Here is a 531,178-nt window from a genome sequence, read left to right as displayed (position 1 = left end):
ATTAAGTAGAATGTATTATAAGAATTCCATAAACTGAATTCTTGGCAAGTTCAGGGGAATTTTGAAGTCTTGTACATACAGGCCTGGTCATGGGGGAGACGTTCAGAGGCACACAAGGCATTGAGGTGCCTTTCCTGGGAAGGTTAGATGCTTTACTACCTTTTGGAAAAACTCCGAGATGACAAAAGGGGTAGAAGAGACATTTCCCTATGTCCAACTCCTTGTGTCTTTACTCCCACAATATACTTTTTAAACTTGAAAGGCAAGCCTAGATACGCTGAACTGGAACGGAATGGATTGAAGGAGGCAAAGGGCAAGAGATCTGGAAGTCAATATTTGTCTCCTTTATTTCTCAAGGAAATGGAGACCTGTTGTGTATGCATGGTGGTTATATAGAAAAAGCCATATATTGAAATGCTATATCTTCTTCCCTCTTCACCTTGCTTTTCTCCCTTTTAAAGCTGACTCAGCCTCACCTTGCTTCCACATAGTGTCTAAGAGTCCTCTGAGTTGCAGATTCAACAAAAAAAATGAGTGGAACGGTGGTGATTCAATATTTGGTTTGTAAATAGATTGAAGTGTCTACAAGGTCTTAACCTGCTTTTCTGTCAGCATTTATATTAAATGATAAATTAATGGAGAACACTTTGAAATATCTCTCATTTTTCTGTCTGGGATGAATGTGCATTCTTGTATATTTTGGATGAGATATAAGACTTTCTTCAGATCAAGGATGTTTTTGTTCTCTGCCAGGCTGGAGCATAAGAGATGCCAAACAGCAGAGAAGCCCCATGCCTCTGTTTGGGGGTCTGGCCCCTTCCTCTCTGACTCTACCTATAAGTGAAGTGGCTGCTTCATGTGTTCAAAAGAGGTGAACAAAAAGGATGCACAATTAGCAAAATGGATTATTTTTTCTCAAAGAGAGTCTACATATTAAAAAAAAAAAAACAAAAAACAAGAAAACAAAAAAACCCTAGAATAAAACAAGCCCTTCAGAGCAAGGAGCAAGCAGTGTCCCTCTTAATGTTGAGCCTGGTTTGGAACCTGCCTTAAAGTGAGAACAAGGTTTGATGCCTGGTCTGGTTTGTGATTTTTAATCTACTCCTTTTTGTGGGCTTTAGCAAGTCAGTAGCCGGCTATAAATCTGAGGCTGACTGAACATAGTCTGTTACAGAATAAGCTGCTAATTTGCTGGAAAACAATTCCCTTTCCTACTGAAAGCACAGCCTTCTGCCCTGGTTGGTCATGCAGGTTTATTGCTTGTATCTTGACTTTTGAGGCCAGGCACGGTGGATCCGGGCTGAGGTGTGTGCTTCGCTGGACTGAAGCCCATCACTGCTCACTGTTTGGCCCCCTCGCACTTCCACAGAGCTGTATTTTCTTGCTGGATGATGAATTCCCAAAAGGGAATTATATTTATTGGGCAGTCTAGCAGAAAACTGGGTGTTTCAGTTGATGATGGTTTCCTTTCCATTTTTCCCCACTAGTCTGTGGGTCCAGGATGCTCAGGTACTCTCTTAAGAATTTTTTTTAAAGAGTATTGCTGCAGTATTTGGCTTTTAAAGATGTGAAGTGCTGTGGAGAATCAGATCCTTCAGAAGGGAGCGGTGGCTGCTCTGCATCAGCTTTGGGGAAACTTGGAGGGGTTTGTATCAGGAGAAGAGGGGAGGCTGGGCTCAAGCGGATGGCAGTTGCTGGAATTATTTTTGTCCCTTTGGGTATGGATACCAGGATAGAAAGGAGCTGAAGCCTAGCCCAGAACACGGGATTTCTTGATCCAATCTCGCTCTGTGAGTGCGTGAGTCTTCCTCCTTTTGCGTTGCTGTAAAACTCAACATGGAGCGCCCGAAGGACAACCCAAAATCTCAGCAGGTTTGTGTTCCTGCTCAGCGCCTGGGTATGTTTAAGGGCTGTTTCCGAAATGGTGCAATTGAGAGGACAGTGTGTGCATGTTGACAAAACCCACTGTCTCCCTGCTGCTGTGAACTGCTCTGGGCCCTTTCCTTTGGGGAGCAGGGAGCAGAACCTGCAACCTTCCACAGCGCAGCGCCGTGCCGGGCGGCACAATTCCCATGCATGGGCAAAAGGCGGCAGCACCCTGCAGCAACGGGGTCCCCTGGCCCAGCTGGGACCTCTGCAGCTGTTTCTGGAACCTCCTTCCGTGCCGTGGTGAACTGTCTTCTGGACTGTGAGTTTGGGAAGAGACTAAAACTGATGCCACCTGCTGAGGGCTTTGGTGCTTGATGGTTTTGAGCAGTCGGTTCCTGCTTTGGGTCTGTGGGATGAAAAATGTCCCTCTGCTAGAGCAATTGAGGCAGCTAATGGTTTGTATTATCACACTTGGCATTTGGGGTGCTCGCTGAGGTATAACTGCCCAGGCACGAGGGCTGTGTTTTTGCTTTGAGCTGGACCAGCAATAAATTACCGGTTAAATACTGCACTAAATAACAACAACAACATATATTTGCCCCTCTAAAGGATATGGCTTGGGCAGCTTCCTTATCCCTTCAGCCCTCCAGTGCCAATTCTGGAATTTAACCTCACTGTTAATAGGGCCACCACCATAAAAGAAAGCATTTCCCTGCTCAGTTTTAGGTGGTTGGCCTCTCTTTTTACAGTGAAGCAAGCACGCAGTCGCAGTTCCGATGTGCTTTGAGTTCTTTCACGTTAGCTTGAGCTGTGTGGGATGTGCAATATACAGTAGGTGTTTGCTCTTGGTTTTATTGCATTAAACTACCTCTGAGCATGAGGTGAGTGGAAACCTCTGCGTGGAATCTGCAGGGTGTGGAGGACCCCTAATTCCCCCCAAAAGACCCTGGGACCTGCAAGCGTGTGAGTTACCATGGAAAATTTGATGAAGATACCCCTGATTGTGGAACTGATGAGAGAGCAAGAATGATACATTGGGCAGAGGCAATTTTTGAGCAGCACTTGTGGCCCCGGGCTACGGAGGGAAACCCACAGAAACAAAGTTTGGTCCAGAGCATGTCATCCTTTATTTCATGTGCATTTATTTCCACAATCTGTTTCCCATCTTTATTCTAGCCCTTACAAGTATAGTAAGGGCTTTTAATTTCCCCTAAACCAGTCTGCAGCTGCATTTTCCATGACGACCTGGGCTCTTACTGGAGGCCAGCGACAGCACGGCTTTAGCACCCCCTGAGCCCGCCGGCTCCTGGGTTTTGATGTTCAGGAGGCAATGCTGTCGAATTTGTAGAGCAACTGCATCCCAGAGCAGAAATCGTGTTGCTTAGCCCTGCTCCCAAGTGTGGGCTGCAGGTGGGGGGAGATGCTGTTAATCCTCAGCTTCCCAGTTGTGCCAGTGGAAAGGCGTGTGGAGCCACGGGGGGATCGTATTTGAAACTGTGGAGTGTGAAGTGGGGCAGTTTCTCCCAACTTGTGCCTGTTTGGGGAATTGGGGGTGGCAGGCCTGGGGGCACAGAGAAACATGTTGCTGAGCTACAAGGTACTAAAGTGAGATTTACAAATACCTTAGAGTGGCACAATTATACTTGAACTCTTGAAAATTTGGTGTTTTTTTTTTTCCCATGGTTGGAGCAGTGAATTTTCTAGTGGCAAGAGCTGAAGGCACCTGGTACTTCCATGGGGCAGGTGGTCGAACTTTCCCTTGTCAGATTGAACTTTAAAACCTCTTTTAAACTAAACATTGCTCTTTTTTTCTGCTCTTTGCTTAACCTTCTGCAGCCGGTCATCAGCCTTTGGCCTCATCATCCTCCTCCCCTCCCACCATCCCCTGCTTTCGTCTCAGCTCTGCTTGACCACAGAAATCCAGTGGGGAATCTTCTTTGGACTGGCTTGGGTTCAAGCAAGACTGCCTGTCCTCTTAACAATTTGCCTTTACAAGCAGAAGGCTGGAGGTACAGGGGCAGGTAAGAGAAACAGATTCCACTCATCTTTTGTTGTTAATTAAATCCTCATCACAGATCATTTCCCTTTATAGGAGCCAATTAATTTTAGCTGCTGCCAGAGTGTTTTTCTCTCTGGGCGTGGGCCCGAGGAGCTGTTTCAAGAGGGTCCTCCCCTTGCAGCTGTACCGCTCACTAATGGGTCATGCTTGAGTTTTATCCCTGACCTGTAGCAATCCTTTGTGGTGCTGAGAGCAATTCGTAAGGTCGGGTTGTCCTGAGTGATCACTGATCTCTTGCCCGGCTGTAAAAGAGCGCTCCTGATTTGCTTTGCACTCCATTTTTGGGGCATGGGGGGATGGGGAAGGCTTTTATCCTCAAGAGCCTAAGTCAATCTCAAAATGTTTTGAGCTGCTTAACATTTGCTGGGCTCTTTAGCACACTGTGTGGGTGCTGTGGGGTGTTCATGCCGCCACGGGTGGCACCGGTAGGTTTAGTAGGGTGGTTGTTGGAGGCCAAGCCCAATTAGCTGTCCTTCCGTGCAGCAATGAGGAGGAGTGGGATGGAGGAAGAGCTGGCTGGAGCCCGGCCATGTTGCACAGCAGGCACCAGATGGGGGGACTTTCTGTAGGCTTGTCCGGAGCCTTCTCATTTTGAGCTGAATCAGCAGCTTGTTTCTTGGCTTTCTACACTTCCTAAGGGGTGAAGCAGAGGAAAAGAGCCTTTCTTAATTTTTACCACTTCCTTGCCAGCGGCCCCTTTCAGGCAGTGATGTTGCGGTAATACTTTTAGGATCCTTCCAGGATGAAAGCAGCTGATGTGCCGAGTGCGTGGCAGCACTGCAGGGGAAAAGGGAGTCAAAGAGTTGAGGAGGAGGGTGGTTTTGGCCAAGTGCTACCACAAAGAGCTGGCCAGAGAAATAGCAAAGATCTTTTGCTCTAAAGGGCAGCCATTGCCTCTCAGGGTGGTGGTTCACCCTGAGCCTCACATCTCCTCTTGCAGGAAATGCTGTATATGCAGGTTGGGCACATCAGGGGCCGAGTCAGGCTTAGCGGCTAATAAATTTGATTTAAGGCATTAGTATGAAGTCCTGTGTCTCCGCTAAGCTGACAGAGTCAGGACTTTACTGTGAGGTAGAAACAAGGAGCGTTTCCCATTGAATCAGGACAGGGTGAAGATGAGGTGCTCTCCCTGCTCTTGTGTTTTGGGTTTTAAATGTGAGATCAGCAGCACTTTACGCCAACAGACGCCACCATCTGCCTCTATCTCGACAGGAGCAGGCAGCTGTGCTTGCACAGCCAGGTCACCACGGGCTTGGGGACATGTCTTTCCCAGAAGTGAGCGGAGTGACCGGGCAGGGACTGCGGCGAGGTTGTCCCCTCTGCGGTGGGACCAGCCACGAGCACGTCAGCGCTGCTGGAGCCGGCGAGAGTGAACCATGGGCGAGGGAGAGCCGCTCTGGTCCCGGCGCTGCGGCTGTGAGACACAGAAGTGTCCCTGCCTCATTGCTGGCTGATTTTATTTCACTCCTACAGGAAGGTTCGGAAGAGCTGTGCTTCCTGGAGTACTTTCAATTGTCTGAATATTTTTCCTTTTTCTTGCCTTCCTGCCCTGAGTGGTGGTTTTCGTTTCTTTATTTGGTTGACTTCCTTCCCCTTTTAGAATTTTTTTCCCCTTTGTGGTGTTGCATCTGTCCTAAAACTTTTGAAAGATAATCTGTTTGTTGTTACCAGCAAGAGCGGTGGCTGTGGCCTGAGGTACTTGAGAGAGTGAAGAGGAGGGTGACAAAGCTGGTGAGGGACAATTTTTGAGCAGCACTTGTGGCCCCAGGGAAGCGAAGTTTGGTCCAGAGCACGTCATCCTTGCTTTCATGTGCATTTATTTCCACAATCTCCCATTTTTATTCTAGCCTTCACAGGTATAGTAAGTGCTTTTACTAAGCTGGGAGGAGTGGCTGACACGCCACTGTGGCTGTGGTGTCATCCAGAGACCTGGACAGGCTGGAGAGTTGGGTGGGGAATAACCTGATGAAATTTAACAAGGGAAAGTGTAGAGTCCTGCATCTGGGCAGGAACAACCCCAGGTTCCAGTATAGGCTGGGAAACTACATATTAGAGAGCAGTGTAGGGGAAAGGGACCTGGGTGTCCTGGTGGACAACAGGATGACCATGAGCCAGCACCTTGTGGCCAGGAAGGCCAATGGTACCTGGGGTGTATTAGAAGGGGGGTGGTCAGTAGGTCAGAGAGGTTCTCCTGCCCTTCTACTCTGCCCTGATGAGACCCCATCTGGAATATTGTGTCCAGTTCTGGGTCCCTCAGTTCCAGCAGGACAGGGAACTGCTGGAGAGAGTCCAGCGCAGGGCAACAAAGATGATTAAGGCAGTGGAGCATCTCCCGTGTGAGGAAAGGCTGAGGGAGCTGGGTCTCTTTAGTTTGGAGAAGAGGAGACTGAGGGGTGACCTTATTAATGGTTATAAATATATAAAGGGTGAGTGCCATGAGGATGGAGCCAGCCTCTTCTCGGTGGCAAACAATGATAGAAGGGGTAAAGGGATCAAGCTGGAACACAAGAGGTTCCACTTAAATTTGAGAAGAAACTTGTTCCCGGTGAGGGTGGCAGAGCCTGGTCCAGGCTGCCCAGGGGGGTTGTGGAGTCTCCTTCTCTGGAGACATTCAAACCCGCCTGGACATGTTCCTGTGTGACCTCACCTGGGCGTTTCTGCTCCAGCAGGGGGATTGCACTGGATGATCTTTTGAGGTCCCTTCCAATCCCAAACATACTGTGATACCCCAAGTCAGTCTGCAGCTGCATTTTCCATTAAGACCTGGGCTCTTACTAGGGAACAGGAGGCTGAGGTGAGACATTATCGCTGTCTACAACTACCTGAAAGGAGGTTGAAGCATGGAGGGAGTTGGTCTCTTCTCCCAAGTGGTAAGTGATAGGATGAGAGGAAATGGCCTCAAGTTGTGCCAGGGACGTTTAGATTGGATATTAGGAAAATATTTTTCCCAGAAAGGGTTGTCAGGCATTGGAACAGCTGCCCAGGGCAGTGGTGGAGTCACCATTCCTGGAGGGGTTTAAAAGGCATTTAGATGAGGTTCTTAGGGACATGGTTTAGTGCTGGAGTTTGGTTATGGTTGGACTAATATCCTGAGGGTCTCTTCCAATGATTCTATGATTCCAAGTATGTCTTGTTTTGCATGTTTTTTTGCAGTACTTGTTGCTATGCTGTTAGCTAAAGAGGGGCCCTCAGGGCTCAATATGGTCATGGTGCCAAATGAGGTAATTTCTGCTTTTGCTGAGGAACTGGAGCTGAGATGAAGTCATTGCCCAAGAGCCTGGGGAGGGGGTTGCGAAAGAACCCAGAGGTTTCCTGGATCCCTGATCAGTTCTTGAGCTGCTCCTGTTTTCCTCCTGGAGGTGCTGGCCCACCAGACCACGGAGGCTGCCAGCGCTAAATGCAGCTGGTATTTAATTTAGTCCCTTGGGTGGCAATGCTTGGTGGCCACAGCAGTGAGTACATGGGACAGGCAGGGACCTGCCCGAGTTAGACGTGTCTCTGAAACGCTCTTCCAGGGCCAGCAAGACCCAGGCAGGCTGCCAGCCCTTCGCAGCGGTTGTTTCCCGAGCTGTTGCGGCTGCGGTCCGTGAGCTTCCTCCCATGGGTGTGTGAACAAACCCAACGCGGAGTCATGTAAAGGGCATCTCAAAACCGCAGCGCGCAGGAAATCTCGTGTGTCGCTTCATCAGCCCTGGGATAGCTGCTGAGGCCTTGCCGCTGGAGCTGATGGGATGTGCAGATCCCCTGCTTTAGCAAAGGTGGGAAAGAGAAATTATCTCTGCCTTGCTGGGAGATTTTCAAAGACTTGCTTTAGCTAGAACATGATTATTCACATGAGACTGCCCTCCCCAGGTACCAGGGACAATCAGTTTGCATTGAGATGTTGGGGACTTCAGATAGGACTAGCCGTGATGCACCAGGTACACCATACATGCTTATAAAATATACTTTTTAGGGATTAAAGATGCTCAATGCATGGAGGGACCAGCTCCCCCGGGGACCTCTTCCTTATCCCTTCTCTGCTATAGTGTTTCCTGCACCAATAATTTAAATAGCATGAAGCACAGACAGTAATTGAAGGGGACAGAGGAGCTCAGGTAAAGAGAGAAAAGAGACCAGAAAAACTAGGAGATTCCCCCAAGGAGAAGGGGAAGGAAACTATAAAAAATACTTTTGTCTAAGGCCAACTGGCCTATGGAGCTTGGGGTGTATGTGGGTGTTCTCCCCATGAGGAACATGTGTGGGATCTGTGCAGAAGCATAAATTCACCCGGACTGCAGGTCATCTTAAAAAAAGAAGGCACCCAGGGCTCTAGGAAAGCACTGTTTTCAGTGGATTGTTCTGAAAAGCAGTGTGTTCTCAGAGGCATGCTTGTCCTGCTGCTGGTGTCTGCCCTCCTGCTTTATACAGCTACAGGACACAAGGATGATTGGAGAGGACCGTGGGGCTCCTGTCACTCTGATGTTGGCTGAAAAGAGGCCCACGGGCCACACCGGCAGCGTGGGTTTTCTGGGCAGGCGAATGCGTATAAACTCTCTCTCTGGTTCCAGGACAATGCATCTCTTTCTGGTGTGTCTCTTCAGCATCTGGGGTCTGGCCGCCCCTGAGCGCTACGTCGTGGAAGACATCTGCACCGCGAAGCCGCGCGACATCCCAGTGAATCCCATCTGCATCTATCGCAACCCCGAGAAGAAGCCGCAGGAGGGCGAGGGACAAGACACAGGGAAGGGCAAGCTCCCAGAGGCTACTAACCCCCGCGTCTGGGAGCTGTCGAAGGCCAACTCCCACTTTGCTGTTGACTTCTACAAGTACCTGGCTGACTCCAAGGACAACGGGGAAAACATCTTTATGTCTCCCCTCAGTATTTCTACGGCCTTTGCCATGACCAAGCTCGGAGCTTGTGGTAGCACCCTCCAGCAGCTCATGGAGGTCAGTGGTGCTCCCTCAGCCTTTTCTCGGGTCTGAAAGGCCACAAAGGCTACAGTGGCCAACCACTGCTAAAGGGCTCTCTGGGTCAGGATGGCTCCCTGGCTTGGGAAGGGAGACGTTCATTTAAACAAGCCCCTGGGAAGGACATACACAGGCTGCTTCTCTCTGGATTTGTTTAGATCCCAGCTCTTTCCTCTGATTCCGTATTTGGATCCAGCATTCAGGGTGGATTTCCTGGGTTTGAGGGGTTAGTTTTCATCCGGAGGAAAGGAAGCACAGTTGGGAGGTGAGGGAAGGGAACGGGAATAGTTTGTTTCTTGTAGATTGGGCAAGCACATAGCTGAGCAGACAGCTTAGCCTTTTCTCATGCAAAAAGCGGGAAAAGCCATGATATTGAGTCCCACTGGGAGAAGCTCTTTTTCACACTCCCTCCCTCTCTCTTGGGACAAAAATAAGACACATGGGACACCCTGCATCCCACCTGGCTTCCAGATCTCGGTTACTTCTGGAGTAAGTGACGATGGGATCACCTGCTGTCATCCACACAGTCCAGGGCAGAGGAGAACAGTGAACCACATCTCCCAAAACCTTCCCTCGTGCCTTCCCTTCTGGGCAGCCCTCCCTGCTGGAAGGGGACCCTTCTGTCCCTAAGCCACCCAGGATGCAGAGCTGCTCTCCGTATCTCCCCCTTTTCCCTACAAAAGGGCCACTAAAACCACCCTTGCCTCATACAAAACTCTGCCAGAGCTTCTGGATGTTTGTGTGGAGCAACGTGCTATGGGATTTTCTGTGCCTTAAAGCCCTGAGGTTGGATAGTAGTAGACAGATTATAAATGTCATTTCAGCTGGCAACTATTACGGGAGTAGATAAGAAAAAAATTCATTGTGCTGCAGAAATCTAGCCTCACAATGCTTGCTACGTAGTTCCATTCCCTGCAGAAATAGAGAACGTGTACCAGAATTACTTAACAGGCCAGGAGGATTGCTCCTGGGAAGGAGCAGCCTTAGGCATCATCATAAGAAGGTTTAGCACCAACCTTGTGAGTCCTCCTGTGACTGGCACTGCCCCAAGACCTGCTTCTAGCTGGGTGGTGTTTAAATCCTCTGTTTTGGACTCCAAGGTCTCAGGCTAGTGATGTGTTGCTTCTATGTAAATTTGGGTTCTAAATTAAATGCGGAGGGTGAAGCTCTAAGGGGCTGCGAATTTCTTGGCTCCGTGCTTGAGGCTGTTGAGCAGCAGGTAAAGGCAGGATCATCACTTGCTGTGGGAGCACGAGAGCTTGCTCATGGATTCCTTCTCACTGTTTATCTCTTCCAGGTCTTTCACTTCGACACCATTTCAGAGAAAACGTCTGATCAGATCCACTTCTTCTTTGCCAAGCTGAACTGCCGGCTTTACAAGAAAGCCAACAAATCCTCAGAGCTGGTATCAGCCAACCGCCTCTTTGGGGAGAAATCCTTGGTCTTTAATGAGACTTACCAGAACATTAGTGAAATAGTTTATGGAGCAAAACTCTGGCCCTTGAACTTCAAAGTGAGTTTGAACTACTTGGGGGTTTTTCTTTTTCGTTTTTGTCCCTCTGTCCTGCTTTTGCTGTGTCCCTACCTTTTGCCCTCGGGGAGCGCCTTGTTCCGGGTGCATGGCACATCGGTGGAGGCAGGAGGGTGTATGGGATGCAGCAGCTGCTGTCTCAGCTCACCTTAACCACAGTCACATCCCAGCTTCTCATTTCTAACCACTGTTGGGGGCAGCGTCCTCTGCGAGCGGATGCACACTCTCTGCTCCTGCAGAAGGGATACAAAGAGATGTTTAAAAGCCTTGACTTAACTTTTGTTTTTTGGGGGGTCTCTTGCATCAGGAGAAGCCAGAACTTTCCAGGAACATTATTAATGAGTGGGTGGCTAATAAGACAGAGAGGCGCATTACAGAAGTGATCCCAGAAAGAGGTATCGATGACCTCACTGTCTTGGTCCTGGTCAACGCCATTTATTTTAAGGTATGGCGAAGAAAACTGGGGGAGCAGACCATTTCCCCGCGGGAAAACACGATGCTCATGTTTGTCTCTGTGCTCTCCATCTCCCTCTTAGGGGCACTGGAAATCGCAGTTCCCGGCTCCAAACACAAAACTGGATTTATTTCATAAAGCCAACGGTGAAACCTGCAAAGTCCCAATTATGTACCAAGAGTCCAAATTCCACCACGTGTCCATTCCCCAGGACAAAGTCCAGGTGCTGGAGCTGCCTTACAGAGGGGACGATATCACGATGGTGCTGGTCCTGCCCCAGGCTGGGACAACGCTGGTGGAGGTGGAGCGAGACCTGACATCGGAGAAGCTGCAGGGCTGGATAGACTCCATGAGAGAGATGTCTCTCTTTGTCTACCTCCCTCGCTTCCGCGTTGAGGACAGCTTCAGCGTCAAAGAGAAGCTGAGAAAAATGGGGCTGGAAGATCTCTTCAGTCCGGAAAATGCCAGACTCCCAGGTCAGATGCAGAGATGAGGTGGTGCGGGGTAGAGGTGGGAGGAAGCCGTTCCTCCACAGGCACAGGAGGTGCAGCAGCACGCGAGGAACAAGAACACAGAAGCATTTAGATGTCACTGCAGTCAGTGACAGACTCTGTGGTCAGTCCCATCGTGGACGTGCAGCCCTGCTCTGCCGTCAGGGTGTGGGAGTTAGGCAGGCAGTTGGTGGAGGACATTCTTGCCTTAGTACAGATGTGTCTTCTGTTTGAACACAGGCCATGAAGGGGCTCTTCTTGAGCTGCTGTCTATAAAACATGGTTTTAACTTTCTCCATTTTGTATTGCAGGTATCATTGCAGAGGGCCGTACAGACCTGTACGTATCTGAGGCTTTCCACAAAGCCTTCCTCGAGGTAAGCCTTGTTTTGCCCCAGGAAGTGTCTTCCTCTTTGTTTTTAAAAATATGAAGCATTAAATTTCTTCCCAGAAAGGGTTGTTGGGCATCGGAACAGGCTGCCCAGGGCAGTGGTGGAGTCACCATCCCTGGAGGTGTTTAAAAGGCATTTAGATGAGGTTTTTAGGGACGTGGGTTAGTGCCAGAGTTAGGTTAATGGTTGGACTTGATGATCTTGAAGGGTCTCTTTCAACCAAAATGATTCTATGATTCAAAGAAAAAATAGCTCTGACCCTATGCTGTTCAGTTCCTCAGCAGTTCGGGGTTTTGAGGAGGAAGGGAAGGAGGAAGAGCCCTCTCCTTACTGCCTAATGCCCATCTTTTAATCCCGTCTTCTCTTTTGGTTGGTAGGTGAATGAAGAAGGCAGCGAGGCATCAGCTGCTACAGCTGTCACCGTCTCTGGCCGTTCCTTCCCCATGAACAGAATAATCTTCAATGCCAACAGGCCCTTCCTGCTTTTCATCCGGGAAGCCGCCCTCAACACCATCATCTTCATGGGCAGAATAGCTGATCCTTGCTCCTAAAGCGGCTGTCGGGCCCTCGCTTCTCCCTTCTCTGCCCCTGGCCAAGGGGCGGTGGCTATTGCCACAAAGCCCAGGCTGCTCCTGGGGTGGTTGGTTTTACTGTTTGGTGCGTGCTGCAGGGAGGGACTGCGTCCAGCTGGGCTGTTACCTCTCCTCCTCGCTGCGTCAGGCTGGGCAGAGGGCACCTCACCTCCTCCATCCTCCTTGCAAAGGGAAGCTGAATTTTTTCCGGCATCAGTGTTTTAGTGGCACTTAAACCCAAGTGCAGCATTGCTGTCATTCTTATATCCAACCCTCTTCCCTTTAAGGCCTCAATCTGTAACTCTGATACCCTGGTACATTAAAAACCCACAGATCTGTATGTAACAAACTGATCTCTGAATGGACAGTTTTCACTAAGTCACTTCCTAGACTTATTTAAACTTTCCTTTTTCAAAGTCCCAGCAGAACAACCCCATGCTGGAGAGGTCCATGGAACAACCGCAGCCAAAGGGCATGTGCTGGCTGGGCTGGAAACCCTGGCCCAGGTTGGCCAGAGAGGTGGTGGATGCCCCATCCCTGGAGACATCCCAGGCCAGGCTGGACGGGGCTCTGAGCAACCTGAGCTGGTGAAATGTCCCTGTCATGGCAGGGGAGGACTGGGGGAGCTTTGAAGCTTTCCAGCCCGAACTCTTCTGTGACCTTTACACAGCCCTGCACGGAACAGTTGGTAGGTGGAAGCGCTGCCCAACACCAGCACCCTACTTGCCAACAGCTCTGGCGTGTCCAAGTGCTGAGCAATCACTAGTTAAAGCTTCACGCAGCTGAGGCTTTGAGTCTGTCTCTCTGAGCAGTAAGCTTTAAATGAGGTCCATGCTAAAAGTTAAAAGCAGAGGTGTCTATGAACAGTGCCTGGGTAAGGTAAACAACATCCATAAGTCTGTTAAAAAGCTGATATTTCACCTGTGAGTTTACTCCTAGAGCTGAGGTGTCATGGCCTGCTGCCATGCCACGTGTCTGATCCCATCTCTGGTCCACCCAGCGTGGCCATGCTGCTGTGGGACCTTGGACAGGGTTGTCTTCAAGGTGCAGAAGAGCATGTGGTGAGCTTTCCTCTAAGATCTTCTACATTTACAGCAGCTTTTTCCAACAAGAAGGGCAGTGAAGCACAGTTCTGTTATCAGTACATGTTGCAGAAGTGTTGTGTGCAGACAGCTGCTCAAACACCAGTCCACGATGTTCCCTAGTGTGCCATTTACTCTGGATTTTGTAGGATCAAACATCTGCCTTGATCAAGGCGTCCTCTTGGCAGCAATTCCCAAGCAATGAGGGAGCTAAGTTAGATGTGCCAGCCTGGGGAAGAACTGGTGTGGAAAGGTGTTTGGTCACGTCTGGGAACATCTCTGTAGGTTTGGAAGGTTTTGTTGCCCTCTTTCCTCTGTGATCCAGTAGGAAGGTTTGAGCATCTGTGTGTTGCAAGTGGTTGGGACACGGAGAGTCACCTCCTCTGTGTCACGGAGCTGACACATCAACCAAATTCAGAAATTCTCCCCCCCGCATCCTACTCTGGCAGGCACCGCTGTGTCTGTTCTTGCTGGATCCCATCTTCTGCTTCCTTACCTCCTGGTGCAGCTCCAAAAACGTACAACCTCCTCGTGTAACCTCTACATTTCTGGTTGTGCTTGGGGCTGTGAAGGCTGGTGGAAGAGGAGGGCTGGAGGTGTCCCTGCCATGAAACCAAACCCAGGATGTCATCTTGCTGCGAGAGGAACCGGGCACTGGGCTGGCAGTGAGAGCACAGTGCCTTCTCCACCCGGTGAGACCGAAAAGGGCTGAGCTGTTGGAATTGATGACACAAAGCTCATTAAAAGAAAAAGGACAGAAATCACATAAGACAGCAGGACAAGCAGCCTGTGCCAGCCCAGCTGCTCTGCACTGCTGAGCTCAGGGCAGCGCAGAGCTGTGTCACACCACCCTTTGAAGTGGCAGCAAACAGCAATGTCAGACCGGCCCTGTCAGGTACAAAACAGAGACGACAACCTGAGTATTAAACCATTTAATTCTCAAACCACTCACATGCATAATGTTCTTTTACACAGTGTTAAAAGAAAGAAGAAAATTCAATTTGTTTTCTTTTTAATACAAACAGAATTTCAAGTATACATTTATAGAATTTTCCAAGATTCCTACCCAAGTTGCTAAGTTTTCATTCACATTGTTCTTAAAGCTGTCCAACAGGAGCTTTTTTTAAGAAAAAATTGTTTTGCTAAACTGCTTTCATTGCAATTGTACAGTCCCCTCTACCATTGTGTTCTTTCCCCCTTCCCCAGCTCTGGTTCTCCCCCACCCTTGCCCACCCCCTCCAGCAGCGCTGGAGGAGGAAGAGGAAGGTGATGGTGAAGGACCAGCTTGGGAACAGCTTGTACCATCACTTCAGAACAGTCTGATCGCCACAAGGTACACGCAGCAGGCTCACGGTTCAACCTACTGCACACTAGTGTGAACACTGACTTTTTACTTCTCTTTGAGAAAAAGGATTGCAACCAAAAAAAACCATTAATTAAAAAACAAAAGGAGGATAATTAGTACAGCAGGAAACTTCTTAACTGTGAAAGGAAGTCTTGAGTGTTAGGACACCTGTCCTAAAAAGCCTGATTTATATATGAACAGTTGAAGGCGACAGCACAATTTTTCTTACAAATGGTTACTCTGCAAACCGGCTCAGAGCAGAATCAATGTGGGACAGACAAACTTGGACTGAAAATAAAAAATACTGAACTGACTAGGGTTCCATATCCACATTATGAGGAAAAAGAAACCAAACCACCACAACAATCCCAGTAACAACTTTGTGGTGGCTCTGCTCGCTCAGCTCAGCCCTGCGCCTGTGGACGGGCCGTCTGCTGCGTTGTCACTGGGTGTGAATTCTGACCTGGAATAAATGGGATTTACATGTTCTTTACAGGCAAGGGTGGGGTGAGTTTTTGACCGATTATGTCGCTGCGTGCCAGCGACAGCCACGCTCATCCTACGGTTTAAAGTGCATTTCTTCAGTAAAGGATTTTTTTTTAATTATTTTTTTCTTATTTTTTTCTTCTTTTTATTTTTCTAAGAGGAACCTATTTAAAGTGCTGTTCTAGTTTGGAAAGGGACTCTCGTTTAGAAAAAAAAAATGGCACCTTTTCACACGAGAGATCTGCTCTCTTGTATGTATTCTTACATATATATAGCTATATAAATTCGCAGAGTTAGATCTGCTGACTAATGACCAACATATAAAAGTGTTTTGTTTATTTTATTGCTTTTCTTTCCTTGCTGCCTACTCCCCTGGAGGCGGGAGGGAGATGGATTCTCCTCTTACCTTCCACACCGTTCATTAATTTCCCAGTGCAGGAAGCTGAGCTCGCAGCAGCCTTTGGCCCGCAGGACACTTTGTTATAACGCAGAAATACGTGAAATAACGCAAACAAAGCCGCCACGAGCTGTCACAGCCCCAGAGCGAACCCGTGAGGGTCACAGCGAGAAACGGGGGGTGAAGCACCACGAAAGGTCCCCCCCTGCTCCTGCCAGATGCCATTTTCATAGAGTCACTTTACAGAGCAGACCTGCATTTCTGAAACACAGAGGTAAGGAAATACAAACCTATTTTGTGTTAAGTGAAAGCTTTGCTGATAGAGTGTGTAGCGTGGTAACCTCAGCACTCCAAGAGAGAGAGGTAGTTACTGTCCTGTGAATCTTCTGCTGCTTAACGCAACGTAATTTCTAGAGCGATTGCTCAAAAAACAAAAAGGAAAGGAAAATAAATCCTGTGCTCCTTATTAAAAGTTATCCCAGTTAAATCTTTCTGTTGAAGACATACTTGACTATTCCCTCTAAGAGGCTTCTATATTTTTAGGAATTGATTGTCAGTTTAGTTCATTACGAAATGAAATCTGATTAGTAAATTGCTATACGAAGCCGCTTACGTTGTTAACTCCTGTTCTGATACTCTGCTCTTCCCTGCTCGGCGAGGAAGCGCTTGATCACCAGGGCCTCTCTTTGGGGGTTATTGTCACAGCTCATCCGCTACAGCATCGTGGTGTGACCACGTGGGACAGCGTTTCATGCTCTGGGCAGTTTGAGTGGAAACGTTACAAAGAGCTCCCAGTGTCACGTTCACAGTGTTGTACAGGGAAATGGGGTGACACGGGGGAAAGGGGGCGCAGAGGGCGGCTCTGCAGACAACTGGGAGCTTCAGCTCCTGTTGGAGACACCAGAAGCTCAGGGGAAAACCGCATCGTTTTTTAGACAAAAGCAGTACTTTGAATAACTTGCTTTCATTCCTGCCAACTAACCTCTGATACAGTCTCCTCCTGCTCTTCGCTGAGCCTCCCTGTGAGCGTGGGGCACAAGGTGAGGAATACGTTCCGACAAAACATACAGCTGCGTATTATTCTTCTCCTAACTCAGAAAAGTCCCTGTTTTGCCACCAAGTGGGATTACTCTCGCACCCCTCGGCCTGTCCGAACTGTCAGCAATTTTACGTACATGAACACAAAAGAAACGTGCATTATTTCTGTGACAACACTCCCCTTTTGCTTCAGATGATTTCCTGGAGGTGCTTGCCTGTGACAACGTCGCTCTGGAAGCTGTTGCCCATCAGCTTTCTGTCCAGGCAAGAACTCCAGGGGAGCCGAAAGGAATTAGTCTTAAGCAAAAGCTATGACAAAATTCTGCTCTCCATCCCAAATTCACCTGCAATCCAGAAAATTGCTTCCCAAACAGCACAGCTCCAGCTCTCAAAACTTTCTGATGCGCAATAAAGTATTAAGTAAAAGCTTCACAGTAATCCACAGAGTTTCCTTAGACGTGTAAGCGCTAAGAAAACAGCACAACGGGAGCACAAACTCCCATCTCAAACCAATGCCCCAGGCGCGTGGGTGAACGAATGGACCCCAACATAGCCCTCAGGCTAAACCCAACTTTTTAAACTTGACCAGGGAACTAACAGCATCAGCTTAAAACTCATTTCCAAGAAGCTTCTCAGCTGTAGTGTTACGATTCCTCCCCCTGCCCCAGACTGAGCAATTTCAATCGTATTTTTCTTGTTTTATGCTGCTATTTTACAAACAGTAGTAAAACTAACCAATCTAGCTTCATTTTTTTGCTTCTAATTAGTTTCACAGTTTCATAGCCAATGGTACTGGGTCTGACTGCAAAGGTAACTGGAAGGTTTAAATAAATAAGCTTCACTACAATATAAAAATAACGAAGACACGTAACCATAGATCTGAGGAGGAAGGGGGGTTAAGTACATTGACAAAAACTAAGTAAAGATGGAGGCTTAACATTGCTGACAGTCTGCAAATAATTAATGCACTGATTTTCTTTGTTTTAAAGTACTGCCTTAGATAACTGCAGTAAAATAATAGAATATGTCAGATTAAACAAGGAACTTACACAGCAGTATTTAAAAGATACCTGAATACGTTTCAAAAGCTTAACTGATATGAACTAGGAAGCCCATTAAAGCTGCCCATTTTTACGTTATAACACTAAAAAAATTAACAACAATACAGCTTGGTGTGGTCCGATGGAAACAGGAACCCGGAGGCTGCAGTCACGCATAGGGAGCTGCTGGATTCCACAGACTGTGGCACCCAAGATGCTATTTCACGGATTAATCATTAACAAACGAAAAAAATGGTAACTGGAATACACTGGTAGGATAAACCACTATCCTTTGCCTTGCGTTTTGCAGCAGGTGGCGGGTTGATATTTTATACTCCAGGGGAGTGATGGAGAAGCCCAGAAAAAGGGAGGTTGGGAGGGGGACCCTGGGGCCCCAGCCCTGCCTCCCCCCTCAAAGCAGGACTAACTCTCGCCTGATCAAGTCTGAAGTATCTCCTAGGATGGAGACTTCCCAGCCTCTCCGGACAACCCGTTCCAATACCGTTTGGCTGTACTCACAGTGAAAAAATGTAATACCTAACCTGAATCTCGCTGGTATAACCTCCTGCCTACCGCTGCTCTTCTTTCCACCGCCTGCTCTGAGAAGAGTTTGGCTCCGTCTTCTCTGCAGCGTCCCCTTGGCTGCTGAGTTTAAACAGAAGAAATGACACGGGTACAAGCAGAGAGCGCTGGAACGGAAGCAAACTTCGGTTTACAACAGCTTGAACGCACGCTAGAAAATGTAACATCCAGAAAACGGCACTTTGAAATCTGTCTGGTGCTCTCCATTTCCAGCCTTCAGAGCAAACCTGCCTCCGCCAGCGACTCACTGGTTTTCCTTTGCCCCCATTCATGGCTCCAGGCCAGAGAACGCGGGTGACGCTCTAGCGCCGTAGGACAGCTTTTTCATTCTGCCCACACCTCCTCTTGGTTTTCACTGCCAATAGCCCCAGCCAGTGCTGAAAACAGATGAGCCCCTGCTTATTTAGGGTGTCTCCCTCCTCCCTGCTAAGCCAGCCTCCTTTCCTTGCTATTTCTGTTTGCACTTTGCAGATCTCCCCATGAGAACGACTCAGACGGCGTGTCCCTGGCTATCTGAAGAAACTCCAGCTGACCCAGGCAAACATCTGTGTGGTGGAAGTGCTGCTGTTCTCTGTCGTTTTGTGGGCTGCAGCCTTTGCGGCGCTCACCAGCGCACTGGGAAAGGGCAACAAGTCTGTGGCTGGAGGGAGATTTGCCACCACTCCTAAAAACTTCTAAGGAAATACAATAAAAGCGGCTTTGTCAGAGGTGTGATGTGAATCACGCTCTCCATGATGTAAGCAGGTCCCCATCACCAGGTTTGGATTAACAGTATTCTTCTCCTTCCCTCCATGCCCACTCCTCTCCCAACACTAACCCCAGGTTGGAAGGGACCACAAGGATCATCTGGTCCAACGTTTCTTGGCAAAAGCGTAGTCTAGACAAGCTGGCTCAGCACCCTATCCAACTGAACTTTAAGTGTCCAGTGTTGGGGAATCCACCACTCTTGTGGGAGATGATTCCAATGGCTGATTGTTCTCATAGGGGAAAACTTCCCACTTGTGTCCAATCGGAATCTCCGCGGGGGTAACTTGTACCCATCACCCCTCATATTTTCCATGGGCCCCCTTGTAACAAGGGGTCTCCATCTGCTTTGCAGCCACCTGTTAAAATACTGGCATGTGGTGCTGAGCTCTCCCTTAAGCTGCTGTTTCTCCAGGCTGAACAGTTCTCTCAGCCAGCTTAGCAGAAAACACCTGCCCTGCAAGTTCAACGGGCACAGCTCAGACCACTTTGGGAATAGTTCACCATCCTTTTGGTTTTCAAAGGTACCCATTTACGTGGGGCATCTCTAGCCCGGGGCCCCAGCACCCCCCGGCTCCCCATCCACGCCATCGATGGCATTGACATACCTGCTGTGGGTCTTAGTGGAAACCCGGAATGAGAACACAGTGTTCAAACGCTACCATTTTTCCTTGCCCAAATTTCTGAAACGGCCCATCTCACCCTGCAGAAACAAGGATCTGAATAGAAGTTAACAGCCCAAACCCCCAGACCTACTCCACCGCCCTGCCAAAAGCAGGTTGAACTCTGCATTTGCAAAAGCCTTTGACAAACCCAACTGTTTGGTTCACGATTCCCTTCCTAAGATCCCCCTGCAGGCTCCCTGTGCTGTCCGTCGGTGCTGACTGTGTTCCTGATGCCGAAGGCAGCGGAATCAGGTGTTTGTTACCGAATTGGGGAGCTGAAGTGCTCACGCAATGGGAAGCCACGAGGAGAATATCCCTAGAAAATCCCACCGGCAACTCAATCCGCACCGCGACAGGGACCGGCTCTCCACAAACACCCTTCCTCGTGCCTCCCAGCCTCTACGGCAGCAGAAAAAACACGTTACAACCATCACCTCCTACAGACACAGGTTTTAAACCTTCTCCGAAGTCCTTCTGGTGAGTATTATAGAAATTGTTCATACATCACAAACTGATGCCAGATGAGAATTTAACAGAACATAAAATCATTAGGGAGGGAGCTAAGACTTTTCAACGTTTCCATGAAAAGAATTAAAGCTTTAAAATAAATAGTAGTTTTTGGTCCATGTCCAAAGCCATCAGAATGATGATGGGGCGAGCCAGCAGCATTCACAACCCCCTCACCCAAAGCCTTACGTTCCACCAGCCCACTGAACACCGAGGAAACACAGGATTCTGTGTACTGACACCAGTGCTACTTTATAATCAACTTGGGAAATTTTAAGTGGAAAGGGCTACCTCCTTGTTAAAAGAAAAATGATATATATGTATATGCACTGAGGTTGCTTACACGATGCCCAAGCAAAGGGAATTTGACGTTGCTATGCACTGGTACGGTACATGGCACAGAAAAGGTCTTATATTCAACCCGTGGTACCTGGCGACTACGATTAGAACTAGATTAGCTTGCAGTCTTTTTATATTTACCAGATCTAGCTGCTAAAAATTGTACTGCATGTAGCTGGTTTGATGTACCATGAGCTGCAACTACGCATGGATCCTGCTGGGGAGCGTTAGATGAACCTACTCGATCGACAAAGGTAGACGGACCATCACCTTGCTCAAAATAAAGGATGCAGGGAAGTCTTCTCTACAAAGAGACCCTGCAGGCTGAGCAGAAGAGCAGGAGGAAGCGCAGCCGCTGCCGAGCCTGCGGGAGATTGTTAGAGGGGAATTTGTTCACAGCGTTTGCTCATTCCTTGGAAAGGCAGTTACTGCCCAGCACAAAAGAATCAGGAAGATTTTATCTTTGAACCTATTTATTTCCATCGGTGACAGCAGAACATGCACCTCCACGGAGGTTACTGAAAAAAAAAAAAGCACCTCTAGACATCAGTAAATAGCAAAAACCTATTTTCTAAAACTGTAAATTAGACACTAAATACGTTAGTGTTCGTTTCTGTGGCCTGTTCTCTCTAGCTCCCAGTTGTGCCAGGCTACAGTCGGATCTGCTGTCTTCTCCATCTCTAGGCTTGCCAGAACATACTTGTTTTCCTACAAAAACATTAAGTATTGTGAAAAACCTTGCAATTCCCAAGCCTCCAGCTCCACCAACACCTTCGGCTCCGACCCTTATCAGATACCGCAGCACGGAACAGCAAAACAAAGGGAATGGGGGCAGAACCAGCGCCGAGACAGCCTGTCCCCTCTTTTACACGTGTTTTTACAAGAATGCACCCAGACCCTGCGTGTACAAGGCAAGGGTCGGGCAGAGGACCACGCAGAATCATTTTAGATCCATCTTACAGCTTCTACAGCAAACCCGCACCTAAATTCCTGCCTCATTTTCCCTTGCAGGGGATTTCTTTAAGGCATTCTATAGGCAAGTCCTTGAGCCTCCTTACAGCACCCCAATGCAAGAGGCAGGGCAGAAGCCCCAGGTTTTGTAACCAGGAGGGCAGCAGAGACTCCAAAGTGATTCTGATGCAAAAGTCCAGCTGCAGAGAGGTCACCAAGCCACGCTTTTAAATGATAACTCACACTGACCTCGCCAGCACCAAACTTTACCCAGCAAGTCAGTCTGAAATCCTCCCAAGGCTGCAGATCTCTAGGATTCATCAGCACATGTTCCTAAGTCTTATTCGTATCCACATTTTTGCCAGCAAAGATCTCTCAGGGCTCCCATCTGAAAAGGTTCCTCCTATTTCTGAGACGCATCATTTGACAAGCAGTAATACTTTGGTTTACAACTGGATTAAAATATAAATTAAGTAAGAATAATGCTAAATGAGTTTATATCGAAACACTTTATATATGTCTACATATATATGTATATACAGGTATGTGTGTGTGCACTCCCTAATGACAGCTAGAGGAAGTAAAAGTCATTCTCCAAAGGCTTCTACTCTTCCAACTAGCGTGGTCAACGTATCCATTGCAACAATTCCCTGTGCATAAAAGCTAATGAAGTGCTGGAAAGTGGCGCTGGTGAACAGCTGGATCACACAGACGTTCAGGAACAGAAAGACAATAAATTATAAGAAGCAGTAGTAACTTGTTCACAGTTGGGATGAGGATAATGTTATCGGAAACCTGAATTTTCTACAGTCCTCAGGAATAAAAAGTCCAAAGTCACTGAAGGTTACAGTTAATCCTAAAAGCAAAGATCGGCTCTGACACAAAGAAATGGTAGAAACCACAAGAAACTTCTCCCAGCAGACTAAACTCCGGTACCACCGGATTCAGCGGGCGGATTCCCAACACCAGAATCCAAGCCGGTGATGCTCCGATCGCCGCCTCCACCTCAGCGTTTGCACAAGTAGGAGGATTCCTCAAAGCCAAATCAACCCTACGTCCAAACCAAAATGCTCCCAGTTCCTCCTTGATTCTACTTCTCTTCAAACTACCGCCCCAAACATCACATTCCATCTCTCCTCATCCCAGCCTCTATGTTTTCCTATGTTTCACAAAATAAAGCCTGGTAGCAATAATACCAAAGCAGGTGGAAATATTTTAGAGATGGCAGGATTCTTCAGATAATTTTAAAAGCCACTTGAGCAGGTTCCAGATTAGGAATAACCTAAGTTTCTAGTAAGACTAACCACAGCAAAACTTTGGCCTGCTGCGTTTTATTTAAAAAGAAAATAAACCTGAACAAATCTACCCTATTCCAAAGTGTTCTGGTAGACATTAGTTTCAAGCAACAGCCAGTAGCGTTTGCATAGTTCTAGCTTTTATTTGGTTACAAATATATATATCTATCTATAAATGTACATACATATATATGTATGTATTTGATATTAAAATATCCTTTGAATGATGATGATTAAAACTGAGCTTTTCTTTAGGCCCTTCCACTGAAGGCGTCAAAGCTCTGAGCGCCATCGATAGAGCCCAGACTTGCTGCCTGTGGTCCCGGGGAAATCGAGAGCCCAAACCTTGGCAAAAATTAGAAGTCTCCTGAATTACAGCTCCTTGACTTCTCCCATCCCCAAAATATTTCCAGTAGAGCAACAACGGTATTTGGTGTCGCTAATCCGCAGAAATATGCGGATGCTGGTACAGCTAAATTGGCAGGCACGTCATGGAGAGGAAAATGTTATAAAGTTTAAAGACTAAGTTTAAGGGGTGCTAGTTTTTGTTGGTTTTAAAGGTGCATGACTCGGTCTACTTCACAAACTCCCATCCACCCAAACTCCACCTTTCCAGCTGTCTTTCGATTTACACATTGGGTGCTGCGGGAGAGATGAAGTCAGCAGCAAATGCTATAAAAGCTACAACTCTGCTCTTGCAAATGCTTTGTTAGGGCTGAAGGCGGCAGAAGGACTCTGCTCCAAGACCGGACTGCGTAGAAGCATTTACTGAACCGGGTACTGCACTTTTAGGTGACATTACCACATCGCAGAGACACGGCACAGCCTGCCCTGGAAAACAAATTCACCCAGCTGTCACAAAACAGAGCAGGACAAGCAGAAAGATCTGTCCCATCCATTGATTTCAACATTGATCTCCCCGAGGGCTGAACTCCTGGCTCTGTACCCTCCCTACCACGCTTTCCAGCAAGACCGCAGGTCGTTCAAACACAGTTCCAGCTCCAAAGAGCTGTCAGATGGGACAGATGGATTTCAAACAGCAGCAGAGACACAACACTTTCTATTCCTCCTGCCTTTCAACCACCCAAATCTCTGAAAGTTCAATTTCACAGATCACAGCTTGGAAATATTGTAGAGAAGATGTAGGACTGAACCCGATGGCCGGACAACACTGGGAGGACACGTGAGGCCCAGCCCGGCCGCATCAGCTGCTCGGATCCTACCAGGCTGATATCCCTGGATCTTACAAAGCGGCCCTAAGCGTTTTCTCAGCCTCCTGTTACAAATTCACATTTCATAAAGCCTCCTCACTCATCCTTCTCTTGTCTAGCTGCTGGAAATCAGAGGCACGGTTTTGCTTTCACACACTCCCACCGCCGGAGAGCAAAAAAGACCTTGTGCTTTTTCCCTCTCCCCAGCTTCACATCGGTTATCCTCCCGAGCGGAAGATTAGCTTTTCCCCAAAGCAGCAGCACAGTATTAACACAATTCTGGTTATTTTCACAGCTGTTCACAGGGAACCTGGCAGCAGCAGGGAACGGCCACGGCGACCGTCACGTTGCTCTGCGGTGACTTGGCGCCGGGGCTTTCTGCAGGCTCAAGATCACCGCAGCGCTTCACATTTGAAAGGCTTCTCGGCCGCAGCAAAGAACTAAGAAATGTGTTCACCTTCTGAGAAGGGAAACCACAGAAATCAGAGCGCGTTCCCTCTGTTGCCTGAGGTGAGCGAACAAACGCGTTAGGAAGCTCTAACTCTGAAGCGGACAGAAACGTTACATACAGAGGTATTAAAATACGACAGAGTTCTCTTCACATCCTCCTTAAATCACAGTTGAAATCACAGTTTTGGCAGAGGGGAGAAAGCTGCGGCTAGGCGTGGAAATGCAAAGCCGTGCCTCGACCCACCGCGGAAGCGTTTGCACTTGGAAAGCCGGCAACTGATTCTCCGCGGCTTCGGCGCAGCCGTGGAGGACACCACAGCTTACTGGTGGAGAGGCAACGAGAGATGGTCGCGTTCTGCTGCTAAAAGCAGCTCCAAGTAGCTACACCACTGCTGGAAAATTCACATGAGGTTTTTTCCATACCGTATATGACCTCCAAGCCCTTTTTTCTCGAACCTCGGCCTCATCTGCACTGAGGAAGTCAACCACCGAAAGAAAAGATTAATAACGAAATGATTCCTTCTGAACTGGTTCCATCTTCTAGTGCGGATGGGCCTAAACTGCTTCCAGCGCTGTTCAAGAAAACATTAGAGACATCATGATTCCCACACGTACATACACATACACATCCATTAAATGTACAGAAATAATATTAAAATGATTCCCGCTACCATACCCTATACTGACTCTAGCTACAAGCTATAAACTTCACCTCAGCGAGGCCCGGGCAAGAATATTGGCTCTTTTGCATGCAATCAGAAATGATTGTTTATACAGTGGCAACCTCTGCACCAAAAATAATAACAAAAATAAACATAAAAGAGGAAAACCAAAATAAAAGAAAAACCTTTCACAAGCTTTGTTTTCAGACCAGCCTAGCACGATATGAAGGACCAACTTCACGGTTTTCAACCTGGCAAATTGAAAGCGGTGAATCGGCATCCCGGGCGGCTGGGACGCTCCTCCGTTCACAGTATCGATACAGTAAAACCAACGCCTGCTCAGGAAACTCACGGCTGTGCCGCGCGAATCACGACATCCACCAGTTTCTGTCGGCCCCTCATCACTGCGCTTCCGTGGAGCGGTTGCCGTCTGTTCTTTCAGAAAAGTGTTGCTTGGATAGCAGTTACTGCACCTTCACCCTTCTCTTCACAGCAAGCTTAGCAGGGAAACTTTCCCACTATATTTATATATAATATATGTATATAAATAACTTTATGTTTTTATAGTTTGGTAGTATTCTTTTAAAAGTTCTACTTTAAAACACTTTAAAATCTTTTAAGCAACTAAAAGTAACTTTTGATGCTCTCTAGTGTGAACAGGATAGGATTTCAAAGTTTTTAACTTCTTTTTCTTTTTCTTTTGGATTTTTGGTAACTTCAAAAGCTATAACTAAAGCAGCATACCCTACACACCTCCGCTCCTCCTCACCCTCCCATCTCTCAGCTTCTGCGACTGCTCTCTGGCAACGTTACCGTTTCAGTACAATTCTTTTTGACCTCTGACGGGAAACCCAGCAGGGCTGGTCCCTCGAGCGGCCACTAGAAAACCGTTCACTTGACACGAGAGGAGGAAGAAGGGACAGAAGGAAAACGGAGGTGAAAGATCAGTTTTCCTGTTTGAAATGGTCAATGAAATGGTACTTTGTAACCTGCAAAGGTTCTTCTCTGAGGAGCACGTCCCCGTTAGACGCGATCCTGGCACCAAGCCCTTCCCCACACACAAACAGAACATTACAGCCACGTCTGCTTGTTGAGAGAGAACTGGGAGGAACAGTGAGACCCCTCGCTTATAAAAGAGGAAAAATACATAAAGCCAGGCAGGAATACATCACCCTCCTTCCAATCCTTCCCTCTGAAGGGGCAGGAAAACGATCCCAAGTCCCAGTTTGCGGGTGGGGGAAGCAAGGGCTGGAGAGGTTTCCATGTGCCCAAAATGGTGCAGTCAGACTGCGGGGCTTTATTTTCCCTCGGTAAGTCTCCTGCCCGCCAAGCCCACGACGCTCCGAGCGCTCGCCAGGCTTGCTTTGCAAAGCAAGACCAAGTGAATTCCTTTTTCAGTGTCTCATTGTTCCTCCCATCACCTCAAGGATCCTTCGTCCTTCCTTATCGTAGACGTCACGCATCCTCAAGAGAACTCCTTCAACCAAACGTCCGAACCCAATCCGCGCAACCTGTCGTTCATTCTCCCCCTCCGCCGTCAACAACTCGGCATCAGAACCAGAGAAAACTCCTAAAGTATTGCATATTTTTTTAAAAGACTTCTTCAAAAGATGTCGATATATTTGCACTTATCTACCTGTCCCATGCTTTTCCGTTTATGAAACACGTAAGCACGACCTACAATACACAACGCAGGCATGTCTCTCCGGGTTTGCTTAACTTGCTCTAAACATCAGAGCTGCTTAGAATACAAAAGTTTAAGTCCATGCAAGGGGACAGGGTTGTGATTGCTCTAGGAACCGTTTGCTTTTAAGTTTCCTGAACCGTTACGAGGAAATAAAGTAGGGTTTTCTTTTCTTTTTGCATTTCATCGATAAAAAAAGTTATCAAACTAGTTTGTAGAAACACGTTTAAAAGCAACCACCCACGATTGCTGGGCTGGGACGACAGCATTTCCGTACACCGTATTGCTGTTAGAAAAGATCAAGTGCGTGTCGAGGGGGGAGCAAGGGTGAAGGACTTTGGTAGCCAGGCCTCAAACTCCGCAATTCAGCCAGGCCAGAAAACCTTCTCCTAACGCTCGGCAACACCCAAAGCAAGAACCGCTCAGGACGCCCGAGTGCTCTGAACTCTCCAGATCAGCGACAGCAAAGGAACAACCTCCTCCAAAAGACACCTCCGACCCTTCTCCCAATGCGACAAGAGTCCCACACAAGCCTCGCCGCTCCTAAATTTCACTTTCGGTAGCCGAACTGCTTCAAATTTTGCCGACCTCTAGAACATGGCTTTGTAGCCGTGCCCGCTTTTAACATGGGGCATTAAGGCCGCGCGCCTGGAATGAGCAAGCCAAAAGCCCTGAAAGAATAAGATCAAAAAGGTAAGAGACACACCAAAAATAAGACAGGGATAAATACACTCGGGCAAGGCCAGTTCCACCAGGACAGTCGTTTTGGTTTCGTTTAACTACCTGGGGAATGGAGGAAGGCAACGGCCCCGTGTCCCTGCTCTCCCCTTGGGCTGGCCCAGCAGATAGGCCGGGCTCAGCGGCTCTGCACGGCTGACCTGGCTGCTGGGCCAAAACGCCGTCGAGAAACAGAAATGACTGTTCGTCCCAGATCGCTACGGAACATTAAAAAAATGTAAAATCCTGTCGATCCCTGAATAAGAAGTTGATTGACACAGTTGTTTTGTTTTTCTCCGAGAGGAGGAGGAATAAGGGAGAAAAACTTTGAACACTCTACGTGTGGGTGTGTGGATGCGTGAGAGAAAGATTTTGCAATTTTGGCAACATCGTGAGAGCTTCTTTCTGTCCAGTGGTGGCATTGCACTAATTACAGTACCAGCCTGCCAGGTTGGTGCTGACTCTTTAGAGCCAAAAGAAACGGGAAGACGGTCCTTTCTCCCCAGAGACTCGGCAGCCGTGTTTCAATCCGGCCCGGTCGTGGACACGGATCCCTGTGCCGTCTCCCCCACGGCCACAGCCTCCTCCTGCGGGGGAGATTCCTCCTCCGCCTGCCCCCGAGACGTGACGGTGGTCTCGGGGGAGATGCTGTGCGGCCCCTCCAGGGGCAAACAGCCAGGGTGGTTCTTGCGAAAGTGCTGGTTGAGGATGGCCTGGAAAGGGAAGCTTTTGCCGCAGACGTGGCAATGAAAGGGCTTGTTGCCCGTGTGCTTGCGGATGTGATACTCCAGCTGATCCTTGCGGGTGTACTTCTTCCCGCACATGCGGCAGACGAAAGGCGTGATGCCCATGTGGAGACGCATGTGCCGGTCCAGGCTGCCTTTCTGGTTGAAGGATTTGGCGCAGTAAATGCAGGTGAGTCGGGGGTTGTAGCGGAACCAGCGCTCCGAAACCTCCTGCTCCCGGAGATACTCCACGTAACCGCTCACTCCCAGCATGGCCGATTCCTCCCCCTGCAAAGGAAGCGGCAGAGATTTAAATACCGAGCGGCCTAAAACAAACTGCAGGAGAGAAGAACGGCCCCGGTCCAGCCAGGAAAGCACCGAAGCATGTGCCAAACCTCAGAATCAGCAGCACTAACATCTTCAACCTCAAGCACACATTTAAGTGCTTAACTGGAGCCTTGGGGCTGAAGACAAATGAGCAATCAATTAGCAACCTCTGCTATGATGGCCCCTTCTGCCAAGTCCTGCACTAGATACGGGGAAGAACAGCCAGCCAGGTTTTAGCTTTTAGCCACTGACTGAGTTGTGCAGCAAACGTGTCAGTACGTGTTACTTTTTTTAAAACTTGGGCCAGTTTGATCAAAATACTGTATTCCACGTTCTGTTTTTTACATCCTAAAGGTGAAAAAAAAGAATCCAATCGATGAGCTTGCAGTAAAACGAAGGTGGAATAAACTACAAATCATAGCTGAAACTCTTCGGGTGTCACTTTACATGGGTATTTATTCAGGTGTCACTCAGGATTCATTTTATAATGAGTGGCGCTTGCCTAAACGGCTGTGCCACGCACCCCAGCCCTGCGGCATCGCTGGGGAGGCTCAGCTTGCACACCTGGCCCGGCTTGCACAGCAAGGACCAGCCAGCTCCTCTGTATCTTCTGAAACCAGAAAGACAAACAGCCAAGGGTAACCCTAAACCGCAAGCTCGGGCTGTAGGACGGCCGCCTCTGGCTGTCGCATTCAGGATGAGCACAAACAGTCGGTCCCCTGAACGCCTCCACGCTGGAGGATGCAGCGTTTGCCTCCCCAGGTCTTAATGCTGTTTCCTGATAATGCCAAACACGGACAAGCAAGCGGTGTAAGATCAGCAGGGCCTCTCCTCCAGCACCTGGGGCTGCACAGACACCGTTGGCAGCATAACCGTGCCAGGTGCCGTCGAATCCAACCGTACAAGCACCGGTGAGCTGCTCTGGACTAAAGCAGATGCACTAAACTACGGGACTTTCTTTCCACTCCACCACCCCGCAGGGATCACAGACTATTTTTAGCATTGATACGGCAATACCAGGAGAGTGGAAGGCGATGATACTTCCCCGTGTACATGGTAGCCTGTGGTTTTACATTTGAGGCCATCTCATAACAGAGGAATAATAGCAGCTGTTCTGTACATAGAACTAAAATTGCTTTGTGTGTCGCATTTACCCCAGAGGGTTAGCCTGACCTGAAATTTTCTAGATGTATTCTGAGGACACAAGCTGAAGCTTTGGCAAAATAGGAACAAAAAGGTAACTTTTGTTTTACAGAAGCATATTACAAAGTTAGCAGACAGCAATGGCAATTTTGTTCCCCTTGCTTCACTTGCTCTTATTCAAGGGCAAAGCCGCCTGGTAACCCCTCACCTGCCTCCAGCAAAGTCATTTGATTACAAGCTGTCACTTTACTCATCTGCCGGGCACACAGGGTCGTTCCACACTTACCACTGCGATACGGACCGTATGCCACAACAAAATAACATCAAAATGACAAGGCTGTTTTCCAGGCATCTGGCCGAAATCCCAAATGACAGCCCAAATAATTTTTAACTCATATACCAACAGCGTACGTTCCCAGTGTGAGCAACTAAACCCTTTGCCACAGTGCGAGGTCCTTGTTTCACGCACGGTTTTGCTTGCAAATATGAAATATCACACGCTTCATCACAACACAGGCCCCTTCACCTTCCATGCCAACATTTAGTCGCAAACTTCTTGATCTGCCTACCTGGGAACTGGGCTGCTTGGGCTCATCCATCCGCCCGGGAGACTCGCTTTTTGATCTGTACCGCTCAGTCACAGCAACCATGCTGCCAGAAGGGCTAAATCTGTGGGGTGGGGGAAAAGCGTAAACGGAGTTTTTAATGGGCATCAGGTCACTCTGGTGTTTAGAACAACGGGTGAGCAATAGAGGCACCTGTATAGCATCTCTTCATCCTCACCAGCTAACGCATGGGAGGCGGAACAGCGCGAATATAAAGGAAAAAACAAGTCATACTGGTCTGTGGTTTCAGTCTTAACATCTGAAAAATACAACTGAGTCATTCGGCTTCCAGTTCAGTCACAGAGAGCTTTTCAGTCACTATCACAAGTAAAGCAATATGGGCCCAGTGACTCAGGAACTGCACAACAGGAGAAGAAACCATTTCTGTAAGGGCACCGCTTGGTCACCACCCTCGCCCTCCTCCGCCTTCCAAGTGGGAAACAAAAGTGATGCGGTGGATTCCGCATGGGAAAGAGTGGATATGGTGTGCTGTGCAAAAAGAGATGCTCAAGGGGAGCTGCTCCGTGGAAAAGAGTTAAGGACTGAGGAAAGGATCGCTGTCCCAAGGGCCAGCTCATGGTCATTCCCACACATTGATTTGTGAAGTGACAAGTGACAGAATATCCACTGCTTCCACGTAGCTGCTCCCCCTTGGGACCAGCAGGACTGAGCTAGAAGAGAGGCAGATGTGAACGGAAAACCTACAAATACAAACCCCCAAACAAAACCCATCTGCCCCTTATCCGTTCTTTGGGCTGAGCAAAGGGCAGGAAAACAAAGGTGGTAGCGGAGGGGAAGCAGATGGATGGGGAATCAAAACACAGCAGATTTCACCACTTATTTTCAGTAAAGGCTTTCTGCTCTTCCATTCAAAACCAACAGCGATGGGCTCCCCACTTCAACTGCTTCAGAAGATGTAAACCCAGGGCCCGCTCTTGTCCTGGACCACAAGGAAGAAAATTTCCTCTTGACCTACAGCTGGTGAGCGACTTGTTTCTCAAACAAAACCACCCCCAGGTTTTCAGGCCAGAAGGCATCCCTGCAACAACACTTTGCGTAACACATGTTGTACGTGACCTCAATTCCGATGCTGAGCACGATATCTGCTGAGCCTGAACGGCAACCTGTTCTTTAGACAAAACCCCCACCTCAGCTACACACCCAGAGGTAGAGACTCCAACCTGCCCTCCTCTAGGTGCTCATAATTCAGCTCCTGGACATCCTGCTCTGTTCGCTGCCCAACTGAAATACTATAACCCAAACTGGACACACTTCCTAACACCAGGAAAAAAACTTCCTTTATGCTTAAGATGGCCACAGGAAATAGAAGGGGGAAACATCCCAAAGCCACCAACCCAGCCACATGAAAATCTTGCACAATCTTCTCTCATGGCCAAGAGCAGTAACCAAGTTAAAGAAAACTCACCTGTCGATCTCGCTGCTGGTCGGCCGGACCACTTTGGCCCCGGAGGACCCCAACACATAAGCCTCTTGGCCCAGCGACCCATGGCCCGTGGTGTCGATCACCATCGCCGTGACCTCCTCCGCGCTGCTCCCGTCTTCTCCCGAGGGCTGATGCTCTGCCCCCAGCCACTCCTCCAGGTTCTCCGTTTTGATGCGGACTCCTCCCAGCACCCGGACGTCGTCGTCGTTCCGTCCGCCCCGGTCTCCCATGCCCGTCTCGACGTACCACTGTCCCGCTCTGTTGATGCGCAGGATGGGCTCCCTGCTTTCCACGTCCGAACTCTGCTCGATGATCTGGGGGCTAGTGGACTCCTCGGGTGGACTTAGCTCCCGAATATCCAGCACGGTGCTAACCTGGCCCAAACGACTCCCCTTCGGGGTGTTGTGACACGGGCTCAGAGAACGGTTTAGATTTGGCGTCACCCGGTGAGACTCTGGCGGTCTCTCCTGATGCTTTGTCCTGGTCTGGCTCAATTCCGCTTCCACCTCTGCCACGTTAATTTTGAAATGAATGCCCTCGAGAATCTGCGTGCATTTGTCTATGATGTGCTGCATCTGCAAGAAACTGGCGGCCGTGAGGTAACTGATGATGTCGGCCAGCTGCAGACATATCCTCCCGGTGTAACAAAAGGAAAGGAGCTGCTCGAAAACAGAAGGGTTCTTGATGACGGAAATGGAGACGGTGCTCATTTCGTTGAGGGACATGTGGTCGCGGAAGTAGGGCGAGCTGGCGGCCAGCACCACCTTGTGAGCGCGGAAAGCTTGGCCCTGGACGTTGACCACGATGTCGCACAGGCGGCCCTGCATGCGGAGCTGGTTCAGGTGGCTCAGGACGGAGTTACTGAAGTCAGGGATCTCCAGCTGAATGTTCCCGCTCTTCTCCATGGCTGTCCCAGCGGCAGGTGCACGGCCCTACTGGAAAGCGGGGACAAAAATACCATAGTTAACAGAGCTACTCTATCATTTGCATTCAGAACATTTTTCACTTACTTCCATGCGGTTTGAAACATGGGGATTCTTAGAGAAGTCTCTCACCGTTTAATTTAAAAGCGCCTCGCAGCAGTTCTCGGATCTCGATGTGCCGTACATCACCTTTCACAAGAGTTATGTTAAACCAGCCCCCAACAGAGCCCTGTTCCCTGTGGCTTCCGTGCTTGAAACAGTTCATTCCGTCAGCCTCGATAAAGGCACATTTGCATTGTAAAAAGAACATTAAAAATGGTTCAGGCACTAAAAATAGGCAACCAATTGCATAATGGGTTTAAATACTTAGAACTTGTACCTTCTAAGCACTTTGAAAAGGCAAAGGAATATTGCTGTCCCTCCTTTGTAGAACAGGAGTCAGGAAGGAGACACCGGGACCTAAATCCTCCTCAGAGACTTTTCAAAAGCTGGCCAGCACACATTTGACCTCGAGGCATCTTAAACACATTGTTAAAACCAAAATATTCATCATACGTGGCGTTTCTGACACACGGCAGAAAATATATAGCAGGCCAGTGAAAGAAAAAGAACCGAACCCCGTTCTAAATACCAGCAGATCAGACACTCTGCTGGGCACAAGTGACTCCCTGATAAAAGGAGCCGAGGTTTGGGTAGTTTGAGGCATTGCACGCAGCAAAAACTTATGAACAATGGGGATTAACAAACCAGCTCTCCTAGTTTCCCTTCCATAATTCATTTTTCTATAATCATCACATTTCATTTTGGCAAACTCTGAAAAGGAGTCCTGACCATATATGGTCAACATTTGGAACGATCCAAAATTAGACGTAAACTTGCCCAAAACCAAACAAAACCAAAAAACCCCGAAAGAAAACAAACCCAAAAAGCAAAGTAAATACGTTCATTAGAGAGCGCTCGTGGCGTGAGCAGCTGGATGGCGTGTGAAGTGCCGATTAAGCAGAGCGCTGCAGATACCAAAACAATTCCAGGCAGGCCGGGAATACCAAGGCTCCCGAGAAACCTCTGAATCGAAGCGACTCGCACACAGGACAGCATTTGTACCTTGGGAAGACTTGTCTTTTTCATTCACTTATGATCGCCGCAGGCTGGCGCGTGTCCGTACGCCCGAGCAGACTTTGTGCGAACTTGGCAAAATATGTTACTAAACCTGAAGCTGCAGGACAGCCTGTCAATCTCGCGAAGCCGTGCGCAGAGATTACTCTGGCCCTGGGGCATGAGAGATGGGGGGTGTGCAAAACTTCACGGGGTGCAGCGTACCAGCACCATGTCTGAAGGGTCCTCCTTCCCTTCCTCTGCCTTTAGAAGAAAGCGATAAAACCCACAAAACGCAAGGAAGTCACGAGAGTGCACGGGTCCGCGTCAACACAATGTTAAAAGCAGAACGCGGTGAAATAGGAAACCCACGGTCTTACCTGTAACGTTATGAGTAACATGCAGAGGGGAGGAACGGGGGGGTGGTATCTTCTTGGTTTATTTTTTCCTTCTGATGTTGTAAGAAGGTCTGAAAACTTTTCTCCCCTGTCCCCTTTGGAAAGAAAATGGAAAGAAAAATGTAGCACGGAGGGACTGGGTTCTCCCGAGCACAATCGAGCTTCACCATTCCGTGTCAGGATTAGCTGACCCCGACGTGATGTCCCACCCCAAACCGCAGGGAAACACTGAATCTTATCAACTTCATCTCTCCCCACTGTCTGTTCTGAGTTTGTGTTGCACTGATGGTCGTCAAAATAAAAAACGGAAGCGCAAATAACCTGAATAAGTCATTTCCTCGCTGACTGGTACCTCTGGCACCGACCCTGCAGCAGTCAAACACACGCAGGCATTTCCTCAAATGACCCGTCTCACTTTACACCGTTAGAAACACTCGTGCAGCCGAAATCACGTCGGCTACGTGCAAATGTCTGCGGGACTGGGGAGCCTGCGATCTCCCATCCTCCCAAACCACCAGTTTCTAAAGCCCTAAACCCCAAAACATCCCTTCCTCAGGGGGGTCAGCTGGGGACGGACAGAAAGAGAAGGGAAAATAATAATAATAATAATAATGATAATAATAATAATATGCCAACTGCTGAGCTCCCAGGGGGCCCGAAAAACGATTTGTGGGAAGGGACAAATCCACCTGCAGCTGATGGCGGCAGAAAAGGGTCTGTGGGGCTTTGTCACCTCGGCATGGGGGAGCTGGAATTCTATGAGAGGCTTTGGGGACAAGCTGAGTCAGAGGCTGGTGAGGGCAAATCGACCTTTTTTGGACTGCGAGGTCACCACCTGTGGGGTGAGCGGGACCTCCTGCGGAGACAAACGGAGACACTTCATCTCTTTTTAATACCATTTGAAAGTGTCACCAGCTGAGACTTGGACTGACTTATCTCACAAAACGCCTTTCACCCTTGTGAGGGGAGAAAGTCTCCATCCGTCAGGGTAAGAAGCCGGGACGGAGGGTCTGTGGCCGGCGATGGTCACTCTGGATGTCACTCTGCAGCAAAACTTAGGACAAAACTACAGTTTTGACTTCGCAGCTAAATAGGATAAATACCTTTTACTAATGTATATAGTAACACGTCACTTTCCTAAAACACCTGTGTAGTCTATAGTACCGAGCCAGTAACGAAGTGTATAATAAAGTGCATTCAGCTCAAAGAAGAAAAAAGATACATTTTCAAGTGCGTTTGGTTCAACAAACATCGCTAATGAAAGAAAAAAATCTTATTTTTAGGTTATCTGTTGTGAAAATGTGCTTCTTCCTTGGGATTTTATATATTGCACGTTTCCATTTGGAGGTGACGGTCTGACCCTCCGAGAAGGTGCGACTGAGAGACATCGGTGTTTTTGGCTAAAAATCGTTGTAACTTGGCTACTTCCAAATTACGACGCCAGCGGTAAGTCTGGATTGAGGTGACAGGCGCTGCCTTTCTCACCCTCCCCTCGGCTCAAACTGCCGATTTGACAATTTTTGGGGTTTTTTCCCCCAACGGGCGGGGATCGCGGTTCATTTTGAGCCCCTGACAAGAGCCAAGCGGCCTCCCCCCGAACCCCACGGACGGGGCGAGCCCGGGGGGCCCGCGGGGAGCGGCGCTGAGGGGCGGGGGGTGCGCGGCCGCGCACCCCCCGCCCCTCAGCGCCGCTCCCCGCGGGCGTCACGGCGGCTGCCGGTGGGGCGGTCCCGGGCTCCCCGCCCCGCCCCGCCGCGCCCGCCCCGCCCCGCCCGGGCCCGCTGGGCCGCGCCGGGACCGACCTACCTGCCGGGGGTGGGAAGGGCCCGCCGCGCCGTCCCGGAAGCGAAACCCCCCGAGCGGGCCGCACCCCGGAAGAAAACTCCCGCCCGTGAGGCCGCGGAGCTCATCGCTCCCCCGCCCGCCGCCGCGACGCGCCCTTTGGACACGCCCCCCTTCTGGACACGCCCCCTGTAAGCCGCGTGACCGGCGCCGGCGCTATATAAAGGGCGCGTAGGCCGCCATTAGGTCTTTCGGCTCGCGGTGGAGCGGAGGGAGTGGACGGCGTGGTCCTGCCGGTTAGTGGAGGGTGTTTCCCGCGCGGTGCGGCCCTGCGCCGCTCCGGGGGGCGATGCGGGATCGCTGCAGGTGGGGCTTGGTCCCCGATGGGCGCTGGTGGGAGAGGATGGCGGCGGATTGAGCCGCCGGGGCCCGCTCTGCGGCCTAGGCCGCTGGGAAGTCCTGAGGAGACTCCGTCTCGTGGCGGCCCGTGGAGACCCGTGGAGCCCTCTCACGGCTACGGGGAGGGGAGGCCCGCGCAGGCCCCGCGGTGATGGCGGCCCCGGGGAACCTCGGCCTTGAGGGCTGGAAGCGCCCTGGGGGTGAGCGCAGGGGGGAGGCCGGGGCTCGGGCCTTGGGATTCGGTGCGGCCCGGGTGGTGGAGGTTGGGCAGTGGGTTGCTGTTTGTTTTGCGGGGGCTCACCTGGAAGCCCTTTTTTCGTGGGAAATACTGCTGGAAGGTGGCGGGGTGGCATGTGCTTGCTGCAGAGACAAGCTGTGGAGTCATAGCATTGCTTTGGTTGGAAGAGACCCTCGGGATCATCGAGTCCAACCATAACCCACCCCTGTCCCTGCCCCATGTCCTGAGAACCTCATCTCTGTCTGTCCAACCCTCCAGGGATGGTGACTCCAGCTCTGCCCTGGGCAGCCTGTTCCAATGCCCCACAGCCCTTTGGGGAAGAAATTGCTCCCATTGTCCTACCTAAACCTCCCTGGTGCCACTTGAGGCTGTTTACTCTTGTCCTGTTGCTTGTTCCTTGGGAGCAGAGCCCGACTCCCCCCCCGGCTCCAACCTCCTTTCAGGCAGTTATGGAGAGAAGGTCTCTCCTCAGCTTCGTTAGTTCTTTTTTTATTAGGTTTTATGGAGGAAGCTTTGACTGATAATGGAAATTTTTGTGTAAAGTGTGTTGTGGTAGGATAAAGGGTTACCTCCTCCTCCTCTGAATTAATCCTTGGAAGCAGATGCTGGGTTGTGGGGAAGGTGGAGGTTGTCCCCTGCAGAATAGTCTGTTGGTGCATGAGGAGACGGCCCTGCCACGTGCTCTGGGTAATGTTGGCTTCCTAAGAGTTACAATTCAATACCCCATGTTAACAAAGCAGTGTGGTAGCTCACCTGGAGTTCCATGTGCCTGCACATGATGAAAACTATGTTGGTAGGGACATCTGAGAGGGTGATGAATACCAACATATCTGAGCTGGGCATGGAATAGCGTGTAGTGGTGTGTCTGCCCTGACTGAGGTGGTGTGGTCCTGTCTGAGCAGCCAAATGAAGTTCATTGCTGCTGGACCTACCTGGTGATTACTCACTGGAACTGAAGCTGTAGAACAGAAAGAATTTCAGTGGTTCTGTTCTGCTTAAATACGAGCTAGCAGTTATTTTTGTGGCCTTGTCTCTTCAAAGAGCTGAAGTGTAGATTGCATTGGGGAGAGCTTTACTGTAAGGCTCAGGACACTGTTTTGAATTTTATTTGCATTTTTCAGAAGAGAATGTGTGAACATGACATCTTGATTCTTCAAAGAAGAAAAACTAATGGATTATCTTTTGTTTTCAGTTTAAGATGTATCAACTACACTCTTACCTCGCTGATAGCTTTGAAACAGGTAAGTATTGCTTCTGAAATAGTTTGAGTTGAGAATTAAAGTGTAGGTACCCTTAGAGCAACTGGCCTGGAGTACTCGTGTATCTCAGGAGATTGTAGGACTGGTGTTTGTAATCCAGGAGCTGCTGCCTCTTCAGGCAGTCCTGACTCTGCTGGGAAAAGTCACCTATTTCTTTGTACTAGAAAGTGGGTGTATGGTTCCATTTGTTTCTGAACCACTAGTCCAGCCTCTTGCCAGGCTATAATAGTACCCTAGATGCATTTTCCTTCATTGCTGCTGTTTCACCATCCATGGTGATTAATAGTTTGGTGTTTGAAGGAAAGTGCCTGATCCATGTTTCAAGAAGAACCTGTAACAGGATCGATGTGAATTAAAGCAGAGAGCCTATGATGGTTTCAGTATAAGAGTAGTGGACAGAAGCAATTTCTGAAAACTCTTGTGCTGAGGCTTTTTTTCTGTGCTTGCTGTCACTGCCAGAGGAACTCCCTCTGCTTCTACAGGTGTCTGAAACTGCTCTGTCTCTTCCAGATCTGCTACTGAATATGGAGACTTGATGCTACTTCACAAGGTAAAAAATAACTTCAAAATTCAGCATTAAAAGGCACTTAGTGATTTTTATCTTTTGTTCTAATATCATCAATAGACAGACTTTAATCCCTGACTTAAGTTTTCCCTCTTGTGCCACAATGATGACATTTATTTGCTACTCTTGATCAAGAGGATGATGAGCATATTTACCACCATAACTTTCCTCTGAGGCACAACAAGTTAGAATTCCTATTAATGTTTTGATTTCTGAAGATACTGTTCATAAGCTTTTATTTTTTTCTTCCAGGATTTGAATTGTGCACTTGAAAGACCTGAAGAGGAACATCACCTGGTGAGAGATGTGAAGTTTGTGTAGGGGTTTCTTCCATGGAGCTGTTAAAGCACTGTGGTGGAAAGGGTGGGATGTTTAAAATGAGGAGGAAACATTTTGGGGTTCATTTCCACTGATCTGTGGAAAAAAATGGTGCTTCCTGTTATTCAAAAACTCTTGAATATTTGTGTTTTATGTGGGGAACTTGAATTTTTCAAAGCTGTCACAAGAGGCGATTGCTTGGTACTCTGATTCCAAGGCAGATACAGTGATGATGGCATAGTTCAGCAGAATATACTGTGAAGAGCAGTTTTGTCTTTCGCTCCTATCTGATGTGTCTGGCTCTTGTGATCTCTTGCTGGCAGGTGTAGGCTTGACCATGAAGGCTGAGGGAATGTGATTTATTATTTTCTGTTATTACAGGTTCTGGGAGATGAAGATACAAGCTGTGCAAGTAGCCCCCAGTTTTTGGAAGAATTATAAAACGTGTGGTTTGCTGACTACTCCACTTAGTGAGAAGGTAAGACTTGGAAATACTGTGCTGTTGCTCTACAGATTAAAACTGACCCTGAGGGCCCTAAAAATCCCTCCTGTTTTCCTGGCCAACCTGTGTTCTTTGACCTTCCCACTGTAGGGAATGTGCTGTTGGTACTTGAAACCCCATTAAATAAAGGATGCTAATGGGAAAGAGCAAAAGCTTAATAAACACAGGATGGGTCACCCCATCCTTTTGATAGTAACCTCCTACCTCCAGCTCCCAAAACGAACCGAGGATGTTTTCTTTTCTCTCTTGCAGACAAACTCTGCGGAGAAAAACATCCTGAGCCAGGATAGAGGACCCTCATCTGGATTTTAATTCCTTATATAGTATTGATACTTATTGCTTTGTTGATATTTTTAGGATGTATCATATATCACTGCAGACGTTGTTTTGGGCGACTGTTTTCTCTGCCCTTGTCCCCTGGGTAGGCTTCAGCTTAAGTGTTAGCCGAGAATGGGAAAACGAGTTTGTGACTTTAGGTTATTCTGTGGCCCATACGTTTAATCTTACCAATTGTTGGGTGTGCGGAGGGCCGCTCGGCCTGGAAAGCTGGCCCTGGACCTCCGTCCCCATTTCTCCTGAGTGGCTGGTGAGCAATTACAGCGAGGTGGAGAATGGTACCTATTGGGAGGAAGATGCACCACCACCCTGGCCAATTCGGTACCCAGCTCAGGGCCAGTATTGTCTGAATCGAACTCAGGAAGGTGGTGTCTTCATGGGAACCAGTAAATGCAATTGGACCTACACGTATGGAAACCATTGCCTCATTGATGGCTGCAAGCCTGTTAATTGCTCACGAGTCAGAGACAATCCACTGTTTTTGCAATCGGAGCTGCAGAAATACTGTCAATTGTTCAACTCCACTGATGAATCTTTTGTACCTCGGCAGCTAGGATGGGCCTGGATAAATGAAACTGGACACAGAAAACGCTTTTCTGGCTTTTGGTCCCCTGTTAACCAGTTGAGAGTTACTTTCTATGATAGTACCTTACCCACAGAGGGAAAGATAGCTTGGGCAGTCCTTCCTGCTGAAGGTACCAACAATTGTTCTGGGTCAACTTCCAAATTACCGACTGGAGAATATCTGTGTTGGAGCCTCCACTCTAGGCGTAGACGAGATATTATTGATAATTATAGTTTGATTTATAATATTAGTACTTCGTGTACATGGGGAAGAACATCTGGTGCCTGGTTTTGTAGTGTTACAGACCCCAACAGACGCCAGACCTGGGAGCCATATCACCCTCTGGGGACAAGTAACACCACTTATTTTCAAACCCCCTGGACTCCTACAGGTCTGTTTGAAAATGGAACTCGAGCCTTAAAGGGCCACTACTGGGTGTGTGGGCAGCACGCGTACAAACTGCTACCAGCAAATTGGACTGGAGTGTGTTATATTGGGGTCATTCATCCCTTGTTTTTTCTGCTCCCCGAAGGCAATGGCAAGAATCTGGGTGTCAGGCTATCTGATGATCTTTCACGAAGTAAGCGATCCATTAATACTGCTGTAGTGGGTGGTAGTGGCCAAACATGGGGGAAGAATGACTGGCCCCTTCAATGGATCATCCAACACTATGGTCCTGTCACCTGGAACCCAAGTGAAGCGATTAGTGGTGCTCGAGAACCTGTTGATCATTTGAATCTCATTATTCGGTTACAAGATGCTTTGGAAAACATTAGCAATGAGACCCCTCAGGCGCCAGGTCTGTTGGCAGACAAGGCTGCGAAAATGCGACCGGCAGCTTTGCAACAGCGCATGGTTCATGACTACCTGCTGGCTGAGAGAGGAGGTGTTTGTGGTAAATTAAATAATTCAAACTGTTGTCTAAAAATTGATGACAATGGTGAGATTATTAAACAAATAGCTTCTAGAATAAGGGAGGTAGCCCATGTCCCCATCCCGACTGGGAAAGGTTGGGAATTTGATGCCCTCTTGTGGCTTCCAGGTGCTCTGTGGATTAAGCGCATCTTGTTTTATATGTTGTGTGGTGTAGCGATGTTGTTGTTTTGACTGTGTATCATTCTGATTAACACAATTCAGCATGTTGTAACCAATAGTCACCAATAGTCAGTTTATAACCACCATACCAGCAGACAGTATTAAATATACCTAAGCAGTGTATCAACCAAAACATTGTTGTGAAAGTTGCATGGAAAAATGCTCTTTTCCTACTTTACTATCCCTCTGTCACCACTGTGGACCATGAAGACAGTGATCTGCGAACCAAGACAGCTATCTTTGAGCCGTGGGTTGGTGTGAGAGACTGAAATCAATTAATTGTCTCAAACCTTGCTTGTGTGTGCCTGCCGGATGAAACAAGGCAGAATTGTGAAACGTTGCAGCTTGCAAAAAAACTTGTATGAACTTGCTGAAGCAGCATGATCAATCCTTTGCTTATCAGGCACCACAGCTGGGCTAGGACCATGGAAACAAGCTGCTCTGGGCACCCACCAGCGAAGAACTGAAGACTGAGGACCAATGAGACGCCGCTGGATCCATGGTGGTGACTATCCTTTGCTTCTCTGCCCAGATGCTTGCTTTGTTTCCTCCTGACATTTCCTGCCTTTCCTATCGCCCTATCTCTTCGCATTTATGCAATAAAAGTGGCTTGATTGGTGGCATTTGACCCTGTTTGTGTCTTAATCTCACTCTTGGGATCACTTCAAACCTTCCTCAAGCCTGAAATTGGACTTACAGGCCACAAAAGATGTGGGGAATCTGAATGATTGTTTTCTTTTGTTGCAGGTTTTGGGAGATGAAGCTATAAGCTGTGCAAGGTAAATAATTGTATTGCCTGCATCTGGAAAAACTAATTTATATCCCTGCTGTGTGAAAAGGCTGTGTGTGATGACGGCATAGTTCAGCAGATGAACCATGTTGATCACGCTGTTACTGTCTTTCGCTCCTATCTGATGCAGCCTCTGGTACCTTAGGCTAAGTTTGGCAGACAAACCATATTAAAAATGAGAGTGAAACACTATTTTGCTCCATGAATGTTTTGAAAATTTGTGTTGGAAGATCAGTAAATGGGCTGAACCTCAAAAATTAAGTGGGAGGGACAGAAGGGCAGAGTAGGCTGTGTTTGTGAAGCACAAATACAGCAGGATAGTTTTGCTGTTTCTGGTGTTAGTGCTCCAAGTTCTCTAGGTGTTCTGTTGCTTTTCAGGGTGCCCTAGATGGAGGGTTCCTGTGCTTCCAGCATGAGGAGCTGTTTCACCTGTTACTGGTGTTGATGAGCACAAGGCCTTCCTAATTGCAGGTAATTGAAAGATTTTTTTTTTACATGGATGCTATGCTCGGTTGTGCTGTATTTGCTCTTGGGAGTTTGCTTTTGGAAATAAGAGGGTCTACAAATCCATTTTGTTTCTGGAGAATCTGAAGCAAAGATACTAGTAGCCTAAGTGCACCTTCAGATCCCCCACGCTTCACAGTAAAATCATCAAGTAATTATTTTGTGGTGGTAAAGATTTTTAGAATGTGTCTGTTAAGAGCAAATGCCTTGAATGGTGAAGGCAGCAGTCCTATAAATTTAGTAATCTGCAATGCTTTTCCCATTTTAGGCCAACTTAGATGTTTACACAAAGTTCAAGTCACTGAACGCTGCAGTTCAGATGCTGTCTCCTCCAGCAGTGACTGGGGTTGAGGAATTGTCATCTTGGGGGTGTTGGGGATTGGCTGTAGGCCCTGCTTGTGGAAGGGGATTTGGGAGCGTTGCAGTTTACTGTAGATGATGTTGAATCAGGTCGCTGATCCCAATGAGGATAAAACTTGACTAAACACTGATACAGTATTTCACTGAAACTGCTCTTGTGCTGAAACTTTCTTGCTGGCCTCTACCTAATAGCAACTTTTCCTTTACAGGCTTCTGAGGCGTTTCTCATTGTGATGTAAGTACTTGTTTTAATTTTGCAAGTAGTAGCATTAAGAAAAACTGCCTAGAAATAAAGTATTTAACTGCATGTAAGTTGGGAGGGAGGTGCAAGGGGCCAGTGTTTGCTGCTGCTTGCATCTTGTCCAAAAGCAAAGGATGCTTAAGGGGGAGCTGCTGGCTAAGTCCCAGCCTTGGCAGGCTGGTTTATCCTAAACTCTTCACTGTGTGCCTGTAGGCTCACGGAGTTGTGCTATTTGCGTATTTGCCCTCTTCCCTGTAGCAACTGTAGCCTAAAGCAGATAGCTGTTGAGTGATTGACAGCGTGAGCTGCCTGTGTGATGAGACATGACTGCCCTGACTTCAATCCTGGAGGTCTGCAATTAGCTCTATCTGACTTCAGGCGCCTGACAAGATTTCATTCTTGTGTGCTTGCTTCTGTGCTCGCCTGACACTCTGCTTTCTTCCAGGGCTGCTGCAGTGGAGCTGTGGGGTGATGCGGTTGGTGGTGCTACCAGCAGAAGTAAGTAGCCAGAAAAGGCATTTGACTGGTCAGAACTGTGTGATAGGTGCTGGAGAGGTTATTAGATGCTGGGCTCTAATTGTGGTGCAGCTGCGGTGTTAAGCAGAAGGTTCCTTGATGATTTTCTTACCTCTGCCAGTAGATCACAGCTTATCAGCAGAATTCAGTTAACCTGAGGTGCTAGGAATTGAATCACACACTTTGTGACCAAAGGCAGTGATAAGGTACAAGGATGGTTGTGAAAGTAATGGGCAAAGGAGTTTCTGGAAGTCGTGGGGCGCTAGAGTAACATCAGCATTGGACTGACATTCCATTTTTTTATGTGTGTATCCTAGATTTGAGAATGGGAGAACTGCTGGATACTCTGTGACATCTGCTTGGTAAGCTGCTTGCTTCTCGGTTGCCATAAGACTTCTTTTACAACTTAAATACAACTTAGAATATTAACTTCCTTCTGTAGCTGAAAAGCTATAGTATGGAGTAGTTGAAATGATGTAACTGCTATGGGCTGCTTGAGTTTCTAGTTAACAAGAAAGAATGTGTGATAACCTGCCAGTGCAGAGCTTGTGCTAACCAAAACCAGTACAATTATTTGCCATTTAACTTTTTGGAGGTTAATTTAAGTAGTGGGATTTTTCAGGGAATAGCACTGATCTCAAATAGTTGGTGTAATGTGGTAAATTAAAGCTGGATTAAAGCTTCTACGTGATGTGAATGAAGATTGGTTGGGAGTAAGGTCTGAAATGCGGAAGTCTGGTCCTGTAAGGAGGAACAGAAGTAATGAAATATTAAGCTTCTCTAAGCATGTACTGTTTGTGATGATTTGTTCTAAGCAATGGGAATCTCTCTGAAAGAGCCTGAGGAGGACTCTTGCACTGAAACAGTACGCACATTCAAACTAACTCTTGAAGCACTGCCAAGGAGAGTGTGTTAATAAAAATGCATTTGTTACAGAGTGAAGCTTGCGGGCAGTTTGTGTGAAAAACAAGACTAACATGTCTGAGGTAAGTGTAGAATACATGTGGTTTGATAATTACTGGAATATTGTCTTTTGTGCTAAACACCTAGATAGTAGCGCCAAAAATTAGTCCTGTAATAGATCTGATTTGTCTTCCTTTACTGTACACTGATTCTCCTACTCTCAGCTAGTGTGGGAATAATGCTTGTAGCAAGAATCCACTTCTATGTAGTTCTCAATTTGACTTGAAAAGGAAGGGCTCTTTTGTCAGATACCACGACAATTCCTGAACTGCAGTCAGTGGTGACCTTCATGTAGGGTTCTGTTTGTGTCAACAGAAGATGTGGCCTCAGTAACTCTTAAAACTAGGGTTTTATTGCTGAATGTCTTCACACAGTGGAAATAAAGGAAACTGAATCAGTGTAGACCACTTATCCAATAAGGTGTTAAATATGTAGTACAGCGGGATGTGTATTAGCAAAAAACTGTCATAACTCATAGCTGATGTCTGGCTGTTCCTTGAACTGACAGTGTAACTCTGCACTCTTGAATTAAAACAACCCAACACTTGTATGCTGTGGTTGTTGCTACTCAGTAATTTTTGCTAATCTTGGTTGTGTTGGCTGTATGTAAAAGTAGGATCAAGTTCCAGGTGATTGCTGTACCGACTAATTTCCTCCAGCAGACTGACTCTGCTCTCATTCTTAAGGCTGTAGGTGTTCAGGATGTTTTCTATAGTGCTTGTATTTAAGTTATCAAAACTCACTGAATAAAACTTCCTGTCAGGGAGAGGCAGGATCACAAAGCAAGTAGCAGCTTTTTCCCAATTCTTCCAATGTTAGTAATTCTGTGTTTCCAATTAAGGATTTTTAATCTGTACATATCCTATCTGGGCGTTGCAAGTTAAAGTTCTGGTCATTTAGTCATTTGCCAGCTGAAATGCAGCCTCCCTGTAGGTAAAATTAGTTCAGTGGATGGAACTTCATAGATAAATAATTTAACTTGCATGGAGCGATGCCTGTTATTCTGAAACAGCTTCTCTCTTTCTCAGGAAAGGACCGCGCTGTCTGCAACCTCACTGGGTAAGACCGCACAGCAGATGAATTTTTTTAACTTCTGGGAAAATCCGTAGCCACTGATGAAATTTGATTCTGCCAAATGAATGATTGTGATATCACCATTTCCGTTCCACTTTTCTCTGAGGTTACAAAGCTGCTCTGGAGCTTAAAGCAGTTGTGTTACTGTGTATGTTAATTGTGTTTTCTTGCCTTAGGTAAGGAGGAGGCAGCTTTGAAACTACTGCAAGAAGAAATGAGAAGGTGAGTGTAACTGTAGGAATAATGAAATTTATTTGCTGGAACAAATGATGATAACCTTTGCCTTGAACTCTCTCTCTGAACAGAGATGAAAATCTAAGGTCTGAGTTGTTCCCAGCAAGCTTCTTGTGCCAGTTTGGTGCCTTATAATGGTTATGTCTGTTGTAATAGGTGGAAGATTGATGAACGATGGGTTACACTTGCATGAACAGCATTAAAAAGCGAAGAGGTGTTTTACCACACTGGTAATGTTCGCCTGATACTGATTGGAACCAATAAAAATTTGTAAACTCTACCTGTTGTTGTGAACTGTTTTCTGACTTGAACAGCTTGCTGTAAACCAGCTTTAGTCTACTTGATAAAAGCTTCAAATGCTTGATTTAGAGCAGGGTCTAAACTAGTTCAAATGCTAGTCCTGCAAGTGTCTTCTGACTTGGATGTCGGACTGCAGCTGACCTCACAATACCAAGATTTGGACAAAGTTAAATAATTGAACAAGTCTTTAGTATTTTGTAGGTGAGAGCTAAACACTACTTGTGTGTTTGCTCCTAAATGACAGGCCACCAGTAAGTCTGGTATTATGTGTTCAGGTGCATATGGCATGTGTAGAGTAAGCGTACAGGTTGGACACTGCTCACCCTTTTCTACTGAACTTAGTTTAATCTGGTCACCGGCATTAGTCTGGAGCCAAGACAGTGGCCAGCCCCCGTGAGGAAAAATGTGTGTAGAGGTGGGGGATTTAAATAATGTTATTAAAAAAATAATGTTACTGCACATGAGGCACCAGGGCCTGCTACAGTATTACTGTTGCCCAAAACTCATTAATGGTAGGTTTCTTTAAAAAATTTGTTTAATTTCCCCCATCTTTTTGTTGTCTCAGGAGTGGTATCAATATGGCAAAGTTAGCTCTATGGAGAAGTCATTCTCCATTAGACTTGAACTATTGCTGTAGCACTTCTAATGAGAAGTAGAACTAGGTGTCCAAACTGTTCTGTAGAACAGCTTTCAATAAAAGGAATGGGTTTGTCATATCTCCCTCCCGCTTGTGCTGGTACAATCTAAATGACATCTTGTAGAAAGAGCTGAAATATTTTTTAGCCACAGAAGTATTTCATCCTAGAGAAAATAAATTAGACATCATGCTGTGTCCATGTGCAAATTAAATCTCTTCTGCACTAAAGCAAAAGCCATTAATAAGGTCTGTTTTCATCCAAAGCTGATTAGTAGCCTCCTAATATTCCACCCTGCCCACCGTATTACCTTTTAAAATACCACACTTCATTGTGCCTGTTGAAGAGCTTGAAGGGACTGTTGTAGCCTGCAGTATAGGAGAAGTCTTCATGGAATGGTTGGCCTCTGTTTCTTAAGGTTCTGGCCAAGAGTTCAGCTTCATCAGCATATTTCTCTGGGAGGCAAATCCACCAAAGGACCTGGTAGAAGTGAAAAGGTTGTTTTGTTAAGGGGTTCATGCCCCTGCTTGCTTATTTTCACAGAAGGAAACTCTAGGCTCGCAAAGCATGCGATGTCTGAGCACTTCTGATGCGGTTTGTAGTTACGAGGTAAATGGCGCAGAACTAGATGTCAGGGAGCATGTGGCTATTTGTGCTGTTTTAAAAAAATGACAAAAATTAAGTTGCTGGCAATGCTCAGAGCATTAGCTGACACACATTGTTACCTGTGACATTAGCACATGCAGAGGGGGGAAGTGTAGCTTTGTGTGCTTTCCTGGTAATAAATAACAGCCTTGCAGGTTTTGTGGGTATTTAGGATTATAAATAAAGGGGGCTGGAAGAGTAATTTAGATGTTCTGTAGCACAGAGTGTGTCCAAGAGCAGAGGATTCCGTAGACTGTGTTTCTATAAAAACCCACTCAATGCGATATTGAAGAGTCTGCTAAATAATCAATGTTTCAAAACCTGGTCATTTCTCTTTGTTCTTATGACACCTAAGCATAAGAAAGATTTGAAAATGGTCAGGTTTTTGCCAGTGAAGGCTCTGAAAAGCAGGATATATCCACAACTGTGAGAAAGAATAGTCCAGACTTAGTAGATGAAGCCATTTCAGTAACAGCCTTTGTTAGTCAGCTGCGCTGGTGCTGCTTACCGCACAAAGACAGCTGCTGCCTTGCGCTCCTCGATAAACACATCCGAGTCGGTTGGCTGTGGCGGGGAGTCCTGATGTTCAAATGGCACGAAGAAAGAGATCTTGAAGTCTGCGCAGCCAGATTTTATCAGACATGTCACTGGTACAGTCATATCTTCATTTCTAGAGGAGAGGAAAAAAGTTCTGTCTTGAGTGGCAAGGAAAGACAGTGCCTGGGTGCTGCTGCGAAGGGTGATGAAGAAGTAAAATGAGATACCAAAGCAGCCTCACGTGTAGAATGGCCTAACGGAGGCAAAAGGATGTTCTACAGCTCATCTACTGTCTTACACTATTCAGCTTAACCTCTCATTTGTGCTTCTTACAGTTCAAAAACCAGCACGTTGTACCTTTTTCATTCTTCCCTTGGATGTAGTGGAAGAGTTTCCAGAAGCCCTGGCACATTGCCTCCTTCTGGGTTTCGCCCTGAATGACTGTGCTGACCCACTTGGCCGTCTCATACTGATGCAGTTCATAATCCTTCGCCTGAAAGATAGCAAAAGTCGCAGTGACCATAAGATTAGTATTGAAGGTCATGAAAATATTGTTGCAGTGAGATAACACTCTTTGTTGCATACTCTAGGCATGCCCCCAACATCAAACTATTTGATTCCTCCCTTGTAAAACCACGCTGTTCTGCCTTAGGCTAAGCTACTCAGAACTTACAAATAGGTGTTGCTCTCCCCCTTTGTAACTAGGTGTGAACAGTGTCTATAGTAATGCTTCCCAGAATTAATCAGGCTGAGAATCCCAGCTCTACGTCAGCTCCACAGAGCTCCCTTCCTCTTGATTTTAGCACTTACCATTGTCTCCACTGAGCTCCAGCAAGGGGACTGCAGATCCAGGGACAGAAATGTTTGCTTGAATCACAGAATCACAGAATTGACTGGGTTGGAAAAGACCTCAGAGATCATCGAGTCCAACCCTTGGTCCAACTCTAGTCCGTTTATTAGATCATGGCACTAAGTGCCATGTCCAATCTCAGTTTAAAAACCTCCAGGGACGGCGAGTCCACCACCTCCCTGGGCAGGCCATTCCAATGCCTGACCACTCTCTCTGTAAAGAATTTCTTTCTAATATCCAGCCTAAATTTCCCCTGGCAGAGTTTAAGCCCATGCCCCCTTGTCCTATTGCTAACTGCCTGGGAGAAGGATTTGATCATCTTGCCAGAGCTGAAAGACAGGCATGGGTCTCTCTTCAATCAGTGCAGTGTAAAATGGGGCAGAAGACAGCGCTAGGGCTTCTCTGCCTAATGTCAAAGAGCTTTTCCTCAGCCTCTGGTCTCAAGCCTTTTAACACTTGCTGAGAAGTGACTAGAAAAGTTACGGGAAAAGGCTGGTGCTTTCTAAAAAGCAGTTGTCTCTGAAGTTGTGAAAGGCCTGGATTCTACTGCTTATCATCAATGATTCAGCAACCAGGGCTGAAATCCTTTAAACCATTGAAGGAGAGAACAAAGACCCAAGAAGAACAAAGCTGCCTTTGCTTCTTGGTGAAATGAAGGCATTTTCTGGCTGAAAAAGAGAAGATTGAGGTCCTGCAAGTGGGAGTTGTGTGGAAATGTGTAAGTAAAAAGGATTTGAGGACTCCAGCCAATTTGTGCCTCAATGAAAAGGTATTTGTGTTGATGGGCACTCTGTCATTGACTGTCCCCATACCTTTATTGGCCCTCATAATAGTGGATGCCTTTCTTAACGGCCTTTAGCCCCAGAGGCCTGTGAATAGATGAGGTATTCTGTGTTTATGAATGTGTAGCTGCTTTCCTAGGTAGTCTTCACATGGAAGGAGGAAGCTGCAGACGTGAAAACATTCCACTTCCTCTTGCTGTCCCGAAATCAAGGGAAAAATCAAAATCACAGAATCCCAGAATGTCAGGGGCTGGAAGGGCCCTGGAAAGCTCATCCAGTGCAATCCCCCCATGGAGCAGGAACACCCAGATGAGGTTACACAGGAAGGTGTCCAGGCGGGTTGGAATGTCTGCAGAGAAGGAGACTCCACAACCTCCCTGGGCAGCCTGGGCCAGGCTCTGCCACCCTCACCAGGAACAAGTTTCTTCTCAAACTTAAGTGGAACCTTTTATGTTCCAGTTTGTACCCATTGCCCCTTATCCTACCATTGGTTGTCACCGAGAAGAGCCTGGCTCCATCCTCCTGACACTCACCCTTTATCTATCTGTAAACATTAATGAGTCCCCCCTAAGTCTCCTCTTGTCCAGCTCCAGAGCCCCAGCTCCCTCAGCCTTTCCTCACACGGGAGGTGCTCCACTCGCTTCAGCATCTTTGTTGCCCTGCGCTGGACTCTCTCCAGCAGTTCCCTGTCCTGCTGGAACTGAGGGGCCACAACTGGACACAATATTCCAGATGTGGTCTCACCAGGGCAGAGTAGAGGGGCAGGAGAACCTCTCTGACCTACTGACCACCCCCTTCTAATCCACCCCAGGTACCATTGGCCTTCCCGGCCACAAGGGCCCAGTGCTGGCTCATGGTCAAAATCGCTATTGTAATTATCACATCTGGTTAAAAGTCTTGAGATTCTAGGTGCCTTTGTTTATGATTTTTGTCATTAGGAGGTAGATTGTAGACCTACATCCCCAGAAAGTCTCTTTTATCTATTGTATTACAATGTCCTTTGTACTTTATGTTGCAAGGACAGTGTGTAGTTAATTGAGCAGTTGTCTTGGTTTGTAGATCATGGTACATTGTCAGATTATAACTTAATTGTTTCTTGGGTAACAGAACAAACTTTGAGGTTATTTTTCGTTTCTCCTCAACTGTCTATAGCTGCCCATACAAGAAGCCCTGTCACTCGTGTTTCTTTGTACTGGAAAAGTGGGTGTAAGGCTCCATTTGTTTCTGAACCACTAGTCCAGCCCCTTCCCAAAGAGTCAGGAACTTCCCAAAGTTTTGCTTTCTTCTTCCCCTGCCAGGGATCGGCTCTGCGAAGGCACCACTGGAACAGTGTATTCAGCTGGCAGAGCGGCCTGGGGTGCGCCAGCGCTGGCTGGCCTGCCAGCACTTGATTATTGGTGAGATCTCCATGGTGGATGGCAAGTTCTTCGACAGGCTGGAGGCAGCGGCGAGGCGAGTGTCAAACACCTAAAAGAAATTACTTTCCCTGAGTTTTCCAGGTTGCTTCCTTCCTCTGATTATGTGAATGGGTGCAAGGCAACCATTGGCATAGGACTAGAAGGAAGCATGAATTCACAGCCAGCAGGCCTTTATCTTGAGATAGGTTTTGATCATGTCCCCACTTCCCAGCCACGGCTGTTGTGGTTGTTCTTTCCATCTCCCAAGCCAAGTGTTGTCTATAGAGCTGTCTATGCTATGTGCAGCAATTCTTTGTTGGAGAAAGAAGCAGTGTAACAGCTACCAAGGAACCAAGATGAGTAAGGATAGCTGGGATAGGTAGGCAAAAGCAAAACAAATGCCTTGTAATAGCATTGGTTAATTATTTGAGTTCTTCTGACTCAGCTGAGGATAATAGTCTTTTACTTCAGGGGGTGTATGTTTGAATATACTGGCAGACTAAGAAGTAACTTCTGAGACCTGACTATGTGCAGGTCCTGGAGAGCATTCAGAGCTTCTCTTCCTTCCTCTTTAGGGCAGTCAGAAAACGAGATGAGCCTTTTGGAGGAATTCAGCTAATTCAGCAACTACCCCCAGTCTGCAAGGCTAATGAAGAAACCAAGTTCTGCTTCCAGGTACAAAACTGACCTGAAATTTATTCTTATCCTTCAAGTGTGCTTCTTTTCTTTCTTAATAAGGGAATTATTTGCCAGGCAGAAAGTTGGAGGAAATGCATCCACATAAACATGGAGCTGACCGAAGTACGGAGACAGACAGACAACACCTTTGTCTCGCTCCTGAGTGCAGTCCATCTAGGCAGGGGAGGAAAAGCTGCTCTCTTTGTAATCCCTGCTCCCTGCTAATGGACCAGAAGAAAGACCAGTTTGTCACTTCTTTGTGCTCTATCGGGAACGTGTGGCTGGGAGCAGTAGCTATAAACGCTTTAGTTAATGTAAGCAGGTTTTATACATGCTCCTCTGACAAAGTAGGACACTTTCTGGAGTCCCTCTTTGCAATTTCTGCTGAGGAATGCAATGGATCCTGAGCTGACAGTGGCCAGGGCAGGGCTGGGGCAGACATTGCACTTTCTCTGCCCATTGCTCCAGAGGTCTGGGGCTTGCACAGCCTGATCCAGCTGTGTGAAGGTTACTGCTGCTCAACACCTCTTCCTCATGACTTTAAATAATAATCTTCTTTTCCCGGTCACAAGGTGCACAGAGGAGGTTACCAGACTGCTGATGCAGACTGCCACTAACAGGTCTGAGTGTGATGGGATCCTGGCTACGCGGCTCTGCCCCCATAAAGATGATGTAGAAATAACTAACGAGACGTTTGCAACAGCTATCAGGTGAACTGCTTGGAGGAAGCTGCTGGCTTTGGGGCTGAGCTCTGAGTGGATGCAATAGGGTGTCAGGAGGAATTGGTGGTCTGTCGTGCACAGCAGCACAAGTCTAAGCTGTGCTTGTTGTAGTTGAGCTGCCTGGGGGCAAAACTTCACAGGTTTTTGCTTAAAAATCCACACTGTTACTTTTTGGTGTGTAACAGATTGTGAGCTCATTGCTTGCTGAGGAGTAGGGTGGGTCATTATTGCCCCCATACCCCTGCTTCTTTCCAGAGCATCTCAGAAAGGTGGTGCTCTATCCAGCCACAACTGGAATTAAGGGCTGTTTCATTTCTGCCTCCCTTTCTGGCCCTGGGAATCTTCCTTAGTCCTCTTTGGCAGCAAGTGAAACTAGTCATAGGCTCCAAATGGGGACTGCTCAGTTCCTATTTACTGCTGGCCTTTGATTTCTGAGCCTACTCATGCTCTGGGAGGTATGTTGGGAAGAGAGGCAATAGTGAACTTTCTGCTGTTACATCTGACAAGGTTTGTGACAAGATGTCTTATTAGCAGAGCAGGATGGATATTAAAAGATGAATTGCTGAATGATTAATTCAATGACTGCAATTTGTCACATCTTTCTTTCTTTAACAGAAGTGCACGCTTTTGAGGCTTTGGACAGTGACCCAATGCTAGTGAAGTTAATTGACGCTCAGTGTCCTGTGGGTGGTAGAGTTGAGCTAAAGCTTGGAGCTCAGGTGAGTGTGTGCACATACACTTGTGAAAGACCAGTGGGTCAAATGGCATAAAAAATAAAGGAATAGCAGATAGATGTGTATATTAGATTAATGTATAGAATGCAGATTCTGTATAGAATGGTTATGCCAGACCAACAGAAGATTCTAGCCTAGTCTGCTTATCCTTTCAGCTCAGAATCTTATCCAGATAGAGAATTTATTTCATTTGAGCACAGGTCCCTGTCTTGTGGACAGTGGCGACCACTATGACTTTGGCACACACCTTAAATCAGGTTTAAAGCTTCCAAGTAGCAGAGAGCACAGACGGTCCTTGTCTGCAGTCTCAGCTCCACGCACAGCAGCCCTCCTGACCTGTAAGAGTATAGCACAGGTTGCCAGATTTGCAGGACTGGGCAGGTTGCTGTGAGCTAGGGCTGTCAGAGTGGAAAGGATGCAGGACTGTGCTTAGCAGCACTGTTTGCCTTGGGAAGTTGTTCGCTAGGTTCTAGGCTTGCTGGTGTTTGGGGAAGGTGAATCTGTTCCCTGAATCTGAGCTCACAGCTGGGGACAGAAGCAACTGAAGTGCTTAGTGCTGCAGAATGTTGTAGCTGGGAATCCTAGGAAGCAAAGGCTGTTAAACAGTTTCAATCCAATTGGAGATGGTGCTGTATCCTGTAGTTGCAAGATATGGCTGTGGCCACACGAGCCTGCTGTGCTGATGCTTCCTGGCTAGAAGCTGAGCTGCCGGTGGCTGAATGGGCTGGAAAGCCGGAGCGCTGAGGGATTTTTCATTTTCTCTGTAGGTGATGCTAGCTAAGAATGTCAAGGGCTGGTGAACGGGGCATGAGGAGTTGTAGGATTTGGAAGTGAAGAGAAGGGTAAATAAACTTTTAGATCCTTTATTGAGGAAGGGGGGAAAAAATGAGAACAACTTATTACTGACTGTCTACTGCCTGATAAGGATAACTTAAAAGAAAGCAGGGAGGAGGTCTTCTCTACAGTGAGAGGTTTGGGGTTCTCATGAGCTGTGGTGTCATGTACTGCATCAGCTGTACCTATCTGTTGGGCTTCTTATGTTTGCTTATCTTTATTCTCTAGCTATGTATGCTTGTTTGCATTTCCTGTCTGTTCTGTTGAAGCAAGTCGTGGTGGCTGTGTAGCTTTTTGTTGTTGTTTTTTTGTTTTTTCTCATAGAATAATGTTCTGCTACCTGCAACAGGTATTTTTCTCTGTATCGCAACTGATAAATTATCTGAGTCTAATTCTCCTGCTTAAGTAGGTCCCAAATGTAATTTGAGGATGTTCTATTTACTGTATGTGGGTTTAGTTTTTTTTAGTGTGGGATTTTGTTTTTTTTTTTTAAATGCAGCTCTAAAATTCATGAAAGACTGACATGGGAAAGGAGGGAGGAAAAAACCTTAGGCTCCTGGCTTCCTGGCTGTTGAATGTCAGGAAAACATGCCTGTTTCTCTCCTGCTCCCATTCCTACAGGGCTGCCTAAGGTTAGATTTCTAGGTGGGGTCATACAGGTCATCAAAATGGAGAAATGGGTCTTCAAAGGACCGTCAGGAGTTCATCTGAGTTGTCAACAGTTGCCTTTAAAATTGGCATGGGCTATTTCCATTCACAAGAGTCAGGTGAGTGTTCTTTTGCAGCTGCCTACAGACTTTTACACTGTCATAAGCCTTGTTTTCTGAGTGAGCTCGCATTGCTGGTAAAACAGGGAGGAAAACTGAAAGGCCTTTGTTGTGGGGGAAGTCTAGGGGGTGTGTGTGTGTCTTCAGCAGTGGAGAAGGCAGCACCTCTTTTCCTGTTTGTGATTCTTGTCCATAGCAGTATTGCTAGCCTAGAGTTTCCGTAAGGGTGCTGCAAACTCTGTACTTGCTGTTGGACTATAAAATATCATTGTTCACTGCTGTGGGCTGATCAGGGCAGTGTTTCCCTGACAGCATCACCATTAGTGACCCTGAGGTTTGCAGTGAACGTGAGGAAGATGCAGGAGTCACACAGGTGTGCTCTTTGGGCTGAACTTTTCCTTCAAAGGTGTGTTATGTTTTTTTCAAACTAAGTAAAACTCCATACACTTTGATAAACACATCTCTCAGTAAAAGACCTCTGAGTTTGTTCCCATGCCACTGTTTAAAACAGTCCATGTTGTAAATACTGTTGCCTCCTGGGATGTCTGTTGGTGCATACAGGGCTGGCCAGGTCTACCCAAACTCTGGCTCAGGCTGGTGTTCCTCCAGTTAATTACTAGGAGTGAAAACAACAGGTTTTCTTTTCCTGCTGTGTTGGGTATACGGGCTTTGTGGAGTTTCACACAAGCAGCTTATCAGAGTTATTGGACCCTACTGTCTACTGGAAAATTCCTGACAGTGCAAAACTGTCTTTTTTTCCCCATCTTTTAATCAGTTATGTAGTCAATCAAGGGACTTCCTTTTTTTTTTTAATCAAGCTTGTACCTTGAGGACCATGTACCTTGAGAGACTCGCAGGACAGGTCAGTGTGCATACAATGTGGTGTTCTTTTTTGTTTGTTTTTTAACAAGCTTGTCTGTGTCTTTGATAGGGCATGTCTTTAGATTGTGTGGAAACCTCCCTGTCTCGTGTCTTTGAAAGTGGGCAGGCTTACGTAGCCCTTTCCCGAGCCCGTGGCCTTGCAGGTCTCTGTGTTCTGGATTTTGACCCAAAAGTAGTCAGAGCTGATCCTTCTGTGTTGCGGTTCTATAAACAACTGAGACGACATCAACTTCTAACCCAGGTAAAGAAAAATCTCATGCTAGCAAAGACTGCCTTGTGCAACCAGGATGAGAGATGTTTGTCCTGAGATGCTTCCTTTTTCTTCTGAAGCAAGACCATTCAAAAACTTGTAGTGGTAGGAGACTTGAAACTGCAAAGAGAGAATGTGGTGGTGCAGTTCTTGATAGCAAAACATCCACTGTAGTGTTCGGATGGTATAGCACTGCCTGGCCCTGTGGGTGAAAGGGAGGGTTGGGGTTCTTTGATCCTCCTCTCGCAGTAAGGACTGAAGGGGAAGTGGACACACAAGAAATCTTAGTTGTGTTTGTTTGTTTTTCATTTTTTTTTTCCCTTTAGGATTCCCTACACACTCATTCAGGTGCTGATGAAAAGGAGAACTGGAAACACAGTTGAGAATGCTCTTCTGGCCTCTGTGAGGCAATGGACAGAATGCTGATTTGCAGCCATCTTGCTATTAAGTGTATTTGGTAACACAGATGAAGTCAAAGGAAATTCTTTTTTTTTAATGTGTGCTTCATTCAGTTGTTCCTGGATGTGTAGAAGTCTCTCTGCCTCATGCCTCTGAAATTTGGAAGGCTTCTGTAGACTCTTCCTGGGCCCACAGTCTTGAATACTTGTGTGTCACAGATGCAATTCTATCAAATGAAATGACTGAACACGGACATGCCTGAGGGACCTTCCTACACTTCCGTCTTGTCCACTTTGTTGCATTTTATTCTCCACCTATGCAGACTGAAACTTGTGTGCTTTTCTTCAAGTGTACCACAGCTGAGGCATAAAAGGTTTGTGTCCTGTTTGCCTGGATGGATTGGACCTGTTCACAAGACACAAGGGAAAGCAGTGCTTCTGTAAGCCAGGAGCTGCCAGGAACTGGGTTCTCTCTTCATAGCATGCTGGGATGTTCTTGCTTTCCAGACGTTTACCACCAGGAGGCTTTGCATAACTTCATCCACAAGCAGAACTAAGAGTTATACATGGCCTGTTATGCTGATCCATAGCCTTTTAATCAGTCTGTTGCATACAATAAGGTGTGATTTTATTTTTTTTCAACCTTCTGAAATGAGCTGGTGGTGTTAAAAACAGGAAAAAGTCCTACGTCTTGTACCCATGATTATGGAACTACAAGAATTGTGGAGATCAATTACCCTATTAGAAAGGAAGGAGAGAGATGAGATGGGTGCTTGTGGGAGCCCCTCTTGTTTAAACACATGAGGCTCACTCAAATGGGAGGGAATTTCTGCTGGAAACAACACATCAAACTAATGAGGTGGAAGTTGAATGTGCAATAGGAAATAATGGGCAAGGACATGTGAAGTGAGCTATAACTTCACCTGCTTCAGCAAAAGCAGGGCTGAGCAGAATTAACACACTGTATTTTTGAAATCTTAATAAAGGAGAAGCTTTGGTCTACATATTTTAGCACACTCCTTAAAGCTTAAGTATCTTGTATATTTTTAAATGTTTAACATGTGGGAATAATGTGAAATATCATCATGCAGCTGGAATTCATCTCTTGCATGGTAGTCTCTCTGTAGCAAAGCCTTGTAGTTTGATTGAGTTGAAGGCCACTTCTTGGCAGCTGTTCTCCTCAAAGCCAGGGAAGGATGTTGACTAGCCAGTGGTTAACAAAACAGAAAGCAGACTTTTGGTAGGATTTTGAAATATATTTTTTTAAAGTGAGAGTTGTTTTTTCTGGACTTGGGGGGTAGAGTTTCAGAGAAAGCAAGAGCAGAAGACCAAAGCGTGGGATTTATTGAGGACTGCTTACTTTAAGAAGGGGTTCTTAATGTATCAGCATGTGGCTTCTTCAAAGAAGAATAGATGGAATTACCTGAAGCTGGGCTGGAGTCTGTGGAAGGTGAGACCCTTCCCATCACACTGCAGGCTGCTCCTGGAGCTACCTCTGCTCTTTCAGACTCTCATTCCATTTGTGTTGTATACTTTTTTTCTTTTTTCCCCCTAAACAACACCCTCTAATCCTTTGAACTTGACTTAAGTTGTTTGTCTGCCTTGGTGAGGAGTTGAAAAATGACTTTCCTATGCCCCTGGAAAAGAGGGTACCAGCTTCAGTGCTGAGGCAGATGGGCCTGGGGCTCCCAGAGCCTTCACCGGACCTGTGGGGGGAACCTGGTCTCCATAGCAGCCCCGTGCTCCAGGGGAGCTGGTGCAGGTCTCTCTGTACCCAGTTGGGGTGGGTGGGGTGCTCAGGTTGTCAGCCTCCTGTGCCAGGCTGGCATCAGCCTTTCCTGGCCACCTCCATTCCCTTGGCTGCAGATGAGCCCTGCCCTACTGCATGTCCCCGCCTCACAAAACTGCCCCTCCTTTCCTCCTGCTGCTGTTCTGCGGGGGGTGCCCTGGCCATCCTCCCTACATCTTTATTTCATGTCCCTTGTGCAGGTGGTCAGAGGCTGTGGGTACCCTAATTGTGAGGGGAAGGGCTGTTGGTGCAGGCAGGGAAGCCTGATGGGTCACCTAAAAGACCGAATGCTTGGCCAGGGGGCTGAGATGGGGCCAGTTTGCACTCGTGGGTTTTTAGAGATGGGCTGCTCCATTATGAGGGTTGCATTCAGGGTTGATGTGTGGGGTCTGAAATGGTCAGGGATGTTACAGTGAGTTTCACTGTTGACAGTTGAAAAGTTGATGCCAGGCACTTCTAGTCATACACAATACACTGATTTATTGACGGATTGCGTAAGAATAATGAGATAATGCAGGTTCAAATCCTTTAACATCTCTTTAAAAGTTCCTGTACCACTGTAATAACAAGATAATTTAGAGTGTAAGCGGGTTGACTGTGTACAATGCAAATAAACTTTTAATTGTGATCTTGTAAAGTAACTCACTTCAGCTTTCATGGGTTTAGGGACTGAAATCTTTCCCATTGTATGGGGGTGTTTTTGTGCTAATTTGAGGTTTGAGATAAAACACTGAACAAAACTTAAACCTGCAAAGGTTGACAAATACTTCATGTTAGTATTAAGTTTACATGCAATATTATGGTTGCTCTCTCAGAGGTGGAGTAGTGGGATCTGAATAGCAATGGCTTTCGAAGGCTTGGCAGCTGTCCTGAGGCCAAAAGCAGTCTGCTTGTGTAAAATCTGGATGTTCTTGCTCACTTCCAGCTAAAGCAGATGCAGGGATGGGGCTGAGACTAAAAGATTGCTATTTAAATCCCAAAAGAAGCAGTCAGGACAAATCCAAGCTGCCAGGCTCTGTTATGGTGCTGCAGCTAGGCTTGTGATGAGGCCTTTTTAACAGAGTCATGCTTACATATATATTGTAGAATCATAGAATACCAGGCTGGAAGGGACCACGAGGATTATCTGGTCCAATCTTCTTGGCAAAAGCACAGTCTGGGCAAGATGGCCCAGCACCCTGTCCACCTGAATCTTAAAAGTGTCCAATGTCTGGGAAACCATCACTTCTCTCCAGAGATAATTCCAATGGCTGATTGTTTTCATGATGAAAAATTTCCCCCTTTTGTCTAATCAGAATCTCCCCAGAAGCAACTTGTGCCCATTACCCCTCATCTTTCCCTTTTTGCAAGGAGTCACATGGAAGTCTCAGTTGTCTTTGTAGTCACCCTTTTAATACTGGAACATGGTGAATATAGTCTCCCCTTAGAGGTAAATAAATCTTATGATACGATCAAAATCCTTTCTTTCAAATACTCCTTAAAATGTCAGTTTTGCTTGCAGAGGGATATTAATTAGCCTGTAGCTAGAACCAATTCCACCAACACAGGAGCTGTTAGTTTATTTTTATTGCATTGACTCTACTTGGAAGAACAGAGCTGCTCATCCTCTCTCCATTAGTAAGTAAAGTGAAGAACAATCTGAAGATGAAGCAGCTTCTTACATGAGGCCACCACAGGGCATCTCTGAAATGTCTGGTGGTGCTGTTGCTTTCACCCGCTGAGGCAGGTTCAACTTTCCCAAGGACAATTCACATGGGAAGTTGAGTATACAAGCAACTACATGTGCTGTTCTCAGCTTATTCCACCCAGGGCTCATGCTGCCGCCCGCCGCAGCGCAGCTCCTCTCCACAGCTGCCGTCCTGCGGGAAGAAACCTGCCCCACCGCCGGCTGTCCGGGGGCTGCAGCGGAGTGTCTGCTCTTCCTCCTCCCGGTCTGACCTGGCTGCTCATGGGGCTCATTTCTCGCACCTCTTTATCCTCGCTCCTCCCAGCTGTGCGGTGTTTTCCCTTCTTGAATCTGTTGGCACAGCGGCACCGGCAGCGCCGGCGGTTTGCTCAGCGCGCCCTGCAGCGGGCTCGGCCAGAACCAGCTGGAACCAGCCGCCTCAGGCGCCGCGCAGCCCTGGCGCCTCCTCGCGGAGATTCCCGCCAACACCTGCGCAGAGGCACCACATACACCAAGAATCAAGCGTGTTAGCTCCTTCAAAATTGCCTCTGTGCTGCAGGCGTTCCTCACATTTGCACGGGTGGGTGCTCTGGGCACAGAGGTAACAAAGATGGAGGTGCTGTGGCGGGTAGAAACATGGCGGGTGAGGAAGGATCCGCCGCTCCCCTGAGGTGAAGGCAGGAGGGGCCGCAGTGCGGCTGCGGTCCAGCTACACCACAGACACACTGGGAGCAAACAGCTGCAGTCTCCTTTCTGTTCCCCCCTAAACGTAAGGACATGAATGTTGTCCCTCCACTTTCACAAACTGAAGAGAAAGTATTTAAACAGGGCTTTTGTCTTAACTGCAGCTGTAATTAAGTGAATTAAAGTATGACTTTGATTCGTAATTGGAATTTCTGTTACCACAAAGTACAGCCATTCTCTTCCCAAATATATCAAGCCATGAGAAAATGCTTTATAGCAGCTAAAGCTTCATGATACATTTATGTGTTATTGGAAGCATAATTCACATGCAGAACGTTATTAAAACCTTACCAGTTTCCAGTTTAAATCTTTGGACAGTGATTTAACTCCCTTCTCATTCTTTACGTGACATTTTTGTAATAATTAAACATGAACGTGTCCTTACAGTTTGTACCCAGTAGTCCTGTGGTGAGCAGGAAAATCAGCAATAGTCCTGTTGGTGTCAGATGCTGTAATAAGGTCGTGTCCATGAATTAGATCTTCCTATCCAGAATTGCTTTGAATAGATCAAACAAATAGTGCTCTTAAGTCACGGAAATACAGTACGTTACGGGCTATGCTATGAATGCTAATAATGTAGTTTTTTTTCTCACAGATATTAAAAGTTCCTCATTTTGTATTATGGCACTCCGCGACATGCAATTGTCTTCTGCCGCTAAATCTAAGCGGTTCTATTACTAGCATGAGAAAAGTCTTGAATTACTAGAGATTGCATTTTGATGTGTAAAATCTCTATATTGCTATTTCCCTGTGGTTGTTTTATGCTTGTTTCTATTACAGATCATGAGGATGTTGAATGGAATTTTTTTAGCTAAGCTACTGACTAGTATATAATTTATGAAATCTGGTTATACAAGCAAAGTTAGTTGATAACAAGTTTAGGAGTAAACTTCTGTACTTAGAATTATTGAATACTGCACTATCTGATTTTTATTATTATTTTTTTTAATCTGTTGCGGTGTTGATACAGGGGCCTGTCAGATGTGACACACAACCTATGAGAGGCCTTCTGGGATGGCAGCTGGAGGCCAGGTAGGCACCAAGAGCATCTTAAATTGCACCACATACCAATGATTTAAGCCTGTAACGTTCCAAGTGTAACTGTAGCACGTTTTTACTAAATTGTTTATTGCAATCTTTTTGTTTATTGCAATCTTTTTGCAAGACTGTAGAGCTGTAGTAAGTGAATATGTATATGAATCGCACCTTGCATCTACTCCTCTCAAGTCACTAGGCTATATCAATTTTCTGCAGGTACATAATTTTATTTTTATTTTCTTTTTCCAAATTAATAATAACCCCCTGGGGGATTTGCCCAGACTTTCAGTTGGGAGTTGGAAGTTAGTCCAGGTCTTCAAAGATTCTGGCGGCTACTTTGCTTATTGAAAGGTCTGTGATTCCTTATAATCAAATATCAGCTTAGAGGGGATATAATGTGTGTTGCAGTTGATGTTAGTTATTAAAATAAAGACATAAGTAAAGCTTCTTAAGATTATTCCAGTAGCTAATGTTTCACAAAAGTGAGGCAATACAGATAACATCTCCAGGTAAAAGCTGGACAGACTTATATCTGATTTATTACATTAAATGGAAGACACTTATGTGCATTAATATAAGAATAACTTGGGTTAAAAATAGCTTTTAAAATTTGTCATTTATCTTGGAAGTTCATACATAATGATCAGCTTGGTCTTTAAGTTGTTCTGTGAAAACATTCCAGGTAAGTTACCTTCCTGTTTATGTTGGATCATTGGGGCACCTCATAATAAAATATTTGACCATAATAAGATTAGGTACTTTCAACTGACACTTTGCAGTACAAAGTAAACTTTTGAAATATATCTTGAATCTTGAGCAATGAGCTTGTATTAAATCGCCAGAATTTCAATGCATAATGCATTAGGGAGAGGGATGTTATCAGAATGAATTTAATAATAAAGAAGGAAGTTTTGAAATAGTTTAGTTCTTATAAGTCTTCTCTCCAGATGAAAAAGACCTTACAATAACCTTAACCATTTTACTTGTGACAGTAGTAAGCTATGGCTATTTTAACATAAAGTCCACACTGAAAATAGAACACATCAGATGATTCAGTCAGGTCAGAATGACAAACTTTCACAAAATATTGTCCCTTTGTCTTCATTAGCCATAATTATTGCTGTCAGCTGAACTTTTGGACAAATATTAAATGTCTTCCCGTTGTTTTCAAAATAAGGGGTAAAAATTACTCAGTGTACAAACAATTCTAAGTTCATGTTAGAGATGAAATATTACTTTTGACAGATTGCTGTGTGGTCTTGTGCACTCTCAGATCTCAAAAAAAGTACAAGGTCAAAAATATTGTGTCTGATGACCTATGTATTTTAATACAAATATTGCCAAAAGAAATGATAATCAGATCTTGACACTTGTCCTGGCAGTGTCATCCAGAGCCTTCATAAAATATAACACATCAGCACCATCAGGCAAAAAGTCATAAGTGTAATGCTTGTTCAGTACTTCTGTGAGGTATAGATCATCTTACAGTGCTAAGTCTGGGCATTAGGACACTCATATGAAAAAGAGGTATTAGCCCCTTGACGACCTTTTCCATGGGTTTCAGGAGATTCTTTTTTTTAAAAAAAAACAAACATAAAATCCCAAGCAAACAAAAACCCAAACAACAAAAACATTTCTGGCCATCAGTGTGACTCAAGAGGCATTTCGCTCTCAACAGAAATTAGAGCTAGAGGGAACCTTGGGCACGAAGACAGCATTTGATATTGCTTTTCCTGCAGGAAGACTCAAGGAGGAAAGAATTCAGCACTGTACCAAATTGTAACAATCCCAGATAAGGTGCTGGGAGCAGGATATCAAACTAAAGTGAAAGCTATGTCAGAAACTGAAGATGAAGAGAGCATGTGACATCTGAAGGACACTGTCTAGTACCAGAGAAACTGAATCATTAGGAATATGTCCAGCTCAAGGCATGTAGAGGAAATAGATTTGGGATAGTTACCAAGTACATTTCCAGATTTGATACACCTATGGGCTTTTGTGATAGTTAAGAGATCTAGTACGGTCAAAAAAACATCTGAAAGAACAGGGGAACTCACAAGACTGGCACCATCCTTCAGCATAGTTAGAAGTACAACAGAGGTAACAGTGCCCAGGAAGGAGGGCCAAGGGCAGCACTGAGGCCAGTTCAGTAGAGCTTGCAGTGCTTTGGTGGGCACAGAAGGGAGATAAGCTCAAATTAGAAAGGAGCTGCTGGCTGTGTTCTCTGCTGCAGAATGAGTTTGTCAGCTCACACTGGGGCATCAGGTGGCCGTGCAGTCTGTTCAGGAGCCACTAGGAAGCATTATGGTGAAGCTCGTGCTGCAGGCAGCCAAATGACTTCAACCCTGTTAGATGCACACCAGTCCAATGAGGTGGTGATAAGGTGCTCCCCAAGAAAGTCACAGCTGGGGGCAGATACATTGCACATGCTGGCCAGACTACAGTCTGGACAACTTTTTGGAACAGAAATCCTACCAACGTGCTTCAGTATATCTTTTTTTGCACTCATGAAGTGCATTTTGTTTGAAGTTTTGTTTGAAGGGAGGGAGGGAAAACAGTATTTCCAGGGCATTTAAGAGGTGGCAAAAGATAGGTGCTACATGGAGGTATACAGAACACATTATATGACGATGATATGTCCACAGGCTGGTTATGTATTAATAGATTTCAGCCCAAACAAGGGGAAAAAGACACAAAAAAACTTGATAAAACTTATCAAAAGGGAAGAGGTAACAACTAGTATAGAGCCTAAATGGGGGAGAGGACGTTGTAAAGGAAATGAGTTTAGATTCTGCAATGTTCCTTTTTCTTCAGAAGGTTCTAGTTTGCTTTTCCAAGTATAGAGCCTTTTCATTTCGTTTACAGAGCACAGTCAGTGGAACGTTATTTGTCTTCACCTCTCAGTTAATAAAGACCTCATCTTGCTCTCGCTGAAATATTTGCTGGAAATGAAGGGAGAATTCTTTGCTCAGCATGCTGACAGCAGAGATAACTGCTTTAGATCTCCTTTCTGTTCCTTTCTCTAGGGTTTGGCTGAGGGTTCTTTGTTTATTTTGGAATTCCAATCAGAGACATGTCTATATTTCAAAGCGAACTAAGTTGTGCTAAAACCCCAAATCAGCATGCTCTCTAGTGAAAGGAAAGCTACGCTTTTTTCTTTTTTACATATTTTCTAACAACTGAGGGGAAAAATGTTGCCTAACAAGAAAATGCTGCTCAGGGAACAGACATTAAAACTCAACTCTTATTTTGGAGGGAAGAGAACTTGATCTGATGTCATTGAACACTCCAAAATAAACAGCTGCTGTTCTGTTCACTTTTTAAAAAGAGTAGGATTGTTTTCTGTCTCTAAAACATGCAGTTTCATTAAAGAGGAGATAATTGATGATAAAAGCAGAGGGAGAATGCACATTTTGGTATTAAATGCTATGTAAATGAAATATTGTCAGAAGAAAACTAGATTGCCTGCTTTAGGTGCATAAACTTTAACAGCAGGCTGGAAGCTGCTGTTATTTTCTATCAAATAAGAGAGGATTTAAAAAAATCAGTTCTACAGCTTATAAGCAGTATGGAGGCTTAATTGTCTCCTTATGCTCCATTCTACAAATATACTAAACATTAACAATCAATTAGCTACCAGCATGCCAGACTGTTCTTTAATATGGAATGTCTGCTGTGTCTTAATTCTTGCCTTGAACAGGTATTTTCCCAGAGCTAACTCATAATATCTCAGTCTCAGCACAATCCCAACAAACCATTTTGATGCTTAGTCCCTTGGCTGCCTCTTGGAGCTCCTATGCCCTTGGGCTCCTTCATAACCTCTCGGGGAATTTACATGCACCGGAACCTGATTCCTGAAGGATGCGGTAAATATTGCATGCAACGCAAGTTCTGTTGACAGAGATAGCCAAGGGAGAGTGGAATTCTTACCTAGCTATTTAAAGGACTTTGTATGGAAATGAGCTACTAGTTAAGCTGCAGGAAATGCCATATTGCATCAGACCATCAAGTTTGATTTCTCGCCCTCAGCAATACCTACTGTTTTATAATCTGGTTATTCAGAGAATGAAGGACTACCCTTCTACAAATATGCCCATCTAAGTCACTCAGAGAGAAGGGATACATGTTCACGAAAGAGGAGTAGATTCCTTGCTGATTTCTTTTGCAAGCTGTAACGTCCTTCCCTGGAAGATGAGATTGCGGTATCCTTGAAACACACGCGTTGACACAGCTACAACAGGTCTAATTATTGCACTTTAAAAAAACAACCAACAAACAAAGCAAAACAAAACAAAAAACGCCCACACATACCAAAAAAACCCAAACCAACCCAACCCCAAAAATTGCTCTGCAGATATTTTGTGTTCAGTTCCTTTAACTACAGTTGGAAGAAATTTTTACCTGATCCATCTTAAATTTACTCATCTTTAGTTTATCAGTTATTTTCCCTGTACATCAGCTGAAGAAAGCATAATTTTATCACATTTCATTTTCAAATGCATCAGTTAATATCCTTTATTTAAGTTGTTTGATGTGACTAATGTTTAGAAAGACATTTGCATTCTCTTGAGTTTGGTCTTCTCTTGGGGCCGTAGCTACTGGACAAGGTGGATCAGCCTCGTATGCACTGCAGCTGGGGGCCTGGAGGCACAGAATAAGCTGCACCGTCTTCAGTCTGGTCAGACATAAACAGGGTTTAGATATTTACTTCTTATATCTTAAGCTAAGCAAGTGTAGTGTCAATGTGGTTTATCAATTTACTGATCAGCTTCACGGCAAAGTGTGAATGCTAAGGCTAAATGACACGTGAACACCCCCTGTAGGTGTCACTAGGAGTTTTGCACAAGTGTTTTCATGCAAATTTATGATCCACAGTAAACACTAATCACAGGCACACTTTAATGGCACCACTATTAAGTTCTCTATTATCCTAGAGAAAGGTGTTCATTCTAAGTATCTTTACTAGTGTTTATTTTCTAATTATTAATTTCCCTTCAATTTCTTACAAGAACATTCAGGACATGTAGGACATATAGTCCCTTTCATCCAAATTTATGTCAAAGCATGTGAGAAGCTATAGATATAAGAATTAGACTATCAGAATATAGTTTTCTCTTGCAGTTTTCACTAACAGCTGTTTAAAAACAGTAACAGCCAGTGAAAATACAGAAATACATGTGGAACTTAGGGCCCACTAAATATAATGTTGATTAAATTCATAACAAGATCTCTTCCTGTTCAGGAAAGCTTGCTCAGCCAGCCTCAGAAAAGAGGAAAAGACACAGATATCCACCCTGGCCTTATTTTCAGTACTCAGATCTCGTGCATTTCATCCTCAAGGTTCAGCAGTGTGTTTATACTAAAGCTTTATTGGATCTGTATTACTGAAAGCCTGTCCTAGAGAGAAGCTCACAACACATTACTGCAGAAATCTAAAAACTTAAATGCAGCTTAATTGTATAAATACAGGTGAGACTCAAGGCATCTACATGCTGCAGCAGGGGTAGCTCAAAATAACATATCCACAAACTGCTCAGTTCTGGTAACAACTGATAACCAACGTTAATGCATGACACAGCAAAGTAATTCTATACATTTATATCCATCCCCTCTCTATAAGGAACTAAAAATATCGTTCTTCAAAAATGTTCTACCGCAGCGTATGAGACTTGACTAGACACTGGCATGCTGAGATAAACTATTTAGTTGGTGCTTTAGCACACTAGCAACTTATCACAGTATTTGGGATTTGGTGACCAGGGAACCATTAAAGATTATCTTTATTGAAGAACTTGAAAATGGAATGTCCTTTCCACTTGCTTTCCTCTAAACCTCTTCGGCTGAACGACGTGTTTGCCTTTTGGAATCTTGTTTTTCTCTGTGTCCAGTCTCCAAGGAGAAGCTTATCTTGGAGCTGTTCTCTCAGGTTAAATACATTGCCTCCATCTATTTCTGCAGTCAGATGAAAGCCTATACTTAGCTAAAGAGATTTGAGGCTGTATGAACTTGTGTTTTTTCTCCCTGTGCAATACATTGCCGGCATGAAGAAGGCAGCCACCATCAGGGAGGCATGGGGCGCTTACTGCTTGAGAGGTCCACAGTGTGGGTCATGCTAAAAAACAACAGGAAAAGGAGTTTCATGTGGATGTCCAGTGATTCTCACAGGTTCTGGGAACATCCCACTTTCCAGATGTGTAGGTTCCAACCTCTCTTATTAAGTGATAAGAAAGGAGAGGACACTCTTATCTTAAAAAAAATCAGAAGAGTTACAAACTAATTCTCTCTCCCAGTTTTATGTTCTGCATCCAACAGAACATGGCACTTTCTTACTGCTGCATAATGCGTATGGTCCAGTTCTCTCAGCCTATCTCTGCATTTCCAGAAGCAGGAAAAACAGCAGCAGCATACAAGTGAGGGCCATGCCTGCTCTTATAAGATCTTGACGATGAGGAATGGTAAAGGAAATGTTAAAAAAGAGGCTAAGTACTGAATCTCTCCAGTCTGCCAGAATAGTCTGAAACATGTTGCTTCATTTTCACATGTTTGTGGAGTTTACTGATCCAGTCCTGAGTGTGCAGTTTGACACAACTGGGAATGTGCTAATTTACAAACTGAAAGTGCTTGTAATTTTTTACTGTTTTTTTATATACACGTATTCAATTCCTCCTTTGTGGTTACCAAAAATACCAAGGTTTATTCACATTTCCTTTTTGGCTGGTAAGGGGAAGGAGTGACGTGTTTTTAGTATTTAATAAATGTTTGGTATTTTAATACTCTATACACTGCATAATGAATATCACTAGGATCATATTGATAGAGCTGTAGCTGTCAGTGGGTGAAGCAATTACTAAGTGAGGGCATAGAGTACTCGAATCAAGACTCTGCAATAAGCTGTCATAGGTACTAAAGAGAATATATGTCATAGTAAAATATAATTTATGATATTTATGCAGATTTGGAAATTACTGAACAGCTGGGTAGTCAAGTTACAGGGCTGTGCATGTGGGTATCTGCTTGTGCTTTATCTTCTGCAGAAGGATTCCTACACCATCCTTTTGCAGAAATGGGTTCTACCTGTTGGAGAACATAATAGGCTTCTCATAGGTACTCCCACCAAGCATCTGTTTAGCAGTCACCCTAAAATCCCAGCTCTGAAATATGCTGCACCATTTATCACTTTTTTCCTCTCCACAAATTCTTCTTACCCCTGGATTCTTAAAGTTCTGAGTTTTATGCCTTTCTGAGGAGCAGGGCACAGAGAAGATTATTTCGTTGGCTTTGACTTGTTTTCCCACAATGCTGGACTCTTACTGACAGTCACAGCCTTCCATCCTTTCATCTCCCACTTAGGCTTTCTGTGCCTCACAATAGTCTTTAAATCAAAGAGCCTGATCTTCTGATGTGCTGACCTCCTACCATTCCACCTGGCTACAGTTGGCACTGTGAGTACTCAGCTCTACTGAAAATTAGCCTCCAAGTGTGTCCCAAGCATGTGTTCTTTGTTAGCACTGGCTCTGCCTCACTTGTGCTGATTTGCTGCTTTAGTAGCTTTGAACTTGGGTCACTGAATCACAATTCATTTCCTGTTGGAGTTTATGATTGTATGGGAAAAGTTTTGTCTGGTGAGAGACAAAGGGAAAGGATATAATGAGTCTGAGTTCCTACTCGTTTTACCTTTCCCTTCCTGTCACCCTCGAAGTTAGGGACCTAAAGGGTAAATTGTTTTACAGAAGAAAAATATTTTGTTTGAAGCTCTGTTTCTATAATGCTATGAGTTGCTCACCACTTGTATTTGTACAAGCTTATTGAATTTTACTTCAGAGGACTAATCAAGGTTGAAATTTGCCTCCTTTGTTTTCCCAAACGTCATTTTCCTAATGGGTCCAGTTGCCCAGATCACCACCACATGCAGCTTGTAACCTAAGGCTGATCAGGACACTTTTCTAAATCATATTGGCTTGAATGTGTAACTGCTTCTATGAACAAAGATGAGTGACAGTCTGCAGTGGACAAGCCTTGTGCATCAAGACCATCCTTGCAGTTGTGTGGTCACCTAGAAAGTTGTGTGAGGCTAAATAAGCTGAAAACCATCTCTAGATCTAAGTTTCCTGAGCCAGATATGCAAGATTCATAGCAAAGTTACCAGCTTGCTCTGAGAAATCTCTTCTTTGCTGTTTAAGATGTTGAACTTCTGCCTCTGATCAGGCTGGTAACTGGAGGTAGCTGATGGCACTGCTTGTTGCTATTTGTTCTTGTTCCTAGAGGCCAGCATATCTCAGAAAGCTGGAAATTCAATGCAGTGACAAGTGCTAAGGGATGAAAGGGATCCTACCAAATGTTCAAAGATTATGCTGATGAAAGCAGAAGGGTACTCAGGAATTATCATTTTACGAGGAATTTTGGAACACTTTGAAATCAGCATGAGGAGCAACGTTAGCTAGTACAGCTGACCAGAACATCCTTCTGGGACACACAGGAGATGCCCCTGAAATTGACTCAGGATAGACTGACTTGCTGGTCTCCAAATAGTTTGTTTTAATATAGCACCAAACCAGGTGTCCAGCAGATTATTTCCTTTGGAGCAGCCTGTACACACAGTGGCAGAATTGGCATGGTAAAAACTGTCCTTCACCTGTGCTTCCAGGTAATCATTAGGCCGACAGTTTGGAACACAAAAGGCAAGAATATGGCAGCGCCTTCCTAAGGTTCTTGTGAGCACGGTCCGCTCATGAGGTGTGCCAGCTAAACCTCTGTCTGCCTGTCTCAGCTGTATTCCTTTGTAATCCAGCACCATCGTCTCTGCAGGAGTTAGTTGTTTTGGCATGCTATGTAACTGCAGTATTTCAGTCCCATAGCACACAGGGTGTAAACTAATGGGATATGACATTCTTTCAATAAGGTGCTACCGAAACTGGAAGACTACAGCAAAATGGCAGTGGGGCAACTGTCTGCAGCTATATAAAAGAGATGGGGGGATGCACAATAGCTGTAATGATCGCCTGCTTAGCATACAATAATATAATTCTTCCTCACAACAACCTCGTCCTATGATGAAAGCAGGTTAAAAGATGTTGCAGATTTTGCTCAGAGAGAGAGATGGCACTGTGGTCCTCTGGCTGTGACTGCCAGGGAAGGAAAGGAGATCCTGATTGGAGAAAGTGACGCAAATGAGCTGTTTGTGCCAAATCCTCAGATTAACTGGAATCAGGAGATGTAAGATTGCACAGAATTAAGGCCTAGAACCACAGAGCTAGTTAGATGTCTGACTGTGGTTGTAGTAAATGAGTTATGTGCCTAAATACCTTTGAAAACCTGGTCCTTAAAATGCTTAAATATCTACAGCTGTTGTAGAATTTGAACATCTCCCATAATTACTAACGAAGTGAACAGGTGGGATGTGACAAATCAATTGGCTTTGGCAAAACAGCTGCAGAGCAAGCTAGCTCTGGCCAAGCTAGTCACAGCTGCCTTCTGATGGCCCAGGAAAGGGTGGGGTGCTTTCTTTATGACTAAATGCTCAATGAGCAGGTTGGCCTCCATGGCCTATACGGCTTTAAACCAGGTGAGAGAGCTGCTTTCTACATGGGCAGCTTTTTACTCCAGGTTTGCACTATGGAGAGCAAATTGAGAGTTTGCCTGATGTCAGAGAAGTGTGGAAGGAGGAGGATGTGCTCATGCAGGTTGGTTCACAACTGGAGCTGTGTTGATGAGCTGCTATTAATAGTCTTTCTGTTTTCAAAGTGTTGTATGTGTGGTGCTGGTTTTCTAATACTAACACATTTTGGAATATCTTCACTTGTGTGGGTTTTGGTGCTTCTAAAGCAGGTGTAGCACTTCATGCTATATGTGTGTTTAGGATAGTGAATGCATGCTGTGTTTGTTCCTGGTTTTGGAATGATTTTTTTGTTTTCTTCATACTCAGTAGAAATCTTTTCTCTTTGTTTTAAATTATTGAACTAATGTGGACCTTGAAATGTTACAAGGATTAGTTAAAATATTTGTACCACGCTTGCTTTGAAGATGTAGAATACCATTTAAGTGCTAAGAATTAAACATAGGCTGTGAAGAAAGTAGTGCTGATTGAATTTTTAGAGACAACATGTTAGATAATGCTGAGTTTGTTGTTTAAAGGTAAAATCATGGAAAACTCTTCTAAACTATGAACCCCAAAGGAAAAACTACTTAATGACTTTATAGACAATAATATGCCTCTGTTTGTTTTATGGATACGTAAAAGTATTTAGGGCTTGATATAAATTAGCAGACTTATACAAAATATTTAAGAGATTGTGATGGGAATCGCAGCCAGGACCCATCATTTGATCTGGGAGTATCTCTTGTGTCACTACTGATGCCAGGAATAATTGATACACTGTAGTGTTTTGGTTGTTTGTGTTTTATGTTTGTTTTGGTTGGTGTTTTAAATTTGATCCATGTATGCAAAACAAAGAGAACAAACAAATAAACCATTTACTATGTGCACTACAGCTCAGAGGACAAGGAAGTACAGATGGGCAGGACTTGAAAAGGTTGTCATTTTTCCTCTGAATGCAATATTCTGCAGAATTCTATAGCATAGATATGAATGGGCTAAAGCATTCTGCAAAATGTATTGTCAAGGCTTCAGAAAAACATACCAATTTAATTCCAGTTTTCTTTTGGGGGAATACAAGTATATATATTTTGGTGTTGTATACTATGCAGTAGGCATAAAACCCATCCTGCAAATTTCCTTTCATTAATAAATAATTATAATGGAAACGTAATAGGGTATGTGCATAAGGATTGAAGTGTTTCTAGTTTACCCTATCAGTCCGCCTGAAAAATAGTATGGATGGCTCTTTTGCAATGAACATTTAAGGTGTTTTCTATGTTAGCTTCTTATGCAAAGGCATTTCAGAAGGTTAAAGACTTTAAGTATGAAATGCCTTCTTCTGACTTCAGTTGCATTTTTCTTGTTTGTTTTCTCCCCTAAGAAAGGAGAGTATTTCAGACTAATCTGAAATGACTTTCTGTGCTTCCCAAGCAAACTGCAAAATCGGTTATTTGCATAGCTTTAGTCCTAACGTGTATCATCTGCTTCTGTATATTCTCAGGAAGACGGTGCTCCTGTGATGTGCCGGCACATTTCCAAACAACCCAACTAATAGCTTTATATCAGTTTGATTCTGTGATTTGCTATTTCAACATAAAGATGGAAGTAAATCTGTTTTCTGTTTCTTTCAGCAAGAAGCTTTGTTTTACATAACAGTATTTTACTATGCTTCATCTGACAGGGAGTAGTCCTTGGAACACATTCTGAGTAGGATGCTGTAAGGGTGTTTTAAAATAAAGGAGAAGTATTTTCTCAATGGGACCAAGGCTTCTAAAGAGAAGGGATGCTGGATTTGGAGTGGTGGAGAGATGTTCTGTGACTACAGAAAGTGCTTGTATGATGTCTTCAAAGACATGGCTTGTGAAGTTCTGAAGCAAGCTAAAGGGATTATTTTGGCTAGGAGGAAGGGGCTCAGTGAGTACAAAGAAAGCACATCAATTCCTGCAGTAATCGCTGTCCCCTTCCACCTTCATTCTAGAGAACAACACAAGTCAATTCAAGGCTGCTCAACCTATCAAAATAGAAGGAAAATATGTAACTGGTATAAAATATTACTGTGAAATTCAGTAGTAGGAGAAAGTGCTAGGATTCAGTCTGAGGCTTTGCTTTCAGGTAAAGGTCCCTTGATTACTGAGGAGCATAAGAGCTACAATAGTTGAAGGCAGTCATCTTTCCAAAGAAATAAATTCTGTCAAATGCTTCCCTATGAGTTTGAGTGTTAAGCTGGAGGGAAGGAATTCTGGAAGTAATTCAATTAGTTATATAAGCATACGTGACTATTTTTTTCTTTTCCTACATGGAGTATGCTGTAAATTGAGTTCATCCAGTATGGCTCAAAGGCTTGTTTGTTCGTTTAGCTTTCATTAGCTTGTACGGGTCAGTCGTGCTTGCTTCAGAACGCAACCACACGTGGAGGGTCTCTGGCAGGCAATGGGAAGACATAGATCACAAATCTGGAAATGCTCAGCAACAAGTCTATTTCTAACCTGTTTCTTAAGAGGACAAGAATTTTCAACTGATGGCAAGTTTCACTCACCAGGGTGTGTCAGGGACAGCAATGGGGGGAAACAGAAATAGTATTCTTCCAAAAAACCTTCCCAGGGAAGATGACAAAAAGATAGTTAGTTCAAAGAACAACAATTCCAGTGAAAGTAATTCACTAGGGATTACCTAGATGGACCTTATGACCTGCTGCCACACCAGAACTGTGGGTGATGGTAGGTATAAAATCCAGATGACACAGTAGATCAAATTAAGTGAATTTTTAAAAATGAAATGGAAAACATATGGAGATAATATGAATGTCTCCTTAGTGTGAGGAGCCAGACTACAGCAACACAAAGTGGGGTGGTACCTCCTTCCGTCTTATCTTGCATCATGTTTGGCTGGTCACAGGCAATAGTATCACCATGTTTTGTATCCCCCAACTCTGCAGAAAAGGCAGTCGTCCTTCAGAAACTGAAGGATCCAATTTGAAGCATGACTGACCACTGAAGGCTTATTCATTGAAGTGCATCCATTTTTCCGTGGTTTATCTCTAATAAGTCTGAGTAATCTAGTGGGCAACATCATCTGTTTCCAACTGCTAGAACAGAAGTGGGAAATTCAGCTATATAAGCCCCTTTCAGTATTTAATTCCAACAAGAAATAGTTATTAATGTGGACTAGCTCTTGGTCCATGTTCAACATTCTACTGGTATTTGCTCTGGGACACCTGATATCTATTTTTTCTTTATTCTGCCTCCTCTCGAGACTGATTTCAAAGTAAGACCAAACAGGCCCAGGTGATCCTGCTCACCTCAGTGTGTCCCAGACAGTTTTTGCTTTATGATCTTTTAGCTATATAACATAACCCGGTTCATACCATTGAATGACTATATTTTTTCAAACAAAAATAAGTTGATCGGGGCACAGGTAATAAAGGAATATAAATGCAATGCAACTGATATAATTATTATAATTCTATAGATTTTTGGAACTGTTTGAAAATATAAAAATTCATAACATTTGGATAAATCAGGCTGAGTTCACATCTGTGCTCTCAGAATGCTGCACTTGGGACTAGTAGAAAGCAAAGGAGAGCAGCAAGATTACAAAGGGCAAGTTAGAAAGCTCTGACTCAGAAAAGTAATTCAATCTTCTCATCTGAAGTGTCTCTGTTTAAGTACAAGCTATGAATTGCACTGTTGTAGTTCTGGATGGTATTGAAGAACTGCAGTGAGCTGCTGCACCCAACCAAACACCATGAAGGGGAAGGGAGGTCAGCGTATCTGCTTGGGTGCCTTTTGAATTTGTCACTTTAAAAGTACATTTATACATTTTCTGAATACTGCTACACGTGTGCTCCTCAGCAAATGTCTTCAGTGGGAATTGGAGGGCTTGATGCTAATAAGTTTATTTTCTGATGTTATTTTATGTTCCATTGCCCTTTGCTGAAATCTTGACTAAAATGTACTACTTCTTTCCATGGCAGTGGTTTGCCTTTGAACACATGAGAAGGTGGCCATGGCTATAGGAATTTGGCTTGGAGCACTCCTTCTAAAAGCACAGCACAACCACATCACAAACAATCTGCCTTGGGGGTCATTAATGCCAGACTCTAGTATTGTTCTTGTGCTCTGTCATTGCTAGAGTGCTGGTTGACCACAAATTCTGTTTCTTATACTTTCAGGAAGGTCTTCTTTCCTACTTCCCAACTCAAATCTGAGTGTTCACTATTTAAGTTCTTACTTCATTAGATAAATAAGGTGCTGAAGTCTGTTAGACAAATACTGTACAATAATCTTGAAGGGTAACGTGAAGAAACAGTAACATTCACAGTCACAGAAAAGAAGCTAATAACTTGAGGAATATACATATGTATGTATATATACATGCACCCACAGATGCATAAGCATGCACACACAGAGACACATATACATGTACACACACTGATGGCTACCTTTGTTGTAGATACTTAAATAAGCTCAACTCTTTTGGATTCTGCTCCACTTCTGGGTTGCAATGTCCATATTGGAATATCTGATGTGAAATTTGCCAGTCCAAGGTGAAGAAAGAAACCCTTCTGGCTTGTCGTAACCTGCACTTAGGAATATTTCTGTTATGTGGTTGTCTTGTCTGTATTTCAAACTTCAAGATATTTTCCTTCAAAAAATAAAAGGTTGATAGCATCTTTCCTCTCATAGTTCTCTTCTGTTTGCAGAACAAACTGGTTGCAGCGTTGTGTAAATGCAGATGTCAAGCTTTCAGAGCTTTGTTTAATGTATCTGCCATGTACTGTGTTGGACCACATAGCCAGAGCAGCCTGCTCAGCCTCTGCTCAGGAGTCCCTGCACTGTACTCCAAGTACTTCATGGCAGATCAAAAACCTATTATATTGCCACTTAATTTTATTTTACAATTATAATATTTTCCTGTCTCTTGGGAATTTTAACTATGATTGTGTTATGGTTTCTTGTTCTCTTAAATCTATATGGCAACATTTTATTTTCTATGATGCTGAGTCTTGCAAGGCAGATCACCATCTTGGTCATGTTGATGTGATCCCACTATAAGCTTAATAGTAAAACGGGGTGTTCTTTTTGAAAGTGGACAAGAAAACACCAATGTTATCCAGCAGTGTTGGCTGATAACAGTCTACTAGAGCTAAGAATAACTGACATTTAGACCAGTATAACTTTTTTCTTTGTAATTTACACTGTCCCACTGGTTTAACAATCATACCAACATTGATGTTGGTTAGATGACTTTGCTTCCTTCGTTTGCATGATGCTGGGAAAGTATTTGTAGTTATTATATCTTATTAGCGAAAGCCTTAGTGTCTATTTCATATTTCTGTCTGCTAAGGTTATGTCTTGGTCCAAATCTGACCATTAAAATTTGTTTCTGGTTTGCACTGTGTGCTTTTCTCTTACATGCAGAGTGTCATCTATTGAATTATTGTGCTCCTCCTTTATGTGGAACTCTTGCTCCCCTATCACCTGTAGCTCAGATGACCCATTACTCAGAACACTTTCCATTAACATAGTTCTCTCCATAATTGCCATGAGTGCTACCCTGTGTTTAGGTTCCCTCCTATTCTACATTATATTTGCTATCAATTTTTTGTTCTTTCCATGGTTTGTTGCTTTTGGTAAATTAATTCTCTGCTCTATTTATGCTCTTCACTTGGGAGGTGAGCTTTGAGCTTTGCTTATTTCTTGATTAAAAACTGTTGTGGTTGTTTTAAGGATTCATGGCATTTTAAGCAAATCTAAACAGTCACCGTCCTGTCCCTGCAGTCTTTATTCTGTGTTCCTGCCTTCCCCTTATACACACATATGTACGTGCATACACATGTGCACTATTTTCTTCACTAGCAATAGCACTCATGCAACCAGGTGCCTGCTCCTGGAGTTGATCTTGCTGCAGATTAATCCTGAAAGAGGAAAGAGTTTAGATTAATTCAAGCTATACCAGAGCCACAGTTTATCCTTGTATAAACCTGTAATGAAGTTGGTTCACCTAGTACGTATGGGAAGACAGTTTCAAGCAGTGTGCCTGTCCACTGTCTCTGTGACTGAAGAGAGCTATTTACTGTAAATACAACTTTTGGATAGAAAACTGATTTTCTTTTTTTTAATCATAGATCTTCCTGGTCTCCTGTTCAAACGTGACAAGCTTGGTACATGGTGCAGCTGCTCTTTCTCATATCTTTCCTTTCTGCAGTTCTGGGTTCTTCACATTAACCTTCAAGGGCTTTCCAGGACCTCTTTTGTGTCCTGTAGGCCTGTAGAGAAGACTCTGATCCATACCTGTTGCTCTCAATTGAAAAAAACAAATTATTAGTTTCTGATTTTGCACGCATGCAGGAATGCTTCCCTTCTGACACTTTGTGAAGACAGAAGAGGGTTTGCACCTTCACCGCTTACTGGTGTCCCCCTCAAGCGCTGACCAGCAGCAGAACTCTGTTCTGTGGCTGAGGTTACCAAATGGCACAATACACCACGAATGCAGCCAAACAGCTGAGTGGGAGCTGCTCTTGTTGGTGGTGGTATCTGAGTTCAGGAGTCCTCCCTGTCCTGGAAGTGCATGCAAAGGTGTCTGCCAGAACAGAGGGGACAGATGCGCTGCTCTCTGGGAGGGCTGGCAGCTGTGCGTTGGGGATCCCAGCCCGGGGTATTTCTGGAGCCCAGAGCAGGCTACAACCAGCTCCATGTCATAGAGGAAGAAGACGAGCAGCGTCTTTGCTTTCACTGTTCATCTTTGCAGTTCCTGGCATAATGACAAGTACGGATGGCTTGGATGAGCAGGTCATTTTCCCAGGTGATTTTTGTTTTTAAAATACCCCAGCTTTCTTTAAAAATTAATGTTTCTCTTTATAACTAATTATTGGTAGTAGTATGTGCAAGAAACAGGAAACAAAGACCCTGTTACATCTGGATACGAAGGATAATCCCAAAGAAGGATATTGCATGGAAACGAGAGCACACTGAAGCTAAAACAGAATAATGTCTTAATGGGAGTTATTTGTTGAAGACACAAGACTCTCCAGATGATAGCATGAGTTTTTGCAGTAACTGGCTCTGCCACATATATACAGAGTGTTTCGAAAAGATGGACCCAATCTAAAGTTGGGTCCATCTTTTCGAAACACTCGGTATTTAGTAAAAACACTGTCCCTTACATAAAGTACATTGTGGTGACTGTGAAAGTAGTTGCCATCATTGCTTGAAATGCCTCCTGGTGCTGTGCAGTTTGCACCTTTATCCAGCCACGTCTTGAAATGTCGGTCACAAGTAACAGACAACAGCACAGGTTTGGCATAGCAGGCAGTTAAATAACTTTTTCTTACAAGATGATTCTATCTAGCAGTGCTACCAGACTCATATGTCATTTACCTTACTAAAAATACACATACTTACTGTGAAAGGGGTGGGTGACAGGACCACCTGGCAGGGCTTATATTTTCAGTGTGTAGATGATTTTTGCTTTTGGAATCAAGTGTTCCAATACTGACACTGCAGCCTGAAACAAGAACTGAAAGAACCAATAAAAATCCGAGCTCTAAGAGACCTTTTTTTGTGTGATTTCATAACATGCAGTATAATTAGCCTCCAAATTTAGTGTCCCGTGTTCCTGAACTGTTTGAGAGCAGATCCTGACTTCTGTGAGCAGTCACATCGCTTTCTATCATGTTTAGCAACTTCCTGAGCAGTTCTTTGTGTTTTCTTTCTCGGTGTAATTAACCATAATAGTGTTCATGTGCATTTCAGACACAATTAGGAAACTTTCTGACTAATCTTGGAATAGATTAATTTACACTCTTCCTGTAAATATATTCACGTTTTCTTTAAGAATATTTTCCAGTGATTCTCACACATTATTGAAAATTCTTGCATGGTTTTAGAAGCAAACTGCAAATGTGTGCTAAACACTTGAGCAAATGCCTCCTGGAAATAGAAAGGAACTGAATATGGAAGAGACTTTAAATTTCCATCTGCGTCACGGTGAGGTCTGGGTGTTAACAAGCTCTTCTCTCTGTCTTCTCTCTCTCTCTCTCAGGTTGTTCTACTCAGACTTGCAGAGTCCTGATCTAATTTCACTTTGCCTCTTGAAAGTTCACTGTTTTTGTGAACTGTAGCATACAAACAGTAATGGTGGCTTTTGGAGATTGTTGCTTGATCCCCAGCTGAAATAATTTCCTCTGACAAGCTGTCTTGCTTCGCTCTATCAAAATCACTCCTTTCCAGCACTTACTAACATACTCAGGTAAATAAGTATGATACTATGTGGACAATCTCCAATGTTATATTAGCTTGGCTGTGGTCGATCATCCTCGCTACCGCTTTGAGCTGGCTTGGAGAGAGGGAAGTGTGGACGTAGGGGAGCAGGAGCTGGGGAAGAATCCCACATCTCTCTCTGCAGCTGTTTTCGGGGAGAGGCAGAATAGCATGGTATAGCTCCAAAAGCTTTGTTCAAAGCAAAACAGAGCTACTGTCTGAAATGTATTAAAAGTTAAAACTCCTATCCCTCCAGTGAACTTATTTTGTGTAACAGTGCTCATTTTGACTGTGCATAAGAAAAGCTTCAAGCGATGCAAACAGTGCCCTTTTTCTGAAACCCAGATAGAAATAAGTGGGGTGTAAATGTCACCAACATCTCAAGTGGGTTTAAGATACTGCTTTGAAAATTCACAAATTTGCTCACGCTTACCTAGGGCTTCTGTTTAGGAGGCTATGTTAAAGGAAGAGAATTCCACTTTAGAAGAAGTTTCCATTTCTGTTTGTGAATATAGAATGAAACACAAATTTGCCAGCTCTTTACCCAGCCCTGATGCCAGTCTGTTTAACTATGCCTGTCAGTGGCCTTGCGCCTTTGCCTTTCTAATACAGAGCTGCTGTCCCCTTGGAGGAATTCCTGATGCTTCGTTTTGTGGGACTTAAAAATAGTAACCAGGGGAAGGAAGGAAATGCTCTCAAAGTTGCTATAGTTGTAATTTCCTGTCTGACCTCTTTCTGTAATCCCCCCTACCCTGCCCTGTATTATCCCAAGACCTTTTAGTCCTGACTCAAACCTTGTTGATGTTACAGCCCTTAGTCTATAGCAACAACAGCAACCGTGTGGCTCACAGAAGGGAAGTGTGACTGCACAGGCTGATGTCCTTGATCTTTCCATAAGGGATGCTCTTTGCTGGTGGCTATTAGGCTAAGATTTTTACAGGACCGCAGCAATGTGCAGTTTTCTTTATTCTTAGATAAATGCTAAATTGCAAAGCAAATTATGCAAGAATACGAAGGTATGACTGAGCTATGACTTAAAAAGCTGTCCTTCCTGACACTTCTGAACCAGTTGCCTCTCAGTTGTTCATGCCCTCACCTAATAGTCTGGTTTATATTTTCCTTCTAAGTAAAACTCTCTGAGGATTGTGATTTATACCAAGAAAGACATAAATATGATTCTGGGCAAAATCCAGTGGATCAGGCCGTTTTTCCTGTGGCATCCACTTCTGGAAGGATGCTTCTTTTAGTGGATTAAAGGATAGGATTAGTCCAATATAATTAAATCTCTCCCTACCCCCAAGTCCCAGATGGTGTACCTCTACTTTAGGAGCCTTTAACTGCAAAGGATGACTTTGTTTCAGATAAATAAAATGGAGGAACTTGGTGTTTTTGAACAGGTGTTGCATTTAGTCTCAGAAGAAAAAAATGTAGGCTATCCATGAACCATGAATGACACTTCTGGTGTGAGCAGCCATTCTGCTTGCATGTGGACTCCAGAGTTTAAATTGAACTAGTCCTTAAAGTCCTGAATTTACCCTGTCCTGCCAATTCTTGCTTAAATGACTGCTTTACAGAATGTCTAAATGGGCATAAAGTCAATCTTAACTCCTAGTATATATTTTTTCACTCAGTGAAATCTGGTGTTTCAGAATCTCCAAATGCTGTTGTAAATGTTATTAAAATGGAAAGCCAGACACAGTAAGTTCATCTCTGACTATAAAGTGTTTTTTTTTTATCGTGTACTGCAGCATTTTAAAGCCAGAACTGAGCTGTGGGCAGAATTCTGTCACATCTTGATAAGGAAAAAACCTGGAAGGTTTTGAAAAATAATGAAAATGTTGCCAAACTGTATTATTTTGCGTATGATAAACCATGTGCTATTTTGAACTTTGTTTCTTTCTGGTGGATTAACAGAAATACTGTAGTTTTATTGAGATTGATTCTAGTAAGAAATCTCGGGGCGGCGGGGGGGAGGTGAGTGAAATGTTACCCACCTGAGAATGATTAAAATTATTTTCTTTCTAAAATGTTTCCTATTTAAAATATGTCTCTTTACACTTTGTGAACACCAAGAAGGGAATAAACTTACATGACTTACACTTTTGTTGCAAGAGAATCGGGGTGTTATGTGATTTGCAAACACTAATGGCTCTGCTATCAATAATAAGGACAGACATAGAAAAATGATATGCTGGTACTGAAACTGCTGAGAGTATGTTTACAGAGGCCTTTAAATTGCAGATGACAATTATGAAGGTTTGTAAACAATTGTGATTGAAGACATGGTAGATTTCTTCTGGAGATACACAACTTATTTCCAGTTAAAGCTTTGCAAACCGAATTATCTTTGCATAGCCTGCTGTTTTACACCAAAGGCCACTGAGTCTAAGTCCCTGACTGGCTTAGACTGATGTATGGCAGGGTTAAATTGCTAAAAAAACGGCTTTTTAAAAATAGTCAGACTACCAAATCTTTGTGTTTTACCACTGTAACGGCTGTATGCATTTTCCACATTCACTCTGGCAAAAGTGCTAACGGAGGACTTAATGTCTCTTCGTAAACTCTAAAATGACTTTTAACAAAACATCAAGACCACCAGAAGTCACAGATCATAAAAATTAGAAAACATACCACATCTCTAATTGTCCAGGGACCATTGTATGGACTTTATATGGACCATTAAAAGGATTTGCTCTGAAACATCTTATTTCTTAAGTTATTTGGTATGACAATGGCAGACTTTCTTTCTGTAGCTTCTGAGAAAGTCTATGTTGACAGAGACCACTTAAGTTGTATCCTATTAAGTGGCAGAGTTAGTAGACTGAGCAGCCAGTATTAACTAGATTGGGGTTTGTCACAGATTGGGATCTTGCCTTTCTTTGCTGCTACAGCGCGTTGGGGGAAGTTTGTATTTGTACTCTAGGTGCAGAAGTGGCCGCTTTCGTGTGAGTTGGTTTTTGAGGAGTGGTGTCTCAGATGGTGCTGGAAGTTAGGACAAAATGGCCTGGCAGCCTTGTTGAGTGCCACTGTAACAGCAGGAGATGGAATCTGTGCCTCTGATTTCCATATACTAAGATAAAAATAGTATTAGATAACAAACCTAGGTGTTCAAGAGTTTAAAATGCCAAGTTGGTTACCTCCGAGGTCTTAATTTAGTCAAATTATCTCCTAAACATTATGTATATTTAATTTTTTTTCTAATGGCTCTGATTCTTTTCTGTGCAGAGGTTGGCCAGGTGCAGGTGTAAAGCAGCTACTTATATTCTGTTTGCTCCTCCTTGCCCAAGTGTGGCCCTATGCCACATATTACATCCTGGCAATGAAAGCATTTCCTCAAGACATGATGCCTCATTTCCTAATGGACACTTTTATGCCATTCACTGTAATATGACTTATCCACATTAAAACATATTACTGTTTTATAGGAAAAAAAAAAAAAAAAAGTGTCACCAAAAAATGATTAGTGTCCGTTTATGTTGTTGTCCAATACAGGGTGACTAAGATTTATTTTTTCAGAGTACTTAGCATTGTCTATCAATTAATATGCTCAAAATGTAACTCCTATTACATTCAATTGCATCTTCAAGTGCCCAGTGCCTCAGTGAATAAGCCTTTGCAATTACGAAATGGGAGTTCAGAAAATGAGGGAAAATACTAGAGCCTAGCAATTAATTCAGAGAGCATCGCAGAGCATTTCTGTCAGAGACAAGCACAGAATGCACCTCTTCACAGCAGCTTTCAATTATTTCAATCACCAGACTACTTCTGCATTTTTTCCATAAAACCATTTCTCATTCACTGTATAATTTTTAATTTTTTCCAGTAGGAAACAGCATATTCATGTAACACTAATTCACTCGCATCTTTCGCAAGTTCTGGTTTTTTAAATTACAAAAGGGGTGACAAATGAAACACTCCCCCCCTCAACAAACAAAAAACCAAACCACCACCAAACAAAACAAATCCAATAAGAAGAAAAACCAACCAAAACACATCACAACAACCAACAAAAAAACCCACAACAGCAAAAACTCCAAACAAAAAAGCTCCCAAACTTCCTTTGGGGAAAGTATTGTGTGATCATGGCATTTAGAAATTCTGAGTTCTATATACCCAGGCTAAATTTAAGTTGCACAGACCAACTTAATTCCTGTCTTTCTTTAGTCTTGTGTTGAATTCTACAAGTTTAATCGCATGCTTTCAACAATGTTGTTTGTGCATAATTCAATTTTTGTGTTTGGAATCCAAAACCTTTAAAGTCAGGGTTGTTGATTATTCCAATAAAAGCAATATCTGAAAGTTCTCCAACTCATTAGGCACCTTAAATCTCCTTATAACCACATCTTTTTATCTTCTAGTTCGGTATTACACAGCAGTGTAGAAAACTGTCAGAAGCAAGCTTGTCAGTTCTAAACTTCCAACATTGTTAATTAAAAGCATTGCATAGAATGTATTTTGTTAAAAGCCTGATAGCTATCAGATATTTCAGAAGGTATTAAAGCCTTTTTCTTGATAATATATGTTTATAGTTTGGGATGGACTCTTCAACATACAGCAATTTCTTTTGCTACTGGCAACCTTCATGGGTGAAAGTAGCTTTAATAACAAGGTAGATATTTCTTCTCTTTAGATCCGGTGGAGCAAAGTCTGACATTAGGACACAAGATGATGGCTGGCTAGTCTGTGTCCCTAAAGGCTTCAAGAAGAGTGTGGATTTCATAGAGAAGTAGAGAATCATTTTACTTGGATTCAGAGGAGTAAAGCTCACGATTCAAAATCTGTGAGCAGCTTTTACTCTCTGTTTCACAAGCTGTGGCTAGGTGAGACTTTAAATATGCTAAGAAGGGAATTTCCCTGAAAGAATTTTAATGGAAGGAGTAGAGTTGGATTTTAGTCTAACAGTTTGATTGGTTTCATAACTCAGCAATCAAGTGCAGAATGAGGTTTTAAAACAGGAATATGTGAGTTTGACTGTCTCTGTAAATCTCTTCATATGACACCCCTGTTAACTTGAAAACATTGCTTAGTTTTCTGGTGTATAAATAATATTTTTTTGCTGCATGTCTAAACACTGGGGCCATAACTGAATAAAATATATCCAAGCCAGAAAGCATCTGTGAAACACGGTTTTATTTTTTGTTCATAAAATTACTGTCATCATGTTACAGGTCCATTTATAGCACGCTAAAATAATGCTAATTCAGAATGCTCAAGTTACACTTGGTGCTGGTTTCTATCCTGTGAGTGCTGCTGGCTTTGGTAGAACTGGTGCAAGTGATCAGCTGTTGCAGAATTGGACCATTTCTGATTACACTTGCCTGTTTTTCTGTTGAGAGCTTGAAACTACAAAGAACTCTAAAACCTGAGACTAAGATTAGAAAAAAACCCTTTGGTTTTCTCTTGCCATTGCGTTGGTTTTAATTAGATATAGAAAGTTCTGATGCATAAGGCAAATCTGCCTTCAGGATCTTAGTTTTCCGGAGCCCAGCCACGTGCAGCCGCTGTCCTGGACTGTCCTGGCTGCCATGCTGCTCTCTCTGTCCCTTAAGAAGATGTGGGGCAGAGAACCTGTTGTCCCTGGTGGCACAGCAGGTTTCTCGGGCTTTCTGCTCGTGGCAGGGCAGAGCCTGTTGAGCAGTGGTTGCTGCTGTCCCCACTCAGAGCCCCGTGGCAGAACAGGGGCAGACCTTCGGAACTCAGAGGATGCTGGCAGTGATGGGGTCTGCACAATAATTAAAAGGATAATGCATGAGACACTGGGTAGGCAAGGTGAGCGCCAGGGACTCTTTCCCCTGTTTTCTAGCCTGTGAAGTAGAGATGGGTTCCTGTCCTTCACAAGCTCCCTGCTCCTGGGCAAAAATAGGATTCTCAAGTTCCTATCTCATTACCAGAATACAGAGAGACTGATTTATTATTTTCCCTGGAGAATAATTCTTAATTTAAGACCAATATTAGGGCTTTGGGATTCAGAGTTTTGTGACAGTATGATGTGTAGCAGGATGTGGTTGAGCAAGGTGGCTCAGATCTGACAGCATGGGGGATGAGCCCCCCTAGATATGTTACATGACAGCAGTCAAAAAAACCCCAACACTTTTTCTTTTTCCTTCCCCTTCAGAACAAAATTAATTCTACATTGCATTAAGCAAATCTGTCTTTACCACTGTGCTTTTGAGGTTTTCCTTTCAAGTGCAAAGAAACGTTAGATAAAGCCTTGGCAAGGGCTAGGGACAGGTTTTTTTCAAAAGACAGGCAGTTTGGATAATAGCAGAGCTTAGCCCATAAAACCAGTAGCTGACTGGATCTTTGGAGGAAGCACGGCAGGGGACGGTCTCTGCTTCTGCAGCTCAGGAGAAGGTATTCTCCTAAGTTGAAATACTGGATTGAAAATTTCTATGCCAATTTAGGGTCTTCAATACTGTGATTGAAGTCGTTGCTTTTCCTAAGTTCCTTTTATGTGAACAGCTGTATTCTCAAAGATAAAATCTCATTAGCGGGCAAATTGACATGGACATATCTAAGAGTGAAATAGCATTAATGCTTTTGTAATGTTAGAATTATATGTTATAAAAACAGTGGGAATGTAAAGGCACTGATAATAGGAGTAAAGACTGTAAAAAGTTAATAGTGCAAAAACCAAGTATGTCCTTGGCTGCAGAACTTGCAAGAAATTCCTGTCAACCAACCATGTTCTCTAGTCAGCAACATTACCTTTAAATGTCAGTACATTTTCAAACACATCATTTAGCTTTTAAATGCCCTTCAAGATGTTATTGATGGATTTTCTTCTCCTGGAGACTGCAGTAAGTTATACATTTGTTTAACTTACTGTTTTTATACGGGCAAAACAGCTGGTGGCCTAAGTGGACATGGAATTCTTCAGAGTTGCTTAGTCTGTTTTAATTAGAGGAAAGCTGTCTGAGAAGATAGACAGTGTTCTTCTCTGAGCAGGTTTGGGTGCAGTGTTTTGGTGCGTGGTGGTGGGGTGTGTTTGTTTGTTTTCACCCCTGCATTTTAAATTCTATTTGAACTCCATTTTTTTCCTGTTAAAACAAATTTTCAAGTAAGATATAACATGCACTTTTTCATTAATATGAACTAGAACAATCAGTGTAAAATGATTACTGTTTAATAAGCAACTCTGAAGGCAGAAACCTGAAGTTCTCAGATGAGTTTGGATTGAAAATAAAACAACAATATTCTGAAAAAGTTACTGATTTGCAGGGTTTGCTTTGTTCTGCTCCCAGGAACTTCTACAGACCTTTGCATTTTAATCTCTGAATATTCACGCATTTAAAAATAGTAGGTTTTTATTTTCTTTTAAATAGTAAATATTTTTTGACAACATTGTGTGCTTTCTGTAAAAGCCATATACTAAAGATACAGGATAGACTATATCCTTTATTTCACATAGATGTAAAGTAGCTTAGCATTTACCTTTATTGAAAGATTTGTTTTGTGTTAGAGAATAAAGGTGTTTTGGTTTTTTTCCCTAAAGCGTTGGGCCTGGGCAACACTTCATTTTTATTTTTTAAATGCATGATTTTTTTTTAATGAATGTTAAGTTGATAGAAACTTGAGACATGGATTTCAGTATGTTTGTAGGTGTGTATGAGAAAGTGGCTGGGGGGAACTCACGACCGTGCAAGGTCTGAAAGTGCTGTGCGCTTATGCTAAATTGTTACCATGACACTGAATAATAGTGCGGTGATGAGCTGAATTTCTAATAGCATTAATGGTGCCGAGCAACCCTTGTCTCCTGCTGGTAAAACATGCAGAAGTATTCCACAACTGAAGGTTTGTTTGGTTTTGTTTTAAATGCTGCATAGTTGTCCTGCAGCTGAGTAAGGGACAATCAAATGGTGCTGAGGAAGAACCTGAGCAGGGGCAATCTGTACTTCTGATTTGGCTTGTGTATGTGCCATGCTTGTTTTAAGCTGTAAGGATTTTTCTGACAAGTAGAGGTAGAATTCAGACTGTATCAAGCCTCATGTGTTCTCAGCTTCTGGACTCCAGATGGAGTGTAGCAGGAGTTCAGCTCTGACATGAAGCACACTGGCTTTATGTAGCCATTTTTCTTACCTGAAAAGTCAGGCTTATGGAAAGGTTTAAATTAAAATTACATGTAACATTTGGATAACCTGATAAGCTTTCCCATTTAAATCATAGCCTGCTGTTTTTCCATCCTCTCACCTTCTACTTTTGTCATGCCATTGGGCTGACGAGTAGGTTATATTGCTTACATCTAATGGTGAGTTACGTTAGGTAAGGAAAAATTGATAGAGAAGGTTGGGAAGATGAGTTGACTGGATAACAGTAGAGCGGATCTGTTACTTCCCCGCTGACTTGGGTTGCACCTGAAGGGTGTCCCATCCCTTGTCAAATGACATAAGTTTGTAGTGGCAGAGAGTATAAAAATAGTTTCTTCCTTTTTGGCACGTTTTCACGAGATGCGACAGCATCTGGTTTCAGCAGTTAGTGAGCGGATGGTAGTTTTCAGACTTTCTCTAATGAGGCACTTTTAAAATACAGAATATGGGATTAGCAAATTAATGTTGAAGTCTGTTACCCCTTTGTGGGCTTTTGGCTTTGGAGTTCTCATTATAGGTGAAAGTACAGCTTTATCAGCTATGTGATGTCCATTAACTCAACAAACCCATCAAGCAGTATGCATGGCACAGCCTAGCCCAGCAGAACCAGCCATAGCAGCAGTACAGAGAAACTCTTCCTTGCATGCTGGTACTGTGCAGCTGTATTAATCCTTGCAAATTAAGGTTTAATCAGCCTTCTCCACAAAGGATTATGGCAGAACTAGTTTTTAAGAGCTAGAATTGAAAAGAGTTGCTGCCCAAACCACCGTATTTTCCCTGAAGATGCATCTCTGTAGGAATGTATTGGCAGGGTTTGAACTAGATGGCAAATATGGAAGATCTTTGTCTTCAGAACTAGGAGTGACTCTGTGTGGCCTGTCACAATGACTCAGACTTGAAAGGCAGCTTCATACTGCCTTTGATATCCCTACCAGGCAACAACAACTGTGGTTATTTTGGATGCGAAGTTGTATGCACGGTTGAAATTTGGGTGAGCCATGCTTGACCTAAAGCACAAAAGTATTTTAAGTTCAAGTAAAACATTTCATGAGGCTTATGGAAAAGGTGTGCTTGCAACGTTTGTTTGCTTTTATCATTTAGTGGATGCATTTCTTCACGTTGTTTCTCTGAGGTGAAATGAGCTCAGCCTAAGGCTGGCCTTTCTGTTGCTGTTTATGGTGACTTCAGCTAGAGTCACACCTTCAGTTCTTTTCCCCAGGAGCAAATAAAGTGGAATATCATATCCTTAGAGAAAAGTGTGTATTTGTCTGAGAGGCATGGCTTTAGGTTTTCTCCTCTCTAAGTTAAAGAAGAAAAGATTCAAACTTTGCCTGCATTTCCAGAGAACAGAGTTTCCCACAGCTCACTTACAAGCACCAGCAGAGCATTATCTACAACAGCAGCAGCTGCTGGAGGGTCCTGCTGGCTGCGAGTGGCCCAGAGGAGCTGTGGGACCCTCTGCACACTGTGAGCAACTTGGGGGCACTTAGAGCACTTCTAGCATTCCAGAAAATCTATTTGCCTGTATTTCGCTAAACTGAGAAGATTTAGAGGGGCTGTAGCTGCCTCTTGGACAAACTAAGAAATTACTTCTGTTATGCCCCTAAAAAGGTGTCATAAAGCAGCCCAGCAAGCATGTGAATATGAGGTGGTTGGATGATGTGTGAAGGAGGGAAGGATGGCTGTTGCTGGGGTGAAGTGATAATGAAGTATCGTTAAGACAAATATCCATTTAAAAACGTCTAAGATTTAAAGGTCACTATATTTTGCCTGATGTGGTCTATAGAATCAAAGCATGTCAGAGAAGTGCTTAAAACAAGACACCCACATCCTTGCCTTTCCTCAAGGCATATAATTCTCTGGAAATCCCTGAATACTTTGGACATATTGAAATGATTGACCTTTTCAGGACAGTTTCTCTCCAAGTTTCGTTCCTTTTGTTCTTTACAGTGTTGGTAAGGCGGGGGTGGGAAGGGGATGGAATATTTTTCATTTGTCTCAGATGGCAACTTTTCCCATACCACACAGACAGAAGAAATAGTTTCAGTCCCAGAAAAACTACATGTTTGACTGCTGGGGGGGGGAAACAGGCTATTTTTTTTAATAAGAAAAAAAATAGTTTGTGTATTTTATTAATTAAACCCGGAGTTTTGTTTCGTAACTCCTTATGAACAACTAGTCCTTAGAGAGGCATAAACTGCAATCCAGAATGCTATAATGCTGATTGGTGGTAGCTTCTAATAAAAAAAGACTATAGGTTCCTTCCTCACAAGCTTCTTCCACTGATTCATTGTTTAGGTATTTCCTTATGTTAGACAACTCATAGTTAGAAACTTCAATAAGTTTTTTTTTTCATTATTTTCCCCAACACCACCACCGTTTTCGGCTTTGGCTTGTGGCTGTAGTTGAGCAAAGAGGTGGATTTCCCGTGGTGGGGAGGTGCTGAGGAGTTTGCAGGACCTGTGTAAAACTGCGGCGCTCCCGAGGGGTGGTGCAAAGGCCAAACACAAATTTGCATCTTCTTCAGAAATGCACAGGAAGGCAGCCAAGGAGTGTGAGCTGGAGAAAGCCCCTCCAGTCCCTTTCTGTTCTTCTCTTGGGGGTGACTGGCCCCTGCATAGAAATGGGGACAGCAAATTCCTTTAGCTTCAACTCACTGTCTTGAGGGATTGCATCTGGACAGGAGAGGCTTGCCAGGCAGGGAACGGTATTGGTTATTAAATGTGCAGCACAGCACTAACCCTTTCTGGATTCCACATATTAAGGAGCTCCGTGGTAAGCAGTTTCATAACATTAACTAGAGTGTATTGGCTGCATATAAACAGGTACCCTGAGTTGCTGCAGAGAGGATGAAGACATCCACTACAAGGAATTTATTAAGGGAGAGGGAGAGCTTTGGTGTGTATTAAAGCAGCGGGAGTGAGGCAATGTAGCACACAAGGAACACAGGGAAGGTGCCAAGTACAGAAAATGCAAAGGGTTCCAAGATGTAGTAATGAGAAGTACTGGGAAAACGTAAAAGGTGGAGAAAGAGACCGAAGGAGAAGTAACAAATATGAAGTGAAACCTTTATAATATATAGAGCATCATGTGCAAGAGGAGAATTTGAATTTAATAAGATGATGTGAAAAGATCTCTTAAACAGATGAATGTATTAATCTGTAGCTAATCGCACCATAGTGTTGGAAAGCCCAAAGAAAGTTCATAGACCCTTTTTCAGACTTGCACAAATAATAATAATAATACTAATAAAAACCCCACCAGCCCAGAGTTTCCCTTCCCGGTGATGCATGCCAGCCCATTACACAAAAGGGCAGGCGCAGCACCGTGCAAGCACCTCTGGTGGGATATTTGCGTTGGCTGCTGCTAATGATTAGCTCTCATAGGGAAGCAGTTGCAGCCTTCAGACAAAGAGAAGAGTGCTATACAATGAAAAGGGCTGGACATAAAGCAATATTTCACACTAACAAGCAGCATAAGGATTTTTAGAGCCCAAATAAGAGTTCGGACTTTCCTGACCAACTGGCAGCAACAACCTCCTGAGAACATTTGGAGAGTTGCACGGGGATTAATTATAAACATGCAGCTCCATTTGTGACCATCGCGAAACATCTGCAAGGTATACATTGCCGTTTGTACGTATAGTATTGCGCGAGAGCGTCCCGGAGCTTACAGAAATACACGCTGGAGCCATGAATCAAACGGGGTCATGTGACGGAGGGGAGGTGCTGGGCTGGCTCCCAGCCAGTGGTACGAGCTGATGGGTGGAACGAAAGGGGCATAGAAAGACTAATATGACTAACGGATCCTGGATGCGTGGTACCCTTATTTGGATCTACAGGAATGTAAGCTCTAGCAGTTCTGCAGCTCTGCCAGCCTTTTGCCTGACACTGGAGCTGCTGCTCACAAAGTAGAATCCTGCTGCTCTGTGGTAGGAAGGATAGAGAAAGAACATGGCCTGCATTTTGAAGGTAAATCGCTATCTGTTGCTTGAATGCATTGTTAGAGAGCCCCTTGCTGCTCAGAGGCATGGATTCGGTATGGTCCTATTGCATCTTCGTTGTCTTTGAATACTGGCTTTGTTTGGCAAATGAATATGTAGAGATTCTGCAATGTACAGCTGTGCTCTGCTTCCCTCTGCCATTCTTTTCCTTTTCCCCTGCATTGTCAGAACCGCGAGCTATCGGCTAGCGGGAAGGGAACTGTGTCGGGAATAATAGGAGGGGGGGTGAGGGGCTCTGGTTTGTCTCAGCTGACTTTGAGCTGAATTCCTTCAGGAGCAATAGCTTTCGGGCAACAGACCCTCAGTACAAAGGACAAAACAGGGGAAGTTATTTTCTTTATCTGACCGTGCAGCATTTACTGCTTTTAAAGCAAAGGTTGCAGATGTACACAGCTGTCCCAGTTGCTCCTTAAGCACACATTCCTCTGCTGAATTTACTCAAGACCCACATGCTCCACGCAATTATACTTTAATATTTAATTACATCTGCTAATTAAGCAACCTATTTCATAGAAGGTTCTTTCCCCCTTCTCGCCAGTAAATATGAGCGTAAACTTACCATGTGATCCTAGGGTTTCTCCAGCCTGCTTTCCTCATTGAGATAAAAGTCTTTGCAGCCAGCATGTCATGGAGGTGAGGGAGCATCACTAGCACCAAGGATTGAATGAAAGGGGAGGAGGCGGAAGTGCGGGCAGTTGGAAACAAGCGGCGTTTGTGTCCTCACAGTGTTGTCACTCACAGGGAGTCGCTCTCCTGTGCCTGGCTGGGAAGTGGTTTGTTTCAGATTCATTTGCTATCTGCCTTGCTCCTTTCTGTGTATATTTTGAATACATTTGCACTCTGTTCCTTTCAGTAAACAGAACTGATCTGTGAATGCTTTGTTATTTTCAGTCTGATCTACTAACAAAGGGTTGATTATGCCAAACTTTGGGATTGCCTCTCATAGCAGTTGCCTTCAGCATAGCAGCAAAACAGATAAATCACAAAGCTTTGAAACAGTCCTCAAATAATAAATGTTACTGTGTCTCCTTGAATCCAATTTTTATTACTTTTTTATTTGCTGCACTATTTTCCCCTTTCATTCATTCCCTACTAGTGGGTCTGTGGTACATGGATTTTATTTTATTTTTTTTTTTCTAGTTTTCTTTCATGAGCATGTAGTTTGTGGCAGCCCATATTAATAAATATGGCAAAGTCTGCCTCAAGTGCAGAAATGTCCTTGGACTAGCAGGTTCTGCTCAGAGATAGATACTAACAAACTCCTTTAAACAGAGAGCACTGATGCAATTGGAAGTTGTGGCTCGGGCTGAGGAGGTATGAGCTCTGTGAACGGAGCCTGGCTTCACAAAGACAAGCGTGTGCACTCATTTTTAAACACTCCCTGAACGACACAGCTTTGATCTGCCAGCGATCCAGATCTTTTTACATTTTCCGACTATGCGGAGAGATCATATGCAAAATCTTCCCTCTGGCCCTAATGGTTAAGTAAGAATGTCCTTTTACAAGAGAACTTCAGTGTCTCTTTTGCCCTCCCAATCCTTTCCTCTGCACAGTTTGGTGACACAGCCTGCCACAAGCATGACTTCTGCAGGGTCTCCCTTTTAGAGTTTGAATTATAGCACAATAAACACCTTCCCTTTGCTCAGGCCTGGAGCTCCATTTGGTTGTAACTCTGATTAAATCACTAGATAAATTGGTATTCCTTGACTTCAGCCCTCTGCCACCTTAATTCGTAATCTTGTTAATACAGGCAGGTGCAAGGATAGAAAGTGAAACAGATATGTGAAGATTAGCTTTGCCATAAGGCAGGCTGGACTTTCTCAGACAGATGTCCCATAGGAGTAATTTAAATGTCTAGATCAAGATACCTAATGGTGTATAATTTTTTAATGTAATGCCTACAGGTACTCCTCAAGCTTTTACAAGACAAGGAAATGCAAAATAATATGTATATTTTGATGTGACACCAGACTAATTCCTCCCTGAAAATACAAAAAAAAGCTACGCCCTCCTCCTTTCTCTCAGGTTTGTTCTGACTCCCTCATTTATTCAGTTAGTAGCCTGTGTGGAAACATATAAAATCAATCAATCTGTGCTATAGGTATAGATTTTTAACTAGGTGGTGGCACAGGGAATGGGAAGCCAGACCAGTTGTGTGTCCTTGCCACTTCAGCCCCGAGTGCCTCTCTGGCACTTCCTTCTGATTTGTGCTGCCTCCGTTCCTAGATTCATTTTTTCCCCCTTCTCAATTATTCCACATTCTCCCACCAAAATATTGAGACTTTTTGAATGCTGGAGTTCTGTATGTGTGTGAGTTTAACAGAAATGAAGTTGGATAGATACGTCTGTAAAGTACAAAGAACAGAGGTGGCTGTTAATTACTAACTGGAGTTACAGTGGTTAAGAGCATGTTAGAAAAAGTGTATAATGTGTAGATACCAAGACCTCCTTTTCCTATAACTACTGTACAAAATAATCTCTGTGTGTAGCTCTTGTAGTAGGTAAGACTGGTGGGGTTGTCACTGATAGTGGCTCCAGAAACTTTGTCTCCAATTGGTAGCAGGACACTCTTGTTAAAACCAGTGAAACTCTTTTCTGATACATTCCTCCTTCTGTTGAGGAAATAGGCGAGTTCTAAGATGCAGGATGTGTTTTTATATTTTCCATAATGTCTTTAAAAATCCTGGCAAATAGCTGAGTGAGGCGTAGGCATTCCTTGGTAGCAAACAGTTGATCTTATGCTTGTTACTATGGTAGCTACATGCCACCTTGCTGATTACTAGATTAACAGTGTGATTAATATTTATGTAGTCCTTAAAGATGCTGGCTCCCTAACCTCCACTGTATTAGCCACTGACCCTTTAAAATGATGACAGATCTTATTGAATAAGTTACTTCAAAGAAATCCTAGTTTTTGCAGAATTGAAAAATGATGGTTCATTGTACCTGTCATCTTACAATAAATATAAGATAAATGATAATGATACTCTGTAAAATGTTTATATCCCTCATGGAGGGCTGGACCACAATATTTTAAAGCAAATGGAACGGGTAATATAGTTCACACATGCTGAACTTGGCAGAGGATAATGCCTTCCCCCATTTACAAACTCTTCTTTTTAAATGGAGGTTTCGAAGAAGGTGATGAAAGTGGATTATGTTGTCAACATAGTACAATTTCAACCGTGTCAGCTCAGTGTGGTAGAATTTAATTTAAAAAGTCCATGTGTGATGGGCCCATACCGTGAGGACTGAGCTTGAAGTCTAGAAAGATGTCTCTTCTGTTTTGTGTGCTGTGTATTTACTGTGCAGTGCACAGAGGAGATTTCATGGGCCTATAGGCTGGATGTGGCCACCTACCAGCAGAGATCACAAACGAGTTGGAAGCTTCAGTGGAATTCTGTGGTCTGAATAGTATTTGTATAATGTGACACAATACTTTTAGTTACCACAGTTGATTCTGAGTTCTTGCAAAGTAAGCAGGTGGCAAACTAAAAACCATAGTTGCTTTAATATTTTTATCTAATCCAACAATAAAAAGAACTGCTTTGCAAAAAGTAACTTACAGGTTTCAGCCAAACAAAACCCTTTGGCACATGCTTGTAACAATTTTCTGCTAGATGCTGTTAAAGCTGATGGTACCTACGTGTTCACCTATGGTGGTTTTTGCATGTTTTCTCTTCGTGGTTATTTCAGCTGGTTTAATTAAATCCGCAGGCTGCATTTTCCCCTTAGTTCACATGGAAAGCTGTATTTGGCAGGAATTTTCTTTGAGAATTTTCTCGGAGTGTTCAATGGCCTGCATCTGATTGGGGTGTTTGGTCATGGCAGTAATACAGATAACACTCCTATCTGCAGGCATATGCTCCATCTGTACTTTTGAGACTCAAATAGCAAAGCTGATCTCATTCTATCAAATTTTCCATCCTAGCAAGTAGCTTTTTAGAGGGGAAAGGCAGAAGGTCTACAAGGATCTGGTCCTGGTGTTTGGGCTCTTGTCATTTTGAATATTTAATTATTAATTTGATTTTTTTGTTTTTAACCCTTATGTGCATGATGAAGATTGTAGATCTTTCCTCCCAAGCTTCTAACATAATCAGAAGCACATTCTTTGTTTCACCTCTGCTCTGTTTTGCAGGGTAGGTTTTGTGTTTCACCATAATTCCATTTGCTGGGAGGGATTTTCAGGATGTGGGGCCTCCCATGGAGATGACCTCTGTATCCTGCTTGTATCAGGTCCAAGATAATTCACATCCTCCCTCGACTGTTAAATTGACTGCAGCGATGTTTATGCATGGCATCCATCCGTTTTCCTATTCTGAGAATTGTACTTGGATCCCGTTTGATTCTCATGCTGTGCTCTTTCCCTTGACATGGCAGGAGTTGGAGAGATCCTCCTCATGGGAGGGTCCCCATCTGATGGCTCATTTCCCAGCAGCATCTGAATTTGCTACAGGTTCCCTGTCATGTAAGCTTTCTTCTCAGCTTGTCTTAACCTGACGATGAACAGTTTTATAGGCTGTGGTATTTCTGTTGTGACTGGGATCATTCCAAGGGGTATATGGTTATATCTTTATGGATGGAAATTGTAAATACACAAAGGTGCCCCTTATGAGCTGTGCACAAAAGAGCTGGAAAATGACAGGAGGATGCAACAAGGAGTTACAGAGAAAAATCAGGATTTCTGAGGCACTAACCAGGTTTCTTGTTGGATTGCTCTGTCCTTATTTGCTATTGCTGATTTCCTCTCCCCTCCGCCAAACAAAACTAGCAAGACTCCATAGTTAATTCTTTCTGGTGTTCCTTCTACATTGGACACTTCTATTTTAAATTCATTTATTAAAATGAGTCTGTTTCAAACTAAAAGACAACTTGTTGTTGTTTTGTTGCTCTGCATTGTTTACCTCTAAATTGCTCCAAAGTGAATGAAGCTGTGCTAATGAATCCAGCAATGTGCTGGGCTAGGATTTGCTGTATCATGGGCCAGTGGTGCTTGATTACTGTGTAAGATTTTATGGAGTGTAGTACATAGAATTTTGTAATGTGTTTTTTTATTGTGTTGGCTTCTTGAAAATTTAAGGAAAATTAAATTCTAAGAAGTATAAAACCACTTTTTATTCTCACTTGCAATGATCTCAAACTAATACTTTCAAGATAATATATTAGACCCTTCCCAAGGAGAAGGAGATGGCAGTCTGGTCAGTCTAGTCCTACAAGAGACTCGCTTTGGTTGTATGAATTTGATTTTGATGCCCATGTAGCTAAACCAAGACAATCTCTGGTGTAAGTGTACTTAAGTTGGTTTAAAACTGGAGTTTCTGGTCTGAATTCATTAGAAGTGTGAAAACTAAGACTGCAAAACCAGCATGAAATTAGGTCTTGTCTCATACTTAGAGTTTTACATTTAAGTAGTTATGTTATAAAGCAGTAATGGGAGAAAGGCTGTTGTTTTGCAGTTCATCTTTAAGGAATGAAGCATGTGTCATCCAGATGTTTTTGGGTTCTCCCCGACCCGGGATACTCAGTTGTTGTGTGTGTTATCATGGCTATGGAATTGCATATTAAAGGTAGAGCAGTCTTCTCAAAATTCAGCCTCTTCGTAGACATGTTCATGAGCTTCAGTGGTTTAAGTCTTGTTTATTTTTTACATTTTCATTTTGACAAGTCATGAATGCCAGGTAACTTGTCATGTCATAGTATGGCATAAATCATCATAGGAAGCAGCAAATTCTTCTACTTTGATATAACATATCAAAATTCTTGAAATATAGGACAGATGTGCTCTTATTTCTAGTGAGATGTAGCCAAAAGGAAAACAGCCTTTGTCACAGTAGCTAAACACATGTTACTACGGGGGTCTGAAATGCAGCTTAAAAGATCCTGATTTTGATTTTATTCTGTAGGTTTTAGTGAAAACTCTCACACCACCTCCTCAGTTACTTTGAAAAGGTGGAGCTTTCAGTGGTTTTTCTGGTCCCTTGCCATGTTTCATACCAGCAGTATCTGTGCACCTTCTACAAGTGTAGTCCTGGACATGGTGCTCTGTCTGGGGTTTGCTCTTTCCTTTTCCAAAGGAAGCAATATTTATGCAGTAGGTTTACTTTTTTTAAGAGGTATTTTTTGTGTGTGTGTGGCTTAAGGGAGGGAAAAAAAAGTTTCCGTGTATTTGTTAGGAAGGATCAAATGCTCACACATGGAATGGAAGGTGAATTTATGTATCTTCCTGGTGATTATTAGATAAATATCATTTTTTGCACCAATCTCCTCCTCAGAGCAGCTTCTACCACAAAATAAAGAGCTATTTTGTGTGAGAAAAATGGAGTTATTGATTGTAGGTTTATTTCAGACTTTTAGTCTGACTAACAGGTATTATGGGCCTGGGGCACGCAGCCACTTGAAAATAAATGGCTGGCATTGGAGAGGATGGGAAATTCTATGGGAGGCCCATGGAAGAGTGGGAGGCTTTGATTTGGCTACTACTGTTGAGTCCCTTAATCACTCCAGAGAGGTGCTGCTGTGTGGCAAGTTGGTTGTCCCCAGGAACAAAGCCAACTTATTAACCTAACTGGCAATTTATTTAGTGGTTGTTATCCATGACACTTTGCCGATGCTTTCTTCTGCCTGTCAGTTGCTCTCCATCCGTGGTCTGATTCTTAGCAGTGTGAACATATGTAACGAAGAGGTGGAAGTATTGCTAGTATTCAGGACCTCTCTGAGAGCTCTTTCCAGGAGTAGGGAAGAATTGATCTTTATGGAGATCTGTAAACAAGGTGGGTAAAGGCAGCTTGATTTATTGGATGTGTTCTCAATAAATAAGGCAAAACTCTGCCTTGGGCCCTGTCATCTCTTAAGGCTGAGGGAGTATTTGTGTCACTGTTGTCAGCATCCAGTGCTTGTGTGGGATTACTTTGCTATTCCTGCTGGAGGAAAAACTGCATCTGCTGCATCTTGTGGTTGTAAATAACCCATGTGCTGCTGAGATAGGAAAGGCCAGGGCTATTCTAGTGGGTTCACTGGTTTCTGCAGAATGGGAACTTGGGCTGGAAAAGGACAATGTGTGATTGTAATGTATGTTGTGTCCCTGAGTCTAAGAGCAGAATAAAACATGGCTGGATGAGCTGTGAGTTGCTGTGTATCATCCCAGACAATGTTAAATATCACGCTGAATATTCTCTGGACTCCTCCCTGCCTTCCACACTCAGTGTTTATGTAAATATTGCGTTAACACTCTTACGAATATGACTTTGATAGTAGTGTCACAAATTATATCAACAAAGATATACTGGTGTGTCCAATTTATATACATGGGCTTTGTATTTAAAATAGTAACAGTTATTTTGCTTTGGATCATTTCAGCAGAAGCACCTGGAGAACATGATAATTCTTGGTTGATAGATTTGAAATTGGATAAAATACCATGCTGGATATTCTTTTTCATCTTTACTATTGAGAAAAACAAATGTGAGGCAGGAACTGAAATGGAAGTGTCCGGGAGATGAAATCTTGTAAGTACTGCTGTTCAGGAGGGATGGCTCATGTTGTCCAAAGGCGGCTCTATTAAGCAGTTCTTGTATGTGTGTGTACCATGTGCGATGCTTTAAAATTGATGTGGGAGCACCACACTTGCTAATAATTAAATGAAGCAGTAGCTTCTTATGAAGGGTACATTTTGCAACAATTTGCATTAACAACAGGCAGTGGAATACTAGCCTAGGCAGGTAAGATACACATGTGGAGCAGTTGAAAGTGATCAGAAAAACATGTTTGTTTCATGGGAATAGATAGCAATTTGTACAGGAGAAATGCAGAATGAATTATTTATAGATCCTTTCTCTTGTAATGATGCATTCCTTGCATGTTGGCTTGGTGTAGATTAGGTATCTTTTGTCTCTTTCTAAGATTTTTTTTTTCCTTAATATAATCTCACCACTAGCATAAGTTTGCCAGGTCTTTGCCAAAGGGAATGCCCTTCCGAGCATGTAACATGAGACATCATTCCATGAGTTTGGGTGTTTAAATTCTAAATAGGAAAAGCCAGAAACCAAATACCACTTTTTTGTTAATCATCAGTTTCTAGTTTCTTCCAAATCTGTTGTTTATTCATAATTTTCTTCCTGGGATGATCTTACATTTAAGAGAGAACAATTTCAATGATTTCAATGTGTACATTAAAAGAGCTAATAAACACACATTATTACAAACCTAATGAGGTCAGTAGAACACCACCCGATATGCTTTGACTAATTATGATGTTATTTTACACTGGGTCATATGTGATTATTAAAATTCATTATACAGGGTGTTTCAAAATATGGACCTAATTAAGCAGTATAGTGACCTCAAATTGGGTCCATCTTTTTGAAACACCCTGTAGTTTTACTACACTTTTCTAGCTTTGCCTTCTCAGCCACGTGCGTAAGTTATTTACACATTACTGCATGTCAGCTGATCTATTGTAATTTTCCTGTGTTTGCATTTGTCTGTGAAAAGCTAGTCAGGTAATAATTAACGGTTAACAGTGGGGAGCTTTCTGTTAGTGCCTGTCTGTGGAGACAAAAAAAACAAGCTTTTGCATTTTAAAAACCAGAATGGAGAATTAGACTGACTCATTCTCCTGTGGGATCCCTAGGAGCTGTGGAATGTATAATGTGGCGAAAAAATCTGGTTGAGGACGTGTCTTTTGTAATTGGAATATAGGAGTTTTGCCAAAAGAGAAATTTTTGTAACTTGTTTTCCATATGATTAATGAGAGAATTTCAGATACCTGTCTCTGCATGTCTCTCTATCCATCTTCTGTCTCTTTCTTTTGTTTCCTTCCATGCAGCGTAAAAAGATTTTTATAGAAAAATTAGTTTTACCCTACTAAATATTTCTTCTTCTTGAGTAGGAAAATGGGAATAAAAAAGAGCCATTGAGCATTCCAAACAAGACAAAAGAAATGGCATCTTTAGGAACAGCGCTTGAACTGCATCCTTACTTTACTGTGGATGTTCTCTCAGCCAGCACTGCCTGCTCTGCACCGGTTATTGAGACCTGGCAGTCTGTCTCTGCAGTTTGCAGCTCTTATTATGAAATGCAGTTTGTACTATGTTTGTCCTTTGTGTTTGCTGCCACTTGTCCACTCACACCCCATTAAACTAGTTGAGGGTATCTTAGTGGTTTTACCAGGTCACTTCAGATGAAATTGGAGAACTGAGGACCTTGAAATGCCACAGAAGTTTCCCCCATCTAACCACACTTCCTCTTGAGAATATAAATATAGTGACTCTGTCTCCTTGTCTGTAACTGCTGCCTTAGCCACAAGAACAGACCTGGATCCCAAGCCAAATGTGTAATCCAAGAGCCAGTTAGTCAACATGTGGTCATCATCCCAGGGAGCAGCATCTCTCCCAATTTCCTCAGTGTGGCTCTGGCTTCCGAGACTGGCACCTCTGACGAGCCACCTACAGCTGCTCACTTCCCCCCTTGTTGTGGATGTAGGGCTGTGGTAAAATAAGGAGAAAATGGAACTGGATTAGAATAACCCTTTCTACTTTCCAGAGGGTCATTTTTAAGACTAATTAGTTTCCTGAGTATTGCAAAGATTGTATTGGGCCCAGCTGAGAAGGTGGTGCAAGCATGAGAGATTAGTCTGCAAGGGGCCAGGAAATCTTTATGTGGATACTACTACCAAAAAACTTTGTGCGATGGTAGTAGCCCATTCTTTTAATTGTCTGCCCTTCAGTAGAGACTGCTTGCCAGTGCATAGGCAATAAGTCATCTGGATCTAGCCACCATTTAAATGGGAGGAGAAGCTGTGTGGAAGTTCTGCAGCAGAAACACAGCTGTATTCCGAGCATGCTGAGTTAAGAGAGGCAGCACGTCCCCTTGTCTAGCCTGATAAATTGGTGCCTTCTGAGTGCTGGAATATGGTTTTAGTGTGCCTAGAACAGACAAAGGGAGTTGTTCCCTACTTTGTCTATTCTGATGGAGATCATGGTTTGTCCTGGACTTGTAGATACCTCTATAACCTTTTCCAGTTCTGCTCAGCTGAGCTGGCCGCACACTGTCCAGCTCTGCGACCTTTGAGCAACAACCCTGGGCCATCTCTCTGTCTCTGCACGTGCCACCCCCTCCTCACCTGCAGTCCTGCACAGCCTCCAGGTACCACAACATTTGTGCATTGCTTAACTTCTACATTTGACCTGTAGATAAGTCTGAATTATTTAGGAAGCAGAGCTGTATTCTAATAGCACTAATGCTACAGTTTTAAGTAGTAATTGTACTCAGCCTAATAGACAGTTAGTGGACTATGTTGGATTTATGCTTTTAGGCCCTTTATTTTTTCAGATGTGATCTATTATTCAGCATATGAACGTGTATATGCCTATAGACCTAAAATGTTTTTTGGTTCTTTTCTGCTTACTATTTCTGCAGATCATAGATTTTATTTCTACCGTTCTGTCCTACAGCCAGATTTTTTTAATTAAAGGAACGATTACCCAAAACCGTACTAGTCAGAGATGTTCAAGTCATTCGAAGTCCACTCTACTTAGTTTATTCTATAATGTGGCCAAATAATACTAAGCAAAATTTTCCCTTGTTGGATTCTATGGGCGCAAGAGAACATGCATTGTAGTTAACCTTTGTTGAAAGTGTTACACTGGATGTCTGTCAAGAAAAGAAAGAATACTAAAATTATGTGTGGTCTCGTATCTTGCTGTCCCTGAAGATATTTTGTTTCCTGTTGTTTTACTAAATGCCATTGGTATTCCAAGTCTGACCATGTGTCTAGAGGCAGTGTGTTCATCTTCTCTCTCCCAGGGGCGCTTGTGCTTTTGAGGTACGTGAGGTGATACTCAGCTGGTATTTTCTTCAAGCTTTGCTTGCATAGCTTTCTCTGCCTCCTGGTGTGTCTGATGTTTCAGGTGAGGGTTAGAAAATGAATGTTTCTGAAATTCAGCTTTCAGTATTTGCTAAAACTTATGTTACACTTGATGGCACTTAAAAACGAACCAGAAGATTGACTGTGCTTTTTTTCCCCACTGAAATCTTCCATGAGACCTTACTACTGCTTGCCATTCATTGATTCCAGTGGGAGAAGCTGACTTTGGTGTACTCCTGAATGCAGACTTCAAGAGCTGCTGGAGCCACAGGCTCCTGTTCTACCTTTTACCTCTGATCGGCAGTTTCAGATCTGCCCGAGGCCATTGCAATGAGGAACAATTGTACAGTGAAAAGTGCATCCCCCAAAAGGCAGATATCATGCAGGTCACAGACTTGTGAAAATGGATTGTAGGTGCTTTTTAGCCTCAAAATCCGGAGGAAAACATTACCAGTGCCACTGAAAAGAAAATTGAATTTGACAGACTTGCTCCTTTCTATTCTTTTTCTGTCTGTGCCAAGTCTTGCTCTCAAAGGGAAGTCCTCGGCCCCTTGTGAATAAGGGCAGAAAGCTGAATTTCCTTCTGGGCCTCAAGGCAAGGTGCCATGGCTTGTCATGATTTGCTAATGGCATCATTAAACCACTGTTGTTGTATTCGTACAGTGTCATCTGAAGCATTGCATGAAAGTGCTCCAGAGCAATTTATGGGAAAATGTAAATCCGTTTATGGAAATAGACATCCTTGTAACATGGAAAATTGAAAACTCATCAGTAGTGTAGATAAAACTGTGGGAAGTCGGTTGTGTGTGTGGAACTAAAATATAATAAAAACCTGAACATTCCATTGATTGAAAAGTTATTTACTGGGAGGAAACATATTTATTTTCTTGTAACAAATGAAAATGAGTTTTGAAATTGCTCTTCAGTCTTCAAAATCTACGACTCTGCCAGCCCGAGGTGTTTGACTAGTCTTAAGTTTCTTCACTCAGTGAAGAGTTCCATAAACAGCTGTGTACTTCTGTTAGTCATATAACAGTTATATAACTGGTAGTATATTTTATTTTGCTTATCAGTATTTTATCACTAAGAACAAAAAATAGTTGTTTTCATAGAATGGTTTGAGTTGGAACCTTTAAAGGTTATCTCATCGCTTGGATCAGAAATGCTAAGATAACGCTGATCTAGTATTTCCCTTTACTGCACATGATTGTTTTAACTTTGGTTCAAAATAGTGATTAACAATATTATATACGTGCATCATGCTTTGTTTTTTCAAGTCAGTACTTGAGAACTTCTCATCCAAATGAAGTGGGAAGAATTGCCTTATTTATGTAGCACTACCATTGCTTTACGTTGTCTTTCTGACCATCTGTAGTTGGAAAAAAGTGAGATTATAGGATCTGTATTGGATCACGAGTATGGTACTTCAGATGGCTGGGAAGGGTAGAGTTCTTTTGTGTGCCTCTGTAACTGCCAGACAAGCAGGGTATGGGAGAATGTAATTGGTAACCAACTTGCTGACTAGATTACGTTTTTTAATATACTTGAGTGAAAAGTATAAACTATTTTTGTGCTTTAGTAGGCTTGCTTTCCTTTCAGGAATTTAAAACTATTTATAAATAAGGTAAGAAAGGTATTAAAAACTTCAGAGAATGATCCATGTTTTGCAAATCTCGTGTGAAAATTCCCCTCTTATTATTCCATTCACGTGATTGCAGACTGTGATAATACCTTAATTAGTGTGATATATGTACAGTATTGTTATGTGTATGTAATGTACTTGCTTAATAGTTTATTTGGTTTTGTACTTTTATTAGTCATCAATTTGCCATGCAGTCCGTGAGGAAAGGTAATGAAATATAATAAGGGCTGTACCTAAAACTGTGGAAGGAAGTAATTAAACTTAATTGAAGTCATTTCTTTGAAGTATAATAGCAGATGCAAAGGGCTAATTCAAAGCAGATTTAGGCAGCACATGCTTTGAAATGCTAACCTGCAAATAGATAAGTATTACCCTTGTTTAAAGAAAGTTATATGAAACTGTCTTCTGAAACCTGAGTCTGGAGATCAGATCTAATAATAGGCACTTGGGTTAAGTTTTGATAAGGGATGTCACTTCTGTTCCCTAATTTATTGTACTCTGCCAGTCAAAAATGAAATCCCAGAAGTGCCATCCACATCTTCTCAAACAGTGGCAATAGACCTGGGAATTACGTGTCCCTGAAGGTATTCTGTGATGGGAACTTCAGCAGCAGCTCTGGAAATTATACGAAAAACTACATTAAAATTCTGAAATAAAATTACCTTGCATTTAGCAATGTTGTTTAAGAAGGTGTAAGATGTATCATATTTGTATTGTAATATGGATTTTAACATTTCAGTCAGTTTTGCATCAAGAGCTTAAATCAGGCTTATTTTGGCAATAAACAGGAAAACATATGGGTCGCTTTTATGTAGGGGACTGCATTAAAAACCAGGTAAGATAAAGTTAGTTTTCACAGCACACATGTTTTATTCCTTTGCAGAAGTGATGCAAACCAGAGAACCTTAAGCATAAATCTGAAATTTTGTTTTCTTACTCTTCAGTGCATCAGAATTGCTAATTTCTTTCCACCTGCACAGTGATTCTAAATTAAAAAAAAAATATATATCAAATATCTCAACTGACTAACTGCTCTGTCAAACTCCAAAGCAGCTGGATGTGAGTACATCCTTTCCTTCCCAGAGCCACAGTGCGGGGAGAAACACAGGAGTAAGAGCTGGGAAAGACAACCGGCCCTCTCTGAATGTGGCTGAAGGTTCAAGTGCTGACGGGCTGAGTGTGGCGGTAGGAACTGAGAAGAAAGCGGGGCTGTCCCTGGCTGCACGTGGGTGGGTGATGGCTCCTCCAGCTCTGAGGGGTAAAATGCCATTAGCCACATACAGACTGGAACATGTCTACCACTAAGAAGAAATAACAGAATGGTAGTCTGGCCTTTTTCTGGTTTTAATTTAATTGTTGCTACAGAAGCATGAAGCAAGTGTGGGTAAATAGATTAAGATTTACTGCAGAACTGCGAAAGAGACTGCACTTCTAATATTTTCTTGGGGTTAATTTGTATCTTAGACTGTTGGTAATTCATGCCACAGGTGGGGATTTTATGGTAATGTATGCATAATACAATAGGCTGCATCACCAGGTGTGTCTGATTTCTTTTCACAGAATCCCAAAATGTCAGGGGTTGGAGGGGACCTGGAAAGCTCATCCAGTGCAATCCCCCCATGGAGCAGGAACACCCAGATGAGGTTACACAGGAAGGTGTCCAGGTGGGTTGGAATGTCTGCAGAGAAGGAGACTCCACAACCCCCTGGGCAGCCTGGGCCAGTGTCTGTTACCCTCACTGAGAAGAAGTTTCTTCTCATATTTAAGTGGAACCTCCTGTGTTCCAGTTTGAACCCATTACCCCTTGTCCTATCATTGGTTGTCACCAAGAAGAGCCTGCCTCCATCCTCCTGACACTCACCCTTTATATATCTGTAAACATTGAGTCCCCCCTCAGTCTCCTCTTGTCCAGCTCCAGAGCCCCAGCTCCCTCAGCCTTTCCTCATAAGGGAGATGCTCTCCCTTCAGCATCTTTGTTCCTTGTGCGAGGAAGGAGAAGCTGGCTTTTCCTTTCTGTGTTATTACGCTACATATATATATTTGTGTGTATCTGTGTGTTGGTTGACAAAAAAAGGATCCAAACAATTTTCTTGTTTCTTGTTCTGCTGAGAGAAACATTATTCCATGGAAGCCAGCTGTGTGAGGGCTGGTTGTGCCACAGCTCAGATTGCCTTCCAAGCTCTGCTCATGGAAGGGATCTGTCTGCACTCATGCTCCTTTGCGATGGGAGCAGGACTGTGCAGGTACTCCTGCCTCTCTGAAAGCCAACAATGGGTTGCACCTGGGCTGGCTGAACAAGCGAGGCGCCCGAAGGCATTTCTTGTAATGACAGCCGGTTGTCTGGCTTAATTAAGACCTCGCTTCAAAAGAGAGATCTTTAACTACTGTATGGATTTTTAAAGCTTGGCTCTTCCCTGGGAAGTGCAGGCACCCAGTGGAGATCCGGACTTGTCTGTCCCTGCTCTTGTCCTGCCACAGGTCAAGAGTAGTGCTGAAGTGTGACAAAGCAGATGGAACGGATTTATTGGATCAACCATTGGGCAAGTTTTTCCCTATTCTCATCCCCTAGAACTAATAGCAAGTATGTCTATATGTGTATGGGAAGTTGATGTGTGCATGCTTGCTTTCTATAGGAACTAAAATTAAAAGTGAGAAAGGTTTCTCCTTTGTGAAGAATAGTGGGAGGCAGGCAACCACCCACCAGTATCCTAGTTGTTAGGAGAGAAAAATCTTATGAGGAGTATCTGAGGAAGCTGGGCTTGCTCAGCCTGGAAAAGCAAAGACCTAGGGAGTAGCTACTAGCAATGTTCTGCCTCCAGAAGGGTTAGAGAAGATGGAGACAGGCTTTTCTCAGAGGAGCATAGTGGAAAAAATCAGCAGCCACAAGTCACAACAAGGGACATTTCAACTAAATATAAGGAGAAAAAAATGTACACTAAGACTGGCACAGGGGCCTGGCATATGCTGCCTTGGAAATATTAAAAACTCAATAAGACAAGGCCCTGAGCAACCTGATCTGCCTTTGAAATTAGGCTTACTTTAGGCAGGAGGTTTGACTAGGTGATCTCCAGAGGTCTCCCAGTCCTAATTATTCTGTGATTTTTTTTATGATTTCTACAGTGCTGCTGCTGCTATTCATAATGTTAATTGTAGTACACCATATGTGGCAGGTTTATTGAAGCGTGTCTAATAACTGTGTTAACAGAATCATCCTCACCTGTGAGCAGGTCAAGCATTTTTGGTTCTCTCTATAATCTTGCTGAGGTGGCATAGTGTTTCCTCCAGAAGGCAGAAACATTGGAAGTTTAGCTGTTTTACATGTAGAAGGGTAGACAGAAGAGTTGGAAATAGTGCCCCTTCAGTTCTGTGGTAGAGAAACCCTTTACCAATTGGCTTATGGCATGAATAAATTACTAAGCAGTTGTCCTGAATATAGCATTCTTGATCCTTTGTTAAGGTCTCTGCAATTAAGTGCAGGCTTCTCTTGAAAGGAATTACAGTCTGCAATACTCCTGAAGCTTGAAGGATTGTATTTGGCAGCAAACTTTAATGTGGCAGGGTTGGTTTTTTTTGTCCTAGAGCCTAAATTTAATTTGTTCATGCATAATGAGCTCAGTTGAGAATTTTCTGAAGTGGTGGAATGTAACTCTTCTTTTGCTGCTTGTGTTCAACTGTACAGGAAAATCTAGCTAAACCAATAAGCCTCTACTAATGTGATGGTTTGTGAGGCAGCGAGTGCAAACTTAGTCCATCACCTTTTCAGCTCTTTCTGCAGTTCACTGACCCATCTTGCCCTGTTTTTCCCAAAGGTCCTGTTTAAAACCTCTATTCAGGCTTATTAACTTTTTCACCAAGAAAGTAAGCTTTATGTAATTATACAGGAGAGACTACCTGGAATGAGGTTTCTACCTTATTCCTGGTATGAAAATTCCATGTGGGTTTTTTTGGTATTAAGGGTGAGGGATTGTTTGATACACATGCCTTTAACAGAGCTAAGTATGATGAACAAGAGTGATTTATTCCAGCTGTCCATTTCTGCTGAAATCCACACCTTTCCTTGTTCTCAAGGGGCACAGCAAACTTCAACCTCTGCTCACATAAACCGTGCATGGGAAGACTCTGCCGCTTGCATTTCACAACATTATTTTTAATGGAATGGCAGAATGTACCATATTGTTCGTGGACAGTGTCTGCTAGATATCCCCAAACCTCGTCTTCCAGGGTTCAGAGGAGTTAGAGAAGTGCTTTGCAATCTTACCTTACATTTCGCTTGGGGATTATAATGCAAATGTATTGTCAAACTATTTTTTAAAATTTCTATTTGCCAATTGTTCACCATAGCTTAAAATGAGCTGTTTGCTAAAATGTTTCCTGGTAATGTTATTCTAGAATGTTTTAGGAAACAAAGGTCAATCCACTGGTGTCTGTAAAGAGAATTCATTCTAACACTATGGTCGCAGTTCTTTCCTTCAGCGTGGTTTTGGCCCTCCTGCTATAGCAGTACTTCCAATGACCACCGTATGTCTAATACACTGCCATATTTCATCTCCTTGGCTTCAAGGCTAAACTTAGTCCAGCTTCTCAGCCAAACTGTGTAAACAGTGGGTGTCGTATGCTTTGGATTCTCTGACTCCTGAAGTTAATGACGTATTTTTGCTTTGGTACAAAGGATCAAAACCGAAACCAAACACCTGAGTCCTAGCGTTTATTGCAAGCACCCCGCAGCCCCAGAACTGATTTTATTACAGGGAATGTTACTGCAGGCCTGCTATCGGTAGCAAATACACACAATTTTAAACAGATCGCTGTTTGGAAGACTGGCCTAGAATGTGTTTTATTTGCAAGCGTATCTGCATTCTGGTGCACAGATTGTATCCTCTGTCTTTCTGGGTGTAGTTTCTGGCTTTTCAGTACTTTTCCAAGTTCCTAAATTTTCTCTTTTAGTTATTGATATGAACACAAAGACTTTTAATATTTTTCTGAATTTTTGAATGTGGAGGCCGAAAATGAATTACTACGCATGACTAGAATATAACTTCATTTTCAGCAGTTCAGAACTCCATATTCAAAAGCAACAAAATATTCCAGCTTTTTCAATGGAAAGGCCTATGTTCGAGCTTACAGAAGCTGTAAATAAACTGCTGTGTGTTGGTTTAGTTGCTGTTACTGTGCTTAGCGGCTCAGAATGTTTTCTGCTCTGGCTTAAGGCGAAACTCCCTGTTGGATTCTCTCCTCTGGACCTATAGGCAGAGATTTTTGATACTTCTTGCCCTCTCTCTAGAATGTTTTAATATCTTGATATAAACTAAAGAACAACTGAAACAGCTCTGCCACTATTAATAATAATATAATAATAAAAAGAGACTGGACATAAGTCAGAATAACGTCCTGTCTTAAATCCAGTTTTTCTCATTTGGTTTTTACCTAAGCAAAACAACAGATTGGGGTTATCTGCCAAGTGATTGTCTGAAGTGCCAATCTAACTTGGCTGTCAAGGACAGTATCTCAGAAGGGCCTTTTTGAATAATCTGCTGCTTCCTGAGCCATCTAGTGACATTTAGAATCTAGGAAAATAGGAGAGTGCAGGTACTTAATGTACTGCTTTTTTTTTCCTGATGGAACAAGGTAGTCTTTCACTGCAAATGGAACTTCTGATCAGCCACAAGAATTTGAAGTCTTAGTCTCTTAAATGTTCTTGTTCAGGCTTTTGCGCGTTTGTATGAAACTCATGGAAGGTCAGCTCCGACTGCACTCAAATGGGGTTCATTAACCTGCTTTCTGTGAGGCTTGACCTATACTGCCCAGAAGAAAGGATCTTATTATACTTATTTCCTAAGCACTGCTTTTTACGGGAGTATCATAACAGGGCAGTGTTATAAGCTTTAAAAAAAGGCTTTAAAAAATTGCTGCTCTTCTAACTCTTCTTCAAAATTGTTGAATCATCAGGATTGTCTTACTGTAGCAATGACTTTCCAGAGCAGATACATTAGTAACACGACTCCTCATGGTCCTTGTGTAGGGAAATTGCTTTGCCTTAACCACTTTACTACTCATACACAGGTTTGAAGCCATTTTGTGCTGTTGTGTTGCTTTTGAAGTAAACTGTGTTCTGCAGAAGACTGAGTGAGAAAATGTTTTGAAATAGGGCAAGAATGGTGCTGGGACAGAGAAATCAATACAGCAGGTGTTTTGGGCAGTACCGAGTCACCCTGCAGAGGTGTTGCAAACAAGCTTGGCTGCTTCTATAAGCCAGAACATGTTTCCATGGTATAAATGATGCAGCACAGAGCTCCTTAAAAATGTAGAAGATAAATATTGTTGCTTTACATATTTTATCTGCTACTAATTACCAGATTTCTGGGTAAAGAGGCACGAGTTCATTAACATCACTAAGGGTTCACTGGAGTAAGAAAGAATTGAATTCTGTAGAGCTTCTGCCATTATCGAATGTGCAAAATAACAAGCTAATTCTCTGCACAGGATTTCCAAGAAAAAAATCATAGCTTAATCATAAATCAGATGTAGTGACAAAGCTACATCCCAAGGCAAAGGTGGGTGGTGGTCAGTACCGGGAAATGTAGCAGTGGGTTGCATCTGCATCTTTTATTTTGGGACATAAGGGACATTGGAAAAATCAAATTATTACCTGCAAATCATCATTTTATGAAATGGAAAAAATATTTAATTCTGCTTTACTTGATGGAGAAAAGTGGTTTTCCTGGTTAACTTTTTAAGCTGCTTAAAAGTGTTGGGATCCTGACATTTCAACTGTGTCCTATTTAAAGGTACTGCGCCAACTCCCTTTCTCACACTGAGTCCAAAACTCTGCTTGCTGCTAAGCCACAAATACTTGTAGAAACAGAAGGTAAGCTTTGAAAATGTGCATGTGAAACTAGCCAGTCTTAAGGGAGTTGAAAAACTTCAAAGACTTGTAAGAACAAACCCCATGTTTTAGGGGATCCTTCCAGGACCAAATAAAGGGACTTGACTCTGGAAGTCCCAAGCGAATGGCGCTCACGTGGTGTTTCTCTGCCCCTGCTCTTCAGTTCTATTAGATACCCAAATGCATGTCCTCTCTAATGTTTTCTGTCTTGACTCAGGGTAGCCTATAAATTGTTAATACATTCATCATCATCTATGAAGTGGTTACTGCATGGAAGACTGATGCTGTTTCAACAGCTGCGAGGATGTGTTTGTTTTGAGGGCTGCATAACTCAGAATAAATATTTCATTAAATGTATTGTGAATGATGTATTTAACAACTAGAGCAGGTCAATAATCTTTAGAATTAAATTTAGATTTTTTTTTTTTAATTAAAAGTTGCCTATTTCTGTGGTGAATAGTTTAGTAAGCATGTGGTGCTATAGACAGATGCTTCAGATGGTGTTATGAGTGCTTTATTAAATAGCTAGTCAATAGCTGCATTTACCAAATGGAATTAATTTATTGTATTTATTTTTTTTTCTAAGGGTTTCACAGGTCATTATAAATGATTTATTGAACGTATGTAAACCAGTTTAGTACGCTATGTTCTGTCTCTTAAAATGAATGCATTGCTAGTAGGGCTTGGTATTGCTAACGCTTTGTAAATTATTTGAGCAGTGTTTATAAGTTACTGAAACATCAGCAGAAAATAGAAGTCATTGTAAACATTACATTCAGTCCATGTGTGGTGCTTTCTGTAATTCACACTTTCTGGTAAAAGCAGTTTCTGGGGATTTGTCCCATAAACGATAGTATTGTTTTCAATATTGTGAACTGAAACAATGAATTCAACATTGCATGTGGAAAGACGACTGTGAAAGCTGCTTCACAGGAAACATCCACCTAGGAAAACCCTGCATGTGGCACTATGACATTTTGAAAGTTACCATGCTTTATATTCCAGTCGAAGATGAATGATATTTTTAAAGGCTGGTTTGGAGGTGGGTTGTTACCTTCCTGTGAGAATCATTTCCTTTTCTTTTTTTGAGTAACATGCCTGTCAGCAAAGGAAATGCTTTTTTTCTGCTTTAGTGGCTGGAACAATCTTTAGTTAGAGAAAGAATAAATAGGGCATATTCCTACATTAAACCAAATCTTTATGGTTGTTACTAATATTAATGGTATCTGGGCAGTGAATATCTGAAAGAGCTGCTTTGGCAGAACTACACTGGTGAAGGAAACAAGAACCTGGAGCAGAGAAACTACCTATAGACAGTCAGAAACACAAGGAGAAAAAGGCATTGGGTGCTACTTGGTGACTTCGTTGGGCCAAGGTCTTTATTCCTATCTAGCACTCCTGGCTTTTCATTTCCTCTTCCAGCACTGTCATGAATGAGTATGTTCAATTTTGACTTTCCTTGGCTGACCCTCAGCCTGTTTTGGTTCTCAGCCAGCTGTGTGCCCTTATCTCACTGTGGAGGCTGACTGGGTCTGATTAAAGCTCCGTGAATGGGATTTTGTAACTGAGCCTGGCATCTGAAGTAGCAGAAGGCATTGTTGCGGACCTTGTAAAACCCACTGAAAGGCTTTGACTGAGGCAAGGATAAGGGACTACACAGCCAAGGATGGATATTTTATATCCATCTATAAAACAGAAAAACAACACACCCCCCACTTCTGTTTTGATGGTTGTTCTGCAAAATGGTGGTGTGTCACACGTATAAATAATTAATATAATTGGAAATCTGAGCTGAAAGTACCTTCAGAATGTGCAGCTGGATATGAATTGTACCCCTGGTTGTTTGCAGTGTGGTGGTTGTTTTTGTGACCCTTTTTTTTTTTTTTTTTGGGGGGGGCGGGGCAGGGGGAGCTAACAAACTACAACAATATATGATGACAATTAATTCAGAGTTGTAGTGTGGAGAAATAAACACATGTAAAAATATTTTTCCCAAGGACTATATCTGGAGAGAGCCTACAAAACTGGAAGTGTAAGATGCTATATGTGTGTATGCGTGACAGAAGAAATAAGAGTAAACATGAAAAATACTTTAACTGTGCTCTGGAAAGAGAGAGAGGCAGCAGACTGATAGTGTTGGAAGCATCATGTGTTGCACCATTATCAATAGTGAGAAAGAGTATGGAAGTACAGGAGGTTTCTCACTCCTTCACAGTCAGCCAGATAGAAGCGAAGATGCTTGTATTGGTAGGTTATGTTAGGCTACAAACAAAGATGGGCAAGACAAACCCATTTCTGAACACCACTTGGTGCTCAAATAATGGTTTAAAATCCATACATTTAAGGTGAATAAGGAGGTATTAGAGATTTTTGCCTCCATCTTGTGGTTTATTAAAAAGATCCAAAACCAACCAACCACCTACCTCATAATTACATCAATTAATCACTGTGTGTTTGGAGGAGCTGCTTCAGTAGCTTTTGCTCTCCTTTGAATTTTCTTTTATTATTATTTTTATTTATTCCTACAAGTAAGCAGTTGCTGTACAGAGTAGGCAGTACAAATTTTCTGCACCCTTTCTTAAACTAATGACTCTGGACTGTGTGATACCCTGAAATCTACATACAGGAAAGTGCTTTAAGTACAATAAAATTACAAAAGTCTGGGTTCCTTTTCTCAGTTAATGAGTTAGCTCAAGCAGGGAGGAGAAATAGTCTCTCTTAGGCGGACCTCTGAGTTCTAGTTTAGCTGCACTATGATGCCTGCTGTCTTTGTGGCTCTGTAAGCACACAGGAGTGTTAGAGCTGTTGTCATTTGTATTGGTCATAACTTGAATTAATCCATGATATTCTGTTCCCCTCCTGGTACACTGAAGCAAAATGTCCGGACTTAGAAAGCCTGACCCCCAGTCTGGTTATGCGTGGGCAAGACTGGCTTGTTCTCCTGACTCCCTTGCCCCTCCTTCTGGAACATAAAGGCCTTGTAGGTGACTCGGATGCATTCAGTCTTCAGGCCCCCGATTATATTCCAACATGCCAATTACTGACTGAATAGCCCAGTAATTTGGCTTGGTAAGGTTCAAAATTAATTTTGTCTCTTCTCCTCCCAGCTATTTTCTACTGCTGTTAGAAAAATCTCCTTTCTCTCTGATTCAGCAAATGGTTATGCAAAACACCGAAACGATTTTATCTTTGGACAATGACAAGACAAATACCGGAAGCCGTGTGTTGGCCATGACAAGTATAGACTTGAGCCAGACCTCACAGAAGTCAATGGAGAGAAACTCATTGACCGGGCTGGATCTTAATCCTTTTGCTAGCAGGAAAGGGAATGAAATTAATGGGATAAGAAGTTGTGCGTGTTTGATATAGCATGAAAAAAATATTTGTGTGTAAAATATAAGGAGACATGTCAGCTTATATTATCAGCAGCATCAAGACTACTCTGTGTGCACCATTCTTCTCAATTAATTGATGTCATTTTGAATGCTTTGGGTTAGATTTAGCCTTTTGTGTTTGATGACTTTCTTTGCATCCATCTCAGAAGCCTCTGATCCTTGTTTTGTGCTCCTGCCTTGCTTTCTCCCTTTTTTAATAACTCTGTTGTATTGACAGATGTTGCAATAACATTCCTGTTTGCTACAGACCTATCTCTCCTGCAGCTGTTCTCACTTTCAATTTGATTTTTCAGCCACCTTGATATTTTTCCTGGATCTGTTTGTCTATCGGTCACTATGTTTCTATCAAAACCAGAAAAACAAGCAAAAAACCTATACCTTTAAATACCATCTCTCCCCTCCTCCACACCCAGTGAATCTTCCTTTTTTACAATGTGGGGATTAACCAGGTTGGTGATGACTTGGAGAAAAGGCTCTTTGATTCCTGATGGTAGAGACCACACAGGAGCATGGTGACATCATGGGAAAGCTCTTGGGTCCCGTTCCATACAGTGTAATGGTAAAATCTGCACAGGTCCCATCTGCTCAGTTTTTATGTGTATCTGTGCCATGACAGCTTCCCTTCTGCTACGGAACGGCTCAGGAGGTGGATGGCAGTGGTATCAATCTTTTTGGGTTGTGTAGGACATCTCATAGCAATTGCAGTCTCTGTGGGTTTGTGTGGGTCGGTTTGTTTGTGTGTGTGGTGTGAGCAGGGAGAAAAGGTTTGGTTGGTTTGGTTTTTCCCTTCTTTGTGAACCTGCCCTGAATCTTACAAATACAAAATGTTGACCAAAAAGACAATCAGTTCCAGAGACTGCTCTATGGATATGTTGTTTGTGGTTTGCTACTGTCTTCCCCTAGGGAGTCTGGTTAGAGGCGCGAGGAGGTGTCTGAGATAGTGGCTGTCCAAACCCAGTGTGCGCTGTTAATCACGCAGCTGAAAAGAAGCCACATCCCGATTGCTGCCAGATGTTTGTCTCTGCACAGATTTTCAAGCTGTGAAGCCAGGTCCCTGCCAGGACTGATAAGGCTAGGCATAAAATATCGGAGATGGCATCATGTTGGCCCCAAGGGTAACATTTCAAAAGCTTGTCATGCTCCGGATTTAAAAAATTCTTGCAGGGTTGCTGGGACTTAGTCTCATTTATGAAAAGCATTTTAAGCATTTGGGCACACAATAAGAAGTATAATTGGTGCCTGATTTCTGTTCTTTGGTATCAGTGAGGATTTAGGTCACATGAGCCTGTGTGTTATTTTATAAGGATCCCAATTCCCCCAAGTTGCTCTTAGCTGGAGTGGTGTTTATTTTGAAGGAGAGTTTAAACAGGTACTTGTAGACACAACAAGGCATTTTACAGCTGCTGCGTGGGGTGCTCTGAGCAGTGAGACGTGGAGATCTCAGCCCTCCCATTCCTGCTGCTGTGCAGGTGCTTTAGGGCTACCAGGTATCCATCCCTTTGCATTGTGTGCTCATGGAGCATGGTGCTCTGCTCCTCTTGAGGACTTTTGAATATCATTATAAGGATTTAAATTATACTGATGTACAAAAGGTGAGACCAAAGGCCTGCTTGGCAGCAGTAAAAGACCAGAGTGAGCAGCAGACAATGCCTCACCTACTCTCTGCTCCCAACAATTTGGGAGAGGAGGCCTCTTGAGCCAGCAGTGGTTTCTGTTTACTCCATAACCCTTAACAAGCTCCTTTCATGAACTTATGCAATCTTCTCATGAACCCACAAGCTTTTATTGTGTACTGTGGCAAGAAGTGCCACAGCGTAAATAAGCCACATGCACAGGAAACACCTCTGACTCCACTCGATGCCCGCTATTTCTTTTCTGGAAGGGACCATGGCTTCTGGCCATTTGTAAGGCTGAGGGAAACCTGTCCGTAACAGCAAGTATTTTCTGTCGCCACTGAAATTTCATATCTCTCTAAAATATTGGATCTAATTCTATAACTCCAAGATGGTTCCTTTTTTCTTTTTTCCTTCCCCCTGCAAAGTCTCATTTTTGTTGTTTCAAGACAAACTCCCTCAAGTAGTTTGTTGCACATCAGATTTGGAAGGAGGTTATTTTCCAGATAACTTTTGTATTTCCACTTGGCAGCTTTAATACGACCTTTGTCCTAACCAGATCTCAAGCTTTTTCAATAATTCTTAACAATTGAATGTTTCATTCTTTGGAGCCTTCTGAGTTCCATTTGCTTTCGCTGACCTAGAATTTGCTGGTTGGGATTGATTGCTGGGATGATCTAAGCTCCTGTCTACTGAAGCCTTAAATTTCGTCCTTTGTACAAAGAGAAAATTATTTCTTACCTCCTTGCTTAGGGTATTGTCAGGAGAGACAAATTCAGGTGTGTTTTAACATCAGTTTTCTTTCCTGGGGAAGCAGTTCAGCTTGGATTTCATTTAGAAAATAAATAAAAGTGGAAATTGGATTTGCTGAGGCAGCAAAGCTACAAAAGATGTGACAGCTCTGCGCCTGGTGCTGCAGGAGACCTGGAGCCGGGGAAATTGCTCTGTAGGCAATGGGGATGCTAACAGGTGGGTTGCTGCTTGCGCTGTGCTGTCTGTCAGTCTCCAAAGTCCCGGAGGGATTTAATTGTGGATCTGGAGACGTTTCAGAAGTGCTGTGTGATGAAGAGTGGAAAGTGGGGGGGGTTGGTTTGTGTCTTGTTGGTTTTGTTTGTGTGGGTTGGGCGGGTGGTTGTTTTCCTTCTCTTCTTCCCCTGGCCTTTTCCTACTATTGCAGCTATGAGGGGAATGGGAACACTAACAGTCACAAACTACCATATCTGGGAAACCACTGTTTGGTGGTTGTTAGTTTTGCTGGTTGGTTTTGTTTGTTTGTGGTGTTTTTTCCTGTGTGTTTTGTCTCAGGCTGTAAGCAAAAGCAAGAAGCCATTTTCATTGTCAGAAGTATATTGAAATATTGTGATGGCTCTCAGGTGACTAAATACCTCTGCAAATAAAATTTGAAAGTTCTGAGGACGTGATTTACAGTTTGGTAAATGGATTGAATTTCTGGCTTGCAGAAAAAAAAAAAAAAGCAAGGTGATAAATTTGCTATTAAGTCCTACTGTTTTTGTCAAAAATAACTTACATTTGCTGTATCTACCTCTCAGTCCTCACATAGGGAACACTAAATGTAAATATTACCATGGTCTGTAAGAGAAGTATGTAGTAAAGTTGGAAATGCACATGAGAGAAAGGTAGGTAAATACTTTGACTGAACTTAGTCCACTTCTGTCTTACTTAAAACACTGAGGGTGTGGGTACAGAGAGGACTGTTGATGGGGTAACAACTGCACGCACGCTCCTGTAGGATTCGTTCCTTTGCAGGATGAGGAGAATGTGTTGGTGCCTTTGCTTATGGCCAGCAGTTGCTAGAAGGTTTAATGAAATGTCACGTTATTAAAGGAGGACTCTGGAAAGGCACTGGGTGGGTCTGGCATACGGAGACGCTTGTAAAATAGATAACATCTATTGTTATAAATAGCTCTTAACACACTTTATGTGTAGTGTTTTCTCTCTGAGAATCCCACTGGTGACAGATATGTCCGTGTCACAACATACTCTGGGGAAATTGTGTAGTATTTTTCATTAGATCCAGTCCATGTAACTACTGGGGTATAGCTGATCATTATTTTGCATGTTCATTCTGATGTAGAAGAGCCTGTACTCAGTTGCATTTGTCTTCCATCTAATTTTCATAGTTGGCCCCTTGCATGAAAGGGTGTCTGTGCAGTAATTTTGTTTCTTGGTCTGATTTCATTGCCTTTTTTACAAAGACAATTGTTGACAATCCCAGAACTTGCATTTTCTTCTTTGCTTTTCTTAAGCTTTTACAAGCATTCTGCAGCATGGCAGCCCATTTAACTCCGAGGATAATTAGAGCAGAGTTAGAAGTACTGATGGTTCGTATTTGGGTTTATGTATAGTTTTGCCTTTCTTAAAACTTTCTTCCATAGAGGCTTCTTGAAGCACAACACAGAAATAAAGGTAGTTTTAGGACAGCTTAGTGTTCTAACTCACGTGGTTTACAATTTTTAAGATACTCCTCTTTCACATTTAATGGATAGTAACGTTTCTAGTAACAGTAAATTCTCAGTCACATCAAAGCTTTTTTTGTTGTTTTGTCAACATATATGCAGAGCTAATTACATGAAAATTTACTTTCTGATATCTGAGACGAGAAAGCGAAGAGACAAGAAAGATAACAGACAAAAAACATATATTTTTATAAATAATAACAAATAAGGCTGCTGGAAGTAGGAACCTGAGTTCAGATCCCCTTATTATCCCTTCCAATCCCTAACATTCTGCGATTCTGTGTGATTCTGTGACTACATGAGGAAAGAAGTCATCAATGTTATGAAGTGTCTTCAATCAAATTTGAAGTCTGATGGTGCAATTTATAGCCTAGTGTTATTAATAGTTTTCGTGTAATGGCGTGGTGGCAGGTAAACTTTTGAATGACATCTGTTGCTAAAGATTCTGTAATTTTGAAGACTTAGATGTTTGCTAGGTCCTAACTCTGCTGCATTTCCAATTGCTTCTCCATTCATATGATAATCAGGCTGCTCACATTTGCTAATTATTACTACTGTTGTTTAAAGAATACAGAGAGCAAAAGCACGTCTGTGGCCAGACGCTTTTAGAGATGTAAGCACACAATAACGCTCATAAAATTCATAGTTCATCGTGTGCAGGATAATGATTAGAAAGCAGCTAAGCCTTGTAGCTTTAAAGGAGAAAAAGTCTGTGTTTGTAAGCAACATGCTAGCATTTTAACTGAGAGATGAATGTCAGAATTTCCATAAATCTCCAATTTAGAAAATGAGAATACTATGGGGACCATAAAGGGCTGAAGCTGATGTCTAGTTTCAGTTCTGTGCTGCTCCAGAAGACAGACTGTCAAGGACGTTTAGTTTAATTGCTAGGGGGAGGCAAGCACAAAATTAAAAGGACAAGTAACGCAAGTGATGAGAGTTTCATGTTCTATGTGGATTCAACTTGTAAACTCTTTTCCTCTCCCGTTCTTCTTTCATCTTCCTACCTTTGTTTAGGGCTTTCCATCTACCTCTCTCCCCATTTGCTTTTACCCACTCTTCCTCAGTGTCTCTGAATCTGCCCCCTTTTTGGTAATGATGGAAGCTTTTAACAGGCAACGTGCATTTCCCCCAGTAAATGTGCCTTCCCCCTGGCAGCTTGCCTTTGTGGCTTTTAATGAGCACCTGTCAATTTGAAGTCTGTGGCATTAGTCAATATGTTACCTCCGGGTAAGTGTCTGTGATGCCTTTCAGTTTTCATCTTTGTCTGTGCCAAATGATGCTTTCCTACTGACATCCCAGTGTAAGCAGGCCGTCATTTGCTGGAAATTTCCCATTGCAAACTGATTCGAAGTTGGACAACGAAAGGCAAGCTGAGTCCCCTGCTCCCTCGCCTCTTGCAGTTCTAGTTATGTTTGTGGGTTTTTTTGGTTTTCTCCTATCAGCTTGAAAGTGTTGGCTGACGTTATCATATTCTTTCTATTAGGGTCTGGTACGTGTCAGTGTTGCAGCCCGGAGGAAGTATCGCTCCTGCACAACTGAGTAGGGAAACACCGGAGGAAACTGTATTTATGAGACGAGAGACAGAATAGATGATTTTGCACTGATTTGACTTTGCCTGCTCATGTGTCTATAAGAAAAAAAATCCAGTGGAACGGGTCGGAAGAAATGAAAATTACTTGTCAGAAACAGGCAAGGTTACGAGGTGATAAGGGGGAATGTAATTATGTTGTTGCAGACCTTAAAGCATCATTTTACATGCTTCACCATTGCACACAGAGGAATGTCTGTCAGCTTTCACACAAGAGGGCGCTCTTGGAATTTTAAAAGAAATACTACGCTCTATTAGGGCTTTTTTTTTTTTTTTTACATGCATGCATATTTTAATATGCCATTTTCAAAGCTATCATGATGTATTAAGGTTGTCTCAGAACCTTAGAAAGTGGTGTCTCCCTTCTGTATTTACCTTCACAATGATTAGTACAAATAACTATTCATATTTTAACCACTAAATCCACTCAGTGAGAAGAGATGAACACGATAACCCTGTGGATTTTGATAACACCTATGTAAACAGTGGGTGATCAGTCTTGAGTAAGATGTAATATTTGAATAGTGTCAGTCAGAAGTATGATCTAGTTTTAGTTTACTGACAAAGCAAATCCTACTATTTTGGGATATCATTATCTTTCTGGTAGCTGGAGAAAAGCATCTGCTTTTAGGCTAATGTAGAAAAAAATAAAAGTAATGAAAAACCTCAATCTTTGCAGAAAATCCCAGTGGGAGGGTTGTTCTGTAGGGGTGGTGGTGTGGTGTGGGCTGGGGGTTTTTTTTGGAGGCGGGGAGGGTGGTGTGTCTTTGGCTTTGTCTTGTGGATTGTGGTGGGGTGGTGTTTGTGGTGGGGTGTTTGTTTTAGATTGCTGCCCTTTCTTTTAGGAGAGGAAGTTGTGGAGGGAATGAGTCTCATCCTCACCTTCCAAGTGAACTATTCTTTGTATTGCAAAATTACCATGTAAACAGCCATAAATAATAGCATTACTAGTGCTATAGCTGCACAGTCTTGTGAAGTATGAGGTTATTTTTCAGTGTCTGTAAAAATGAATGATTGCTTTTAGTGTGGTATTTAACATTCAACCTCTGTTTTTCCCTGGTAATGAGTTCTGTGGCCTGGTAAGCTAATGTGTTAAGGAGTATCTGCTGTTAATTCACTTGTTTTGCTGCTTATCTTCTGTCTTTCAGATTCAGTGACTGCTTCTGTTCTTTCCCTGTTCATAGACTCACAGGTCTGGAAAGGACCTCTGTGATCATCTCTGTGATCCTGCCCTACGGCAAGCTCAGCTCTATTGGTCCTTTTGCGTGCCTGATTGTCTAAGCAGTTCTGAACACCTTCAATAAGGCAGACTTTGCAGCCTAAGCTACTGTGTTTCATTACTGTTTGAAAATGTTTTCCTTACTGGTCTTGCTGAAACTTAATCCCTTTACTGCTTGTACTGTCCAACAGGCATGAAGAACTTGTATGTATTTGAAGCCTTGTATGTATTTGAAGCATATCGCCTTGTCATCTCTTCTTTTAGTTAATTGAAATATTTACCCTTGCTTTTCCTCATATTTTTTAAAAATCTCTGGTCTGATAATTCTCTGGGTTCCCCATTTAATTTCTTTTTTTGTTTGACATATGATGCTCAGAAGTGAGAATATTTTAATTGATATTTTACCACCTTGCAGTAGAAAAATTTTGCTGATACTTCTGTATAGACTTTATAGAGATGCTATGTGATGTTTACTCTTCCCTCCAGCTCCCCAAGGAAAGGAGAGGCATTTTCAATTCCAAAATAATATTTGGATCCTTAATGGAGGTATATTTCAGTTCAGTTTTGTTATTTTCATGCTCTTAATCAAACTTCCAGTCTGATGAATATAGTCTTAGGTTTCCTTTATAAACCAGCTAATCCTGAATTTGTCAATTGGTTAATGTGCTCCAGTACAGAAATCCAATTCTTCTGTAAGTTCTAGGACAGGGATATCAGAACTGATTTTGTACCTTTTGCTGTCAGTTTAATAGCATCTTAATATTTCCAATAGTTGTCACTCCTTGCACAATGTAGATCAATCATTTAATTTATCTTTAGTCATTAATCCACTATGAACAGGAACTGTAGAATGCAGGGGTTTTGTTTTGCTGTCAGTGCTTCTAGTTAACCTGGAAGCCAGCAATAAAAATAGTTTGAATTTCTCTCTTCTGCATGTATTGCACTTCTCAAAATTGCCCTCTGTTCTAATGGGGATTATTGAGTTTGGGATTGAAATTTGTGTAGTACCCATCCATCTTCTTTGCTTAACCTAGATAATTGGGTGCTATATTGACATCTTGCTGCTCTACGCTCTACTTAGACTACTTTTCTTCCCTTTTCAATGGAGTTTTAAACATAGTTGTGTTTGTTTTGAAGAGGAGGCAGAAGGTTTACCAATTTCTTGTTCTGTCAGACTGAAGGTGAATTGTGTTAAAAAGCAGCTTACCTTTACCTATTTATTTTACATTACTGACTTTTCACTATGAATATCACCAGTTGTTGCTTGTTTCATGTTTCCTAAATCTTTATTTTCTATTTTCTGATCTGAGGCAAGCACAACACGTAAGAAACCATCAAAATGTTAATGTAATTACAAATTACTTTAAGTCCAGCCCTAGTGCTTTCTCCTCCTAGAGAGTGACCTTCATTTTTGTCCCTGCTGGGAAGGAATCTTCCTTAGGCAACTATAGGCCATAATATGCCACCGGTTTTTAAGCAGAATTCGCCATTGATTTCTTCAGGGATTTCCATTTAAAATGCGACATTGCAGCAGAGCTCAGTCTAGTTTCATATATTAAATAAAAGGATGCAGTTCACATACCTTCTTGAATCTGGTGTCGAAGCGCCAGTGGCCACTAGAGGGAATGAGAGATCCCAGACTGTTTCCATTTCAAAATATATATTACGCATTAGTTTTAGATTCATCTCTAAGAAATAACTTGTAAACTACATTAGCTCATCTTTTTATGGCAAGAACATTAAGCGTGTGCATAAACATATGTTATTCTTTACTGTGTGTTTTCTAGCTCAACAGAAATCAGGTTAGTCCCACAAAGAGACTTGCAAGCCACATCAGTACAGGAATGAGCAAAGGGATTCTGATTAAAGAGATGCATTTTTTTTCCCCTCTCAGAGAGCTCTAGAGCTACTGGCAAAATATTGGATTAGTGTTGCGAACTGTCAGGGCCTTCATTTATAATACTGTCAGACTGTTTATGCCAGCCACTAATGACTACAGAAGAGTAGGCATTTTATGTTACTGAAAAACCTAAATTGCGTTCCAGACAGGTTGACACTGATGCTCCAAAGTGCAGGTTTGCAAGATGATAATTCCTAATCTCAATAGAAAAGAGTTGTCAAATTCAATTTTACTGCGGGACTGATTGTAATTTGCCTTTTAACTCTAGGATGCTACAGAAACAATCCACTTGATTTGGCTCTTAAAGTGTTTTCTCTGCAGTTTTTGTTCTGCTTGTGCATAAGCACAGTGCATGTAAAGCTCGTATGTTCCTTTTGCGTTTCCTTTGAATTTCCAGTTACCTGTTCTCTGTAAGCATGACTTAATCTTACACAAGCTTAATATCTGCTGCCTTTTAGCTGTCATTAATTCTGAAGATGCATCAGCAGTTGAGCATGGGGATGTTTGAAGTAGATGGGTGCTTCAAGAAATGGGGATGTCCTTTTGGGGGAGAAAAAACGACAAAAAAAGTAGTATGATTTAGGCTTGCAAAATGGCTTCTGGATTGAAATACATGTCGTAAGACTCAGTGAAGTCTCTCTGTGTTTCCTTGTTTGAAGAAATGGGGGGAAAAAATGGGTTTTGAAGGTTAGACTAACTTAGGGTTCTACATGTATTTCTGTAGAAGTGAACAGAAGGACATGTGTGAAGAGGAATTGTGAGACAGGTCATTCATTAGTATGAAGCTTGTCCTCCACGTATTCAGAATAATATTATGCTAAGTGGTTTAGGATCCTAAAAAACCAAAAAAGTAATCTGATGTTATATTCTGCATCTATTGAGGTTCATACAAATGTCAGTCTCAAAGTGCTTCGAAGAATAAACATCCTGAGTGTGTAATACAACTAACACAACTGACCAAAAGCTTGTGTTAATGCCTTTTTTGAAGGGGGAGGAGTGGTGATATTGGGGAGGACGTCCCAACAAGAAATGCTAGTAATGGAAGATTTTGGGGTGATTGGATAGCTGTTAGTATACCCATGAAAAGTGGTGAGCATGCTGTTACAGCCTTTTCAAGATGGATAATGTTATACCTAAAAAGAGGTTTAGGATGATTTTACCAATAAAACAGCCTTTTATGAGGTCTTTAGTATACAGAATACTTACAGTTCTGGACCAAATGATCTAAAAGAAATATGTACATGCCCTAAAATAACTTTGGGCTGTCTTATGACTTTCAAAATACTACTAATTTAAGAATTTTGTCCTGAAATAAGTTGCCTAACCTCAGTATTTGTACAGTGTATACTTGGATCACTTGTGAGTATTAACATGATCCAAACTGTTCCCCTTTGCAAACACTTACTGAGGCGGTGTGAGGTATAGTCTGTGGTTTGATGGAACTTAAAATGTCAATTAAAAATGATGGCTTATTTAATGCCAACAGACCATACCCTGCAGTGCTTACTCAAGCAAAATTCTAATTGAGTCCAGTGGGAGGTTTGCTGAAGTGAGAACAGTGAAGAGCGGAAGAGGCATCAGCAGAGGCGTGACCTCAAATATTACTCCAGGCATCACAAGGGGAAGCGTTTTGTGTTCCCTGGCACCGATGATGAACTTACTTCGCTTATGGACAAAAATTGGAAGAGCAGGGATGTCTCTGCATATCCAGAGCTCCCTGCAATTGTAGTTCCCTTTAGGGAATGTTTTTGCTGAAAGCTGACTTTTCATTGAAAACTACAGATCCAGTGACAGTGAAATAACTTGTGAGCTTGTATGCGGTTACCCAAATGGACGTGGGATGGTGAAATGCGGGGTGAGGGGGAAGACACTGTTAGTGTCACATTTTACAAGAATCTTTTGATTTTTGAAATCTCCTCATTTAGAAATTTTCTTCCAGTTTTATAAAGTGAAAGCCCATAAATATTTGAACTAGACGCAAGGTATCTAAAGAAAACACGGAGTTGCAAACAAATGAAAATATAATTTCCTTCTCTGTTAGGTTTTATTTAGGGGCCTTTTGTTTCTCAATGTCCTGGTCCCAGCAACCAGAGAAACACATTCTTTTCATCATGTAGTAAGGCACAAGGAACATCATCTGAGTGTTTGTTGTCCTTCTCTGGCCGTTGTTTGACTATTACTTTATGTGCATTTGAACTCAAACTGTCTGTGCAAGTGTTTGGTTGCTGCTACCTGGGAATGTATTCACTAGACAGGCAAGTTGGAAGGGTTTCCTCTGGCTTCATCACTGGATTTATTCCTAAATGCTTTTGACAGTATCAAAAACCCTAGAGAGCAAACCTGATTGATTACTGTTGACTGATAGATTAGTTGGTTTGTTTAGTTTCTTGCAGGTAGTAAGGTACTCTGTATTCCGTGCGAACCTATAAATTACAGTGTTTTAGTCACCTGTATTTTTAATCATTGTTTTAATTTAGTGGACTTATTGCAGAATTTTTCTACTAATACATTTGAATAAGCAGAATGACTTTATTACAGACAGGTACAGAATGAGAGGTGTGGTAAGATACTAAAACAAACCAGTAGGAAATACTTCAGGAAGTTTTGAAAACAAAGACAAAACAATTTCCTAGAGTTGACTTTTTTCTATCTACATATACATAAATGATAAAAACTTAGATGTGGATGACAAATCCATTTGTAAGGGGTTACACACCTCCCTAGTAACTTCTGTTCTATCTTCTTCACTTTGTTCTCAGAAAACAGGAAAATTTTAAGAATGAGGAAGAAATGAAAGTTGAGCTTATAGGGTTCTTTCATAGAGCTTTGCCTTTTATTTCCAGAAATACTGTGTTTTTCTAATAATTTACAATATCATTGTGAACAAGTGATGTCTTGCTCAGATTTACTGTCTTTGTGACTTTCTTTTTAAAAAAATGCCTCTTGAACTTTGCTAATTATCCTGCGGGGTATTTAGGTGATCTCTATATGGAACAGATAAACTGCTATTGTTCCAGGTATCGTTCCAGCTTGTGAGGTGGCAGCTGTTGTTTTGCTGGTAGAGGATTTAACCAGTGGACATGGGCACGTCAAAGAAACAGGACTGTGAAAGGCACGTGTCCAGTGCAGGTTCATTTTTATTCTTTTGAGTCTCTATATAAGAGGAAAAATGGCAACTCTGCATTGGAAGGCTTAGCATTACATTTAGAGAAGGAACAACTCTAAATATAACAACTCTGGTTTTATATATGACGTCTACAACTTGGTGGTATCTTTGTAGCACAAAGAGTATTGAAGCTATCTTGGAGCCCATTTACCTTGGATAAATCCTGTTTTTTTTTTCCCTCCTGTTTGTGATCTGGTTCTTTAAATGATAGATATTTAAGAGGAGTGTTCAGTTCATTTAGACCTCTTTACTCAATATTATCTGAGACTAAGTTTAAATCACTGAAAAATTTTGTATTAAATTTTGATATCAACAGTGCTGTATTTTGCAAGAATTAGACTCTAGTAAGACTTTGTCCTAGATTGCTGCTAAAAACGAGAAATGTGTAGTTATTGTAAGTTGTTTTCTCTAGTAGTGTGGCACAACTCCATTGTGACTAGGATAATCGTCATGCTGCCATATATCATGGTAACAGTAAAAATTAAACGGAACAAGAACCTTATATAGATTGTGTTTAAAATACAGTTTTCATACTGATATGCCCCTGCACCCAGACAGCAGCTTTAAATGATGCCAAAGGTTTTCTTAATATTGTGCAAGTCCATAATACTTATGTGGATACATTTAGATTTTAGTATTTAATATGCTTAAAAGCTAGTAATTTTTAAAAGTACATCTAAATCTTCACTGATGAATCCTGTGATTATAGAGAACTAATTTTAAATTAGTAATTTGTTTTTCTGTCAGCACACTTTAAAAAAAAAAAAAAAAAAGTTTCGTCCTAGTTTTGGCTGGGATAGGGTTACTTTTATTTCTAGTAGCTGCTATAATGCTGTGTTTGGGATTGAGTGTGAGAATAATGTTAATCTATACTGATGTTTTAGTTGTTGCTAAGTAGTGCTTATACTAAATCAAGGGCGTTTCAGCTTCCCATGCTCTGCCAGCGAGGAAGTGCCCAAGGAGCTGGGAGGGGACACAGCTGGGACAGCTGACCCAACTGGCCAAAGAGATATTCCATACCATATGATGCCATGCTCAGCATTTAAACTGGGGCAAGTTGGCCAGGGTGGGATGGGTGAGCACTTAGCAGGAACTGGCTGGGTATCAGTTGACAGGTGGTGAGCGATTGCATTGTGCATCACTTGTTTTATATATTATTTTCTCATAGCTCTTATTGCTGTTATTTTCCCTTCCTGGGTTTTGAATTTGACAGTCTAATGAAATTTGGTAACAATATAATGCACTAAAAAGCTGTACTTTGATCTGTGAACACATAAACCCCCACCCCACATTGAAATTCAAATTCACTTTAAAAAGTGAACAAACTCCTGCCAATAATTTGTTTGTAGCATTTATTCGGTATTTCCTTGTCAAACACCTTCTACTAAATAATTGTGCCTTAAGAAAGAAAGGGGAATGGCACACTACTAATTGCATACGGGCCTGTAACTTGGATCTGATTGATGGTGGTGGTTTTGTTCTGTCATGAGCACGTCTTTTAACATGGAGTTATTAGGAGAGCTGACAGCTATTTAGGTGCCTAGTAATCAGCAAATGTTTCATGTAACAGATCAATTTTTCTATTGGATTTTTGCATTCCATATCTGAATATTTAATTTATTGTATCAAGAACTGATTTAAACAGACTCTCAATCCAGGGCTGACTTTGATCTATCTATGACTTAAACAGCTTTATCCTTTTATCATTTTTTTTTTTTTCGTGGATGTGTAATCGTTTCAAGTGCTTAAAATAAACGCGATGATTTCAATATTCTCTTTCTCCTAATCTTTCTGTTGGTTCCTGTAATTGAACAGTGCAGGTGAAAGGATGAAAACTGTGAAGAGTTTTTTTTAAAGTTTATTTTTTTAATGGTTGACTTCGGTGTAAACTGTATGAGTTTTTTTTGTTTGCCTTTAGCTATAGCCTTTAGTTTCAGCTGGTTTCCACTAGTGTTCTTTGTGGAGATTGTGTTTGAGTTCACATTCAAAGACTTAACCACGTGCATGGATGTCTGCAGGGCAAGCGACTGCTGCAGTACTTCTGCTGACATTAGAGACCCCATAGTCACCATAAAATCGAGGGCATTCATAAATGTGTTCCAGGTCAGGAGCAGATGTTTCTGGGGGCTAAAATATATCCAGTTAAAACATACATTTTCTGTAGCCGTATCTTATGGAAGGTCTTATGGCCGCTCAGTTATGAAATGCTGTCTAAAAACCACTTGAAAGATGTCACATGAGCAATCCTGCCTTGCTGACCGCTCAAGTGCAGTGGGCTTTGGGCTTCCAGAATACACATAAAATATTAGCTAAGCTCAAACCAAATGTGACTGGCCAATATTTTATATATATATATATACACACACATATATATATATTTATATTTTTTTTTCCCCCTGAAAGTTTGCTTTTTGGTAAATACCTTGTGCGTGGCCCTTATAAAAGATCCATTTGTTGACAAAAATGCCTTTAAATGAGTTTGCTCTCCTGAAATGCAGCCTGTTTCTAAGACGTATGCCAAGTGAAACATATCCTACCAATAATGACTGAAGGGAGAACACACAAATAAAAGATTGAACTGGTCGTGTGGCAGTCATTCATCACAAGGGAGGACACGCATGGAATTTATTCTCATTATTACTTTTACAGCCCAGACACTGGTGGCTGCTCTCTTCTGCTCTGGTTGTGCATTCTTGCTGTTTGATCTTTGCCATTGAGCATCCTTTTATGTTTCTTAGAGATTGGACAGTTTTGTATTCTAGATTTGTTCAGTTTAAAGAAGAATAATTATATTTGCTTCATAGTAACTGTGTCACCTTATCCATATTAAACACTGCAACTATATATGTAGACTGGTTTCCAAGGAAACAGCATCCCCTCCCTGGCCTCTGGACCTCTGCTGGAAATTCTGTGAGTGAAGTGTCTCACTTTGAACACTCCCTGTTGTTGCTACCCTAATCCTGAACTCGGATTCCCAACAAAATTACAGCTTTTAAAATGTTTGCAATGCCATTGTGAAGTTTACCATGCATTCCAAATGATTTAAGATACTTAAATGGTATTGGAACAAATTACTGCCTTCATTATGACAGACAACAGATGAGTACATTATACTACTTAGTCTCAGCTTCTTTAACTAAAATACTGTGATTGTTTTCCATCCTGTAGTTCTGTAATTACTCTTTGTTTATGTTCACTGTAAGAATTAGGATGACTTTTTTGGTGTCTCTTTAAATGGCACAATCAATATTATTATTGGGCATTGTTAGGAAGATAAATTATTTAATTCATTTATATATCAGTGTGAGCAGAATAGTGGTTTAAACTGGGTAAAATTTGGCAATTGTGTTTGTTACGTTCTATAACTGCCTTCTCGGTGCCCTTCCCTTCTTTATTTTTTTAAATTCTATTGAAACATTTCTTGTAGTAAACTTCAATAATTTACTGGATTGCTGATAGGATCTAAGTTTGTAATTCTGAGGAGTATCAAATGCCTAACACTTTCACCACTAGATACCCACTTTAGCTTACTGGTTAAGGAAATGCAAATTTGATGCCTCTATTAAAGAAAGGATCAACTAAGGTTTTAATTAATATGCATCGGTACGAGATTTTCTTTCTGGGTTTTACAAAGGTCAGAAACTGTGTTGCTGTGGTTTCACACCACGCAGAAGGGAGTCTGCAAGAACCCATCGTGTTCAGCATCCTTCCCAATGCCCGTCTTTGCAACGATGTTGTTTAGCTGCATGTGCTGGGTAGGTGTGGCAGGGATCACACCTGAAGTGTGGGAGGTGTGCAGCTCCAAGCAGCTCTGCTTTCATTGCTAGGTTGACCAAATTCACATTAATTTGAGATCAACTGTTAATAAACCAGAAAATGTGTGTTGTGCTGTCTTCTGTGAGAGCCGGTGAAGGTGCCTTGTCTAGAGGGCCTCCGTATTTTTAAAAAAAAGGCATAAAGTTAGTGCACTGGTTAAAATATGATGTTTAAGAGAACTGTTATCTCAATTGGCCACTGGGCAAGAAAGGATTTGTAAATGAAAGGTTTTTTTACCAATCTCTTCATGTTCCTAATGAAGTGTTTGGAGTAACCAGTACATGCTGGGGCAAAATTCAGCATTGTATATAGGTAGGATCAGATGCCTTTGTGAAGACAGGCATTGAATGATATCCTGCTGGTATTTCATCAGTGCTTTTTGCTTTTGAAGGAGGATGGGGGGGAAGGGGATGCAGTTCTCTTGGGATGCTAAAATGACCCCATGTCATTAAAAAGTATAAGTGTTTTCATAGAAGAGTTGCTGAGAAAGGAAACTGACACTTAATGTAAGCATGTGCTATATAAACTACAGAATATGCTGATAAATAGCAGCTCTTGGCTCACAGAAGTCTCCAGAAGTTTGATAAAGTTAAACACACTCTTTCCAAGGGCTTTTTGCTGTTGCTTTGAATTTCTCCTAAGGAACTTCAAGGGCTCGGAGAACTGAGATGGTAAAGAATGTAGTGCAGAAATAATTGATCCTTCTGGTTTATTAGGTTGCGTCCCTGTTGTGGGAGTTTTGTCAATAACAATAACAGTGTGGAGATGTCTGTCTGTGGTTAGTCTGTCGCTAGATCAAACATTTCATGGAGTTCCAGCCATGTGATTTCTCCTTGAAGAAGGTGATGTATTATTTAATTTGTAAGTAAGTCCTGGGACATCTTGAAGCACAGCATTGTTTGTCTTTGCTAGTCCAGGCAAAAGTCCACTGGTTATGTAAAACACCAGCCTGAGGTTATGGTTACTGAGTGGTTACTGAGCTCATGCTTGTAGTTCTTACACAGTCATTACGTTTGTATTTTACAGTTTATCAAAATGCATTTGTTTTTGAATACCAGTGTAGGACAAGGAAAATATTTCCTCAGTAGGTACCAAGATTACAACACACTCTCTTGTTTCTCTAGTGATAATAAAGGTTTCTTTGCCTGCATCCAGTGCTGAGGTTCTGTGTTCGCTCACAGTCAGCAGACGGGCTTGCTCAGGGTTGCTTTTTATATTTGTTTGGATGCTGGACAGTTAAATTGATCCTGTGTTGATATTCTAAATGTTTCAGCAACCCTATATAAAAATCTGTTGCTGCAACTGGTGTGCAAGCCTTTATGCATTAGTAACACCATGCAAAGTAGCCTCTGGTTTCCCTTACTAACCTTCATATGGTGAATTAAACCTTGCGTCCTGAGTATCTGATTGTGCTGACCTTCACTTTAAGGAGGCTTTTTATTAAAGCTTTTAGCCTTCCATCAGACAGAAACATTGTCATCAATAAAAATAAACACCTAGTCTTGCATTCTCTGCTTACTTGAACAGAAGCATTCATAAATGTGTAGCTCCTCGTTCGGCAAATATAGGCAGTCTGACTACATTTACATTTAAAAATTCACCGCAGTGAGGGTCATTCCAATTCAAAAGTATTTGGTAGATGAGTTGGCAAGCAGAGTGACTTTGCAATGTTTAAAGGAGTTCTGCCAAGCACTGGTGGGAGAAGGTTTGCTGCCTGTTTGTACCCTTCAAAATGAGAAGGTAGAGGTTTGACTTCAGTAGAATAAAATACATGAAACTGTGTTAGACAATGAAGGAGCTGACATATTCTAGGATGTAATTCCTTGTGGCCTCTGCCTTGTGAATGTGAATGAAGCGGGAATAAATTTGATGATCAATGGCAATTGGTGCTAAATCATCTAATGAGGGATGCAGCCATAAAATAGAGTTACTTTTATGATTAATTTTCAGAATTTTGAGAAACTTGTCCTGAAATGCCAGTTTAGTGTAGGCCATATAGCATATTCAAAACATGCTATGAATAGTGCAGGACAATACTAAGGAAAGTTATCCTGGAAATAAGAGATCCAAATATGGTGATGGACATGGAAGTTTCTGTCAATCACGCGGTCATGGGCTGCCAGTATTTTTACCGAAGTGCTGCTCTGCTCATCTTGGGTTCTTGCCAGTGGGCTCCAGTGAGCTGTGCTCAATGCATCACGTTCTCAATATAGTTGATGCTTCGTTAGTACTGTGGAGTACTGTTAGTACTGTGGGGCCTCTGGCCCAATATTTGTATTAGCAGTAAAGTGAAAAAACACTTGGAACTGTATGCATGTTTGATCTTACTTGCAGGAAGTGGAGACTGGAGGTAATTCTTTACATTTGTTTCAGATTAATTGCTTCCTGTCTTTCCTAAAGGGAATAATCTTTGCCTGCTTTTTCCCATTGTACAACCATCTATTTTACCTATTCTTCCACTTTCTACAAGAAAAAAAAAAAATAATAGTAGCAAGGGTACAAACTGGAACACAAAAGGTTCCACTTAGATTTGAGAAGAAACTTGTTCCTGGTGAGGGTGGCACAGCCTGGCCCAGGCTGCCCAGGGAGGTTGTGGAGTCTCCTTCTGTGCAGACATCCCAACCCGCCTGGACACCTTCCTGTGTAACCTCATCTGGGTGTTCCTGCTCCATGGGGGGATTGCACTGGATGAGCTTTCCAGGGCCCTTCCCACCCCTGACATTCTGGGATTCTGTGGAACAGAAACAATCTTCATTTTGCAAATTCTTGGGGTGAATGGACATCGGCATGATGTGGCTAAGGAGTGCACTGTCTTGTTATGACTCATGATCTACATCCAGAGTAATCAAAGGAACCCAGGGGGTAAAAAATTCAAGGCTGTTCTGAACTAGAGAAAATGGTGTGGTCCAGAGAGGAAGAACCTTCCCAGAAATTTCCCTAACAAAGTCCTCTGCCTCTTACACTAAAGGAGATTTTCTTCTAATCTGCTACATTCGTCTAATGTGCCTCGCATTTGAGTCTAGTTCAGAGATATTTCTGTGGTCACACTGGCAAAATACTTAAGGTAAGATTAAATTTTTAGTCAATAGGATTGCTTTTTTATTAGTTAAAACAAGTTAAAACAAGGATATTTCTGTGAAAAGAGTTGATTAAAAACCTTGGGGTTTTTAGCTGTATTGTCCAAACCTGATGATTTTTTTTATGCTTGAAACAGCTGAGGATTAATACCTGGAAGTAAATACTAAGTCTGTGTGTGGTGATTGACAGATTAAGCACTAGGGATTCCAAAGGAGATTAGACCACATGTTCTCAAAGTGCAGATGTCAGTACTGTTTTACGTCACAGTGCTGAGTTTATGTATCTTATGTTTCAGACAAAACTAGAAGCTGTTATATGATTTTTTTCCTTTTTTTTTTTTTTTTCTGTTTGTTTTGGGTTTTTTTGGTTTTGTGTGGGTTGCGGGTTTTTTTTGGGGGGGTGGGCGGGGTATGGTCTTTGTTTGGTTTTGGTCCCTTTTTCTCATTTCAGTTGCTTCACATTGCTGCTTTTGGCACCGTTCATCCTTGCAGAGCTTGAGTGATGACTGATGCATCAGAAACATGAAATGCAATATAAGACTGTGCCCCCACTGCATGAGTTAGGTAGGAGGCCTTTTGATTGAGCCTGAGAGGGAAGGAGAAAGGGCTAAAGGATTTGAGACTGGGAGCTGAAGTGGCAATTTAGTGGCAGCATAAATGTAGGAAAGCAGAGATGGAAAACTAGATGAGACATGACTTTGGGAAAGTTGTGTCATACATATCTGATACTTACCAGAGCTGCCATCCTTCAGCTGGGTTGCTTATAGTTTGCTAACACACGGTTTACTAGATAATGTGTTTATATATTCATCTCAGATGCACTTCACAAGTACGCATATGAATTCATGTAGAACAAGTAAAAGTCATAAAAGAAATATGTCCTGCCCTGAGGCCTTAAAATCAATGTGGGGAGAAGTGAGCTGCCTATATAAACCCAGCAAAATGAGAGAATGAATTCACTTTCACCAACTAAAAGCCAAACCGCAGCCAGTTCTGAGCAGAACTATCCATACGTGCCTGATCACTGCTAGTCAGCAACACAGCAGGATCTACCGAACAGTAACAAATGCTGCTAATAAGTCTAGTAATATTATCAGAACAGACCCAGCCTTTGTAGCAAACATGTCATTAGTGACTCTTGTTAGTTTTCACTGCACTCAAGAGATGGAGCGTTGGAACAGTGCCCTGGGGAGACACTAGACTTGTGTCACTATGAGTATTTAAGGAGAAATTGGCTGCCTCTCTTGAAATACCTGCTTTCCTCCAATTTTGGGAGATGCTCTTTAATCTATATATACTGGAGATGTGGAATTAAAGGTTCCTTGGCCTGTATCTTTCCTGCAGTGAACCCTGAAATAAATTAGGGACTGCTTTTATTACATAGGACTCTGCATTAATATGATGGTTCTATTATATTTCATGCATCAGGGTTTCTGCTAATTGCCTGCCAGGAATGAATTCCTCTTCTACACTCTGCCTGTTCCCATTACATATTTTGACTTTGGTGAAAGCAGGGCTCCTTGTGAGCGTCAAATCAGGTCGTAGCTGGTATCTGGATAATAAGTAGGCCAGATCAGCACAATCTCTAGGAAGATGATGCAGAGAATTCCCTTGGGTGTCTCAGCAGTGATTTGCTTGCAGGCCTGTGATCAATGAGGTTTTTCCCCTGGCTTAGCCTGGAAGGAACTCTGGAAGTGTTTCAACTTTGTGCTGCAGAGGTGTGGTTTGGCTTTTAGAACTATGTGGACTTCCTTCTGTTCATTAGTTCCTGGCCTTTGCAAAGGCTTAGTGTAGCATTGTAGCTTTTTCTTTTCTGTAGTTACAGTAGACTAAGTATTTTGCTCCTAAATCAAAACAAGTCTTTCAGATTGATATAGGTTATTTGGGTGAAACGTAGTTGTGTATGATGTGGAGGTCAGACTGGATCAGAGGTCAGAAAGCATCTGCTTTGCCCTGGCCAGCCGAGTTGTGTGCCTTGCTATGCAAAAAGAATTTAGCATTTTACAAGCCTGACTCCTGGCATTCAGGTCGCTAAAACTAGACTTAGTCTTCCTCAAGTAGCCCCCTATATCCAATTCTTATCACGATTCCAAGGAGAACGTTAGTGTTTTGCCTGTGTTTTCTCCGGGCTGAGATGTCTTCAAAGAATTATTATTTTCCATGTGACTGTAAAGCAGAACAACTCTTCCAGCAACTTCACTAAAAATATCTGCCAGCAGAGGGATTAAATTAGCAACCAAAGAGGCTGAGAAAGCTATTTAACTTTTTCAAATAGAAAACCATGTCTTGCTCATATGAAGGCATCCACATTTCTTCTGAAGTTGGACCTTTGTTTCTTCCAGCACTGCAGAAGCAATTTTGAATGGGTGAGAACCAAATTGCTTCAAAAGGAGCAGAATCCTCCGACAGTGTGATCATATTTAAGGGAGACGAAACATGATAGTTGCAGCTTCTGCTATGTGAAAACTCTCAACTCAAGTCCTCTCTTGCAGCTGTGCTGCATGCAGAAGCTGGAGGACTTATTGGAATCTACTTTGCTTCAGTTCATGCTTCTGCCTAAACTGTTTTATTTGAGTATGTTTGGGAAGTATGACAAGGTGATTCTTTTTCCTTGGACTTCTGCAGACTCAAAGTTTCTTGTATAATAAATGGCATTTTAATATTATGAAACAGATTTGGAAAAGACTTCAAATTTCTCCACTTGTGGGCTGCAGTATTTATTTAATCTAGTATGTAGAAAATGAGATTTTAACCTAGATAGCTCTAGTGCTATAAGCACATTCTTGGGACACAGCCAGACTTCTTGGTTTCCCCACAACATTTACAAATGCACAGTGCAGATATTTGCATGATTAATACTGTTTTTATCCCAGGCAGCGAAGTCCATTTTCTTGTAAATTTTCCATATTAGTGTGCTTTAATAGTTAGTCACAGATGAGAACAGAAGAAGCCTGCAGACTGATGAGTAATGAACCATAGCTGCAGAGATGCAATGTGAGTCAGCAGGGACTGAAGCGGGACCTCTGGCACCCAAAGCACCATTTGTGTAATTGAAGCAAAAGCAGAGTTCCTCTAGCAGGAGGAGCTGTTATCCCTGACTTCTGCCAACAGCAGAGGATGGAACTGCATTTGTGAGACCCATACTGCAAAGAGAGGGCTGGTGGCAACTGCGATCCACCGGTTGGCAAGACCGTGTACTAGTCTGGGTTTATGCTTTCCCATCATTGAACCCTGTCTGGAGATGGACCCCTGTGCCCCCACCATTAATGCAGCCACACTATCTCACTACAATGCCCTGTCTTGGGAACCTGTCCTACCCTTCTGTTTCATGCTTTACTTACACTTTTAAAATTTGTCTGTATATTTATAGAATAAATGCAAGTCAGGGAAAGGCAAAACAAATTGGTGCTTTAGGGGCTGGAAACCTGTCTGATTTTTGCGTGTGTTAATCTTTCCTTTTGGGTGAGAAGAAATTCTTGATAGAGTAGGATTTTGGAAAACTGCCGTTTTTTTTTGTGGGCTGCTATCAAGTCTCAAAAGCATATTTTGTCCTCTTCAGCCTTCCCGGTTATGACTTGGTTTGTCATTAATAAATTTACTTCCGTTTTGTGAAATAGATCCCTGTCCTCTGCAATGTGTTTACAAATAAGTTAATGCTTGTTAAACAGATGTAGCTTTGCTGCTGTGTAATTTGCCTTGAATGACTGACTCTGTTTCAAAGGTGTCTGAAGTTAGGCCACCTTCTTTAAGGGCTGACATTCAACATAATGCCTTTAAACAAAGGAATGTAAAAAATACCTATTTTTATTCTAATTTTTGACTTCTAGTGTTGGTTTTGCTGCCTGCCCAGTATGGAGGAATTTTACCATGTCTGACCATTTAGCCAGCAATCTGTAGGACTTTTCCTACACTCCACTGTTGTCTTCTGCTTAGACTGGACACTATTATATGAGTTATTGCTGTTCACTGGGCTCAGGTTTCTTTTGTCATGCCTGAGGTCTGTGTAGCACCTATTGATCACTTCACAAAAGATGTGTAAATTAATATTTAGAGAATTTCTTTTCTCTGTGATAATTCAAAGTGAGATTCAGCTATTACCACATCTAATGGTGCCTTGTACCCTTACCTCATAGCTATGGTACGCAGGGAAGGATCTTTCTGTTCTTGGGAACTCGTATAAATGGGAAGGACAGTCATCTTGCAAAGATGCTGAATGTAAGACTGAGTAAATTCTCCTTCATCATTCTTTGATTCATTCTAGCATCTCCCTTGATATGGGCATAAAACTGTTGCGGGTGACTCTGTCAAGCTGAAGAGTTAATATGACTGTTGAGCTGCCATATTTTGATGCTGCAAGGTTTTACTGGATGGGAAGTCAGTTATGTATAGCTCAGTCTTTTTATCTTGTCATTACTTTTTCTTTTTTTAAGACGCAGGTCTCTGGCGATTTACGATCTCTTTCCACTAGAATGGTTTCCTGTCCTTGAACCAAACTTTTCACATGCAAACACCACTGCAAGCCATTTCTTTGCAGTCAGGTGTATATTTCTCCACTGGTGATAGTGACCTTCACACCCAAGGAACCGACTGCCTCTTTTATTGGAATGATCCTTGAAGTCCCATCTCACTGACATCACGTAGCCTGATTGCCTTTTCATTCACGTGGTGCTTCAAGGTGGGATGATCGCTAATAAGCTTTGTGCTGCCGCTGATGGCTGTATCAAGCTGAAAGAGACATCTTTAGGCTGCATCTCTATTTTGCATCTGCTGTGTCTCTCATAGGAATACTTTGCTTATTTTAACATTGCTAGGAGCACCCATTCACTTGTTTTAACTGAAGGCGGTGAATGTGTTGTCTGTACTTTATGAAACTTATGTGTGTGTGTATTTATTCTTTGCTGGTTTTGCATGTGATTATAACCTGTGTACTTTCTTCAGTTTTATGATTATTTAATTTTGTTTGTCTTGTGTAATTCTGAGGAAGTTTGTGTGGTGGATTAACGTTCATATTGAATTGAATTGTTTGGACTTTGCGTATGTGTGTCTCCTTCTCTATGCCTCGTGCTGTCTTCACTCTGCAAACAGCCACAGCATTCATGTTATATATGCAAAATGTTACCTCCCAAGCCACTGATCCCTGTTGCTCCCTACTTTAAAATGGTGCATTATTTTCTTGTCGGGAAGCTGTGACATAATTCATAATTCCCTTTACTACGGTTAGTGTGCATGACCAATTGTACAAAACATTGCTTTACTGTCTTGGGTATTTTCTTACCTTCTGAGGTAGTACATGAATGGACTATACAACTGCATCACTCACCTCTGGAATTTTTTCCCCTTATTGCACATTAGGTCATTTTTTAAAGATTTTATAATAGCATGACTTGGCCATTTCACGCAGATTGACAACCTACTGATCTGCTTTTTCTCCAAATTCATTATTATGCTTTGTTGGCGTATGATGGACATCGTGGATTGAAAGGCCTTCTAAAAGTTTATATAGGTCCTCCCAGTTTGTGCTGAAAAATCCAAATGCTGTTTGTAGCCCGTGGCAGCCGTTGCCCATTACAGATGATAATGCGGCTGCTTACTCTAGTTCTCTCTATCTAGCTTCACTGCAATTTTTCATTGTGATCAGAAGTATTTCCAATTTCTGACTAAATTCTTTTTGTCTGTCTGCTCAGGGATAGGACTGTGGTATAATACATTACCGTGATTCCTAGCTTGCGATTCCAGGTATCTGAAGGATCTAATTCCTTTCGGTCACCAAGTTCACTACAGGAGAATAAAAGGAGATGGAGCCAAGCAGTCTAACACTTGAGCTTTTTTCCTTCCTGTTTGTTTATAATCCCATCTCATCAAGCACTTTTTAAATGCAGAGCTCTCTAGATGTTGCCTTATATGTGAATATGCCATAAAATCTCCTATTGGGTGGCCGTATAATCGTAAAACAGCAAGCTTGGGAAACGAGCTTTTGTTATCACTTTTTTTTTTTTTAGTTAACTCATCTGAAAATGAGTTGGAAAGAGATTGGTTACCTCATTAATGAACATTTGTATAATCCTCAGAGACTTGTGAATGAAAAACTTGATTGAACTGCAAAATTGTTCATAGTGATGAACACCCAGCTTTATTATTGCAGCTGCACGCTGAGACACTTTCCACCCTTGCCTGTACTTGAGCACTTTCTTCTCTGCACACAAGAGTCTCAATAGCTTGCATTTTTTTAAAGAACATCAACGTGTTGCTCACACCAATGGTGCGTGGAGCCCATCGCTCTATTCCAATAGCAGCGGCGCTCCCTTGTAATTCCCAGCACCCACCTTCACTGGCTTAGGGATGTGAGAGGTGCACCCTGCCTCCTTCCCTTAGTATCTGTTTATGGACAGATTTTTGCAATAATTTCTTCTCTTTTTGCTGTAAGATATATTGGTTGAAGCTTATTGGTATTGAACTGCTTTACTAACAGTTAGCCTCTGCACCTGCTGCTCTTATATGTTCTGCCTATAGCATATAGGCAGAACAGATATATGACTGCTGAGTATTTTAAAAGTAAAATCTTCTACCTGTTACCTATCTAACCCTGATATCCCACTTGATCGTATTGATCCTGATTCCCCAGAACTGCTGGATCATGTTGTGCATATGTTAATCTCCAGACAGGTCCGAGGTTGCCCCAGCGATTCACCTGAGCAGAAAGTTGGAGTCTGTTCCGCTGTGTCCCCTTATTCTGAATTGCAGGGTGAAATTCTCTACTAACTTCATTATGCTAAGGCTTTATCCATCTAAACTGAGGTGGCTGTGAAAATTAACTGTAGAGCCTTGAAGCTTACTTAGGGACAAGAACCTCCTGTTCAAGTCAGTCTTCAAATAAAGAGCAAGGAGTGCGCAGCACTTGTTCCAAGGAGCTCAACAGCAAATTTTATGTATATACATGTCCATTAAAAAATGGATGTAAACTGTAGAGTTAAAAAGCAAAATTCTCTTCACAAGCGTACAAATGTTTGGAATATATCACTTAGTTCTGTGCAAGCATTTAATACTGAAGATGTTATTTCTCAGGTGTGATGTATAGCTTGCTGATGTTGTTAGAAGAGTTACATGCTGTTACTTTTGTTCTCTGTCCCAATGACAATTGGAGAATTCCAGTGTATGCGTGCGAAGACGGGCTTTGCTTTATACAAACGTCATTGCGTGCAACCTTGAAAACTGCAGTTTTGGGTGGGTTTGTTGGTTGGTGGGGCTTTTTTGGTTGGTTTGGAATGGCAGATTGGGAGCACTGGGAAGAGAAGGAAGAGGTTTTGCTGCATTTCTATCAAGGAAGGTCTCGAAGCTGCGTGCAGAACGAAGCGATGGTCGGGTGAACTGGAAGTGGTGTCAGCGGCGTTTCTGAAAGAAAAGCTGGGGTGTGGATGAAGTTGAATTTTGCAGGGTGTAACAATAGCTACCTGTGGGAAGGAAAAATCATCAATACTGAAATAATAGGGGCACAAATTAGTTTGTACTGATGTGCACACAGCACAAAAACGTGCTTTGGAAATGTTATATGGAAAGTAGCTTTAAGACACTGACATGGTGTCTTGAGAGGGAAGAGTCAAAGGTGACCCCCTGACTATGGGCATCAGAATTATAACTAAAATGGTTATTTGCAGAAATATTCTGCGGTATTAACTGAGAGCTATTGATTATTTTTTACACATGTACTGTGGATTCAGAGAGCAAGATGAGGAAATCCCTGGGTTTTTTTCTCAGCAGAAATGTCAGGGAACAAACATTGGGTACCTTTACCAGAATTTCCATTAGCTAAAATAAAACCCAGTGCTTTAATGGAAATGGGAATCTCTATAAACTAACCACAAGGATTTTTTACAAATAAAGTTCTATATTTATTGTGTATACCTGTGTAGCAGTGTCATGTTTTCCAAAATTACAAATAATTCTCAAAGTCTGAAAATATGTTGAAACCCACATTATTCTGGTGGTACGTTTTATTTGCCCTTCCATTTTCTTCCACTAATATTCACATTGTAAATAAAAGAGATTATATTAACTAGTTGATAGTATGTAATGGGCGTATTCAGGATATGGAAGTTAAAGGTAATCTAGAACTGGATTGTAGATAATGTTATTATTTCAAGCAGTTTGTGTACAATAAAGGTCAGTAATGGACCTGAAAATTATGCTTAATTTTTCTTTAAGAAAGTGTGTAGTGCTTTGTCATCAATTAGCAGCAGGAGGGCAAATTCTAGTTACGTTAAACTGTGCATGCTATATAAATCACAAATCTTCTTAGCAAAAAATTAACATAATAACTGGTAATTTAAAAATTGCCTTTAGCCCTGAATAAGGATTGGCTGTAGACATATTTTAATGGTATTGAAGAAGCAAAAGTAGATTTCTTTCTACAAAGAGCATTTCTGGTGGTAGTGAAATTAATTATCTGTTCTTTTATGAGGTGGCAGTGTCTTCCTTAGCTTTAGTTGTGAAATGTTAATGTATTATGGAAAAGACTGGTTATTTTTACTTTGATCCATGGCCCTGTTTCTAGATTTTTTAATTTCTTTTTTTAATGATGGACGAGCTTGGTTGTATCACCAATGGACAGAGGCATCGAAATTTCTCCCTTTTGGTGGCTGTTTGTGTACAGATGCATGGACCAGCATGACTTCTCAGATGCAGATTAATAATCTGGAAGTCAAGGAGAGAGATTCTCCCCCTGCATATCAACTCTGTTAGGTATGTTTCTGAGACAACAGACAAATTGCTCAAATGCACACTCCAAGACGTTACCCCTGCTGGCTAATGAAGTAGAACGGGCCATAGAAGAAAAATACATCTTTCTCATTGGTTTGCCATATTACATTAATTTTCTTGGGGATTCTTTCAGTGTGTTGACAATCTCAAAATGGAGCCTGTGCACAAAGTAAAATGTGGTTTGCAGTGTATGTTTGTTTTTTGTTTGTTTGGTCTGGAGGTTTTTTTGGGGGGGTGCAGGGAGGGTTAGGAGAGTGCTGTTATGCATGTCACTAATGCGAAATAAAGACAGTTCACTTATGCTGAAGACATTTCCTTCCTTCTGTAATCCCTTTATGGTTACACTCCATCAATCTCCTTTTCTTGCTGACCTCATGCCCATCGTTCTCTCCTTCTTACAAGAGACTGGGAAATGCTACATGAAGAACACCCTATTCTTCAAAAAATGACTTATTTTAGTGTGTCTTAGCATGTTGTATCCTCTCTTATACTGATGTTTACCTAAGTCAGTGGACTGTGAAGTCTTGAAGTGGCTTAAGACTACCCACACTTGCTGAGAGAAATATGTTATGCAAGTATTTTGTGATAATGCTTTTGTAATAATGCTGCTAATTACTACTTATAGACTCTTCCTAATTTGTTGCAGTTGGGCTTGATCAAAAACTGATATAAACAGACATTATGGCTGGACACTTCTGTTTATTTAAACTCTTATAGCTTAGAGGACTCATTTAGAGGGGAAGAACACATAATCATTGTGTGCAGTGCAAAAGAAGAAAACAAACAATTCCACAACCTCTTTAATTTTTTAGGTACTTTCCATTTGGTTAACAGATGTGTTGTTCTGTGGTTCTTCGAGCTATTTCAAATTCCGTTTATACATTTTTAATGTTTCTGTAAGCCACAATGTGTAGGCATTAGATACAAAATTCAAATTCAAATGTTCTTGAAGTTGTAAAGGAAGAACCCATATTTTTCATATCTTTCTTCTTTGTTGTATTGTTTTTACCCATTTGCTTTGTCATTTGCAAGGTACTTAATGCAGCCTTTGAAGGGATGGGAGAGAGATTAACCTTCCAGTAACTTGGACCTGTTTTTTTTGTCAGCAATAAAGAGGTCCATAACACAGCCTATTCCTGCTATTAATAGCATTTGTGTGGTTTAGCTTGAGATAATAAAAGGAAAAACAATCTCCCCAATGTTGTATCAGTCCCAGACAGCCCTAATACGTCATACTGGATGCACCATGTTCTAGAGTAGAAACTACATTCTGAGTAGATCCTTTGGGAGACAGGGAGTAGTTATTTAAAATACCTCGTTATGTTATGCCTTGCATTTTCTTGTATATGTGTCTACATTGTTATATTTATCATTCGGCATTAAGAAACTGAGGCAAGAAGTTGAAATGATGCTGCCAAGGCCAGAAAAGGCAGTTTCTGGTTATTGGCATGCAGCTTGAGCTCATTGTCACCTCTGAAGGGACTCCTGGGCAGAAGTCAACCAGTCAGTTTTTGGTTTAAAAACCTGTATTTATTTTGAAATATTTTTGATGTATGACTTAAGGCATTTCTAGAAGGATTTGCTGGAGTTTTTTTGGACCCAAAACATACACAACAAATTGCAACTTGGTGTTTAGTGCAAACATACATTCGGATTTCAAGGAGCTGCTGAGCTTACATTTGAAAAAGAGATTAAGAAATGCCCTGACTTTTTCCAAGACATTCTGTATTCTCTTATTTTCCAAGTAACCCACCTTTCCTCTGCCTAACTCTGAATACTATAATCCGAACTTAACTTCAGCTTTCAGTCAAACTGTTTTAACTTGTTGCAGTGTTTTCTTGCCAGCAGAAAGCAATCGTTTGTTATTTTTATCAAAGCGGTTTTCTTAAGTAATGTATGTTTTAAAATATTGTATTGAAATCACTTGCTTGTAAAACACAAAGGCAAACCAAGTGTAGAAAGAATGTGCTAAGCATCAGAAAGATCTCTGAGAAATAATTAATTCAGTGATTGGTTTCATGATTGAGAGTCAGGAGAAAACATTATTACGTATTACGACAGTTTGGGAAATGGTATTTAAAGACACTTTGAAAAATCTGTGCCAGCACTTTCGATGGAAAATTTTGCTTTCACACCACAACTTGAATAGCAAAACATTTACTTGGTTTCACTGGCTCCCTGTGGATTCCCAAATCATTATTCTATCTTCCCTAACTGTGAAACAACATGAAATACCATTATTATAACCATCTACTGTTACAAAGTAGCAGTGACTAATATGTAAACCCAAGTGTACAGTGAATTTATAGGATACACTGCTCTTAAATGTAGAAGCTCATTATGGTCTTTGGGGAATCTGTCCTTTAACACAACACTGGAATTAAACTGTATACAAAAGTACCTAAATCTCTGAGGTTCCTCTTCATTTGTCCTTAGCCCGATCCTGAATTTGGAATAGGTCTTATCAGAGTAATATAATATTTCCTGCTTTGGGAAGGTCTGTACTGAACAATAGGATTTAAGTGTACTCTACGCTGGGTTAAGAACTGGCTGGAGGGCCAGGCCCACAGAGTGCTGGTGAATGGGGCTGCATCCAGCTGGCGGCCAGTCACTAGTGGTGTCCCCAGGGGTCAGTGTTGGGTCCAGTCCTGTTTAACATCTTTATTGACGATTTAGATGAGGGGATTGAGACCATCATCAGCAAATTTGCTGATGACACCAAGTTGGGAGGGAGTGTGGACCTGCTGGAAGGCAGGAGGGCTCTGCAGAGGGATCTGGATAGACTGGAAAAATGGGCTGAATCCAATGGGATGAAGTTCAACAAGGCCAAGTGCCGGGTGCTGCACTTTGGTCACAACACGCCCCTGCAGCGCTACAGGCTGGGCACAGAGTGGCTGGAGAGCAGTCAGGCAGAAAGGGACCTGGGGGGACTAATGGACAGGAAGCTCAACATGAGCCACCAGTGTGCCCAGGTGGCCAAGAAGGCCAATGGTGTCCTGTCCTGTATCAAAAATAGCGTGCTCAGCAGGACAAGGGCAGTGATCCTTCCCCTGTGCTCTGCATTGGGGAGGCCACACCTGGAGTATTGTGTTCAGTTCTGGGCCCCTCAGGTCAGGAAAGAGATTGAAGTGCTGGAGTGGGTCCAGAGAAGAGCAACAAGGCTGGGGAAGGGACTTGAACATAAGACCTATGGGGAGAGGCTGAGGGAGCTGGGCTTGTTTAGTCTGGAGAAGAGGAGGCTTAGAGCTGAGCTCAGCACTCTCTAGAACTACCTGAAGGGCAGTTCTAGCCAGGTGGGGATTGGGCTCTTCTCCCAGGCATCAGCAATAGGACAAGGGGGCATGGGCTTCAACTCTGCCAGGGGAAATGGAGGCTGGAGATTAGAAAGCAATTCTGTGCAGAGAGAGTGGTCAGGCATTGGAATGGCTGCCCAGGGAGGTGCTGGACTCACCGGCCCTGGAGGTTTTGAAACTGAGATTGGACATGGCACTTAGTGCCATGATCTAGTAAACAGACTAGAGTTGGACCAAGGGTTGGACTTGATGATCTCTGAGGTCTTTTCCAACCCAGTCGATTCTGTGATTCTGTAATTGCTTTTTAGGTGTCTAATGCCATTTCATGTGTTCTGGGCAACAAAAACATGCACATTTAACTGAGAGGTATGTGACGGCCTCCCTGGCAAGTCAGAGACTAAGGCTTGTTAAAAACAGTGACAGACGTGTGTGTAGGTAGCTGATGTCTGGGTAATTTGTCCAAAATATTTGTCAAAACAAAGATCACAGACTCTTAATAGGAAATAGTCAATCAAAAAATTAAAGCTAATCAGTCATCTTTGGCACCGTTGTAAAAACAGGCAATGCTGATCTGAGAAGACGAAAACCAGATTTTGATTTCTTCTGTGGAGGGGAAAGGAAAAGGATAGAAGGGCAAAGAAGGACTTTTAGTAATTGTTTTCAAAAGAGGCATTTTCCTCTTAGAAGCCGGTGGGGTTTTTTTATTCACTCCTCTGAAAGTCTCCCCTCTTGAAATGTAGCTGTGAGAAGGAAAATGTAGTCCCCATGGAAATCGACAGCTCTCCTGCTGATTTCTAGGAAGAAAGCTTTGATCACTCTATGTATAAATTGCCTACCTAGACTTAAGAAGTCTGTCCCTTGCTCTAACGTGCATGCACTTACGGTATATTTTCATTGCATCTGTTCCCATAAAACTAGAGGCTTTAAGATGAGACCTTTAAAAGTGGATAATTCTCTTTATAGAGTTGACAGCCCTACAACACCTTTTTTAAAAAGTTATTTTTATTTTTAATATTCTGCCTGTTCTGGCACCTTTTCCATCTGCTTTCTCCCACAGTGTCCTGGTTTTGGGTGCTGGGTGGCTGGTTTCTCTGTTACAGAGATGACTGAATTTCAACATGCTATAAGAATATAAGCAGTTGGGTGAAAGATAAAAATGACACATGAGTTTATGATTTAAGTTGTCGAAGATGGCTCAATGATGCAAACTTGTAGCAAGAATCTTCAGTGTTGATGATTAGGAAAATATCTGAATATCTGTCTTAAACACTCAAGTATGGGGTTTTAAGTGTCTGTTTTTCATATTAGCTAAATCAGGGAAGTTACATAGAAGAACAATTCTTGAGCTGATACTCTTTGCAGTTTCCCTGTGTATTCTGTCTTATATAGATTTCTTCAAAATAAGCGGTGCAGCTTTCAGAAGATCTTGTTTACAATCACATTATTTTCAGAATTAACCTTCTGCATGATGTGTTGTCTCCCCGAAAGCGATGGCAATGCAGCTGGCTTCTATAGCCCCTTGTGAGTGTGGCCTCATAGGCAGCAATAAGGTAGTTTCCGAAGGCAGCTGACACCAAAAGCAATGAGCTGTCGGGTGTAGTTATTGTTATACACAGCCTTTAATTCAAAGCCACCACAATAAGAAAGCGATACCATCAGCTCAAATAGCATTTTGCTTATTCCCTCCTTAGAAGTGTCATTGACCTGTGGGGAAACTATGGGATGACCAGGCAGTTGTGATACAACATACTCAAAGGCCAGAGTAGTAAAATGTATTACTAAATGTCAATGAATACATTTAGGCATTGGGATTCAGAAAAGGTACCTCGCTTTCAAGACTCAGATTGAAGAGAACAGAAAGCAGCGTGCAGATCCGTGGCAGAGACATAGATCAATGGAGGATGCTTTTTAAAAATGTATAGGTCTAAAAATCTTTTAAAATGTCTTTTGGAGGACTGGGAGAGTTAGTAATTAATTTTGCATTGACTGGTTGTAAAATATACACAATTAAGGGAGTGTCTTCAGCCCCCAGGTGATTAAGATTCAGGAACTGGAACGGGTAGGGATATAGGGCCGTTATTGTACTCCCGATGGTGTGAGCAGAGCAGCTCTTGCTGTGCGCGGTGTCCTTGTGTCAGCGCAGAGCTCGGGGAAGGCGATTACCAGTTACACAACTGGAGCACAGTTCCACCTTTACTCAAGTCTCCCAGGGAATTATATTCTGCCTCCTAAGAGATGAGCCAAGGATTATGGGTGTCAGACAGTTTTATTCATTAAACAATAGCAAAAATAGTTTTCCATCCTTCTTTTGGATTCAGTAAAAGGGCTTGTTTTGTTTATTATTTGCCTACAACGTGCTAAGTGCAATAGTAAGCATAAATAGCAGGCAAAGAGTTTATATGATGATAGATCTTGACACAGTAGGTAAGAATAGTTCCAGCAGAAGAGAGAATAAGATTTTTAGGCTACTCATTCTTGTATTAACTCTTTTTTTCCCAGGGTAGCAGGATGAACAGTTTTGTTGGGTGATGGACTAAATCTCAGTATTTAAATGAGGTTCAGGCTTTCTCAGAGTTCGACAGAGGAGAAGGCAAAGTTCTGCTTTTGCTGTTGTTTCTGGATCAATATCAGTAATGCAACATCCCCGTTAGTAAAAAAAGAGTTTGTGTTTTCATAGAAGGGAATGAAGACAAATTTTGTTGGTTAAGGTCTCAGATATTATCTTCTCAACTTCTAACTCTTCTTCTTTCTCAGATTCATAAATGTCATGTCAGCTTCTTAAACTCTAAAAAATTCTTCTTGATATTTGTCAGGGAGAACACTTGAATAGGAACAGATGGCACCTGGTACTTTCAAACATGAGCAATTTAGATATTCTAGAGATTCTGTCCACTGCCTCAGGATCTGCTGCATGACCCCACTGTCCTAACCACTGTCTGAGTTTGTGTACAGTGGCCGCTCCTTTGAAGTTATAGAGTTTATTGCTACACGTTGCTGTCTGTTTCAGCAGAACAGAAAATCGTATGTCATATAACACATAGATGAATATTTAATTTGATTTGATTTATGCCATTTTCATAGCTTTTGTAATCTTTTCCCAATTTAATTTTACCTTCACTGTCTAAAGTCATACAGCTCAGTAACAGTTGTGCCTGTGCTAAATGGCTGAGTTAAAAGGCAGTATTAATGCTTGGGCAACTCACAGGGGTATATGCACATGTTCCTCTATTTGGATTGCATTAAATGAGTTTTAAGCACCATATGGCAACATACCTTAACTATTCTTTCTGAAACAGTCTAACTGTTGCAGCCTTCTGTTCTAATTAGTTACATCTTATGAGCTTTACCAATTCACTGGAAAAACTGCACACTTAATATTGCTTAAATTTTACACAAATGCCTCTTGTTCTTGTGGGTGTATTTTAATTCTATGCGTGTGAAATGCAAATAACTTCTTAGTTACCTGCTTTACTTTTAATATCTCCCCAGACAATACATCACTGTTTTGAAACTGTTTCTACTGTTTGCTACGGTCAAACGTATTTCTGCTAAATCGTTTGGATTTGATAGATTGTAGAAATCATACAAATATGCTTTCTTTGAAAAGAGAAGATGATCTCAGTGCAGAACTACAGTGAAAAATCTTTGCTAATGTCCATTCCACCCCCTTGCGAGAGGAGAAAGTGGAACAGTGTGTTTCAAATGGGAGTTCACAAGCCCATCACTTCCAAGTGTTGGAAATACATTCTTCCTGAAGGACTTGGTGTTACATAAAGGAATCGAGCACTTATTTACCTACTTCTTAAAGGTAATAAATAACTCTTGCAATATGAGTAATTAATCATAGGGTTTTGCAACCTTTCCTTTTGCTCTCACAGCTTTCCTGTTGCGATGGCGAATGCAGCAGCATGTTCCGGACCACCTAGCTGTACTGCTTTATGCACTTTCCATTAGCGACTGTGACAAGAATGGTATGGTTTGTACTATTTGGCCTATTAAAGGTGGAGCTGTGTCTGCATCACATATAAATTTTAACTTGCCTCTTAAATGGGAGTATCAAGTTTATTGTTTTTCTTATCCAAAACAGTTCAGAAAATGGAAGAAACACTAGAAGTTGTGAGCATGTGAACAGTGCTAACTTTCTCTAGTAATTAGTAGGCTCTTTGTGCTTGTGCGTAGAAGAGAGAAAAATACCTACCATAGAACCTTTTCATCAGTAGAAAGAGAAACTCTATTCTCTTTTCCCAAAGGCACTGTGCAAGTAGAATAATATAAGCTGTAATATCAAATCAATCACATTTACATTTCAAAAGCATCCTTCATAAAAGTGCCCCAGAGGGCTGTATCCAGCTAATAAAAATACAAATAAAATAAAATATTTAACAAGCTCTACCAAGCAAAGGTAGGGTGTGTGTGTTTTGTAAACCTGACCTTAAAAACGGACAGCAAATCAGAATTTTTTTAAAGAAAATTTTTAAAAGAAAAAAAAAAATCCAATGTCTATGGCGAGGGACCAAAGGATACAAAGACAGTGCAAGGAATCCATAGTATCTGCTTGTGGATTAGAGAGGAAAGCCACTGAGGCTAAACAGAGATGTCGGCCTGAACAAGAGAGGAACATGTTCATATGGACATGAAACAGCACTGAAGAGCCGTTGTTTTGCAGGGAAAGAAAAAATAGAACCTTCTTCATTGATTTTTTTTTTTTTTTTTTTTTTTTTGACACAGGACTAAAGTTGCAGAATCAAACGCTCAAAATTGAATCACACTCTTGAAATAAAACTCCCAGATTACCCCAGCTGGGTTGCAATTCAAGTTATGCTTTGAAAGTAAATGAACAAAGTATGGAGATCTATGTTTAAAAAATGTCAAAGACACATGGCCTTGGATGGCCTTTGAGCTAAGGACATTTTAAGCTGGCCTTTTACCGTAAATGCTTTCATGCTATCGCTTTTCTTTAGCATCAAAAAGGTTCCATTTAAAGGACTTAAAACAGAGAGCAGACTCACACACTCAAGTGTCATGTTATTGTCTTTCACTTCCTCAGAGTCTTTTGGGTTGCCCACCAGGAAACTTTATTTATTATTATTACTTTTTAAAATTTTTATTAGCATAGCATAGTTTGGGTTGAAAGGGACCTTCAAAGGTCATCTTGTCCAACCCCCCTGCAACGAGCAGGGACATCTTCAACTAGATCAGGTTGCTCAGAGTTAGAATGTAGTATTTTTGCCCTGTGCTTCTGCTCCTAGATGTTATTCCGAATTGGACTAAAACTCTTGCCACCAATGGGAAAACAATAGTTTCCTGTCATCTGGAAAAACCGTATGAAACAGAGATGCTCTTTTATAGAACAGATGGCAGAGTGACAGCAGCTTCCACTTCAAACGTGAGCAAGCCCAGGCTGTGTGTAAGCAGAAGGTTTCACTGCATATGATTTTATGAAGGCTTGGATATGTTGGTGAGAGAAGGTAGACAGAGTACTAGAGCAGTGGGGTAGGGCTGTTTTGAAAGCATGGGATGGAGTAACAAGATCATTCTTGGCAGTATAGCCCACAGGAAAAGGCAAAAAATCCTTCTGGATTGAATGTCACCTGGAAAGAAGTTTGGGATTGTGCGAGTAAAGAAAATACCCCTTTTTACCTTAATTTCTCTTCCGGTTTTATTTTATTAGCAGACAGAATTGCATGAGATATTTGGTTGTATCATAAATTTCTCATCCTAATCAAAATAAACTGTAGGACTCCCGAGTTCCGTAATGAAATCTGTCAAAAAGGATTATCAGAAATATAAGTTTTGTGAGTTTGCTCTCATGTCTTAGGGTTGCTGTAAGGAATAATCTTACACTTGCTCCATGGAAACATTTTATTTCCTGTTGATATGTAAGAGTTAATGTATTTATGTACAACCCCCAGTAGTCTCTTCTGACTTGTGCTGGGTGATGATGAGCCCTGAACTTGGCTCCTGTATGCTCATGGTCCCACCAGAACTTGCTTTATGGTGGCCAATGTTGAATAGCTGGTAGAAATCTGAGCACTTTACTAGTAACCTTACGCAGACATTGAAACATGTATATGTTGTCTCATTTTTCTTATGGACATATCGTTATCTAACCCTTTTAACAAATCTTTCTGTCCTGGAAACAATCAGAACAGACACCAACAGCACATCTAAAGTGATTTTCTTAATGAGTAAAAAGTCATTCTGTTACTAGCAGAATTCATACAACCTGGTTGCCTCTGCATGGGGCTCTCATGTCACTGTATGCTTCCCTCCCTTCTTCCAACTCACATTTCTTGCTTTTTCTGGCTGCTTCCCCTCCACCTTTATGAGATGGCATCTCGTTGCAGTACATCAGATTTTCCCCCTCACACCCCTTTGTGTTGTTTAGTTCTTTTCCTTGGTAGCAGGGCTCTCTGAAATCACGCTATGGCAGATGCTGAGCCAGAGGACCTCTGAGCAGCTGGCTAGTCTGTGTGTATGGGTATGGACCAGAAGCGCAGTGAGTGTGGAAAACTTTGGAGTGAACCCTGTGAAGCAGATTGGCACAAAACTTGTACGGAGATGTGATTATTGAATGTGGTGAAATGGACAGGCAGGATATAGTAGCCTGTGACTTCTTTTCTTAGAACAGAAAGCTAAAAATAACAAATGAGGGGGAAAATAATGGGATGCTGCTCACCACTTTTAATGACCCATCAGCTGAATCTCGTGTGTTAGTGCAGACTCAGTCAGTTCCTATTTGTTTCATGCAAGTATGAAGTGCCTTCTGTACTAGTCAGGGTTGTAGTGACAGACCTGGTTTTGTAACTGATGGTTTCATAGAAAGGGAAGGGTCATGTAGGAATCATAAGGTTTTTTTATATTTAGGCAACCAAGTCAAATGCATTTGTGCCTGTCATTATATTCATAATGATACATCCACCAATTGGCCAACTAATGGTTGTCCTTCTCTCTGGGCATCCCTTCCTTCTTCCCTCTGCATGCGTGTATTTCTTTCTCTGTTTTCTGATGGTATCCTAAACTCATACTGCAGCTTCTTTATTCCTCAAGCTAACTTTCAGCTTAGTTTGCTTTTTAACCTTTTTTAATTTGCGTGTACATGCGCAAATTCCCAATAGACGTGACCAGCGAATCTGTGTCTCCCCATTCTGAAGACAGTGTTCCATTTGCATTGTGAATTCTCACCCTGTGTACATACGTCACTGCTGTCAGCTCAAACACAGACCATTAGCGGCAGGGAGCTTTTTACCCCGGAGTACTCTTTTGGTGTCCTACAGTATTCTAAATAACATCAACCTGTAGCTTGTCTGTGTTTAGTTCTGTGGCGTATAAAATGTTAAGGCCCATTAAGTTTTTGCAGCAATTGAAATTTTTGCTGGAAGTGGTCTTGGGTATTTTAAGCGATGTAAGGATGCGTATAAATAGAGTGGCATTTTGAAGTTTTGTTTCATTTAAACTCTCAATTGAATTACAGTGAAACTGTACCAAAACATTTCATCTAGTTGTTAAATAGTTCAGAGGCAGAGCTCAGTGTTAGGTGAGATTTACAGAATATGATAGATCATAAAACAGCCCTATTAGGGTGAGATGTAGACGTCATTGGCAATCTTCTTGTGGTTTGTACAAAATTCAGTCGTTGGCTTTGAACCAATTGATTAGAAATTATCTTCCACAAAAGACTGAGGTTTTTATTTGAAAACAGTAAGAATATAAAAAACAGAACATAGTTTTTTTTCAATTTATCTTGTCTTATAGGAATATTATAGCCTTTCCCACTTCCTTTGCAATTTCTGTCTCTTAGCATGTATTTCCAAGCCAGTGAAGTTTTGGAACAACTTTTTAAACAGCAATGATGAAAAGTGGTGTGAAGTTGGAAGGGACGCCTACCTGAGTCAACTCATTGAAGGGTGACATCTTCAGGTTCAACCTCCTGTGCTCACATCATGTTTCTGCAGAGGGAGAACTTCAACAGTAGAAAATTACTTGCTATTAGTTAACAAAGTATTTCAGTCATGAGAGTTCATAGTTGGGAGTTATAAGGCTCAAAATTGGCAGTGAGTTTGTTTTTGGCTTCTGAAATGGTTGAGTTTTCTTGCTTGCTGGGTACCTTTGTTACTGACAAACTCAAGTCTTTATGACAGAGAGCTTTCCTGAAGTGTGGTCTGAAACACATAGATATATTAATACTGTGTTATACATGTAGGTTGCTTTCTTCTTTGCTCAAAGTGTTTTGTTCATGTGCATTCACTGGACACTTGCATCTAAATACTTGTGAACTCTGGGGAAACCGTTCAAATGGATGGTGAAAAATCAAGATTTGAACACTCAACTCCAACCTACTTGCTTTCTCTGTGCTATAGGCTTCTCTTCAGGATGGGATACAGGAAGAAAATACTGGTACTATGTGCATCTTTGACAAAAGAAGAAATGTAAACTGAAAATAGAAATGTTTTAAGAGTATGGAAACATATCCTTGCTTTTTTGATAAGGAATGCACTTGAGGTAATTTACACTTATCTCAGGTAATGTGGAGTATGTGGAAGGTAAATGAAAGGATATGCATTTTGCAACCTGTTATCTTTTATCTGCTAACGATATCCAAGGGTTTCTCTGAACAGTTGAAGTGTTAAGTGGTTCAGAAGCCTTGCTTGCTCTCTATTTGCTAGGTAGATATAGCTTGAGTATTTATGAGAGGGATATTATCCTGCATGATAGATTTTTATCCTCCTTTTTACTGTTTGTTTACAAGTCAATAGTGTTACTATAAAGCCAGCAATTCTTGGCCTTGGAAAATATAAACTGTATTTTAAATTTTTGTCTTCCTGCTGATAAACAACTGGGGGATAATTCCTAGCAAATTTATAACAAGGTGCTGTTTGAATTAAGTAACTTCTGACTCAGAGCCAAATTAAGTTCCAGTGAAGCAGACAGAGTTTTGGCAGAAATGTGCAGGGTCCGTGATAGTTCTGGCATGTGCAGTTGCTCTGAATGTGGCATAGATGGGCTCCAGGCATAAACTTAGGAGCGGTTTATGACTCCAGATCAGCATTAAGATTCAAAACAGTCACTGCTTTGGCCTGAATTCAAGCCGCAAAGGTTGAGAAAGTGAGGACCCAGGATGCCTTGTGCATCTTCCATTTGGGATTGTCTGGATTCTGCTAATAATTGCTGTGCAAAGAAAAATTTTGGTGTTTCTTGCCAATCTCCATCTGAAGTATATGACTGACAGGTACAGTAGAGTTACGGGCTGGCCTGTAGAGTTTGTCTTGTATCTGAATGCAGATCAGTCTCTAGTTTCTGCAGGGTGCAGGTTTGATTTCAGAAAACTTATTATTTGCCTTTTGACTACTTGATTTCTTAAGACGCCAGGAAAAAGGAAAGCTCTGCCATATAGTCTTAGTTTAAAAGCAGTATGTGTCTACAAATTACTGATTCTGGCTATTCTGGGAAGGGTGCAGAGGGTGCTCATTGTGATCAGATCTGTCATAGACAGTGGAGAATGCTTGAACAAGGCTTCTGGTTGTTTTAATTAGGCTGCAGGAGAGCCTGAGGGAATTGGGGTATGTTGCTAATGCACTAGCTTTTGCTATGAGGGCAGATCATTCCCGAAGGCGGATTATGACAGTGCATCATTAAGGCATCTAAATGGCTTTGAAATTTCTAATCCCAGTCTGCTTGCTGCAGTTTAGTGCTGTGTCACGTTCAGCCACGCTCAAACACCACTGATAAGAGCTTTTATGCATAATGGTGAACAGTTATTCAAATGTTAGTGGGACTTCTGTATCAAGGGTGTGCAATCTAGTCCCAATTCTGTATAAATCACAAGACAGGAAACGAAGTGATGTTGAGCGGAGCGGGGTGTGCAGGAGCAGAGATGGCCGCCTTTATCAGCACATCAGATGAATCATCTGTGCTGTGGGACTTACTGTGCTAATGTGATTAATACTATTCAGTCTGAGAAATTGGTGCAGATATGTCTGTTTAAAGGAAAAGGGGGGGAAAAAAAAAAGGAGAAATCCTGCCTTACCAATAGTATGTTTCTGAGCATTTTCATTATTTTCTTTCATTTTCTCATCCTGGATTCAGTTTGATCAATCTGATACTGGTCCAAGAATACAGAATTTGTGCATAGTAAGGAAGGGTTGGTATCTGGTTCACACAGCTGCAGTTTTTAGTACGTCCACAGGATTTAAATACAGCAAATAATGCTGCATGGCTGCATGCCTTTACATTTTATGTTGCACTTCCCCATATCATTGTATGCATTACATTCTTTTTATTTCTTTGCTTTCATGAGCAAATGGAACAGGGTGCGAGTCTGCCTAGCCCACAGTGCACAACACATGATGTGCTATTCTTCAGTTTTTGCAAGCTAAAGCAGAAAATCATTGTCTTGATAGTCTACGTTGCACTTTGTATAGAGTCCTGCTTTTGAACTTTAAATCTGGAGAACTGGAAACTGGGAGGAAGTCCTGTGACCTGTCAACAAAAACATGACCTGAACACTTCTTCGGTGGCAATACAGAGGGCTGTGTTCTGAAAATAATTGAATGGAAGCATGCTCCTTGCACTTGGGTAATAATGACCTTTAAAGAAATGCTGTGTCACTTTATCGAGATTCCTTTTACAGGCCACGAAAACGACATGGCACTTCATCCTCCTATTGATACACCTGATTTCCATTTACCAGAGACAATTCATTACTTTGTTCATCCCCAGTGCAGATCTGTACAGGAGACGCTACACAGGAACCAGTCTCCCATTGAGGAATAGACGGCCCCAGCAAGTAATACCCACTCCTGACATCATACCTTCCTTCCAAATATAAGAAGCTTCAACTGTGCTTTCTCTAACATAAGTGCTGTGACATTAAAAGCAACTCTAATGCTTGTAGCTCGTCTTTCAGGCAGCTGATGACAGCAAAAAAGGCCAAGTTTATTTAATGTGTCTCTTGACAAATAATACATCAGTTTGAGCTCTCACCAGGAAATCTAGTAAAGCTCCTTTCTTGGTGCCTTTGGAAACAGAAATTTTCCATCTTATAAGCATGGAGGAGAAAATTTATAACTACAGTACTTCTATTTTAGACTGCAAAACACCAGAACAACAATATGAAGGGACAGCGAGACAATATTCTCTTCCTCCTTGCAGTCAATGGTAGCAAGTTCACCCAACTGTGTATTATACTCCCATAAAAATAAATATTCTGTTGATAAGTGGATTCCCAAGTATTATGATGGGCCAAGCACCTCCTTTCAGATCAGCCCCCTGTCCCAGCAGTGCTTTCTGGGTCTTCCCTCAAGTTCTGGCAGCTGAAGCAAATGAGTGATGCAGGTGACAAACTAGGGAGGTCTCCCTGACTTTCATTCATGGCCCTGGCTGCTTGGAAGTGGTCACCCTGCTCCAGTGGGCGTTTGCCAGCCCCTGGGCCACATGCAATCCTGCTGGTACTGCAAGTTCTTTAAAAGATGGGGAGACCAGCTGGATAAAGCTCGCTAATGGCAGCATTTCCAATATTTCCCCAATGAAGCCCACAAAAGCTCTTGTTTTCCCTCTGCAGTGACTTGCAGCACCACTGCGTGATGTGCACACACACACGTGATTCCCTGGGGAGGAGCTGAGACACAAGGAACTGCAAGTGATGTTGGTTGTGCCTGTTAGTGGGCTCTAGGAGAGTATCTGCTTACTGCAGCAATCATGTCAGGAGAACCTGCGCGCAGCAGAGCGAAGGCATGGATTGTGTGGCGCCTTTTCTCTCTACTGACTGAAGAGAACCTAATGGCTTATGGAGGATTCTGGGTGAAAGTAATGAATCTAAAAGCAGTGTCCTTGCTCTTAACCCAGTCAGTTTAGATCTAGGGCATGTTGCAGTAGCTGAGAAGCAGAGCTAATGGCTATATAAATAGGTTGACACTTATGTTAGTGATTGTGCTTTTAGACCAAACAGCTGAAGGAACTAAGGTTTCAACGTGATTCCTTCTGCATGGCTGTACTTCTCCATAAACCAACTCCACAACGTGCTGAAATCCAGCAACCTTAAACAAAATCTAAGTACATACCTTTTGAAAGGATAGGCAGGAAGCAAAGGAGGCCTTGACAGGAGAAAAATAAGTAAAAAGGCAAAAATAAGACACAGGAGAATAAAATCAGAAAGCATGAAACAAAAGCAAACCCAAATCCGCTAATAAGAGAATTGTCAGACAGGAAAAGAAAAAGAGAACAAACAGAGAGCAAGACAGAAGTAATGAGACAGAGGGGAAATCGGATTCAAATTGAAATCTGGTAATAAAAGAACTGTCAGGCATAAAACGAGCCAATGTATGACAGAGAAGAAAGCCAAGGAGGCAGAGTACGGCAATCTTTGAAGAATTAAACTAACCAGTTATGGTCTCCAAAGGTAATTTAAAGAAAAGTTGATACTCCTCCTGATTTCTAATTAAAGCAAACTTCTTGGGAAGCATGTTTCCTTTATGCTCTATTTTTTTTTTTTAAATAAGTATGCAAGAGCAACCAGTGGTATTTGCATTACTTGTACAAGGCAGTTTTGTCACTGAGGCTGTGCTGAAAGCGGTTACAATGATAAACTGTAATGAATCTTCTGGTTTGTTTGCTGAATCTGGTGTGCTCAGACATCCACCCTTATCTGGACTACTTAACCTATTTGCATTGGTTTCCCTCATTTTGAAATATAGATTGTAATGTGTGCATATATATTTCTCATTAGGACTGGAAGGAAACAGAATCCAAAATGTTCATAAAGGCTTTAATTGCAGAAAGCATTTTTTTACCTTGCCAGACACCGTAAATACTTTATATTAAGGACCTTGGCAGTGAAAGCTACAGAGAGAATCTGGGCTTTTCTCTGAAGACAAAGGTGCAAAGGAGTCAGTGGAGGAAGCAGACCATTTTACCCAGGCAGGAAAAGCTAATTGACTTCAAGGGATCTAGGATTTGAAAGAAAAACTGCTGTTTTAATGAGCTGGTCAAGAAACCCAGAAGTCCACTTAAAATGCCTGTAATGTTGGGATTCTGAAAAATCCTTGTGTCCAAAGACTATTATACAATAAAAAAATCAAATGCACATATTAGCAGTGTAGTCTCTGGAAACGCACTGCCCGCTTCACAACTGCTGCTTAATTACTAGCAGCAGTTATTGGTGATGGTGACCTATGGAAACTACAGCTTAACGCCCTATGGAAACTCGCCATGTCTTACTGAGTTTTGGATCAGATCCTAAAATACGTTTAGCTGAGATGTTATCAGCATTTTCGTTCCCGAATCTTGGAATGTTTTCTCTCTTTCTGCTTAAGAGATCTGAGGATATTTACAGAAGATACTTATTTATTGTAGTTGCTTTCTTTCACATGTTCAAAATACAAAGCTTTTTCTTCCTATTTTGAGCAAGCAATGAATTCTGGTCTGTGTGATTTATCAGTGGTACTTAGCAGTAGTTTACCCAAACAGTCCCTTGCTTGATGTATAGCACTCCACTTGACATCTGCTTATTTTATCTTGTTTCCTTTTCTTAGCTAGATGGCTACAACTTCTCAAGTAGAAATAAAAACTAATATTAACAAAGAATATACACATTTCCTCATGTATAAGAATATATATATTTGCACAAAGTGTTGCTATTCCTCAGATATGAATTTTGGAGGGAAATAACAGGAATAACCACTGTATCAGTAATACAGGCAAACTGAGCAGGCAGTCACGGACTGAATGTGAGGTCAGGAGTCCTGCAGAAATCAGCCCATGCCTTCCTGTGCACATCATTCATTCTATCTCCTTTTAGTTTTGAAGGTAACATAGAAGGACGTACTGGCTCTGTGGATACAACATAGTTGTTTCGTGGTGTTTGTTCGTTTGGGTTTTTTCCCCCTATTTTTTTCTTTAGAAGAAACGAATGCATTTTCTTTGTATGTGGAAACCGAACGTTTACACTGGGATATACTTGCAACAGTATTTCTAGGCACATGTACTGAGCTCTGTGAAAGTTAGTGGGAAGGTGACATTTGGAGAACTCTTCTGAGAACACTCAGGTTGACAGTAGGGAATGAATAATGGAAGTGGTACTTGCAGAGAGTTTTCTCTTCTGAGAGTTGTCACATCTTAAGTTATCATGTTTGATGGAGTCAAAGTAGTAAGTTACCTCAAGGTACCTTGCAATTGGCCACAATTACAGGTTAATGTACTGGGAGTTTCTAGTGGTGTGAGGAGGGGAAGGGTTCTGAATGTTTGACTTGTCAGCTGCAGAGAAAAATTCAGAAATGTAGGTTGAAAATATGATTCCGTTAGGTAAATGTTCGGATTTGGAGACATTTTCTTGGTGCTACTTGCAGCTTACAAAAATGGTGCTTGTCTGCAGTATAGTCTTCAAGTGAAAGATCTTGGAAATTAGCTTGGATACAAGAAAATTGGTCTCCACACTAAAGTTCTGGATCTCAGACAATTCCTCAGATGAAATGCACATAATATTTGGAGATGAGATTAATAATGTATATAACTGTATTGGAATTAAGCTACCTAGGGTTTCATGTGCTTTTAAGGCAACTGCACGCAGAATGATGCCTTAAGGATTAAACTTTTGATGGTGGCAATAAATAATGTAGAAAATTCAAATGTTGAATGCAGAAGAGACTTCAATTGGGCAGAGCCTTGCTGAGATTTCATTTCACACTGTTCTGTTTGTATTCTTTCCACTGTTGTTCCTAAAACTAGTGGGCCTCCTCTTGAGAATTTTATTGTGAGCCATATGTATGCTTTGATGCACTTTCAAAACGAATGTTCAACTTGAAGGGAAGAGGACAATGCAGGAGGATGGAACCCTACCAGGGTCAGGTCCCAAGATGAACCTCGGTGCATTTCGCTGAAAAATGTCTACACTGAGTTATCATGTAAATGTTAACACAATAGTGAAACTACTGTGAAATTTGAAATCAATAGGGCAAGAGTAATACTACACATCTGTTGCATTTATTTTCACTTGTTTTAAAGAGGGAGCTCTTTTTATCCAGTAAATAACACAGCTGCTTTAATAGGTAGTCCAGCTAGAAAGTCCCGTAAAAATGTTAAAAGGAAGATGTAAAGACAAGAATTCAAAAGCTGAAACATCAAGCAGTGACAGAGCTGGTGAGCTGCAAAACCTTTAACTCTGTATTCTTTGGGTTTGCTTTATAATGGAGCCATTCTAACCTCCATCTACCTGTCAGCCACTATTGTCAGCAAGAAGAGCTGGGCTCAAAGTCTGGAGCGTCTATGCAGAAATATGAAATAGAATTATTTTGTGCTCCTAATGAGTAATCTGGGAAAAACCAGAGCTTGCATGATGGGTGACATTTCCCCACTCACACACACAGACTTTGGTAGCACAGTTTCTGACTCTTTAATAAGTACATTTCTTATATTTACTCTATATCTTCAGAGATAAAACTCTTGGCTAGGATTTAGAAAGCACTATAACAAACTGGATCATTGCATAGGTAGCATCAGGAGACAGGCACCCATAGAAATGTAGAAGCTGGCTGTCTTTTCCCTAGTGTCCGAGTCAGGTCAGTGCCTTTCTCAGGGGCTATGAGATGATCTTTTGTTTTAGTGTGTGGACAAGCCTCTGCGGAAGCCCTGTGCTTCTGTGTAAGAATTGAACAGACATGCCACAAGTGTACCCAAACCATTTTGTTGGTGAAATAAATAACTTACGCTTTTTCTATGGATAAACAACGTTTAATCCAATTCCTTAATGGTATTCTTTAAACACGTGTTCATTAGAGCATAAGCAAAACAGCGCTGGGGGATTCACTCCGCCCAACACGCACACTTTTAACAATAAGAAGTGTGCTTAAATACAGTAAGGTGTTACATATTCATAATGACCCCAGAAACTCCTCTACATATTCATGACCTTTCCCGCTTTTTATTAAAATGAGTCTCAGATAACCATTTACATATTCCCCTCCTTGACCCTCCCCTGTTGTGCCTGCGCAGTGTCACTTGGTGAATTTGAGGAAGGGTCTTTAGGGGTCTTTGGATGAAGCTCCTTCAGCTTCGTCACAGTGGACTTTTTACCTTTGGCTCATGAGGAGGAACTGGCTGGACCCCAAGCTACCAAACCGACCGAAACCAGACTGGCGCCCCCTTTTTGCTGTAAATCTTGGCTATCTTGTCTCCTCGAGGTTGCAGCTGGTGCTGTAAAACTTCTTATCTCGGCATTTAATGAAGTCCTGCTTTTTTTAGCACAATTAGTTACATACAGCTCTAAACTAGATATTAATTATGTGGTTTAAAATGTTAGCTTGTTAGTAGGCCCTTATTATATAGTTGCTTAACCCTTAAAATGTTAGTTCCCTCTATCAATATAACTTCCTAAACAAGTTTCATAACTTTTTACATAGAACTTAACCACCTTTTCCTTTTCCAAGTTCAGAGTCTGTGCCTCATTTGGTTATACCTGTAAACATTAAACATCTTAGCACGAATCACAACTGCATTTCTCGCATTGGGGATGGGAATGGGATGGGGTGAGAATGCCAGTTAGCTACCTCAGCACAGTGGCACGCAGTTTTTCTTGTGAGAAATATTTTGTCTTAGAAACCAGAACACTCAAGTGTAATGAGAGAAAACTTCATTAACCAGAATGAATCATTGAATGATGTTTCTTGCCTTCCCAGATGATGTGACAAAACACTCAGCAACCAGGAACACAGAGTGCTGCTGTTTGTCGGTGACACTGTAATGTCAACGGTATCCTGTCCTGTATCCAAACTAGCGTGGTCAGCAGGACAAGGGCAGTGATCCTTCCCCTGTGCTCTGCATTGGGGAGGCCACACCTGGAGTATTGTGTTCAATTCTGGGCCCTCAGGTCAGGAAAGAGATTGAAGTGCTGGAGCGGGTCCAGAGAAGAGCAACAAGACTGGGGAAGGGACTTGAACACAAGCCCTATGGGGAGAGGCTGAGGGAGCTGGGCTTGTTTAGTCTGGAGAAGAGGAGGCTTAGAGCTGAGCTCAGCACTCTCTAGAACTACCTGAAGGGCAGTTCTAGCCAGGTGGGGATTGGTCTCTTCTCCCAGGCATCAGCAATAGGACAAGGGGGCATGGGCTTCAACTCTGCCAGGGGAAATGGAGGCTGGAGATTAGAAAGCAATTCTGTGCAGAGAGAGTGGTCAGGCATTGGAATGGCTGCCCAGGGAGGTGCTGGACTCACCGGCCCTGGAGGTTTTTAAACTGAGATTGGACATGGCACTTAGTGCCATGATCTAGTAAACGGACTAGAGTTGGACCAAGGGTTGGACTCGATCTCTGAGGTCTTTTCCAACCCAGTCGATTCTGTGATTCTGCCATGCCAGGGACCTTAGCAGGTGGATCCCTTTGATCCTCCTGCAGTGAGTATTTGGGTAACATGTGAACAACTGGGCAGAGCAGGGGCCACAGATCCCTTGTGGTGCCGCTCCAGCCAGGCTCTGCTTTAGCTGTTCACATACAGCTAATGGTGCTTGCTTGTGTATTTTATCCTGGACGTTCTGATGTCAAGAGGACAAAATTAAACTTTCTGTTCATGGCTTTCTAAAAATGCTCTGAACTTAGTATTTGGTGAAAGGGTTCACAGCACAGCTGGCCAGTTTTCTACCAGTGTTAATCAAAATTTTTCTGTCATTGAAATTTACTGTAACTGAAACAACAAACGTTGGAACTGGCTCACTGCACATTGCTCATTTAGATAACGTCAAATTGGTGTCATTTTTGTTGATATATAAAGTTGATATGCCTCTGCAAATTCCTTTGCCAACAGTTATTATTGCTGTTTGGATACTTCGGGAGTGTGACCCTTGTAACACACTGTACCACAAAACAGCAAACAGGCAGAAAAGGGTAAATGTGAAGATCTGACCTTTCCAAAAATCTACCTATAGGCTATAGCTGACTGCAGCTGACATGGAAGATTTGGTTTTGCAAGTGCTGTGGCTAAGAAGGGACTAATAGCTTTAATTTGTCGAGATTTCTGGTCTCTCTGAAGACTGATAATGGGACAAATTCTAGGCAATTCATAACAAAGTGCTGTTTGACTATAAAAAAGAAAATAAAAAATAGATTAGTCTTGTTCAGCGATAGAAGCTGAGGGGAGTGGGTATTGTTGGAGTTTAAAAACACGTATTTTGCACAAGAGTGCTAAAGTGTAGATTCACTTCACGCAAATAAAAACCAGGTAATTCAGAAACAGTGTTGTGAGAGAGGTGTCTGAAATACAACCCTAGTATCTGAAATTCAACTGTGGAAAGGCAGGAAGGAAATGAAAAGCCAGACTTCTGTGAAAGGTTAGATATTCTCACTCCTGGGAGCAAAATCTTCAAGGATTTTAAAATTACAGATTGGCAATTCATTATTCAAATAATGCCTTTTTTTTTTTTTTTCTTAAATTTGGTTCATAAAACTGAAAGCGAGATTTGCATGGGAAATAGTCCAGAAGGCTGAATAGTCTGAATAGCATTCTATGCAGGAGTTAGTTGCAGCAGAAACTATTTTGAACTTGCCAAAGTAGAAGCAGATTCCTGGCCTGTATTACTGGGGAAAATATGTAGCTGGCAGTTTATCAGTTACAATCAAAAGCAGCAAGAGCTAAAAAGATACCTTGGCAGTTTAGCTGGAGCTCTATGTGTGAGTTGAAGCATTGTTTGCTTTTCAAGACCCAAAATGTGGTCTAGACTTGCAACAAGGATGCTATTCCATTCAGTGCAGGTGAGCTTACAGAATGACAGCACTCAAGAGCAGTTCAGCCTTTTTAACAGATAATGGTGTTGCTGATGAGACCATTTTGAGAGCCTTAAAGCTGTTCCAAAACAATGGAAATTGTGCCAGGGAGTTCAAGCAATATAGTCTACTCATGTGGAATTGCTATATACAGAACATGGGCCGATCAATGGAGCTGCGGCATTTCTTCCCGAGGGAAAGAACTCTCTGGGGACAAGTCGTTGAGAACAGAACTAAATGCCAGTAAATGAAAGGTGAGAGAGCTGGAATTAAAGCAGGCCCTTCAGATAGATTACTGATGCAGTGGCGGAGGAAGGAGGCTCGCAGACAAGCTGCCAGTTCTGTGCATATTCCAATGCTGCCCGTGGAGATGCTTTCAGGGTTCTGTGTTGCGAGGGAGCATGTGGGAAAGCTGAAGAGGCAGCAGAGCAGTGCACCCGTGTGACAAACACTGGCAGGCAAACTCCAGTGCTCCCAAGTTCTGTGCTGTCTGGGCAAATTATAAGAATCATGGAAACAAGGTTACTACCGTATTTGAGTTGTAAGGACTAAGACGTGTTTCTCATTTACCTCCCAGGTAACAAACCCAGACTAGCTGTGCATGTTGGTGTAGTGTTGCCTCACCACAGCAAGTACCCAGGTCCAGTGAGATGTTAGAATCCAGATGTGCTGTTTGAATCAACAGCTGGACAGTATTTCACCTGTTGATGGTTTAGAAAATGTGAAGAGTCATTGGAAATAGCAGGTTGGCTTGATATAACCTTGTCTTATGTTCCATATTATTGATGAAACAGGAAGGGCTGTTTATTGGAGAATGAGGAATAAAATCTTAAAGTGGGAGACCTGGTTTTTTTCAGTTTGCAGAAAGCTGGCTGAAGTCCAGAGCAGTGTATATTTTCCAGGCCCATAATTGCCCTAACACCTCACTGGAAACACTGACACACTTCTGTACGTCCTTACAGTCCACAGTGCACCTGCAAACTGACAGTCTTCTCTGTGCCTGTCCATTCCGTGGTCAGTGTATTTGCTAAAAATCCTTGTAAACATGAAGGGGTAACTGCGGTTGAGTAGCTTGGATCACAGAAATGCTATATTTGATTTTTTTTCAATTTATCTAATCCTTTGGTATGGTGAAACACGATTGGTTTATTTGTAGATTTAGATGTCTCACCCCGCAAATCCACTCCAAATGTAATTGAGTCCAGTTATTCTAGTTAGGCTCTGAATAGCAGGACACAATGACACCACATTTACCCATCTTGTATAGTGTAACGTAAAGATATTACAAAGCAGTCACTAGACTAGATCCTCAGTTCTGTCGTCTTCCAGACAGATTGGTTAGGTCACTTGTAGTTCACCAGTATTTATGCCTTTTTTTCGCCCTTTTGCTTTCTCATATTTTCGCTTCTTTGTCACTGTAAAAACCTGACATTAGCCCACGTGTGCACTCAGAATCGCCAGGGCAGGAGTATTCAACATGCCGAGGGTAGAACACATCCCGGTATCGCATCAGAGACACGCGCGCTGGGATAATCAAAATCCGAGAAGCGCAAATACAAAATTCTTTCCCTACATTCCCCACTTCCCCGAAAAAAAACAAATCTCCTTTAGTGAATTTTATTGGAAATTATCGACTGCTATGTAGGCTGAAAGCCTGATTCAGTGTTCTTGGAGAAAATTACAGCAAGTTATCTCACCATCTGTGATACTCATGTGGACTCTTCAGAGGAATAGCACAGTTGTTTTCAGTCAAATTGCTTTATCAAACAGACCTCTGCACTATCTGAAGAGTGTGTTCACCAGACAAAATAGAGAAAAATTATATAATGTCTCACTCTCTCCTTTTCCTTCCCAAGATGCTTGTGTCCTTGATTTACTGCTGTCCAGGAAGGCAGGTTTGCTGAATTCATGTGTGTAAAACATTTGAGATGTACATTCTGTACAACACCCTCACAAACTGCTTTCACTCAACGATGCCCTCCAGCAGTTCTACAAATCAGAAATGTAAGTCTGTAGGTTGTAATCCTTTAAGACAGCTTGCTCAATCTTCTGGGCTGAGGTATAATCAGACGGCATTTCTGGAACATGCCAAACCAATTGGGAGCAGACGTTTTCCTATGCATTAAATGGGCATTTTCAGTATGCTATTGTTAAAATCTTAAACCAGAATGTTAATTGAACAATATCAGACTCTTGCATGCCTTTATCTCTTTTTCCTTTCTTCAAATTGAGTTTAACAATGGAAATCTTTCTCAAGCCAGCTAGCCAAAGCCTGCCAGTGCAAAACAGTTGTCTCTAGTGAATCTTCTCTCTTTTTCTTTCTTTAATTAAATATTCAACATTGTAGCATACTCATTTCTCACTTGTTTGAACTGGATCAGCTTCCATTCTCAGAACGTTTCAATGCACCAATTCCTTGTAATCACATTGCTGCCTTGAGGATGTATTTAAGAGCATCCCTGGGAACAGAAGCTGTGCAGTTCTAGCCACATGCCTTGAATATCCCCAAATTTCAGGGCTTTTTTTCCACCTCTAACCCATCTCTGGCTTTTTGTATAAGCCTCCCATGCACCCAGACCTCATGCTTTGCTCTTCGTGTTTAGTGAGATACCAGAATAGTGTGATTATCTAACAATGTATTTTTGTCTTTTTGTCATTTTGTAACTTCTACTATTGATATTAAAGGTAGCACAGTCCAATAAAGATCAGTGACTTACTGAAGCTCTGGTATATGCATCATTCACCATCTCATTTAGTTCACGGGATTTTAAAAACTTAATTGTTGCTTAATCTTGAACTGAATTCTTTTCACTCTGAAAATCAGGAATAGTTCAATTTACATGAATTGTAATACCTCACGTTAGCTGGTGTGTATGAAGAGAAAATCACTCTCTGTCAGCGCAGTATGATTGCGGAACTGTTTGTCTTACATGATTTAACAAATATTTGCATTTTCCGGCTTTGTTGCATTAAAGCATCTTCTGAGGTAAATTTGAGGTATTAATGCATAATGGCATGTAGCGTTCTAACTTCAGCTACTTGTGTCTGATGAGATACTGAGAGAGTTTTAGAATTCCTTTACAAGAACAGTGGTATTTGAGTAAGCAAGTTTTTCTCCGTGAGTGGTGATCTAATAATGTTGCCTTTATCCTCCTGGTACGCTCCTGCTCACCTGTTCTCCCTTGCTGTGCTCTTGGCACGCAAGGTGCCGAGCAATCTGTCCAGTCTGGAGCTGTGCACGTAGGCTGGTGAGCCAGCAAAATGTCAAGCGACACTTGGAATAGCCGAGTTGTGCCCATCTGACCTCAAGTGTGGGCGCTGCTCTGATCAGCTGCTGGGTTTTCTATTCGGGGTTTAGTCACCTCGGAGATAAGCCAGCATAGCATGTTTTCAGCAGTGAGTTCTTATATTAAAAATGTTTACTTCCTGCGGACCTTTTTAGCGAACTAGTTAATGCTTATGTATTTCCAACAAATGGAATTAAAATAGTTTAATGTGCCTTTTTTTTTTTTTTGGCAAAAATTCAAGAAAAATTCTTTTTTACTTGGAAGGATTAATTTACATCTTTGTTGCTTGAAAGTGTTTTTCTGGCCATGCTGCTCAATACAATTACAACTGTGAATTCCTGTGTGGCTCTAGATTTGTTATAGAATTTAAAGCCAGCATGGATCCAGAATTAGAGTATTCCAGCCTACTTTACTAAATAAGTCTCCAAGGGCTTTTGCTGTTACACAGTGCTTAAGTGCTAAAAAAAAGAAGTATTCAACACTGGGTAAGTTGGATCCTCTCTTACTGTTTCTGAGGAATGAAGACCGTCAAGTAATGCTCAAAAATGCCTCTGAAGAATAGGTAGAGCATTGATGTTCTTTCTTGTCCTCAAGTTTGTAGATAAATGAGAAAAATCCGTACTTCAAAAGTCGTTCAGTCTGTCTTATTTATTTTATATGAAAGAACCAGTGAGGAAATAACTAGAAGAGCAGTGACTGTTTAAATTTTATTAGAAATAAGTTATACAGCCATGGTGCTTATCTGCCTGTTCATTTGTCTGTCCAGTCCTCTTCTACAAATAACTTCTGCATTTCCTCATCATCTCAGAGCTACTTAAATCCCAACAAGTTTTGTGAACATTAGTGACTGTTTAGAAGAGGAGGATCCACAGTAAGGTCCCAGGTGAAGGAAAGGCAAGCAAAGTTGACCTGTAATACACACTCTGCCAGCTAATCAGCGCATGTATAACTTGTTAATAACTCCAGTGGGTGCTGTCTCTGGCCTGGAGAGAGTGTCTTAGAGGACATAGCTTCATTATTTCCATTATTCATGGAACATCTTGTAATGTTAAATGATATACAAGCAGTGGGAAGGTGGAAAACTCATCTCTGTTTGATCATAAACTGCGGAAACCTCCAGGGACTAATGAGTATAACGCTGCTACACGCTATTGCCTGGGCCCTGTGACAAACAGGGAGGCCACAGCTAGATGCAGATGAGAAACCATCCATCTGTACTCTGACTATCGTAGAGCTGAAATTACAATTCAGTCATTGCAAAGGGCGAGCAGTGTGTGCGCGTGCGCATGCACATGCAGACGTGGATATTTTAGCTCGTGTACTGGTTTCTCTCATTTACAATCCACATGAAAACTGAGAGAACGTCTTGCTTCCATCAGTAATGTTATTGCTGTTATATTCTGAACAAGTGCACTGTTTGTAGTGGTACGAAATCTTTCCCATGACACTCTCCTGTTTAAATATCCTCCCTTTGTTTGAAATAAAAGACGCTTTGAGTTTCAGTTTTGTTTTACTTCTGCCTCCTTGAGATGTTAAAGAATAAGGTATCCTATTAATTCTCCTTGTAGGAATTTATTCTGCTCTCATAGGACCATAAGTGCCTTCTAAACTGTGTATTTGTTGGGGCGCTATCCTCCTTTGTTCTTTGTCACTGTGTGCTAAACTGTTCTATTACCAGAAAATGAAATATTATGCCTACAATTTATTTTTTAATCACATTCTCTAAAAGACTGGCCAGGAGACTAGTGTGTCAGGAAGAAACAAGATCAGAACAAGCGCCCGCTGTTCCACAGCAGCAATGTGCTGCTACCCAACGCCCTTTGGGTCTGGTTTCCAGCTCTCCTACCGCTTCTGCTTCTGTTGGAAGATGGTGTAGATAACAAATCTGTATGGCCAGCTCTGGATGATCACAGAATCCCAGAATGTCAGGGGTTGGAAGGGCCCTGGAAAGCTCATCCAGTGCAATCCCCCCATGGAGCAGGAACACCCAGATGAGGTTACACAGGAACATGTCCAGGTGGGTTGGAATGTCTGCAGAGAAGGAGACTCCACAACCCCCCTGGGCAGCCTGGGCCAGGCTCTGCCACCCTCACCAGGAACAAGTTTCTTCTCAAGTTTAAGTGGAACCTTTTGTGTTCCAGTTTGTACCCATTACCCTTTGTCCTACCATTGGTTGTCACCGAGAAGAGCCTGGCTCCATCCTCCTGACACTCACCCTTTATCTATCTGTAAACATTAATAAGGTCACCCCTCAATCTCCTCTTCTCCAAGCTAAGGAGCCCCAGCTCCCCTAGCCTTTCCTCATAAGGGAGAAAGTCAAAGAAAAATGCAATGAGGACGTGAGTTTAAAAGAAAAGGATGGAAAGGGGGAGGTGTGGATAATGAGTTTATTAATCTCATCTGCAAGCCCTAGTTTCAAAGTTCTTTACACTGAGCAGTCAAAGTGGGCTATCAGCAATATGTGGCATTTACTGGGACAGTCTCTAGTGAGCTAGGGTGTCTGTCAGAAGTCAGGAGAAATGTCCTTGATCCTTTGACAAATCTGGGATCGGATTTCTGTAGTGGCCGCCTACTGCACTTGCAGATATCTGGATGCACGCAGGCTCCTGGAGTCACCATATGTGTTGCCACTGGAGTCTACACAGAGATTGATCTTCCACCCATGCAGGTATTTCTTCACAAAAAGCAGCTGTGCAACAACTAACAGGCATTTGCAGATGCTTCTGTCTCGTTATGTGGCGTGCTCTTGGTGCCTCATGCTTAATAGCCTCTCTAATAAAAAAAGGAAAATCAATCTCACTTCACTAGAAATTCCAGAGAGACAGCAGAATTACAAGTGGTGTTTCTAGTAGATTTCTTTATTCTTGAAGCTTTGTTATAAAAACTCCAGTCCTTACTGAATGCCACACCAAATACCTCTAACTGGGGATCAAGGACCGTATTACAAGGTCCTTCTTCCACTGACCCTCTGGTACAAACATTTCATTTAAATTCAGAACATTTAGCATCTGCTAAATAGTCTGTCAGAAACATGGAGTATTTTCTCAAGAAAAAGTGCTCTTGCTTTGGTGCTGTAAGCTGTCATAAAATTTTAGCTAAAGCAATGGTGTTTATCATGTTCTGTTACTGGATGTGTTGCACTGCACAGGACTTAAAACCAACTGAGGATTCAAGAGATGGGAAGAAGGTTCTTTTGCTGTCTCCTGTCCACTCTTGATTAGTCATAATATTACAGATTTACATCCACTCAGTTTGATCTTTACTGAAGTCTTGGGGTGCAAGATTCTAGGTTTTCCAGTGCAGTGATCTGCTTTTGTTCTGCACAGTGTTTATGTTAAAAGCCTAAATGTTAGAAAAAGCATGGTACAGAAATTCTCATGTGGAGGGATGTAATCATGGAGCAGAAGAGCACTTTCCATGTGTCCATGCTTTTAGGGTAATATGTGCGTGCATAAAAACAATTCTGTCCTCTCCATCTCTTGAAACAGAACATTTTGGTAGCCTCTCGGTATATTATAATGAGGTTTTACAGGTAAGACCTCTATCCACCATAGCTGAAAACATTTTACAATTTATAGACGGTGCAATGTGACATATAGCTCATCAGAAGTCCCAGTGACTAATTTCCATTGAAAATTTACTTGTGAATACAAGATTCTAGTCTTGATTACTTTCCATTCAACATTTAGGGGATGCTATTGGTGCCTTAAAGACCATACAGTTAAATTTTTAAACCTAGGACCTAGGAATCCGATATAGGTTTGGGACAGATCTAATCCAGCATCTGTAGAAATTGATTTAATGTGATGAAAAAGTTGCAAAGCTATGCTTAAATGTTTTATTCGCCTTCCTTACTACATGTATTCACTGCCAGCTACTGCTTTAGGGTTAAATACTTGTGCAAGGCCATATAGAGCACCAGCAGGATAGGTTACAAATGAAAGTACTTGTAAGACATATTCTTTATATGGGGTTCTATTGTTTGAGTGGCACAGTCCTTCTCACTTTGAAGTTCTAAAAATCAGAGATTTTTACTCTTATCCACTTTTAATTCATGGCAATGTTAAGCAATAATACAGACTATATGTAACAACAACAATCTACGTAGATTTGTTGTTGTTGTTTTTCTTTTCCTCCTCCTTGCAGCACGTGAGGACATAGGAGTTTCTGTAAGGTGATGTATTCCTAGTTAGAATTTAAGTCTAGTGACTGGAAGTTCAAGGTTTGCATCTGCTCAGAATAATATTCCTGTACTATTGCCTGTAAATTATTCTCTCACAATAGCTTTGCAAGCAAGTATCATGGGTCAGGATGATTTACACTTCCTTGAAATTAATCTAATTAATAGATAATTTTACTATTGTACTTTCTAAAAAGATGATAAAGTTCAACAATAATGGACTCTACTATGGATTTTTCTATCTATTAATATCACTATAGATCAAATTTGGTGATCAAATTAAATCATAGATGGGTATTAAAAACCTTTGATGAAATGCTAATTTTTTATTAATCTCATTCCAGTACTGTTGTAATTGTGCCGCACAGGAGGAGGGAATAAAATGAGTCAGGCCTAATTTATTCATTACTAGACAATAGCATAATTAAAAAGATCTAATTCTGCTTTCTTAGTGATGTGATTACCTTACCTTGGTTTAATCTTAAATAGTTTGAGTAAGTGACAGATTTGGGGCTGCTTTGCCTTTTGATCAGATTGTTTTTGAATGCGTGCCTTAGCGGACCGTTGTCACATCATTTATTTCTCTCTGATGCAATTTTTAATGTGCTTTTAGTTCAGCTGATTGACCTTGTTAATTCTCAACAGCAGCTTTGTTTGCACTTGTGTTGGGTTCGCAATGTGGTTAAAATAAGAGCAAACCATTTACCCCTATATAATAGAATAACAGCGTCTCCGCCTAGTCAGCAAGGTGGCCTGCTGTGCCGTGCTTTTGCTGCGGGGGGACAAGTGTGTCTTTTAAGGTATTTACTTTTGTTTGTGGTGCAGAGGAGATTCTCTGGTCTCTGTGCAGTAAAAATAGCACAGTCATTTACCCATGATTTTTCCGTGTATAAGTATGATGTAGGCAATCCATCCTGTGGTCAAGGACGACAGAAAAAACTCTGAAGCTTCTAACCAGAGCAGAGCTTCCCTATAGATTTCAGTAGCCCTTTGGTTGCCAAAGGGAAACACTTCGGGTGTAAGAGAGGTAGCTGCGTTGCTTCTCCCTTGTGAGCATCCAATAACAAGAAGAGACAAAAGTGAAAGATTAGCAGAAAGTGTCTTTCTGTACTTATTGTTATGTCAAATGATTTTATCATCCATAGATTTATGATGTCACAAGATCTCTTTTTGCTTTCATTTTAAAGGGATATGTCAGCTGCTGCCTCTTTGAGGTGACAGTGTGAGGCTTTTAGGAGATGACAGCTGCGGTGCTCGATGACAAGAGGGACGAAGGTTGAAACAAAATGTGCATAACTGGTAGTTTGCTTCATCCTCTAATGCTTTGTACACTTTTACCCTTCGGTGGACAACATACGACATTCCTTGGTACAATCTTGGTCCAAATTTGAGAGGCTAAATCATTTAGTGTGAAAATTCCTCTTCACTCTGTTTAAAAGCATAGTAAATAAGCTTACATAAAGTGACCTCGCTGAGGTATGTTTTCTGTCGTGGCACACCCTGTGGACAATGTTTTTCACTGAGATACTTCCAAAGTAATGTGAGTTAAGGCTGTTGTGCACGGCTTTTCAAGTAGCATCTAAAGACTTAAAAATAGATTGAGATGCTGTTTTCAAGACACAATAGCTGCTATTATGTAGCAGCTGCCACCTCTTTTATCCTACCTGGCATTACTGAGACCTGAGCTTTTCTGAAAGTCTTTTTCTAAAAGCTTTATGGATGTTGTTTGGCTTCTACAGTTCATAACTAAGCTATTAGTTACAGAAGACTCCAGGGATGTTCTGTAGTGTTAAAAAATATATATATATAAAATTATCAATTAGACAAACCATAGAAAAACAAAGGAATCAGGCGGCCGCTGTACTTGATGTACTGGCAGCTCATCAGCTGGAAACAAGTGACAAAGGACTTGTTATGGATGGGCTGATCACTCACAAGATGATCAGGAATCTCAGTGAAATTGAACTATCGCACACTGGTGAGATTCCGTTTGGAAGACTGAGTGCAATACCCATAGTCAAGGAAGATGGCAGGGAAGCAGAAGAACAGGCGTAGAGAAGCTCATGTATCAGGAGAACAGAGGAGCTGCTTATTGGAAGATACAAGAAGAATTTGGTTTGGTGAGCTTGCTCAAACCAATTGAGAGGAGATACATCAAAAGTAAATTTCTGAGAATGGGTAGGACTAATTGGAAATGTTAAATGCAGTCTGTTGTTTAGAAAAGTGCTTCTAGTCTACCGGCCTTTTATTTAGATTAATACTTTCTAGGCAAATACATTATGAAAAGGTGATGCCCCCAGTAGTCCCCCAAAGCACATTCTTTCTCTATAGCATTATATACTCTCTTCTCCATACCCCTTGTCATAGAGGGCACTTCATGAGGCCTAAGTGGAACAGTACTTTCTTTTTCTTAGTGCAGCACCAATCAAAAGAATCTGTATCTACGTAACAAAGGTTTAAAGACATTAACAAGGCTGAAATACAGCAGCCCATCACCATTACAGCAATTACAGGAGTGGTATCCTAACAGAAAAACAAAAGCCAAACAGCTACAGAAAAAAAGGGGTATGTGTACTGGTCCGTACAGGGAAAGTGACTTTGTTTCCAGAAAAAAGGTATTTAATATCGTAAGAAAGAATTATTATGAGATGAAACATGATGTTCTGAGAGGGAATTTAGGATGGCATTAGTCAGCTAGACACAGAAGAGTAGATGATGAAGAGTAGTTACAAGATTCTTTAAAACAATTAGGAAAGGAGAAACTGGCAGGAAGGTTTAAGACTCAAATGAGAGGCTGGGGCATAATGGCAGAAAAACTGTGGGATTAAAGATAGTGATACCTTCATGTCAATGAGAGAGGAGAATTCGAGAACAGTATTGTTGGGTAGCGAGAAGCTGCTGAAGCAGAGGCACTACCCAGCACAGCAAAGTGGGGAGTGCTGCCTGCCTTTGAGGATTAGACTACCTAAGAGTGGTCAGAGGGTGTCAAATTAGATGTTGTGGCACCCAATGAGGTGATAAAGTTTCAGGCGAGAGGAAACAAGTAAGACCAGCTGAAACTTGAGTGGTGACATTTCTGGTGAATGCCGAATAACTAAGAACGAGAAATTGAAAATATCAGGATTTAATGTCTTCAAACATTAACACCTGAAGTTGGATCTTCTCTCCAAAAAAGTTGTTGGAGTCCTGAGAGACCTGGGGTTTAAGGTGATTAAATCTATTTTCTAGCACTGTGGGCTTAGTTACATGTGCAGAAACAAGGAAATTGCAGAGAAATATTCTGATTGCTCACATACCCTGTTTTTGATTTAGTGAAATAAAGTATAAAAAAGAGACCTGATGAAAAAGGAACAGCATCATTAATTTTGGCATCTAAAACAAAATGAAAAATGGTCAGCTTATTAGTGACGTGCATTTTGTTCTTTGAACTTCAGTACCGTGTGAATGTCATATAATGCTTACAATGAATAAGCCTGAAGATGAAATAAGTTAGGATGGATCTTTGTGTTCCTCCCCTGACTTGAGGACAACATGTCTCATTAATCTGTACAGCAGTGTTAAATTAAACAGCATCATTTGTTGAGATTTATGGCTAAAAGACTTAGAGGTTCACTGAGAAAGTATTTTGCTGCTTTTTTCGGAGCGCGGGGATGATTGTTATAACTTGTAGTGATGGGAACAGATCGTAAACTCTCATAACTTGTAATGATGGTACAAACTACTAGAAACCCAAATATTGTGACAGAGAACAGGAGCACCATGAAGGGTGGTCGGTCACATGTGGCCACAGGACAGTGGGGTCCTGTGTCCTGTCCAGATTCATTCTGTGGATAACTGCTCTTTCAGCAGCACTGGGGTAAAGCTAGAGATAAAAACTGATAAATAGTACCTAAAAATGAAGACCTTTGAGAAAAATAATGGAAAATATTGAAAACAGACGAAACAGTAAATGTAAGAGTGACATTATTCATTATACGTGCTTTTTGAATATCATGGATCCTAAATGCTCCAATATTAAAAATAATGCTGCTTTTTTTCCTTTTTTTTTTTTTGAAATACCTGACTATGATTCTGGTTCTAAATGAACTTTAGGAAAATTCATACTTGCAAAGGGTCTTGGGGCACATTATTTGATCTCATTGGTGTCTCTGGCAGTTTCCCTGATGGAAAACACCCTTTTGTAACCTCTGGGACATTGTGATGAGTTCGTTATGGTCCGAGTGGCCTTATTCTACTGCTTTAGACCACAGTGGTGTTAAAGAGAAATGAAAACTCTGGGCTGTTAGGGTGTGGGAGAAATTTCTGACCTACAGAAGCTTGTGGGTAGAATCTGCTTCCTCCATCAGCAACAAACCTGAAGGTGAGAACTTTTTGCCCATCCAGGTCAAGGCTTGCACAGTTGGCAATTAAAGAAGTTTCTTTATGGCTGTAAGCTACAAAGATGCAGTATTTGGGCCCCACAGACCTCAAGAAGAGTATTCAGGAGCTGGGTTTGGTGATGCCAGACTTGACTCAAGTGGGAGCTGAAGGATCCTGAGTTTGCAAATTGAGGATCTGATACACAAAGGCTCTGAGAAGCAATAAGACTAAAATTTTATAATAATATTTTTCTTGCAGTTCCTTTTCAAATTTGATTGCACTTCTGGCTTTTTCTTGCTCTTCTTTAAACCAATGAGAGAGATCTTTACATGAATGAGGAACAGGATTCAACAGTTGTTTTTGTTCAGTGCAAGTTGCCAGATGCGCTGACTTAGAACTGAGTACCCAAACAGTAGATTATGTCTTTGACTGAAATATTTGGTGAAAATACTTGTTTCTCATTGGGTCAAGCTTTGCTGCTGTTTGATAACAGCGTGCTGTTAGGGGCCTTGGACAGACTATGAAAATGAGGAACAGAGTAGCAGTGACCTGCCCAAGCTGGGAGGAGTGGCTGACACGCCAGAGGCTGTGCTGCCATCCAGCGGGACCTGGACAGGCTGGAGAGTTGGGCGGGGAATAACCTGATGAAATTTAACAAGGGCAAGTGTAGAGTCCTGCATCTGGGCAGGAACAACTCCAGGTTCCAGTATAGGCTGGGAAACTACATATTAGAGAGCAGTGTAGGGGAAAGGGACCTGGGGGTCCTGGGGACAGCAGGATGACCATGAGCCAGCACTGGGCCCTTGTGGCCAGGAAGCCAATGGTACCTGGGGTGTATTAGAAGGGGGTGGTCAGTAGATCGAGAGAGGTTCTCCTGCCCCTCTACTCCGTCCTGGTGAGACCACATCTGGAATATTGTGTCCAGTTGTGGCCCCTCAGTTCAAGAAGGACAGGGAACTGCTGGAGAGGGTCCAGCGTAGGGCAACGAAGATGATTAAGGGAGTGGAGCATCTCCCGTGTGAGGAAAGGCTGAGGGAGCTGGGGCTCTTTAGTTTGGAGAAGAGGAGACTGAGGGGTGACCTTATTAATGTTTATAAATATACAAAGGGTGAGTGCCATGAGGATGGAGCCAGGCTCTTCTCGGTGGCAAACAATGATAGGACAAGGGGTAATGGGATCAAGCTGGAACACAAGAGGTTCCACTTAAATTTGAGAAGAAACTTGTTGCTGGTGAGGGTGGCAGAGCCTGGCCCAGGCTGTCCAGGGAGGTTGTGGAGTCTCCTTCTCTGCAGACATTCCAACCCGCCTGGACATGTTCCTGCGCGACCTCACCTGGGCGTTCCTGCTCCAGCAGGGGGATTGCACTGGATGAGCTTTCCAGGTCCCTTCCAATCCCAAACATACTGTGATACTGTGATTGGGCAGCAGAACAGGGGCCACCCGTGTCCCCCCCATAACAGATGCATCCTTTGTTTTGCAGCCCCTCTTGTCTTCTAGAGAACAGTCCACAGACTGTTTGAAGCAGTGTTGCCACTGTGGTTTCAATTTACTACCATACAAAAAATAAGCTCAATTTGAATATTTTGGGGGTTTTCTACTATTTTTGTTTGTTTGATGCATGCAAATAAGTAAAACACGCATGGAGACAACGGGGGTTTGGAATGATTTCTGACACCTGGCAATCACGCAGTATTTAATGGACTAAAGAATGGAAAACTTTGCTAGGTACACATTTGTGTCACACTTGTTCCATCAAACGTTCTGCATCAGTTCTGATAAAGCGGCCAGGAGTGGTTTCTTTTAAGTTTAAGAAAACCACAAGTAGGATATATTTGTCTTTTTACATCTAGAACTTTTAGGTTTTAATATAGATTTATGTCCATATGTGTTTTTATCTAAGCTTTATTAGACAGAGATGGTAATCTTCTGTATGAATTTTCCATAGAGTTTTCCTATTGCACGTGCAAGTTCAATGATGTATTTTCATATGAAACACATAAAGCCTATTTAATCAAAAATAAGAGCACAGAAAATCCAAATCAGTTCAATTACACTTGCAGATTAAAATAAAACTGCAATATATATCTATTGTATCAAAATGCTAACTCTATGCATTTTTGATCTGCTTTTAAAATGTAAATCTTGGGTTGGATTAGATTAGTTCTGGAGTAATGTACACTGAATAAATCTGTCTTCCTTTCATGTGATTTGTCAGTGTTTATAGAAGGTTTGTCCACACAGCTTTCACCATTATTTTCTAGGCAATAAAAGCAGCCATGCAGAAAAGCCACCCATAAATGTCAGAAAACAGAGATATTTTGTTGCATTCCAAGGGCTTTGAAGGTCAAGTTCAATTCAGTTCGCTCACCCAGCGTGAGAGGAGTGTGATATGATGATAGAATGTGTGTTTAGATGGGATATATATGTTACTGTCCATGTGCTATTCTATCAGGATAACAGATCAGTGAGAGATTAAACTTTATTGCTTGGAAGAATTTCTTTTGGAAAACTATCAATTTTTATGATTTCCTCTGGCTCCTATTGAGATGCACTGCAGAAATAATGAATCTCAAGAACTTATAGCTTTTAGCACAATGGTGATTGTGGCTTTTGGATGCTATTCCACTGCAGGTACCATCCGATAGTGTGCATTCACCAAATAGGTCTCAGGTCACGGATTTTATTGTAAATGTGAAATTGTATTTGGCTTCTTTTGGATAAAAACTAGTTCACAGAAAATTCTTTTCCCAATTCCTAGAAGTGAAAGGTCAGCAAAAAAGGCAAAGCCTGCGGATTTGTCAGGGCAGCCAAGGAGTCTGTTGTGCGGTGTCCCGCCAGGCCTTGCCATCAGCTCCGTGCTTTGTGGACACCTTATCTCTTGTTTTTCTTTTTTAAGAGAAGACATGATCAATAAAGCTCATAATTAAATTCAGGCCGCTGCCTTGATCAGTGCTTTTATTGAGTTTCAGTGCCCTGATTTAAGAAGCTCCCTGGCCAACTAAGGGATGTGTCAGCAACCTCTTGAGCACTATGTGAGCAGTCATTATATTTTGTAACTATAATGCTATATATTCTTTGCTATCTGGAGAGTCTCTCTTGTGGCACCTTCTGATAACCTCTGGCTCATGTTAACCAAAGATGAATAATGAACAGAGTCCTACATGTAGATGGAATACAATTACACTTAAATTTAGTTTAAGTTCCTGCTGGTTTGCAACATTTTCTTGTGATTTTATCAATAGAAGTGTGTAAAATAAGGTCAGATTCTGCCAGTACTTGAAAGGACGTTCTCTGCCAAAAATGTGCAGGTGATTTGCCCCTCTGTGCGGGTACAGGTGCCGCATTGCTCAGTGCAGCCCCTCCTACAAGCGAGATTTAAGATGTAGAAATTGTATGCCTGGCTTCTTTTTTCATTTTGATCATAGCATTGTAGGGTCTGCTGCTCTGAGCATACAGCGGTTCCCACAGCTGATCTGCATCCTAGCTGGAAAGTCTATGTTCTAGTGCTGTGATAACAATGTGATCGTTAACGTGTGCTGCAAAAAGTGTCTTCTTGTGTTCTGCGTACCTTTGTCCGAAACCAACCACCTAAACCCCCGCCCTAGCAAGGAGTTCAATGTATATCCCACAGATGGCGTGTTGCACTTGCAAAACTCCACTTCTTGCACTAGAAAATGAACTCAGGAAATAGAATGAACCCTAATGTGACCATGCCAGCAAATGCCATCTGCCTCCATTTGCTCAAAAGTTGCCCTGAAGGCTTGTACGCCACAGAAATAGTTTAACATCTACATCTAAATCTTGACTTTGAAGATCTGTTTCAGAAATGACAGTGCTATGCTGGTGTCTAATTTCTTTAGGAAAAAGAAAATACAAAAAGGATTTCTAAAGTCCTTTCCCCTAAGCTTCCAATAGAGAAAACAACATAAAGAAAGGAACAAGAGTTAAACAGAGAAAGCGTGTTTTCCTCTCTAAGATTCACATGTTCCTGGTTACGCTGCAGAACATTTAAAATCCTTTCACAAAATAGCTGATCTCAGCCTACACTTCTTTGTAATTAGGTCTTGCTTTTTATCAGCTGTAAATGATTATGCCTATTGAAATGTTACTCCACATGCCAGCAGCAGACAGTGCTTGGAGGCATTGAATAATACACTTTACTTTTCTGATGACAAATGTGTCAACCATGTATAGATGATGCAGGCTAAAGCAGGTTTATCCAAAGAAAATAGGGAGATTTTTGTGTCTGATAAAGAGAAAAGGGCCTTGCAAAAACGATTTAGAGCCCAGTTTACTGGGTTTGTGTAAGAGGCTGCGTATGGAGGCTACAGCTTGTGCTGGAGAATCTCTTGGTGAAATGCAAAAGAAGAGGGGGAGACTGGGGGCCAACTTCAAGGAACCACGTACCTCCTACAGGCCAGTTGAAGAGCATCATCTCTCAGCTTCTTTCAAATTCACAGCGGTCCTGCTTTTTGGCGGGGAAGACCAGTTTGAAAAATCGTTGTGGTTTTGCTCTCTGAATTCAGACCTTTGCCCGGTGGGGCTGTGAAGGAGGTTTCTACCCTCCCACCAACCTGTGTTTGCATCCCTCCCCCTGGAGCAAGGTGTTGATCTGCATTGTGTGAGGGTGCCCAACGCAAGACTGAAATGAACAATGACCGCCTGCTTCTGTTTTCCTTTTTGTGCTTCTGAACAGCAGGTGCACTGCGTACACCGTGGCAGAGAGAACATCCAGAGCAACTTCCCAAACGTGCTGGCCTCCCCAAGAGCAGTATGGGATGAAGCTGATGGGAAGGGCCAGAGCAAGAGTCCTGCCAAGTGGCAGACTAGGCAAGATCTCTCTTGTCATCCAGTGTTATCTGACCTTTAGAAGGAAACTGAGGCACGGAGCCAATTTTTGTTAGCTTCAGGTGCAGCATGGCACTCAGGGATCTTTACAGAGGGAGAACTCCATGGAGGAAGTTTGGGTTTGTCCAGATGGTGGTGGGCAATTACATTTCACTTGTGTGAATTTCTAGGTATCCAGTTTTTGCTCTGTAGCATAAACTTTTCCCCGCAGGTAGAAGTGAGCTGCAGGCAAGTGAAGGTTTCCAGCAAAAGGCATTTGCTTCACAGATGTGCAGCCTGAAAATAATGAGAATTTGGGGTTGTCGCAGCATTTTATTTACTTTAATTTTCTCTGCCCCTGGGCTGCTGTCATATTTTTAATTTTACTTGTTTGATTTTTTTTTCTTATCTAACTGTTAGTAATTCCAGAGGTTACATCCCAGCATAGTGTTTGCTAGACATATAGGTACGTGATTAACATCCATTCCTCCTGCTGTGTACCAAATGCATGGATTATTTTACTGCTAGGAGCAGAAATTGAATTTATCTCACTTTTACTTCAGGAGCCATCGCATTCCCTTTCCTGTGAGTTTTTGGAACAAGAAATGGAGTATTTCTGATATTTCATATAAAATAATAAAGAAATGTAATAGGCTTTTAATAACTACACTTCTTTTCATATATAGAGATCAGCAGAGCAGAGGTCTGCTGATACTTTTATTGTTTTCTCCAAATCTGTCTTGTTGCATCTGTGAAGTTTTGTTGTTGCTTTTCTGGTTTATTCATTTTTGAGTCTATTTCTGCTGGAAAGAATAAACTTTTTGAAAGGAATTTTTCATTAAAATACTGGCAGCTATAAGGTGTCTTTCAGACCGCTTGTGAAAGCTCCCCAGTTAGCGATTCATTCTTATGATGTTGCCTATCATGCATCTTTATATATTTCTATAAAGAAGAGAGAGTTCACCTATGTGAGGTGCATCTGGCAGGGTAAGAGTTAATACTCACATTTGGGTGGTTTTGTCTTGGAGCTTTTTCTCAGCAGGTGAAAAATAGCTACAATGCGGTGGTACTTCAGTAAGTAGTAACAACCAACTGCCAGGTTGAAAGATCACAAATTCTCGTACCAGCAGTTCTATTCTAGGGAAGCACACGTTAGGCTGTGTGTGTGTCTGAAAGCTTGCCAAGCTATTGATAAGAAGAGCCGGGCAATAATCCAGAGTTAGAGGAAAAAAAAGCACCATTTGAGAGCTGTACTGCAGAGGCTTTTCTTTTTAATGCTACTTTATCATGCAGAGACCACATTAGTATTTATATAATATGCATCTACAGCTACTGATGAAGGTTACCCTAGTTGTGAAGGACATGGGTAAACCAGTAACAGAAGTTTTAGATTAAATAGTCTTAACAAATCTTCGAGAATGAAAAGTCAACAACCTTATTGAAAGTGTGCTTCTCTGTCACGGGCATTTTAATGGGCTAGATGTTTGAAGCTACTGGCCAGCTTTCATTTAGAGTACAAATAAATCAAAGCAGCAGGCTGGCAAAAAGCATGCCTTGGTCAGAAGTTTGGGTTGCTTGGTAGTGCTGTGATTTGGTTGTTTGTGAAGACTGGGGCTGTGCTAATGCTGTATTTGTGCCTTGTTGTGGGTAGAGACTGTTTGCATAGGGAGCTCTAGGCCAGAACTATGCTGCTGAAGGAAATAACTCAGCTTTGAGCAAGCAGGAAAAGAGAGGAAGAAAGAATCACTATAGCATATGGAGAACTCAAAGTGCTGGAAAGCCTGAAATCACCTTAAGGGGTAAGAATATCTCCATATTTAAAAAAAAAAAAAAGGCAAAAAAACCCAGCTCCTTCAGATCAGACTTTGAGTTTAGGGCAAGAGGGATTAGTGATGCAGATAAATTTGACAACATTTTGCAATTTGAAGGGCTCATAATACCTGGCATTTTTCAAATGTAGTAACTTCTTATGCATGGTCGCATATGAGAGATCTCCAAAATACTTCAACGTTTACTCCTTGAAACTTTGAAGTTCTGCACCTCACATAATTCCATATTATTAACCAAATATGTGTGCTATTTCTGATGGGAACGCTGTGTGTAGTAGTTATGCAGTTACCTGAGACTAAATCTCACCAGGAATAATCCTGCAGTACGTAAGCAGTGAAGACTTGTGTTACAGACCACTGCTGCTGCTACATCCGTTCTTTTGGCAACACTGTGCTGATTCCCATTTTTGTTTGCTGCTCAGGTCTTGCCTGAGCCCTTTCTGCAGAGATTTTTTGCTTTAATGAGGGAGATGTTTGAATGTGTTTTATTTTGCTGTGAAAAACACCATGTCTAGCTGTTATGAACCCAGACACGCCACCATTCGCATGGGACTGCATTGTGAATCGTGGTGAAAACTGAATTATGTAACAAGTTTTCAACAAATTGCAACAAGAGGTACGATGAGTTGTGTTCTTGAGCTCCCTTAGCTATAAAAAAGGCCAGAATTCCTACAAGAGGAGGCAAGAAGCGTCTACTGTTCATACCTTCATAAGCTACGAATACAGTCCTGACCCAGCATACATTGTTAGACTAAATACTTTCTAGGCCATATAGAAGGCTAAAAGTCATGTGTTTCTTTCATTGTATAACTTTCATCTAGTTTGATGTAAGCTGCATTTCTTGCCTCGCTTGTCCATCACCAAATCTTATTTCCGCTCTTACTCCTCAGCTTCTTCGCTGCTTACATTCCAGTTTAGCAAAGCCGCCCTTTTCCAGGACAAAAAAAAAAAAAGCTTTAATCTTGATTTGCCTGGTTTTTGAACCTAAAGCAGGTCTGACTTGTGATACAACCCCTTACCTGCTTTGTAATCTTCTCCTGAGAGAGAAGCATCGACAGCCATCTCCCGTGGAGCCTTTGAACGTATTCGGGTTAACTCTCACTTCTGAAGGAGAATAAAGCAAATCTTCAGCTACTGATTTTATGCAAATGTTGTTTGACATGTGTCTGTTTCTAAAAGGATCTTTGCTATACAGTCTTGCTCCCTCTTTGAAAACTTGCAGGACCCCTGCCTGAGTATCCCTCCAGCAGCCCTGTTAAAGGGAGATTCAGGACAAAAGAAATAGCTGGAAGGCATATTTATTTCCAATAGGAGTGAAATCAGTAAGGTGTACTCAACTAGCGTGCTGAAAGAGTTTCATTTGATGCTCTGTTGTAACAGAAAGCAGCATTCAAAGAGGATGCTCGAGACCATAAAGGAGAAAATTAAATAAAACTATTTTTAATATAGCGGTCTAGAAAACGAGACAAATTCAGTAAGTGTAGCCATTATTGTTTTCAATTGGTATTATGCTTGAGTAAAAAACCCGAATCCCTGCATCAGCCGTATAATAAAAGTAGTGTAATGTGGAGAGATATTAAAAAAGCGTTGAGTTATTCTGTATGCTCGTAAAGGTACAATATTACTGCATATTGTGTCATCTAAGAGACTCAAAGCCCTCACGTAAGTCTTTACCTTTGATTTGTCCTTCCAAGCGCAGTATTATCATGTATCCATTAAAATAACTGAAAAAAATGAATATTGTAAAAAATCAGTTTCTGAAAAAAGGCTTATTTTTCAGTTACTGTTTGGGGCGTGGAACTTGAGTGATCGCAAGGGTCCTTTACTAGAGTCTTCCATAATATCACGTTCAACTTTGGTACTTAACAAGTTCAGGTAGTTAGTTATAACAGAAACAATAAACCTGAGAAACAACATAGTTCTAGAATAAAAGTTTAGGCGTAGCTTCTGTTGCTTTCTTTGTGATCTTAGGAAAGTTGCTTTCAACTTCAGTTTATGCATCTGTGAAATGGGTTTTTATTGTTAACCTCACTAGGATGGGGTTTTATTACCGCTTGCAGAGTGGTTTGATAGTCTCTTCCATAGAATACATTCTGTGTGGCAGAGTGTTGCTCTTGGGCAACAAAGGAAAGGTACCAAGTACCTACTTAGTACATAAGTAAAATTTACAACTTAGAAAATTTCTGTCTTCTTATGTCGGAGATATTTCCTTTCTTCCTCCCTGCTAGACAACTGTATACAACACAAAAAAGGGTTGTGTCTATCCGGCGTTGTTGAACTATAACAACTGTTCTCGTCATCTCACACTTAGCAGGTTATGAAAGAAAAATCACTAAAGCTTGCTCAGACTGTCAAGTTCTTGCCACAATTAAGCTAATGAATCACCCTGGCACTGGTAAATAGCCAAACACAGATGATATGGAGGTTATAAATAGCCAATATTGTGTGTGTATATATATACATATATACATATGTATATATATACACACACCCCCCCATGAAAGTACTGTTGTTATTAGTTTATTTATGTGAACTTTTTCATGAAATCCTAACTAGCATAGTATGATGACACAATCCTGTTTTTATTTCAATTCTTATTTTAACAACCTGGATATAAATTGAAGCCTCAGAAGTGTGAATCATGCCTACTGCTCGTTTATTTTGATATACATACTAGATAGAATGAGTTTGGTGTCTGAGAAATATCTGAAACTGGGATTTTTATTATTGTGGAGATTGAGTGAAAAGAGTTGAGAATAAACTGTTTAGTTCTAGTGTGTGTGGGATCCCAGGTCTTACACTATGTGTGCTCTGACCTGATGTGTGTCCACTTTGGTTTGGTTTTAAACCATGAATGAGCGGCTACACAGCCTTAATGTAATTAACAAATGCTAAACTCCTTCACTCTTCTGCTATAGCATCCTGTATTCACAGAATCCCAGAATGTTAGGGGTTGGAAGGGACCTGGAAAGCTCATCCAGTGCAATCCCCCCATGGAGCAGGAACACCCAGATGAGGTTACACAGGAAGGTGTCCAGGCGGGTTGGAATGTCTGCAGAGAAGGAGACTCCACAACCTCCCTGGGCAGCCTGGGCCAGGCTCTGCACCCTCACCAGGAACAAGTTTCTTCTCAAATTTAAGTGGAACCACTTGTGTTCCAGTTTGAACCCATTACCCCTTGTCCTACCATTGGTTGTCACTGAGAAGAGCCTGGCTCCATCCTCCTGACACTCACCCTTTATCTATCTGTAAACATTAATAAGGTCACCCCTCAATCTCCTCTTGTCCAGCTCCAGAGCCCCAGCTCCCTCAGCCTTTCCTCACACGGGAGATGCTCCACTCCCTTCAGCATCTTGGTGGCTGCGCTGGACTCTCTCCAGCAGTTCCCTGTCCTGCTGGAACTGAGGGGCCACAACTGGACACAATATTCCAGGTGTGGTCTCCCCAGGGCAGAGCAGAGGGGCAGGAGAACCTCTCTGACCTACTGACCACCCCCTTCTAACCCACCCCAGGTACCATTGGCTTCCTGGCCACAAGGGCCCAGTGCTGGCTCATGGTCACCCTGCTGTCCCCAGGACCCCCAGGTCCCTTTCCCCTACACTGCTCTCTAATAGGTCATTCCCCAACTTACACTGGAACCTGGGGTTCGTAAGTATGGTAACTTTCTTGCAATTTTCAACTAGACTAGTCATATACTATAATGAATGAAATAAAATATTACAAAAGCTAATAAATTGTGATAGTGCAGCTAAGAAACTATTTACGATGTCTTATTGTTTACTCTTCACTGACTATGTATAAAAATATTTATAACCGAATATACATTATTTTTATTTAAATGTCAGCAACACCAAGATACCTACGTTAAATTAGCTAGCAAGATATATAGATTGATTGAGCTTTATACAGAGGATGTTTCCATATTAAAGAAACATTTATTTTGTTGAGATACTATTTGTATTCATGAGAACTGAAAATTAAGGAGGAATAAGATTTCTTTCTGTGGAGAGTTGCTAATTAACGTTGGTATAGCTCTACCAAATGCTAGGATGTGTGAGCATTTAAAATGTTGATGCAGACAAATTTGGGGAGAAATTAGAGTCTAGTGTTCATCCCTGTATATAGCTCCATACTTCCCTGTCATATCTTAATGTATTGTAGAATGTGTGGAGTCTCCAATACTAAATTTTAAATTTTATTACAGGAAAGAGAACAAAATCCATTTACCTGCAGAAAGATCTTACAAGAAGTACTTCCTGACAAATAACACTTTGTTGTTGTTATTTTTGAGCAGGTAAAGGAGGGAAGAACGTAAGGGCAACTAATTACTGTTAGAGGTGCCCTTTAGAATCCTCTTGCCCACTGAACAGACTGCCTTAGGGGATGCTAAAGGCTAAAATTAGGAGAAGTAGGTGCTTTGTTGTTTTTCAATACTGAGCCGATGAAATTACAATTTGCAGTAGTCTTTCCCTTGGAGAATGCGTATCGTTGGATCTCATGTCATTAACAAAATATTGCAAGGGAACCAAATCCTTAACACAAGTTCCTTTGTACAAGTTGATAAATAGACATTGTGTTTGCATATAGCTTTTTTTTTTACCCCAAAAACAATTATAACAGATGTGTTGATTCCTTTCTGTTGTAAAAATGCCTTTATCTTGTTGCGTTGTACTAGTTAGCGCAGGTTCTTTCTAGCTAAGCAACACACACACAGAAAAATCTTTGGTGTTTTTCAAACAGTATTTTCTTACATAAGAAAACAAAACGCACCCACAGGTTGTTTTTTTTTTTTTCCCTTTCTCCTATAGTGCAGTTTATTTAAAGAGAGGGAATATAAAAATCAGATGGCATCTTGAAAAGGCCAAGAAATCTAACTACACAATCCGAATTCTTCTTGGGGCAGAGGCTCCTTAGAACAGCACACAAAACTGACTGCGGTGTTTTCAAGTTCAGGACATATCTACACAAAATAAAGGAGGTACAAAGGGTATTCAACAAACCAGGAATAGAGAACATGTGGAAATCAGTTAGTGGCATCATACAGGGCAGTATTGCTGCTTCCCGCTGTGGATGTTTTGATCGAAGCGTGCTCAGGTAGTGGAATGAGGCTGTAGATTCCCCTTTAAGTATTTGCAATAGTTTAATCCTGATTTGCAATAAATAATATGACTAATTCACCGTCCTTCTCGAGGTTTTATGATTATCACTTGCACTGCGCATCTTGGCTCCTCTTAACACTTACAAGGCCCTGATATATAGCTAAACATTTCTGACTCCATCTGGTACAAGAAGAAGTGACACAGAAGTGCTCCCCAGCCAGTTTATTGCAATTTAATGTAAATCTGTTATAATGCAGCTGATGAAAAGTGCGGTGGCTTCCATGAATTCCGAAAGCTGTGATTGGGTTGCGGCTGCTGTGCTGCCCTCTGAAGATTTGCCGGGTTTAATTTTACATTGCACGGTCATTAGCCGACTACAATTCCTCACTGAATCGCGTTGCCACAATGCTGCTCCTCTTCATCATCCTCTTCCCTTTCTCCTCACAGTGACCTCATTCACCCACGTTTTCCATTTCAGCCTTTCGTTGCTTGTATCTTATAAATTGCAGCCTCCTAATACATCAAAACAGAGCTATGCGATCGACCCCCGTAAGGTACTATTTTGTTAACTCTTGTGTGTGGGAATACAGCAACATCCCTTCAAATTTGCTGTATGCTCTTTGCGATTCTCGCTTGTTTCTGTGTCCAGAAACCAAACGGAAGAACGGCAGCGGTGTCTCCAGGCTGCGTGCATGGGCACACGGGCCCTGTGTGCTCACGTTCGGTAAAACTCTGTCTGCACCTTTCCCAGTATGTTTGCTGGGTAAATATCATCGTTTCTTCCGCTCAGTGTTTTGAATTTGATTTTCTGCGGGCTGTCAAATGAACCTCCAGGCAAAGAACAAATTCATCGTACGTGGCTGCAATCAGAGCTCGCCCTCCACCCCTCCGTCGCTGTTGCAGCATGACTGATCTGATTGCCATCGTGTACGAAATCTGGCCTAGATGTGTACTCAGCTGGTGCCTATTAGCTGGTGGTATTTGCAGACAAAAATCAGGGTGATCAGATTCTGCCGGCCCAGCATTGAGTGTTGCTATATACTTATGTAGGCCCTTAGGCAAAGAATTATTTTTGCCTCTTTTCTGTATGTTTTACTGTTTACAGGGGGTAGAATTACATTCAGTAGGGTGATTAAACTGTGGCAAATTAGGTAAAGCTTGAATGTAATTAAAGTGCAGTAAAAACACCTGTAAATGATTATTGTTCTAGTCCCTCAGGGAAAATTTAAAAATAACCCTTATGATACAGCATCATACCTAGAATCTCTACATATGCTAACTAACATGTATTGTCCTTAACTAATTTGTCAAGAAGTAATTGAGTGCATCATTCAAAAAATGCCAAAGAATGAGGGGAACATGGTATTTCTTCTAGGTTTTTTCTCCTGCAGACTGGGTAGTTACCCAGGGAAAAAGTTGACATTGTTCTGTGGTTACATTAACCAGTGTGACCAACTGGATAGGTTAGAGGTGGAAAGCAAAGGTTAATTAGATACAGGCTTCAGATCTGCTACGTTATTAACTATGGAGGTCGTCTTGTCCAAGATAACAATGCCTCACAATGTCAATTTGTGAACCTCCAATAAGGCAGGCCCTTGTGCTGCCTTCACATTTATTCTAAAAATATTTAAGATTAGAGTATGAGTTCTGCTGCATTGGAATGATTTAAAATGAACACACAATAAATACAACCTGTGGCCATCATCTTCTGCGCAATAAATTTTGTGTGGTATGACTGCAAGTGGCGCTTCCACTTTGTGTATTTGCCATGTGTCTAGAGCACTGATGCTTTTGAATGGAGACTTTGGGGTGGATGTTTACATAAAAATCGTAATTCCATATACAAATAAAATTTAAACCAGTTCTTAAAGAAACTCTTGAAACCTCTGAAATGCAAATTTGTTGAAACAAAATGATGCAGTCACCCAGCTCCTTGTGCTGCTGCAGCAAAGTGACTGCCATAAAAATAATTTCACTTGAGGCTTTTTAAAGTGTTTTTCCCTCATCCTGTAAGAGAAGATATGTATTTTTTATTAAAACTGATTCTTGATTTTAATAATGTATTTTCTTTCTTCTTTTCATGACAGAGAAAGTCCGTTGTTGCTGTGAGTTTCATTGCAGCGTTCCTCTGTCTGATCATCGTTCGTCTCACAAATGAAGTAACTTTCCCTTTGATCCTAAACTGCTTTGGACAAACCAGTGTCAAATGGATCCCATTTTCTTATGGCCAAAGGCAGCCTCTGAGAACTCACTATGGATACATAAATGTGAAGACACAAGAGGTAAGACCTGTTACAAAGAGCACAACAAAATGGACCCATAGACTTTTCTGTTCCTGCTTTTCTACCAGCCTGTCCAGCGTAAATACTAAAGCGAGTAATGTTTCTGAGCAAAGTGTCTTTTAAATGTGTGCTCCCATTTAAATGACCATTGTATTCTTTAAATTTCTGTCATGTCTATAGTGGAGAGAGCAGTGACCTTGCCTTAAAATCATGCTTAATCCCAGTAAAAACTGGTATTTATACAAACAAGAAAATTTTTCAGATTAATTTCAAGCCTTTAGTCCTTTTAACTCAAAAGGAACTTTTCTTGGTTGTTTTTGTAACAAAGTCCTAAAAATGTTTCATTTTGTCTGCAATACCCAAGGAAGAAGTAGTTTGTGTTTATTTGCATGGAAGAAGACATCTGTGAAATGAATACATACAAGTGTAGAAAAGTTATAGAGCTGGAGGTTTACTGGATTTTTCTGAAACTGTTACACTAGGTATCTATTTGAAAGCTGGGTCAGTATTTCCAGTCTGTATTTTAAAATGCTTTGTCCTGTATCTGCTTTGCAGAATACTTGTTGTGTGATAAAAATACTTCAATGATAGAATTATATTTTACAAGGGCTCCTGCTTTAAACTGTCTTAGCTGGGAGAAAATCTGCTGGCGTTTTTGGGTGTTGGCAATATTGGTGGCTGCTTTTTGCTCAGACTCCTCTCTCATTCGCTCTCTCTGTACTATTTATAACAGATGCAAACTTGCAAAATAAGCTCACATAAAAAGTTAACTCTTTATAAAAGTTGTTTCTGCACAGTTATAGCACTCTCAGTTGTGAAAAATACTATCAGACTTCTACTTACTGTTACTTATTTTTCTTTATAAAATTGCAATTGTTATATTAATGAATGAAATTCATTCACACACCAGCTTTCCTAGAGAATAACAATACCACTTCGTGATGTTCAGTCCTATAAGTGTATCGGACAAGTTAGTTACTATTTTACCTTTAGAGTGTTAAATACGAAAATCAGAATGAGAGAGGGTTATGCTTTTTAGGAGGTAGCTTCTTTTAAACTTATCTTTTAATTGTTGTCCATGTAAGATACAATACTGAGTATGCTGGAGGCCAAAGTACATTATTTAAGGAGCAGAAAAAGCGCTTGAAAGGAAATCTTTTTGAGTCAGGGTGTGAATCCCAGTCCCAGGGAAATGAATGGGAGCTGTTGTTGAGTTCAAAAGGGCTAAGGCTCCATCTAGCATATCTTAAATACAGAAGGACCAGGAACCCCCTGGAAATGAGAGGGCAGCGTGTTCTGCGTGTCCCTGGGTTATTGCCACAGTGGCAGGTGTGGAATCCCAATGAGGCAGAGCTGCCACAGCCACTTGATCACTATCAGTCTGGACTGATAACTGGAGAGGAGAGGAGCATGCTAATCCATTTTTATTCACCATCGCCTTCATAAGAGGTTGGTTGTAGCTTGTGGGAGCCTTAATTCATTCTTAAATTTGATAACACGCTTGGAAGTTCTAACAGTAAATGGAAATGAATGTCCTGAAAGTTGGTGACCGGTATCGGTTAGTGAGACATTTGTCTCAATTTAGCTTAGGTCGTGAAGGACTCCTTAAACTTAGTAATTTTAATTGTTTTCCCCTTTGTATTTGCAGATTACATTAATATTTTGCTAATTAAAATGATAACGACGAAACAATGTGCCTTGCTGATTGTGAATGCACCGTCTTCTGACTTAATTGTTCCCTGTCCGAAGGAAGTTTTATTGTGCTGCCCATGTGAAAAGCTTTTACATGGCTCATGTTCCTAAGTCACACTCGTAGCATTCTCAGACTACAATTTTTATAACACAGATTGCTTTAAAAACATGCATTTGTTTGCTATTTGTATTAAAATCACCAGCAATTCTCAGTTGTTCATAGAGATTAAAACCACAGATCTCTCATTTCTGTAAGTGCCAAATATATTGTATTTCTGCTCATTTCATAGAACTGAAATACCACGATGAATTATCAGAAAATTATGTGATGCAGAGGAATATAGCAGAGAAGGCTTTTAAAACCGTGATTTTGGCTTTCTCTTTCTTTTCTTTTGCTGAGAGAATCTACACACACCCGCTGAACGTGTTCACATTCTTCTAGGGTGTCCTTTGAAGCCTGTCACCCCACTGGGTCCTACACGTCTCCCGCTATCCGAGAGCACCCCCTCCTGCTCATCGGCCACCTCCAACATCCTCTATCTTTTCTTTACGTTTGTTCTCTCTTCTCCTGTTCCTCTCCGCCTGTGCCACACGCCGGGGCTCTCTAATCCTGACTTCTCAGTGTACTCAAATAGTGCATGTACAAGGTCAACAAAACAGAGTAATTAGAGTAATTTACCACCAACCCAGTCATCTGACATTACAGGGGGCTAGAAAATCTACTCCTCTAGCTTCCCTTTCCCTCCCTTGCATACTTTCTGAGGGAAAAACCAACCAATCCAACAACAAAAAACCACAACTTCAATCAATAGGAAAAAAGGTTAGTTAGGAGGGGCTGATTTCTTTTGGGGCAAAGTTGAGTGGGATGAGATGAGACTTGAAACCCTTATGAAATGATGGAAAATCACTTACTTGGTGGTTAAGTCTGAACTGATCAATGATTTGTATTAAAGGAGTTCAGGAAATACGGTGATATGAACATCTGTGTTTATCTTAAGTAAAAAACAGTGATGTGTATATTATTAGGTATGATCAGAATAATGCTGTAAAGACGTATTTCAGGAGTTGTGTATTGGACTTGAAAGTATAATGCTATGGCATTTTAATTATTAAAAAGTCTGAAAAAAATTAAGATTACTATAACTAGGTTGCATGAGAGTATTTAATATAAAATGCAAAGAGAGACATAACTTAATCCCTAATTAAGACTGTACATAATACAGGGATGTTGCTATGGTTTCCTTGATTTGTAGCTATAGCAACAGCTTTGAAAACCTGACTTTATGTACATTAAACATACTATATTTGAAATATAAATAGGAGTGAAGTGTTGTACTATACTGGCCCATTATGTCTAGACACATTTTAGTGTGACTTTTGAGATATTTCTGAAATAGATGATTCTTCACCTAGAAAATCTGTCGCTCGCTCCCCTCAAGAGAACAGATCCCTTGGTTAGTTCTTCGCGGTGGGATCCATTTTCCTTTTTGTGTGTCCACATTTGAGGGGACTCCCTTAGATTTGGGCAAGACTACAGCTGCCTGTTTTGCAATATTGCTGTCTTGCTCAAGTACGTGAATTTTGACCTTTCAGTGGCAAAGCGTATGGGCAAGATGACCTTTTTCATCCTATATTTCCTCTACTTTGTACCTATGGATTTTTGGTGATAGGTCCCATGAAATCCATCTTTAAGAAATGTCATGCCTATCATGTGTTAGTTACTTTTATCCTATTCCTGGTGTTTTTTCACAGAAAATACTACTTTGATACAATTCCACAGTGATTACCTAATTGAAACGTATTGTCATTTGAGTGAACTTCACCCCCCCACCCCAAGCTGATGTAAACATTCTTCTCTTGTCTCAGAAATGGGCAACCAGATAGAAAAAAAGGCGGCAGGTGTAGGAAACATAACCTTCTTCCTTATTTCACACCACTCCTACTCTACAAAGAGTTCTGGTAAAATTAATGAACATCATGTATTTAAATTGCAGCATTATGACATCAATTTAAAACCCATTAGTGGTTTGAAACTTTATGCTAGGCAAGTCTAATAGTGTTCTTGGATATTTGATTATGCTTCCTGAAAGGTGAATATTGAATAGATTTTTACCATACCGTCAGTATTAAAATAATATAGCATTTTCTTACATACCTAAAATCTGAAATATAGCTGCAATAACACTTGAAACATAATTATAAGTAGTATATTCAAGTACTATGCAAAGATTAAAACTGTTCTTGGAAAAGGGTAAGTTCTGAGATGACCTAAAATCCCCACGTTAAACTGCAACTGCAAGATCTAATGGCTTCATCTGAAATTAATTCTGAGGGAGAGAAGAGCCTTTGTGTCCTGAGCATTGAAGAATCTCACAGTATAGCGATGAGCACTAGGGAAAAGAAACGTGCGTTGTAGCAGTTGGGGTTGTTTGTTTGTTTGTTTTAATCCTATTGCAACTGAAAACCTCATCAATACTGTGATATTGAAGAAACAAATATATTTGGATCATATACACACCATTTTGTCCTGTAACCTGAGCAAATGAGTATACAAGCAATAATTGCTTGCTGGTTGTGGCACACTCAGCCACATACATGTGTGAACGTTCAACCTGAGTCTAGTTTGTGGTGTGGTTGTTGTGTGTTTCTTTTGGTGGGGGTTTTTTGTTTGTTTGGGGATGGGTAACTTCATTAAAAACACAATAGCACCTGAAGTATAGAGGAAAACATCACATGCAGAAATACAGGCCTTGTGATGTGCCATCTGGTAGTAATATAAGGCACATACCGTTTCAACAATAGCAAAACCACGGTTGACAAACTTGTTAGGAGTAATCATAGGAAGCACCTATACCAAATCATGAGAGACCATGTTTTCATGACACTTGAATAACTAAATTAAAAAATGGGCAAAGCAAGCAAAGACTGTGATGGATGTTTTAATAGCTGTTTCTTTCCATATATAGGATGTAAGAACAAATTTTAAAAGGTCCAGAATTTTCATGTGGAATACTAAAAATAACTGAAGTTAGTGATCAACCTGGGAAGGTTTAAGTTTTACCTATGTTAGTGATGGATACGGATTGACACTTACTATGAAGAGGAACTGGGAGCATAGTGCTGGGCTTCATGTCAAAACAGAAGGTCCGGGACTGTGAACTCGTGTGGTGTGTTCCGCTACCTTCAGAGAAGCTCGTGTCAGGCTCTTGCTGGGAAGAGATGGGTCCTAGGGAGACTAAAAAGCTTCATCAACCAGAACTCACAGTGACAGAAAGTTGCTTTAGTATTTAATTGCTGACAACTTCATAACTTCCATCCTGTCTTTTCCTTTGGGATCTTATTCATTTTTACAGCTTAAGAATTCACAGGGTATTTTGTTAAGAAAAGGTCATCTGTTTCATAGTCATTTATCATTTATATCCCTTCTAAGACACAATTTTATATCAGTTGTTCTGTTATATCATTTCAGCCTTAGTAATCATGTAATAATAATAATAGTAGTAATAATAATGGAACTAAAAGTAAACATGCTGTATATAATTCTCGATATTTGTCTGCTTCTGCCATATAAATTTTCATGAATAGCTTTTCTTGAAAATACTACAGAAGGATTGGCTACAGAATCACAGAATGGACTGTGTTGGAAAAGCCCTCAGAGATCATCAAGTCCAACCCTTGGTCCAACTCCAGTCCTTTGACTAGATCATGGCACTAAGTGCCATGGCCAATCTCAGTTTAAAAACCTCCAGGGCCGGTGAGTCCAGCACCTCCCTGGGCAGCCATTCCAATGCCTGACCACTCTCTCTGCACAGAATTGCTTTCTAATCTCCAGCCTAAATTTCCCCTGGCAGAGTTGAAGCCCATGCCCCCTTGTCCTATTGCTGATGCCTGGGAGAAGAGCCCAATCCCCACCTGGCTAGAACTGCCCTTCAGGTAGTTCTAGAGAGTGCTGAGCTCAGCTCTAAGCCTCCTCTTCTCCAGACTAAACAAGCCCAGCTCCCTCAGCCTCTCCCCATAGGGCTTGTGTTCAAGTCCCTTCCCCAGTCTTGTTGCTCTTCTCTGGACCCGCTCCAGCACTTCAATCTCTTTCCTGACCTGAGGGCCCAGAACTGAACACAATACTCCAGGTGTGGCCTCCCCAATGCAGAGCACAGGGGAAGGATCACTGCCCTTGTCCTGCTGACCACGCTAGTTTTGATACATAACATTTTAAATGACAATCATATTGCTTGTTGTAATTCTGCGGGGGGTTTGTATGGTGGGTTGTTGATTCCCGTCCTCCCCACCCCTCTGTGCTTGCTGACTACGCCAGAGCTCCCATTGCTGGCTCTGGGAGCTGCAGCCACACACTTAAAAATAAAATTCCTGCCAAAGACTTTAACCACCAAATGATCAACTCCGGGAGCACATCTTATATTACAGAAACAGACCTCACTGAACAAATTATCACCAGAGTCCCCACTGCTTTCTTCCTCTTTCCAGCTCCCTTTTGGCCCGGGAGAAGAGAGAACCATCAGAATGAGCTGTGAGGTCCACTTGAAACCGCTCAGGCTGTTACGAACCTGCGGGAGAGAAGGCAGCACAGATGATGTGTGTCTCAGTAGAGTAAATCCTGCCAGCTCAGCCTTTTTCCTTCTGTATATATGGAATTAGCTCAGGTTTTTAAAGCTGCCACAACTCTGATGGTGTCTCATGAGGAAAAAGTCAAGTGCCAGGATAAATATATCAAGTATTCTATACAAAGGAATTAAATCTGCTCCACACAGAGCCTGAATGTGATGAGTCAAGCAGTGCTGCCTGTGTGGCAGCTCTGCTATTTTTTTCTTTCCTTAAAAAAACAGACTAAGGGACTTGAGAAGCGATTACTATCAGCAAGTGAGCTGTGCCATCAAAAGTCAATCCCTAAAGAATGTGGCCTGGTAGAAATAAATGCCGAAGATACACAGCCATGGGCTGGATTGATCTTTTGAATGGAGCTTACAGGTTATAGCAGAAAATGTGCCCGGTGCTATAGATTTGTCATCTACCTTGGTTATATGTAATTTCCAGAGATTTCTCCCACTTTCTTGAAGACTTTTTCACTGCTAGCAAAGGGGAGGTTTATATTGGATAATGTTAGACTCTCTATGAGAAGGTGCCAGTTGTGTTTTCCAACTGAGAAGCGTGAACATGCCTCTCCAACCGAGAGACATGACACCACGAAAACTTACTTGACACCATTTGGAAACAGAGAACAACCTAAGCTTTGCAGTTAACCAGCCTGATAGGCAAACTTCCATCAGTAAATTTGTGTTTTCATTAAATGGCAGCTGGACCAGACAAAGTAAATGGAATACTCTTTGGATTGGTAAAGAAAAGATCAGAGAGGTTTGGTGTAATAGATTCTTGAACAAGACCAAAGCTTTGGGGATGACAGGAAAGGCAGGGTGGTTGGTATAATGAGCAGGTGAGGGTTGTGGTCGAGGAGGAACTTGCTGTAACCTGAACATGTTCTTACCCTGGATGAGAACTGAATTCTGTTGCCATGATGTGATTTCAGCGTTTTTTCAGTAATAGTTGCTAAATTAATGATGGGCTGGTTTGCATTAGTAGTAAGCAAGGTGCCTTCTTGGTGTTTCGTTTCATCAGCCGGGAGAGCAGTGCTCTGTAATTTACTCACCGAATATCCTCCCACTGCTGCTGTTTCAAAACGAAGATGCTTTCATCGTAAGTTCCGTGTCACTCACCTCATTTATAGTCTGTTTCTCATGGAGGTTCAAGGTATCCTTTGCAGCAAAGCCTTGCTAGTCTTGGATGCAGTGGTGATGGCTAAGGTACACTTGGTACTGGTGTATAAAATACACCATAGAGTAAATAGAGTAAAAAGAGCTAGTGACAATGAAATTTTGCTCATCTAATTGTTTCTACACAATGGGTTTCTGCTGGCTGTGGTAATGAGCAATTGTAGCTCTTTGAGCTCCTGCCCAGCATCGCGGTTCTGGCAGAGATGGGCACACTGAGCTGACCCAGGGCTGTTAATGCTTCCCTGCAGGGAGGCTGTGTGCCAGACACATGTACACTCACATGTGTGCACGTGAGCACAGCAGTTAGAACCTGCACGAGGGGCAGGCTCCTAACACTGACAACCATGCCAATTCCTGGCTAGTTTTAAAGCTACAGCCATCTTCCTTGAAAGCCTTTGCTTTCCAAGTTTGCTCCCATGGCCATCTGTCATAGCCTGCGCTTGGCAGCTTCACGTTCTGCTGCAAGGCTCTGTGGATTGGATATATCGGGGCTTTTTCTGGTTTATTGTTCTCGGAGTTGGCGGAAAGTTTCTACTGAGTGAGCCTTTTCTCTTAGGCTTTTTGTTAGATTAAAATGTGAACCTTAAATGCATTTTTGAGCTGTTAATCTGTTCTATCTGCTCTCAGCCTGAGCTGGAACAGGTGGGCTGGTATAACTGCTGCTGCACAGAGAGAAATGAGCTAAGAGACCTTCTTAGAGCAGATGCAGATTGCGCCAGAAATAATTGCTTTTCTTGTGATACTCTCTCTTATCTGTCTGAATACATTAATCCATACTACCAAATATGTGTTGTTTGGTCTGTATATGGGCCTGTATGACTGTCTTATTGAAAACGTCATGCCCCTGACCAGCATCACTGTGCTGGCACTGTGTGGATCTTGGAGCTGTACCTGATAGAGTATCTGTAACAAGGACCTACGTTTTCTGTGAGTGTAGCTGTAAATTTTGTCTACTCATCATAAATAATTTTTGAACTACCTCTAAACCAATAATTACCACCACCATTGAAAAGCTCATGGTAAATTATAGTCCCTAAAATGAAAACCATTTCCGTCTGGGTAGGGGTGGGGAAAAGATGAAGCTGTGTGTTATCTGCAGTATTTCTTTCCTCCATCTTTATTTTTCCTTCTCATTTGATGTATTTTTTTATATTCAGCTAGTCAGAGATTACAGTAATTTGTTGTTTCCTGTCATTCAGAAAAGCAGTTGGCATGCCCATTGGATGCATAAATACAGTGTTAAATGAAATTCCAAAAATAAGTGCAGAGAAATGACTAGAGTGATTTTGGGATTGTCCACTCACTAACAGCAATTCATCCTCCATTTTTATCCCTAACCCAAGGGGTGCACATTACTGCCTTGACTTTGTTCATACAAGTTGTCTTTTCTGCAAGTAAAAGCGTCATTTTTTTTCATAGCACAGCTGCTTGAATTTGTCTTTAAGAGTCTCTTGCAGTTAGGACCCAGAGTTTTAGATTTGAAAATGATGGAAATGCCACAGATCTTGGATCGATATTTCTCCAGGGGACAGAACCTGCTTACTCCAGTCTGCAGAGAATGCTCAAGGGCCCTGTATTAATATTACACCAGCCAAAGTGCAAGTTGATTTGGGTTGATTTCCCTGCTTCTAGTTCAGTGATGCTACCGCCCTTCTTCCCTTCTGCTTTTTCGAATGCTGATGCCTAAGAGTCATGTTTGTAAAGACAAAATATAATTTCTGGAGTGCATCAAGTTGAAAAAGTATTTTTCTGAGCTTTTTTTCAGATGCCTTTAGACTCCTATGAAATGCCCGACTACATGCACAGGAGCCACCCTGAAGTATTATAGTTCCAGAGCAGTGCACTGAAAGCTTAGATCAGCACTGGCAAATACACTACAATAGCAATTAAACACCAAGGTGAAGGACAAAGTTTGGCTTTTAGGTAAAAACAACAGCCCTGTACTTTCTGACATACAGTGTATTATGGAATTGATCAATGGCTGACAATTTTGTTCTCAGGTGCTTTTTGTGAATTTTGTTTTATTGATTTATTAATATTTTCTAGGTTATGATACGGTTTCTCATGTCATCTTATTTCTAGTGTGTAAAAATGTCTAATGTCTGTAGGATTTCCTGTTAGATCTTCCTTTTTAGATCCAGTGCTGATTTCTCCCTTCAGCTTCTGTCCTCTCCAATTTGTCTTGCCCTTCACTGCCCAAAATCTCTTCCACTAGAACATCAGATTACCTCTTCTCCAAAAATATACTATTCAGGATAACTTCTAAGGCACCGCTTGGAGATTTAGGAGATGAGGGGCTGTTCTTAACAAGGCAGCAACCACTGCCTTCTGCTCAAGGTTTGGTTCCTAAATCGATTCAAGATGTAGCACCAAGAAGAATGCATTATATTGATCCAGTCTTCAGATGACAGGCTTTGGAAAAGCAAGTGGGAATAGATTTCCAACCAGAAGAATTTATGGCAAAATTGCGTCTCTGCTCGGAGCTCACATACATTTTTAAGTTTCTTTCTGCTGTCTTTACAAGCATAGCTTCTTTCTCAAATGGAGCGAGTCCTTAAAATGTTTATTTGCTGCCATGCCAGAGTCTTCCAAAGGCTGGGTACAGGCACTTTTCAGTGGTTTGGAGGCTAAACAGGCTCTCTAGTTAGAAACCACAGAAATGTAATTGTCTCAGAAACGTAGCAGGTGATGTCTCTTCATTAGTCCTCTCAATGGCAGATCTTCAGGGAGTCCCACAGCAGAGCAGGATCCTGTGGGGTCCCCCGTTCGGGTGAGTCCACTCGTTTCTGCTCCAGTTGGCGTTCAATACGCTTCATCATCACCAGTGTCAGTGACAAATGATGGAGCTGACAACGTTACTGTCATGCAAATAATGATGTTCACTCTTGATCTTTTACTCAGCAGAGAACAGGCAGAGGAACAGGCTGGAACTCTTGTGCACTAACCTCAGTTCCTGTCCTGCTGCTGGTGTGGGCCAAAGGTACTGTTCACTTCTTCTGTTTCACCATGTTTGTAAAGGATTTGTGTTTATAAAGAGCACGTAACATTTCTGGATCCAAGTCACTTTTGGTCACATTCAAAAAGTGAAGTAGGGGTAGTGAGATTAACTCTCATATAATGATTTGGGATCTACTACCCCTGATATGTTGTGACTTATTACATTGTATTACAGCCAGAACTTTATTGTCAGAACAACAACAAAAATAATCTTTGCACTACCCTAATGCTTTATCCTGATTGACAGAGGACAGGGCAATTCAAGCAATGTGACAGCGGTGTTAGCACGTATTATATGATGATATATAGCAGCTTTCATAGACTGCCATTAATTTTTGCATGAATTCTGTCTGTCTTTGATAAGCGTGTGTAACTCCTAATAAATTATTTTGGAGCTGAGCACAAGAATCAAGGAGAAATGGAGTTTTCTAGGTATGGAAGCTGGTGATAGCTGAAAATGAGAAGGAAAAACTGACAGATAATTGTGGATGAGAAGTCATTTTCAAGCAATGGATGGGGGGGATATTGTTTCCTGTTTAAAATGAGTTCCTATCTCTGCTGGCTGCAACACAAGGTAAATTCTGTCGTGAAATCTAAAACATTTGTTATGTTCAGGCTGTTGATAATCACATAGGAACCAGCATTGTGGAGCTCCCTCCACTTGCTCCCATTCTATTACCCACCCTTCATTTCCTGGGGAAGAAATAACCTTCTGTGAGGGCATCTATCTGAACAGCACAGAAAGAATTTTCTGCAAACCAAACTATTATCATAACAGAATCCTTAAAAAAAACCCAAATAATTACAGTGACACTGATGTTTCTGAAATGAGTGTCTTCTTTTAAGGCCTCTGTTTCCTCTGGTATTACTTCCAGCCCTGTTCACCGAAACTACGGTGCATGTCTACCATGAATAATGTATATGTTTTTCTGCTAGTTTCAGTGTGTGCTAAGTAGTTACATATAGAAAAAATGTTTAGAGCTCGAAAAAGCCCAATTGTCTGCTCATCTCCCTACTAGTACATGATTGGCCCATATTTCACCTTAACTCAGGTTTTAAGCTGTCTGCTTTTATATTTATAATTCTTGGGCCTTTGCCCACATCCCTGGTAAGATCGTGCAGTGGACTAATGGTTCCCCACTGCAGTTTTTCCTCAGACAGAGATAGGGAAAATATTACAGCCGTTTACACCTCATTGTTTCCCGCTTCTTTAAAGATCTTAAGTATTTCTGCTTCTCATTCTCTTCTTTCTTCCAGTGGATGCAGACACTTGCAGTTCCACCTTTAGCACCATGTTAGCAAATAAAACTCTTCCTTATTTTTCCTAATTTGTCCATAGGAAAAACCAGCCTCCTCCTCATTTGTCCCTGGCTCAGTTTTCTGGAGCTTGGCATTGGATTCAGCTGTAACAGGACAAAGGACGTGACATAATGTTACCTCTGCTTCTAGATATCAAATTACCTGGGATTTGTTTTTCCTAAAATGTATTGGATGGTTTTATCATGAGAGTAATGACTTCATGGTTTCTCAAGATGATGCCCAACATGGTATTAATACTTTCTTCATGGTTTTCCGCTCTTTCTGCAAACACCATTTATTTTGTCCCGGTTTTGTTTGTTTCGGTCCATGTGAGAAATCTTAGAGTGGTTTGAGTTATTCTTGGAAATATGACTTTTGGCCACTATTTTTTCCATTCAGTCTGCAGTAGTGTTCTTGCAGATTAACATGTTTGTTCATTAGGGGAACGGCTTTCATGATGGAATGTGCCAGGTCTGTTAAGAAATTAGCAATTCATTTTTACGTTAAAACCATCTGATTTGTACGTACACTTGTAGTTCTTGTTCATTCAGATTAATTGTCCAATTATCTAAGCTGTATTCTGAACTCCTCAAAATCAGTCTTTTTATTGGTCTTTACTAAATGTGAAAGTGCCTCTAGTAATTTCTCTTCACTCACTAAGCATGTCATTTTTCTCTGAAAAATCTAGTTTGTCTAGCAAGACCTTTATAAACAAATATAATTTTGGCAACTACATATCACTAACAGGCATTTCTACGTTAGATGTGAGTAGATATTATTGCAAAATACATCTTACAATTTGTTTGAATTTTTAAATTGCTAGAGAATTTATGAATGTAGCGATTTTGTTTCTTTGCAATATGAGCATCTCTCTATATAGACCATTAGTTATGCCATGAAGTATTTGTCTACCTAAGGATCTCCTAGATTTCGACTATTTTTTTTAATTTGAGCTAGGATCATCTTTAAAGAGTGTTCTGCACAAAGGTAGTGTCTGTTGTTCAATGATCTAGAGCAGGGGTGGCAAACTCATTGTCACCGGGGGCCACGTCAGCCTTGAGGTTGCCTTGTCATGCTACTCGGCCCTTTGAAGGCAATCGTGAGGCTGACGTGGCCCCCGGTGACAATGAGTTTACCACCCCTGCTCTAGAGGATTTGGGGAGGCAGATGTGTTTCTATAACAGATTGCTTGGTTTAGCTTTGCTCCCAGTTATTGCTGTAAAGGAAACATCACGTTCTTGTGCTTTGTGGGACTGGTGTGTGTGTCCACAAGACTCTCATCATAGTTTAAGGGCAAAGGAGGTTGAAACAAGATGAGAAAACATCCACATACTGACAGCTGTTCTACCTAGAGCTACGCCCTGTGGTATTTGGAGAACCTGTGTTTTGCCTCGTCGTAATTAAACTATTTATGGTAATCAGCAGTATTTGCGTATTCTACTGTGAAAGGATGCCTAGTTTCATTTTGCAGCAGAAAATAGACTTGACATGAGCTTTGGTCCATAGGTAATAGGTTCTTGAAGGCTCAGTGTAATGCTAATCTCACAAATTGGTGCGTTTAACAGTCATCCACAAATGCACCCTTTTGTGTAATATGCAGTTGATTGTAACAATTATGGATGCTATTTAATGGTGCCATCCTCAAACCTTCCAGTGCGATACTACCTAGAGAATTTGTTACTGACAAAATCATTATGGTGGTATAGAAATGAAATGGTTTACTACTAAAATTACTCTCAAAATCTAATTGTAACTTCCCTGGAATTTTTCCCGTGATGGACATTAAGTATATGCTTATTTCTTATTTTTATAGAAGCAGTGTTTTTGTTTGAATGCTTAATTTTATTTCACTATCTTTCCACATCTGGAATATTGTGTCCAGTTCTGGGCCCCTCAGTTCAAGAAGGACAGGGAACTGCTGGAGAGGGTCCAGCGCAGGGCAACCAAGATGATTAAGGGAGTGGAGCATCTCCCTTATGAAGAAAGGCTGAGGGAGCTGGGTCTCTTTAGTTTGGAGAAGAGGAGACTAAGGGGGGACCTTATTAATGTTTATAAATATATAAAAGGTGAGTGCCATGGGGATGGAGCCAGGCTCTTCTCGGTGGCAAACAATGATAGGACAAGGGGTAATGGGATCAAGCTGGAACACAAGAGGTTCCACTTAAATTTGAGAAGAAACTTCTTCTCAGTAAGGGTGACAGAGCACTGGAACAGGCTGCCCAGGGAAGTGGTGGAGTCTCCTTCTCTGGAGACATTCAAAACCCGCCTGGACATGTTCCTGTGCGACCTCACCTAGGTGTTCCTGCTCCAGCAGGGGGATTGGACTAGATGATCTTTTGAGGTCCCTTCCAATCCCAAACATACTGTGATACTGTGATATATATATATATATATATATATATATGTTAGGTTTTGCTTCTCATTTTCAGTTGTGGTCAAAGATAACTTCAGTCCAGTTTTCCTTTGATCTGATATCCTTCCAGTCTTACTCCCCCCATCACATGAATAAAACATATTTCCTTCCTTGAGGCCTGCCTAAGATTGCCCAAATTAATACAATGAAGAACCCTATTTTATCAATATCTGAAATGATGCAAGTTCTCCCAATTTCCTTGGAAAGAAAAACACATGCTTTACAATTTCTTAAAAATTTCTTAAAAATTAAAACATTTCTTAAAAAATTCTTCATTCTTGCTTGATTGTAGTCCATGAAGAACAGATGAAATCCTTGCTCAGGATGGGAGATTTCTGTGACAGCCCAAGTTCCCTGAGCACAGTACACTGCACTTCTATGCCATCCTGTTCCATTACCTGTGGATTGTTCTAGCTCTCATTAAAAGATGTGATATTTCACCACTTTCAGAGCAACAGCCTGACATCCATCTGTAGTTGTACCAGTTTTTCTTTCTGCTCTTGATCTTACAATATAGATTGATCCTATGAAAGCTAAAAAATGCCCGTGTCTGTTCATCACGTTCTCTCCCTGTAGTCACAAAGCTGGGGCACAGAGGAGGTAGATGGCCACCAGCCACCACTTTTGTCACCAGCCATAGAATAAAATTGACTGATGGGCTCAGAAGACAATGATGCAGAAATAGGGTTTGCATTTGTTTTGTTTTGTTGTTTGTTGTTGTTTTTTTTTTTTTAATATAATCTTATGTTTCTTGTCTTTTTTTGTCTTCCTCAAGCAGCAGACTGAATGATACTAACCTAGTTTGATAATTATTGTTGAAATTTGCCTTCGGGAAACTGGAAATTTGTGAACCCACAGTTCTAAAAACCTTATGATTATATGCTGTATCTATACAAAATGTATTTATGTGTACTTGGGCTCAGTACTATTATTGTACTTACAAGCAGGGAACCCTTCCTCCTAAACAGGGAAGGTATTGCAAAGTAAGGAGGGCAGTATTGTTGACATGGTTTGAATAGTCCCATGGGCTTCTATTATTTTGCTTAACAATTGCTTCCAAAGAATCTCAGATACCAGAAGCTATTTCTCAGGAGAAAAATATTGTTAAGACCATTGTGCTTATATCCTACGGTTGTGAAAATTGCCAGGGGATTGTTACCTTTCACCCAGGTGGTCCCCACTGATGGGCAGAGGTGACCTTGATTGAATGTGTCATCTGAAGGCGGGCAGTTCTAACTGTGCAGCGACATCCCCAGCGGCTCTGGTGCAGCGTCAGCGTTGGACGCGAGCCCGCGTCGCAGGCAGAGATGTGCATCTCTGACCTTCCAGCATAGAGGCGATAGTGCTGCCAGCTGTGTTATGCTGACAGGCAAAGGGCTTGGTTTTGAAATCCGGAAGCAAAGAAGTTGAGCTAAACACAACACAGACTTCTACTGTTGGGGGAAAAAAGTGGCGATAAATGCCAGACAATCTTTCCTTCAGTTTCCAAATTATTTTGGTTTCCAGGTTGCTGGGAGTAACTTGCTTCTTTAATGCAGTTCTGCAGAACAATCTATTTAAATTTTGTCTCGGAGTGAGTGCTTTTAGCCGTTTGAAAAAACTGATTTATGTCACAGTCACAGCATTAAATACAGTGGTTCTGGTTCAGTGGCAAATGGTGGGGTCAAGGTCCATGGTGTTCACTTTGGAAGTGCCGTGCATGGATTTGCATGCACAGAGCTTACATTAGCACTGACACCATTTGTACATGTGGCCCCTGTGCAGCACTTTGGGAATGCAGCCTCAATAGAGAAGATATTTACAGCACTGAAGCTCATGTTGGGAAATATGAACAGCTGTGCTCCAAACAAAACCCACACATCTGAAGTAAGACAAGCATACTGAAAATTATGTCCTGGCAGTTAACGTTTTTATTTGTACACACTGCTATGCAAAACTGAAAGGAAATATTATTCTTTCAGGATTAATATGTTTTGCAGAGCTAATAGGAGAAAAAACCTGTCATTGGAATACATTTTTGCTGATTATAATTTTTCTTTGTTGCAGTTCCTGTAGTGTTGGTACGAAAGAAATATAATTAACGAGTGAAAGTTATGTCACTCTGCTAATTGTTTTATTAGCAGTGAGATGACCTCTTTATACTTTTAAATAATCAGTTGAAATCATTCCTCTAAAACACATATTTACATAGGTTTTTAGACTTTGCTGTTTTAATTTTTCAGGTCTAACAGCTGAGCACCTGCTGTGCGCAGGAAGTGGGCACCTGAGAAGGCTTGATCTGTCATTCCATTGCAGGATCCTTGCATTTGTGTGCACCGTAGCTAGAGTTTACTGGTAGCTAAATCCCCGTCAAGTTACAAGGACTTTGCAAAAAGGAATTCTAGCTCATTTTAAATTTGACTGATGGATCATGTGCCGGTGCCTCAGGTTTCCTCCCCTGGCCTGTCTCTGCCCGTCTGTTCTCCTGTCCCTGCAGGGTGACGCCTGGAAGGCCGGAGCCGTAACTCCGCCAGTCCCTGTGCGCTGGGAGCAAATGAGGCTTTTGCAGGATACGTGATAATTTTCTAACTAAATGGACCATGCTAAATACTTCACCTTCACACACAGTTTGACATGTGGAGGCGTTTGATGTAGGGAGGCTTTTTTTTCAATAAGAGCAATATACCAAGTGCAGTTCTTTCTGAGATCAAGTATCCATCCCATTTTGCAGATTGGGAAAGTGAGACCTTGAGGTTGTTATTTACCAGAGGCCACACAGCAGGTCAGGGCCAGGCCAGACCCAGCTCAGGCTTCCCAAGGCTCTGACCTCTAGACATTTATTTCACTGTGCTGGCAGAGCCTGCTGAATAACTTGTATTCCTGAAAGGAGGACTGGTGGGTGAAAGACACAAAAAGCAGTTTAGAAAATAGTCTTGTTAAATACCCCATGATTAGTTTACCTAATGAATTTTGGAATATGTCTGCCTGCTCGACTCTAAATTTTGGATGCTTCTTTAGGATGACTATTTTGCTTCTTAATGACATATTTGTTGGTTGAGGGAAAATGGATTATTTTCACTAGTGCTGATTGGAATAATGTTTTCCCAATAACAATCATGGTGCTATTAAAAAATACAACCAGTGTGGCTACTGAAGGAGAGAATAGTATTCTGCTACTGCCACTTTTACTGTGTTATTCAACTGACTGCAGTCTGTGTGGTGGGTAGGAAGGTTCTGGCCCTGCCATGGACAAGATAGGTGTGCCTGTGAAGCTGACATGATGGGTTTGAAAGTCAAGGTTCAGGGTCTGGGAAATGCCATGATTAAAATTGCCTTTCTGCTTTTGATTCACACTTCTTTGATGTAGTCATGGCTGTGCATAATGGGACAACTTCAGCTTCATTCATTGTCCGGATTTTAGCATTTTCGGTGCCAGCCTTTGCTGAAGGTATGGCAAGTTGTGAGGGAGTTAGGACATTACGGGAATGGAAGGCAAGGCTGTCATGGTTAAGTATTAATGCTGGCTGCTAGATTTTATTCTTGCCTCTGTTACAGAATTTCTTTGTGGTTCCAGTCTAATCAAGCCATGATTTTACTGATTGTGTGTTGTTTACTTTCTGAATGCGTAGTTTGAGACCCTTGGGTCTGATTTATGAAGCACTGATTTTTCACAGAGATAGCTCAAGTCAATGAAAATTTTCTTTAATGTAGAAATGACCAAATAACTCTAATTGCTTCAGGTTCTGTTTGTCAGTGAATGTATACTTCTCAATTTAATTCCCAACTTTCACCTTACTTTCTTAGAACCCTTCTGCTGAAGAGGGCTAATGCAATCTTTTTGCGTCTCACCTTAGAATGATATTTGAGAAGTGGGGAGCTACTAGAATATAAGTGCTGTATGACAGCCCATGCAGAAATTAATAAGTCTCAGAGCAGGGTGTGAATAGTGCTCAATAAATGAGGCATGGGGACACATTGACTAATAACAAGAAAACAAAGGCATTGAGTAGCTGCTCATTATGTCAGTCAGTGCGAGCAGGGGTCCAGTGTCAAAAATAGTAGGTGGTCGGGTAATTAAATACACTGTCATAATACGTGCCCACAGGGTTGCCCAATTAGGCCTGCACAGCAACCTTAATTCTGACACTTCCCTACATTTTCAATGCTTGATTTTACACATTTAATGTTCCCTAGCATATTTTGGTGTATTTACATATATATGCTCCCCATTGCCTCTTTCATTGCCAAACTGATAATTAGGTAGAGCTACTGAGAAATGCAGTTAGTTGGATAAACAGGGCTTTGCAGTGAATCTTGGATATCGCGCTGCAGAGCAGGAAACTTCAGGCTTGTCAGAGCGTTGAAGGGTTTACATCAGTGGTGATGAATTTGCTTGCTTAATTATTTTTAAGAAGTTATGTTTTCAGTGCAGTGGTTTTTCTTATACACTATGTTACATTATTTCTAGGTTGGCTTCTACACTCATTCTTCACAGCTTATTGGTGACAGTATGGATGAAATCTTTCTAATGAGAATTCTGTTCCTAAGACTCCTCTCCCTTGATTGGGAGCAGTCTTTAGCTATGGCCCTCATTTTAGAAGATAACTTTATTTCATCCATTTCCTCTGTTGCAAAAATATTATCTGGAGCCAGGTATTTTGGTTATAAATTGCAGCTTTCTAATATCAGTATTAACTACCTGTGTGATTTGGAACTTTTCAGAATATCAGTGAACAATGAACATAACATTGGAAAAATAGAGAGAGTGGAGTAGGAAAATGATGGACAGCACAGGAAAGTAAAGAAGGTTTATCGGAATGTTTTGTCCTGTGCATGCACATAAATTATTTCAGTGCCTCGTTGATGCTGCTCTCCTGAGCCATCCCTCTACAATTGTACTGTAAGTGGTCTACTTGTGCTGTTATTCTGAAATATGCCATCCCTTGAACACAAATACGGCCAAGGGTTGAGCAGGGCCTTTGTTCCCCTTACTTCCTCATTGAGGTGAGATGCCTGGATGTCTAAATTGCTGTTGTGTCCCCCTTACCTACCTATTGGAGCAAAGGGGTGAAAGGGGAGATATGAGAATATAAGGCCATCTGAGTTAGGGCCACCAGCAGGTGTTCTAAAGGCACCTCCTTTGCCATGTCCACTGTCCCAGGCTGTCCCTAAGAGCTCACAGAGTTAAAGCTGCCTTGTTTCCTTGGGAACCTACATTCTTATATTCTTACTCAAGCTACATTTGTCTTCATACCAAAGGGACAGGTGGTGGTGCTAGGTAATCTTCAGCAGTAGTAATAGTATTCAAAATACAAATCCAGGTGATAGGTTCAGGATTAGAAAGCCTGAAAAACTCAGCCTATTTTTAATCCGCTCACTCCACAAACTCATAACTCAGGGGTTTTTTTTCTTCTCTTTTTAATATTTTACCTGAAATAAAAAGCTGTCATTATGGGGACAAGAAATCATGAATGGAGGTGTCTACATCATGTAGCAAGCCATGGAGACATCATCTTTAAAGCACTATTTGTATTTTTTTTCCAGAACCAGTGGTTCTTGGACTTGAAGTAAAATGTGCGATAATTAAACACCGATAGCCTGGAATGAAGGGCTTTTTTGTTTGTTTTTCTCTTTGAAGGTAATGAATTCTAGTAGAGCAATGGAACAAAAGAAGCGTAGTGTAACTCTCTTTTTTTCTGACAGAAAAGAAACTGCGGGTGATCTTTTACATGCACTTAGTATTTAATATTTAATTTAGTTTTCCATTGGAATTGTTTTTAGGTGCAGCTTTCTCTTTTGATTGTTTAGCAGTCAGGAATGGTGCATTTAAGGTGGAAGGTGGAAGCCTTTCACGAAACACCTAAAGTAGTAGTGAAAATAGATGGTTAGCTCTGAAATTATATTGACTCTTTTATTACAATTTTTATACCAATTTCACCAGACTTCTACAAATCTTTCTATTCTTATAAAGCTGTCTCTTTTAGAAACTGAATAGAAATCATTTGGCAACGAATTACGTTATAACATAGCCTAAAATTATTGTTTTATCTCATATTGTGAAGCCCTTTGGAATATTTTTTGAAGACTTAGGCTGGTGCGGGCTCTGACAGTCTTAGAATACATGTAAATTATGGCAACTTTTCAGATCCCTTGTAATTTTGAGCTCCATACCTGAATTTTGTGACACGTTTTTCACTTGTACAGTTAAAGATTTGTAGAGTCACATTTCCCTCTAACACTCTGTTCATGTGAATTAAAATCAGAAACGTGGAGAACATAGATCACCAGATGATGACAAATAAGGAGGACGGGACATACAAAGCTTAGTATTATCCAGAACTTAAATCTTCTGCTGCTACATTTATGATTCTTCAATAAGCTGTTCTTGAAGCATCGAAATGCTTTCACCTTACATTGCCTAAAGCTGGGCATCTCAGACTGGTAACATTTAAGTGCTTATATACAGATGGAAATGACCTCTTTGAGATATTTCTTTCTCTCTGGTACTTGTTTAGCGAAACACTTCAGCCCATGCTTAGCACCAGATATATTCGACAGAGGCCTCATCCAAAACCAGGTGAAGACATTGATTTTTCACATATTTTGGAATGGGTCCCAAAGCATTTAAGCACATGCTAAATTCTGTATTTGCTGAATTACCTCCAATTTGTAACAGATAAAATTTTAAAGGTAGACAGTCCATGGGTGTTCAGGGAAGGCAGTGAAGCTAAAAGACATTTAAACTACACAAGGGAGTTCCCTCAATTCTCTCTTTCTTTCTTTTTTCTTTTAAAACAAACAAACAAGCCAACAAATTAAGTTTCTTCTACTGCAGAAATCCATGATTTTGGTTGATTTCCTGCTGTATTTTTCATCCGCAGTCAACTTCCTTCTTGCAAATAACAGAACTCAGGCTGCTTACTGAACTATTTCTAATGTGGTTCTGATGGTTTCAGAAAGTGACATCAATTGAAAATATACTGCGCAGGTAGTTTAGTGTATAATTTATTGTCACTTCCAACCCCTTTCCTTTTTCATGGTGTTATATTGCTCATTCCTTCTTTTTATGATTTAGTCTAGATGATTTTTACTAGTATTGCATCTCAGGAGCTCACACTTCACCATGCCATTCTTTCTGAACCTGTTCATGAAACATGGGGTTAATCTGTCAAAATGAACCTGGATATGTGTGGTCTTCACATATTTCAATTCCTGAGTTAGTTGCCCAGAACATGGGGTGATACCTATACGTAACTGAAAATCAAAAATAACTCCAACCGAAGAAAATAATAGAATTCAGTCTGCATAATCTGTTACCTGTCATTCTTTGTTGTTTTGGTGTAATTACACTGTGGATACAAGTTGGGGATATAAGTTGGGGAATGACCTGTTAGAGAGCAGCGTAGGGGAAAGGGACCTGGGGGTCCTGGGGACAGCAGGGTGACCATGAGCCAGCACTGGGCCCTTGTGGCCAGGAAGCCAATGGTACAGGGGGTGGGTTAGAAGGGGGTGGTCAGTAGGTCAGAGAGGTTCTCCTGCCCCTCTACTCTGCCCTGGGGAGACCACACCTGGAATATTGTGTCCAGTTGTGGCCCCTCAGTTCCAGCAGGACAGGGAACTGCTGGAGAGAGTCCAGCGCAGCCACCAAGATGCTGCAGGGAGTGGAGCATCTCCCGTGTGAGGAAAGGCTGAGGGAGCTGGGGCTCTGGAGCTGGACAAGAGGAGACTGAGGGGGGACTCATTAATGTTTACAGATACATAAAGGGTGAGTGTCAGGAGGATGGAGCCAGGCTCTTCTCGGTGACAACCAATGATAGGACAAGGAATAATGGGTTCAAACTGGAACACAAGTGGTTCCACTTAAACTTGAGAAGAAACTTGTTCCTGGTGAGGGTGGCAGAGCCTGGCCCAGGCTGCCCAGGGGGGTTGTGGAGTCTCCTTCTGTGCAGACATTCCACCCCGCCTGGACACCTTCCTGTGTAACCTCATCTGGGTGTTCCTGCTCCATGGGGGGATTGCACTGGATCAGCTTTCCAGGTCCCTTCCCACCCCTGACATTCTGGGATTCTGTGATACAGAGATGACAGTATTTGGGTTTTAGTACTACAGCGTTTTACCAGTGGTGTCTAGTGATTGCATAGAGCTTACTGGTATTTTTTCCCAAAAGTATGATTTCAGCTCTTCATAGTCTGGCATTTAAAAGCAGCAAACCCAGATCAGCTTCCATGGACCTGAACCTTCCTCTGTAACTTTCTGTACAGACTCAGCTTATTGCTAGTTCTATGCAAACAATAAAAAACATTTAGCAGAAACTCTAATATGTAATGAAGACGCTTTTTAAATCTATGTGCTATTATCATATTTAAGATACATATTGCCAATCATTGACAGAAACTATGTGTTAGACTGGAAATTATCCAGCTAGGTCTAAGACAGACCCCCCTGGCTAGCATAGCAGGTTGTAATTTTTTTCTCCTTAGCAGAAAATTTTTACTATCCTTTTCTATATTGGTTTGATCTCCGTTAGATGCCCTGGTTTATTTTTTTATAATGGCGACAAATGGTATAAAAAAACCCTAAAGTGGTTCTAGTAGGTATCCATATGGCACTACACATTCTCTACAGTAAAACCTCAAAATGTTCCTTTTATAGACATCCTTGTTTTCTTCTCTGTGGTAAGACTTATAACCTGCTCTGTTTCTTGTCTTTCTCAATGCCACTCTTTCCCACTTCAGAAATCAACCTGTTGGAGGAAACAGTATCAAATAATTTTTTCAGATACAGCAAAAATATGTCCATCCTTACACCTTTTTCTTTGCTGAACAGTGGAAAAAACACCCCACAATCTCTTGTTCTTGATCCTTCCTGTAAACATAGCCCCACTGGGGTTAAGATATTTCCCTCTGGGTCTGGAATCTCTGGAGATCATCCAGTCCAACCTCCCTCCTCAAAGCAGAGTCAGGGAAAGCAGGTTGCTGAGGGCTTTGTCTCATTGTGTTTGAGTATCTCTATGGATGGTGACTCCACAACATCTCTAGGCAACCTGTTCCAGTGTTCAACCAGCCTTACAGCGAAAAAGCTTTTCATATGTCTGAACAGAACTTACTGTGTTTTTATTCATGCTTGTTGTATCTTGTCCTGTCACTGGGCACCACTGAGAAGACTCTGGTTCCAACTTGTAAATTCTCAGCCACCCCAGTTAGGTGTTTATACCAGATCCTTGAACAGGCAAAAGTCTTGGTCTTGCCATTAAAGTTGTCAATTCAGATTTGCTCCCCTGGGCCAGGATCCACCAGATATATATTGTTAACTGTCTTTTAGACTTTAGGTGCTTATGGGCTCTGCTGTCCCTGCCTACTTTCTGCCTTGTTAAACGTCTGTTCCCATTTCTTCCTTCCTCCACCTGTCTGTGGAGTCTCCCCATAGGAGAGAGCGAATCTTACAAAGCACAAACAAAACTGCATTAAGACTGAATGTTACCTCAAACTTCAATGTTCTGGTGTCTGTGAACGTAAGTGGTAGCTCACTTCAGGAATAATGCTATTGATTGTAGGAGGCCTGTTCAGAAGGAAGGGCTACTTAAGGTGACACTGTCAGGCTTAAAGTCAAAGGGAGTGTGAGTTACATGTCATTTGTTATGCGTTTGCTCCAAGACTAGAAAAACTTCTATTTCTTTGAGAAATAACTTTATCAGACGTAGCTCTGATGGCCACTCCACCAATTTAGAAGTTAAGGAATAGATATGGCTGCTAAAGTTCAGACTCCTGAAGTTGAAAATGCACCCACGGACAGACTCAACTCCATGCTGTTTATTGCTTCTTCACAGGGATTGCTTCATTACCCTGCTATTTACCTTTCAGCTGTACTCTTACACACCCCTTTAACAATACCACCTATCTATAAAAAAAGCTCTTTGAGACAATCTCATCTTAGTTCAAAGGATATCTGTATTTATTATTATTTCTCATGTATCATTCTTTTGGGGAACAGAATTGGTATTTCTTGTGCTCAGCAACCAGGACAAAGGTAAAAAGTACAATTATAATCCAGAAGCAGTATCTTCCCTCAGCATAGGCATTTTTCAGCAGAAACTTGTGCAGTCTCTTTACCTTCTTTGTTTGGATCTCTGTATAATAGTTTACAATTCACAGGGCAGGTTTCTTATTTTTGCCACTGGCAGAAATGGCTTACCTAGGATTTCAGGTTTATGTCAGTGTGAAAGGAGAATGTGATCCTCTGTTCCTTTTCCCTGTGATTAAGTTGTATGCATTAGCAGATTTGTGCAGATTTGGGATTTTTTTTTTGTTGTTTTTTAATTACCAGAGAGATAAATCCAGCTCTTTCTGGCCACACGAGTAATCCTGCTGAAGCAATTAGTAACTCCAATAGTTGTCTGAAGGTTGCATCTTACAGAGCATCTTAGCATAATTGTCCTGAATAGTGACCTTGTTGTGCTATTACATTTAATATTTACAAGTGTAAAGTCAAAGACAGCACAAGGCTTTCGCATCCCAGTGCCAAGAATTAAAGCACGTTGGCTTTTACAGTCTGTTTTTCCCGAGTTTGTAGTGTTTATAACCTTTTCTTCCTATTGTAGCAGAGCCCCTGTGCTGTGTAGCCATAAGCGGTTCTGTCCCTAGTGAGCTCTGGGGACGGCAGCGTTTGCTTCCCACGCGGGAGAGGGAGCAGATGGACCGATCTCTGTCCGAGAGCTGTGGTCGGTATTTAAACTGATTTTCACGTATCGCGACCAGTTTGTATTTCACTGGACAAATTCAGCGTAGTGGTGGATGGGGACATCTACCTGTGTGTTTCCACAAGTGATGGGTTTTCTTGATGGCAAACAATGTCAATAACTGGCAATACCTCTCTGATGCAAGGGGCAAGATTACACACAATACACTCGTGTTTTGTCAAGGGTTATTGTCACTGGAACCCCATTATCTGTTTTTTCAGCTGAAACAGTTACTTGGTTAGCATCTAAGTTTGCAGATGCTTGAAACCAAGCAATGTTTGAAATGCAGATGTAACCTGTGTTTTGTAGGTCAGCAGGCTCAATCGCTTAGCAATGTTTTTAAAGCATGCATAACTATATCTTTTAATAAATTACTGAATGTGGTAGCCACAAACTAGCATTTCTTTACCATAGGACATTTATGTTTCCTCTGAAGGAAACAAATATATGTTTGGCTTCATGGGAGAATCTCCCTGAGGGAATTTCAGGCCCAGCAGGCTCAGGCTCTGTGTTCAGAGACTTTCTGCGGAAGGTTCCTTCAAGGCTTCATTGCTTTTGAGCAATTTGTAGTGTCTGATCCATTTTCCACTGGCAGCTATATATGAAGACGATGCTGACAATATGGCAAAGATTTTAGGAAGGCAGCTGTGAAGACCTGATCAGAAACATGTGAAAATACACACCCTCACATTGACTTTAAAACCAACATTTTTTGCACAGGTAGAAATTCTTATACTTGAATTATCCACGTAACACAACAGTCAGTGTAGACATATCACTGTTCCAGACTGCGGTATGTACATTAGACAGTTTTTGAGAAGTAACTCATACAAACGAGTGTTTATTTAGGCAACCTTTAAAGCAGGTTCTAATTGCTTATCATTTGACAGCACTTGCAATAGAACAGAATTCGACATCCTTGTATCCTTACTCATGTTGAGTGGTACTTTATTCCACAATTACTTCCATTCCTTCTACTGAAGAAAAAAATAGTGAGTCTGAAGCTGTCATAAGCTAAGAAGATATACAGCTTTTACTCAAAGGCAGCTTTATACCTACTGTTGGCAAGATGCAGGGGTTGTCTGGGAATACTTTATGTAACATTTGAACAGATTTAGAGGAAAGAAAGATTGACTGCAACTCTTCTGTTGCATTTCAGCAGAAATCTTAAAAGGTGACAGGCTAGTGAATCCCTCCAGTTCAGTTTCATTTTGCTGTAGCTTAACTTGAAACTCAGAAGCACATGACAGTGTTTTAAAACAATTATTAATATTTAGCAAAATAATCTTGACTTTCTAAAAAGTTGGAAGTTGATATTATTATTGCTGCTGTTACATTATGGAGAATTAGATTTGTTCTCGTTTTAGTGGTTATCTGGGGATTGGGATTTGTCAAATTGCAGGTTACTTTACTAGTACATGAGTTACACTCGCACATCTGTCCAGCTGCTGGGCACCCGGAGAGCTGCTTTTCCATGTGGTGCAGAGCACAGTGCGGAGCTGGACACTGTTACCATACAGCACAGATTGTCACCTGCTTTCTTTAGCGTCACCCAAGAAGGCTAAATTGTGAAGCGCTGTATGTATATCAGCCTGTTCAACTCTCTGAATCGCAGAACACAGAAAGAGAAAGGACCTCAGGAGTTACCTAGTTCATACTTGTGCCCCAGCAAGATTGTTTTATAATTGTTTTAAAGTATCCCATGCTAGAAAGCTGCTTAAAGTCTAATCCAAATCTCTCTTGGTCACGTAGAACAGAGAGGGACAATCCTTTGCAGCATGTTTGACATATTTGGAAATGTTCATCAGGTTTTTTTCCATTTTCTCTTCTCTGCACTAACCCTGTTCTTCCATTACTACTTAAACTTTCCAGGGCATGGATTGTTCTTTTTACTTTTTTTTTCTTGCCTTTCAGCAGCTGATACAAATCTGTGCTGAAGTCAAATTCCCAGACTGAATTTACTGTCATTACGGCTAAATAGAGTGAAAAGATCATTTCAAACCCCTTTATGTATGACTCAAGATGATGTTTGCTTTTTCAGTTATTAAAAACTGTATTGATGATTTTGCTGCCGCTGAGTGCCCATCTCTGATTTGTGGTTCAGGAGATGGCTGCCATGGGCAGTGAAGGTTCCCCCACTTTAGAGAGTTAATGCATCAATTAAATTAGCTAAAAGTTTGTACTGCTGTCATCTGGCCAGCACAACGGATGTATCTTTTTTTTTGGTGTAGAAATCAAAGGTCATGCTCAGAATAAAATTATAGCGTTGTAATCTCATTATTTGAATTGGAGGGTAGTGGGGAGGGGGGTGTGTGGAGTTTAAAAAGAGAGAGGAACAGAATGAAGCGTACACCAAAACTGATATTTGCTACAGAGCAAATGCAAAAGGAAGAAATTAGAGGAGACATGCCTGATTTGAACATCAAAACAGTGAAAATGGCATTTCATTTCTATTTTTATTTTGAAGTACATCCGAGAGAAGGAATAATGTAGATGGAGACAAAAAGAGACTTCTAAGTGCTCTTCTTTTCAAAATTTGTCCTAGTGAGAGATAAATGGCAGGGGATTTTATGCCCCAAACAGCACTTATAAGTGCTTTTGCTTTTTCAATACCATCCTTAGACTGAGAAAGGGAGAGGAAGAAACAGACGAGGTGCCCTGACACATCACTTCTCAGTGATTTCTGTCCCAAAAGTATTCAAAAGACTGATAGAAGATTTTTTTTCGTTGGATATTTATTTTGTTCTGTGACTTGGCAGAAATAAAGTGGAAAGATGAAGGGAAGCTCTGGTGAATTTTTATTTCCCAAGGTCAAGAGAACAAAAGTCAGGGTTTTTTCCCTCGTTTTGTTTTTTTCTTCTGATTTGATAGAGATGCAATAAGGCTTCTTTTGAGGAGCTAAGCTAAAAGGAAAACGGAATTATTTTCCTCGTGTTTTGTAATGGTAGTGGCAGTGAAAAAGATGCAAGGGTGGGCTCTTATTTTCAGCATAGAATAAAAGTCTGTGGGCTTATGATTGAACCAAAATAATCGAATCGCATAAGAAAAAGACCAGCTGATCTTAAGTATTTTGCAGCATCAGAAGCTTAAGCTAATGTGACTTACTGTCAGATCACTCAAAAGTATTGCACGGGTGTCCTCAGAGCTGAACTCAAACCTGAAGGTAACCGCATACAGAAAATCGCCCCATCCCTGAAGAACATGTTTCTTCATCTCTTTCTCTAGAAAGGGTTGTTTGCTTTGTTCTAGGTGGTGATTGAACCTTCCACCTCCTCCAAAGTGCAGGGACTGTCATTGTACAATGTAATGACCCTGTAGCTGTGCCTTTTCAAACCCACAAGTCATTCCTTCATGAATCCAGAAAAAAAGTACTGGTACCAGGCTTTTCACTTTGTGTTCAGGCAATAAAATTCCGTCATCCCTATGCAAAAAACTGCATTGCACATATTTCCTAGGCTAAGCACTCCAGGCAGCCCTCACTAATTGGTTTCTCTTCCAGAAATCTTCAGAAATTAAGCTTCTGTTGAGCTGTTTTGATTTCCAGGTTGCAGCTGGACCATTCTGTAGCTGCAGCCATGATTCGGAGCAGTTGATTTCCCCTCTTTGCTTCCCCGTTCAAGACAGTTGAATGTTCCTGACTACTTTGTAAGAATAAGCATTTTAGTTATGAGACTTGATTTCTTTTCACTGTCTTCCCCACTTTGCTTCTGTAAAATATTGATCTAGATTATAATTTCTGACAGTGATTGTAGCATGTAAGTAGTATCCAATAGCTGAAACAGAAGGTGTGATATCGTGATGGGGCCTGCCACATAGCAATAGGGTTGGAAGGTATAGCTGAAAGGGTGTATAATTTAGTATAAATGAGAATCTTGAGTCTAAACGCTTCTGAAATTAGAGAAAGTTCAGATCTCAACAGAAACTTCACAGCATCACGCCAGTTCTGCATTTCAGCAGCGATCGCTCAAATGGGCGAATGAGCAGCAGTGTGAGATCATGGAGATCTGGATGCGAAGGAAACCCTTCCTCAGCAATATAGCAGAGTACCCAACAAGCATGTGGGTTTTAATCCTGCCAGAAGATCGTTTTGTCTTGGTTCTTCATGGCAGATCCTGCCTTTCCTGCTTTGGAAATCTCTGTCACCAGTGCTGACTGCCCTTAGACACCTGTGGGCTCACTGATGGCTGATACATGCAAGACAGAGGAACAACCTTGCAAACCTTTGATGGTTGTCCTTAAGTGGAGTATGTTTTAGACATTTAATTCAATTCCTTTCAAGGTTTTTAAAACCATGGACTGCAAGTTCCAGAGTATTCAAACACTGGGGGAACTTTTAGTGCATGTCTATGCTTTGTTAGTGGAGTTGTGGTGTGTTTGGTTGGTTGTGGTGTGATGGTTTTGTTTGGTTTTTTTTGATGGTTGTTGTTGGTTGGTTGTTTTCTTCCCATAAGCATTTTTCCGAAAGCAGGTTGTTGTGGTTTGTCTTTGTTTGTTCTGTTTTCCTTGAAGTTTTTCCAGCTGCTGGAAAACAGCTTTTTGCTACTTGTGATCAAAACATTTTTGGCAGCAAAATAAACCCCAGCATTAACTATTTTGTTTCAATAATAAAATGGGAAATAAATGAATAATTTTGGAAAACAATTAAATTATTAGGTAGGCAGGACTCTGGAATTAATTCATGAAACGTATTGGTTATCTCCACAGTTAATTACATTTTGATTTGCAATGCATGTATGTGGAAGTAAACAGCAATGTGTTTAATAGTTACTGTATCTGAGTCACCCAAATAGCGTTTAATCCACCCCATGTTAAATGAAGTGTGGGTAGAAGGGTGTCCTGGGAATATCAAAGCCCAGCAAGATAACAGCCACACTCTTTACTTGAAACTATTAATCAACAGGTAAGAAGAAGAAATGGTTTGTGTCCGGTCAGCTCTCCATGAGCAGCAGCCAGATGCTCTGCCCTTTCCAAACATACTCTGGATAAGAATGAAACCGTGCAACTTGTTTTGCCCACTAGATAGCATTATCTCTGCGGAATGCCAATTCATATCTCCTTGTGCTGTGTGTGGTTCTCACATATGGGATTTTAATAACCTTCATGCTGTGCTATGAATTCATAAACAGGGCTGACAGAGGAAAAGCACCACAGGACTTTATTTTTTCATTATTGCTCTTTTGAAAAACAGGGTCTGCGGGATTTTTGCAAGGATCTTGTCACAGAACTAGCAATGGTTTTGCTGCTACAGTGGGGTTATTCCAAAGGGAGGGGATAAGTACAGCATTCACTTGTGATATACTTTTTCAGAATTGATTTTCATCATCCTACCTTTCATAGCCACTATAATTCTGCTGTATTATAGTTGGATCTTTGCAGGTCTCATTGTATGGGAGTTTTCCTCATTTTTCTAGAATGCAATGTACATTTTATTTCTTGCAACATACCTCTTCTCCTCCTCCCCTCTGTCCCAACCTGGACTTTACACTCTCCACAGCCCCCTGACTGTGAAGCTCCAGCTTACTGCTCCATGGTGACAGCACGTGGCACCAGTCCTGACTTCTGTTTCAGAAGAGGTTTATTCATGCTGGATTAGCAGGGAGTTTTGCTTTCTTTTTACCCCTTTCCTAACCCCAGAGGCAGCTGGACCTGCGTTCGGTCTGCGTTCCAGTACCGGTGAAGGCACCGTTGTCAGTAGAGCGAAAAGTAGCAACAAGAACTCCCAGCGTCGTTCTCCAGGCATGACGTGATTTATATCACCTTGTATTCATTGCTAACAGGCCTTAGAAATAAGACCTATGAGGAAGACTCCACTAAAATTTACAGTCTCTACAAACGTCTTATGAAGCAATGAACCTAAACTGTTTGAAGCAGCCACTTTAGCAATCCTGGAGCTACTTCACATAGGCCAGGACCAAAATGTCAGTGTTGCCTGCCCATCCCCTGTGCTACACTGGCTGCAGTGCACTTGTGTTTATGACCTTAGGCCAATCTGGATTCCAGTCTTGTAGCTGTGCCTAGTAATGTTTTATCGGGAATAGGGTTTATTAGGTGTAGGTTCTGTGCAGGATTGTGATATGACATGCAGATCAAATCTTATCATCCCGTTTTCATTTTAGCAATGTTTCTGTCTCTCTTGCTGTATTTTATATGCAATTCTGCGTGTGACAGGCAGTAGAAAGAACCAAAACAGACAAGGAAAAAGAGAATAATTTTTCACTAATTATTCAACTTGCAATCTTTTATTGTAGTGGTTTTCTTTTGTTGTTTGGTTGGTTTTGTTTGTTAGTTTGGGTTTGTGGTTTGTTTCGTTGTTGTCTTTGTTGTCTTTTTCTTTTTCTCCCAGTGATGAATAGTCCTCGCTACTAAAAATGCGTTTTGTCTTTTTCATTACAATTCAATTTCCCCTTAGTTCTTAAAGCGATAGAATTATTGAAAAAAAAAAAAGTTGGAAAGAACCTCTTGAGTCCATTTAGTCCAACATCATCTATAAACAGGCCTAATAGCAAGGTTAGGTGTGGTCTGTGCCTTGTCAAGCTTTGCAAATCTATAGGGATGGAGACTCCAGAATCTTCTGGGCACTTGTTCTAAAGCTTATTTGCCCTCTGTTACAAAGGTGCATTCCCTAAAAAATAACAAAGGGATCTTTTTTATGGGACATAAGTAGCTCATCAGTATTTCTTCCTCAGCTCATCTGCCTTGGTCCATTTTAGCCAAAAACCACTATGTGTGTCTAAGACCATGTGTGATGGGGTAGCTGAAGACACATGCACACACACGTTGTTCTTCATACCGCATCTATAATTGTGCAGTAGTGTGACTCAAAGAGAGGAGATGCCAAAGCTTTCACAGTTGCTTTGTAAATATTTTCTTATAATGAAATTAGTACATCATCTAGACTCTCCATAAATACCTCTTGCTGCTTTTACTTTTGTTAATACATATGTGTGTGCCTTCTTTAAGTCACTGAGCAGACAAGAGAACATAGAAATAACATGGCTATAGAAGTTTTCCAACATATACTGTTTATGGAAATGAAGAGAGACTATTTCTGTGCAAGCCAAGATTTATTGCTGTCCTCTGGGCTTTTTCCCCTCTACATTAGCTGTAACCTGGAATGGGCATTTCTTTTGGATGATTATTTTGTAATTAGTTGATGACTTCAGTGGAATATACATCTGTATTTATATATTTATATATATATATTTTTTTTTACTTGGCTGCATACTGTAGTCCCTCAGACTTTCTTTGTGGTGTTGAGGTACAACTTGTTCTCTCCAGTTCCCAGCGTGTGGCTGTGAGCTGTTGGGATCCAGAGGTGCAGCAGAGCCTGTAGCATTGCCTGGGAGGAGGAGGAAAGGAAAGTAGCTGTCAGTCTTCCATTATCACTTCCCTTACTAGGCCATCAGTTGATGTGTATTTCACCATATTCATAGTGCCAGCAAGCCAAAGCAGTTAACAGGCGGATGCTCTCAGAGGGCCCCAAGTTTCCCTCCTTATTGCTGTCCCCAAGAACCTGTTTTGTCAGAACCACGTTAGTCATTGCTGTGTCAGTTGGAATGACAGAGCAGCTGACGAGCTTTTCTCTTGACCTTTAAGATTGCTTTTCATGTTGTTGAACAATAAAGATCCTCCTGTCATTACAGTCCTTGGAAACATAAGGGATCACAAGCTTCATTAAAGTCAACAGGTTTAAAAAAAAGCACCACACAACAAACACCCCAACCACACAAACCCTGTGCCCTCACAGGTAGGGCTGAAATGCAAAACGTCTCCATCCCAGGAGTAGACACGGGGGTGATAATTTCAGTTGTCACCAGGTTAAGTCCATGTAGCACAGAGCGTGTGTATGGATGCTCACATTCAGACAAGGAAGACTGTTACCTGGCTTTGTGAGTAGATAGCTTACATCAAGAAAATAACCTGTATCCTTTTCACAGGTTGAAACAGAATCGTAGCTGAGAGGCCTCTGCTGTTGCCCAGGCAAAGGAGCAGCACCGTGACCTTTGTAATTGCATAGCACACTTTTTTTTTTCTGAGCCTTTTCATTTTATGGTCTCATTTCTAAATTTATTTTTCAGATTAGCGTATGTTTTGTTGAGCCCAGCCCTGCAGAGATTCTACCCCAAGCTGGATACGTCACATGAAAAGTTTCTTTGCTATTTCTCTTGCTGAGCTGAGTCTGCTTACAGATAGAAGGCTTTTCTGTCTATGAACCGAGGATACAAATTTCTCTTTCCAAAATTCATTAGGTGATGTCCTGGCTCCAACGATGTCAGTGGGAGTTTTGCTTTTGACTGTGATGGAAGCTATGAATGTGCCATTGATTTTCCTAGAAAGTCAGCATATCGGTACATTACAGTGGTATTTTTCTCCTGAAGATGTGTGAAGGACTTGAAATTAATTTCTCTCTTAAAAATTTAGATTATAAGGAGAAGAGCTATGTGATTATAAGTACCCATTTTGGAGGTAGAGTTGTTTACATCTTGCAACAGTATTATTGTCAGGCCAGACTATATAGTGGAGAAAAGATTGATAGGGCTTGTTATTTTCATTTTTTAATAAGATTTTGCTTTGCAGCTGCTTCTAGCATGCTTCACCACATAACTTAGCACCTCATTTGTGTGTGTGTGTGTGTGTGTGTGTGTGTGTGTGTGTGTGTGTGTGTGTGTGTGTGTGTGTGTGTGTGTGTCCGTCCCTCAGCACCTCCTCAGGCCTGGTCCTGAGCTCCAGAGTGATGCTGCAATGATCTGCTCAAAACCCTCTTGGCAGAGGCCACTGTGCTTGGGGACTGTTCTTTAGCATAAGCCTGTAAGCGAGGGGGGAAATTGGGCTGGTGTGGGATGCGGTAGTACCAGAAACTACACCATCAAGCTCCATGAAGAAGGAGAACCAATACAGAATGATCTTTGAATTATTTACAAATCATTTAACCCAGTAGTTCCCACTTGAGGGTGCTTATAAAGGTAATGTTAGTCCACGATAGAAACTAGTGCCTGCAATGAAATCTGCACTGATGAAAATTTAGTTAGTGGACATACGCACTGAGGCAATGATGCGAAAGCAATCAGAAGAGAGTATATGTACAATGATTTTTTCATTTGAAACAGACCTTTAGCTTCAGAGATTTAAAATATGCAGCTATGCTTCAACAGCTTCCATTAATGACTTAAAAGACCTTAACATAAATCTTCCTAATTATTTAAGCAGAACTCTCCAATCCAGTTTAAATTTCTGTCATAGTGCCCAGTGCCATAATGTTCGAAAGTTCAGATATCTGAAAAATGGTGATTTAACCTTGTATCTTTCTGCAAATGAAATGATTTAAGTGTCTTAAAGTATAGGCCGTTTAAAACAATTTAATTTTTGGACTAGGACCTTGTAAGCCAAGTCTTAACCTCAAATGACATTTTTACAGAAGGTTTTAAACATTTGTAAAGCTGACAGTCATAAAGGGGTCCAGCAAATATTCCCAATATACCTATGAGGGGAAAAGAAGTGAATGTAGCAAGTAAGTATTCTCTTTTAGATAAGGTATCCTGCAATTAAAAATATGGGTATCAGAAAGCTTCTTAAGGCCTATTTCGTCAAATGAAAAATGCTACTGGTTTTAATGCTATTGTAATAAAACGTATTGTTATTCTTGGCATGGATTTTTTTTTTAATTTCAGAAAAATGGATAATTAACATTTTAGCTTATCGCTTTCCTTCCATGCATACAAATAATTTGATAGATAGACCACCAAGAGAGACAAAATTAAATAATAGGCCTAGACAGCATGGAACCAAAATAAATCAGAGGTTAGGCTTCCAGCCTGTTGGGTGGATTTTCATCTGAAAAAAAAAAAAGGGATACAAGGTGTTTTTTGCCACTTACCTTGATATCATTTCCCCAGGTTAGATCCCAAGTAAATTGACCTGAAATAAGATGTGAACTTCATATTAGAAGGCCTGTGGTTTGTGAGTGTAATTTTTTTCAAATGTATTTAGATTAGAGGCCTAACAGGCGTTCCTGCATCTGTGGTTCAGCCAAATATGTTCCCAGATAATGGCCCATGATTAATGGTGAGTGCTGATAATAAGAGGTTATTAGAGAAAGCAAACTTGTAACAGATCTGCTGTATACATTATATACTTTACTGCCATCTGTGGGTATTTATAATAAATACAAATTAAAGTCAGCGGTTGCAGGGTAACTAATGTTTTGCGTATGTGACAAAGAATTACTTAGAAAAAGTCTTGTAATAGGCAACTTCATATTGAAGAATTCTCATTAATGTTTTTGCACAGATGCTTATTATTATTTGCAAAGACAATACAGCTTTTGTGGAGGGAGTCCTTTTGGCCTCAGTTGCTTTGCAGGCCATCATTCTAAAGTCCACTCCGTAAGGAAGGATTTTGTGTTACCTGTTACCTGTCCTCTGCTGCTACACATGCTTCTGGATGTGAGAAATTCTTCTTGTCCTTTCCTACTGTGATTCATTCGCTATTCAGTCCATGTGCTAACAGTACGTTCCCCCTTTTATGTCTCCTTGAGTTGTGAGTGACATTTTACCTCCTTGTGTTTTGTATTGTTTGCTGGGCAAATATGCCTGTATAGAGAAGAAACAAATTTATCTTCCTTATTGCTACATACAAAAAACCAGAAAAGAAATGCAATATAAGCAGAGAATTGCAGGAGATAAAGTATATCTAAGTATTACAACACTGATGACTTGCTGGATCAAGTGACGATGTTTTTGATGGTAACAAATATACTGTTGCAAACACAGTTTTGCAGTAGTGACAAAAGGGGGGCCGTAGTTAAGATCAGCTTATTGTGTTGCCTTTGGAGTTGTTTATGAAGTTTGATAGACAGTGTCTGGTGTAAATTGTGTTTGTCCGGTAAGTGTGGTGTGCATAATTCAAGAGCCATCACGTGGTAACAAGGGAAAGTGAGCAATGTGACGGATGTTAAGATAAATGACTTATTGGATTCAGCAAGCAGCATTTGGTTGGAAGAATTCCCAGCTTTTGAACTGTTACAAAGCCACGATCTTTCAAAGGTTGTATATTTGCAAATGAGTGATAGATGGAGTATCTCAAACATTCTCATTATTTATGGCCATCAGCTAAACCACTGGGATGAAATTAGGTGTACTCTAGAATTAATGTAGTTTGTTTTGTGTTCCTTTTTAAGCAACTGGGAAATTAATTTTGTCATGGGATGCTTTTCAGAGTGAATGTTACATTAGTGCCCGCCTCGTGAACTTGCTGTGAGGGTGTGCATAGTGGAGTTTGCCTCCCTCCCGTAACAATTAGGCATTCAATCCTCAACTGTGTTTGACGTGCACATTTCCACATATGTTCTTGGACATCTTTGTATTTTTAGCTTGACATTTTATATGGCAAAGAAGTATCTATTTTCCTCCCCTCCCTGCCCCAGTTTAGAGATGTTAATTAGGTGGATCTGGAACCGTAGGCACAGAGATCTGTATGTCTACAGGCGCCAGGGTTTCTGGCTACCTACAAGGTGTAGTACTGCGTGCTGCACCGAATGTACCTGTTTTCCATTTGGGCAACTGTAGTTTAAAGGAAGAAAGCTATTCTGTCTGCATAATGCTGAGTTATTTGATTGACATGTCCGATAAAGCTTTTTTCACAGTAGTTAGTTTATACCTTAAAAAATATCTTCCAACCAACTTTTCTTTTGCTAGATTTCATTCCCAAACGTCATGGTTTATCTTACTGGCTGTATATCAGTATTTTACTTTTTCTCAAATACTCTTTCCCCTTATATGGCTTTGTTTTAAACACTAAATTATATTCTCCCTTTTTGTAATCTGTTTAAGAAGTTCTCTGAATTTTTGTCTGTTCCCTTTTCTCCTTTTGTACCCCGCTTCCACTTATTTCCTTCCCCTTTTGTGACATGTTCATGTTAATAAGAGCACATCCCTTCTGCCCTCATACATTGGGAGAGGAAAACTTACCAACCACCTGAGACGCAAACTAAAATGAGATTGCAGCTCACAGAGAGTGCACACAGGGGACAGATCCTCACACGTCCCTCAGGCAACACCTCCGGGCAAAGCTTTCTTCACCTGCCCCTGTCTGAGTGCTGCAAGTCCCCCAGGGCTGTTGACCATCAGTTCTCCAGTGCTCTGCCTCCGCTGGGTCTCGCTGTTGTACTTGAAACACTGAATCTGGCCGCTTCCTTCCATCACTGACCTTCCATGTAGACACAGGACAATTTCTCCTGTTCCTTATTTACTCCCTACCACCTTTCCATTTTTGAGACTTTTTTACCAACAGAGCTATTGGGAATCTCTTAATACTTTGTTATTCCAGAAGAAAATACCAGCATAGGCTTATTTAAAAGGTATCAGCCTCAATGATGTTTCAGCTAGAATTCAGGAAGAAAGGAAAAAATGAAAGAGACTGTTCTGTTAATGTGAACTGCTATGTGTTAACCTTTTTATAATACAAAAAAATGTTCAATTGAAGGAGCGTTTTAATTCCATTGTAGAATACTATTTAAATACGATTTTTTAAAAAAATAGTTGAAATATTTTGATCAAACTGGACTTGGTTTTACTAAAATTTTATTTAATGGGACTATCAAGACAGGTATTATCTTTGACTTTTCAACTTTTACTTTATATTAGAATAGAGGAAAATACATAAAAAGACCTGGGTTTCTATTTTCTTCTTTATAGGCCATATACTTGGCTCTGTTGCTACTCAGAGTTTTCTCATATATATTTGAGGCATTTATTTTTCAGCTCTGAGTGTCATGAGATATATTTGATGGTCTTTTTTTCAAAGCTGCCTATACTGCTCCCAATAGCAGCAGCAAAACCAACAACATTCTGGTGAGCATTTGCTCTGCTGTATCTTGAAAGAGGTACGAGCTGGCATAGAGCAACTGGAGCTGTCTGGAAAGTGAGAAAGATGACACTGCATCACTTTGCACTGTGGTTCGTGTTCAGAAGGTTTGGGTTTGTGTATTTTTTTTTCCCCTTTCCATGAGAAAGAAAGATAAAATGTTTCAAAAATACACATGCCAAATTAAAGTTTAGATAGTGCTGGAGACGCTGGCATAAAAGTTCTAACCTCTGCCCAAAGTCCAAGCTGTCTCTTTACCACTGACATCAGGAATCCACAAGATACCCATTCTGATACAACCCTTTTAAGGAGCTGTGACATGAGCTGAATTAATAAATCAGGGAAATGACAGTTCTGTAACAATTGGGTGAGTGTATATAGAAAGAATTTCAGAGATGGTTATTTATTCAGTCTCTTACTGCAAGATTAGTCCCATTACGTGGCTCCTATGCATTCCCTTCCAATTTATTCAATTTAAATAAAAACTTCCTGCTAGCACTTACGTACATATCAGTGACAGGCATCTAAATAAAATATCCTCAGCACTTCAGCCTCAGGAACAGTCTTATGGAGAAGCAGATCATTTTCTATTTATTTGGAAATGGGATGCATGTTGACATAGGGCTTATTTCAAAATAATGTCAAAATGTTAAAACCTTTATGAAATCTTAACATTAAACCTTATGAAGATGGAGATGTTGACTGGGATGTGATGCCGAGGGCTAGGACCAAAATCATCTACTGAAGATTAAAAAACCACAACACTACCACAGGAGAGAAGGGGGAACAACCACAAACTCAGGGTAATCAGACCTGTGGTTTTTATCATTTTTATTTTTACTGCTTGATGTTAGTTATATAATGTGATTTATATACCATAGCTCTTGCTGGGTGAACATACAAGTACCCTCTTTCTTTTCTTTAAATGTGCTGAATTTTGTCTTAGAGAAGCCTGGCAAGTCCTTCCTCCCAGTCAGAGGTCTGAAGAAAGCGAGTAAGTGTAGAAAAAACCAACTTGCTTAATCATTACTGAAACACAGGAAAAATTAAAATACATTTTTGCTTGTGAAGTGGAGAAAAGCAATAAAAACAATGCCAGACGGTTAATGCCTCTCTTGTACCTTTCATTTCAAAGACCTCAAAAGAACATCAAGAAGAATAAAGGCAAAATCTATTCCCTATTGGCATCATTATAAATGTTGTATCCTCTAAAATTCTAAAGACATCCAAGAAGAGTAGAAGAATAAATGGCATTGAAATAAAGAAAGTCTCTCTGGAGCTTTGTTCAATCGGCTTTGTTAGAATTCACTCAAATAGGATGATTATAAGAAAAGACCTCATTTGTTTCAACATTAAAGGAGCAAATTAATATGTGGCGAGCTGCTAATAATTGCCTCATTATGTAGTGAATGGGCATTGCGTCCAATTTACAAAATTACAATCATATTGTTAAAGTAACAATTGGGAAAGTTTAATCTGAATTTCCCAACTCTCTGCGTGCTTAGTTGTGGGATTTGCAGAGCGGAGCAGAGTTTGTGGTTGGAGTGAGCTCTCCGGCGCTCAGAAGTCGCAAGAGAAATTGGGCTTTTCGTTAGTGTAAATTACATCTGCATAAGTCCTGAGCTAGGTTGGGTCCAACTGAAGAATGACTCTGGCATTCTCTGTGAAGACGGGAGCTCAGCACGTGAATGAGCTGTCAGGCTGTTGCTTTGTTGGACTCCACTGAAGTTTTGGCCAAGAAGTTGAGACCTGGCCTGAGATCATCCACACTTGGGACTTCAGCAGACCTACAGGCCTGGAAAAGTCCGTGATCCCGGATCCGTGCCATTGGGAAACCTTTCTATGCAAATGGTCCTGTAGCTGAAATTTCAGTCTCTTGGCGAAGACATTCGAAATGATGCGGGAGTTGTTTCCTATTGGAAAGCAACCGGTGTTCCAGGTATCAAAATACTCTGTGAAAGAGTTATGTTTTGTGACCTACTTCTATTTAGATTTGCTTGTGACCTTTTCTAATTCTGACTGGTTTTGTTATTTAATGATTTGACCTTTGATTCTGTGAAGCCACTTCAGTGCTAAATGCAAAGATTTAATAACTAGAACTGTTTGATAAGTGACCTTTATTGCACAGCTATTTCTCTTCGCTAGAGAAGCAGCACTGTTTTGCAAGTTCTAATTCACAGTTTTAATTATCTTTTCTATTGTCTGTAAGCTTGCACAGGAAATGGAAAGGTCAGACATTTCATTTTCTTTACTGATTAAAATATAAGCACTCCTCAACAGTTCCGATGTATCATTCAGGAAAAAGGATGGGACCATTTGTCAGAATCGTGCCCAGCTGCTCTGCTGGGGACTTCTACGGCCTTCTGGTCAGTGACAAAATGAATAATTTTCTAGAAGCAATAATAGCTCAGTCCCCATGGTGCGTAGAGGTGAAATATGTGTCTAAATACATGAAAAGAGAAGAAAAGGTGAACGTTTCTCTTTTCCATTGTGGTTTTTGTTTGTTTGTTTTTGTTTCTAATTTAGCTCATATATTTATAATGCGAGTGACTAAAGATCTTGCGAAAGTTACAGGTAAACCCTTAAGTGACATTCTCGGTCCAGCGAGAATAACAGTAAGAACACAGGATTCCGTATGGTCCTGTCAATCTCTTTCAGTGCCATGGCTTCTGTACCCTCTCTGCAGCCTGCACTGCCTGCCAGAACCATTGTTGTTTCTCTGATACGGCTACTGCTGGGTTAGCATTTCATTGTTGTCCTGGTGTTTGTGATGTGGACACCAGCAAATAGTTACTGTTAACTGCAAAACAGATCACCAAGAAGGCACATTTTCTCTAATTCTCCAGTTTTCATCTCTCTATATTCTAGTTTCTGTGTGTAAGAATTGTCTCTCTGCTTCTGTTTGTCCTTAATAGAAACAATACAGCAAGTTAAATGGAAAAGTGATAGTTTCTCATACAGGTTGCAGCTGTTGTGGGCAACTTGCAGCCGGAAAACACATATGGGAAAGAGGTGTGAGGGATGTATTAATAGAATGCCAGAGTATGGGGTGAGATCACTCCAACCCTTGAAGGGTCATAGCAAGCTGGCAGCTGTGTCCTAGTTCAGCAGCAGAAGTAGCAGCCACAGCTACCCAGGTGCTTCCCAGTTCCAGTCCTGCTGGGCTCCCAGATCCTGTGCCTGAATAGCACCTGTGGGAGCTGCCTGGCAGACGAGCTGCATTTGAGCAGCTTTTGAGTCTGAAAGTGGTGGGACAGCCATACCTGAGCCAGCATGTAATAAACAGGCGTGTCGTGTTAAATGAGGAAAATGAGAAAGCTATTGTATGTGGATTACTGAAACTACCCCTTTTGTCTGTGATGCTTATAAATCAAGACAGCAAGTTGCTGGCCTGTCTCCACGTGGGGGTTCAATGAATGAATATTGATGCATGTTTTCTCATATGTTTTGGAAGATACAATGCAAAAAGATACTGAAGTCAGTGGATGATGCTGGAGTCAGTGGAATGTCTGTCAGTCAGGCTCCTTACTCCCTCCGGGATCTCTGTTGGGAAATATGCGTATTAGGACACGTGGAATTTCTCTACATCGTAAAAACATTCATTCTGAGGTAGGGCTCAGAGGGGTTAAGTCTCTGCCTCTATTGAAGAAGAACAGATTATATGTTGACCTAGTCCAGGCATTCAATATTATAAAAGTGCTTTATAAATTGGAACAAGATAAATGAATCACAACAAAAGAGCTAGAAAACCAGGGGACACAATTGCAAGAGTGAGTGTACTCAGTTTATTCGAGCAGAACAGTTACACTCAATGAATAGAAAATGTGCAATGCATTTCTAACTGAGGTCAGAAAATCAAACAATTCCAAATTTAAGAGAGCAGCTCTATTTTAATGGAGGAGGTAGAATATTGCTGAAAAAAAAATAAATAAACCAACACTGAGGTTGAGACAAATTTAAATGGGACCAGATTCTTGACCAAATTGGCTTTTCCTATCTAGCAGTTTCATATTCAGTATTTGTTAGTTTGAAAGTTCACCCTGAAAGCTATAAATTAATCTACTGGGACTTCAACAATTCACTTCATGTTAAGAGGTGAGTTATGCTTATGGATTTGTTTAGGTCACCCAGCCATGTCCTCATAATGTATCTTAGAGAGGATTTCTGTAACTAAGCAGTAAACAGAAAGACAGTGTTCAGCTGCATCTCCTGGGATTTTAGCCCTGCTGTCAAAGAGCTGTGCAGGACAGCTCTCTCAAACTACAACAGCTATAAAAACATACACGGTGTTCTGCAAAGGAAATGTTGCCATTGCTTTTGCATGAAGTCAGGCATCTTTAACTCCTGATGAAATGAGGAAAGAGTGTTTTCATGAATCACTCACAGAGAGAAATCAAACCTTTGCAATTGCAATTGTGCAATGTATTGCAGAAGTCTTGCAGGATGTATTTTAGTTCAGTACAATATTTGTCACCCAAAGATGAGATACTTTAGCTGTTATAATTTGGCTCTTTTCAGATGTTTATCTCTTGTCCTTGTATTATCCGCCATTATATATATATTAAAAAAACATGATGTTTCGTCAGGCACCATGTCCTAAGGTTATAGTGGTCAAATGTAGTCAGGATATTCATCCACATCAGCTAAATGAGGTGTGATTTTGAAGGGAAATAATGACAGGTCTGATCAGAAAAGCACCTAGCATCCTGTTGGGCTAAATGTCCAAAGAACATCAGATTAGTTATTCCTAATAAACATTGATCTGAAGTCACTGTTTTCCAGATGGGAACGTGGCAGAAGACCAAGTCTGTGACTGTACAAAAAATTGTCGATGATTTGTGGCCTGGACACTCTTCTGTAGGTTTTTTTGGTGGATCTAGTTTTCATTTGCTTTAGGTTTCTAGCCAAACTTTTCATACAATCCAACTTAAATACGGGGCATTTCCTTTTGCTCTTGGTAAAAAAGAACCAAAATGCATTTACTATGTATAGTCTGACAAATGGAACATGAGAGAGATCTGTATATCTTTGTTAGGTGAGTGTTCCTATTTTCAATTCGTACTGGAGAAATAGTACCCTAGGACACACTGAGGAAATACTGTCTTTGACTTCAGTTTGTCCAGGGTTACGTTACTGGTTCACATGTCACCATTATATCTGCCTCTCATTTTTCATGGATCAGAACCATTCTCTAGACAGAACACCGTATTTCTTTGTCTAAATCTCCTTTCCAAATGCAGGATTTTCGTGCTTTTCATTGCTTTTTAGAGTTACATCTCATTTGACCTCTATCACATATTTGGGAACAATTCATTCAGGCACATAAACACAGTCACTGTACAGTTAAAGTTCCAGCATTATTTTTTCTATTGCTGACAACATCTTGTTGAAAGAAAAAAAGGAATTGATCTAAATATTGTTTTCTACTGCTTCTTTCTTTTATTGTTTTCTAGTGGAAAGAGTAACATTTAGGCGGAAACAATGAATGATTATTTTTCTAGTTGACCTTGCAAGGTGGAGAACAGAGAAAATATTGGAAGTGCCATCTGTTTCTCTAAAAAGGATTGTGTTTCAGTGCTTTGTAGTGGTAGGGCTCTACCACATGGGGATGGTTAAAGTTGTTCTTTTTAAAGAGAAGCGTTGCTGTCAGTTTGTTGGGCTGTGCTTGTTTTTCATTTAGCTGAATTTTCAGTCTTCGTGTTTTATAGATAAAGACTTGCTATATATTTTTGTTTTCTTTTTTTTTTTTTTCAGCCTCTACAACTTGACTGTGACCTCTGTGCCATCGTTTCAAACTCGGGACAGATGGCTGGCCAGAAGGTGGGAGCTGAGATAGACAAGTCCTCCTGCATATGGAGGATGAACAATGCTCCCACAAAGGGCTATGAGGAGGATGTTGGGAAGAGGACAACCGTAAGAGTGGTCTCGCACACAAGCGTGCCTCTCCTGCTCAAGAATCCTGAATACTTCTTCAAAGAAACCAACAACACTGTTTATGTGATCTGGGGACCTTTTCGAAACATGAGGAAGGATGGAAATGGCATCGTGTACAACATGCTAAAGAGAACTGTTGAGAGCTACCCAACTGCCCAAATCTACGTGACAACAGAGAAGCGCATGAGTTACTGTGATGCGGTATTTAAGAAGGAGACAGGAAAAGACCGGTAAGTCCTACTTGTGAAGAACAATTATAATTTTTGACAAAAGATACATGAGAGAAGTCCATGACAGATGCCAGCTACTAAATGAGTCCCCAGATACATTTTTAATGGATTGTTACGTGGTTTTGACTGTTATAAGTGCTTGATGAGGCAGCAGCTAGGCCCCATTTACCCCACCTACGCTACCTTCTGTTCTTTCCATTTCCGTTGGCTTGAGTCCCAAGTATATTGGATGTCTTCCTGAAGTGTTTTCAAAGCTATGCGTTGTTTTCAGCTCAATTTACTATTGATTAAATTGACATTTTATTTGAAGAGGATTATGCTACACAAACATTTCCAAATGCACAACCAAAGGATAAGTCTGGATATTTTCTTCTCTCTTGAGGTGCACTGTAGCTTCTCTTCAAACATAAACCTCAGTGTTATATATTATTTCTGTTACTTGGTGAAAATGGATTATCAGTGATGCAGTAATAGATTTAGGTTTTTACCAGAATTATGCTGAAATTCTATTTTCCATACCTGAGAATGCTGCTTAAGTGGGGGCTGTGAGGAGGTGGAAGTGTGAGGGCCACTGTTTTGTCTAGAATGTTCAGACCAGAAATTGGATTTGTGGAATTAAGACCACAAATTGTGGAATTTTGTAACTTGGCTGCAAAAATTCCGATCACCTGTGTGTGGGCATGGAAGAGCACCTGTCAGGCATACTCACCGGAGCTAACTAGGAAATAGTTTCCAGAACATTGCTGTGTCTTAGTATTAATTTGTGAATTTGCAGTTGTGAAGGAGCATAGTTATTCTGACAAAATTAAAAACATAGATATTCACAGTTTAACTCAGTTTGAATTTTTACTCAGCTTTTGAAGTAGAAGAGCTTGTTCTCTCAAACTTCCTTGATTCACTTTGTGAAGTCTAACTGGGTAAGTTGGGACTTTTCCTTTGTTTGAAGCTACTGAAATGTAGAGAAGAGCTTGCCCCTCAGCTTGTTCACCATGTGCACGTGTTGCTGCTGCAGTTCTGGAGTTGGAGGGAGCTCCTATATGTCATAAAGGTGTCAACGTTATCGTGACTTCTTTAGTGTAACTGAACAAACTGATGAACAGAATCTGACAGACAAAATACACAAGATCTGTTCTTGATCTCTCTTACAATCTAGGTCGTATGGTTTACATATTATTCAAGCTATGTGTGATCATGGGTACATTATTGCATTACAAAGCATAAATTGGTTTATATTTATGATTTTTCCATGTTAGCCAGGTCACAGTGATTTTACAACACTTTGTCAACATTCTTATTGTAAAACCAGACCTTAGTATATCCTATCAAAAATTTTCATCAACCAATGTCAAAGTATCCTCATCTCCAGTCTAATTCATTCCTCTCCAACAAATTAACACATCTTAAGGTTTTATTATTATGCAATTAACACAATACAAATGCTTCTTTGTATATCAAAGGCAGATTGAACTTCCATTCTCCTTGTGCTTATGAACAAAGTTCTTAAGCAGCCTAATGTCAAAGTGGCCCAATTTCTTTCTCCTTAATCCATTACAACAACTAAAAGTTTCACACTGCGAATGGGACAAATTGTAAAGAGCTTGCCTCATGACCCACATCACATCGCATTTGTACGTGCATTCCTTTTAACGCCGTGAAAAAACCCACCGCTTCTCACAATGGCAATCAGGCAATACCCTTGTATCTACTGCACCTTTCATTTTTAGTCCTACTTTTCCACGTCAAATAGTAAATGGTGTTGTTATCATTTAGTGCGCTTGTCAGCCAGAAACAAGGGAAACAATCAATGTGCCACCAGCCAGCATCTTCTGTATCACAAGCAAACATCCTGCAGTTTCCTACTAATCGGGGGACCTCAGCTGGAAACTTTCATTTTGTGTCACATTCACAGGACCCGTCTGCTGTTTTGAGGGAGGGTCATGAGGCTGTTAGAGGTATTTGTGAAAGCAGTAAAGGGAGAGCATAAGAGATTTGTGGGTGATGGAAAGAGTTTTGCACGTTGTGCCAGACTGTTATGATGCTGAGACAGATTCGGGTTCCTCAGCCAAATATTCCTTTAGTTCCTTAGAGAAACATCAGCTCTTGCTTGCAATATTAGATTGAACAGAGGTCTGTCTCAACACGTTCCCGGCAAAAATTCTGGAAGGAAACCAAGTTCAACTCATATTTTAAAACGTACTGAGTGCATTGTAACCACATCTATTTTAGTTTAATCCTAAAATACTGTCCTTATGTACAGTGTATGCTACTAACGCACAGTAAGATTGCAACAGATTTCTAGTCTGTCAAGCCTTTAATGAGCTTTCTATTTCTACTCTTTGATGTACCACTTTTTAGGTAATTAGTGAGATTTTTCAGTATTTTCATCCTCCTGGTGTTCAGGTTTTAAAGGATGCTGTGAGGAGCAGCCAACAGGTATGTGCTGCAGAAAAGCTTTGCTCCTGCACCACTGGTGCGTGAGCTTCATCCGAGGGCAGCTTCAAAACGCACAGCTTGGCTTTATCATTGTTTCATGGAAGAAACAAGAATTGCCTCTAAATTCCAACAAACAAGTTTCTTTGTTTCACAATGAAGCGTATTTTTTAAAATTCTACAACAGCAGAAAGTTCCCTCTGAGATGGGCTGTCCACGCTGGAGAATTAACCTTGCATGTGGTGTTATGAATCTGGGGGACATATGTTCTTTCTGAGAGTCTTCATTAGTGAAGCATTCGGGTTCAAGGCAGTGAACGCTCATCTGCTTTGAATAATTGTTGTACATAAATAATATTAATTACCAGACATGCACAATTTTTCATGAATGCATTTTACTTGGTGCTTCCCTAGAGGGAGCATAAAGCTGGCAGCTTCTTCCACTATTTCACTAATGTTTTGGTGTATAATATGTATTGAGTCTAGTGAAGGAATTTAAAGAAACATTAGGTAATAATTAAATGTGGCATCTTTTTATGTACCTCAATCCAGGTAAGTGGTTATAAAGCCCCTCTATACCTTTGCCATGTGTTAGAAATAGAATGCAATATGATATAACATTTAATTGGAAATAACAAAGAAAACTGTAGTCTTCATTAAAGCAGCAGAGCTAATTTTGGTCTGATAAAGTGCACTGAACAGCCCTAAATAGGTTTTAATTAGCTGGCACCAAAGCTGCACCACCCTTAGGGAGGGTAAAATTAATGAAAACTAGCAGCAAATAGATCAGTGCTACTGGATGTTATTGCCTTAGGTGAAGGTGATGTGGAAGAAAGGAGTGTCTTTTAAGGATCATTTAGAAAACAGTCTGCGTTAAAAGTCACTTTCAAAAAGCGATGATAAAATAAATCTGTGCTAATATCAGCGAGACAGTGTAATGTCATCCGGACTGCAGGCTCCATGTGTGTTTGTACTCCAAACCACTCAGTACAGCACATCCAAGGGGTGCCTGGGATGGCTCAGCGCCCCGTCCCCTCCTGTCCCACTGCCCCCGCGGGACGTGACGCCCCAGCAGACAGCCAGCGATGCCTGTGCTGGCACTGCGCAAAGCACAGCTAAACTTGGTGTTCATAGTCACTCTTTTTATAAATAACTACCGACAGGAGCCTGCTGAGCTTTGCTGAGGAGATGTATCCTGAGTTCCTAAAATCCCCATTAAGAGACATGAGACAATATGCTGAAACTCAGCCAGTTTGGTAGACAATTTTCTGTCTTAACTCTGACAACACCGATCCCATAACCAAACAGTTCAGTTCAACAACATCTTCTTGAGATTATTACCTATACACGTGTCTACAGCAGGCAGGTTCACTGAGCCATATTTGCAGTCAAATGGCTGGTTTTGAAGGATTTGTGTTAATATCTTGGACAGTTCTGAAGAAACTAAATTGCTTTTGTGCTTCTCTTCCAGAAGTTCTTAGTTTGCTCTGTTCATGCCAGATGGTGCTGTGTGTTAGGTGGTGAGAAAGCTGTTTTATCATTCAAGGTAGAAAGATGGATCATTGTGATCACTGACTTCTGCATCAAGGTTCAGAATTTGGGGGTGTGCTCAACCTGCTGTCTTCCTCAGTTCTGCGCACTAATTATTTATTACTTTGGAGATATACGAGACCTATATTATATCTCTGTCATTTAGAGCTAGCAAATTATATTCTTCTAAAGTTCAGATTGACACTGTTAGACATCTGCAGTCATCACAGCTTCACCTCAGCCAATATGTGGGTTTTGATGTGGCTGACTAATCTACATGAAGCTGTAGCTGAGTAAAAACGTCATTGAAACAAATAAATGAAATTACTTTCTCTGACGCTCAAGTAGCTGCACTTTCTATTGTTTGGTGATATTCTCTGTGAATTGAGGTAGTAAAGCTGTCAGCGGCCAGAACATCAGAGCTTTAAGCTGTATTTCTGGTTTGGAAGTTGAATTAAATATTGCAGTAATGCTATTTCCACTTTTGCACTTGCTTACATATACATATTAGTTTTCCTATCGAGGCCATTCAGAGAAAACATAAAAGCTACTGTTAGGTAATATTTGCAGAAGGTGGCTTTTCATTGGGAAGTTGTGAACACTGACACAGAGGGTTAGATTTAGGGATTTAGGAAGTACTTTCCCATCCGTGCTTTGTATTAACATGCTTTTTCTAAAATATAAATTCTAGAAGATCAGTTTTGTTTTGAAAGGAAAATGACCAGAGTTGGGTCATATCAATGTATTTAAATTACAGAACTCTTTGAAGAAAATGATGGAAAAACTGATTCAGATTGGCAGAGGAAATGTATAAAGCCTCTTGAAACATTCCGAAGGATGAAAATAAATTGTAGTTTACATTCTCATATAGTCTTTATCATGATGATATAGAGTCTAATGCTGCACCAATGAAGTCAGCAAAAAGTTGTCAGCTCCCTGGAGCAGTGATCTGGTGACCATTTTTCAAGTGCTCGATGGCGGATTCTTTCTTGAACCATTTCTTGGCACTTCCATTCTTTCTTTTTATAAAGTAATTCCTTCAAAAAATGCTAATGGATTTGTCCATCTTAATTCATAGAGGATTTAAATAGTTTCATTGTCAGCCAGGACTGCTTTATTACCTGAAAAAACAAGGGTCTAAAACATGAAGCCTTAATGAAATAAATAGATTTTTCATTATAAAACACTTAAAAGCTCAACATCTATTGCTATTTGTAGTCAATCACTGGACAGCTAACAACTGTTTTGGGGGTTATATTCATTCTTCCATTTCCCGGTAAAACACCAGTTGTTCCTGAGTGTCCTAGATTTATTCCCTTCAGCTCATTAGTAACTGCATTTGTATTTCTTTATGAAGATTTTCCTAATTAAGATGAACACTTCTCTCTGTTAGGCAGATGGAGCTCAATAGAAGTAGTCCAGTTTTTATTAACACGCCAGTAAGTGCTGTACAAGGCACTGGTACTTTTGTTGAGAAACACAGCCCCTACAACATTACACTAATTACATAGTAAAGTGAAACTTTATTAAAAAATATCAATATTAGCTAATATTTTGTGATAAAACCGTGGCTGCATATGGATTGGTGTGGGCTCAGACACCTATTGATTCTGTAGTGATTGCTGACTTTACCCATGGAGTTATTTCTTTTTACCTGATGATTCAGGTCAAGAAGTACATAATCAGGATCTACTTTATCTTTGTGCATTTTCACGTGTTCTTTGAATTAATTCAGTATCTATTGCCCTTAATTTATAGCATCTTCTATAAGTGCCACTGAATCTGTTTTCTGCTCCTGACAAGCCAGATGTTAAATCTTTATACAATGTTTGGTATTGTACTAATTACACGCACTTTTTCCATCCTGGCTTTTAAATATTCTGCAGCTTTTCTAGTCATGAGGGTATTGCTGATACCTCTCATGAGCAACATTGGGATTGTGTGTGTAGATGAGATTCTGCCTCCAATTTTCTTGCATCCCATGAGCATATACCTTTAGAAAGGATTAGGCAAGTTAGTGATCCGTATGCTAGAAACCCTGGTAGCGCTGTGGATTGAACTGGTTCGGGGTTTGCTGCTGACAGTGAAGGTGTTTTTTGGTTGCAAGGCAGAAGGCTTGGAGGGAAAAATTAGCAGAAGCATAGATTTTGAATGAAGCCTTTGGTGTTCACACAAGCTTCACTGGATCATCTTTGTCCTGGTTTTGTTAAAAAACAAGTTTCTCTTTCATTGAATTTTGCCTGTCAGCTAAAGCTTCATATTAGCTGCATTTTCCTGGAGAACCAGACACATGTTTTGGTAAATATAGCAATGGAATGCAAAGTTATTGATAAGCACGGATGGACATCTCGCGAGAGGGGCGACGAGAAACCAGTGACCAAGAAACTGACCAACTGTGTATAACATTCCATTCACATGAATACTTCATATCAAAGTGGGAGATCACGAGGATCTCGTCTCTTTCCCTTTTTTCCCTTCACAGTATTACACTATGTTTGGGATTGGAAGGGACCTCAAAAGATCATCTAGTCCAATCCCCCTGCTGGAGCAGAAACATCTAGGTGAGGTCGCACAGGAACATGTCCAGGCGGGTTTTGAATGTCTCCAGAGAAGGAGACTCCACAACTTCCCTGGGCAGCCTGTTCCAGTGCTCTGTCACCCTTACTGAGAAGAAGTTTCTTCTCAAATTTAAGTGGAACCTCTTGTGTTCCAGCTTGATCCCATTACCCCTTGTCCTATCATTGGTTGCCACCAAGAAGAGCCTGGCTCCATCCTCATGGCACTCACCCTTTATATATTTATAAACATTAATAAGGTCCCCCCTTAGTCTCCTCTTCTCCAAACTAAAGAGACCCAGCTCCCTCAGCCTTTCTTCATAAGGGAGATGCTCCACTCCCTTAATCATCTTTGTTGCCCTACGCTGGACCCTCTCCAGCAGTTCCCTGTCCTTCTTGAACTGAGGGGCCCAGAACTGGACACAATATTCCAGATGTGGTCTCACCAGGGCGGAGCATTCTAAAACTGATGAGGACCGGGTGGCCTCCTATGCCCCTAGGGAGAAACTGGTGTGCTCTGCTCGCTCCCTGAAATGCCTGTACACCAATGCACACAGCATGGGGAATAAGCAGGAGGAGCTAGAATCCTATGTTCGGTCGGGAGATTATGATCTGGTGGCAATTACAGAAACATGGTGGGACAGTTCACATGACTGGAATGTGGTCATGGATGGCTATGCCCTTTTCAGGAAAGACAGGCCAGCCAGGCGTGGTGGTGGAGGACAGATGTAGAGAATTTCATTAGGGTGTTCCCCGCCCAACTCTCCAGCCTGTCCAGGTCCCGCTGGATGGCAGCACAGCCCTCCGGCGTGTCAGCCACTCCTCCCAGCTTAGTGTCATCAGCAAACTTGCTGATAGTACACTCAATTCCCTCGTCCAAATCGTTAATGAATATATTGAATAATATTGGCCCCAGCACTGACCCCTGAGGCACTCCACTAGATACTGGCCTCCAACTGGACTCCGCACCATTGACTACCACTCTCTGGCTTCTCTCCCTAAGCCAGTTTGCAACCCACCTCACTACTCTATTGTCTAGACCACACCTCCTCAACTTAGCTGTGAGGATGCTGTGGGAGACTGTGTCAAAGGCTTTACTGAAGTCAAGGTAGACCACATCCACCGCTCTGCCATCATCCATCCACCTTGTTACATTCTCATAAAAGGCTATGAGGTTGGTCAAGCATGACCTACCCTTGGTAAAGCCATGCTGACTGCCCCTAATAACCCTCTTATCCTTGATATGCCTTGAGATGGCACCAAGGACAAGCTGTTCCATTACTTTCCCAGGGACAGAGGTGAGGCTGACTGGTCTATAATTACCCGGGTCCTCCTTCTTGCCCTTTTTGAAGACTGGAGTGACATTGGCTTTCCTCCAATCCCCGGGCACCTCTCCCATTTCCCAAGACTTGGCAAAGATGATGGAGAGTGGTCCAGCAATGACTTCAGCCAGCTCCCTCAGCACCCGCGGATGCATCCCATTGGACCCATGGATTTATGGATGTCCAGTCTATTTAATTGCTCCCTAACCCAGTCCTCATCGACTACAGCAAACTCCTCCATTGACCTGGCTTCATCCGGGGTCTCAGGGGTACGGGGCTCCCCAGGACAGCCTCCGGCAGAGTAGGCAGAGACAAAGAAGGCATTCAGTAATTCTGCCTTCTCTGTATCTTCTGCCACCAGGGCACCCACCCCATTCATCAGTGGGCCTACGTTGCCTCTGGTATTAGTTTTATCTGCTATGTATTTGAAAAAGTTCTTTTTGCTGTCCTTGACCCCTCTCGCCAGCTGTAATTCTAAGGAGGCCTTGGCTATCCTAGCTGCCTTCCTACATCCTCTAACAGCAGCCTTATGTTCCTCCCGAGTGGCCAGCCCCTGCTTCCATGACCTGTAAACTCTCCTCTTCTGCCTGAGCATACCCAACAGATCCCTATTCAACCACGCAGGCCTCCTGGCTCCCTTCCTTGACTTCCTGCGTGTGGGGATGCTCTGATCCTGAGCGTGGAAGAAGCAATCTCTGAATGCCACCCAGCTATCTTGGGCCCCTTTTCCTTCAAGCAGCCTTGCCCATGGGATTTCCCCCAGCAATTGCTTGAAAAGGCCAAAGTTAGCCCTGCTAAAGTCCAGGGTTGCAATTCTACTTGCTATTCTGTTCCTGCCACACGAGATGCTGAACTCCACCATCTCATGGTCACTGCAACCCAGGCAGCCCTCAACCTTTACCGCTTCGACCAGACCCTCCTTGTTAGTGAGGATGAGATCCAGCAGTGCACCTCTCCTAGTCGGCTCCTCCACCATCTGCATGAGGAAGTTCTCATCAATGCACTGGAGGAACCTCCTGGACTGTGGCTGGCTGGGTGAATGGTCCTTCCAGAAAACATCAGGGAAGTTAAAATCACCGACAACAACCATGGCCTGTGACTGTGAGGCCACTCTCAGCTGCCCATAGAAGGCCTCATCAACTTCCTCAGCCTGATCTGGTGGCCTGTAACAGACGCCCACAACAGTGTCAGCCCTGCCAGCCTGCCCCTTGATCCTGACCCATACACTCTCAACTCGCTCCTCATCTGCTCCTGGGCAGAATTTAGTACATTGTAGTTGCTCTCTCACATAGAGAGCAACTCCACCACCACCTTCTGCTTATGGCCGACATTAGGAGAGGACCTTTCGAGTCGTCCCTGTGAACTGAGGCCAGTGACAGACTGAATCCAGCTCCGGTTGGCTGCAGAGTCCAGTCCAGGACTTTGGTTGCCAGCTCTGCAGTTGCTGAGACTTTCAACATTGGTTTTGTATATTTTGTATTATTTTCTCTATTCTTATTAGTAGCATTAGTAGCATTAGTAAAACATTGGTAATTTTTCCAACTCTCTTCTCTCTGTCCTTCTTTCCCTCCCAATCGCCTGTCCTGAGTGGGGAAAGGGGAGAGGGAGGGGCAAAAGGGGGAAGTGGTGGGGGGGAGAGGAGGCTAACAATACATCTGCCAGGGTTTGATTGTCACCCCGCAATCTAAACCCTCGACAATCTTCCATAGTGCAAAATTTTAATTTTGCTGAAGGAGCTTAACATTTTAAAAGAACAGAACTAATGCTTTAAAAATCAAGGAATTAATTTATCTTTTCAGCTCAGCCTTGCTGCCAGTTGAAATAGTTGTCTTTAAAACGCAGTGATTACCATTGAAGTCTATACTTATCACCAGTTGTCACACAGCAATACTTTTCTGAGATACATCAAGTAGTTTAGAAAACAAATGCAATGTTACTATTACTTTATCAGTAACCAACGGGTAGCATGCTAACTGTGGGCTTTCTAATGGAAGCTCCCTAAAGTGCTCTGAGCCATATTTACAGAGTTTAGGAAAAGACAGCGTAGTGCAATCAAACTGCATGAGGTGCATTGGGGGATTTCGTGTTAGAGTCGCTGCTCAAGTGAGGATAAGCAACCTTAGGAGCTGGGGAATAAAACACGACAGTGATTTGCCGCTTCCGATACAGAAGAGTTTCTCTACATCTGTCCACCCACTAGCTAGTAAAACTTGCTAGAAAATACTTTTATAAGAAAAGGTGGATGAGAACCAATTTCTGGTATCTCACTGAATGATGTCTAGACAAAACATTGTGTTCTCAAAGCTTTGAAAAAGTAGGTAACACAGCAAAAGAGAAACTGTTTAAAAGTAGAAACAGTTTAGCCTGAACAGCTGTTGGAGTACCTTATCTTAGAATGTAGAGACATTAGTAAACAAATACTTCACTGAAAATTTAGTTGATAACAAATCAAGCCTGTGTGGACCTCATATACATAGGTGTGAGGAAAAAGAGGGGAAAATGGTGACATTTTGTCATTAATTTAGAACTCAGTGTAACTAGGCGCCTGCTCATGCACATCTTCAGTGTGCATTTTTACCCATAAAAACATGAAACAGATGTTCTACACTGTTTATTTATATGTCTGTTATCATGGATTCCATATAAAAAATTCAGGCTGCAACTTCAGAACAGCAAAGCTGTACAGATATGTATGTGCTCACATGGATTTATAGCACACATCTTTGAAGGTAACTCAGGATTCACAGCCACGCTTCTCGGAGAACTTGATGTGCCATTGGGATATGTTACAGTCTGTGTTTAGAAAACGATCGCTGACTACATCCTATACAGTTCCTGTGATACTCAGATTCTCTGAGCTTTTAACAGTGAGGCAGCTGTGCATTTAAAAAGTAACATGCAGAAGAGCAGCACGTACAATTTTTCTCAGGCACTCACATCTTCAGCAGGTTTTGGAAGCTATAGCGGTTTGGAAAAATAACTACAACTGTGGGGATTTATTATGAATCTTGAGGAGTGTCCTCAAGTCTGTCTGACATCCTAGATATTGATCGGTATGTGTAGCTTAGTTTGGGTGTGAAGGGGAATACTTTTTGATGCAGATGTTCAACGGTTCAGCCGTTCTGTTTTTAAGATGTTGTAAGCATTTCTTGTTGGTAGTAGCATTGAGTACAGTTGAGACCGCATACCAGAGGCGCCACGCTGTCCGCTACATAAGTATTCAGTAAACATGCAACTGCAGTAGAAGAAAAGGTTTCGAAATGCCCATATTTGTTCTTTGCAAGTTTGCTGTTACTATCCCATCCTGGTCTTTGGAGACTTCTTTTTCTTTGTTTTTAAAACCAGTCGTCTCAGCAAGCACATCCTCTCTGCTATAGCCCTACTGGTTATGGAAAGGAGGGATGAACTCCCTGTCTAATAACATTCTCTACACGACTCATTAAAATTCCCAAAGTACAGGATTTGCTGCAAAACTTTAAAAACTGCTGCAGATGATGTCGGTAGCGTAGAATGAGACAAAGGAAAGAAAACGATAGCAGATGAAATCCTAAGGAACAAACAGCATGCTTTTATCTTAACAGTAAAACCAAGCATAAATGTCAGAAATACGTGCTCTCTGTTTGGTTTGCTTTCCATATGTTGTTTCAGAGTTTTCCTTGAAGTACATCCATTAGAGATGCTAGCAATCCCGTCTCTGAAGAGCGTCCCAAACGTTTTCCATGAGAGCATTTCCAAAAATATTGCAGATATTGCTTAAGCCTCAAAATGCCTTTGTGATGCAAGGAATATTTATGCCCTTTTTACAATTCGACTTCCTTGAGAAAAGAACACTGGAGGAAAGCACAAGCTATTGCTGTGCAGAAATGCGTGCCCATAAAGCTTTCTGAATGTTGTGTGTTTACTGTGAAGGCATTTCAGTCTCTTACAGTGTTAATTTTGGGTTGGAATGGTTTAGAACTGCAAAGTGGAAACTACTTCTGCTGCTCTATAACCTGTTTTCAGCCAAATGTGGTAATGTTCTGGCACTTCCTTCCATAGGAAATTAGCAGTAGTCTCGTGACTTTTTACAGTCAATCAAAATGTTAGGGGAAAAAAATAATCTGAAGAGTATTTGCAAAGCAGTATTCCTCTAAAAGATGATTTTTAGTTTCAGTTTCTTTGGGTATTTCTTTTCCTATTCTGCCTCCATCCATCTTAGCATTGTCTCCACACCTTCCTCCAGTCCGTTACAAAATGTGACCCGTGTTTGTCATGTGTTTGTCCTCTGTTATCAAGGGAGAATGGTGTCTTTGCTGGACCTTAGTGTTCTGTTTTATTCTCTCTCTCTTTTCTGTGCCGCTCTGATTTTATATTAGTGATGACACTGAAATACGTTTTGTATTGGGAGTAGAAGAAAGCAGTGGGCCTCAACTCCTCCAGGCTTATTTAATTATCTTAAGTTACCTTTACCTCCTCTTCCAAGAAAGCACAGCGTTCAATAGAGTTGGATTTCAGCTCCACCGTACAGATTCTGCCAGGGACTTTGAGCTGCAGTGGCTGCTTAGAGCCTTCCCACTCCTAGAGGTATTTTGGGTCTCACCTATGGAGTGCCTTGTGGATGTGAAATTTCATTTAACTTTGTGTGGGACGTCCTCAGGATACCCACAAGCTTTATGTGCTGCTTAGACTTGTCTAAGCACCAGCAGCTTCCAAGCGACGCTGCTTTGCTTGGTTAGGAGAAAGACAATGAATGGACAAGTAACTAAGACCAGATCATTGCATTATCAGTGGAAAATATAGTACTTTGGGCAATATTTCTGGATATGGTTTAGTATGTGTCGAGGGTTAAGATTGCGGGGTGACAATAAAACCCTGGCAGATGTATTGTTAACCTCCTCTCCCCCCCACTTCCCCCTTTTTGCCCCTCCCTCTCCCCCTTCCCACTCAGGACAGGCGATCGGGAGGGAAAGAAGGACAGAGAGAAAAGAGTTGGAAAAATTAAAGATGTTTTACTAATGCTACTAATAAGAATAGAGAAAATAATACAAAATATACAAAACCAATCTTGAAAGTCTCAGCAACTGCAGAGCCGGCCACCAAAGTCCTGGATTAGACTCTGCAACCAAGCGGAGCTGGATTCAGTCTCTCACTAGGCCTCAGTTCACAGGGACGACCAGCAAGATCCTCTCTTAAGGTCGGCCATAAGCAGAAGGGAAAAGGCAAAAGGGACGAGATCCTTGTGATCTCCCACTTTTATATGAAGTATTCACATGAATGGAATGTTATACACAGTTGGTCAGTTTCTTGGTCACTTGTTTCTCCTCGCCCCTCTCGGGAGATGTCCATCCATGCTTATCAATAAGTTTGCATTCCATTGCTATGTTTACCAAAACATGTGTCTGGTTCTCCAGGAAAATGCAGTTAATATGAAGGCTTTAGCTGACAGGCAAAATTCACTGAAAGAGAAACTTGTTTTTAACAAACCCAGGACAGTATGATAGTTGTGAATGATATATTCAGGAAGGCTTATTCCAGTTTCACTTCCATGCTTTTAATTCTGGATCAATTAAAAGTATTCTTCCCTCCTTGAAATAATAACCACAAGTTTCATATGTATTTGACCAGTTTCAAGATAGCGGTAGCATAAGCAGCTCCACATTTCCCTTAAACTTCTGTCTGAAGTTTACCAGGACTGAAACTGGCATATAATATAGATATTTTCTTCATTATTACTTTACATTTTTCCCTGAGGCTATCATATTGATTTCAAAACCGTGGTCATCATCATACTGTAATAACGTGGTAGCATTAATACATGAGTCTCTGTGGGTAGATTATAATAGAAAGTTTCAAAATAATTGCCCACTAATATGAGAGGTGGAAGTATGTATAGTATTATATTGCTTGTAATGTAACCATTAAAATAACAATTATGTGATACTGAAAAGACTCATTATGCCTTAGTTTATCTTTACATAATGTTAATAACTAAAGAAAACAGGGAAGATTATATCTAATTACATTTTACAATACTATTGCACTTCCTGTAAAGAGAACATTTTGCACAGAATTGTAGCTCTGCACGCTTCGGTGAAGTTTGTGTCCACTCTTTATGTACTTCAAAACCAATGGTATATTCAAACCAATAGTTAGAAGTTCTTTTTTAATCAAACGGTACATATAGTCTTCACAAGAAATTTTTTAAAATTAAGTAAGCCAGAGGTAGCCAAATCTTGCAACATGGCTGCATTGAACACAGATTTTAACATAATCTTAGGTCCTTCAGGTTTGTGTTAGAAAAATGAAGGTAGCTTGACACTGAGTCAGTAGAATACCATCTCTCTTCAGGTGAATGAGAAAATCGTAAAGATGTGTAGCAATTTTGTTTGAGTATTATCTACTACTGAGTAGTAGAGCCAGCCACATGAGCAAGTTCATTTTCTGTTATATCCATAGGTGGAACATGCAAGAACAAATAGAAAAATGGTGCTTTGACAGGGGTAGACAAGCCTCTCATTTTGTACGTTGGAATATTGAGCTCTAAGTTAAAAGTGCTTGGTTCAGGAATGCATAGATCTCCCAAATTATCTTAATGGCAAGAACATTAATTAGAATTAAGTCAGAGAAGCCTTTCCTGTCGAGGGGATGGGGCTGGGGACTCCCACCTCTCTACCGCATTACCTGCTGCTCTCGCCCATATCAGTGGGAAGGCAAAGGCACCTTCAGGCTGCTGGGGTGGGAACGCTACGGAGGAGAGGGAGCGAGAGACCAGCCGAGTTATTGGGTGCATCCACCTACGGGATTGTCTTCTTGCAGGCGACAGTTCTTGTGGCTTTGCAAAGGCAGGGTTTAATTTTCTGTTCAGCGAGATCAATGGTGGGTAGAATTTGTGAGCCACAGTGCGCATGGTTGTATGGTGATGTTCAGAGCGTGGTTTTCTGCCCAGTTCTTTGGATGCCATACTAAGGCATGTGTTGTCTGTGAGGCTGAGGCCTGGCCCCAAGCAGTTCCCCAAGCATTTCAGCTTTTGTGCCTTCTCCTTATGCCCATCTCAGCCTCTTCCATTTGGATTCGCTAACTCAAATCACAGGCTGTAATGTGTTCACTGTACTTTGGTCACAAACTCTTCCTTGCTCATGTTTCCCTTTCATTAGGTACTTGTTTCTATTTGCCATGTTTCCCGCTTTCCTTCTAATATCTTTTTCCTTCTCTATCATTACTGATATTTTTCCACATTTTTTCCTCTTTGATTTCCTTGCTCATTGTTTGCAACTCTGTCACCTATGTGGCTTTCTTCTTTCAGCCTTTGTCCTTTTATTGTGAAACATATTGCGTCAAACACGCCTCCTGTTTTCGGCACAACCTCTTGTAAAGCAGGTCAGAGACCTGATAAAGAACAGCTCTCCCCTCTCTGCCCGTGCCCTTGTGCTTGCTCTTTCACTTGAATCCTGGAGCAGAACACCTGAAAGTCTGATCTGGCATTCCAGATCCCAACTCAGTACATACGGTACTTAAAACAAACACAAAACTTCACAGTGGGATGTAGAAGTTGTGCGTGTTTATTTATTGATGATCGTTGGTTACAGGAATTAAAACAGCAGGGAGCTCAGATTTTGATCAGAAACCAAGTTATTTTTCTGTATGCTTTTTATTGTAAAATGTGAACATAATAAAAGCCATTGTGCTCATGCTGTTAAATGCTAAGCTCTGGCATGACCTGCTGTATGAACAATGTGTGTTCCCTCTTATGTGAGTATGTAGCTCTGTATATGCAAGCTTTGATAGAGGCTTGGAGCGGTTATACAGCAATTTGTACACGTGTGTACACACAAGCTGTCACAGATGCTTCGTGTCCCTGCTCAAGCAAACCAGACACTCAGCACAACGATTTTGGTGTGAAAAGAGAAGAGATCTGGTATGTGGCTGTGGAGCACAGTTACAACAGCCTTTCTGTGAGCTGCCAGCATCAGAGGTGTTCACACAGACACCGTGTGTTCCGCAGTGTGAGCAAGGAGCGAGCCCCACATGGTTTGGTTTGGATTTTTTAAAGTGCTTTTCAATTACAGCAGTACAAGAGAGCCAGACTCATGGTGACTTTAGGTTTTTATGTCCTATAGATAGAATTTATTTGCTTTTAGTTTTCGTAACGTCACCAACTGCTAAGGGGATCGATGTTTAATATCTTTCTAAATAAGTAATACTGAAATATAAATAAGTAATGCCTGGTTTATTAGTCCAGATGTTTTCAGCATTGCTGAAAGTGGTGTGATGACAGCAACCAACACTAGAAGTGGAAAAAACCCCCTTATTTCTCAGTGATTTTTATCATTATAATAAACCATAATTGAAAGATTACAAAATTGATTCTTTTAAAAATTAATGTTGAATGAGTGAGCGGGCTCAGATTTTTTTTCAGTGTTATTTGGAAGTAAAATAGCTTGGTTTATATCCTGCCAGAAAACCGCTGATTTTTCGAACAATCACATTAGAGAGAACAGTCCCAGAGGGTTACAGGAGACAACAGACCTATGTCATTATGCTTTACCCTTTCCTGATGGGTTCGGAGAAGAGCCAGAAACAAAAGAAAGTTACATTCATTATTGAGAGAGCCTTGGGAAAATCTGTTTGGCCAAGCAATTTTGCATGAAATGAGTGAGGAAATATTTGACTGCGAAGAACATAAACTCCTTCCATCAATATGCAATTTTCTGGATCCATTTGTCCAAATGATTGTTAAGAACAGTTTCTAAATTTGCAGTGCTTTACAGCTTCAAAGGGCTGTGAAAGCATTAACTAGTTAAACGGATGGAAGTGTTTTTTTTTAATAAATAAGTACAAACCAAAGTCAGTTGTAAGACAGTTTAAAGTGCAAAGTATTGAAAACAGCAGGACACCTGAGGACCTGCAGTAGCAATCATACAGCACCATCCGGCCCAATCAGGAAAGTGGAAACCACAAATTTATCTTTGCTGATTTCCTGTAAATATGCCCTTTGAGGACAGATTGCCCTGCCCAGTCTTGTGGAAAAAGCTCAGCGTTACATCTCTTCTCACTGCAACATATGGATCTCAGCAAGCCCTGCCTCTCCATTTCCGAAGTCATTCCTCAGACAGAAAAGTCTGAGCAAAAAAAGTGGTGAAATATTGTTGCAGAAATGCTGGTTAGCATCCTTTAAACCGAGCCAGTTTGCCTGGAAAACAGCTTTCCGAGATGTTTTCCTTTGCCCTGGCCACTTTCTTCAGTAAGGTCTGCCCAGTTTTTCAGACCTTCTGCTATCCTACTGGCAGTGGGTTTATTGGTGTTTTCATTTACTTCAGAATACCGTGCCTCGCTTTTCCCTAGGATGCAGCAGTATAAACATCTTTGCTCCCGCTAAGTGTGTGGCAGGGTGTGCTGAGGGCTGGGGAAGGTTTGTTTGGGTGTCCCTGAGTGCCTCCATACTCTACAAAGGACAACATCTGCTCTGTGCTGTTGTTAGCAGGATGGCTGGTCGATGTTTTGGCGGTGAAGACATGGGGGTCTGGTCTTTCTTCCTCCCTACAGCTTTGTAAGACCTTGCCTCTTCTGATGTTGTGTTATTTGGTCTGAAGGTCTGAGATGTGAGCTGCGACCCAGCAGAGTTGCATCTTGGTAGCTTGAGGTTTCCAGTCGGTGCCACATCCCACATTCATGAGACACAAAGGTTCAAGAAGACCAAGAAACTGAGGTTAACTGGGGCTTATTCTTTTCCCGTATATATCCTGAAGAGAGTCTATGCTCTATCCCCTTGTAAAAATGATGTTTGTACACCATTTCACATTGTCCAGGTATTTCTGCAGTCTCTGAAGAATTTTTCTGTGCTTTATTTGTTGTAGACATATAATCTACTGCATTTTGTATATACACTCTTACTTGATGACAACCTCCTTCTGGTCTTATGCAATGTTTCATTAAATAGAGGAACGGTTCCCAAGCCCATCTTCCTTCCCAAGATTGAAACCAGTGTTATTGCTCCAGTTAGATTTCATTAATAGTATTTAGCATTTCATAATGCATATCATCTACAGACCTTAAAGCAGCGCAGGACATTAAATCAGCTTTAATTTCCCTGTTTTCCTGATTGTCAAACTCGTACAGGGAGTCATTTTTCAAATGGTGCACAGGTATCATGCTGCAAGCCGATGGCAGAGCTATGGAGATGTCCTTCAGTCAGGGTTCCCAAAATGGGCCCTGAAGCACTACCCTGACATTCAGAAAACACAAACGTATTATCTTGCCTGTGCGAGTTCACGCTTACCTTGGGGGGAGTCCTGGATGACCAGATGATGATCAAATCCATATAAAGTGCATTTTTATGAACAGACAGTAGTGGAACTTCCTAAATGAATTCACTAGAAATTGCACCTTTCCTAAAATTCTGTATGACTAGACCCAGCTCTTGTATCTTGGCCTGTGTGCAATGATAGGCTTGTATTGCTCAGCTGAGCCTTGTTTAAAGCTCACACTTTGAAGGAGGCAGGAATGATCATTACATCTGGGAAGGAAGCTCTCAAGACACATTGGAGCACTCCACATCGGAGCAGTTGCATTCCTGCCACTTTCCAGCAGTCAGCACTGCCCATCAAAGAAAATTGCTAAATAGCTCTGCTACATCATCCTTCATTTGCATTAGAAATTGCTCTAAGCAGTGAGAGAATTACAGCCAAAAAGTGCCAGCGCTTTATCATTCATTTATTTGATTTAATATATAGAGGTACCTATTTGAAACAGCGTTTACTTTTCTTGCGCTCATCATAAAACCCACTGAATGGAAGTGTTTAAGGTAATGATGACTCTGATTAATTCTCTTAGAACAGCATGGCTGGAATCAAATGCACTATTTCTCTTTTCATTAGGCATTTTTGAGCTGCTATGAGTGATCTTATAGCACAAGAGGAATAAAATTAGCGGAAGAAAACCTGATGAAAATAACCCACAATATGCTGCTATTTTTCTTACTCAACATGGTAAACTGTGAGCTCAGATGCCTTTGCAGTGGCATCCAGAGAGCACTGATAGAACCTGATGCAAACTTTCATTTCAGGAGGGGTGGAAAAGCTGTGCTTGCTCTGTGCCGCAGATTTGGCTGTGAATTAAGCAGCGTTACAGCTTTCTCAGCCACCCATTACCACCTTCTGCCCCTCTCCTCACTGTCACCAAATCCCTGTAAATCCAAGCCTGGTCTGAACAGCAGATCTTTAATCTCGTTTTCAACATGTGCGCTCTCCACCAAAGTCGGGAGGTCAGACGCTGTGTTGCACTTTTGTTCACAGCGGGATTTGCGCATGGGATGCTGCATCAGGAGCTGGTTTCTCTCTTCAAAGTGAGGAAAACGTTTCAATTAGTTCTAGTAAATTCAGGAGCTGGCAGCTAAGTTTTGTCGGTATTTTATTCCTGTTTTCATTTCTTGATCACCAGTAGCTGCTCTTTATAATTAGTGGACATGGCAGAAATATAGGGGAAAATCATTTTCTGAAGCGCCTCCTTGATCTAATAGTGTAAAATGGGATTAGATTCCTGATCTGCTTTCAGAAGTTGTACCCTCCTTACTCTCTGAAAATCTTAGCTCATGTGTAAATAGCCTGAATAATTTGAGTGCCTACAAAAGTGACAAGCTGATGTCACACAGCAGAACCCGGTGAAGCCTTTCCAGTTCTGTGAGTTCGTGTCAGACCCAGTTCACTGTAATGCTTCTGCCCCAGGTTCGGCTTCTCTCCCAAGCGCAGATTGCTGGTCCAGCTCAGGTAAACTGGTCTTTTACTATGTACAGGAAGTGCTGCCATGAACTGATGAAACTATCAGGTTACACCAGCTTCTCTAATCCAGATTTGACCTTAAGTCTCTGAGGTAAAAGACCAGTATAATAAACTGATTAAAAGATTTATTGTTTGGTAATATTTTAAACATTTTGAAGAAATATATGGTAGCAATGTACACAGTTCAATTAATGCTTTAAAAGTGAAAGGCTCAAAAGTGTAACTCAGTCTCTGATGTGCAAAAGCAATGAACTAAAAGGAATGGGTAGGAAGGCAATGTGATACAGGGACTCTTATTTGAAAACTTCTGAGAAAATACTATTTAAAGTCAAAGTTAAAAAGTGCATACTTTTCTACTGAGGACCAAATCTATTGGTTTCAAATTAAAGGCTCACACAAAAGTTATACCTGCTGTGTCTAATATGCAGTAATTGATTCTTCTAATTCCTAGGGGAGCCCTCTCTATTTAAAGTACAATTGGACTCCAAATTACCTTGCGGTGTTACTGTTGAAGACATATCAGCCTAGCACTGAGCAGTACCGAGTGGGCTGCAGGTGCATGCAGAGAGTTTAGACCCTTTCCATTTTTTGGGTTCATGCCCTTTGGATGCTAAGTAGTCCAGCCAGCAGCCCTCCCCACCTTGTATTTAATAAATGCTTTTATTTCTTGCATTCCTGCGCATGACAGCAGAGCAGGAGAATTCAAAATGGTGTGGTTTGCTTTCATTCAGACTGGCCTACAGGTTGTTTTTTCTTTTCTGCTTTATTGTCTGATTCCTCAAAAACTTGCTTGTAATCATATCAAGGCTAATACTATGGCCCAATTATAACAGTTGTTTCAATAAATTTTGGGGGAAATGGTATAATTCGGCTCAACCTTTATCTTATCTATGAGAGGAAAATACACTTATAAGCCTCTGTGTGGAAGACTATATCAAGATAAGTTTATCTCATCATGTGATCTTCACCATTATGGATTATAGAAGTACTGGCCTTACAGAAGCAGTGTTTAGCATTATTAGTGGCCATAACTTTAGTCACTAGTTCTACAAAAGAGTCTGGCTGTAGTTAACAAACTGTGTATATCTGTATTTGTAAAAACTGTCTTTATCGTTTCCCATGTCAGTTCAATAAAACGTCTTTCACTCAGGGGAAACATTTGGGCAGGAATATCTCAGCGACATCCTTGCCATTCCCATTACCGTCCCTACGCACTCAGAGCAATACATGTTTTAAAAATTGATTGTGTATTTACAACATAGATCATGAGACATGTTTTTTTAATGGTGAGAAACTCCCAATGATACATTCTGTGATCTGTAGCATTGATTTGGATTCTTTGATTTTTAGTGCTACAGAATACAGTAATAAAACTTTTAGATCCTTAATGTCACAGGGTGCAGCTTCTTGACACAGAAAGCTAATGTAAAAGGAGATATAGCTACTTCAGGCAAGAGCTCCCAACCCAATGAAAACCAAAGACTTGCAATAAGCATAGTTAACTGACTGAATTTGTGTTCTTAACATATTCAATATAAAATATAGAGAACTTCATTGAAATTACATAAGGTGGAGATGTAAAATCCCTAATGCAGGCAGACTTTGAGTGGGTTGCTTTGGCAGTGTGGAGGGCAGGGGTTTGCCTTAGGTAGTTCCCTCGCCTCCCTTCCAGCAGTTTTCAGTAAACATCTCTGGAAAGCACTTGTCTGAAAGGGTTGTGTAAAGACAGCTGAAGCAGATTTTCTGCCCCTTCTTTGTTGACTAAAGAGAGTCTAGATGCCTGACCTAGGTGCTTCACTCCTCATGAGCAAAGTGAGGTAAATTGCGGGTTCTTCTGGTTATGTACCATATCTTTTAACAGGTATGCGCAGTTATTTAGGATGCTGTTGTTTTGGTAAAGGCATGACAGAGGTGGTATCTTTCATGTTCTTACTACAGCAGAAAGTTCACCTGCTATATCATGCTCTTCTTGGTCTGGTTGCCATCCTGGTTCTTCATAATTACTTATTTCTGGCAACATAAAACTGGATCTGAAAATGAATTGCACCCTGGGACAGAGGAAAAGGGTGACATGGAAAAGTGAGTCAGAGAGATACCAAAAAACCCACAGAAGTTTGGCCAGATAGCTGAAGTGCATTTAGCAAGCGTAGGAATGATGACTGTTAAGTATATTCCCATGGAAGTGGGTATAGTGAACAATATCAGGAAGCTTTTAATTGTCATACAGAAGTCCTATAGAATTCTAGATATATTAAAGTACACTTGGATATAGAAAAGTCTTGACATATCTCACTGCAGTGAAATTACTGTCCAAAGTTATCTGGAATCTTTCCAGTTCAAAAATTGAATTTAGAAACGGCTGAAATTGCTTCTTTCTACTTCTGCAGTGGCTAAACTCAGCTGGGACATTCAAGCCAACAGTTCTGTGGACTTAAGTATGGACAGTTGGCAGTTTTAGCTGACTGCCTTTTCTTCTGAAAGTCATTCCTCCCGTTGGCGCAATAATATTTGGTCTTCTCAGAATACTGTTTGTATACAGACTGGTTTTCCCTAAATTTGCATTTTCTTTTTTAATAGAAGAGGGGAAAGCTAATTGTTCGTTTGGGGGAATGCCTTTTCTTTTTAACAGGTACACTGAAGTATCTGCACTGAGAGGTGTGTGTTTGTTTAGGAACTGACTTTGTAAGGCTTTAGTACACCAGTATGTTGATAATCTGGCAACAGGAGTGTGGACAGAGCTTTCTTCCTCCATCACACATTCTCTCTTCACCTTCTAACCTTACCCCACAGGACCTATAGAGCTGTAGCTGGGTCAGATTTCTCTGTAGACTGTCCTGTGACTCTGCCTGGCACTTAACATTGTTCCTTGTTCCCTGATGGGAAGTGGGACTGAGGGCAGAACAGTGAAGCCACTGGTTGGAATGATGGAAAAGAAGCTCTCTTTGCAAAGGAGTAAGATACCTTAAGCTGATGCTCGACTGTATTTACAGCGCCTGCTCAGACCCATGACTCTGTGACTAACCTTTTGTGGCATCTGCTGTCCAGGACTGAATTAACTTTCCCATCTGTCGTGAGCAGACTTGAGCTCTGGATGTTACTCTTCCAAATGTTTCCTGCTGCTCACCAGTGCTAAAGCTGTTAACAAGAGTGTGCCCAGGCTGGGACCTCAGGGGAGACCTGCAGGAAATCCTTGTGACATTGCTGCCTTCTCTGCACATGGGCCCAGGAGCCCCCATCACCCCCCCTCTCACAATGCAGAGCCATCAGTGGGTTGCAGCAACCCAGAGGATGGCAGATGCCCCACAGTAGTTGGAGATACTTGAATCTCCATCGCCTTCCCATGCTCTGGGGAGCTTCAGGTGTTGCCACAGTAGGTAAGATAGTTGAATGGAGGGGATCCAGCTGTAGCTGTCTGTCTTTCATTGTTCCAGCTGTTCACAGCTGCTCTACAGCTGATTGAAAAGACATTTACTCCCCTGATGTGAATAACCTTGAGGGATCAGAGAGTCAGCTGTGCAAAGCACATACGGTCAGTGCAAGATGTGTGTCCAGAAGCCGCTGTGAGGATGCTGACCTTGAGAAGAGCTTCTTCGTGGTATTTTAGGGAGTGGCAAGGGGCTGCAGCAACTCAGGAGAATTCAGAACTGTTGAGACGGCGCAGAAGTAACCTAGCACACAGCTATTGGTATTTTTAAAGCTCTGTTTGCACCTCCTTTCCAGAGCAATACTGAGCATACATCCCTCCTAGTTTTCAGTCTGTCAATTGATCTGTGAATGGACCAAATGTTACTTTAATTGTAGTTCATTAGTTCCACCTGGTACCAGGGTGGGGAATGGAGACCCCTTCTTACTTTACAAAACTTTATATACCTTGCCTGCCAAGTGCTGCTACTGAATAATAGTTAGAGCCTGAGGCTAACTCTTAATGTAAAGATTCGGAATTGTTTCTCCATTGGTCTTTCCACAGATGCACACTTGGCTCCCTACATCTGGCTGCTGTTGAAAGAAATTAAGACCAACAGTATTTTATTTAAAGCAGTAGTACACCATATGCAAGGCCAGAGATGCTCTGTGTGATACCCACAAAATTGGGTATCTGTCTGGTTTTTTTTGGTTCCCTTTAATCAATAAAAATATGATTTCCCCATAGTTCAAAGGAAATTGAATTTTCACATAGCAGGGGAAAACAAATGCCCTTCAGCATTGCTATCAGTGAATTGGGGCACCAGATGTCTTTTAAACAGGTCCAGCATATTGTCTCTCCATTTCCAAGTCACTCTTTCATGCTTCTATTTATTGTAGGCAATTATGCTTTGACCCAAAGACATAATCCTAGTGGAATTAAAAATCATGTGCCCTCTTTGTATGAAAAAGCTGAGTCTGATTTCATGGAAAAGAAGTGTAGAGAATGAATCTAATGGGAAATGAGGCAGTAGTATTTGATGACTGTAAATGTATTTATTTATAACAGCTATTCTTGGTGGAAATGAAGAAATAAGATGAAATAATTAACTTTACTATTTATAAAAGAGTCTCCTTCATCCACTGCGAAATGCAGCCACCTCTGGGATGAAATGCAATGGCTGCTAAACAGCAAATAGACATTTACGAATGAAAGGAGAGAACAAATGTGCGTTTGACACAGTGGGGGAAATGCAGTATGGAAGGAAAACATTTTCATGAAAGTGTTGGCCCTTCTTGTGGAAAATGTATTTTTAACTGCGTCTTGTAATTATTCAAACTGAAATTTGGTCATAAAAGTAAAATGTCTTTGGCCTTGCAAGATGCACCTTGACATTTTTAATAGCTTCAATACAGGAAAAGCACTTACTTTGCAGTAAGAAAGAACACTAAGTCTCTGAAAGATAAAGAGCTTCATTTTCCTCTCACAAAGACCAGTTTTACTGATTATTTCAGTGGAGTTATTGCAGGCTTAGAGCAGCGCAAGTGAGGGAGGAATCGGAGCCATCGCAGCACTGGGACAGAGGTAAGAGGGCTGCCTGCTGAATTAACTGCCCTTTTCATAAAGCCAGGGAATGAAGGAGTAATAAAGAGGTTGGCTGGCTGCTGCTGAAAGCCCTGACCGTGTGCAGTGTATCCTGGAGCTCCAGTTAAACCTTCCTGTATCTCAAGAGAGAAAGAGAGCGAATGATATTGTAAAGAGCACTTTGCCAAATCAAATAGAAAGATCCTTGGGATTGTTGCACTATTAGAAACGTCAGCACACAATTAGCAGTCAGTTTATATGCATAAAATGTTTTACTGAGCTTGTTGAGTGAAGTTTACAGTTTATAACAGGAGACCTATTGAAAGATAAACTACTGTGCCATCTGTGATACATGTACTCAAAGATTCCACTGCTTTAATTAGATCACTAAATTTAAATACAATATATGCTGTTTCACATATAACTATTACCCTCAAATCAATCCACATTCAACCAGTATTATTTAACCTACATGCTGCCTGAAAGTTAGAGAAAGACTAAGTCTTGATAAATTGAAAAAAGGCAGCAAAGTGATTTTAGTATCTTAGCATCGTTGATTAAACATGTGAAGAAAATAATCTGCAAGGAGAGATGTTGTGATAGCGGTCACGTTGTGTCATCGATTTGTATTAAATGCTAAGGAAGAGAGAGAGAGAGAACTTTGAAGATTTACTTTTCATTATGGTATGAATTGATGTTCAGCTACTAAAACAAAATAGGTTTGCAGAAGAGTTACCACTGTCAAAAGCCATTTGGAATTTCATTCTGTGCAGAGAAATTAAAATTTTTAGTGATTATGTGAAAGACTCTCTTCTGAAGCAGGATTATAAAGCCACAGCTTTCCCTTGTTCGTGGATCTTCAGGATCATAGAATCTTAGAGTGCTTTGGGTTGCAAAAGACCTTAAAGATGATCTAGTTCCACCCACTGCCATAGGCAGGAACACCTTCCACTAAAACAGTTTGCTCAGAGCTCCATCCAGCCTGGCCTTGAACACTTCCATGGCCGGGGCACCCACAACTTCTCTGGGCAACCTGTTCCAGTTTCTCACCACCCTCATAGTGAAGGATTTCTTCCTTCTATCTAATCTAAATCTACCCTTTTTCAGTTTAAAGCCCGTAGTCCTTGTCTTATCACTCCATGCCCCTGTAAAAAGTCCTTATCCAGCTTCCTTGTAGATTCCCTTAGGTACTGGAAGGCTGCTATGAGGTCTTCCCAGAGCCTTCTCCAGGCTTAACAACCCCAGCTCTCTCAGCATGCCTTCATAGGTGCTCCAGCCCTCTGATCACCTTCATGGACTTCTCTGGACTCACTCAAACAGGTCCACATCCTTCTAATGTTGGGGGCCCCAGGGCTGGATGCAGTACTGTAGGTGGGATCTCACGAGAGCAAAGGGGGAGAAACATCTCCCTTGACCTGCTCTTCTCACTTCTTTTGGTGCAGCCCAGGACACAGTTGGCTTTCTGGGCTGCAGGCGCACATTGCTGGAACATGTTGAGCTTCTCATCAAGCAACACCTTCAAGTCCTTTTCCTCAGGGCTGCTCTCAATCCATTCTCTGCCCAGCCTGTGTTTGTGCTTAGGATTGCCTTGGCCCACTTGCAGGACCTTGCACTTGGCCTTGTTAAACTTCATGAGGTTAGCATGGGCCCACCTCTCAAGCCTGTCAAGGTGCCTCTGAATGACATCCCGTTTCTCCAGTGTGTCAGCTGCACCGCACAGCTTGGTGTCACTGGCAAACTTGCTGAGGGTGGCCTCAGTCCCACTGTCCATGTCACCAACAAAGACGGTAATGACACCAGTTCCAATACCGACCCCTGAGGAACACCAGTCGTCACTGGTCTCCGCTTGGACGTCAAGCCATCGACTGCAATTCTTCAAATGCAGCCGTCCGGCCGAGTCCTTATCCACTGCGTGGTCCATCTGTCAGATCGATATGTCTCCAGTTTAGAGGCAAGAATGTTGTGTGGGACAGTTTCAAATGCTTTGCCCAGGTCCGGGTGAAATTCTTACTGTTTCTTTTATCTCATCTCAACTGTTTTGTGACTTGCTGAATTAATATCATATTAAATTCAAGAAACTATGGTGACGGGACAGTATGCTTGAGATTTTTAACTGCGCATAAAGATATTCCAAGTTACAGGTCATGCAGCTAATATAAGTCAACCATCTGATTGTATACATACAAGAAGTATTTTAGTTTATAAAAGCAGTGTAATTGACTACACTGGGCAGATACACCATTAATTACTTATTGCAGTACAGTCTGATCTGATTTCAGGAGTAGGACACTTGAAATTCAGAATCTCTTGACATTTTCCATTCATTTCCGTAACAACCAACCTCTCAAACCACTCAGTATTGGAGAAAATAATGACACTGGAAAATGATTGAGTTTTACAGCATGTTTTCAACATCCTAGGTTCAATTAAAATGGAAGAATGTATTCTGAAAACATCAAGATTTGTCCTTTGAACTCGCATCTGCAGATGAACATGTATGGTTGCTATTGGCATAAATTTCCCAGATAAGCTTAACTAGATCTTGGAAAGCAGAGCAGTTTTGAGGGGTCTCGAAGTTATGACTGTTAGATTTCACAGCTACGGCGTTTTACAGCATTTGAGTATTGCTAAGTGGTTGCTGTAGGAGTTATAGGCCTATTATTATAACTGCATTCTGGAAATAGAGAATTTGCCCATACTGCTTTATCCTCTTAGAACTGGCGGAACAATCAGACAGTAGAATTCACTGCAAGATCCTAATGGATGTTGTAACTGTGGATCTGAACAGCTTGATCAGTGAAGAGCTGTCAGATAGTGATGCACCATAGAAAATGCATAGGTAAGCTTTAGTGCATTTAAAGCTTTTAGCCTGATTTTGCTCTGTTTGCAGCTATCATCGGTTTTAAAAGAAACAATAAAACAACAAAATTACCCACTTGATGACAGAATCAAATATTGTTTTGCATGTATATAATCAGATGCTGAGATAAAAGCACAAAATGTGTGCAGTCTCTTGAATGAATGCCCACTGAAATAAATGCACTTGTGTTTTCTTTTCAGAAAGGGTTTCTAGTAACAAGCCGTACATTTTTTTCACTGGCGTGCAAGGTCACAGCTTTGGTCAGCTCTCTTACCTTCAAGTCCCAAAGTGTGTTGGTTTGCTTGCATTTTGAACTTCAGCTTTTTGGTGCGGTGAAATGGTACTGTCGGAAAAAACACCAGGTGCTGCGAAGATGTGTCTCTTTGGCAATGACACGTGCTCATCATCACACCTGCACTGACACATACTGTGGAGCTGCTTCTCTGAGCCCCTGTGTAGATTCTGGGCCAGGAATAGGAGCTTGTTTGAGGTGTCAGTAAGTATCTTAATGCCAACATTCTCAGGTGTTCAAGGCCAGAGCTCAGCCTCCCAAGATGAGATTTCAGAAGGATAGACATGAAATTCTGTTTGTGTTCTTGTTTTGGGGATTTCAGAGTTTGTGTTTTCCAGCTTTTCTCTGAAATCTTGATGGCTTGAAAATTTCTCCTGTTTTAGCAAAAGTGGCACCTCCCGTATAGTCAATTGATTCCAGAAAACAGGGCTCAAAGAATGCTACATATTATAGAACTTTCAGTAAAATGGTGAAATCTCAAAGCCCTAGGTTCTTGCCGATGAAGCAAAAGATGTTTGGATCAAGCCTTCCTATATTTATGTTGCTGGTTTACTTCTCTGTGGAGGATAAGATATCCCAGAAAATGGTTTTGCTATGTTTTTGACACAACGGCCCAAGTTTGATTAGGGTCATTTGAGTTAAGCCCATGGCTTTTCCCATGGGCTCTCAGCAGCTGCGATGAGTGAGGCGGGCACGGGCCTGTTGAGATCCTTGAACCGTGCCCAAGGTTCCGCTCCCCATGCGCTTCAGGCGTGACTATGCTAATAAATTTGCATTTCCTCCCCCAGGCTCCCATCCCTTTTGTCTTAACTGTAGCCTCTTGTAGGATTTGCTTCACTGGCTTGGAGCCAGCATCGTGTCCTGTGAGGCTGAGGAAGGAGTTACAGACAACACAACAAAACGGGACGCTTCAAACAGTGCAAACTTCCTCACAGAAAAACGGGCTTTTAATAGCCCTGACGCCACAGTGCCCTCTCCACTCTGCCACACCAGTTACGAATGACAATACATTGTAGAAGAGACTGATAAATTTGTTACAGTGCCCAGCCATCAATACATTTCACCAGCAGTAGTTTCTTTCCTTTTATCAGCCCAGCTGTGTTTAATAGCTTTGTACTCAGATGACAGTTTAAGTGATACTGGACCATTACTTTTGGATTATGATCCAGGGGCCTGATGAAAGAGAAGCTAAAGTGTTAAACCTTAGGAAGGGCAAACGCATACATGTCAAAAAGACACTGGGGCATCGCGTCCTGATAACAAAAATAACCACAAACCAAACATGAAACAGACCATATTATTTTTCACAGACTTTTACCAAGCAAAAGGTAGAGACATGTATAAGAGGCTTTAAAAAAGATCCTGTTATTTTCTGGAAATCTTCAGATGCTCACTCTGGGACGGTACTGCTGAGATCCTGAATTGCCTGTGTTACGTTGACGTTACTGGGGAAGCATAGGGTAATTTTCCTTCCATACCTACCTTCCAGGATGGATTGGTCCTTTCTGATGACACTGAAGACCCGCTGAAACTAAAAACCAACCTGACATCCTTTGAACGCAGAGCCTCTTATGGACAACACCTCAGTGGCTTACAGTGCTTGCACTGTCATTATGATACTTCATAATGAACTTCAGCTAAGACAACCTACTGTAATTTTTATGTGTCTGTTTACAGCAAGATACCTAAAAGGAGCTGTCTGAAGTTAGCATCTTAATTCTCCATACCAAAACCTTAAATATACCACAGTTTTTCAAAGTATACAAGCAGCAGCTCCTGTTTTTTAAAAACACTGTTTTTTGGGTTTTTTTTGGGTGGTTCATTTATTTTTTTGTTTTGGGGGATTGGTTTTTATTGTCATTCAAAAATAAGATGAAATTAGGATGATAATTATACAGTAAAATGCATTGATTAGCAGTGCCTGGTGCTGGGTACTGGGCAGAAATACACTTTCAAGCATCCAAGCAATTAATTTGGAGGTAACATTTATTGATTGTGTAAAAAGTTCCTATAAGTCAATCTAAAATGTGTCATCCAAAGATGTATTGTTATAAATACAATAGTGAGCTTTGTACTGGATGTGTAGTGAATGTTATGTTTTTTGAGTGATCTCAGTTGCATTATTTATGTATCAAGTCACCTTAGATTTCACAAAGATCTTTTCCCTGGAGGGCTGAAACCATAGCAAATAAAAGCCTGGCAAACCTAGCCCGTGATAAGGTGACATGATGGGGAGATCGCTAGAGATTTCCTTCCTCTCTGGTGTAGCTCTTTCATCTCCAGCTTCAGGTTCTCTGGGCCCCTCTCGCTGGGCAGGTTGGCACCATTCTACCCCGCCTGCCCCTCTCTGGAGTAATCTTTGCTTTCAAACCTGTCAGACACGGTTTAGAGAAGAGTGACTGCAATTGTGGCATAAAAAGATGGTGCAAAAATACCAATTAGAGTCTTGAGGCACTGATTGATGGTGTTGGAGAGTTGCCACTCTGAGGGCGCATTCAGTGCATTCAGTTGCCACAGCAGAATTGTGGTTCAGGAGTCCTTCGGGAAAGTCAGCTTTAGATTTCAGCCTTTTCCTCCCCAAAATATTCCTGAGGGTTAAAATGAGGATGTTTGTTCCCGTTACCTCTGTTATAGCTAGCTGCATTCCTATACTGCAGAATTGCAGGGATATCCATGTTTGGTGCAGCCCTTCTTGTTAGACTCTTAATGCACAGCCGAGAGCAAAGTAACAGCATTTAATCTCCGCTATGAAAATGTATTTTGGGACATTAGCGCACATATGGTGAGGATTTTTTAACCTACGTTACTGTATGTAACTTTGCAGCTTAATTAATCAATTAGGATTAGTGTAGTTTGTAATCAAGTCCAAGAGTGATTGATGCGTGCCGTATTAATTGCAACATTCACATGAAGCATGTCATATACGCAGTCATTTTACAGCTGGATTTCACATTGGGTTGCTCGTAAGCACTTAATGGCAGGAATATTTTAGACTTGCAATCAGGGAAATTGTATTCCACAATATGCTTTATATGTTGTACACCCTGCTTAGATAATAACTCCTCCATCACTGATGTATCTTCTTGCTCCTCCCTCCTGGTTCAATAGTTGGCAAAGTGGCCCATTTTCAAAGGCTTTCCTTTGCTGTGGAACAAGAGGTATAATTAAATTGTATCCCAGTAGTGAAGGTCCTAATGATGATGAGCCAAAACTAATTGTATTGATTTGTTTATTACTGGCTTAGGAAGCTCATCAAACAAATGGACTGAAACTATTTCCATATTCTTATCTGTTTGGTAAATGGGAAACAAATAGCACTTCCATATGTCTGTTGCATAGTGTTACAGCATTAATACTGATTCTGAAGATAGACGTGAGCACAGGAAGGGAGGTTGTCCCCAGTATAATGCTTCTACCTTTAAGAAATGCCACATTTTTTTCCACATTTGTGTCTTGGGATGAGCAAAATTAAGTTATTTTCTTTCTTTTTTTTTTGACATAAATGTTATTGCTGATGAAGCTTTTCTGAGTGCCAGAACTGGAGAGTAGCAGGCTGTGCCCAGGAGGGGTAAAAGACTGGGGCAAAAGAAAGGAGACTGGTGTGACGTTCTTGCCTCCCACACACATTTGCTACTTGACCTCTGTATTAAACAAAGTGGGATGAATAATGTGAACTAACAACGCCTATTAATTTTAATTTTAAATTAATTTACTTCGCACTCTTAGATTAACTCTGCAAACAGTCAAGCAATCATATCTGGTATGAATGTTTGCAGAAAGTAAATGTTGATATTTCATGTGTGAGGTTTTGTGGGAACGGAGCTTAACATGTATTTTTGCACATTCAAAAGTTAATGCTCACCTTGTTGTGGGCCATGGCCTATGTGAAAAATCACTTTTGTTACATAATAACTTAAAACTGCTGGGCTTTTTATTACTAAACATTTGTAATCAATTCTTAGAAGAAAAGGCTGCCCAGGTGCATTCAAACAGCTGCTGATCTGAAACTATTGAAGCCGGTGGTAGTCGCTCGTTGGTTTGGCTGTGGTTTAGATCTGTCTCCTCATGGATGCAGCTGAGAACATCCAGAGCTAGGAAAAAAAGACCAAGTTAATTCAATACATTGATATTTTAATTGAATTTGGGGGACTGTATTGACACTGCGAGAACGTGTATTCCTCCACAGTGACACATTGGCTTGGGCCGTGTTTTGTTCCTTCAGTAATCCAAGAAAAGTGTCTTCCCTAATCATTTTAGAGGCTGAATCCTCTTCCAGTGGAAGCAAAAGAAAGCCTTTTATCCTTAGGAGCTGGATAACGTTAGTGAAAACTGCTATTTGTACATGGGGAACCATCCCATTCATTTTCTGAAATACAGCTATCTTCTCTTTGCACTCGACTGTGTGTTTTCAATTACAAATGTTCACCACATCTGACATCTCTCACATGCCATAGCATATGACATGTTGTAGCAACTTTTTGTTCAACTAGCAGGTTTCGGTCCAAGGAGGATTCAGTGAAGTTGGAGGGTGAATTACCCTTACATCCCCCGAGAAGCTGATCCTGTCAGCTTGGCAGAGCGTTGCTCAAACTACTGCACTGCATATTATGTCTAGACTGTGGATAAGTTAATAACACTAGAAGCAGAGCTAAAGGTAGAGGGAATTATATGCCACAGTTATTAAACTTTGACCTTTATGATGCTTTAAAATCATAAAACATTTTAAAATAGCTATGCCACATCCAGGATAGCGCTCCTGCAGGGAAAACTACCTCTCAGCACAGCGCGTTTTTATCAGCACCTCTCATCATATTCCAATTCCTGTATGTTGCAGTTCAGGACTGGTAGCACCGCCTTCTTTCTAGTTGGGTTATCGGTGGAGAGCTGCTGTTAGAGGTGGAATCCAGCATGCTGTGATGTGTAGCGTCACATCCCACCGTTCTGCCTCTTGTCCTGCCGTTGCTTTATGGGACAGCTCTGGAGCCGGGGCATGGAAGGGGCACCAGCTCTTCCACTCTGCAGATGAGAAAACTGAGGCAACTGCCTTTTGCAAGGCACAGAGTCTTGTGGAATATGCAAAAACAGAACGGAGGGGATCTAAACCCCTGCTCAGAAACCTACATTAGGAGATTCAGCTTTCTTGCCCCTTCTGTATTCATTGGAGAGAAGGCCTCTTTTCACAGCCGTTGGAGTCCTTTTGAGAGTCACTGGAGAGGTGATTAAAAATAGAGGCCTGCTTAGGGGCCATAAGTTGCCTCGTAAAGTTCTCTCTCTTCAGTGGCTGTAGAAAGCCTGGAGAAAAGTGTCTCAAGCTGTGTGAATATCCTCTCTCTCCATGCTCTGTCTTCTGCTCTAATTATAAGGCAGACTTTCTTCCCTAGTTGTTGCATTGTTATGCATAGGGAAGAAACACAGGTGTCACAGAACAAAAAATTCAAACTGTAGATCTCTGATCTGAGCCTACCTGTCAACAAATATCTCAAAGTTAAATGGTTTTCAGAGCTGGGGATTTGGTTCATTTTAAAGATCCAAGACCCTATGCAAAATGAAAATGTTTCCTCGTTTAGATCTCATATATTGTTGTATTTCCTCATCCACACAGGGCAGAGTAAATATGTGCTGGTTTCTGGTTGTCAGAATTCACCAACACCCATAAGAAGCTGACATTCACAGAGGAAAAAAGGTGCTTTTTGTGGCAACAAACACATAGCACTTTTTTTCCCAAGCTGTCTGAAAACCTTCCCGTACATTTGTGCACACACCGTTATTTTGTTTAATATTTACAAAACTCGTGGAAGTTTTTGCATTTAAAATGGTAGGTGAATCAGAGGCCTTAAGAGCACTAATGAGCTAATCCTGAAGGCGCCATTTCCATATGTCATGTCATTTGACTGAAGTTTGAGTTCAAGGGAAAACAACCTCTCAGCCACTTAGTATGCGGACTTTCGCGTGTGCCCTCCAGTTGCAAAGCTTTGCTCCAAAAGTCAGCTCCGCGGCCCCTCCGTGCATTAACAATACAAACTCTTATAGCTCGATTTTTTCTTTCACCTTGCAATAGTAAATATATAAATGATGAAATTGTCGCACAGGTACAAAGCGTGTGCCTTGAGTGCTTCAGTTCCAAAGCAACAGAAGCACTCAGCACCAGGAGGGGAGCAGCCAGCACTTGCAAGATCAGATTTTCTGCACGTCGTTAAAAAGATCTACTGTCATTTCATTTCAGAGCTATTAGAAGAGCATAAAGCAAAACCTTCAAGCCTTTGAATAACACATTCGGGTTTTTTGCTTTCACTGTTTTCATTCTTTTGTATAGCTTTCATGTTGCACAGATGTGAGTGTTCGAGGGCAAAGCAGTTCTCAAAAGTACATGCGGCTATTCACCTTGCCCACTGCACCTTGGAACAAAAGAAAGCTACAGACAGTGTCTCCTTGTAATCCTGAGGAGCCAGAGCGACAGAAGTTTGTCACCTGCCAAGGCTGTGTAGCAGAATCGACCCTCTCTGTGGTTCGCTGCAGAGTAGCAAATATTCCAGGGAGGATCTATCCTGTAGAGCAGACATCACTGTGGACAAGATATGAGATTCTCACGGTGCTTATTCTGCAAATATACTTGGGAAGAAAAACCTTGGAGATGGGATTTACTCTCAGCAAAGGCTTATCAGGGCTGCCGTTAGTTAAGGGGTGGTTTTACCTCCCATTACACCGGCAGCAAAGTAAACAATCACCTGAATGCTTTTGCAAATCCGATGTGTTGATGCCAGAATGTTTGTAAATATGCGAACAAAGAGGTTTGTAAATATCCAAACAAAGGAGCAGAAGTTTCAAGGGACTTTCTTTATGAAGCTATTGACCAATACCTTTTGCTCTGTTTACTCACCTCTTCCCTTAAGGAGAAAATAGCTAATGTTAAGGATCTTTACAAAACCAACTGAAATTCTAATATAGCACCAAAGTCCAGGATTTTGTCTCTTAAATTTCATTACCATTGATAAGCCAAGCATAGGATAGTGGAGGAGACATGAGAAAACAACAGAAAAAAGCCTGACACAAGGGCAATTGGCGAGGGCAGACAGTGTTTTAAATATTAGATTGTTCTGAAAAATAAAACAGTTCAAGTTCATGGAAACCTGTGAAAAGAAAGAATCAAAAGCCACTATTTTTCCATTCTTACTGTCACAAAAATGAATCTTCAACTGCCCGTATTGTATCTACTGCCAGTGGGAACAATTCAAATTCCTGTACCCCGCAGATGAAGAACTCAAAATGCCTCTTCCTAAATACATCCTCATGGCTAACTCTAAAGCTTGTCAGGCTCTGCAAGGCTGGTGAGTGCTGTTTGCACAGTCACGAGTCCCTGCTCTAGGCCCAGTGATGTTTCGGTGTGCTCGAGCGCCCGTTCCCGGGGGATCACAGGGTTAGGGCATCGACACACACTGGGTAGCAAGGTGCATGAGGACCAGGCTGCTTCGGAGGTGACCTGTCCTCTTGCAAACCCAGGAGGATTTGCCTGCTTTCAGGGCAGCCTGTGCAGAACTGAAAACTCACTTTCCTAGTGAATCAGCCAGTGGTAATTCTTCCCCATCTAGCTTTTGCTGGCTTTTTCTGCAGAAGAGTGAACGCTAATGCTTTCTTCACCTTCCTGTCGCAGAGGAGAAATCTTGGCCTCAAGTCACAGCCACCTGCCTCTTTTCCTCTTTATTTTTGTTCTTAACCAGCCTTCTCCTGACAATTATCCAGCTTTGCTGTTGTAGGCTGAATAATTCAGGTGGAATGAACTGTGAGTTGACACAAGTAGACAGTGTTCCACCACTTGTCCACTTAGGTTACTCACAGATTGTCTTGAAATAGGACCTTTGCTCTGAATGTTAAATGATTACAGCGTTTCAGTTGGAGTTATGACTATATAGTAAGCAGCTGTGCTCAGTTTCAAATAGGCATGACATACATTAATTTCTTTTTTTTCCTTACTGTATTACTGAATAGGTATTATTTAATTTTGAGTGCTATTTTGGCCTGACACTAATGAGTCATGTCACTGCACTATAGTCTCTTAAGCTTTTTTTCTAATTTTCCTTCAGTGCACTTCATATTATTAGCTACTCCCATTAGTTCCACCTGCCATTCCAGTTACCAAGTTCATGTTGAGCCAAGTGATGCCTTTGAGTGTCATAGAGTCATTGTCTTGTTTTCTAAAAATCTTAACTTCCCCTAAACTTCCATCAATAGCATCTTTAAAATCCATTTGCAATGTAAATGACTCAAAGTGTAATCCATCTTGCTGTGTTCCAGAACACTTCCTTCTTACTTAATTGCCATAGACACTTTAGTTACTAATTAAACTTTATTGTTTATGATGTTGCATTTCATTAATAGTTGTGATAAAAACTGCATATTCCAGCAGATTTGTGCATGTTAATGCCACTAGTGGGGTAGAATGCAGAATTGATGGGAAGGAGTTCATCTCAGAGGTTTCAGGATTGCAGTTTACAACCATGTAGTGAAACTGCCCCACAAGCATGACCTTGGATAAAGAGGGTACACGTTTGGCCTGTAGGGTCTTTCCGTTCTTGTGTGGTGGAACAAGTTAAAGCTTCTTTAGTTGTAATGAAGATACTGGAAATGTAAGCACAGTCATTTGCAGAAGAAATGTTTCAGATTATATACACATGTATAAGTTTATATGTATTCGAATGACAAAGTGAATGATTAGAAAAGTTTTGGACGTAGTTTGAGCGAAGAATTTTTTAGGCTCAGGAGCTGTTAAGCTCATTCACCCCAAAACCGTGGTTAAAGATGTTAAGGAAAACATAAGGCTGAAGCTTTAGCACTAGGTGCAGGAAGAGAACAGGAAATATCTTTGATGGAGAGCAACCAAGAAGTCACTGAATACATAACTCAGCTCTGTGATGAGGAAGGTACCTTAATTTCTGAATAGGTGAGTTTTGCACCTCCCAGTACATGGATTCAGGGAAAGGATCATTTAGGTTCTGAGGGCTCTCAGTCTGGGACCTCCCCGTCCCCACCGTTTCACCTCCCTCTGCGATACCTGGATGGCCCATTAGCTTTAGTTCTACCTCTAGTAGTACTGAAATAGCATCTGGCCTGTGCTGGATCACCCAGAGAAAATGGTGCACTGCAGTACTGCTGGTATTTGACAGTACAGAAAGCCACACTGATCCAGGTTACTTTTTTTGCAGCAGAGCATGGTTATAGCAGGATTTTGTCTTAGCGAAGCTATGCTTGCTTCTGTGTGCGGAGCAGAGACCCCGTCCCTTCTGAGACTCAGAAACCCTCAGGGATGAGAGCAGCACTAATCGCTGGCTGCAAGCTCTGCTGCTTCCCACCCTGGAACAAGCAGCTTAAGCAGAGTTTTCCTGGGAAGACCCTTCCTCGGTGTTGGATGCAATTACAACATATTGTCTCATTTCCAAATTTCAGCTGCACCTGCACTTGAGTAAACAGGGCTGTCAATCTCAGGAATTATTTCTTGATGGAAACTGATCCCTTCTTGCAAATATGCCAGGTAGATGCCTCCCCTAAGCCGCCTAAGCCAAGTAAAAGTAAAGAATACAGTCAAGGGAGACAACTAATTTTGTATCCTTATTCATACACTGTTGCTCCAGACCTCAAGTGCTCACTAGTGGCACATTCAGCACCATTGGTGAGATGCTAAACAACTGGCACAGTGCTAACAAGAAGTTTCCTTTTCCGGATCCAGAGTAATTCTGTCAGGTTGAAGCTGTATTGAGCTGATGGCATGAGCAGAGCAGCCCGGTGCTGGGCACTCTGCCAGTCTGTGCTGTGTACAGAACAGGATTTGTCCTGCGGCTAAATAATAGTTCTCCTTCACCTCTGCATCTCTCCTGATGCAGCCCTTTCAGCTTGGAAGGGAACCTTGGTGTCCTAATGATTTGCAAGCCTAAGTTCGCTGTGTGATTAAGAATTATTTCTTTTGTGCTGTAGCAGAAAAAGAATTCAAATAGAAGGGATAATGGTTTTGCATTCAGCATGTACACATCATTGAATGCAAATGTGGAACAGAATGTACGCCTGTCTCACAAAAAATTACCTTTAAAACTTGTTGCTACTTCGTTGCTTTTGTAACAATGCTTCGACCTCAAACCCCGGATCTCAACGTAAATATGTTGGTGTTTCGCACAAAGGAGCCAGAGAACATCTATTATCTTCCAAAAGCTGGGAAATTCTGGAAGGTGCGTTAAGACATGATGGGAGTCTTCCCCTTGTGACTCCAGAGAAAGTCACAAAAGAGATTGTTTTGGAAGAACTAACTTTTAGAGAACACTTTATGTGTCAGGATTATGTCATGATGGGGTTTTTTTTGCACATACTGGCAGAGCTACAGGTTTCCTGGAAGAGGAAAAGAGGGAGAATTGGGAAGAACATACATGCTGGATTAGGAGATCTGACTCCAGCATTGCCCAAAAGAGATAGTGTCACCGCATATAAATAATTATTTTTCATTTGTCAGCCGTTTTGTATAAAACACAGTGAAAATACAACTAAGATTTTCACACCTAGGTACCAAAGGTTAGATGTTCACTCCAGAGTTTGACAGTGATAAGGTTTCCCAAGGTAGACTTGGTATTTCTGTTCCCATAACTGCATGTTTTCCTTGTGAAAATCTTCCCCTTAATAAATAGCTTTAGTTGAAATGAATTCTGAGGCACAGCAACTTCACTGGTAGCTGCTGGGTATTCATTACTTTAGAAGGTCAGGCCACTTGGATAGACATTTCTTGCACTGTTTTATTACTATTAGACAGGAGATATGGAACTTGTTTGTACTTCACTCGTCTAGCTAAAGTTGAATATCTGTATTTTGCATTGCACTGCTTTGTGCTACACAGGTGTATCCTTCATTCAGAAAAGCAGAAGAATGCTGAGTATTAACCAGCTGTATCCACTTTGTGAATGTAGCATGAATCATCTTCTAGGTCATGTTTGCATTTCTCTCGAAATAGTGAAATAGTGAATAACAGGGTACAGAATTAAGCACGCGTACTTTCCATGCTTAATACAAGCACGTGTACTTTCCATGCACATTTGCACGCGTAACTTTCTGTGCTCAATACGAGCACGTGTATAAATTATTTCCTTGCACAATCACGAGTGTATTTTCCTCCCGAGCTTCCACATAAGCACGTGTAATATTCCGTGCACATTTGCACGTGTAAGTAAATTAACCCTTGCAGGATTGCGAGTGTATTATAAATTTACCCTCGCACAATCGCGAGTGTACACTTTCCATACTCAATACGAGTACGTGTATCCTTTTAAAATAACCCCACACCGTGTTTAGGCAAGTGTGTGCTCCTCCCGTACTCAGGGCCGGCTCCGGCTTTGTTTTGGGTGATGAAGCCATGTGCATGCACTCTGTGGACCGCCTGTTGTATTAGTTGCTGCCCCTTAATAATTTTCCTCAACTGATATCTGAACCTGTATTCAAGTCACTTTTGGAGTGCTAAAACCCTGTTTCTCAGCGGTTTAATACAAGTTGTTTTGGACCCTGTTGTCCCTTAAACTACCCTCGGGGTGCCTCCGTGACACAGGGATCACTGCTGTTTTACTGGAAAAATAATAAATGAAAATTCAAAACTCACTTTGAAATGGAAGTTTGAGGATAAAAATGGCTGATGACATAGCTTGTAGAGTTCTGCTTTGGAAATTATCTCTATTAGTTTGCAGTGAAATTGAATTTCGGACTGTCAAAAATTGTCATAAAATGAACATCCAGTTCTAGCCCTGTCCTTTTGTTCCAGCACATCCTCTGAAGCAGAGTTATGATTTTTGCTTTGCTTTGTGCATTTCAGTAGATGTGTAATGAACATTTAGGGAGAAAGAAACACAACCTATTTTTGTCTTAATCCAGCTACTCTGGTAGTGAACAGAGTAAGATGTGTTGTAAAGACACCCGGACCATATGTTATACACACATTTGATAAAATTATTCTTTTAGGTCTAAAAAGATCCAACAAATTAGTGAGTTGAAACAGAGAGGCTTTAAGCAGGGATAGCAACACATGGATGTCCTTATCCATGCATGTACCAAACACGGTCTTTTATCCTCGAAGCTGTATTCTGCATCAGCTTGCGCTAAGGCAATTTGCTAATCTGAAATCCTCACCAATTCAGACCCCTTCCTATCTGTGCACCAGCTGGTTCCAGCTCCCCACACCAGCCATCCTCTGCCACCTTTCCTTGCTTGTAGTCACGCTTTCCAATAACTTCCAGAAGGAGATCCTGTGGGATACGGGCTGTCCTGACAGTAGCTTTTCTTTTTCTTTATGGAACAAAGCGCCTCATCTTCTTCATGCCTCGGGCTACCAGTATGGAGGGTCCCCTGATGCCTCCCAAGGGCAGTTCGGACGGGGTTAGCGGCTGAGCCGTTAGACTGACAGCACAAACCAGACTTTTGTTTAGACAGTATGAGAAGTGTGCAGTGATACACAGTAACCTCCTGAATGCAAATATGGGTGACATTTTCTTTTTTGCAGTTTTCTGAGGAGGTAGCAAGCCAGGTCATTGTGACGAATTGGTAAACATCAGGCTGTATTATATATGAAATTCATCTCCTAGAGCTCAGAACTGCGGTGTTAATGCAATAGTACCCACTATGATGTTTGCTTTGTGATATTGGTATGACGCTGGGTTCTAAATATTTGTATCCCAGTCATCCTATACCACTGTGTTATTACCCTCAATCTATGAAGACAAAAAAAGACTGGGAAGAAAGTTAATTTCACTTTTGGTTTTCAATTCTTGTGCACTGTAACAGAATGTGAATAACCTCATTACTATACAATTTTTGTGTGTCACATTATGACCTCTATACTAAAGACCAAAGTTTGCATAATTGAGGAGAGACTCACCTACAACACTGCTGGAACTCATTAGCATAAGGCTGAAATAATGCTAACAAAATAGCATTTGGCGTCTTCTTCCCTATGGACTTCTTAAAGGTATATGCTTATGAAGGGGAACATAACTTGTCTTGCTGAATCTGGCAAAGAGTGAGAGATGGTCCTGCAACTCATCAGCCATTTACATAACAAATGGAACAGGGCTGTTCTCATGTAGCTCTGCAGTTTCTTGCAAATATCAGTGAAATACATGTTACTTAAAGGATTTATTTTTATAGGCGATGTGTTCATATATTTATCTTGACTTTTAAGTGTTCATCGTTCATGCTAGGCTCTCTGTGGTAATTAAAATATACCATAAATCATACCCACTGTAATTACCAAAATACACTGTAATTATCTGTTGATCTTTTGCGCCTATTAAAGAACTACTGGGATGTTTCAAAGCTGAGTTATTTTTTTATTCCTTGAGACAAACCTGCTGCAAAATGTTGGTAAGTAATTCACTTAATATTGCAGCATAGATTACATCTGGAGTGTTTCATATCTTCTTCTCTCCCCACTGCAATGTTATAGCAATTCTATTGACTATCATTTTGTTAAAAATCACATTTATGAGTGACACCTGAATGCTCTTCCAGCTGGTGACAATATCCTGCTGTCTGCAGTTACCGAGGATCACTTTGCAGGCAGATATTCCTTTCATCCTGTACTTTGTCTTTACCATGGCTGCAGACAGAAATGTTGCATGAACTGAGGCAATTCAAACCCGAGTTGAAAAAGGGACGACTCTTATCTGAAACCTGCAGGTAGTTAAACCTGCTTCAGTGCATCTGCTCAGAATGAGAGTTGTGAGCCCAATGGTAATAAGCACAAGTGTACAAAAACAATCTGAAAAATGACAAAATAGTTCTGCTTACCTTCACTGGAGTTCTAGGTGTCCATGTACAAATGTGTGTATTGTAGTTTTTATGAGCGAGCCTTGGGACAAATTCACCTGCTGTTGCTTACTGCAGCATTTCCCAAACTTTTCCCTTTTCTCAATCATTAATTCTAGCTAAAACACAGACACCTTACCGGGTTTTTTTAATATTAGCACTTTCGTGATTGTATGAGAAGCACGAGGATGCAATTTGCTGTAGTGTTATATCGGAAATGGAGGTGAGCCCCAGTGGAATTATATAGGTGTCAGGGTTAATTTTCCTACTCTTCATGGAAAAGCCTTGTATCAGTTTCCTGCAAACTTGAATTTCCACTGGTAGTAATATCTTGCAGCTACAGTTACGTGTAATGTAGAAGTGGTAAATTCTTGTCTTCAGAGATTTATGGAAGTCATTATTTAAAAATAGAGATCTAGGAGTCACAGCTGGCTAATTAATCTGTACCAAGGAAAGTGAGTGCCTGGCCTTTCAGGCATCCCAGTGATGGCTGAGTAAGCTTGCAATCCCATCAAATTGTCAGTTCTCTGGTGTTTCTTTCTTTCTTTTTTCACCCTTTTTTTTTTTCTCTATAAGAAATAGGTGCTGAAACAATCAGCTTATTGCAGACACAGTTTTCAAGTAATTTTATGGATCTAGTTCAGAATTAGAAATGAACTAGAAATTACCGGTTTACCTCTCTACACAATGTGCTGAAGATTTGCCATGCATAAGCCTGACAGGAATGTAACCAGCCAGGTATCACATTCAGAATGCACATGGTACAAACTTACCAGTATAGTAATTCAGCCTTATTACCTGATATTACCATGTTTTGCTTTCAGTCTTGGCATGCCATTCCATGGCATTTATTGTCATATTGCAGCTAATTTTAACAGCCCTATTGCAAACCCGAGAGCTGCCCAATTGTTAAAATAAGACCAAAAGAAAGGTATATTCTGTGTATGTCAATGCTATAGTAATTCATACTATCAGTAATAGAAAATGTAAAAATCCTGTGACCGTAATAGCTTGACTGGAAAAAGTAATTTCCTTTTAATGACTGATAGGGTGAGTAGCAGTAGTCCCCAATTCCCTGTAAACCCAAGTAGTAAGTAATCAAATGGCTGAAGTCCAACTAGCAGAATCGTATTGGTTCAAGATAATCCTTTGCAGGTTAATAAGCAATTAATTATTGTAATGGTCATAACAGGAATACTCCAATCTTCATTTGGTTGTAGCCTGAATGACACATTGTTCCTGCCGTGCCAAAGGAGGGATATGCAGTTCACAGGAGCGGATGGATTTCCTGATATCCCTCACAGCCTGGAATACAGCCTCTGGACTCCAAATGCACTATTACCCATCATTTGTTTAGTTACCAGTAACTCTAGTGAAGAATTAAATTAATTATGTTCTTTAAAATGTATGCATCTATAAATTGAGGTTATCAGTCTCTATGTTAGACAGGAATTACAGTATTTAGTATTCTTCCATATGTTTACTACAAAGAAAGCCCTCTGTTTCCTGTAAGCTCCTCCTCCCCCCAGCAGAGCTGGCATAACCTCTGTAACAGCCTTATATGTTCAACATATTCCAGTACATTGACTTTCCAGATGAAGGCCAATGTATTTGCTGGCCTCTATTCCCAGAACTGCTTGGAAATACAGTATCCCTGGATCAGTACGCAAGAAACAACAGAGATCTTACACCGTACGGCTTCTATGATGCAGAAAAGAAAGATGGTGATGCTCTTAATTGGTTCTGTGTCTAGCAAACTCAAATGACAACCCCTCAATAATTGCTAGGTTTTAGTCTTTATCTGAGCAGCATGTCTTGTTTGTCTCACATATTGCCAGTCTTTCCAGTAGAAGACTGAGACACTGTTATCTTAGTCAATTTAAATGATTCACATCATACAAATGGCTTGTTCTGAGGCACATCTATGTGAAGACTGCTGTTTATACCCATGTTATGTCACTGAGCAGTGCCAAGTGCAAACCATAACCAACTACCATTTCAAGATAATTTGGGTCATATAATTAGATGCAATTGTTCATATGTTTTTTCTTACGCACAGTCTTAATTTTTAAAGTGAAGTGTAGCACACAGAGTTTTCCTGCATTTCAAATCAAAATTTTGAGGTCTGCCTTCAGTTCTATCAGCAAAAGTTGTCATTTGAGTCAGAGCAGTTTTTCAACATACAATTCTTTAGTGCCAGATGAAAGGAAGAAAATACTTCTGTAGAGGTATTTATGGACCCATAAGGTACAAGTGAGAATAATACTTGCTCTTGCAGAGGAGTACTGATAGGCATTGTGCTAAATACAGTGTGACCATAACAATCTATAGGGACAAAAAACCGATGGGCAATGCTAACAGGTATCAATAGTTTCCTTCTGTATGTGCTTGTGGTGGGTTTAGTCCTATGTGTCAAATTTGGTGGAAGGAGACTCCTTAACTCATGTGGGAATTGGATTAGACGGTTCTTGCAGTCCAAGGCAAACTTGCCTCAAACTGTGCTTCTTGTGTCCTGTATTAGTATTTGGGAAGATTTCATTCCCTCACCTGTCTGTGTACCCTTATGACATTTTTATGATATTCTTTTCATCTGGTCTCCTGTGCGAAATTCTGTGTTGATGATATCTGGATGTATTGAATGAATTCAACTGCAATATCACATTTTCTAAAAAAATCCTGTGGAGCAAACTGGGATGCTTGTCTTTTCTAAAGTGCAGGAGGAATACTGATGCACCCCTGGCTGCCCAACATAGGCAGATATATTGTCTTTTTAACAGTAAATCGTATTTCTACCTTCTTTGAAGTTCAGCTTTTATCTGATACAGCTGAACCTTCTGGTGGAAACACCAGGGTGGCCTCATAGGGAAAAATTATTAACTCAGTTATTATGACTGAGAAGACTGACTTACTGTATATACATTCCTTCCATTCTTCTCCTGTACTTCACTCTTTGCTCTGGCCCCTTTATGGTGAGTCTTATGTAGCCCAATGTAAATGATTCTGAGCCCCAAAAAGCAAGAACCGGGCACAAATAGTGTGCAGAAAATCTTTTACCAGAAGTAAATGTGTGCATAAATATTATTCAAATTCATAAGATAAATCATGACCTGTCTCGATCTGTTAGTTAAAAAGCATTTTGTGAAATTAACATTTTAAAATTCATCTTAATGGAGAGAGATGCAGAGACTCCTAGAACTTTTCCTGCCAGTGGATAGAGAGCTTAGAATGACCTCTGGTTACATTTGTTTACTTTCCATTTGTGAAAAATGCAGGGAGGAACGATACAAAACTCTGAGGAGTTCACTCCATGATTAACAGTGACGTAATTGACAGAGGAAAACAGCAACAATTCATACAGCTGGTAATTAGTCTCTACCTTTATGGCCTGCATTTGCCAACTGTCTCCGTGTTTGACAGAGAGAGTGACTTGTGGAATGTTTAATTTCCTCAGTGACAGCTAAGGTATGAAATCAGATTTGAAGATAAACATCTTATGTGGCTTCTGCTTACAAAAAGAGTAGCCAATTAAGTACGCTTGCTTAGTTCTTGCAAATATTTGCCATGGGATTGACATAGGAAATAGAACATTTTTTCCTTTTCTAGGTAGGATCTCCGCTAGCTGCTCACCCCCTGCAGTATGTGGTCAGGAGGATTCCTTGTTTCATGCACATGAACCATGCAAAGTATTTTATTTTAGTTTTATTTTCTTCTTTTCTCGCCTCTGTGTGTTAAGGGCTAAACTACGTGAGATACTGAATGTCTGTGCTGAGGAGCTGCATACCCTCACGGACACGAGCGGTTTGATGTATCCCAGGAGATGATTTGCACCTCTTGGGACTGGTGAAACAAGAGACTCGGAGATCAGGCGGTGACTGGTTGCAGTGAATTCTTTCCAGAAAGATTTTCTTCATGGAGTGAGGGGAAAGATTTTGTCTGGATGGTGTCCGTGAAGAGGCAAACTTGCCTTTTTGCCCCACACTGCGCACTGCTGACCTGCAGGGAGAACTTCGCCACTCTGCTCCCCCCTGAAAATCCGAGATGCTGTTCACATTCTGCATCCTCCGGACCGGTCAATCTGCAAACAAACCGGCAGCTGCAGCCCAGCAATGAGCCAGGAATTTTACCATAAAAAAGAAATTAAACTAGCGTCTTGCTCACCTGCATTTGATTTTTGAAGTAAATACACTCGAGGTGTTTCCCATTTAGTACTATTGAAAGGGTAGTTTCTTGACACCATTTCATATAAAACAATCAGGAATGTGGACTCAGGCAGCTGTATATATAACGGCACTGTGCTTGTCAGAATCTTCTTTATTAAGTTTGAGTCGGTAAAGGAAATAGATCTATTTTTTTTCTTTAAGCTTTAATGTGTTTTTGTTTTGAACTTGTCATTTTGATTTGCCCGTGAGCTTTGTTTTGATTTTCCTTGAAGATTTCTGGTAACAATAATTGTGTGCAACAGGAAGATTCATGTGAGCTGACTTCCATTTTAGACTTCAATTCCTATAAAATGAACGAGGATTGCAATGTGGATGTGAGCAGAGAGGACTGATGCTTCTGTGCAATGCACTTCTGCCCCAACTGTAAATATATTTTCATGATTAATAAAAGGAGAGTACAAGTCATTGTACTCTGTTAGGGTTTTATTGATGACTGCTCCCCAGAATACTGAAAAGATGCTATCAATACTCTTGACACTCTGCTTAATCAAGATGTGACCCTCCAGTGCAACCAGACAGTGTGCTTGCTTCAGACATAGAACAATGCTACCGGTTAAGGGGAGGGGTGGCTGTTGCTATTTTTTGTTAAGGTTTTTTTGGAAATTTTACTGAAATGTAATCAGTGCCATTAAATAATATTTAATGCCACTAAAGTACTGTTGGACACAAATAGGAAATCGATCAGCTTGTTCTCTAGTTCAGTGGCCTTCAGCCGGGTGAACTGCATAGGTACCTCAGCGGAACGGCTGCACCTTGCACAGCAGACAAAATCAGATCAATAATAGTATGTTAGGTTTAGTTTTTAAAATTGCTCTTGCTTGGAATGTGCCAACAGGCACATTCAATATCAGATATCTGAGCTTGGAACAAGAACTTTTCAAGTTCACCCTTAATGTTTGCAACTTGCTAAGTATTTTTGTTCCGTAGGTGCTGCACATCAAAAGCCAAAATGATAAGAGTGGAGGTTCCCCTGGGCAGGCTGGAAGGACTGTGCTTACTGTCAAATATACAGCATGATCTTAGCCCAGTGGTGGAATTATTTAGGCATGCTCCTTGATGTGCTTTAAAGTTTGAACAGTAGGTAACCTTCATTGGTTCGGCGCATTCGGCCCCATTTGTGTGCAAAGATGCATTGGTAAAGGGCGCCCTAAGAAATATTGTGGCAATTGAGATAAGTTGGGAATCAAACCACACTCTTGTCTCTGTCACCGCCAGTCCCTGGTGGGTTAATGGAGTAGGATGGTTGCCTCTGAAGGATTTAAGATGATCCCATTAACTGCAGTGGATATTTGTTCACGTTCCCTACCTGCGAGGGCAGGGGAAAGGGATTACAATCAGTAGCCGCTGGCAAAGGAGAGCTCTGCTGACTGTTAGTAATGTCTTCATAGGACTGGGCAAAACGGAGCAATTCTGTAAAATTTCAAAAAACCCTGAGCAGACACTTGCGTCTTCCTTCAAAAAGTCTGCGTGAGGTGAGTTTTCACATGAACTCAACTATTTCAAACACTCCCGCTGGCTCTGGCCACAATGCATTTGATGATTCCTTGCAGCTGTTTAATTCCAACATAATTGCCTTTGAGATTTCCCTCCTAATTTTTCTGTGTAAGACCCACTACGCTATGCAGATAAGAAGCAATCTATACATTCTGCGTTTAGGAGTAAATCAAAGAATATCACGCAGATGGACAACAGCAAGCAAAAGACTCAGTTCTTGTAATTTAAAATACATTGCAATGTGAATCCCACTGAGCTGAAATATCTCATTTCCAAGAATTTCCTGGGGCAAGGAAGCATGAGGTCACTTTATGCTGCACCAGTCACATCCGTCTACAAATTAAAATCTAATGAAACATATTTGAAACAATTACACACACCTTTTGTGAGTTCTTCACGTGATACATGTATATAAGCCATCCAACAACTAGCAATTGTTGCTGACATATATGATAATAGTTAAGCATGGTGCTACATAATTGTGCTGAAAATGCAGTTTTCTTCTCTGAATGCACAAAGATGGCTTAATGAACTTTCTGTCATCTATCAGTGACAGATGGAAGGAATTACTAAGTCCGTCCCCTTTGGATGTCATTCCCCTTGATGTTGAATCCTCCTCTGCTCTATGTGTACTTTAAAACCTTGCCTTACCAGTGCTGATTCTAATTGTCTTTTTCAAATTGATCCTAAATCCTGAATGACACTTTAAAATATTCTTGCCAGGGCCTTTGAGCACTCACCCTGCTGGAACAGAGCCATGGGCTATACAAACCATTCTATTACGCATCTGGCCACTGGCAGGTAGAGTTGGGAACTGTTGAATATGATTAAAAAAATAAAAGAAGAAGAAAAACAGGGAAGGAGGGAAGGAGGGAAGGAGGGAAGGAGGGAAGGAGGGAAGGAGGGAAGGAGGGAAGGAAGGAAGGAAGGAAGGAAGGAAGGAAGGAAGGAAGGAAGGAAGGAAGGAAGGAAGGAAGGAAGGAAGGAAGGAAGGAAGGAAGGAAGGAAGGAAGGAAGGAAGGAAGGAAGGAAGGAAGGAAGGAAGGAAGGAAGGAAGCTCAGATCAAAATGAAAAGGATCATGTTAGTGAAGAGGAAGAAGTGAATACCTCGCATCCCCAGCTCAGCTATATCTAATCTCTGCACTCCTCTAAAGAAAAGCAAGATGTGCGCGGCGTGCAGCTGGAAGAGCTATTCAAACCATGCCGTATGAGCACGTTGCTCTGTTTTGTGAATTTAGCTCCTCACACCATCTCCATCCCAGCATGAGAGAAGTCTGTAAGCTCAGTGCAATCGTATCATAATTTGGATCTCTACAGGAGGCTGAACTCGCATCACCAGAATGCATCAAGCCAATGGCTGTGTCAGTGCACAGTTATGTACACACACAACAGTTCCGGGCCCATGGTGACATTTTTCAAACTAATATATTGACAGGAGTGCCAGGATATTTTTTAAACATATCCAGGAGGAAAAAGAGCATTACAATGAGGAAGAAAACCTGACAGAATGCTGACACCCAGGTACATTACTTAGTGTGCAGTTGCATTAATGAACCATTACTTCAAATCCCGGGTTTGCCAATAGTGTCACTGTTCGTTTATCAAGGCACAATCATCCTGGATGTGAACAGAATGCCTGTATAATAGATAACTTCTCAATCCTCCCATACCATACATTTCCTTGAGCACATTACGAAAGATTTATTTTTAAATTGGATTTTTTTTTTTCCTTTACAGCTGGACAGAATGAGACTGTTTGTTGAACAAATGATGTTAAAATCCCCAAGGGTCTGACTTACTTCAGTAGCAACCAAGACTACTGCTTGAGCCAGCTGATGCTCTTTTAATGAGCGCTGCTTGTCAGAGGATCATATCTGCAAGTTGCTGTATAAAATAACCGTTTTCCATGAGTTCATAAAGCAGTCTCTCTTTTGAAATGGATGAGGTGTTGTACCAATCTCAGCAGCACAAAACAGACACTTGTTTGAACTGGAAGAGGGGGGAAAAACAACCCAAAGCACATGACAGGGGTTTTGTTGTTGTTGTTTTTTGGTTGTTTGGTTGGGGGTTTTTTTATTTGTTTTGTTTGGTTTTTTCTTTCATTGTTGTTGTTTTCCCTTTCTATGACAGTTTTGTGCTTGTACACAGCAAGCTCAATGGATTCAAGAAGAAAAATTATGAAATATGAGCTTCAAAATGAATTTCAGCTTTGACCTGAGCGAATTAATACAAGCATGACAGGTCGCTTACTTAGCAAACTGGGTGGACAGTAGGATAAAGCCTTTTCATGTGACAAGACATCCCAAAAAGGTCTCTCTTTATGCCTCGTAAGGTTTCTCAAGGTAAATCAAGAAGAGATTCTCAGACAAATCAAAATGACAAATTCAAAACAAAACACATGAGTGCTTTTTTTAAAGGGAGATCTTCCTAATACCAAGGCCAAGCTTACTAATGTTGCCTTCTGTCAAGTGCAACCATGTCAGGATTTTACTGAATCTGTGGACCTGATTGCTTTAAAATAAAATTGTATCATGTAACTACTGTTCTAATACTACTACCAATGGATTCAAAGCTAAGATCATGCAGTAAAAGAACAGTATTTCGTAGCCCTGACATCAACCTGCTCTTTTTAATATATGTGTTATTTATGACTGCAGGTCAGGTTATACCCTTGAATATCACATTCCTCACCAGAAACAGCAATGAGTAATTGGGTACTGTGGGGTTTAATGTGCAATACTGAGTCATTTTGATTAGACCCACATTTTATCACTTGTCCTATTAACATCAACGATTTTTTTAAACTACAATACTCTATACATTTGGTTTTAATATGAATTAAGGAAATCAGTTCTAACGTACTCAAGTGCCTTAGGGTTTTTTGTACCATGCTTATCGAAACAGCCTCAGTTCCTGATAAAATTCAGATTACACTTGTGTACAAACTAACTCTGTCCTATGAAAATGAGCCACTGAAGTTAACTCAGATTTGTTCAGAGCCTTGAACTATGCAAGTAATGAATCTTTCAAACAGTTAATTCAAGCAGAAAAGAAATAGAATCCACTAAAATGTTTCTAGTGCTTGGATTGAATCGTACCAGGCCAGATGGGTCTGAAGATGCCAGCCTTAGTGGATGAGATCTGCAAATCCTGACTTTGACCACAGCAAAGAGAGAGGTGATGCTTTGGTCTTTGTTTATTCAATGAAATACCTACCCTAGCTTACTTTCTGACCAGAAACATAAATATATAATTCTATTTGGTCTCAAAGTCATTTTTGCATTTTGTAAACCTTTCTCCATTTTGCAGATCTTCCATCCAGGCTGATAAAATCATGAAGTGGGAATAATGATTTCTTGCACAGAAAAATGTGTATGTTAGAGATGTTGCTTGAATGTTTCACCTCTATTAACCTCACTTCCAAACCAGCAGAGAAGTGGGAATATTTACTTATCATACTAATTCAAACTAAGATGCTTTTCCTGTGAGCAAAAAAAGCTCCTGAACTTTGTTTGCAAGGGTAAAATCTTGTGTGGTTTGCGGCATGTATTACCCTCACTGTCGTTTTTAAATTATTTAGTGTTCTTAATATTGGTCAGATAGTAAGAAACACTCTCTCTGGTATTTAACTTTTCACTTCAAAACTAGTTAAACTTTAATTCTTGTCTGTGCATCTCAAGTTGTCACAGATGTTATGATGCAGGCTCTATATATGATATTTAGAATGCCGCTTCTCTTTAGCATTCCAGGTTACACAGAAAACAGCCTCCAGCATGTTAACTACCTGCTTCACCTGAAGTAAAACAGGAAAGCATTTTAAAAGATAAGTTTTCCCTTGTCACCTTTCCTGCTTGCACTGTAGATTATAAGAGCCTTTTCCCCCTCATGTGTAAGCAGAGGCAGATATAGAGAAAAATGTGTTCTTTAAACCATGGGAACATTTTTCTTTGCTGTTCTATTAATATCCGACTGAAATAAAAAAAGAAGAATTCTGAATAAATGACTACAGGCTTCTTAAAATCTGTTAAATGATTTTTTAAACAGGACTTTGGCTAACAAAAATGGGATCTGAACCTGTGTGTAATGAAGCCAGACTCGCAGAGGAAAATGAGAATTTCTTATGTCTGGCACCTGTCAGGTTTCTTTAAGAGTCTAAATGCATGTGTTATCACTGGTAACCAGCCTTACTCCCACATAGACCAATCAAAGCCTAATTTTCAGAAGTAAATCTTAGAGTCCTTTCGTAGTCAAATTTCCAGACGTGATCCTGTGTTAACCAAGAGAGGCCATTATCAGCTAGATTTGTTTGCGCCAAGTGTAGCTTTGAAGTATAGTAGTGGTAAAAAATCAGAGAGAATCTCTCTTCCAACACAGAACAAGGGGTGATAACAGCATCAGGAGTAGTACTCATCCTAAAACTTGTCTCTCTGCTGCAGTGGTTTTACACCAGGAGTTAAGAGACGATACTCGTAGCCTCACAGTTGCGATTCTGCTGAAACCTACAGTAAGATACTAGGAGCAGCGTTGAGAGCAGGTAGTCATCATATTGCCCTATATATCATGATTAGTCCAGGACAAAGAACAGATGGCATGAGAAGGAGATGGATTCTGTGAATATGGAGTGGGTGGCAATTGTAGCTGGTCCAAGCTCTGAGACCTGGGAGACTGGTATTGGTAAATAGTGATAAATGGGAAGAGGTTGTTTCCTGGGTATTACGAGCTACAGGAAGACAGAATGGAGTTGTCAGCTATCTGACAACTAATTTTTATACATGAGGGTTTTTTATGGCTGCTTTTATTCTGTGATGTGTTGTTTCATTTGTTTGTTTGCTGCCAGGCATTCACTGTGAGATTTTAGGATTCCCTGCTTTGTGTGGAAAAAACTTGTGAGACCAACCAAGGAAGCTGCGGTTTCACACTTAGAGGAGAGGAATTCACAACTGGTAGTGAATGCTTAAGCCCTGTTTATTGGGTAAATGTGCATGAGCAAGTACATTTGACTTGCCTTCGAGTTTTGGTGCTTCCTTTTCCGCTCTGTAGTTACTGTATCGGGAAAACGTGTGCTGTGAAAGCCAGACAGAAGAGGAAAATACTGCAAAAGAAGCTGAACTATTAGTCTCCTGAGACACCCAGTCTATAGGTTTCTTGGGCTTATGAAAGACATGTCAGTCACACCTCCATTCGGGATCAAGTCTGGCCTTTTTCTGAGACTTAGTGTCGTTGGCAGCAAGTAATAACTCTACAGTACAGAGACGTCATGTTTCAATGGAGGTGCCAAGGTGTAAGCATGGATTAGTTCAGCTGACCTTCTCTTTGCACATGCCTTCAGAAGGTACAAAATCACTCAGCAAAACTCTTGGGGAAACATCCGGGATTTTAAGGATTTTATTCCTCTGCCCTTACAAATTAATGAATTAATTGCTGGTTTTCATCCCTCTAATCACTCATTTTTATTCCGGAAGAAACCAGAAGGGTAATGTTGTGCAGGTAGATTAGAAACCTTTAACTAGATTGTTTTCTTGCTGTTTTCTTAGGAGAGTTTATGTCTGTGCCTTATACATATTTTAGAGTATAATAGTAATAGAGTTTCAGAAGATTTTTACTTATCCTTGCAGGAAAAGGAAATGGGTTTCACAGTTCCTCTCAGGAAAGCTATAAAATAATTTCTGCTTCATATGAAAGAAATATTTGCAGTATTTACAATACTTGCACTGGTTGGTTGGTTGTTTTTTTTTTTTTTTCTAAATAATTCCTGTCTTCTGTTAGAACTTGGAGAAAGACTATCACTTCATTTTTTCTTTCAGCAAGACTTCATTTATTTCAGGTGAGGCTCAGGCTCATTCATAGACACCATATAGGTTAAAATGAAGATACTGCTTCTGAATAGATGATGTATAAATTCTGCAATGAAAACTATTTCTTTTCCTTGGGCTTCAAAGCTGATTACTTGCCCTTTCCAGAGCACTTCATTTACATTTCTGAAGATTTATTCAAACTTTATTGAAAAGGACATTTTGGAAAAGGCGGAGAACAAGAAATACAAAACCACCAGGAACATCAGGTCAATTTATTTGAAGGGATTCTGCATCATTTTGGGAGATCAGGTTGAACAATGTCTGTCTCTTTTCTATTTTGTCTTTGTAGGAGCCTGGATTCCGTGGCATGGCAGTCGTTTTGATGTCTGTTTTGTAGCACAGTTGTACTCGTTAGTGGGAGGAATGTGCAGGGTTGGCTGAGAAAACAAATCTCTGTGGGAATTTGAGCCAAAGAAGGATGGCACTCTGGGAAATAAGCTACCCCATATTTCAAACCTGTGTTTAGTGAAAGGACAGTCTGCACAGCAAGGCACAATGAAAGAGGATTTACTGGGGCTTAATCTTGTTTGAAATTCTGTACTTTGAAAAGTTCCCTACACATTCAAGCCAGGATGAAGGGTTTTCTTTGCAGGCAGAACCTAAACATACATCCCACTTATTTATGATAAACTGTGGAATATGTTTTTCCTAATCAGGCATCATCAGGTTTATCGGGTCCGCTTGAGATTCAGGGGCAGAAGCAAACAGGGATTTTCACTTTTTAAATGGGGCTCCAGTTGCTTTTCCGTCGCAATTGCATGGTTACTGGCACATTGCCCGCTGGTAAGGGAGATATTCAGGAACTGCTGGGACAAATAATATACAGGTACTCATGTTGCAAATGCCTACATACCCTTGTGGGATGTGCCGTATTAACTGTTGCTTCGTGCAACTTGTTTTTGCCAAGCACATTGCCTTCCTGTCGCCCTGTAGTCTACTATGTGTTATTAATGCAATTGATTGAGAATTAGATTTATGGGTTTTTTATTTGCTGCTTACTGTGGGCTCTGCCCTGTGACTCTGAAGACAATGAGAGCACTGCTGGTGGTTTCAATGGGAGCAAGAGCAAGCTGTTTGGACATCTCAGCCAGCTTCTGTCTGCTTCAGTTAACAAGGCAGAATACCTACTTAATTTACAGGTGTGCTAATAGATTAATTCATTTTGCTTTCAGGAAGTACTTTGAACAGAAACCAAAAGATTGATATTTATTTTGGAGCACTCCAAACTGTGAAGGCAACTTAATAATTCAGTACAACTTTGTGCAAATGCTGATTTTGAGCACTTGGGCAGCTGAGGCCATCAATCCATGAAGCCATTTAGATATGAGCACAGTACAGTGTGATGTCAAACCCAAAACCAAAAGACATCACAAAGAACATAAATAATTTTACACCTTCACTTTTTATGGCATTGTGGAAAAAATATCGTTCAAATTGAAACTTTTTGTTTTAGCAAATAGGAGTAAAGCAAAAGATCGTTTTCTAGAAAGTGCATTAAACTCATCTTCTACCTGCTTCTACTGAACGAAAATCCATAGTAATATAAGCCTCCACCTAACTTCTCTGTCAAATGTGTTTTCTGCCTACCCTCATGATTATTTTTGAACAAAGTTAAGCGCCTAAGGCAAAGTACTGAAAATCTCTCAGCATTATTTGCTTAAGGAGGAGTGCTTTACTAGTGGTCTTGTCTCAAGTTGGCAATATTCTGGTTTTGTTGTATAATATTTGAATTGTGAGGGTTTATAACCACTGTTCAGGTAAATAACAACGTGGTGCCAGACAAAAGATACAAAGAGGTGAATTGAATTAGATTTAATCATAGCTGTGTCTGCTATTCAGGCTCCTGGAGTGGACTCCTGGAGTGGCAAAGCAATTACCATTACAATGATGATCTTTATATGTGGATACTAGGCATACTTCAAGCCAGGCTTGAAAAAGATGTTGTTCCAATAATGGTCTTTGCAGGTACAAAGTCTTTTTGAAGGTATTTACTTGCCCATAATCAAAATATCAGATATTTTGTTCTCCTTAGATGCATTTTTTTTCCCAGTTTCCTATCAGTAGAAAATTCTTAGGAAGCTGCTCCATCAAAACTCATGAAGCACATTTCCAGAGGGTCAAGACACATGTTCCTGGCTGGACTGGTGTGAGACAGAGCCACTTCCTAACCGCCCAGCATGGTCAGCTACCTGCTGTTGTGCTTCCCATGGGTGCGAGTCGGTCTACTCTGGTTATTTTACACGAACCTGCATCCTGTGCTACCAGAACTGTGGGATCCGTAACCTCCAGTTGTTTGGTGGTGAGAAACAGTTGGATCAGTAACATCATCAACCACACAGCTCGATTGTGCCGTGTCTGACAGGCTGCTGAGCACGACTGCGGGTGGTACTTGAGCTCAGAATAGATTTAACTGAGCTGTGTAGGTCTGGCTTTGTCCACCCAAGTCTTAACTTTTCTGCTTGTTGGTAATATCTGCCCTTGCATACCTTGCATAACACTGTGAGGTCTCATTTACTTGCAGTATTAAACTGCTTAGAAAGGAGCATGTCACCAATGTATATTTCAGTTCTGGACCGCAGTGTAAAATGCATTTTTCCCATGGTTAATTTTCACACATTCATGCAATACAGAATTGTATTTCATGCAGTTCATGCACTAGTGAAATAAGTTACCAAGAGGAGATAATTTTGTATTTCCTATGCCTTCATCCCAGACTCTTTCCTTAAAGAGAAACTCAGAAATCTTCATGGGAGAAATTAGTTTTGTTTTATGTGTTCATTTACCGTGGTATTTGAGGACTGAGTGAGGTAATATCTAGCATCTTTTCAAACACTGCTCTGTGCAAAACACTTCCACTCCAGCTGCTTCTTATAGCCTCTATAAACTCTGTTTATATGTTATGGAGGCTCTCTAGTCTGCATTGGAGTTTGCAAGTTAGAAACAGGCAACTCATTCCACAGTGTGTGAAAACAAGCATCCTTTCTAACTAATCCTTTGCAAGCACTTAAAGAAACCAAATAGAAATACAAAGGTAAAACAAGAGTGAAGTATCATTCAAGGCCCAGAGGAGAAGTGACAGTTCACTAATTGAGGAGCAGCTCTCTGGTTAGGCTTGTACAAGTAGATGGTAAACATGAATGATCTCAGCTGAAGATGTTCTCTCTTCTTCCTCCACCTGTGGTGTTGTTCTCGGGTACCTACAAAGGCTTTTGCTCTTGAACAATTGCTGAAATTTATTGTCTGAGTCATTTTAAGGAATGGCCTTCATAAAGTAGTCTAATTTATATTCCTTCCCCCTACCAGTAAATTTTTATTTCTTAAATCCTCCTAGGAATGAATGGAGGGAAAACAAAGTCATAATATCACCATTGAAATCATTCAACATTTACAAAGAGTGAAGAGCTTTGTTATGTAAGCATGAGGAATACCTGTGGTAGACCTAAGTGCAATGTATGTCTGTGGTATCAGAAAATGGGTTAGCTTGATCTGTGCATATCTGCAGAGATAGTGAATAAAAAAGCGCATAATAATGAATACTGCACAATGGAGGACAATACTACGCAGCATAAAGATAATGACATTACTCTAAAACAGCAAAGCCCTGAGCAATGCTTGTAAATCTATGAGACATAAGATCTCTGCGTTGTTTCATATGGTAATAAGCTGTGTATCCATGTATTTTTCATAATGATAGATGGATATAGACTATTATATGAGCAGTTCAAGAATAAATTACCTGTTTATATTGAATATGAATAGTTTAGGGTTGTGGGTTTTCTTGCTTGGCTTTTCTGAGATCTGAAGTTTATTTTTAACACTGGCTTCTTATCACAAACTGCAGCCATACAGCCCAATCTCATCAGATCCAACAAGTTCAACATAGTCAGATCCAGTCAATACTTCGATGAGCAATTTCCAAGGTAATTCAAGGACGCATTAGGAAACTACTCCATATCAGTATTCCTCTCGTGACAGCATTGCACAAGCATCTCCCATGCTGTTGGGGAGTTTACTTGATACACGGACCGTCATCCTAAATTGTCCTTTGTCGTTGCCATGCTGTTAAACACCTTCCACATTCCCTTGCAAGTGCAGCATTTGTCAGTGTGTATGCAGTCTGCCATGAACCTTTTGGGATGACAGGTACCACATGAGCAGTGGAGCCAGCTCGGGTGGTATATTTCATATTAGCTTTCTGCATCCCTGATTTTAGTATACCGCAACAGAAAGTGGATTTTCATGCACCATTTAGGTCAGCCTTTGACTGGAGAGTACAGAGCACTGTTTCCGTGTCAAAAGTTCTTATGCAGAATCGGGAGAAGTGCTGGCATATACTTGTCAGAAGGGCAAGATACACCAGCATTTCTACTTTCATCTTCTGTGAGATAAAACAGAACGATCATGGCTGGTTTTTATTCCTTCATAAACTGTGATTTAATTGGCTTATTGGACTTAACTGAGAGCTGTACCCTGACATTGCATCTGGAGTTTTCTGTTTGCTTTTACTGTAAGCCAGTTGACGTAACATTTCTTGATCTGACTGAACACATAAGGTGAAATCTCACACTGTGTAGACTTCTGTTTCTTCTCAGTTTTGTGTAACAGCTACAATTCTACCTCTCTTGGAGAAAATGTAGGGGAAATCCATACATGAGGACTGAATATTATAATAGCTAAGAGCTATGATAAAGAATACCAGCTCACTTGTAATCATCAAGCTGTAAGATAGCTTCAACACGAAATGAAACAAGTGGCTATCAAACCTATTGCCAGAGGAAAATACAGATTAAATACAAATAAACACAAAGACAAATGAAAGATATGAGTAGGCTTGTATAATAAGAAAGAGGGACCCCAACAAGCCAAGTAGCTTCTTTACTGTTTAATGCCATACTCCAAAGACAAATATTACAGCTAATTTTTCAAAGAAGAGAAAGTCATGCTTTTCTTCATGAAATCACAGAATGGTTGGAGTTGGAAGGGACCTCTTGAGGTCCTCTAGTCCAACCCAGCAGGAGGTTCACCTAGAGCAGATTGCATAGGAATGTGGGCAGGTGGGTTTTGAGCGTCTCCAGAGAAGGAGACTCCACAACCTCTCTGGGCAGCCTGTTCCAGGGCTCTGTCACCCTCAAGGTAAAGAAGTTTCTCCTCATATTCAGATGGAACCTCCTGTGCTTCAGTCTGTGCCCATTGCCCCTCATCCTATCGTTGAGCACAACTGAAAAGAGTTTGTTCCCTCCTCTTGACGCCCACCCTTGATATATTTATGAACACTGATGAGATCCCATCTCAGCCTTCTCCAGGCTGAACAGACCCACTCTCTCAGTTTCTCCTCATAAGAAAGGTGCTTTAGGCCCCTAATCATCTTCGTAGCCCACCGCCAGACTACCTCCAGTAATTCCTTGTCCTTCTTAAACTGGGGAGCCCAGAACTGGATGCAGTACTCCAGATGAGGCCTCACCAGGGCAGAGTAGAGGGGGAGGATCACCTCCCTCAACCGGCTGGTCACACTCTTCTTAATGCACCCCAGGATACCATTGGCCTTCTTGGCCACGAGTGCACATTGTTGACTCATGGCCAACCTGTTGTCAACCAGAACTCCCCAGTTCTTCTCCGCAGTGCTGCTTTCCAGCAGGTCTGCCCCTACCCTGTCCTGGTGCCTGGCGTTATTCCTCCCCAGGTGCAGGACCCTACACTTGTCCTTGCTGAACTTCATCAGGTTCTTCTCGGCCCAGTCCTCCAGCCTGTCCAGGTCTCGCTGAATGGCCGCACAGCCTTCTGGTGTGTCAGCCCTTCCTTCCGCTTTTGGAAAAAGAAATATTTTCCTAAACTTTCTGGGTACATTGGAATATGCACTTTTGCATTATTTCGTTCCTCTGGTGCTAAATGAGGATGCTCATTTCTAAAACCTCTAAAGCATAGACAGTTTGCCTACGACATTTAAATTCAGATTGAAGTAAGAAAGTCCAATTTGTACAAGCTTGGAGAGGTTTTGTTAATACCAAGCATATCTGAATATGCCTGTCTTCGTACCTTTGCAGGATTTCACATTGCCTAATATAATGTTCGTCATGGTTTTAATTTTTCCTCAAAATGGATCTCTTTTATGTCTGCTATTTACCATCCTTGCCAGAGTCGTTGAGCACAAGAAATTCAGTATATACAAGATGCAGGAACTGCTTTCTTCCTTGTACTCATGTAACAGGTAATGGATGGTTTTAAGAAAGGATCTTTACTCTGTGCTTTACCTATTCATGTGTAGGATTTTGATTTCATTTGAAATGAAAGGCGTAAACCTCAGGTCTGAAAACTAATAGAATTTCTGCATTTACCTGCTGATCCATAGCCTTTAGGTTAGATTGTGTGTCAGCCAGCCGTCGGCTTGTTGAATGAAGCAATACTTTAAAACTAATATGAAAAGATTTCTGTTATATGTAGCCTGACACCAGATATGAAGGCAGATTTCTGGTGGCTTATTATTGGAAATATTTTCCAGTGTGTCTGATAAGCAAGACTGAACAAGCCGTAGGAAGTAGACCTAATCAGATAATGCTGACTTGCAGAGCAGAAAAAAAGAGAAGAAATGTATTTTGCCTAAGTGCTATGCCTTCTCTTGTCAAATCTGAGGACAAAATGGCTAGTGGAGTGGCAAAAGGCACCACAGAGATCAAGGGGTAAAACTGCTGGTTTGTGAACGTGGCTGTTGCATCTATTTACTTGTATATATTCATTGTATGTACTACAGAACGTTTATATCTAAGTGCCTGAGTTGGAGCTCTGGAGATGGGGTATATAAAAAAGACAGGGACAACATCAAACTGGATCAGCTATTCATTTTTCAGTAAGTCTAGGTATTTTTTTTGAAACTTCAAAGGAATTTAAGATAGAGAGTTGTGAGGAAGCTCCCCGTGAAGGTTCAAATGCTGTGTTCTGCTCAGACTGTCAGTCCATGAGCATCCTTCGTAGAAATACATTTGAACACTGGGGATGTTCACAGGACGAGCAAATTCTCAATATGATCTAAGGACCATTCATGACGTTGCAGGGTGGAAGACGAAGGTCTTGTAGAGACGCTTAAAATGAGTTCCCAAAGAACTGAAGCAAAAAGATTCCTTTGTCATTTCCATGCCTAGATAAGAAGCGATAGTTACCACAGACTGATATTTAACACAGCTTCATATTCTCTCATCTCTTCAGATTGCATGGATTATATCAGCAGCACATTAATATTGCATAACAAATGTTTGCACTTTTACTTGTTGGCCTGGACACTTTTTCTTTTAAACTATTGTTGGAAGTTCCTGTTAGTTGTAGGTTTTCCTAAAAACACCTCAGCTCTTGGCTTTGTACCTTACAGCAGAAAAGAAATTTAATTGCATTAAATGTATTCTGCACTGATTTTTCCAAACAGCTATTGTGACCTTAAAGTTTTAATGGATTGTCTCCGTAAATTTATTAACATTCATATATGTTGGGAGTAAACATACTATCTGAGGCTTCTGCTTTATTTTTATTATTGTATATTTGGAATTCAAAATAAGGTTTATTTTGAGAAGAAAAATCAATAAATCATTTCAGTTGTCCCACATTTTCTATAAGTAATTTTAATTAGTTTAATGTCTTTTCTGGCAAAGGCTTATCAGGCAAATAGCATGAAGAGAAAAAGAAAAAGCCTCATAAAGAATGATGTTGTTTTGTAAAGCTAATTGTGATGCTATCTCCACTACTGTGTGTGATTGAACTCTTAATTTTTAATCTGGTATTCCTTCCAGCAATGTAGTTACTGGTGTGAGCCGAGGTTCTCTGTGACATTACTGTACAACAGATTTTTTTGCAGCTTTAGATTTTATAATTTGGTGCCAAAAATATGTAGTCTTGGGTCATCTATACTGTAACAAGCGGGCTGCAGTTTCTAGTTGTAATGAACTAGTTTGTTTTAATGTTTGATGTGCAAAGCTTATAGACAAGAACCCGGTTAAAGGTGACGTCCTGAGCTTTGATGGCTGAGGAGCAGCAGCAGCCCCTCTGGTGTGTGCTGGCAGGTGCCTGCGGAGCTTCCCTGGCAGCACAGCTGGGCCCCCACGTTACAGCTGACGCTGGGAACCACTGAAAAGATGATGACACTGAGAGCAATGAGTTATGTGGAGGAGAAACCAGAGCGTTTATTTATAAAGCAAAGGACCACTGTCCCGCTTCATGAATGTGCTCTAGTGACTTTGGTTCACTGGAAATATCGAATCCCTGAAGCTAAATAAATTCTTCACCATACTTGGTAACTAGGCATCATGCTGACAGTGAGCTGGTGAGATGATCAGTCTGATAGTTCTCGTGTTGACCATTCTCAAAAAGCTGGATTGTGGAAGACTTAGAAAATAAACTGATTTGTTACTTCCACTGAGAGCAGGGAAGCCATAAAAATTCTCTTTTAGAGCATTTCACTGTCATTTTAATAAGCACGGAGATTTTTCCTCCTCGCTTCCATTTGTATGAACCTTTTGCAGTCTATTCAATGAATATGGGAAGGAAACAGCCTGAAATTGTCTGTTGCTGAACGAACTGTGCAGTGGGATAGAAGGGAATCTACTCTGAGCCACAGTTCCTCTTCCAATGAGCTTCTCCGGGACGTCTTCTGCTTTTCTAAATAGTTTGCTGTATCATGCTTTTTTCTAAACGCTGCCATCTGAGAGAAGAAAACGCACCGTTCTTTGCCTGTTCTGCTGAATATGTCTGTCTGCAATCAAGGTGGTGCCTTCACTGCGAATACTTGTGTCAGTGGCTTTAGGCACCTGGCCTTCCAAAGACCCTGCTGCACAAATGGTAGTGGCTCTTGGTGGACAGAAGGGGAAAGACAAAAGGTAGTCTTGCATGTCCTGAGGATTTGGGACCCTCTGCTTCAAGTGGGGGCTTTAATTAGACCTCAGACGACTCTGTCCGATGTACATCAGCAAGGGGTGTCCATCAGAAAGCCAGCTACTGTGCGAACTGAGCAGTGGAGAAGATGGGGAAGATTCAGTAGCTCAGAGGCTGGGAGAACTTGCTTCTATCTAGATAGCTGAACAGATGTGAGTTAGTTAAGAAACCAGTGAAAGACTAGAGACGTTTGCATAGAATATAGAGAGTAAACAAGACCCTAATATTGAAATTAAACCATAGCATGTTACCTATAAATGTGTGTATCTTTCATTAAACTATATGGTTGGTTTTGAGTTGGTTTTTTTTTTTTAAAAAAAAAAAAAAGAAAAGAGAAATATTTTGTTCCTTTTTTACTTTAAGGAAAAGTTAATCTGGAGAAAGTCACAATAGTAAAAGGGAAGGCAACATCTGTGTTAATTAGCAGTTCATCTTCGAATCTTGACTGAGGGGTTACATTATGGCCTCTTGCATGTGAATTAAAATTCAAACCCACACAAGTTCTATTTTTATCTCCTTTTCTCCACATCAGAATAATTTGTCTGGATTTAAGATTTCATTTTTGCTAAAAATATTGATGTTCTGTAATCTAAAATGAACTTTTGGTTTGTGCAGAGAAGAGCACTGTGGCTCCAGATTCAATTTCAGAGAATGTGTCTTTATAACACAATGCAGCATTGGAGGAAGTTTCTATGGAGCAGTACTAAAAGGTCTTGCATTTCTTTTATTCTATTCTACCTGCTGTACTTCATGCAGAGACTTTTGTGTGCATGTTAAATTACTCCAAAGGTTCTGTTTCTCGTGATCGACAGCTAAGCTCTTTGGGGCAAGGACTGTCACATGTGGGTGTACAGTGCCTTGCACAGCGAGGATTTGCAGTGCTGCCCTAGTCTAAATAATCAGTGAGTAATTTAGCAACAATTTAGGATTTAATTTTACAATACCTGGCAACATTCTTATGGCTACCACAGCTGGGGAGACACAAGTCATTGATAGAGGGATAGGCACCCGTGAATGTCTTACATGTGGGGTGCTCTTTTCTCAGTGAATAATTTTGTTTCGTAAATGAAACTTCCCATTAGGATTATGACTGGCCCTCCGTAAGTCCATAAGCTTTTTTTGGATGAGCATTCATCTTGGTGAAAAGCACAGTTCTCAGATAAATGTGAAATGCGGGGAGAAAAATGTAATACTGCCTTCTTTTCCATGTTACCATCAAAAGAAGTAGCGATTGGATTGTAGGAAATGTAAGAGGGTATCAGCTAGATCCACATCAGTGTGGCTTCTGCCAGCTGAGTGTTCCGCCCACTCAAATAAATAGTCCAGGTACAGTCTCATGATAGGTGTTGTTTTATTTTCACCATAGCAGTAAACCAAAATACCTTTATAAAAGCCTCTGCGCGTATCCCAACGCCACAGACATGCAATGTGCACCTTTAGAAAATCATCTCATATTTTTTGCTTTAAACATAAAAAAAAAAAAAGAAAATGTTTTTATGACAAATCCAAGCTGCTTTCAGACAAGATTAGATGAACTCTCTCTAGTATCTTGCCTTGACAAGGTGAGAGCTAATCAAGAAATTACTTCTGTATTCACCTACAATAGATTTCAGTAAAATATGCAGCTAGGAGTAGTAAGTGCCCTGTAATACCAAAAGAAAAGGGTGGGAAAGCCTGCTTAATTAATTCTCTTTAGGGATCCTGGATTAACTGCAGCTCTGTTTAGTTTACATCCTCCCTGGAGAAGAATGTGCAGACCCAAGACAGCAAGTGTTGATTTAAATGTAGATGCAGGAAAAAAGTCACTGTTGTCTTTTTTCTTGCGCTCGGCACGCTTTCAAATTTTGATTCATTTTTTATTACAAAGGATGAAAATCTAAATCCTTCTCTACTCCCTTTTGTGCTGTGGGAAAATATTGAACCAGTGCTTAGTAAACTGGGTGCAGGTACTGGTGAAGAGGACAGCACAGAAAGTTGCCCCACAGAGACTGTGGCACAGGTTGTAAAACCTGTGTCAAGGTTTCAGCCGTCACTCCCTTTGTCAGAGCCATCAGGGACTGCAGTAAGTCTGACCTATTAATAGTATCACAGTATCACAGTATGTTTGGGATTGGAAGGGACCTCAAAAGCTCATCCAGTGCAATCCCCCCATGGAGCAGGAACACCCAGATGAGGTTACACAGGAAGGTGTCCAGGCGGGTTGGAATGTCTGCAGAGAAGGAGACTCCACAACCTCCCTGGGCAGCCTGGGCCAGGCTCTGCCACCCTCACCAGGAACAAGTTTCTTCTCAAATTTAAGTGGAACCTCTTGTGTTCCAGTTTGAACCCATTACCCCTTGTCCTACCATTGGTTGTCACCGAGAAGAGCCTGGCTCCATCCTCGTGGCACTCACCCTTTATATATTTATAAATATTAATGAGTCACCCCTCAGTCTCCTCTTCTCCAGCTCCAGAGCCCCAGCTCCCTCAGCCTTTCCTCACACGGGAGATGCTCCACTCCCTCCAGCATCTTGGTGGCTGCGCTGGACTCTCTCCAGCAGTTCCCTGTCCTGCTGGAACTGAGGGGCCACAACTGGACACAATATTCCAGGTGTGGTCTCCCCAGGGCAGAGCAGAGGGGCAGGAGAACCTCTCTGACCTACTGACCACCCCCTTCTAACCCACCCCAGGTACCATTGGCTTCCTGGCCACAAGGGCCCAGTGCTGGCTCATGGTCACCCTGCTGTCCCCAGGACCCCCAGGTCCCTTTCCCCTACGCTGCTCTCTAATAGGTCATTCCCCAACTTACACTGGAACCTGGGGTTGTTCCTGCCCAGATGCAAGACTCTACACTTGCCCTTGTTATATTTCATTATTTTTTTCCCCGCCCAACTCTCCATTCATATACATACATACATATATATATAGGCTGGAAAGTAGGGTTTACAATTACAATTCTTTAGCCTCGTTTCTTTTTTTGTGTGCTTTGCAGTGAGCTGGTCCTCTCTGATTACCCTTGATAAACAAGAATTCTCCTTTTCTTCTCTGAGCTGAGCAGCAAAGGCATCTGAAGGAGCCCTCTCTGCCTGAATGAAATAACTTCCTTCTCTCGTTGCCTCGGTTCACGACTGAGCTGTGTCAAAGTCAGGTTAAGGAACCAGAAATAAGGGAGGTACAGAAGCCTGGGCAGCAGAAGTCAATTTCTTTCAGCTGCCTTTCCCCCCCCCCCCCACCCCGCTCCCTCCTTTGTTTCAGGTTTACATGGATATTTTGAGTAGAGCAGAGAAAGAGAGGAAAGAAAGAAAACAATATGCACACAACACAAAGATTGGAACTATATGCATAAATTACACACCCAAGCAGATGTCGCATGGATTTCAGTAATTGCAGTAGCAGATTCTTCATTATTTCTAATATTGTTTTTGCCTGTCTTGCCAAAAATCGTAAATAGTAAGTCAAATAGTTGTATTTTTTAATTAGATGCAGTTAAATAGAAAGCCTTATTTTTCGTGTTCCCTTTTGTAATCATTCAGAAGTGTCCTTGCTGTCTTATTTTTCAAGGCCATTTGACATAGGATTTATTAATTTTCAAAACTCTTTTCAAATCAGATTATGGGGAGAGATTCTTATGGGGTAGTTTGTGACTTAGGAGTAGCTTTTTCTGTGGTTTTATAGCAAATTCAACCGAAACAGATTCTTGTCCTACGTGTTCCATTGGTGCAGTATTGATATAGATAGAAAACTCATCTTTCTGGAGATGACTGGCCAGTGTGCCACCGGACTGCGGTTTATTTTCACAGTAAGGATGATCTGCCAAGAGTTTGGGCTGGCAGGGGTGCATCCCTTCTCCATTCCCAGGTACATCTTGCTGGTCACGGCCACTGTCTGAATCTGGAATGTGGTCCGTGCTGTTCAGAATGCATTCCACTTGTTTAAGCTTTGCATAAAACCATACATGATGGATAATAAAACATCTGTCCATATATAAATGTTTCACTTTTCAGAATGACCTGAAGCACCGTGTGGGCTTTTAAATGTGTGAGACAGTCTGCTCACTGCTAGAGGGGCATGGGTGTTTATTATTAGATGTCCTGCATGGCTGTGGAATGCAAAGCAAGCACGCGCGTGCATACACACACGTACGAAACAATGAATAATTATGAAAAACAACCGCTGAACAGGTATCTTTATAATGCAGAAATAGCAACCGTTTTTACCAAGTGAAATCAATTCTCTGTGCTTGTGTCTCCATTGCTCTTCTTGTGCTATTTTTTCTGCACAAAGCACATAATGAAATTATTAGCAACAAAGCACTGAGTCTTACAGAAAACCAAATTACATCTAAGCTAGTGCTCACATTCTTCAGCATTTAGACTCTTGCCCTTCTCCTGTACCAAATGTACTTCATTTTTTTCCTCTCAAGAAAACAGTTTTCTGGCATGAGAAGTACATGTCCTCCTCAGAGGAGAGGTGCTAGGAAACCAGCCTTGCCATTCTCTCAGAGGTGGGGACATTCTCCTGTCAGTTCACTCTAATCTGTCATTAATAAATCTACTTTTGATATGAAGAGGAAAGCACAGACCAAACTCGGGGAATGTGATTGTTTAATATGGCAAAGAAGAAGAGTTGCTCAGCAGATATATTCAGAGATGCTTCTGCAGAAGAAAAAAATACATCTCAGTCAACGTAGGTACCGCGATAGCACTAATCTGGCAAGTATAGAATTAAGTAATGGGTCACCAGTTTGTGCTGGTAGATAAATTTCCAATTTTTTTCGTTGTAAGGGAACACCATTATTCAGCAATGCAAAATCCTGCAGTAACCCAGGGAGAAGAAGAGCTGGTTGTCTTTAACAAGGGAGCATGGTTGGGCCATGGACCTTCTACCCTCATTGCCGAGGGTCGGTGACAGACGAGGCTGACACGGGGCGAGTGGCAGGGGGCCGGCAAAACCAGAGCGTGCTGACCCCCTCCCAGGGGATCCATGGGGTCGCGATGCACTGCGGATACAAATTCCTCAGTGCCACAGACATGTCTACCTGAATATGGTCTAAACTAATCTTGACACAGTTCTTGAAAATATTTCTATTCATTTGGAATCACTTTGACAAATCTTTTAGCATGCTGGAAGGACATCTCACCTGATGAAGTCTCCGCTCTGTGGATTACAGGTCTCTTAGTTTGTTTAGACCCATATACTTACTTATAATTCTTTATTAATCAAGGGGCCTGGCAAGCTGCTGCAAATAAAGCTGCTGCTGATTCAGTAGTTTGGTAGGAGGGTCATCTGAGAATTAGAGTCTATAAACAGCCATTTTGAAAAGATAATGTTCTTTGTCAATCAATTGGTCTGGAGAATCTCATCATTTCAATCTGTCATTGTTGAATTTTATTTTCCTGCAATATTTTGAAAAAAAGTAAAAAAGGCAAAGTGTCTAGTTAATGCTTTTGGCAAGCTCTCTGTTACTTGATAGCTTCTTGAAGTGCTACATTTCTTCGTTTTTCTTCTTAATTAACACTCTTAATTGACCTTCTGTGCTCTAATTTATCCCAGTAAATAATTAAGGAAAAAAAAAAGGTTCTGAATTCTTTTCTGCATTTTCATTGCTTGTCTACAGAACATCTCTGCCTCAACAAACTTTTGGTTTTTTACCACTGAAATCCCCACTGGAAATTACAGCCCATTGAACCATAGAGCTAGAATTGATTATGCACATTAAAAAATCCTGGAACTATTGAACGAATAAGAGAACTTCCTGGAATTCGATGGTAAAATCAGAACTCAAGTGACAACAAAACTTTTACCTGCCCTGGATCAGGAAGAAAATATTTGATGTTCTTCTGTTTTCCCCTGATAAGAGAAGGAACCAGTTTTTCCTTCATTTAGCCTCCATCAAAGCACGGTTATAGATGTCAAAGTAGATGAATTTCAGTCGCCAACATTTTTATTGGGCTCTATCTATCCCATCTTATTTATATCATTTATTATGCTTTTTTACAATATCGGAAAGCTAAGGCTGAAGAACCATGTCTAATTGCTTTTATTTTTAATTAATTCTTTATGTATCACACATTAGCATTTTAGCAATCCTAAATATGTTTTTTATAATTTCCTTCTAAAATGTAGAACGCAAGGCTCCTTTTTAAGGTGTTGTGAGAAACTATAGTCAGTTCTTTCTCTTGGACTTATGGAAAGCATTACTAAAAATGCAAATCCTATGTTTTGAGACTTTAAACTTGCAAATAACTATGAATCTTGGAGCTTACTTTTATATTCTGAGATGAAATAATGACAGTTTAAGCACTTAAACCTTCACTAAGAACAAGATAGGCAAGAATATACTTTGTTTCAAGCATCTTAATTAAGTTGATTCCATTGGTCTTTTCACGTGTTTAATGTTAAGAATACGCTTATGTACTTGTCTGAAATGCTGGATGGTATTTAGCAGAATGAATTACATCCCAATAACTAACATTTATTTAAGAAGCCAAATGATGTAGGAAGTATGCAAAACAAGCTTTCATTCTCAAGATAAACAGACAAAGTAAGTTTTTGTGAGAATTGCCATTTTATTGCTGCATCCAGTTGTAAATCATGTCTTGAAAGCAAAACCATCTTTTTAAATGCATTTTTTGAAAAACAGTGCATTGTTTTCTTCTGAGCTGTTCAGACAATTTCCTGCCTCGATCTGGTGCCCCATTAATTTTAGAGTATAACAAAAAGTCACTATGAGCCACAGGGAAGAATTTTGGATTTGCTGCATGCACATATATCACCATAGATTTGCCTATAGTTGTTTTATGGATGATGTTTAACAAACTCCTGCTTTCCCTGTTTTGAGATGAATGTCCCCCTTCGCTCAGCTTCGTGCAGTGACATAGCCTTACGCTACTCATACATGGAGGATCCTTTTCAGTGTGTAAAATGTGAAATTTGAATGCAATTACAGTAATGAGAGGAGCTCCTTCTCATGAGTCTCAAAAAGCCCTGGCCAAAATCCATGTAAAACTCTCCTGTAGAGAAAGAAATTGAGTGCACGGTGTTAGCATAATAGCAAGAGCTGAGACATTGCTTTGCACTACAGCTTTATGGGATGATATTTTTAAAAGTATTCAGAGATTTATGACTTTTTAGGGACATCGCAAATTGTTTTCACAGATCTAATATTGCTTTCATTAGAATGTTGAATGTATGTTTACGGTATCAGATTGAATTCTAAGGTGTTACCAAATCATCCAGAATCCCCACTGCTTAAGCATATTCCCTTGTATCCCTATGTATCTTCAAAGGAAAAAAATGGGAGCAATTTAAGTGCTTTGTTTTAAAGTACATAATCTGTATTCTGTCATGTACTTCATCTCCCAGGGAAGGTATCTGGGAACTCACTCTGCTGTTTTTATTTATCCTGCCAGTGTAGTATATAGATGAGAGGACTAAGGTCCAATGGTGTTAAAATAAGACATGAAATATTGATTAATTCTCTTTTAAAATTCCTTTTTCCTCCTGAGTGTAGCAAATTTCAGATGCTACTGTCAATATAGTACTCTCCAATAAACCTCCATTATCGGAAGGGTCCTGATCTTCACAGTGTTCTTATAAATAGCTATTATGATTTTAAATGGCTTTAAAAACTCAAGGCTAGTGTTCTTCTGGCACAAGAACAGAAAGCAAGTTAGAAACAATGCAGCTTTTTATCATGGCAGAATGTTACTCTGAAATAACCTGAATTGGACTGGGAATTCTCTTCGCTAGACAATAGCAGATCATTCTGTTTGAAGAAAGGAAGATCCTAAGGGGACAGATAAACACATGCACATTTTCATGGCTACAAAGGTGTCAAGTAAAGAAGCACAATCATAGTTGGTGTCCACCTAATGGAACACGGGTATTTGACACCCTGCCTTTTCTTCCCACTTGTCATCCTTCAGTGCCAAGTTAACCCTGTATTTATGGTTTCCAGAATGGTCCCTTAGGAAAGCATCCAAGGCAGGTAGTTAGGGGTCTCCCCAAGGAGAAGAACATTTCAGTAAAAGTAGAGATAGAAGTTTACACCAGCTAACCCATGAAGGAAGGTAGACATGGGCAAGAAAGAGAGGATTTAGCAATTTAGCACAAGCTCCTTTCAGTGTTCCTGAATACGGTAGAACTCTCTGGGAGCTGAGGTAATTGGTTTTCACTAAGAAAAATCAGTCAAGGTTCAACAAAAAAAGAGCAAGGAAGTAACACAGAATATGAGCCAAAAGCCACTGATTGGCAGATTTACCTGGGGGGCAGGAGACCATAGTACGTTCTTGTTCTGAACCAGGAAGAAACGCCGGAGTTGATTCCTCTATCTCACAGGAAAGTTGGGGTTTATAGGCTGGATAAGTTGCTATATGATTTATTTTTATTTTCCACATGAAAGCTTTATTCCTACCCCAGGATGAAAATGTTTTCGGAAGATTTTGTTGACAGGGATAACTGATTCGCAGATAGGCCTACCTGGGAGCTCTTTTGCAGCAAATCTTAATTGTGTGCAAACCTTAGTCTGCTTTAACTTATGATGGAGAACAGACTGCTCCCTGCTGTACCCAAAACCTAAGAGCTAAAAGATGTGGCATAAAGCTAAACTATCCCCTCCTCTCACTCACACCCAACTCTCTCAAACTGAGACAAAGCTGGGGCTCTATTAACATCACAGAATCGTATTTGGGGAACTCTGTTGACTCCCCGTCCCCTATGGTAACATTTGCATGAGTAGAGCGAGCAGGATTTGGTCTGTAATTAACGACGCATGTTTGCTCACAAAGCCGGTGTGTAAGCCAAATCCTTACACATGTCATTTGTTCTCACTCATGCAGGTAATACTTCTACACTGATTTAATGCAACTAGTTATTTCAGCAAAGGTTATCAATCTGGGCACTGTCTTCTGGTGTTTTTCTCTCTGCTATGTCATCTTAAAGAATGGTGACACAAACGTATATAAAGCAACATGCAAAAAATTTTGGTTTTCAAAGCCTCGTTTTACATGCTTTTCTACCAAAATGTCTTTAGAAGTTTCATTGCTGTGTGAATTTTCAAGCCCACTGCAGATCAAGGTTTTTCTTGTGGAAGGGGATGTTGGATATTCACGTGCACACAGCACAAACTCTGCCAGTAGTTTGCTTTCTGGTGAACTTTGTCCCGTTTTACACAGTCTACTAATTGCTGTCCTTCAGACATAAAAATGAAATAGTTTCTGTCTCAAGGGAGATGCATTGTTTGACTTCAGATATTGAATGGGGTATTTTTTCTGTGGACAATAGCTTGAGGCCCCAAGCTGGCAAGAATGAGAGTATATCTATAAATAATTCAAAATAATTGTATGGTTTTGACAGATTGTCAGGTTGCTTAATGCCTTTTGTCCCAGGTAATAGATTCTATTTCTTTGACAAAGTGTTGATAATTTCTCATTGCAATTTGTTTTGTGTATGTTGTATTTTTACAGAGTCCAGTCAGGTTCATATCTCAGTACGGGTTGGTTTACCTTAATTTTGGCTATGGATGCCTGCTATGGAATTCACGTCTATGGGATGATAAATGACACCTACTGCAAGTAAGATCACAGGAAATTATTTTCATACATCTACAATTCTGATGTCTTGTCAAAATTTTGTGATTTATTTTAATATCGTAAATCCAAAAAATGGATCAGGCAGTCACTTCCCGGTGTTTTGCCTTAATGTGACACTATTGTTAGCTCAGTTAGTCTTGATATGGCATTTGCTGTTGAGAAAATAAGAACATTTACAAAATCTAACATTGGATGTCATAAGTAACTGTTTTTAATGAAAGATCTTTCGTGGTTTCTGAATTAGTTGGCAACAAAGTATTTTCATATTCTTCTGACAAATGTACTTACTTCTACTGCTAAAACAAATCTATAGAGGAAACAGTAATTATTCTCTGAATACCAAATACACCGGGAAGTGAAAGGACCTGGTTAGCCCAGGGTAGTTACCTGAAATTACATTTCACCACCATTGAGCAACCTGCTTGAACTTTCAAGGTTATATATGGCTTGTTTTCAGTAGTAGGGGGTTTCTAATTAGATAATAAAACAAGTCCTGCGAGCTTTATCACAGTAAACTGACATAAATTCCAACCAACTACTGGTAGCGACCTCACAGTGACAATGGATTAATTCTGTTGTCAGAAGTAAAACTATACACGCAATCTAAGTTAAGTGCTTTAATCTACACTATATGGTAGCAAAATATAAAATGAAACTATTCCTCATTCAGAAAAGCAGAAAATGTCATAACCGATGTGTGATACTAGTACAAGTCTATTCTTCTGTAGCTAGGCTGGTTCAAGTCCTGCATGTAACCCGTTCAGTGGGTCCCAGGTTCCTAAAGTCAGGTCTTTGTGTGGACCCCCAGTCCACATTCTCTGTTACTCCTCATTCCTGGCAGACTCTTAAAAAAAAAGAAAATAGAATTGAGTCACAGCTGTTTAATTAGGGTATCTTAACATTAGAGACTGAGTTTTTAGAACTTGCAGATTTCACTGATTGAGTGAGTCATCCAGATGGAATGAACATATGTTGTTCTTTGTTTATGAAAATACAGTAGGCGCCCTGAGATGAGGGGTGGCAGGACTAAAGTTGTCCTCATAGAGTTCAGGCAAGTTGGCATTGCTTAGACCTGATGTAAAACCAGTTAACAGCATGATAGCTCTTCATTCTGTTAACGGCAGAGAAGGGCGGGTTTTCTTAAACTGCAGTTCTGACTGCATTGCTGACTTATATAATGTATATTCTTCTTATAACTGCTTTATTCAGCCAGTTCAAGAACCAGTGTCAAGAGAAGACTTTGCTTAGTGATGGAGCCTTTATGGGCTGAGTTCTCTCAGGCTAAACAAAATGTGCCGTACCTGTAAGAGCCAGCCCATCAGCTGCTTACTGACCGATAAGACCAGTGTGTGTTGAGATATACACTTAGTTTCGTTTTCTATAGGAAAATTCATACAAATCATGCTGTAATGAAAGCCCATACAATTTAGCAGAGGAGCTCAGGTGCTGACACATGGAAAGGATTTCAGATAATTCAGGTGCAGTATATATTAATGTTTTTCTTGGAAATAATACTTAAATGTATCTCTTTTTTTCCTAGGTCAGAAGGCTTTCGTAAAGTTCCCTACCACTATTACGAGCCAGGAAGAGATGAGTGTGAGGAATACTTTCTGCACGAAAATGCTCCATATGGAGGCCATCGGTTTATCACAGAAAAGAAAGTATTTGCTGAATGGGCCAAGAGGCACACAATAATATTTACCCACCCCAACTGGACAGTGTCTTGATATTGGTTTTCTTAACTCTCCCTTAACAGCATATTACAAAAATATCTCCGTTTACAAGAATTTTGCTTACATCTGGCTGGCCTTTCTCAGCGTAGGTAACACTAAACTGAAAACTAGAAGACAAAGAGGGTGATGGTTCAGCTGTTAAGCAAGATTAATCATCTGTGGAAGGCAGACACATTGTTTTTTATTTCTTAGGGTTTTACTCCTCACAATGCACTTTATACTTTAACTGGATTTTACTTCAAGGCAGTAGCAGTTAAAGACAGATGAGATTTTCTAAGTACAGGTGTGCACACAGAGAACATGGTGGTCCTTTAAAACTTGTCCATCACCTTAGTTAATTCAAATTAGTATTTTTAGCTCATTTGTGGTACTGCAGCACTAGTTCCATTTGTGGGATTAGTAGAAATTTTCTGCAAAAGAACTATGAGGAAAAGTATAGACCTCCAAGGTGTACGAGTGAGTAAATTCTGAAAAACACGTGAATACATTGATACATCTGAGCACCTGTATATGTGGTAAAATCAGAGATGAGCTAAATGTGGTTCTTGAACTGTAAAAAACTCTTGCATGAGAAGATACTGTTTACTTGAGGCTCTTGCTGATCCATTAATAACTTCTGAAATGCAGCGTCATTCCACCCTGGTCAGGCTGCACCGTCTTGGATGACGTGTTCTATACTTTCTGAGGCTGTTGTCCCACAGTTTGGTTCCACAGCATGGCATTTAGCAAAGACTGTGTTTTGCAGCCCATGATAAACCTTTGGCTGTTGTACCAAGCCTGCTGTTAGTACCCAAGCTGGTTAGTGTAAAGTTGTCTGATGAACATTTCCATTTACTTCAGGTGTGCCTTTGTGTTGCTCCAACATCCAGATACCAGTATTTTGACAGTATTTTCCCATCAAAATGTCATCCATCAGCTGCGAGGATTAATTTAAATCCATAAAGCACTTTCCTGATGAAGAATGCTACAGAGCATTTATTTATTCTTAATACAAAACCAACGGTACCTGTCTTTTATTCTTGTCGGTTGGGTATTTGAAGAGAGTGACAGTGTGTCTGGATCTGATGGCGAATTGTTCTGTGAATCCACTTTCCTACCAAGGATAATATGCAACACTGAGTTCTTTCAGCTTGCATTGCTTCATATGGAGTTGGAAGAACTCACCATCTCACGATATTATCTGCACATCAAGAGGCAGCTCAAGAATTTTAAAATATACTCATCTTTAGTTGAAATCTGTATTTCCAAGCTTACTCTTATGGAAAGTTTTCAAGTGCAGCAGACTCATTCATAACATGTCCATAATTCCACTACACATGTGAGTTTTATTTAAACCGTATTTAAATTAATGCTTTAAGTTTAACATCTGGAATGTCAGATTCAATACTGTAATAGCCAATACTGTGAACACTTGAAAAAAATACGTGTGGAACAAGACACACAGGGTTTACTCACACTACTTAAATATTAACCAACAGGAAACTTTGTATGCTTTTGTAAATCATGAAAAGGGGAAAGTAAAAAGCTATTTTTACATGTAAGTATTTGTATACTGACTATTTCCTATTGTATATTTGTATATATGAATCTGTATTTTCTATGTTCATGGCATATATATTCTCTCATCAGCAGCTGCAGTTCTTAGGATGAGGAGGAAATCTCTTCACCTGTGCTGCTCCTCCTGAGCATTGGTTTCGTGTTCCTGTTGGTAGGTGGTGCCAGGGTATCATCTCTCTTGCCCCTTCTACTGCAAATGCAGCTTTCTGATTTTATTTTTAATATAGCTCAGCTTTCACTGCTTACTTTAGTGCTCTAAGTGCTCATGCTGGTTGTCAGACAAAGACTGGGGCCATGTTTCTGATCCTGGATAAATATCTATATTCAAATACACGCTCTGTCCCAGCCTTCTCGTGTGACTTGATGTCTCACCTTCCTCTTCGGAAATGGAGAACAATAATATTTTCCTACTCCCTGTCTCGACTGACTTTCTTGTAAGCTCTTGAGACAGATACTCTCATTTGCAATGTATTTGTATAATGCCTTGCAGAAGAGGTGCCCAGAGTGTCTGAAGGCTACAGACAACGCTGTACTATGGAAATAATTTAAAGTGGCTGCTTCTTGTCCCTGGAGTTTAAAATCAATTGTAGGCTAATATAGCATGGGATGAAAACAAGAGGGGGAAGGGTCATGGATGGATGAAGAGTTGCAGTTGCAAAAGACAGTAAACTAGATTTATAGCCATATGCATATGCATCTTTTCGGTTCAGATGGATGGCTGGATAGATGGAAAACTAATAAAAAAACTGTAATGCAGGATTTGAAGAATGCAGGATATACGGAACTAGGGAGAACATTCCACGGATATTGTACAGCCTGGGAAAACCTATAGCTCCCCTGTGGGAAGGGGAGCTGAAAAGGAGAACATGGGTCAAATTGAAGTTGTATTTAGAAGGCCTTTGGATTAATAGAAAGTTGCTGTGAAAGTGCTGCATATGTCAGTGCAGATGGGCTGGACAGACTTACATCAGAAGTGTCCTCATGAAACAAAGTCTTTCTCCCCAGCGAGCACAGAATAAGGGTTCTGCCCAAGCTGTGCTCACATGCAAGGCAGTTTTTAAGCCTGAGAAAGTTTTTAAGATAATTAAGACTTGCCAAATCGCCATAAATCAGTTGTGAATTATGTGTTTCATGCTGAAGCTCCTTGTAGGGTGCGTGCATGCCGTATGAAACAATATCTCATGCAAAGGCTAGCGAAGAAAAATACAGCTCTAAGAACAGCTAAATGTACAGCAAAACTGAGAACATCATTAGAGTGCAGTTGTCAGAGCAAAGTAGAAGTGTTGCTCTCTGCTTGGATTTGCAGTAGGAGCAGATCCACTTTTAGAAACATTGCAGCAGGCTTCATTCACACAAGAGTAAATGAACATCAGCTCCTTTATTTAAATGAGCCTGTCTTTAGCATAAACTAAACACATATTTGCATGATTTTTATTATATCAGTAAAGAACTGTGACCGCTGTGTTAAAAATGATTCTACAAAGAAATTACTTCGTTGAAATCTCTTAAAAATCAGCACTGTGGTACTGAAGAAAGAATCTCAGTACTTGGCTGTGTAGTGGGAGACCTCGATGATTCATCTTCTGAGAGCAGTTAAGACATCGGCTGAAAATCTTTAATTCTTTAAAATAAAGCCTACTAGAGCTTACCTGAACGTAATCAGATCCTAATTGCTTATTCATTCAAGTAGTCCTATTTTAATCAACTACTCATGTGTATAAAACAAGCAGGGAGTTTACCTGAGGTTTTCAAAATAGGTATTCACATTGCAGCTAATAGAGGAATACTCACAAGTAATTTGACTTTTTTTCTTTTTCCCTGTCAGTCAGCTAAATAGTCAGCAAATGTTTTATTTTATAGCTTAGTTATTTTTCTAAAATAGACTTTTGGAACAAAAAAAAAGAAAAGGGGCATTTATTGTTTGGTCTGCTGTAGGCTTGCTTTTAATGAACACTTAAGTTTTAATACACTTCATGTATTATGTTGCATTATTTCTGATTTAATTTTTTTCAAGAAAAATAAGTTTAAATAGGAGCAGAAAGTTTTCGAGTGGCTAACTACAAATCCACAGGTAATTAACTGAATAACATAAAAACCTGGCTTTTGTTTTTCTCAACAGACACAGCAGACATGATCCCAGCCTTCTCATTCCTAATAGACGGCCAGATCACAGCCCTCTGCTTACACTAAGGCCTCTTCACAGGATGAAAGAAAGTAGTCCATGTATCCAGCCAAATTCCCTTTCCATCTGGGCTGGGAGGCTCCATCTGCAGACTGCTTGAATCAGTTACATCAGTAAGCCAGGAGGACTGAGGAGGAGTTCTGCTTAGGAGCAGATGGTGTCTCAAGTTCTAAAAAATGCCCCTAAAGTGCTTTAGGAGAGGAGAAGCCATTTCTCTCTCCTGGAAACACTTTTCCAAAGTATTCTGTTTCTTCAAAGGTAGAACTATTGTCCTACTCTCTCCAGTAGGAATTACCAGCAGTGGGAAAACATGCCCTTTGCAGGAAAAAGCAGAGGCAAATTCTGTGTTGCTAAAGGTTTCTATCTAAACAACACCAGGGATGAAGAAGTCAGCCTAACACAACGTAAATTATCTGAAGACTCACTGATTTAGGAATCTCTGAGGACTCAGTTAGAAACTAATGGAAACCACTTTGGCAAGTTCACGACTACAGTGCCCACGCCAGTAAAATCTTTGCGCTCCTGGGTACTAAGGTAAGCAGTGGCTGCCTGAGAAGTACCATGTGCACACAATGCGTTGCACAGCTAATGGAGAGGGGCCCATCCAGCACTTGGAGGGCTGGTGCAGATGGTCTTTATTCACCAGCTCATGAGCTGGACAGAAGTAGGACCCCACACCAAGATAGCTGGCAGCAGAGCACAGACGTACAGCCAGAGCACATGTCCAGGTAAGTAAGATTTTAATAAGTAATCACTCATTAATTATAACTGGAGGGTGCCCCTAGTAAGTAAAAAATCAGAAGCACTTTACATACCGATGCTTATATTTTGCTGATATTTTTTTTGCTACATGTATCTCAAAAGTAGCTCACATAAGTCTGGGGTATTTTTATGATGAACCTTAGGGTACCCACCAGAGTGAGACTGTGTTAGTGCCAAAGGATCACACTGGAGCTGGCTGTGGTCATTTTGATGTACTGCGTACAACAGAGAGTCATGTATTTACCAAAAAAGGACTGTTTTTCCTGACTAGGCATAGTTCTTTTGAGGAGAAAGTGTTTGATTTTCAGCAGATGTGTCTCATTCTGTTCCTTCTTTCCTGAGAGGATGCAGAGGATGTGACTTAACCATGGGGGAGTGAAGAATGATATGGTAAATAGCCAACCACCAGATTCATATCTATTTTTCTAGCTATTGCTGTGATGTATAGCTAATGACAGAGAGAAAAGCAAGCTGCTTGTAAACTTTGTGTAATCTACAGAATTCTCATGTGTGTGTGTTCTGGATTGGAGTCTCCTAGGCAAACCCTCCAGAAAGGGGCTGAAGGAGAAAGACAGGGTCTCTCCACATTGAAGGACAGGGCTTCTATGGAAGCCATCATCATCAGAATGGCATCCCTGGGCCTGCTCCCCCCCATTGCCAGCCCTGTCGGGTGGCACACACCCTCCAGCTGACCTACGCAGCCTGTGAGCTGCCCAAAGTCTGTCCCGTCCTCCCCTTCCGTGGGGCCAGGGGAGCGGTGATGCTGCCCTGGGGGTGAGGAGTGATGGGTGCCAGCGCAGGGACAGTCCCTCGAACCAGCAGCATGGTCTTGCTTAGCGCACAGTCTCACCTCACGTGTTGAACTCCGTTTCTTGGAATGCGGCGGGAAATATTTCACTGGGTTTTGTTATTGTTTGTAAGATTGACTCACAAAGAGTGACCATTGTATAGGTGTCTTAAAGAGCTGATTTTGCGTCTTTTTCGCATTGCTTGCTGCTATTTCTGAGAATTCCTCAAGATATGCAGCTGTCAGCATCTGCCACTGCTGTTCTGATTTATGGGCCATAAAGAGACTGTAAACTTGAACTAATGCATGTTCTTACCATGTATTATGCATGATAGCATGTTACACGTTTTATTCTCGCACTATAATAAATAATGTAAGTTGTGTGTAAACTTAGTTGCAGCAACAGAAGTAGTGCTTTTTCTTCTCTCATATCATGTGTTACTCAGAGCACTTCGCTGGAGCTCTGTAAGTGCCATTAGCAGCTGGCAGCAAATCAATCATTGAAACCAGTCCAGAAATATTTATTACATTTGACAGTTTTCACTGGAATATCAGAAAAAGTTAAACTTCCTTTGGTGAATCTGCTCGAGTGCTCAGAGTCACAACTCTGTGTTCTTAGGAAATTCCACATCTGAGTGTAACATCAGGAATGACTTTATTGACATGGATAGTGTCAAGATGTTGACAGGGCAACAATCACAAATTTTTGACATTTATGGCAGTATCTTTTTAATGGGAATTGTACACGGAGTAAATGGGCCAAGATGCCTGTAGGTTTTTCATATTGTTGCTGCTGAAAGTCGTCTTTCTGGGGATGACTGGAGAAATAGAAAAATGGTGTGCTCACTGCTCTTCTGGCTGTTCATCTATCCCGTCCTCATACACAGACACACATCTGCAGGCACAAAAAGAGAGTAGAGGGAAAGACTTTTTTTCCAGGTAGTGGCAAGTAAGAACAAATAACATTAATCTCTTACACAGTAACTACAGGTTGTAGTACTCATTGATTCATGTTTATTCTGTACATTTCCAAAGCCTATATCTACACAAGGAAGGAATTAGCTCAGCTGGATCAGATCTGTATCCTGAAACAGCTGGTGCTAAGGACCTGATGTCCACACCATGCACAGTCTCTAGTTTGGTCCCATGGGATGGAGGCCACTAGTGGTTGGATCACCCAAAAGGAATCTAGTTCACATCCTCAGGACCTCTCCATTGTGAAAACTAAAGCTTCTGAAATGAGGGCGCTATACTGGACTGCCCCACAGGAAAGTGAAATTCCTGCTAGCCCATCTTTTGGCTAAATAAAAGCCTTTTGTTATTTCCCCACCACCCTTCCCCTCGGGCTTCACATGGGTATGTTTTTTTGCATTGGTATTTTTCTCTCAAATCTAAGATCTGATTTTTCCTGTCAGACCATAGGAACCAAGATTTTCCTACTCCTTCTAAGATTAACATCCAAATGTGCTCCATAAGTCAGGAACACGGTACAGGACAGAGTAATCCAGCGTGGAAAGTGCTTAGTTTGATGAAGAGTTAACTGTGATTCCACTCATGGCTGTGATTTTATCATGAACATGCCGGATGCTTGCTAATGCATGCATTGTTTTTATATACTGCATCACACATAAAAATTGCCTTCATCATTCTCCCAGGGTATTTTTGGTTTTGTGGCCTTCCAGTTGTAACTGTATATGTGTGCATATGTGCATGTGTGTACAGTATACAAATGTTCCGTTCTTAGACAGTTGCTACTATATGCTGCTAACATAAACTTATGTAGAAGGTTCATGTTAGACTATTTATGACATGCATTCTTTGGTTACCTTTTTGTAACGCTGACAACTGTATTCAGAGTAGATATCACTGTAGACTTAGAAAACTTTCATACTATTTCTACTTATTTTAGATGTTCTGCCATGTGTTTTCTTGCTATACGCTACTTAGGTTTTGCCCCCATTTGGAGAATGTGCTTCCATGTACTTGCAAAATTGCACCTGGGTTATTTTAAAATGTGAATAAATGTATACAGTTTTCCAGTTGTCTGACATAATTTATAAATTATTTTGTGCTAAACGCTTACTCTTTTTTATATGTATGTTACTATAACAATACTTGACAGTTCACCAAAGTCAAAGGAACTAGAAACTGTTCTAGAAATAATCTGCTGCACACAAACATGAACTTATGCCTACATTATTTCTTAATTGACAAGACTACGAGGAGGAGCTACGTAACTTCTCTTCCATCACGTGGTGGACCTCATGGCGCCGAGAGGAAAGCTGGAACTCCTCCAGCCTCTAACTAGCTTCTCATTTTCCTGTTTCACAGCCCTACTAAGAACGTGATTAAAAAGCAACAGGCTTCAACGTGTAAATTTTAGCTTGGTCTGTATGTGCTGAATTAAACGCATATAGACTAACTGCATTCATGAAAGGGCTTGAGATTCCAGGTGTGTTTGTCAACACTGGCATATATAATGCAGCAAATGTTACCATCTAATTTTGAGCCAGATTCTGGTACTCAGGTACTCATGGCACAGAAATTTGTTTCCTTTGCAAACCGGGCTGTTTTGTCAGCCACTGCAAAGAGCCGAAGGAAACTAAATAAAGGGAACAAATGCCATTCACACGCTCAGCTTTGAGGGTCCTTCAAATCTGATATGCTGCCAAGGGGCTTGTTAAGAATTTGTGTGTTATTTTTTCAGACATGCTCTCTGAATATACCGTAATGTTCCCTTCAGAACCATTACAGCGTGAGCTGTGAATGCATACTAATAGCATGATGTAATATGGATCATTTCATCCTTTTTCCATGCAGGACGGTTGGGTTTGCATATAACTCTTGAAGTACATTCATACTTAACATACTTAGTGGCATGGGATGTGAATATGAATTTATTTGATTATTTGTCATAGAACCAGCTAGTCAGGTAAAAAGAAATAGTTTAATTATTGAGTTATCCCCCTTGGACCTTTTCAAGTCCTTATAGAATAGCCAGCCTGTTCCCCTGAATTTTTTGTTCCTGCAGCTTTACATTTCCATCTTGTCAAATAGTGTCAATGATTTTTTCTTTTTATTACTAATTTCTCCCTTAATGACCGAGTCTTCTGCAAACCTTTGGGTTTTCCTCCAAATTGTTGATAACAATTTTAACTGGAGTGTGCCCAGGAAGCCATCCCGGCAGAATACCTGATCTGTGATCCTTCCCCATTTAAATTCACATCTTGAAATGTCAGTTAACCAGGTTTTGATTCATTCAATGTGCGACACGTCAGTTTTGTATTATTATGGTTTCTTAACTCAAATGTCATGAATACCACATCAAATGTCATATAGAATCAAAGTATATTAACAGTGTTGTGTTTTGCTTGTAGTCACAATTGGAAAAAAAGCCAGCAAATGTGTTTGACAGTATCTGTTTTCCATATTGCACTGAGATTGGCATTTACCATATTTCTCCTCTTTAATTAGTTAGTAATTGAGTCCCCTGTCAGCTATTCCATTACTTTGCTCCAGATCAATTTCAGACTGACAGGACTGTAATTATCTAGGTCATTAAGTTTATCCTTCTTAAATATTAACACAACATAAGTTTTCTTCCAGCTTTCTGGAACTTTCCCAATTGTTCCAAGAATTAGCAAAAAGCGGTAATAACAATAGAGATTCCTCTGTCAGCTCTTTAACAACTCTTGGATGAAAGTTATTGGAATTTCTCTATGCAAATATTTCTTACTTCAGTAGCTTCTATTTAATGGTTTTCTTTGAGGAGTTTCGTTGCCTGGTAGTTCATCATCCTCATAAAGCATCACCAATTGTGTGTCTTTTCCTTAAATACCAAACACAAATACTTATTGAACGCTTCTTTCTTGTCTTCATTACTCTTAACAAATTTCCACTTTGACCTGATGAAGAACTGGTACCATTGTCAGGATTGCTAATGTATTTGAAAAATATTGTCCTTAATTCTCTGGACATAAATTTCTCCTTACTACTTGGCTACATTTATTGGAGGAATTATTTATGTAATTCCTTACTTCTACTCTATATTCAGTGTTATCAACTTTCTTTCTTTCAGTGAGTCATACTTATGTAGAGGCTTTCATTAACCCTTTGAGCTAGATTTTTTTAAGCACAGCTTTCTTTCCTAATTTTTGCAGCTATTAGGTAAAATATTTGTATTTTCCAGTTATTGATAAGTTCTCTCTCCTAACTGATTCTCCTTTACAATAATTTTCAGCTTGGTAAAAAGACTGACTGCACCATCCATATTACTGTTTGGGCTTCCTTCTCTTTATGCCCATAAAGAGCAATCAAGCATCATAGCCACTAATATTTAGTTCTCTTATCAAGTCCTCTGATCTCTTTTCATTATTTGTGAGATGAGATCTCACATAGAATTCTCATTTGGGGAGAGTTTCCCTTTTTGTTCTAAGAAATGTTCATACATAATGTTCAAAAATACTGCAGAGGTTTTAGTACCAGCATCATGAAACTTTAAGCATATGCGAGGCAGATTGAAATCTCAGATGATAGCTCAGCTTTTTTTGCCCCTACACATTACAGAAGGTGCAAAGGCATCCAGTCATCCTGCTCTCTTCTATGATTTGGTGATTTGCAGACAGCAGCTACTATCCCATCTAGTGTTTTATCTGTTAAAGTATTGATCCATTGCATTCAAGATAATTTCTTTGAGCTGCCAGTGTCCTGAAAACAGACTGTCTTTTTGACTGTTGAGTTCCACCCTTCTTTCCCTTCTCTCTACTTGATCTTTCCAAAATAGGTTATAATCATTTATTTTAATGTTTTGGTTATGTAGTTCTTCCCAGACAGTGTCAGTAATATCAGCTACACTTAATTCATAAAGAGATAATTCTGATTCCTTTTTACCCAGATTCATTTGGACTAGTACTTCTACATCCTTGATTAATTTTGGTTTTGACATCTTGACTTCATGCTGGATAAAGACCCATGTGGTGTTTGGTTTGTTTTTTCATCAATTTCTCTTGTAGCGCTCTTTTTCAGCCTCTTCCCTAGCAGGCTGTTTCACAGTATCACAGTATGTTTGGGATTGGAAGGGACCTCAAAAGCTCATCCAGTCCAATCCCCCTGCTGGAGCAGGAACACCCAGGTGAGGTCGCACAGGAACATGTCCAGGCGGGTTGGAATGTCTGCAGAGAAGGAGACTCCACAACCCCCCTGGGCAGCCTGTTCCAGTGCTCCATCACCCTCACCATGAAGAAGTTTTTTCTCAAATTTAAGTGGAACCTCTTGTGTTTCAGCTTGATCCCATTACCCCTTGTCCTATCATTGTTCGCCACCGAGAAGAGCCTGGCTCCATCCTCGTGGCACTCACCCTTTATATATTTATAAATATTAATCAGGTCACCCCTCAGTCTTCTCTTCTCCAAACTAAAGAGACCCAGCTCCCTCAGCCTTTCTTCATAAGGGAGATGCTCCACTCCCTTAATCATCTTCGTTGCCCTGCGCTGGACCCTCTCCAGCAGTTCCCTGTTCTTCTGGAACTGAGGGGCCCAGAACTGGACACAATATTCTAGATGGGGTCTCACCAGGGCGGAGTAGAGGGGCAGGAGGACCTCTCTCGATCTACTGACCACCCCCCTCGTAATACACCCCAGGATGCCATTGGCCTTCCTGGCCACAAGGGCACAGTGCTGGCTCATGCTCATCCTGTTTGTCCTTCTGCTGAACAGGAGACCACCCAAACTGTGCCATCCATTCATCTGCATCAAAAGACACGTGCTGAATGTTCAGAATCCTTTTTTCCTGTCTTCCTTCATTCAAAGCACTCTTCTCCTTCAGCAATATACAGCGTTCCCTCAACTTGTCTATGAAGCAGAGTCACTGAAGCTGCATGTGTAAATCACTGATGATCTTTGCTCTCAGACACTGGACAACCGTTCAATCTTAAAGACACACCTTGAGTCCAGGAACACTTTATTGTTGTCTACTTTTTCTTTGCAAAACAGCCTTTCCAATCACCTTTGTATCTCCAGCCTTTATCCTAGGTTGGTTTGGCTACACATGATACCTTACCATCACACTTCTGCCTCTGGAGCGGGGGGAGATGGGGGAAAGCCATCTGTTTTCAAATGAAAATGCAGGCTCTTCAAACATTATCTGCTTGGGCCCTTCTGTTTATCATTGCAGAAAGAAAGCAGGATAGTCCCTGGGCTAGCAGCTCCCATCTCTCCTTTGGCTCGACAGAATTTGCTAACTACAGTCTAGGTTCTGAGATAATATATAAAGCGAGCAGAGGAACTGTCAAAAAATGAAACAGATTAAGAACAGGCTTGTTTTGTCAGAAGATTGATCAAAATCTGCATCTTTCTGTGGGAGATTTAAATGACAACCAACTAGCATTTTTCACTAGAAAAAGCAAAACATTCTACCAGAGAATTTCTGATTAACTCTTCTCCTGTCCAGAGGAGAGCTCTCTAAGTTAATTGTCTTTGACAGGTGAGGTCTGTCCTCATCTTGGCACAGGAGATAAGGTGCTAGTTACAATACATCTGGGTGGACTTGCACAGCTTTTTAATTACAACAAAAGCAATTATCACAAATGTCTTGTAAACTGAGTGGCAACAGTGTTTGGATTGCAGCTGCCTGGCTGTGGGGTTTGATGACTGTTAAATAGATACGATGAAACATTATCCTGCATTCTGTGACCACCTTTGCATTTAACCTGTTCTTATAGTGCCCATAGTTCACTAAGCACTGCTTCTCAGGCCTTGAAATAAGGCTAATCAAATCCATTTGGTTTCATGCTGCCTTTTTTTGTCAGCATTACGGAGAAGACGTTCAGCTCGTTTTTTGACACACTGCAAGTTGTATCACTTCATCATCTTAGTGACTTGAATGATGAAAGACACTTGATGTATGGTGATGTCACCTAGCAAAAAGTCTGATTGCTTCCTTGTCCTGTGTATTAGTTCTGCACAACCAGGAAGACAACTATGCAAATATGTCCCCTGAATATACTGTACAGAAACCGAAAATCCTCCAGCACCTAACTTCGCAGGATATGTCCACATGGTACAGAACAAGCCCGTGCGATGCAGAGATACTCTTGCTGGCTCTGGATGAACATGTCTTCACACAAATAATACACCATTTGTTACATGTTTGCAAGGGAAAAAAAAATAAGTTTTAAATTTGGACCGAGCACAGCCTCTCAGCACTTCTTAAATACTAATTTTCTATGGCCTGTGCCATGAACAAGAAGTTGAGTTACTTGGAAATGTGAGTCACTTTTGGTTGGTATTGTGTTGATTAATTCACACATACATAAGCACACACACACAAAATGACATGGTAAAAGTCTCATACACTAAACCGTCATAGATCAATTTACTGCCATGTATTTTTTTTTCTGAAAGTGGGAGAAGGAAGGAGGGAAGGAAGGAGGGAAGGAAGGAGGGAAGGAGGGAAGGAAGGAGGGAAGGAGGGAAGGAGGGAAGGAAGGAGGGAAGGAGGGAAGGAAGGAGGGAAGGAAGGAGGGAAGGAAGGAGGGAAGGAGGGAAGGAGGGAAGGAGGGAGGGAAGGAGGGAGGGAAGGAAGGAAGGAAGGAAGGAAGGAAGGAAGGAAGGAAGGAAGGAAGGAAGGAAGGAAGGAAGGAAGGAAGGAAGGAAGGAAGGAAGGAAGGAAGGAAGGAAGGAAGGAAGGAAGGAAGGAAGGAGAGACTGCAGAGTTTTCACTTGTGTCAAGGGTTTAGATTGCGGGGTGACAATAAAATCCTGGCAGATGTATTGTTAAGCTCCTCTCCCCCCCACACCCCCTTTTGCCCTTCCCTTCCCTCTCCCCCCTTCCCACTCAGGACAGGCGATCGGGAGGGAAAGAAGGACAGAGAGAAGAGAGTTGGGAAAATTAACAATGTTTTACTAATGCTACTAATAAGAATAGAGAAAATAATACAAAATATATAAAATCAACCTTGAAAGTCTCAGCAACTGCAGAGCTGGCACTCAAAGTCCTGGACTGGACTCTGCAGCCAACCGGAGCTGGATTCAGTCTGTCACTAGGCCTCAGTTCGCAGGGACGACTAGCAAGGTCCTCTCCTAATGTCGGCCATAAGGAAAAGGGACGAAAAAGGGACAAGATCCTCGTGATCTCCCACTTTGATATGAAGTATTCACGTGAATGGGATGTTATACACAGTTGGTCAGTTTCTTGGTCACTTGTTTCTTGTTGCCCCTCTCGCGAGATGTCCATCCGTGCTTATCAATAACTTTGCATTCCATTGCTATGTTTACCAAAACATGTATCTGGTTCTCCAGGAAAATGCAGGTAATATGAAGCTTTAGCTGACAGGCAAATTCACTGAAAGAGAATCTTGTTTTCTAACAAAACCAGGACAACTTGCACAACTAGCTGAAAGCTGTGTAGAGTAGGCAGCTTGAGTTCATCAGGTGATTGTGGAGGCAATTACTATGAATACTCTAATGATTTTATCTTTTGTTACTTCTTCGTGCTATCCTGAAAAAATAATTTCATCAGTACCTCAAAGATTATTCCCAAAAAACAGTATGAAGCAGACTGACAAAGTTTCTGAAAGTGGTTTCAATTACATGAAAGGAAGCAGTGGGAATTTAAGAAAAGCAGAGAAAAGAGTGAATATTTAAGCTAATGACATTTAGCCATAACATCCCAGTGCTTTATGTGCCACACTTCACATTGGCATCAGTGGGAGCACCTGCTTAAAGCTTAGTACAGGGTTTGAGCTTCACATCTGCAAATGGCTATAAAGCACAGGAAAAAAGAGGTTAGCCCTGGTGCCGAAGCCTTTGTTTTATCTTTCATGATACTTGAAATGGCAACCAGCCTTAGTGACAGTCAAGCAAGTGTCAGGATTCACTTTTTACAGAAAAAAGAAGGGCCAGGGAGTCAAACTATCATTTTTTTCAAGGGCAGCTTTGTATTCCTTGGGAATTTTAAAATGTAGAAAGTGCCATGTTAATTTGAGTGCATCGGTAGTGAATGGGACAATTTAATAGCACCTTCTGCTCTCAAGTATTTCTTTCCTTGAATAGATTATTAGACAGCAAGGGCTGAGAACACAAACCTTGAATCATGAAAGCATGTGTACATGCTGAAGAGGCATTACAATGAATTATGAGCACTGGTAATAGTTTAGGAGCCAAAGGGCTGGCGACCTTTACTTTTAAAAACATGCTTTAAATGTTATCATTCTACAGCAGGGTTTTCTCAACTCTTTATCTTCTAAATGCTTTTGGACACACAGACCATGGGATTAATTATATACTGCAAGCAACAATTCATGAATATTTAACACACTCATTTATACTTAATGAATAAATTTGCATTTTGACAGTGTTATTTAATGTGGTTTAAGGAAATACTGCTCATTACCTTTCAATTTTGTAGATTAGGAGAATGTAATTGGAATTATAAGGTAGGAGAGAGGCTGCACGATTGTTTGCACGGTTTATTTCACACGTTTTTTGATCAAAACAGCTCTGTTTTTTGGGGGGGAAGTTTCTGCCTGTCTCAGTTACTTCATCCTGGTCTCAGAGGTGAAGCCGAAGGGCGGAGGTGTGATGCAGCTTTTTTGGCGGGCTGTTCACCACCCGACACAGAGCTGGGCTTTCATTGGACAAGAGGGGTGTCACTCTCCAAAGAAGGCAAAGGATTGGCTGTCTGTTGCCGGTCTCTCGCTGAGGGAAGCAGCTCTGGAGAGCTGGCAGGTCTCCCAGCGGAGGTGTCGAGGTTCGATTGCAGGGTAACAATAAAACCCCCTCCCTCTCCCCGCTTCCCACTAAGGACACGAGATTGGGAGGGAAAGAAGGACAGAGAGAAGAGAGTTGGAAAGTTTAAAATGCTACTGATAAGAATAGAGAAAGTAATACAAAATATACAAAACCAACCTTGAAAGTACCGGCAACTGCAGGGCCGGTGCCCAAAGTCCTGGACTGGAGCTGGATTCAGTCTGTCACTAGGCCTCAGTTCGCAGGGACGACTAATGTCGGCCATAAGGAAAAAGGACAAGATCCTCGTGGTCTCCCACTTTCATCTGAAGTCTCATATGAATGGGATGTTATACTTGGTCAGTTTTTGGTCACCTGTTTCTCGTTGCTCCTCTCACAAGATGTGCATCCATCCTTATCAATGACCTCGCATTCCATTGCTATGTTTACCAAAACATGTATCTGGTTCTCCAGGAAAATGCAGCTAATATGAAGCTTTAGCTGACAGGCAAATTCACTAAAAGAGAAACTTGTTTTTAACAACACCAGGACAGGAGGGCAGACAAGGTGGCGGCTGTGCCGGTGGAGGGCAGTGGCAGCTCTGACCCGGCTCTGGCAGCCGACATGGGCCGGGCAGTGCTCAGGCCTGCTGGGAGTGCATTTATATCCCACCAGGGATTGCTCAGGAGAGTTCTAACCAGCCATCTTCACCCCGGAGCTCTGTGTGTGCAGAGCAGCTGTGGGCAACCGGCTGCCCCATTGCCCTGGGAGAGCTTTCCTGGCCCGGGCTTGGCTGGGAAGGATGGTGCCAGCAACACGGCGCCCTTGGAAAGCTCGTTCCTCAAGCTGAAGTGCTGAAGCGCTGCCATCTCTGCTGAGCATCTCCCAGCAGCAGGCGCTAGAATTTTCCAGAGCGTGCTGTCCAGCCTGCCCGGGCTCGCTGCTGCACAGCTCTGAGCTCCTGATGGCGTCACATTTCACAAGATTTCAGGATTTGGACATGGTTCATATGAGAACGTTCCTTGAAAAGGAATAAAAAAAAATGCAGTTCACCTTGCAGAAAAAACTCAGAAGTGATCTGTGCAAGTTCAGCAACTTGAAAGTGAGAAAAAGGTACAAAAATCACCTTCTTTTCTTTTTGCGTTCATAATTTTTAAGACCATATTGCGATTTTCATAAAGAGGAAGCAGTGGTGAAAAGGAACAATTTGGTGCTTTTTCTGTCAGCAGTACTGACAGGAAAACTCTGTTCCATTTAAATTTCCAGGATGTTGGGGGGTTTTTTTGCTGATTTTAATAAGACTAAATACTCAATCCCTGTACTTTGGTATCTTTGCCTTTTAAGCATGTATTTAAGCAGCCCAAACATTTCCGTACAGCTAGAGATACCTTACAGATTTCCTAGATAGTAGAAGTGAAAAAGTCTAAAATAATCAGACGTAAAATATAATTGCCCAGGACTTGATGGTCTCGGATATTTCTGTACCTGTGTAGCGATGTGCCCAAAAAAATATATATCTCACAGGTTTCCGGTATTTAATACCAAGGGTTGATTTTATACAACAGGTTTTTTTAAATTGCTTCCAATTTGCTTCTTTAACAAAGTCTATGCATTGTTTCTATTTGTCATTTTGAAGTGCCGTATGGTGGCAGATACTAATCCACAATATGTTGCCATAGTTCTCTCTGATCACTCTTGAAAACAACATAATTACCCAAATGGGGACTTGACCTTTCATTCAGTTTTAATGGACTGTTTTCTGAGCACATTTCTAATCACAAAGAATTGCAAGAAAAGTTGTCAAAGTTGGCTACATATATCTTGTTTGGGAAGGGAAATATCTTCAGGCCAGAATCAGGCCATACACCGTCTGCTCAGCACCCAGAGTAATGATGCCTTGATTCTCACCGGGAATTCTGGAAATAACTTCTATGTTACGCAAAACAAAGATTTGAAATGTAAAAAGTGTGTTGAGATCCTTCACTTCTGGTGAACAATGCATAAGCAAAGCTGGCCTGTCTTTGACATTCTCCTCGTCCTGTGGGAATATTCCCACACAATATTAATAGGGGTGGATATCTCAGACAAAGCTTGGATCTGTGTTTTGGTGTTTCTCTCCCTTAGATCTTTTTAAAGCTTGAAATCTTAGACATTGTTTTGACTGCATCTAGAGAGCTGAGAGTCTTATGATTTGCACTCACATTTCAAAACTGTCCTCAGTGGTGTTACAACACTGTGCATCTCCATATCAAGAATTCTATTTCATTCTGTCAGTGACTTAATGTATTTCTGTTTCTAATACACCAAAAGAATCCAAGCTCCTGGTGGAATGGATAGGGTAAATCTATGCGTATTCCCTGCACACTGTCACCTTTTTAATTCATATAAAATGCAAAAGGTCTGTAAGGGGCAGAAAAGGTGTGGACAGGCATCAAGGTCAGTTGTTTCCCAGAGAAGAGGTGCAGGCGTTTTGTGTGTCTGCAGTTAGTGCTGACGGGCTGTGTCACAGATGCTGCAAAGGACACCTGCAAAACTGTCTGTTCCTCCTGATGGGGAAGAGCGTTTTTAGCACCGGTTAAGAGTTTTTGTTCCTGTATTGCTCACAGAAATGGTTTATAATGTTGATAATCTGTAAACCAAAGAAACTAATGTTCATTCTTTTGAGTAAATTTTTGACACATGTATTACGCATTTGATCTGGAATTCGATAGCCTCCCTGTTTCTTTCCTCAAAACAGTTTTCTGTCTGGACAACAAAATAGATCTGGGCTTAGCATACTGCCTTAGCCATTCTGTTGGTAGCAGCAAATCCTAAAATATCTGAGAACGGCAGGATTGAGCCCTTAGTATATTTCCCAAGATATTTGTTGCTGAAAACATGTGTTGCTTGCCTCCATTTTGATAAGGCATTGAAAGCAATAGAAGTCCTATCTTTAAAACTTTTCCCACTGGGAAATCTTGAATTTGTGAATATGGTGACTGATTATATGCATCACAAAACAAAAATGCATAATTGAACAGCAGCAACTGTCTGAAAATAATTCACTGTTTCAAACAGTTGAAGGTCCCAGTATGACAAGTCACCAAGCATTTAAACTCTCTCCCTTTGATCAGTCTACATAATAACTAGATTAAATATATTTACTATGAAGACATGAAAGAAGCAGGTTAATTCCTCCATGCCACACCTTTGAGTATGCCTAGAGCCATGTTTCGTAGCAGCACCACCAATATGGGCACAATAGACAGTAGAATCAATGGTATCAGGCTCCACTATGAATTGCTGAACACAGCTGCTGCTTTTCTTTTTTCCCCAATAGTAAAGTTTAAAACTTCTGGAACTGAAAAGATACTTCAAAATAGATTGAGCTTGTTTTTGACTTTGGTCATCCAAATTTGCTTGCGTAATTTAACTCAATATTTTGCCTGAAAATACATGTGAACTGGGAGATGAACAAATAAGCAGTCTATAACTTTTCTCAATTTTTGTTCCAGATTTATCAAATTCTATTGAACAAACATATTCATAGAATATGTTTGCTTTGGATTTTCCAGAGCACTGGTATCCGTGACGAAGTTATACAAAATCAGAACGTTCTTAACTTGTAATGTAGAAAGAATAGTTAACGTCAACCTCGTTGGCTATAGGAATCAAGCCTGGGTGCAATATTTAATTAAACTCAGAGCCAGCCATGTTTCTTCTGTGGGCAAAGCAAGGTAACTTTTCTGAGACACAGAAGCCACCCTCATTTATTATATATCCTGTGCCAGGGATCTTTAAGCCCCATGGAAATTTTCCTCTCTGGAGTATTCTCCCTTCTGCTACTGTGTTTCCTCTTAACAAGATATTGCTCTCATGCTATTACTGTTAAGGAGAGTACTAAAATCTCTTAATAACAAAATGTTTTAATTAATAAGGACATTGCCATTGCTGTTCAGGATCAGCCTGATTCCATATGCAGAGATTTCTAGGGACAGACTTATAAATGCCTTTATTAGGCATGGGCAAGGGTCCTCTGTAAGCCCTGCACCTTCAGGGAACAGCATGAACACTGTAGTCAGGTTATTTGGAAAGATAGCACAGTAAAAGTTTTTCCAATAAATTCTGTATATTATCTCAACCTAAAAATGTTGACACCTGAACAGAGCAAGTGCTGATACACTCATTTATAGTGAATTATTAATAACTAGAGTTGCCTACGCTTTTGAAGGTTATGTGACTGCATTTATTGATCTCATTTTGCTGATATCAATAAAGGCTGAAGTTTCTTCTTACCCCATAAAGCCATTCATGCCATTGTCTTCCAGATTCATTTGAAGCTGTTGACTTTGATCTAGAAAGCTAAATAATCTGAGTGAACCCTTGAAGAAGCTCTGGCTGATATGGTTTCTGTACTTATTGCCAGTGAAGGGACATAAGCCATAGCCCTGTTACTAGTTTTGGGAGTAATGAAGTCTGGTTAAGCAATGGATTTGTCCTTAATAATCTGCATTTCTCCATTGATTTAGCTCCAGATTCCCCCATGTCCCTTAAAAATCCTCATACGCTGTGATATCTCTGTGTCCTCTGTCTTTCCATGCTCCCTCTATCCCTTTCATGTGTCCCCAGATGCACTTTCTCCTGCAGTAACTTAAGAAGTTAAGGTGAAAATGTCTCACCTGTTTGCTACTTCCTCCCAGCCTCTGGGCAAACTGAACATATGAGAGACAATTTAAACCCTTCCTGCCTTTCCTTCATTCAAAGTGCTAGCAGGGACTGTCTCCTATTATCTGACTACTGATCTTCATGAAACTTACGCCTATATCAAAGACTTTTGTTTTTCTGTGAAATCAATTTTGAATTACCTGGTGAAAGCCAAAGTTACTAGGTGGAGGCAGGCAGACTTGCAAACTAGCAGAGTGTCTGTGATCACATAAGCTTTGGTTAGATTGAGACACTAGGGTTAAACGAAAAGAAGTGGGAAGGTGGAGGCAGTGACTCACTGTTCCTGTGGACATGTTCACTGCCTTTCAGGACCAGTTGCTGGTTTTCCCTTTAGTCACGGAGATAGATTGGCTGAAAGGAAGCAAGAGGATTTTGGTGAGGCTGTTGGAGGGTTGTATCACATTTTGCTTTAGGTGTCTTTCTTGCTCCTATCTGATCATATGGCAAGTGATAGTCATTTGTATTTTAAGAGGTTATCTAGGTGCCTGGAGAGTTGGAGGTGCCTAATTTCTGATGTATTAGTATTAGAACAATAAATCGAAGGTAAGAATAGAAATAAGATATTCAAGGAGATATACTGCAATAGAAAACTATGGGAACAAATTTGGAGAGGTCTGGACTGCCCGCTGATCTGGAGGAGTGGAAGGAAAAGAGCAACCTGACCTTTCTCTGCTGCCCTTATAAGAGGTCAAAGGAATGAAACAATAATGGCAGCCTTCACTCTCAAAAGGGCAGCAGGAAGAGAAGGGCAGCAGCAGAACTCAGCTACTGCTGTATATTCAATTAACATTTGCTGCCCACCATCCCATAATTTTTCATGGAGTAGGAGCCAGGATAAAAGCCATCCTCTTTAGTGTCCATTTTGCAAAGTGAAATCTAATTAGTAAAATGTTTAAAAGTTAATGAAGAATACACGATGTCAGAAAATATGTTCTAATGATGTGCAGTCCTCTCATATAAGTACTTGTGCTGTCATAAACTCTTATTACGTAAGTAATGTCTCAGTGTCGATGCTAATAAAATCCTGTAAGTAAAGGGCCAGGAGGAGTGCCATGCAAAACGTCTGGCCATCTCTTTAGAGGTTCAACTTGAACATTAATAAAGACTCCCTGTAGACACATGCATGAAAGGATCTTATTAATTTCTGGGGTTTGCCTGCCATTCATATCTGTTACTGCAGAATGCTGGACAATAAACCCATGAAGATGTTTTATCTGGGCATGTGGGATGCAAGTACCATTTCACTTTTGGTTTGCTGCCTTCACATAGGCACAGTCAAACTTGAGATACTTCCCCAAGAAATTACTCCAAAAAAAAATTCTAAGAGTTGTCTGATAAGCTCCAGATATCACTGGAGTTCCCGAGGGGTCCAGCTGATAGAGCATTTATTTGGTAGTTCAATACTTGAATACAGAAGTTGGAGTATTATATTTTGGGTGCTGTAATATCTCCAGATGAAAATCTCTGATATGAGACTAAAATTTGATATTACATAATAAAATATTCTACCCCTACGCAGTGAAATTTCAGTACATTCATCTCTGGAAGAGTTTCCAGGGAATATTTTGCATCTGTGGGAGATGCACCAGAAAGGAAATGAGTATTGAAGGTCTTTGAGTTTGCACATGGAGGCTGAATAAAAAATTATAAAGCCAAGAGGCTGACACAGAGATCACAGGTCGCATTTTAGAACTCTTAGATGTAGGAGATTTTTTTTAGGTAAATAAAAATTGCTTGAATATTAACAAAAAATATGAATCGGACAAAGGTAAACCTCTTAAAAAGAGTATTGGGTGCCATAGCACTGCAGAGAACAAGGCCAGATTGTGTGTGGGAGTACATCAGCATTGCTCCATTGAGGCCAAACAGAGGATCTGGCCATGAATGTTGAGTCCTACGGATATCTTAGGTAATTTCTTCCTGAGCCTCTATTCTGCTGTCTGCAAGCTGGTCGATTGCACCTTAATAGAATCTAAATATTATCATTTCAAATGTGTCCTCTTTTTGGAACAAATATTCATGAAAATTAATTTCAAGCTTTTGTTATGTCATGATCTAAATACAAGTAATATCCAACTAGGGCACAAGAGAAGTATAGTGGAAAGGCTTTTCTCATTATATAGTTATCAGAAACACTCTAAAAAATGACAGTAGGAAAGACATTGTCTGCTATTTTGATCTATGACTAATTATATAAAATAGAAGGGTTTTTTGAGAGAGCTGCAGAATGATAGTTGTGTGACTTGAAGAGAAAGGAACAAAAGGTTGTCATTGGAAAAATTATATTTCTCCTGAAGAAAAAAATGTGAAAGAAAAATCAACCTCCAGCAAAGGAGCTACATGTGATTAGAAGAAAAGACATAAAACTGAGCCCTAAAGAGTGGAAAGTAGAAGAAGGTCTTCTAAGAGGTGGCTGAAAGGTAGGGAAAGAATCAGCTACCAGGCTTCTCTAGAGCAGTTATTCATAGGAAAATGCTCAAGAAAAATGAATATACTAGAGAATGGAAGTGTAATATGTATTCAGGCTCAGATAACTACATTTCACAGCCTTTCCAAGACTAGGTCCTGCGAAGATTTTAACACTAACCTGGTATCAGCTATTGGTGTTACCTTATTTCATACTACCTGAAGTAGGTTGTTTCTTTTTTTTAAAATTGGCAGCTGTGGTTAGGCTGAAAATCCTGGTGGATGAATTAGGAATGCCTCCTACTTCTAATAAGGTTCAGTGGATTTGCCACTAGGAGAAAATCTTATGACTGGTTTTGATTGAAATTTAATACCATTTTGTACTAAGTAGAGCACCAGAATCAGGCCATTTGGGGTGAGGTGGAGCCCAGGAAGGGTTCAGTGAAGATACTGCGTGAGGGTGTTTGCATTCCCACCAGTCCTTCATTCCAGGGTGAGTTCCTGTACCTTAGCAAGGATTTCCATGGCATTGTTTTGCCAGAACAACTAGCAGCGGTGCTGGGCCAGCAGTGAGCAAGCGTTAGGGCATGTTGTGAAAACATGAACCAGCACAGAGCTACTCCGTACTGCTCTCAGTTGAGTTAAATTGGAGCAGAATTAAGCTACTCAGTGTTGTATTGCTGTAGATGTGTTTACATGCCTTTTGAGAGTCTTAGTGGTACAGTACACAAAGACTGCTAGAACACTCCTTATAAACATGTAATGTTTACAGCATTTCTTCTGCTGTATCAAGAAACTCTGGGGATTTCATGTGTTTTTTTCCCCTTGGATGGTCAAATATTTTTAACAGTTTTATCATTTAGGTTGGATATTGAAATTAGGAAAGGAAAAAATGATTGGCTGAATGTAGCCACTTTTAATTGTTGAAACCAGCTTCCTCCCACAAATCAGGTAGCTTTTGTTAGTACATTTGTTGTTAATATATTGTTAACACATTTTCCTGTGGTATCCTCATGGACTTTTTACCATGAATAATCAACATTTGAATGGTACGAATGGATGCCTAAATCACATGGTGTTTTCCCTGTTCCTTGAGTGGATGCCCACAATCCTTTTAATCAGAAAGTGAGCCTTGGTAGGGCTTGTTAAGGGGTTTATTGCCTTAAAAAATGACGCACAGCTGCATAAAGGAGAAGGGCAGTTGGAAATACACAGGCAAAAGCTACAAACAGAAAAGCTTTCAGAGGAGCACAATATTCTCTTTGTGTCCCTGAATATTAGATATGAAGTAGTGAACGCTGCCTACCTATCCTTATTGTTAGCTATAGAGTAGTTGTATTTAATTTCCAGATATTTATCTTTAATTGTTCTCTCTTCAGTGCCCCTGCAACTTCCTCTAAGCCTTGCTTCTTACAGAGAATGTCATAGGTGGGTATATTAACTTTTCTGACATAATATCTATTTGTGTGTGAATATGCTTTTGAGGGTCCATGAGTACTGGTGTAAATGAGACTGCATTTGTACATACATAGAAATGCCCATCAGGAGGGGAAAGCAAAAAGCCCTTTTCCCTTATCTCTGGTCTCTGAGGCAGGACAACCTCACTAAGAACAGCCATGACAAGTGTACTTCTAAGATCTTTTAACAATGGGCAATTCATTCGTAAGGGCAGATTCTCATTTGGTGTAAACTATGTACTTCATTCACTAATCTTGCTATGCTGATTTTCACTGAGAATCATCTCCATAATTTTCACAGTATCATCCTCTCTGTTTCTTGCCCGGAGTGCCATCTCACAGGACGGTCAGATATGATGACAATGGATATGGTATAAATAGACAGGGACAGATCTCCGTAGGGATCATTTTGAAAGAGCCAGATGGCAACAACCACATTTATTTTTTTCCCAGCTTCACAAATATGATTTGCAGTAGGGCTCTGCCTTTTCATTCCAAATTAACTCAAACAAAAACCCATGTATCTTTTCTACATAAATTTCAGTTCCTTTGAGAGACGTCTGTGGGCCAAATTATACAAAGTCCAAGCATTTTTACAGATTTACCATCCAGGAAATACAATGACATAACCAGATTGCTTACAATTGTGGAGTTTTAATTGGCTTCCTGAAAAAAAAAAGCAGCCAGCAAGAAGCAGATTACTGATAGCAGGCCCCACGCGTACCACTCCTTTGCATGAATAAGCCTCTGATTAATTCTGAGATGCATTAAAACACAACTTAGTCACCCTAAAAATGTAAACAACATTTCTGTATTCAAATGAACATCCGCATCACTCATTTAGTAGTACTTTGCCTCTTATTTCCTCTTTATATTACTTCAGCTTCTCTGCCGATTTTCCATTCTATGTTGGTGTCACTCATAAGTTCAGACCCTCTCCTTGATAGTTGTGCATAGGAATCAGTAACTTCCATGTTAATGAAGTCAGTTTCTTTTCCCTTATTATGTCTATAACCACCCAAAAACATTTCTGTCTGTAGTGGGGGTAATACTGTGCTGTCCAGAGTATGTGTAATTTGGCACTAAGGAACATACATGCATCAGTTGAGTCAAGAGACTCGTTAACTGAGATGTTAACTACGCTCTATAAAATTCCAGTTTCTGGATGTATAAACTTCATACCAGACACAGGACTATATGCGTGCCTTTTCTGCATTTGCCAAGTTTTTACTAATTATCTTTAAGAAGAGCAGTACAGTTAGATCCAACATTTTTAGGATAAGTTGTCTTTACTGTTTTGTTTACCATTTTTTACATAACAAAAATTGCTATTTATGGCACTATAATGCAGCAGGGAGGAACTTCCTGATCCCAGATTCCCACTGAAGCACAACTCCTGTTTAGTTCAGAAGACAGAGGAAATAAACCCAGATTCCTTTCACCTGCCCTGCACTGGTGGTTATTTATGTTGATGCTACGGTGGGGCTACACAGCTAACTTTTGGAATGGATTCTCAGGGTTACTCTCACCCATTCTTGGTTGTGGGAGCTGCATTTCCCCTATCTATAAAGTATTTTGAGAGCTGTAATCTTATTTGGGATGTTCGTTTCTCCCTCTTCCTTGCCGTAAGTTCACATTCTCCTTTAATGAGGAGCCGTGCAGGCAGGCAGAAAGATGCTAATGCAGAAAGATAATAGAGATATCTATATTTTGCCAAGAAGGCTTAACACAGGCAGGTTCACTCTCAGACCCTCCCTTTCTCTGGCGCCCGCTGAACACAGCGAAAGTGGGACAACCTGAGCTGGGTAGCAAATACAGGCTTTAGACTTATCTTTGAGCCAGCTCTGTCAGGTGATCACACTATCAGCTATCTGATCTTTCAGTATGTGATACTGGCCTGAATGTGGTATGCAGTCATCTTCAAAACAAAGGAAAATCCACTTCATTTTATTTTCAAACTGTTGTCTGAATGGAGACACAAGTGATTTGGGGTTCTTTGTGTATTTTTATTTCTGTTTGGGGAAAGGTGAAGGCCATTTTTGATCCAAGTCTTTCTTATATTTGGAGACAGTTAAATAAAGGAAGCAATAAACCTCTGTAAATACAATTTTCTGGAGTACAGTGGCAATGGTACTGATTAGTGATAAGTGCACTGTTGTTCCCCAAGATCTCTGTGAAGTGGAGGCACAAGCATTTTACTCCCTGGTGATCACTCACTTGATGATAACTTTTGGTAGGAATTTATGCTCAGCTGTATTCTGCCCTATTTCCTGGTATTTCTGGTAAATCAAACTGCCACCTTCAGTACATTCGCCTTTGTACTTTGAATGGATTGTCATTTCAGAGATGAAAACTCCTTTATACAAATTTGAAGAATAACAAACTCTGTGTGGCTTTTATATTCAAATTTGTTTACAGAATGATATTTGCAAATAACTATTTAAGTCACTCTGGGTTTTTTTAATCTGATGATGCAGTCAGTAGTTTGTCTGTGCTTGGAGGTATATTTCTTTCATTATATTCATTATTCATGATGGTTCTGTAGTTATTCCTATGGTATGGGAATTTGCTGCGTTCGCTGAATTTAATTTCATAAAATTGATGGACTGCGGCTGGCACAAGTTTATCTATAACATTTTCAAAGAGAATATATCATGTATCCAGCTTGTAAGATAAGCTTATGAGTTTTACAAAGTAGGCAGTTTTATTATGCATTTCCTGTTTGTCTTGCTCTGTCCCCTCCGTTACTGGAGAGAGCACTTGCCTCCAAACCAAGCCAAGATGCCCAAAGACTCTTGGGAGCTACTGCTTGATTGTGCTACACGACTGAACAAGCTGCTGACACGCAGTGAGCGCTCTTCGGGATTTCCCCTATATATGACCCCATGCGTAGTTTTGGACAAACATGAAGTTTTCAATTCTTGTCATCAGTATGTTCTAACCTAATTCCTTCTGCTAGTTCTAGTAAGGGAAACTTCTTAATTTCTTGTATCAAATATTCTTGATGCAATTTCAGTGTTGCACATCCATGTCCCCATGCAGGAACTGCTTATGGTTTAAAGGTGCATAGACACTGCAAAATACAACTGATTTCGAGATCCCAAGGATTTCAGTTTTGTACACACCTATAGTGAAAAATGTTTGTTGCTATGATGGTCCAAGAATACAGATAAGGCAAGGTTTTCAAGAAAAAGTCATGTACTTTATTACAACAGCTATTATAATTGTTGAGGGGAGAAAAGCCTTCACCTGAAAAAGGCCTCGCACACCCAAAGCCAGTCTGTTTGTCCTTACTCTATTTGCTTGAATAAGAAAAGATCTCACCTCTCCTGAATGTCTCAAATTTACATTTTTCATAAAAGCTGATTTTGTATTCAGCAAGTTAAATTTTCTCATAGCCACTGCACTAGAATAATGAACTAAAGACTACATAGCAAGATCGTTATTGTAGTTGACAACACAACTGAAACATGATGGCTTCTGCAGCAATCACTGTTAAGAGTAAAGCTCAGATAGTGGGAAGTGCTGTGATCATCTGATTACATTAACGTGGGAGCACATTAGCTTAATGTATTGAAGGTCAGGAAGTTTATGTCTCAGTGGCGCAAAACTGGAAATCTGCAAAATGTAATATAAACAAGCAACAAGTAGCATAATTGATTGTCATTAAGAAATTAACTTAGACAAAGAGAACTATATCTAAGCAGTAGTGAAGAGCAGAAAGCTATAGACCTGTATGCAATTCTACAATGACCTTGTCTCAACCAATGTTTTATTTGCCAAGTGCTGCTCTTTCTGCAGACGCAGTTACAATAGGTTTTACTTACGTGTGTTGGTCACAAAAGTTACTCCATGAAGAAATCAGAAATAAAGGATCAGAGGAGATGATTGAAAATTGATGGTTAGCAATTTGGTGGTTTGTAGGAATTGTCATTCTATCCTGATTATTTTGTACGTCAGGCTTGTATTTCCTAGCTGAATCTATGCATCACTTAAGCAAACAGCAGAAGAATGCTACTTATGTTGGCAGGTATGGTACTGCAGGTTTATAGCCTCCAAAGAAATGTGGGGGCTTTGTCTGTTTGCCTAGAGCCTGTTGCTGTTGTGATCCTGCTTATTTTCTAAGACTGGAGGGATTACAGTGTCTAGAAATACGCTCTGGATTCCGTCAACACACATATTTACTTGACATTTCACAAATGCTAGAATTTGTTAGGCTGTTGTTTGTGGGATATGAACTGGCTTTCTTGACCTGTTCGCTAACAGACATAAGAACATACAAAGCAAAGAACAGGACTTGACTTGTTGTGCACTGATCTGCTAATGCACTGGAAGTCACGACAGAACCAGAGATCCTGGCAACTTCAGTACGTTCGTGGTCTGGTACTGAGGCAATAATGACAAACGCATGATTGGCAAAGAATTTATTAATCTTAGGGACATTTTCTCACAAAAAGCTTAGGGCACTGAAACTCTGAAACCATGAAAATTCTCTGTGATAGATCTTGCTTCACTCTTGATTCTCATTCCACTTAGCACCCTTGGTCCAAACAGATACCTCCTGCCTTTTCCTCTTCCAGCTAGTTTTGCTTACCAGCTACAATAAAATGGCTTTAACTTTTCAGACAGCTCCTGAAGCTAAGTTCAGGTAGACAAACTACAGCTTTCAGGGCAACCCACTGGAGAACTTCTTTCTCATGCAGGTTTCTTTCCAGAGTCCATTTAAAACCTTTACTACCAGAAAACTGTATTTTAGTGAGGAAGAGACATGTACAGTTGAGATCCCACAATGACTCTCAAGTTTGTAGTGGTTTACATGTTTTCTGTCTCCTGCCACAGTATGGATGGTTTAGTCCTAAATGGAGCTTGTAATGCAACAAGTCAATGACAAAACATTGCCTTTAGCTTTCAATACAGAGTTATGGTCTTTCAAAGTGGACAAGTCAGAAATGTTGATCTCAATGTCAGTATTTCTGAATGTTTTTTTTACAGTTAGCAACACTTCTAATAAATGTCATTATTCTGAATTATTGACCCAGAAGTTAAGAGCGCTTTAATTTTGTCCACTGTAATCTGAAACATGGTGTGTCAACAAGCCTATGGGATCACTTAGTTTTGGACAGGTGGAGAATTTTATACTGTAAATACTGTGCAGTGCTTTTCCAGGATTTACAACTACATCACTGGTGTATGCATGGCCGGTTATGATGCTGCTGTTTATTCCTGAACCAATCCTCAGCTGATCTGGAAAAGCTAAACTTCCACCTCATTGGTCTTCGCTTTTTTTGGTGTTCTTTTAACAGCCAAAATAGCAGCCTGTAAAATCTACTGGTTAGAAACATTCCAAGAGTAAAATGTCTGCAGTCTAACAGTTTCAAAAAAATATTTTGGAAGAATATACACCTGTTTTCCTTTCCCTTTCTTGTCTTTAGTCCAAAGGATGCTGTATTACTGGATATTTAGTACATTACTTTTTGTGGTATAATGCTGCTTAGAAAGATATGTAAGCAGTATAAATTCTGTGGGAATATGCAAATATAAGGCAATATGACAGCCTGTGCTAGGGTGGAAGAGCACAGGCCCTGGATCTCAATTTTATAGGAAGGTGGGGTTTGGTTCAGTTTGGGTTTTTTGTTTGTTTGTGGCTTGTGGGGTTTCTTTGTTCTGTTTGTTTTGATTGGTTTTTAATGAGGCCATAAGGCAGAATAAAAAGGGTATGACTTTTTTTCTTTTCCTCAATGCAAATGTATCTCTCTGATCTTTTTTTTTTGTCTCTTCTCTTTGGATGAGCTAGTTATAATAGGAGCCCTCAGAGTGCTTTGTATTTTTTTAAGCCTGCAATATTTTGCCATCTGTCATCTCAGAAATCATCTTTCTTTTCTTATAACAGACTTTCTAACCTAGCCAGAGCATTTATCTTCCTGGCCCGTTAAACTGTTTTTGCAGATCTATTCAGTTTGTCCAGTAACCAAACAAACTTGGTCTGTCACATTTCCCAGTAACTCTCCTACAGCCTGAAACACACCCTGCCGCACAACGCTCCGCTCATAACCCAGTGTGCAGACACTACCACCTGCTTCCCCGTTTCATCACTCACTGACAATTATGTGACTCATGCATGCAAATTAGGGATGAACTATTCTCTTGAAATTTGAGTTTACCCAAACTTTCTAAACATTTTCTGTTGTTTGCAGATGTACTTCAATTTTATGAGTCTTTGGGAGATGTGATTTGGTGGGGTTTTTTTGTTGTGGGGTTTATTTTGTTGTTAAAAAAACCCCACCTCTCTGTGCTAACTACGAAGATGCCAGTCCAGTTCTAAAGCACAGGAGAGTTCAAAAAGTTAAGCAAGTAATGTCCCTGTCTTCTAGTTAATACAGCCTAGTCGCACTCTCAAGAAATGTAACAGTGCATAAAGAGCTACATTCTACTGCCTGGAAAAAAAAAATCATCATTAAAAATATGCAAGCTATTTATTCATATTTATTTCCCCTGAGTAGTCAGAATTCAAGGGGTTATAAATTATTCCAGTTAGGAATTTGATGCTGTAGTCTGGCATCAGGGAATTTTTAGTCATGTTGACATGTATCTTACCTTGTGGAGTTTCTATCTTACAACTTAGAAACACCTACATAGATGTACACAAAGCCGCTTGGATCCAAAACATCTTATCCCGTCAGTATCTCAGCAGGGATTCTTAGCTTGGCCACAGGGCCACTTGATCAACACTATTCTACTTCCAGATCCATACTACGTCTATATGGTGCTTCTCCGTGCCTTGGGAGACCTGTCAAGTATTTCACTGCACAGAGCTGACATGCCCCAACGCAGTAAGTAGAATTTCTGCAATTTTTTTTGTGTGTGTAAAGAGAATTTTTCTTTGAGAGGAACCTCTTGGGAAAACAGGGCAAACCCTTGGTTAGCAAGCTCTCATACTCTGCTAACGTATTTAATTTAAAAGGTTACTGTAGCAAGAAGACACTTGTAGATAGTCTACCACATAATAAACCCATATTTGAAGCAGACAGATGGAGCTAAATGAACCAGGACAACCTACAGATCATTTAAAAAGGTCTGATGCTGCATGAGAATGAAAAAAAAAAAAGAGAGAGAGAGAGAGAAGCTTTATAGATAATCATTATCCTGACTGTCTGTCCCTGGTGTATTGACTGTCTGCATGGCAATTTTTAGAATTCAGGAAGTCAATTATATCACGGCATTCAAGAAGATGCGAAATTAACCAATCTGGCTTTATTCTTCTGTATAGTACCTATATTTTTAAATAGTGACTTTCTGTAATATTTGAAAGACAACCGTGCTGCAGAACGCACACATATTGCAAGAACTTTCAGAAGATATAAGAGCAAGGGCTTTGTCTCTGAAGGAGACTGAGCACAGGGGCACTCAGATGAATATGCACAGCTCGTAGAGGAAAAGCACAAACTCCTTTCAGCAATTTATGGGGAACAAGGACGTTAACAAGAAAACGAAATTTTATATAAACAGACTGTCTTACTCATACAAATGCTGAATACCAGCAATTAAAACATTTAAAAGATGGCATTGCATGTTAATGCTTCTTCAAAGACAGCCTATTCTTCTCTAGTCTCGTGTAATATGCTTCATCTGTGAGGAGCTGAGAAGTTTGAAGGGAGGTCTTCAAAGTACTGCTCCGCCTTCTGCAATGAATCACTCCTTCCAGAGAGAGTTAACTAATACCATCTATTTGCCATAAACCAAATGATAGCCTAAACTTGATTATAGTAGCAATGTGTTTTTTTCTGTAGCATCATTTCAAAGCAGAGAACCTGAGGATATGTTTATTTATTACTTGGTGAACAAATACATTCTCACCAGATGACAACAGACCATAACATCCTTCTTTAATGGCAATTTTTCATGGCATGGTTTTTTCCATTTTCCTTCATACTCACGTTCTTGGATTTTCTGTTTGTTACTAGTTTCTGATGCATGCATCAACACTAATCAAACAAGCTATGCTTTTAAAGCATGTTCTTAGTCATGCTTGGATTGAATGTGTGAAAACACTACCTTTCCAGCCAGAGACAGCACTGATACTTTACAGTCTAATAATTTAGACACTGGTAAAACAGCCACATTGATAGATGTACGTGTAATTTGCATGCTGATGCAATACACTGCTAGTCTAAGTGTGGTCTAAAACCTCTACAGCAATGTCTTGGGCAAAGATGAGGGAAACAAGGAGGAAGTATATGTAGGAAAAGAGACATCATTTATAGTATCATGACATTTTATCTGGTGGGCCTGCTTAGGGAGTGGTGGTGTAAGTGTCACTAACTTCAGGGTATGCTTTAAAGTAAAAAAGAGTATCTTTTTCAGGGGAATTATTATACCGTATTTTCACAGTGTAGCACCCACAAGTCATCTGTAAATATATATATGTATACTTACATATTTTAAGAATAAATAAGCAGCCCACATTTCAGAAGTAATGGAGTTGTGACTCTTGAAAAGTAATACAAGGTTATGTTCACCTGAGAACTCCTTAGTGGTCTTCTCTGTAACGTTCCTCTCCATGGCCTATATTGTCTCCACTCCTAAGCTTCCAAAGCCTGTTTCTTCCAGACTGGGAGCCCTCTCAGTGATCTGGGGACTCATTTTCAGGAACTGACACTTTCCGAGTGCAGTAAGCAGGGAATATGTGTACTAATGACTTAGTTCCATAGAGTAGCCAAATTATGTAACAAAAAAGTACCACAGTGCAAGGTGGATATTTGATACACATTATTAATAGCTTGACTTTCATTTCATGTTGCTCTTAAACAGAAACCTTTTAAAGTCAGTAGGTCAAATTTCGACATAATCCCTTTCATTCTCAAAATTAATTCCCATACCAGGAAACTGAGAGCCATAGCTCAAAGACACTTTTCCGTACCCATGTTCATGTACTGGCCTTGGGCCTCAATGACTTATTGAATAATTTAGACCAAACTGAAACATTTTTCTGGCCTCTTATAGCAGTTTTCCAGCTGCCTTGAGCAGCCACAGCTGCATAAAGCAGCTATGACCAGTCCCAGAACCCGAACCAAATACACACAGATTGCTGGTCATGCTGTTTAAGCCAAAAGTAAACCTAGTTTTGTACATATTCATTTCTGTGATGTCAGCAAGCTTAGGGCAAAACCTTTGATGAGAATTTTGTTAGTGCATAACATTTTTATTACTTTGGTTCCTGGCCTTATGAAGCTGTTCATAAGTCACTATTTTGTGTTTTCTAAGACTCTATTTCTCAATTAGTTGATCCTATTTTCATTGCCTTTTAAGGGCAAGTCTTCATTTATTTCTAACTATCCGCACCAAATGATAAGATATGGGCCCTGAGGCCCTTTCTTCAGTTGCTCTCACTGCCATCCAAATTTCGATTCATATTTAGGCTTTGAGCTCTTCTGTGGGAATGTATGGCTGAGAGCTGCAGTATAATTAATAAATCTCTTATGAAACCCTGAACAAAGTGGAAAGCTGATGAACACTGATTATTAGTTGGGCTTGAGACATATGTTTTAGGAACACTGCCATGACTTGGTGTGGAAGGTTTAACTTTCCATAACACTTAATGTAGAGTCACCAGTGAAGTCATTGACTTCGGGCAGGTTGACATCGCTGTCCTCTGAATTTCTGTCAGATTGCTAATGATGTGGACAAGTAACACATCGCGTATCATTTACTAACACTTTCATGGACCTTTTACCTGTAGTTGTCAATTCTGGCTATCTAAAGGAAACTGAAATTTCAAAATTTATATATTGCTTCAGTCAAATATTTCACTTCCATACAAGACAATTGAGGCTCTGTTCTACAGTCTAGCTTGTTTCATCTGTACCACACTTTCCATACACTCACACCCTCACTGGGATGTGTACAGCTGAAAACCAAGTAAGCCAAATAAATTATGTCAGAATCCCAACGTGGGAATTTTGTATGCTGCCTAATGGGTCTGGCACCTAATCTGTCTTGGTGGGAGACAACTAACATTTCACATTTCCATTCATGAAGAGTAGCTACTTAGACGGTACCTTAAATTTTTGCATGCTATTTATTTTTCATTTATGTGTGTTCTTAAACATCTTCCTCTGTCTGTTTGTTGGCTGATAAATCTAGCTGTTATAGTCTTAGTGTAGACATCATTTATACCTAGAAAAGCATATCTGAAAATACATTACCTTTAAATAGCAGGATCCATCACATCTGAGCTCCCCTGTCTGATAGCCAAAAAGCTCCATTTCATTTCGGAGGAAAAATTGCTTCTGTCAAGGTAAACAGAATGCATTATCCCCCTTTAATAACCATTTTTAAGCATGCTTCTGTATTACTTTTTTCACAGCTGTATTGCAATAAGCTTTAGAGTAATTGCCAGTTCTTCTGTCTAATAGGTTCATTATTCTTTTGCCATAATTGCAGCCATTAAACGTCCAATTGTTAAATTTCCACTCCTACATTTACTTAGTGTTACATTTTATAATGGTGTATGTCATTACAGCACCCCAGTGGCTACAGCTGTTGTTCAAAGTGTTTCTAAAAGTCAATGAGATCCATTTGAGATATGTCTGTATTCTTGATTTTTCACAGATTCTCTCCACTGCACAATGTGTGTCATCTTTTTTTAGCTTTTTCAAAGATAGCTGCATTTAGGTCCCCTTTACTGAAAGTTTAAGAACCTGGCCTATTCAGGAAGACATAAAGATGTGACTTTAATATATCTGAAGCACCATTTTTTCACTTTTATGAAATGATTCATATATAACAAGGTGATGGAGCAAAGATTTAACTAAGGGAAATTAACACTTATGGCTTAATAGCTTTTTGAGCGCACTGATTTATCTTTTGTCATGTTAAATTTGTTGGGTTTTCTTTGTTGTGAAAGAAGCCTAGCTCCTCATGTTAGCTGCAGTCGTGGTAATACAACGATCTATTTAATGCCCCTTGACATTTCTAGATATGTTAATAGGTACGCTAGGGTTTATTTATTTGTGTGAGAGGGACTTGTTGATTTGCAATGTTACACTTGGACCTGATATGTAAGTGTTATTAAAAATAAGGAAATCCCTTACAATTATCACTGACCATAATAATTAATAACAGTGTTTCATAAGACACTCATGATCTATATAGTTTGTGTGTGCGCTATCTGGTCTCAATTAGTCTTTTTATAATTACACCAAAAACTAGTTTTGAGCTACCTGTACTAACAGCTGTGTTACTTTATGTTGCTGACAAGCATGGAGGAGCTGCTTTGGAAATTGCTGGTACCAACAATTATCAGCCCCAATCAATTTCCTGGGAAAGCTGACACACCGTGCCAAATAACCCTATTTGTCAGATTATCCAGCCTCTTTTGGGGATATAACTGCATATCACTTTAAAACTCTCATAGGCAGTATGTCATTTTTATTACTTAGATTTCACATTCCTCCATAAGGGGTTGATTAAAACTGCATTTGAAATGTATATCACATAAGGGGGTTTTTTATATACCACATTTTCATTCTTAACCTCATTATCAAGCTATAATTTTTTCAGTGATAAACCTAAAATTGCAGCATTTCACATCAGTATATGCAATATTTCATAACTTCTACCTCATACGTTATAACAAAAAATACGGTATAGTGATAAATATATTTGATTTACAGAAAATAAAGATTTTTATTTAAGTACTTCGAAGGAGAAACATTTTCCTCATCCAAAATCCTTCCCATATTGTAGAACATATACAGATGATAGAAACAGAAAGAGGTCACCAAAAAAAAAGCTGAGGAAAGTAAAGCAAAGCCCTCATGATCTCTGCTTCTACATTGCAGTTCAAATCTACATCATTATCAAAGTAGAAAGCTGTTACCACATCATGTCTGTGTACATGACATTTATGTGCTTGTTATAATCGTGTTTTCAATACTGAGGTGCTGGGTAATTAATTCTTTCAGTGTCTGGCGCTAGATTACAGTTATACTAGATATGCCAAGGTGTTGAAGATGCCATTCAGATGTTTTGTTCTTTTGTGGAGGAGTTCTTTTTAAGCAAAGTAGATGTAGCAAATTTCTACTGTAAATGTCAATTTTACAGCTACAGAACAGGCTTCATTTTCCCTGCATTCCAAAACTCAAGGAACTACTAAAGCAGACAGAAAAAAATCCACTAGCCAGTGAACTGGAAGAAAAACAATCTTTTACAATGTTATTAGTGTTAATGTAAGCAAATAGCAGAAATTGTTGAATTAATTCATTTTACCCTGTTTTCAGCTCTTTGATGGAAGAAAAATGAAACATATTCTTTACTCACAATCCAAACCAAAAGAGAGTTTCATGGGCAGCAGGTTATCAGATAGTGAATTTCAAATATTTCAACCAGATGTACAATTCACATATAAATCATGTCATTCTGCAAGACGTATAACCTACTTAATAAATATAGTTTGTATTTCACAGAATATATAAATAATTCCCGTTTTGTATTACAGTAGTTATTAATACAAGTGTCATCATCTTCTCTCTTATATCCACAAATCATCATGGCTATAACACCACTATTGTGCAAAAATAACCTGTTGTGTAGTTTGATTGGTTCTTTCTGTCATCTTTCAAGGTTTGAGCCAATGCCCATCAACATTAACTGAATAAATATATAGGAGTAGTTACATTTATGCAGCCCTAAAATTACAATTGGCCCTTTGAAGGCGACCTCCAGGCTGATGTGGCCCCTGGTGAACAGGAGTTTGACTCTCCTGTTCTAGATCATTAGTTGAAAAAAAAAAATCCCCTGTGACTTGGGAGTTTAATGATTTTGATATGGTATCGGTGGTGTAGACTATGTAACCCACAGTGGGTCTGCTCCGGTTTTTATTGAAGTCATCCCAAAGTCATTATTACAGCGACTTTTTCTGACTATGACTGTGCTTTCATTCCTGCTGTTGTATCCTTTTCTTTGCTCCCAACCATGCACCAACATATCAACCTGAGCTTGAAATAATAATAACATTTTAGATAGTTTATGACACAGCCTTAACCTTCTTTAATAGCAGTTTTATGTATTCAATACGCTGCTGCTGTAGTTGGCTTGCAGTCTTCCAGAAGCATTGGTCACTAAATAAAATAAAGTTCATATTTATTGCTATGTGTCATCTAAAAGCAATCACTCAAAACAAAAATTATAAGATCTTCTACGATGAAAATGTTTTTATGATGGAAATTGGCACGGCCAATCTGTTATCATGAGGCATGGAGGAGAAAGGCCGGTGTTCCTGACTGTTCGGTGAATGCACTTATTTTCTTTTTGCAATTTTCATTATGGCAAATTGTTTGACCTAGCAAAGAGACATCTTCTCAAGGCTGGGATCATATTGTTTTGCTAGTATAATTCCATCACAGTCAACAACGGATATAAATGAAAAAATGAGGCTGAAAGGTACAACAGTGTAAGATGGTATGTTTTCAGGTGAGTAATCAGCGTCTCTTTAGAATAAAATAGAAGTATATGAAATTAGATGCTTTGACTCCACTTTATGAAGGTGAATTGAAGTTTTATTACTGGTGTTATGATCAAATGAAGGAAAAGATAGGTAGTGAAAAGAAAGCCATTTAAGCTGCAAGAAGAAAATACCAGTTGACATTTTCTCTTTGGTTGCTTCAATTCTATTGACTCCAATGGAGTTAACTGATAAAAAGATGCTGATCCAAAAAACATACATACCCATGATCTCATATCATGAGTTTATTACTGATCAGACTATCTGAAGTCCAGATGTTGTATGTATGATTCCTACAGCTGTTTCCTACATCTTCTTGCTTTAAATCTGATGTAAGCAAATAACAAACTGCAGACATTCAAATGAACCCCTTAATTCAAAGATGTTGCTTACTCACCTGTTTAATCTATGTACTATCTAAGTACACTGTTTAATTGAATTAATAGTGAGAAGAAAATCAAGCTTACTGGGGTGTTTTTTCAGTGTTTATGAGGCTGTAAATGCTGTGAATATACTTTTCTCAAATGTTAATGAGGATTCCTTGTCCTGTGCAATGGGCATAATCCAGATAAGTGTGCTCTCTGCTAATTTGCCATTATACATTCCCATCTGAAAGCAGTCAGGAGTGAACATTTGGCCTAGGCTAAAATCAATGTAAACAATCAGTTATTGACAATGTTTATCACATATTTTGGGAGGAAATATAGTATTAAATAGAGTAATTAAGTGTGGCTTCTCCATATCTTACAATGTACTTTTGCAGAAAGCTATTTATTTTAAGAATCAAAAATCAATTGAAATCATTGCATACTTCTGTCAATCCAAAATCCTACACCTTCCAAATTTGGATTCAATTTTATCTTCCTTTTAGGCTTCAGCAACAATGTTAGAGAAGCTGGTTATCTTCATGTTTGAGAAGCTTTTTTTCAATCAGCTCAAATTCTTTACGAATGCATAGAAACTAATTGCACAATAATTCTCAGTATTTCACTAATTGTGACAGCAGCACTTGTGACTAGATACCAATGGATGACAAAAGAAGAGTCTGTGCTTTCTATTTAAGTTACCATTGAGAACAGATGAGCTGTCATAGCATTAAACGACAAAAGTCACGTCCACACTACTGAGATTCCAATTAGCCAACTTTGAACACAGTCCATTTGTCAGATTTTAGGTGGTGAGCATTGCTGTAAGCTGGAAGCAAGAGACATTTCTCTACAGGGAAATCTATTACTGGCATAACACATGGAAATATTCAATTGTTCTCTACAAGCTGTGGCTTTTGCCTCATCAGCAAGTGTGGCAGAAAACCTGGCCAGGCTTCCTGCCTAACAATTGTAGCACAGATTTCTTTCATCTGATTTTGATAACTTCATCAGAGATGGGTAGCAGTGTCTGGATTTTGACATTGCCAATTTAATATAACTCAAAGAAATCTCTTAAACAGATTAAAAGACTTCAATAAGTTATGCCTTTTACATTTTTTTTGATCCATTGTGGGACTACCTCAGGGCACTATATCAATAATAATGTGTAAGGTAATGCAGATCTGTCTGCCAAAGCACACACTTCCCATTCTTTATCTCTGTTTTGTTTCCACTTGTTTTCTGTATCAACGGTGGCTGTTGAAGCCCAGAAAGAGACGTGTATCTACTGTTTCTCCATGTGTAGGTTTTATTTTCAGGAAAATGTCCACCAGACATTGTATGAGCTTCTACAGAAGTAAGATAGAAGCTGGTTATTTAATAAAAATTCACATTATAGTTTTTTTAAAAAATCAATAAATATAAATGGACTGCAGTTCAGCAAAATACTTAGATATACACATTTTCATAGTCTGATTTACATTTTAAAAACAGATTCAGAAGGTATTTCTGAAACAACAGGCAGTGGTAGAAACAATGGAAATACAGAGAAGTGATTACTTTCATAGAAAAAATTATTAATGTGCATTAATTAAAAGGGTAGTACATTCCTCTTGTTTAACCATTTTATATACATTCTCTGATACTCCATTCAAGTCCTGCATCGGCTACTGAAGTCATTGCTTTTTTTACAAAAGGCCAAATCTTGAAGGCAAGGAATACATGCAAATCTTCTATATCAGTGAGAGTGGTCCAGCAGACTGCACCCTGTTACCCAGGCTAAAATGGCACTGATAGCAAATATTTGCCTACTCATGTAGAGTCCATTCTTTCTCTTCCGAAAATCCCTGTGGCAGAAACTGAGCTCCGTTGTGCTGTATCAGCTGTGGCCAGTCTCTCCACTTAGTACCTCAGGCTGCTTTGCTTGGGATCGTGTTACCACCTGTATCCATTTTAGATTGTCAGTTCCTCAGGTGTTGTCCCCTTATTTATTTACAAAGCACCTGACACTCTTAGGGTGCAATCATTAAAGACATAATGGATAAATAACTGGCATGTACCAGTTGACATCCATCTCACCAGCAAAATCACTTTTTGATGAAGGAAGGGGGTATATAATGCATAGCTTTGGAATTTCATTTCTCATTTATTTGGTAGGAAGTTCTTTATTTCAAGTTGAAGCAGGTGAGCTCACCTTTATGAATATGACCTTGGCTCTCTTCCACTGAACGTACTATTTGCAGCTTTTAACTAAAATGAGTGGAATATTTCACAAGCTAAATGTGTAAATCTGTATGTAGAAATCCCAGCAAGTCTTAGTTCCACTGGACCATTATTCATTCAGTCTGAGACATATTTAATAGCAATTTTGCCCAACTTGGTCATCTTTCACTGCCTTCTGGAAAGGTTTACTAAGAGATCCTGTTTTTCAAACTCCATACTCCAAATTGCATCTGGAGCCTATTTTGCAACATGCTTAAATGAGATCAGAAGTTAGATAACACTGTGTCATAATGGTCAGAAGGTTCATTAAGATGACATGTATTTCCCCGCTTTTCTAGAGGTTCTCAGGCAAGTTTTGCTACTGCTGACAAAGAGGGTTTCAGAATTTCCTATTAGACATGTACCTTTGGCCATGGAGTTAAGAAGCTTCCCCTGGTGTTCTGGTTATATTTGCTTCTTTTGCCTTCATTTTGTAACTCATTATTATGATCCACTGTACAACTGAAAAATTTCACTTCTTCCTTGTCAAATATTTGTAGGTCTTATAATATTCCCTATAATCATTCCTTATCAAATCTTATTTTAATCCTTCTTCAAAAGCATTCTCTCTAATCTACACGTAATCCCTCAGGTTTTTCTCTAGATTATGTTTAGTTCACTGACATCATTCCAGATGTACAGAATTCTATGTGTAGTCTCACTAAAGCCACAAGGAGAAAGATGATCACCTCCTTGGGCTGTGCTACAGTATTTCTACAACCCAGAGTCAGCTGTTGTTCTGGCTGCTTCAGCTCTTCACTGTGAGCTTTGATTTGCCAGGCTTGGCTTTGTCTTTGGACCTTCCAGTATGTCCTTTCTGTAGTGCTTCCAGTGCTTCACAGCCTAACAAAGTATGGCTTTGGTTTTTGGAGAAAGAATTTAATTCTTCTTATTTTTACTCTCATTTCTCGCGTCTAGGAGTTGTTTTATGATTTTTCTGGTTTTGACTAGAATATAAAAGTGCCAAATTTGTTATGAAATTATATGCTGATATATGAACTTTATGAAATATGTATTTTCTTCTTTCTCTGAATTGTCACTGTTGTAGATAAAACATGCTAGCTTCCTGTTCACAGCAATTTTCGCTTGCATCCTGTTGCTAAGATAGTGATTGTATCCAAGCTAATTTCAATACATTTTTAATAAGATTTTGTGAGAGGTGTTTTGCTAAGTCTGTTGGTACATCAAACTCTGAAGACATAACCAATGGAATCCTACAAAACCTTTCCTATGTCCTGTTGTATCTGCATTTCACTGTTTACTGAGATTATGAACCAGGGCGGAGGCAAGGAAAAGACTGGACCAAAACATTGGGAGGGTCTGCAAGGGAAAGATCAGAATGATGATAACTTGGAAAAACATTCTGAAATCTGTAAGGTGACATCCGATACAGACAGATCTCTAGATGGAATCGCCATCACGCTGTGATTAACTAAGCAAAATCACTGCAGATAATTATCTGGCCATGAACTGAATAGGAGTCACTGCAGAAATGCGATACTGGATGAAAAAAGCAAATGTCATTCTGAAGTGTGGTCTAATTATGCCATGATTTTTAGTAACGCTGGGGCTGTCCAGGACCACTGTACTTGGTTTGCAATCTCACGCTTAAACATGTGGCCAATTCTGAGAAAGCTGAGAGAATGCCAGTGAGAACAGTACAAGGTTTAGAAATGAAAGGCTGGTAGAATTGATTGCTAAAGAAGGCAGCTGGATGTGATAATCACCTGTGAGAACTGCTGTAATGAAGAAGACAGTGATATGGGTTTTTTTATTCCCTTGTGTCTACTTCCAATAAAAAGGAAGAAATGGCTCTGTTTGAAACACAGCGTGTTGTTCTGATGTTAGGAAAACCTTTTGATTTATAGGATGAAAGGTTGGGAGCAGGCTGCCTCTGGAAGTTTTGCAAGCTTTTCCCAGAGGATTCTGGGAAAAATAAAATAGGCTAACTATTCCTGATTCTGTCTCAGAGGAGGAGTCTTCCTAAGGCCTTGTCTAGCTCCATATTTTCATATTTTTCTATGCATGGTGCTGTTTCCATCTCCCAGAATTAAAACAATACAAACTATCAGGAGGGTCTGACTTGATAACAAACTCCTTATTTTGTTCCCCAGCCAAGCTTAGGACCCCTCTCGCAAATGTTAGTGTAGGTTGTCATAGAAATACAATTAAGTCAAGTCTCATTGACAACAACCATTCATTGAAACTTTTTTCATTCAGCAAACTTTTCCTGAAGTGAAGGTAGAGATCTCGGGAAAACACACCTGCCTCCAGGTGAGTCTGCCCTAAGGAAGGGTGGTAAAAGTTTTGGCCTCCTGAGCCAGCCATGCAAAGTTTTCTTTCATACTTAACTGTCCATACCACCTTTTCTTGGTTTTTTTACAGACTAAACTTACAGAACCAACCCAAAACAAACCCACAGTGCAGGCAGCTCAGTCATTTTTTGAATCATTAGTAAGCGTCGTGTTTTAACCCCAGCCGGCAGATAAGCACCATGCAGCCGCTTGCTCATGTCCCTCCAGTGGGATGGGGGAGACAAACAGAAGAGTAAAAGTGAGTTGAGTTGTGAGTTGAGATAAAGACAGTTTAATAAGTAAAGCAAAAGCTGCGTAGACAATCAAAGCAAAACAAGGGATTAATTCACCACTTCCCATGGGCAGGGAGGCATTCAGCCATCTCCAGGAAAGCCAGGCTCCATCACATATAGCAGTTACTTGGGAAAACAAACTCCATAACTCTGAACATCCCCCTTTCTTTCTTCTTCTCCCAGCTTTAAATGCTGAGCATGACATCCCATGGTATGGAGCATCCCTTTGGTCAGCTGGGAGTCAGCTGTCCCGGCTGTGTCTTCCCCATGTTTCCTGTGCACCTCCAGCCCCCTGGCCGGTGGGGCGGTGTGAGGAGCAGGAAAGGCCTTGACTCTGTGTAAGCTCTGCTCAGCAGGAACTAAAACATCCCTGTATTATCAACACTGCTTCCAGCACAAATCCAAAACATGGCCCCATACTAGCTACTATGGAGAAAATCAAGTCTGTCCCAGTCAAAACCAGCACAGTAAGGTAATCCTCCTGATGATTTATTATCTGGTCTAATTCCTCATTAGCATATTCTTTTCTTCCTGATGACTTCAAATATTCTTTTATTTGCTGTTTCTTCTTTAACTAAAATTGCCTCAGTGCACATTAGGTTGCTCTTATCTTTGTCCAGCTCTGCTCCTTTATATATAATTCTCTCAATTTCCAAAACATTCTCGCTGCCGTCCATTCTTTGAGTAGACATTTGGAAAGCTGTACGGGCTGCTTGGCATTTTCCTTTCTTTATCAGCAGCATTATATTGTATTCTGATGCCTTTCAGGAGTCTGAGGGCTTCTTGCATTTTTGTACCAGAAAGCGTCCTTGAACTTCAATATCTACCGCTCTGTGAATCCATTCTTTAGCATGCACCAAAGGACTAATGGGCACTACCAGGGAGCATCCCTATTATTTAAAATCAGTTCATAGCATGAAGAATTGTAGTAATGAAAGTTAGATCCATGATGAACATTCTTTGCCTAGAATCTTTACTTTTATGACTCATGAAATTGTCTTTTGTATAATTTAATTTTCAGATTCAAACTCCATGAGGCCAGTTTTTTAATTATTTTTGCCACCTTGCAAATACAAAGGAGCTATATCCAGGCACATATAACCTTGTATATATATTCAGGAACTACAGCCAAGCCCTAGAAATATTATCTGTACATAGAGAAGGTCAGGAGAGGGATATTCCAAAACTACACTGCAGCTCATTTTAGCTGTCACTATTTTGTTGACATGGGTGATAGGATTCAAGTTAAAGCAGTATAAAGAGAGAGTCCACGGCCAGCTACCAAACAGGGAAACTGTGAACCCACCCTTTGCATTTTCACACTTTGTTTCTCAAATGAACAGAAATCAGACAACTAAATGATTATTCATTTGCACTAGTCATCCAAAAATGTTTGGCAAGCTTGAAGTGTTTATGTATCTGGTTACCATAATCCTCACTGGATCACTCCATTAATACTACAGATTTTATCTGAATTCTTCTGTGGCCACCTCCCAATGGCACTGGAGTGTCCCACGGCCATTAAATTTGTCTATCAACACACCAATCCCATGAGGACACTGTTATTGCTTTCTATATAGGAAAACTGAATGCCAGGTAAATGTCATGATTAAAGTCATAAAGGCATGCAGCAAATCCCAAGCCCATAGGAACCCTAATTGACAGTCACAAAGTGATGACATATCCAATACGTCTTCTGTTACTTCAGATTATGGAGAGTTGAAATACGTGAAGATGGAATTGAATTAAATAACTTTTAAGTACAATTAAAAAAAAATCCATTGGATGTAGCCACTGTGTGTCCTACTTCTGTCCCCACAAGAAGCAGCAGGTGGCTTCTACTGTTAATTGTAATGAAACAGAAAAATGGAGGTTGACAAAAATCAACAGATTCCGAATATCCTCCTCAACTTCGTTTTGAAACACCACCTTTTTAACACCTGCAGTCCCATTAATGAAACACTGTCAGTCAGTTCTGCAGAAAACAGGGTCCCAGCTAATAAAACCTGGCATTTGTTGGGACTGTAGGTATACAAGGTCATGACTGAGTGGTTTAGAGAGTCAAGTTTTTACTTGCCCTAGGGATCCATGAAAAGAGAGGCAGCAAGAAAAGGTGACACAGTAAGATGCAGAGGTAAATGTCATCAGGTACTGATGTAGTCATGGGTAGATGCAGGTAAATGGAGCTTCTCTACTTCCAATTTAGAATAGTTTAATAATAAAGCTTTTACACATTTCTTACATTTGTGCTTACCATTGTACCACTGTCTGCAAACTTAACACCTATAGTACTTCTGGAAATGAGGATTTTACAGCTGTCACAGCCTTCACTGTTGGGACAGTAGCCACATTTTGAACTTGTCAGCCTTGAAAATGCCCCTTGAATCTTTCAATGTATGGAAGTTATTAAGCTGTAGAAATGTGAGTTGGTATACAAGGGGGAAACTATGAACTGTTTTACATTCTTGGTTTACAAAAGCAAAGAAAGACTGGCAAACAGGACAGATACTGCCTGTGTGTTGTCTTATGGGAAGATCCACGTGTGTTGGATAAGGGAAGCAAAGACTGTAGTACCTCATCATCCACTTTTAAACTAGCTCTTGAGAACCATGTTACAGATAATGCAGCCAGAAAGAGCTATCTAGATGATAGCAGGAGATAGGGGCGAAAGGTTGACAAAGTCAGCTCATGAGCCATGACATTCCGTGTTCAGAGAACAGAGCTGAGACTGGGAAATGCAATACAGCAACAGAGCAAAAAGCATGTTAAATAGTTGTATGAAGTGAGGTGGACTTGCAATAACAAAAATTGCTGTCTATTTCTGATCTCCTATAAAGCACCTCTTTCTTCAGATTATCAGCTTTGCTACATTGAGAATTTTGTGGGTAGAAGAAAAAAGAGAAACTACTATCTTTATTGTGTACTCTTGGACTAACAGGAAGGAAATAACAGGTATGTTTAAATGAACTGTTGTATTTATTTTTCTTTGCATTGTGATGACAGACCACAGAGTCAAGCCACACATGAGCAGGTAGTGGGAACTGCAGATCTGCATTAGCTCTTCAATGTCTTATCTCTTCAGTTACACATATGACTGAAATGTCAGGTGCCCGTGGATGAGAATTAATTCTTAGTATATTACAAACTCAGAATCATCTAAGGCTAAACATAGAGTCCATGGGTTCCTGTTATTTTTAAATGAAAAATCTTTAATGTACAGTGACACAGGGAGCTAGGGCAGAGATCACTCTGAGTTTTTGCACTGCAAGGGTAAAGGGATATAGAGCCATTTTCCATGGACCCTTTCACATGTTGAGACTGCTACGCAGGAATGATGGAGCACGGAGTCACATAACGTGTATTGTTTCAGTATGGTCATAGGAAAACCTGTGCACTTGTGTTTAAGGAGTTCCCTTTTTCCTATTCCTGTCTTATTGCTCCCCAGGCCTTAGGGCTCCATCTCTATTATAGCACTTTGTCTTGGCTATTCATTTTAGCTATTATCTTCTTTTTTGTGTTCTCAACCCTGAAGTTATTCAGCACACTGGAAAGAGATCCCAGGCAGAAAAAATATATTTGTGAAAACATTAACTTACATTTAGCTGTGTCATGAAATTGGGTGCAGGAGCTGATTGTGGAGGGAAACTTTTCTGTCTATCTTCATAGCTAGCTTTGACCTGTTCTTTCCAGATCTACAGCCCGTGAACTCTGTAGATCACCCAGTGACTGTCTTCTAAGGAGCCAGGCTAGGTGTTGTCCTTCACAGCTGGGTTTCCTTCCTAATGGGAGTTCCAGATTTGGGATCAGATTACAGAACTGCCAAGGAAGTTGGCTTAAAAAGGACACTGCAGTTGACTGGTTGGTTACTAGATGAGGTTGGGACTATGATTTATAGGTTCAACACAGGTCCTACTACAGGAATGAACAAAGTAGAGGACTCATTCCTGTCTTAAAGCAAGATAACGACTGTGAAGATAGATACCTTTCTTTTCCAAATCTCTTGAGTAGACCCTAAATCAGTCCTACTAAGCAGACAGTAAATATTGTAAAATCTGATTAGTGTCTAAGCTGATGGATGTATAACACTGAAAAGCTTTAAGACCCATCTCTGTAGGCAGGAAGGATACCTTTGGACTTTGTCATGGACTACAGTCTATAGTTACTAGAGAAAGACTGACAGCTCAGAAAATCAAACCAGCAATTTTTTGTACACATGTATGTGTATCTATGTATGCATTTCAATCCATAAAACTTAAGAGAATACAAAAATCAACCTGAGTACAATGTTGATCTGCTCCTCTGCAGAATGCATGCGAGCAAAATTCCTGTTTGGGTCAGAAATAATGGAAAGGCATGGCAAAGTTCTGGTTTTAATTATCAGAATAACATACATTGCACTGTAGCAATGTATGTCCCTGGCTGGTCCATGTGCAAAACTCTCATATATATCCTTTATCTTTCTGCCAGAAGCTGAGTCCTGAGAAAACCAAGGTTGGCAAGTGAATAAAACTAAAATAATTTTCAAATGCTTTGTTATAAAGCAATTTATCAATATTTAGGGGCCAAAAGTAGCTTCAGCCTGTTACTGGAGGTCTAAGTCTGCTGAAGATTGTCACCAGGCTTGACTCGAAGCACATCAGTCATCCTTTAGATATAAATGTGTCTGCGAAATTTTAGAAAGTAAAATCTGTGCATTTGTCCTTGCAGGGTAAGGGCTTTGAACCATGGGTGAAACTTTGCAAATTGTTTTGTCACTGAATTGTTTTACAAGAGTTTATGAATCACCTTCAAGTACCAAAATGAATTCATTTACAGCATATGTTAATTGCAGGAGACTTTGCTCTTTACACAGGGCTGTGAGACCTCAAAGCATCTTAAACCAACTGGGTAAACAGTGTGAAAAGGATCCAAAATATTACAGCTGCATGCCATTCTTCAGTCATTTTAAAGCTCATTACTATTGCTTATCTATAAATCCCTAGAAATAGGTGTTTCTAATAGATCTTCTGATAGATCCTGAACCAGAATGACACAAATGGCACACTGTAATTAGATAGGGGGAGGGGGAATGAATCTGATGTTCTGCCAAAGCTCGTTAAAACGGCTTGTGCACTGCAGTGCACAGAATATTGCTCATGACTGGTAGCAGAGGAGCATACAGAGCTTGACAGGGAGAAGAACATGAAATTGCTTTTCTAAAAACTGAGGGAAATATTGGAGAAGAATGGAGAAGTAAAAAGAAGAGTGAATGTTCCTTTCAAGGACTGAGATATTGCTCTTCCTGACCATACATTGGTAAACTAGAATGCCATTGTGCTTTACCATTTATTAGCAAAGTTCTACTGCTTAGAGGTGCCAAGGACAGAGTCAGTGTCTCTATTGTCTAACCTGACTGGCATTTATTTGGCAAGGTGCACAAATTTCTTAGCAGATCTGGTGGTTCCACTTGCTAATCATGTACTATACATTCCTGTGCATTTATGTTTGATAGTATAAAAAAGATGTGTGTGGTGCCTGCAGCTGCCATTTCTTATTAAAGCTGATGCAGTTTGAGAAACCATTTGACTTTGGGATAACTTTTGTGCATTCTTACTCATCCTTGCTTTCTAACGGCCAGTTTTTGACCCTGAAGGATGCTCTTAATGTGTAGATAACACACATACTGCCTGCCACATCACCATTTGCTCCAGCCATGCCAAATGAAACACAAATTGCTCACTGGCAGCCTTGGCTTCACTGAGTTTACTTTGGCCAGACAGAACAGCCACCCTGCGTGTGGTAGCAGAAGAGAGGGGAATAATATTGTTGAATGCAGCAACTCACCCATGAAGCTCATTCTACAAACAAATGTTCTGTGGTTCACAGAAAGGTAAAAAACAGTGAAACAGGGCTGTATACAGTACAACACCCTTAGGTGCATTGAATAGTCACTAAAAAAAAATAATAGAAAGTAAAAGCTGTATAAAATACTAAGAAATGGTGATAAATGAGAGCAGATGTAAACTTCAAAGGAAGGGTTAGGGTATACTAGTAGCCAATTAATAAAATTAGAGTAATGAAGCTTTCTGTTAAAAAAGCAAGAATATTTCCCTTCTGCTGAGCCCCACATAAAAAGAAGCTTAGGAGAATTTGAAGGTTATTTCATAGCGCGTCAGGGCAGGAGGCCAAATTTCAGCACCTCTTCTGACAGGTCTTGAGGGAGAACATAGATCTTTAAAGGTCTAACGTATCTATTAAATACTTCTTTGGCTTTCATAAGCTTTGTCTTAGCCAGTATAAGGTATTATTCTGTAAATCCTATATCGAGGAAAATTATCATTCCCATTTATATAGGGAAGTTGAGATTATTTGTCCCCACTCAGATACTAAACATTTAGTTGAACTGAAGAACTGAACAGAAATATCCTGAGTGCTGGTTTGATGTTCCCTTAGTAAATGACATTTTCCAGCAAACTAGGTTTCGGACTCCTTGTTTAAAAACTGTTCCTATATCATATGGACATATTGTGCCTATATTACATGAACAATATTACCTCTATTCATTAGTTATTGATCAGAGACAATAAAACACCCTGGATCCAGGTCTGATTTCAGCTGTAATGCTATAAACCTATTGTAACAACAAAGCTGATAACTTCTTCTCAGCAAGAGAATCCAGACTGAAGACCTGCAGCCGCTCCTAGTCCAAATCATGAACAAATGACCACATAGTAACATGTCAGTGTAAGACTGTGTACTTGACTGTGTAAGACAAGGCACTGGCAGAAATGCTGATGAAAAACAAGCCTTCTCTATTCTGGAGAAAGTAAAGAGCAGAATCCTCTCTAAGCTTCACTTTGGTAGCTGCTCTGGAGCTGACGGCCTTACGTGAATTGACATTTGCTGAAAATACGGGATAGAGGTTCTTCTATATTCAGTAATTTGGGACTGCAGATTACAAACCAAGACAACTATTGAAAACCACGGCTATTTGGAAATGAAAGGTTTTCAGCGTCTCTGCTTCTGCTGCTGTGTTATGTTCTCAGCAACTATCATATCTGCCCTCAATCTGTGCCAATGGTTGGACAACCCTTGCAAATGCCTGGAAAAGCTTTCATTATAAAAGCCAGGGAATGGCATAGGAAGGTCATGGAAAAGGTGAATTTTCAGGCTTTGTGGCAGATATACCTGGTGAAATGGAGCAGTTAGCTGTGCTGCAGCAGCTCTGGGCTAAAAGATTGTGACGTTTTTATAATGTACAGCAGCATGAACAAGATGTATAACTTGTTTAAGGCATCATACAAATTCACATTTTGGGAAGACTGAAACCTACGATTGTTCCTAATACTAAATATATGAATTAATGGTAAAGCCTGGGAACATGTCCAGGCCTCTATAATACTTCTTATATTTACATTCTTCCTCCTGCACAGATAGTTTCTCTTTGTAAAGGGACGAACAGGTGTTAAGATGGCCTAGTAAAGAGGTTACAGAACATTAGTTGCTGCTTTGAAGTGTTATCTTTAGGGAAAGTAAATTAAAACATAAAGAAAGCAAGTAGTAAGTCTGTTCCTGAGGCGACAGATAAGACTTGCTTGGAGAACTGACATCAAGTGACCCAGCATTTTACTGCTGCTGAGGGAGGCAGAAAGTAAGACCTATCTGCCAAAGGCTGGTCTGTATCACAAGTGGCCACTCCTGAAGCCAGGGAGGTATTTAGAGTAGTACCATTTTCTTAATAGGGTCTTCTGAAGTGGGTAGTTCAGAGCTGTTACACTAGGTCTTCACCAGAGGACTATTCTTCAACTAGCAGAACCTGCAGATGTCCAGCTAAACAGGTCCTATAGTTGTTTTGCACAGTGTATCTGGAGACCTGGCATACTCTTTGTGTGGTCAACTTCTGTCCACATGGATATGTGAGAACTGCTTACCAGAGCAAACTCCAAGGATGCTTGGCTGCACCTCTGTCCCACCTGCAACTGCACCTTGAAGTTTACATGGCAGATGAGAGGCAAAGAAATACATCTCTCTGCTGAAGTCAGGAATACTTTTTCCATCAAATACAATGGCACTGGAAAAAGATTTTATCCAGTATATGCAACTCTGAGTCTTTGTTTTGATCACAGGGCTCCTTGAGCTCAGTTGTATGGCATGACCCATTCAGAATCAAAGTGCAGCACATCAGTTGTGGGCATCAGTTATTGTGATGAATCCCCAAGGTATATTTCAAGCTCTGGGTTGCCATGTTAGCTGTTGGTCCTACTCGGTCATTTTGGTTCCAGTCCTGGGATTTGACATTTCATATTAATAAATGGTGTTTGTGAGGCAGCAGGCATTAATATCAGAGTGGGCAGGGGCTTCACTAACCCTGATATTTGATAAAGACTTCATCTACCTACATAAATCAGCCTGGTTACTGGAAGACTTTGTGATGTGTTTATTTCTGAACAATAACACAAGCCAAACAGATACATCAGTAAAGTCAAAGAAAGAAAACGTAACAACAGGAGTCTGAACAGAAACTAAATACTGATGAGAATGAAACCTTATCTCAGGATGCAGGAGTCGGCATTCCCTGTTGCCAACAGCTTTCACAAACCAAAGGGAAATGTTTTATAAAAATTATGAAAAAGTTGGGACACCCCTTTAGAAAACTGTCCACCTACATGTAGCTGTCACTGAAAATCCAAACAGCAGGAATAAAAACCAATAAATGCTTATTCTTCAGTACAGCCAAGTGTCAGCCATGGGGCTCCAGTGAAATGAAAGTGCTCTGTCTTGTGTAAATATATATATTAATTGCTTGGAGCTGCACTATCAAAGAAAACCAGCTGAACAACAGAACAAGAAAACGAGCTCTAAGGCCTTCCACTGCCTACAGCAATACGCAGCTGAAGATGAGTACTCTGCTCATTTCCATTCTGAACTAAACTCCATCTTCAATGCCATCAATATCATCAGTGTCATTACTGCAACTGCTGCGTGAGTTTGATGCAATAACTATTAATTAGACCATTCTGCCCTCCTTCAAAAACAGACCTAGTGCTTCAGTTCCTAATGGAGTTTATCTTATTGTATTTTGATTTTGCTCAGAGTAGCCTTTCTGAATTCTAAGTTACTGTAAGGTAATTGAAAGTACAGCAAAGGTTATAGAATACCCTTCATACTTTACCAGCTCATCTGCTTCACAACATTACACATCAGCAGCATAAACAGCCAACTCAATAATGAAGAATGCTGACATAAAAAATAGCGCCCTACGGTCACACGCTCTAAGTCTTTTCACTGTTCCATTTGTCTTACCCCATGATGGTTGTCCTGTATACCTCTGATATTTTTGGATTAGACTAAATCTAATAGGTTTTTTTTTTTCTCAGCCTATTGGTATATTTAGCACGTTAGCTAACTTGTTGGTTTAAGTCTTGCCATTGGTACGTGACACAGTGTTAATTTGCATTGTAGGAGCATAGCTTGCTGCATCATCACTGCACAGGTAATAATGCACATCTGCCTGCACTGACTTGGCTGTGGCTTCTGCCTCCTTTAGTTATTTTGTAGAGATAGGACAAGGAATACATGTCTGTCTTTTCTTATCTAGCTCTGTCTCATCTGCTCCTTTGTATTTTCACAGTCCCCATCACAAACAGAGCTGAGCTGCTCTGCTTCAGCAAAATGAAAACAGAAAAAATCATGGTATCTTCTGAAAACCCGGCTCCTTCAGTCTGTTGCAGGAACCAGCCACAAAAAGGTTGCAAAGATTTCCCAATATTCCCACCAATGTTCAGCTCACTTTTCCTAACCTGTGGAGATTATGCTTCTTGTCCACTAATTCAAAAACATGTAAACTGATGTTTGCCTGTTATTTTGGAAGGGGACGATAGGTTTTACTGATCATTGCTATTGTAATCCTTGCTGTTACTGTGGGTGAGTTTCTGCTTCCTCACTCAAAGAAATCACCTGAAGAGCTAACCTGTCAATCAAGTAAGTTTTAACATGTATACTCACACATATAAATACCTACATATGTATATTCACACACACATTAGTGTGCATGTTAGAATCAGTTATCCTATGAAATTGCTCTGTTTCCTGCCTTTGGATTGAAGTATATTTTAAAGGAAAGCACATTCTGGTCAAATTTCATTTCAGAAAGTAGTGAGATATGTGGGGGTTGGGTTTTTTGAATGGAAAAGAGACTTAGATGGAACCTAAGTTTTCGAAACTGCAAAATGCTATGCCTCATATTTGGTTCCAGTTTCTGCTTTTCAGCTTTATCATAACCAGTAAGCCAACATATAACAGGATCACATGCATCTGATCCAGCAGCTTCTATGCAAGCAAAAACCCCATTGGCTCCTGCCGACTTAAGGAAAAGTTCTTATTGCTACTGATGATGAGTTTGAGTTCCTACAAGTGTGAAGCTTATGTCCAAATGTGCTGAGAGGCTTAAAAATATCCATGAACAGAACTACTGATAATCAGTGTGGCTTAAATGTCAGAGAAGTAACTCAAAAGTGTCATGATGCAGTTTCCTTATCACTGAAGTTATCCCTGAAATGGAAGAGAACTACAGGGGCTTTCATAATCTTTTTATAACATCATTATGGCCTCATCCCTTTAGAACACTTGATACTCTTGGCTCCCAGGACTGGAGCATGAATGAACACGTAGGATACTTGGCAATATCACACACTTGCAGTCCCAAAATCTTTGATTTTGAGGTTCGGTGCAAGTTGTGCCTGAGTGATTTCTGATGGTGCAAGGAAGGAGGCTTGAGGATTTCTCCCTGTATGTCTTTTGGGTTTGGAGGCATAGGTATTTAAAACTCCACTATTGTTCTAGTAAAGCTGTGTAATAATTTGATGAAAACTCTGTCTCCCTTGATTCTTAATGTCTACAGGATATTCCTTATGATAAATATTAATAATTTGCAAGGACATGGATGAATGCATTTTTATAATTATCGGAAAAAACAGACATACTGGTTTAGTGTTTAAAATTAATTATAGTAGGGAAACTAGCATTCCATAAGGGAATTACATTAACTCATCAGAGTGAGTTCATTTTGCCTTTCAATTTACCTTTGTTAAACTTTATTTACTGATTTTGTATTTAACTTCTAAGGACTTAGTGAAATCTCAGTTTTTGTAACTAGAGGGCTTTACTCGTAAAAGTGTGAATTGATATGTATTTAATTTACATCACCATATATTTAAAGCTGTTACAAGTCCATAAATAAACCTAACTTAAGAGAAGAAAAAGAGTAATGAATTTTCAAAAAGTTTCTCCAGTTGCAACACTCTTTCTGGTGTGAGAATGGAAAATTAGGATTTAAGGATTTTAGGTTTTGGTGTGGTTTTTGTTGTTGTTGTCGTTTTGGTTTTGTTTGTCTGTTGTTTTCCCTCTCTAGATACCTCAGTTTACCACATATTACTGAAAGGCAAGGGTTGCCAAGATCTAGTGGCAATTAGCCATTGCTGATTTCAGGGATAATTAAATGTCCCGTCACCTTCTGTGGTTCTCCTGTGTCCTACCATAAGGATCATACTCCACCCAAGAAATGTATTTCCTCAGCCATGCAGTGTTACCTGCAATCTTCTTCATAGTGGGAATGACGATCTGATTACAGTTAATTGCAGAAGCCTGCAATAAATTGGAACCAGCTGTTCAGTTAGTTTCATCAGGTACCTCTCAACATTTCACCTGTACTTTCCTGATTTCTTTGTTGCCATAGGGACTAATTCTAGCTTTTGAAATCACTGAGACTGCTGTGGAGGTTACAGGCTCCAGCTCTAAGAGAGCTGGCAGTGGAAGGACCTTTGCCAACACCCACCCACAAGAAGCCCCAAGCTCATCTGGAGGATGAGAGAACAGCAACAGAAACTAGGGATGGGAAAGATTCAAGGAATGGTTGATGTCTACTGGAGGGCATCAGTGTGGGACGGTGTTTTCTCAGCGTTATTAACGTGAACAGAATGCAGGAAAACAATACAAGAAAAGTCTAAAATATCATAGAAGGGGGTTCTGACATTTAAAACAGGGGAATCAGGAAGCCAGGAAAAGGAGGAAGAGCTTGTGCCACAGTTGCTCACATGATGGCTGATTTGACTGAACATATGTTTTTTCATGTTTGTATGGCAAATGCTGCTTCATTCTAATACTGCTGGCATACTTCTCTTTGACTCTTTCAGGACACTGAGGAAAAGCAATAAAGAAATTATATAGCCTCCTGGGAATTCATAAGGATTTTCCCTTTTTCTTTATGATGATATGCTTTACTGCAAGGGGAGGAGACACTTCTTCCTTATATTACTCCCATGATCCCAGCATGGGAGAACAGTCCATAATGCTTCTAGAGCATTCCTCCTTCAGAAAATCATGTGAAAATCCAAGCCTGGAGTAAAGCACTTTTTCATTTGAAGCCCCACTGTACCTCACACAGGCCACTGTGAGGGTCCTCAGACTTGTGAGTTTTCAGTTTAATGAGTAGCGAGGGACTCGCAGTGCTTCCATAGCTATCACCACTTCAGCTCCAAAATGTGTGGCTGAACCCTAATCTGCTGCATATCTTGGAAGTTATTTAGGAACTGTAGCTCCCTGGAGAATCTGTTTTAAAGTCTCCTAAGGGTTACTAATGTATAACAAAATGGGACACCATTTTAAGGGCGCTTCTGCAAATACAAGCTCTCAGCTCTAATGCATTCTACTTTAGAGTCTCCACCCAATCTCCCTAGTCTTTTAAAGACTGGTTTGCTTCCATTAGCAAAAATAGCACGGAAAGTAGGCACCCTTGACTAGTCTCCCTCGAAAGTCAAGATTGAGATAGTATTGTGACATTAGTATGCATCCTTGCTCAGAACAGTGTAACTGATGCAATACATTTACAGCAAATTTTAAAATTTCCATCATAGTAAAGAGAAACTGCCATTCAATCCAGTGAAATGCTTTCTCAGCGTCAAAAGATGCTATTACCACAGGACTGGCATCATTTTTCATCTTAAAGAGGATATTAAATAAGCACAGCAAATTCGTGCAGGTGAGCTTACTGTACTAAACATAAAGTAAAACCACGCATTGTTCGGGATGAATTATTTTAATGCTTGTATTTTGAGTCAATTGGCCAATAACTTTGCCAATTTGTTAATACCTGCATTTAGGAATAAAATGGACCTATGTAACCCATATTCCTATATGTTTTAGTCTGTTTCAGTGTTGCCACAATCAGCACCCTGCAGTCCCTGAAGTATCTGCTGGTCAGCACCTGCTTTGCATAATCTAGTGTTACAAAGACACAAAAACCAGCCAACATCAGCTTGAAAAAACAAAACAGTTCCATTTTTGAAATGTGAAGGCTAACCTTGTCAAATGATTACAAGATTTATGAACAATTCAATAGCAATAGACTAGAGAAGTGAAAGGTCAGTCCACATGTACACAAAGACTAAGCAGCTTTGGGTGAGATGAAAGATAAGACGAAGATCCAGCTTAGATCCAGAGCTGTATTTTCAAGATAGCATAGCATGCTGAGAAGTAACATCCTTATCTAGAAATATTTAGGTTTGGGTTTAGGAATGTGCTTTAATCACTTGAATTTGGATAAATGGTCTCCATCTTCATGGATCTTGACTTCCAAGCAGGATGAGGCAGAGATGTTATTTCCCTTTGCACCACATTTAGAAATGGCATTTCCCTTGTATTTGGGATGGTCAGAGAGCAGCCATTGCAAACCATGCTTTCTCTGTGTTCTATCATCTGTTTCCTCTGTTAAATCCTAATTGGCTGGCTTGAAATGTCAGCAGCCCAAGGCAGGCTTTAGGCCCTGAAGATTACTTTTCTGGTTGTATAAGTGAAACTGTGCAGATCAGACTTAACACTTTTATTAATCTCTCTTTTGACTGTCTGTGACAATGCCTAAGACCTTGTTTATTCCTGTACTGTGTCTATATTTGCTGCATATACTCCTTATGCCCCACTCTAATCCCTTCCCCTTCCTCTCTCACCTTCAAATATCTAAAGTTGCAAATAGGGCATTCTTTCTTCTGCATGTTATTTAATACTACCTGAACTGTGAAACTAAAACTTACAGTGCTGCATTTCTAATTAGTCAAAAAGACATGCTGTAATAACATAGCTACAGATAAGTAGCTGTGCTAGCAGTCACTCAGTGCTCTCTTGCAAAGTGACTTCCCAAGCAGACCCATCATTAGCCAGTTACATCATGGAGCTTTGCATGGGTTGGCTAAGTACATGGTGGAGTAGGAAAGTGTGTTAGGAAAGTGTGTTAGTGTTAGGAAAGAGTAGCCAGGTGGTTCTAGTTGAAGATAGGGGCAGCTGAGAAAGGTTTGTGGCAGGTGTTAGTGGCAGGTGTAATGTGTTGGGACAGGGCAATTTGAAAGTATTGCAGTAATCCTGGGCTCCTGGACATTTCTGGTTCATCTCTGCATAGTTTCTTGCAGGTCCTTGTGCCTTGCTGGCTGGGGAGGTGGTGCAAAGCAAAATGGGCTGAGCAAAGTCTCTGCAGAAGCTGAGAAAAGGAAACTGAACAGCAGAGCTGGACCATATGTCTAGTACATATGCTAATAGAGGCCGACCCAGTTTCTCCAGAAATGAGCCCGTGCATAGTCCATCCTTGCCTTTTGGGGAAGAGTGAAGAAAACACAATTTTTTCCAATAACCCATTAGTCTCCAGTATGTCTCATCAACTTTTGGTAACTGCTGATGGTAATTCAAGAGAGACTGTGAAGTTTCATAACTTATGGTAGCTAGAAATGTACAGAATCAGAGAGTCAAGCACTGTTCCAAGCCAGCATTTGCATGAGGTCGCTTTCTGCCCAGTTCTGTTTGAAACTTTTTTAACTATAAGCTTAGATGGGAGATGTTATCACAGCAATCCTCAAATGATACTGAGAAATAAGAACTCTTGGTTTTGAGAAGTCAAGAAGGTTCAGATTTCCAGAAGAGGCTTCTAAGTTTCAGTGCCCAAATTTAGGCTTCATGGGCTTCAATACCCAAGGTAATAAATATTCATAGCTATAAAGTGACAGCTGGAGTTGAATGAGCAGCATTCCTTATGTTCACTACACAACTATCTCCTGTAAGTAGGGACAAAGCCACATGGATTTTGTGAGGACCAGTTAGTGTGTAGTCAATGCTCCAAGATGAATAGTGCTTAAGATAAAATCTTTTGATGATTCTAAAGAAATTGACAGAGTCAGTGGTTTGATTAAAATGATTGAGCCAGCTACACAAAAAACACTGGCAGATAACTCCTTCTCTTCCAACTGAGGCAGAAAGCCCAATACTGCCCACACTTCCTCACCAGCAGAATATCCAATTATATACATTAATATCTCCAAAATCAGTGATTGAACAAACACTGAGCAACTATTACGTTATTTTCTACTAATGCATCAGTCCTATTGTTTTTACTTCTTTGGTAAGCTTTTGTTCTCCTGTACTATCTGCATGTTCTCGAGCCACAACGCACAGTGCTTCAACCTAGCAGACTGCTAGTGAGTAGGAGCTGATGTGCAGATGGACCTGAGCTCCTCTGCACAGGCTCCAAGCAGGGTGATGTGAGCCAGCTTCATCCCAGAAGGCTTTAGTCACACTAATGCAGTTCTGTGCCTGAGTTAATGTGCCAGTATATACGAGCTTTCAGATTCCAAGCTCCACATTTTCCAGACTGATACTGCTCGGAAGCAGAGAAGCTCCCATTTATCAGTGGATAGAAACTGAACCCGCCAAAATGGAGTAACCATTGTTGGAGAGTGATTCAGGGTTGTGACAGAGATGGAGCAGTAGGAGACTGAGCAGAGGAAACTCATACAATGAGCAAGAACAGCTTGTGTCACGTTACCACCTGTTCCTTTGACATCTGAATTTATGGTCTAAGCCATAAATGGCCTAAGGCCTCATTTATTTGAACTCAGGACAGAAACAGCACATGCCCTACAGAGCTTAGCTTCACATTTCAGGTACTGATCTTAAGAAAAACTGAACAAACCTTAGAGAATTTGGGGGCTTTTGGTAATAAAATTAGACACCATACAAACAGAAACTATTGTAGAGAAAGAAGGCATAAAAATAATCTCTTCCAAAGTAAAATAAACAATAAACAAAAGGGAAAAACATAGCAATTAAATAAATATGAGTGTTTGATTACAATGCTTTGGTCCCTGGAAAAATGAAGCAAAAGGCCAAATGCAATAATCAGAAGGCAGTAAAAGTACTGCGGGAAAACTCGAGTGTACGTTCCGGGCACTGTAGTTTATGGGAGACAATAGATATATAGTCATTACCTTGAATAAAATATTTACCGTGATTGGGAAAAGTACAAGGTTTTTTAAAGTTCTGTCAGTTGAATCAAAAGCATGAGGCAGGTGGTGGTGACAAAGGCCAGGGAATGTGATAACAAGTATTAATAGCAGTTCAAGGAAAGGAAGGTACAGCTGCTGCAGGAAATGCTGGATCCAGCTCTGCAGCTGATCTGAACTTGGTCCTCTGCCCTGAAGCATAAAAAAGAAAAATGAGTGTTTATAGCCATGGATTTGCTCTAATCCATGATTTGAGGATGCCAGAAGACACCCAAGATATCTATCCTGTATGAAACAAAGACTTGTTTTCTGTATTTGTGACAAATATCAATAATATGGCAGAAATGTTTAAACAAGGACACAGCACATCACAAAGGAGGAAAATCCATCTGTTTTAGCAGCTGGCTCGAAGCATTCAGTTAGGTATCTATCGCAGTGAAGAAGCTCTCCTACTGTTTCAGGCTAGTTCCTGCAATGCTTACTCATCCTGGCTAGAGTTGTCTAGTGTGGTTTGCAGTACCAGATTTGGACATAGGAAATAACTTTGTAGTCATTCTGTACTCTCCTGAGTTCCAGATTCTATGTTCAATTGCAATTAATTAAACAAACTACATAAACGTGGTCACTATCTGCATACTTTAAAATTACTGCAGCCTGGGCCCATACTCTCTGATATTACCCACTAGGAATCTATCCCCATCTGAATCTGCAAATGGCTAGAACCAACGCTTTCTTTAACAGGCAGCTCACTTGGATGCAGAGACCCTTCTTCAATTCCTGTCAGCTTCGCTGGGAAATGAGAGTGCTCAAGACCTCTCCGCAATAAGCTCAAAGCCACAAGACTTCATTTAGGCAACTGTTTCTGGAGTATGTTGACATGAATGGAAGAAATTTATACATAACAAAGGCGGCAACTCCGCAATTTCAGCAGCACATGGGACACGAGCATGAAATCGCTGGGCTATGACAGAAGTCACTGGCAGCTATTTTTACACTGTACGTTAATTGATTTATTGCTCTAAGTTTGCATATATGCTTATATAGTGATATATTACGTGAATAGTAAAGAGGGTTTATATGAACCTGTAGATAGGAGCAGTAGCTATTACCAAAATAATATAAATATATATAGAGAGCTTGGGCAATGAAGGACTTAACTTGATTCTCTGACTGTGCCTTTTCAGTTTGATGGTAATGGATGCCCTTGTTGCCATAGTTGTTGTTCAGCCTGTCATCATAAGTGATGTTTGTGTTCGTGTTGGTAATAGGAGGAGAGTTTTCTATTGACTCTCTAATAATACATAAAGAACTGCAAACCAATCCATAATGAACACTTATCCTTCTTTTCTTCCCTTTTTTGTTCTAATGTTTCATATCTGATATTTGCTTTATTTTTTTTTAAGAGATTATGTTCCAATTAACACTTTCACTTCCAGTTGGTGTAGTTTTTCTCTGCAAAGGAACAGACATATGTACACTGAGCTATTCAGGATCCTGTTGAGATCTCTTATATTATATTAAAGGTACCCCCGGAATATTCAAATGTAATCCAATCTCTTACCAAATTGTAGTAATCATGTCCTCAGTTGCTTTAGTCCATATGTTAAATCTGTGCTCTGTTTACAGAGGTTATGTATCTCTTCTTTCTTTTGTTTTGGTGGTGGATGGTAAAACTGAAGGCCATGAAGAACAGTTTCTGGTGATGACAAGTGGTACTGCGTACCCTCTGTCTGCAGCCTCCTGTGCTAATTTCTTAACCTGCAAAGTTGCTGACTTTAGACACGGAATTTTGAGTATGCTACATATTCCAGGATGCACCTTTCTCCCTCAAAAAAGTGATTAGAATGAAGTACAGTGTTTCACATGTGGTCTTAAAGCAGATTAGTCCATTCAGTTGAGCTAGACAGATGGTTTCTGAAGTATGCAATACCTTTATTTATGCTTCCTAGATTGCGAAGAAAACCAAGAAATAGAAAACAAAGCAACAGCAGATTCAGCAGATCTTATCTCACAATTTTCCCCCTTCTGTTTTCATTTGCACTTCTATTTCGATGCAATACTTCATTTTTTAATGCATCTATCACTGTTTGCTTCTGTCAGAAGTTCAAAGGCAGCCTGCTTTCTTAAAGGAGAGACAGTATTGACTGATCTCTAATATTGTTTCTACCTTTTTTTGACCAATCCTCAATGCATATTTCCAGTTTTGAAAAGCATTTCATGAATCACTGGGCAGTTTGAAAAATCTATAGTGTAAGCTCATTACTTTGCTGCCTGCTGAATCTTTTCCACTGGTGTGTTTGCAATGCAAAAATGCAGCCCTTTCTCTCAGGAAAAAAAGAGGTTAAAATTTTATATATACATAAATAATAAAACAACACATGGAGGTGATATCAGTGTGATGCATTTCATTTCCCATATACCTTTGACTGCCCCTCTGTCCATTAATTCACACAAACTTTCATCTTATTCCAACCTCCTTAGCACCTTTAGTCTCATTTTTCTAGCTAGTCAGACAAAAAAAGCTTACTTCTCCCCCGTGAAATGTGGCACTCCCAGCCATCCTCTCAAATGTCACTGGCTTGCGGCCCAGGACAAGCAATATTCTGTTTGATGCTAGTGATCGTGGTTTAAGCTCATACCTCATGAGGCTGCAGAGCTAGAAATGGGAGCTTTACACTTGCTACTGAGCTCCTTGCCATAGCAAGCAAAGAGGGTTAAAAGATGTATAGGGCTTAGTGGGGCCAAAGTTTTAGAGCTGAGGAGACCCAAGGCTTCACAGACCACAGGATAGAACAGAAATGGCAAAATGAAGCAACTCTAGCAGGAGTCATTTTAGATTATATTTTTAACAAATAATTTCTCATGCTTAGCCATGTATAGAATCTTAGTAACTCATAGTCTTAATTTCAAAGGCATAAGGACATCAAAGTGGTCTGATACAATTTACCTCCCCCCTGCAATCTATTTTAAGCACTTCTATCACCAATATTTTTCTGAAAAATATCTTCATACATATAGTGCGAAGGGAATGTAAGTGCTTTCAGCACTCCTGCAGAGAAACATGCAGAACTCACCCAGACTTTAACTACTTATATCACACTAGATACCTTTTCTTCTCACTCTTTTGTGAAGGGTAGTAGATAAACAAAGAAACCTTCATTTTCTTACTCTCTTTAAAACTGGGCACAGATCTAAGATTTCTAAAATATCATGGTTTGTTTGTTTGGGGTTTTTAAATTTTGGTTTATGTTTGGGGTTTTTTTTGTTTGTTTTGCTCTGGTTTTGTTTATTTGTTTGCTTTTGTAGCAAAGGAGCCACATTGCCATCAATGAGTCACAAAATAATTAAACATTTAAGACTGTCTGGGCTTTCATTCTGAGGAAGTGACAGGGCTGAAGAGCAGCTGCAGCTTCCAGTTTGGAGGCATTCTGTGTGCTGACCGCATACACAAACCCCCTGCCTCTGGTTATGGGGGAAAGGAGAGACAGCAAGATGTAGAGCATGGTTTGATGGAGTTACTCAGGGAAAACGTCCTGGCAAACAACATCTGGATCTTCAGCAGAAATATTGGCCATTACCCTCATCCTCACTTGCACTGAGTATTTTGGCTTCCAGTTGCTGAGATTCACTGACATAGATAAAGAGTAAGAGGCTCTTCCACTTGAGTACTCATTCCAGGCCAACCATAACGTGGAAAGTGTGCTTATAATGGTTCATTATATTAAGGTGTAGATTATGCTATTTTGTCTCTACATGAACTTCAGCCACAGTTTGGAAGGGTGTTTTATAGCTATACAAGGAAATCTCTCAAAGACAACCTGGGTTAAAATACGTTACAAAAAGATTATTTTATTTCATTCATCCAAACGACTCAGAAACTAAGTTGCTGTTTGAGCAGTTCTATTTAGGAATCAATGAAAGAGCTCTCTCACTGCAAAACCACTGTCACTTTTGAGAAGTTTGTCTCTACCTGGATCACTACTTCTTACATGGCTTCCTCACTCTACATGGATTTTTATTTTGGCATTTACAACCTAGGTCCTCCTGGAGGTTGAAAAACCTAACCACAGCTCTGCCACGCTTTCTCCTGGGCTGGGGAAAGCAGTTGTTCGTGGTTTAGTCTGTCTTTACCTCTAGCTCTAAGGAGGAACAGAAATGCATGGACAGTTCAGCATCCCTTGCATATTGAACATAAATTGAAGCAGGAACTCAGATGGACTTTAAGATGTTCTGTGTCTTGACTTGTTTCCAAGTTGATTAAATGCTTATAAGTCAGCCTATGGTCTTCTCCTCTTTGCAAGTCTAACTGTTTGGTATACAGATACATATCTACATGTATGTAGATTCCAGTAGTGTTAAAAACCAAACCTCCAGATAGCTAGAACTATTAATTCACATGAATTTAAAATTAAATTAAATAGCTGGGCTGCTTTCCAGATGATTTCTAAAGTTCCCATGCTTACACGCAGAAACCTCCACAGGCTTTACGTTACACTACTGTATTTGTTTTAGTGAGCATTTGACTGCCAAGAATACTGTCTATGACCATCATGGAAATCTAATTAAATATTTGACAAGCAGAAAGCTGGACATCATTCAAGTCAAGCTCAGCATTAAATTAGAAAATTTAGTTTGTCTCCTTTATCAGTAGATTTTAAAATCAGCCTGTTCTACCAAAACCCATAAGTTTAATGACTTTGGTCAGACACACTGTGAAACAGATGTCTAACATACAGCCATGAGCCTAAATCATAAAAACAATGTTTTGGTTTGCCACGGCAAAATATATTAGAAAGGCTTGGAAAGGTTGGTCACCAGCAACCTCCTTGCTGATGGTTAACACAGCCCTGTAAAATACATGAGCTGCCTTTTGTAGTCTCTTGCAGGAAGCCTTGGAGAGCCACAGATAATTTGCTTTCAATGATTCATCAAGTTGGCCCTTTGTTTCACTAATTTGAGTGTCAAGTGCAACCACATAATAAAGAATTACCAAGACCTGATAAGATTCTTCTTATATTGCTTCGTTTGTCTTAACAACTGGTACCATTGAAACCAAACCCACAAACTGAATAAATAGCAAGCCTGCGTGCAATACGGCATTCTTCTTCAAAATGATAAAGCATGTTTACTGCTCTATCTGCTGATGTACCATACATTCTTGTTTCTTTTTACTTTCTTATAAGGCACTAAATGCTGTATTCTGTGCCAATGCTCGAGATGGCATTTGTTTCACTGTTAGTCCTTCAATGAATTAGTAAAGATAAAAAATGGATTTCAATGACAATTCCAGCCTTGAGAAAGCTGCTACTGTGACCATGGTTGAGTTAGCGTGCTGATCGTTTTCTCCTTAATGTAATCTTTAATGTTATATAGCTATAGGTTAGATGCGAAGCCATATATTAGAACTATTATTTCCATGAGTAATTTCAAGAGAAATATCTTCACGATTAGGAGATAAGATTATTTTTTTAGATGCTATGCTGTCAGTTTAATAACTTTGTAAGAAAACAACCTTAAAATGGCTTGTTTTGGAACGGCACATTTATAAACATAGAATTCCCAGAGCAAGAAATCTATGTAATTTGAGGTCTGTTAATAAAGTTTTCACAACTGAACTGTACACCATTAACACAAAGAAGGAAATAATAAAAAACTTTAGAAGGCTGCTTAGGAAAGCAGAGTGGGAAAATGTCTGTCTTCCAAAACCAGAAAGGTGGCATGGGGAAGCAAGCCTGTGAGATTTACTTTTTACTTTTAAAAATGGAGAAAGCTACCGTCAAAAGGTTTTGAAACCGGTTTGGGGGGCTTGGGAAAGAGAGGGTGGTGGTAGCACTGCACGAGGAGTCGAGGGTGCCGATTTTTTTTTAATAACGTGAATTTAAAGTATTGCCTGAACGCTGCTAGTTTCAGGAAACCCAGCTAGCGGTGGGAGAACGGCGAATTTTCCGCTAAGGAAAACCACAAATAATGTAATGGAGAGTAGTGCCCCGGTGCTACAAGCAGGAGCGACGCCTGGGCCGAGGGAGAGAGCCCCCAGCCGCGCGCCCGGCGCCCACCGCGGGCCGGAAGGCGCCGCCCGCCCGGCGCCCGCCGGGGGCAGGAGCGGAACCGCCCGCCCGGTGCCGCTGAGCCGTGTGCTCGCCCGCGGAGCGGCGCGACCGAGGGGGAGGCAGAAGTAAACTTCCACCTGCCCTGGAGCCGCCGCTGCGCCGGCAGGAGGAGGCGGGGGCGGAGGCGGAGGCAGGCGGGGCAGGCGAGGACCCGGCTCTGGCAGGCGCTGAGGGTCCGGCCGGGTGTAATTCGCCCCTAATCCCCGCCACGGCGGCGCTTCCCCGGCCGAGCCATGTCTGCGGCTTCCCCGCCATGCCGAGCCTAGCGGGGAGCGGGAGGACTGGCGGCCGGGAGGCGCACAAAATGAAGACCCTGATGGTAAGTGCATTGTTGGCTCTGCTCATCCCGGCGGCGGGGAGGAGAGGGGAGGAGAGGAGAGGAGCGGCGCGGGGCTGCCCCGGGCACCCTGCACACGCTCCAGCCTTCCCCGGGCTGTGTCCCCGCGGCTTCTCGGGATCACGCGAAGGGAACAAAACCCCGGTGGCGGCGGCGAAGAACTTTCCGTCTGCTTTGTTTTATTTGTGTTGCTCGCGGGTTGGGGGTTTTGTGTGTCTGTGTGTGTCCGTTTTAATGAGCGTATAGAAAGCTGAGCTGTTTAAAGGATGAGGCTGTAGGTAGCTGTGCGAGCGGAGAGCGCCACAATCCCCAACACTCGTTAAAATGCACGAATAAGGTGCCCAAAGGGGAACGGCTGCATGGGAATGAGAGGCGCGGGGGAACTGGGCATGAGGAGGGGAGAAGCGGCAAGGAAGCAGGGCTGGGGGAGAGGGAGGAAGGCAGGGGAGCAGAGCGGCGAGACGCCAGGAGGAGGAAGGAGGGGGTTCCCCAGGTCTCTCCTCGCACTTTTGCCGGGTCTCTGGCGGCGTGAAACTTGCGGGCGCCGCGAGTGCAGCGGCGGGGAATGGAGCGCCCCGCTGGGCCCGCGGCGGGGGGAGCCGCTGCCCCGCGGCGCTGAGCCGCTTCTCTCTCTGCCCCCCGCAGCGCCACGGGCTGGCCGTCTGCTTGGCGCTCACCACCATGTGCACCAGCTTGTTGCTCATGTACGGCGGCATCGGCGGCGGCGGTGGCCACCCGGAGCCGCGGCGGCGGCAGCAGCAGCAGCAAGTGGCGGCGGTGCCCAGCCGCCCGCCGGAACGGGACCAGCACCAGCCGGCGCTCCCCGTCGGGGCCGGTCTCCTGGAGGGCTACATCAGCGTCCTGGAGCACAAGGTGAGCCTCCGCTCGCACAACCCGGCCCTCGGGGTGGCCGGGGACCCCGGGCTGCCGCGTCCTTCCAGGGGGGCACCGACCCCGCACCTGCAGAGCTCTCCTTCCTGCCCTCCGTGCGGCGGCGGGGCCCAGCCCAGGGGCATGGGGTGCCCTGGTGACTCGGTGTCCGGGCTGGCTTCGCTGCCCTAGTGCCTGGCCCTGGGTGCATGGATTAGCAGGATGCGGTGTCTAGCCTGTGGTCAGGCGTTTGTGGAGTGTTGGCTTTCTCTTCCCTTGCCCAGTAGAAGATGGAGGGTGAAGCGTTTTGTTTCTGATGCTGGATGCTAGAGGTGCGCTACAGATGTATGTTTATGACAATATTAGGAAGGGCTGAAGAGGGAAGTTTAGTTACTGGAAGGTAAAGTCAATAGGCAGGTGTATATTCTTAGCTCATTTTGTCTTAGGAAACTGAACTGCACAAATGAGCGTTCATCCTCCTCCTGGGAAGCAGAAGTCATCAACCATAGTCTCCATTCTAGAAATTGGGAGTACTTCTTTAACGGTGAACAAAATGATGTCCCTCCCCTTGACACAGGAATTACCAGTCTGGATTGTCAGACTGCAATACTCGTTTACCAGAGACAGGCAGAGTAAGCTTTGATATCTCTCAGGACAGATGTAATGACATAAAGTGAGCAAGGTAGCACATCCATGCTGAAGAGATACTTGAGCTTCAGTAATTTTCTCAGAAGGCAGATTCCTCTGCTTTTTGTGCAGTGTTGAGTTTGTTGCTTTTACCTGGAAACTCCCAAGGACCCCTCTCTGCCAAAACCCCAGATAATGTTTAGTACACACACTTCTTGCAGTAAATATTTACTGCAAAAAATAAGGAAAGGAAGTAAGGGTTCTCCACTTTCTCATGTTTTCATATCCAGACTGGCATCTTTCTGAAAGATCTGTTGTCAAACAAGTCACTGGGCTCAGTTTAGAGGTACTGTGTGAAGACTTTGATTCCTTCTGGCTTCACTTTCTATGCAGGAGTTATCTGTAGGTCTCTTAACATAGGAAAATAACTTGTGATGGTCCCTTGTAGACTTTTTATTTGCTTTATTACATGGTTCAGGAAATTCTCAAATATAGTGTCTGTATAGAAAAAGCAAGTTTGGCCATGGGGCTTCCTACTGTGTGAGGTGTTCTCTTGTAATTCTTCAGTTCTTGAACATAACTGTAATGGTTAGCTGTAGATAAATGTGCACACGATTTTTGTAAGCAGTAGTAATTTAAAAGGCATCTATGGGTTTTTTAGGGTGTATATGCAAGTGGCCCTCTGGCAGTGGTAACCCCTTACGTTGCTTTCTCCTGACTCCCAAACACCCTTCATTAATAGAACACACTTCAAATCACTATTCTGTCTTTATTATTTTCCAGAGTAATTTTAATGTTTCTCTGTGTTTTGGAGAAAGCTGATCCTCTGGCTTTTTAATATATTGTAATATGGCCCCAAACCCACATATACTCAATTTCTGAATTTCATTTCACATACCTCATGCTTCACAGTAATAATCTGCTGAAGGTTTAATAACTTTTCCACATAACTTCTGTGGGTCAAACAGAAGATTGTGCAGTCCCTGCTGTGTTTCCAGCTTGCTTTGTCTTCTTTTAATGCACATGAGATCATGCAGAGAGCTGTGCCACTGTGGTATACAGAGCAGTGAGGACACTGTGTTACCATAAAGAGATGAAGTGGGAGAGATGGGCTCTTAACAGTGTATTTGTTTTAGTAATTTAACAGACTCACATATATAACATGGCTTTACAATCCCAGAATACGTAGGTTTTCTGCAGGTGTTAATGGTTTGGAAAGAGAAGGATGCAGGATCGGTGATCATGAGAATAGGGAGAGAGATTGCAAGAACTGAGAAATAGTGAAAAATTTTCAGAGAACATGTTTTTTGGGTGGGACACTGGAGACTGCAGAGAAGACAGCTTGAATAGCAAGTCCAGCCCAAAGGGAGAGGAAATGAAGGAATCAGGGACGTTGAAGGAATTTTAGGAGATCTGCAAGAAGAGAGCATGATGAAATTCTGTGGCTGTGAGAAAGACATGGTATTTGAAAAGACAAGGAGATCTGGAATGAGATGAAAAGTACCTGTTGTTTGAGGACAACAGGCTTGGAAAGGCAAGGGCGGGAATGACTGCAGCCATGGTAGTTACTACTTTGATGGCACAGAGGTGACAGTGTGAAATGACAATGGATGGTAGATTTTTCACAATAGAGCTTCCTTAATTTCCTATATAGAGTTTTGAGATTACCGGTCAGGTTGAATGACCTGAAGCTGAATGACCATTATACAGAATTCATCCTTGGTACGTGTTGATGCATGAATGACAGTTAGAAGACTAAATCTCTAGATCATTCAGATCGAGGAGCTGGAACACCTTCTCAGCTTTGGAAAGACTTTGTTTCTGGATCCCATAGTTTGCTTTAACAGGAAAACCTAGTTTCATGTTTGTGGTGGTGTATCCATTCTGATGCATGTCATGACAGTATGCACATATATGCAGAAGCTATATGGTAAGTACTAAAGTTGTTATTAATCCGTAATTACAATACAAGAATTGACACATACAGAAGCTGTGTTATATGGTAGTATAGACATTTTTCTTCAGAGATAAAATGTAACAATTGTTTACATTGTGAAATCTCTTCTGTCACTACTAGAAATACAGCTCATTTAGTAGTGCTGGGTGATCATGTATGGAGACTGTTTGCCAGAACATCAAGATAATTAGTAAAGTATGAATTATTGTAAAATATAGCTTGCAATATTGTAATTACCAATTATTTTCCTCTTTTTATTTTATATTCAGTAAGAGCTGTAGTTCCTTATCTGTCCTGTCAAGATAAGCAGGCAGTCTCTGAGAGTACGCAATATTCTTTTTACCGGATTGAAGAGTCCTTTTGCAGGAGTCTCTTGTCACTTGGTCAGATTTGTGATGTTTTGTCTCTTAGTGCTTTGCCTTCATGGTTTTTGCAAGCCCATTTTTCCCTGACTCAATCAGCAGAGATCAGAACCCATGTTCTTATTATAGCTTTAACAGTCTTTCGCGGTTTAGCAGTGCAAACTTGGTTTTTGTTGAACTGAACTCCTAAAACAAGAAAATTCAGAAATGCATTGGATTCAGAGGCTGGTTTTTGGCATTTTGCCTCTGCATGTCCCAGAGCACCAGCAGCTGACAGTCATTGTTGATGGATGTTTGAAATGAATAATACCATTTTTGTTCCTAATAGCCGGATGTTTATATCCTAAAAACTCTGGCATTTGGAACAGAAAACATGGTTTGCTGATAGTTGCTATTAAGAGGTCAAGGACCAAATGAAGTGGAGAACTAGCAGCTACTGTTCTACTTCGAGGAGCTGTTGCTTCCTACAGAAGCACATTGGCAGAGTGTAGCACTACTTAGCTATTGCATCTGTTCTGCAATTAGGAAGGATGAGAGTCCCAGGCTGTCAAACTAACGTCTTTCATGAATTCTTTGAGTGTAATCTTGAAATGAAAGAGGTTTTGTCACTGGCATTGAGGGAAGCAGAGTGACACTGTTCCATGGGAAGGCATGGGGATAAGACTTTTTGTTGATTTATCATAGTGCTAGCAAGAAATTATGATGCTAATATTTTTAAGCAATGACTGAATACACATAAGAGACCATTAAGGAAATTAGGAAATGTAGCACTATTCCAGAACTTGCAAGAAATAAATATCTAACCGTTATATTAGTATTCTGAAATGAATGTGAGAACGTGCTTTTGGATAGTTAAAACACTTCTTACCCTGTGTTGACTCAACAGTTGGTACTGTGAATAAAATATGAGTTTGTTACGTATGTCATTGAATAATATTTCAAGCCATCAAGGATTTTGTTTCTTAGGAAAAAAAAAATCAAAATCAATATTGCAGACAAAATGTGTGATTTAGTAGAACCATATTTAAATACCTTAAGAGAGCATTGAGATCAACATGATAATTTAAGCAATCACAATGATTTCTTAATTTATGATAATGTAAATTATCGTATGCAAAGAAATCTTTATGATCCCCTTCAATTAATGCAAATCAGAGAACAGTGTAGTTAGTGAAGGGTTTGAGGAAGTCATTGTGCAAATAGAGCTATAGCTCCTTAATCTCTGAGACAAAATACGTTGTTCTGGGATGAAACTACTTTTTCTAGGATAGTAAACTTTGTGCACTTAAAATAGGGAGGGAATCTTGCCATGTTTTTTGTTATTTTAAATAAGTTTTAGATAGAGTTTGGAGTATGAATTTTACCTAAATAGTTAAACCTTTGATAGGTTTGGGCTGAATAATTTGCAGGGGGTCACTAGACCAACCTTCATAACTAACTAGCATGGACATGGGAAGGAATGAAATTCTTTTGAGGGTTTTAGTGTCTTTCAAATGAATTTATCACGGGATCATAAATTATCTTACAGCAAAACTTTTCTTGCTTGAGGTGGGATTGAGCCCACTGGGTTGAAGGAAACCGTGTTACCATGACTTCGTTACAAGTTTCTTTTTGCCTCTGAAATTCTTACCTGCAAAGGAAGGAGTGCAGAATTTATGATTCAGTTATTTGATGGAGCTTTTATTATGTGAGAGATCCACCAGGGGGAGACTTTATTCTAGAATAACTTTGTGGGAGGACACTTCGTCTGAGACCTGGGCAAGATGTGAGTCCAAAAAGCCCCTGTTTCAGTGTTTTCTGGTTTCTGAACTGTTGTTTGTTTACATACTGTAGTGATCTTATACACTGATAAATTGTAGGTTCATTAAAACCCTCATACAGTTGACAGAGTTAAAAAAGACCACAGCAGTCGGAGAACGTAACTGAATATCCACAGAGAGCAAGCAGAGACCATCGTTTTACCAGATTTGCGCAACATTTGAATAATGACCATCTTGTACTTGATATTTTCTTGCTTTTCAGCTGCTGCAGTAGTGTGCTTTTTCAGCCTAACAAATCATAATACTGGATTCATTCATTTTTATGACCCTTGTCTATAATTTTTAGCAGCTTCTGTGTGCGCTAGATGATAATACCTAGTGTGCAATATGTAGCTCACAACAGTGATGGGAAATGATGGTACATTTTTCTGTTTTCCAGGTTGCTTGGCACCTCTGCAAAGAACCAGTAATCCTAGCCCAGCACTGTTCCTCCTTAAAATATCTTGAAATATTTTCAGATGTTTACACCTAGGTATCAGTTAGCTCTTCCGTTTATGCATTTATTTAATGAAAAAGGCCATATTCCATAGCTGGACATTTTTTAATAGAATTCTGACTCCAGAACACAAATGTTAGCTATCAGGATAATACAAACAAGTAATATTTTACAGTTATCACTGTTGCCTAACTCTTTGTAAAATAAGTGCCGTTAAAAATGAAATTAACTAGTAGAGGTGGGACTCCAGGTAGAAGTCGGAATCCATTGCTTAAAAGAATTGTCTAGAAAGAGTACAGGTGCTATTAAATACTCAGATGTCCCTGAAAATGGAAAGGTGATTGGTATGCATCTAACACATGGTGTTATTGTATGTAACATCATGCATAAAAACCTACCCAACCACAAACTCGCCGAGTTCTGATCATTTTCTGGTTATTGAGAAGGGAAAGGAGAGGAAGTTACCATAGTTATACAGAAAACAGTGAAAGTATTGGAGTTTATGCCAGTTGGAGATGTTGCCTTATGTACTTTGTGACGTTTTGTGACATAGGTTTATTCCTTCCTAGCAAATGAAGCAAAAAGAAGGTTTCAGAGACTGTATCACAAAATCTTGATGATTGCTTTCGGTACAAACATAAATGGTGGGTTGATGGTCAGGTCAAGATAGTTAATGCAGAATTGTGGTTTAATTTTCTCACTTTTAAAAAAAGTCACATCTCACAGCCATGTCTTCTGATACAATGAAATTGGTCATAATATATTACCTTGTTTTTACAGTTGACTAAGACAAAGTATTTTTCTTCATAGAGGAAAAATTGCAGAAGCACGAAGATGTATTTATTTATTTATTTAGTGCTTCTGGTGTTTTCTTGATGGATTCTGGATTACAGGCTTTATCCTGGATTGTGGAAAGTGAAGACTGAGTAAATATACTCTTCCCTGTTTTATGAATATCCTGTGGGCCATATTTAATAAGTGGGTGCTGTCTGTTTTCCTTGTCTGCTGCTTCTTTTGTGAACATGCAAAATTCTTGATTTAATGGATACACAAAATACTTCCAGGCAGGGAATTGGTGACACTTTGCTAGTAAGATGTGCCTGTCTCTCACGTAAAACCCCTTAATTTTTTTTTTGTTTCATTTTCCTCATTAGTTTTAATGACCACATTTATATTTCTGGTGTGTGCTGAAGTATATTATGTTTGATAACCACTTAAAGTCACCATATTATGCACTTTTTGCACACAGCTTTTCACCATGAGCATTTTAGGCTATTTTCATCTTCCTGTGAAGACAAAGTGTTCTTTTGAAGGGTCTTAATCCTTAGTGGAACCAAGTCTGAACTAAATGAGATTTTCAATGACAGGAAATGTAATTTTTGTTCACAGCTGATGGATATATCTCAATAGAGTTCCTTAAGTTCTCCCTTTCTGCCTGTCCTGGGGCATAAGTGGATATTGAGTGTTATCCTAATGATGTGATATCCTCAGAACAATAGGCTGCAGTAGTTTCCTCTTCCTGGTGACCTTCCTTATTGGTTTAACCTGTATATTGCTCAGTAATGCTCCATATGCACATCCTTGCTGCTGAGGTGGCATTGATACAAAGAACACAGTGTATTAATTGAACTTCTAATTAGGGCAATTATGATCAAATCAGCACTCATTTGGTGCTGATATAAGCAGATGTGACAGCACAAAAGCTATTTCGAAGGTGAGATGAAGCATCATGATGTTTCACCTTACTCTGTTTCACCTCATCCCTAAGCAATCTTTGTTAGTCATCAGTCTCTTGCTCTAATAGTTAAAGCTTAAAGTGTTAAGATGAGGATAATTACTGAAGTTTGCTGTCATCTGGAAAAGGAATTATTTTCAGTTTGGATACTACTATTAATTGTTCTCCATTGTCATGCTGAAAATATCCAAATACAGTTAATAGCAAGGGTTGCACAGGAAGCGAAGGGACAAGTTGAAGCTGAAACCTTCAGTCTTTAGAGAGTCTATTTGCAACAGAAGTGCAAAATACAAAAGAAGTGGTGCCCCTTGATGGTGTTATATGAAACACAGAGTTGGGCGCTGAGAAACACGTACACATTCCTATAGAGAATATACCACATTTGAGCTGGGGTTAGGCAAATCGGGTAATACTGTTAGTGCCTGGACTGTATGCAGAGAGACATACAATATAAGAGAAGCACAGTATATATATTAACTGCAATAATAAATACTAGATTCTTACTGGAACCTTTTAAGAAAACTTGAGAGTAGGATTGGGTTATTTTAAAATGTGGAGGGGGAAAACCAATATATTTAATAGATTGCTAGAGTATATTTTCACACTGACAGTGAACTAGTGCAGAATGCTCGTAGTCCAAGAAAAGGGAAGAGTAATGGGCTTATATGGTATACAGGCACCACAGATCAGTTTTTCTTAATTCAGATTTAATAATCTGGACTGTTCTAAGTAATATAGAGCAAGAATATATAAATGTGTACTTCGTTGTTGAATACAACACATTAAGAATTCATTGCAGCTGTAGAAAAATTTCCACTACAGAATGGATGGCTTAGTAAGAAATAACCTGGAAAAAAGGATGAGCATGTTTCTCAGTAAACAGTCAGTACATTTGGAATATGTGCTTTTCTTTAGCAAATATTCTATTTTCATTTTACTATGTTATTAGCATCCTCGGGTATTGGCATGTTGTTAATATTGCAGAAACAAAATATTCTGTAAATTTTGTACTGTTGGACAGTACTAAATTAGACTATATCTTGCCCTCAGCTATAGCAGGTCATAAAAGTAGATGTAACAACACTCAGCAGAGCATCAGTCTGAGAGTTATCTCTAAGGAAAAGAAAAATTCAACAGTGCAAGTTTGTGCAAATGTACATCTGTCTCAAGCTCTGTGCACAGGAAAGTTAAAGGAATATTGTTATGCTTAAGAAATGGCTTGCTGAGAAATAGGCTTCCAGAGACTGCATTCATCACCAAACACATGCTACATTCCGGTTTGCCTGCATGAGGTTCAAACCTCTTCTCCCAGTTTGAGACACGAGGCTGTGCTTTTTAGATAGTGAGGTGAGTTACGTTCAAGCTCGTTACTTTCTAAGCTTTCTCACCTGCATTGTGTTCTCTGTGGATTGACACTTCTGCTCAGTTTCAGTGAAATTCACCTGTGTGACTTGTACAAAACACGAGCACCTGAGGGAGCACATAATCAGGCATCTGGCAGGAAGGTGGCACGTGGTTACAGGCTAATGAAGTGTGATGCAGAGGTCCCAAAGCTGGAGGAGGCCGGGTCAGTAAGTCTGCCTGGTATAGTTCAAGACATGCTTGTTAGCTTGAATTTGGAAGCAGAATAGACACAGTGTATCTGAGCACGTAAATCCTGACCTTTGGCAGGTGCGTTTCTTCTGTAGCTGGGCTGGCTCTGGGCTGTGCTTTCTGTGGCGTTCAGGGTTGGGACAGGCTGAAGCTACACGGGGTGCTTAGGGAATGGTGGTGCAGACATGCCCGAAACTGTTCTGGACAATTCTCAAGTGTAGTGCCAGGGATCAAAACTGCAGCTGAAATACTAGCTCTTCTTTAACTTCAGCCTTCCAAACTACATACACCTTGTATTTGCAGAGATTGACCATTTGGCCACAGCAAAGAAACGTTTAGAAAACATAATTTGCAAGAGTTGCCCATAATCCTCATGAGAACACTTTCAGCCATATCGCGTGCACAGCAGTGCTCCCCAACCTTATGCTCAGTCTTTATGTGGAGTGCAGAGGCTCATGGGGAGTATGTGCTGTTGTACAACCTGTGCTGTCCCTTCCCTGCTCTGCTGTACCTTTCAGTGTGGCATCTTTGGATCAGTCCTTCAGACACTTGGATAAGTTTCATCCGTGAAGGTTAGAATAATTACAAATGTGCTCCTAAATTTTGTTGTTGTCCATTTTAGTCCTAATGCTACTGTAAAAGGGTTAGTTTTACACATCTCAGCATATTGCTTGGCTAAAATAGGAACATAAAACCTCAAAATACAGCAGCTGCCAGAGTGATGCAGAGTTAATACTGCCTCTCCTTCCTTAACTCATCTGCCTGTGCCTGCACAATTGTAGGTGAAGTCTTAAAACATAACAAAACACTTTGTTTTATTTAGATAATTTCTTTATTAACACTTACATTCCATAAAATGGTCATTCCAATTAATATTAAGGATGACTACCCAAAATACATTTTACAAATTAAAAACTTGTGGTCAAGTCACTGCTGTTTCCATTTGTTCATCTACTTACATATTCTCTTTGTAACACTGCTCTGATTTCTTTCTGTTTTTAATAGTGATTTATGAGCCTTACGAAGACTGAGACAGTTTGTTATAATATTGCTCACGTTATCCATGAGAACTACCTTGGACATCAGTGGCACTGTACATAATAACCAGCACTTCAGTGAGAGTTTTGCGCTCTTGCCGAGTGCCAGCTGACATGATGTCTAAGCATATGTCTACGTGGGATTTTGCCAGCAGACGAGAGCGTGCTCTGCCCTCCCTTTGAGCTGGCTGGAGATGCACCGTCTCTGCTTTGGCAGCTGAGTAGCTGCAGTTAGCATGTTGCTAAGCCAGAACTAAGAAGCTTGACTGAGAGGCAGGGCTTTGTCATCTTAGGCTTAGCAGCATCTTTAGTACGATTACGTAGTTTATACCATAGAGCTTGTCTGCGTCCTACAATCTCGACGCACAGGCTGTCGTGTTTGAGATGGACAAACGACATAGACCAGGTTCTTCCAGGATGAAAGTAGTAGATGCCATTTATTGTCACAAGTACATTTTCATACAGTTTTACCGATTCGTGTGTCTCCTCGCTACTGGTTACAAGTTACAGCAGTAACATATGGTTGGCTAATTTTGCTGTCATCAGTGTTACTCTCTACTCCCTTCTCGCTCACGAGTACACCTTAATATCTCCGGATACTCCTTTACTCCCAACTTTCTCACAGGTAGGCCTTAGTATCTTCAAGGCTAATTTCTGTTCCCGTGCCCTCCGTCAGGGAATCCACGGACCCGCCGCAGTCCCCCACAACACGCAGAGTTTGCTTGTGGTTGGTTGTACAGAGCATGGTCAGTTTTTGCATCTCCTTGCAAAAACCTGCTAGTCCATATCCTGATGGCTTCCTAACCCTGCTCTGGAGGAATGTTTCCAGCCCTCTGCTGCAGCACCAAGAATTTCTTGCCTAATACGATTGGAGAATATAACTACAACCTACAGGTTTATTGTACAGTTGTACGCTTCTTGGTGTTCAGCCAGAACATTTACTTACGTGCCACACAGTACTCTTGTTGCTGAAATTTTGGTCATTGCATTGCCACATTTTTAGTACACTTAACAAAAAAAGACTATTTTTCAGCATTTCTCTTTTGTACAGCAGCCTAATATGATAGATGATGTTGTGGATCAGGTTTTTGAAGTTTGAAATAAGACCGTAAATGAAGTTCACAGAGCATGATTTAGAGATCTAAGTCTCAATTGTGACAAAAATCTGCTGTTTTCACTGGGTGCATACTTATCAAAGAAAACATTTTAACTTGCTCTGCTTTAGAAAGGCATGGTTGAGAATGAAGCTAAGAGTCTTTTGCTTGTGACACGTCAATTTCTATACACATAGGTTATTTTTGTAGTGTTTGTGTTTTCATTTGTGTTTTCTGGTATTCTTACCATGTATATTTCTTTGACTGACATCAAGATATAGTCACCAATGTTTCCAATGAAGAATTTTTGCCAATAGGATATTTAGTAAGATCTTCACTACTCTAAGACTGCTGAGCCTTAATGGTATTTTTTATGTATGCAATTACCATGTTAATAAATTTAATTTTATCTTTTTATGAATAGCCAAAAGCTCTGGTTTCTTACAAGTAGAATCAAAACTGGGGCAAAATTCTTCACTTTTGCTGTGTCTGCTTTGTGTCTCAGTAGCAGCACAAAGAAACAACGAACCTAGTTATAGATATGCTGAATATTCTTTCTCAGGAGTAGTATTGGTGTATCCCTGATGGTTAAGGGCACAAATGAGGTACTTTGTGCAGCTGGAAGATGTGGAGGGGGATATCAGGGCCAGGAGGGTATCTCTGGTATGACTGTGTCTGATTTCTGCCAGCACAGTGATCCCTTTTGATCTGCAGCAATTTGTGCAATACAGAGCAGCGTTCAGTGTATTTATAATTATGCCTGTGGACATTTTGGCCTGGAAAGTGAAATGAGACTTCAGAATCACCTTTCACTCCCAGCTGTGCTGATTTGAAACTTTGCACAGCTTGTTACCTACCTGTAAGGATTGTTTCTGCTCTCATGAAAGACACCGTATGTGCAGCATCCTGGGCTTCAGTAGAAGGTGCAGCTCTCTCTGTCTTTTCGTCAGAGCTCTCACTGCTCTCAAGATAGAGTAGCAACAAACCTTATATATACGTATACATATAACCTGTAATAGCACGTATCTTCAGATCAAATTGAGATGATTAACAGGACCTGAAAACCTGTCTCTGAGGTTTCATGTTGATATGGAATACAGTGAAACGGCTGTGTTAGGAGCACCTTAGAAGCAGAGTTTATGCTAAAAACAGACAGAGCCATTATGCTTGTATCAGTGCTCTAAGACACATATGGAATAAATTGATTGATGATAAGATGCATCAGTTCTATTAAAGTTTCTCAGGAATGATTTTTTATAATTAAGCCACTTCCCAGGGATATTTTTCAGTGTGTTATGAAGATGGCATATCCTATTTGCAGTGCATGGTGTGAAGAAAAATCATTTTAACATGACAATTAGTGTCCTAACATTTGAACTTTCAGGTACAATGGGTGAATTTTCATGGTCTGTAGCAAATAAAAAAAAAATACATAAATTCTACTTGAAGGTGCAAGAGGTGATCTCAGCCATATCATACCAAGTTGAAGGACCAACAGTTGTTTAAGTTCTCAAGACTGTTTTAAATGGAGTGCAGTGCTCACAGGGAAATGCACAAAACCCTTGTGGCTAAGATCAGGGGTAAAACCAGCCGTACCCCAGCAGTGTGTCAACCCGTCGGGCTGAAATTGTAGTCCCACCACCTCTGGATCGTGGATGATGAGGTTGCATCTGCTCATCTTTTTTTAATTGGAATTGCTCATTTGTGTACTAGTCTGTGCAAAGCACCGAGACTTTGAAATTCAAAACAGAAGTAATCTTTTAAAAAAATAGTAAGTTTTCTAGTTCCTTTTTGTTTCCTCTGGAGAACAAATAGATCTGTCAGTTTTGTTGCGTTTCATACCCTGTGCATTACATCAGTAAAACTAATAAAAATTACATTACACTGTGTTTATTAAAGTTGTGCTCCTACGCAGTAATACATATAAGACATCTTATGCTGCCTTAAGGATTAAGTTAAGCTCCTTTGTCAAGGCTGTTGGTATGGCAGGACTCTTAATCTTTAACTGTCAGAGTCTGGTTAGATCCTTCTTTAGACTGAGGCCGTGTCAAAGTGCAAAGAAATAAAAGCGAATGAACTCTCCTAATATCAACGCCTTCATATTTTTTAACAGAGTAATCAATAAAAAAGAAGCTGTGTAAGACTTATTTCTATAAGAAGATTGCATTTCAAGCTCTTATTTAGCAGCATCATAATTTGCTTTATGTTTATGCTTGTGAAATATGAAGACAAAGTTGACAAAGTGTTCAAAATATTAAATTCATGAAAATAAGATGGGCAGTGGGTGACAGCTCATTGAAAGGAGGACAGGGGATATTTTGTGGACCTACATCTCCTAATTAAAATTCTGTAGAGTTGTCCACAGTACACTCATGTTTTATGACATCGGTAATTACTCCTACATTTTCCTTTCAAATTACAACATTAAGTCTCAAAAGAAGAAATGTGCTATAGTTGCAGCATATTTAGTCAAGGCAAGACTTGAAACAAAACTGTGTGAAAAGAATGGTGAAGATGAGAAGCCAAATTAAATTCACAGTGAAAGATTAAAGCTGATGTTTTTGACCCAACAGAGTATAAAACTGTTAGTAAGGAGCCACAATATTGTGCTATAGGTAGCAAAGGTTTACATTTCACTGTGAATGTCTGTGCCATTTAGTTAATGCTGTCCGAGCTAAAACTTGTCAAGATGAATTTTTAAATAATTGTTTGTTAATGGCCAACTAGTGCAATTTGTGTAAAAATTCATTCAGCACGGTAACATAATCATCTGATGAAGCGATACAGGTTGTATGTTGAAGCAGTATGTAACATGTACTACAAAGAAGCTTTTGAGTGTGGTAAAAGCCTAAATTCTACTTTTCCAATCAGGCTTTATTTTTTGAAATAGGAGCAAAAGAAACCCTCAACAAGTAAAAATTATGTTTCATTCTCCTTCAAAGGTATTTTTCAAGCGGCTGTTTTTGTATTTTACACACATATAACCTTCCCGTTTTCTGAAACAAAAGGTTCTTTCCCTCAGCTCATTAAAAAATAATCCTTCGTACTTACATATCACCTCACTTCTGAGGATTTCCAGGTCCCGTAGAAGCATTAAATAGAGAATTCTGCCTTAAAGTACAGGAGTATTAATTCCTTATGACATAGGGGGATAGTGAAACAAAAGAGTTCAAACCATAGTTTTGACCTCAAGTGTCCAGCATGAGTTTCAGGTAGGAGTTTGAGAAATGCTGAAGTGTCAAAAACCAAGGGGACTCAACCTCAGCAATCACTTGAGATACCTGACTTTCATGCATGGCTTGGAAGTGAAATATTTGGTATCTGTTTTAGATTGTGTTGTATTATATTGTGCCATTGTTACCTATGATATAACATGAAATAAAAATACATATTCTGTTCAAAAAGCAAAACAATAATTTCAGTGATGGGGAGAAGAATCATGATAGCACATCTCAGATTGTTAAATTGTTTTCTCTTTGCATTTTCAAGTAATTCCATCATATTTTAGTGTAAAGAAAAATAAAATCCTTACCTGACTGCAGAAGACGACCAACAAATGAGATATATTTAAAATATAGTTGAATAGGAAGGTTGTTCTTGTATAAAGTATGAAGTGTATCACAATCCTGTGAAACAGAAGCAGTTTGGGAGGAGCAGGAAAAATCTCGCCATATACCTGGAAAGATCATCTTTAAGAGCAAAGGTAGAAGTAGTCTTGAGACTGCCAGCTCAGTCCTTAGCCTCTCTGAATGCTCATTCAGAGTTTCCTGGGACATTGAGTTGTGGCAAAATCATTTGTGGGGTGACTGTATTTGATCTAGTAGGTGAAAACAGTAAGTCTTCTGAAATTCTGTGAACTGTAAGGGTATCCACTGTATGCTTGGTGTTCAGACAGCCCATGGTTTTTGCCCAAAATTTATGAAGTCCAAAGAGAAAGTACAAAAATTATAAATACAAGAATATGGATTCAAAAAGTTCCAATTATTTTCTGTATAGCAGTAGTGGGATATGAGCAAGTTGGTACAAAAATACAGGATTTATGGAGTATTATCTTTAGAAAAAAATAAAGGTTGTCTTTCAGGCTTAACATTATGCAGCTGAAATCTAAATGGCCTCAGTTTGCTTTCTGTGGATTAGGAATAAATATTTTTCTCTTTGCTTTCAAAGGGTAGAAATAAAGATAACACAATTCTGTTATTCTCATTTAAATTGGGAAGGTTGGAGAGGAGAACTGCAAGTAGCGAATCCTGTTATAATGGATAATGAAACTGCAATAAAAGCTGCACTGCACAGTTTTTGGAGAGAAAGTGTACAGACCAGGCTATTCTGATTAGACACTGAAATACACACATTCCTGCCATGACGTTGTGCTTTAACCTTGATACATGACACACAAATGGTGAACCCTGACAAATAATCCATCAAGTGATATTGACGGTCTGTCAGGGAAGGCAGACTCAAACAACTCTTTTTTTCTTTATTATAATCTATCACTTCTTGTAGTGCATCTCCTTACGGTCTTATGTTGGCAGACATTCTGGTAACTCTTTTTATTTCTTGGGGGAACAACAGCATAGCATTGGGTGACTAAGCCCATTCCCACATGCTGCTTTGCAGAGCTGGGAAGAAGCACACAAGGTCAGGAAATGCTACAAATCAAATATTGTTATTCAAAGAGCCCAGTCTTGGTTCTGGTAGAACTCTGTGGAATTCTCCCCTGGAAGTCAGCAGGAGCAGGATTCGTACCCAGGGCTGCAGCCCAATCAGTTGTTATTAGCAGAGGCTGCCAGTGCTGTGGGCACAGGCCTGTGAGACGTTAAGCATCGTAGAATCATTTTGGTTGGAAAAGACCCTTAAGATTATAATGTCCAACCATAACCTAACTCTGGCACTAAGAACCTCATCTGCGCATCTTTTCAACACCTCCAAGGATGGTGACTCAACCACTTCCCTGGGCAGCCGGTTCCATGGCTTCACAACCCTTTCTGTGGATAAATTTTTACTAATATCCAATCTGAACCTTCCCTGGTGCAACTTCAGGCCATTTTCTCTTCTCCCGTTGCTTGTTATGTGGGAGAAGAGATTAACACCCTCCACGCTACAACCTCCTTTCAGGTAGCTGTAAAGAGCAATAAGGTCTCCCCTCATCCTCCTTTTCTCCAGGCTGATCATCTGCTGATCACCTCAGAGAGCACCTCTCTTTCCTAGTTCTGCTTTGAAATGTTGAAACCTATAGATCAATAAAATTTGAAGACAGAAAGGGCAAGTAGCATGCAGGGTCAGGCCCTGTCTGTCAGGTTCACATAGATAAAAGAGTGTGAGGCTACAGTCTTGGGCTAATAATTGTTAGGTCCCAAATACTTCCTACACTGAATGTTCCTAAAAATCTTTGTATAAGAGTCTCATTGTTAAAGGAGCATGAGAGCTTACAATACCACAGAAGAAGTTGGACCTGAAGTGTTCATACAGAATCAGGATTGGGGAAATAATTATATTATTTTTAAACTTTTTTTTAGGATTCTCTGCATTAAAGGGTGTCAGTGATAGAAAGTGACACTTGTTTTTCTATCAGCAGGTCTAGGCTTTAATGAAGTACAGACTTTGGCAATTCTTATTGTCATATGTTACTCTGATAGTGTAATGCAATGACCATTTGTAAGGAACTTCTATTTGAGGCCTGATGTTTCAGTGGTCATCCTCAGATCTGAAGAAATCTCTATGGTTTTATGAGTGATGCCAGGATTCTAGTATTGAGGGACACTGAAATTCTGTCTTATCATTCTTGAAACTAGCACTGTGCTCAAGTCCCAGTGGTGCCCTGAAAGGCCAGAACTTCCTTTCATAAACCACCGACCTTTCCTCTTGATTATCTTTGTGAGCTGGTGCTGTCTTTCAGTTAATAGGACTTTGTAATCGGAGAGCTAAGAGGAATAAAATAGAAGTGACAGTTCTTGCTTCTGGTTACATGTCAATTTGAGTTCGAATGCCTTTTATAAATGTTATTCTAAATCTGAGGAAATACAAAAGAGCACTTGCATGTATGTCCTGGTTTTGGCTGGGGTGGAGTTAATTTTCTTCCTAGTAGTTGGTGTAGTGCTGTGGTTTAGATTTAGAATGAGGATAATATTGATAATACACTGATGTTTAGTTGTTGCTAAGCAGTAACCAAGGACTTTTTCCCTTCTCACATCACGCACCAGAAGCTGGGAGAGGGCAGAGCTGTTGACAGCTGACCCTAACTGACTAAAGGGATATTCTATACCATATGACATCATGCTCAGTATATAAAGCTGGGGGAAGAAGAAGGAAGAGGGTGACGTTCAGAGTTGTGACGTTTGTCTTCCCAGGTAACCATTACATGTGATGGAGCCCGGCTTTGCTGGAGATGGCTGAACACCTGCCTGCCCATGGGAAGTGTTGGCTGAATCCCTCATTTTGCTGTGCTTGTGTGCGCAGCTCTTGCTTTACCTATTAAACTGCCTTTGTCTCCCCCATGAGTTTTCTCACTTTTACTCTTCCAGTTCTCTCCGCCATCCCACTGGTGGAGGGCGAGCAAGCAGCTCCATGGGGCTTAGTTGCCACTGGGGTTAAACCAGGATAATTTATTTAAAAGCCTAGGAAAACAATAAAACAACCAACCCATTTGTCTGCTGAGATTGAAGATTGCTCAACTTGAAACTGGAGGTCCAGGTAAAGAAGCCTTTCATGAGTGCAAAATACACTGCCGTCTTATACTTTTGTATGCTTTTTTGAGAGATTTACTTTTTAAAATATAAATCCTGTCTTTAAATATTACTACACTGCAACTGACTCCTGGTTTAATCCTGTAGCTGAGACTGAAAGAGAAATTCAAACAGCAAAATCTTTCTGGAACTGGACTGTATCACTTGTGACCCCTGGTGATAGTTAGAGCAGCTCCATGCTGTCTCTAAATTTATTCTTTCTGTTTTGGTATTATCCATATTTAAAGCAAAGAGGGTAGTTCAGTTCTAAACCGTTTGCTGCAGCCTAATAGCTAAGGGAAGGGTTGGTATGAAGCCATTCTTGGACACTTCACAGCATCTGCCCACTTAAACACTCCGATGTAATATTTTAAAAGAATGAAATGGGCTTAGTGTAAAATAGAACCAGGCTAACTAGTCTTAGTTTGAAAGTTTTAGTTTGGATATTAAAACCCCAGCATTTCAAGAAGAATCTGTGTTTGGATGTGCCACAGGTTTCAGAGAGGGTACCCCCTCCTAAGAAAATTAGGGCTTCACATCCTGAGGTAGTACAGGCTTTCCATCAGTAAGGTAGAAAGCATTAGTATATTTTAGGTGAGGACTGAAATGGTGTTGGAAGCTTCATGTCTCTTAACCTTTGCTGTAGCTCCCACTTTTAAACACTCAACTCTCATTCTTACAGAGGCCGTTGAGAAGCAGTGAAGATATAGAACAACTGCTATCAGCACCCTCATCTGACCACAAATTCAAGAAACACAAGGAGTGCATATTCCTGTGTTAGTCAAATTGTTCAAGCGTTTCTATAAACACTTGCTGTGGACGTATTCTCCTAGGAGTGATGTTTTCTACAGGATGCACCTCCCATGAAATGATGTTTACCTAATTCTTTGTATCGAAAGCAGAATTTAAAGAAGGCAAATTATAATTTGGCTTTAGCGAGTGATGTTTGGCAGTTCATTTGCTTTCTTAATACAGAAATGAAAATAGTGTGACAGTATGTGAGAAATTGTTTATTCAAAGCTGTTCAAGAAGTAGACTGCTACAGACCTTACTGTTGTTCCTGCAATGAAGTAATTGGCTCCAAGGGCAATACAAGCAGGACACGGTTACAGAATAAGGTCTTTATTTATGTTAACGTTATTACTTTACGCCTTCTTGCAGAGCAGGCTCTGAGATGCCAGATGCTTTCAAAGGGCAAGAAGGCAGTCCCATTCTCTTGGTTTTAACATGACATACCTAGCTCGTGCATAACTCTTCCGAAAAGTGCTTTGGGCCCTTAGGGGTAAAGAACTGATCAGTGTTGTGACCCCTATTTTAAAGATGAAATTCAAAGTGATAATTGGACTATAAACAAGGCAGCCTATGGGTTCAATGTGATCCACAAGGCCGCCTCTTAGGCTGAAAGGCAGCCTGTGTTGTTTGCTTGGGATTTCTCTATTTCTTGGCCAGTGGCTGAGTGGAAGGATCCTGATGGCTGATGGAGAGATGCAGCCTGGCTAGCTAGAGTAGGACTTACCCAGTTCACACCTGTACCCACATTTGCTGGACCTGCTGCATGTCTGCTGTGATTTGATGAACAGCAACAAATTCTTATTTGTTTAAAGGGGGGCTGACTTGCAGCCGTGAAATGTGATAGAGAGTAAAATGAGATGTTTTCACTTTTGTGTTGAGTTAGTGTTGGTTGCTGAATCCCAGTGAAAAATCCTCATCCTTGGAAAACAACCAAGTGTCTGTATTTGGCATACAATTGTCATGTTCTTTTTTTTTGTGGAATGGTTCAATTGTGTTAATTTTTATTTTACCCCGTGTAGCACATCTAACTGCAAAAGCACTGGGCATTCTTCGCTGCCTTTGGAATTTAATCCAGTGGGGTACGTGAAGTCACCGGTTTTGAAGATAGGAGGGAGGGGACACCAGATTAAGTATTTCCTCACTGATAAAGCTTTTGCAAAGATTCTTCCAGCTTTTGAAATGGCTCAGTTGTGCCAGTTCAGATTTGCATTTCAGGATGGTTCATCTTATTTGCAGTAAAAGTGAGGATATTGATGGAATATATAGTGTTGCAATATGGGATGGGATACAGATGGAATATGGAATTCACCTGTAGTGACTTTGTGATACACAGTGGATTTGGTTTAAAAAAAAGAACAAGTTTGTGCTTTGAAGCCCAATGATGACAATTTAAATTGGTTTTTAGTTATATCATAGCTGCTTTGGCCTCAAATAATTTTGAAACACCAGTGCTAAAGTGGAACATAGTAAAACATTTGTTCTGAAGTCAGAGAAACTAGCTCCTAGGTCTTCTTTCAGTAAAGGTTAAATCCTGTATGGGAAGAACAATATTCTCAAAAATGCCAGTTGTACTTTATATATCATCTCAGTGTGACTTTTTTTTTTTTAAGTTCTTTTTCCTGTGTGTTATTTCCTCATCTCGTTGCATCTCAGTGCAGTCCGTTGCTGTGCATTCAAATGAAATATACCATTAAGATATATAATACTGAAAGCCTCTGCTGTGAAATCCAGTGAGACCCATTTTCCCTTTTACTAGTAGATAGTGATAATGTAAGTCTCTAATCTCATTAGTTCAGAGGAACCACCCCATAGCACTTGGGTGCTTTAAAAAAAGGTAAGAAGTAGAAGACATTATTAAGTTTGTAAAAATTGAAGGAAAATGTTCCTTTTGAGGTAACAATACACTTGCACTCTTGCAGTATTAATGTTCTGGAAGACAACGGAAGAGTCTGTGATTTTGAAGCTGATTTGCCGGTATCCTGCATGAGAAAACTTAGTATTTTGCATTGGTGTGTTTTTGATACAACTACAAAGTGGCGTGTTGGTATTTTTTTTACTATTTGTAATTTGCCTTTCTGTCAATATTCTTGATGCTGTTTATCTTCCCACCCTCTGTGAGGGGAGCTGGCAACTCTGTTCTCAGGTGTGTGTTGCTACTCTTGGCAAATAGAGAATCTATCAGCTCTTCATAGACATGTTTAGTAAGTAGCATTATTGTTTTATTGAAGCATTTAAATTTGACTGATGAGTTCATCTATATGATTTTTGCAAAAGTCTGTTAGATCCATTTGTTTGTTAGTCGTATATAATTGCCTGTGCTCGTGTTAATGCTGTTTTACAGAAGATTAAGCAAATGCCATAGAATCTAAATTCCAGTTTTTGAAAGAAAAGTGCTGATGATTTCAGTGTCTGATTTAGATAGAAAATTAAGCTTGGTAGGGGACAGACAAGAAGCAAGTGGTAAGAAAATAAATGTCAGATCAACTCTTCATGTGTTAGTTATTCCCCTGAGCAACTTTACTCTCTGGTTTGTAGGTCGATCCCATGCTTCTGGATGCCACATGTTTCTTAGCCCTTTGTGCTACTCTTAAATGCAAATCTCATCTTATATTTGTTTCTCAGCCTGTTTTGTTGAAAATATGGACAAAGGCTAAAAGGTCAATCATATTTATCTTAATCCAAAGTATTTTCAGTAACTGTGTTTTCATTCTTCATTTGTTCTAATGAGGCAGGTGTTATACATGCCCTAAAATCAATATAAGGTGCAAAGTACTATTTATAGAATTATGAGTTAAAAAAAGAGCAATGTCCATTGTGATTCATGTAATGCTGTATGTGTTTTATCAGCTATGCAGTGCGATTTATCAGCTATGGTACATTGAATCACATTAGAATCAATGAGAAATGGATATGTGACTATTCACCATGCTCATTTGTTATAATGTTTTGGTTATTTAGAGCTGCTAAGGGTTTATTATCAAAATTGTATTTTTGTGTGTACTGCAGTTACCTTTAAAACTTACCAGATAAATTAGCACTGAGAATGGAATAATTTGTTATAGCAGCATTTCTGGTAGGTGTATCATGTCATGTCTTGTCTTTCCTCCTGTTTCATCCTGTCACATACACAAACACACATACACACACACACATATATATATATATATATATATGTCGCATAGATATGCATTTGGAGAGTGGTGATAATGATGGGGTTGCACATGTGTATTAATCTAAGTTTGATCTACACGCTTGGAGTCTTGCTGGGAGAAGAACTTAACTGAGCTGTAGGTAGTGAAGCAACAACCTGTAGAGGTCCATGGCAGCCCATCAGACTTATAGATGTCATCTAAGAGATTTATGGTAAGGATGAGCCATATTGCAGAATGAGAGGAAAGACAATCAGTAATCCTAGGTTAGTACCATCACTTTGAATTTAAGTAGTTATTGGCTGTACACTCCTCTCCAGAAGGACAGATGCTTATTTAACGTATCAGGTTGTAGAGAACTATAACACTACCTGGGAGTTACAGTCTTAAACCTGCTTTTTCTCCTTGGCCTTTTGCAAAGCTTTATCTTGTGACTCTCTGAAAAAATTGGCCTCTAAGTACCTTAATTATTCATATCTTTTGATAGGAATGTGTATGGTGCCATATTCTAGCCCCGTGCTCCACCTCCTCTGAGATAGTTTGCTAAAATTCAGTGCTTTTCTAGACTATCTACTCAAACACATCCTTCAGTAGTGGCGGTGTCTTCTGGAATGTTAATGACTAGTTCTTCCTTAGGGTTATCTTGGTTTTCATCCTGAATGTCAGGTAGCCCTATGTGGTGAACACAACATTAGGCATTCCAGGAATGTAGACAGTGCTTTCATCTTGTACTTGGTTAGAATTTATTTAATGAAAATGTCTGGTGTTGGATTCTGAAGTGCTGGAGTCAATACCAAATTCATCAGTGACTTCTATGCGGCATCTTAAAGGATAGCAATAAGTATTGAAATATGTTCTGTGATAGTTTTCTATTATTTATGTTATTGAAAAAATTCTTTGTTTTGAGATAGACAATCTCTTATCTCCAGGAAGCTAGGAGAGATGTTTCCTTCTGCTTTGGTTCTGAAGAAATTCAAGTTATGTAGAATCAAAAGCCACAGTCCTGCTCCCATGTATGTGCAAGTTCAGATGTTCATTTGTTTGAATAGTTGTATCAATATTTTATTTGTTATATCTGTATGTGACCGACATCAGAGCTTGTACTGCAAACCCACAGATGTAAAACCAAAGGGTGCTGTAGTAGGAGCTAAAGCACTGAGTTGCTCTATCTAGATTGAGCTGTGACAGGCTGATACCTATGGTAGTATTTTCACTGGACAGCTATATGGGGCTATACTTATTAGCTGTGATAATGTAATACATTATTGTAATTTGCACACTGGAGAAACTGTTTTGCTTCCTGGAATATGAGAAAACCTGAAATATAGAGGAACTTGTGTCATGAATCTTAACACTATAGCGTGGGGGTTCTTGAAATAGAAACTTGACTTGTTCATGTACCATCTACTTATAGCTTTTAAGTGAATTGATTAAATGCAAAGTGCATTGCCTGTTTCCTATCTTTTACATTTATTAGCATAACCTCTGGCTTTTTGAAAGCAGAAAATATTTGAGGTTTTGTAGTTTTGCTTCCTTTTGGAAAAAAACTCTGTGTTTTTGCGTTGTTTGCCAAGTTTTCAGTTTGAGTTCTCAGCTGGTCTGGACACAGTTTAGTATCATTCAGTCTTTTGAACACTTCTCCAATATTGGTCAAATGATTCCTACTGTCTACATGTGGTTGGAACTAACACAGTTCCTATTTATTACTCTGTAAGTCAGGTCTTTCACTTTGGGTGTAAGAATTCTAAGTCATTTTCAATATTCTTACGTGCTCTCTGCAAGATTTCATTGTTATTACACAAGTGTGTCTCTGAAGAGGTGGTGTGCCCTCATACTAACATAGTTCTTTATATTTTAACTCTCCATAAAAAAGTGTCAGACAGGGTCTGGTTTTGTGCATAGATTTGAGGAACAGAATATAATCCAAGCACTTTTTAATCACAGAGTGTAGTTTCATTACCTCTAATAGCTCATATACCCACTGATGGATTTGTATTGTAGGAGACCAAGTGTGCCCTGGTCCCCTCCCGCAGACGCCTTCTCTCCCAGAGGCACCTCGCACTGTGTTGCCTCTTTGGCTATCGGTGGAGTTGCTTTTCATCACCTTCCTTTCTTAAGCAGGGTTTGATGTCAAGAAGAAAGTTGATGAGTGTTATTTTTACCGATCCTCTCTAAATACCAGTTAAAATACCAGTGTTTGAAGGACCATGAGTTGCGTTCCCACTTACTTACCAAAGTTTTTGCCTACTCCAAAAGTGTAGGTTTCTTTCATATTACAGTGTTACATATTACATTACATATTACAGGCCCTCAGTTCCAGCAGGACAGGGAACTGCTGGAGAGAGTCCAGCGCAGTGCAACAAAGATGCTGAAGGGAGTGGAGCATCTCCCGTGTGAGGAAAGGCTGAGGGAGCTGGGGCTCTGGAGCTGGACAAGAGGAGACTGAGGGGTGACCTCATTCATGGGGATCAATATGGAAAGGGGGAGTGTCAGGAGGATGGAGCCAGGCTCTTCTCGGTGACAACCAATGGTAGGACAAGGGGTGATGGGTACAAACTGGAACACAAGAGGTTCCACTTAAACTTGAGAAGAAACTTCTTCCCGGTGAGGGTGGCAGAGCCTGGCCCAGGCTGCCCAGGGAGGTTGTGGAATCTCCTTCTGTGCAGACATTCCAACCCGCCTGGACACCTTCCTGTGTAACCTCATCTGGGTGTTCCTGCTCCATGGGGGGATTGCACTGGATGAGCTTTCCAGGTCCCTTCCAACCCCTGACATTCTGGGATTCTGTAAGGCTCTTTATGAAATTTCTCATTTTCTTGCCTTTACTCCTTTCTTCTTCTTTGCTTTCTACTTGCTTAGTTAATCCTGTTTCATGTTTTGTTTTTCTTCTGCCTTTCAATTTTCCCAGACTTGTATCTTTGTGCTAGGTACATCTTGGAGGCTTATGGTACTAATCAGGGCTTACAAGGCTTGTTTTGCCCATTATATATAATAAGGATCAATAGCTCAGCTTGACTGCACTTCACACGTCCATGTCTTTGAACAGGAGTTAGGTTTGAGTCCCATAACTGCCTAATGCTAGACATCATGTCCATAGCCAAACTGCTGCAGACAGCTTACCTGTTCGGAAACAGATGGGGATTTGGAGAACTGTAACTCCTCCGCATCCACTGTCAAATTTCCTGATACTCAGAGCTCAAAAGTCGTGCCTGTTTGCAGTAAATCCAGTCAGGCATCCAGCCTGGCGCTGTGCAGATCTTCTCAGTCATATTTAATTATGCAGGTTTACCTTTAAATTGTGTTTCTGCAGGCCCATTTATTTTGTCACAGCCTTAATCCTAAAAAAAAAAAAAAAGGTGTTTTGAAGTTAATCATTGAACAAATTCATGGTTAATTACCTCCCCAAACTACACAGTAATAAAAGTGAAGTTAAATTTCAAGCTAGGCACCCAAATCTTTGTATTAATTACTAAACAGAAGCTATCCTGTACAGTCAGTTATTTGCAGGTGCAAATATTCTTTGTTGTTATTTATTGGGTGTTTTTATTGGTAGCTTGTTTGTTTGAATACAATTGTAGATATGTTCTGACAGCTGTGAACATGCATATTTCATATGTAGGTGATTGCATGGAGAAAAAACTTGCCTTCTAAAGAACTAATGATATTGAATGTCTGAAGTATTGCACAATATAACAAATGTTATTTTAGCTATTTATTGGATAAATTAATAGCCTGTACCTTTGCACTTTTTAATGGGCATTCATAAATAACCTCTGGGAGAGAGGTAATCCTTGTGAGCATTGCTATGTGTTCTCCTAAAGTGAGGCTCTGGTTTGGTGACCATGGTTGAGTGTACAGAATTACTTTAAAATGCAGTATATTTCCCTGTGTTTTGAAGATCAAAGAAGGCATAAGCATGAAAACAAATAGGATCTATTTACTTATTTCGCTCTAAGATAAAAAGGAATCCCAAGTGAAATTAAATTTATTTTAATTACTGATTTAACATCAAATAATTTGCATGGTAAGAGTGTTTCTTCAGTTGTTTTTAAGTTAACGGATTGGTTATGAAAATGTTGCATATAGCTTGTATACTTTATGTGTTTACCAGTGAGCAATATTATAATAGTAATGAGAAGGCGAGGTTTTTTTGCCATTCTTCCATACTATGCTGTATATAAAGGGACCAGCCTTATAGAATTGGATATCAGTATGTGTGTCTCTTAGGGAGAACCTACCTGAAAATGAAAGCATTTTAAAAAATATATATTAAAGTTCTTTCATTTTAGATATTTGGAAAACAGATTTTCATATGTTATATTAACATATTTTGGTGCCTGGAAAACTGTATTTTTAAAGACTATGTTGCATTTTAAAATGAAAAAAATGCATTTTAGTAAGACCAAGTAAACCTAATACTGAGGGAAAACCACTTTTCGGGAAGCTTAGTTTTGTGTGTGCTTTGTTGGGTTTTGTGTGTGTGTGTTTGTTTCTTTTTTAATATTAACAATTTTCAAAACAGAGGGGTTTTGAAAGGTTTTCTGTGGAGAGAATCTGTGTTCAAATCGTGACCATCATCAGTATCTTGCTTTTCTTCTAAAGGAATCGGTTAGTAATGGTTATGGTGGGATGTTAGTTTGAGAGGTAAAGATGGGCCATTAAGAACTTTTACTTATCCTGCCAAATCATTCATTGCCTTTCACAGTACTGTTATGACATTGTAAGTTTGACCATTAAATATATAAGTGAAATATTTACCTGCATCTCTAAATTTTTGAGGCCAGATTCATCTATCTGCCTCCTAGCAGCTGTTTCTTCCCCTCAGTTAGTGCCATCAGTGTGCAACTCCATATTCTTAAAAGAAAACAAATCCCTGAAACCCCCATCTTCCTATATCGCCTGTAACATTCTGTTATGAAGAAATATTTAATGCAGTAACGCAAGTTCCAAGTTCCAGTGTCAGTGCTGCGTGTTACAGTGTGTCAGGGGTTCAGTGAATAATCAGGGCAAGTCACATTGCTCTGTAACAAACCTAGCTGCTATTTTCCACTGTACCATACTTTTCAAACTTTATAAATGTTTAATGATGGCACCATTTAATTATGTGTTCGAATTACAAAGATTGTGTTTATCATGAATTATTTACTAGGATGAAGATTTTATTCAATTTTTTTGTTCAGTATGGAAGATATTAGGAAAGGGGACTTCAGAATTGGTTTTAATGACTATTTAATGCCTAACTCATTTTGCCTTTCTATTGCTTTACAAGCCCTTGGGAAGGCATAATGTTTAGTCAAATAATGCATGCTACTGTATTTTAGGAGCATCACTGCATTGGCTGTTTGAATACTCAGTGATATTTCATGCTTGGGATAGAGCAGCATGTGAGTACTAACTCAGATGATACTGAGAAACTACTCAGTGACTCTGCTGTTGAGGCCCCCTCCTCTCAGCCACTGTTCTAAGTCTTAATCCAGAAATGTCCATGTGCTTTGGAGAATATTTAGCGATGTTGAAAGATACTGGCAGGAAAAATAGACTATAATTACAGCTATATTTCAGTGAGGTGCGTAAGCATATGAGTTCATCTGTTATTACAGTGAGAATAATGAAACATTTAAGCACAGGCTTATCTATGGCACTAGTGAAGGCCACAGTCATCAGTGCTGGACTCCTGCTGGACTCCTGCTTATCCCAGTTTGATTCTGAAATGACATCGGTTTCCCCCGGTGCATGTGAATGTTGTCAGCGGGTTCAGGAAGCGACAACCTCTTGTGAAGTGACCTGGTACCTTTAGGAATACGTGGCTACTTCAATCTGCACGTGGGTAGTTTTTGGTTAGTTACTATCAACATGATGCCATCCATAAGAGTGGTGTTAGTGCTTTTGTATCTGGAACGGAATGAAGCCCTTAGCATAAAAAGGCCTCCTTCTCCCCCACTTTGTTTAATGCTGTACCTTAGTGATATGAAAATGCGTGGATTTTTGCGCATTTATGGTCAGAGTCTGTTTGAAAAAGATCAGAATTAGAAACAGCGTCTCTTGGTTCGACCAGAGAGATCAGTTGTTGCTCTGTGTAAATCAGCACACACTCCACAAATCCGAGAAAGTATAGATTATAGAATGGGTTTTGTTAAGGGTGGTTAAATTCTACTTATTACATTTGGCTGTATGGGTCAGCGATGCTGAACTGCTCTTTCTTAAATGCAGTAGTTTGCTGTGAGTGGAATGTATAAATTTGCATTGTTTTGGTCAGAGAACTAGAAAGAAATGAGCACTGAGACATTGTTGGCCAGTAGTGTCTCTAGAGAATTGCAATAGGGAACCTTTTCTGTTATTGTGTATTTATTTTAAGGTCCAGGTAGGGAACCAAGCCTGAATATGCCAGGAACTCTACAAATGTGTAATAAATAGATCAGTTGCCAGATCTGAAGAATTTGAGGACTAAGATGAAAGGCAATAGGTAAGGCAGGAAGATGCAAGGTAAAGCATAAGGTAAAAGCCAGGTGACTGTTACATTATACTTAAAAAAACTCCTTTTAGTTCAGATGTAAGTGCTACAAATGTAATAGGCACTATTTATGTCATATTGGTACAGTTATATACTAATTTAAACAAATAATGTAACTGTGTCAAGCACCATAGAAAAGTCAAAAAGCAAGCTGAAGCGTCACAGGATAAAATAAGGAACCGAATGAGCTACAAATTTCTGTGCTGCCTGTAAGTGCCGCTGCAGTGGAAGGTGGCCACAGTACTGCAGATGTTTTGAGGGCTCTAAACTCCTGTGATCCAAAGTGATCTCTCTGTTAGTAGACATCACGTTCTCAATACACCTGTGAGGATAAATGCCTGTGTGTGTCACTCCTGGTTAGGCTGAATATGTATGGTAGCTAGAATGAAATATTTTACAGTCTTTAAAAAATACACTAGATGAGATTAAAATTATTAACTACTTACTTGGCTGCAAAGCGAGGTTGAAATATTTCTTTAGAGCACTGGTACCAAAGCAACAGACCTAACGCATGTGAAACATCCACTGTGAGGATTACCTCATATATCAGGTACATCGTTCAGTTCACGTCTGTGTGCCTATTGCTCTCTCACATTCACCATCTTGTGTCCTTATATTGGTTCTGATCCATTAAGAATACAAAAGGCCACATTTGTCATAGTACTTCAGAATGTGTAGAAGTGCCACTGCAGACACACAGTGAAAGTTGGATATTTTGGAGTACACAGGTAGCGGCATCTGAATATTCAGGAATTTTGGTATGATACAGTTAATCTTTGAAGTATATTCTGAAGGAGTAAGCTTAATATTTAGTAGAATGTATTCTGAAAGAAAGATTCTGCCTCATTTCGGTTTGCTGTTGTGACACTGTGCTCATCAGCTGTGTGACACTGTAAGGTACTTCAGCATCTGTCAGACTTGTAATCTGATGAGCTATACTTGGAATAAACCTGAGTTGATGAAACAATCAGTGAGCCTTTGGCACTCTCAGAACTGATTAGTGAAAATCCAGCCGGTCTTTGCTTATGTGACACATAACACTGCGCTGTATATATTAAGGCTGAATCATTGAGATTTTCCACTGTGACTGACCATTACTTAATGCTAATAGCTGCTAAGGGCATGATCGCCTCATTTGGAGAGATCACATATCCTTTCAAACAGGGTAGAATTGTAATTATGTAGATATTCGGTATTTGTTAACAGGTAGCCACCTATTGTGGGGCTTCTTATTGATATTCCAGACAGCTCTGGTCATTTTTATGTAGATATCAGTAGTGCAGTGACTGCTAAGTGCACAAAAATGATTGATTCAAATTTATGCATGTTAATTTTTAGACTTTCTGTCTAGACTCTGTAAATTTAACCAGTCATCCACTGAGATATAACTGGATTTCAAGGTACTGCTTGACAAACTGTATTGACAGCTCCTGTGACACACCCCCACAAAAAGCACTGACTACTTGCTACTTAGCTGATATATGACACGTACAATACCCTATTTGTACTTAACATGGTTCAGGGAAACAAGTATGCACTTTTCTATTTGAGAAGGATTTGTACAAACCAATTGATGTGATTACTCGCATGTATCAGATTATGGGATTGGCCCTGAAGACTGGATACACTTGAAAGTACAGTCAAGGTTTGTGACCTTTGTCTGCAAGTAAAGAAGAATACTACAAAATAAACATATATATATAGTGTTATACTGAGATATTTGAACCAAAATCTGTCTAATAATAATTCAGTGAAATTTCTGTGAAATTCAGGAATGTCTTTAGCACACTCTACATCAAGTAATTATCTCCAGCTAAGATAAAATGAGGGTGGAGACTGATTTTGGCTACTAGAGCTGGAGTGTTGCTTTCTTTATTGAATGTGGTAATTCAAAGCTGCATAAGGAAAAGATGAAAAAAAAGAGATTCTCCAGAATGAATTTTGTAGTGACTTTTTTGAACGACTGGTCACAAGTTCTTTTTAGAAGTTGAAGGAAGGCTGTTTGCAGTTAACTGCATGTTGGTTGGATGGACACAAGCTTCCCTAAATTGGTACCAGCTGACTGCTTCTGGTGTTGAAATTGGTATCTCACATTTAGGTCTTTTAAATGGAAAGATCTGATCTTTTATTATAAAATGATGACAGCAGATTTATAATTTAGCATTTTGTAAAACTCATCAGAATGATACGTATGGAGAAATATCGTAGCCCTGGTGTCTTATCCTGACATGCCTTAGACTGGTAAAATTGTAAATGATGCCACTTGGTTAGTGTGGGTTGGTCTAGCCACAATGTCATGGAATCACTGTACCAAGGAGTGATGGGCAATGCCATCAAAATATTTTTGCCTGGCACGCATAAATATTGCAAATACTGTAAATACTCTTTGACCTTATCAATCCTTTCTCTGATGCCTAATTTCATGTCTTTAGATCTGAAACTGTCATGGCTATGGGCTGGGCACTGCAGCCCAAATGGGTGCTGGGACGTTCTTGCCCAACCTTTCCTGTATGACAGGGCCCTTTCCCTGCACAGCTCTCTTGTTCATCTGTGTTCTCCTCAAACCCTACACATACTTTTTGCATCAGTTGCAGAGCAGCTCTGCTTTTGCTTTGGAAAAGGATGTGAACAACTCTACCCCCCACTCCTGTGGGCCCAGGAGCCCCATTTCAGCCCAGCCTGAGGCTATCAGTCCCAGCCCCAGTGACGCTGGCACCAAGGCTGTAGGCTTGCTGGCCTCCAGCTCTGCCGCAGCCCAGCCCGGCTGAGCCAGGCCTGACCCACGGGCTGACATCCTGGCCTGGCCTCAGCACATCCTTGTCCCTATGGTGCCCAGGGCTGGGGCTGTCCCTGAGCTGTCCCCAAGCTGTCCCACTCCCTGGCTGGGCTAGTGAGGCTCTGCCCTGCCAGCTCCTGGGAGCCCCCACTGCACCCCAGGGAGCTGCTGGACCCGACTGGCACACAAATGTCACGACAGCATGGTAGAACCCATGCCTACTCATTTTAGTACAATTCAGTATTTTGTGGATTTACAGCCCTGATCTTGCAGTGATACCAGCATATTAGCCATTGTGGTAGGAAGGGATCAGGCTGCACAGAATAATATTAGTGTTTGAAAATGTTCAAAATTTTACTATGAGATTATTCTCTTCGGTGAGGAGGGTGCTGCAAACCTCAGCTGATGGATTGTGTGACTAAGCCAATTTCTTTCCTGTGCGAATACATTAACGGAGATAATAATATCTTGAGAAATCCAGAGGGCCAGTTTTTCAAAAGTGGTTTGATGAAAATTCTCATTTTATTTCAAACAAATTTAAGTGTCCATGTATTTTAAAGATCTAGGCCAAAGTATTTTAAAATCCACAACATTAAATAGGAATAATGGAAATGAACGTCTTTTGACTGCGACTCAGTCGCAGGTGAATGTATTGGTTAGCTGTTCATCACTGCTGTGGTTCTCACCTAACTTTTTAAATTGATATTTGTTTGGAGGTTTGCTGTTGTTAATCCATTTTTCATAATAGCCAGTGTAAATACAAATATAGAAATATATTCTCAGTTGTTTATGTTCCTTTCTTCTAGCACAAGAGGAATGGTTTAGAGTATGAATTTGCATCAGAATAATTCATAAAGTAGCGTTTCTTTCGGGGCCATTTATTTCCTCCCAGGCCCTCTCACAAAGAAGCCGTAGTAGAATTATGGATATTGTGATCTTTTTGTGAATTACTTGTACAAGTGCCCCAGGAGGCAACCTGCTACTGGACTGTGGTTTGGTAGATTGTGGAGGCAAGTTAGGATTGCAGGAGGCATTGCCTAAGAACACAGCAGGAGGTAACAGTGCTCCATGTTGGGGACAACACAAAGGTTATCACGGGTTTCTGTACTCTGTAGAGTTGTTGGAATGATCCAAGCAGAGCAAGACGGTGTATTCATCCTAGCACATCGCAGCCTGTCTCAAAGCATTCTGTTTCAGCTAGTGGGGAAAAAAAGTACATGTATGTTGGTGTCACAGCAAGATGTTTGGAATGTGTTGATATCTGCAATGTATCTGGCCACAGTAGGGGAAGATGATGTATTTTTACATTAAAAATAGTTGTAGTTGTAGTCAGGAGTTAGTTTGATATTTCAGAGGAACATTTCTGGGTAGCAGGTAGGATGGTTCTGTCAGCATGAGACGTTTCTGATTTTCCAGTAGATATTCCTGCCTGAGTGCCCGTCCTGCCAGAGGTCTGTTGCTCTGCTTCTCAGGCAGTTTTACGTTGTAAACATTTTGGTTCTTATCAGCCCTGTCAGGAAGCAGACAGTCTGCTGCTCTGTCTCTACATTAAATTGAATTCTGAAAATGGAAATATTTGGAACACAAATGCTCTGAATAAATATTCCAAACAGCAGAGTGATACAAAGCAGCAAAAATAATAAAAATGCTAGGCTCAGACTTGCAAAGTGATAACTCCATTGAAAACACCTCATAACTGTGGGTCTATTTCCATTTTCTATAATCACACAATGCGGAGAACTGTTAGCGAAAAGTCTGTATGTGCAAACCCTGAGGAGGGCATCAATGAGAGGAAAAGTTTCCTTTGTGTTGATAATGGTGTGCTTTTGATGTACAAACAAAAGATAACTGCTTTTTAATGCTTTTTGTATAAAGAACTCTGTTTTCCCCATTTCTGTAAAAATGTGCCCTCTTTTGTTAGGACTGGTCTATGTGCAGTTTTTATTCTATTATGTTCACATCCTGCATGGAAATAGTCATCTTCTGCCATGGGCATAGATGTACAGTGTCAGGATGCCCTATCCCAGTAATGCCTTTTATTCTTGTTTTCCAAGACTAGCTTATCATAGAACAAACACCTTTATACCACTAAGTCTGCATCCACATTGACACAATTGTACCGCTTTAATTATACTTTTATAATTAAAATGATACGACTTCTACGTGTGCACTATAGTTCTGGAAATACATTGCTTTTGAAATATTTTTAAAGATACCCATCTTATTCCTAGCATGTTTGTGTATAATCCTACCTCTCACAACCAGTAGTCTATTATGTATATCTAAGTCCCTGATGGTGCATTGTATCCTCAAGTCATTTCTCTGTTCGTAATGATACCACTGACCCCTCTGAAGCAATTCCTTGAAAGGAGATAACAGTTTTTCCCCTGCCCTTGACCAGTAGCTGACTGTTGTGTTCAGCTCTCCTGAGGACACTGCTCTGTTTCTCTCAGGAATACAAAGAAGTAATTTCCCCAGATAACAGCCAAAAACCCAATTAAGCTTAGATTAAAGAAAAGGAGGATTTATTGGCGTTTTATGGAATGGGGAGAAAAGGAAAATAAAAGATAGGAGATATTAAATTGCCTGAAGTGGAGACAGATTCTGTCCAGTTGCTAGCATTGCTCTTCAGTTTACAGAATAATTGGTGGATTTTTAGCTGGTTTTAACTGTATAACAGGAAAACATTGGCTTTTCCACAGCCCAAAGCCATGTCTGTCTTTTTCTGTCAGAGCTGGAAAGACTGTGACACGTAGTCTTTGAAACTCTCTGGGTGGCTGGAAAGCCACTGACTTGGTTTCTGAATTTGATGTGAAGGGGTCAGTTGTTACAAAACATGTTTATTTTCCATTGTCTTCTCATCACCTATTTAAATGGAACACTAGGTACTTTGTAGCATGAAACACAAAACAAATTGTTCGCATATCTTTAATTAACCCTCTCTTTCGGTAGATTAGGATTGCCGTTAGTAACTGTCAGGTTACTTGGCCAGTTGAATAAACAGCTTCTCGCATGCATTTCAATTACTGCACTTTTGTATTGCTAATGAGACTAAGCAACAGTTTCTTGGAGGCAATCTTAATTTAGCGATTTCATTCACATTTTTATACAGGTAGAGTGTTCCAGCTATGTAATTAATGGTGCCATCTCAGCTTCAGAGGTGGATAGAGAATTAAAAATCAGCATGACAAATACATCAGGTATAATTCAAGTTGTGAAGCCATGTTATAATTTATCTTAAATTATTTTTGTACTGTAGAGTTCCAAACTGCTTTACAGAGCATATGCAGAATACACATAGTACAGACCATTCTGTCCTCAAAGGGCAGCAGCCAAGTGGACAGTATGTGACTCAAGAAGGTTTAGTCATGGCCAGAACACAACTGTTGTGGATAAGACATGCCGTCTTCATGACTGGGAGCAAGCAGGACTTTTATGGCTTTTATGACCATTTTAGGAGGGTTTCCTCATGGCGAAATGAGTGGACCTCACAAGGTAAAGGATTGAAGCCAGTGTTGTTAGTACAGTCAAATTCCAACCCAAACCGGTGTTTGTGTGTACAATTGCATATTTTGAAGTTTCAGCAGCGTTCGGAATGCTCTACAAGCAAAGCTGTGCTCTGATGGACAGCTGCAAAAGCAGTGGGATGAACGATACTAGGATGGTTTGTAAATGAGCCTTAGGTCTTTTGTAGTTAGGCAGAGGAAACTTGAAATAATTTTCACTACACTATTGAAACTACCATTCAGCTTTCTGGCTGTATTACTTCAAAGAGGAATTTGGAGCTATTGCACTAGGAAAGCAACCAGTGATATTCCAGGGTCAAGTGGTAAAACAGCGTCGGGAAGGTCAGAGGGATGCATTTGCAAGTTGAGATGACATTGAAGGGGAGCTAATTATAGGCTTAATTGCTGTAGGTAATGACAATTCAAGCTACTATATTTAACGTAGCCTGAACAGTATAATGGAGGTCATCCAACAAACGAAACAACAAATCCAAAGCAGATTTTCAAGAAACATTTAGAAAGGAATGGAAAGTCTTAGACCCACTGAAGCCAAGAGGACTTTTATCAGTGAATTGATTTTTCCAGCAGAGCCCCGATTTCATCCTACACATAGGACTGTGGTTTTGTTTCAGGAAATATCTTGAATGTGATTATTCATAAATTTTCAGTAATGTATATGCTCAGCATTTTGCTGGAGCGGTGCCCACGATTCGCTGCGGGTTTCTGAGCTGTCAGCTGAGCCGCGTTACATGCTATGGTCCTATTACCAAATCCATCACTGGCTTGAGTGGTGACTTTGGCTGAGGCACATGTGAATGTTTATGATTATTTGCTCCTGAGTCTCTCCACATCTAAACTACCTATCTGTCTTCATAAAAAGCTTAAACATCAATGATGAATAGTGCTATATAAGTGCAGTAACTTGATGTTTTCAAGGAGGAGACAAACAAGGGCTGGTGAAAGAGTTGACTGGGTGGGTGAATGTAGCTGTATTGTCTTCATTCTTACTTGGCCATATTTGTAGTTCACAAAAGCGGAAACAATGTGGTATTAATTCATGGTCTATAAAACAAAATCACATTTTTAGTCTTGCATTTCAGTCGGTCTCATTTTTATGAACTTTGCAGTTGTGTTTCACTTGGGATGTGTTTGGCTGCTTGACAAAGTGACTGGAGATTTATAATTCCTTATTAGTAACTCAGGGCTCTAAAGGGAATAACAGAGTACTTATTTACTTTTCTAGGTCAGACTCATGATGTAGGAGTTTAATGAACTTCTGCTAAACAGGAATTGAAGCAGAATTAAAATCTCAGAGTGCATCTGTCCAGTAAGGTTATTTTCTATAGGTTAGATATTTTTTCCTTGTGCAGGCTGTACTTTCTAAGTAATCAGCCAAGAAGATGAGACTCTCATATAGAACCTGGTATTAAGTCAATGCACTGATGTGATTTTGCTCTGAAATTACGTTATGTCAGATAACTGTATTTATGTAACAGTGTTCAGAGCAGCAAGATCCCAGTTCAAATGTGCTGAAAAAGAGTTTGTGATTCATGTTAGCAGTTAAACTACTGGTGCAGTTTTGATGCCTCTCAGATATTGTTTGAATCAATAGGGTGGGCACTTCTCTGTCAAGAACACATTCAAATCTATGTTCAAGAAGAATGGTTCAGTATCTGTGCTTCCTGTAAATGTGGAGGGAATACAGTGTTTCATATTCTCACAGGAGATATGCAGCAGGATTTACTTGAAATTACAAAATTAGTGATGGAGATAAAGATGCATGGAAGAAACACAAAAACATGTTACATAACCACAGCCATGCTTTTCACTGGGCTCATACTGCAGGAAAAAACATCTCTTTATTGAAGAGTTTGTATTACATTCAGAAATGTCTATGATGAAATGTGTAAATCACAATAATATATTTGAAGATCCTAAGCATTTCAACACATACTGTTAAAGCCCTGGAGGTATAACTGTATGGACATAAAATGGCAAATCTCCTTGGGTTCTGCAGTATTTAATAAATATACACCCATTAAGATACGTTTAAGAAAGTATACAATTATCTGGGGAAAACAAACAAAAATACAAACCAAGAGATAATAGAAAACATTGAATGAAAGGGGTTTTTTTTGTCTTGAATATCCTATCTTCATGGCCCGGAAGAAACACCTTCCTTCACGCCATCCTAAATGCCGATCTTGAAATAAGCTCTCTGTTCTTTTCTTAAACATCAGAGATGAGGGTCACTTTTTTGGCTGGACATGATTTACAATTCTTACTCTAAGGATACAACCCTAATCTATAAATTACAATCTAGCGTGTGGGCCAGAGTACTTTGTACTTATTGGAGCTGTGCCTCTAGGCACAAAGAACTGAGAAGTGGGTGTGTGAGCCAAGGGAAAGGGACCTGGGAGTCCTGGGGACAGCAGGGTGACCATGAGCCAGCACTGGGACCTTGTGGCCAGGAAGCCAATGGTACCTGGGGTGGGTTAGAAGGGGGTGGTCAATAGGTCAGAGAGGTTCTCCTGCCCCTCTGCTCTGCCCTGGGGAGACCACACCTGGAATCTTGTGTCCAGTTGTGGCCCCTCAGTTCCAGCAGGACAGGGAACTGCTGGAGAGAGTCCAGCGCAGCCACCAAGATGCTGCAGGGAGTGGAGCATCTCCCGTGTGAGGAAAGGCTGAGGGAGCTGGGGCTCTGGAGCTGGACAAGAGGAGACTGAGGGGTGACCTCATTAATGTTTACAGATAGATAAAGGGTGAGTGTCAGGAGGATGGAGCCAGGCTCTTCTTGGTGACAGCCAATGGTAGGACAAGGGGTAATGGGTTCAAACTGGAACACAAGAGGTTCCACTTAAATTTGAAAAGAAACTTGTTCCTGGTGAGGGTGGCAGAGCCTGGCCCAGGCTGCCCAGGGAGGTTGTGGAGTCTCCTTCTCTGCAGACATTCCACCCCGCCTGGACACCTTCCTGTGTAACCTCATCTGGGTGTTCCTGCTCCATGGGGGGATTGCACTGGATGAGCTTTCCAGGTCCCTTCCAAGTCCCTGACATTGTGTGATTCTGTGGCTGGGAAGAGCTTGGGCTCAACCCTGCTCCTCTTTCTGCGTATTATCCAGTGACCATTTTACACAGAACTCACGAAAATCCTCAGAGCATCAACTGGCGTCTTCAGCCTTCAGGCAGGTGTCTTGTACAGTCTCTGTTCACCATTTCTTCGCGTTACTCACATTAGGTTTTCTTTGGCTGATTTCTGTATTAAGTGATGGAAAGGAGTATTGAACTTTGAATTCTTTCTGCCTTACTCTTCATCAACTAAGTTCCAAACTGGCAGAGAGTGCAGAATCCTAATTACTCTTTGTGATGTAAGAAAGAACGTAGCGTGACATTTGGATCCCAGGTGCTAAGAGTCATGTGGGGGAAAACCAAAATGGCCTTTTTATTAAAGAAATACGATGTGGAGGAGAGGGAGGAGGGATTTTTTTATTTGCTTTTCTGGTTTTGACCAGAAAATATATAAACATTTCTACCTGTAAGTCTTGTAAAATTTGGCTTGATTGTGGGGGGCGATGCAGCTTGCCTAGTACAGAGCACTTCTTTACCATGTACCTGTATTCCGGATAGGACTGCTTTTTTGGCATAATATGCTTGTTTTGCTGTAACAGTAACATGCCACTAGAATAAGAATGACCTAAGAATGAGAAGAGCTGAATACAGAGGAAGAGCATCTCTCTCTTTGGGAGGGGTCGATGAGACAATAATGTAATAATAGCATTCCTATCCTATTCATTGATATGGATTTTTTTTCCACTAAGATATAAGAACTACCTTGAAAACTGGGTCAACTTAAATGCTGTCACAAATGCTCATCACCAAGCGTATATTGCTGCATACCTGTCACACTCGGTAGCTGGAACGAATTTCATGAAGAGACTGGGGTAAAAGGTGAAGCTCAGCAGGATTACTGGCTGTGAAGGAATCACACTTTTGCAGTTTGTCTGGTACAAAACAAAATAAATGGGGCAAAATTGTGCTTAATACTGATAAATACCAATAGTATTTGTCTTTTTGTTTAAAACTGATATTTTTGTTAGTCAAATTTATTTGCATACATTTGGTAAATGCATTATTATTCCCATGGTGGATTATTCTTGCTGCTTAAGAGACTGAATTTATTGACATATTTAGACATGGAAATTTACTGGGAATTGCTTGGAACCCTTTAGGGGTTTAAAGTTCTTTAAATGGAGTTAGTTTCAGTGTAATAATGGGATTGTTGGTGATAAATTATAATATTGCATATTTACTGCTAACCAAGGAAGAGCTTTTTAGAAGATGCTCACACTTTTATGCCAAAATGAAGTTACATGGATGAAAGCCATGGTGTCCTCTCATGGCATATCTTTGCTCCAGCAGTTCTTGATGATCGTAGTTCACTGTAGAAAATGCAGGATTTGTGATGGAGAACAACAGCATCTCATCCTAGTTGAACTGTCTGGCAAAATAATGGCACATACGATGGATGTGCCCCTGTGTTGTATGTACGTAGGCAGCTTTCCAGCCTGGAGAGAGCCAGCATGAGGGCTCCAGCCTGTACTTTCCTCACTGTGTTAACACAAGCTGAAAGCATCCTCTGAAATGCATAAGCTTCCCTGTGCGGGTAGGAAAGTGGTAGAGAGCAGTTAAAGCTCAGGCCAGCTCTGCAGCTGAAGTTGCCGTAGGAGTAAGTGACTCTTACCTGCATGTGTATCCGTGCAGTCATTGGCTTTTTCACTTGACAAAGCCCTCAGGATGCCAAAAGGCAGTGGTGGCTTTGTGATGCAAATCAGCCCTGCCAAGTCTTACTTACAAAGAAGGTGACTCATTTATTTGGGATCAGTTTTTAAGGCAGCTTGTAACATCTCTCTCACTTGGCATGGGGATTTTGGAGAGTGCTTCAATGAGACAGTTACAATCTGACTCAAAGTATATACATATATATATATATGTATATTTAATTTCTTTCATTCACATTGTCACTCTGAGAGTCATATGTGAGTGCCAAGAACTGGACAGAGAGACTGAAACACAATGAATTCACTCTCACAGGGTGAGGGGAAATTTCACCTGCAGGAGTGAGTTGGAAGAGTCGCTGGGTTTTCCTCGGGAGGAAGGCAAGAGCAGAGAGGAGAAGAGCAGTCCAAATGACCTTGCTGTTTTTACCAGGACATACAGCAGGTGCCTCCTTAGTGGCTTGTTTTTCAGAAAAAGTGGAGGGGAAGCAGCACAATGGAGTCTTTTGCCAGTAAAACAACTAGAGGCTCCAGTGTATCTGTTGGAGAGGGAGGGAGTAGGAATAGACTTGCTGAAATGTGCAGCATGTCCTGGAGAACAGAGATGGAGCCAGCAGCGAGGTGGCCAAGCAGAGAGGAGTTGCGGTGATGCCGAAGGCATGTTACCCTGCACGAACTGTGCGTGTACAGGAAATTCTCAGGTCTTGCTGCAGAACTGATTTTGGGGAGGGGGATGTATTAAACGGAGGCAGAGGAGATGCCGGGCTAAGCTGGTTGGAGGCAGAGTACCTGCAGTACTGTTCTCCAAACCCCTGCTGGGAATCCTGACACTTAACAGGGTTAAAGAGGAGAATGTGATGTGACACTTCCCAGTTAGGACTAGTCAAACTTCTGGTCAGAGGGTAGTTACAAATTAAGAAGTAGTATCTCACTTGTAATAACTACAGAAGTCTGAAGTGAGCATATATGATCGTTGTTCACACATTCCCTGGATAACATAGCCATTGACAATTCGAGTCAAACAATCAGAAATTATGTCCAAATAATATATTGGTTTAAAATTTGTATGCTAGAAATGCTAATATTATATTTTGGGTTCCTTTTTTCCCTTGTTTTTGAAGTTTCATTGTGTACTAAACTTTACACTTTCAAGTTTCTCAGATGCTCTGAGAAGCTTGTTCTCTTCTAATCCCATCAGCCTGGGAGCTGGAGATCTAAGCAAGGCATGCAGTATTATGAAACATGTCGTAAAATTGTAACAACTGGCAATATGGTAAGAAGAGAAAACAGGTGATCAAATCTAAGACTACTGTATGTACTAATTCATCTAAGTCAAAAAAGGCCTTATGTGGTCACGAGAAAGGAGATTGTAAGGTCCAGAAATGCTGTTAATTTGCAGGTTTAAGTCATAAGCAACTGTCACTGTATCCCTGAGAAAGATAAAAACAACAGAATGTAGACCCTGAACTCGTAAATATATTGAAGTTACCAAAATGCACTTTACTGAAGTAACAGCTGTATGTTTTTAACAAGCGACCAAGACATACAGGAAACACATTTTGCAAACTGTCCACAGGCTGCAGTTTGTCCATATGAAGTCTTTGGGAACCCTATGCTGACAGCAAATACAAAAGAAATAGAAAAAACACTGAAATCCATAGCATGCCCAGCTAACTTCTATAACATCCTAAGATTCACATTCACATCCTCAGTTTCAGTGGCCTCCCTTCATCTTTCAAAATGGGTTTCGGGGATGTTTCAAATATGTTCTTAATTTACTATATGTACTTCATTTATGTTATATCACTGCAATGGTGTATATGTGGCATAGACATTTTAGCCTAGAAAATAAAGATGTACCGTGGAGTGAAAAACCGTGAAAGAAAGGAAAAAAAACACTGAAAAAAAATGGTGGAGAATCTTGGTGCAAAGGATGCAGCCTGGATTTGAGAGAGAACTCAGTGACGCCAGCCTGCCTTTGAAAGCTTGCTGGAGTGTGTTAGTTGAAAGCAGAGTTGTAAAGGGGTAATTTAATCCCCTTCTTAGAAGACAGCGAAATTTAACTGATGCTGGATAAAGGGGAACCTCCTGTGATGCTGTATGGCTAATTTTCACTGAGAATGTTTAATCCTTTCAGATATTGCAAGACTGCATTTGCCACTTTAGTAAACAGAAATTGCTGCTTGTGAAAATCCATTTAGTAAATGTTATTTTGGAGGGTGTTGGCATTTTATGCAGTACTGAGGCTTCTTTATCTGCTTTTTACCTGGCCTGCCAAACAACTGCAAGTTTTCATTCAGTAAGGTTTAGCTGAATAAAAACCCCTACCAATTATTAATAAAATAATCAGATAAGAAAAGACATGGTATTTAGATGAATGGTTAATAAGTGGAAAATTATTCAAAATAGAAATATTCTGCCTGCAGTTCCATTAATTTTATCAGTGCATATATAGTGCACAGTTGTGGTATGTAAGAATTACATACACCCGTGTGCAGTAGACTGTATGGTATCTACCGAATCTTTACGCTGTATATAATTTACATTTATTGCCAAGCAGAATCAGAATTTTCCAATCTCAGAGGAAAATAAAGTCTTGTCAGCCCATCATGTTGTCATTATTACTGAATGCCTGGTAACCATCTCCACAAATGTAAAAGTCTAGACATCCTACCTCTTCTCGGATGAGATCAGTTGATTGATTCCTGGAGCCAGTTTGCTCAGGATGCAACTGTCGTTCTCAAACTTGACGTAGCATTTGCTCTGGGTGAGAAGAACAAAGAGAATTCTAGTACTTGTTTGTGCTTTGGGCTAATCTGGAAAGGGTAGAATATTTTATTTTATATTTTATATACCCCCTGCTACTACACTTGCTAGCAGGGAGAAAGGAGGCGTTTTTCTACCATGATACAGTGCTTAATTAATACTCACCAGAGCTAAGCCCTGTAGAAAACCACAGATAAGGTTTTTTGTTCTTGAAGAGAGAGGGCGACTAAGACCCAGATTGCCATGGGTGACCACAGGGAGTATGCAGTTATTTCTGATGAACATTGCAAAATATTGCGAGATCATGTTAGATAACTGATCCTCACATAGGATTAAAAGGCACTGTTCAGAACATAGGAGGGAGGCTGTTTCAACATGCAAAATGCACAGAACCAGATTGCTTCACACCGTATGCATCTGCAAATAGTAAATATAAATGTAATTCACATTTCCAGAGTAAGAGTTTTAACAGAGCTTGCATAGCCTATGCTTCACAGGCAAACACCGTTGAAGCAATTCAGGGTGGCAGTCAGTCCAACTTGTGTCACTACCCTAATCTAAAAATCCCATTGACAGGGAGTTCAGTTGCATAAGAAAGCTGGTTTGACATTCGAGTTCAATGCATATGTTTTAATATATAGCTTGCCTGTGATACAAGTGCTGCGTCTAATGCAGATTTCCTCTCTTAAGAAATACGCACTTCAAAGTGTTTTGCAAACTGCTGCACTACACCAGCAGCCATAGCAATACACCGCAGCGTGTCCCAGCAATGACACACACCTGTCGAGCACAGGGACCGAAAACACAATCGAGTGCTGGGATCGCGCTGGTACAGTATTTTCTGCCAACTGAAACATAAAGGCCTAGGACAGGGCTGGTGTAATGTCCAAAGGAAGCGTGTTGTGGACACCGAGCTATGGCACTATGCTTTTAACCTGCTGTCAGCCCAGAAGCTGCTACCTGGCAAACCAGAAGTGTCTTCCATTTGCGCACAGTAAAGTGAGCACTAAGCAGCGCATGTCTGTCTTAGCTCTGGGAAAGAGCTCTCCTATTCTTCTGTTAGCAAAGGCTGAAGTTGTTATAACGTAGTGTGGGAAGAAATTAGTCATCTGTGAATGTGGAGTAGGATCTTTTGTCTTTCACGTGGTTTCTCCATTTCTGCCTTGTAAACCACTAGCAGTTTCCTGCTTTTTACATGATGCATTTGCATTTTCACTTGGTACATTTCCCTTCCTGGTTTTGCTTTTCACTGGCAGATGAGAGGGGGATAAATATGAGAATTAAGGGGAAGGGTGGTGAGGACACCCAGAGCCACAGCAGAATGGTTTGGGGAGAAGTGGTGTCTTTAGATACTGCTATGGCATCTGGATACTTGGGAACTATATCCATGCATGTGAGCTAAACATAGAAATGCTAAGGTGCTTACAAAGGGCCCGGTTTACAAGTCGTGTGTCACTTTTTGCACTGAATAACTGATTTGTATTTGCAGTTCACACCATTTGTGTCTGAGATAGAAAAGTAAACCCAGTGTCCCTGTTTGCTGGCAGTTCAGCCTCAGGACTGTAATGTAAAGTATAATGTCAGGCAGTTCCTCGCCTAGTCTTAATTTATGGCTTTGGAACAGCTTGTTACACACCCGGTGTGGGGCTGGGTGATGGGAGTAAAGAAACCCCCACCTTTTCATGTGCCCTCACAGCAGATTGCCTGGGCTGCAGAGCTTTGCTGCATCAAAAGTAGATTAAATCTTTATTTAAAAATCACAGGATGGTGATAGTGCTCTTAAACAGTAGCTGCTATTAAAATGTCAGCCTTGCTGTCAGTCACCACCAAGTACCTGACTTAGCGCTGTTTCCCCTGATACTGAGAATGGAAAATAGACAGGTTGCTACTTAAAGTGAACTATTGTAAATGAGTAGCACAGATTTAATCCTTTCTGATATGGCTTATTATCCATCTGTAAGATTAAAAATGTATGTTGTATTACTTCAGGGGTTGCACTGACCTCTAGATTTCATGCTTCTGGATTTTACTACTTCTTATGTACCGTTACGGTTTTATTCCATATTTTGGCAGTATCAAGGCTTAGTCACGTATGTGAAAGAAAATGTAAACTTACAGATAACATAGTAATTGTCCATTTTATTAAAACTTTAGGGCTTTGTCTTGTGAGCATTGTGCAAAATGGCAGATATTGATATCTTAACTAATTATTCAATCAAGGATTTGGCAGGTTCATCAATGGGAACGATGCGTGATGGACTAGAATTGATCACACTTCATTTCCCATCAATTGCCAGAGCAAATGGTAGCTCAGGTGATAAGTTAGGATCATTGCCAGTCATTTTTGGGCTCAATCCTTCCTTTTTTTCTATTTGTTTTTCTTCCAAACAAGAACCCCCAGACTGTTTGATGGAAGTGAATGTCCTCTGCTGTTGGTGAAAAAAGCAATGCAGAGTTTTTGTAGCCTCTGAGGGATGTGAGACTATTTCTGGCTCTGTAATTGATGCTGCTGCATAGTCCTATAATCACCTAACCTTATTGAATTGTCCCCATGTGAAGATTTGATTTCAAATTTAGTAATCATTATACATCATTTATTTTCACATAGATTACAGGTTCATCTGTAAAGTGACAGAATTTCACCCCAGAGCTGAATGTTCAGCTCTTCACTTTTACTCTTTTTGGATACGCTTGTGACACTTCCAACTGTAGTGATTTACTAGCAATTAGTAGGCTTCCATGACAGATTTATTGTAGCCTTCCAAAGAGTGATGAATCAGGTATGTGGCTATGAAGAAATGGTTCCCTAGGACTTTTATTTAACACAGGAACGCAGAGTTAGATCCCTTGAAGAGCTTTGGTGTCTAAAGCAGGACTTAACCCAATTAAACCTCCATTCCTGAACCTAAATGTAAAATTGCAGTTCAAAAAAATCTTTGCTTAGCTGCTGTCTAACCCTGCAAGCACATAAACCAACTCACTGTTCCCTCATTTGAATTTCAAGTGAACTGAATGCCTACACTTCTTTTTCTGCATCTGCCAAAATCTCTACTTATTCCTATATAAGGCTGCTCAGGAGCTGGAAATTAGGATTTCTTTCTCCCAAATGTTCTGCCTGGTTCGGCAGATCCACCCGACTTTCCCATGGCCATGCCCCTAGAGATGTAGCTGGGAGGGATGGTGCCATCTCCCCTCCCCGTAGGGTTTGTGTCTCCATTCCGCCCCTGGCTGGGGTAGTTCGTGCTTGGTGTGAGGTTTCTGCAAGCAGTCCCATTTCCGCTCTTGCGCTGTTTTGTTCATGTCAAAAAGGTAACTTACTGGTTAGCTTTTGGGATAGGGATCGATTCCTTTGGAAACGGTGGATATTCAAAAATAATCTAGTTGTGACAGGACCAATTGTTTCTACATTAAGCTTTCTTTTGAAAATCTATTGATCTGTTCTTTTTATTTGTTTTCCCAGATGTCTATTGCTCGATACTGATTGGAAAAGAAATCTCATTTCTGATGTGGAACCATCCACGTGCTAAACAAATACAAATTGAACCAAAATAAACTATTTTAATAACTTTTTTTAATTAAATGCAAATGTAGCATCCATTGCAGCCTGTTAAAGCAAAGAAAACCCCCAGCACGTTTAGCATGTTAAAAGGAAGATTTTTGCTGCATTCACAATGTTATACAATAATTAAAAAGGAAATCAGCTAAGCCTTCAGAAACTGTCCCCTTCTATAGAATGTAATTAATTTGTTTAATTATGATAGTAGGGCTGTAGTGTGATTATTATTTTTGAGGGGTAGAAAATCTGCTCTGTTCCTGTTTTTTGTGTTTTGGGAAGCAGAACACATGACAGAAAGGGCAGGATTTAAACCACACTCCAGCTGTAATTAAATGCCGACACGTCAGTGCAGTTGCGGGCTGGAGGCTGCTCCCGGCTGTACTGTGCTCACAGGAGCAACAGCTTCTCCTGGGAGGATGGGTGTGTTGTTTTCTCCTCAGATGTGCAGGTCTGGGAGACAGGCAGGTCTGGCACAGCGCAGACACTGCCATGCTCAAGGTGAAACTCCCGTGTGGTTCACACTGTTTTTTCGGATGTCAGGGTGCTGAATGTCCTCAAGGGCTCTCCTTTGGGAGCAGCGTGGACACTGGTGTCTTCACTGTGCCTATGACTGGGCAGGCTGAGTCAGGATTATGCTCTCATGCCATCTCCTGGTAGACTGTCACTGTGTTTGCCTCTCCCACGCTGCCTGTGTCCCCTGTGCCTGGCCCTGTCCTCTGCGGATGTATTTGTCACAGCAGGAAAGCCCATGGTGCTGCAGGTGGCCTTGTGTGGGCATGGTGGGGGATCATAGAGGACGTCGCAGGCCCAGGGACACGGCGCAGAGCCCTGCTGGGCTGCTGCAGGTGCAGGCTCCGCTGTTACACCTGCGCAGGGTGCGTGCAGTACGGTGGGCATGACGGCCGGGCTCTGAGGGCGTGCGAGAGTGTGGAACACCAGGCAGCTCCCGAGAACCACCTGGTAGGTGTGGGCAGCACAAAGGCTGGTCCCAGCTCCCCGGCAGCAAGGCGGGGGCTTTGGGCAGCTGCACAGCATCTCCTGCTCCCATCTTCTGCTGCAGGGTGAAGCAGCCCCTGCGGGCAGCCCAAGGGCTGCGCAGTAAAGGCAGGAGGAACCACCTGCTTACATCTTTGTTGGGTGGAGTGAAGCAGTTACACCTGATGAGTAGCTGCTCTGCCGCTTTTGAATTCTTTGCTGAAAGATTCCTATACTAAAAGCTGCTGTCACTTCAGTATTTCTCCCCTACAAGAAGAAAATACCCTGCCGTCTCTCTTGAAAGTTGGAATTGTGCCTCTACAGAGATCTAGGTTTGTCAAAAATGCTGTTAGGTGGGTGGCCATCATTTGGGGCAGAAAAGCTGGAAAGATGACCTACATGTCCAGTGCAGAAAAAACTACTTCAGAATAGGCCTATTGCTGTGAAGAAACTGTTTGACTGAAGTTCGTTCACATGAAACAAGAATCCTGGGCTGCAGCCAGGCATGGTACAGAGATGTGAAAAGCAAGCGCTACTTACAGAATTTAAAATAGCCTGCTGACAGATATCAGTTGGATGTCAAGGCACTCAGTAATGGTGATTTGAAACAATGAAAGACTGGGGCTTTGAAAAACCCCTGTAGCCCTGCACCTTTTGGTCATGCTGCCATGTTCTTTTCAATCTTCCGTGACCACCATCACCCATCTCATTGTAGCATTGTAGACAGAATGTTATGTACATTCGGGGTCATTAAAGAAAGCAATGCCTTCCACCGATTGTTTGAGTTGGTTTGGTTTTTTTTTTTCTGGCTTGTTTTTACTTCTGTTTGACTTCTGTTCCCATTGTGAAATAGATCTAAGGAGAGATCCAGTGAAATACACTCCCCCCTTAACCCAGGAAGAAGTGAGCAGCAATTGTTTAATGTCACTACCAAGTAAAATGCACTTCAAATGACACACACATCACACCCAAGGAGTACAAATTAGGACTAGTAATGTAGAATATAAAGCAGATAAAGTGTATAAAGCACCCACAAATCCTCTGGGACTCCAGTACTCTTCATTTCACCTGTTTGCAGGAAGGTTTTGTCTCTTACTAAAAGATTGTTCCTTTCTTCTGATTTCTGTGGTATCTGTTCTTAAACGTACCTCTTGCGTCCTCTCTGTGGCACACACACACTTCAAATTCCTCAACAAAATGCATTGGGTAACTGTGGACTTAAGTTATATCATTTCCCCAGTTATAGGTAAGCTACATCTTTAACCAAGGAATATTACTGAAGTGTGTTAGCCAAAGCAGTTGACGGTAGAACGTAAATAAAAGCATTTTTGTGCTACAGCCACAAGAGATGGCACAGTTATAAATGCCTGTGAAATACATAGATACAGAAACAGACTTAATTCTATTTCTAGCAAGGTCAAAGCCACTCTGTCCCTGTAATTAGCTGACTTGCTATCAGCTCTTTCCTGGCTCAGTTTTTCAAGGACTCCCTCTTCTCATTTACCCTGCAGCTCAGGGCACCTTCCTCCGAGAGGGACCTTCCTTTCTCTCCAGCCTTGTTCTCTGATTCCTCCAGAGATTCCAGTTAACCTCGGCTTTTCACCTGAACTTATTTACCCCTAACTTACTGAGAAGATAGTTTGACGTTCTGCTCTAAATTGAAGGGCATCTCTTTGGAGAAGCAATGCCGCGTTGCCATCTCTTGTACTTGATTGTCTAATTAACCCTTGGTGGCAGGTGCATTGCAGTGCTGAATGTTTCCACCCACTGAGTGCTGGATTTCATATTAACCTGTGCGTTGACAAATAGACTCAAACATCCTGATCGGACGTGTTTCTTTGTTTATGTTTGGTTCCTGGTCAGGACTGTGATAATAGGAAACAATTTTGGAATATTTGAAAGTTTAAAAAAACCCCAAAAAACTCACAGAGCTGACCACTGAATTTAAAAGGATTATTTTTCAAATTGAGTTGTAATCCCAAACCAGTTGAAATTGGAGTGATACACAGTTGCAGATTTAGATACAGATTTTAAATATCTCTTTTCAAGGTGTTTTATTTTCATCTGGTTTCGGTCCAAAACTGAATATTGAAGTATTTTTGCCCAAAAGACACTTTCTTTTTCTTCTCTTGCATATGTGCATGGGCAAAATTCCAAGTGACTTTCTGCATCCTGTAGCTATTGAATGAAAGGGATGTTTTGACCAGTTTTGCTGCCAGTACCTGTTTCCAGCATCTGTCTTCAGTGTCAATACGCCGGTGATTGTGGAGGCTGCCTTGGGATCCTGCTGTCGAGGTGGAACGACTTTGTGTATTGTTGAACCCGATGGATCCTCAGAGAAACATTTTAAACTCAGATGCAGTATTGCAGTATCTACTGGAAAAAAAAATGTGCTTTCGTTCCCTAATTTCTGATGTGCTGTTAACTCAGAGGGACAGAAGTAAGAGCTTACAGAGCAGTCTGAGTTAATATAAAATAAGCTGATGAAGGTTACATGGAGCTGGCCACATGAAAATTGAAAGGCCTTAGAGAACGTTGTGAGGCTGAACGTTTTTGACGGTTTTTGAAATAACGATTTTTGAACAAAGACCTTCCAAAGGAATGAGGAGCTTTATTTTTTCATTTCAGTCTGCGTCAACCAGATAGAGAAATACAAGACAAAGTAAAGAGAAATTTCTCTATGGGCTCAGTAACATTTGGCCTTAAATTCCTGTGGCCTGTCCTAGGGACCCCGTGTGCTGTGTTGGAGTTCTGTTAAAACTGGATGTGGCTGGAAAGACTTGCCTGCGTCCTTGCAATCGCTATCCCGTTAGTGCCTTGCAGCAATAATAGTTGTAGTGAGAGTTTAGATGTGCTTGGCTGAGCCAAATAGTGTCACAGAAAGAAACGAGTGCTTGAATTTGAAAACGTAAGCACGGAACGTAAGGATCAGCGACGCTGAGCTTCAAAGCTGGGTTAGATAAAAAAGTGACCCTGTAAAACTTGAAGCTCAACCAAAATCTTGCACATCCATGGCAGGTGCAGAGAGCAGCTGAGGGCGTATTTCCATCAAGCGTTTAAACTGGAAAGAATTGACAAAACGTGCCAAAGCAGATGAGAAAAGTTGATGTGAAAACTTGTTGAAGCAAAACTCCCGACTGTCCGCTAGCTTTGCTGTAGACTGTTGAAATAGTTCCTGGTTTTCTGGCGCTGGAGTGATAACAATTTGCATAGTTAAGACACCATGCTTGTGGCATTATTGCATTTTAGTGCAAGTACTGCAGAACAAAAGTAAAGCAGTTTGATGTAATACGGATGTCTATTTGCACTCCTTTTAAGATAAACATTAGGCAATAACCATTTCTTTAGAGCCTGTGTATTGTTCATATGATTCTCTCTCTTGTATAACAGCTCGTGTTCATCAACATGATACATTCCTGCCTGATTTTCCAGTTCTGTCTTTCACGGAGGATATTCTTTTCTTTCTCTGATTGCTTTTTCTTCTTAGACCATTACTCTAGTTGATAGCTTCAGGTTATCGTTGTATCCCATCTCCCTCTCCAATAAGCCTATGATTGATACTAATCTTCCTCGTGGGACACGTTTATAGGATGCAGGATAGAAACTACTCTCTAAATCTTAGCTTTATATGTGCTGACAATTTGCAAGGTTGCACCTTATATTCACTTCAGGTGGCTTAGGGGAAAACATCAGCACCTGGTAATCGTGCTTCCAAATAAGAAGAGAAATGCGCTCCATGTACTAAAAGTTATCTTGTTGTTCAGTCTCCTGTGCCGCTTCTGCTTGTATTTTATGTAGCTAGAAAGGGCTCAGCTTCTATAGGTGATCGATGTCCTGTAACCAAACTCGTGCCTTTTCTTTCCAGTGAGAGGAGCCATATTTTAATTAATCTAATGGAAGCTGTGACTAGCAGGCAGTCCTCTGAAAAAGAGTTAATGTGCCAGAAAACACTTCACACAAGCAGAAGACTCTTCATTGACTAATGTGCTTAACGGTACTTTTTCTAAGAAAATTATCCCAGTGAAAGCTTTATGGAGTGCATTTGGTTTTCTATTTTTCTTCTCATAATATAGCCTCGTGTTTTGAAATGGAATTAGAAATGCCTAAGGACCTTTTGAAAATAGAATTACTTCTTTACTACAGGTTTTGCAGATGCCCATCAGTATAGAATGGAAAACAGAAATATTCCATTCCTTGGAAGAATAACACCCAGGGCACTGTGCTCACTGGTGTGATGGATGCATTTGCTGAAGTGTGCTTGTTTCACTGTTTCTGCTTATCAAATATCTGAAGGAAGAGTCCAGCTATATAAGTAACTCTGAAGAATCAATGGGAAATGAAGGTGCTAATGTTTCCACAACATTTGCATATTCAGGCTCCACAGCCCGAGAAACAAAGAGAAGTAGGAAGAAATTCATTTGTTTTATCTTTTATCTTTTTTGAACAGACATGCATTTATCTTTATGAACAGACTCGCCAGACCTTTTTTGAATTGCAAAGTTTTGCTGCAAATGCTTGTTATTTGGATTTGCATAAGGATTAACAATGTTGGGCAAGTGGTATCTCCTCACCCTTTCTGTTTACTTGTGTGATATCAGGCACCGCGATGCAGTTTGCAAGGCAATCAGTGCCTTCAGTTCAGTGGATAATGCAGTTTGTTTTCGTGGCGGATTCTTTAATGTTCCAGAAGTCTAGTTCAATAAAAATTATGAATGTATTTGCCCAGAGGATTTCTTCCCCTTCTTTAGGAGCTCTCTGTACCTACTAGCATCAGTGTTAAAGAATGAAAATGTATGAAACTTGAGGGGAAAGTCTGAGCTGCCATACAGATTGGAGAAATTTAGCTACACTCCCTATCTGAATATACGTGTGAAAATGTCGTGGTCAAAGCAAAATGATCTCTTAGATCAGTACTTGGCACCACAAAATCAAAACTCCCAGAGACTTGAAAAGGGCGGGTACCGCACCAAGAGGAAGATGGTTGAAGTTCGGAGCATTTGAAGTGTCTCAGTCTGCTTTTTGTTCCAGCTTTTTATGCACAGAAGTGTTACCTAAAATATCCCAATATGCATCTGAATTATTGTTCAGTTTAAGAGCATCATTTCATAGTGTGTCAAGTGGATGGGACTTGAAAAGCACCAAAGCAAAACTCTTTGTGCTTGTATGTTTTTTTCATTCTTGATTCTTTTCATATGATTATGAAAGCACTGTTCCAACATCAATATATAACAAAGCAAAAATTATCGGGGGACTCGCATTATTTTCCCAGGATCACGTCTCCCCAAGCGCTTGTGTTGTGGAAATCACTTCTGAAGTGCACAGCTGTACCTCACTAATGAGACAGCCCGAGCCCCAGCTTGCTGCATTGACTTACACAACTTACTACGCAAATGTGAAGCTTCAGGGTTTCTATTCTACTTTCAGGTTATTGTTGGGAATTTCTCAAAGAAAAGCAGATTTGGCCTTACAGTCATCAGTCCTCTAGGAAAAAGAGAAACAATATGTATAGCTTGCTCATGAGGGATGGGTATAATGGCAAGAGAAGCTTTGTGCCTTGAGCAGTGCTGAGTGATGGGCTCACAAGAGCCGGTGCAGCCATATGATGTGCCAGCAATGGGCTGGGGGTGCCCCGAGCTTCTGCAGAGGTTGGGGTGCCCGTTGTGACAGCAGGGTTGTCCTCAAAGCCTCTGGGAGCGGGGGACTGGGAAGGCGCAGCCAGCCCAGTGAAGCCATGGTCCTGAGCCAGCAGCTCGTGAGAAACCTCAGCGCTGCTCAAGGCAGCGAGAAGGTAAGAAGTTAGAACTAAAGCTGCCAGGACAAAATATTGTATTACTGGAAATGCATTAATTAGTGTTGTTGCCGGTGGCTCATGACCCAGCAATCAAGAATAAGCCATGAGTAATAAATTACACTGAACATGAGGTGAACACGGGGTTCATTAACATCACGTAGGAAATGCTGATGAAGTCCTGTGCGCGAGGCAAGGAACATAAAAAGCAGATCCGGAGGTACCGTTCAGCGTCACCAGGTAGGCTGTTGGGCCTAGGCCAGGCACAACGGGCACTGGGTAGGGAAGATGAAACTCCTGCCAATGAAATTATCTACTGTATTAACAAAAAGAGAAAGCTAGACTAGCTCACTTTCTCCTGAACCAGTACAACTGTTTCTTGTAGTGCTTATGTGTGCTTTTTTAACCATTAATATAGCCCTATACTGAATTAATTCAATTGAAAATGGCAACAGTTTTACTTTCCTGTACATCAGTCTTCTCATTTCTAGCGCTGCTTTTACTTCAGCAGTCACTTTGGGAGCTCTTGCAGGGGCGGCTGTTGGTTCAGCAATACAGTTCGGACAGTTAATATAGACTGAATAAGCCCTATAGTTTTCATTCCAGATGAGACAGAAGATAAGCATACTGGTGCTGACTAACGTAATGCTGTTATAGTGCAAGAGAAAAACATGGCTGTCAAGTACTTTATTGATATTGTGCACTTGGAGTCTCAAGTGCTTAGTTAAAGGTCACTCATCCAAAAGGAATTTGGATATTCTTTAACCTTTTTTGGTCTCTCTTGCTCTCTCCCAATACACTTTGAACCCATCTGTAATATTTCCAGATGGATCTCTGAGGAAATGGTGGTGTTGATGAACTGACAGGTTGCCTTTTCCTGTTGGACTCAGTAATGAGGTGTTCTTTGGTCCAGAAGATTTATTTGTTTGGCTTTGGTTTTGTTGTGCTTTGTTGGCCAGGTCATCATTGCCATGGTAAAATCTCTTATTTTTTTTATTTATAGAAGGGAAACTTTTCTACTACTGGTAATGGAGCGATCTGAACCCAGGGGTCTTGAAAGCCCGTCATTAAGTACTCGTTATAGGAAAAAGTGTGTTTTCCAGTGTTCTGATTTTACTGAAAGGAATCGCTTTGTTTTCTAAATCTGAGTTGTAAAATCAACAGACTATAAGAAAAAAAGACCATTTGATTTCATCACAAAGAAAATAATTTTATCTAAGAGTAACATATTTTGAATTGGGAATAACATTTTTCCATTGATTTTTTTTCAAGCAATAAAGTGTCTGAAAATAACATTTTTCTATCATTGGACAGCATAGATTTTAAAGTCAATAACAGAGCAGATTGCCTCAAATTGCGAAATACAGAAACAACTGCGGCATTGTTTTTTGTTTCTGTTTGTCTGTAGGTACTAAACCAATCAGAGGTATGTGACGTAGCAACAGGACATACTGGGCTCTATCTGTGGCAGTGCCAGTGGCCAGGAGTCAGTGTGGCCCATGACAGCTGGAGCAGCGCAGGGTTGCACTTGTTATGGCCATCCAGCTGCTGTTACGGGTTTACCAGATCCCAGCAGGGTTCCCCGGCTCCCGTCATTCCCTTGGGACAGTCTGGCCATCCTGGAAGAGTTCCAGTACATTTTGCAGTCTTCTGGGGTTCTAGCACTGGGAGCTTGCTGTCTTGCAACCTCTTTTCTTTCTCTCTCCATATGTATTATATATTTAGGTGACTGAAACTGGGAGGTAATTTGGCCAGTTTATATGGCTGATACTTGGCTTGCTCACTAAGTGCCCTGTCAGGTACGCATGAGAATGTGGCTGCTTTTGACAATAGGTACTGTTACGTCAGCAGTTTTTACATGTGTGGTATATTTCAAATAATTAATACAGATGCCATAAAACTTACCTACCTCTCGCCCCATCCCTTTTCTGGGCGTTTTGAAGCAAGGCTCATGAAGTAAGGGTTGCATCGCCTACACAAAATATAACTCGTGTCATGGGTCTGCTTTCTCTTTGTCCAAATATCACTGTAATAATTACTGTAACAGAGAGCTTTCTGTAGAGTTAATGTTCTTCTGGCTTAATGGCCCCTGGTTATTTTCAGGCCATCAACTTTTCCCCGCTGGTCATCAATCCCAAAGAACTGCCTTGTGCCTCCATTATTATTGCTTAAGTAGATGACATTTCTGGTGCTACCGCTGCCTCCCAATGAGACGATATTACAGCCAATAGCTTTCCCCCCCCTCCTTGCTTTCAATATTGTCAGAGCATTATAAACAGCTGGTAGGAGAATGTTGTGGCTGGTGGCTGTGAATGCCTCTGACAGTTTTTAGGTGCGAGTTTTGTAGATCTTGGCTGAAAGAATCTGAGTGAGGTGAGTGAAAATGACTTGCCTGGAGCAGCTACGCGAGCTCAGCCCCCATGCATCATTCAAGAAGTAGCTGGGCGATAGCCGAATGTTTCAGTCTAAAGACTTTTTCCCAGAAGGAACAGTTTTCAGACAAGATCTGGGACAAATGTTTTGTGGGGTGTTAAAGTTTATCATCATCTAGCAAACACTGACATCCCCCTCGCTCCAAATTTCCACAGCTCCACTGATGGCCACCCTTGTTTCCTAACAATTCATGGATTCTCTGGCAGACTTTTAAAAGAAACAAGAAAGTTGTAGCTCAGTAGGCCAGAAACCAGCAGTGAGTGTTTAGGTGCAAATGTCTTGCTATGTGGATATTCAAACCCGGCTGAGTTAACATTGGTGCTCACTACATTTCCTTTAACCTCATTAGCACTTCATCTTGCTTTCCCAAGCATGATGGTGGAGCGGTTAGTTCACCTTAGAGCCTTTTGCTGGGTAATTCATCAAAGTGGCAGATGAAAGCTTAAAGCAAAATGCATGTAAATACTGCACTAGGAACCCTGGCTCACAAAGGTATGAACATTTCTACCCATATCATTAGCTCTGGATTACAATCTGTATATGTGAAAGAAAATGGACTGTTGTTTGGGGAAGGTGGAGATACAAAGCTTACTGATTGTACCATAACGCAAATTGTATGGTTTGGTTATTTTGTCTTTAATTAAAAAGCACTTCATCATTCATTAGCTGTTCTCATAGAAAATAAGCTCAGACTGCAAACACTTATTACCTTCAGAATTAAAATCTAATTACTTGAGTAAAACACCCCATTCAAATGCCAGGGGCCAATGCATTTTCAAACGGGGACTGAGATTATCTCAGACTTGGGTTATGTTTTCTTTTCAGCTTTATAGAGTTTTCAGCTGTGCGTCACAGCACACCGATTTGATCATTTGATTCCTATATACATGCAGTTGATACTAATTGTAATTATATGTCACCATAACTTCTTGTCAGTGCTGATAAACCCACCTGTGTTTGTAATGGCGTGAACAAGGAGCTGCCGTGCAGAGCCACGGGGTTGATCTTGAGCTGCCAAGGCCTTGGTTGTCAAAGACGGTTTGGTTGCCAGTGATTGTTTTTTGGAGCCAATGAATACTGTCACCTCCTTGATACAATACAGGGCCAGTGCACAGGGCAGGAGAGGACTCCTTTCAGTATGGTGTGTCTGATGTGGGGCCTTTGGAATCCACCACGCCTGTTACTCACCAGGAAGGTATTGGAGTGCCACTCTTTATGGCTAAGGATGAGAATAAAATTCTGGTGGACATCCTTAGGGAAGAAGATCAGTAGATCCAAATGATCATGAACCAGAATGGCCTTCCCAAGCCCCTCAGACTGGTGAGCAACCACAGTTCAGTCTGTTTGCCTTTTTAATTTTTTTTCTTTTTTTTCTTTTTTTTTTTTTTCCCCCCAAAGAAACAGTAAGATACACACTCTGTTCTGTAACCTGATGTTACTGGTCTTAAATACTGCAAGATACTGTTTCATGGAAGGCCACCAAGGCATACCTTCAGTCAGTCTTTACCTTCAATTAATTGTATTCTTGTTAGAAAGCAGCACTTGGGGGATACTGTTGACCTTTGCGCCTTTTTAGTTCTCATGCTGAGCAGCAGATACACTTACATACTTCTCTTATTCATATCTATATTGATGGCATACATCAGTAATATGATTTATAATGCATTTTCATTTTCATGAAAGCTTGTTTTACTCTCCTGATTCCATTAGGTCAGACGCTCACTGTACAGGCACCTCCTGTTCCATTTTACTGTGTCACTTTTAAATGTGACCTGACAAGCTAGAAAAAGTTCAGTGCTCCAGCTCAGCGTCATGTAAAATATACGCAGATGGTAATGACCAGCTCTGGCTGTTGAACCACAAAGGAGGTACAGGAGCATGGCAGTGGTCGTGGTGTGGAAGGACTGGACCAAGGTATAACTCCCTTTAGCAAAATGTCCTGACCCCAGTGTTGAAAAGCTATTCACACTTGTGCTTATGAGGACTTACTTACAATTCATTATTTGCTGCAAAAAACTGGAGGAAGAGGACTCAAAAAATACTCTGATTATAGCTCATTTATGGCACATGGAAGAAGTACAATCCCGTGCAGCTGGGAAAAGTATAGAAGCTGTTGTGATTACTGTATATGGCACAGCAGTGGAAAGGAGGATTTAAACAGTGGACTTAACTCCCCAGGGGAACTTTAAGGGCTATACACCTATACCACATTTTCCCCGTTACAAAATCTACAGGGACTGCAGCCCAAGTTATTTGGGGAGGGTGCTGGGTGAGATTCATGTGAAGTCCTCTTGCGATGTTTACTGTAAAATATGCCATGTTCACGTAAAATACAGTTATCATGTAGTGAAAGGGAAGATGTTTATGGCTAATTTTGAAGCATGTCTGTCTTTGCAGCCTTTAAAAATGCACTGCAAGAGTTGTGCGTTGGTAACCAGCTCTGGACACCTTCTGGGAAGTAAACAAGGTGACAGAATCGACGAGACCGAGTGTGTAATACGAATGAACGATGCACCCACTCGAGGTTACGGAAAAGATGTTGGAAACAAAACGAGCGTTCGAGTCATTGCACACTCCAGTATTCAGAGGATTTTGCGGAATCGCAATGAACTCTTAAATATGAGCCACGGTGCTGTGTTCATCTTCTGGGGTCCCAGCAGCTACATGAGGAGAGATGGTAAAGGCTTGGTGTATAATAACCTGCAGCTGATGAATCAGATACTGCCTCAATTAAAAGCATATATGATTTCTCGTCACAAGATGCTTCAATTTGATGACCTTTTTAAACGGGAAACTGGGAAAGACAGGTAAGAACTTATGTGGATACATTTGGGGGGGTGCCATACAGTAGTAAAATAATGTAGTTTATATACACCGATTGCAGGTCTGCTCAAAGGGACCATCAAACCCATTAAATCCTCTGCCTCCTGAGCTATAATGTGGTATGACAGGCCAAATAACATCACTCATAGGTAAAGAATACACATCAAAGTAATTTGTGTGGAGTATTGCCTCATCAAGTTAGAATACCAGAATCTGGATGTACTGTTCATATAGCTGAGGAGGTAGGAGCTGTTTAAATCTCACTTTACAGTAATATACCTGGAAGGTTTTTTTAACCAATTCTGAAAAAAATCAGAAGGGATAGGTTATGTTTTCTTATAGAGGAAGTGCCATCGTTCAGTGAATTATAATAGCTGTTTATTGAATTTAAGCCTTCTTGGAACAGTGTAGCTGTAAAGCTGTTTGTAAAACAAATACACATTAGTCATACGTTAGGTGCTTCAGAACAGTTGATCTTATATTTCCAACTGGGAAAAGGAAAGTTATTATGATAGTTACATCTTTATGAGACTGTTTATGATTTGTAGGCTGATCTTCAAATCAAATTTTTAATAAGCGACCCACTGCAGGACTTCAGCATTTTCACATATAATGTTCAAAAATGGGCATTTAAACCAAAGACTTCCTAGCAAGAAATACATTTATTTTAAATGAACTCCTTTTTTTTTTTTTTAATGTATTACAGATACTGCTGTAAAAATGTAACAGGGTCCCCACTTAAGTACCAATGAAGAGTTAGGTTTATTGTGCAGTAACTCATTATGAAATTTTGTATCTAACTTCATGAATATTTACACATAGACACCAAAGTCTGAAGCTGGGCTAGATTCTTTTTGAAGGAGGGAGGACTCAAGAGCACAGACTTTATTTTTCTGGGCTGCACAATGAAGTTGAACCAGTGTTAAAGGAATCTGTAACGGCGACTCTGTCTTTGCTTGGCATTTGCTGTCTTTGTCTGTCATACCACACATGGTTTCCTTGCAGAGTTCTGTTCAGTTATAGTGGATCAAACTATATATCTAAATTCTTGACCAACTCACACTAATACTAGAGCCCACAGTGACTTGGTCAGTTTCTTACCATTAGAGGTCCTTTGCATCCTCAAATCAGTGCTTGTGAGTCTCTGCCAGACTGTGCCAGAACGAGAAGGATAACAAGGGGTGAGGAGGTTAGAATCTATGGGAATTAAGCATTTGAACCTTTCAAAAAAAGTGCAAAGGATCATCTGTATGGGCAGTATTTACAAAGGCATCATAGTTAACACAGCTGTAGTTGCACTGTACCATGGGCCACCATGTGCCCTGCGGGTCAGACCTGCACACATGGAATGCACACAGCCACCTCCTTCCCAGGGTTACTTTGCCACTGTAAGACCACACATCCAGTCCCGAGTTTTGAGGAACAGTTCACCCACTCTGCTTCTGTCTGGCCAGTTCTGCCATGGGGAGCCAGGGTCCCATTCCTTTCCTGACACTTGCTGTGCAATTTCAGGCAAGCAGCTCGTTCTGGTTCTAGTTCTGCATCTCCTATGCAGAGCAGGAGGCCTATAGCTGTGCATGGGAGCAAAGCATTTCTTTTTCTGCACAGACAGGCTCAGTCTTGGCTCCTGGAACAGTCTCAAGGCATCCGAGACATTAATGACATTATAACAAGTTTATAGTGGACTCATTCGTGGGCACCCTGAACTCCCAGTGCAAATCAAGGGCACTGGGATCCCAGCGAAATTCAGCCTCATGAACAGGTCCTGTTGCTTTTAAGAAATTGCAGGCTCTGCTGTGTATGAACTGCTCCTTTTAAAGGGCACATCCAGCATACTTGAAGAACTAAGAAGATTAAAAAGGGAGATGAAAATAAATGAATAGGCAGCACAGAAAAAGAGAGTGAAGATGAAAAGAAACACAGGTAGGAAGGAATTTGTAAGGGAAGAAAATGTATGTAGCCATGGGGGTAGGAGCAGAACATTGTACAGCCCAGAATGTTGCTGTTCCCTGGGAGGTTTCTGCTGAGCTCTCGACATTAGTGCCTGCAAAAAACAAAGGAGGGAGAGAGAAGCCTGATTGCAAGGTTACAGTAATCAAACCATTCATTTCTGTATTGAAAATGATGAGAAAAAAGGTAATTGGAGGTATTGTGCTTTTCAAAAAAAAAAAAAAAAAGCTGATTTTGAAATGAAGGGAAACCTTCAGAAAACATTGTCAGTTAAATAGTATGGTGAATGACAAAGGCCGCAGAGCAATATACTTGGTATTATAAAGTAACCGTACTTGAAAATAACTTTATAATTGAATAAGGGTACATTAAGAAAATATGATTCAGAACCAATATTACAGTAATTAGATAAAGGAAGCATAAATGAAATAACTGCAGGAAGAGTATTTCCATAGAGATTATAAATGAGATTTTGGTGGAGCAGAAAGGCCTTTAATTGTAATTTAGTGTGCACTACAGAATTATCAGCACAGTGTGTTAGTTCATCGTATAAAAGAGTATCTGATAATTTCCCCTAATAAGCACATGACAGTTCTTCATATTCTTTCATTACAGCTGATTAGGTATAAAACAGTATTCTTTTGTTGGACCCTTGTTCAGATCTTTTATGAAAAGAAAAGACACTGTAACCCTGTTTGTATAGCGCTGTCCTACACACATGGTATTTAAAGAGGCCAAAGTGGCACTTGAATAAGTTTTTAAATCTTTCATTGTTTAGCTTTTAAGCTACTTTATTTAAATTAATTTCTTCTCCTATTAATGGAAAACGCTAAATTACAGCATAAGTGCAAGCAAAAGAAAACTAACTCAGCAGACAGTGGAGCCAGGTTGCCCGACCTGTGCAAAGCCCGGTCAGTTTGGTCATGGTTGATGTAACTGCTCCCTCCGGTTTGGAATGCGAGGTCGTAGGCACTAAAACAGTGGCCTTGTGGCTCCAGAGTACTCTGAGCCTGAACGTGTTCCTGAATTACCCACATATGTAGGTTCAGAAACCCACAAGTGGGAGAAAAGCGAGTTTTTTAGGCTTTTCCCTACATTTCCCTTTCCTAATAATTTTGAGTCAAGATTATTATTTACTGTTTTGGATTGTTGCAGTGCCTGAAGGCCTCTGCTGAGATTATGACCCAGCTATGACATGGTGACAAATCACACCACCACCTCCCAAGCTTAAGTGCAACTTCAGAAAATAAATAAGGTCTCATAATTGGAACTAATGAGATGCTTAAATCATGTAATTCTCCAAATGCTAGCTTAGCCTGAAAGTATTTATCTCAGGAGCAGTAAAAATGTACTTTTCTGGAGTTCATACATTACCAGGTTACCCACGTAGGACAGGACAGATTACCCAGGCTCCCCAGCATCCTTAAGGCGTTTTTGGTTAAAGAATTCCCTTATGTTTAGAAGTGCCTTTTAAGCAGCAAGCACTGATACCACCACCTTTTTTCTTTTTCCTTTGCAATAGTCTAATTTACTGAGGAAACGCGAAACCTTGGTACAAGGCATTTCTGAGTCTTCCTCCCCCTGCGCCTGTAGGTGACGCTCTGCCAGCTCTCCCGGGCACCGCCGGGGAACCAACACAGCACTGCGATCTGTGTGCATGAGCCAGGCAACCACTTACCATCGGTACCTCGCTCTTACACACCCGAGCAATGACAAGCAAATGCTGGGAGGAGGAAACATCACTGCTGCCGTCTTCCTGAGCACCTGGCGTGCACGCTCCATTGAGTGATTACAGATGTGTATAGGTTACTAGTAGAATGAAGTTTCAGTCACTTAAGGTAAACGTACCAAAAGGTCAGCTAAATATTAACATTGCTGTGCCCCAAATTAATTACAGCAAAGGCAGTTTCTGCATAGATTAGTCCACTGACAGAAAACACTAGCGAAAACCATTAAAGGATAAACAAGCAAACTAGTCTTGGTTGCCCAATTTTCAGAACTTCCGCAAGAATGAAAGAAATGCCCAGAAATTGCTTCCAGTATCTCCAGAGTTATTTGTCAGCCTAGAAACTTAATTATGTTTTTTGCTTTCAGGAAGATCTCCAACACTTGGCTTAGCACGGGCTGGTTCACCATGACTATCGCATTAGAGCTCTGTGACAGGATAAATGTTTATGGCATGGTGCCACCGGATTTCTGCAGGTAGGATTTATTTTGGAACCGTTATTAGCCAACAGGGTTGAACGTTACAGATAAGTATCTGAATCTTTTAGTTTTGTTCTCTGCAACATGTGTTCAGTCTTCTTAAAGCAATTAATGAACATGTCCCAAGATCTGATTCTGAAAACAACAAACAGCATTTAATTATGTTATATAAAATATTTAAAAATTTTGTTTGTAGTGTGGGAGAATTAATCCATCTTGTATGTTTCGTTTAGTCTCTGAATATTTATCAGCTAAAAGTAATGCAATAATTGGCATGAAATTAATCTGAAAAAAGGAACACTGGAACCCATTCCTTTTAATTTGTTTTTAGTTTCCTCCTGGTTAGTGGAGGAATGTAGTTCTCACAGTGACTACCTTCTGAACTGAACTTTCTATGCAACTCAAATTAAGATTGTTGTTACCTCTGTCCCGTGAAAGCTCATCTTCCAGTAAATCAGCTTCCTAAATAATCCCCACCAAAATTTGGACCTGCAGAATAGACGACCAGTCCTGTAATCACCCAGTTTGGTCATACAGGGTGTGGGTCACACAGATTCTGTCACTGGAAGCTACATGACCCTTCACGCTCTTGTGTAAAGTAAGAGCTTGTGCACATTTTAGGGCTGCGTTGTGCCCCCAGCTGTATTCAGAACTCAGCCCCAAGGTGCTGGTTATGGATCCGGGACAGAGGGAAACAATCTTCAGGACTTGTGGTCCTGGACCAGAAATGTTAGCCACATGATTTAAAACACTGATCCCGCATAAATTCCTACAAATTCGTTTTACATCAGCAATCTTTATGCTGACTGTATCACCTGTCCATCCATTACCAGGCCTAGCACTCTGGCCCTTGTCCTGATCCCATTTGCACTGTGAGGTGACCCAGCAACACGCAGAGCTGGTGCTGGCAGTCTGGAACGATGGCATTAGTGTAACGTTCCATCACCTGCTCACAAATCCCCTTCCCTAAGAAGCACTTGCTTGAATTTTCTATTGCAAATGCAGTGAACTCACTGAAGTCTGGTTCCCCGAGTTAGTCAAATGCCTTTCAGGGGCACGGGGAGCAAGGCCGCAGTGACAGCTTAGCTCATCTATCAAAGACCAGGACTGCTTTGACTTTCTTCTAAGCACTGAAAAGGAATATTTAGGAATCTGCATTTGTCTTGGGCATAAAGTAGAAATCCCTGAAGAAATCACAATATAAAACGTCAACACTAAATTCCACTTTGTGAGAATTTCTACAAATTATAACAAAACACTGGTGGTAAGTGCTTTGATGTACTGCCAGATTTCATCATGAATTCTCCAAGGAGAAGAACAAACTAGATCAGATATTCCAGACAACATAAATACCTTTGAAAGCATTTCAGTTCCCCTGTCATTTGAGTTGGCCAAGACACACTTCTTCAGCTTCTCTAAGTAGCCGGTCTGTCCAACTCCAGAGGTGGCTGGATTCCCATGGCACATGGAGGTAATTCGTAAATAAACCGATGATCTAGAAACACAGAAGACAGCAATTCACTGCAATGCTCAATCCTAACATTTCAGGCAAAAACAGATTAGGTTAGATATATACTTAATCTTTAAAAAAACAAGTGTTTTTAAGAGGCTAAAATGGTCACTGAGACCTTATAAAAGGCTTTCATAGAATTGATACACTGAAATCAAATGGATATAATATTAAATTATAACACAAGAAAGGCTATAATCAATCCTGCCATTGATAGATGTAATAATATTTACAGTCTGCATAAAAAAAAAAAATCTTAAAGATACACTTAGCTGGTTGTAAAAAGGGAAAAGGTCATTTCTTAATCCAAAGAATATAAAGTGTCTTTACTGCAGGTTTGTTCCCCACATATTAAAGGGGAAAAGTTTCCATGCCTGGAAGAAACTATGCATGAAGATGAATGAAAAGGAAGCTCTTGCCATAAATTACAGTCAACCTTCCTGGTTTGCTCTTCAGTTAAGAATTCTGGTCTTCCTTTCAGAGAAAGAAGACAACAAAGTAGAATAGCAGAAAGAAAGAAATATTCTGTCATTTTAAGCCATATCCCCTGCTTTTCAGTCAGACAAAATACAAATTTATCATTAAAAAAAAGACAAACAAACACCACAACGACAAAAAACCCCACACGCCTCCCTTGTGTATGTGAGATGGTTATAGGTACTTCATTTGCTGTACAACTAAAGAATTGTTCAGATTTAAAAAAAACCCCTCTCTTTAGTTCTATTCAGAATTAATATCACCAAATTTACAGCTTCAGCAGCTACCCATTATTTTTTAAGTATTAATTTGTGGAGTAAGTAATGAGTGTCGGTGATCACTGTCATGGAACTAAATTAGTATCACATCTGTAATGTGAAGGACATCTCAAAGGTATCATGAATATCATACTGTTGATTCTGCTGCAAATTATTATCGTAAGATCATTAACCAAATTGCTTCCTACCCTTGCAGGAAAAATAGTCTAGTGAAGGAGTCTGGAGTACAGACTACAAGATTCGTCACTATTAATTGCAACGACGTGTTTCATTTCTATTTACTTTCACTGGACATTGATTTTTATAGCTAAACTGGAATTGGTGACCCGATTAGTATAAATTTCTAGTACTTTACAGCAAAGCTATATGTAATATTGAATCCCTTTACTTTGCTACAGACTCGTGCTGTAGTAAGGGTTGATGGCTTTGATATTGCTCTCCTGCTGTTAAATACATTTGACTTGCACATTGCAGAATAAGATGAAAGCTTGTGCTTCCGTGCACATTGCAAAGATTTTGGAGAGTGTGTGCACCCCTCGCTCTTTTGTCACTAGACAAGCCATCTTGCTCTATTTCCAGTGCCCAGGGATGCAGTCCCAGCCTTCCCTGGAGCAAGCCGGCATTCCCTCTGCAAGCTCCCCTGTGGGGCCTGCTGTGTCCTCAGCTGGGACACGGAGGACTTTCCTCCTGCCTCCCTAGGTCAGCAGCCAACTTGGGCTGCGCAGATGACGGCACCGCAATTCCCGGGGGCCCTGCAGTGCTGCTGCTGTTCTGCGTGGCTGCTCAGCAGCATCGCTGGGAAGGACGCAGAGCAGCATTAATGCAGTTTGTAGTAACTCCGTAGTAGTAACCCTGTCCACTGACCTGGCGGCAGTGAGAGGCAGGTACCTCGCACACAAGGAAAACTCAGGGTGTTAGTGAGAAGAGCAATCTTCAACACCCCCCCCTGCTTTGTGGGCCTTCTGGAACCCACAGAAACTTACAGCTTAATTCTGAGCCTTTTTTAAACTGAGTAACTTTTGCTCCAATTATGGAGTAACATCATTTTCTTATAAAAATCTCATTTGACTGCCAGGCCATTTCCCATCTGTGATAATTTGCCTGAAAATTGGCATTTGAAATCCTTTAATTTATTCCTTTGGGCACAGCTTTTAAATCTAGTGTTTTCTTACCTCCCTCTTTTCCCTCTCAATTGCTTTAAATCAAGTGCAAAGCAGCAGTTGTTGCTGGTTACATTTCCTGGGGCAGAGGAGGATGGAAGAAGGGGTGCTCACAGTATCGCAGACTGTATGGGAGAGTCATGCCCTTTGGTCCAGACGCCTGGATCTCACCTCCTTACCTGCATAACTTAATAACAGAATGTGTAAATGACTTGGAAAACAGGGCTAGTACGGAAGTGAAAGATACGGGATCCTGAGAATAGAAAGGCAAAAAATTATCCAGAAATCTTCATAGTCCTGGCACAGCAGCTTGCCCATCACTCAACATATTATTGACACTTTGTTCACTCTTCTGAAATATGAGTTATTTTACAAAGCACATGAGTACATATAGTTTTAGTGGTTTGATTTATAATGGCTCCTCATTTGGAAAGGAAGAGGTTGGCCAGAATGTGATATGGGATGGCCTTGTTTTTCTGCCTTGTTCCTTTTGAGGCAAACACAGTTTGCTGTATTTTCAGATTTCACTGTGGGTGGATCCCATCTGTGGGAAAATGTGCACTGAAGTGGCAAACAGTACATGACTGACATGGGGTACAAGCGCTTAGAGGGTTGCAGTGCTGGCAGGATCCTGGGCAAGAAGAACAGCACATTTTACAGAGGAACTTTCCTAGATTCCTCCCAGCTGCGATATTAATATGCATGCAAAGTCTGACAAAATACTGATTAATGTCCAGTATCAGTCAGTGATAAAACAGCATCTGTTTTAATGTTAATAAATGAGGTGGCAAGCAATTTCCGTACAGAAATTACTCATGCATTTCATTTGCTGGTGACACAAGCTAATTGCAGAGTTAGAAGATAACACAGTACAGTTAATTTGGGTTACAGTGTAGTTACTCAAGCCAGAGTTCACATCCAAACCTTACTAGCATGCCATCTGGGGGAATCCAGAACTCCCACAAAAGGAGGAAGACTTTAGACAAAAGGTTCTAGGTATCTAACTGCGTTTCACAGTTCCTAAATCCCAAATGTAACATTTGGAATGTAGCCTCAAAGCCTGTCCACTGCAGAGTGGTCTTGCAGGGGTCTAAAGGCACCAGCATTTTCATTTTCGCATTGAACTCAGCCCCCGTTCAGCCAGCAGCCCTGCACACAAGCCCTGGCAGCACCCAGCGGGGATGCCTGAACCCAGCGGGGGGCCTGGACTCACTCCTGTGCCTCCCCCTGGCCAGGCCCTGTGCAGCAGGTGCTCCTGGGCTGTTTCTGATGGGATGGTACACGAACTACAGTGCCCCATTAAAGGCTGCAGCTAAGAGCATCCACTTAGGATACCTGGTGTCAGCTTCAGAGCCTTTGATGTAACATGGAATCCCTGGCTACAGAAGAGAAATCCATTGCTAGAATATCCACTGGTAGAATGCTGGTAACATAAGAAACGAAGCACGTCCTGGGAGGTACAGACTTGAAAATGTTGCTTCAAAGAGGTAACAGAAGTGTGTAACCTGAAATATATACTAAGCAGAGTGATGGAGAAGACGGAGGACCATTACCAAGCCTTCTCTCTTTCATCTCTCCCTCTGATCCACCTCCCCCCTGTGCCTGTCGACTTCGGGGTTTGTGCGGAGAAAAAAATTGACCAGCATTCCTATTAGATCCTCTGTGAGAAATTCAAGTTGTCACTACCATCCATTATTGCTAATTTCAGCATAGAGCAAAGGAATAGGGAAGAGACATCCAGCAAATCATTTCCTGCAGCAGAGGGGGATCCCAGCCAGACCTACCCGGCGGTGTGAGGGCAGAACTGGGCCCTCAGCACTTACCTGATTTCCACTGCGTTGGTTCAAAGTCTGTTGGAGATAACGATTTCAACTTCACTAATCCACCAAGCAGCACAGATTTACCCTTGAGACCACTTCCAGCTTCAGTGCAGAAAGGAAGAGCAGGCTGAACGAGACACAGAGGCCTATTTGTTTAGTAGTTCGTAAGAAAAACACAAATCACATAAATGTATCTTGTTACATTTACAGTAACCATACATATGATTTGTTTAAGAGATTATAACAATTGTCCAATGTATCAAAAAAGTATGTGAAAAATTAATTTAAGATTTAGATCTAATAGTTCTAGCTAAAAAAAAAAATTAAATTTCTATATGAAGGGTATTTTGTACTTTACAAATACGTTTTTTCACTTTTTACTTTCTTATGTATTCCAGTGAGAATATATATAGTAAATTTAGAATCCATCTTATTCTAGAAATTATTCTGGTTTTGTAAGATTGATCACCGTGTTGTTTCACCAGGAAGCTAGATTGATTGAATTAAAAACGTTAATCTAGGGTACAAATGGAAAGCAGCAGCAATATCGTGCATTACCACTGCATATACAATATGGATAATGGTAAAATAAGGAAAAAAATAGAGAGTTGTGTAGGTGACAGAAGTACACAGCAAAAATAACGACCAGGACAGAATACTGACAGATTGTGGATGCATTCAATTGAAACTGAGCTTAAATATTAGCTCTTCAAAACGAAAATAATCAACTCTGTATTAGAGCTGACAGCTCTGATTCTGCATGAGATTCCTTGCTTTGTACTGCAGTTTAATATAGAGCAACTCCAAGGCTTCATATGGTCATATTTGGATTCACTTTTCTGCCACTACAAAATAGTGTGTTGGAAGCAACTGTGGAGATGGGTACAACTGGGTTATTCTGTCTGGGACAGCTGTCTCTCTTCAAATTTATGACAGAAACAGCTCTGTGAGTTCTTGTCAGCCCACAATGCCTGTGCCCAAAGTTAAAACATAATGGGTACGGCTTAACGTAGACAGTAAAACAAAAGGAAATTAATCACTCTGGCTTATTATAATACCCGTGTCTTTTGCAGAGTGTAACATCAAAACACTGAGGTTAGAACTGCTAAAATTTCCTTTATCCTAAATAACTAATTGGTCTTCAGAGTATCCTGTGTGTCACCACGAGTACTGCATCTCCTGCTGGTTAATGCCCATGGGCTCTCAAGGTCAGAAGGATACTACGGTTGAATGGTTTTAATTTCTAGCTTAGATACATGAACATTGCCATCGTAACATCAAAAAGAACTCATTTGTGCATCAGATGTTTGATTATAACCCAGCAGCAGCAGATGTGTCAGTGACCTGGCAGACAGGCCGGCTGAAGTCGTGCACTCCAAACCTCGAGCACCACGCTGGCGAAGTCCAGCTGAGCTGATGTGACGCAGATACCCACCTCCCCTCTATCCTCCTCTTCCCTTGCTTTCTCCAGTTAGTAAATGCCTCTGCAATGCTTTCTTACAAATCACAATCCAAATATAAATCTCTTTTAACCAGTTTGCTTCCAATTTCAGAGTAGTAACATAGCCCTGCAGCACTCTCCCTTGGTTTTGAGCTATTGCTGTCCTTTATTTAACCGGGAGGAGGGGATTAAAGGATTGCAATAGAAAGAGCAAAGAAAACACCTTTGCCCTGTGCCAATTTATTAAATATGCAAGAAGAATACAGCAACCTAGAAATTTGGTTTAACTGGGAGAAAAAGTGGATTTAAGCTCATCAGCTTATTAAAGATAGCATCTTTTCAATCAGTAAAAAAGAACATCTCCGGCTTCCATCTATTTTCTTACTTCCACAGGGATCCTAATCATCTTTCAGTACCTTATCATTACTACGAACCTTTGGGACCTGATGAATGCACAATGTACCTTTCCCATGAGCGGGGACGGAAGGGCAGTCATCATCGTTTCATCACAGAGAAACGCGTGTTTGAGAACTGGGCGCGGACATTCAACATTCACTTTTTCCAACCAGACTGGAAACCGGAACCACTCACTGTACATCACCCTGAGGTTAAACCGGTGGTCTGAGGGATGGATGCACAAGATGGGAATTGCAGTCACCTACTGTACCAGCCTTTGGGGTGCTGGAGCTGCTGGGACAGCGGGGCAGCCTAGAGGAGAAGAGAAACGGGATTTGCAGCTGACAACTGCAGCAACAGGCAGGAAGTTCTGATGAAGGAGAAGCGCATATCAAGAGTACTTTCTGTCAAACTGTGCATTAATCCAGTATATCGCCTTTTGGGGCCACCTGACTTCCTGTATGTGTATGTGATTTGTGAAGAAACTCGAGTATCATTAATGGATGGTTAACTCATTATGGTTTTTTAAAATACAATGCCACTGAATTTTCATAGTGAAAACTTACGGTATTTATTTAATGGAGGTTTTTATGCAACCTAGGCCAGTATTTTTCTAATTCACAGTTATGTGGTTGTTTATCTTTCATAATCTTTCAAATCCAAAATGAATATTGCTGATGGTTTGAAAGGCCTAGCTTTTTATTTATAAAACTCGTTTGAAAAGTATGATTCTATATAGCATGTAATTAATATTTGATCTGGAAATGTTGCATTTCTTTTAAAAATTTTGGGCGCTGTTCCAGCCTAAAGCCTTTAACAGCGAGAATGGTCCCATGTGCAGATCTAGCTAACTTTACATTCCGACATCTCATGTTAATATGAAAATGATAGTGAAAATTCTGTTTGATATTAATGTGCATTTGCTGCTGTGCTATCAAGCTGCTGTTTTCTAATAAGAGGTGGGAGGAAGGAGGGAGGGCAAAGTTTCTCCAAAGAAGCCACTGGCTCCAGCAGCATACTTTCCATTCAGAGAACAGCATAAGGCTGGAGGGTTGTGTTGCTGTTTTGCCTTCTGTGGTCCTGCAAGAGGCTGAAGGAGCAACGCAAACCAGGCAACAGCTGCTTGAAACAACACGACCAAATTCCTGAAATCCAGAAGTTACGCTGCTAGGTACTACAATACCAGCCATACTAGCCAAAAAGATCACAATGCTGCACCTGCAAAAATCTCTGCCTTTCGCTGTCCCGAGATCATCGCTGATCTCAGAGATTTTGGACTACATTGAAGGTGAGATGTGAGGAGAGTTCCGTGAGTACAAAATCATCCCCTTTAAAAGAGCGAAGTTACACTCGTGGGTTTTTTGGTGAAGTACACGTGCATGACGAGTCCCTGCTGACCAGGGGGACAGACAGTGCTAGTGCTGTATATGGAACCTCACAGTGTGAATTACCGGGCTACATTTGGCTTGTGAATAAAGAAGATTTCAGTAACAGTCTTATTTTTCCTTTTGCCTCAAAAATATTGAATCTCTCATTTCCGTGAAGTAATCAGTAGGAGTAACTATTGCATGAAACATTATACCTCAGGTGACAAAAGGTCTCTCTCATTAGACGCATACTAAAGCTAGAACAAAGATATAACCTTAAAAGGTCTAAATCCAAGAAGCTGAACTTCAGAGGTGATACGTAGAACTGGCACCAAACTCACTTAAAACCCATGGTCTTCCTCTTTCCAAAACTGGATAGCAATAGCTGGAGCTGTCCCACAGATAACCCAGTTCTGGGGGAAAGAAAGTGATCTGCCCTGTCGGGGGGCAGAACAGTGTTACCCCTGTAACACTGCCTGGACCTCCAAGAGCATCTTGCTGCAGCCCCCTCCCCACTAGCGGAGAGCAAGAAACTGTGACCTATTTTGCCTTAAAGTTACCTTCCTGGCACACACCACTCAGCATACACACTGAATGCAAAGCTCTACTATTGCCAGTTGCTTGTAACCTGTCTCTTGTCAGCTGGTGTTTAACTCTCCCCCCTTTCAGTGACTGTTTTACTCCTTCTGCTTGAATTCACAACATTCTACGAAGAACAGAATGGATTTTGAACTAGCGGAAATGCAAATATCCCTTTCGGCATGTGTCCTGGGGTGTGTATCCAGCATATATTGCTCAAATTGATGAACTCTGTCAAATTGATTTACAGCTCATTTCTAATGCGACTGCAGGAGATGGCACAGATTGCAGTTGGTCCTCTGATGCCACCATCCCTTTGTTATTTTGTTAGTGATATAATAATAAAAAGATCTTTTCATTCTGAAATAGAGCTCCTAGTTTCTCCATTAATCGAGGGCTGCAGGATGTTTATTCTAAATGTTTAGTTATGTTATTGTTAAAAATAGATCGTTTTAAAATAGATTACACGGACCTACTTTCAGCATTGAGTAGAAACACAGGGACTTGCCAGACTCTCTTGTGCTCCATGTGCTTGGTACCTGTCTGCAAGACTGGTCAATACCAACTGATTTTTACCCAAAATATCTCTTAAGGAGGCAAGGACACAATAATATAAATTTAGCTGGAAGAACACTGGGAAATGGGGTGAGTGGAATCTAAACACCAATACCAGTGGATCAGATGAAGCATTAACAATGCGAAAAAGAAACATGGGATAAACTGACATTAACTGTCCTAACAGAGTGAAGCTAAGGATTGTAAATAATCCTTCTTCAGTTCCTGTTAATAACTATGTGTTATTATCACCCTAACACACATCCAGTCTTTTAAACAAAACAAACACAAAACTCACTTTAGTCTCATCAACGTCCTATGAAGTTTCAGCAAGTTCCCCAATTTAATTACAAAAAGTATGAAGGAATATTTTCTAAGAGTAATTCACACCTGCGTATATAAAACTCACTGCAAAAGGAATTTGATTAAGCCGAGGAAGCAGTGAGTTTTAAATAGGATTGATCATGCAGATTTATGTGGAATATAAATCCAGTCCAAAAGCACAAGTTGTAAGAGTGCAAAAGTAATGTAAATAATTTTTAAAGTGCTGCAATTATAATTTCCAAATTACTAATGTATTTTTTCTACAAAAGCACAATTTTTGAACTACAGCATATCCTGCTACATTTCTGCTTGAAGTGAGGTTTTATGGCCTAGTTATAAAACAAACAGATTTATGATAGCAAATGCTGTCAGACCGGAGATCCATAGGACAGGTAGGCACGGCTGCCGTTCTCTGGTTTATGCTGTCATCTTATACTTTTCACTATATTTTGATCGATTCATGATCTTCAGTGCATATCATTTCACATATTAAAAACTGTTGCAAAACAGTGTTCACACACATCAGCAGTTTTAAGATCTATGTTACTTTAGTTCTGGACTCCTTGCATACCTTATGCGTTCATGCTTTGCTTCATCAGAGTAGCTGTTTTTCATCTTGAAGAACCGCAGCTCTTACGCCGTGAAACACGCAACTGGAATTGAGAGTGATAAAGAAAATCTCTCTGCGCCTAGAACAGAAAAATGCGACCGTTGGTTTGTTATTTTGGCACAATGGTTGCAAGATGCCCAGCTGACAGCATGACAATACAAAGCAAAAACACCACGCACTGTGAGAGAACCTTCCATGCAAAGTGCTGAAGCACCTCAGAAAGACAAGTTAATACTGTTTATTCCTTACCCAGAAATAGGAAAGGGGAGGCTAAGAAACTTAGCACTAGATTTTAGCAGAGATTCAGGCCTGCCAACAGCTACTCGTGGCTCTAGACAGTAGAACACTCAATGGCAATTTCAGATATTATATATACAAACACAAAACCAGAAGCATAAATTGATACGGTTGTGCAGGAGGTGCTTACCTGGGTCTTGTCCTGCAGTATTTCTCAGGCAAACTTCACAGGAAACTGATTTTTACCCAAAATATCTCTTAAGGAGGCAAGGACACAATAATATAAATTTAGCTGGAAGAACACTGGGAAATGGGGTGAGTGGAATCTAAAGAGTAAGGAATAAAACACGGTTTGAACTGTCTATCGGTGCTCCCCTGGAATACAAAGATCAAAGGCTGGAGCTGACAGTGGAACGTTGTGGCTCAGTAGCAACAGTTGTCCTGCAGAAGTTTCAGTGTTCTACAAATCTATCACATGTGCCATGAAAACTCTTGAAAAATTCTGCAAATCACCTCTGACTAATGAACGTTATTTTATTTGATGCAAGGAGATGTAATATCGTGTTCAATTAAAAACATAGCTGAGGGATAAGAACCAAAACACATAAGGAAAGAAACAGTGAAAGAGTGCTGGTAAGACAACAACATGTAGCGCAAAAGAGAAGGGTGCACGGGAAAAGTACAGAAACCTTACAGGTAAGGATACTTCAGTTCTCCTGGCGCATCAGTTAATACTGATAACTGCTGAGTGTCCAGCTGCCTCCTGCAAGCCCATATCACATCTGTAAGATTTTATAAGGAGAAAGGAGAAGGAGGAAAACCAAAATGGAAGACAATCTCTTTTTTTAAAAAAATAGGAAAAGGCAGGAGTCTAAGATGGTGAGAAATTCTTCTGTACTGAGGCAGAAAAGTATGAAAGTCAAAGGACGTTTTATAGACTGGCTGTAAAATGGCTCTGCTTATGCTAAATACCATTAAAATCACTAGATTGGTAAATGTTTTCTACTCTGACTATTACAACAAAACATGAAATGTCAAATGACAGCCTTTGACCACTGCCAGGACGGAGTTCCAGCATCAGAGTGGACACAAAGCTGGTGACTTTTGTCACGGGTGACTGCAGAGGAGGCTGCGTGGCAAACACGGGCGTGCGGACACGGGCTGTGTGCGGCGTCTCCGGCCCCTCTGCGGTGCCTTCCCGGGGTGGCGGCCAGGGAGCTCACAGCTGTCACAGCACACGTGGAAGACACTGCCTTGTGTTTTCTGTCCAACACCAGACCAAGCCACGGAAACCACTCAGCAGATCATCAGCACACAGCGCCTTTGTTCGCTGTGGAGCACTTGGACCGGGTGTTGTCTTCAGAAATGGGGAAGACAGAAAGACAGGGAACTACAGACACGCCTTCCATGAGAAGCACATTTCCCGGTGGGTAGTTTGTTTGGTTTTGTCTGTCACCACTCAAAAAATGCAAAAACTATTATGCTCATTATTGTGCAGAAGTGTTGAAGTGATGGTTGAGAAGACACTTTCATTATATACACTGCTATGTTCTGTAGTTCGTAATTTTACAGATAGATTAATCTTGCGGGTGAAATATTTCATGCTTGTCCAAAGGTGAATTAGTCTGGAAGCGTGATAAAAATCTACCAGGTGACACACAGCTCTGTGACACTGACTGAGCTGGAAGATCTGTACACAGGGACACTGAGTTTTCTGACACCTCAAATCTTTGTTCCCAAATTGTATCATATACAAAAAGGTTGTCATCTCTCCAAATGCTGCAGACTCCATGAAATATAGCATTCCCACTTGGCCAATCGCATTCCACTTCATCTATTTTTATCAAGTCCAAATAATGCTGAACTTGTAGAAGCTTTTCAGTTCACAACAAAACAAAGTAATGGATCAAATCTATTTACCAGCAACTGGCAGCACCTCATTTACCCATCTATACTGAAGGGGTAATTAGCTCAGGTTTTGGAAGTCTTCAGACCAGACACCTCTTTTTATTCCTTTCCCTCTAAGGATCCATCAAAGAGAAAGAAGCAGCTCTCAAGCTTCAAAAAAAGCCTTGTATGACATGCTGTTGGTATCAGGGTTGCCAGGGCTGCAGACCTGGGCGGCCTCAGTGTGATGTACACTCCTGCAGATCTAGATCTCTCTTACATGTTGAGGAATACAGCACGACACCTCCCTGTCCTTGTCACTTCCTAAATCCTCTCCACCCATGATAAATTCACAGCTGAATCTGGTCTTCAGTCCGTCACAAATCATTGATTTAGTACTACATGCAACTCAGCTCTGCTTTAGCATGGTGATGCCCATCTGAAGGCACCTTAGGCCACGAGATCCGTTCACTCACAGTACGTTTTGTGGATGTGGTACCAGAGAGTGGAAATCCCTGACTGCTGAAACAGATGAAAATAGGCTCAGTTTGCAGATAGTCAGCAACAGAATTAGAACCAGATCACATTTGCTTTTCTATAATCAATAATGCAAGACCAGTTTTCAGGGGAAAAAAAACGAGTGAAAAACTAAAGAAAAACAAAACCCAAACAAACCAATAACAAACCAAACAAACAAACCTCACCACTAACCACAAGCCAAAAACCAAGTCCACTCTCTGGAAGAGAATACACTTTTGATAACAATATTTGTAAAGATACTTTTGGAGTCTATGATCTTTGCTTATGCTAAGAAGACAGCATTTCGTGGTGACAGTCACATAAATATTAAAAGCTTTATCTGGCGTACACTAACGAAACACTGATTTCTCATCACTGCTCAGGCTTTTTCACCGAATATTGTGACAATCTCGCTTTTCAGTCTGTTACAGAAGCATAGCATGGTCATGCAAAACAGCGTTCTCAAATATAATAGACACAGCATTGCGTAGACATTTCAAAAATCAAATGAAATGCCGAGACATGAGAGAATGTGTGAGTAGGACCCCACTGTTAACTTACCATTTCTTCAGGTCAATAATAGTAATGAATTTGCAACAAGTGATCCTGAAAAAGAGCTGAAAAACTGAAATGACATGACTGACTTATATTTTTATCATCCACAAGTGTTCCAAACAATGTCTATAAAACCCATTGAAAGACCTGTCAATGCAGTTACATAGCACATGGTGCAGAAATGAACGTACAAAATTGTGCAAGCATGGGGATGCTTAGTTCACAGACCTATCTGCGCAGACTCAAAAAAATGCTGAAATTTAATTCTGCTCTAGAAGTTTCTGTGCAAAGAAGCACCAAGAAACTGCCCTCTGACATGTTTTCTGGATCATCCGCGTAAAACGGGGAAAACATTTATAGTGCACAAGCCCATTGTTTGGCCTGCAAAACACAAATGGTTTGTGAGTGAGAATGACCTGGCTGGTTCCCAGAGCCCGGATCCCAAACTGAGTTTGAAGGGCTCTCAGGGAAAATGCAAAGATTACCAGCCTTAAATAAAGAAATAAACAACCCACAATGCATTACAGACAGTTCTGTGACATTTCTATACTTGCTTGCAGACTGTAACTACTCAAGGAATAAGTTATCACAGTATGGAAAATACTGTCTCATAAGTGTAGCACAGGCAACTCTACAGTGACTCTGTGAACCATCTATTTGAGCTCGTCACTTTATGCATATAAAAAACGTTAGAAATGCCCAAAGCATAGTTTGCTGCATTCCAGTCAAATTGTTCTCACTTCAATTTAATCACCTTCACAGGCACATTTCTAAGTGTTTCTATTCATAAATCGCATTTTAATAACCCACCTAATTGCCTCCTTTTCCCCAAGCAGATACGCTTTTAAAAAGAAAGCATCTTTGGTGTCTTCTGCTATTTGCAAAATTCTGCTGAGTTCTGTAGATGTTTCTATCACGTCCTGCAAAAGGTGCTGAAAGAGGGAAAGAGGAAAATTGAATAAGGCCTGAGGAGTCTGGGTAAGTGTAATTGCAACCGAAGCAAGGAACAAAGCTCTATCAACTTCACTCTAACCGCTTTTTAAAGTGTGACAAAACTTGCCAATAAATATTTGATTAAAAATATTTGTTACAATTGAAAAGGAGTATCAAAGGCTGGATTAAAAAAAATGAAAGATAAGTAAATCCTCTAAGAAATTCTGTAGGATACATTTCGATACCATGTCTACACATTTCTATAGTGTCTCTCTGCATTTCTACACAGTCTGCCTACAAAAGACTTCAGTTGACTGTTGCGTTAGAAGTAGCTGAGTGGGAGGAAGGAGAGGGCGAGGTTTTCTGATTTTAAGAAGAGTCAGCATTGTATCAGATTTTGGATACAAATTAATTGCTTGTGAAGGCTGCTATCCAAAAAAATATCCCCAAAACGCAACACCTTGTGAAGAGGTCCAGATACCCAGCACCAGGGAGGCTGCTCAGAACCCTTCAACTCGTCCCTCTGCCAGGGAAGCCCTTTCAGCAAACAGAGCCTTCATCTCTCACATTAAGTGACCTTGTTGTTGCAGGGGATACCTGTGCATCAGTTATACCAAAACTTCTCATCGGCAAACTGGAAAGAAATCTCTAGTATTATTTATCACAGAATAACAGTTTACAGAACTACAGGGACAGTGGCGTAGAAATGCTTTCATTTTAAACATAGATTAATTCCTATTCCTGGTGCTTAGCACACGGCACTGAAAACAATCCCCACCATTCACCAAAAAGCACAACAAAGTTCTCAGTACCGTGACTTTATACTGAGGTAGAGCTGTAGCTCCCAACGATGGATCATTTTGTACCTCTATCCTCTCCAAGCCTAAAAGATGTTTGAAGGAAAAAATATAAGGTTTTAAGGCTCAAGAGATGCACTACGGTGCTGTTTGTATTGCTGTCTGGCACCAGGCCTCGCGAGCAGCTGGAAGGCCCAGTGGCTGCCGTGTCTGCAGCCCCATCACTGCGCCCTGACACGGTCCCTACCCAACCCGAGGCCGCGATGCCGCCATCAACCTGAAAGAGAAGAAAAAAGGACACCAAAAATGCGTAAGCACTCAGATTTGTATGTTCTGTGCAATATGAAAGTGCTCGATACAATATTCTAAGAAAAATATATTGGCTTGGATATTCTGTGTGATTACAAGTAAGTCCTAATCACTTGGAGAGACACGTGTCTAGCATGTACACCATGTATGCACCACATAAGCTTTATTCTGATTAAGCCAGAGAACAGGTTCCACAAGCACACGGCAAAAGCTCCTCCTTGCTGAGAGACTTGTTGCTATACATGCACAGACTTGCTCTTCACTGATATCAGTATGTGATACAGACAAACCCCTTTTAGCATACATTCATCAGTAAATGTCCAAGAAGAACAAATCAATGTGACAAAACAGAATGTACAGATCCTAGGTGACAAAGCTCATTTTCCAACGGCTCAGAAACTACAGAATACAATAGTACAATTCATAACGTTTTTCATCCTGATGCCAGAGTCTATTTTCTTCTGTGAAAATATCCAGTGCACTGAAAATCCTGAAAGCACCCAGCTCCATGTTGTATGGAGTGAAAATGCAATACCTAGGAAGGGTTCCTTAGGAACAACGAGAAGTCACCTTTTTTGGGGCATTTTTTGAAGTAGATTCAGTGAGGTCACATACATTTTTGTTTCACCAACTCACAGAATCCCAGACTCAAAACTGACTAAAGCGAAAGGGCTGATGTAAGGGTTCTATTTAACAGGAAAGAAAAAAGAACGAGCAAAAAAAAAAATCAATTTAATTTTTTTGTGTGAAGAAAGCTTTCAATATGTCATGCCAGAGTCTGCAAAGTGGCTTAAGGTTTTATGGATAAAATGACGCCTTAAATAACATTCTGCACAATGTCTAGTTCTTCAGTGATTACTTCCAAGATTTAGTTTGAAGTACGGGGGAAAGAATTTGCCCATTTACAATTCACAATCAATCTCAGAAATTCTGTTACTGTGTTTAGGTCCCTCCTCTTTTTTTAAGTTTAACCAGAATGAAAAATTGCTCAGAAAAGCATTAAAATGTGTTTATAACAAGATAAAGTAAATAAAGTATATCATGAAAACCATTTCTTAGACTTTTCAGAAACAGGGGCAGAAGAGACGACTTCAGAAGAACTTTTAAAACCAAGATCTCAACACTTCTTCACTGCAACCATAATAAAGACATAGAACTCAGATGACACCAATGAATCCAAAGTAGCAGTCACTGCAATCATCTTGCCTGAATTCAGAAGACGTGTTTCATGTGCTTGATTCCATATGTTTTGAAGAAAACCATGATGATTAGTGCCCAGAGTCCCAAAATGAATCCTCCAGGAGGATGCCAGTCCTTTTGTTTTGGTTTCTGAAAGAAAGAAAACCAAGCAAAAAGAGAAAAACAAAGAATCCATGCTTAGTTTTCACATTAAACAGATGCTGTGTTTATCCAGTGCGGAAAAATGAAAAGCCTTGCAGTAGAGAAAAAAAATACCAATAATCTGCATTTCTTCCTTAAAGCAGAAGCAGCATTGTTGATGTGCTGGAGAGGCCGATGGGAGCTGAGCTGCCGCGCCAGTCGGGAGGGCAAGTACCACGAAAAGGCCACTAGAACTGTGCCTGAGACACCACTTCAACAGAGCCTGGCAATGCCGTGGCACACGTTCAAACTCATTGGTTTGGACAGAATTTCTCCTTTCTGGACTCATGTTAATACAAGAGGAAAATGCTGTATGGAAAACACTTCCTGCAAGTGAAAATGTGGAAGAGAAGTGACAGTGTTGTTTTTCCACTACCTAGAGTGTTTTTCTACAGTTCCTTTTGTACTCCCAATTATGTGAATAAACAGATATCTAACCACATAGGAAGCTGAGATTCATTATTACAGGAATATCATAAACCAAAATAGGATTGTTTTTAATGTCAATCACATTTCCCAGGGGCCTCATTGAGTCTAACAGCCTTTCCTTAACATAGAAATACATCCTGCAATTCAAATACCTGTTCCTTTAATATTTTTTTCCATCTTCAGCGAAAAGCAATACACTGCAAGGCCTTTTCTGTCCCACACTTAGCAGCAAGACAAGATGAAACTTGTCTGTCCACGTCTTCATCATGCTTAAAAAACCTCAGATACTCCATATTCAGCAAGAAGTGGATTGTAGAAGATAAGAGCTGCTATGTGCCCCAAGATCTGCTTCTGAGGCCAAGAATAAGCTGAAGCTATAGGAATGGAAAATTTTAGTTAAGAATATCTTAACAAAAATATCAGAATTACAGTAGTTAGAAGTATAACTCATGCCTGTGCCTTGTCTTGCCCTCAGCAGGTGTTTTAAGGATCTTCTAGGCAGACAGAGACCATTCACTATTACAACAATAAACACTGAAGTGCTTGCTGACTTTTACTCCTGCCTTGCTGAAGGATTTGCACTATTTTGTCCTTGTATAGAACGAGGCACAAGGGGCAGAGAGTTTGGTTTTGTTGCATTGAAGTCAAATCTAAAATTCTCTTTCTGCCATGTGAATAACTATTACAAAAGACGGTACTGTTTCAATTTCTGCGTGAATCTGTATAGAGAAGCTTGTTGTTTTCCACTAAATGTACCAGGTGGCTGGTGAACTTTAATGCAATAAGGAACAATTTGCAGCGTCTGTTCTTTCCAAACAGCTTTCCTATCAACAGGAAAACAATGTTTGTTGATTGCTCAGCTCCCATTTGCTAAGCTACATAGTTTTAGCTTTAGGATTTTTCTCTAAGTACCGTACTTGTATTTAAAAAGTATAACAAATAGCCATGTCACCTGAGACACAAGAGAACTTGGTTCTCTGAAATATTAATGATTTTACTCTGATACACGAAATCACAGAACCAGCATTATAATTTACATTAACAACAACAAAACCAAGGATATGAGCAGAGATGGTGTCTGTACAAGCAAACCACTCTATTTCCTAAGCAGCGCTCATGAGGTGCAGCGTTGGTGTGATGTGCCACCTCGCTGATACCCGCCAGCCACGCGTCTCCGTATCAGCACCTCGGCAATGAGCTCTGTGTGTTCAAAGGGCTGCCAGCACTCCTCGCTTCCCAACACAACTGCGGGTGACACTTCCTTGTTTAAATCCTCCTAATTAACCGTAACTTCGTATGCATATTGCAGTGCCTGTTTCATCAATCTCTTTGTACTATCAATCTTCCCTTCCTTGGATCTCGGACAAATTCCTTACCACAAAGTGGCACCTGACCCTTCTAGACAAATGACTTCAATTTGCAGTCTGTGACACTAAAAGCCTCTCTCCTATTTTGTATAGAACACGTAATTTAATTTCTTTAAAGAATTTATATGAATAAATATTTATAAGGTGATCTATGAGTATGGTTTTACATTTTGTCACGCCAAGTACTGAAGCCTTCATGGAATTCCGCAAGGAAACAGAGGCCAGTGCAGCAGCGGCTCCACACTGGGAAATCAAGGACACACGTACAGACGGTCTAAAGCCACAGGATGCCATGTTAAAATGTGAATGATTCAAAACACATGAGAAACTATACAAGAGCTACATATTTAGTCATCTTAAAAATAAATTATCTTAATGAGAAAGATTTATAGACCCAGAAATTGAAATCTACAGATAAATATTAAACCACAGTAAAAGGGCAAAGAGATGCAACTCTATTCCAGATATTTAAGTCAATAGCGAGGTTAATTGAGCACAAAATTATATTGAAATCTGCCAGTATTTTCCAGTAGGGGCATACAGACATAGAAACCTTATGAATACCTAAAAGGGGATTATAAAGATTCCTATTTAAAGCTTCAAAGTATACCTGTAAGAGCTGAAATACATAATTTTCATTAAATTGACTTGATAACAGATTCCCAAGGAAGTCCACAACTGACAAATTCATCCTTCTAAAATTTTAACAAATACAGCATAGAAAACTTCAATAACCACTCTTTGTCCCAAAGCAGCAAATGAAAAAAGTCCCTTTACAAAAAGCTGCATTTTGCACCCCCGAATGCAATTTTTGAAAGTCAGGCATTTTCTCCACTTGTGAGAAAACGCTGAATGGACAGAAAACATTAATTCTGTGTCTTAATTATGCCTAAATTGATGTGAGAATGTGTACTATTAAAAGACCACAGATTGGCTGCAGTACTTAGAAACTACGCATAACTTCCTCACATTTGGGCCTGATCTGGAGGAGCAGAGGCGGTAGCGCTTTTGGCTCAAGTTACTCTGAATTTCATTCTTGTAGTACCCACCTAAGAACTTACTATACCAAGTACTGCTTAAGTCACTGACGTGTTTAGGTTTTGTGACCTATGCCACAATACAACCCCATTATAAACGCCCTCTTCAGCCCTACAATAGTAGCGGTAACACATAGGTGAAAGGCGCATATAAAATGGTACAATGTGTCATGAACAACTACATTTAGCAGCTTAGGGGCTAGTCATTATCGAATTGCTGGAAATTCCAAATTAAAAAGGTAGGTAGCTAAGCAACAGCAAGCCTCCTCCTGTGAACAGTTTTCTGCTGTACACTATCTAGTTCTGGTAGACTCATTATCCTGTGGAACTTAAAACCAGTTAATAGAGAGTTGCTCCAAGTACTGTAATTAAGGAGAGAATAAAAGTGTATTTTCAAACTGGATGGGTCTGTAGGGACCCAAATGGAAACCATTCAAGACTTTCAAGGAAGGTGTTTCAAAAAACATGCAATACTCGTTACTCCAATTAAAATGAGTTTTATGTAAAAAAAAAAAAAAAAAAAAAAAGAATAGAAAAGTATTAAAGCTAAAGTGGTAATTAGATTAAGAATGGTTTAATTTTAAAATGTTACATCAGAATGGAAGATTTAAAGCATCACGTATTAACATTTCACATGGAAAACACTGTGTTAAATATCATTATAATCCACCCCTACAGTCCTCTTCCACTGGAACTCCCTTTGCATTAGTGTCCTCAATAGGGACCACAATACAGGTATGGAAAGCTCTGGGTTAAACTCAGAGCCCACATTTGGATGGCAGCGGTGGAGAAAGCAATGCATACGGTCGGGAATGTAGGAATTCCCAAATGGAAAAGGGATACACAAATTCTTCAGTCTCCTCCAGCATCTCATTCCAAACAGGGCTTTAAGAGAGTGGGAAAATCATCATCCTTGTTGTGGGGGATGTTCTCCCCAACCTGGGGCAGATGGTGTGTATTTGTACCACGAGTGCAAAATACCCGTATGTAACTGCACAAAAATAAAACACTAGAAGCGCTTTGTTCCAACAAGTCCATTAAAGTGGCAGCTATCATATTTCAACTTAATCCCAGCTTAATTATCTCCATTTAAATGAACATTTCTACTTCTCCCATTGCAACACTGTCCCAGGCTGCCCAGGGAGGCTTTGGAGTCTCCTTCTGTGCAGACATTCCAACCCGCCTGGACACCTTCCTGTGTAACCTCATCTGGGTGTTCCTGCTCCATGGGGGGATTGCACTGGATGAGCTTTCCAGGTCCCTTCCAACCCCTGACATTCTAGAATCTGTAATACTAATGGTTTTCTTTCCTGTTTCTTAAGATACCTATTTTTACGTTAGGGTCTGTGTTAATGACAAGCACAGAAAATCTAAAAGAAGAAAAATCCAAGTTTCAAGGCAGGTCTTTGAAATCCAAGGCCAACCTCAGATCCAAAACTGAAACAACCCACCTGCTTCTTGTCTCAGAAACAAACAAACAAACAAAACCAAAACAAGCAATCAAAAAAAACCACAAGCAAACAAACAAAATCATCAAAAAAACCCAAAACACAACAAAAGGAAACAACAACCAACTGATCTCAAACTGAAGGACAAGGGAACCCCTTGGAGAAGCCAAATTCTGCTATGGAGTACAGTGCACTGTGCCAATAGCACATGATGTATTTCCTAGAGGGACTTCGTAATAATTCAGGTTTACTTGCAATTTAAAATTTCAAACTGGGTAATCCTCTCAATTCCTATGACAAAGCACACAACAAAGTTTAATTTCAGAATGAATTTATATGTATCACAAGCAAATCACAGCACAAAGTATGTCCTCAAAGCTTTTAGTGGAATTACGCATTTCTAATTTGTCAGTTACAGTTTGGATTTGGGGTCTTTGCAGGGGATGGGGGAAATCAAATGATTTCAGCCATCTAGTAATAGTTTAATCCTCTTTTGTGCCCACAGCAAGATCAAAGTCCTAAGAGAACTCCAACATAAACGGTGCCTCTTAATCTGCAAAACAATTTAAAGCACTTTTTTCTACTCTCCCAGTTTGTATTTATTAACCACAGTGCCATGATTACTGATATCTCCAATATTAACAAAATAACGAAGAAAGTTCACTCATCAGCAACAAAAACTCATGGAGGATACAGGAAAGAACAGTAGTTAAACTAAATTAACATATCAATGCCAACAACTGCATTTTAAATATTTGCTTTGAACACTGTGTAATCACCGCAATATAAACTACAACACTGCTATAATAGCTTTAGTTTTTCATTTCCTTCTAAAATATGTCACCTATAAGGGCTTTTTAGAAATTAACTTCTACTTCAAAAATGGCTGCTCACTTATTATTCTTTACTTCCAGTGTTATCTCTCAGCATTGCAGAGCACTTTAAAGCGCTTTTAGTGGTTTAACAATTATTCATTAATCTTCCAACCTGTGACACAACACATAATACACTACTTGTAATCAAAGGAAGCTTCCCCAGCACCTGGGTCCCAGCGCAGTTTCATTCCCGGAGCAGCCGGTGCTCAGATGAGCGATGCCCACCCAGCAAACGCAGCAGGGACTGTACTGGGGGGCCCAGCCAAGGTGTGACCTGCTCAGCTACCAGGTACACCATGGAACTCAGGTGTGCCTCAGGGTGGAGATGGAAAAAGTCACAACATAAAGGTGTATTTAGAAAAAAAACCAAACAACTGGCTACATCTATTTAATATGAAGCAAATTGGGTTTTATTTTAATCAAATTCATGCTCTTCCATGAAGCCATTCATTATTAGAAGGGGGGTGGTTAGTTGGTCGAGAGAGGTTCTCCTGCCCCTCTACTGTGCCCTGGGGAGACCACACCTGGAATATTGTGTCCAGTTGTGGCCCCTCAGTTCCAGCAGGACAGGGAACTGCTGGAGAGAGTCCAGCGCAGCCACCAAGATGCTGAAGGGAGTGGAGCATCTCCCGTGTGAGGAAAGGCTGAGGGAGCTGGGGCTCTGGAGCTGGACAAGAGGAGACTGAGGGGGGACTCACTCATGTTTATAGATAAAGGGTGAGTGTCAGGAGGATGGAGCCAGGCTCTTCTCGGTGACAACCAATGATAGGACAAGGGGTAATGGGTGCAAACTGGAACACACTTAAATGTGAGAAGAAACTTGTTCCTGGTGAGGGTGTCAGAGCCTGGCCCAGGCTGCCCAGGGGGGTTGTGGAGTCTCCTTCTCTGCAGACATTCCAACCTGCCTGGACACCTTCCTGTGTAACCTCATCTGGGTGTTCCTGCTCCATGGGGGGATTGCACTGGATGAGCTTTCCAGGTCCCTTCCAACCCCTGACATTCTGGGATTCTGTGATGATCATTACTTTTCACAAAAGGGCACCTAAGTCCAAGCAAATATATGAATTATATTTGCAAACAGGAAGCTTCATGCCACCTGTAGCATGCAAAATAGAAGATGAGCAGCTTAGTTAAGAAGGTATTCAAAATGTGGTCACTGTTACTTTGAGAAGGATCCTTCTTTGTCTATATGTTTATATTTAATAAATTTGAACAAGAAAAATATTATTAGCAAACACAAGACTAAGGACATTTAGCACACAGTGCCATGCCACAAACAGAAAGAGAAACTTCCTGAGATCCTTACATTAAAGGGGGTCAGAAAATGACAAAAAATGCACACTAGCAAGGCAGACCTCAGCAGAGAGGACCTCCAAAAGCTATCAGATATAAAAACAACCCACTTGCTGCTACCCAGGCTTTGGGTCAAGCAGACAGAAACAGCAGCTGCAAAGAACAAAGGAGGTGAAAAGGGTGTACGGAGGCTGCTAGAGGGATGAAGGTATTTTGTAGTCACAAAAATTGTGTAAATAAGGCCAACCTGCTCTCAGAGCATTATTTTTCCAAGCAGCATGCCATGCTCCCTCTCCACCAGGAAAATATTATCTTTAAGTCTTCTATGGTACAGATCTGGTTCACACAAATACAAAGTCGTGTTGCCAGTGGAGCAGAACCAGAACCAGTGTCTCAGCGCCGCAGAGACGAGGCAGCGTCTGCGTTACTGCAGGTACCGGCCCGGCCTTTCAGCACAGCATCCTCCTTGGAAATCTAACCTGGATTGCCCAGTGTCTCTCTGGACCACATGGTGAGTCCATACAAATGCTCTTCAATCAATATGCTCTGAGGCAGGTTTTTTTCTTAATCTCATAAAATTAATTGTATGCCTTAGAACTTCCATTATGAAGTATAATTTTGATCACCCAAATCCAAATGAAGTTGTTTGTTTGTATGGAGAAACCATGATGCTCATAAATTATTATGCTATTCCTTTCAAAGCAGTAGTGATGCTTCTAACCACACATTTTTTTCCTGGATATCCCATGAGTATCTGTTCATTTATTTCCAGGTGACAGACTGTATTAACAACAGATGTTAGACAACATTAGATCTTATACTCGATATGCCATATTGAGTACAAGATCTAATCAAATACCTCAACAGCTACATTTTAAGAAACTGGAATCCAAATAAATATTCCTTATGCATGCAGTTTTTACTGCTCATTTTTTAAATCTCTACAGCTGTAATTTTAAAAGTTCTCCTTTGCCCTGAGCTGTGTGCTACATTATACATGTGTGCAGTAGAGCTCCACATCTTCCATCTCCAGCTTGCACAACACAAACCAGCATTACATCTAAGAGGCAGGAATGAAAAAGTGGATGGAGAAGCAGGGCTGAGGCAGAAGGTGCCTGCACATTTATATGAGCAAGATCAAATTTGGCTGTGTTTTTATTGCAAAATATTTTCATTTTTGGTTGGAAAGCAGTGTATTACAGGTGGTGACAGATCGATCGGTTTGTTCCCCGCCACCACCCAGCTTTAAAGATGATTGTTGTATTCAGTAGTTTGTGCACACATATGCCAGACAAGTATTCCCACCCAAGTTTATGTTGTACGTACTCTCTTTGTGAGCAGAAAAAAAGGAAAAAGAACTATTCTGAAACACCAACCTCATACTTTTGGCTATTCTAGCTGTTACACAAACTTGAAAACAAATCATAAAACATGGACACAGCAGTGATACACCTACACCAGAAAGCCATTTCTATTACGCTTGGTATATCAAAGAACAAGGAGTCCCAGAGAGCAAATCCATTCCTGCAAGGAGTTTTTGTAGGCAGCTGCCATTAAGAAAGAATGGCAGATTTATGGTATCATAACTACTCACTGTTCCCACATGACATTTGCATGACACAAGGTCCATCAGTCAATGCTACAAAGACCATTTGTCTGGTAGAACAAATGAGTGTAGCTGAGTACAAACCCTCCCAGACTACCACAGGTAACATGTACAGTAGCAACAACTTGCTGAAAGATAAAACCACAGATGGTCTTATCTAGTAGCAAAGCGCTTGCACCTTTCGTGCCTACCAGCTAAACGAAGCACAGGTTACTGCCCTGTTGATATAGGACCACGGAGCCGGAGGGACGGCCGTCAGTGTGTGGGGCCTCCCAGCCTGGGGCTGGCGATGGTGGGGGGCACACACTGAGCGAGAAAGCCGGGCACCGCAGAAGGGATCACTTGCGCAAAGCTGAATCACAACCTCGGGTAAAGAATTTGCACAGAAGTGACAACGTGGGATGCTCTTGTCTGCCCGATAGTGTGAACACAACTGCTCCATTACTGGAGTCTTCATTCATTTACCCCTTCCATTCATTCTTCAAATGGAAATGATTTCGTCAAATCCCAACCTTTTGAATTATTTAGGAAAACAATTCTAGACAGAGCACCAGAGAGCAGCCTGCCAATATCTCTATCTCTGGCCATTCATCAGTCCTGTCACGAGCCTGTGAGTTCCACTGCCGTGCTCCTCACAGCATGCTATTGCAGAGTAAACAAAATATAATTAACTTAACACAAAAAAAGCACCAATAACACCTCGCTAAGTTTACGCGGTTAAGTGGGATAAATGGGTGAATATATTTGGAGCTAACAGAGCCTTCACCTGAGGAAAAGCGTTCAGAAAGGTATCGCAGCACTGCAAAATACATCAAGTTAAGATTGATAACATTTTTATCTTTTCCTTATCAATGTGAGCTTATTGGCAACAGCTACTTTTTATGCTGCATAAACTCAGAAGAATTATAGTCGATAGAGAAAAAAAAAAACAAGAAAACTGTTACTGCTAATTTTACTACTCACTGAAATACCATTTAAATAAACACTGTCTATCAGAGAAGCTTTCATGGGTAAACAATAAAAAGTAATGATTAATAAAAATGGTACAAGGTTATGTGAGAAATGAAAACGTTACGGAACACTGAACTGACACCAGAAAATGGAATTAAATCTTGCATCTTGGACAACCTACTACAATGTACTTTGTTCATCTCCTTTATTTAGAAAGGTCCTGATTCTGTTTATATTTAGTGACAGGTAACACAAACTAAGTCAAGTCTTACACTCAAATTAAATATGTACTTACACACACACAGACTAACGCTGTTTCTATGCCCAGTGCAATCAGTACTAAGCAATAAAATATGGAATAAAGACTAAGAAATACCTTGCCCTTTGCAAAGGATCTACCAGCATCCCCTCCTTTCCCTCCACACACACACATCCATGCACGTGCTTGGCTTTCTTTTTCCTCGTGTTATTATTCCACAAATACAAAACACCAGAAACCTATAAACTAGAGAACTAATTGAACAGATGCTGACCCTCCTGCCCCTCGCAAAAACTGCACAACTGTGTTGTATGTTTAGTCGGGTAGTTCCAGTTCACAGCTTTTGGGGAGAGCGGAGCTGAGGAAGAATTAGACCACTCCAAGGTACAAATGGAGAGAAACCAAACGTGGGTCTTGACAGAAGCCATTCAGTAGCATCAGGAAAAGTGATAAAGCAGGATATGCTTCACCCCTGTCACACAGCACATCTCTGTATTTCATCCGTTTCTAGTGCAGACAAAGCCAGAAGAATTCTGAACAAGTCAAGCGTAATTTGGGGATGCCAAAGGTAGCTCCTTCATAGCCCAAGGAGGCTTCTGCAGGAAAATTAGCTGAAAGGTAGGAAAGATGCCCTTTCTCTGCATAGAAAAACAAAAGTCTTACTAACCAATGACCACCCCGGAGTATTGGTTACTTCACATTGCCCAGTAAGTCTCATTCCAAACGCAAAGCTTCTTCCACCAATGACTCCTCCTGAAGAACAGCAAAACTGATGGCCAAAATGAAAGCAATTCTAGAGCAGTATTTCTATTGTTACATACTGAATTTGCTAAAAAAAAAAAAAAAAGTGATTTAATTTACAGTTTCTTTTAATTAGGGAAGTCCTAAAGCTTGTTTTAGAACAAGCAGAACTACTACCCTCAGTAAGAATTAACAAAATAAATGCAGCAGTAGCTCTTCATTCCATTATATTTTCAGCTTTTAATTTAGCCTAAAAGACAATGAATAAAGTCATTAAGTAAATTTTTTTTAATGTAGCCTTTTACTGCTACTTTTTACTATAATAATAATAATAATAATAACAACCCCAAAATTCTAGTGCTAGGAATTACTTTCTCACTGAGGTTTTTGTGGGTTAATTGTCTTCATCTAATATTGATATTTGGTACTTGGATGTAATTAAGAATAGGGGAACCATTCTTAGAATACTATTTCAATCCATTAGGCAAATTTTCTCACTGTGATATGAAAATTTACATATACTTAATTAGCACACCTACTTCTTCTGAGCCTAAGTGCACCTAAGCTATCTTTTATGATGGCCCAAGGAAAGAGAAAAAACAACCCACAACACATCAATTATGTCTCCACTCAATTGTACAACTATTTTAAAATGTGTGAACAGTTACGACAAAATTGAAAAATTACCATAATAGGCTTTTGACACTTCCCTGCTTAAGAAAAAATTAATTCTAACTCCCCGGTTTTATGCAAAGCCTTTATAATTTCTCTAATCGCGAGTTCCCATGACAGAGAACACAATACTTTCAAGTACAAGAGTGCGAGGCTTGGCATCTTCTCTGTTTAGTTATGCAGTTTATTTGAGGGAAGTCTAAACCGCTAAGCCTCCCTTTGTGTTTCATATAAGCCTTCCTCAGTGGAAATACAAGTTAATTTCAGTAAAATGAAGTTTTAGGAAGAATGTATTCTCTTGCGCAGAAAGCTTCACTAAAGCAAAGCTTTTTCAAATGCAGCATCTGTTTCCCGAGTTGCTCTACAACCTGTAATAAAAATAAACTAAAAAGAAACAAAACTTTTAAAAGATACATTCACATGTGAAACATCACAAACATAAAAAGAGCCTAAAGGAGTAACTTATTTATCGGTTTACTGTATGTTTTCCAGTTTCATCTTGCATTGCGCATGAAAACGCTCTACCAATGTAATGAATTAGGGTATTCTAAGCGTAAGACATTAAGCATCTTCTGTTTTATTAATGATAACTATTATTAAAACCTACTGTTTATGTTGCAAATCAACTATATTGCTGGTATACACCTTCATACACAGTAAGGTGTGTGGATCACATACTAAATTCACAGAGTTATTTCATACATTTCTCTGCCCTCAACCACAGCTGAAATATCTGTATAGCAGATATTATGCTACAGCAGCACATGGTATATTATGATGCCTACAAACCTATTAAGGTCACAGAAAGCTTGTGCATATATTTGGTCTATTCCCATGTGAGGCAGAGGTATATTATTTGCATACCATTATGCACTGAAAACCTATTCAGTTATCCCCACTGGAGACAACTCACCACAGTGACCTAAATAGTATTCACTTTGCCCATATTTGAAGGAACAGCAAATAAATGGGACCGAGTGCAGACAAATCCAAAAATGAGTCAGAACATCTAAGAATCCAGACTTAGAAAGCACAAATGCAAATGAATGCAGACCAGTGTATCACAATAAAAAATCTGACAGAAGCAAAGAATGATGAAATAAATTAATTACATGCTTAATAGAGGACTGCAATTTTAAGAGTGAAAATGGCTGGAGAGATGATTTTAGCAAAAAAACTCTGACATGAGCCAAGCTTATTATGACCACAAAGGAGAGTAGAGAGTCTCAAATCACAGAACTCACTTAAAAATAACCTACTTACATTTGCAGAGATGGCAGCAGTTCTAATATCAGCTGCCCAAACCAAAGCGAGACAGCTACTGATATTTTATCTATAGCACTATACAACAATTCACATGACATTAGCAATTGAGACCCCTGGGACACGTACACGTTGCTTCTTCAATAACAGCTGTAATATCGAGCATGCTTTCCGTAATCATGTACTAACATGCCATAATTGTCCTCCTCATTTACATTCCCCCTATAATTACAATATTTTGATTAAACATCTACGAGCCTCTACTAACTCCCTTGTTCTAGTCACCCTTCCTGATTTCGATATTGGCACAAAGAAGGGAGAATATAAATAAAGTCAGAAAGTCAGAAGAGATTAACACAGTGGTTCTTTAAGGCCTTAATCTACAAATCAGAATCTCTCACTGTTAACCTTGTTTTGCTTTTTGCGAACATGCTATGTGGAGTTTAGTTTAAGCTGTAAGCATTTTTCAACATGTCTCTTTCTGTAAAGCTCTGCGCATACCTACAGCCCAGCAGAAACAGGAGCCACAGCCTTAAAATCACAGTTGCGAGCAGGTTGTAAAGCTCAACAAAAGAGGATCATGACACAACCAAATCCAAAGCCAAATTAGAGACACAGAAAGATCAACAATGCATATTAAAGTCTGTGCCTACAGACTCTTCAAACACGTGGCTGATTCAGCTGAAAAAAGGCACAAATGATTTTTTTTAATATAAGAAAAAGAATAATGTTTAGAATTTATGGTCATACAGCTTTTACTGATCCTTCAAATGCAGTTATTTGAAGTCCAGATGAGTAAAGCACAAAGACCTACAGCACTCTATAATGCCTGACATGTCACAGTCACTTCCTGAACCCCTGCCTTCATTTCACATCTTAGACAGTGCTTATTAAAAAGAAACAATTACAGGAATTACCTCTTAAAGAAGCTGCAAATCCAACATAGCACCTCTAACAATTATAGCTACAATAGAGCTGGGGTATCTTTTAATATATTTTTTAATAGTACACCTGACAATTCTATATGCTGGTGGGTATGAAACTTGTGTCTCATAATTCACAAAATGCATGATGCTATATTCATATATAAAACCTCATTTTACCAGCATTCTCAAAGGCAAACTGGGCACTCCATGATATTCACAAAAGCCTTAAATTTATTACCATGTCACCTTTCCAGAGTAAGAATTCTTTTCACTCTCACCTGCTCATGAGAAATATAAACAAGAATTTTCAGGGAATACGCACGCATTTTATAAATTTTGGTTGCTACTACCTATTCTAGTTGGCTTTAGAAATTCTGCAGTCACATACCCAGCCAGGCTGAAAAGATGCCCTTTTTGTTTTCTTTCAGCAGCAGTTTTCAGCTCAGTGCTGTGCCTAATGAGCACAGAACTCTAACATAGGGGACAGCGGAGTGCGGCCACTCGAGGGGCAGCCTCAAGCTAAATCACTCCAAGCTGCCCATCAAACTGATCTCGCACCCTGTGCCAAAGAAGAATGAAGACATAATGCCAGTCTTTAAATGTAAGGGTTTTCATAGGTCAGGGAAATAGAAAAAAGACGTGACCTCAGAAAATTGCACAGTTCAATGCTATAATTCTTCATCCAAACTGCAGGACCTGTATAGTCGTTTTGAAAACACTGCATCACTTGTATCCGGTTTTGCCATTGCATCTCCCTGAAGAGGTGACTATTTTTGATGGAGACCATGGTCTAGGGGTTACCGTCACCTTGCTGGGTGCCGCTTGTGTGAAGAAGTGATAAATGCACACTTCAAGACATGACAGCAGAGAATGGACACTACTGATGCCCCGACAAGCTGACGTTGTACATGCACATCAGACAGAGCATTCTGGTAACTGCTCAACTGTTCTCAACAGAGCTGTGCAATAGGAAAAAAAGAGATCATTCTTTTCTTTCTTTTTAAAATATACTTCTGTTTCATTTAAAAAAAATGCAAGGAAGGAGGTGAAATTACATGTTTTAATGCATAAACAGGGAAAAAAAGGATGGACCATGTATGCAACATTTCTGGCAAGAAAAAGCTGCCATCCTCCATCTCCAATGTCTCTGGGCCAGGCAATGGCAAAGTTTGCCCTTCTTGGCCTTCAGAAAATATTCAGTGTGGTATCTGTAGTAGGAAACAGTTAAAAGCAAGAACCCCACAAGGTTCCTTTCGATGCACGTAGTTATTCAAGCCATTGTACTCGGCTATAATTGGAAGAATTTAATACTACATTCAGTTCCCCTGGAATGCTTGGTCAGCAACAAAACCCACTCCTGCTTCTTTTCTGGCTCTGCCAAGCAGCGTTGTGTGCAGACAAAAGATTTCCCTGTGCATGAATATTTTGGTAGTCTATCCTCATAGAAATTAATTTCTTTATAATTACGGCTAAATTTTTAAAATATGGCAGGCAGCGTTTGAAAGAAAAATAATTCTAAGATGCTTATCTTTATGGAAGACTAAGAGAAGAGCTTCCATCTAATATTTCAACTTAACAAAGTGATAAAGAAGAACCTTCCCTGTGATTCAGAAATGGTAAAATAATGATCCTGGAGAGGCAGAGCGATGACCCACAACAGTCCCTTAACAGGAAGATGGCAGAGAAGAAACTTCTTTACTAGGTCTGTGCTTCCAGAGGGTTTCCCTCATGCTCTGAACAAAACAAAACCAGCTGTGCCTTGTCTGTAAAAACAGATCATCACTAATTTCTGTCAACTCCACATCATTGTATTCTGTGATTAGAAAGAATTTATGAGAAAAGCAACAGCAAATAAAATTATCATTTAAATCTTTTACAAAAAAAGAAAGATGCTCTATTTCAGGAATGTTATGACTTTGTTTATAAGATTTCATTGGGCTAACGTGTTACTTAATTTCTGAATAAGAAAAAAAGAGAAAGAAATTACTGTTTGTGTGGACTACTGGTTTACATACGAAGGTCCTGAATACCGTCACGGACTCTGCAGTACTTCACTAGAGGAAAAAAATGCCTGAAAATGTTTCTGGTTTAATGCTTTGCCAGTAACAAATCTGTACCAGCTACAACCAAGCCAAGAACGTGTTCCGTAATTTCCTGGAGTTAGTCTATTATTTTCTTTTATTTATAGAAAACAGTACTATCAAAATAATTAAGCACTCATTCTCTAGATTTAAAGGTACACATTGCATACGTTACATGACTCACACACACAGCAAGACTCTGCTACTCACAATGTTTTTTAATCAACCATGATATCAGAAGAAATATTAAGAACTGAACTTCAAAGCACCTACATGCACCAAGTAGCACACAGTGTTGGCAGGAATATCTCTGCTGCTATACGACATATTGGGTGGTTGGCAAAACCATGCAGTAATGGCTTTGCACAGAAAGTTTGGTTTGCTCCTTTTGAGCACAGAGTTTTTTACTAGGTAGCATTCAATTTAAAGGAAGAAAGAAAAATTAAATAATCCCTAACTTATGCAACAGCGAGAGAAATTAAATCCACGTACTGTATGTAAGTTAGGGAACAAAACAAGCTCTTATTTACTGGATAACACCCAGTCAGGGTTACACTTGAGACCACTGCCCGTCTGAGCTACAAAATGCAGGCAAACCACCTCTGGTTAAACAATTCACAAATATATGTTTTAGATTAAACATTAAAAAGGAATTGAAAAAAAAAAAAAAACTTAGGAAAAGACATTGATTTCTAACTCCTATACACCCTAAATGCCCTAAATTAAGAAAGGCTGGAGCAGCAAAAGGTGGACAGCACACCTGGGTTCAATTCTGCACGTGAAAATAGTTAGAAGGCCTGAGCTCCAAAAAGGTCTTTATGTCAGCTGGTGAGGATGTTGACAGATTCCCATGCCATGCATCAGAAACAGCTTTTCTCACCTCTCGTCTGGAACAGACTGACGTGAACGCTGTCAGAACAGGCGGCTGTTCCCCGGGTGCTCCCAAGCGGCCACAAGCAGTGGCACTGCCACGGGGACACTGCTACGGGGACAACGCCGTCTGCAGAGCTGCAAAAGCAAAACCAGACCAGGGGGGTGTCCTAGTGCAAGGTGACATGTCACAAGCCTTGTTCTTGGGTAGCCATGTAATGTATTTTGTTAAAATAAAATTGAATTCTAAAGAGAGAGCATTTCCTAGTCTTTGACATGAAAAATTCAATTTTCAGTAGTCCTGAAAAAATTTGGTTCTGACAAAGAAAAGCATTCCTGAAAGACCTGTGTCTGTGCTAAAAGATGCAGCAAAATTTGGACCTTTTGGTGAAAGGTCATATTTTATCTTTGACATCATCTGGCTAAATACTGTGACCAGAGTTTTAAAAAGCAAGCTATGCTTTCTTTTCAAACACAGCTACAGGAATGTATTTTCAGAGAATGTATAAACAGCCGCGTCTAAAACTTTGCACATCCAACCTGACACAGCTAAGTATCACCTCATAGCTTTTGGACCTCATAGCCCGTAAAGACACAGTAAAATGCAAATACCCCTTATCAAGGTACTTTAAGACTTTTAATAAATCATTATCCGTAACCCAAAATTACTGTTCGCTGTGCAATTAAACACCTTGTGTACTTGACTAAAGTTCTGCACACCACTAATGGTTGTTATAAAACATAAACAGGCACTAAGATTCCACCATCAGGACAGCCATAGAGTGGGTGCGAGATGCCACCCTTGAAATGTAACGAGTGCTATAGTGCAGCTGCAGGGGGGCGGCAAGGCACCCGTGCGACCCCTGAATTTTACAGGCTTACTTTCAAGATTCTAGGAGCATGTGATGGGTTAATTTTCATATCGAGCATTTCACAAAGATCGCAAGTCACATAAAACCACTTTAATGTAATGTTTGTGAAAACATTTAAGTCTGAGAGCTAAAATTGTTGTCAAAAATAACTTCAAAAAAATCTATACAACACGATGTGTTCCATTTTCTTAATACTGTTTCAACAATTTCTGCCAAATGCTGCTAAAGAAAGCCCCTCTCAATTAAATCAGCGTGAAACAGGAACAACATCAACAAATGAATAAACTAACACCCCTCTACTGTGTGAGAATGAGGTCCAAAGAATGAATAAAAAGTAATCTTGAAAGTAAATGGATTTTATTTTGGGGGGAGGGCAAACTCGTTAGAGAAGCACAGAAATTATGGAAACAAAGATCTTCTTTCAAGACTTAATACAGATCTGCAACTCTACAGTCATGTTTGATGATCATCAGCCTGTCCACCTATGACTCTGGAGATCCCTTTCCCATCTTCTTTCTTACATTTCTTATTTAATTTCCCTTATTGTGGACTGAGTCAATACCCTCAAACTAGACTGGATGTGGCAACTCCTTAAAGTCCTGCAAGCCTAAACTCAGCAAAGCTAATGGTGCTCACATGAGTTGCTCAACTGGAATGTGGAACGGAGAGACAGATTGACTCAACATGGCTGGCATGACCTCCCAGTGATCTCCTGAGATTACAGAAGGCATTTTCCACTAAGGCTTCTACAGAGAGCCTACAGAAGTGCACTGGCTTAAAACCTTACAAAACAAACTTAATACATACATCCAAAAGGAAACTCAATCTAATTTAATTAGAAATTACATCTAACATCCCCCATGCATTGCCCTATATGAGAAAACACCTAGGAACTCTTTTAAGTAAACCATGTTAAATTTAAATAAATTGTGCAATCGCCACTATGGGTTGGAAGTTGGTTTCCTGAGATACCATCCTATTTTAACAGCATGTTAATTTATCTACTTAATATTTTACAATGGACTAAAATCAGTATACAAGTCGATCGTAGTCTGAATTTGCTGTTTCATTTTGTTTTCAATTATAACAACAGCAGGAGATCTGGCATTTATCCACCGAAATGTGCCTTTCATCAATAAAACATCCTTCCATCAGTAAGACACCTGTAACAATTTAAGTCTCTTCAATACTCTAAATCCCAGGTAGGCAAAATATATTAACACAGAGTGACATTCAGAGCATGAGCATGGGCACTAAATGTAGGTACTTTAATTAAAATACCTGGCTGACTTGGAAGGCCAGCAATGAATATCCTTTATGATAAATGAAAACAATCTTCTCAAATGCAGTTTCTCACGTTCTTTCACCAGATCTGTTTCAACTAAAGAAGGTGCAGAATTAAAGTAATCTCTCCTTTTTCTCCCTTACTATTCATAAACTCAGTCCGAGTAGCAGCATTGTATGCATGGCTGTACACAAAGAACCTCATTAAAAAGGCTGACTTATGTGGGAATTCTTCTGAAAGTTTAACTTCTGCCATTTTAGAAGTTTACACTCCTCTACCGAGCACTAGTTGTTCTTTATTTCAGTTGAAAACACACATTTTTCTTTTGTTTTTGAAAAGGGAGAAAGCCACTTCATTTTGGTTAGTGTCTAAAAACTAGTGGCTTAAATGTTAGTATTTGTTTTCATTCTGCTATTTATCTTCATTTCTTCAAATTTGTCTTTTTAATAATTAATCATGGTCTAATGCATTCAATATATCACATTTCTGAGAAATGGAACTGTGAACTTTATAGGGTTGTTATTCTTTTTGTTTTATACTGTTATAATAACACATAATTACCATAAAGTTTAAGATCAATCCCCAAATCAGATTCTGGGTCTCCTTTCATTAAATAGTTTAGTCTGTATCAAGTCTGAAATTTTCACATGGAATAATCGGATTAGAAATCAAAAGGTACATTTCTGTTCATTAGGATAATATTTTTTAAAATACCAGGGAAGTACTGAAGAGAGTGTTAGAAATCACACATAAATGCCCAAGGAAAACACATAGACTTTCAGTAGCATTCAGAAGAATAAGTTTACAGTAAAATTCAGATAGAGTTAACGGCCGCGTTGGCTACTCACAATAATTAAATCGTACTTCGGCATTATACTGATTTAGGATACTAGTCTACCATTGTGAAACATTAATGTATATTTATGCTACAAATATACACCGCTGATGCCTTTATTTCTGCCTAGAGGTAAATGAAACATGGGTTAACATGAAAGAACTCTTCCATGTGATATAGAACCAACAACAAAGGCCGGTACTAAACACAGTGATTACCCATTTGGATAAAGCATCATAACACCACAAATAGTATTCACTGGTTTTACTCATGTTATCTTATTTCTTAGAATTTCTTTCTTTTTTTTTTTCAAGTAAAAAATATTATTCATATGAACTTAACATGGCCCTTGCACTACATGTCCCAATTGTCACAGGGCCCTCAGAAATGACACATTATAATCTCTGCAATGCTAATTCAGCAGGACACGAGTGCCGAGTATGCTGAGCTGATTACAGCTGGAGGCTAGAAAAGGGCATCATCATCATCATCATCCAAAACCAGGGCATGATGCCTGACTCCCTGGCACAATAGCTAAACAACAGTCATTTTGCTCTGTTTCTCCACATCAAAGCCATTTGCAGTTCTGTTGGGTCTGTTTTGCTGCTTTGTGTGGACCACAGCTCTATATTCTCGGTAAATTTGCTATAGCAAACAGATAAGAGCACACAAAAAAAGATTCTTGCCTTTCCACAGTGCAATATTCTATTGCAGTATAACACACAGCAGCCCAATGAACCCTCTGTGGCTATTACCCACCTAATGTTGTAAAAATATTACTATGACATTTCGTCTGGTCGACCATCTTAAAGGTTAATTCTGTTTCCTATTTGAGATTTTCCTCTAGGTGAGCCATTCCATGCAGTTTCTATTTACTGATTCCAAACAACCCCCAAACTGTTTCATTGCTCACTCTCACTGTTAAGAACATATTGACTGGCTGCCTGCTCTGCTGTTTAATTCATTTATGCTCAGAGTCAGACATGAAGACAGAATTTTAAATGTGACATTTGCAGGCTGTTGGGTCATTTGAAGCTCTGACAACACCAGGGAGTTCCTGACATACAAACTGGTCCTGATTTCCAGTCTTCCATGTTCTGAACACATCAGAAATTCTTCCCGGAGGTGCAGATTTCAGCCAAAAGTTTTCAAATCCCTTGTGTTTACCTCTCGCAGAAAAGACCGGTACACTTTAAAGTTTTAAAATAAAGCTTGTTTCCTTTAAGGTAAAACCAGCACTGCCTGCAGCGTCTGACTCAGCTTCTTAAAAACACTGATTAACACAGGTATTCTGAAAGATCTACAATAATAACTAATACTAATAGGATTCTGTAAGCAACTTTGACATTTAGTGAACTTTTATCTGTTCCTCTTGATCTTCAAGCATTCAAAACCAGCTCAGTCTGAAACCACAGCTTTATCTAACATTGTCTACCTGGCTATTGCTACCCTGGCCAACATCAAGTCCCAGTTTCCAGCTGGAAGTTTTCCTTATCTCAAGACAGTGGATGGACTGTACCATTTTGTCCCCCTGGATGACCTGTCATTATCCTCCCCAACCTTCAGGACAATTTTTCGGAGTATACCTGATTACCTGATTGATTCCATACTGCCAAGGTACCATTAGGAAGACAGTAATCTGAACTATTCAGTCCTGACTTAGGAAAACTATTGTTACCTGTCCCTGAAGCAGGGCTCGCATCTACAAAGTTAAAAAAGAAAGGAGTATAGAATCTTCTGCACAGAAGAGGTCTCTTCCTCCTTGCCATAAATTGGGGGGAACAAAAGACATGCTGTAATAAAAACTGTAGCCCGCTATTCAATTCCAGCTCAAATGTCCCATCATCCCTCATTTGTTTACCGAAATAAATAGAAGAGTATTGACTTTATATATAAAGACACAGTTAGAAGACACGATCTAAGCTAAATCTCAATCTTTTTTGGGTTTTGTTTCTATCATGCAAAACAAAAAGCAAACAATTCTGTGTACAGCAGGAAGTCTGATGACACTGCTGTAGCCAGAAATGGAAACGGTGCTAATTCAGAACTGTAGTAACAGGGGAGATTGTTTTCCCTGTATCAAGTTGTCATGACAGTTACTCCATTATAACGACTCTATACTTCGGCTGCTTTTTCAAGAAGGGGAATATAATTTAGGTCAAGACGTAAATTTGAAAAGCTTAATGGATTTTTTTCTTTTATATCAGTAGACACACGATTTTAACAGCAACCTCTGAAGTGTCAGCTGTGTCATACAGTAAGTCATTGCCATGTTCAGAATAAGACTTTTATAATTTAATAGTTGTCATCTGAATAAGAGTATGTTGTTTTTACATACTTCCAGCATGAGGACGTTGATTCTGCATGACCTAGAAAAGTAGTTTAAATATTACAGATGTTGTTTATTCTCAAAGAAAATCCTTAAAATAGAAAGACATACCTGGTGTATTATCTGAGCTACAGGAAGTTGTTCAGCATATTTTAGTGGTTCTGTTGCCACCTCATCCCTTGGAAGCCTGAGAAGAAAAGAGGTTAACATTTATTAGTTAGTATAATGTTTATTGAGTTAAATTCTTGAAATGTAAGAGTTTCAGATACATTACTTTTTAAAAAGTGTGGTATATGGGTGATTATTTTGCTTAAGATGAAAAAAAGTGTATTTTAGGACCTTAATTGAATATATTTCTTAGAAAGCTCAGTGAAATAATAAATTCATAGTAAACAAAAATGTGTGTAATGTGGACTTCTTCCTGACCAAAGCACATATTTAGCAGCAGAAGCCTAAGAAAACCTTTAAATTTAGTTCTGGATGAACAAAGCGCTGGTGAAAGCTGGATTGAAATCCCCACAGAAGAAAAGTCTGATGCGTTTATGTAGCAGATTCAGCACTGTTAACAATACAAGCTTCTTCACTCAGTCCTGCCAAGATCATTCAAATACAACCATCTCACAAGGCAAGAGGGATTATTCACCGTTTCCCATTTTTGCACATCAGCGTTCGGCTCTGGTACAGGTTCACCAGCACAAACATCTGTGCGTTTGCCAGCACACTGGTGTGTTCCACTGGCTTCAAACACGCCAAAGAACCAGCATGAACAAAACAAGTAGACATACTTCACAAAGAAAATGCATCATATCCCTTTAAACTTCAAATAAATTATAGTTACAACTGGAAATTCAGAATCCATAAGCAGACTCTTAAAAGAATATTTAAATGATGGTAAATTAATATGAAAGCATGTCTTAAACCCTTCAACCATACTGCTTTATTCTACTGGAACTGCACAGCGTGAGCTATATTTTCAAAGTCTCATTCAAGGTTTTCATCAGTCACTCCTCAATCTTTCTGAAGAGTTCTGAATATAGGAATTTGAGTAATATGACAAGGAATGAAGGGGAAAAAAATAAGATCCCTATGAAAAGAAAACCTTTCTACAAACTTAAATTAGAATTACTTTCAGAAAAAAAAACCTGTGGCCAAGACATTATTTTCGAGGTTCAAATTACTACCTTATACCCATTCTAGTCAAAAATGATACATGCTTGCTGGGTTAATTTACCTGCAGGTAAGAGCCAGAAACTAAAGGCTTAGACTCTGCAGTGTGGTAAAAGAGAGGACAATAAATGCACATCTTGTCCCTTTTCCATTTTGGAATTTTTGTTGTGGCTTGGAATGCTTTTAAGCTCCAAATAAGAGCCTGATTACCCAGACATTTGTATGGAACAGAGTAGAGGGAAGTATGGAAGTTAAAATTTAAAACCAGAGAAAAAAGAAACCTGGCAATATTTCAAAGATCACAGTAACAGCCCATCCACAGCACTGCTTAATGTGCTTAAGGAAAATTAAGTAAGCAAGCTCTGAATTACTGAAGCTGGTCTACTGAAAGAGCTCATTTACTCATACGGTTTTTAGAACTTTTGGACTGTTACGGCAGTTCTGAATTTGCACTGACATGATGAAATATACTGCACACAACCATCAGAGCTGATAGTGGGCTCAGCAAGTCCCCTGCAGGGTGCAGAAGGAACCTTTACAGTGTTCTCCTTTCTATCATTTGCAGAGTCCTGACCAGCAAAGATAACCAGTGTCTATTTAGCTACCCACAGTTGGTGTGAATATGGGATGGCTTCTGTTCTACCGGGAGCCTGTCAGCTGACACAGCACCTTGATTTACGGGTACCAGCTACATAAAGCCGCTTCTTAGGCATAGTTCTAGGTATGAAACCACTGTGTACAGAACAAAATATTGATCAATATCTTGAACACTTATCTCTGCAGTCTGTGCAGGGACACTGCACATTTGGTGGAAAAACAAACAAACAAACACAACCACACCACAGTATCTCAAATTCCAAAATTAAATCCATGAAACTGCAAGTAACAGCTAAAATTACTATAAACTGAATATTAGCAGGGGAAGAAAAAAAAGGCTTGTCTGTTCTATCAAGGACTTTGTACTTTTGGCAATGTTTTCTGTCTAGACAGTCAGAATTCCCTTGCATAGCCAAACACCCTCCTTGGCAATTGCAGAAAAAAGACCTTTATTCAAATGTCAAAGGATTAAAAAAGATAGCAAAAAATTATCAAGGTAATTTTGAGCCTTAGGAAGCCTTACTATAAAAAACAGGGAGGGAAAAAGAGCATAAATATGTATTTTAAAGTAATTAGATTTAAATTGAAATTAGGCTGAGAGGAGCCTTTTGACACCAAGAAAGACTATTTTCTAGTTTTTTTCCGATTTCCTTTCTGAAAAAAATAATCCAGTTAATTGAACTACACTACATTTTATATACATATATAAACTCTAGGATATAGATTAGATAGGTGGACATTATATTATATACATACACGTGTCTACATATATATATACATACCCACACTATCATATGTATACATGCATGCACACAGGTATTCTGGAAGAAAACTTCAGAAATGAACTCCCAACATTTTTGCTTAAATGCCATCAGCTTCTTGTGTATGTACTGTAGTGATGTACTAGCTGTCAAGTCTACAAAAGAGAGTTTGATTCTTGTGCAGATAAGCCTCCTCAACTGGATGAGCATGTATCTCTATCTTTTATATTAAACTGCATAAATTAAAGTATGGAAGCTCAAAACTCTTGATAAAAAAGCTGTATGAAATATTGCCCAACTATATCCTCTACCTGGAGCAAGTCATTAACTTGAGCTAGCCAGCACGATAAAGCAGTGCATCAATAAACTTTGGGCACTTGAGGTTCCATAATAAAGTGCAAGAATAACTCACAGTAAATTATATTTACAAATTTTACAATAATACTGTAATATACGTTATTATGATGCTGCAGTGCTGTCATCTAAAGCCATTGCATGGCATTTTTAATCTGAAAGTACATACCATTGCCTCCTAGTACCATACGCTCAGATCCATTTAACAAAAATTAACTGTGAGAAGGATATGCAGATTACTAAGCCAATCTAAAATAGGAACAAGTTCTTACTGACCATGACTGGGTTTTTTTTTACCTAAATTCATAAGCATAGGTATGGCTTCACAAAGGCTTTCCTGAAAGCTTTGCTCCTAGCTCTTTTCTTTGATGAACTATCAGAATATTTTAGCACATTTTTCTATGGATAGTCTCATCCACTTCTACTCCTGGTTCTGACTGAGTCAGATCTGAACTGTTATTATATTCACTATTCATAGTTATTTACATATTGGAAAATTAAAAGCACCTAATACGAGTGACATTCTTTTCAGTTAAAAAAAGGGAATTACCCCTACAAGTTATGTTGTATTTTAAACAAATAAAAGTAAAAACTTTGTGAGAAAACCACATTTTTTGCTGATTTATGTTTCTCACTTTGCTATCAAGTGATGATACCTGTGACAGAAATCAAACTTCATGACAGAGGTACCTTCCAGGCCTCAGTTTTCAAATACTTATATACAGTCAGTTTGGAAAATGCTTTGAAGTGCTTCAAGACGTCCAGCATGCTAAGTTTTACCAGCATAACTACATCAGTTGGCCATACCAGTTTCAGTACTTATTTTAACAGATACAAGCAATATAAACTCCTTTGAAGACCATTATAGTACTATGAAGGCTCCACAGACCTCTCTTTCATTTCTCAGACCAAGCACCAGTTTACTGGTCTAAACATTTGTAGAACAGGTATAAGGCAATTTCCTCTAAATTACTTTTTGCCCCTTTTATGTTACCAACAAAACCTGTAGTGCAGTCATTCCTTCTAACAAAGGTGAAAACTGGATGATGCAACAAGAAATTGCTGTGCTCTGAGCAGTATGGAGGATGAAACACCGCATACAAAAGTCTTGCATGAAACAGCAGCCATCCTGAAAGCTCCAAGAACAGGAGTGACGTCAAGACTTGTCTGTCCTGAGAAAAGGCCAGGAACAGCTACCAGAGCCTAGAATCTCCTGCAAGTGGGCACAGAGGATATATTTTAAATGGTCTTTTTAAAAAGAACAGAGACAGCTCACTGCCAGTAGGATCAAGCAACATGATGCAGCTCACAATTACATGGCTGAATTCCCTCCCCTAAAGTGGGGGCTGCATCCAAAACCAGCTGCTCTGGGCACATGTTATGCCCTGAACCCTGTGCAAGCCTCGTCCAGGAGAGCGTCAGCTGATGTGAACCAAAATCGTACCAGGGACCACACTAAAAATAAAGCATCCCATGTAACTGCAAGACAATACATCAGTCTGTCTAATTTACAAGCACAAAAGCAGCCTCATATTCTGTCTTTAAGAAAATTCCATTGGCTGGCTTGGTCAGTTTTGCAAGTGGATCAAAGAAAAGCCAAAATCAGGGCAGTTAGTACTGAGGAGAAGGAAACTTCCTGCAAAACTGCAACTTCATTTTACAGCAGCCTTAAGTTAGTAGCCCACTAATGTTGGGCCTCCTGGACTGGCAGAATTACCGGTCAAAGACCCCACAGCAACCCCCAGCTAACGGACTTTGTGCTCGAATCATGTCCGTCAATTTGAGGATGTAATTTCAGAAAATCAGTTGGCCTCACTGTTTAGCTCATTCATATTTGACACTGAAACCTTTATAAAATTAATATTGTGATACGAATTTCTTTCAAAATAATTCTATTGCAAAAAAACCCCAACAAAAGTCATTCTTCATGAATTAATTTTCCAGTAAGAAACAGTGCTTTCTGTCTCAATTGAGCACGACAGCAGAGTGCTGCCAACAGTGCCAAAGCAAGCTAACACCATGGCAGAGCAGCATATACCGCATCATGCCTGACAGCTGGCAATGCAAACCATAAGGAGATCTTGATTTTCAGGGAGAAGACTAGAAAGAAACATAAAATCAGAAGAGAAGTGGGAAGCAGTAAGAGATAGCACAAGAGGAGGATCTTGAAAAATTCAATTTAAAAGTTATTTTTATACTGCCACTGTGACTGCTCTTAGATGAAGGAAAGTAAGCATGAAACAGAAACTGTGGAAATGAATCTAAATCCAGTAAAATGTGTCAAGATATTTAGTGAAAAATCTTATTTGTTATTTATATTTGCATGCTCACTCTTACGGGAAAAATCCCAAGAGAGTCAATGTGTGCTAAAGAAAAATAAATCCCTAGCCCATGTTGCCACAAGTGCTAATCCAGCCTATGGTCTGCTACACAGAATAGCTGCAGTGGCCTTAGGGCAGAGATGTAATTTATCTCATGCAAGTATTACAAAAATACAGGAAGAAAAAAGCAACGTGATCACTAACTGCTGCGCTCACAGCAGAAATGGGCTGTTAAGACACTTCAAGAAAGAGAGAAGTCTAGATAACAGGACAAGCCATAAAACCTGTCACTCTGGGCAAATATAAAAATTCATTAATGATATGAGTCAATAGGTCTAAAGCCAATATTTCTTCCTTCCTATACAGTCTCTCTCTTCCTTCCTATACAGTCATCACATTTGACGGTTTGGACAGCTCACACATTCTTTTATGCATATGATCCATGCATGGGTTATATTGCACTGCCTTGAAACTATTTTCACTTGATGTTAAGTCCTAATATACAACCACATCTTGTAAACTACACAATATCAGAGTGTGAAGAGGGTAAATAAGAGAACATCAGAGACAAAAATGCATTATGGAAAAAGGGGTTTGAGTATTATCTTCTTCATTTGCTGTAGATGTGCACGACTTGCATTGCTCCTGAAGTGCAGTCTGGTTTGTCTAACATATAACTTCTGAATAGAATGAATGAAAATACCGGAACGGATTGTCCCACTTCTATAAACAGCTCAATAGCAGAAATACTGCAGCTGATGGGACATTCAGTATGTGACCAAAAGATGCAGTGGTCTAAATCACACACCCCAGACTGAAGGGTTGAAATTATTAATCTAAACCTGTGTATAGCACTGATTGCTTTATTGACTGTAAATACATGAACACACTTGCATCTGGCAATAAAAAGAAAACAAAATACCAGAGCTTTATGTACCACATCAGAAAAAGTTATTAGGTTTCCTATTAAGGAGAGGTTGAAATGGGCTATGTCGGGTTTGAGTGAATAGTTTTTAAAATTGGCCATTGAGAAATTTATCTACCATATCCATACTACAGAAGATTAAGAATTAGACCTTGGATTAATGCCAGGTACTCAATCTATCTGCTAAATCCTAACTTCACACGCATTTAAGAATAAGGTAAGTTTAAACAATAGAAGCACCAATAATGTACGTGGAAAATGCCAGTGCTTGAAAAGATGAGATCACGGTTAACTCTGTTCTTCCCAAAAAGGGCAGTGATCAATCATTTTCTTATCTTCTAGGGGAACGCAAGATTTTCCTGTAAGCCTGTTTACAACATGGATAGTCATAAGGCAGAGAAGCACTTGAGCATAATCATTCCAGCGAACCTCCTTACAACGTCTCTTCCATGGCATCAGTTTCTTCAGTTAAAGGCTCAAAACAAGTCTTTCAGATACTTAAGAAAGCCTTCAGTGAACACTTTGCTGCTGCAACCTTTGCTCAGGTGAGTGTGGATGCCCCCTCTGAAAACCTGATATACCTAATAATGTAAACAAGTTCATTCACGACCATAGTACTGAGCTTTGGTAAGCTGGACAGCTGGCAGCTTACCCTGGGTGACCTTGCAGGACTGACTAGCAGAATGCTAATGTGCATCTTTTACAGTTCATTGCTGCGGAGCGTTAAGTCTTTGGATGTGTAAGCGATTAGTGCATATTCAAGGATGAGGAGAGGAGGGAGCGATGTCTACAGTGGAATTATGCAGGCACGTCACACCTACAGCCAAGCACACCAAGATTCTTTGGTCTACGGATGCTGCGACCTCCACTTCATGATGCTTGCAGAGACAAATGCACCAGGTGGCACACTCTCAAAAATCGCTTAAAAAGAAGATGAACAATACAATATGGAGATGTAGGAAAAAAATAAACTGAAAGCAGAAATCAGCTCTGATGCAACAAAAAACTAAATCAGTGCTAGACACAGGTTTATATTTATCTGAACAAGGAACACACTGACTTGCACTGAAAAGAAAAAATATTTTACTTCACTATGCTGGCCTTTACAGAGATATTCCTGTAGAATAACACAGCAAAGCGTTTAGAAATGCAAAATACTCTCTTTAATCTGTTCATTTCTTTTCAAATGTGAAAAATTTTGACCCAAACTAGCTGTACAGACTTATTCGTGGAGTTTAAAAAAATACCTTAAGTCTCTGAATGCACTGAGATTGCTCTTGGACCTGATCATAAGCAGGTCTGCTGGTGTTCCCAGAGTCTGCCAGAGGCACTGTTATAGTTTGCTGCTTCATAAGCTGGATAAAACTAGACTGTAACAAATGTTCCTCTGCCTTTCTCTGATCCACACGTAATTTCTTATCTAAAGAATTTCAGGTAATTAACCTTTGTCAAGCCACATATTCCTAATCATCCCAAGATCCTAAAAAGAAGTAATAGAAGTCTACAGTTTTAACACGGCTTGACCAGTATTGTCTCTCTACTCTTTTCTAGCCAATTACTTTTGTCAACATATGTTTAGTCACTGAAGGGACTCTCTGTTCTTCCTGCTCCTATTTTTATACTTAGGCAAGACACAAGAAAGGAATTAAAAAGAATATTAACTTATGTGAGCAGAAGTGACTTTGCTGCTACTGGAAAACACATGACCTGCAGGGCTTCATTTTGTTATCTCAAATACTCCACATTTTAGGTAAATTAGAAAATCTCTTTTGAATTAATTTAAACTTCAACATGATGATGCTGCTGAAGCACAAAATGCTAATCAAGAAAATGGAGATAAAAAGACCAGCTAAGTCTCTCCTCTATCATTGAAAATCACCATTTGAATTCACAGCTAAAAGTAGGCCCTCATTGCTTAGTGTTAATTCATTCTTACAGCAGGCAGGGGCTTGGGGAAGAAAGAATAAGTGTCTCCATCAAATTTCCCAAACTGGGGCATGTTTATACAGACAAGTCCAGCAACATCAGAGGAGCTTCTACTGATAGTCCAAACCAGTCAGAGAAGAACATCGCCCACCCAGCTGAGCAAAAGTTCAATCTCGTTTGAATTGACAATGTGCTGTAGCTGTAATTGAGGCTGCAAACTTTACCCTTGAAATTGGTCGTTCCTAATTGCACGGGAAAACAATTAAAAGAGTGGTTAAAAAACCCACAGGTTATTACTGCTTTGTGACTAGTAGCTGGAAAACTTGCGACTGAATTTCACAGAAATCTCAATAAAAAAGACAGCCAAACCCTCCCCTGCCCTACATCATCTATGCAGTTTAAAATCCTACTACCAGTACATGTTACAATTATACTTCCAGCTGGATAAAGCAAGCTTGTTAATTTTTCATAATTGACAGTTTATCAGCAGTGCCTAATCATTATGTAAACCAATTCAACTCCACCTGCCAGTGCACAGGAAGAAAAATCAGCGGGAAGGTGTTTTTAAACAAAGAATTAACATGGGAATGTGCCAGGATAACAATTCCATTATTTAGTGGCCATAATTAGTCTTCATAGCAAAGTTCATATTTTGTGTAATACCAGTGTTCCTTCCTACGTATGTTCAAATTAAACATACCTGCATTTGTTTATATTGTTACACTTTTCAACAAGCACCTTCTAAAAACCCTGTAATACACACATTTTAAGTCCAATATTTCTACACCTACAGTACATATTTCTATTTTTTAGTTCATGAGTCATGTAATGTACCATCCAGCTATAATTTCTCATGAGACTGCTTAGCTCACTACAAGAATGCATCAAAGTAGCTGTGGCAACATCTGTTATCCACCCAACACCATCCTCAGACCTTCTACCTTACCCTCTCTGTTTCAAGCTTCCTACTCTACTTTTTCACCCCTTTACTCCAATTAATCAAAGTAGGTAACTACACAGAATCACAGAAATGTTGTTTCTAAGGAATTTTTGGGGATCATCTAGTTCAACCTCCCAACACCAAAGCAGGTCAGCCATGGCTTTGTCTAGCTGAGTTTTCAAAGCCTCCACAACCCCTCTGTGGAACATGCTCTAGTGTTAATCTATGCTCTTTGCAAACCATTTCTCCTAATATACAATCTCAACCTCCCAAGCCATAACCTACAGGCAATGCCCCTTGTTACCAAAAGAGGAATTTACCTTAACAGCTGCATTTCAAACCATTGCAGCCTGCTATCACATTTCCCATATTTTCAAGGCTAAGCAAGCCCAGATCTCTGAACCACCTCTCACAGGTTGTGTGCTTTAGGCCCTGAGCATCGTGGCAACATCTCTCCACTGTCTCAGCATCCTTTTTGAAGGAAGCCAGACATTATTTCAGGTGGGGTTTCACCAGCAAGAGAAATAACAATATCGCTCAGTCTGTTCATGGTATTCCTCCTCATGCAGCTCAGTAGGCAGCTTGCCTTCTTGATGATGATGGCACTCTGTTGGTTTATATTCAACCTGGTGTCCACCACCATCTCCAGATCCTTTACAGCAGGGCTGCTAATCAGCCTGTCAGCTTCACTCCTACTGATATGAAATAACTAGAAAAGACATCAACTGAACTTCTTTCTGCAAGTGTGTAAGAGAGCATATATTGATACCAATAACAGGCCCAGGTTTTCTTGAAAGAAGCATACTATGCACTGGGCACTCAGAAAATTAATCATAAAAATTACATTTCTGGGCTTTTGAGAAATGGTTTACTACGCAATCAAGTTTCCCCTGAACACTAGATGTTGCATTTGATCTTTCTGGATACAAACACGATCAGTAACACATTTCCATAAAGCAGACAACTAAGATAACACCAAGAACTGCAAAACACTGCACCACAAAGCTTACCCAGCTGCTTTCCCTTCTGTCACCAGTAACTGTTCCTCTGTGTAGTCAACTCTAAGAGTGGTCATGGCAAACACACCTGAGCACCATTCCAATCAGCTGCAGTAAATGCTTTAGTTCTCCTCTCAACGCACGCACCTAGCTAACATTATTTTGCTAAGCACAATTAGGACGGCACAGAATATATGCAGTTCTTCAGCTTTTTATCGGGCTTATTTTCTGGACCATGATCTTCTGTTATTTATAGATGACTTGTGCATTTTTTTTTGTCTGGATTCTGGTTTTGTTTGTTGCTGTTAATGGCAAATGAAACCTTGAGTTCAAGTACAAACACTTAGCTAGATTATATTCTCTGAGGCCAAGGTACTGCAGATTAGTGAGTCTGCTGATGTTGAACAATGAATCTATTAGTGTTTGACCCTGTAAAGCAGTCATTCTTTTTCTTCATATTGGTATTTTATGGTCTGCTTTTCTGTCCTCACCTATTTCATAGTATTAGAACCAGAAAGGACTCATGTCCTGTCCACCACAGACCTTTGCATATTAACCAGAGTGCCCCACACTAAGTTCAGTGACTTTAAAAACTTTACAGTCATTAAACCTGAACAATTTTAGTGGTCCGCTCCCAGGAACAAAAGCAGCAGCAGCAAGTCATACTCCTCCTGTGTCAAGCACACAGCACATCACCTGCAGCCTCCCAAAGGGCACACAAACCTGGGAATTCCCTTGCCTGTCCAGGAAAGCCGCCAGATCTGAGGTCTGTGGGACAGAGAGAGGGACACTACCTTCTTCCATTCAATTCAATCCTGTAGTAATTCTGACAGCTACACCTGTACAAGACATATGCCTGGATTTGCAAGTTATTCCTGGTTGCAAAGCCAAACAGTAGGCTGGATGAGCCAGGTTTCTCATCTTGCAAGGTGATTTCTAATCCAAATACTGACATGAAACCCAACATCTCAGATACCTGCCAGGTCCAGATCTCCAATTACCTCACCCTCTTCTTGCTGGGAAGGGACAGACGCAGCAGCTCGAAGCGTGCCACAAGCCATCAGCCCCCTTGCTCTCTGCTGTCTCCAAGGGACAAGGCAGGAACAGAAGCAGCTACAGGCATCTCCCTCCCCATCTTTCCTTCTCAGTTACCTTCAATTCTCCATAGTGTTCTACTTGTCTCACTATAAGAGTGAAGAGATAAAACCACTTTATATGAAAAAGCTACTTTACAGAACCTTTAGTTTCCATTCTTATGTTGGTACGAGTTCTTAATCATCAACATGGTAAATGCTAAGCAATGTTTAAGCAAAGATCTTTATAATGTAATAAAGCAAAAGCCACTACTGTGAAATGTTAAGTTTCTAAAAGGACATTTTTCAAGAACACCTACATAGGTTGGACCTTTCCCACAGTAAAAATAACTTCTGAGTTAGTAGAATTATTGTTGCTAATGAAAATGTCTAACAAAGACTAATAATAAATAGTTATTTTTGAAAATGGGACTTCAACTTTTAAAATTAAACCTTCAGTATTCAGTCAGAATATGCCCAAACTTAACCATGACTTTCTAAGACTGTCTTATGGCATTAGAGTATATACATTAAACTGGTTTATCTGGTTTTACTTTCCAAATCAAAAATAAAACACAGGAAAAAAAATTGCCACTTCACTCCTTTGTCAGAGGATTGTTCATGTTATATTTTTATGCAAATGTAAGGGTTTACATAAAAATGATTTGCAATTTTAACTGATTGAAGTCCTAGTACTATTAACCTAATCTTGGTCTTTATCTCATCCCAGTAGGACATTCTTCCAGTATTTAAAAGTTATTTCCTGCAGATGTTTATGATCTATGCAACAATGTATCAGTAAATTTGAATGCTGAGTATACATTACTCATAGATACTACTAGCAAGAGCCTCTGTAAAGCAGAAAATATCTCAATGCCAATCTGTCCCTCGGCTTTCAGAATTTCAGGCTCTCAATACACCTAATTTAAAAGAACAAAATCTCCAATGCTGCTAAGGTCCTCCACAATCCCATATATAAATATATGTGTCTGTGTATACACATAAAAGGCAACTATGAAACTAAGGCAAGAATTAAAAGTTTCTTGGTTCATTTAGTAGAGATAATAAAGGTAGATTTCTCTTTAACCACCTGCATATGGAATAACTAACAGTTATAGAAACAACGGAACAACTCCAATTGCACAGCAACATGCTCAAGGAAAAAAAAAGGCAGACAAAGTGTGGGAAGCAGAGAGACATGCAATAGCCAAAAGGAGATTTCTTTCAACAAAATTGGGCATGTTACATATTATGAAATATATGGAGCCTATTAAAGAATTTACATTCTGTCCTGCACCTTTTAACTTCACATTTTAAATGTTTTGTGGAAAACAAACTTTAATTCTATATCATCCATTTTCTCTCATGTTTTCATGAATGTTCAACATATCTGTCACCAAAACCGTTAGAATACTCACACACCTGCCACCGCGGTGCTTACAGTGCATCTTTCTTGTATATGTTCATTGCTCAGCTACAGTGCATCCTCATTTATGAGCAGGACTCCCACACACTATTGCAATACAAGTAACCAAAACAACAGCAACTGATTTTTTTCAGCAGGAATATCAGAGCATTTTAATAAACATACTCTGAAGCCCTTCTACTTGCATCGTCATATAATTCTACTCTGGTTTTGGAGCGAACGGTAAACAGAAGTGTATGACGGCAATGGAGTATGCTGTTCCCCTACCCAAGGAAACTCAGAAAGAAAATATTTTCTTTCTGCGATTTGAATATAATCCCTCTGCAGCAATTTTTCTGTCTAGGCTATAGAAGCTATATGTTCTAACAAAATCTTGTCATAAAACCCAAAGTATGTTTTGACTCTTTATGGCTGCTGGTCAACTGAGATTTCACGGGAACAGGGTTTTTATACTTTAATGTCTCCCTGCCTTATTTCCTAAAAACAAACAAAAACCCACAAACCAACACCCGCTCCTGCTGCATTTATCAAGGCTAGGATGAATGCGGCAAACACCCACCCCAACTGATGGATATATAAGTCACTTTGAAATGAAAAATTTCCATTTCAGTAAATACACTGCACTGTAAAGTACCAAGCTTCCACTAGAGAGCTGTTAGTGACTGCAGTTATTGTCTTATTACAGAGTCCTGGACTGACATATGATAATATAGTATTTATTGATGCACTGTATTCATTGAGAAAGGCCTGAAAGACAGATATAGTGGGGAAAACAGGAATAAGAAGAACAGCCGCTATCTCGAGCAGACTGCTAAGCAGCCAACACCATGTTCCCTGCAGCACTCGCCCTTCAGCACAGCCCAGTGTCTCCTCACAACCACGGTGCCGTCGTCTCAGAACAACTGGCAGCCTGGGGTACAATGGAAAGCCAGAGTCTGGTAAAACACAGTTTACGACAAGAAAATTATAGTGCTGATGGCACCCCATAAGTGGAAGACACCAGGAATCTCTACTTATCTCAAGATTGCGGAGTGTTTTTGTTATTCAAATACTTTTCTTTACTGATATTTTGGCTATACAACTATGTCACCCAGTGCATCTTTAGTGAAACCACCATTTCTCAGCAGGTCTTTTCAAATGGAAAGGAAGAGGAGGAAAAGAAAAACAGTTTAAAAATGAGCTGAGAGATTATATAGTCTAAATTCAATACAATGGTATAGCCAGCACAATACAAATTGATAATGTTATATTATAATCACCTCCAGGAGTACAATGAAGGAGTGTTTCCAGGTTTGCAGTTTTGTTTTGTGGTTTTCTGGTTGGTTTGGTTCATTTTTTTCTAAAGCACTGATCTGTAAGACATTCTGCATTAACCCTTACAGACCAACCGCATACACTGTATTTCAAAAACTACTTTCTACCGGAGCCTTATTCACTCCACTTCTATCAGGACAGCAAATTGACAGCACACTATTGTAAGTTACTGTTTGAAATCCGTTTTTCTCAAAACCAAATAGTTTCAATTGTATGTACACAATACTGCTGCAAAGGTAAGCAAATCCAAAGTGAAACTGGCAGGGGATAAACCGCAATGAGAGAGATCCTGACACAGAATTCTCCAAGCAGACAGTAAGTCTGAAAATGCCTCAGTAAGCCCCTAGGACAGATATTATTTCACAGCAGCTGCTGCTGAGAGCACAGTGAAACACAGTGGAAATCCCCTGCTCCTTCCTCTGGGAGCCACCACCCCAGGTACAAATGCGGCATTGTGACACCAGCCTGTGCTATGAGAAAGGCTGATACACAAGTCCAAGCCAACACCAGAAAACACCTTTTTGTCTTAGAATGCTCTTTCCATATATACAAGAGAGTTAAACATTAGATTTTAATAACTACTGTACATAATCACAAACAAAAAACCAAAGACTATATTTTCATTTAGTGACAGACACCCTTTCCCCAAATTTATTCATCTGGAGAGAAGTATTTTGCAAGGTGATTTATTTGCTTGCACCACCTAGTGGGGTTCAGTTTAATCTACCAAACTAGTCAGAGCTTAGATGTGTTCCTACCCCGTGATATCAGTGACAGACTGTATTTCCTCACAACAGTGATAGGGCAAGAGGAAAGGGCCTGAAGTTGCACCAGGGGAGGTTCAGATTAGATATTAGGAAAAAATTATTCATGGAAAGGGTTGTTGGGCATTGGAACAGGCTGCCCAGAGAAGTGGTGGAGTCACCATCCCTGGAGGGGTTTAAAAGCCGTTTAGACGAGGTTCTTAGGGACGTGGTTTAGTGCTACAGTTAGGTTATGGTTGGACTCAATGATCATGATCCAAAATGATTCCATGCTTAATATTTCAAGCCTGCATGACCAACTAACAGCATTACTCTTCTAATTTCCACAGAGCTATGAAAACATATCACAACAAACCACTAGAAAACAATACCACTTTTGCTTATATTAAGTTCTACAGGAACTTAACACAGATGTTGTAGAAAACTGTTTCTCAGGGTAATGTTTATGGGTTTCTAATTTGAAGTATACGTCAGCAGTACCTCGTCAAAGTGCACTGGATCGAGTTCTGTGATACCAAGGCTGCACATGGAGACGTGGAAGATTTCTCCAGGACCTTTGGATCAACGCCGTGGCAGAGACAGGCACACAGCACCAAGGGCCCTATCTGCGGCGAGGAGGCTCATCAGGAGCAGCGCTGCCTTGGGCCTCATGGCTCCTGGGTGTCCTGCTCCAGTTTGTGCTCACAAGGGGCTTTGTAACACGCCTCCCCAGCACAAAACTTTACTACGTGAAGTCCAGCCACACTGGAAAAGTTATTTTCTCAGGTCAAACCTCAACCTGATAATAGACAAGAATTCATTAAATATGCCATTTAGGACTTGTATTTAAACGCTCTAACTGATCCAGAATACTTTTTTCTCGTAGCCATTCTTAAGGAAAGATCCACATACTGTAGTAAGAAGTCTGTTGCATTTAATTTGGAGCAGAAATCATGCTATTGGAGGCACTATAGAATGTTTTTTGGATGGGGCAACTAAATAAACAAGACATCAGTGGCAAAGTGCTTCTAGATCTCCCACTTTAATTTTCCAAAGTAGGGATCTTAAGCATTTACATAAATTCACACCATATTTATTTTTTAGAACATTAATTATTTCATTATTACAGCTTAATCAGTTGCAGTTCTCACTTCAATATAGACATGTTTCTAACTCATACAATATCAGAGAAGAAAAAAAATACTACACCCACTACACAATCAGGAACTCATCACAAATGTTTCATTTGGATTCACAGGAAGACTTTGGGGACTCATGCAAAACATTTTAGCCTTCCATAAACTTCCATATGAGAAAAGAGGAAAACATCTTCATTTCACAGTGTTTTAAAAAATAACCAAAATCTGTTTATTCAGAAACAATGTGTGTCCCCCCCCCTTTTTTTTTTCCAGAAGACAACTGCACTGACACCCATGCAACACCCCAGGCCATGGTACTGCCTAGGACAGCTCGATACCGTCTACTACCACACAACAGAATCATATTCTAACAAAATCAGAGGATACCTGTACCACAACCATGCAGACACTAACACAGACCTTCAAAGAGAAGGCAAGAAGGGAGTCAGACTGTATTTTAAATAAAGTGGTTTTTGTTTCCCTTTTTGTACGCAAAACTTCTAGCTTGTTTCAATACTCACACAAGTACTCTTTCAGGATAGAACACTAAAGGGCATTTATCATAGTTTTCTTATTTGTGTAAGGTTCCAACACGGGCCATTTTGCTCTATGAGGACTAAGATCAAATTTAAGACTTAATAGCTGCACAGGAAGCAGAAAAGAAACGATGCTTACAATTTTATCCCATGTACATTTATGTGATGTTCACTCACATAAAATCTAATTTTGCATAACTGTGGAGCAATATACAGGCAAACCACTAGACTTCTTACCCAACATCAAACCACTGCAGAATGCCAACTCCATTCAAAGAGACAAAAAAAAAGAAGTATCAAAGCTCAGTCTTTATATCAATCACCGATTTCAGCATATAGGTTCAGAATTAAAGGCACAGGCAACTGACTGTACACGTACTTTACATAAATCTGTTCAGTATGGGCAACTCGCACCCCTAAACTTACTGATCTCCATGAAGGAACGTGGTCAGTTGACCGAATACACCATCCCATGAAGACCTCACAGTATTGCCACTGTGAGCCACGTTTATTAGGAAAACTTTTGGTCATGTTTATACCATGAAAGGCATTTTCAAAGCCTGTTCTACCACAGAGGTGAAGGCTGCAGTCACCCAGAAAACAGTCTGCAGAGAAGAAAAAAAAAACAAACAAAACAACCACAAACCCGCTACTGATAAAACTTCCACCCATTTTTCGCTAAATTCACTGAAGTATCTCCTTAATAGAGTCTAACAGACTCCAGCAATAAAACTTGTTTATTAATATCGGTCCTCATGTTTTTATTGGAAAGACAACCTGCTGCTTATCGGGGATTTCTAAGTGATAAAAGCTGATTATTAATTTGCCTTAAAATGTCATTTTTATTTTGTAATACTTCACGACATGGCCCTCATATTTTGTGTTCCAGTTCTCCTCTTTTTACTTCGCTTCTGTCCAAAGCACTGCTGGTTGCTATGGTAACTTTGGCTTTCTCCCCCACTGTTCATGCAGGTTTTCATCAAATCCAATGACTTTTTTTAATCTTATCTGTTCTATAACAATAGTTCCTTGACTAAGGTGCTGTACACTGTACCAGATGAGAATTCTGGTATTTCACAGTAGGAACTGGAAAAATGATAAGTTTCGCTAAATTCTGAAAACCAGCAATTGAAGTGGGGTTTTCTAGGGGTTTTATTGGATTGTTTTTTAACTGAGTACATGTCTTTCTTTTAATCTGAATATTATTTGGGCAAAATATACTAATTAACACACCAGTAAATGTAAGATAGAGCCATTTTTTAAAACAGTAATGCTTAAGGAACAAAAGACCTTGTTGTGGTAACTTTTTTGGAAAGAAAATTATCACTGTTGTTTCACATAGACTAATCAGGACACAACTAAACAAAAGGAGAACTGAGTTATTTTCTGCACTACTATTAACATCAGTTCAAATCTCCCTGCCACAGAAAGAAATACTCCTGGTCACTTTAATAAAATACTTGTTAAGGTTAGCATATAGTCTGTTATCAAGCTGGTCTATAACCTGCAGAAAACAAACTGCATAGGCCAACAAACTGATGAAGTATGTGCAAAGGCTGAAGCCATTTCCACACTCTTCACCAGGATTCTATTTTAAATCTGTTTTTCCAATAATATTTAAGTTTAGGACTAAGTTCTTCCATGTGAGTTTCTTCTTGAAGTTTTGCTTTGCCTTGAATTAATGCGAAGGAGATGCTCTCTTGGTATTTTCTACAGGACAATGTCATCTGTTTGTGCTAATATGAAGCACCTCTCATGGGTACCTACCACTTCACTCAGGAAAAGTAGCTCAGACACAGGGAAACAGTCAGACCAACCTGATTAAACAACTACACACAACTCATCCAACATACAGGACTGAGCATTAAAAACATAAAAGCACACCAACACACAAATGCATTAACTACTTCACTCACTAAACAAGGTCCAGAAGTATTATAGAGTTCCTGGACTAAGGTTTTACTGGAATATGGTCACCTGAATCTGGCCCCTAACTTGACTCGGTGATGCACACAGGCAGGGCCCTGCTCGAGACACGGTCCAGCCCAGTGGAGCGGACTAGAGAAACAACCTCTTGTAAAATTAATTCACCTTTAAAACAGTCATCCCCTGAAGCAATACAAATACTATGAACGAAAAAGAGAAAGGCTTTACAAACTAAGAAAATTACTATTTCATAGAATTCCACCCTGAGAATGATTTTGCATTAGTTTGTTTGGGGATGGGTTGCATTCAATATCTATTTGCGTCCAGAATAATAATTTATCTCTTTGTCATATATTATGGATATAGAAATTTTCCTTAATTTCAGGTTTTATAACCAGAAACACATTATGTATTTCGACTTGGCTAGACAACTAACATGTATACTGCTGTTATTCCTTATTATATTGATTTCCACATTCCCTCCTCTCCTATTAACTTTTTTCAGTTTGAAAAGAAGCATACCTAAGAGTTACTCTTTTATTTTTTTAAGGATATTTACCAGTGAGAATAAATAATCTACAGTTTGCTTCACTTCAGCAATTTTGTTTCTTTTCAAATTTCTGGTGGAGTTAGCTTTATTACATAATTATTCTTTTGTACAATTCTGATTACATTTAGCAAAATAATCTGATTGCTGGATCAGCACAGTAGGCACAAAAGGCATTAATACATTAATTATTCCCTGTCTCAATTTACATTACATGAGCGTTACTGAGACTTCAGTTTGTTACCATGTGCAGGCTGCATATTCATTTGGCACATTAAAAGATGGTGGGATTTCCTCAGTAGGTGGGATTTCCTTTCTAATGGTATCTATATCGGCCATAGTTCCTACAGCTTTCTCTTATGCTCACAGCCAGACATAGGCAACGGCTGCATAGCAATTACGTCTGTTCTATAGCTGCATTTTATGATATAATCACTGACACGTAAAATGAGCTTCCCCGTCCCTTTTTTTCCCCAATCCCAATGTGTCTTGTAAAGGACTTCATTTTACATCCAGAGAAAGTGGGAAGAAACAGCTAGAAATCAGTAAGAAACAACTACCTAGAATGTTTAAAAACTCAACTAAGTACCGCTTGGGTGATATGCTGCCATAAATAATTCCATGTCACGCTACTAATCACTATTATTTTAAGGCATCTCTTGCATCTATTATTACCAGCCATAAAACTCACATATGCGTACACAAAATGCAATCCAGTGATAATGATAATATTTTAAGAATTGCACAGTAATTTTAAATGCTTTCTATTTAGTATTAGCTGAATTTAAGAACAGTCATAATTTGGCACATAATTACCAAATGACTCATGTATTGAAGTGTTAAAGAAATAATTATGTTTGCATAAAAGCCTGATAGTGCAATATAATAGGAATTTTGTGACCAGTAATGGAAGCCCTCTGTTTGCAGAATATGTACACCACCAGTACATGTTTTTCCATGCTCCACCACCAAACTGGAAGCGTGTCCCTCTCCATAACCTTTCAACAGCCACCAGTGCTGCTGGAAGCATCTCTAAGAATGGCAACTGAGGAAGCTGCTTTCATAGTGCTTCTTAGAAGTTTGCTCATTAGTAACTGAGTGCACACACGCATCACTTAAAATACAACAATTATGACTATCAAATACTTAAAGCAACCACTGACATAAACCACCTTTGAATCTATGGCACAAAAAGTCTTCCTGGCACAGCTAACAGAATACTTTCTCTGGTCCTTCCTAAATTACTTTATAAACCCACAGATTAATATGCGGTCTAATATTTTTCAGTAGTGCCATTAGATTCACAAACCATGTAGAAATATTCTGTTTTAAGGACAATTTTCCACCTAACCACATTTTTTGTGCACATATAGAGTTTCCAGTTTTAAAACATCACAGCAGAGTGCAGATTTATCCATTTTACAGATACACCATATATTTTTATGGAGACATTTGTAAAAGCTCCTAAGCATCTAATAGGATAGAAGTCAGCTCAGAATATTTTGTAATAAAGTACCTATTAGTAAAAACTGTATCAGAGGGAAAGGACACAAAGGAAAAAGGAACTAGGTCACTCTATTTGACAGCTAAGGAAGAAACAGAGGTTACGTCCTCTATGGCTGAGATTTAGAGCAGTTTCACTTAGTGGCTGTTCTGCTCCAATTCCCCAGATAAAATTCAGACCTACAGCAAGAAGTCTTCATTCCTATTTTATTCCAGTGGGAAGTCATGGTTCAGATTCTTAAGTAACCAACAGAAAAAAAAAATACTAGTCAGTGGGGAAATATGAAGCTTAAATATTATGTTACAATTAAATTGAGATAAACCTTACAGTAACTACAGGGTTCATTATATTCTCACAACCCAAGTCGTAAATTGCTAAATATATACGGATGTAAATTCTGTCCTACTATTTCAAATAGAAAAATATTACTGAAATTTTAGAGGAGCTGAAACAGGCCTATGGCAACACGTCTCACTTGCAGGTAGCACAGGACCAGAAATCACCCACGAACACAAGTAACCCTTTCTGGTTTTTATCTCATTCGAATTACTTAATACAATTATAATATTATATGTACTACCCCACCTGTCAAATTTAAATAGCTACTACAGGAAAAACATGCTTTTATCTGCTTCTTTCACAGTTTACACTTAAAGTAATCTTTCTGATTGCATAGAGAATCTAACCATTTCTACCCTTCAGAGCACCGTGCTGCTCAGAAGCAAAGCCAGATGTATAATCTGCAAGCCAGATTTGCCCCTAGTTTAGGAAAGCTTCTGCCAGCAGAACCAGTGCCCTGGCCCGCAGTTCCCCATGGGCACCCAGCAGCTCAGCCCTCCCGGCCGCCCAGGAGCCCCCACGGGGTCTGTGGAAGCACCTTCAGCCACAGCCTGGCACGTCCCGGCCACAGATCAGCGGTGCCCGGGATCCAGTGCCCTCGGTTTGGCGCAGAATGACCATCTGTTCTCTTCTTGCAGTTAATCTCCCTCCCAAGGAGGGCAGCAGGCTCTGCTGCACCAGCAGAGTACAAGTCACACAGACTAACACACAACCTGGGACCAGCTGCAGTATGGATATGTAAGGTGGTATATGCATTTTAGTGGCTTCCTTCAATACTTACTTCAATACTTCATTACTCTGGGCCCCTCAGGTCAGGAAAGAGATTGAAGTGCTGGAGCGCATCCAGAGAAGAGCAACAAGACTGGGGAAGGGACTTGAACACAAGCCCTATGGGGAGAGGCTGAGGGAGCTGGGCTTGTTTAGTCTGGAGAAGAGGAGGCTTAGAGCTGAGCTCAGCACTCTCTAGAACTACCTGAAGGGCAGTTCTAGCCAGGTGGGGATTGGTCTCTTCTCCCAGGCATCAGCAATAGGACAAGGGGCCATGGGCTTCAACTCTGCCAGGGGAAATTGAGGCTGGAGATTAGAAAGCAATTCTGTGCAGAGAGAGTGGTCAGGGATTGGAATGGGTGCCCAGGGAGGTGCTGGACTCGCCATCCCTGGAGGTTTTTAAACTGAGATTGGACATGGCACTTAGTGCCATGATCTAGTAAACGGACTAGAGTTGGACCAAGGGTTGGACTCTATGATCTCTGAGGGCTTTTCCAACCCAGTCGATTCTGTGATTCTGTGATTCTGTAATAGCCACTTTGGCTTTTCTTAGCAGAACAAATGAGGCAGCTTCAGCTCAAGAACATGGAATGTCCCAGGCCAGCAAAACCACCTCCAGTAATTACTGATTTGATGGGGGCGCTCAGATTCCGAATGTTAAATGTGAATTCCAATGTTTTGCAGAATAAGTACAAAGCCAACTTACACAAAGGACACTTCCACACACCTCCCGAAGCTGTACAACTCCAAACTGTCTGCCATTTATCATTCATCACTGAAAAACCAATAATTTAACAAACTTTTTAAAAAATATTGAGATAAGAAACATAATAAACTGCAAAGATACCGTCAATTTAAAGATTATAATCTGTTGAAGATTATTCTGAAAGATTAGTAGAGTTCTTCCTTATCCTTCAATCCAAGTGTTTAACAATGTACCACTACAAGGTCAGTATGATTCAGCCTTTTCCTTTGCATCTGGTCCCTGCAGAACTGATTTTTTTGGATTTTTTTTTACATAGCAGTTAAACAGAGAATGACACAGAAAATACCAAAATCCAGCAACAAGAGGCAGGAGGGAGGTGCAACATGGTTAGTTTCTTTTCAATTTCTGATCAACCATTCCCTTAGTATTGGAACAAATATTTATGTCAGCTAGACTTCAGCCACAAATAGCTAACCTATAATTCAAGGAACTTATGCTAAAGCAACTGTGAATACCAATATTCAACCTTTTTTTCTTCCCTGCCTCACAGGAAAGGCAATCCCAGCCTCCACTGTAGTCTTGCCTTCTCTTGGGAGCTTCTGGATTGAACTATTCACGTCTGAACACTCGGCAGGGGTGGGATAGAGACGCTTTCCCTCTCCCGATCTGCTTCTAAATCCCCGTTCCTGCCAGTCACCAGAATGCTGTTCAGGTAGAGCTGTGCTCTCACTAATTCCATCCAGTGTGTACAAAGTGAAAGTGGAATTCCCTAAACAACACCGGTGGTTTCAATTTATGGGTTTTGGAAGTCCAATGATTTGAATCATTCCCACACCCATAAGAAACATAAATACAGTTTGGTTATATATAAACCTAGTTATTTCAGCTTGCAATGAAAATATGTTTGTACCGTTTACGATATGAGAATATACTGCTCTCAGGGGTAATAAATTCTAGTGCTGTATTACAAAATATGAACATGCCTCTACACCTATACACACAGTAGGAAATTCCAGTTCATTTTGTGAAAGAGAAATCCTGCCTGACTTTACGTTCCAAGTTAGATCTGACCCCTAGGCAGACGACTACGAGGCCTGCAGGCTTTTTAGTTCTTTTTCAATATTATGTACAGTTGTGGCAAATTCAGTTTTGCTTATTAAACAGTAACTGGCACATGGGAGATGGGCTGTCACCATCCTGTGAAAGCAGAACATCCACAGTTGCCACTGTATTTCCTTGCAGCCCCAGGAACTTCTAAATAGTAACTGGAGCCAACTGAATTAAGCTCGCTAGCATTCAAAAGACATTAAAACATATCCAAGCCCTAATAGCTATTCCTCCAACTCCCTTTCTATCCCACTTTCTCTTTTTTTTTTCCTTTTTCCACTTTGGGGGAAGCAAAATACTCTGTGTGTTTCTTTGTTTGTTTCTCCTGGTATTTACCAACACCAGCCTTTCATACATCCATGGTCTCCTGCCTGCAAAAATGCTGAATAAATCCCATTTTGCCCTGTGTTCTTTGTTCATAGAATTACTTTCTTTTCCTGACAGATCAATCCTACCACACAGATAATATTCTGCTGCCCTACACATTTCATACAATAATCTTAGCAGCAGCTTGGTCACTTGGGTAGACATATTCAGCATCTGTTATTTCCCCTCCCACAGTTTCTGTAGATTTCTGATACCCTTGACCAAGCACATAAAACAATCTCATTTTGTAAAGTAATATTAAACAGCGTCCAGCAAGCCATCTGTAAATCCACTTTTCTATGTGATCAGAATCACCTTTTGTAATCACCTCTAGTTTTCCTTCCATCCTTTGATGCAATTGGGACTTGTTTGCTCTCCCGTTGCCAGAAATTCGCACTAGTCTATTCAAACAGCTAACCGGACAGAAAAGGGATGCCTAGCAATAATGCACTAATGCAATAATGCTTTTCTTGGAGTTCAGTTCTTCTCCTTTCACAACTCACATGTCACTGTTTTTGCTAAAGAACCAGGGCCCCTAGTATTCTCACTAGGAAGCAGAACTTCTCCGAGTATAGCAGAGCCTTCAGAAATAAGCAGTACAGGGAAACATATTACTACCTTCCCGACCATCATGCGACTTACCAAAATCAACAACAAGGCTTCAAGGGCTTGTATTTAAGTAATAAATTAAATAGCTCTATGACAAGAGCTTTGGTCCACCAAACACCTGACTTGAGAAAAGCCTCTTCTATTGGGAGGGCTGGGAGATGTAGAGAGAGACCGTTTTATGGTCTTTTAGCCACCAGTTATATAACGTGTTGTGAAGGCAGAATGGGCCTTTCTCCCCCACAGCTTTGGACAAGATATGAATTTTCAGTGGCAGAAATCTCTGACCATCTGGAAGGTAATCCCGCAGGCACACAAAAAACAAGTGTAAGCTTTTTCACAATATCAGAACAGGGAAAGACTAAGAGCATTTGCCCATGCCTTAATGCCATATAGAAAAACAAATACATAAACAACCACTAATGTTGCTTAAGCCCCAGAGCCTTAGTAGTTATGTGCCCAGATTCATTTCTGGGGCATAAGGGACGCTAACATATGCATGGCCACTAAATTCCAAAGACCTAACAGTCCCGTAATCACTGCTTCAAGCTGCCTATTTGCTCTTTGCCCCCAATTTTTCTACCTCCTAGAAATTATCTTCTTAATCACACAAAAAGTCTATCTTAACAAACATCAACAGCAGCTCTGGTACTTTTGACATGAAGTAAGTAATAGCATGATAATTTCAATAAAATTGTGTTACTATCTCAACGTGCTGAAAACATGCCAAAATTACACGAAAATAATTCCTGGTCAGACTTACACCCAATACTACAGCTGTTTGTATGGTCTTCTTGAGTGGCAGTGTACAGCACACAACTACAGAAGTACCTCTAAGAACAGACATTGTATTTAGCATCTGGACAGCAAAGCAAGAAGATCAAGCCAGCGCCTCCATATAAAGAGCACCAGAAAGACTAATGAGCACTTCAGCACACAATTATGGAGCAGCCCACTCAACTGCAAAAATAATAGCAGGTAAAGACCCCACAAGGGAGAAAAAGTGAAGAAGAAATAACATGACAAAATAAGAATGCTACATAGGAAAGATATAAAAAGGAGTGGGTAAATGAAAACAAATCCTATACTGAAAACCCTGTGATTTCTGGGTATTCTCAGCCATCTCGATGATGTCAAAATCTACTGGATTTAGACCTCCCTCTAAATCTGCCATGCAAGAATTTTAGCCATTACTTGTCTGTTACCTAACACTGTTAGTGTATAGGTCAATTAGCATATGCAAATCACTTACAAAGAACATGCAGCTTCTGGACTTGATTCAAAAGCTGAAGTCAACAAAAATATTGCCATTGACTTGCATGTGCTTCACAGCACCTCTACAGACAAAGAGGTTCAGTTTGATGTCAATGCCTATTAAAATCATATGTAGGAATAACTATTTGTAGATTCGGCAAAGTAGGTTCTACTGAAAACAATGTGAAACAACTGAAGCACAACCTGGTACCAACAGTCGAAGATTTCTCATATAAGAATGCAGCATGCCACACAAAATCACATTAACAGTTGGAGGAAGAGGGGAAGAAATCATCCAACACCAAAGAAAATCTGTCTCTACAGCTAGTTTTGCAACAAAATATATTTTCTTACAAAAAACCAAAATGTGACAAAAAGCACCATCAAAAATATCCTTTCAAATGAACAAATACTTTATTGTTTAAAGCTGGTTTTTAAAATATCTTGCTAAATAGGGACTGTAATTACCAAGCATAACACTTTAGCTTATTTAAAATCTTCCCGACACAATTTATACCCACAGTTCCTTTTAATATTGTCAGTTATCCATATTTATTTTCTACTGATGTTATACTAGTGAAATTGCACTCTCCTATATAATTTCTCCTGCTATAGCCTTTGCATTAATTTTAGTTGCCTTATCTTGAAAAGTTCTTTTACACTAACAGGTATAGGAGTTTACGTATATGTGCATACATGTATATTGACCTACCTCTAGGCAAGCAAAGGAACACCAAATACATTTACAAAATACTTTAAGAAATAGAGCAGTAATATTTAACAGCAAGTATTAGTGTACTCCTGTTTTTTCATTACTTGTAAGCTACTAAAATACACACGGATCAAAAATTCCACACTTAGAAATTTATTCTGCTGTGGCGGTAAGACATCAGATGAAAATATACTACATGTAGAGCTGATTAGCATGTTTCATGAAAAGAAAATATGAAATCCATCTGAAGATGCTTCCAGGAAAACAACGCTACCGGGAATTAACAGCTTCATAATCCCCCTGTCAATTCAATATTCAATTTACCCCAAATAACAAACAAACCAACAAACTTCACCTCGTCCTTTCCTTCTCCATCTGAAGTAATTTCAGACTGACGATAGGAAGGGGGTCGGGGGGTGGGAACCACAACCCCCTCCGCACATTGGGTGTCATGAGCGGCGGAGCTCGCCCGGGCCGATGCTGCCCCCTGCCGGCGCCGCCAGGACACCGGAGGGACGGGCCCGCCCGAACCCGCCTCTGCCACCCACAACACGGGCTGTCACCTCAACCGACCCAGCAACTTCCGAAGTCTCTGCATCAAGAATAGGTAGAAAATACAAAGAAGGGAGGGGGGATATAAAAAAGGCAAGCTGAGGTACATCTGTCACTGACATAACAGCAAATCCGGATGCAAAGGAGAACTGGGGATTTCTCGAAGAACAAGAGCTTTCAGAATTAGCCTTAGAAATTATTTCTAGAACTTAAAAGAATTACAAACCTGAGGCATCTGGTAAAAAAAAAAAATGAACGGTGGTCACAGAACAAGCCCAGCCTTTTCTAAGAAAAACCCACTGAGCCAAACAGATTCTACTAATCAAAAAATTACCTATTGATTTCACAAACTGGATCCATAGGGATTCAGGAAAACACAACTGTTTAAGCACATCAAGTTGAAAATAACTGGTGGAAAAGAAGAAAGGGCAGGAAAGAGACGCTAACACAAAAAATAAACAGATTGAGAGAACAATAGCTATTAACTACTGCAAATGAACCAATGACTTCAAAACGGTTCTGTTACACAAGCATCACTCCTGACACAAGCGGCCAATTCATTTATTTTTAGGAAAACACTCACTGCCAGTAGTATCACATTTCTTCTTAACGGAAGCATTAAATATTAAGCCCAATTCTCAAAAGCAATGAAACAAGGATGGTTTTATATGATACTGTCGTTAATTTACTTCTTACTACCCTCAAGAGAAATATTCATCCCAATTTTCACCAACGCTTTCTGCTGATACACATCTTCTCATGATAGGAGCTGAAAAGGAGAAAGCGTCCCAACTGCCTGTACAATCCAGGTTTAAGAGACACACTCCTAATTTATTAGATGTATTAAACTCTGCAAGGCTTCTCCCCCAAAGATGCAGGATTTCTTCTACTCCTTAAAGTTTACTTTATGCTCTTTCCTGGGGATTTAGACAAAATATAACCAACCCCTAGACTGTCAGGTTTTCTGCTAAAATTGGCAGATACAAACCCAGGTGGGACTGTGGTAGCTGTAGAACAAGCCCTTTGAAAGTGAACATAGCTTAGATTGAAACTGCTATGAAGAAAGGAAACAGCAGAGGGTTCTTCCTTTTATTTTTTTAAGCTTTTACTCAAAAATGTTCACCTACTAATACATGGATAGAATGAAAGCCTCTTCTTTTGTTTCAGTAGGAGTTGTTTCTTTGTACGAGGCTCAGCCCAAGCCAAAGGAAACTTCAACGGCCTCGCTCATCAAATGTCACGGTTTGTGCTCAACGTGAACCTGTCAGTTCTGATTTGGTTGCACAGCTATGGCTCATGCTGAGCTTGGGAGTGGATCCGTATTATGAAGTAACTGCTAAGCAATTGTGTAACAAAAGAACAAACTTCTATTGAAAAGATTTGGCAAAGTCACAGTGGTGAGATGAAAAACTGAACAGTCTGCCAGCGGTACAATCCCAATACACGTTCATGCCTGACATGATGGCATCTTCTTTACTCATTATCTGTGTAATCAGTGCTTCATCTCTTTTGTTAGTTTGGTTTTTAATGCCCTTATCTGCACGTCTGACACTTCCAACTTTAAAACAAACAAATCAGATCTAACACGGGCTATTTAAGACTGGGTGAGAGTTGAGGTCTGTATTTCATTTTCTGGCTACACGCCGTAACACAAATATTCTGCAGCATTCTACTGCCACCAGTGTGTAAAAGGAAAATAAAAAAGGTATCAAGCCAACATTGAGGGAAGAGTAAAACAAAGAGGAAATTATTCATAAAGGAATGAAGCCAAGAGACTATATCAAATATTAAAACAATAACATCTCTGAAAATTGTCTTTTAGGAAAATATGTAACTGGAATGCAATACAGAAAAACAAACAAAAAAACCCCTTAAGATTCTGCATAGATTTTGTAAGAATACACAAAGATCTGCACACTCAGTAATCAATGCAATACGTCAAAATTTGTGTTAGTGTTATATATTTGTGATCTATCAGATACTTCCCGGTAAAACTTCTTGGAAACCCTTAAGGGGCACAAGTTCAATTCTACATGAAGCTATAATTCAAGCTATAATTCTTAAATTTGCTGTAGTGAAACAGATCTGTTATACCAAGAGGCACTAACCTCAGAATTCTGCTTAAGGAATTTATTAAGCACTCCACATCACTATCTGTACAGCTATGCTGTAATTTTCCAGCACTTCTCTGCAAAGTCCATACTTTCTTCTCCGTTAAAAACACATCCCCTATAAACTCTTCCAAAGTGGTAGCAAGAAAGTGAAAACTGAAGTATGTTTTCTGACAATTGTATCTGAATAAAGTGCAATGAAAAGCTTACTGTTTTACAGGAAACCACTTTAAATGGTCATACACATGACATATGAGGCAGAATTCCATAAGCTGCTGATATGCATGTCTATTCCTAAGCATACATTTTCTCAAAGACTCTCTCAAGGTAAAGGAGAACTATTTAGCTATGAAACCAGCATGTTCCCATCCCTGCCGACTTCACAGATTTAAGTTAACCAGAATTGCCATGATAATGTAATAGAGCTTTCATTAAATATCAGAACTTTTCACAAGGATAATATTCTTCTCTGTGTATGAGTGCCCCTTTTATTCTTCAAAGAAAAAACAAATTTAGTGTCACCAAGTACTATTCTAAACTAAGGAGTCACAAAATTAGCATAAGATATATATGGTTAGTACTAAAATGCATGTTACAGATAAAAATACAGTATGAAAATTAAATACAAAATATGCTAAACTATGCGGGATAGTTTTAATTATGAGGTGCAGAGTTATCGTTAACTTTAAAATTAATCAAACTGCTATACACTAACTTGTCCTTTGATTTGAGCAATAGTAAACAACAAGGTTGACAATAATTTACATAAGTTTATGTGTTGAAAAATATTTCATCCCAGGTATAGCAGACTATTTCAATCCTCCTTTTTTTTCGCACCCTACAGGACAGTATCATGAAACATAAAAGATGCAACAGAAATGGAAGAACAATGCTAAATAAACTCTGCGGTACAAGCACATCTTCCTTTACATGTTCCCAATAGGTGGCAACAGAATACCAAAAATACGAAGAAGTTTATCATTCCTTCTTCATCCACAAAGCAATGGGAGCCCCGTTACAACTTGTATCAATGAACTTGCACCGGAAATTTTATTCATATGAATCGTTGCATCTCAGCAACAGAAATTCTCAGGGAAGTTCATATCAAGAGCCAGAGAATCCACAGAACAGAAACAAATCATTCATTAAAATGTTTGTTATGAAACAAATAACTAATGGCTTATACTCAGAGCTTATCTGAGGGAATAAACTATTACAAGCATTAATTGACATTAAAAAAAAATTCTGCCCATTATAGAAGAAACATTAAGGAAGAAAGAACATTTTAGACTAATTTTTTATTGTTGATGACATCCACACCTTAGTCTTCAGCAGTATTTATTTAAAAGACTGAATAAAGGGATGAGAATTTTTAGAGAGTTTTCAGCTGACAACCCCAACTTTATCAGTAGTAGCAGGTCTATACTAATTCCCCAATTTTTTGTAAGAAATGTCAGAAAATCAGAGTAGTTTCCTTGACAGCTACAGGATTTACTTGTTTCTGTGGCACGAAGCTATCTAAATCAAGTCTAGGTGATGACTACTTACTTGCTTTCAAAACCAGCTAAGTCATGGTCCAAAGAAATAGTCTCCGTTGTAATTTCCACCTTTCTCACGCTGCCGAAGAAGTCTGTTATCAGGACATTTTGAGGGTCTCGCTGAAAGAGGTCAGTTCGGTGCCCAGGTGTGGAAACACACAAGCTCTTTGGACAGACCTGAAACTGAAAACCAAGATGGACAATCACATCCTGTCCTTTATTCATCAGTTTCTATGTATACTTTCCCACAGGAAACTGCTATGAAAAGGTAAATGCCACACATAACTTGCATTAATTTCAGTACAAGCCCCACAGCTGAAAAAATGATTGAACAAAAACATTAAAAGGCATTAACATCTTGATTATGCGTTTCAGAAAACCTTCATCCTCACAACTGTGCCACTGCCATTTGAGTTCAGAAATGCTTCTGTGAAAGTCAACCATCAATTACAGCTAATTGATTAAAGGCACAAATGTATTTCTGAATGTAGATGCAGCAATGCCACTACAACCTCCCAAAAAGCACAACTGGGTATAAATTCTTCATATTTACCAAAAGGAGGCAGGCAATATTTAAAAAGCCTTGATAATTAGCTAATAGTAAAGGCTTCATAAAGAAGCAAGAATTTATAGCTTGACTGAAAACAAAAAAATCTCTTGGTCTTATTTCTACTTTATAGCCTGCAAATTAATGCAGAATTTAGGATCTTCAAATATCAAAGGACTTTTACGTACCTTAAGTTCACAAAGACATCGTGTAAAACCTACACATTTGCTATATAGACCTTGTTACTTATTTTACTTACGTATTTTATCTGCATATCAGATCCACTATACCCAGTACACATTGCAACAAAAACAGCACTAACAAACTGTTTTCAATGGACTCAATTCTCTATAAAGGTACATTTGCAGAAAATAAACAGATGTAACAGTGACAGATTTGTTGTAGCATTTAGAATATCTGAGAAGACAGCATGCCTATTGAATGACAGTTATGTACCCAGCAGGTATCCAAAGCAAAACTAATGCATTTGGGACATCATGTCTTTTTGCACAAGTCTCGCCACACTCACCACAAATGTCTCTAATATTTCCCATCCCGATAGATTCCTTATTTCAAAAGACCTTGTAACGCACATAATGTAATACAATAAATAATGATTGGTTGGCATTTTTTATTAATAATGCTACACAACTTCAAGTGCCATGAAATGCAGCCCAAGGCCTCACTTTGTCTAGTCTTCTTGATGAGCCTGCAAAGCTGATTTCATGGCTCAACCATTAGAAGGCAATTCACAACCAAAAGCACAACCCTACTAGACAGAGGCGCTTGTTCTACAGTGCTCCGGCCACTTTTGTGAGCAAATGTTGCCGTCCACTCCACTGCCTCATGAGCAGCCCACCAACCACCGGGTAACTATAGGTTATGCAAGTCCTTGCATGTTCCAGCAACAAAGAACATTTATTATAACATTTATAATAACAGAAGAGTTCTGTTATTTATAATAACAGAACAGATCGAGGTACAGGACTATGAAGGACGCTCCGCAAACGGGTGCTCATCTTCCTGCATCTTAAATTCTCCAAGTGATACTCGCAAACAGGTCCACCAGTTACTGGACCTGGAACTCATAGGCTTAATTATGTCATGGGTCAGCTCTTAGAAGGTTGCACTCTTTGGACAAAAAACACAGGTCCTAATTAGCTCAATGTAGATGCAGCCTCAATTATCCCAGATTATGACTGAAAAAAACCTGTGAGTTTCAGGTCATACTTCTGGCAGAAATTCTGTGCTCAGTCTGACACAAAATGCATGAACTTACATGGCTGCTTCGCTTAGGACAGCAGAGCCCTACAATTAAAAGGTTTCCAGACAGGAAACAATGGACCTGGCTTTTCTTCACAGAGCAAGATTCTATCTCCCTATTCCTCCCTTCTGCTCCATTACAGTTTCTCTTTCATACCCTGTCATTTCTGCCTTAAGCCTGTAAGCACAGAGCATTAGGCTGCTGGTCCAGGGAGACTTCAGCTCCCTTTCAGCGGTACCTTACGTGAAGCGTACAAACACACGTATCCACTGAGCTCTTCTTTAATAACTCCCAATTCTCTTGGCAGCTTATCACATAGCAGCTAAAGAAAAGACGGGGCAGATCAAATCTTACTGTTATCCTCCCTGTGAAGTGAAAATGAACTAGACTCATCAGCATCATGCTTCCCATACAAAGTCACTTGTCATTGCACACAAACCCTCTTAAGTTTCAGTTTCACCAAAACGCAATCAATTTTCTCCAACTCTGCTCCAACTAAGGGCACAAACATACAAACTAAGTCTCTGAAGTAAGCTATAAAAGTTAAGTATTTGTTTTAATACTGCTACTTGATGCATAAATCTATGCTGCAGTTACACCACTAAGTCTCTCTTCCAAGCTCTCAACGAGTGTAAATATCCCAAAACAAGTGCATCAGCACTGAAAGTGAGAAATTGATACTGCACTCAACTACTTCCAACCTGTCCCACAACAATTTACTACCATAAGATGCTGAGATGAATCCTGAACAAAAATGTGCAATGGCATGGAGAGGAGCTCAGTATTAAAAATCTACTTATCCAGGACCAGTGTGAGACAAGAAAGGCTGCAAAGCAGCTACACCACGGCAGACTAAGACTAATAACTGAAGCCTTCTGACAAAAAAAGGCAAACACTGGCTAAATGAAACACATTTGTTCATATGTAGATTTTTCCAAATTTTTAAAAATAAGATATTGTTCAAAAAAATCCAAACAATTCTGCAGAACTGGAACTTTGTTATCTTGAGTTTTCTTAACATTTTTAGTGATTTTATGACAAATTATATCTCATTTAGAAATGTATGTGTATCTTATTTTAAAAGTTCAGATGTTTGACATTTCAATTTAGTCTTTACTTTTTTTTGGAATTGTGATCAAACCAAAAGTCAGTCATTTGCACAGCTTTATGCTATCCCTTAGCAACACAGATGGAGCAGGTGGGGAGTAGGTGGAGTGGATTATGAAAAAAGATGTCTCATTCTTTGCAGGAATGCAATAGCCAAATCTTAGGTGGATGTGAAGAGAAGCTGTTTTAAGAGTGGTTGGGGAAAAGTAAAGAAGCGATGCAACAGAAGCCATGTAACACATAGTACTTCTAAAAGAGCAGACATTTGATACATCAGAAGATCACACAACTAAACACTAGCTAATAATTTTAAAGGCAGTCCGTGAGCCACATGTTATCCTGAGTTTGGAAGGCGTTAATTTTTAAAAATTCAGACCTGGATAAGCAGTATATCCTTGTTCTTAAACCAGCACAACACTAACAGTGCATTCCAGTGCCAAAGTATCCCCTATAACTGCTGGCAAATAACTGGACTTATATCCTTACCAAGGACTAACCACATCACTTTAGAACTCTTAGATGAAGGCCTGAAAAGGACCAACTCAAAACTGAGAGGTCGCATTTGCTGAAATACGTGCATATCACGAATCGGTACACGACCATCACAACTCATGGTCTATTTGGGTCCATTCTCTTCCCTTCTCAGAGCAACAGTAAGCAGATGGATGACAAATGATAAGAGGATGTAAGGAATTTACTAGTATGGGATAACTTCCCACAGCTCTTGCTGAGTATTTGGTGTAAAAGCAAAAACAACAATGCAAGGGAGAATGTCTAGATAATCTTCAAAGAGCTCAAAAGGTAAACTACTTGGCCAGCTAACAAATATTCTGTGCTTTTCACAACAACTGGATTACTATCTAGCTGGCCAGACCCACTATACCACCCCCCAGATGGTATCTTATACAGTAGAAACCACTGTTCATTTTTCATTACTCTTTTTTTTAACATCAATTAATTTTCTGGTTTACAGAAGAGAGTTCTAAAGTGACATTTGAATGAACTGGCTAGAAGATACTTAATCAATAAAGAACTTGCATATTCTTCTTTAACAAGATTTATTTACAAATTATCTGTACCCCATGATCAGAAGGTATTAAATTACAGGACAATATTTCATTCCCACAGTAGTAAAAGTATCTTGAATCTTAGTCACTGAATCAATTCTGTATCAACATAAAATGTGCCAAGTGTGGGCTGTTTAGAGTGAATTCTGCTCTACACCTCGCAGCCAGGCTAACACCATCCTCTGTAGACAGAGGGTGGCATAAAACTTTAGAGCAGCTGCTCCTTTTACAGAACCGAAGCAAAGACAATCTGTTCTGCGAGCACTGGCTCGTAGATCACTGACACAGCGCGTCAGGTTTTACAGCTACAAGGTACAAAAGGATGATGTATTACAACAATGAAACTGGGACTGGAACAGGTATAAAGGGTTAATAAATAAAATATTGTTACTTTTTATGTCATCTCACCAGTGCATACATCTAACTTTTACAGAGGCATTTTCATAAATTTTATCATAGGTTATCCGGTGGTTGTTTTTTTTTCCCTTCTGTCTCATACCTGAAAGCTACCATTAATATTTACCTAGGATATAATTAACACTGTTTTACTTGGACATATCTGCTCTAGAATCTAAGCAGATGCACAGAGAAATTAGTCTCTGCAGGCATTTGTGAGTGCACGGTTAGAGTTTTAACTGTTTCATCACCTTTGCAAAACAACATCAATGGCTGCCTTTCCACAACTGCAAAGTGTCTGCTATCCATTAAGCGGATTTCAGAAGCTTTCAACTATCATTTTTCAAATGCAAATATTTCATTCTATTAAAATGAATATTTTAATGAAGGGTTTGTTCATTTTTCAATGAATAAAAATTAAAATCTGGCTAATTTTGGTTAATTTTTTCTGTAGCCAGCAAACCACTTTCACATGGAGGACAATCCTTAAAATGTTACGCTATGATTACATTTAATAATCGCAAAAAGACCCTCCCCTCAAAGCTGCTTCCAAGAGAAACAGCAGGGGAACAAAGAGCATTTGGAGAATCCTATGGACAAAATAAATCAGTTTTGAAATTGCTGAAGTCATTAGCATATTCATGAATGTTGAGTATTCTACTTACTAGGTCATTCATATTTGTCTGACTGGCTGGATGAATTTCTTCCAAGAACTCCAGCACATAGAATGTGTATCTGTCCATAAGATGAACACCAATCCCAAGATCAGGTTGATGCTTAAAAACAACACAGAGCAGTTATTGGGCATTTGCAAGAGAAAATTTGATATTTATGAGAGGGAACGGAACGTAATACCATGTCACAAAAGTCAAGCAACACTATTTTTTTGTTCTTAAGCAAATTACACAAATAAAATTACTGGCTGTGAAGAAACATATTGTTGACAAGCTAAATAATACAGTTTATCTTAATTTTCTAGACTATAACCTGGTAATCTCAATGTTTGCCAAAAAGCAGCGAACCCCTTCTTCTTAATGGTCCAGCACAGATTTGTGGGCTGCCCTGAGCTGCTTATGACTTGGAAAACAGGTCTGGGGGAGACAGTGTATTTACAGCACTGTGTGGTTCAAGTAATCCTGACCTGCTGGTTTTGGTCTGGCTAGGATCTGTCCCCCATCGCTCCCTCTGTATTCAGCTGGGATATAATTACGGCAGGTGAAAGATAGGCATTTTTTTTGTAGATCAAGTGTAAGAAGCCCTAGACTGAACATTTCCCCACACACATCTCTCAGCAGTCTTCCCATAAAATTTCTTCCTCTCGTAGGCAACGCATAAATTGGCTGCAAGCACAGAACCCATCATTAGCCGGGTTCTTTGGGATGGCGTACAAAAACAGGCAGGAAAAGTACACCTACAAATTTTGTCTAAACCAGACTTTCTAACTAAATGCCTTCCACATTCAGCAATTAGAAGGGAAATTTTTAGTTCATAGTCAATAGGACCTGTGCTTTTAACTCGGGTATTCTGAAAATTGTCTTCAGGATGACAAAAATCTACTTACTGATAAAGAATCTTCTCCTACTTGGCTGCTAGCCAAGGCCATTATATTAGGTGAATAAAATCGCTCATACATGGATGCTCCTTGACAAGTATCAATAATAAACAACAATTCATTGTACCTGAAAGAAATAAAACAGCCTCCTTATCCATCTCTCCTTAAATTGAAAATCATATACACACTTTGCTTTTTAGTTACCAGGACAGCTGCCAGTAACCTAAGAAACACAAGAGTTCACACTGATTGACTGTTAACAAGCAAGTTGAGTCGAAACAACAGATTTGAGCAGCTGTAACTACAGGAAGCTGAAAATAAAAATTAAAACTCTTCTTTCTAAATACACACTTCAATGCAATTTTATGGACAACAGATGGTATCACTGCTGAAGGTAAGTAATGCCCACCAGTAAGAATTCAGGCATGTTCATGAAATACAGTACTTAACTGCTAAATAATGCTTTTTCTCTTACCGTCTTTTCTGCCACATTTGTTCAAAGGCATCAGCAAGTTCTACATTTGTGATTTCTTCAGAATCTTGAAATTTTAGGAAACCATTTCCACCATGGCCTGACAGAAAAAACAAGACGTTAGGCAAGTATGAAGGTTAAAGGAAAATACTTCGCCTGGTTGACCATTTTTCTGAAAAACAGGTGAACACAATTCTCTTTCTCCAAATAGGCTCCTGCAAAAGAAAATAAGAATAGTACATACACATCTTTTAAGCTGGAAACTATACTTGCTAAGTACTGCCTTACAGATTTTCTCTTAATTACTATGACATGCTAAAAAAAGAAATTAAATAATTTTGTTGATCCTTTTGTTTGTTTGGTCGCCTGACAGGATTTCATGCTTTCAAATAGGCTCATCCAACTGAACAACAAAAATCAATAAATTGTATACAGAGACCTATAATTACCTGTCATATATATTAGAATATTGCTTCTGTCATCAGAAAGAAGACGTTTAGATCGTGGTGTGCTTGGTGGGATTCTTCCTGTTAATACACGCAAGAAATTTTCGACAGTAACCTATGAATAGAAGCATAAAGTAATTTTCTAAAGAGAAAAAATATTGATTAACAACTCTAGGCTGGGTTACCCGAATTAAAAATGGAACACTAAAATATGCAGTGTATCTAACCAGACACAACATTGCATGGTATAAACTGCATAAACAGACATTTTCTGTTCAAGGTTTTATTGCACATTCACAATAATATGGTACCTTTTACTTCATGCCACTAACATCAGCCTGGTGCTTTATTATATCCGATAAGTCCACTACCATTATAATTTCTAAACACATGTTCATTGATCTGAAAACTTGTCAGCATAAAGCTTTATTCTGCCAAAGCTGCTCAGGTACTCACAAAATGCTCCAGCATTAGTGTGTGTTACCATGGAAAAATAAAAGTTTAAATTCCGTCTGCAACTCAGGAAAGGAAAAACAACAGCAATTTTGGTTACATAAGTCTCTGAGTGATCAGGTAAGACCCACCTGGATGGTGATTGTAAAACATCCTATAAAACACCCCTTCTTCTTCATGCAGATGTACAGAGCTCAAATGCTAGCAATGAATCCATATTCAGGAAGAAACACCATAAAAATAAACTATTGCTATTTCAGTGTTGTATCTTCTTTATACAAAGCTTCAGAGAAATAAAACATCTACTATATACTTAAAGACACTCCTATAAACCCTTCAGTAATGATTACACAGCACTATTAAACCATGCAACTGACGCCCAATTTAAGATCAACGAGTAAAGACACTGTCTGTTTCAAGGAATATTACACTAAAAATGAGAAGGTGACAGAATGCAGATTTCTACATAGTAATTACTTTGGAGTAACGATTAGGTCATCGCTTTTTAGTTTGATAAAGCATATACTTAATATTAGAAATTTAAGTAGGTCTCCCTAATAACTGTTTCACTTGAACAGCAGAAGTTTCACAGTGGTTTTAGGTGTTTGCAAGATGAGATACTGACCAGTCATTTCCAAAGAAGAGAAATTTCAGTAATGTGTGTGTACTCTTAAAACATACAAGGAGTTCCATACATTCTTTTAACTGTGGAGATACCATTATTTAAAATAGCAAATACACAACGTATTTCTAGTATAAAAAATTTCAAACACAAAACCAAGTATCAAAGAGGGGAGGCGTGTGTGTTTTAAACCTATCCGTTGATAATAAAAACCCAGCCCAAACCCAGTAATGTGAACAGAAGGGCTTCTTCAGACTACACAGATGGATAAATCTTTAAACCAACACTAAAAACAAAGACCTAAGGAGTTAATTAAAGTGTAGTCACCTCATAGCTTCTGTAATCCACTTCGACATCGTCTCCATAGACATTTAGCTCCATGTTTTTATGACTAAACACAGTAGCTGGTTTGGGATTTCTGGGATTACATGCCATATCATCTGCTAGCATCAGGACAATGTGACTACGGAAGATAAGACAAAAACATTTCAGCCATTCTACTTTCACGTAACAGTCACACTGAAATTACAACACCACTGTCCCGAGATTAAAACAATAGCTTATAACATTAAGAAGATACCTGGAATTGTAAGTGAAACTCTGCTTATCTGGATCTTCACTATTATAAAGATACCACACACAGAAATGCAGCTGGCTGTTATTTCTCTACAGGATTAAGTTAGGCCAAAGATGAGCACAAGAGTAGTTGACATTGGCAACTTCATGATACAGACTTGCCTTGTTCTAGGCTGGCAGAACTCTGTAAATAATCTGGAGATTTTTATGGGGCAGTAAATCACTTCATGCAGCTCCATGGAAGAAACCCCAGCCTGTTTGTACCCTCTCAGACAGATCAATTAAAAACATTATGACAATTTCAATTACATTTGAGGAGCTCCTGCACATTTCTCAAACCATTATACTACATCTGATACACTACTGTATGATTATGTGCGTTATTGGAATTTTCCTGAAGAACACAAGTGGGCTGACACCAGACATTTTGTCTTCTTAATAGTGCCAAGAAAATAAAACACCCAACCCAGCATTTCATAGTATCAAGAAAACAGAACAGCATATTATAAAGCTGTTCCAAATTTGCATGCATCCAGAGATCCGTATTTCACCTGCCAGGGTCAGGTTTGGGTCAAAATATGAAATAACAAGCAGTCACTGGAGACTGTCAGCACTAGCAAGGATGTGCCAGAGATGTCTGGAACACGGTGAAGTCAGTTCTTTCCTTAGACAAGCCCATCTTGGATATACAAGGTGTTTCCAAAAGACAGACCCAATTTGAAATCACATATATATGAAATTGGCTCCATCATTTTGAAACGTGCTGTAGTTTCTCCTCTCTTTGTGTTCTCGCAAGCAATGCTTACAAAACAAAAACTGTGTCCTGCAGAGAATGGTGCCAACTTAGCCTCTCAGGAACACAGTTATAAATTCGACTGTGTCTTGTTATTTAAACACTGCTCCTGTGCTTGTCATCGTTCACCTATACTGCATAATGATTGCAGGAATCAAAAAGAAATTCTGGATTCATTCTGGCTTGGGTTTTTTAGCGAAACTTTTATGAATTGGAGCATTGTGCCCACATGTCAACACACCAGAGCAACTTGCATTTATGAAACCACCACCCATTTTCCCAATGAGTTCTGCTGGTGGTTGACATCTATTGAAGCCACCAAACTGACGCAGCTCCATTCAAAATGAGGCCACGTGCAAACCTCTCAAAGAAAAAAAGAAATGTGATAAATGTTTAAGATGTGATTTGGGCAGTCATTTTTTAGAGTTTTGTGGGGGTTTTTGGTGGTGGTGGTGGTGTGTTTGTTTTTAATGAGGTTTTGCAGCAAAGAGAGAAAAACAGGTAGAGGAAAAAGTTTGTCTAAGGGAGAAACCCACTCAAATCCATGTAAAAACTGCTGCAAATGGGAAAAAATAGGTGTACTCTCTCTAGGTCTTCTCCAATGTCTTATTCCTGACCTCAGCCTCAAACATTCCTGGATTCTCAATTTCCAGATCCTTGGGTATGGATAAGAAACAGATCAGGCTACTGAACAACAGAAATCTCCAGCTGTGCTGTAGATTTTGTGGTTATTTCTAAAACTGCCATCTATTTTGACGTTAATGGTGAAGATGGATGGATGAATGCAGTGAAGATGAAAGTTCTCAGCTAAGGGTAGCGCTATAGAAATAATTTCTAAGGTAGTGTTTAGGGCAACTCGGTTTCAAAGACTACACAGGAAATATGAAAGATGCTTCTAAATGAGATTTGCAAAAAAAAATTCCATATCTCTGTAGCTTTCAGCCCATAGTGCTTAGGCAGTATGTTCCCTTGGATTTATAGCCACCAAATGCTTCCAAAAATTAGGTTTCAAGATCCCCTCTTTCAAAAACTGAGAAGTCATATTTTCTTTTTCAAAATAAAAACAGGAAACATGATGATACTGCCACCGCATTCATGGTTGAGTGGAAGATAAGTGAAGACTCCACATACTAGTTTTGGACTTGGACAAAAAAAAGTCATACAAATTTAATCCAGCAGAATATGCCATTTGCAGAACTGGAGAGGGCGACATGATGGAGAAACTACCATTAAAACTAACATTAAAAACCAGGACCACCAGGATTTCCATAGGAGGCTACGGATACATTTGGCCTATTATTCATTGGGTGTTGGTGCCTAGACTTTGCTTCCGCAGTTCTGGTACAAGTAAATTGCATTCCAAAACAGCTGGATGGAACTGTACAAATACCCCAGAACTTCCAGAAGGAACACAACTAAAAGACACTTCAGAACAGATTGTTCACCTTCCTAATCCTGTTGTCAAAGAAAGGACAGTACTTTCACCATTGTACCATCACTAGAGAGGCAAAATTTAATGGACAAAGCTTCTGGTTTCTCTACAAACATCACGCAAAATGGATTTTTCAAGGCTACTTTCAATACGTAAGAGCTGCTTTGTTCAGGGCCTTTAGTTTAGAGACTCTCATTGTAGTTGTAGATGTGGAAATCTTACATTTGAGTACAGTTAGGGTTGCTAACACCTCCACACTGCAAGGAAATTAACGCACAACAAAAGCCATATCCAAGAGTAGGAACGCACTTTTCAATTTGCATGTTATGCTTTCACCAGTTTACTAAGTGGTACATTTTAGTGCCTGGATAGCTCCTCACGTTTTTCATCTAATTAATCTGTTCCAACTGGAAGTTTTATTATGTAACTTTGTGTTTTGCCATTGGAACAACACTGCTGCACTTTGCAATACGCTGATGTGATCATGTCCTTCCTTTTTACTTTTACGCAGTTAAACTGGGAAGAGAAATGTATTTTTATACCGCTTCAGACAACACGAGAACTTTAATAGCACATTTGCAAAAAAAATGTATTCACCAAGATTCCCTCACCTATCAGGAATGCCCAGTCTCTTGACACTTCTGTATACTGAAAGAGTATTTGCCACATGACGATAATTAAACCAGAACCGAGATGTGCACACCTTGAATTTTTAAGGAGGGAAAGAAAAGGAAAAAAAAGCGTATTAAATAGTGTGAAAGATACAAATTGCCCTGGCACATTGCATCAGAAGACCATGATTATAGGAGTATCAGCAAACTTGTAACAAACCAGAAAGAACACAGCAACATCAAGAAACTCGTGATATAAGATATATAAACCTTCATTGTACCAAAGCAACAAATGCTGAAAATGGAAGTTAAAAAAAAAGCTCCTAACATGTTCTTAACTGACTCATGAAAAATTGTCATTAAACCCAGCTAAGTATATATGGTGGCACTTCCGGGAATAATTCAGCAATAGCAAGTGGATAAGCTAAATTTTTCATTTCCTTTCTCCATACCAAATGAAAGAAAAATCAAAGGAAGAGTTCTGGTCTCAGTAACAAACCCATTCCGGGAGCATTTCACCACAAAGGAGTAAGTGAAGCTGTGCAGAATCCGCACATGGGGGAAAATACACTGAGGACGTTTGCATTTAAGGAGTCAAATATAACAAAGAGCTAAGTGAGCTCTAACCAAAATCTGAATATAAATTCTCAAAAATCTCAAAGGAGTTCAGGCTCTACTGTTCTAACAGGCGAAGAGTCGGGGATCAGCCATTCTTGTACTTAAAACTATTCCCTCGGTTGGATATTATTTAAACTGTCCTCAAAAACCTCAAACCAATGAGATTTAAACAAAAACCTTCAGAGGCGATCTGCTGTAGCTCCTTCATAGCCTTATCATTGTCCTTCTGTTGAACCCAGGTTCACTACTTTTTGTTTGTTCCACACCAAGGACAGCAATTCTCCTTTGGAAACACACCTCCTTCTCTTTTACATGCCTTTCAAATAGGCAAAGGAAGAAGCATTTTAGAAGGGGTGACTTTAAAACCACAAAAATAGAGACGTAGGAACGAGCGTTTAAGACAGTTTTTTCATTTTTCAGCTTCAAATGTACAGTTCTAATTTAAATAGAAACATCTTTAAGTTACACTACATAGCACCTTATTCTCTAGCCTTCTCATAAAAATAAATGAGTAGTAGCTTAAATTACAATAAAAATTCAGCCTGAAAGGATCCCCTTGCGTGTCGATCATCTCGTCAATCAGAAATTTCAAAACAGCCCATGGGAATCAGTCCATGAGAACACTTGCCTTTCAGCAAGATTTAAAGCTCTGAAAACTAACGGTGGCCAGTCTCGCTGTGACATTTCCAGACATTGTCACCTGCCCCTTTCCTCCATTACCTCCCTTACAACACAGTGGAAAATGTGTCTATTCTTTAAATACAGCTATTCACTCCACAGCATTTAATTCAAGCGACTAATGAGATGGGATTCCAGTATGATCCCAGGCTGGAAGTGCCTGATGGCAGTAAAACCATCCGTATTTTACTCATTAAAAAAATAGTAGAAATTGTTATAAAGCTTAATCATGAACTATCGAAAAAATATAACCAGAAGCAAATTTAAGGACAGAAAGTAAAGCTCCTTGAATCTAATTTTCTACTTTCTTTGTGTGTTTTTATGGTTACTAATAAAAGCACCTATTTGTTAATAATATTAAAGTAGTACTTTATGTTTTAATAGTTTCAAGTTTGTACTTTGTAAAATATATCCATTATTCTTTCTAATTCAATTAACTACTGTTAGCCTTCCTTTTGTATTGCTCAGTTTTAGTATCTGGAAAACAAACAGCTGCTACTGAGTAATTACAACAGTGTTCTGAAACAAATTAGTCATTAAGACCTGAATTGTGATTAAGAAGCAATCGTGTAGCATGATTCAAAGCTAATAAAAGACTCATGGCAAAGAAAAAAAAAACAGGATAAGAACAGTTTATCTAAACATTATGTTGCCTGATTTTTTTATTCTAAGCCCGTTATCACAAGTTAACAGGTTGAGTAAGAAGAAAAATCAGAAATAAATTGCACCTTTCTGGTCAAAGAAATATACTTCTCTGATATCAGAATTACGCTTTTGTTCAATATGCAATATGGCAATTTAACTGTTTTAATGCTGGCAGAACCTTCATTTTATGAATCCTGCCACGCAGCCAGACGTTTTGAGTGCTTGAAATGCAGTCGTGCTGAAAGAATGATTTTATTATAGTGTAGTAAAGTTTCAAGCACGATTTCAAATTCATTCATTTCTAAATCTTTATCTTTCTCTTTCTTACAAATGAACAGAATTTTCCTGATGAAAAATTGACAATTTTATTGGAAGAAAACTACCTGGACCACACTTACCAAAACTGCCCAGTTATTTGTATGTCCACTTTTAAAGAACTGTTCTGCTTGATCCTGAAAAAATGAGAAAATATTAGATGTTTTTCAGCAATAAGAAAGAAATGATCACTCATATTCTTGTTGTTTCCACAGAACAGTGTTCGATGCATGTTTACCACACCTTAACACTGAATAAACCTTACAAAAGCTTCAAGAGGAAGTTTTTTTACTCCCTTTGGTACATTTCATGCAAGCTAATTGCTCCAATTCTTTCTCTGAAACTTGCAAAATAACAAAGGAGTAAGAATTAGTCACTTTCAGCTTAGTTAAAACAGCCTACACATCTCTATTCCAAAGGACACTCCAAGAACAAAATAAAATGATTTATTGACCTGCAGCTTCTTCCTTAATGAGAAAAGGGACTTGGATTAATTTCTGTTTTCTTTGTTCCTCTCATCTTTTCAACAGCAGGTAAGTGAATCTGCAATTTAAACCCATTTTAACTCCAAGGTGGTTACATTTATCTTCCAAAATAAGGAGCTGACAACAACAAACTTCCCCGTGATCTGTGCTATCGATAGTTCCCACTGTGCTTTGCAGAGGAGACGGCATAAATCAGGACACAGAGAGAGGATAAGACTTCCCAGAGGTAAGGGAACAAGTCTGTCCCAGAGCAAGAATCCAGACTTGCTGATTCTTCATCAGACTCTGGGGCACTGGGCTGACACACCTGTGGGCTCACACAGAACACACAGTAACAAAAAAAGCATTTGTTAAAATATATGTAAAATATACTGTGCTTCATGTAGTAAACAATTTGCAATGTAATTAGCAATCCAAAGACTCTGAAAATATTCCTATTGGCTATTTTAATTTAAAAAAATAATAATAATTAATTTCAAGCATAACATTTTGCTAAAAAAAGCAGAATTCAAATGCAAACAACACTCCAGATGTAGTGTGGGCACTGTGCAAAAAGCATAATTATGGAAAAATGAAATGACTCCCACCTAAAATATATGAGCGCCTTCTGTGTGTAAATGCCTCACACCTGCGAGAAGCACATGGTGACCAGCCCAGGTGTGCAGGACGGCTCCACCGTCTGGGAAACTGCCCACCACCCCACCCTGGTTTTTAACCGAAGAAACTCTATTGACTCATAATTCAGCCGGCAAGTGTCCGGAGAAGGAACATAAAACACCAACTACTGAAAGTTGCACTGTGCAGCCAAAGAGAAACTGCGTTTTGGAAACCTGCAAACGTATTAGAAGACGGGTGGGGTTAACTTTAAACAGTTTTAACAAGTCACACGGGCCTGTCGACCCCGCAGTTCCCGGACCGCACTGCTCCGCACCCCCAGAACAGCAACCCCGAGCCAGGCAGCCCCGCAGCCCCCCCGCCCGGGCCCGAACGAGGCGGAGCCGGGGGAGGGTCCGCCCGCCCGGGGAGGCAGCGCAGCGCGGGCACCGGCAGCTCCTCGGCTCTGCAGAGCAGGTCTCGGCCCTTCGCAGAGCGCTACGGGCGCCCCAAGGCAGCTCCACCGGCGCGGCCCCCGGAGCGGGCTGTGCCTGCGGGGGGAGGCGATGGGGGAACCGGCAGCACGGAGCCTGCAGCGCCGCCCGCCCTCTCTCCCCTCCCGCTGTTCGTACCTGGACGCCGCTGGCGAGCGCTGCGCCGCAGCACCCCAGGAGCAGGGCTGCGGCCGCACGGACCCAGCGTGCGGCGGGCACCGGGGCCGCCATCTTACCGCGCCTCCTCCGCCGGGCTCCGGCCGCCGCCGCCGGAAGAGACGAAGCGGCCTCTGCGCCTGCTCCGCGCCGCCGAGCGGCAGCCGCTGCCTCGGCCGTGCCCGCTGCGGCCGGTTCTCCGCCGGCGCTTGGAGGACGGTGCCCCTGCTCGGAGCTCCGCCAGCCCCCGGAGAGCTTGCTTTGAATTCGGTTTTCACAGCGCCGAGGCGGTAGCGGCAGCGGATCTCACCGCTGGGCTCCGCCGCAGGGGCAGCGCAGCCCTGAGCTTGTCCATCCCGGCGGGCGGGAGGAAACACGGTGGCCTCGCATCTCGCCTTTGGCTCGGGGGCTCTTAGGGGCTAACCACAGCCATTTATCTCTCTCGTCTTTTAAAAATATGCTCAAATCGCTGGCCATTGTTGAAATTTAAAACATCTTCTTAAGCTTCCATGCTTAATGCCTTACAAATATTCAAGCCTTCTATATGGGTTTTGTCTAACAGTGTGTGCGTTGATCCTCAGTGCATAGCAGCTGCTAAGACTTGAGATAACCATGAAATTTTGCTTAGGCCTTGAGAACAAGTCGACCAAAGAAATATACAAGATGCTGCAAGGATGAGAAGCTCACTAGTCAGCTCAAAATGTAACTGTAGTTTGGTAACAGTGGCTTCATAGCTACTTCTCGGGCATCCTGGACGTCTGTTGAAACTCTGCAATGGGCCAGCAGAATTATGTCCTGAGATGACTCAATACCATACAGGGACAATGTGAGTGAGGGGCTTTCATCCCCAAACGACCACCAGGGACCACCGGAGGCTTTGTGCCTGTGCAGAAATAACAAGCTGACATGGCAAAAAGTTCCAGTGTATGCTTCAACACCATGGTGTGAATACGCACTAGACAGGTGAAACTTTGTATTAGATAGGAGGAATTTTTGTTACTTTTTGCATATAAATATCCCCGGGGAAACTCCTTTCAGGGAAAGCTACTGTAATCCAGACTCGTGCAACTCTGTAATAAAACAATGTCATGTCTCTGAGCGCTAATTGGCGGGTTTTTGCACTGCAGATAACGGACTTTATCAACAAATGAGCAGAAGGGCAGGGGACACGGTGACCAAGGGTGGCCTCAGGCCTTGGTGGCTGCAGGGCAGAGCTGCTTTGAAGGGCGAAGGGCAGAGGGACCACATTTGGTGGGGAGAAGGGGGCGATCCAAAAGTAGATGTTTCGTGAAGACGCCTTGCTCTAGCCTCGCCTTCGGCGCATGCATCCCTCAGAGCCCATGAATCACCAGATTTTTATTTCAATCTATTGAACTGCTTGGTATGATTCTATTATTTCCACTAATGCATCCTGTCAACACCTTTGTTCAATTGCCTGATGCCTTCCATTAGTGAAGATTCAGAATCTGCCCTGAACCGTGGAAGCTATTTCCTGCTCCATGTACTTGTCATCAGTAACGACTTTCTCAGACAAGCATATTTCCATGTTGGAATTTCAATAACATCGCATTTGCTGTTTGAAAGCATCACTGGTTTCCTTGATAAAATAATCACCTGTGATTAGATCACCTTCTAATTTTGCACCTAAAGCTAATGAACTTAGTCCCTTTTGATGACTGCAGCCACCAGCTCCTGTTGTGCCTGAACACACCTACTGAGAAGTGCTTTGAGCATCTGTGTCCATTGTTGCCTGCTTGTGAGCCACACTGTTTATCTTCTTGCTCCAGAAAGCTAAATTAATTTTAAGTCTAGGACCAAACTTGAGCTTTTTCTTTGCCCTTTCAATTACTTCCACTTAGGTCTCCGATCGTTCTTAGATGTGTTCAAGCTGTGTCGGTGACACTAAGGAAGGGCAGCTATCTTTCAGAGCACGTACTCATGCAGTTTTATAAACTGGTGAGTTATTTCATGCACTTCGACTTGGTTAATTCCTTATTACCTCTTGGCTCCCACATAGAGTTGGGCAGGTAACATGTGACAGATACAAATGGTCTCAACTCTTTGACTTCTTTCTGTTAATCTAATCCTTTGCTCTTTGCATTTATCACAAATATTTGTCCTTTGGTATCATGCATTTTGGTCAACAGCTTTTCCCATAGAAATAATGTCATCAGCTGTATCCAGATGTTGCGTCTTTGAACCAAGCATAAGTCCTGATGTTCATACAGAAGGAAAAGTTAGGTCATGTGTTACAAAATGGTATCTTCATTTAACCAAGAAACATTCCTAACATGACAAGTAAGAAACACCTTTTCTTTGAATAGGACTTAAAAACATCCTGTTCACTTAAAAACCCCCAACCTTCCGAAATTTGCATCACAAGTGACCTTAATGTTGTCATTCTCTGAAATAGTCCACTTTTTAGCTTTAATAACATTCTTTTAAGGTCACTGTGTATTATTTGCTACATAAGAAAAAAGGATATGGAAAAAAAACCCACAAATTTCTGTCATGTGGCATTGGAATGATGTAAGCGTAGGTTATCACCTATGGACTCTACAAGTGGACGTCTGCTATTTGTGCTGTGCAGATAATAACTGTAGCAAATTATCCTTACCTGAAAGATCACGTGTAGGGGATGAGATGTTTAAGACACCAGGTTTTACCAATAGTCAGAACAGTTTAAGCAACTTGTCCAGTCAATATTGCTGCTGTTTCTCACGGGTTATTTGTAGTTGGTTCTGCAATCTATAGGAAGGTTTAGCTGGCTCTTGATGTCAAAGTGCAGCTGCAAACAAAAATACCAATTATCTTTAATTTTGTTGGTTTTAACCTTGATTATATTACCTATAAATATCATAGGTATCTTTTCCTTCTTCCGTACTCTTGATCCTTGTTCTGTGTTTCTGTTTTTACCAGATTTGCATGTACTGCCTGGTAATTTTCTACTGTAGGAAATAAAGAAATATGCCTTTGGCTGTATTTAATATGCTGCAAAAAGAAAAATGAAAAGCAACTCTTGCAATGAAGTAAGTCAACAAGACTGATTCTTAAGGAATCATCAATAATAGCTCAACTGTATTATTTCACTAAAAAATGCAGATTTATTACTTTCTTCATTCTGACTGTCAAAAAAAAAATCAGAAAACTCCCATTTTTATATTGCTTGAGGTTTTTGTACTGTCCAAACAAGTCTACTGCAGTTTAGTATCTAAGCAGATAAAATGGCTGTCTTCAAATATAGAACCTGGATAAAACAACAGTCATCAAATTAACAATTGATCTTATTCATTTGGGTGTTTTTTTCAATTTCTGTTAGTAGAAGACTAGATTGATCACAGAATCTTTGTACTTAAAAATCTTTACAATAGCAAAGCAATACTGATTAAAGATAAGCAAAAATAATATGTTGAGTGTAACAGATACAGAACTTCCAAATGAAAATACCTTGAAAGAAGACTTGCTTCTGATAATTGCTGAAGCAATTGTACTGGACTGTGTTTCTCAATAGATTCTTTTAAAACACTGATTAAACATATTTGAACGTACACTTCTGTTCATCCATAGCATCAAGTTGCTTACCTCTCAATCAGAATAAAAATAGACGATATTTTGTACTGCTATTTACAAAGTGAGATTATAGACGTCATTTTTTAGAGTGCCTTTTGAGCAGAATAGAACACAGGCAAAACCCTTGAAACTTACAATGAAATTCAGTTGACATTTGTTCTTAATGAATTAATCATCTACCTTGTCATCACTTCTGTTCTGTCATTAACGACACAAACATCACCAGACATGGAGTTTCCATAATGTTGAACTGTGTAATAATCCAGTATTTAATCTTCAGAAGACATGAGGTTACAAATGGTTCCAACAGCTTATCCTGTTGGTAAAATAAGTAAAATATGAGAAAACAAATTATGGAAAAGCAGTGGCAACTTGTTGACATAGTTTATTAGGTATAATGGCAGTCATGAAATATGAATGCAGATCACCTCTGCTCTCAGTGCATCAGTATTTTTCTTGATAGAAAACAATGTTGAAAACTTGTCAAAACATTCTCACTTATTAAAATAACAAAATATGTGAAAAATACAGCAGAAGAAAAAAAATTAAAATTACCCTCTCCATTGTATTTTCTCATTAATATTTCAAAAGGGCTCATTCTCAAATAGAAAATTTGTGGACTTCATAGGGAGAAGATGAGAATATTATTTAAATTGCCTTAAATAAAGCTAAGTGTATAACCATGGTTTTACTCATGGATCCAATACTTCATGTCTTAGAATAATTAAGAATCATCATTTTTATTCCACTAGCACTTCTGACATCTTTATGACAAACCTGTCATGTGTCCCAAACACACCAAGTATCTGAAGGTCTCAGGCAAGTCGTCCCTGCAGTGACTGCTCTGACGTGGTCTCAGCTCCGCTGGTTAAATTAACTCAAGTAAAGGGCTGTGTTGCTGATGGACTCATTTTAGCTCCCAAACTACTACTTAAAGTTATTGTGTGTATTCTTAGACTACTTTACAGCCTCCAATCTAAATATATCCTTTTGTCCTGCAAGTGATTTTCTTCCTTTGCAAACAAGTGTTTTTTCTCTCCATTGAGGACTACTCATCAGCTATGTGAGAAAACAAAAACCAAAGGTTTAAAAATTAAAGGCTGAAAACACATCAGCTTTGCCTGAAAATGTATTAGATAGAATATATGAAAATTGTATTAGAAATAAGATATACGACGAGCACTGAGTCAGCTTTAAAGAAGGTTACTCATATACCAAGTACAATAACACTGATTAACATTAAATATTTGAACAGTGACTAAAACTGGATCCGGTAAATTGCCAGGAAAGGTTACGTAGATCACTGTGTGATGAGTACTGAAATGTTATTAGAACTGAGTAGTGGAAGATTGTACTCGAGAAGCAAAATTTAAGATGAATCAATAAATAGGCCATTAAGAAATTTGAATAAATATTCTCAACAGAAGGAAATGTTTAACTTTTAAAAATGTAAATATGCATGATTATTTGTTTTTTCAGGAGTTGTGGGGCAGAGTAGATCAAAACAGCCCACAAAAATGTAGACAAAAGCTCACTTGTACTTTTTAGAGCAGCTGTTAGGCTGTGAACAAAAGTGGCAGCAGCTCAGCAAACCTTAGTAATTTCTCTGACTACTCAAACTGCGTAAAGCAGAACGTTTGGTCCCCCTGTAGATTCATTTAGCAGGATATGGTAAAAGCTGCTACGGATCAGTTGGAAAGTACTCATGCTGAACTAAGCACAGAGTGCCCTTCAATATGCTGTAAATACTAACAGCGCTCTTTGAAATTAAAAGTACCTATTTCTTTGAGTGTATTTACTGGAAGCTGTTCCCAAGTAGGAGTGCCAGAATGACTTCATAAATTGAAATCATAATGCTTGGGAGCCAGATTTTGCTATGATTTATAAGAATGCAATCTTGTTGAAATTCCCTCCTGTGCAGAAGGTCAGTAAAAGGCCTTTTCTCCATTACACTGCAAGGGGAAATTTTACTTAAAAAATTAAAGGAGTTATTATTAAGCAGAAAGTCTGGATGAAACCAAGGAACATATTCAGCAAGAAAGTAAACGGGTGACTAGGCACTCCCCCGAATACTTGCTTTCTTAAAAGCCAAATTGTGTGGCTTAAATTGATTGGGATATTATGCAAACTGAAGAGAACAGCCTACACGAGAATGCATTCAGATATCAAATCTATGGAAGATTTTCTATATTGTTCTGCAACTCTCTCATGAATAAAAGATGCCAAACACTTTATTTTTAACCATCTTTATCTTCGTGATAAGATAAGATATAAGATATAAGATATAAGATATAAGATATAAGATATAAGATATAAGATATAAGATATAAGATAAGATAAGATAAGATAAGATAAGATAAGATAAGATAAGATAAGATACTGATAAAATTTTTCTAACTGCAGGACACCATCAAGAAAAAGTCCTAGTTATAACAGGAATTATTAACACATGAATATGTGCCTGTTGTTTCTACAACTCTGTCCTGTTCTGTGACCTGAAATAATAGTTTTAGCTGCTAAATATATATTACATGAAAATGTAAAACCACATTTACTGCAGTTAATGACCTTTTACATTTTAAGATAGGCATTTGAATTTACATGTTCATTTGAGGTGATTGATTTTTGTATGGAGAAAAGACACCAACCAGTCAATCAGTTTCAACTGATCAGTGTCTTAATGGATGCATTTGCAGAAGTATTATCTCAGTGAAAATCGGCTTTTTCCACTCTAACTCCCTGACAATTATCAAGGATTTCCTTAAAATTTCTCTCATTTCTCACATTATAATGTTGTGTAAAAAAAATATTGCACTTGGAAAAAAAAATACTACTAACAATAGTTTATTAAAGGATAATCATTAGCATGTACATATTATTAAAGCTTCAGGGCCTGCTATGCATCCCAATTTTGGAGGGACGTGGAGGGCCAGTGAAATGGTTGGGCTCCCTACTGTTCAGTGACCCAAAACCACAAATAGCACAAAGTCAAAACAGAAGATGGATTAATTCAATATATGCCTGGTTTGGATTCTAGATATTATAATTGTGACTTAAATCTGCACTTGTGACATCCTCTTTTCATTGTTTAAGAGATTATTAGCTTTCTGGGCTGGAGGATGTGACCTCCTGACAATGAATTGATCAATGGGAAAAAAAAGAAATAGCTTCCTTTTGGAATTCTCAAAGAACACAAGTTTTTAATAAAAGATCCAGGGTTTAAGCATGTCAAATGCATATTATTGACTAAGGTCTATTAGCTGCATGGTCATATTACACGTGTCTCAAGGAAATAATACATATATTTATCAGGTACAGAAATGTATGCTTCATTTGTGGACTGCAAGAATTCAGGATCGAAGTTTCACATACAGTACCTTGAAAACAAGTTAAGATTATTATTTTCAGGACAATGACATCAAAATAATGATATAAGGTCAAGGGTACATAACTTCACTTGCTACTTAGCTTTGGAATAAAGATGATCATAATTTGATTTTGCTAAATATAAAAATAATAAATGTTTTGCATCTGTATAGCACCTCTTACCAAAGGATCTCAAAGGATTCAGTGTTAATTTCATGTCATCTTGAAACCAGGAGACTTCAAATCTGATTCAAAAATTTGAGTGTTGCTACTACATGTTCATTTTTGCTCTTTCATCTGATTCTGTTTGCCTGCATATTTCTGCAAGATAAGGAAAACAACTTCTACTTTTTGGTTGTTATATATTATCATGTTGTGAGAAGCATTTTTAATACAAATTTGCTTCCACAGATGAATTTTTCTGACAAGTTTCTACAAGAGCCTGCCTTGTATCCTCACCTAGGAGCCAGAACAGTATAAACCATCTTTTCCATTTCCTTCAGTAATTCTGTATCTAGTTGTGATGATCTAAAATTGCCATACGGGTTTTCAAATCCTATTGTAAAATAAATTAATCCATTAGGCTATTTATCTGCTTAGCATTCTAGAAATCAAATGTATTTTCTGTCTCCGAGGAAATCTTCAGGGGTTCATAAGCGAAAAAATAGTTTCGGAAAGCGAGGATGTCTGTGTGTATATTAGTAATATTGAATGGTAAAATCAGTCTTTTTTTCCCCAAAATTGCTCATAACACTGTTTCCATAAAAGAAGTCAGCTAGGAAAGCTGTACAGCCTACAAGTCACGATTCTCTTTTCTGTAGCCCAGAGGCTGAGGGAATAAAAAGTTTCAGCAGAAAGCCAGGAAATGCAGTAGAATATCATTAATTGTCAATCAGCTCATATAGAACAGTAGAATGTCAGCTACACTACAGGCCAATTTTAAAGATTCTGTCCAAAACTGACGTGTAGGTGATTTAGCTGTATAATGTAGAAGAAGTAGTACTTTAGGAGATCTTTGAATATTCAAATCTTTCCCAAATAGTACCAACTCAGCTATAAGCCACCAACAAAAGAAATGGTAAAGACTACAGCAAAACGCCTGAATCCAATCCATTTGTTATACAGAATATACACGCTTCAGAAAAACAAACCAAACCAAACAAAAAACCCCCACCAAAGCAAAACAAAAAACACTACTTGCTTGGAATTCATTGCTAATAAATTCATTTCTGATGTATCAAAGTATTCAAACACATAGTAAAGTTAGTAACATTTTAGTTTCTCGCTGCCAGTGTATTCTGAGAGCTGTGAAAGGCACTTTTAAGGCTGTAAACTTTGAGACAGCCGTACTTGCAAATTTTTCAATAATCAGGACAAAACGTATTAGTGATTCCAGTTTTATAAGACAACTTGAATAAAAGGAAATAAAAGATACTGACAAGCCTTGCTTCATGAACCCACTGAGATCCAGAATAGACAAGGAAAAACATTTGAAGCAAGTGATCCCTTTTCCAAATACACAAGATTAACTGTTTTTCCCCCTGAACATTGATGAATAAATAGGAAAGCTGCAGCCACAGAGTTTGTCACTTGTACGGCTGTGTCATTTCATAGTAACTTGTCTGTTGAAACAAGACGTCCACATAGGGGCAGAACTTCGTAACAAGCTTTTCCTTCTCCATGACTCCAGCACCCAGCCAGGCTGTGTTTGCTTTCCAGAACACAACATCTTAATCAATATTAGTCAGACAGGGCCAAGGGTCCTGTTCAGCACTGTAGCTGAACAACTACTTAGTTTTGATTGGATGGCATGACAGGAAACAAAAAGCATTGTGGTGATTCAAGAAGTGCTGATGATTATTAGTAATATCAAATGTTAAAAACTATTCGGTATCAGGCTTTATCCAATATCAGGCTAAACTCTGTTCTCCTATTTAGCCAAACATTTTCAACCCATGCTTTGTGGAATCTGAGTTCAAGTTCAACCATCATACAACAGTTTCATTAACTGCTTTGTTACCTTTGATTAATAAGCCATCTGGCAGGGTGTCGTCTACCAAAAATAGGTGTTTGATCCAATTCTCATTTGTTATACTGTCAAGAAAACATTCACTGAAGTTGGTGACTAAATTCAGGCAATGTTCTTATACATCAGCAGAAAGTCAGGATTAATTTTGAATTAGCATTATAACATTTCCATGGTTAAAACATTTCCCAATTTCTCTCATGTTTTCTTTCAATTCATCTCATTATATCTTAAAATGCAACTTCTTTAACTTGTCCTTGTTCTACATCCTGATTTTTATCTAATTATTATGTAAGGTGCATCTTTTAATCTCTATATATTGCATTCTATTCAAGGCAATGCAAAACCAGAAAGTTAAATGCATGAGTTCAAGAACCTTAAGTCATTGAAAAAGGACTTACCTCAATCAAAATTAAAATTCCCCATTAAAACCAAAGTTGTTCTTTACAATAGAATTCAGAGCTGTGAGCCAGTATCTGCCTAAGTTACAGCCTTCTTAGGTTTAGAAAAGAGGGATTTGACAGTCATTTCCCACTTCATTATGAAATATGAAAAACATGCAGAGCTTAGGTCTAAAGAAATGAAGTTATTTAACACTGAAACACCACCAGTGGCTGACTGACGTTTTTATAGCTACTGCTTTGTGGCAAATACTGACTTGACTATACACTGAATAGGGAAATAGGTGACTTCACATTTTACCACAGCACTACAGTTGTTGTCACGATCGCTCTCAACAAGAGCACATACCAACGTTATTCCATTGCTAATCCTAATAATTAAAAAATTACCACGTCACAAAACAAGATTTTTTTTTTTGTCTTAACTTTTCTTTTATTCTTTCACATACATGTACAACCTGACCAAATTAATAGTACTTCTGTTTGACTACAGTGAAACAAAAGTCTGTATTTAGGAAAGGGCCCATAGGACATTTATACTTGAAAAAAGCCCAGTCAGGAATCCAGAAATCTGGGTAAAAAGAAAAATTATATCAACCTAACTCGCCCCTTTTTCCCTGTGACAATGTGTTGTGCCCTGTGAAGATATAAGGTTTCTCAGTGTCAGCAATTCCTGGAGTCATGGTATGACTCTTCTAAGCCCTTCATGTAGGAAGTTGGTATTAGTTTCAATTCACTTAGCTTTCTATTTAAAAAAATCAAGAGGTTTATCTTTTCACAAGCTGTACTTTGTATCGAGGTGATTTTCAAGTAGGGAAGATTTTCACTATATAATTGAATAACAGGTTATGGTGTCATAAGGCATTGATCTATTATACCACTGAAATAAAACCCAAATGATAAGTAGCAGAGATTCAAACTTTCTAACAATCTTATGCTCCGCAGCATTCCCAGGACAAGGTCTAATAGCTGTGCTTGAATTCTTTTCTGTTCTCACCACCACCACCCGCAAATCATTATTCAGTTCAAGCCGATTTCGTTAACTGAATTTTCCTGTGTTTGTGGTTTTCCTTTATTTATTTTTTTTCAACAGCTACCCAAATTTCCTTAGTTCATAAAGAGTAAACAAAATGAACTGAAATGGTTCTATTGTCAGTGTCTATTTGGGGAGAATTCATGGATTAGAACTGTGTTTGGGCCATGTGCTGTACAAAAAAATATCACTGGTACTGCTGGCAGATAACAAAGACTAGGGAAGTGGTTCTGGGCAAACTGGTTTCTTGGTAAATTGCCTGCAAGTGAGTCTATGAAATTATACATCAAAGAATAAAGAGCAGGTGTTCATCCTAGAGTGGAAGAATCTATGTGAGAAAAGAGAGTGGAAAGCAGAGCTGCTGGGAGCCTGCTGGATAACCAGCTAAAGGTGAACCCCGCTGCAACACCAAGGGCACTACACAAATTCCATCCATCAGTGTGAAACAACAGAACGAGGACGGTGAGGATGCTACAGAGAGGCTGAAGCACATCAGTACCTGGCACTGGTGCGACCTTTTCTGGAACAGCGAGTCCTGTTCGATGCCTTTGCTGAAGATGCCTGTTGATAAACCGCAAAGAGTTCAGGGAAGGGTCGAAAGAATGATTACACTGTAATTGGAAAGTAAAAGCTACAGCTATTTAGTTTATCACAACAAAGCTTAAGGAGTGATTTGATCATAGCTTCTTTTTTTTTTGTCCCTCAGCAAATTTAAATATGCATCCTCAAACTTTTAAGCCACACAATCTTCTTTCTTCCCTCCCAGGTTTTATTCATCTTGGTGTCCACAAAAGTTACATAAAATGGTGGTCTTGGGACTGAGTGAGAATTAGATCCAGAGATTATATTTTCTAGGTAGAATTTTCACTGCCTTTCAATTAGTGCTTTAATTCACTTAACTAACCTGTTTAGATATCCATAGAAAACAACAACAACAAAAAAGGTTTAGCAAAGTGGAAAAGAAAGGGGAGGAAAACCAGCAAATTTAAGAAAAATGTGAACAACACTGTAGCAAGAGTTCAGAAACAGGCTTCTTATTCAAATGAAAAGATTCTTTTAACAATCTTGGATTAATTTCCACCACACTAGGCACAACACGGGGCTGCAAATAAGTTCTGCCTTAACATTAAAATGCATACCATTTCTGGATCGGAAGCATGTAATTCAGCACATTCTAGTAAAAAGGCTACACATAATTGTTGTTCTTACAGAATCTAGAAATTCAAACTGTCCACCTCTCCTGCAGCAGCCTGTATAACTGCATCGATCCAAGGACATCAGTTCTAATTTTAAAAAGACATCTAGCAGAGCAGCAGCTTATGTGACAAATGACAGCCACTAGTGCTTAAACAGACACTAGACAAAAAACTGGGGGATTCTGAAGTTATTTTTGAAAACACAGAACCTAGTTAAGCTTTGACTGAAGGCTATGGGTGTTAGGTAATTGGTTTAATCCGGGAGAAGGCCCAGAACAGCATCTTCCAGCTGATCTCCAACTAATTTCATATTATTTCAGCTTCACGTATTTACTGGAGGAATCAACAAGAATAAAAATGGTATCAGTGCAATGGTACAGGATCCATAAGATGTTTTCAAGATGGATTTCCAGAGCTGTTATTATTTTGACAGCGAAATTTTGTTCTCTCTACTGTAGCTGCTTCCCCTCCAGAAGACGTGGGAAGTGGTAGAAGCAAAGCCCAAGGGATCCTTCAGCCTCACCCCGTACCATGAAGAGCTGCCCGTACTTTCAGGACTGGGCACTGCTCTGGAGTTCAAATCCATGTTCCCATCTCTGTGAACTTGTTTTTTTGTATCCTCTGTTATTTTCTAAGGCAGTAAGACCACTTGATTTCCAGCCACACTCTTGATCGGATACTGCAAAATGACAAACAGCCAACTCTCTAACAGCTGCCTTTACGTTACCTACATACCTGAAATGACAAATAACCCAGCTTTGTATTTAGTTAATATATTCTTAATATATTCTTAATTTGTTGCTGATATTCTTCAGAGCCTTTGAAAGGCATCCACCTGTGACCCTTTTTCAGTATGGGGATTTGGCCGAGGCAAACGTGCAACAAATTACTTCTAGAAGGAGGTACCATGTTATTAGATCCAAAAAATATCCCTTCCAGATACATTTCAGGCATTCAGTCTGACAGATTTCCTAAATGGCTGTATTTTTTCAGAGGTGGTAATTTCTACAACATGGAATTTGATTTTGGGCAACAAAAATCGGATTAGCTTGAAATGACTCTTTTTGAGCAATAATTTAGATGTGCATAATGATAATACTTTTATGGCAGAACAGTCAGAATTTTTATTTTCTGTTAGCGTTATCTAACTGAACAAAATGCCTGGGAGCTACAGAAAAGAACAAACATCTCAGACAAGACTTTACACAAAAATATTTCACATTCCTGAGGAAGATGCCATGGAAAGCGTGTGAGAGGAAATATTTGTCTCAGTCAATCCAGGACATTGGATGAGACACTAATTTACCCATAAATGTTGAATATATAAAAATATATCTGCTGACAGCCTATACATGCAATTTGTCTGAGACAATGATAATACAGCTT

At 40.7% G+C, this 531,178-nt stretch overlaps 7 protein-coding genes and 3 long non-coding RNA genes across 29 annotated transcripts; 5 read left to right on the top strand and 5 right to left on the bottom strand.

The window, feature by feature from the left end:
• The first annotated feature begins 3,745 nt into the window (after positions 1-3,745).
• Positions 3,746-13,084, top strand: SERPINC1 (serpin family C member 1). 3 transcript variants are annotated; one of them, XM_082053928.1, is made up of 7 exons: positions 3,746-3,890; positions 8,479-8,857; positions 10,176-10,391; positions 10,717-10,854; positions 10,946-11,339; positions 11,666-11,730; positions 12,123-13,084. In XM_082053928.1, the coding sequence occupies exons 2-7, from the start codon at positions 8,483-8,485 to the stop codon at positions 12,294-12,296; spliced, it is 1,362 nt and encodes a 453-aa protein (XP_081910054.1). In that variant the 5' UTR covers positions 3,746-3,890; positions 8,479-8,482; the 3' UTR covers positions 12,297-13,084. The 3 variants fall into 3 exon arrangements, with proteins under 3 accessions (XP_081910054.1, XP_081910055.1, XP_081910053.1); XM_082053929.1 differs by lacking the exon at positions 3,746-3,890 and adding an exon at positions 4,765-5,784; XM_082053927.1 differs by lacking the exon at positions 3,746-3,890 and adding an exon at positions 7,258-7,686.
• Positions 13,085-13,093: 9 nt separating this feature from the next.
• On the top strand, positions 13,094-46,193 carry LOC309440366. 10 transcript variants are annotated; one of them, XR_014184177.1, is made up of 16 exons: positions 13,094-15,901; positions 18,759-27,488; positions 37,784-37,832; positions 38,361-38,400; positions 38,668-38,712; positions 39,115-39,211; positions 39,488-41,736; positions 41,979-42,010; positions 42,400-42,492; positions 43,095-43,120; positions 43,572-43,624; positions 43,960-44,004; positions 44,579-44,628; positions 45,634-45,664; positions 45,856-45,901; positions 46,070-46,193. It is a non-coding gene; the product is annotated as an uncharacterized lncRNA (long non-coding RNA). The 10 variants fall into 10 exon arrangements; XR_014184178.1 differs by having other exon boundaries at positions 13,095-19,045; positions 19,877-27,488; XR_014184179.1 differs by lacking the exons at positions 13,094-15,901; positions 18,759-27,488 and adding an exon at positions 36,191-36,250.
• Positions 27,495-36,096, bottom strand: ZBTB37 (zinc finger and BTB domain containing 37). Of its 2 annotated transcripts, none has more exons than XM_082053925.1 (5): positions 35,979-36,096; positions 34,155-34,267; positions 31,739-34,038; positions 30,277-30,376; positions 27,495-28,525 (listed from the first exon to the last, which is right to left on the bottom strand). In XM_082053925.1, exons 3-5 carry the CDS (start codon positions 32,659-32,661, stop codon positions 28,037-28,039), a joined length of 1,512 nt encoding a protein of 503 aa, XP_081910051.1. In that variant the 5' UTR covers positions 32,662-34,038; positions 34,155-34,267; positions 35,979-36,096; the 3' UTR covers positions 27,495-28,036. The 2 variants fall into 2 exon arrangements, with proteins under 2 accessions (XP_081910051.1, XP_081910052.1); XM_082053926.1 differs by having other exon boundaries at positions 31,739-32,691.
• A 564-nt stretch (positions 46,194-46,757) lies between the features above and the next one.
• LOC309440471 (heme-binding protein 2-like) lies at positions 46,758-51,911 on the bottom strand (the record flags this gene model as incomplete). Its single annotated transcript, XM_082054159.1, is given in 6 exon segments — positions 46,758-47,309; positions 47,312-47,328; positions 48,002-48,163; positions 48,381-48,523; positions 48,841-48,897; positions 51,810-51,911. Coding segments are annotated over 6 exon segments (636 nt in total). The 3' UTR covers positions 46,758-47,154.
• Positions 51,481-57,328, top strand: LOC309440184 (ATP-dependent DNA helicase PIF1-like). Of its 4 annotated transcripts, XM_082053601.1 has the most exons (6): positions 51,491-51,734; positions 52,310-52,447; positions 53,075-53,178; positions 54,649-54,794; positions 55,726-55,917; positions 56,253-57,328. In XM_082053601.1, exons 4-6 carry the CDS (start codon positions 54,696-54,698, stop codon positions 56,307-56,309), a joined length of 348 nt encoding a protein of 115 aa, XP_081909727.1. In that variant the 5' UTR covers positions 51,491-51,734; positions 52,310-52,447; positions 53,075-53,178; positions 54,649-54,695; the 3' UTR covers positions 56,310-57,328. The 4 variants fall into 4 exon arrangements, with proteins under 4 accessions (XP_081909730.1, XP_081909729.1, XP_081909728.1 ...); XM_082053603.1 differs by lacking the exon at positions 54,649-54,794 and having other exon boundaries at positions 51,484-51,734; XM_082053604.1 differs by lacking the exons at positions 52,310-52,447; positions 54,649-54,794 and having other exon boundaries at positions 51,481-51,734.
• Positions 57,329-61,491: 4,163 nt separating this feature from the next.
• Positions 61,492-312,051, top strand: ST6GALNAC3 (ST6 N-acetylgalactosaminide alpha-2,6-sialyltransferase 3). Of its 4 annotated transcripts, none has more exons than XM_082053319.1 (5): positions 61,492-61,555; positions 189,606-189,800; positions 233,314-233,723; positions 305,196-305,303; positions 306,862-312,051. In XM_082053319.1, the coding sequence occupies exons 1-5, from the start codon at positions 61,538-61,540 to the stop codon at positions 307,046-307,048; spliced, it is 918 nt and encodes a 305-aa protein (XP_081909445.1). In that variant the 5' UTR covers positions 61,492-61,537; the 3' UTR covers positions 307,049-312,051. The 4 variants fall into 4 exon arrangements, with proteins under 4 accessions (XP_081909445.1, XP_081909444.1, XP_081909446.1 ...); XM_082053318.1 differs by lacking the exon at positions 61,492-61,555 and adding an exon at positions 91,277-91,475; XM_082053320.1 differs by lacking the exons at positions 61,492-61,555; positions 189,606-189,800 and adding an exon at positions 91,277-91,475.
• Positions 312,052-371,919: 59,868 nt separating this feature from the next.
• ST6GALNAC5 (ST6 N-acetylgalactosaminide alpha-2,6-sialyltransferase 5) lies at positions 371,920-441,759 on the top strand. The gene is made up of 5 exons (XM_082054721.1): positions 371,920-372,073; positions 372,737-372,964; positions 429,768-430,177; positions 434,238-434,345; positions 441,428-441,759. Exons 1-5 carry the CDS (start codon positions 372,008-372,010, stop codon positions 441,657-441,659), a joined length of 1,044 nt encoding a protein of 347 aa, XP_081910847.1. The 5' UTR covers positions 371,920-372,007; the 3' UTR covers positions 441,660-441,759.
• LOC309440732 lies at positions 441,633-445,342 on the bottom strand. Its single transcript, XR_014184252.1, has 3 exons — positions 445,293-445,342; positions 444,827-444,944; positions 441,633-441,742 (listed from the first exon to the last, which is right to left on the bottom strand). It is a non-coding gene; the product is annotated as an uncharacterized lncRNA (long non-coding RNA).
• Positions 445,343-445,618: 276 nt separating this feature from the next.
• LOC309440731 lies at positions 445,619-448,989 on the bottom strand. Of its 2 annotated transcripts, none has more exons than XR_014184250.1 (3): positions 448,874-448,989; positions 448,070-448,114; positions 445,619-447,511 (listed from the first exon to the last, which is right to left on the bottom strand). It is a non-coding gene; the product is annotated as an uncharacterized lncRNA (long non-coding RNA). The 2 variants fall into 2 exon arrangements; XR_014184251.1 differs by having other exon boundaries at positions 445,619-447,508.
• Positions 448,990-450,232: 1,243 nt separating this feature from the next.
• PIGK (phosphatidylinositol glycan anchor biosynthesis class K) lies at positions 450,233-519,207 on the bottom strand. Its single transcript, XM_082053773.1, has 11 exons — positions 518,183-519,207; positions 516,555-516,608; positions 514,216-514,307; positions 511,131-511,266; positions 509,732-509,843; positions 509,286-509,382; positions 508,820-508,937; positions 507,924-508,034; positions 502,888-503,060; positions 472,733-472,808; positions 450,233-451,431 (listed from the first exon to the last, which is right to left on the bottom strand). The coding sequence occupies exons 1-11, from the start codon at positions 518,273-518,275 to the stop codon at positions 451,315-451,317; spliced, it is 1,179 nt and encodes a 392-aa protein (XP_081909899.1). The 5' UTR covers positions 518,276-519,207; the 3' UTR covers positions 450,233-451,314.
• Between the last annotated feature and the right edge of the window lie 11,971 nt (positions 519,208-531,178).

Source organism: Streptopelia decaocto, assembly GCF_964273445.1.
Source record: "Streptopelia decaocto genome assembly, chromosome: 5".
Lineage (NCBI taxonomy): Eukaryota > Metazoa > Chordata > Aves > Columbiformes > Columbidae > Streptopelia > Streptopelia decaocto.
Note: the sequence above shows the minus strand (reverse complement) of the source record. Positions and strands in the feature narration are given on the sequence as shown.

Bases quoted from the DNA above. Each gene is read 5' to 3' on its own strand.
- ST6GALNAC3 (XM_082053319.1), top strand. The intron at 189,801-233,313 runs GTAAGACCTGTT...TTTTTTTTTCAG, and splicing joins TAAATGTGAAGACACAAGAG to CCTCTACAACTTGACTGTGA. The intron at 305,304-306,861 runs GTAAGATCACAG...TTTTTTTCCTAG, and splicing joins ATAAATGACACCTACTGCAA to GTCAGAAGGCTTTCGTAAAG.
- PIGK (XM_082053773.1), bottom strand. From the start codon at position 518,275: ATGGCGGCCCCGGTGCCCGCCGCACGCTGGGTCCGTGCGGCCGCAGCC. The intron at 509,383-509,731 runs GTAATTATAGGT...TTTTTCTGTCAG, and splicing joins TATTCTAATATATATGACAG to GCCATGGTGGAAATGGTTTC. The intron at 451,432-472,732 runs GTATGTCTTTCT...TCTTTCTTTCAG, and splicing joins TAGCTCAGATAATACACCAG to AAACCAAAACAAAAGGACTG.
- SERPINC1 (XM_082053928.1), top strand. From the start codon at position 8,483: ATGCATCTCTTTCTGGTGTGTCTCTTCAGCATCTGGGGTCTGGCCGCC. The intron at 10,855-10,945 runs GTATGGCGAAGA...TCTCCCTCTTAG, and splicing joins TCAACGCCATTTATTTTAAG to GGGCACTGGAAATCGCAGTT. The intron at 11,731-12,122 runs GTAAGCCTTGTT...TTTGGTTGGTAG, and splicing joins TCCACAAAGCCTTCCTCGAG to GTGAATGAAGAAGGCAGCGA.
- ST6GALNAC5 (XM_082054721.1), top strand. From the start codon at position 372,008: ATGCCGAGCCTAGCGGGGAGCGGGAGGACTGGCGGCCGGGAGGCGCAC. The intron at 430,178-434,237 runs GTAAGAACTTAT...TTTTGCTTTCAG, and splicing joins CGGGAAACTGGGAAAGACAG to GAAGATCTCCAACACTTGGC. The intron at 434,346-441,427 runs GTAGGATTTATT...TTACTTCCACAG, and splicing joins GTGCCACCGGATTTCTGCAG to GGATCCTAATCATCTTTCAG.
- ZBTB37 (XM_082053925.1), bottom strand. From the start codon at position 32,661: ATGGAGAAGAGCGGGAACATTCAGCTGGAGATCCCTGACTTCAGTAAC. The intron at 30,377-31,738 runs GTGAGTTTTCTT...CCCACCCCACAG, and splicing joins ACCAGCAGCGAGATCGACAG to ATTTAGCCCTTCTGGCAGCA. The intron at 28,526-30,276 runs GTAGGCAGATCA...CTTCCTTTGCAG, and splicing joins CCAAGCAGCCCAGTTCCCAG to GGGGAGGAATCGGCCATGCT.
- LOC309440184 (XM_082053602.1), top strand. From the start codon at position 54,696: ATGGAGAAATGGGTCTTCAAAGGACCGTCAGGAGTTCATCTGAGTTGT. The intron at 54,795-55,725 runs GTGAGTGTTCTT...TGTCTTTGATAG, and splicing joins TTTCCATTCACAAGAGTCAG to GGCATGTCTTTAGATTGTGT. The intron at 55,918-56,252 runs GTAAAGAAAAAT...TTTTCCCTTTAG, and splicing joins GACATCAACTTCTAACCCAG to GATTCCCTACACACTCATTC.